We start from the raw sequence: 576,716 nt of genomic DNA on the forward strand, positions 1-576,716 counted from the left end.
ATTTATATCTTTTTTTTTCCCTTTCACATGTATTTTTCAGGTCTTGTATATTCTTGTATATTGTCACTTCTAATGATTACATATTAAGGATATGCCATAAGAGAAAGCTGTGACCAACTCTATGGCAGCTAATTTGAAAATCTAATGAAAAGTAATTTCACCTGAGAAATGGAAAGCTTTTTTAAAGATTTTTTCTTTGGCCAAGTCCTTGATAAATGTTTATAAAACAGTAATATTTGTAAATATTTTGTGGTTAAGTTTTGTTAAAATATATTCTTTGAGGGGCACCTGGGTGGCTCAGTGGGTTAAGTGTCCAACCCTTGATTTCAGTTCAGGTCATGATCTCAGGGTCTGTGGGTTCGAGCCCCACATCAGGCTCTGTGCTGACAGCTCAGAGCCTGAAGCCTGCTTCAGATTCTGTGTCTCCTTCTCTCTCTGCCCCTCCCCCACTCACAGTGTCTCTCTCCCTCTCTCTCTCTCTGTCTCCCCCCAAACTAAATAAACGTTAAAAAAATTAAAATCAAACGTTAAAAAGAAATTAAGAATTTTTAAATCTTTAAAAAAATTAAAAAATAAAATAAACCTTGTCACACAGGAGAGATGAGGCCTCCCTCAGACGTGTAAGTAAAAAAAAAACCAAGATGGATGAACTTGGTCATCCCCCCACATAGTATTTTACATCCAAAGCTATGTAAGAACATCAAGTGTGGATAGAGAGAGGAAAACAAAAAAACAGAGGGCCCATAAGACAAAGTCACAGAACAATTGGGAGAAATTGGAGGGGGCATAATCTCCAAATATATTTATTGTGACCGTCAGTTTGTGAAAAGCGGCCTCTGAAATCTTCAGGTATGATTTTTTTTCCTGAAAAGGGAAAAAGGTAAGGGTGACTCCTTTTTATCTGCTGTCAGTCAGCCAGGCAGCTTGGTAACTTTGACTTTCCCCAAGGAACTGTGCTCAGCCACAATCAAGCCCAACAGCTTAATTTAGCCCCTTGTGATTGGTGAAGTTGAGAAGCAACTTGTACCGACAAGGCCACAAGGTGCCCTTATTTTGCAACAAGTTCAGCGACTGTGCAGTTGGCCACCCCCACTGTCAACCAGGACCAGGGGAAGCATGGCAATCGGCACCCCGTTCCCAGAATATGAATGTAATCACTGTGGCTCTCTTCACACCGACAGGTTCTATAAAATATTTCTGTGCAGACAGCAAGAAACCTAAATTTAAATTTCCACTTTTTTTTTTTTTATTCCAATAGGAGTAATGCGTATTTTATGGATGCTCAGCAACTTTAAGATACCATTTCCTGTTGCATGTGTACCTCACCAAGGGTTATTTAGTCTTACACCAAAAAAATTTAAATGGAAGGTGTCACGGTCAGTTTCCTGGTTTTAGTTTTACGCTGAAGTTCAGCAAAATGCTACCTTTGGGAGAAATAGAATGAAGAGTACACAGCACCTCTCTGTACTACTTTTGCTTTTTAATGTTTACGTATTTATCTTGGGGAGGGGGGGCGGAAAGAGACAATCCCAGACAGGCTCTGCACTGTCAGACGTGGGGCTCCACGTGGGGATCCATCTCACAAACTGTGAAATCATGACCTGAGCTGATATTAAGAGTCTGACATTTAACCAGCTGAGTCACCCAGGCACCCCTCTTTTTGCAACTTCCTGTGAATATATATTTATTTCAAAATGAAAACGGTTTGGGGCACCTGGGTGGCTTAGTCAGTTAAGTGTCTGACTTTGGTCCAGGTCATGATCTCACAGTCTGTGGGTTTGAGCCCCACGTCAGGCTCTGTGCTGATAGCTCAGAGCCTGGAGCCTGCTTTGGATTCTGTGTCTCCCTCTCTCTCTCTCTCTCCCTCTCCCCAGCTTGTGTTCTCTGTCTCTCAATAATAAATAAATAAGCATAAAAAAAATCATTTTAAAAAATTCAAAATAAAAAAGGTTAAAGTGATACATTTTAACACAGCATAATATATATTTTACCATGATTTTTAAGCCCACTAAAAACAAATAAATAGAACTTTTTTTAAAGGATGATATAGACCACCACTATTCTATAGAAATGTAATACAAGCTATAAATTCAAGCCACATGTATAATTTTAAATTTTCTAGTAGCCACATTAACAAAACTAAAAATAACCTGGCAAAATTAATTCTAATAATATATTTTTCTCTAACTTGGTGTGTCTAGAATATCGTCCTTTCACCATGTAATAAAAAAATATTAATAAGATATTTTGTGTTCTTTTTTCCTTATTAAGTCTTTGAAACACAGTGTGTGTTTCATACTTACAGAACATCTCAGTTTGGAGTAGCCATAGTTCAAGTGCTAAATAGCCACACGGCCAAGTATAGACAGTATTGAGGTTATAAACACAAAATCTTTAATGTCTTTTTCAACATCTCTTAACATATTTATTGAGATTCATATACCACGTGATTCACCTATTTGAATTCATCTATACAATTCAGTGGTTTTTGTATATTAAGAGTTACATAAACATCCATCACCATGATCCCATTTAGAACATTTCAGCACCCCAAAAAGAAACCCCATACCCACAGGGAGTCACTCTACATTCTCTCCTGTTCACCCACTCTCCCCCAGCCCTTGACAACCACTAATCTACTTTCTGTCTCTATGGAGTTCCCTCTTCTGGACGTTTCATATATATGGAATCATAGAATATGTGGCTTTATGTATCTGACTACTTTCGTTTAGTGTCATCTTTTCACGAGTCCTCCATGTTGCAGCTTGTATCAATGCTTTAGTCCTTTTTATGGGCAGATAATATCCCATTACACAGGTCCATTGTTTGGATACACGACATTTTGTTTATCTGTTCATCGGTTGATAGGTTGTCTCCCTCTTTTTGCAATTGTGAATACTGCTGCTATACACATTCTTGTACACCTTTTCGTGTAGACATATGTTCTCATTTTTCTTACACATATGCCCAGGAGTGGAATTGCTGCACAAAATCATTCTGCACTGTGCTTTAATTTTTTATACATTTCCCTTGGCCATATCTGCCTGTTTACATTCTTCAAATAGCTGAGCGTTTATAGAAGCTACACTGCTAATCTCCCCGTGGTCTCAGAGGATTTGTCTCCATTTACCCTGAACATTATAATGAGTTAGTGCTAGTGGCCCAGCTATGTCGGGTTCACTACCAAATGGCTAAGGACATAGTCAGCTTTTATCACTTTCTTCCTTGTGTTCTCACAGCCCTCAGTTTTCTTTCATTGTTCGTTACAGGAGTGTGGGGTATTTCTATCAAAAAATAAAGGAAATCTGAAAAGGTCAAATTTGTGATAAAGTCTCCAGTTTTCTATAATAGATTGCCTAAGCTAAATGACAGGGACACATCACTCTAAGACACTGGGTGGAAAGGAAAGAAGAAAGGTGAGGTCTTCATGCAAACTACTCAAAAAGAGAGGCTTGTCCCACTGGCTGGGCCATGTCATCAGGGTTGAATCCAGTGTCAGGGTCCCTCCATCTTTTTTTTCTTAATGTTAGCTCTGTTATTTTATTTCATGTTTATTTATTTTGAAAGAACAAGCATGCAAGCAGGGGAGGGGCAGATAGGGAGAGAGAATCCCAAGCAGGCTCTGCTCTGTCAGCTCAGAGACTGATGTGGGGCTCGATCTCATGAACCTTGAGACCATGACCTGAGCTGGAATCAGGAGTCGGACACTTAACTGACTGAGCCACCCAGGCGCCCCAGGATCCCTTTTATCTTGATGACAGAAATGCGTCATCCACTGTACTTGAACCAAAACGCAAATCAGAAGTTAATCCGAAGGAAAAGATACTTCTAGCAGGTCACGTTTGGGACTCAAGGCTAAAATGAAAATCCGGAGCACAGCTTTTATCACTGGACCATCACCAAAGCCTTCAAGTTATACTCTTTATAAAATAACAACTGACTACCTCAGATGGTGAAGTTTCTCTAGTCGAGATGAATATAACTGAAACATCTTATTCATAAACCACATGCTCCCAAGAGGGGCTGCCTAAGGAAGAAGGCTTCCTCTGCCAGACTTGGCTTTTGCTGGTGACCACACTTAGTACCAGTTTCTTCTCTTCTGCAGGGCTTGCCTGAGACCTTGGACAGGCGCCTCCTTCTGGGATTCATTCATTCAATAGAGATTGCTAAGCACTGGGTATGGCTAATGAGGATGCCGACACCCAGACTGGTTCGTGGGCTCAGACCCCACCTGCAGAGACCCAAGGTTCCATGTTCAGGCAACAAAAGCAACTGATTGGGTACTCTCAGTTGCTCTGAAGGGAGAGGAGTTGGTAGAGGTCCTAGAGCTGAGCCAGGGGGTGAGGATTCAACAGGAGTGAGTAAAGAAACCACAGAGGTTTGCATACCAAGCCTTCATATCAGAGAGAGATGATTTTAGCAGCTGTATGGGGTGGACTGATGTGGGACAAGGGTCCCAGCCTTACTTCTTCCGTGTCTCTGCCAACCATATCAGCAGGGACACGGAAGGTATCCCACAGGCCTCATGTGATCAGGTCTAGCTTCCAGGCTCTTATGAGAATATAGCTCCCTTGGGGGGGTGGGAAGGAAGGTAACACAGCAGTGCGGGGTGCAGGGGACATGAAACAGACACAGCCCTGCGTCAGAGACAAAAACTCATAAACTATACAAAATACAAAGGCAGTGCAGCGTAACTGGTGCTGCGACAGAACAGAAGGCCCTGAGTCCACAGAACACTTTTCCAAACATGGTCCGAGCCTCATCCCAGATCTGCTCACTCATAATCTCTGGGGCCTGGCAAAGAGCCCTCTGGTAAACTCACACACACTCAAGTTTGAGAAGCATTGCCAGCACAGGAGGCCGTGTCCTTCTGTTGGGGGGAGCTGGGCTAGGACAGGGACGGGGGGAGGGGGCAGACAGGGAGGAGCACGGAGGCACAGGGATCCCAACCTCCAGGGAAGTGTATTCTTCACTAAATAACTGTCTTCAGGCAGTCATGGTAGTGATTTAAAGTGCATCCCCATTTCCCTGAACTGAGAGAATTCTCTCAGGGATCCCATCCATGAGGGACACATGTTTCTGAACGTTTCTAAAGTCTTATTTTTAGCCCAATCAGATGCAGGTCGGGGGAGGAAAGAGTAGGAACAAAAAAGAGGCAAAAGACCCAAGACTCATAAAAGCAATAATATATTTTCTAGGAAAAAAGTCGTTTCTCCAAAAATTGTAAAAAGGAGGTAGGGGGAAGTTAAAGACCTTTATCCTAGAATCGATCATGTTTTCAGCTGAGCTACTGGAAGTGAGGCCGACACAAGATGTGCTGAAATGCACTGTTCACAAAGCACAGTTGTGAAGACCATGTAGAAACACAGGGGCAAGTGTCTGCTGTCCAGATTCTGGAGTAGTAACTCCAAAGAGTATACTCCTGTAACAGTGTGGAAACAGTGACTTTTAGTTTTTCACATATAAACATGACAAAAGGGGTATGCAGAAATAAAAATAAAGGTGATTTTGGGGTGGTGGGATTATGGTTGATTTTTTTTTTTTAATTTAATACTGTTAAAAAAAAACACTGTACTCACGGAATACACTGAGATTTAAAGGATTAGAATGTAGAGCTTTGGTAAAACTCAGAGTAATAAGAATTAACCCTGTGATGTTGAGTAAATTAGGTTTACCCTTTCAACCCTGGATCTCTTTAAAACAGAGACAATGACATCTGCTCTATATATGAGGATCAGACGAGCCAATGAAGTGTACAGATACCTTGCAAACTGTAAACTACTAGACAGATATTAGCTGTCACCATAATTATTACATGCAGCGTCTGAGGCTGTCTCATTTTTTTTTCAATTTTTTTTTTTTTTAGTTTATTTTGAGAGAGAGCGAGTTGGGGAGGGACAGAGAGTGATTGAGAATCCCAAGCAGGCTCCACACCATCAGGACGGAGTCCAATGAGGGGCTCGAGCTCATGAAACCATGAGATCATGACCTGAGTCAGCTCAACTGGCCTGAGCCACCCAGGCGCCCCTGAAGCTGTCCCAGTCTTCACGAAACGGCGTAGTATGATTTCATTGAAGCAAAGTGAAAATGAAGAAAAGACTGGGTCACAGTTGCCCTCACAAAAGAAAATGGTCACGGGCCCTTTTTCAAATTAGCTGTGGCAGAAAGTTGGGGCAGGAAGATCAATTTCCCTGCACTTTCCCCCTAGCAGTTGACAATGAGCACATTTTTTAAAAGTTTTTATTTAATTTATTTTTTTTTAATTTACATCTAAGTTAGCATATAATGCAATAGTGATTTCAGGAGTAGATTCCTTAATGCCTCTTACCCATTTAGCCCATCCTCCTCCCACAACCCCTCCAGTAACCCTCTGTTTGTTCTCCATATTTGAGTCTCTTATGTTTTTGTCCCCCTCCCTGTTTTTATATTATTTTTGTTTCCCTTCCCTTATGTTCATCTGTTTTGTCTCTTAAAGGCCTCATATGAGTGAAGTCATATGATATTTGTCTTTCTCTGACTAATTTCACTAAGCATAATACCCCCCTCTAGTTCCATCCATGTAGTTGTGAATGGAAAGATTTTGTTATTTGACTGCCAAGTAATACTCCATTGTATATATATACCACATCTTCTTTATCCATTCATCCATTGATGAACATTTGGGCTCTTTCCATACTTTGGCTGTTGTTGATAGTGCTGCTATAAACATGGGGGTGCATATGCCCCTTCGAAGCAGTACACCTGTAACCCTTGGATAAATACCTAGTAGTGCAATTGCTGGATCGTAGGGTAGTTCTATTTTTAATTTTTTGAGGAACCTCCATACTGTTTTCCAGAGTGGGTGCACCAGTTTGCATTCCCACCAGCAGTGCAAAAGTGATCCTCTTTCTCCACGTCCTCACCAACATCTGTTGTTGCCTGAGTTGTTAATGTTAGCCATTCTGACAGGTGTGAGGTGGTATCTCATTGTGGTTTTGATTTGTATTTCCCTCATGATGAGTGATGTTGAGCATTTTTTCATGTGTTGGTTGGCCATCCAGATGTCTTCTTTGGAGAAGTGTCTATTCATGTCTTTTGCCCATTTCTTCACTGGATTATTTGTTTTTTGGGTGTTGAGTTTGATAAGTTCTCTATACACTATACTCACCGTTTATCTGATATGTCATTTGCAAATATCTTCTCCCATTCTGTCAGTTGCCTTTTAGTTTTGCTGAAGCTTTTTATTTTGATGAGGTCCCAGTAGTTCATTTTTGCTTTTGTTTCCCTTTCCTCCAGAGGCATGTTGAGTAAGAAGTTGCTGCGGGCAAGATCAAAGAGATTTTTGCCTGCTTTCTCCTCGAGGATTTTGATGGCTTCCTGTCTTACCTTTAGGTCTTTCATCCATTTTGAGTTTATTTTTGTGTATGGTATAAGAAAGTGGTCCAGGTTCATTTTTCCACATGTCGCTGTCCAGTTTTCCTGGCACCACTTGCTGAAGAGACTGTCTTTATTCCTTCAGATATTCTTTCCTGCTTTGTCAAAGATTAGTTGGCCATATGTTTATGGGTTCATTTCTGGGTTCTCTATTCTGTTCCATTGATCTGAGTGTCTGTTCTTGTGCCAGTACCATACTGTCTTGATGATTATAGGTTTGTAATACAGCTTGAAGTCCGGACAATGAGCACATTTAAAGGAAGTCCATATCGTGAAAGGGAAAAAACCACTATTTGCATGCAGAACCTCCCACTGCAGCCATTTGCTCTGGGTAGGCAGAAGGAGGCTACAGGGAGCTCCTCTGGGTTGTCTCTTTCTCAGGGAAGCCAGGAGGGCACAGAGATGGGGCAGGCAGAGGGTGGTCTTGCTGCGACTCCCCGAAACCCAGGAAATCTGGCCACTGCAGCCTGCCCTGCTCTGGAGCAGGACAGCCACGTGTCCTGGCCACCACTGAATGCTGGCAGGGTGTCTGCAGCTTGTGATTCAGAGGCCTGATTCTTTCCCCCTGTCGGGGAGACAAACTGCAGTGGATTTCTTGATGCTGATTCCCTCAACAGGTTATCTAGGGACTGGTTGTTTCCTCCACCAGGGCACATCCATCTGTGGCAAGCCTCAGAAATCTAGACTGTCAGCCACATGGTAGAGAGCAGTAGTGGGCACAGCCACAGAATCGAAGAAAAGATGTGCTCATGTTGGCATTGGTGCTTCTGTTTGAGGCTCAGTAGAGCCCTTCTGGTGTCAATTCTTGGCTTCCTGGGTTTTTCATTGGAAGGTACAGTCAGTAACTGGGCTTCAGGAACAGCACAGAGGCTGTGTAAGCAGAGGACAAATCCCCTGTGTCCTTCTAGAGCCCCAAAGATCAGGGAGGTGGGCTTGGTAAGACACACAGCCCTCCTGTCCTCTCCTTGACCCTGTGAGTGCTGAGGAATACCAAGGAGCCACCACACTGGCCTGACACCAAAAGAGAAGCTCCAGCCTCCTGTCTCATGATGTCATTTCAGGCTCTAGCTTCTGGCCTTCCCTTTCTCCCTCACCCAGAATAACTTCCTGGAGGAAGATACACTCCTCCCTTGCAGAATGCTAAGAAGAAACAAGAAAATGTGATTCTTATGATCAGAAGTGGCCTGTGCTTACTATGCATACCTTTTCAGTAATGGTCCAAATTACTCTCCAAAGTCCCTACCCTATAAGTGATATTCAGTGTTTAACCGCCAGTATGGCATAGGCCTTGACCTGTCATAATGAAAGTTGGCCCAAGCCAGAGCAGGGCAGCAATGCACCGAGCAAGACAAGGACCCTGAGTGTGAGGTCCAAGCATTCCATCCTGGAGGTAGGAGGAGGGAGGGAAGGAGGACTCTAAGTGTGAGGTCCAGACATCATGGAGGAGGGAGAGTCCCTGAGCAGCAGTCATTTACCAACAGTGCAGAAGTCATTCAACATTTTAACCAGTCTGGTATATACTGGCTGACTATCAGCTTTGCCCTGTCCCCTGGCCAACAGAGACTCTGTGTTTCCTAGCAGTCCCCCTCCCCCAGACACTATTGAGAATGCCCAAGAGTCCTGACGTATACGTGTCTCCTGAACCCTACCAATTTGGGGGTCCTGTGGAAGCTGGTAACTGGGTTCAGGATTAGGATCTGTAGATGTGAGCCATATTAAGCAGAGAGGTGCCATCCACTGACTGCCCATCCCTTACTACCCATCACTGCTGATGTCCTTTGTCCCAGTTCCTCCCACCCCCAGCTTTCCTCAACCAGCTTTCAGGGACCTTCCAGGAGCACAGCTATTGGGCTTCAGGAGAAGCTGGGGTGGATGGGGAAGTGAGTGAATGCTGGGTTAGAGGCCAGGCAAGCACAGCTTCTTAGAGCATCTGGACCCAACACTGCCTCTGAGGTGTTTAGTTCACGCTGGTGTTTTTCTCTCATGTCCATTATGGTGCACTTTTCAACCTGACTTCTGGATGGGGAAAAGACAGAAGAGAGCCAGCTAAGCAAATGTATCAATATATGTCTGACCCCAGTGTTGCTTAAGGTTTAATATCATTCCCAGAAGGTCCCTAAGCCCTGGGAAAGTAAGATGCTATTGACCATGTGTTCTAATGTCCCTGGATCTGATGTGGCACGTCCCCACAGGGATGGGCGCAAAGGAATGCAAAGCAGCTGTTTGAAAGAAAGAAGTAGATCTGTGTCCTGACATGGAATGATGCCAAGCTTGAAAAAAGGCAAGTTGTAGAAAAAAGTGTGGACTTTGACTTCATGTTTGTATCTATTGTCTCCCACCATTTCTTGTGTGAGCCGGGCTTCAGTTGATGAGGTGGAGGTAAGGCAACTGCCATGGCATTCCATCAGAAGCTGCTGGTGGCATTGTTGCAGAGAAACTGTTCTGGCAAACCTGGGTCCGTGAGAGGTATGAGCACAGCAGGGGAGGGAATGCACGTTGTCTCAGTGGGGACACTTGATCATTCCTGACTTCTTAACACCAAAAGGCGTCAAACTTATCCTGGTTTTTTTTGTGTTTTGTTTTTAAGTTTTATTTATTTTTGAGAGAGAGAGAGCACACATACGCACAAGTCGGGGAGGGGCAGAGAGAGAGGGCAGAAGATCTGAAGCCAGCTCTGCATTGACAGCAGCAAGTCTGACGTGGGCGCTAGAACTTACCAACCGTGAGATCACGACCTGAGCTGAAGTTGGGCACTCAACCAGCTGAGCCACCCAGGTGCCCCAGACTTACCCTGTGTTTACAAGAAGCCGGTAAATCAACACATTTCACAAGCCTGAATTTTAAAAAAAGAACAAGTGCACCTTCTGGCTCATACTCTGGAAACTTCAGCATTGAGTGCCTTTTCTTTATGACCTCGACTTTGGATCTGCTGTGTTCATTGCCCTGGAAATTGTGAATCTGTTTACAGTGACAAGTGCCTCAAATAATGCTGTCCCCCAAACCTGGAAGCTCACAAAGAGAAGAACCTGTAAAATCAAACCAAGTTGTGTGAGTGACCCTGCTCTGTACCGCTGACCAAGTATGATGCCGTCAGCCATCCGATGAGCGAGACAGAGCCAAACCAAGTGAAATACAGTCAATCCACAAGTCTCTAGAAATAATTGTCCGAAGTGGTGGGTAATCATCTAACTCTGTATTTGTCTTTTTCTTTTTTTTTTGTTTTTTGTTTTTTTGGCCACCCTTCACTTTTCAGTTATATTTGCTTAAAGAAAAGGTAAAATCAGAATTGAATCAAGCTGCCCCTGACAAAGGGTGTCCCCGAAGGGATAAAATAGCACCTGATCACCCCCACAAAGCATCAAGGATAGTCCTCAGACAAGTGATAAGCACACCGTCAAGAACTTGCTGGTCCCAGCACCGTCCCAGGAATTGTGAGCCTAGTCACTTGCATCACCTTGTCACTAATTAAAGTGGTGCCGGGATACTGGCCTTGCTGCTATGGTTTTGGTGACCTGAAGCACTGAGTTCAGGGGGCTGAGGTGCAGCTGAGCTCAACGCAGGAAGACCAGCACCTCTGGCAGTTTGCCTGGGGTCTGTCACCATCCCAGGGAAGTGCCAGGTTTCACTCTGACGTGATGTTTGGGTCCTGAGTTCTGCCCAGTTCCAAGAAGGGCTTGGTGACTGGCTGCCAGGGTGCTGACGTGCAACATGGTGTGCTTGCCATGTGGGTGCTTTCATCTCACAGATGTGCAATGCTTCACCGCCGCCTCTGGAACACTCCTCAGCGGCTAGCAGAGCGTTTGTATCCAGTGTCCCCACATGGTCAGCTCTGCTGCAGGGGCAGGTGCGGGCGAATATCTGGATATGATAGGCCTGTCTCCTGTTTTGTAACCATCTGCTCACCCCATGAAATGGTTCAGACTAGCAGATAGGAATCATCCTCAAACACCCAGTACCTCTAAAGAACAGATGGAGAAGGATTCGCTGGCCTTCATTAACAGTGTGGTATCCTAGGGGTGCCTGGGTGGCTCAGTCGGTTAAGTGTTCAACTTCAGCTCGGGTCATGATCTCACTGTTCATGAGTTCGGTCCCTGCATCAGATTTGCTGCTGACAGCCCAGAGCCTGGAGCCTGCTTCAGATTCTGTGTCTCCCTCTCTCTGCCCCTTACCCGCTCGCATGCACTTTTTCTCTCTCTCTCTGTCAAAAATAAATAAACATTTTTTTAAAAATTAAAAAAAAAAAAAAAAAAAAACAGGGGCACCTGGATGGCTCAGTAGGTTAAGCGTCCCACTTCAGCTCAGGTCACAACCTTGTGGTTGGTGGGTTCGAGCCCCACATTGGGCTCTGTGCTGACAGCTCAGAGCCTAGAGCCTGCTTCTGATTCTGTGTCTCCCTATCCCTCTGCCCCTCCCCCACTTGCGCTCTGTCTCTCTCTCTCTCTGAAAAATAAACATTAAAAGATTATTTTTTTTAAAAAGTGTCGCATTCTAGAATGATACTGAAGTACAAAGACCCCTCCCTGCCCCAACCTGGTCTTGTAGTCCATGGCTGTACCTTCTAGAAAGACTATGCCCAAAGAGCACCTGGTGGGTAAATATCAACCGGGGTTTTTGTTTGTTTTTTGGAAAAGTATTCACCCACTAGGGGAAAAAAACTGATAATTTAAAAATATTAATAATAAATCCTCTTATATGTGTGCTTCTTCTTCACTCAGGGGTGCCAATCAGAAGCAAGAGAACAGTGCCATACACAAACCCTCCCCCACCTCCCTAATGAGAACCTCCTTGAGTGGGACCCAGCCCTGTATATCCTTGAAAGCTAGCCCTGTAGATCTGAGGCCCAGTCTTGTTAGCAACCACTGCCTTACATGTATATTTGTTCAAAAAAAGGACTCACTCCTGCAGAGGGGACAGCATGCTTGTCGAGTTGGGAACCCCTGCTGGCTGCCCATGACTTCAGGCTCTTTGAGACCAGAGTTTTCTGAGCCCCATTACAATAGTTTGATTTCTTTTATTCTGATGGCCTGGGATACAAAAGAAAGAGGCTGTCCCTTGGTGGGCTTTTTAAAAAATTTTTAACTGAACATCAGACATGCAGAAAAACAATGGGATGGCCTAGAATTCTGACAATAGATAAGACATAGGACGACCATATAATTCATCATCACAAATGGAGACCCTTGAGAGTGAAAGAAGGCTCTATTAATAATCACGCTGGGAAAATCGCATAAGCCGGGCATCTGGTCATGCTGATGAGCAGACACACTCCTGCATCTGGGGTGTCTCTTGTCCCCAGAAGCGAGGATGAAACGCATTAACTGTGACATGGAATTTAGAGAAGAGATATGACTTTGTTCACCACTCTGCTGGGAATATTAGAGAAGATAAAAGGTCAGTTCCTCACCACCACCCTCCACATTAGGAATAACCAGTATCTAAAATTCAAGGCTCACAGAGTTGAATGGAGATGGAGCATGGGTGGAGAGAGTGGGAACACAAGAAGATCCATCTGTGGATTTTTTGGACTAATCTTCTTTCTCTGTTGTACATTCAGTTGTGGACTGAATTTACAGAGATCTAGTTTGAATTCTTCAGGCATTCTTCCATTTCATAAAAATGATAGCAAATTCAAAAGCAATAATATTAGGATACTACACGTAACCAGTTTGAAAAACATCTTAGGCTGCTGAATTCTAGAAAGAAAAAGCATATGCATAAAGAGCTGTTTTTAGAGGAAGACCATGTGACCTATATTCGTAAGTTTGGATTTCATAATGCCTCTTACTGCTAAACAGAAAAAAAACTGAAAAAATTATAATTTCATGTATCCCTATTTCACTTTGCTTCATTAAGAAGTTATTAGGAAACTAGTATGATAAAAATGGTATATTTGAAAAATGGTTGTTATCACAGTTGCCTTGACTGTGGCAAAGCTGTGGCAGCTACTCTCCATGCTCACTAGAGAGATTTGCTGAACAAGTTTCAGGCAGCATGGAAAGCTGTCTAACATCATCAAAGGTCAGAGGAGGGGTGCAAATGTCCTGTCCACCTCCCACAGGGCAAGCAGGCAACAGTCAGCAGAACGTATGGTCTGACAGGAGACCAGAAGCTGAAATTCTCCTACCAAAGATTCATTTATATTGGTGGCTCGGAGGTTTGGGGGGGACCTTCCAACTATCTTAGGAAATATCAGTACCTTAAAAATATGCCTCTCGACTGGGTGTGTCAGGAGGCACTCAAAGGCACAAGGTTAGTTAAGTGCATTTTCTCAAAGGGCCAGCATTATTTGACAACTTGGGAAAACATTTTTATAAAATGAGCATAAATACATTATGGAGGAGAACACACCATTTACATGAAGATCAATAAGGGACTTAAAAGAAATATTTAGTTACCACATCCTCTTCAAGCTAAGCCCCAAAACCCCATGAGTATGATTTTATTTAGTAACTACTTCCATTTGATAGGACCTGCTTCTAACTCTTACTCTGTTCATTTCTCTCTCCTTGGGCTAGTACCAACAGTTTCAGTTGTTTCTCAGAAATGCTTTAATATCTTCCTCATGTTCTTTCTTATTCTTGACATGTATTCATTCAAGTAAACACTAAAGTCATTTCCTCATGTATCTCAAAAAACCCCATTGAGATTTTCATTATCATGTTACACATTAATTAATTTGGCAAAAGATTGACATTTTTATATGATTCAGTCTTTCCATGAACATGGTATATCTTATTTTATTCAAACTCATTTTCTATTTTTTAAGTTTTATAGTTTTCTTTCTTAAAGCCTTACACATTTATTTTTAAGGTTATGTCTAGATGTGTTATTTTTGTTGTTGTAACTGTTGATACTGTCTTTTCTCATCATATTCTGGCTTTTTATATGTGAAATGGAAGGACGTGCCCATCTAAGCAATTATACTCCTTCCAAATGTGGAAATTAAATACCAAAGACGGCGTTTGCCTATAAAAAGCCTGTAAATAATGGCATCTTCCTCATAAAGTTGTTGTGAAATAGGAAGAATTCCTAATTGATTTAATTAATTGAATGCTTAGAACAGTGCATGGCACACAGTAAATGCTCATTAAATTGTGACTGTTACATCTCATCATCATTATCATTTTTATTTTTTAGTAGTAATAGCATTATCATCATTAATACTAATAGTGTAGTAGGGGCGCCTGGGTGGCTCAGTCGGTTGGGCATCCAACTTCAGCTCAGGTCATGATCTCATGGTTCGTGAGTTCAAGCCCCGTGTCGGGCTCTGTGCTGACAGCTTGCAGCCTAGAGCCTGTTTCGGATTCTGTGTCTCCCTCTCTCTCTGACCCCTCCCCACTCAACACTCAGTAGAACTCTCTCTGTCTCAAAAATAAATAAACATTTAAAAAACTAATAATTTTAAAAATGATGATAATAATAGTAGTAATATTATAGTCACTACAATGCCAGAGGTAAGATTTGTCCCTGTTCCCGACCCCCCGTTGTACAGGGAACCATCCCTGCCTGGGTGGTTTTACCATCCTCAGAAAGGGAAGAGAGCAGGGACAGCCCACCCCTTGGCTTCTCCAGCAGAGCCAGGTGTCACCATCTCTCCCAAAACTTTTCAGTGCCCAGGGCACCTCCTTCTCACACCAGACTGCCCTGACCAGCTGGAAGCATCATGGTCCTACTGGTCAGGAAGCTGTGCCCCAGAGCAGAGATGAGGAAAACCAATGAGTCCTCAAGTCCAGCCCAAGAAGCTCAAGTTCAAAAGCAGGAGGTGGTGTCAGACATCACTGACACCCTCTCCACAGTGTGGGTGGGTTTAACAACTACAGAGTCATAGACTTTTACACCCAGAGGGTGAGGAGGCTCTGAGAAAACATCTTTGAGGTCAGGATCTGACACCCTGTGGTATTCCTCTCGACAGCAGACAGGCCATGCACGTAAGTGACATTTACAAGCCCTTACTACATGCCTGGTACTGTTCTTATTTAATCCTCTCAACAACATGAAGACAGTTAATATAATTGAGGCCCTAGGAAGTATCTGGGACAACTGGTACATTTCCTTCAAGTCTTGTATCCCATTTGATTCTCATAACAACTGTGTGAAACAGGCAGGAAGTAGCAGAGGTCCCATTTCAGCCTCCCCACGGCCCCCACCCCTGGCGATTGAGCCCAGCTCCTCTGAGTCTAAATCAGATTGAGATGTGTTGCACGGGAGACAGTGCATTGCTTCAGATGAGTAAGCAATGAAGACCTGAAACGCTGTACTCAATTTTCTTTTCTTGGATCCTCCTTCTTCCTCCCCAGCAGGTTATTTGCCTAATGAGTCTCAGAGCTCATAAGTGTTTCTAGGCCATCCAGCCATCCCATCTACTTGCAGCTGAGTAATCTGTGTATTTTTCTAATGGACTCTAATGCCAACTCCTGAAGTTTATAGAATAGAAGTGTGATCAGCTTTAATGACCAATTTATACATGGTAATAGTCATATGTGGCTGGCTGAGCCCATCGGGGCTTCTGGAAGGGCTGTAAATTGAAGCTGGTAACTGCACTTCCTCACTTCATTGACCAGTTCCTCTCACCTGCAGCTCAGAAACGACATGCTCTGTCATTAGCACCACAGCATCCATCCCATGGGGGGCTGGCCCCACATGTGTGCTAACACATTTTGTAGCCCAAATAAATACAACAGAACTGTTACACAAACATTTATTGCCTCCCCTCTATAGCTCTCATTGAGATAACTTTTTAATATTTCCTCCCTGTGTGAACTGAATATTTCTCTTACATCTTCTGTAATTGCTCTGGGTTAATCCCTTATAGCCCTGGATTATAGCTTTAAAGTTTCTACTGGGCCAAATTTAAATCATTTGATTTTGCTTAACAGTGAGTAGAGCATTCTTGTTACAATAAAATGATCCTATTGCGATTTTTATTGACTTGCCTTTATCAGTTCCATAATTCCATGGGTAGCTCGCCACCAAAGCACTGCAATAATTACTTACAGATCTGGGTTTCAGAACTGGTGGACGCAGAGCTTTGGTTATAACCAGGGATACTAGACATTGGTATTTTTAGTTGCTGAGTACTTACCGAGCACTTCTACGTGCTTCGCACTGTCCTAAACCATGCTGTGAAGGCAGCTAAGTCAGAGCAAGTAGAACGTCAGACCCCCCTTTCTCCCCATTAGTCATTGATATTCATGCAGAGGAACTGATACAGGTATACAGATACATGTAGTGAATGTTCCCAGGAGAGAGAGTGAGCCCCTTCTGCAGAGGGGACCCAGGAAAGCTTCAACCATTTGCACAAAGTGTGTGTGTGTGTGGCAGGGGCGGGGGGGTGGGGGGTAGGCTTTTGTATGGTGGACATGGAACAAACCTTTGTTGGTGGAGGAGTCTGAGCAAAGACCCAAAGTGATTTGGAAAACCCAAAGTGTCATGGCAGTCCATGAGAGGCTCAGTGGTACGTAGGAAGGTGGGCAGATACTAGACAACTGTGACTCTCAGACCAAGGGAGCCTGGACAGATGAAAAGATACTAATTGTTATGGTTTCTTAACGTCATTGATTATAAGATCTGATTTCTTTCTTCCACCCCCGCAAAAGCCATGAAAGTGTTGTATCTGGATGGAGTTTTTTTTTTTTTTTTTTTTTCTGTTTTTTAATTTACTTCCAAATTAGTTAGCATATAGTGCAACAGTGATTTCAGGAGTAGATTCCTTAGTGCTCCTTACCCATTTAGCCCACCCCCCCTCCCACAACCCCTCCAGTAACCTTCAGTTTGTTCTCCATATTTATGAGTCTTCTGTTTTGTCCCCTTCCCTGTTTTTATATTATTTTTGTTTCCCTTCCCTTATGTTCATCTGTTTTGTCTCTTAAAGGCCTCATAGGAGTGAAGTCATATGATTTTTGTCTTTCTCTGACTAATTCCGCTTAGCATAATACCCTCCAGTTCCATCCACGTAGTTGCAAATGGCAAGATTTCATTCTTTGTGATTGCTGAGTAATACTCCATTGTATATATATACCACATCTTCTTTATCCATTCATCCATCGATGGACATTTGGGCTCTTTCCATACTTTGGCTATCGTTGATAGTGCTGCTGTAAACATGGGGGTGCATGTGCCCCTTCGAAACAGCACACCTGTATCCTGTGGATAAATGCCTGGTAGTGCAATTGCTGGGTCGTAGGGTAGTTCTATTTTTAGTTTTTTGAGGAATCTCCATACTGCTTTCCAGAGTGGCTGCACCAGCTTGCATTCCCATGGATGGAGTTTTTAAAATCTAATTCATACTTCTTTCAAAATGGGACATATTTGAAGGTTTGCTTTGATTCAAGTTCCCTAAAACCTGAGCTCTTTGGATCGCCCCTCACTCTTCATGCTGTAGTTTTCTTTGGAGCCTTTTATGCAAAGTTGATTACAACTAGGCCACCCCATACCACAGCTGCATTTCTTTCAAGAGAGCACCTGTCCCCCAAAGGTGCCATCCTTTAGATTGGGGGGCGAGGAGAACCAATACTATGTTAACTGTGTCCCTGGAGGCTTAGTTAGGAACACAGGAGAAAGGCCACACAACAGGTGTTATAGCCTATCCATCAAGAAGGTGACTGTTAGCACAGTGTCCACAAAGTGAGTTGTGTGGGAGAAGACGTGTTTATTCTGTGGCATGATAAGTGTCCTCCTGGATCTTCAGTCTCCACCAAGAAGACCACCTTTTCTTCCAGGTTACCAGAACACATGGCTGAACACTGGGCCCCTCAGGAGCTCTGAGATGGGTCCTGGAGACCCAGACAAGCATGGCAGTCACAGAGGCTGAGAGGTGGAAGAAACCCATCTGGTTCCACCTCTGTCCAGCATATAAATCCTTCTCCATCCTCACCTCCTCCTTCTTGTACAGAATTGACCACTTCCCAAGGCAGCCAATTCCATTTTCTGACAGCTCTGTGAAAGAGTTCTTCCTTATGCCATATCATAACTTCTGCCTGCCACTAGAGCCCTGAAAAAAACACTGATAAACTCAGCCAAGCATTCATGAAACATGGTATTGTAGACACTTCTCTAAGAGGGGTTCCTGGTAAACCCTCCCAAGATCAATTAAATATAAAACAAGTTCCCAGGTAACTGAATCATTTGAGCAGTTATATAAAATTATTTTTATTAGACATTCCCCAAAAACATTTTGTTTTGTTTTGTTTTTCCTTTTTGAGTAATTGGTATTTTAGCCTTTCTTCTGAAAAGCATTGAGGGGCACCTGGCTGGCTCATTTGGTTAACCATCTAAATCTTGACTTCGGTCAAGGTCCTTGCTTGCTCAGGTCATGATCTCATGGTTTTTGAGTTCAGGCCCTCCATCAGGCTCTGTGCTGAGAGCAAGGAGCCTGCTTAGGATTCTATCTCCCTCTCTCTCTCAGCCCCTTCCCTGCTTGTTCTCTCTCTCTCAAAATAAATAAAAATAAACTTTAAAAATAAAAATAAAAAGCATTGATAGTGGCCCATTTGTCTGTTGAGGTTAGCAAATGAAAATAAAACCATATAGCAGCCAGAGTGGAGAATGCCTCTCTACCTCCCATCTGGAGTAGGGTAAATATGGCTTCCACTCACCCCACAGCTATCTCAGGTCATCAAGAAGAGAGGCCAGACCAGCCTCTGTGCTCCATTCGTCATGAAATCCCATCCAGCTAATCTCACCCCTCAAGATGGTTTATTGACTGCGTCATTCAGAGTGTGGTCCACAGAATCCCAGGCCCACCCTTTCCTCTTGCATCAGAAGCTATATGTGTTCTTTATATGGACAAGAGGAAGGGAGACTGAAGACACAGGAGCAAAGCTCATCACTGACTTTTGTTAGGAACTATGCAGAGCACTCATTCCCCACCACCACCACCCCCTCTTTCCCTTTTTTCAGTTGAAGGAATTCATTTGCAGTTAAAATATCTACACAATCATCCTCATCCCCCGAAATCTCCACTCTTATATTTTGGCTTTCTCTTTAAATAATTTGGCTGCTCTGACATCTTCCTTCACTTCCCTCTGGCACCACAATGCTTGTGAGCTACTGGTGCTCCCAAGGCCATCAGGATATCTCTCCGCAAGACATAACCAATGGCATGTGAAAATTCAGATGGTCTGTTGGGATGTCATTGATGAGAAACCACCACTGTACCTTAGTAATGACAATAGAGTATTTAACCATAAATAAGGAGGACATCTTGCCATTCGCAACAATATGGGTGGACCTAGAAGGTATAATGCTGAGTTGGATAAGTCAGACTGAGGAGGACAAATACCAACTGATGTCACTTCTATGTGGAGCCTCAACAACAAAACAAATGAATAAACCAACAAAAAGCATAATCAGACCTATAAATACAGAGAACAAACAGATGGTTGCTGGTCGGGGAGGGGATGGGAAGAATGTGTGAAGGACAGTGTGAGATACGGGCTTCCCATTACAGAGTGAATAAGTCATGGGCATAAGAGGCACAGCATAGGAAATATAATTAGTGTTGCATGGTAACAGATGGTAGCTACACTTGTGGTGGGCACAGCATAAGATATAGAGAAGTTGAATCACTATGTTGCACACTTGAAACTGCAAGATTGTGTGTCAACTGTACTCAAAAAAATAAAATAAAATAGAATATTAAAGCAAGATGAAAAAAACCACATGAGGGTCTAGCTTCTGACCCCTGACTGCTGTAGGTGTCTGCTATAGCCATTGAGAGTTTCCCTCATTTTCTCAGAGAGCAAAGACCCCAAATTACCCATAGATAGTGGCCAATCACTCTAAAATCCCTTCTGCACCAATTCTCCGTTTTCTAAGAAAGTATCACTTAGGAAATGCTTTTGGAGAAAACTCGTGAAAACCCTTTGTTCCAAAGGAAGGACTAGTTATCTGCTGTGGCCCCCAGTTACGGCTGCAGCATCTACCTGGGACAGTGGGAACACCTGGGCATTAACAGAAACACTCACTTTAAGAGGACACTTAGAAAGGGCAGGAAAGACAAGAGGTGAAAGAACACAGACCATGGTCCTCAGCCCCGTCTGGGACAGGCGGTCATATTGCTGGCAGTGCTCTTAACGCAACGCCTATTCTAGCCCAACAAAGACAAGACACATTTCTGTGTTATGCTGAAAGCCTTTCCTTATGGAAGAACTGGTTCTAAAGGAAGGGGGTCCTGTTCAGTGAGGAGCTGCTGTGCACACATCTGGGTGGCTCTCCCTCTGGCCACCAGCCAGGGAACCTGGTGGATGGTCTCAGCCAGCTCAGGACAGCCTGAGAAACAGAGACCATGGCTGCTGGTGCCATTTCTAAAGTGAGAACGAATGACTGGATCTCCGACTTGTTCTCACAGTGAGGGACGTGGGAATCAAAGGACGCAGGGAATTAGCGAAGGCCAACCTAGTGACTACAGTTTGCCCCGCGATGCAGTTTCCCACAAGCAACAGCCCTTTGGTGGCAGACGTTGGCATTTAAAAGGTTAGAAATGCTCTTTCTGACTTTTCGCAACTAACGGAGTCTTTCTTTGCTTTCAGGTCCACATTGGCCAACTGTATTCGACCGACAAGCTTATTATTGAAAATCAAGAGAAACCCAGGACCTAGGGAGCCAGGACCAGCCACCACTGGCAGCTGTGGACCCCACCTTCAGCATCCATTTTGTGCTTGGGATGCGGGCTCCCAACAGACCACAAGTGGCCTCTTTCTTACATCAGCTTAAAATAGCCTCTTGCTCTGCCCGCCCTGTAAGGAGCTGATAAACTGAGTCTGGTTTCCATTCTTCTTTAGTCTTTAGTGAAAAAGGATGGCTGTCTCCTTGGTTCAAGTGTTCAAATGAAGAGCTGGAGTTCGCTCCCAATACTGCTGTATATTATTGTGTCTCCTCTGCCCACCCCTTTTTGTATCTCATCCCTGCTTGTATAGAGCACCTCCACACTATGTTTCTTGGTTGACAATAAACAGAATTGTCTGCCTAAGTCACCTGACACCAGATACACTCCTCTCGATGAATGCATTTTTTCCTGCCAAGGCAGGTCCTGCAGAGGGCAGTGGGGACCCAGAGGGAGGGTCCCAACCTGAGCTGAGCCCTCCCTTAGTGAAGGTCGAAGTGTCAGCACCCAAGATTTGGGGGGGCAGCAGAGAGTAGGACAGGGTCAAAGGGGTGGAGGGTGCATCCTGCGGTTTTTACCTGGGCCTGATGCAACAGCAAAGGTGGCCCACAGGTGGCCCCACACGTGCAAACAAGACACCATCAGCCCCACCTGCGAACTTGTTTCAAATGCAGAATCTCCAGCCCCATCCCAAATCTTCCAAATCAGAATCTTCAATCTAGCACATCTGGATTCCTCCAGCGCACAGGGAGGCTGAGGAAGGGCCACTCGCAGCACCGCTCCTGAAAGCTGGCTTCCAGAAGCATCCAGAAAATTTCTCGGCATCTCCCTCCCCCTCGGATTCTTAGTGAGAGGTGAGGCACGATCATTTATATCTGCATTTTTAAAGATCCCCTAGTGTTTTTAACATTTCTTAGCCAGTTTGGGGAAACTCTGCCTTTTGAGTATGTTGCAGGTAATGGAGATATTTGTGTGCATTTATCCCTGGAAACACATCAGTTCAAAACATAAAAGGAAGGTATTAAGTAACTTTCTTGATTTCCGGGGATTTTATGGGGGACCCAGATACTATCCAAATGATTTTTCACCTTTGTAAACAACACGAAGTGAATTCATTACTTAGGTGTTTCGGTTTGGAACAGACTCATATAAATATTTACGGATCACAGAATCGCTGTGACAGTGTCACTGACCCTGCCACTGACCCACTGCCCCGTCACTTTAATTCTTACAGTCATGTGAGTCAAACAGGAACAGTCTAGATCCACATCCTCTTGCATGGGAAAAGATCATGTCTGCCCTTCTCACCCACAGATTGCAGATTTTGTGGTAACGGTGGATTCAAAATAGATTAACAGTATGCTCGTTCTGATGGGCAGTACATCTTGTGACTTCAGAAAGCTTTTGCCCATGGATAGTCTTGTACACCTGCACCTTGGTGGGTCTGGGATCTGTCACCGGCCCAGCAGTGTTAGGGCTGCAGCATGGAGCAGAGGGTGAATGTAGGTGATGTGGGTAATGTCCTTTCCCCTTTCAGCTGACTGTCCTCGAGCAGAGTCCCCCAGCCCTGGGATGTGCAGCTCTGGATCAGTTTTTCCACTCTGCATCAGTAGAAAATATAGTCATTCAGCAACAATTGCACCCAACAATGGGGGTAGCTAATGGATGTCACCTCTGATTTATACTTAATTAATTAAAGCAGCTGCTACTTGGAATCCTAAGTCTAGAGTTGAACCTCTCCTCTAGAAGTGTCAAGTTACCAGTAGGGTATCAGCTCCATAGGAGACTTCCCCCCCAGATTTTAGTCACAGACACAGTGGACCAAGCAAACTTAACTTTGTTCTACAGGCCTTAACAGCAGGTCCCTTTTGTGTTAATTAAAGCTCATGAATGCCTTTGAACATGCCAAGCCTTAAAAATAGGGCTAATTTTTATAACTCAGATAATACTAACTATGCATTAGGAATATATGGAAAGACTTGAAAGAATTGTGTCACACACAATCCACAGACGGGTCTTGAACCTGTACTTCAGGCAGAGCTTTACACTAGTCAGTCCCCAAATCAGAGGACCCAGGGTTGACTCTAGAGCTTTGACTAAAGGGACATGACCATGGTTGTGATCTCTGAAAGAGTTCAGCGTTCCACGTGTTTGACTGGGTCCCACATCACACTCAGCCTCACGGACATCTAGTGTGCTCAGCTGTTCTGAAGGAGGAATTCAGGCTGGGGTCTGGAGATCACTTTCCAGTGTCTGCATTTAGCAAATGGGAAATGCCACTATGAGTTAACTTCTCCTGAGGTGAAACTTGGCCAAACACGGCTATTTTCTAGACCTTCAGAGAGAACACTTGGCTGGTCTGGCTATCATATTTTAATATCCAGGAAACCTCGTATGACCTAGTGCATGGCTATGTTGTTCTGATGGCTGTTATTCTCTGGACTGTGAAACTAAAAGGAGATCATGGATTTGACGTAGCTGACTTCACCTTCTACTCTGCCCTGCCACCAACAGCAGTTACCTTTTTAACTCCCTTCATTCATATCCTCACCCACCATGTCCAGCCCCAAATACAACCAGTAGTGCAATCCGGCATTCAGGAGCAAAGGGAACAGGCTGGGGTAAGTCTACAGAGAAGATAAAGTGTCACAGTTGGCTGGCGGTAGAGCCTACCTGGTCCGACCCTCAAATCTGCAGGTGTGAAAAACAAGATCTCGATCATCCCGGCTCATTGGCAGACCTTTTCCACCCACTCCTTTTGCTGATCTTTTCGTTCATTCAGCACTGCCTGCGAGCCAGCGGTGCAGGTGCCAGGGGGAGACCAGTGAACTAGACACGGCCCCTGACCTCACAGAGCTTGCAGTCCAGGGGGCAAATTGAATGAGAAAGGACCAGTCTGAGGAATGTTACAAAGAGTGACATAGAGGTACTCTAGGAGCTGATGGGGTGTATCTGGAAAGCCCTCCCTGAGGTCAGGGGGATTTAAATTTAAGATTAAATGAGGAGTTGGCTGGACAAAGGACGTGGAGAGGAGCTCTCTAGGCAGGAGGAACAGCATATGCAAAGCCCTGAATCAAGGCAGGAAAGTGCTATGCAAGGAACCAAAGGAAGCCCAGGATGGCTGACAGGCAAAGATGAGTCAAAAGGCAGGAACCGCTCTGCTGAAGGCCGTGGGAGCCTTGGCCTGAGGCTCTAAGAAGCTACTGAAGTTTTTCAGGAGGATGATATTTGTATTTGTGTTTTTGGACAGGAAGTAGGATTTATTGGTGGGCATGGAAAGGGATGGGCGGTGCCAAGGTTCTCTTGAGTGCAGAGCCCACCATTTGTCCAAGGGGCCATAATTAGGGATGTGTTTGATGATCCCTGTCTGGGATGAGCCACTTTTCAGCCACCATTTCTTCAAATTCATCCACATTAAACTTAGTAAAGCCCCACTTCTTGGAAATGTGGATCTTCTGGCAGCCAGGGAACTTGAACCTGGCCTTACATAGGGCCTCAATCATGTGCTTCTTGTTCTGCAACCTGCTATGCATGGACATGATGACTCGGCCAACGATGGCCCTGGCCTTTGTGCCCTGGGCCTTTCCAAAGGTACCCTGCATACCTGTCTGGAGCCTGGATTGGAGATAGCATGAGGTCAGACATCAATGTCCACTGGAAAGGGCTGTCCCCAAGGCCCCTTAGGGCAACCCATACAATCAACAGGCTTCATACACTACCAAGGAGGCTACTGCGTGTGGCCATTGCATACTGGACCCCTGTGGGGAAAGAGCATAGTCGGCTTAATTGGCTGCAGATGATGTTTGTATTTCTAAAAGGTAACATTGTTATAAGAGGACTAGACTGGGAGAGATGCAATGAGACCAACTTTTTTGGGGGGTGGGGAAAGGGTTAGATTGAACAGTAATCCAGGAAAGAGATACGGTGACAGTTGCAAAGTAGAGTCAACATCACTCTGAAAAGAACTTGCTTCGGCTCAGCTGCTCTCCCAAGGAGGTGGGAGACACGTGGAGCAGAGACGCCCAGCTGAGCCTCCCAGCCAGGTCTCGCTTAGATCAGAGGGTCAGCTGCAGCCAACCCTCAGGTATGTGATACATAAATTATTGTTTAAGGCACTGCGTCTTGGGTAGTTATGGAGCAATGACAAACTACTACAGAGAGCTAGCTAGTATAATAGTTTATCACTTTAACAGGGCCACATAGCAAATCAGAAGGTAGGTAGACAAACTTGGTAAAAACTGTGCATCTCCCATGTAGAGTCATTTCCACAAGTACCTACAGAGTATAGGTGTCATGTCTCCCAACTACTGGACCCCATCAGTGTGTACATTAAGAACAGAACAAGACCAAAAAAAGAAAATAGAGTCAACAGGACTTGGTAATTGAATGTGAAGTGGAGACAGGGTGTCAGGGGAGTCCAGGAGGGCTCCCAGGTTTGGGGCCTGAGTGACTGAACAGATGTTGGACACCTGCTAAGACAAGACAGGAGTGGGCACTATCTAAAGCTTTCTCCTCCTGCCAGGTTCAAACAACTTCAAGTTCAAACAAAAAGCTAGCAACTACAAATGTATCTTTTACTTCCAAAGGTTGAAAATATTATTTCGGGGTTTTTTTTTCAAACAAAACAAAATCCACTGGAAGAAAACAATTTAAAAGACCCTAATGAAGAGATTTTATCCATAGCTCTCTGTAGAATAAATATACTCCTTCCACAAGGAAAGCCTATAGATAAATATTATCACTGGGGACAGGAGGAGTAGGGAGAAATGTTTCTATATTTTGCAAAGGGTGATATAAGATCAAAAGAAAAAAAGGCTCAGGAAAGTTGGTCTACATATTCTAAGAATATGGTACTTAAAAAGGCAATTAGGGGCAACTGGGTGGCTCAGTTGGTTGAGCGTCCGACTTCGGCTCAGGGCATGATCTCACAGTCTGTGAGTTTGAGCCCTGCATCAGGCTCTGTGCTGACAGCTCAGAGCCTGGAGCCTGCTTTGGATTCTCTGTCTCCTTCTCTCTCTGCCCCTCCCCCACTTGTGCTCTGTCTCTCTCTATCAAAAATAAATAAATGTAAAAAAAAAACTTTTTAAATAAATAAAAAGTATGCAACTAAAGTGCACAGCAAAATATCAGCAAGTATACAGAAAGAACACAAATACATTTCATAACAGAATAAGGTGCTTTTGTTTGTTAAGTACTTCATACAAACTGTTAGTAGCTTTCTAGATTAAAGGATATCACAGTTACTGAGGCCAGACTATAAATATAGCAGCAGCTGAAGAAATGATAAGCACTCAAAACACAGGAGAAAGCATTTCCTACACCAAGAATGATGTTCTCTGAGTTGGCCACCCTTCTTCCGGACCTACCCACAGTCACAAACAAGAAGTTCTTTGGTAAACATACAGAACCCAGATGACCAATTCTCGACTGAAGACAACCATATGGACTAAAGAACATTTTCACAATTCAACCCGTTAAACTGTGCCGTTGGCTTCAGTGGTCCAGTGTGTGATTCACATGCCACGAGAGGCGGCCGCAGTTTCTAGATCGTTGGAACAGACACGTCTGGGGAGGTCATGCAGGTGAGGGTGGGGAAGCCCATGCAGATGTTTGTTATGAACCAAAGAAACAGCCCACAGGAACATGTGCTCTGCACATCCAGGTCAGCAGATGCCTCAACAATAATCTAGTATTTGCTAATTGTCACAAAAGGATCTAGAAAAAAGCTGGAACTTGGTAGAGAAAGCAATGATTTGTGTATGCTGCAGCAGGTTTTTCCTGTGACAGTTTGCCCATTGCCTGGATGGACAGTGGCTCACCTCGCCTCTGAGAACAAATAAAATTGTTGCTTTTCAATCTTTCTGCAGCCCTTCTTTGTACTTCAGAGAACTATTCATGAAAATTGCTTCTCATATTGAGATCCCATTTGAGGAGTGAGGTAGATACTCTGGCTCTTGCTCAAGGGCAAAGTTTTAAGTCCAAAGACCCAGAAGGAGAACTCGCAGAAATGAATCTGACTGTGCTCTTTACCTCGGGGGACCACAGACACCACAATGGTGACAGCAATCTTGCCGTCTTGAAATTTGACCACACAATTGTTGACACCAATAAAGCTGGAAATTGCACTTGTTGGTGTCTTTCTGAACTGATTGGTCTCAGACTCAACACACCTGTGCTGACCATTGTGGCCATGTCGATCATTAAACATTCTGGCTGCTTCTCCCAGAGAAGTTGAGTTTCTGGGGATCAGGAGGCCCAGCAGGAAGACAGCTTCCTACTCCAGTGATAACTGTTCTTAGAATGTTCAATGGTACTAAACCCTTTTTTTTCACCATCCCCAAAGTTACTTTATTTACTTTGTCTGAGAGTATCACTTAAATGGCTGTCAATTAAATATTGCTAAAACATTCTGATAGAACTTCCCATCAGTTACCAAGTGACTTCATGTGACTTCATCTGTCTTGAACACGGAGACAGTTTAATAACAATATAATTGGTTTGGTTTTTAAATTTTTTTTTTAACGTTTTTATTTATTTTTGAGACAGAGAGAGACAGAGCATGAACGGGGGAGGGTCAGAGAGAGGGAGACACAGAATCTGAAACAGGCTCCAGGCTCTGAGCTGTCAGCACACAGCCCGACGCGGGGCTCGAACTCACTGACCGCGAGATCATGACCTGAGCTGAAGTCGGCCACTCAACCGACTGAGCCACCCAGGCGCCCCTAATTGGTTTGGTTTTTAAAGGAATATTTAACTTAGGTACATCTATGTGAAATACACAGCACACATGGGATATAGGATCAAGGAATACAATGTTAATGCCACGTGTCTTGTCAAGATTTGCCATGTTTACTCTCCCACTCATGCTTCAAACATGTAACATATTTAGGACTAATTTGCCAAATTTTAGCATGTATTTTAACTTTAAAAGCACATCTTGGGGCGCCTGGGTGGTTCGATGGGTTGAGCATCCAACTCTTGATTTCAGCTCAGGTCATAATCCCAGAATCATGGTATTGAGTCCTGCACTGGGTTCTGCACTGAGCATGGAGCCTGCCTAAGATTCTTTCTCTCTCACTGCTCCTCTCCTTAGCTTGCATTCTGTCTCTCTAATCTAAAAATACTTTAAAATTTAAAAAAAAGTTGTTAATGTTTATTTATTTTTGAGAGAGAGAGAGAGACAGAGCATGAGCAGGAGAGGGGCAGACACACACACTCACACACACACACACACACACACACACACAATCCAAAGTAGGGTCCAGGCTCTGAGGTGTCAACACAGAGCCTGACTCGGGGCTTGAACTCACCAACTGCAAGATCATTACCTGAACTGAAGTTGGATGCTGAACCAACTGAACCACCCAGATGACCCTTTTAAAAATGTTTTTCAATTAAAAAAATTTTTTTTTAATAAAAGCACATCTTTGTGGGACTCTGTAAATAGAAGCTTGTTCAAAGGGGGGAAATGATATATCAGTAACTCAGATTGTAAAAAAATAAAACAATTCTTTAAAAAAAAAAATTGGAAGACAGGGGCACCTGGATGGCTCAGTCAGTTAAGCATCTGACTTCAGCTCAGGTCATGATCTCATGGTTCGTGAGTTCGAGCCCCTCATTAAGCTCTCTATGGTCAGCACAGAGCCTGCTTCAGATTCTCTGTTCCCCCCTCTCTCTCTCTACCTCTCCCCAGTATGCACTTTCTCTCTTTCACAAAAATAAACAAACAAACAAACAAAAAAGCATTGGAAGACAGGAATACTGAGTGATAGGAGGAATGAGGATGGTGGAAACAAACCAGCCACGGGGGCCAGACAGTCTGAGCGCCAAGGATGCCACCTGTACAAAGGGCTGTGCCTCCAACTGGGCCGCTAACTGACTTTGCAATGTTGCCTAAGTCCCCTCAACTTGGGCCTTGGCTCCTTCTGGGCAATGTGGGATAGTCAGATCCCAGGACCCCTAACAACATTTTTAGCTGTAAAAGCTTGCAATTCCAGTTAAATTTAAAGGAAGGAAATAAACCATCCTAGAGACCCTCTGAATGTTCACTTTTGAAATAATTAGCAGGATATCTTCAGGACTAGTCCTCCAAGGTGGATGGAGGTTTGGTGCTATTTGGTGGGCCATAGTTTTTAGCCCAGTCTGTGGCCCATGAGAATGTGAATTTGGGGTTAAACTGGGCAGTGAAGCCAGTTGGGCTCTCTGCAAAGGCACGGAGAAGTCCTGGAGGCAGTCCTGGCCCCTCAGAATCCAACCCGGCCTCCAGTCCAGTGTCTGACCAAACAAGTGGGTTTCCAGTTTTTTTTCTGAAATGAAAACTTTCTTGAGGATGCCCAGATGGCTCAGAGCCTACTTTAATACATACATACATACATACATACATACATACATACCTTTTCTCCCTGGCTTCTGGCTTTTGAGATTGCTAAAGGAAAATTGGACACAGCTGAAAAAGAAAGAGCCCATCCTTCTCTTGCTTACCCAGCAATAACTTTTGCTTTGCATGTTTTCCCAACAAGCATGTGGTTAAAAACCAAAACTCTGAATATACTCAAGCAAGAATGAGCGCTTTGGGGTAGAGGCAGGTTGTGGGCCAACATGAGCCAGGGGTTCCTGCCCCTGAGAATTGTTTGAGGACCCCCGCTAAACACATGTAGAACAACTAGAAAATGACGGAATGCTGAGACTGGCTATGAGAGCAAGAGAACAGCATGGACCAGAGGGAACTCCAGGGTCCCAGGGCTTGAATAAGCCTCAGAGTGGGAGTGCAGTGTCAGGACAGGGAAGAGGTGGGGCATTCTCATGGGAGCACTGCACGAGGCAGGCACACTGAGTCCACACTGGATAAGGGAGCAAATCTTGGTTCCTTACGGGCTTAGGAATGAGAAAGGCAGGCCCACAAGGTTGCCCCAACCTGTAGACCAACCAGAAAGCTCCTCATTCTTCCCTCTTCCAGCTCTGCCTCTTCCTGGCAGTGAGATCCCAGGTAAGTAGCTTCTCTAAACTTGATTCCCTGTCTATGAAATGGGTCTAACTGCCTACCTACCTTACAGGGTAGGGTTACTGTAAGGATTGTAAATGCATCCTGCACATAAAATTCTTCTACCATATTTGATCTAGAATAAGCAAGCAATAACTGTAAGGTGCTTTATCATTCATTTAGAAACTATATCAGACACATTAGGAGATGCAGAAATGAACCAGATGTGGATTCTTCCCTTTACTATCCTTAACGACAGCAAATTTAGCACTGTACTCAAGACAGGTAAATAGCTTTACAAAGTCTAAGATGATAAGTTACCTGAGAGGGTCCAGGTAAAGTAGGGCTACAAGCGAGGAGGGAGGTAAGATACAAAAAGAGGGAGAGATTATTTCTGCCTGAACTGTAAATTCTAGGCTAAGGAGTCTGAGTTTTATTTGTTGGGAAAGGAGGCCCTTAAGCAGGAGAATGGTGGTAAACAGCAGATTAACTTCATAGTGACAGTGACACAGAGGATGCCCCTGAGGGGAGACAGCCAGGAAATTGTTGCAGTAACTTAGATGCAAGCATTTCTAAAGTCGGGCTGGGGTTGGCAGTGGTGTGGATTGGATGTAGAGGCAAGAACGAATCCAGAAGGTATTTGCAAATGACAGATTTGGTGAGAGACTGGATATGTAAAATAAAGAACGGGAGTGATGCAGAGATAACTTGAATGCTTGCTCCTAAAAAACTGGTAAGGCAGGGTTGCCTCTCACTGAAATAAAATACAGGGCAACGATACATCTCCCTGAAGGCAAACACACGTCCATATACATATACCTCACTGCGCTGCTGTATGTCCACAGTTCACATTGCTGGGTGTTTTATTCGCAGTAGAGACACTTCAGGCTATCTTCCCGTCTCCTGAGACCCCAACAGGAGTCAGGAGCTCTTGACAACCATTTTGCATCATAATCTTACCCCACCAGGAGTGAGAGTTCTATTTCTTTCTGGGCTATTTGCTGGAGCTCACGAGGAACAGGCTTGGGAGGCACACCTTCCATCTGTCATGCAGACAGAAGATGTCTATCTTCTATCTAGTCTGCAGGAAAGACGAATGGAACAGGAAGGAGCAGAGCTGAAGCAGAGAGAGTCCCTCCTGAGTCTGGTAGCTCCAGACCCCGCAGAGGCCTGGCTGACTTTGGATTCCACATGGTAGCCCCGTATCCATCAAACCAACTCCCCTGTTTGCTCAAGCTGGCTTGAGTTAGTTTCTGTAACCTGCAGTTTGGAACCTTGACTAACACTGTGTTCTACTGACATATGGGGCCATGTTGAGGACTACACGAAGTTTACATTTTTCAACAGATAACGTCCCCAATGAAAAGGAGACCTAGTCCCCATTACAGTCCCCCAGAAGAAGTAGGAAGAAGAGGGATGTTGACCTCTTGTCCCAATATTAAGAGGTCTAAATGTCTTACACTGCAACCATAGTAAGGAAGGAACCCAAGAAAAAACTCCTTTCTTTCCTATGGATGAACTCCAGACATGTTTTCTTCTCTGTATTTATTGAAACCATATATGGGTAAGAGCAACGGATCTCGGCCACACTGTCCTGGATTCAAATCCAAGCTCAGGCTCTTACTCACTGGCACATTGCTCAACCTCTCTGAGACTCAGTTTCTTTAGCTATAAAATGGGAGCAATATGTCTCTCACAGAGTCATGTTGGAGTCGCTAAGGGGGCCTGGTGGGCACCTGTCTTCCCAGCCCAAGTTTTGTACACTTACGAAATACGAAAAATGAAGGTTGGTGGAAACAGAATGACTTTATCGTTGGTGCAGGCTACAGTGAACAACACCGCTAAGTGTGTGAGTCAAAATCAGTCCATACTCCCAAGGAGACCCTTCACGCCAGGGAAGTGTGAGTCTACTGAGTTGTGGCACCACCCAGGTTGTGGCCTCCCCTGGTGTGAGAGGAGACTCACCCTCAGAAGCTGGGACAGGAGCTCAAAATGTGAACCAATGGCTGCAGCCTACCCAGCAAGTCCCTGTGGGCAGCAGGGAGGAGCAGGGCAAGAGCCCATCGGTGAGGGAGAAAACCCTCTCAGTGGCCAGGAGTGGAGAAATGGTGTTTCCCCACCTCAGCCCCCCACTGATAGTTGTCAGGATTGAGTGAAATAATCCTGGCAAGTGGCATCCCATCCCATGGGTATCTAACCCAATCAAAATCAGCTGTTATCTTCAGCAAGAAGAGACATAACTAACTGACAAGTTAGGACACCACTGACAACTTCCACCCACAGCTGCTTTCGATGGATGCATGTGTCGGGGAGATGTGGGATGGGTTGTGTACATCTGTGACTCTCTCATGTGTTCTGCTCACCCTGCTTCAGACAGGACGTGAAGATCTCTGTGTGCCGGCCAGGACTTCAATATGTATGGTTTCTAGGTGTTACTGCTACAAGCAATGCGGCTATAAACTCTTGTACATGCTCTTGGTGCCCATGTGTATACACTTTAGTACCTCTGTGGAATTTCTAGCCGGGGAGGTATGTATGTGTTCAGCTCTAGCAGATGCTGCCAAACAGGTTTACAATGTGACACTCCCATTTCTGGGATGTCTAGACATATATGAGTGTGAGAACAGGGGGAATGGAAAGGGGCTGAGAAGCAGCTCTCTGCTGTGGGAGGCAACAGCCTTCGTCCAAAGCCCCCCACACTCTGCCATGAGGAAGGCTGGCCTAAGGGGAACAGAGGCAGAGACACAAGGTCTACCAGCCACCCCACTACCAGAGATTCTCACACTACCAACACTGGGGATTCTGAGGGCCAGATTTTTTGAGAAAAACATTTTCTCATGTGTGTGGAGCTGGCTGGGATTTGTAAAAGAAAGGCCGATGGGAGTGTGAGTGCACAGATGTGCCAGTCCACATAATGGCCCAAGTATCCTGAATCCAAGCTCCCTGAAAGTCGCGTCCCCTGTATGTCTTCATCCCCACGTATCCCAATGCCATGACTGTGCCCCCACCTGGGAAGAGCTCCATTGACCCGTGCTGAAAGAATGAATAGATTTCTGATGAGCTGACTGAGGGAAGGGTCCACCACAGACGGTATAAAAAGAATTAGACATGGGGCACCTGGCTGGCTCAGTGGGCAGAGCATGTGACTCTTTTTTATAGATTTTTTTAAAGTTATTTATTTATTTACTTACTTATTTATTTATTTATTTATTTATTTTGAGAGAGAGAACAGGGGAGACAGCGAGAATCCCAAGCAGGCTCCAAACTGTCAGCACAGAGCCTGATGCGGGGCTTAAATTCACAAACAGTGAGATCGTGACCTGAGCTGAAGTCAGAAGCTTAACCAACTAAGCCACCCAGGCGCCCTACAGCATGCAATCTCAGGGTTGTGAGTTTCAGCCCCACATGGGGCATGGAATCCACTTTAAAAAAGAAAAAAAGAATTAGACAGAGTCTTCCACTTGTGGAATCTGCAACACCTTTAAAAGAGAACAAAGAGTTAAAAGTGGATACCTGGAGGACTGTGTGGCAGACAAGGAGAATCCCTCCCAGTAGGAACTGACAAGGTGCACCCGGGAGGGAAAGGGGATGAATCAGAAGAGGGCAGTCACACAATCAAAACATGTCCCAAAGAATGGGTTTTCAACAATATCACACAGTAGTCAGCAAACAGGAAGCCCCTCAAAAGTAGCTTCTTAAGATAGGGCGGACAATCTTTGAAGAAGCTATTGCAAGGAATTCAGAAGGTAGAAGTCAGATGAATGTGTGTACATGTATATATTATGTTATAACAACATGTATACACAATATACCACCCATTATGTGAACAAGAGGAAACAAATGGCATGTTTTCTGCCCACGTAACAAGAACAGTTTGGTTAGCACATTGGCGGCCACCATAATTTGTCCCCCAAGTTGGAAGTTTCATTTATTCTTCCTACACTCAGAGGAAGATAGACAACATTTATTCTCAGAACGAAATCAGTAGAAACCACCTTGCAGAGACCAGAAGGAAAACAGAAAGATATTTAGAACCAACTGTCTGCTTGGTACTTTATAAGTAATTTCCCTTTGTGCTCATAACAATCTAATTAGGCGGGAATGACTGCCCCCATTGTGCAAGTGTGAAAACTCACACTCAGGTTAAGGGTCCTGTTTGAAAGCACACAGATAGCCAGGGCTGAGCTGGGGTCAACAGCAGGCCTGGCTCACCTGGAGCCCAAGTGTCTTCCCCACGTCACGCCTCTAATCCTGGCAGCTAAGTGTATTTCACCAGCACAGCACCAGACAACGCTTTATACATTTCTCAATGGAAGGTATTTTTTCTTAATTTAATTTTATTATTATTATTATTATTATTATTATTATTATGAATTTTTATTTGGAAATGGTTTAAAACTCGCAAGAAATTGCAGGAATAGCAGAGAGAATTCTTGTGTGTCTTTCACACACCTTCCCCTGACGATAATATCATCCATAACTATAGTACCTGGTCAAAACCAGGAAGTCGATGTTGGTACAAGACTATTTATTATCAGGGTTTTTCAATGAATCCTCACTGAGGACTTAGGCCAGACAATTACTTGTGGCCGAATGCTGTCCTGTGCTTTGTAGGATGTTTGCAGCACCCCTGGCCATTTGCACCTCCCTCCCCAGTTGTGACCACCAAAAATATTTGCGGATGCAGAAATAGCCTTTAAAGTACCAAATTGCTGGGATGCCTGGGTGGTTCAGCCGGTTTAGTGTCAGGCTCTTGATTTTGGCTCAGGTAATGAGATTGAGCCCCACGTTGGTCCTGACACTGAGCATAGTGCCTGCTTGAGAGTCTCTCTCTTTCTCTAAAAAATAAAAAGATAAAGTTCCAAATTGCTTTATATTCTTTATTCAAAATACAACTTCGGGTTCAGCATCTCTCAGACATAACACATGTAGAAAAACAACCACAACAAAGTTTTTGTTTTTGTTTTTAATCCTCGGGATTTAAAAGACATTTTCAAACCACAAAAATATAATTATCCTTTAAAAAATCAAGGAGAAATAGGAAGGCTGCATTTTGATTACAGTAGTTCTCTGTTTAAATAAACACCAACAAAAATCACATTCACAGAAATCTGTTACTCATCCCAAACATTCCTGGGCACATTTCTCAAGCAAATCTTAAAACACAGATTGATAAGGTTATTTTCTCTCACATTATTAGAGAGAACTGTTAAAACATTCTAATGTGATCACATAAAAATCTACTGTCTGAAATAGTGACCCATTCTTGCTGCTGCTGGCTGGCTGATAAAGGAGCATTTGGCCCCATCTTGTTTCAGCTGAGGAGGGCAGACACTGTGCCGATGAAAGTTGATGGTCATTTCTGCTCCAGCTCTGAGAACCACCCCCTACTTCCTTGGGCAAGTCAGAGCCCTCCACAGGTAGTATCCCTAGAAAGCTCAGGGATTCCAGACACACACCTAGTGAAGCTATGTTGCAATTTAGACTCTGGAAAAATGACTTGGGTGTCAGAACCTGCCATTGCTTCTTATGCTTATGCCTACAGAGAGTGTTGCTGAATCATTCTGGAAACCCTTGGCTATATAACATGTTTATCTGGATAGTGAACCAACTGGATGTAGCAGGTAGCAGAATCAACAGCAAAGGCTCAAAAAGCTACGCCTTCCACCTCCCAGCAGCCATCAGCACACTTCTGCTCAGGCTAGAGCCTGTGGGGGATGGGACCAGACAAGCCTCGGCCCAGGCCTGAGGCCCAAAACAGGAGTTTCATCCCCCTTCCACCTTCTCACGGCTTTACTCAGTGATAGGTAGCACAGGGGCAGCCCTTACCCCTTAGCCTCAGAACTCAATGCCTTTACAACCCATTTTTTTAATGTTTATTTATTTTCGAGATACCATGCGCTTGCAAGTGGGGGAGGGGCAGTGAGAGGGGGACAGAAGACTCCATGCTGACAGCTGCGAGCCTGATGCAGGGCTTGAACTCACTAACCTCCAGATCGTGACCTGAGCTGAAGCTGGACGCTCAACCGGATGAGCCACCCGGCGCTCCCTTTACAACCCATTTTGAAGGTGTTGTTTCCTCCGCCGGAACAACTAACCTTTCAGAGCATTCATTTTCAATGACTTTATGGTGAATAGCAAAGTCCAAAATAATGCAGGATCTAAAGACAGAAGCGACCTCTAGTTCAGATTTGGGGAAATGGGGAATGAAGGGTTTACTAAGTTACTTTCTGTTATTTGCAAAAGAACATGTTATGTATTTCATTGTTAAACACTTGTTTGCCATTTATTTCCACAATTATCCATTTTATAGATATCGCAGGGACCTTCAAAACTCAATTCAATGTATAGATTTATGATCCTAAAACAATAGACCTCACTAATCTTGGTGTCTGCACTTATTTGTGAAATGGGTTACACAATGGCTTTGGGGTTTTCTGACTGCAAAATGTAACATCACAAGCAACATGCCTGGAATCTGGACATAAAAACACAATTGCTCCTTAACCAGAGGCCCCTTAACCAGACAGGAGTATGCAAATGGACTATTTAAAGGAGTTCTGAACACAAACTCACCTTTCTTTTTAAATAATGTAAAATTAGAAAAAAAAAAAAAAAAACCCTTATCCTCTCCAAGAAATTGTAACCTCTTTCACTACCCCAGAACAGCCTCCTAAAAGCAAGGGTGTTTTACCCAAAGACTTCGAGGGAGGAGATGTAGCAATACGTCCTCTAGAGAGCACTGCGAGGTGTCCCCACTAAAGGCTATTCGTTTCCCGTGACCATCAATTTCTCATCTGCTGGAGTGGATGCTTCCTCAACATAACACGTGCATAGCTATTTGCAGAAAAGCCATCTGCGTGATGTGCTCATGAATTTTTCAACTTGGAGATTAAATATTTCAGGCTTAGTTCACAAAAATCTACCTGTTTTCCATCTTCATTCAATTCAGATTTTCAGACAGAATTTCCCATTTCAGGATGCATTAGGATGCTGTTGACTCTCCTTGGGAAATGACCTCAGGTAACAAGTTTCAAAGGACCTGAACGCTGCCAACTATAAGAACGGGATGATGAGTAAATACAATCATGGAGAAATTAAACTGGTCTAAATGTAAGTTAGTCTAAAATATCTTTGCTTTGCCAGAGATGTTTGTAGATACGTACATTTCCCGGTTGAACTGGCTCTGAACTCATGACTTAAATAGACTTTTTACTCTTCTATTAGACTCACTGGCAAATCTCACCAGCGCATCTTAAACGTAAACCCTTGATCATCGCCAACTCAACAATCGATATTCAGCTGAAATGTGACTCTGTTCTCTCCTTGCCAATATTTGTCCCCTCAGAGGCGGCCAAGGTCAAAGAACTAGACTCCACAAAACACAAATACAAAGCCTACCCAAAAGATTCAAAAAAGTTTAAATCCTAATGAGTAAAAGTTAAAATATTTAACACTCCAACAACCAGCTCTTGGAGGATTAAAGGACCATTTAGGGCTGCTTTCCGGTAGTCTCCCCAATCCTCTACAGGGAGTCCAGAGAGGAACATGAAAACACAGCAGGTCACCTAGTGGAATGTGTCTATTACGGAGTAGGGAAGAGAGAGCTGGGTCAGCCCCTCCCAGCGGGCCTCGGGCACTCACCTGCTGATCTGCAGGATGGGCCAGGACTGCTCTGGAGAAGGAAAGCAGGGGTCACCAGGCTGAGCCCAAGCTGTCAGGATCCACCCTGGTCCAAGCCCTTTGCCCTTGTGTGGCTACCACGAGCACATTCCCGATCTCTGGAAGACTATCCTTGCCCCGGCATTGTGGGAATTGGCTGCACAAAGGCTGGACTGCAAACAGCTCCCTGTTTGTCAGGATTTGCTTATTAAGTTGCCACACGTCACAGTGCTGTCTTTAACCCACAAACCTGTGCTCCACTGCCTAAATCAAAAATACACATTTGATTCAGTTCCATGATGCCACAAAAAAGGAAAGCATCCCATTTCCTCTCGAAGGCTGTTCTTTGCAGTCCTGACAAAGCACATGCGACACAAATCACAATACTCCAAGTGGCTCCAAGCCACACGCTCTTAAGAAACACGACTGAGTCAGGAAATGAAAAAACTTGGCATACTCAAATATGCGCACCTGCTGTGCTAGATAGCAGCAAGATGGGGAACTTGCGAAACAATGTATAGTCCAACACTACAACTCCAAAAATGAAATGAGCAGAAGGCTCAGCTTTGCTGCGAGTGAGCAGACTCACGAACCACAGCATCACCAGGGAAGCCCTCAGCCCGGGTCAGGGAGGAAAGGCACAGCAGGTGAGGGCATGGTCAGGTGGAAAGCCCACTGAGCACCCAACCGGACAAAGTTCCCCTGGCCCTGCAGCTAAGGTTGGTGGATGACAACTGCTCCACCCCCACGTGCTATAGGAAGGCTGCTGGAGCTGTGGCCCTGCTGCCTATGAAGAGAGGCATGTCAGCGTCCCCCAGAGCTTGCTGGGTTTCCAGGATCCTAATCCACTTCACTGAAGCAGGATCCTTGTCTCCCTGAGGGAAGTCTTGGAACGTCCTGATCACCCTGCTTCATAAACCTGGGGATTGTAAGGGAAAACTCTGTTCCATACAGACTGCTACATTTTCCAGCCACTGCTTCTGAGACCTCAGATAAGGACACACACTTCATTCAACATTTCCTGACCCAGTGATCCATGGACCCACTTGCCCATAAAGAAGATGCTGGAATCTCTCTGGTAAAATTCAGCATCATTAAGTGAGCTGAGCAGAACTGAGTTTTGATCATTAGAGCTAATAGATACTTCAGCTATTACATTTCAGCATTTCAACTAGAATGACAGCCTCCCCCCTCACTCCCTTACTCAAGGTAAATATTCCTGAAAAAAACCCCACAAGTGAATTGTTGGAATTTTGCTTTGGGGGATGAGCATGTGAGTTTTCATTCCACTCTGGAAATATACTCTCAAACACTTCCTTGGTCTGGCCAGTATCGCCCCTTCTTTTGAAACTACCTCTTCAAAAACAAAACCTATTTAACTTCCTTATGTTTCTTTACAAAATGTTTGTTATCAGTCTATAATGAAAAGTTGGCACTTTATAAAATTGACATTTAGAAGATTGCTTAATACTTAATGTATGAAGGGCCATAACCATGTACAGAAAGACTGGGCTGTTCCAAATCTTTTACAAAATTCTGAACCTTAGAAAAACTATTCTCCAGGATTTGTGAGACAGCAAAGCTAGATTTCCTCACCTGAAAGCCAGGTTTGACTTTCATTATATTATGAAATAAGTACTTTTAAGATTCATTGCTTGAATTCCAAAATATACTTTTGAAAGTCAATAATTTTTTTAAATAAAAAATTTGCTCTTCATACCTCTTTAAAATCCATTTCTTACTTTATTCCATATTTGAAGGGTTACCCTTTTGAAGAATACCAGACAAGGGGATCTCTATTTTGATCATGTTATTGGGCTCCTAATTTCATCCTTGTTTAATTTTAAATAATCCCAAACAACCCAAAAATAATGCATAATTATCATATGAATTGGCATTTCAAACTGTGCTATAGGCCATATACACTAGCAATATGTTTCAACTAAAATGTATTCATAAACACATAAGAAAAATACAAAATATGTTTATCTAAGTGTTCTTATGCAATAATGCATTTTTTAAAAAGAAGTGGCATACAGAACTCAGTATGGGGCGTTGCATGAAAAAGCTTGATAATTTTTGTATTTAGTAACAGAAAAATGATGCAATTGTTAAAATTGTAAAAAATTGTAAAAATGCAATTGTTAAAATTGCTTATGTCTATGGTTATAAAACTTTTTATAAGTGTATGTGAATTAAGTATTCATTGTTTCATAGACATGACTATTTTTTAGTCTGCTTTACTCCAAGCATAAATTATAATGAACTTCGGATGGCTTTCCGCTAATAATTATTTGAAACTTTCCCCATGATCAATTACCTTTGGCAACCACTGCTATAGTCAAAAGGAATGTCTCCAAAGCAGAGGTTAAATTAAATATTTCCATGGCTTAAGACATCTCATTTTGAGGCATGGAAGTATCTGGCAGTTTCTGTAACTTGATGTCAGTTCAGATAGATGCTATATTTCAGTCGTACTGATTTATTATTATTTCTTATATGAAAGAGGACAAGTAGATTCTCCCCCTTGCACAGTAATAATTGTACATTTGGTGTCTTAGTGTTTATTGTAACCAAGATTACTGAAAATAATGTGAACAGTTTTACCTCTACCCACAAGAGGTTCATTTCAAGTGGCAAGCCTTACTGAAAGTTTAGCTACTTTATTAAGTGTAACTCTCAGCATCTACTGTTAAAAAATACTACTTTTCTAGACCCAGATAAAAGACCACTTAGTAAATATTTTATCTTTTGCCATATAGCCTTTGTTGTATCTACTCAACTTTACTTAGCAGGAAAGCAGTCACAGATTATATGTAAATGAATGTGCATGGCTGTGTTCCAGTAAAACCTCATTTATGGAAACTGAATGTAAATTTCATATAATGCTCATGTGTCACAAAACAGTATTCTTCTTTTGAGTTTTTCCAATTGTTTACAAATGTAAAAGCATTCTCAGCTCTCAGGCCCTACGAGAACAGGCTTCAGGCTGAATTAGGCCCATGGGCTGTGGTATGCCTACCCTGGTTCCTATACAGCAATGGTAGAAACCATCCTTCTTAAAGATTACCATTACAAAATGAACTGACTGTACTCATCATGTGCTGGAAAATAATGAAAACGAAAGAAAGACAAATTCCCAAGGGGTAACCAAGGTGTGGTTAAAAATCAGGTCCTCAGCCAGGATACTTACCTGCCCTGCTCATACATAGCCACTTTATCTTGGCATCCACAGCATCAGCAGCTGAGTGACGAAGGCCAGTGTGCACAGCACCCATCTGGTTCTGACAACATGTACCTGCTGGGCATGCTTCATCTCCTATCAGGTCATCACTACCCATTGTGGCTCTGACTAAAGACAGAAAGACACCTGTCCATTCCACACACACACACACACACACACCCTCCAATCACACAACCACTGGAAAGTCCAGCTTCTCTGGCTGCTAAAGGCCCAGAGAAGTCTAGCAGCTATTATGTGCTCCGCCTATACAAGGGGGTTGAGGGCTGGTGACTGCAGCTTACACAGGTCGACGGGATTACTCTAATGTATCAATTGACCAACCACCTCATTTTGGCAGGGGACAGAACCCTCCTACAAAACATTTCAAAGAACATTTTTGCCCAGAATAGGAAATCTGGGCCTTTCCACATCAGAGAGCAAGGATTGGAGGAAAGAAACTTGAAAATACTGTTAACTATTTGAGGAAGATCACCTGTCAAGACCTCCCAAACTCCCCAGGAGCTGAAATATAAAGTACAGCGTAAAAGAGTGTGCAAGTTGCCTTTACTTTTTTAAAGGACATGCGTACACATAGGCCCAAGTAAGTAATGTCCAGTCTGTGCAAACATCTCCCAGATCCCAGTTAAGAGAAAAGGACGGCCCAGCCCAGGCCCCACCCGGTTTTCTCAGAGAAACAGGCCCCTGTGCGAAGGCTCCCCCTTCACGCCCAGGGTCCAGTGCATTCTCCTGGCATGATGTGGCAGGATGCCTGTCCTTTCCCTGAGACTCAGGCATCTCCAACAAGCAGCAACGGCGAAAACACTTTTGTCTATAGTTTTAAACAAATCCCAAGGTCTTAGAATTAGGCGCAAGGGTCAGGAGACTTTTTCTTGGAGGAAGCTATGGCTCAGAGTCTTGAGAATTTCTTCCCATTCTGACGCAGAGCGAGAATCCCAGAAGCAGCGGAGGAAGGCCTAAGCGAGGAGACAACGGGCGAGGAGTTACGGTGCTCACAAGGCTCACTCGCCGGATCCGTCCTGGTGAAAAGTTTGCCGTGAACGGCTCCCTCCTTTCCTTCCCCGAGGTACGGGGCTCAGCAAATCGCTCCCGCAGGTCACCCGGGTGCTCTGGGGAGGCGCGCGGCCTGGAGCCCGGCCTTGGGCTCAGAGCGCGTCGGAAGGGCGCACATAGCGCAGCGTGTAGTTGGCCCCCGAGTTATTGTCCCAGTACTCGCCCTGGGCACAGCGGTAGCACACAGCGAAGTGGACCGCGGCGCCCGGTTCGTCCGCGTCTTCCCCCTCCTGGGGCTGCAGGCCGGGGGGCAGGCACAGCGAGAAGTGGAAACGCTCGGCGCCTGGCTCCTCCTCGGCGTCCCCGGGCCCCCCCGACGGCGCCTCAGGTGGCTGTGGCTCCGCCGGCGGCTCGGGCTGCAGCTCGGCCGGCACGTCTAGGAAGGAGCGCCACTCGGTGAAGGTGTAGCGCACCGCCACGGTTCTCGGCCCGGGGCAGCCCAGCACCCGGCCGGAGCCCGTCACCTCCGCTCCCGAGGGCGCCGAGCACTGCACGCGCTCCAAGCACACGCGCTGCCGCCGCAGTCTCTCGGCGGCGGCGCTGGGCCCGGGAAGCTCGAAAAGAGGCCGAAGCCGAGGAGGCGGCGCAGAGAGGGCCGCGGTCGCGGCCGCCGCGGCCAGCAGGCCGGGGAGCTGCTCCAGGTCTTGGGCGCGCATGGGGAAGCTGCGCAGGCGGGAGAGCACGGCGGGCGGCACCTGCGGCTCCTCCGCCTCGCTGAAGTGCTTCACGCTGGCCAGGCTTAGCCCCAGCGCGTCCGCGAACTGCACTCGCTTCTTGCACTTGGCGCAGCAGCTGCCGGGACCGTGCGGCAAGCCCTCGGCCCCCTCGCCGCCCTCCGGGCCGAGCCCCAGGCCAAGCTGCTGGCGCTGGCGCAGCAGCTTGGCCGCCTGCAAGATCGGGTCCGCGGGCAGGGAAAAGGAACGCGGGAGGCGGCGGCGGCATTCCAGCAGTTCCTCCGGCTCCTGGGAGGCGGCCTCTTCCTCCGCGGACAAGGGGTCAGCGTCGGGGCTCGGGGCTTCCGACGCGCCGCCGCCGTCGCCCCCCGGAGTGGGCAGCCCCTCGGCTGGCGGGGGCTCTCCAAAGAGCGCAGGTCCCTGTTTCTCCAAACTTAGCGCCCCCTGGGGCTCCATGACGCTGTCTGGCCCCGGGACTGTCCGTATCGCTTCTCCCTGGAGACTTAACACCTTGGGTCGTTGCAAGGGCGCGCAGAGCCCGCCCCTGGCTGGAGCTGAGAAGACAGTCCCACTGCGTAGCCCCGGGTTTTAGTGGCGGAGACCCGGCGCGAAGTGGGAGGAGGATGCCGGCGTGGGGCCGGCTCTGGGGATTGAACCTGCCAGCGGCGGGGGGGAGGGCCCGGGGCGGGGAGGCGCAGGCCGTGGGAACACCGGGAAGCTGGGCGGCGCGGGCCGGAGCGAGCGGGCGAGCTTCCCGAAGGCTGAGGCAGAAGGTGGAGACGGCTATCTGGAAGTTGGGGGCTCCCTTTTCCCTCCCGCCCACCCCGGCGGGGCCCGCGTCGGTCCTGCCTCCGGAGCTCCTCGGGTGAACTGGCGCTCAGCTTTCGTGGACTCGGGCGCGAACTGCCTTCCTCCGGCGCGTCAAGTTGCCCCAGGTCTGGACGGGTCCGCCCTCTGGCGGGTCGCAAAGCGGTCTCCTCCCGGGTGTCGCGGAGGCCGGGGAAGTCCCCGGGGGCAGGCGCGCAATTAGGGAAGCTCGCCTGCGGGCAAGCGGACCGAGAGCGCCGAGCGCCTCCCTCGCTTTCTTTTCCTTCCTTCCCAAACTTCGGGGCTCCCGGGCTTCAGTCCCGCTCTCCCGCCGGCGCGCTGGCCTCGGCGCTCCCGCAGTGGCGGCGCCCGGGGGCTGGGGCCGAGTCCGGGGCGGGGACGCGGCTCTGCGCCGAGAGCTGCCGGAGGCCATTAGCTCGGGGCCCGGGAGCACGTCCCCGCTCCTCCCCCTGTCCCGCCCGCCGCGCTCCGGGGCCCTGAGGACCGGGGCCCCGGGGGACCGTCGCCGCGCGCACTGCCTCTCCCCGAGGCCCCGAGGGGCCTCGGCGTGCGCTAGGGCTGCGAAGCGGCCGACCTGCGGCTCTACCGGTGGAACGTGGAACCTGGGCACTGGGGAGACCTTCGGTAGTGAGTTTTTGTTGTTGGTTTTGTCTGTTTTTAAGGCTAACTTTACCTTGATCAAAGTCAGTGTCTCGCAAACATTAGCGCGCGTCGGCGTCACCTGGAGGGGTTGTGAAAACATTCCTGCGCCACCCTGGAGTTTCTGATTGAGTGTTGCTGAAAGTATTTCCAACAAGGTCATGCCGATGTTGGGCTCCAGGGACCGCATTTTGGGGACCTGCGTATAAACCTGTGTGGACGTGTGGAGTTACTTGTGTAAAAAGCTAGGGATTCTAGAAACATAGATACAGTATTTCAGGGAAAAAAAAAAAGAAAAGAAAAAGAAAAAAAAGAAAAGCCAACCTACCCGGGTCATTTAACTGAGGCATGGTAACTAAAATACCTTATGGTCTGGCAGAATTTAAAGGGGCCAGCACCTTAGGCATTTTGGTGAGGAGGCAGGCATAAGATGGAGAGTAGGGAGTAAGGGTCATATTAATCACTAATATTGACTGAGCACCCAGCCATCAGCAAATGTTGGTTTGAACTGATCCTCCTTGCCTGATCTTATTCTCAGAGCATCATCCCTACTCTACAAGTGGGACATAGAAGTGTGAAGGATTTTTCATTGCCCAGGCCTCACAGCTAGGTGTGGTGGGATTTGAACCCTGGGCAATTAAGAGGGAAGAGTTCTCCCATCGCTAGGAAGCCAGGGCTGGGGGTGTGATGCTCCTGAGGAAGGGGCTCTGCCATCCTCCTGTTAGGGTGGTAGGTCCTTGGGTGCCCAATATAGAATTCCATGATTGCATGTCAACTTGGAAGCTTACAAGAGGCATGTGATACTCTGTGTGTCTCCCTGAACAACTCCAAGATTTGGGGAAGAAGACATTATTTTTACATTTAGGTAAATATTTACATATTATGGAGTTAAACACAAAATTTGAAAATTATTTGGAAGATTAAAATAGGATTTCAAAGAGATTTTGAGGTTGTGGTGACCCTTTGGGCTACTGCCCTCATCAGGGCCATGTGCCCACTGCAGGACAAGGGACTTCAGGAGGTGAGGTGCCTAAGGAGTAGGACTCAAGGAGATGTCAGACTCAGGGTTATGCAGGGCCCTAGGCCCAGCAACTCTCTTTTCTTTTTAGTGAAAGTGTTAGAACACCTCACCCTCAGGGAGCTCTCAGTATATTGGAGGAGACCAACATTAACCAAAAAGCAAATATAGGCTTGGCCACACTAGCAGATGCTAAGAAGGATGCAACCTAGCCAGGGAGGCCTCCGGGAGGAAGGTGAGTGGGAGTGAACAGTTAGGCCTGCAGGTAACATTTCAGCCCATAGTTGTATGGGCCCGTGTGGGTGGGAGTGTGGGGAATGTGGGTGGAAGGGGTTCACATGGTGGAGGAAGCAAGGGGTCTTTCTTGAGTCTCTTTCATAAGAGCACTAATCCCACCCATGAGGGCCCCACCCTCATGACCCAATTACCCTCCAAAGCCCAATCTCCTAAAACCTTCACATTGGGGGTTAGATTTCAACATAGGAACTTTGAGGGGACACAAACATGTACACTACAGCAGACACATTGATTGTTTTGAGGTGAAGACAATTGAGAAACAGCAGATACAGGAAGGGCTCTCCTTTCTACCCAAAATCATGGCATAGATTTCTTGTACCAGGAAAAGGAGAACATTCTTATCATCAAGACAGAGTTGACACCAATTTGAATCTGGACAAACAAACCTACTAAAATAGACCTTAGCTTCCACTAGTTTCCCCATGTACTTCTGGGTCACTTTCCCACATTTTACCCTTTTAGCCCAGACCCTTTTTTCCTTCGTCTTGCCACGTCCCCTGACTTATCCATCATTGTTAAAATGGTACATAAGCTCCCAGGCCTATCTGTTTCTTTGGGTCTTCATTTCTTACACTGAATATGAAAGCCTCCATGTACACATAAAACTACCAACAAGAAATAAACTTTTTATGTTTCTCTCTTGTAAATCTGTCTTTTGTCAGTTTAATTCTTAGGCCCAAACACAGAATTTAAGAGGATAGAGACACCATATATGTTAAAGTGTTACAAAAATACTTAATTTTTAAAGTATTTTAAAAGAGCAGAAACATTTTAGAAACGTGTCCCCTAACTCTTCTTCAGCTTTTTGAAGGGGATTGAGTTGATTAAGATAAAGTCACAGTGAGTTTTCAGGGGCTTAAATGCAGCCATGGAAACTTCCTAGAAAAATGCCTTCTAATCTAAAAGGATCAAATTCTGCAGTGCCTTAGACTGCATTTTTCAGCACAACTGAAATATGGCAATGGGATGAACTTGCAATAAACTTGAAAAAAGCATTACCCTGCTTGCCTGGTTCATTTTTCTTTCTTATGTGTACCTTCTAGCAGAATCTAAGAGGTCTGAGTACAACTGACTTGCTTCAAAAGTGGAAAAAATAAAGCCAAGTGAGATTCAAATGATCTGCTTAACCAAAGCCACTCTAGTATAGCCAGGGCTTGCGAATCATCGTGTGCTAAAACACTGCTCACAGCATCGTACAACCTCACACAGCCTGATGGGATGGTTATGTTACCACAAGTATGGCAACCTGGAGGCCTACCACAATTCACTGAATTGCTCTGGTTATCCAGGATAGAATCTGCTGGGCCAAGATTTGGACTCACACAGCCTACTGTCTGAACCCCGCTGCAGCCCTCTCTGGGAGCCTGCTGGAGGTAAATCATGTTGCTTTTGGCTTAAAAAAAAAAGTCACCAAGTCAGAAGGGGCCTTGCTTCCCACAACAGAGGGATGAGGAGTTAATAAGAAAGCCTTAAGGATGGAGTTCTCTATTTTTATTCTAAATTTCTTTGGCTTCTCTATTTCAATGAGTTTTACTCATGTTTCTGATCATCCAGGTTTTAACATGATTTGCATAATATATTCTAAGTGTAATTTGTAAGTTTCCCAGAGCTCGATTGGCCTAATACCCAACCAATTTTTTTTTCTGAAATTAACAGAGTCATTTAAACATTACATGTTAAAGAGCCCACTAGTATCAAGTTAACCTCCTATCAACACTTCAAGTTTTAGTATGTTAACTTTTTATCCTCATATCAATTTTCTGCAATGTGTAAGTCATTTCACTTACATTTAGTGACTTTTCTCATTTGACTTTGGATAATACCAATCATGATAAGAAGCATAAACAAATGTGTGAACACTTCAGTTCTTGGTATATGTGACACAATTCTAATGAGCATGCGAAACTCTGGGAGTGCAGGACTAATATCAATCTATTACTTCTGCCTGGCTCCCCAGAGTCTCTGTCAGCTTCTGGGAGGAGGCCCTTCATAAGTCCTCTCAACCTTCTTGTCCAGAGCCTCCCTGCTTCTTTTCCTCTGTGTGAGACAGAACTGAAAGGTTAGGGAAACTACTGGATTTGACATCTTTCTTTGAAGGGAGCAGGGAAGGACCCCTGTGTCTTGCTGTCTCATAAAATGACAGAGACTTGGTCTCCTAATAGGGTCTGTGACAGCCTATGAGCGAGTGTAGTGGGCATGTGGCTGGCCAGCCCCACACACACCCCTCTGCCTCTGTTCTAGCAGGTATCCTACACACACTTCTCTCATACTCCCCTCCAGAATAGCATCTGTCTGATCTCGGAGGAACGGCCATCCTGCCCATGACTGGTTCAGGAATGAGCAAGTGACCCAGCCAGTAAGATATGAGGGGGAAGTCTGAGAGGAAGCATCTGAGGGGCATTTCCTTTTTCCCAAGAGAGAGCCAGAGTTGATGCATTCTCGTTTAATCCCCTGGACTCACAGCAGTTGCAACTACCTTGAGGTGAGGTGCTTACTGAGCACGGGAAATGGAATAGCCATTTTGTGATTTTGTGACTGAGCTGCTAAGTTGATGTTTCTCAATGGGAAGTCTCTTTCGCTTTTTGAACTGGCAAGTCTTTGCTGTGACCATTTATAGCAAACAGTTTAAGATCTTTAACATCCATGAGCCCTGCCCTCAAAATGCCTCTAGCAGCCCCAGGAATGAGACAACCAAAAAAATCCATCCTTTTGTTTCCAAATGAGAACCATGACACTCTGTCTTTGGACCTCTTACCATGTGAAATAAAAAAAAAAAAAAAAAATACAACCTTTTGGGGCACCTGGGTGGCTCAGTTGGTTGGGTGCCCAATTCTTGGTTTTGGCTCAGATCATGATCTCACAGTTCATGAGTTCGAGCCCTATGTGGGGCTCTGCACTAACAGCAAGGAGCCTGCTTAGGATTCTCTCTCTCCTCCTCCCCCTGCTCCTCCCCCTGCTCCTCCCCTGCTCGCACACACACTCTCTCTCTCTCTCAAAATAAATAAATAAACTTTTTTTTTTAAGACAGCCTTTTGATTTAAGCCAGTTTAATTCAGCTTTCTCCTGGTTGCAGCCCAGGGTCTCCTAACAGGAAGGCATTTAAAAATTTTTTTTATTTATTTAAGTAATCTCCACATTCATCGTGGGGCTTGAACTCATGACCCCAAGATCAAGAGTCAGACAGGCACCCCAGGAAGGCATTATTATAATAATTTTGGAAGAATGAATAAATTGAGCCTCAAAGAGGTCAAGGAATGTGCCCAAGGATATCCACCAGCTGTGGCAGAACCAGCACGTGGCTCCAGATCTGACTTCAAAGCTTAGCTACTTCCTCCCTATCTGCTTCCTCTCCAGTCACATAGAAGTTACTCTGAACTTCACTATTCTGAATTTTCTCCTTCCCGTCAATTTCCTCCAAAAGAACAAACCTGGTTAGTTTGTTCAGTGGAAAAATTCACACAACAAAGAAACAAAGGACAGAAGTTTTATGTGGAAAAAAATCAATAAATACAAAACATATATCTGTTTATTTATGTATGGCATATTTCTGGGAAGACCCTGTCACAGGGTTTGCCTCTGGGGACTGGCGCTCAAGGACTGGGGCTATGAGGTGTGAGGAAAACTTACTCTCATTGTAGATCCTTTTGGACTGTTTGAATTCTTTGTCTTTTGAAAGTATCTTTTCATTGTATTAAACATTAAAAACTTTAAAGCACTTGTCAATAAATTTTGTGTTAACGTATGTTTGCCATAATCTTAAAAATATTTTAAAGAAGCATTCATAGCATTCAGCATTTAAGAATTGGATTCACCTGACTCTTCCCTTTCACTGGCTACATTTGGCTGCTTGGTCTTACTCCTCTGCCCATTCTTCCTTTTGTTATAGTGGAGCCATCCTTTCTTTTTCCGTATCACTATTGTTACTCACCTAGCATGACCTCCTCCAGTCCTTTGGTGCAGCCCTGGTGAAGGAATCTTACCTGACCCCTGCTTTGACACCATCTATATACATCTCCCAACTATGGTCCAAACTCCTTACCCAGAAATAATCTGACTCCAACCACTTTTTTTTTTTAAATGTTTATTATTTTTGAGAGAGAGAGACAGAGTGCAAGTGGGGAAGGGGCAGAGAGACAGGGAAACACAGAATCTGAAGCAGGCTCCAGGCTCTGAGCTGTCAGCCCAAAGTCCAATGCAGGGCTAGAACTCATGAACCAGGAGATGATGACCTGAGGCAAAGTTGGACACTTAAGTGACTAAGCCACCCAGATGCCCCTCCAACCACTTTTCCATCCTCTCCTCTCTATTCATCTTAAGAAGTCGTTTTCTGCAAAAATCTTCTAGGAGCCCCCTGGGCTGATATAAGACGAGGCAGCAGAGCCCTAGGCCCTCTGCTCCACATCTAGCTAGGAAACTGTTCTTTTACCTATTTTACATATTGGTATTCCCCAACATGATGTTTCAGCAAAGAACTCCACAGCAAAACAATATCACCATCACCACCATCATCACCATCATAATCATTATCACCATCATTACCATTACCATCTTCACCATCATCACTATCATCATCACCGTCATCATCATTATCACCATCATTATTACTATCACTAGCTTCACCATCATTACCATAATCATCACTGTCATCACCATCACCATGACCATCACCACCACCCTTATCATCATTATCATCATCATCATCATCATTATCATCATTATCACCATCATTATTACCATTACCATCTTCACCATCATCACTATCATCGTCACTGTCATCACCATCATCATCACTGTCATCACCATCACCATGACCATCCCACCACCCTTATCATCATTATCATCATCATCATCATCATCATTATCACCATCATTACTACCATTACCATCTTCACCATCATCACTATCATCGTCACCATCATCACCATCATCATCACTGTCATCACCATCACCATGACCATCCCACCACCCTTATCATCATTATCATCATCATCATTATCACCATCATTATTACCATTACCATCTTCACCATCATCACTATCATCGTCACCGTCATCACCATCATCATCACTGTCATCACCTTCACCATGACCATCACCACCACCCTTATCATCATTATCATCATCTCATTATTACCATCACCATCTTCAACATCATTATCATCACCATCACCATGACCATCATCATTACCATCACCAGCATCATCATCATCACTATCATTCCCATCATATTTTAAAACCATAATTTGCTCTAGAGAAATTTGCTCTAGAGAAAATTCTTCCAAAATTTCTTCCCTTAAAAGTGCTTGTGCTCTTCTCATTGCCTGGAACATCCTACCCCTATCTCCACTTTTTGAAATGACTTGGTCTTTAAGGCAATTTCCAAATTTTACTTCCTTTATGACCTTGTTTTGGATCAACTCAGTCCATAATGGTGACTTTTGCCTCAAGGCAGATTTGCAGAGAAACTACTGAAGCTTAAGTGTCATTTGACCCCTCTGATGTATTCACAGTCATGCTTTCGTATAATTTCAGGAGTAATGCATTTTAACCACAATTAGTTAAGACCACTTGTGTGAGGTGGTGTTGGAGCATCCAGTAGCATTTTGGGATCCAGATGAGGGGCATATGAGTTGGGGACACATCTTTCAGTTTAATGGAGTATGTTTAGACGGTTCACAATGTCTCTTTAAGGTACTATTAGATGTCTGGTGTCAGAATGGCTTCCAGGATGTTACTGTGGCCCACTCTGTCCACTCAGCCAGTGGTGTGATGGGAAGGTACAGGGCCAGCATCCACAGCACCACCTTCAGGTGCTATGGCAAGCAGCACCCACACGGCTCCTGCCGGAGCACCACACGAATCCCACAGGGATCCTGCCTCCTGATGTTCAGGCTATAGGGAAAACAAAACTTTTCTTCTAAACTACTAGGTTCACCCCTGAGTTCCTGGAAATTAAGCTGACAAAAGATAGATTAACAGGACAAAAGAAAACAGTTTACTTACATGTGCAGCACGCATTCACAAGGGTGCGTGTGATGAGGAACTCAGGGTGAGGGGTAGTGGTTTGAACTTGGGGTTAAACATCATCGTAACAAAGAACAATAAACTTGTAGAGAAGCGACAAGACAAGGGAAAAGGGATAAATCCTTTTAGAAGTGGCAAACCTGGAAAGGCAAATATATAGGGAAAATATAGCAGATAAGTGCTGTTTTAATAAGGTTTATTATATAGATTCTTCCAGTGCTGTCTGAGCGGTTAAGAATCTAGAGTCATCTCCTGGTAAGAAGAGGGAAACACCTTTACAAATGGAAATTTATGTTGTGCTTCTGGCCAGATAGGGGGAGGGCAGAGAGCTTTTTTTCTTTGTCTGCTGTTTCTTAATTTTTTTCAGTTCAAAATAATCCACATGCCAAAGTGGCATATTTGGGGTGTCATATTCTGATGCTCTCCAGTGTCTGGTGTAATCTCCTTTCCTTGAGTGTGGGTAGAGCCTAGGGCCTTCTTCCTCCTGAATATGTCACTTTCATGTTAGGTCTTCTGCTGACACTCTCTGGCTCTCTCTCTTACTGATGTTCTGAAAAAGCCAGATGCCACGTTGAGAGATGTCCTGAAGGAAGAAGCTCATGTGGAAAGGAGGGTTTTTCTTTTATAGTAATTACGTGGAATAGAATTTATTAGCTTCCTGCATTGGTAGCCACAAACCTATAACACATTTTTTACAGCTGCTGTGTCAAAGACACTTGATGGGGGGTTTCCAAAGTTTTCCCTCTCCACCACCCTGAAATTATGTAAGTTGCAGCCCCATATCACTGGGATCTGTCCTCCAACCTTTTTTTTTACTGTTTTTTTCTTTAATTTAAAATGTTGATGTTTTGTTTTTCAGGAATTTCTTGCATAATTTTGATTCTTAAAATATTGAATTAAAATATTATTTATCTTGATTGCTGAGGGGTTTTTTTTGGTCTCCCCTTAAATTTTGTGCCCCAAACCAGTGCCTGTCTTACTTCACCAGGGTCCTGACTCTGCTTATTGGAGGTGGTTGAAAAGTAACCCAAGACACATTTCCTTCCTTAGTGGTACTTCCTGACTCCTTGGGTTAAGGTTTAATTTAATATGGTTTTGAAAAAAAATGTTTAATATATATTCTTACATAGTATGTTTTTATATTTGTATATAATGTATAAGTACATGTATGTTAAAATTTTCTTCAAAACCATATTAAATTAAACCTTAACCATATATATATTGTCACATATCTGCATACACAGAGTATCATTGAGAAGTTATCCCAAAAACCATTAATAGAGCATGCTACAGGAGAAGGCAAGTGACGGGGAAACTTGCCTTGCCTTAGAAAATGTGTTTTTTAATTTTTAAAGGAACATTTCCTAAGATAAATGTATTTTTTCCCTTAATGCAAAAGCAATACTTACTCACTAGGGAAAACTTAGAAAGTATAGGTAAAGTAGGAAACAGAAAGTATAAATATTCATAATGTCATCCAGCAATAACCTTGTTAGTATCTTAGGGTTTATCTTTTTCAATCTGACCCTTTCCCCTCCCTCAGACCCAGAGTTTATTGCCTGCTTCTCTGGCGTGCTTCTTAACATTTACATCCCAGTTGGGTCTGACTTGTTTCCGAATCTTTTCTTCAATGAGTGCATCTCTGCTTGGAGAACAGGGATTGTGTCTCATTGGTCTTTGTGATTTTCCTGGAGTGTGGAATAGGAGGTTTGGTCTGAATAAGGACCTGGGAGACCATGTCAGCAAATTATGTAATCTCCATGAGCTGTTTCCTCAGCTGGAAAATGGAATAATGTTAGTGCCTAACTTAAGAGAATCCAAGGGCGCCTGGGTGGCTCAGTCGGTTAAGCATCCGACTCTTGATCTCAGCTCAGGTCTTGATCTCAAGGGTGTTGAGTTCAAGCCCAGTGTTGGGCTCCACACTGGGCATGAAGCCTACTTAAAAAGAAAAAAGAAGTCCAGGGAACCTGGGTGGCTTGGACAGTTAATCTTCTGACTTCGACTTAGGTCATGATCCCGTGGTTCCGGAGTTTAAGCCCCCCATTGGGTGGTGTGGCTCTGTGCTGACAGCTCAGAGCCTGGACCCTCCTTCAGATTCGTGTCTCCCTCTCTTTCTGCCCCTCCCCTGCTCATGTTCTGTCTGTCTCTCTCTCAAAAATAAACAAGTATCTAAAAAAAAAAAAAGAAGGAAAGAAGAAGAAAATCCATATGAATTGCTTTCAGCAATTATTTTCTAACATGACCTATCATTAGCACAGTGCATTCATTAATTCAGCACACATTTATTGCATGTGATTATGTGCCAGACACTCTTCTAGGTGCTGGGGACAAAACAGTCAACAAAACAGTCACAAATTCTACCATCTGGCTGGGAGTGGAGACAATATACAAAATTTACAGTGTATCTGATCATGATAGGTGCTTTGGAAAATATAAAGCTTTACACATAGGTACTCATATTATGTATTTATTGAGTCACTTACTATTCCCTAGCCTATTCTCCCTCACTTTCTGTCCCAAGTTCTGCTTTCCCATGGGATTAAATAACGCACATGGGGTTTAAACTCTCCAGACCTGCAGTGTAGACCGGCAATGGATCCCAGGTAGATGACTGGTCAGGGCTGCAGCGTGGAAAAACCAAGCCAGAGGTCATACAACATTTGTACCTCTGCCATCGGGAGACACCAATAGGTGTTTTGACGTGGGTTTTCTTCCAGATGAGCACACTGTTGTACTACTCTTGATTTGCACTTGGTTGTGATCGATAGTTACTGCTCTGTGAAAGTCAGGACAGTAAACAGCAGCTCTGGCCCCCGTGTGGGGTGAGGGTGTGGGAGGTGCTGGCTGGGGGCTGTTTGACCCTTGTGTCACCAAGTTGTGGCTCCTGTCCTGGAAATTGCTCGCCCTGCCTGCTGCTACAGGAACCTTTCAGGGTGTTGGCCTTTTCTCCGCTCCTTCCCCAAGCCATTTGCTGTTACCATTCAAGACTAGAGCCTCAACTGGGACCTCACAGAATGAGTGGGCAAATAGGCAACACCATTGGGAGACAAACATCTTTGTAAATAAGCAAAGATTAAATGTATGAGCCCAAGCCTACAATAAATCAGAGTGGGAGGAACAGATTTTTTTTTTAAGGGAAAAAATTAAACTTAGAGCATATCCAACACTGAGATCAATGTAAGGTGTTCTTGTAAGAGGATTTTAAATATATGGAAGTCAATTTATTACTACCATATTCCCATAGCCAAGCATTAACTAATGTGCACACAAATTTTAAATCTTCATACTAGGCATTCATACTTTTATTATTCCATTATTATGATGGTTAAAATTCCTCAACACAAATTGCCCCAAACTGGCATTGGATTTGTTCTAATACTGCTTACTTTATATGGGTAAAGCCTAAATTGATTACAATTTGTAATTTTTCCTTTTGCCAAATATAAAGTTTTCCACATGAGTTACAAAACAAATCCATGAATTGCACGATATGATCATCAGCCTCCAAAATAGTCCTGAGTGATTCTTGCCTCCTGGTATTTAATCCCACCCCACCTCCCCATCCTGAACTGTGGTACCCAGCAGATTGTGGAAGTGACTATGCATGACTTCCCTGCTGGGTTATAAAACACACTGAGGATTCCCCTTGCTCTCCTGAATCACTTGCTTTAGGGAAGCCAGCCACCAAGTGGTGAGAACATTCAGACAGCCCCGTGGAACAATCAACATCAATTTGCTGGTCTTCTGGGCAAGCCTCCTTGGAAGTGGATCTAAGCCTTCAGATGACTGTAGCCTTGGCTCATACCTTCAGTGCAGCCTCATGAGAAACTGAGTCAGAACAACCCAACTAAACCATTCCCAAGCTGCTAGCATGAAATCTGTAAAACAATAAATGTTTATTGTTGTTTTATGATACTAATTTGGAAGTAATTTTGTTACACAGCATAGATAATGTAGTCTATGTGCATAAGTGTCTATAAATGCAGAAGAAACATCTAGAAAGATGCACATGGCAACATGTTAAACTTGGAGGAGGTGGAGTGGAACAAGGAAATTAATGTTTATCTGCGTTCTTTTAATTTTTTCTTCAGATGAATATATGTATGTTTCAGTTATATAAGTAGAAAAATAAATTTAAAGCCAAAACTTTAAAGCAATCAAGATGTCCTTCAGTAGCTGAATGTAAAACTGTGGTGTATCTGTACAATGCAATATTATCCAGTAATTTGAAAGCCACAAAAGGGCATGAAGGAAACTTAAATGCTGAGTGAAATAAGTCAATCTGAAAAGGCTACATACTGTATGATTCCAACTATATGACATTATGAAAGTGGCAAAACTACAGAGACAGTAAGATCAGTGGTTTTGAGGGTTTGGGGGAGGGATGAATAAGGCAGTGGTTTGGTTTTTTTGGTTTTGGGTTTTTTTTGGTTTTTTGGTTTTATCAGTGGTTTGGTTTTTTTGTTTTTGTTTGTTTGTTTTGTTTTTTCCAGCCAGCAGATAAAAGTTCAAAAACTTTATGGAGAATAGTCCAGATTTTTAAGGCAGTGAAACTATTCTGTATGATACTATACCAGCAGCTACAGGTCATTATGCATTTGTCCAACCCATACAATGTCAACACCAAGAGTGAACCTTAATGTCAACTATGGCCCTTAGTTAATAATAATGTATTAATGTTGGCTTGTCAATTGTAACAAACGTGCTACATTAGTGCCAGATGGTAATAATATGGGAAACAGTGGGGTGAGGGGCTGCAGATATATGGGAACTAATTCCACTTTCCACTCAGTGTTTCCATAAACCTACAACTGCTCTAAAATATAAAGTCTATTAATTATTTAAAAAACACTATAAATTTTAAAAGATGAATAAAAACAAGTATACCAACACAGATCTCACATCCAGTTTGCCAGACACCAATCAGGGCCAGCTGGAATAGCAACTTCCGTGAGCAAGGTGGGAAGATTGATTCACCTGTCACTCTTGTTTCTATCAATGGTTTGGTTTTTTTTGTTTTTGTTTGTTTGTTTTGTTTTTTCCAGCCAGCAGATAAAAGTTCAAAAACTTTATGGAGAATAGTCCAAAACCTGGATCCCTTATAGGCATGTATTGTTAAAACTTGCCCCCCAAAGCTAAAAAGTAGATTGAGAATGGACTCCTGTAATGTTCCAGGAGATTCTGGGCCAGGGAGAGTCCACCAGATCTGAAGGAATGTGGCTTATAGGTCTCTCTGCAGAGCTTCAAGCTACTAGACAGCTCCCATTGGACCACTGCTCCATCTAGGCAGGTCACAGTCCTTTTCTTGGAGGCAATGTGTGGCCAGCCAATTCCTGGGAAGCAGATGACAGTACCTGGGCCAGGTCACTAACGTGCTGGTGTGAACAGAGATGAAGAGAATTGCTCAGGGTCTGGGGAAAATGGGGCAGCTGGGGGGCACAGCTTTCCGATTGTTGGAAGTATACCAGGGAATGTGTTGCCAAGAGAGGCTGGGCAATCATTAAAAGGATTGATCTAGTCTCTGGAGATGGTTCCCCCATCACGGTCCACAGTGGTTCCTGACATGAGATCTGGTGGGAGGTAATGGCACACTTTCAGGAGTATTCTTGCTCATTTACTGCACAAATAGCACGGTGCTGGTGCTGGGATACAGAGGTGAGCAAGCCCAAATTCCCGGGGCTGTTGGAGAATTTATTCTAGGGGGGCTCAGATCATGTTTACATGGTGAATGATGATACTCACTATGAGGAAAACAAAGTAAGGGGGAGGGTGAGGGAGGATAGAATGCGTGGAAGGTGCCATGATGGATACAAGGGGATCAGGGAAGACATGGGACCTGGAAATGGAAAGTTGGTTAATGTGGTTGCAGAGAAGGGACTCCAATCTCCCCAGAATAACACCTGGCTCTCCCTGGGAGTACAGCAGACCAGCAAAGCCCAGCCTTGGCCATCTCCCCCTGCACTGTTACATCATGGGACCAAGGCTTTGGTAGATGAAATGGACCTCCCTGTCTCTGTAGATTGTGCCATCCTAAAAAAAAGTCTAAGCGTGTTGCCCACCTTACACCATTTCAAGAATGCTACTCAGGACAGCTTCGTATAGAAGAGGAAATGCCCACAGAGATTCTTCCTGTGCCTCTCGAGAAGGGGTGCAGAGAGATGGAAATGCGTTTGTTGGAGGGCTGGTTTGTAAGCAAACAGTTTCAGAGGCCTGGTGGTGGGCTGGCCACACCACCCTCCTCCATGGTGCCCTTGACCACAGGGACATCGGTGCCACATGGGTCCTACCAGATCCCTTCCCATGTGGCTTCCACTTTCCCTTCCCCTCCTGGCTGTGGAGGGCTTTGGTGTGCCCCCAATCCAGCAGTCACACACTCATGAGGAACCACAGATTCTAAACTGTGCAATGTCTCCATAATGACACAACATCAGAAATCCACTGATAGAGCTGGGAACTCATGTTCATTTGCACAGAGATGTAAATTTTGTCCTGAGAGTCACCCGGGACTAAGGAGGTGGTGAGTGAAGGTTTTATTTGTTTGTTTTGTTTTGCTTTGTTTAAAATTTTTTTTTAACATTTATTTTTTTAATGTTTTTATTTATTTTTGAGACAGAGAGAGACAGAGCATGAGCAGGGAAGGGGCAGAAAAAGAGGGAGACACAGAATCTGAAGCAGACTCCAGGCTCTGAGATGTCAGTACAGAGCCTGATGCGGGGCTTGAACCCAGAGACCATGATATCATGACCTGAGCCAAAGTCGGATGCTTATCGAACTGAGCCACCCAAAACAGCACCCCTGTTTTGCTTTGTTTTTAAAGAACCATCCTTAAAGTGGATGAACTTTCAATGGAAGAGAATAAGCTACAGGCAGCTCAGGGGCAGCTCAGAATAAACAGAATAACTTCTTTTTGTGTTAGCTCCATACCTCTGGCCCTACTTACCTCAGGCCTTTCTAAAAAAGAGATCATAAATTAAATAAAATTGTGAAGGGAGAAGAAAAACAGGTCATGAGATTGAGAAAAACCCAGTATTATCAAGAAATTAGAATAATTGTATTTTAATCCAGGCGAAGGGAGACAAAATTTGTGCTCAAAATATCAGTACTAAAATCTTACTTTTATATGAAAGTGCTAGAGTTAGTTATACAAAAGTTGAGCCATACGCACGTATAAAAGGCCTTCATTTCCAGAGAATTACCGGTATTCCAACGTCCTCAGTTGTGGAGGTTCTGGGTGCCGCAGCTCTGCTTCACACTCAAATCTCCCAAAGGTTTGCGGTACTTTGTGTGCGAACTCATTTTCTTGGGTTTCTGGGGGAGTTCTGTGAGCCCTCGGTGGTAATACAGAAGAGTATGAGGTTTCCTTCCGCCAGCACCTCTGGGCTTTCACTGGTCACGGGCCTGATTTTGTATTAATTTCTCAGGATTCAATTCTTGTGCCATGCAGGTATTGGGTGCACACTCTGTCCACCTCACCCCCACACATGGCCCAGACCTGTCGTTCTTCTTTCCCTGCCAGTAAAGCTTAGGAGAGAGGACACTTTCTCAGCACTTCTGGCCGATGCTCCAAGCACCACATCTCAGAGATCGTGGGTGTTAGCTGTAGCCCTCAGTGCCTCATGCTGGGATCCAGCCCAAACTCTTGTATCAACTACTTCTTACCGCTTGAGTTCTTTTCTCTCTATACTTTTTAAAAATTTTTTTAAAATGTTTATTTATTTTGAGAGAGAGGGAGAGAGTGAACAGGGAAGGGGCAGAGAGCGAGGGAGACAAAATCCCAAACCGGTTGCACACGGCGGGCACAGAGCCCAATATAGGGCTCAAACCCACAAACGATGAGATCATGACCTGAGCCAAAATCAAGAGTCGGGTACTTAACGGACTGAGCCACCCAGATGCCCCATCTCTGTTTTTCTGATACCAAGAGTTTACATTCCATTCACTCAAACTTGGTTATGTAATAAAAAGAAAGAATTATTTTTTTTTCCTCCAACTTAAAGCAATCAACTTAATGAGTATGAAGCATAATTTGACAGGGAAATGAGTGTATTTTATCCAGGATTAACCCAGGGATTTGTAGCAGGAGAGGAACCCTAGGCCTCATTCTCATCTGCCACGTTGGTGAAACCCAAGTGTCCATGAACAGGTTAATAAAGTGAATAAGTGATAATACAGTAATAAATAAATGGATCAATAAAGTGTGGTATATATGCACAGCAGAATATTATTAAGCCATAGAAAGTTCTGACACATGCTACAACTCGGATGAACCTTGAAAATAAGCTAAACAAAAGAAGTCAAACACAGGACCACAAATTGTAAGATTCCATATATGTGAAATATCCAAAGTAGGGAAATCTATAGCGAAAGAAAGATTTGTGGTTGCTTAGGATTGGGGGATTGGAGAGGCAGGGAATGAGAGCTGAAGGGCATAAGGTTTCTTTTTGAGATGATGGAACATTCTAACACTGACTGTAGTGATGGCTGCATATATCTGTGAATATTCTAAAAACCTCTGAGTCATATACTAGAAATGGGTGAGTTGCATGGCATGTAAATTATATGTAAATGAAAGGTGTTTGTTTTTTTTTTTTTAAGTGATTCTTACCTTAAATCTGGTGTCACACGGGCAAAGAGAAGAGGTAGATTTGGTTTGGGTAAGTCTGCATAGACTGAGTGGGGGATTCTGATGGTATCCTATTAATTTCCTTGAAAACAATATCTTCTCTTTAAAACTTATTTGTATCCCTATCAGTAGCTTTTGGAGCCTATTAAACTCTCTTAAAAACTCTCTTTGCATTTAGATCAAAAAAATTTTTTATGACAGTTGTCATCCCAAAATGTTCACGTTCTCTCCATTTCTTATTTTCCTACACCAGGTTTATGGATAAAATCTTTGATGTTCTTTCCCCCCCACATTTTTAACAGTTTCTTTCATTTGCTTTTACTATTTTGAAAATATCTCTATTGAATTATACTTCATATACCATACAATTCACCTATTTAAAGTGTAAAACTCAGTGTGTTTTTTTAGTATATTCACAGATACATGCAACCATAACCACAGCCAGTTTTAGAATATTCTCATCACCTCTCCCTCTCTCTCTCTCTCTCTCACACACACACACACCTTACCCTTTAGCTATTGCTGATGAACACACATTAAATCTATGTAAGCCTAGGGTGCCTGGGTGGCTCAGTTAATTAAGCATCTGACTTCAGCCCAGGTCATGATCTCACGGTTCATGGGTTTGAGCACTTCGTCCAGCTCTGTGCTGACAGCTCAGAGCCTGGAGCCCACTTCAGATTCCGTGTCTCCTCTCTCTCTGCCCCTCCCCCATTTATGCGCTCTCTCTCTCTCTCTCTCTCTCAAAGTAAATAAACATTAACAAAAAAATTTAAAAAGAAACCTACATAAGCCTAGTAAGCTAAAAGTTCGAGGCACAAGTAATACTTCTCTTTGTCTCATTGATGTTATAATAAAATCAACTTTCTTTATTTTAGAGTTGTTCATTCTTTTATATGAAAAAGGGCAAAAATGAAATAAAATATTCACATAGTTGAGAAATCACTGCTCTACAGGCAGAGGTGGAAGTTCAGCCAGAATTGAATTGTTGACAGAAAGTCAGGCCCACGTGGAAGACAGAGATGCTAGCTTGTTGCCATGCATGAAAGGTGGTCTGTGGTTGGTGGTGGACAATATAGAAAGTACACATTGGGTAATAGTTGGTACATGAAACAGAAAACTGCTTATAGATCATGTTTGAGATAAAGGAGACAAAAAGCTAAAGCCCAAGGAATAAGTTTAAGTCATGAAAATAGAAGGATTGAAGGGTTAAGAGTGAATCAAATATTAGAGTTAAAAAGTAAAATAATACCAACAAAATAAAGACACTTAATTTTGTTTTAAATAATGAAACTAAAAATTTAGGGCAAGAAGATGGAATATTTAGTGGAAGAAATACTCCATTTAAAAAAGCTACAAAAAGTCTAAAATACCTACAGATAAACTTAAGAAGTATATAGACTCAAATCTGTACAGTGAAGGAAAGTGTATTTCTACTGAGAGACACAAGAGAATACATCCATAAGTGAAAAGAGCCCTATCCTTGAATAGGAAGAAACAATAGAAGACAGGTGTTCATTCTTCCAAAGAGAATCCACAGATTTACTGTGACCCTGATAGAATAAAAATATTTTGGAGAACTATATGCTAAAATTATATGAAAATAGCCAGGAAAATTCTAAGAAGAAAAAAAAGAATGAGTAGGGGTTGGTCCTAACACATATTACAGCATATTTTAAAGCTATTTACTTAACAGGTTGATCCTCCCATGTGAATAAGAAGACAGATCACTAAAATAGATTAGGGAACCTAGAAACAAATGCAAATAGCTATAGGAACTGTGCAGTGTAGGTGATATTTACCATCAGTGGAGAAAAGATGAATTATTAACTACTGGGGGTGCCTGGGTGGCTTAGTCGGGTAGACGTCCAACTTGGGCTCAGGTCGCGATCTCACAATTTGTGAGTTTGAGCCCTGTGTCGGGCTGTGTGCTGCTGGCTCAGAGCCTAGGGCCTGCTTCGGATTCTGTGTCTCCTTCTCTCTCTGCCCCTCTTCTCTCTCTCTCTGTCTCTCAAAAATAAATAAACATTAAAAAAATTTTAAAAACTACTACTGGTAAAAACCAGTTGGCTATTTGGGAAGAAATAAAGCTCTTCCCTGATTCTAATTCTCAAATTAAGTTCCAGAGAAATTTAAAATTTTAATGTCAAAATTGAAAGCAAAAGAGACTAGAAAAAAGCACAGTATGGGGGGGAAAATCAGACAGGGAAACACCTGGATTAAGGAAGAAACAGATCAAAAACCATGCATGAGTTTACCTGTAAAGCATAAAGAAAAAATTTACTTGCAAAAAATCTACCAGTTTTTTCAAGGCAAAAAAAAATATATATATATATATATATATGTGTGTGTATATATATGTATATATGTATATATATATTAAACAAAATCAAAAGAAAACATACAGGGAACAATACTTCCAACACGTATGACACCTCTGACCTATGCCTTGGAGGGCAATGTGACAGTATCTATCAACATTTTCTTTTTTCTTTTTTTTTGGCTTTTAGGATGTCACTTCATTTTTTTTAATATTAGACATAATTTATTGTCAAATTGGTTTCCATACAACACCCAGGGCTCATCCCAACAGGTGCCCTCTTGAATGCCCATCACCCACTTTCCCCTCCCCCCACCCCCATCAACTCTCATTTTGTTCTTAGTATTTTTTTTTAATTTTTTTAAACGTTTATTTATTATTGAGAGACACAGAGAGACAGAGCATGAGCAGGGGAGGGGCAGAGAGAGGAGGAGACACAGAATCCGACACAGGCTCCAGGCTCTGAGCTGTTAGCGCAGAGCCCAATGCGGGCTCGAACCTGCAAACCGCGATATCATGACCTGAGCCGAAGTCGGATGCTTAACCGACTGGGCCACCCAGGCGCCCCTGTTCTCAGTATTTAAGAGTCTCTAAATGTCCATCAACTGACAAATGGATAAAGAAGATGTGGTTCATATATACAATGGAATACTACTTGGCAATGAGAAAGAATGAAATCTGGCCATTTGTAGCAGCATGGATGGGACTGGAGAGTATCATGCTAAGTGAAATAAGTCAGGCAGAGAAAGACAGACACCATATGTTTTCACTCATATGTGGATCCTGAGAAACTTAGCAGAAGACCAAGGGGGAGGGGATGGGGTAAAAAAAAATTTACAGAGAGGGAAGGAGGCAAACCATAAGAGACTCTTAAATTCTATCAACATTTTCAAAGCAAATAGTTTTGGCCTAAGAACTGTACTTTTAGAACTTTTCCTATACTCTCATGTGTATGTACATATTTTACCAAAGAGCTATTTGCAACAAGAAGAGATCAGAAACAGCCCATGTGTTCTATAAAAAGGGGACAGATTCAAACATATTAGTATATTTTTATATTACTAATATATTATGTACATCTATAATCTGTGTTATTGGTGCAGCCCTTACAAATATCGGGGTAATTCTTTGCATGCTGATATAAAACAATCTCCAAGATACGAGGTTAAAAAGAAAACAAAAGGTTCAGAGCTGTGTGAAAAGTAAGCTTCTATTGGGTCAATAGAGGGGGAGAGTATGTTTATTATATGCATAGACCATTTCTGGAAGGAAACATGAGATGCTGGTAACACTGCTTTCTCTGGAGACAGGGATTAGCAGACCAGAAGTCTTGCTTGATTTTCATTATATACTCTTTTATCCATTTTCATCATGTGCTTTTATTACTTTTCCAATTAAAGACAGTTAATAAAAAATCAAGGAAAACAAGTTGGAAGCGGGAAATTTTTACCTTAAAAATAAAGGAAATTAAAGTAGAAAGATAAAAATGGAAAGCAAACAACAGACATTGAAGCAACTTGATATACTCAAAGAGTGTGGTGATACAGAGCTGTAAGACCAAATATGACATTGATAAAACAGGAAAAATAACAGGGAACTAAGAAAGGAAGGGAAAAGATAACTGCTGGAGGCAAAGCTGAGTCCTCTGTGCTGTCTATAGGCTGGAAACAGGTCCCCTCCAAGGATACCTGAAGCTGAGCCAACTGCACAGCATCCAGGCAAAGTCCAGAAGCAGAAAAAGGCATTAAGGACAGAGGGAGTCCAGGCTTGAGGGTAGGACCAGTGTGTGACAGGGAAGGTCCTCCAGGTCCACTCTCTCTAGCACTGGTGCTGGGGTTTGGAGAACGATGGTTGAGTATAGGGAGTAAATTAAAAACCGTGCCCTTAGAGCATCCTGTTCCCATGGAGACAATGGGCTTGGACAGGTTGTTGGGGAAGTGGTTTGGGCAGACAACCAAAATTTGGTTCTTTTTAATGTTTCTTTGTTGAACTTCTTATTTTGTTCTTGTTTTGTTTTCCTGATATTGTTAAATCATTTTTCTGCTTTCTTGTAGTTGTCTGAACCTCTGTAGAACAATTATTTCGAATTTTTTGTTCAGCAATTCCTACATCTCTGCTTCTTTGGTGACAGTTACTGCAAGTTTACTATATTCCTTTGGTGGAGACATGTTCCTTGATTTTTCATGATCCCTGTAGCTTTGTGTAGGTGTCTGAAGCAGTCATTTCTTCTAGACTTTATAGACTGATTGCAGTAAGGGAAGCTTTCACCTGTGGATGGGGGCATGCTGGATTGTGCTATGACCCTGAGTCTAATGGTGTATGGTGCCAAGTTTGGGGGAGATGGCAGCACTGGGTCTGAGGGGGCACGATGTCTCTTTGGTTCAGGCCACTGGGATTCCCAACATTAACAACTCTATGGTCTTGGGTGAGAACTTCAGGGAGTCTACAGTGGCTGCAAGAGCTGTTCGTGTCTTCAGCAGCACTTCTAGCTACCAGGGACCTCAGCGGGCAGTGGTGGTGGCCAGAACCATAAGTGTGCACACACTCAGCGGTGGGGGTCAGCTGCAGGTGCCTATGTAGTGGTAGGGGCATCACAGACCACACACGTAATGATGGGGGCCAGAGCAGATACTAAGGGCTGGGGCCAGCTATGAGCCCACTAGAAACTGTGGGGACCCTGATTATCAGCATGCTGTCCTTCAACTGCATATGCCCCCTCCCCCCAAGCAGGCACACTGCAATGGAGGCCAGTGGCAGGAATCAAGCAGGGGACATCCAGGTACACAGCTGAAGAGCAGGCACAGTGTTGTTGGCCAGTGATGGAAGGCCTGCAAGCAACTGGGCAGTCTCTATTTATATGCTCACCTGTGGCTTCACATTCTTCCCCCATCTCCATCCCCATCCCCAGGGCATGCACACTGTCATAAGGGAAGGTGATAGGCATCAGCCTGGTATCATATAGATGCATATCTGGCGGGGCTAGCCCTCAGCATGGGCACAGTTAGCGGAGGAAATTGTCAGCAGAGGATTCTAGGCTAGTGTCTTGTACTCATGCAGAGGCCCAAGCTGGTTGCAGGCATGGCCCCAGGGCTCTGGCAGAGATGAGGAGGGATTCGGGTGACTGGGTATCTTACACTTGCACAGCTGTAGCCATGGAGACCTCGGATGGCTGTCATTGTGGTTCCTGTCTCTGGCAGGGGCAGAGTGGGGAGGGAATGAGGAGGGAATTAAGCAGCTAGTGTCAGGGAACAAATGAGATTACTTGTGGGGTAAAAGCTAGCAAAATCTACAGGGGGTCTGAGGCAGCTGTGCTGACCATTGGCTTTGCAATGGCAAAGTTTGCGGAATTTGTCTGCAGATTGGGTCTCTAAACTGCATTTGATCTCACTGTGTGTCTGCTAATCGAGCCATTGCTCTTCCTCCTTGTTCCTAGACAGCTCTATAGTTTCGGGTTTGCCGGTCTGGTTGGGGTGGCACTGAAGCAAGTCACTTACACAACGCCCCAAGAGGCTGGAAAAATTTGCCACTCACCCTGCTCTCTTCCCGGGTGAGAGGAAGTCCTTCTAGCTGGCAAGTTCCTTCTTGATGCACAGTGCCAGCTTGGGGAATGGGATGATACAAGCAAATAAAATTCCCGATTATTCTCAGTTATTTTTGTTACACTGTGTCGCTGAACTTCCTAAATGGAACTTAGAGGTCTCCCAGAACTGTTTTGGTTTGTGCATAGCTGTCCAATCACCGATCTCGTGGGATGATGGGGAAACTGGGTTCTCCATCACCATTTTTTTCTGCAACTATTGATTCCTTGTAGGTGGTGATTCCTTTCTCCCTGCTGCTTTCAAGATTCTCTCATCCTTACACAGGGGCCATGGTAATACCGTCCACATTGTTCCTGTTTCAGTATATGTGCTGCTGAAGGGAGCTCTCAGGATTCTCTCTTTGTCTTTTGATAGTTTGATTATAACATCTCTTGGTGTGGGTCTTTTTGAGTTTATCCTACTTGGGTTTCATTGAGTTTCTTGGATGTTTATTTTCATGTCTTTAATCAAATCAAGGACGTTTTCAACCATTATTTCTTCAAATAATCACTTTGCCCTTGTCTCTCTCTCCTCCTTCTGGGACTCCCACAACATGAATGATGGTCCATTTGACTGCATCCCTCATGTCCTGTAGTCTCAGTTCATTTTTCTTTAGTCTTTTTCTTTTTATTCCTCAGGCTTGAGAATGTCAATGATCCTGTCTTCAAGTTCATTGCTTCTTCCACCTGCTCAAAGCTGTTCTGATTCTCTTTCACACATTTTTCATTTCAGTTATTGTAGTTTTCAGCTTGTGGATTGATTTTTATATTTTCTATCTCTTTGTTGATATTTATACCTTGTTCATACATCATTTTTCCTGACTGTGCCTAAATCTTCTTTTAGCTCTTTGACCAGCTTCAAGACAATTGTTTTAAGGTCTTTGTCTAGTAAACTTGCCATCTGGTCTTTCCCAGGGATGGTGTCTGTTCATTTTTTTTTCCTTTGAATGTGTCATACTTTCCTGTTTCTTTATATATATATATATATATATATATATATATGCCTTGTGATTCTTTTTGTTGAAAGCTGAACATTTGAATCTTATTATGTGTTAACTGTGGAGTTAAGATTCTCCCCTTGCTGGTTTTTGGGTTTGTTTTTATAGAGATCAGCCTGAGATGTAAACCTAAGGTCTTCTCAGGCCTTTTCTGAGCCTGCGTCTTTCCCTGGGTATGTGCTGTAACTTTCTTTTTATTGTTTTTAAATGTTTATTTATTTTTGAGAGAGAGAGAGAGAGAGAAAGAGACAGAGTACAAGTGGGAAAAGGGGTAGAGAGAGAGGGAGACACACAGAATCTGAAGTAGGCTCCAGACTCTGAGCTATCAGCACAGAGCCTGACACAGGACTCGAACCCACGAACCACAAGATCGTGACCTGAGCCAAAGTCGGGCGCTTAACTGATTGAGCCACCCAGGCGCCCCTGTGCTGTAACTTTTAAATTCATATGTGTAAGTATATATGTATTCATATTTTTAAATGTGTATGTGGTTGGGGCACCTGGATGGCTTAGTTGGTTAAGTGGTTGAGCACCGAACTTTGACTCAAGTCATGATCTCATGGTTTGTGAGTTCAAGCCCTGAGTCAGGCTCTGTGCAGATGGCTCAGAGCCTGGAGCCAACTTGGGATTCTGTATCTCCTTCTGTCTCTGCCCCTCCTCTGCTCGCATTCTCTCTCTCTCTCTCTCTTAAGAATAAATAAACATCAAAAAAAAAATGTTAAATGTGTATATGGTTGCTTTTGAATGTCCTAGTCCTTAAATGTCTAGCTCCCAAAATGAAAAAAAAAAAAAAAAAAAAAAGGAAAACATGAAGGGAAAAAGTCTCCCTAAACAGGTGCCAGCTGTTTAAATCCCCCTGAAACTGCTTTGGCTGGAGGAGGTGAGGTTTGTAAAAACTGCAATGAAGACTATAACAATGTCACCATCTCTGTGTCTGCACATCTGCAATCACAAGCATCAATCAGTGATCAGAGACAGATCCCTGTTATTCAGAGGGCAGGGTCCTTATCAGCCACTGTAGCTCTTGCAAGTGCTGTGCAAGCTGTTTCAGGTTGCCTGACAGGGGCCTGGTGGGTGGGGGATGCTACTGTGCTAGGAGTTGAAGTTGACCAAAATTAACTACAACCTACATTTAAGCCTTCCTCTAGATGTTGCAAGCCTTCAGTAGACTGGTTCTAAAATAGCTCTGCCACTGCAATTGTTCTGTACATGGGAGGGGGTCTCAGGATGCTTCCTACTTCACCATCTTCCTGACATCCAATTTTTTTTTAAAGAGATTCCATACTTTTCTATCAAAACTTTTCTTTTGAAAAAGAGATCAAAATTAGGCTCTCAATCCAAGAGGTCATGTATTATTATAATGAGCCATTATTCCCATGTTACAGATGAGGAAACTGAGAGTTAGAATGGCCAATACCTTTCCCGTTGAAGGTTCTACAGCTGTTCGGTGGTAGGCACCACACAGTCTAAAACTGATGATCTCAGCTGCTGTGTTCTTTGGACAGGGGATAGTTCTGTGGGTGTAGCAGGATACAAGGCAATCTCAGTCACAGCAAATAGTGTACATTATTAGCTAACTTAGGTGGGAAGCTTGGGCCCCTATGGATTGCACTTTCTGAGGTCAGTCTCCCTACTTGCCAATGCCTTTGGACCTGAAAGAAGAGCCTATCCTCAGATGCTCAGCAGGGGCTCCTTGTTGTCTGTGGAGAGGAGAATGCAGCCTCCTCCTTCAGGAACACAAGAGTCCTCTGGGGCCAGAGATGGCGGTGAAAGTCTGGTTATCCTGACAAACATCAGGCCTGTCTCACAGTGGTGATGCCCATGAGATCTTCATTGCCTCACTGCTCTTCCTTTCAATGCTGGCTCTTCTTTCAACCTTCCTTTTCAGTGAGCCCTCTCACATTTCCCTCACTCTGCAATTGAAACTCCCACTGTCCTCAGCTCTCTGCACAACTGCCTCCCCAAAGGGAGCACTATCTCCTTGCTCTCCCTGAGGGAACTTCTTCCCTTGCGGCCCTCTGGAGCAAGTTCTGCTAATTCTTCCATACTTGTTCCCCAATTTCATGAGCTCAGAGGGACTATCAGCTTTCTGTCTCTTCTTATTATCCCTTTCAGGCCATTACTTACCTTCTTTTAACTACTGCTCTCATCCCTTGAGGCACACACTACTCAGCTACACCAATCCAACCTCCGCCTTAGGCTGCTTTCCTCCTCGAATCACTGTCCATGTGGGGCTCTGCAGTAAAAAAATCACAAGATGAAGTAGGGGTCCATGATGGAAAGCCCAGAATGCCCTCATGGACACACATTGTCAAAATAGAGCCTGTCTTTAAATGTAATGTTGCCATTCTGCTGAGCCTAGATTGTCATGAAAAAGAGAGCCATCATAGGCAAAAGTTCCTACAGAATCATCAAGATTTGTCACTAAAATTTCAGTCTATCATCAATATTCTATACAAATCCTAGGACACAGATGCTCATAACTCTAATGGGAAATGAAATGTGTTAGTTGACGTTGAAACTAAGTGAGATTGAGTTTAACAAGGGCATTCATTAATCAGAATTTATTAAGCATATACATTGTAGAAAAGTATTGAAGGAGAGCAGGGCTGACTGATTTTTAAGGAATCTTCAGACTCTAACAGAGTCCTCAGGTTGGAGAGAACTTCACTACCCTCACCAGGGCACAGAAACACTCAGCAGGACTCCAGGCTATCCATAACTCTTTCCTTTGTGATGCTTGATGCTATTATAACAAGGAAAAAACGAACAATATGTTAGTGTTCAGAACACACGTAAAACTTGAATTGCCTTTTGAATTTGACACCTTTACCAAGAATGGGTCATGTGAACTTTTAGGTTTATATGGGTTACATTTTTTAATGCTTACCAGATGAGATTTTGGATCTAAGATACAGTGCTCAGCTATATCTTGGATTAAAATAATCACTGCAAGTCCAATCCAAGAATGCATCTTCACTGCCATATTATTGGATTTATAGTGCTCCAGACACAAGTGGATCAGATACAAACCATTACGGGTTGGAACAACCACCAGAAAAACAGGGAATATGCGGAGACTTCACCAGAATGGGAATCAAAATTTTAAGGCAAACCCAAGCTTTGGGTTTGGGAAAGTCAGCTCTTAGCATTATATAAGTTCATGAAACTGAGGATGTGTAAGGACTTTTCAGTGCTAAAACTAGAAGAGATCCAGGAAAATGCACTGATGATAGAAATACAGAGCATACAAAAAAATAATAATAATAAATACAGAGCATACTCACAAATATGAGTTGGCCACCAATCTAAAAGATGCCTTTATGATATTAGCAGCTAATAGTTGACTTTTAATATAATCTCACAGGACGTATAATTTTTCAAGAAATAAAGAAAATGTTCTAGAATGGCAAAGGAAGTTGGATAAAATAAACAGGAAAGACTGCTTCATGTTTGTATTCAGATTGGACAGATGCTAAATCAGGCTCCACCAGATGATACGAGAGCTGGGCTTAGAAAATCAGAAGTGACTGGGTCAGGTCAGTCCAGGAGAATTGAGAACTGAGAATTGTGAATCAGTCCTGGATTTCATCACAAACCAAATGGGCTAAGTTCCCACGTTTGTCAAAGTTAATCAGGGCTGAGGAAGATGGAAAGGAAAGGAAAGGAAAGGAAAGGAAAGGAAAGGAAAGGAAAGGAAAGGGGAAAGCAAAGGAAAGGAGCCATGACCATCGTCCTGGAACAAGTCCAACATACAGAGGTCAGACCCAGGCACCAGGGTACATGTGGAAATCCTGAAATGAAGCAGGTAAGCCTCACCCTCTTGAAGTTGGACCCCTGACATGGTAGTGGGGATAAGAAGTTTCCTAGGTGTTTAAAACAATAATGTATTAATAGAAAATTTGAGGTATATTAAAGCCACCAGATTAGAAGACAATGGCCTTTGAAAAGATGGTTTACTACTCACACTTCCGAGGAGGAGGGGGCATGACACACCATGAAGGGAAGCACCAGTGTTGATCTGGAGGCAGATGGAGAGCGGGAGCTGTGGGCAAGAGTCTTTGTTGTGGTTTCCATGGGAAGGAATGTGTGAGCCAGGCCCCAGGATGGTGGTACCAATCCAGGGACACCTCCAGACTTCTCAGACTTTCAGGGGTTGGAACTGTCCCCCTGTGTGCTCTAGGTGTGGCAGCATGGGTCATTTAGTGGCCAAAGGCCACTGGAAATGAGCACAACTTTCCTTAATCTTGCTAGACACAGGGATCCTGGAGGTGGGAGGGATTAAGCCCTTAAACCAGTATCTTTGCTCCCTGGTCTGCAAAGAGAAATGTTGGAAATGCCCAGAAAGTGTCTTCAGAAGTCCTGGGCACTGGGTGCCTGGGTGGCTCAGTTGGTTATGCATCCGACTTTGGCCCAGGTCATGATCTCACGGTTCGTGGGTTCTAGCCCCGTATTGGGTTCTGCACTGACAGCTCTGAGCCTGGAGCCTGCTTTGGATTCTGTGTCTCCCTCTCACTCTGACCCTCTTCTGCTCATGTTCTGTCTCTTTCTCTCAAAAATAATAAACTTTAGAAGTTCTGGGCAGGAATCCTGATCAACTGGAAGGAGAAAAGACAGCAATGGGATTAGCGCTGAGGCAAAGCCCTTCTGGGAGATACACTGTCTTCCTGCCAGAGACTCACAAAGACCCAACAAAGGAAGAGCACAAGATTGCATATATACAACCTTCCCTCCTTCTCTCCTCCTGCCACCTCCCACACTCTTATTAGATCAGTTCCTGGTTCTTCGGGTCTATTTTGTACAGAATCCAGGTGCTAAGAAAATAAGAAAATGATAGAACACAGAAAAGCTCAGTGGATGGATACAATGAAGAGATGGGCAGAGAGGGAGGATAAGGGGAGGAGGAGGGGCCAGGTGGGCTAGGCGTCAGAGGCGGGGTCCATGGGAAGCTCTGACAGAAGGTGTGGGCATGAGGGGATAGAAAGATGAAGAAATAGAACCTTTTGTAGATGTTGTGCTGTGTCTAAAAATTGTTTCCTCTTTCAAGTTCCCTCTAGAGACGAAATACAGATTTGGACTCCTCTCAACCCTACTTTTATGTCAGGCTGTTATTTCTTGGAAGGGAACACTGTGCCAGGACTGGGCCATATTGGGATCCCATGTTTATATGGATTATATTGTACTGAGCTGTGTTTTCATAAACTGTAGTCGGAGATGATTTTGCTGCTGTCAAATTTTATAGAAAAGCAGAAAAAGCATTTTTGGCTTTTGTGTTTTGGGAAAAAGAGAAGTCTGGGTATCACCCTAAGGATGGCGAGTGCTCTGATTTCATTTCCCCTCCCAACAATGCAAGCCTAGACCTTTCTATTCTGATCTCAAGCTTGGAGGTGAACAGGACCTTTTTTTCTGAGGAAACATCTAGACAATGCCAGACAAATTGAAGGAAAAGTAAAACCTTGACAGCCCGTTTGGTCCACGGATTGCAAAATGACCAAGAAGGATGGTTTGGCCCACTGTCTCTGTTATATTCCACTGCTCTCTTTTCACTCAGTTGTCTTAAGAGTGACTGTTTCAGGTTTAAGATGGAGCACAAAGTCTTCGTGACTTTTCTCAGCTGAGAGAGTCGTGCTTGTTTTGAATGGCAATATTGTTATGCCAAATGGAACTTACTTCTGGCAAATGGGATGGCTAATTGATAAATTCAGGACAGCAGGCCTCCTGAAGGAGACAGTGCAAATGAAAAAGAAAATGCGCGGAGCCTATGTACCAATAGTTAAGCCAGTGGGGAAGCCACTCTCTGGCATCTCTGATGGAAAACCTCTGTTGAAAAAGAGACCCCACCCCCACCCCACAGCAGTTTAAAGTCAAAAGACTAGCTGCTTGCTACTTTTTATTTTTAACTCTGAGAGGATCAATTAGAGCCTTCAGATGTCATCCCCTAAGGTCCTGGTTTGAGCCTGCTGACTCAGGAGAGGCAGACAGCAGGCCCTCCTGGGGCCTCAGTGCTTGTCCTTAATTGGTTTGAAAAATTGCAGCTGGATCTCGACAGCCACTGCTCTCAGGCTGGGTCAGGAGCCCAGAGGGACAGACGGAGGATGACAGCATGGCCTCCCGCCTTGCAAAGCCCCTCCACTTACTTTCCTGCCGTCACCCTTCTCTTCCTTCCCTGAAGTGTGTTTCTGGGACCTCTCCCCGAAACTGTCTTACGAGAAGACCTCTTCTCATCTGTGATGACACTTCTGGAGGCACTTCCTGTCTGTGCTTGCTGGCTGGTAAGTCATTAATGAGAGGATTCCTCTTCCTGTACCTCTGCCTCAGGCCCCAACCGGCAGACTGCTTCTGTTATTACCTTTGAGTTAAAGCCCATCTCTGGTTTTTCCTCCAGCATTTATTCTTTTGGGTTTTTTTTAAGTTTATTTTTATTTATTGAGAGACAGAGAGAGCAAGTAGGGGAGGGGGAGAGAGAAGGAGACAGAATCCCAAGCAGGCTCCACACTGTCAGTGCAGAGCCTGATGTGGGGCTCAAACTCATGAACAGTGAGATCATGACCTGAGCTGAAGTCAGGAATCAGACACTTAACCGACTGAGCCAGCCAGGCGCCCCTTATCCTTCTGTTCTTTAACTGAACCCTTTCCTGCTTCAGTGTGCCACAAGTACTCTGACCACCCTCCTGCCTCTCCAGGCATCTTGGGGAAGCAGGACACTCACAAGGGTAGGAGAAACTCTGGCTTGCAGAAATAAGAGCTGTGCTTGCTACAGCCTCGGTTTCCTTGCCTGTAAATGAAGAGGGTTACAGAAGTATTTCAGCTAATACATGGAAAAGGAGTAATAGACCTAGAACATCCTCAGTTTGCAAATCCTAATGTGTCACAGAGGTAGCAGTGAACATTAATGGCTGCTAATATCACAAGACCAGCAGACTTCAGATCTTCCTGGTAGAAGGAAACACCACCATCTGTAAAGTTGCTCTGTCCCTCCCCCAGCCCCACCACAAAAACAACCAAACCTGAATCTTGTCAAACCTCTAGATCTAATGAAGGATTTACAAGAATGAAGCAGGAAGGAGAAACATGTTAAAACAAACAACTGGGGCACCTGGGTGGCTAAGTCAGTTAAGCGTCAGACTCTTGATTTTGGCTCGGGTCATGATCTCACATTCATGAGTTTGAGCCCCACATCAGGCTCCATGCTGACAGGTTGAGATTCTCTCTCTCCCTCTGTCTGCCCCTTCCCTGCTCATGGTCTCTCTCTCCCTCTCTCTCTCAAAATAAATAAATAAAACTTAAAAAAATTAAAATAAAGTAAGATACAAAATTGAGGCTAAGGGAATCTCCACAAGGCAAATGACCCAAGTATCAACAAAATATACATGGGGGGAAAAAAGAGATGAAGGGTTAACCTATAAGTGAGATATAAGAGATATATCAACCAATCACAATGGATTAAAAAAATAAATTTGTTCTCAAATCTCCTTTTACTTTCAGCTGATTGAAATTTTATTCAAACAAAACCACATCCTATGGAGGCCTGCCCACTTGGTCTCATGCCTTCCATTCCCCCCGCTCTCACACCTGTCCCTGCAGCCCCTGGGACTCCCAGAGCACAGTCCACAAATCACCAGACTGGAAGCTTAAGCGCTAGCAGTCTGGGATTCTGAGACTGAGATTTTCAGGAATGGCCTGAGGGGAGGAAAGGGACTCTGCAGTGTGACAGCCTTTTCCCCCCATGGGGCAGAGGACTAAAGGACAAGAAAGAAGCAAACAGTACTACCACCAATGACAATAGCTTATGCGGTGGTGTCCCTTCCTGTAGCTCCAATTGACCTACAAGTGAGTTGGGGGGAAACAGAGGGGCCAACTGCCCTGGCCCATCATCGCCCTGGAGACGAGGTTGAAGAGGTAGGCCACATTGGGGTTTTTGCTTTTTTTTTCCTTTAGTACAATGGAAAGTTATTGAAAAATTTTAAATACAGGCTCAGCATGATCTAATTTTACACACTTAGAAGATCTATGTTTGAAAGAGTCTAATGTTGGTTTGGAGAGGGGGGGTGAGAAGATAAGCCTGGAGGCAGGGAAAACCACAAGGTTTTTTCACTAGTGTTATTGACAGATGATGGGATTACCTAAGAGGATTGAAACCTTGTGTCCACACAGAAACATGTATGGCAACGGTCACTGCAGTACTATTCATAATCGCCTTAAAATGCAAACAACCCTGAAGTCCACCAACCAATGAACGGGAAAACAAAACATGAGATATCTATACAGTGGGATATTATTTGGCCACAAAAGAAATAAGGTACTGATGCTGACAGGTGCTACAGGAAGGATGGAACTTGAAAACATTATGTTGAGTTAAAGAAGCCAGTCATACAAGACCACGTGATGTGTGATTCCATTTATATGAAGTGTCTGCTACAGGCAAATCTATAGACAGGAAGTAGAGTCGCTGGTGTCCAGAGAGGCCAGCAGGGGGATGCGGAGTCACTGCTGAGGGTGCAGGACTTCTTTCTGGGGAGGTGACATGTTCCAGAATTAGACAATGGTGATGGTTGCACGACTTTGTGAATAAACTAAAAACTAGTGAATTGTACACTTAAAAATAATTAAATTTAAATTTAAATTACATTAAGTTAAAATAAATTTTTAAAAAGAGATGGTGGGAACTGGAACAAAAGTGGTAATGGGGACGGAGTAGGTTCTAGAATTTTATTTTGTTTTATTTTATTTTGTTGTATTGTATTGTATTGTATTGTATTGTATTGTATTGTATTGTATATAGAGAGAAAACACAAGCAGGGGAGAGAAGCAGAGGGAGAGAGAGAGATTCTTAAGCAGGATCCATGCTCAGTGCAGACACCGACACAGGGCTCCACCCATGACCCTGGGATCCTGACCTGAGCAGAAATCAAGGGTCAGACGCTCAACCGACTGAGCCACCTAGGTGACCCAGGTTCTAGAACTTTTCAAGAAAAGGAATAGAATTTGGTGAGAGGTTGAGCATGGGGTATGAGAGAGAAAGAGAAAGAGGGAGGGAGAGAGAAAGAGAAAGGGCAAGGGAAAGAGAAAGGAAAAGAGAGAGAGAAAGGAAAGGGAGAGAGAGAAAGAGAAAGAGAGAAAGGGAAAGAAAGGGAAAGGGAAAGTGAGAGAGAGAAAGAGAAAGAAAGAGATTGAAAGGGAATGAGAAAGAGAAAGGAAGAGAGAAAGAAAGGAAGAGGAAGGGAGAGAGAAAGAGAAAGAGAGAAAGTGAAAGGGAGAGAGAGGGTGTGAAAAAGAGAAAGAGAAAGAGGAGGCTGGCTCTCAGGCACCCAGAAGCGTTCTGCCTGCGGACAGGCCTGCCACAGAGCAGGGCAGGTACAGAGGATGGGCAGTGATAGAGTGGGAGCCGTCACCTGGAAGAGATGTGTGAGCTGGAAAAGCCCGGATGTGCTGCCTTGAGGCTGGACTTCCTTGCGGGGGTGGAGAGAATGGAGGCCACACACAGTCGGCTCTGAGATGGGGATTTCCCTGCTGCTAACAGGTGAGCAGAACTGAGCCCAGATTGTCCCAGGCCCCCATCCTGTTTCCTCCTGTGTGTTTTAGGCATGCTGAGCACTGTTCCCACCTTCTTTACTCTGGACTCCCCTTTATCTTTGCTCTGACTACATGGTATTGAAGGTTTTCAGTCTGTATCCAGACGAGGACAGGACTTCTGTGTGAAGACAAGTTCCTGGCAGTGGCAGGCATACAACGCATGGTTATTGGACTGGATTAAAATTTTATATAGAGTTGGTCCATCATCTTAATTATTTGGAGTTTGTTTTTCCACCTCTGACACTGGTTTTAAAGCTACAATGGCCAGAACTCCCTGTGGCATTCCAAGCTTGGACCTACCAGGAGGTGGTGTGTGGGAGAAAGCACAGGTGTGGAATTACTGGTCGGGTTCTCAGTTTTGGTTTTGCTGCAAGCTCTTATTTCTCTTAGCTGGATTATTCTTTATTCTTTATTTGATTTGATTTGATTTTTTATTTTTGGTAATCTACACCCAACCTGGGGCTCTAACTCATTACCTGGAGATTAAGGTTGCAAGCACTTCTGACTGAGCCAGCCAGGCACCCTTCTTAGCTGGATTATTTTATACAACTTTTAGGACTTACTCATCTATAAAATAAGGCCTAGGTATTATCTGAGAGAGTGCTGTCAGATAGAACTTGGGTGGTGACAGAAATGTGCTGTGGCTGTGCCGTCCAATATGGCAGCCATTAGCCACCTGGCAGCTGAGACCTTGAAATGTGGTCAGTTTGACTGTTGGGAGCTCAGCTCTAAGACTCCTCACAGCTTTAAGATATCACTTTCTTTTTTTTTACAAATCTTTTTAAAAAAAAATTTATTTTAGAGAGAGAGTGTGTACAAGTGGGAGAAAGGGAGAGAGAAAAAATCTTAAGCAGACTATGTGTTCAGCGCAGAGCCTGACACAGGGCTTAAACCCATGACCCTGGGATCATGACCTGAGCCAAAATCAACAGTTGGTTGCCCAACTGACTGAGCCACCCAGGCACCCCTAATATAACATTTCTTTTATGTGTTTCTACACATTCTTTCCTCTAGCCTTGTTTTCAAGTTCTAATGTATGACAATAGAAAACTCAAAGATATTTTTGTTTGAACAAAATGTCAACACGTTTGTGATATAATTAGTGATAAAGGAAACTTTTTAGGTAAGTATTTTGGAGAACTGAGAAAAAAAGACAAAAGGATACCCTAACTGCAGTGTAAGGATGAGTCATGAGTCCTGGGAGGACTTGGGCAGTGCCATGAGCAGACAAGACTTGCCCGTAACCCCAAGTCCTCCAATGTGCTATACAGACAGCCCCTATTATGCCTCTCCTGCCTGGGGGTGGGAACTGGGGTGTCAAAGCATCTGGAGGCTGCCATATCTGCCCAACTAGAGGGAAATACCAGTTTAGAACACACAACAGACCTACTGCCACCTGTGGACCTGTGTCCTCAGTGTGTAAAAGGGGGCCCACTTGTGTACAGAAAGACTATGGTAGGAGTGGTTTGTGGTGGGGACAGTTTTGCCCCCCGCGGACATTTGGCAATGTCTAGAGACAGTTTTGGTTGGGACACACTTGGGTGGGAATGCTATTGGCATCTAGTGGGTAGAGGCCAGGGATACTACTAAACATCCTATAATACACAGAAGAGCCCTCCCACACACACTTACACACAATGAAGGATTATCCAGCTGCCCCAAATCTCAATAGTGCTAATATTGAGAAACTCTGATTTGTAGCAACATTCCATCTAGAAATGCAAAGCTTTATTATTGTCTAGTCCTGGATTCCTAAAGCAGAGGCAAATGTTGAATAAATAAAATGGCTTATCTTCAGGGTAATGTCATCATTTGGCTTCTCGCAATTAACTAGGAAAAAAGACCAGAAATTGTTATAGTTTCTAGCTGTATTCAGTTTCATATGAGTTAGGCAGAGCCCAAATGACATTAAACAATTAAGTGAAAAAAGATCAGTCACAAGATATTTTTATTATATTGATCAAAATAATCTTACATGAGAGATATTTTCTCTCTTTGTTCATGAATAATTGTACCTTTCTCTTCCTACTGGTATATATATGCATATATTTGTATATATTTTCAAATGGGCTATAACTTATAATTCTAACTTGGCTGTAAATGCTATGATTTATATATGTAGTTAGATAATATTTACCAGGCAATATCTATCAAGTATTTAATATTTTTTCAAAAATTTCACATGTATTAATAAACTATGAGCCATCTTGCAAGATGATATCATACCTATTTTACAATGAGGGAAACAAAGAATAAGGAACAGGTTGTTTCCTCAAAGCCATAAAAAGGATCATGTATTTGATCCAAATATCCAAATATTTAAATACTTTTATCCCATCGGTCCTTGTATACAAAATAACTTAGAAAATAATTACTTTTTACTTTAAACTTCTTTTTTATTTTCTCTGTTTTCAAGCCAAATTTTATTTAGGTATAATTTATATATATTAAAACTAAAATGTACTGTTTGAAGAGTGTTTAAAAACTTATTTAGGGGTGCCTAGGTGGCTCAGTCGGTTAAGCATCTGACTTTGGCTCAGGTCATGATTTCACAGTTCATGAGTTTGAGTCCCGTGTCGGGCTCTGTGCTGACAGTGCTGACAGTGAGGATTTCTTTAGGATTTGTTTTTTTTTCATGTCTAATTGCATATATGTACATATATCATAGCCATTGCTTTATCCATTCATCCATCAGTGGACACTTAGATTATTTCCATGTCTAAGCTATTGTAATTAATGCTGCTGTGAAAATGGGGATGCAAGTATCTTTTCAAGTTAGTGTTTTCACTACTTTTGGACATATTCCCAGAAATAGAATTGCTGGATCATATGGTAGTTCTATTTTTAATTTGTGGAGGAACACCCATATTTTCCATAGTGGTTGTACCAATTTACGCTCTCACCAATAGTGCATAGGGTTCCCTTTTATCCACATCCTCACTGGCATTTGTTATCTCTTATCTTTTGATGATGGCCATTTTAACAGGCATGAAGTGATATCTCATTGTGGGTGTCTTTTTTAAGATTTTATTTTTAAGTAATCTCTACACTCAACATGGGGCTCGAACTCACAACCCTGAGATCAACAGTCTCATGTGCCACTGACTGAGCCAGCCAAGCTCCCCTCATTGTGGTTTTAATTTGCATTTCTCTAATGATTCGTGATGTTGAGCATCTTTTCAAGGGCCTATTGGCCTTTTGTATATCTTTGGAGAAATATCTATTCAGGTCCTTTACTATTTATTTGTTTGTTTAATTTTTTGCTGTTGAATTGTATGAGTTGTTTATGTTTTGGGTATTAACCCCTTATCAGATATATGGTTTGCAAATATTTTTTCCCGTTCTGTAGGTTGTCTTTTCACTTTGTTGAATTCTTTTGCTGTGCAGAAGCCTTTCTGTTTAATGTATCTCACTTCTTTATTTTTTATTTTGTTGCTTATGCTTTAAGTGCCACATCCAAAAAATTATTACCAAGACCCATGTTAAGGAGTTTGGTCCTATATTTTCTTCTAGGAGCTTCATGGTTTCAGGTCTTACATTTAAGTCTTTAACCCATTTCCAGTTAATTTTTGTCAGTGGTTTAAGATATTGGTCCAGTTTTATTCTCTTACAATTGAACATCCAATTATCTTAACATCATTTATTTATTTATTTATTATTTTATTTTTTTAATATGAAATTTATTGTCAAATTGGTCTCCATACAACACCCAATGCTCATCGCAACAGCTTAGCACCATTTATTAAAGAGATTGTCTTTTCTCCATTGAGCATTCCTGACTGCCTTGTTGAATATTAGTTGACTGTATATTCTTTTTTTTTTAAGTTTTTATTTAAATTGCAGCTAGTTAACGCACAGTTTAATGTTAGTTTCAAGTGTGCAATATAGTGATTCAGTACTTTGGTACATCAGCCGGTGCTCATCATGACAAGTGCCCTCCTTAATCCCCATCACCTATTTCACCCATCCCCCTCCCTCCCTCTGGTAATCATTAATTTGTTCTCTATAATTAAGAGTCTGTTTCTTGGTTTTCCTCTCTCTCTTTTTCCCCTTTGCTCATTTGTTTTGTTACTTAAATTCCATATATGAGTGAAAATCATCTGATTGACGTATTTCACTTAGCATAATACTCTCTAGCTCCATCCATGTCATTGCAAATGGCAAGATTTCATTCTTTTTTATAACTAAGTAATATCCCATTGTATATATATACACATACATACAATAATATATAGATACCATATCTTCTTTATCCATTCATCAATCTATAGACACTTGGGTTGTTTCCATAATTTGGCTTTTGTAAATAATGCTGCTATAAACATTGGGTACATTTATCCCTTTGAAGTAGTGTTTTTGTATTCTTTGGGTAAATACTTAGTAGCACAATTACTAGATTGTAGCATAGTCCTATTTTTAATTTTTTGAGGAACTTCCATACTGTTTTCCACAGTGGCTGCACCAGTTTGCATTCCCTCCAGTAGTGCAAGGGGGTTCTCCTTTCTCCATATCCTCACCAACAACATCCTCACCAACACCTGTTGTTTCTTATGTTATTGATTTTAGCCATTCTGACAGGTATGAGGTAATATCTCATTGTAGTTTGGATTTGTATTTCCCTGACAAGTGACATTGAGCATTGTTTCATGTGTCTGATGGCCATCTGTATGTCATCTTTGGAAAAATGTCTATGTATGTCTTCTGCCCACTTTTTAATTGGATTATTCTTTTTTGGGTTGTTGACTTATATCAGTTCTTTATATATTTTGGATACTAACCCTTTATCAGATATGTCATTCGCAATCATCGTCTCTCATGAAGTAGGTTGCCTTTTAGTTTTGTTGATTGTTTCCTTTGCTATGCAGAAGCTTTTTATTTTGATGTGGTGCCAAAGTTTATTTTTGCTTTTGTTTCCCTTGTCTCAAGAGACATATCTGAAAAGAAGTTACTATGGCTGATGTCAAAGAAGTTACTTTCTTCTGTGTTCTCTTCCTGTGTTCTCTTCAAGTATTTTTATGATTTCAGGTCTCAAATTTAGGTCTGTATGCATTTTGAGTTTATTTTGGGGTATAGGGTAAGAAAGTGGTCCAGTTTCATTCTTTTGCGTATTGCTGAATTGACTGTATATTCTTAAGTTTTTTAAATTCATTAGAGTGTCATTTATTCAATGAACACTATAAGCAGCACAGTTTGGTTGACTATACAGCATCCTGGTACATGGGAAAGTTAACAGTTGTTCTGATACATCAACAAAATGTCACTAATTTATCACATTGGAAAAAAGGCCAGTGTGACTGAATAGAAACAGTTTTGAATTTTAGAATATTTGTAGAAAAAGTGTATTATTACTCCTTAGGCATCCGGGATCCTGCTATGAAATCACAGTGTGACCTCAAGCAACTCACTTCACATCTTTGAATCTCAATTTCATTATCAGAAGAGATAACAGGATTATATTAAAAGATCTCTTGGGTCCTTCTGGGCCAAAAGTTCTATGACTTTCAGTTTGTGCTTTCAGAACAGTAACTGCTCTCACTTCCTGCTGGGAATTCTCCTTCCCTGCCCTCCATCATCCCACACTCCCCTGGGATGAGAGAGCTCTCCAAGCACTCATCCCATTTCCTCCTCCTCCTTCTGCTCTTTCTTGATCTCCTTTCCAGCCTCTTCTTCTGTTATGGAATTCCTCAGGTTTCGTTTTTGGGGAACTCACTTTTTGTGGCTGTTGCCACCACCTGCCTGCTCATAACTTCCAAGTTGTTATGTCTCTCCCCCAGCTCCCCTGCTCTGGCCTCCTGGGAACAAATTAGTCAGCCACTAGGTCCTGAACATAGATGTTCACAGGCACGTCCAACTTACGTGTCCAACGGACTCCTCTCCTGCCCTAGCCCCACAAGCTGCTGCTTTCCCTATTTTCTTTATTTAGGTAAAAGCACCGGCACTTATTTAAATCTCAAAATCACTCTGAGGTGTTACTTTCCCATTATATAGACTCTGTACACTGGAGAAGAAAACACTGAAGCCTGGAGAGGTGAAGATGGCTATACAGCTAGTGAGTTGGTGGAAACTCAAGCATCTCTGAGTCGGAGACTGGAGCTCTCACCCATGGTCCTACACCGTTCATCAGCCCAAGCCAGGAGCCTGGGGGTTGTCCCCAGTTCCTCCTTCACCACTCATGCCCAGCCCAGTGCTGGCACCTGGATTCGGATGGCTCTCAGATCAGCTCCTCAAACCTCTACCATGGCTGAGTTCATTCACCCTCTCCCTCACCTGGATATGGCCATCCCCCACTGTCTCCAGTCTAACCCTCAAACCACATATTACACTTAGAAAAAGTGTTTTTTTTTTTTCACAGCAGATATCTTGTCACTCTCTTGCTTGAAACACACAGCATTCGCACAAGAGCAAGCTTTTTCGCTTACAGCAGGCCTCTCTGCTCGCATTGCGGTCCATCTTCATTATTTACAGATTCCATATTTGCCAGTTTGCTTGCTCTCTATGATGTATCTGTAATTCCAAAGTCGATATTCCTGGCACATTGGCAGTTATTTGCAGATGTGCAGGGAGGGGGAAAATCCAACTCATTCAGGGTGCACATTCCTAGCTGAGGTTGACCTGACACTCTCTACTTTTCATTTCAGCTCAGACTGTAAACAAGTGTCCTTCCCATGGCCTGTCTAGCGCCACATTTTTCATACTTTTGTGCCTTTTGTTAGTGATTTCTCTTTAAAATGGCCCCCAAGCATAGGCTGAAGTGATGTCAGGGGTTCCGAAGTGCAAGAAGGCTGTGATGTGCCTTCAAGGGAAAGTGTTAGATGAGCTCCATTCAGTATGAGCTACAGGGCCATCAGCCATGAGTTCACTGTTACTGAATCAATGGTACAGTACCTCCATAAAAAGAAAAAGGAAATCACCAATGTGTACATGAGGCCATTCCAGAAAGTGCTAAGGAACATTGATAGTGGGTGATGAAGTTATGAAAAAGATGGAAAAGTAGTGAAACTTGTGGATTCATGAGGTGGTTAAAAAAAAAAAAAGCATAATGAGCAGTGTTATGAGGACAGCCAAAGAAATTTATGGTCAGGGAAAGGTTAAACTTTTCTCAGAAAGGGCTGGTTCTAGGTTCTTGCATGTTTTTTTTTTTTTTAATGTTTATTCATTTTTGAGAGACAGAGACAGAGTGCAAGCAGGGGAGGGACAGAGAGAGAGGGAGACACAGAATCGAAGCAGGCTCCAGGCTCTGAGCTGTCAGCACAGAGCCCGATGCGGGACTTGAACTCATGAACTGTGAGACATGACCTGAGCTGAAGTTGGACGTTTAAGCAACTGAGCCACCCAGGCGCCCCTAATCTAGACACTTGCATGTTTCAAAGGTGACATGGTGTGAAAAGTGTTAAACTTGCAGGTGAGGCAGATCAGGAGGCTCTGGAAGAATTTCAAAAGCACATGCAAGCATTATACAGGAGAGGTGTTATGTGGAAGGGCAGGTTTTCAGTGCTGATGAAGCAGGCTTCTTTTGCAGGGATGTTGGCAAATGAACCCGTATAAGACAAATGGGGTTTTGATTGACAGAACTGTGACCGAGGCTCCCAGGAACCTAACCCTGTATTTCCCTAGGGGCAGTGTTCTGTATTCCCTAGTTTGGTATCTGCACTAAGTTCACAGAACCTGATTACCGTGAGTAATGAGAACTGACCACTTCCCACTATTCCTGCCGTGTGGGCTCCACTATTTGTAGTTGTCTGGATGCCCTCTTTTTTCTCTCCAGCTGGTCATTGAGATTCATCTTTAAACCTCTTTCCAGTTTCCCCAGGAAGTGTTTCTGGACCCCAGCCCAGGGTGACTGAGATACTCCTCTTCTAAGCTTGTTAACATACTGTGCATATACCTCTATCTCAGCAATGCAGTCTTTCGTACATGTATCTCCCCAACAGTCTCTAAGCTGCTTGAGGGCAAGGTTCTCCCTCCCTTCCTCCCTCCCTTCCTTCCTTCCTTCCTTTCTTCCTTCCTTCCTTCCTTCCTTCCTTCTTTCCTTCCTCCATCTATACACACACAACATGTGTGTGTGTGTGTGTGTATGTTATTGATATGTGTATACATATAGATACATATTTTGTGGGTAGCAAAAACCAACACTCTGATATATTTCTTACATTGCACTTTTATTTTATTTTGCAATGGTTTTGTTGTTGTTGTTGTTGTTTAGAGGGAGAGAGCATGCCCCCATGCCACTCAACAGGGGAAGCACAGACGCAGAGAGAGAATCTTAAGCAGGCTCCACACCCAGTGTGAGCCACCCAGGCATCCCTTATTTTATTTTAAAAGTTAACATACAGCACTATACCATATTTGATTCTATGTTTCTGTGTTCTGATGCTTAGCACAGAGCCTGGCCCAAAGAGAGGATCAGTAAATAGTTGTTGGAAAAAAAAAGCATAAAGTTTAACAATATTTATTCATTTTACCTAATTGAAGTTCCTTGGGCCATATAGTTGAAATAAATAAAATAGTTTTAAATTAACATATTAAACTAATAGCCTGTTCTTTGAAAGATTTTAAATAATTCCTCCACCCTCTATTTAACTTGAGCTATATATAAGAAAATTTTGCTGACCAGGGGGCCTGGGTGGCTCAGTTGGTTAAGTGTTTGGACTCTGGATTTCAGCTTGGGTCACGATCTCACAGTTTGTGAGTTCAAGCCCCACATTGGGCTCCATGCTGATAGTTCAGAGCCTGTTGGGATTCTTTCTCTCCCTCTCTCTCTCTGCCCCTCCCCTGCTCATGCTCATGCTCTCTCTCTTTCTCTCAAAAATAAATAAACTTAAAAAAAAAATTAAAAAATTTTGCTGAACAAATAAGATTAGTCCAAGTGGAGTAATTAGAAACTTGGAAAAAGTGGTCTGCATTAATGAGTTTTTACTGTGCTCAGTAGAATTCTAGAATTTTAGAGCCAGAGAGATCTTATTTATACATGGGTTAATTAGGCTCCTGCAGTGCTCCTGGGTGGCTCAGTCATTAAGCATCTGATATCGGCTCAGGTCACGATCTCACAGTTGGTGAGCTCATGCTCTGCTTTGGGTAAAACACGAGCCCTGGGTGAGCCCCGCTTCTCTCTCTCTCTCTCTCTCTCTCTCTCTCTCTCTCATTCTGACCCTCACTCACTTGCACCCTCTCTCTGTCTCTCTCTCAAAAAAAAAGGCTCTTCCAGGTTAACTAAGGAGACAGGAGGGGTAAGACCATAGACAGCCCTTCATATGGGGCTGTGGGGCTTGGAAGGAAGGTCATTTGTGGGCAGCTCTGCTCCAGCCATCTGACAGCAGCTGTGTGAGTCCACAGCAGCTGTCTTTTAGAGATTGGACATTTGCTCCTTCTGGAGCAGGGGCTGCTGTTCTGAAGCCTGGGCTACTCCAGACAATGCTTGGTCATGACTTGTCCTGACTCGTTACTTCTGCTGCTATTCTCCTTGCTTGTCTTATGCTTCTACCCTGACTAGCAAGTGCTGCCAGTTTCTAAAGAGTCTCAATTCAAATCCTCACCTAAAAAGGATCTGAATGCTTAAGATAGTTATTCTCCTTCCTGCTGGGCAGAGATCTCATTGCAGTCTACCTCCTAAGATGGAGGCTGATGAGGTTTTGGGGTGATGGTGGGGTTCGGAGCCGACAGCCAAGAAAGAGTTCTTGAGGACGTCTTTGGTGCAAAGAGGTGATTTTCTTAAAGCATTGGGACAGGACCCATGGGCGGAAAGAGCTGCACTGGGGTCATGAATAAAGACTGGTTATATACCATGGACTTGGAGGAGGTAAAGTCAAAAGGGAAGTTTCCAAAGAGACTTTCATATGCTAAAGACTCACAGGATACTGGAGGCCTAGCAATTGTCAAGCTAAGGTTGTTTTTCCCTCTAGCAAAACATTAACCTTAAGACAGTAGGGAATTCTGGACTTTAGGCTATTGATAAGATTGCCCTGTTTTTGTAATTGTACTAAGATATTTGTAAACTGATGGAGACTCTTAACAGTTTAACCATCTGTTTTCTGTCCTTTCCTTTGTTCTTGGGCAGCCAGGAGTGCCTGAGGAATATTACACATATCCCACCTTGTGTGTGGGATGGTGCTAGCTTGTACTTTGCCCTCAGCTTGCCTTATACTCCCTCAACAGAGGCCACCCATAAATTATCTGCCCTTGGGGCCAGCACTTCCTCCTTGAACCAGGATGGTGAGAAGCAGAAGCACAGCTTTCTCAGAAGGCCTGTGGGTATGGACTGCACTCCACTTACACAACCAGGACTGCTCCTGGCTCTGGGGGTCCCAAACAGACCAGGTTCGGCCACTCACTGCTGACAAAATCCACAGGCAGAGAGACGAGGGGTCGCAAAACAAGAAAGGATTTTGTTTTCATGAGGCCAACACCGGGAGGACGTGGACTAGCGTCTCAAAGACTGTCTCCAAAGTGCTGACTACCCTTCCAGGTTTAAGTCAGGAAGATGTGGGACAGAGGTGGGTGGATGTGTGTAGGTGGGCCGTGAAGGTCAAGTCATTGTGGCCATGGGGTTAGTCACAGGGATCTTGCTGGCTCTGGCAGCCCTTGATGCTTGAGGGGGTAGTTTTGGCTTCCACAGGGGACTCAGGGTCTCCCATCTGAGTTCAGAAAGAAGCTGGAAAGAACTTAATTAGAAAGTGATGAGGTTTTGGGGTGATGGTGGGGTTCAGAGCTGATGGCCAAGAAAGACTTCTTAAGACATCTTTGGTGCAAAAAGGTGATTTTATTAAAGCATGGGGACAGGACCTGTGGGCAGAAAGAGCTGCACTATAAGTGTGGGGTGGTGACCATTTTATGGAGTTGGCGGAGATAAAGTCAAGAGAGAGTTCCTAAAGGGATTTTCATATACTCACAGACTACTGGAGGCCTAGCTGTGGTCGAGCTAATGTTGTTTTTCCTTCTAACAAAGCATTAACATTAAGACAGTAGCGAGTTCCTGGACCTTAGACTATTGATGGGGTTGCCTTTTTCTTGTAAACTGGTGGAGACTCTTACCTGTTTAACCATTTGTTTGTACTTTCCTGCTCTTGGGTCACTGGGAGTATCCAAGGAATATTGTACATGTCCCATGGCGGGGTTGGAGGGGGGGAGGCGGGGGCAGTGTGTTAGCTTGTGTTTTGCCTACAACCTACCTTATGCTCCCTCATCAGAAAGTACAGACTGATGTCAGAATGCAGGTGGCTGAAGTTCTCTTTCAGGAACTCCTCTCTGAATCAACAGAGGCAGACACTGAAGCCTGGAAGTTAGGTGGGTCATTCTAAAGAAGGGCCTTTCAAAGTCCACTGTGGTCTAGGTCTCTGAAGGATGTCATCCCCCAGATTTTGAGAAGACTTGCCTGTATGGCTCATTTCTTTTGAATTACTCTAAATGTTTGGGTTAAGCCTGCAAGGCTGGTTAACATGCATCTCATTTATGGATGGACTAAACATACTGCCAGTGGATCTTTTATCAGAATTACTTCTGGCTGAAAATGAGGGATGTCTGATATGACTGAACGTGAGTAAGTGGGCCTACAGCATATTGAGTCTTTTCATTTGTTTCCTTAGTCTAAGTAAAGGAGTTATTGCCTTAAAAATAAATGTAGGGATGCCCAGGTGGCTCAGTCAGTTAAGGATCTGACTCTTGATTTGGGCTCAGATCGAGCTCCCCATTGAGCTGTGCACTGACTGCATGGAGTCTGCTTGGGATTTTCTCTCTCTCCCTCTCTCTCTCTCTCTGCCTCTTCCCTGTTCATGCTCTCTCTCTCTCTCTCTCCCTCTCTCTCTCTCTGAAAAATAAATAAACATTAAAAGAAAATAAATTAATAACACTGAAAGGGAAACTGGTATGAAACTTACTGATGTGAAATGTTGGGGTCTGGGTGTGAACAGTTAATAAAGAATTCTTGAGATGTCTTCTGTGCAAAAAAGATGGGTTTTATCAAAGCACAGGGACAGGACCAGTGGGCAGAAAGAGCTGCACTGGGGTTGTGAGGAGTGGCCAATTATATACTTTCATGTTGGGAGCAGATTAGGGAATAGCGGGATTAGGGATAGTGTAAATTCGTAAAGAACTTTGGAAACAAGGTTTCCAGGACCTTGAGGGGCTAGCTGTCTTAGGATAAGTCCATTTACTACTGTCTAGTAAACCCTCAGTCATGAGACTCTTGGGATTCATAGCAGTGGGCTATATGCTTGGAGGATGATTGCCTACATACATCCTGGGGGGTAGAGACAAAGGAAGTTTCCAAAGGGATTTTCATATGTTAAGGAAGACTTACAGGATCCTGGAGGTCAGGCTAATGTCAAGCTTAGGTTGTCTTTTGCCCTTAGCAAAGTATTAACCTTGAGGTAGTTGAGTTCCTGGAGGAAGGTCACTCTGCCCATTTCAAGTACTTATCAATGAACTGTAAGTTGTAAGGAAGTTTAATTTTTTTCTACATTTCTTTTGCCTTTGTTCTCCACAGAAGTTGCTGTTACTTGGAAGCTATTAGTATTGTTTTATTTTATTTTTAAAATTTTTTAATGTTTATTTTTGAGAGAGAGATAAACAGAATGTGAGCGGGGGAGGGGCAGAGGGAGACACAGAATCTGAAGCAGGCTCCAGGCTCTGAGTTGTCAGTGCAGAGCCCAACAAGGGGCTCTAACTCATGAACTGTGAGATCACGACCTGAGTTGAAGGGGGACGCTCAACTGAGCCACTCAGCCGCCCCTATTAGTATTGTTATAGAAGTATGAAGCCAGGCAGTATGGAAACTAGTATTTAGTTAATTGGTATTTATTGAGAACCAATTGTGGGCCAGACATCATACTAAGCCCTGGGAATACAGCATTGAACACAACAGACGTATTCCCTGCTCTCATGGATCTTAAATAGTATATATTCAACCAAACTGGTTTTCCATTTTTTTAGAACAATGAAGAGTAGGGCAAAGGGTGGAGGGAAGGTCAAAAGTAAGTCCCGAAGTCCTGCACCACAGTTGTCTAATTAAAGCATTTATGAAAGAACTTAAGCAACCAAATTAGCAATTTTAACTTTGAAAACGGCAATTAAACTCCAACCTGAAGCAAGCTGTGAGTCAGAATAATGCCACAATGATATTGTTAATCATCAGAGGGCTTGTTGCCCACTGGGCTTTCTTCCTTTTCCTCCTTCCCCCCTCTCATTTCCTCTTAATAAAAACAACCGTTAATAAATAATTAACAGTAGACATGTTAATTATTGGATTGGTTATAAACTTCCATAAACCCAGTGATGTATGATGAGACTCAGGTCCTAAGGCCCTGAGCAGTCACCAGTTTCCATCACAAAAGACTCATTACTGGCTCCTCTGGTGTCCATCTGAGTTAATCAGCCCCAGGCCAGTGTGGAAGACCCTGTCCTACTTCCAGTGCTGTTTTACTTTTTTTTGAAGCAGATTCATCATTGCTCACAAAGCAGTTCCCTTAAAACAGTCCCATTAGAACCCCCAAAGCTCAGGCTTGTGAATGGGGCACTTCCCCGTTGTTTTTCTCAGCACCAAGGAGGGCACACTACTGGCTGTGGAGGCTCGGCAGCAGACTTCCCGGAAGCATGTCAAATATCACTTGACATCTACTGCTCACCCTTAGAACTGATAAAGCCCTACTACATTCCTGCAGGGGCACCCTGTTACCCAGAGCATTGAGCCCCGGGTCAGGGCCAACAGATGATGGCCTCATCATTCCCCAAGACAAAGGATACTGAGCCCAAAAGTAAAACCTTGGTGTGTGCCTGAACATTTTCCACATGCTTTTCATATCACTTTATTTCTAATGGGACATGGAGGGGTGCCTGTGTGGCTTAGTAGGTTAAGCATCCGACTTTGGCTCAGGTCATGATCTCACAGTTCGTGAGTTCCAGCCCCGCATCGGGCTCTGTACTGACCACTCAGAGCCTGGAGCCTGCTTCAGATTCTGTGTCTCCCTCTCTCTCTGCCCCTCCCCCGCTCATGCTCTGTCTGTCTCTCTCTCTCAAAAATCAACACTAAAAAAGTTTAAAAAATAAAATAAAATGAGACACAGATTTACACGTTTGAGCTAAAGAAGCACCCAACTGTGCTTCTGTATTTGACAGTTTGTATACTCTGCTTCTTCAACCACAGGCTCTCCCTGCCCTTGACCCCTGGACCATTTCTGTAGTACATAAACAGCAAAGTAGGCACCCCAGGATATTGAACCACAGGGCAGTTTCACTGGGAGAAAGATGTGTCTGACCCCTTGCCTCTGGAAATGAACCAGCAGTCAGATTCACCTGGAATCCACTCTTACATCCAGTTGTCTGCTGGAGAGTTCAACCTTGGACACACTGACTGACTCATAAGCACATTGAAGTGTCTGGGCAGCTTCATGCCTGCTTGGGTAGGCGGGTTGTTAGAGTCAGTCTCAGGACAGCACATTTGTCATGAATGAGATGAAAATATTTATCACACTAGTAAATTTGTAATACTGGAATAGATTCCCCTGAAGGCATGTTCACTATTATTGTTGTAATCTATCCTCATATTAAAAAAAAAAAAACTAATAGTATCAATTATTATTAAAGTCTGCTGAGTTACTCTACACCAGACTGATGTATAAAACACTGGGCAACTTAAAGCCCTCCCTCATCCAGTAGTTATTTCATGTTAACCATGTGAAGTGAGGCTTATAGGTTTTGGTGAATCTGTGACACTTGATAGGGAAACAAAGAAATTTACATATCACTCTCTGGCTTTCTTTATTATCGTTTTGGCCATAGAAATTACACAACTTGATTATAAAAGTAAAGGTCATCTAGAATATCCAGAATATTCTTATGTCAACTTCCTAAGATTACCATCTAAAATAAGACATTTAAAAATATTTTTGAGAAATCTTAGCTCATGAATAATATGTCCATACACCCATGGGAGTTTGAGAACCCTATTTCTATAGAAACAATCAAGAGCTCCATTTGTCTCTCCTAGGATTTTGAGATTCTGATGAAATACCACATCGACCCACTAATCTAGATCAAATGACCAGAATTTCTGTTTATTATTCGAATAATTCAAATTCAGAATTTCTGTTTATTAAAAGATATCATTAAGATAATGAAGGAGTGATTCACAGCGTGGGAGTAGATATGTGTAACTAACAATGGGCTCATGTGCACACAGAAAATGAACTCTTATAAATCAATCAGTAAAAGACAAAGTTTAATATAAAACTAGGTTGAAGACCTAAATACATAATTTACAAAAGAAGATATCCAAATGGTCTTCAACTTCCTTAATAATTATATAAATTCAAGTAAAATCACAATGATACTTTACACACATCCTCCAGAATAGCTAAAATTAGAAAGACTAACAAACCAAGTGTTGGTAAGGATATGGACCAGTAAGTCTTATTTATAGCCAGAGGGAGTACATTGTATAATAGACCTAAAAATTAGCATATCTTGAGTCCCAGGTATTTCACTCCTGGGGTAACAAAAATGCACGCACATGTGCATCAAATAACACATATAAGAATGTGTATAGCATCATTCTTTGCAATAGGAAAAACAAACAAAAAAGAAACTAAAAGAGACTTCTGGTTTGCAGCTAGAATTGTCACTCTGGTCCTTACAACAGGATAAAAACTGAACAAATTGAAAAATCAGCAATTTTTCTTAGATTCATCAGAGAAGTGAAGTCCAGGGCAAACTGCTATCTCCAAATTGGAGAGACAGGTAACTATTGAAACTCTTTGCTTAGTAGGAAAAAAACCTACCAGTGGAGCCAGTACTGGGAGAGAAAAACTTAAAACTTTAATTGAAAAATTGCTGGAGGTCCACCAAGAGGTGGACCAACTTGGGAATTAGAGATTAAGAGGAGTCCTGTCTTTTGTGAACCTATGTCAAGGAGCTGGGAACACTACCAGGTTTTCAGAGTGAAAATCAGAGGAAAAACTCCCTTCTGTCTTCCACAGGGGAGGAGAGAAGTAGCCATTTTAAAATATGCCCAGAGCATTCTGTTCTTAACAAAAGCCTGCCCTCAAGGGACACGATTTTGCTAGAGCCTAACCATCTTGGGACTTACCAGAATCTAACAGACCTGAGGCATGGCAAATACCCAACTCCAGCCCTCCAAAGCTCTCCTGTCTTAACTTAGGGCAGGGGAGTGTGGTGGTTGCCTGAGAAACTCTTTGTGAAGGTCATAGCCTAGGGCACAGGCTTATTAAGAACAGAGGTCTAATAGACTAGGTCTAAGAACATTCCCCCTCCCTCCACACCTCCTCACCATAGCGGCAAGGTTCCTGTAACATTACATTGAAAGAACTACAAGCCTCAGATCGTATTGAACAAGTCCTTAGGAAAACCCAGAGACAACAGAGGAGAAAGACCAGGTACACAGGGAAATTTTAGCCTCTAACACACCTACAGCTACAGCAAAGAGTAAACACAGCTTAACCCCTGGCCAGATAAACATAAAACCTCACACAAAAGGCATATTTACCTCAGATCTTCTTATCAAGTACATCGTGTCTAGCTTTCAAGTAAATTACAAAGCATGCTAAAAGGAAAAAACACAGCTTGAAGAGCAAGCATCAGAACCAGACTCAGATATGGCAGAATTTTTGGAATTATCAGACCAAGAATTTAAAATAACTATGGTTCATATGCTAAGGGCTGTAGTAGAAAAAGTGGACAACATGCAAGAACAGATGGGTAATGTAAGCAGAGAGACGGAAACTAAGAAAGAATCAAAAGGAAATGCTGGAATCAAAAACACTGTACTGGAAATGAAGAATGCCTTTGATGGGCTCATCAGTGGCCTGGACATGCCAAGAAAAAAGCCAATGAACTTGAGGATATACATCAATAGAAACTTCCCAGACTAGAAAGCAAAGACAACCAAGAATTCAAAAAAAAAAAAAAAAAAAAAAAAGAAAGAAAGAAAGAAAGAAAAAGAAAAAAGAAAAAAGAACAGAATAGAACATCCAACACAATTGCAGAACAATTTAAAAAGGCGTAATGCACCTTTCTCAAAAAAGAGAAGAAAGAGACAGAGAAAGGCATAGAAAAAATATTTGAAGTAAGAAGAGCTGTGAATTTTTCAAAATTTATGATAAACACCAAACCACAGATCCAGGAAGCTCAGAGAACACCATGTGGGAAGATACCAAAAAACTACACTGAAATGTATCATATTCAAAGTGCAGAAAAATCAAGGCGTCTGGGTGGCTGAGTTGTTCAGCATCTGACTTTGGCTCAGGTCATGATCTCACGGCTAGTGAGTTCAAGTCCCACATAGGGTGAATTCGTGCTCTGCTTTGGGTGAGCCCCACTTCTCTCTCTCTTTCTCTCCCTCTGCCCCTCCTGGGATTCTCTCTCTCTCTGCCCCTTGCTCATATTTGCACCCTCTCTCTCTCTCTCTCTAAACAAAACAAAACAAAAATAAAAATTAAAAAAACAACAAAAGTGCAGAAAAATCGAAGACAAAGAGAAAATCTTGAAAAGAACCAGAGGAAATAGATGCCTTACCTATAGAGGGACAAGGATCCATCAAACTTCTTGCAAATCATGCTAGCAAGAAAACCCCACCAACCTAGAATTCTGAATCCAGGAAAATTATCCTTCAAAAGTAAAGGAGAAACAGACTTTCTCAGACAAACAAAAATTGAGGGAATTTGTTGCCAGTAGATCTGCCTGGTACAAAAATGTAAAAGGAAGCTCTTTAGAGAAAAGGGAAATGATACAGGTCAGAAACTTGGATCTACATAAAGAAAGGAGTGCTAGAGAAGGAATAAGTCAAGGATTTCTCGCTTCCCTCCCCTGAGGCATCAGTGCCATACCTGGGCACCCAGCACCCATGCCCACACCTGTGCTAAATAATATGGACATGGAGTTTTGTGGCTTTTTGGCTTAAAGAAAGAGAGTAACTTTCTCAACTCATTGCTACAGCCTCTACACTTACAGGTTACTAAAATGCACATAGCGAGGTCTCTAGCTCATGGAAGAGAGGAGTCTCCTCCAAAGACTCTGGGAAAAACAAAATAAGAACTGAAAATATGATGAAAACCATCTTCTCCTCTGCTTTATAGATGTTGATAATGCACCTTATTGTGTCTTTTGCAACAGAACATATTGTTCTAATATCACCCTGCCAGTTAAGTGTCATGGCATCATTTTGAGACAATCACTCCGAACCTAAAGAAAAAAGAATTGAATATACTAAATGTAAACACGAGCTTTTTTAAAAGCCAAAGATTATTACAGCTTTTCCAAGTAGAAATGAAAAAGCCACTGAAGCATCCTATAGGTTTTGATTTTTAATAAGGTAAATATTGATTGCTATCCACCACATAAACAAGAAGCCCTTTGGGGTGCCCCCCCACCTTTGTCCTTTAAGAGTAAAGTATTCTTGAGGCCAGCAAGTGAGAAAAGCACTAGGAATTATCCCTGGTTGTGAATGGTACATTTCTTGCTATGACCTCATAGGGAACCATTGTTAGGCAACTGCACGTGCCTGCACAAGTCCATGGTTGAGCCTAGGGGTCTTGGTCCTTTTATCCAGAAAGCTGATTTTTAGTGACTTGAAGGATGTTGACCACAGCTTTTTTCCTCTTTGTTTTTATTTTTTCCTGCTCTCTTTTTCTCTCTTTTTTCTTACTCTTTTTTTTTTTAAGTTTTTGGTTTTTTCTTTCTTTTTAATTCCCTCATTTTTTTTTGCTCTAGTCTTAGTTTCTTTATTCTTTCATTTTTACTACCTCATTTTCTTAGTTTGCATTTTTATTCTTTGATTCCTTAATTTTCCAACCTTTTTATTATTCTTTGTCTCATTTAAAAATTTTTCCTTTTGGGGCGCCTGGGTGGCTCAGTAGGTTAAGCATCTGACTTCAGCTGAGGTCATGATCTTTTGGTCAGTGAGTTCAAGTCCCGAATCGAGCTCTGTGCTGACAGCTCAGAGCCTGGAGCCTGCTTCAGATTCTGTGTCTCCCTTTCTCTCTCTGCTCCTTCCCCTGCTCGTGCTCTGTCTCTTAAAAATGAATAAACATTAAAACAAAATTTTTAAAATTTTTTTCCTTTTTCTCATTTTTAACATTTTTCCCATTTTTTTTTAAATTTAGTTTGTTAGCATTGTTAGTATTGTTTCTTACTATTGTTAGTGTTGTCAGTTAAGGTTGTTGGTATCCTTCATACAGCTAGCAGGTCACCATGCTGCAGGGCTGTTTTCTGCTGACAAGGAAACCCATATTGACAATTACCAGCTCCCTTAGACCATCAGGCAGATCAGCTTTGCTGAGGTGATGTTGGTCTGGCACATCCTATCCTGGCTGGGACAGGTAGTCATGAAGGTCATTTAACAAGATCAGCTCCTCCAGCCTCCAGAGACTATTCCTCAAAGGTCAAAGCACGAAGGCCTGGAGCCATCCAATATCCTGAAGGTACTTGATGTTATTGAGACCCAGGAAACAGTACCTGGCCATGGAATATGCTAGTGAAGGAGAGATGGTTGCCCACTGCTTCAGAGCCTCATGAAAGAGAAAGCAGCTTGTAGCCAAGTCCACCAGATGGTGTCCGCTGTGCAGTGCTGCCACCAAGAGTCCAGTCAGGGAAAGACATATAGCATCACACTCTAGATCCATCCATGTCATTGCAAATGGCAAGATTTCATTCTTTGTTATGGCTGAAAAATACTCCATTGTGTATATATTCCACATCTTCTCTATCCATTCACCACTGATGGACACACGGCACAGTGAACAGAGGTTATCCCTGCTGGTGAGTTTGTGAAGCGTTGGAACATGTTCTCATTAACGAGTACCATTTTTTGTTGTTGCCAGGAAGCGAGTAGATTTGTTTTTCCATTGTTTGAATTTACAATTAGATGCTTTACATGCTTTAAGTGAGAAACTAAAGGCTTAACTGATATTCTTTCTAGGTTGCCTTGGTTTGGTTTTGATGGTGAGGGGGGAAGTTAGCTAAATGTCACTGAAGACTCCTGCTGAGTGGGGCAAGAATGGTTCTTGTGGAAGCTGTCATCCAGTGTGGCCCCTGGAGGTGTGAGGTCCGGGCGCCTAGTCCTTCTCAGTGCTGCCCCTGCAGGGCTCACCTTCCACAGTCTGCTGTGGGTCTTGCTTTGCTTTGGGTTTTGCAAGATAAAAACTTGAGTCCAGAGGGAAAGCTCCAGAAATGCTTCCAGGGATGATGGTGGGAGTTTGATTTCCAAGTAAGTATTCCTGGGCATTTGATTAAATTGCTTTGTTATTAATCAGTATTTGAGTTGTCCTGGATTAGTTCCATCATTCGCAGGGATAGCTCCCATCTTCTACCAGCCCCACCAAACACGATTGTTTTGTTTGAGAACTTTCCCCTTGGAAGTCAACGGTGTGTTATTACTTTTATCAGCTTAAAAAACCCAATAGTTCTGTGTTTCTGAAGTCTTGGTTTTTGGTTTTTAAAAACATCTGTGTGTTTTTGAGCTGAAAATGAAAAGTATTATGAAAGTACTGGTGGTATACCTATAAGGATAGAGTAGGGCATTTAATTTATTATGTGGTGTGAAAATTCTAGAATTTTTCCTCTGATTTGTAGCATTTTCCCTTTAAGGAAAGTTTTTTTTTCTTTATGTTCTATTATTTATTTTAAACACCCACTGTGTCATTTAAAGTGCCATAGACCTTTTTTTTTTTTTTTTAATTAAGTAATCTCTATGCCCAACATGGGGCTTGAACTCACAACCCGGAGATCAAGAGTCATACACTCTGCTGACTGAGCCAGCCAGACGCCCTTAAAGTGGTGTAGTTCTGATGGACAGGATAATGTTTCTACAACCTTCCATGCCATCTTGGACTTACACTGTTTTGTACAATAGAGGTGCCAAGGTTTGGCCTCATAAGGATGGGACTATTTTTCTGTTACAATTTAAGAGATGCTCAAAAGACCTCCCTCCTACTGCTTTCTTTTATACCCCAAGTTACACAAGAATTGAGTTTGGCTCTTAAGTCTTACAGACTTTTCATCATGAGTCTCTATTGAAATATAAACATCTAGGATGGAGAGCAGCAGTCATCCACAGTCTTGCTGGGATTTCCTGCCAGTCATCCAGAGGACAGAGCAGAATGACCAGGCTGGGGAAGGTCTCGTTACTGCTGGGCCTTAGGAGCAGGCAAGAAGCTCCTCACCGAGGACTTTGCACGGCTGACTCTGGTTCTGCAGTGACAGCAGCTCCTATTGTACCGGGCTGTGAAATTATTCAGAAAAGAGTGGGGATGATGCATATACATTTTACCTGCTTGAAACTAATAGGCAACTTCCTTCTGGGATTTGCTATGCCAATAATTTATAATCTGTTCTACTTTCTCTTCCCTTACCTGCCAATCACTGCTCTTTTTAGTGGTAACCACAGGGAAGAGACTAGGATTTTCTACCAAGGTGTGTGTTACAGCTCCCTCCACTGTTGTATGAACACGTGGGCCCTCTCACCTCTGAGACAGACATCATCCCTTCCCGTTCTTAGTTCTCGGGCTGCTACTCGCACGTTTTGTGAACATACTGGTGAAGGAGCAGTTGAGCCATTTTGGTGGAGCGAATTTCCATTGACCAGCGTATGAGGAGGGCACGCTCAGGGACCCCAAACATAGGTATATGATACACTGCGTGCAAACAGTGCTAGAGGAAACCTAGCTGTTTCTCTAACAAGTCAGCGTGACGAATGATGGAATCTACCTTTCCTCTGTCTCTCTGGGCTTGGCTCGTGGCCCCCGAGGTGCAGTCAGTCCTGCTTCTGGGAGGACGGGTGCTAAGGTTGCCGCGTGCCGTTGACAGGGAGTCAGACTGACTTTCCACCGAGAATGGACCACAGACAGATTTCCTGTGTCACTTCCCTGCCTCCTCAGACTGTCATGTGGAGAGACATGCCATTCTGCTGCAGGAAGGTATTTGTTAGAAGCCCCTGCAAACATCTGGTTCCTTGTACCTCCCATGCATCCCGCAGGTGCAGATTGTGAGAAATCTGAGCATTGTTTACATATGGCTTTCACCTTCCATAATATTCCATTTCAGTTTGGTTAGTCATTTTAGGTTAAAAAAGGAATGTTTCTATGTTGCTTGTCTGTTCCCTAGATACATAGCATATCAGTTCCTTTGCATATCTCTTCCCCTTATAAACTGGCAGCTCTAATAGATATTTTATTTTTTTTATTTTTTTGAAAAAATTCTTTTTTTAATGTTTATTTATTTTTGAGACAGAGCATGAATGGGGGAGGATCAGAGAGAAGGAGACACAGAATTGAAAACAGGCTCCAGGCTCCGAGCTGTCAGCACAGAACCCGACGCGGGGCTCGAACTCACGGACTGCGAGATCATGACCTGAGCCGAAGTTGGCCGCTTAACCGACTGAACTACCCAGGTGCCCCACCTAATAGATGTTTTAAAATATGGTTTATTTCTCTCAATAAAAAGGGGGAGGAATTGCTGGCATACTGTGTGCCAGGGCACTTGAAGCAAACCTATTTCATTTTTAAGTGTATTGATTTATTTTGAGAGAGAGAACCAGGAGGGGAGGGGCAGAGAGAAAGGAGGACAGAGGATCTGAAGCAGGTTCTGTACTGACAGCAGAGAGCCCAATGCAGGGCTCAAACTCACAAACCATGAGATCATGACCTGAGCTGAAGTCAGAGGCTCAACCGACTCAGCCACCCAGCAGCTCCATAACCCAATCTATTTCTAACTTGAATATCGCAGCTAAGGAACTTGCCAGAGTGGTGCATTATTTGTGCCTCCTTGATGCTAGGTGCACTCAATGGGTAGCTAAGTGCTGCCACCTGTGCCATCCAGCAGTGTCAGGGACTGGCATGATCCCACCTGCTTTGCCTGCCTCCCTGTGCGGGGGCCGATTTCATCTGTGTCCAGCCTCCTCCAAACATCAAGTACAAAGGATCACTCTCTGAAAAGCAGGGGCCACAAGCATTTCTGGTGGTTTATTGTAGGGTGTATCTTTCTACAGTTTAAGCAACAGTTTCCTAAAAACAAGTGTCAGAAATGTTTTGTGTGTATTTTCAGTCTAGCCATAAAAAAATTATTCGTTTAGAAAGATGCCGTGATTTATGCTTAGGGATAAAATTTTGTAAATGATTACTTAATTTTAAACAAAAATGAAAGCAAATGACCAGATACTTCCAACGTGTGCAGTATATGTGACCGACAAAGTAGTAAAAAAACAATCCATGCCCTAGTAGTAAAGTGTTGAGAATAGGCAGTTTTTAAAAAGGAAAAAAAAAATCTAATAAAAATATGAAAATATTTTATTTATTTACTTATTTTTGAGAGAGAGAGAGAGAGAGCAAGTGGGGGAGCACATGCAGTATGTCAGGCCCACACTCAGCGTGGGGCCCGACCTGGGACTTGATTTCATAACCACGATATCCTGACCATGAGATGATGACCAGAGCCAAAATCAAGAATCATTCACTCAACTGACTGAGCCACCCAGGCGCCCCAGAAATATGAAAAGATTTTAAACATCACTAATAAGAAATGAATATAAAAGCATACATTTTGGGGGCACCTAGGTGGCTCAGTTGGTTGAGCGGCCGACTCTTCATTTTAGCTCAGGTCATATGGGGCTCCGTGCTGACAGCATGGAACCTGCTTGGGATTTTCTCTTTCTCCCTCTCTCTCTGCCTCTCCCTCACTCTCTCTTTCTCATAATAAATAATTTTTTTAAAAAAGCATAAGTTTTTAAGCATCAGAATGGTAGAGATGAAAAAAAAAACCCAAAATACTCATTGACAGAGAGTAGAAGAGCAGGAAATGTGCCTTCTCACCTGCTATCAGTTCACAGGTACTATGTTTTTATAAGGGTGTCTGCCAATACATTATGCAATTTAGAAGATGCACACACGGGTTTTGACATGGAGGCTACCTTCATCCAGGATTGTTCAGCACAGCAATTTTTATTTCATGTGACCATCAGTGGAGAGCTTACTCTGCCCCCCTGTTCTGCCTGATGTATAAGTCACTGGACTCAGGACTCATGCTTGGTCCCAGTGGAAGCCCACGTTGCTGTGCTGGTCACTGAAAGGGCATCTCTTTTGCTCTGGGAAGAATGATCACAGATTCTAGAGCAGGGGCCCTGATGTTGTCAGGAGGAACACTTTTCATTTCCCTCAATTGTTAGCATTTGGCACAGGACCATCCTGGTGAGTCTTCAGAGGAAGCCTTGCCCGCATGGCTGCTGACCCCAGGGCTCCAATGGCTGCTTTGAGGTCCTCCTGGAGGTCCTTATCAAGGACAGGTCAGGTTTCTCCCCACTCCTAACTGGCACCAACAGGGACTAGAGATTGGCCAGGCCTGGGGCTGCTGAGCAAATTGCCAGGTTCCTCCCTTTTCTCACTCCTTTTCTGCCACCTTTGTTAAGGCTTTGTGTTCTGGAGTCAATGGCCTTGTCACTCTTTTCTCTCTACAAAGTTGGGCCCAGAGCATATCAGCCACATGGGAGATCCCAAGTGAGCCACACGGCACAGTGTTTGCTCTGAGCATCACTGCGTCTCCACCTGCAAGTGCCATCGGACGCTCAGAATTGGGGAGCATGCAGTTGGGGTGTGGACTGTTCTTTCCCAAGAGGCAGCATTTTGGTTTCAGTGACCTATTGATAGACCTTTTGTGTTAATTTACATGTCATCAACCCTATCCATCTTTTATGGATTCAACTAGTTAGTGCAGCTGACCACTGCTTTTAAATACAAGATTGTGAAAACAGAATCGTGAGAATGGTAAATCAGCCCAGGGCCCTCACAGATGCACCTGCTCCTTGGCCTGGTTCCTTATGTTGGGGTGATAGCACATTTAATACTCCTGAGGGAGGGGCACCTGGATGGCTCAGTTGGTCAAGTGTCTGACTTTGGCTCAGGTCATGATCTCACGGTTCTTGAGTTCGAACCCCGCATCAGGTTCTGTGCTGACAGCTCAGAGCCTGGAGCCTGCTTCAGATTCTGGGTCTCTGTCTCTCTCTGCCCCTCCCCCGCTCTCACTCTGTCTCTCTCAAAAGTAAATAATAAACATTTAAAAATTTGTAACACTCTCAAGGGAGATCATGGCTTTCTAGAGCTCAGCTGAGTTAACCCCCACCCTGGAAAAACAAGGAAGGAAAAAAACTTAACAGTTTTTTACTATCTTTGTTTAATCAGCACTGTGCTGATGGTGCCAGTTATTATTTCACAGTTTTTCCGTTATTTGTTATGAAATCTCCATAGTTTGTGAAGCTGGTTGGTGAAGAGAAGAACACAGAAAAGGTCACGTTGTGGATGGTGAAGATTGCCCGTCGGGTTTGCAGTGTGCAGCCTGCATCCCTGCATGCCATTCAGCTCTGAGTTGACCTTTTCCTCCTTTTCTCCTTTCTTACTTTTCATTCTGGCGTCAGCCTGCAGTCTGCTCACTTGAGAATAGAAAATTGGGGGGATGGGCAGGGGACAGCTGCACCGCCCCTTGCCTGTGTTGATTCCCACTTTGTGGGTTCCAATGGGCTTTGACATTATTCTGGGCTTTACTGAAATAACATACTGGCTCCTGGTTTGTATAGACGATTTTTAATAGCATTTAGGGAAATTTTACACACCCAGTTTTACGCCATTTTGGGAAATAAGGCAGGAAAGAAGATGAAAGATCCTTGAAATTCATGCTACTCTTTGCAGGTCCTCTTAAAATCCTGATTTCTTTTAGGGTTCCCAGAGCCAATTCCAATATGTGGGTGCGTCCCCCATGCATACAACCAAACAATTCTCCAGCAATTCGTTGAGAATTCAATGCAATTCTGACACTATCTACCGGAAGATAGCATCAGATTCCATAGGTTAAGGGTTCATTCAGTTGTACAAGACTGCCTCCCACCCCTAACTTCAAATGCCAGTCGTGAGCCGCAGACTGTTCCCAGTGCTTCTCACCAACCACTACAGATTGGAGGGTCCTGTGACCCCTCCTCTGGTTCGATTAATTTGCTAGAGCAGCTCACAAAACTCAGGGAAACACTAACTGACATTTATCATTTTATTAAGGGATATGATAAAGGATATAAACCAACAGCCAGATGCAGAGACCCATAGGGCAAGGTCCTGAACAAAGAAGCTTCTGTCCTCGTGGAGTCTGGGGCCCAGAATGGTGACATATGGAAGCATTCTGGTTTCCCAAGTGGGGAAATTCTTTAAAAGAAAAAAAGGCCCCAAAAGCTGTTCTCTTGGGTTTTTATGGAAGTGTCGTTGCATAGACATGATTAAGTCATTAGGCATTGGCTGATTCAATCTGTAGCTCTTCTCTCCTCCCCAGAGGTGGGACTAAAAATTCCAACCCTTTAATCACAAGGTTGGTCCTCCTGGCAGCCAGGCCCCTGCCTTTGGGTGGGGTTAAAAAGTCACCTTCTTTAATAAAAAGACACACATTTGTGGCTCTGAAACATTTTCAGGAACTGTGGAAAAAAACAAATATATCTGAAAAATATGACCAAACATATGTGTTTCATAAATTATATCGCATGATCTTAACAGATCCTTAAATAACTAAATTTATACCTTTTATATTTATTTTTATTAAGTCAGACATCCATTTACACTAGAGTTCAGGATAGGCCAGCATTAATAAGTACCCTTCTCCCCCCAAATAATAGGAGAATAAATTGGGAAGAGTTTACATTTTAGCTTTATTTTCTTTCTTTCTTTTTGTTGAAGGATATAGGAAAATATTTTAATTTTAGCAGAAGATTGCTCATTCTCTCTCCCTCTCAACCCTTCTCCCCAATCCATTGTGAGCATAGTTATTTGAGAACATGGTTAGAGAAGAAGGGTGTGATTTTGCAGAGCGGTCCTATTGCTGTTTTGAACATCAGTAATATGAAGGAAGGAGGCCCCCATTTTTCTTTCTTCTCTAACATGAAGGGCCTTGACTCAGGCTCTTTGGCAATGTCATGTCAGGAAAGATTAACAACTTGAGACTCAGGAGATCTAGGTCTGGCTGTGCTCTGTCCTAAGAGCTCCCATGTGACAATGGGCAACCATTGCCTCAATTTCCTAAGCTGATCCTTCTGGTCCTTCATACCTCTGTTCAGATTTATAGTTTTGAAGTATAACTGATGCCAGCATATTTATGGTGTCCTGGTGCTACCCACCCCCCCCCACCCGCCGCACATTGCCTTTTAAGATATGGTATATATTGAATTAGGAATCTTTTTATAGTAAGAATGACTTCTAAACTATTCTCCTGGTGAACATCTTTTCCACTGCAGCTTTGAGGCCTAGAACATTGCTCTGTGGATCTAACAACAAGGGGGAAGTTTACTTACTGCAGATGGCCTGTTTTATGCTTAAAGAGCTCTTCTTTCCCTACAGATATTACCTTATAAACCTTTAGCAGCCAATTTTTGCTGGGGAGGGCAGCCATGGTGAAATCCACTACCATTGGCTTTGAACAGAGGAAGTGCCCTGGCTGAGAAGTTAGCAAGAGGGAAAGTCTCTAGTGCTGCCATCAGGGCTGTGATGTCAGAACATACATTTCTGAATGGTCCTCTTCTATGTGGTGCATAAAGTCAGGGATATTAGAGTGCTGTATTTTAGTTACTGTGGCCTTATCTGCTTATGTGGCCTGACTGATTTCTAAACACTCTGCTGTACATTGTTTCTATTAAAAAAAAGTATGGCTAACCAACTCAAACAAGTTGATAGAAGGTATTTCTATTGTAATATGGGTGGAAAGCCTTGTGAAATATTTTTAAGTTGCCGTAGCATACCAGTTTTTAAAATAAATCATATGACTTACCTGAGTTCAATTTCTCCTAACATCAGAGTTGTGGTACAAAATTATGAATTTGTAAAGTAAAACTGAATGAATTCACCAATATCTCTGAATTGACTATGTTCATTGCCCTGCCTTGGTTAAGGTGCCATTATTTTCTCTACTAAATCTTATCCATCCATTAAGATCTCAGTTTCCTCCTTCTGTGTTTTTCCCTTCTTTGAACATCTCTAGGACCTACTTGATTAGGCACCACCTTGCCCTATAGATTTTTTCCAGTTTCATATCCCAGAATATTCAGGGAGAATAAGGGAGATAAGGTCAGGAGATGTTATGCTGCTTATACACTGGCAGCACCATTTAGCTCAGTGTTTTGTGTCCAAGTAAGAGGCCATGTTTCTCAAGCCGGGTCATAGGTGATAGCACAGTGATGAGTTCTGCAAGAAGACATAACAATCCTTAATCCTAATAATAAAGCATAAAAATATGCAAGGTAGGAACTGATAGAACTGCAAGGAAAAATAGATGAATTCACGATTGTAGTTAGAGACGTCAACAACAATCAGTAATTGACAAATCAGTAAGGACTTATGGAACAGCATAATCAATCAACTAGCTCTAATTGACTACTTAAGGTAAAGCAGATCTTATACTATACATCCTTCTCGAGCTCATGTAAAATATTCAACAACATATGCCACATTCTGTGCCATTAAACACACCTTAACAAATTTTAAAGAATAGAAATCACACAAAGTATGCTCTCAGGCCACAGTGGAATTAAAGTGGAAATAAACAACAGAAAGATAGCTGGAAAAATCCCGAAATACTTGGAGATTAAATAGCATGTTTCTAAATAACACATGGGTCAAAGAAGCATCAAGGGAAATTTAAAAATAATTGAACTAAATGAAAATGAAAATACAACTTATCAAAAGTGTAAGTATTAAGGGAAATTCATATCATTGAATGTGTAAATATTAGAAAAGAAGATCTAAAATCAATAATGTAAACTTCCATTTTAGGAAACTAGAAAAAGAAGAGCAAGCTAAATCCAAAGTAAACGGGAAAAAAGAAATAATAAAATTAGAGAAGAAATCAATGCAATTGAAATAGAGTATCAGTAGGGAAAATACTAATAAAAGATTCAATACAGCAAGACAGCATAACAATTACAAACATTTATGTACATAACAACAAACCAATGAAATATTTGAAGCAAAAATTGATAGAATTGAAAGGAGAAATAGAGAGTTCTACAATGATAATTGAAGACTTTAATACCTCACTCTCAATAATGGATAGAATAACCAGACAGAAGATAAGTAAGAAAATACGGGATCTGAACAAGTGATAAGCCAACTAGGTGTAACAGACATATATGGAACATTCTACCCAACAATAACAGAATATACATTCTTCTTAAGTACATGTGAGACATTCTCCAGGATGAGCCACAAATGTTAAGCCACTGATAAATCTCAATATATTTTAAAAGATAACTGTCATATATAGTATCTTCTCTGACCACAATAAAATAAAGTTAGAAATTAATACAGAAGAAAAACTAGAAAATTCACAAATTTGTGGAAATTAAACAACACACTCTTAATCAATGGGTCAAAGAAGAAATCATAAGGGAAATTAGAAAATACTTAGTGATGCATGAAAACAAAAAACACCATATACCAAAACTTATGGGCCCAGCAAAACCAGTGCTATGGGAGAAATTAATATCTATAAATTTTTATATTACAAAGGGAGATCTCAAATCAATACCCTAACATTACAATTTAAAAGATTAGAAAAAGAAGAACATGTTAAATCTAGTAGAGGGAAGGAAATAAAGACTGGAGTAGAGATAAATAAAATAGAGAATAGAAAATCAGTGAAACCAAAACCTGGCTATAGATAGAAAATGTACGGTGATTCCTCAAAATATTAAAAATAGGATTATCATATGATCCAATAATTCCACTTCTGGGTATTAACCCAATAGAACTGAAATCAGGGACACTGATATATATGTACACATATGGTTATAGCAGCATTATTGCCAATATCCAAAAGGTGGAATAAACCCAAGTGTCCATCAATGGATGAATTGATAAAATGTGGTAATACATACAATGGAATATTATTCAGCCTTAAAAAGAGAGGAAATTTGGACACATGCTACAATAAATAGAAAAAAACCAAATACTGTATGATTCTACTCATATGAGGTTCCTAGAGTAGTCAAGTTCACAGAGACAGAAAGTAGAATTGTGGTTTCCAGGGCTGAAGGGAGGTGGGAATGGGAAGTGATTGTTCAATGGGTACGAGTTTTAGCTTTATAAGATAAAAAAAAATCTGTGCATGGATGGAGGTGATGGTTGCATAAAAACGTGAATGTAGGTAATGCTACTGAACTGTACACTTAAATGCTTAAAGTGGTAAATTTTATGTTGTGTATATTTCACCACAATATTTAAAAATAAATGATGTATTTAAAAATGGCTGCATACAATGCATGGATAAATATCACCATCATAATGTTGCAGCAAAGAAACCAGGTACAAAAATATATAAACTGTATAATTCAATTTATATATATTAAAAAAAAAAAAAACACGGGCACCTGGGTGGCTCAGTTGGTTAAGCATCTAACTTCTGCTCAGGCCATGATCTCACAGTTTGTGGGTTCAAGCCCTGCATTGGGCTCTGTGCGGACAGCTCAGATCCTGGAGCCTGCTTTGGATTCTGTGTCTCCCTCTCTCTGCTCATCCTCTGCTCATACTCTGTCTCTCTGTCTCTCAAAAATAAATAAATATTAAAAAAAAAACAATTGGAAAACTGAGGTTCTGGCTTCCAGTAATGGTTATGTAGCCTGTGAACTAATACTCTCACAGATAACAGTAATAAAATCTGGATAAAATATCACATATTGTTAAAGAGAAGTATGTACCTATATATAATACACATAAGCTATATGTGTGTATATATTTCCAGAAAGTAAGCAGAAGAGAAAGGGAATCTACCCTTGAATGATGGGAATTGTGACAGGAGATATTTGCAAGCTTGAGTCTTTTTGCCTCAATGTACTTCACAATCTGTGCATGACCCATGTAGGCAGAAAACCACAGTCTTACTTGTGGTGTCAGAAAGGACATTTTTAGGGCTAGCAGAGTTTCTGAAAAGTTAGGGGAGAAATTCTGGAAGGGAGGGAGCCACAAAGGGGTAAATTCCAAAATATATATGTAGGTTTCCCCTAAATAAGGGATAGATCTTTAAACTACATATGTGCAGAACATCTTTTAAGGGGCCCAGCCTGAAAGAGGATTTCAGCTGTGCCTACTGTAGTGAGTTTTGAGCCTAGCCAAGTTAACTCTGTACTAGGAAATTAACACTCTTCAAAGGAATAAAACAGAATCCAGAGTCTTCTATAACTGTCACTGATAATGTGTAGTATGCAATTTTTTAAAATCATGAGATGTGTGAAGAAACAGGAAAATGTATTCTATATACAAAACAAAAAGCAGGCAGTGGAAACTATCCCTCAGATATCCAAAATGTTGCAGTTAGCAGACAAGGATTTAAAATCAGTACTACGGGGCTCAGTCAGTTAAGCATCTGACTTTGGCTCAGGTCATGATCTTGCGGTTTTATAAGTTTGAACCCTGTGTTGGGTTCTGTGCTGACAGCCTGGGCCCTGCTTTGGATTCTGTGTCTCCCTCTCTCTCTGCCTCTCCCCTGCTCACTCTGTCTCTCAAAAAAATTTTTTTTTTAAAAATTAAAAAAATTAAAATCAGCTACTATAAATATGTTCCTGGGGGTAAAGAAAAATGTTCTCATAATTAATGAAATGATGTGGAAACTCAGCAGAAAAATGGAAATTATAAAAAGTTAGAAAGATGATAAAAGGAAAAGGAATTTACTTTTGAGCTTGTCAAAAATTAAAAGCCTAAAATTTGGTAGAAAACCTAAATTTTTAGATCCAAGAAGGTTAAAAAAAAAAATACAAATCAAACTAAACCTAACACATCATAGTCAAACTGCAAAAATCCAAAGATGATAAGAAAATCTTGAAAGTAGGCAGGGAAGGACACCACATTACATACAAGGGATAATAATATGAATGACAAATGATACATCATCAAGAATAAGAGACAAATCGACAATGAAATGATATCTTTAAAGTGCAGGGGGAAAAGTCAATGTCAACAAAGGATTCCACATTCACTCAGCAAAACTCTCCTTCAAAATGAAGCAGAAGCCACAATGAGATGCAACATACCTATTAGAATGTTTAGGGGTGCCTGGGTGGCTCCATCGGTTAAGGGTCCAACTTCAGCTCAGGTCATGATCTCACAGTTAGTGGGTTCAAGCCCCATGTCAGGCTCTGGAGCCTGGTTCAGATTCTGTGTGTGTGTCTCTCTCTGCTCCTCCCCCATTCTCTCTCTCTCTCTCTCTCTCTCTCTCTCAAAAATAAACATTAAGAAAAAATTTTTAAATGTCTAAAAAAAAATTGCAAATAGCAAGTGCTTTTGAGCATCTGGAATGACTAGAACTGGAAATGCAAAATGGTGGTGACTTTGGAAAATAATTTAACAGTTTTTTGTAAAGTTAAACATTAGATGATCCAGATATTCCACTCCTAGGTATTTAGTGAAGTGAATTGAAAACTAATGTTAAAAACTTGTGCGTGATTATGTATAGCCACTTTAGCCATAATTTCCAGAACCTGGAAATAAACCAGGTGTCCTTCACCAGGTGAGTGAATGAATAACCCAGATACATCCATACAATAGGATACTGCTTGGCAACAAAAGGAACAGACAGCTGATTCACACAAGGACAAGGATGTATCTTAAGTGTTTTTCTCTAAGTGAGGGAAGTCAGACTCAAAAAGCTATATATTACATGATTCCTCTTAAATGACATTCTAGAAAAGAAAAAATTATAGGGATGAAAAATGATCAGTGGTTGCCAAGGGATAAGGGAGGGGAGGAGCTGACTGCCACAGGGCAGCATGAGAGACTTTTTGGAGTGATCTACAGTGTTAGCCATTTAAGACATCAGTTACCTTTGTGAAGGAGGGAGGAAGAGAAAGATTGTCAGGGGGCCTGAGAGAAGCTGGTTCTAGCGCTTAGTTACACAAGTGTATTCAACCTGTAATAATTCACTGAGCTTTACGTGAATGGTTTCTGCATATATTCCTGTATGCATGTTTATGTCAATTAAAATTTAAATACATATTTTCATAAAAATCCTCAATATCTCAGAATAAACAGCAGCATTTGGTTGGGTTTTGTTTTAAAGTAAACATGTTTGCTCGTGGCATATCAGATGGATTTTAATATTACAAAGTATGAATGTCCTAAACCTTGGGTGACTGCCTAGGGTCTATTTTTTTTTTTTTTTTTTTTTTTTTTAGAGAGAAGGAGATAGAGCGTGAGCAGAGGAGGAGCAGAGAGAGAGGGAGACACAGAATCTGAAGCAGGCTCCAGGCTCTGAGCTGTCAGCACAGAGCCTGATGCAGGGCTGGAACTCACGAGCTGTGAGATCATGACCTGAGCCGAAGTCGTACGTTCAACCGACTGAGCCACCCAGGTGCACCGGGTCTTTCTATTTTTGCTTCAGTTTGGTAGGTCATATGGCTTTGATTTTTTGTGATGCAATTTTTTTCCAGGAAAGTCCTCCCTTCCAAAGATGTGTACTGACACCAGGACACCTAGCACAGCACCTTGCATTTTGTATACACATACTCGTGGAACTGTGTTGACAGGAACAAAGCTAGTAGCAGAGGTCTGTTCATGCACAGGATAGTGATCAGGTGATGGCAGGTAAGACTGAAAGGCTACACTTGGCAGTGAATGTTTTTACACTTTACTTGGTAAACTATTTGCAGCTAGTTCACCCAACAATGTTGGTTTCAGCCTTGCCACCCACTATGATCACCTGGAAAGCTATTAAAAAAAACGCTGATGCCCTGGCCCCACTCCAGGGATTCAGATTTAACTGATCTGTTGTGATTTGGGTTCTGTGAATTTCGAAAGCCCCCAGCTGATTTAATGTGCAGCCGGGGTGAGGGCCACAGATTCAGGGCCAGGGATGCATATGCTGTAAGTGATTTCCATGTGTGCTCTGGGGTCTTAGAAAACAGCTCTGCCCTGTTAAAATCAAAGGACTACTTCAGATTACTCAGCTCTTTGTCTAAACTGTAACAGGAGGAAATGTCTTCTTAGCAGATCTATCTTTATGTCACTTGCTTTCAGAATAAGAGGTTGCTTCGGGCACAGCAGTTTGATTTAGTCTGTGTTGAAAATCATTAATAGCCTACAGATACCAAAAAGGGATGAAAAGAATTTGCAAACACGTGGAGTGCATTATACATGTTTTCAAATTTCTCCTATGATTAGAAAGTAAAACTCTACTGCTGAAGACTTGATTTCCTAAACTCAGCCCTCAGCCATTTCCCTAAATTATTCCAAATCTTTCCAATTCACTCAGTATTCTCTGGACTATTCCCAACATGAAGAGTACAAGATGGATGCAGATCTCAAAGGAATTCTGTTTCTATTGCAGAAGCCTCACTTTCCAGAACCTCGGGTGATAGGGAAGCTGCATGCAGTGTGATCTAGTGGAGGCAGGAGGGCTCTGCAGTCAGGAGATGATATGGGGTCCCAGCCCAGCCACTTAGTAGCTGTGGGGCTTTGGACAAATTTCTTGACTTGGAACAGTTACATAAACCTCATTTGCAAGAAAAAGCATAAGGATACTGATTGTAAAAACAGCAGTGACTTTTCATTCCTCCTTGTGGTCCACAACCTTTGCAACGTGATTTTATATCTGCCCTTACTGACAGGCAGACTCTTCCTCCAAACCTTGCATCAGACATGGTCTTACTTGCTCTGGTCAATAGAAAGCAGTGGGTATGACAGCAGTGTGCCAGTTTGGGGCATGGGCTCAAAAGGTCTTAGATGTTTCTGCTTTTTCTTTCAGAATACAGCTGTCTCCAAGCCCATGTTAGCTGGCTGGAGGATGAGGTACCATGAGGAAGAGAACCAAGGTGCCCAGTTGACAGCCAGCTCATCCTCAGAAGTAGAGTCCCCTGGTCAACCAGCTGCTGACCACCAGTGCATGAAGGAGCCCAGCAGAGACCAGACTGGTCCTGATGAGCCCAGGCTAAACTGCTGACCAACTCAATCATGAGCTAAAGTATTGGGATGGTTTCTTATACAATGGCTAATAATACACCAATTGCAGACAGGATGTCAAGATTCAATGATATATTAATTATGTTTCTTAGCAAATAGTAGGCATACTATAGATGCTGATTTCCTTCTTCCCTCCTTTAAAAATTTTTTTTAGTTTTATTTATTTTTGAGAGAGAGCGAGACAGCATGTGTGGGGGAGGGGCAGAGAGAAAGGGAGACCTAGAATCCGAAGCAGACTCCAGGCTCTGAGCTGTCGGCACAGAGGCACAGAGCCTGATGGGGCCTCGAACCCACGAGCCGTGAGATCATGACCTGAGCCAAAGTCGATTGCTTAGCCGACTGAGCCACCCAGGTGTCCCAACTTCTTCCCTTATTTAATGCTGGATCTCCTGGGTGAAACAGAAATACATGTGGACATGTATGTATGTGATTGGTGCTTAAGCTCACATAGTGCCCCACACTGCAAGAGGAAATAGGCGACCAGAGTCTGACCGTAGGACTCAAGCCCAAATTGCAAAATAACAAATTTGCCTTTAATCTAGTCCCTCCAAATCTAAACTCTGGACGTCAAGGCTGTGGACAGGTCTGAAGACATGGAGTTCCCTCCTCCTGGGGCCCCATCTTCCTTTCATTGCTGTCTGATATCTGAGAAGGAGGGATGGGCCCCCACCGAGAAGCAGCTGGGAAGCAGTGCTCCATTTGGGGAAACTTCCTGCTTGCGCCCCTCTGCTTCCTCTCAGGGTGCTTTTCTCCCCTTTGGTGGTGGAGGAGAGGGAGGGGTGTGGCACTTCACTTCCTGGAGGTCAAGGGGAGTCAGAGCCCTCACTGTTGCACTCATTGTGCCTGCCTCTCAACACATGTGAGTACTCAGCACCTGGAATGTGGCCAGTTTATGATGTACTGAAAGTGTAAAATAGGGTGAACTTCAAAGATTTAGTACCAAAAAAGGTAAAAATTTCATTAATAATTTTATATTGATTACACATTAAAATACTATTTGAGATGTATTTAGGTTAAATAAATTAATAGTATTACCATCAATTTCACCCGTTTTTTTTTTTTTTTTTCTAATTTTCTCTGTGATTAGAAAACTTAAAACTGTAGACGTGGCTCACGTCCTACTTCTACTAGACATTGCTGCCTTAGAGGACTGCCTCCTTTTCAAAGCCCAGGCTGCCTCCTCAAAGGACCAGAGGCCAGGAAGGTTAGGAAATCTAAAATTTTAAAAGAATTTGGCATTTTACTATTTCCATTTGTGAATGAAGGATTTAATAAGGCTTTAAATTTAAGATTTAATATTCAAAATAAAATGCATTCATTTCAACATTGTGCTTGGGGTTGTTTTGCATGGGGGTTGCAGAAGCACTGTGAAGAGGCTGTCCTTGGCTCCAGACCTTTACTACTTAGATAGCTTTTCACAGATTGGCTTAGGGCCTGATATTTCCATTTTTCATAGATATTCTTCCTCTAGGGTGATTAAGGAATGAGACTGAAATGAAATTTGAAGCTCTCACAAACCAAAGGATTTTTCTTTCTGTGGCTTACCAGCATTTTTAGTTTCTACTATCAGAAATACTAATTGTGAGGTGCCTGGATGGCTCAGTTAGTTAAGCGTCTGACCTCGGCTCAGGTCATGATCTTGCTGTTCATGAGTCGGGCTCTGTGCTGACAGCTCAGAGCCTGGACCCTGCTTTAGATTCTGTGTGTGTGTGTGTGTGTGTGTCTCTGTCCCTCCCCGCTGGCACTCTCTCTCTCAAAAATAAATAAACGTTACAAAAACAGAGTCAGAGTCTTTATTTTAAAAAAAGGAAGAAAGAAATACTAATTGCAGGCCACAGCTGGGGAAAAGAACATAATGAATGGAGCTGCATCTAAGTTTCACAGACATGTGAAAAAGAGACCTAACTTTCAACAATTCTAGTAAGTTCCCAGGACTCAGTCCACACGGAGCATTCGACTGCGACAGTTCCCACTGCCATTGCTGGTATTGAAATGGGATTGTGCACTGAATCCAGACAGGGCTGGGATGCTTGAAGAGAGCAAATCTTCACAAAAACACTAAATAATAACACTCTTTAGTGAAAGCAAGCATAATGGCCAACGTTAGCTGATGCAAGGCAACTTTTTTTCTTTTACTTTTCCAATAAACAGTATCTTCAAGGAGAGAAGCCTAGTTTCCACACAGCAGTGCATTGATGGGTGCTTGGGGATATGACTGAATTAAAGAGGGATAAAGGAGATGAAATCCACATTTTAATTGTAAACAGATGCGTCATTGAAAAACTTTCAGATCCATAAATCCATGTATATGTTAATCATCACAGCAATGTGAAATGCAGGAAAATGATAAAAGCATGTGTCACTTATTATGTGTTTTTTCCTGCTCCTCCTTTTGTAAACTTTTCAAGTTCCTAAGTATACTCTTTATGAGAAGAAAAATTCCCACTGAAATCAATGTGAACCTTTAATACTATACAATTAGTTTTTCACTTTTTAATTTTGTTTGTACGCTTCAAAGCCAAAGATATATAGTTGAACATCTTACATATTGCATTTTTGTAAAAACTCTGAATGTAAAAAGCTTCCTTTCCTCAATTAGTAATAATAGTTGCAATTTGCCCATTCTATGAAGATACACTTCTAGGAACTGTGCGAAAATGGAAAAGAAATAGCAAATATTGTTTCCGTGAGATGGCAAGTCCCCCACAGGCTGGGGCAGACAGATAGTCTCTCTGGGGCTTAGCACGGTGTTTGGCACCTGGCAGGAGCTTAATTAAGAGCTTGTTGATTGAATAAGTGAATACTTCCAATGCACATAGAGGCCAAATACAGATACATTCCACATGTGGTGCTTTGGAAGTCCAGAAGCACACCGATGCCACCTGTATACCCACCCCTTCGTAAGACTCAGCCATGCCCTACTCCCCAGCCCCAGGGTGATGCCACCAGCTATGGGAGAATTCAGGGATTTCTCTTATCCAATGTCCTCACCTCATCACCATCTCCCTTCCCTTTAGTCTGTCCAAGCTGTCCTTCCACCTCTTATTCTTGTAGCTCTGTTCCTTCTACTGCAGATAGCTCTCCGCCTCCCTTCTCACCCCTCCCGTCTCTTCCATCAGATCTTGTCTGCTTTTCCTCATGAAATAACTCTTCTGCACTCTCCCCATTCACATTTGCTTGGGAATCAAACATTTGCCCCACAGCTTTGTATTCCACAAATTTGGAAAAAAGGAAGTCATGTTCTGGAATGAGAACCAGTGCCATCCACCTCTAGAGATCCTGGAAGTAGTTTAAGATCCTTTAGAATCTGCAGAGAAATCTTCATCTTTCTCATTTCCCTCTAATTAAGCTATTTTACTCCAAGCACCAGCATTAAAGACAAGCCTATTTTTAAAAACAAATTTTTTAATGCTTATTTATTCTTGAGAGAGAGAGAGAGACACAAAGTGTGAGTGAGGGAAGGGCAGAGGGAGAGACAGAATCCGAAGCAGGCTCCAGTCTCCGAGCTGTCAGCAGAGCCCGACGTGGGGCTCGAACTCACAAACTGTGAGATCACGACCTGAGCCGAAGTTGGATGCTTAACCAACTGAGCCACTCAGGTGGCCCTTAGACAAACCAATTTTTACCTACTGTGCCAGCCATAAAAAGGGATGAAGTACTGACCCATGCTACAACTTGGACGAACCTTGAGAACATTATGCTGAGTGAAAGAAGCCAGTCACAGAAGTCTAAATATTACATGATTCCATTTATATGAACTGTCCAGAAAAGACAAATATATGGGATAGAAAGTAGATTAATGGATGCATAGGGTCAGGGTAGGTGGGTGGGAATGTAGGAGGCTGACAACTAAAGGGAGTTTCCTTTTGAGGTGATGAGAATGATCTAAAATTGACTCATGTTAGTTGTATCTATCTCTGCATGGACTAAAAACCATTAAATTATACACTTAGCTTTAAAAAAATATTTTTTAATGTTTATTTTTGAGAGAGAGACAGAGTGTGAAGCATGGAGGGCAGAGAGAGACACAGGGCAGGGAGACACAGAATCTGAAGCAGGCTCCAGGCTCTGAGCTGTCCGCATGGAGCCCAATGTGGGGCTTGAACTCATGAACCGTGAGATCATGCCCTGAGCTGAAGTTGACACTTAACCGACTGAGTCACCCAGAAGCCCCTAAATTATACACTTTAAATGAGTTAATTGTACATGAATTGCATCTCAATGATTTAAAATTTTTATAAATTATCAACCATTTTACATGTACAAAAAATATATAGCATAAAGACAAACATTCTGTACGTGTCACCTGCTTAATAAAATTTTACCACCACCTTTGAAGCCATCTGCATGGTTCTTCCCAAATACAATGCTTTGCCTCCCCTCCTAGAGAATCATTCATCTGAAGTTTAAAAAAATTATTATTCCTTTGACTTTCATTATAGCTTTGCCACATCTGTATCTCTAAATAGTATATTGTTGGGGAGGAGTTAGGATGGTGGAGAAATAGGGCTTTCCTTGTCCCTCAAACACATGTGTATTGAGGCCAGGTCACTTGGAACACCCAGAAAATCAATCTGCAGAGTGGCAGAAGGATCTCCAAGGTTGAAGAGAGAGAGTGTAGCAGGTATGAGGCTTATTTTTTTTTTTAAGTTTATTTGAGAGGGAGAGAGAGAGAGAGAGCGAGCAGGGGAGGACAGAGAGAAAGGGAGAGAGAGAATCCCAAGCAGTTTCTGTGCACCGTCAGCACAAAGCCTGATGTGGAGCTCTAACTCAGGAAACCATGAGATCATGACCTGAGCCAAGATCAACAGTCAATTAACTGAGCTACCCAGGTGCCCCTGGCTTATTCTAACAAACAAATCAAAGCACACTTAGTGAAAGGTCCAAACACTCCCCACCGCAAGCAGGAGGAGTTCTGCAGAGGACTGACCTGGGGGAAAGAGCAGCCAAAACACAACAGCAGAGTACACACAACATACACCAGAAATACTTCCTGGAGTGCCAGGCCCTCAACAGTGTATGACCCCTTTTTAATATAGCATTACTCTCAGGTGCAGGAAACATTAACAGGTTTCCAGAACACACACAAGACAGAAACTTTAGCCAAAATGACAGAATGGAGGAATTCTCCCCAAAAGAAAGGTTAAGAAGAAATCACAGCCAGGGACTTGCTCAAAACAGATCTAAGCAATATATTTGAACAAGAACTTAGAACAGTCATAAAACTACTAGCTAGGCTCGAAAAAAAGCATAGAAGACACCACAGAAACCCTTGCTGCAGATCAAAGACCTAAAAACTAGTCAGACTGAAATAAAAAATGCTATAACTGAGGTGTAAAGCTGACTGGATACAGTCACAATGAGGATTGAAGAAGCAGAAGGGAGAATAGGTGAGAAAGAAGATAAAATTATAGAAAATAATGAAGCTGAAAAGAAGAGGGAAAGGGAACTATTAGAGCACAAAGGGAGACTTAGGCTACTTAGTGATTCCATAAAATGAAACAATATCTGTTTCATTGGTGTCCCAGAAGAAGAGCAGGAAAAGGATTATTTGAACAAATTATAGCTGAGAGCTTTCCCTTCTGGGGAAGGAAACAGACATTCAAGTCCAAGAGGCACAGAGAAGTCCCCTCAAAATCAAGAAAAACAGGCCAACACCACAACATATCATAATGAAACTTGCAAAATACAAAGATAAAGAGAGAATTCTGAAAGCAGTGAGGGACAAAAGGCTCTTAACCTACAAGGGTAGACACATTAGGTTAGCAGCAGACCTGTCCACTGAAACTTGGCACGCCAGAAGGGAGTGGCAGGAAATATTCAACGTGCTAAGTGGGAAAAATATGCAGCCAAGAATACTTTATCCAGTAAGGTTATCATTCAGAATAGGAGAGATAAAGAGTTTCCCAGACAAAAACTAAAAGAGTTAGTAACCACTAAACAAGTCCTGCAAGAAATTTTAAGGGGGACTCTGGGTGGAGAGGAGGAGGATGAGGAGAAAGAGAAGGAGGAGGAGAAGGAGGAGGAGAAGGAGGAGAAGGAGGAGAAGGAGGAGAAGGAGGAGAAGGAGGAGAAGGAGGAGGAAAGGAGACCAAAACAACAAAAACTACAAAGGACCAAAGAACATCACCAGAAACACCAACTCTACAGGTAACACAATGGCACTAAATTCCTATCTTTCAAGAATCACTCTTAATGTAAATGGACTAAATGCACCAATCAAAAGACACAGGGTATCAGAATGGATAAAAAAAGATCCATCTATATGCTGCCTACATGAGATTCATTAGACCTAAAGACACTTGCAGATTGAAAGTGAGGGGATGGAGAACCATCTATCATGCTAATGGATGTCAAAAGAAAGACAGGATAGCCATGCTTATATCAGACAAACTAGAATTTATTTAAAAAACATTTTTTTAATGTTTATTTTTGAGAGAGGGAGAGACAGAGTGCAAGTTGGGGAGGGGCAGAGAGAGAGAGGGAGACATAGAATCCAAAGCAGGCTCCAGGCTCCGAGCTGTCCACACAGAGCCTGGCGCGGTGCTTGAACTCATGAACTGTGAGATCATGACCTGAGCTGAAGTTGAATGCTCAACTGACTGAGCCACCCAGGCACCCTCAAACTGGAATTTATTTTTTAAAAAATATATTTATTTTTGAGCAGAAAAGAGAGAGTGTGTTAGTGGGGGAGGGGCAAAGAGAGGGGACAGAGGATCTGAAGCAGGCTCTGTGCAGAGAGCCTGATGCAGGGCACAAACTCACAAACTGTGAGATCATGACCTGAGCTGAAGTCAGGTGCTTAACCAAGTGAATCACCCAGGCATCCCAGACAAACTAGATTCTAAAATAAAGACTGTAACAAGAGATGAAGAAGGGCATTATATCATAATTAAGGGGTCTATCTGTCAAGAAAATCTAACAATTGTAAATATTTATGCCACCAACCTGAGAGCACCCAAAGACATAAATCAATTAATTACAAACATGAAGAAACCCATTGATAATAATAATAGTAGGGGACTTTAATACTCCACTTACAACAATGGACAAATTATCTAAGCAGAAAATCAACAGGAACCAATGGCTTTGAATGAGACACTGGGCCAGATGGACTTAACAGATACATTCAGAACATTTCACCCTAAAACAGCAGGATACACATCTTCTTGAATGCATGTGGAACATTCCCCAGAATAGATCACACAGTTGGCCACAAATCAGCCCTCAACAGGTACAAAAAGATTATACCATGCATATTTTCAGATCACAATGCTATGAAACTTGAAGTCAACCACAAGAAAGCATTTGGAAAGCCCTCAAATACACGGAGATTACAGAACATCCTACTAAAGAATGAATGAGTTAACCAGGAAATTAAAGAAATAAAAAAATACATGGAAGCCAATGAAAATGAAAACATGCCAGTCCAAACCCCTTCTGATGCAGCAAAGTCAGTCATAAGGGTGAAGCATATTGTAATACAGGCCTATCTCAAGAAGCAAGAAAGATCCCCAATACACCATCTAACCTTACACCTAAAGGAGCTAGGAAAGGAACAGCAAATATGGCATAAAGCCAGCAATAGAAGGGAAATAATAAAAACTAGAGCAGAAATAAATAATATAGAAACAAACAAACACACAAAAAAAACCCAGAACAGATCAATGAGAAAGCCAGCTCTTTGAAAGAATTAACAAAATCGATAAAAAGCCAGATTTATCAAAAAGAAAAGAGAAAGGACCCAAATAGATAAAACACAAATGAAAGGGAAAAGATCACAACCAACACGACAGAAATACGAACAACTGTAAGAAAATACCATGAAAAATTATATGCCAACAAACAGGGCAATCTGGAAGAAACAGACAAATTCCTAGAAACATACAAACTACCAAAACTGAAACTCAAAGAAATAGAAAATTTGAATAGACCCGTAACCAGCAAAGAAATTGAGTCAGTAATCAAAAATCTCCCAAAAAATAAGAGTACTGGGCCAGATGGCTTTCCAGGGGAATTCTACCAGACATTTAAAGAAGAGTTAATACCTATTCTTCTCAAACTGTTCCCAAAAAATATAACTGGAAGGAAAGCTTCCAAACTCATTTTATGAAGCCAGCATTACCTTGATTCCAAAGTCAAAGTACCCCACTAAAAAGGAGAACTACAAACCACTATCCCTGATGAACCTGGATGCAAAAATTCTCAACAAGATCCTAGCAAATTAAATCCAACAGTGTATTAAAAGAATTATTCACCATGAATTTATTCCTGGGCATCAGGATGGGTTCAATATTTGTAAATCAATCAACATGATACACTACATTAATAAAAGAAAGGATAAGAACCATATGATCCTCCCAATAGGTGCAGAAAAAAGCATTTGACCAAATATAGCAAACTTTCTTAATAAAAACCCTCAAAAAAATAGGGGTAGAAGGAACGTACCTCAACATCATAAAGGCCACATACAAAAACTGCACAGCTAATATCATCCTCAGTGGAGAAAAGCTGAGAGCGTCCCCCTAAGGTCAGGAACGTGACAGGGGATATCCACTCTCACCACTGTTGTTTAGCATAGGACTGGAAGTCCTAGCCTCAGCAATCAGACAACAAAAAGAAATAAAAGTTATACAAATTGGCAAGAAAAGGGGTGCCTGGGTGGCTCAGTCAGTTAAGTGTCTGACTTCGGCTCAGGTCATGATCTCACAGCTCATGAGTTCGAGCCCCGTGTTGGGTTCTGTGCAGACAGCTCAGAGCCTGGAGCCTGCTTCAGATTCTGTGTCTCCCTCTCTCTCTGCCCCTCCCCTACTCATGATCTCTCTCTCTCTCTCTCTCTCTCTCTCTCAAAAATAAAAACATTTAAAAAAAACAAATTGGCAAAAAAGAAGTCAAACTTTCACTCTTCGCAGATGACATGATATTCTACGTGGAAAACCTGATTCACCAAAATTTGCTAGAACTGATACGTGAATTCAGCAAAGTCACAGGATATAAAATCAATGTACAGAAATCTGTTGCATTTCTATATACTAATAATGAAGCAGGAGAAAGAGAATTGATCCTGTTTACAATTGCACCGAAAACCGTAAGATACCTAGAAATAAACTTAACTGAAGAGATAAAAGATCTGTTTGCTGAAAACTATAGAACACTTATGAAAGAAATTGAAGAAGACAATTTCTTACTCATGGATTGGAAGAAAAAATATTGTTAAAATGTCAATACAACCAAAGCAATCTACACATTCAATGCAATCCCTCTCAAAATAACAGCAGCATTATTCACAGAGCTAGAACAAAGAATTCCATAATTTGTATGGAACCAGGAAAGACCCTCAGTAACCTAAATAATGTTGAAAAAGAAAACCAAACCTTGAGGCATCACAATTCCAGACTTCAAGCTGTATTACAAAGCTGTAATCATCGATACAGTATGGTACCAACACAAAAACAAACACATAGATCAACCAAATACAGAACCCAGAAATGGACCTACATATGTATGGCCAACTAATCTTTGACAAAGCAGGAAAGCATATCCAATGGAAAAAAGTCTCTTCAGCAAATGGTGTTGGAAAACTGAACAGCAACAAGCAGAGGAATGAACCTGGACCACTTTCTTACACCATACACAAAAATAAATTTAAAATGATGAAAGATCTAAATGTAAGACAGGAAACCATAAAAATCCTACAAAACAGGTAGCAACCTCTGTGACCTCAGCCACAGTAACTTATTAGACATGTCTCCAGAGGCAAGGGAAACAAAAGCAAAAATGAACTACTGGGACCTCAAGATAAAAAGCTTCTGCACAGCGAAAGAAACAATCAACAAAACTAAAAGGCAACCAACAGAATGGGAGAAGATATTTGCAAATGATACTGGATGAAGGGTTAGGATCCAAAATCTATAAAGAACTTACCAAACTCAACACCCACAAAACAATCCAGTGAAGAAATGGGGCAGAGGACATGAATAGACAGTTTTCCAAAGAAGACATCCAGATGACAAACAGACACATGAAAAGATGCTCAACATCACTCATCATCAGGGAAATATAAATCAAAACCACAATGAGTTACTACCTCACACCTGTCAGAATGGCTAAAATTTATAGCTCAAGAAACAACAGATGTTGGTGAGGATATGGAGAAAGAGAAAGCCTTTTGCATTGTTGGTGGGAAAGCAAACTGGTGGAGCCCCTCTGGACAACAGTCTGGAGGTTCCTCAAAAATTAAAAATAGAACTACCCTATGACCCAGCAATTGCACTACTAGATATTTATCCAAAGTACACAAAAATGCTGATTTGAAGGAGCACATGCACCCCAATGTTTATAGCAACACTATCAACAATAGCCACATTATGGAAAGAGCCCAAATGTCCATCAGCTGATGAATGCAGTAAGATGTGGTATAGGGGTGCCTGGTGGCTCAGTTGATTAAGTGGCTGACTTCGGCTGCGGTCATGATCTCACAGTCTGTGGGTTCGAGCCCCACATCAGGCTCTGTGCTGACAGTTCAGAGCCTGGAGCCTGTGCCCGATTCTGTGTCATCCTCTCTCTCTGCCCCTCCTCTGCTCCTCTCAAAAATAAACATTAAAAAAAAAAAAAAAAGATATGATTATTACTGAATATTACTCCCAGTGCAGGACTCAAACTCACAAGCTGCGAGACCATGACCTGAGCCAAAGTCAGCCACTTAAACTGATTGAGCCACCCAGGCACCCTGAGAGCCTTTCACATTTTAAAGTTTCTTATTCTATTCTATGCGTTATTAATTAGCCTCTAAGTTGAAGGTACTAAAACCTACTAAAACCTACCTCAGAAAGGATTCTTATGAGATAATTAATATAAAGTGCTTGCGGTAGTTAGTTCCTGATTCATTATAAGTGTTCAATACTGAATATGTAATATTATATATTATTATACAGTTATTGGTAATTATATATAAAATTATGGTGATTGCCCCTTTCTCTGTTAATGTATACTATTTCATTAACTGCATTGTGGATTAATAGTTTTCACATTATAGTAAAATCCAAGATAAACAGAAATGCCTCATCCTAGATATCTGAAGTCCCTGGATAGCTAAGATTTAAATTTTTTATGTACCAATTTACTTCTAAACATATGTTTTTCACTTTAAACAAAAGAATGAGCTTTATAAAAAATGTCAACCATTTCAAAATCCTCTTCCAAAATTGTAATGAACATATGTGACAGAGTTTTAGTCAGACGGTGTGACTGTTTTGGGTTCTGCTTTTCTCCCCCAGATTTATTGAGATACAATTGACATATAACATTGTGTTCTGTTTTAAAATACTCCATTTGTGCACTTCCATGTGTTGACACAGTCCACACAGCTGCCAGTGTTAATATGTTTGCATGTTCCATCGATTCCCAACCAGTCAGAGGGAGAGGACATGAAGCAGTCTGCCTCTGAGACTTCCCAAAACTCCAGGGATTCAAGTCCTCACTTGGAGTGCATCATATATTCTTGGGGGCCGCTGATTTTTTTCCACTGTACCTGCTGGATCCAGTTCCCAGGCTGCCTGCCATCATAGGGTAGTTTTGATCTTGTACCCCAACACCCGTCCATTCGTGGCAGCTGCCTGGAGCCCTGTGCTGATAAAGACTGTGAGGTCAAGTTTAGGCTTGGCAGGATGGAGTCCTCTGATTTATTACTGGTGTCTTCAATAGTTACAGTTCCCAGCACCACCTTCCCTGCTGCTCCCACCTGTAATGGGATGATGTTAACAGATTTTAGGTTGGCTGCCTACTGATGAACATACCCAGGAGCTTCAGAGATGGAAAGCTGTCTCCTTTCACCAGTATAAATACAATACACTTGCATGTACAATTGAATAACACGGGTTTGAAGTTTGCAGGTCTACTTATATGTGGATTTTTTACACTACAGTACTATAAATGTATTTTCCTTCATTTTAACAATTTTTCTCATTTCCTTTAAGAATATAGTATATAATACATATATAAAATAGGTGGTAATTTATTAACAGTAAGGCTTCCAGTCAACAGTAATTAAGTTTGGGGGGAGTCAAAAGCTATATGCTGATTTTTGACTGCAGGGGATAAAGGAGTGTGTGCATCCTAACTTCAGTGTTGTTCAAGGGTCAGCTGTATATTTATAGGCAATGTATTTGTGCCTTGAACTTGCACACTGATGCAGGCATTAATTTATGTAGAATAATATCTTAATGTTTTCACGGAGTTGAGCATATTTATCTATTTTTAAATGTTTATTCATTTTGAGAGAGAGAGAGAGAGAACGTGCGCATTTGCGTGCATGGGCGAGATGCAGAGAAACAGAGAAAGAGAATCCCAAGCAGGCTCTGTGCTGTCAGCGCAGAGCCCGAGCTCAGTCTCATGAACTGAGAAATCATGATCTGAGCTGAAATCAAATTGGACACTTAACTGACGGAGGCACCCCAGCGCCCTGAGTTGAGGATATTTAAATTATTTTTGTACTTCTAATTTTATTGTATCATAGTCCCAAAATGTGATGTGTAAAACTGTTATCCTTTTATATTTACTAAGTATATTTTTGTGTTTTTAGAATACAAAGGTAATTTTTTTTTGCAAGTCTCTTGGTGTGGTCATTTAAAAATTCATATTTGCTACTATATTCTTTTGGATATATACATACAAATCAGTTATGTTTTGCTTCTTATTTCTTTCTTCTTCTTTTTTTTTTTTTAAGCCATTCCTGGCCCTTCATCCTCAGACTTGTGCTATGCTCCCGAATCTGTGATCTAATATCCATTTGTCAATTAAGATTGTTTTCAGTTCAGGGCACCTGGCTGGCTCAGTCAGTTAAGTGTCTGACTTTGTCTCAGGTCATGATCTCACGGTCCATGGGTTTGAGCCCCGCATTGGGCACTGTGCTGACAGCTCAGAGCCTAGAGCCTGCTTCAGATTCTGTCTCCCTCTCTGCCCCTCCTCGGCTCATGCTCACTTGCTCTCTCTCAAAAATGAATAAACATTAAAAAATAAAAAGATTGCTTTCAGCTCTAGATACCAGAAATTCAGACAAATAATAGTATGAACAAGCAAGGGTAGCAGATGAGGCTGCAGAGGTAGGCAGGGGCCAGGTTATCTAAGCTTTTATACTAGTGCAATGAAAAGCCAGGTTAAAGCCAGGCAGGGTTTAAGTGGGGGGTGGGTAGCATATACAGGCCTGCCTCAGATATACTGCAGTTTGGTTCCAGCCAACCACAATAAAGTGAATATGCAGTGAAGTGAGTCAAATAAATTTCCTGGTTCCCCAGTGCATATAAAAGTTATGCTTACACTATACTGTAATCTATTAAGTGTGCAATGGCATTTTGTCTTAAAAAAAATGTATATACCGGGGCACCTAGGTGGCTCAGTTGGTTAAGCGTCCAACTTCAGCTTATGTCATGATCTCACAGCTTGTGAGTTCGAGGCCTGAGTCAGGCTCTGTGCTGACAGCTTAGAGGCTGGAGCCTGCTTCTGATTCTGTATCTCCTTCTCTCTCTGCCCCTCCCCTGCTTGTGTGCTCTCTCTCAAAAATAAATAAACATTTAAAAAAATATTCATACCTTGATTAAAAAATTGTTTATTGCCAAAAAAATGCTAACCATCACCTGAGTTTTCAGAGTTGTAATTACTGATCACAGATCACAGTAACAAATAATAATGAAACAGTTCGTAGTGTAAGAATTACCAAAATATGACAGTTACACAAAGCAAGCAGATGCCTTTGTAAAAATGGCACCAATAGACTTGCTCAACACAGGGTTGCTACAAACCTTCAGTTTGTTAAAAACACAGTATATGCAAAGCCCCTGGGTGGCTCAGTTGGTTAAGCATCCACCTTTGGCTCAGGTCATGATCTCACGGTTCGTGGGTTCAATCCCCACATCAGGCTCTGTGCTGACAGGTCGGAGCCTGGAGCCTGCTTCAGATTCTGTGTCTTCCTCTCTCTCTGCCCCTCTCCCACTCATGCTGTCTCTCTCTCAAAAAATGAATAGACATTAAATTTTTTTTTAAAAAAACAGTATCTGCAGAGCATAGTAAAGTAAAATGCAATAAAATGAGGTATGTCTGTATGACATTTTTCACATTTTTGAGATCAGTTTGGATACTGAGGGGAGAAGAGACCGCAGAAGACAGGAAGCAGGGAGGTGGTTAGAAGCCTGTGTCTAGCAGTCAACTGAGAGAGGGGAAGGTGGCTGAAACTGGTTGTAGAAACAGAGGCAGTGAGTGAGAAGAGGCCGCCACCAGGATGCATGCTGCAGGCAGAGCCAACAAGCCACAGATATGGGGTGAGAAGTGTAGAAGAGTCAAGAATGATGCCTGGGTGTCCCTCACCCCCACCCCAGGGATGAGGACCCAGGCCTGGTGGTACAGATAGATGGTTCTGAAAGCTGAGATCACGAGGGATCACTCTGAGAAGAGAGGGCAGGAAAGAGAAGCGGGGAAGGTATGGATCACTAGAGATCTAGTGGAGGAGGAAGGGCAGGAGGAAATAGAGTAAGGTAAGCGGGGGTCCAGAAGAAAGGTTCTCAAAAATCCACAGGGGAGTGTACCAAGAAGGAGGGTTTTCAAATGTACCCAGAGATTTGTTCTGACAGGGATGGCAAGCATGCACAGAAATGACTGTCATAAAGGAAGTTTTTACTCACAGCTCCCTAGAATCCGGAGCCACAACAGGAAGCTTCTAGGTTGGTCAGGAGGCAGGGGAAGTGAGGGCAGAGCATCAGTCAGAGCTTTTATTATGGGAAGGAATGACTGAGGCAGGGTAGACAGACTATGTAGGCTTAGGAGTGGCTAGTCTGAACAGTTTCAGTGGACTCTGGAGTATCAGGACTGTCCCCAGTTATCTAGGACCTGGCCCTGGGGTTATTAGGGCAGGGGAACATTAGCCTGGAGCGAGCCTAACAGTTTCCAGAAGAGGTGACAGGGTGTAAGCTCTGGATTAGCTGGTTTGCAAATGAAAGACATGCTCCCTGCACAAATTATTTGCTATCTTTAGGAGTTATCTAAACCTGGAAGGGGCAGTCCCACCCTAGTCAGTGAGGCCCCAGATCCAGAGCATCAGAGAAATTTTTAAAAAGAAGATAAGAAAATATAGTTAATACAAGGAAGAAGTGTTCAATTGTATCATCTGTGTTGAGTGCAGCTAAAAGACTGAGATAAGAACAGAAACTTGGCTTTGAATTTGGCAAATGGAAAGACCTTGATGAAAGCCAGGTCAGTGAAGTAGTATGGAGGAAAGCTAAAATATATTGGGTTCAGGAGAGAATGTGCAGAGAAGTGGCTTTTACGGAGCAGAGAAACAGAATGGTGAGAATGCAGAGGAATTCAGGGTCAAAGGAAGTGCCTTCACTTAATGCACAACATTAAGCACATTTGTATACTGACAGAAATGACCCAGCAGGCAGGGAGAAATGAGTCATTACAGACAGAACTCCAGAACACTGTGGAGGGAGGATGAAAGGATTCTGCAGTCCCAAACTTACTTGAAGTTATAGCTTTAGTCTTTTTTATTTTTTTGTGTGTTTATTTATTTTTGACAGAGAGACAGACAGTGCATGAGTGGGGGAGGGACAGAGAGAGAGGGAGACACAGAATCTGAAGCAGGCTCCAGGCTCCAAGCTGTCAGCACAGGGCCAGACGCAGGGCTCGAACTCACAGGCTGCGAGATCATGACCCGAGCTGAAGTTGGACACTTAACCGACTGAGGCACCCAGGCGCACCCTCAGCTTTAGTCTTTAAAATAAATGAGAGTTTTAGAAGCACCTGGATGACTCAGTCGTCTGAGCATTTGACTTTGGCTCAGATCATGACCTCACGGTTTGCAGGTTCGAGCCCCACGTCCGGCTCTGTGCTGACAGCTCAAAGCCTGGGGTCTGCTTCAGATTCTGTGTCTCCATCTCTCTGCCCCTCTTCTGCTTGAGCTCTCTCTCTCTCAAAAATAAATAAACATTTAAAATAAATGAGATTTTTGCCTTCTATTTCATAATACAGGCACACCCCCATAAAACATATCTGCAAGTACGATTTCCCTGGAGGAACACTGAGTTATGAATACCAGAATGGCATAGTGGCTGTTTATCAATCTTCAGCTGATATAATTTATATTGAATTTTCAAAACTTAATAACATATTTTAAACTAAATGGCCTGCAAGAAAACCTTCACATTGGCTCCAAATACAACTGGTAGACCATAAAATTACAGCACTTTGCAAATTTTGTATTATCAGCAAAGGTGTGTGTACACGTCTGATGGTGGTCTAAGAGAGGCCACTGCTACTTGTGACGTGACTAAGAGGTAATGTTTTAAGCATTTTATATCCTAATATGACATTTGTAACACCGCTAGGTGCCATATTGTGATTCAGGAAATTGGTAGAATTTTTCAATTAACCTGCTATTCCTTATAATTTTTCCTGTTTAAAATAATGGTTAATATGTTTTTCTTAGTTTTCTCAGAGATAGTCTGACATTTTGGGCACACGTTACTGGCCCGGTCTGTTTAAAATTTTTAAATACTTACCTTGTAAATTACGTAACTTCGGTTGTTCCAAATCTTACAGTAAAATTGACGCTCCAGACAGTTGTACCACAGACAGTCTGCTGTTTTGCATCCTCTCAGCACAGAATTGGGGCTGTGCATACTCCAGCTTGAGAAACGTATAGTACTTGATCAGAAAAATTATGGAAAAACGAATTCTCACATTGTAACAATAGTAACAAAATTTTTAAAGCCGTTCAGGTGGGATTTTTAAAAAAGGGATCTTAAAGTGGTTCCGACGGAGTCGTATTGTAGGGCCGAAAACAGAAATTGTGTATTATCTTCCTGCACAAAACTCCTAAACCATTTGTGAAGGAACAGAGGGAGGATATACGGCAAGACAGCACCAGGGAGGGACGGAGGTCTTGGCGAGAAAGGTGGGTTTGAAAAAGCAAGTTCCAGGTTTCCAGGTACCAGGTATTTCCCCTTTAGGCAATGAATTTGCGGTTTCAGGTACCCAAGGTTCAGGAACCTAAGGTTCCGAAGAAACCCAGGCCCGCCCTCACCCCTAACCGGTCACCAAGCCCGAGCAGCCTCAACCGGCACTGCGCAGCTGCAATGCGCATGCCCGCGGGGCCAGGCGGAGGGGCGGAGCGAAGCGGAGGGACTGGGCTCCCGGAGCTAGCTCAGGGCTTGCGCCGGAGAGAGCATGGCCACACTGCGCAGGCTGCGAGAGGTTCCCCGACACTTGCTGGTCTGCGAGAAATCCAACTTCGGCCATGACAAGTCGCGCCACCGGCATCTTGTGGAGACGCACTACCATAATTACAGGGTGAGTCTGGCCGTCGTGGGCCACTCAGGAAGTACCCCGTCTCCGGGAGCTGGAGAGATGTGGGGAAAGTCGCGTTCAGTGAGGAGCCCGCCCTCAGCGCGAAGAGGGGCGGGGCCCCGCGCTAGGCACTTTGGGAGCTGTAGTCTCTAAACTACTCCGAGCTGGTAGTTTGCAGAGCTGCAGGACTACAACTCCCAGGATGGGCCGGGAGTAGGGGCAGTGTCCTGTCCTCGCAAGGAGGGGCTGGGCGATTTGCTCTGGGCCGATTCCAAAGCGTCGCTGGCTACTTTGGCCCCGCCCCCGGTGGAACACTTTCTTCGGAGGGAAAAGTCAGGCACGGGCCTCTGGAGTTGAAAGGCTGTGACGTATGCCACGTGGAGCCGCGGACTGGCTCCAAATTGGGGCCTCGCGCCCCTCCCCACCTCTTGATTCCTTCTCCCACCTCATGGGAGCATCTTGCCGAGTCCAGACCCAGGAAGCACATGCTTTTCTAAACTGTTTAGAGGAACTAGTTTTATCTCTGAGAAAAGTTTCCACTTTGCCTGTTACCTTCTGTGGTCTCCAGCTGGAGCGCGCTAGGTTGTCAGGTTTAGAGTGAAATGAGTCGTGGTGTCCCTGTTTGCAAGCATAATTTAAGAGCTTTACAGGGGGGGTAACTTTGGCTTTTGCTTCGTAAAAATGCCAGCCGCATGGGGCGCCTTTCTGCAGATGTGGAAGTTGAGGCATCAGTGAGGTTAATTATTGGTTCATCCAGCATCTGGCAAGAGAAGAGGAGAATAATCCAAATGTTAGTCAAGGGTCTAATGGTCCGTTCTCACCAACCCATTTAAGTGGTGAGGCCTCCAAAAACTCGACTTAAACTGGTTTAAGCCTTTTACTTTTACTTGAAATTGATCAGCCTCATCTCCACCCAGGTCTGACTGGCAGTTTTTCAGAGACACAAATGGTGACCTTGGTCCCTCAGGAATAGACTGGTGTTTGAGCTTTGGGAGAGCACTTTTCAAGGTGTGGAGCATTTGGGCCACATTTGAAACTGGTTAGGCTTAACATCTCTGCCTTAGATGGAAAGCTCCTCACCAGCAGCAGTCAGGGTGTGTGCCTTCTCCCGCCTGGGCTGATCTGTAGAATTCTTCTGTCTAGAAAATGGAAATAACCAGGAGCACTTATGCTTTCGTGGAGCCTGTTAATGATTGATGTCCCTAATTTCTGTAAGCCCTAAAGGACAGTCCCTTTGATTCCAGCTGGTACCAGGATAAACAAATCTAGGGATATTCCATTGTACTAGATTGCCCTAAAAATTAGAGTAGTGGACAGGATACAAAAGATATTGCTTATTTGCAAAAGATGAAATGCAAGCAAGAGCTTTCTATTAATTTTTTTTTCTCATTCAGCTTTCCTATAATGTTTGAATACACAAATAACATGAATTGTCAAATTTCTTTTTTCCTGAGACTGGTAAATTAATTTAAGAGTTTTATAGAAACCTGTGGGGGAATAGTTAGCAGCCTTCATATGTTACAGCATCCCTAAAAAGCTGGGGGTTAATCTACATGAAAATAAGGCTTATTTATATTACACATTCCAATAGGTTTCATTTCTGATTCCTGAATGTGGGATACTATCAAAAGAACTGAAAAACCTGGTCATGGAAACCGGACCCTATTACTTTGTGAAGAACTTACCTCTTCATGAGTTAATTACACATGAATTCATCAACACCTTTGTGAAGAAAGGTGAGGAAAACCTGATCATATCTATGAACGTGGCAAGCTGAGAAAGGATAGTTAGATCACATCACAATACTAGGGGTCTTCCCTTGTCTTCAACAGGGCCTCTGGAGATGGTCTGTGTGGTCAAGTGCGTGCATAGCCCCCCTGCCCTCAGTGTTCTCACCCTACACTTTCTGGCGCTCTCTTTAGGTGGTGGTTTCTGATTACACTTGTTCACAAGTGTGGCATGGGGATGTTGTAAGATGAAGGTATCTCTCATCTTAAAACAAGGATTCAGGGAGAGGAAGGTCTTGGGATCTGTGTGTTCAGATACACTGCTATTGGGTGTGTGGCTGCAGAGACCACTGTGTTCCCACTCAGTCCCCACTCAGCAGTCTCAAAGGGTTCATCTCCTGATGCAGCCACAGCGGCTGTTCACCAGGCGGTGTGCCCGTTTATGGTTCAGTGCCTTCTGCTTAGATTTTGTGGCTCTGACCCTCTTCTGCTCACCCCATTTCCATTCGTGTCTGCTGGGTTGATTTCTCTGTTGTAGTTGTTTTGTAGGGGCCACTTGTTTGAAACTGTATGTCAGTGTCTTTAGGGAATGCACCCTCACTACATGAATCACTGTGAGTAAGCCCCTTATCTTGTTGCCGGCCCTGTGTCTGTCCTCTGCATGGAGCTATGAAGAATCCAGTTCCTTGCAGTTCCTCTCCTTCAGGTGCTGCTGGCACTGCTCGAGAAACTGACATGTTGTCCCTGGCCCCATCAACTTTATTCCTTTCATCTGCTCTGAAATTCGGTACTAATTTGTTAATAATGTGGACACTGGCTGCAACAGGCACTTTTAACTATCTGAACTCTTGCAACAGCTCTCCAAATTAGGGCTATGATCCCCATTTTACAGGTGAGGAAACAGGTTCAGAGAGGCTGCGTGGCTTTCCTAACCTCACACAAGTTCCTGGCGCATTTTGAAACTTTACCTGGAACCCTTCCTCTCAAGTGTATACATTTCCCTAGTGTTCTACTTTGTGCCTCTGCCAGCATCCCCGGGGGTACGCACTCCACCCTGAGTCCATTTTCTGCTTGATGGCAGTCACCTGGCACAAATAGGCCCTGGGGGGAGGGGGGGGCATGAACTAGCTAGAGTGTGGCCTCTGTGTCCTCCAGCTCAGCCTTGGCAGGTTTGAGGTTGATTGAGTGAGCTGGAGCAGTGGTGGATACTGACCTTTAATCACCTGGAATATTTGTTACAGTGTAAAGATAATCTGCTAAATTTTTGTAGGTGTGATTTTTTTTTTTTTCCTTAATTTCTGGTCTGGGCTCTTTCTCTTATAGGTTCGTGCTATGCACTAACATACCATACAAATATTGATGAAGATAATACAGTTGCCCTGCTGCCAAATGGTAACAACACTCAGTCTTTTCTTTGATTTTACAAGAAATACTGTAAAAAAAAAAAAAAAAAAAAAAGTCAAAACTCCAGATTCATTCCCCTTCTTAGAAGGAATTATTGTTAACAATTAGGAATTATTGGTGTTTATTCTTCCTGACATTTTCTTTATTTTTTTTAATGTTTTATTTTTGAGAGACAGAGAGAGAGTGAACAGTGGAGGGGCAAAGAGAGAGGATCTGAAGCGGGCTCTGTACTGACAGCAGAGAGCCTGATATGGGGCTTAACCTCATGAACCATGAAATCATGACCTGAGCTGAAGTTGGACTCCCAACTGACTGAGCCACCCAGGCTCCCTTCTCTTGACATTTCCTATAAATTTATAAACAGACATAAAGCTTGTTCTTTTTTTTTTTTTTAAACATAAATTTCATTGTATTACATTGTTTCTCAGTTTGCTTTTTTCCCCAATATGTCATAGACATCTTTCCATATCAGGGCATATAGTTCTGACTTACTATTTTTAATATTTTGAAGGTATTCCAGTGAATAGATATACCATGATTTAACTATTATTTCTTTAATAAAAATGTACATATTTCTGTTTTCACTATCATAATATCCATGTATGTATAATACATTAAAATATCCTTCTACATAAGTAAGATGTATGTATAAATAATATCTTTGTATCACAAGGAAGATCCTTGTATGTAGTTTATTACCCTCATATCTAACTGTTGAATTTGCTGTGTTCTCTGTTCAGTCAGAGAACATGTCATATTTTAGCATCTTTTTTGGGGGAATTATTTGATTTTTAGGGAAATTAATTTTATCACTGGATAAAGATACTTATGAAGAAACTGGACTTCAAGGTCGTCCATCTCAGTATTCTGGCAGAAAAATCATGAAGTTTAGTAAGTATTATGCTCCATCAGCTTCCAACAAGTCAGTAATCGTCCTGTAGCTATTGAAGTTTAAATGTTTGAATTGCTGCTGTTCTTTTTGTTTAGAAGAACTATGGCTTTTTCTTGTCTTTAAAACTTCTGACTCAAGGGGCTCTAGGTTGAGCTTTGGAGAGAATAAGATTGCTGTTGTATCTATTTCTCTGCAGCTGTAGGCTGAATCTTATACAGATCACAGAGTTGGAATGGTCGATTAAATATATGTTTTGGGTCAAAAATTCAAAGTAATGAACCCAACATAAGAGTCTACAACTTGTTCTTAATAAAGAATTTCCTTTACTTTCACCGAATTTTTATGATTACTAGTAGAGATTCACCTGTGAGTGAAAAGAGATGGTTCTACTGATAGTGTCAGGCTTAAAACGTGAATAAGTGAGGCTGCCACATCCATAGGTAGATTTAGGATTGACTTCCCAAGGACCTCTGCTATTGGTCTTTGACCTAGGAAAAAGTATGAATTTAAAACAAGGCAGAGTTTTGATTTGGTAAACCAAAGGAATGCAAGAAGAACAAAATAATTTTTACTATTCACAAAATTCCAAAAATTCTGATGCTTTTTAATACAACACTTTTGCCACAGTGTAGGCTGTAGTATATGTGAATGAACGATGTATTCCTCTTTCCATTTTTTAAGTTGTTTCCATTGATTTGATGGATTTATCCCTTAACCTGGATTCTAAGAAGTATGAAAGAGTTTCTTGGTCCTTCAAAGAAAAGAAGCCCTTGAAATTTGATTTTCTCTTGGCTTGGCATCACACAGGTATGAAAAATATGTAACAATACAATGACTTGGAAATCCAATTATTGATTAAAGGGGGGTAATAGAGAATTCAAACAGGTGATTCATCCTTATGGTCTAGGATATTGTATACATATATGCATAAACATTATTCAGGAAGCTGCTTGCAGCCCTCTGCCCTCCCCAAAAGCTATACATCAAGATGATCTAGGCCCACAGGCATCTGCCTCCATCACCGTGGGGTATGTTTGGATCCAGAGATGATGGCTTCAGAGCAGCTAACTCTTAGCTGTTTCTCCTCTTCCTTCCTGCAGCTTACCTCAGATAGCCTTGGCTGCACATTTTTAAATAACACACATTCTAAATACAAACTGTTGAGTATGGCAAGATAATAATCAGGCAGACCATTCATTGTCAGATTAAATTTGTCATAACTTGAAATTGATTGAACGTTAAATTTAGTTCAGGGGTCCCCAGACAATGTTGATTTGCTTACAACTGCCATGTGCCTTGGTCCTTTTAGAGTGTATCTTTGGTCCATCACAAGATTGTCATGGGTCAGATCATCAGTTATGATGGTGTGGTACTCTGTTTTGGAGAATAGGGAGACACATAGGTCCATTTTGGAGATCACGCCTATCCATCTGCTCTTCCTTGGAAGTTTCTGGTCACTGGGTGCTGTAGGTTGCTTGCATGGGTCTGGAATGCTTCAGTGCTTCTCCTACTTATGGTAGAGATACAAGAGGGCAGAGACACTGACTGACAATTCAGTTGCTCGAAGTGTTCATTGAGTACCTTCTGTATATTGGGTTCTGGAGAGTTCTGTGTTCCTAAGACTGCATATTATTCTAAGGGCTTATCAGGAACTGGGGAAGGTCTGAGATTTTCCCCACTTGTAAGCTAAGAAGTTAGCCTGCACAGTCTCATGGATGCTGGCAGAAGGTACGAGACTCAGGTCAGAGGCAAAGGATTTAATTATTCATAGTGTCAGTGGCTGGACTATGAGCATATACAGTAGTGCACCAAGTCCCAGTACCTACAGGGTGATACACAGTGGGCCAGGTGACACCCGCGCATGGAGTGGGCTGCATTACAGAAGAGGAATCCGGAACTCCAGTCTTATACTGGCCAGTAAGCCTGCTGACCTTTGCTCCTGGTGGTGGGGGATGGGGGGAGGTGGAGTTGAGATGGAGAGCAGATTATTTCTATTGCCCTGGACAGTAAGAAAGCCTGCCTGTTGCTCCCCCCACTAAGGGGGCCACTACTGCTGTCTCCCAAGGCTGTTGGAAAATCCGTGAAGATACATTGATTTTACTGGGTTTTTAAAGACAAGCTCAGATGAGATGCTGCCATCGTTCAGTTCGTCTTGTGCTTCCTTTAGAGAGATTATGCAAATAAGCTCCTCTCTGTAGAGTTCACTAATTTTATTTATACACAAGTGGTGCTTTTTTATTTAGTCAATCAAAATTCTCAGATTAGGGCACCTATGATACTACTATGGGTTGGACGTGAAAGGGTTATGCGTTTCCAGGAAAAGTGAAAGAAAGCGAATGTTTACAGAACTTTGGCACCAAGGAGCCCAAAGGAACTTAAATGATTTTAATTTGAATACAGCTTTGCACACCCTCCTTCTGCTTTACTTCATCCCGCCTGCTCCCCGGAACTGTCGGGAGGGAATGGGGTGGTTCCAGGGATTCGCCGATCTTGTTTCCAGTACTCACATGGCCTTTTATGGTGTGTTCTAAGGTGCAGAAGAATCAAGGATGATGTCGTACTTTTCCAGTTACGGAATTCAGGAGCGGCAGCCGCGAGTAGCCCTGAGCACGGCGAGCGAGCTGCAGTGCCCGGTGCTGCGGAGCGGCGAGCTCGGGGGAGCCCCGGGGGCGGCTTGCAGCGCCCCTGAGCTCCTGGACTGGCTGGGCGCCGTCTTCAGTAACGCCCAACTGTGCGTCCGGGGGGCCCGGGCTGGGGCGTGGCCAGCTCCGCGTTCTTCATGGGGGTTTATACTTTGAAAATGATCAGGTGGGAGATAACAGAGGTATTTTCTTTCTTTCTCTTTTGTGTGTGTGTGTGCTACAGAAATAATGAGCCGAATAATTTCGTATCAACCTATTGTTGTCCTCAGCCGAGCACGGTGGTGGCAAAAGCTTACTTGTGTACAATCACTGGGTTCATAGTTCCAGAGAAGATACGTCTCCTGTTGGAACAGCTGTGGTGAGAATTTTTTTTGCCTTTTAGGTCTTGCTTGTTCATGCCAGCGTGACACGTCCGGGGCAGGGCTACTGTTCCAGATCGCAGGGCTCTCTTGCACACGTCTTCTCTTTTTTCCTCACTTGGGTGCACAGTGTGGTAACATTATCATCTTAAATGATGTGACTGTCCTTGGTGAGAGGAAAATTCTGTTTATACTTAACAAAAAGACAAAGAGCAGAGTTTAATTAGGCTTCTTGAAAACAAGCTGTTCATTTTTCACGTCGTGCCCCAAAAGTTATAATACCACTTAGGAAAATGGTGATGCTCTATGGAACACGTTATGGTCTGTTTTAAATGTTAGAGTTCTGCGAAGGTTTTTTTTTGAAATGGGGTGAGAAAGCAAGTTGACCATCTTTGAAACCAAATCATGTCTAACATCTGTTCCCGCTCTTAACATCTGCCCAGGGCAGGGTTCACATGCCAGGGACTGGACACACAGGATGGGGTGTGTGGTTGGGGTCCGGAAAGGTACTCTCTAGAAAAAACGCCACATTGTATCTAATGTCAGGAAACTCCATTCCCGTATTAAAAAGACTATGAAGTAAACATAACGCCTTCGCAGTCTTCACTTTTCAAATGTCTAAGATTTAAGTCTTGAGGGTTTTCTAAGTCTAATACCCCTTTTCACTTACTAGTTTAGTAGTTTGATTTTCCTCAATAAGAAGGTTGGATTTTAGGGGCACCTGGGTGGCTCAGTCGGTTGAGTGGCTGACTTCAGCTCAAGTCATGGTCTCGGGGTTCATGAGTTTGGGCAGGGGTCGGGCTCTGTGCTGACAGCTCAGAGCCTGGAGCCTGCTTTGGATTGTGTGTCTCCCTCTCTCTCCCCCTCCCTTGCTCATGCTCTCTCTCTCTCTCTCTCTCATTCTCAAAAATGAATAAACATTAAAAATAATAATAATAATAAAAAGAAGCTTGGATTTTATTTAAATGCAGTAAATTATTCTGCAGTGTTGCCGTGAACACAGACTGTTGAGCGAACAACACTGTTAAATGGAGGGAAACTATTTTTATACACTTCTGTGGTTTTTTTTTTTCTTTGCATCTTACATGTTGTTCCATAGTAAGCGTAGGAACTGCTGAAGTTGGTTTTGTGCATTCTGTATTGGTTAACGTTTACTGAGTTCACCACATAGTAATTTGAATGTAATTTGTATCTCTTAATTTTTTATCAATAGAAGCTAAGGCCTGAGCTTCATTGGAACATCAGAAATACCACTCATTCTGAATAAGTGAAAATATAAATGTGAACGTTCCTAGCCCTCCCATTTGTTAAGATTTCTCTTTCTTTTTCAGTCGCTACTTTGATGAACCAAAGTTAGCTCCTTGGGTTACATTGTCAGTTCAAGGCTTTGCAGACAGTCCTGTTTCGTGGAGAGAAAATGAACATGGTTTTCGAAAAGGAGGAGAACATTTATACAACTTCGTGATTTTTAATAATCAAGACTATTGGCTTCAGATGGCTGTTGGGGCGAACGATGACTGTCCACCATAAAAACTACAAAACCTTAAATCACGTTTGTGTATGTTTCTGTTTGGTTTCAGATTTCTTAATGGTAAAGGGCTGTGTGTTCACCCAGGCTTGTATGATGATGGCATTTCTACTCTTGACTTAGGGCCCATCCTGTGAGTGCAGCTGGGCCTGACATCCAGTACAGATCTCATAGTTGACTACCCCTGGTCAGCATCAGTATAAGCACAGAGGTGTGGGTCACTACATGGTAGAGCAGAGCAGGATGGCCAGGGAACAGGCGCTGTTGGACCATTGGGTAAGATGTGTGCCATTACTCAGGCGTATGATTACAGGTTTTTCACATAATAATTAGATTATACTTCTCAGGGCCAGTCCCTGTTGTTAAGTGCTGATTGTGTATCACCTCATTTATTTCTCACATGAACCCCAGGAGGAAATAGTGGCACAGAGTATAAACAAGTGAGCAAGATCACACTGGCTGTGGATCTGAGACTTGACCTCAGGTTAGCTGGTTCCTAAGTGTGTGTTCCACTCTTGCCTCTGGATCAAGGAGGGGTGCTTCGATACTGTATATTGTAAAGCACAAGTCAAAAGAATTTTTTTTTCCAGCTGTGGCTGATAAAGACCAGCTGAAAACAACTAAAACTTCTGGAATACATATCAAGAACGATTTTTAAAAATGGATTGATGAGCTGCAAAAGAATTTAAGAATTCTCAAAAAAATTTAAATATTCTTTTTTTTTAATGTTTATTTTTGAGAGAGAGAGACAGAGTGTGAGTGGGGGAGGGGCAGAGAGACAGAGGGAAACACAGAATCCAAAGCAGGCTCCAGGCTCTGAGCTGGAGGGCTCAATGTAGGGCTTGAACTCATAAACCGTGAGATCATGACCTGAGCCAAGGTCAGACACTCAACCGACAGCCACCCAGGCGCCCCAAGAATTCTCAAAAAATTTTAAATGGAGGTAGAAACACAAAGAGGTAATTAGGATACTGGTGCCACTTTTCACCCTTATGACATTTGCCAAATATCAAATTGAACTTTGTTTTTCAGCACCTGGGGTGGGGAAGGGCCAGTAGCACAGCTGACAAAACTTAGGTCCTGCCCATGGTAGGGGGACTGATAGGAGACCTCACAAGGCTGAGACCCCAAAAAAGACAGTGTAAGGGTGAACAAATCTGTCTGTTTCCTCCCTCTCCAATCTCCCCTTGTCCTCCTTCACTCCCCCCACCCCCCCGCCCTACAGATAGCGAGGAAGATTGCTTATCCTGAAAACCCATCTCCCCTGAGGATATGTATATATGTGTGTGTGTGTATATATATATGTATACATATATGTATATATGTATATGTAAATATATAGCCACATTCAGCCCCCAAACTGATTTGTTTGCACAGCCTGGGTAGTCTAAAAAAGTGTCATGCTGGAAATTTAAAGTGATACCAGGTTTTTAGTGCCTTCCAGGTGACAGAAGCAAACCATTGTCTTTGGAGGAACTCAGAAATAGTTTCAAGGAATGCAATTTCACAACCAAAAATCACAAACATGTAAGAGAGACAAGAGCCAGCAGAAACAATGGACAAAAGAAGCAGGCCTACAGACTTAAGCTATTAAGACTTACCAGACATGGGGTGCCTGGGTGACTCAGTCGGTTAAGCATCCAAATCTTGATTTCAGCTCGGGTCATGATCTCTAGATTGTGAGATCAAGCCCTGCATTGGGCTCTGTGCTGAGCGTGGAGCCTACTTGAGATTCTCTCCCTCTCCCTCTGCCTGTCCCCCACTTGTGCATGCGCACACACTTTGTCTTACAAAAGAAAAGACTTAACCAGACATAAGAGTATGTTTTATATTTAAAGAAATAAGAGAGATTAAAGAGCATGAGAGCAGATGGGAAAAGGACCAAATGGAAATCTAGGAATGAGGAACACCATAATTAAAAGTTAAGTGGATTGACTAACATGACAACAAACTAGGTACCACTGAGAAAATAATAGGAAGAAATAAGGATGTTTTGGACTTGCAAAAGACTGTATCACCAGCAGATACTCACTACAAGAAAGATGAAAGGGTGTTCTTCAGACGGAAGGAAAATAATCCCGGATGGAAATATAGATCGTCACAAAGGGATGAAGAGCAAATAGTATGAGTAAATGTATGATTTATTATTTCTAAAGCTTCTTTAAGAGGTAATTATAAACAATTATAGAAAAGTAGCATGGACTTTATAATATATGTAAAAGCAAAATGATGACAAGAAAGGCTAAACAAGGGGGGGGAAGTATACTATAAGCATACTTATAAGGGTCTTATATTAGATGTAAAATGAGAGAACTATAATTCGAATGTAGGCTGTGATAAGTTAAAGATGTATACTATAAACCCTAAAGCTACCACCAAAATAGCCAAAAGATTATAGCTGTGAAACTAACAACAGATGAAATGCAATAAAAAAATAATAGATTAATCCAAAAAAAAAATGATAAGAGGTAAAAGAGTAGAGAACAAATGGAATAAATAGAAAATAAATAGCAAGGGGGGCACCCAGGTGGTTTAGTTGGTTAAGTGCCTGACTTGATTTTGGCTCAGGTCATGATTTCATGGTTTGTGGATTTGTGCCCCATGTTGGGGTCCCATGCTCATTGTGGAACCTACTTGGGATTCTTTCTCTCCTGTCTTCCCCTCCCATGCTTGTGCTCTCTGTCTCAAAAAAAAAAAAAAAAAAAAATGTGTATATATAAATAGCAAGGTGATAGACTCCAACCTAACCATACCAATATTCACATTAAATGTAAAGTCTAAATTCCCCAATTAAAAGGCAGAGATTGTCAGATTGAATTTTTAAAAACTACATTAGGGGCATCTGGGTGGCTCAGTTGGTTAAGCGTCTGACTCTTGGTTTCGGCTCAGGTCATGATGTCACAGTTTCATGAGTTCAAGCCCCACATTAGACTCTGCGTTGGTAGTGTGATGCCTGCTTGGGATTTTCTCTCTCTCCCTCTTTCTCTGCCCTTCCCCCACTCGTACTGCCTCTGTCTCTCTCAAAAACAAAAATAAAACCTATATTATGTCTTCAAGAAATGTACTTTAAATATAAAAAATAGGTTAAAAATAAAAGGATAGAAAAAGATACACCATGCTAACACTAGTCAAAAGAAAGCTAGAATGGGTATATTAATAACAAAATGGACTGTAGAACAAAGAATTTTAACAGGGATTAAGGATTATTTCATTATGATAATGGAGTCAGTTAATGAATGTAACTGACAGCAATCCTAAATGTTTTTGCACCTAGTAACAAAGCTTCAAGACATGAAACAAAAGCTAACCAGACTAAGGAAAAATGGATAATTACACAATTATCAAAGATTTTATTACTCCTTTCTAAAACTGATAGAACAAGTTGGCAGAATAAAAATATAGCAGACTTGGATGACAATATCAGCCTATTAGACCTAGTTGATATTTGTAGAACATTCCACACTAACACTGCAGAATACAAAAGTGCACATAGAATATTTATGAAGATAGACCACATTGTAGCCCATTAAAAAATCATAAATTTGAAAGTATTCATCATAACAAATTATGTTATTTGGTCATAGAGGAGTTATGTTAGAAACCAATAAAAGGAAAAAAATCAAAAAGAGAGCCTTGAAAATCCTCAAATATTTGGAAATTAACTCACAAGTCAAAGAAATCTAAAGGGGAATTAGTAACTTGAAGTGAATGAAAAAAATTGTAGGTTGCCACTAAAGCAGTACTTACTAGGGAAACTTGTAGTAGTATATACCTGTATTAGAGAGGTCTCAAATCAGTGACCTGAATTTCCACTTTAAGAAACTAGAAAAATAAGAGCAAATTCAATATAAAGTAAGCAGAAGAAGAATAATAAAGATCAAAGTGGAAATCAATGAAATAAAAGACAAAAACAATAGAACAATCATGGGGTACCTGGGTGGCTCAATCGGTTGGGCATCCAGCAACCTTGGCTCAGGTCATGATCTCGTGGTTTGTGAGTTTAGGCCCCCCAGTCAGGGTCTGTGCTGACAGCCCAGAGCCTGGAGCCTGCTTCAGATTCTGTGTCTCCCCCTCTCTCTGCCCCTTCCCTGCTTACACTCTGTCTCTCTCAAAAATAAGTAAACATTAAAAAACAAAAAGAACAGTAGAGAACAATCAGTGAATCTAAAAGCTTCTTCTTTGGGAAAAAAAGACCAATAAAAAATCCAGCCAGATTGGTGAGGGGAAAAAGAAAGAAGAGAAATTACCAATATAAGGAAAGAGAGAAGTAACATCCCTACAGATTCTACAGATATTAAAAGGAATATTAGGAGCACCTTTATGCCAATAAATTCAAAATCCTAGATGAAACCAACAAATCCCTTGAAAGACACAAATTCACAGACCTCACCAAAAAAGGAGCAGATAACCTGAACAGCCCTACAGAAGAAATTAAAATTACAGTTTTAAGACCTTCCTGTAACAAAAATCCAGGTCCAGGTGGCTTTAGTGATGGGTTTTACCAAACACTTAGGGAAGAAATAATACTAAATCTGCACAAACTTCCAAAAAATCAAGGACAGAATGCTTCCCAACTCATTCTATGAGATGAACATAACTCTAGTACCAAAATTATCCTGATACCCTAGCGAGACAAAGCTACAAGAAATACTACAAGAAAAGCTACAAAGCGATATTCCACATAAGCATAAATTCAAAAGTTCTAAGGAAAAGTTTAGTAAATTGAATCTTCTGTAATAAAAAGATAATATATCACATTCATAGGATTTATCCTAAGAATGCAGGGCTGATACAGCGTTCACACAATCCTCTCAATCAGTACAGAAAAAGCACCTGACAAAATACCATCATCTATTTCTGAGAAAAACTCAGGCAAACTAGGAATAAAGGGCACTTACCCCATTTGATAAAGGGCATCTACAGAAACCATAGAGCTAACATGTTTAATTGTGAAAGACTGAATAATTTCCCCCTAACATCAGGAACAAATTTGGGATGTCTCTATCCAACATTATACAGGAGATTCTAGACTGTACAACTGGGCAAGAAACAAAGGGCATCCAGATTGGAAAACATAAAAGAGGACATGATTTTCAGTCATGTAGAGAATGCACAATGGAGTCCACAAACTATGCATTAGAACCAATAAGTGACTTCATCAAGGTTGTAAGATACAAAGCAATGTACAAAAATCATGTTTGGGGTGCCTGGGTGGCTCAGTCGGTTGAGCATCTGACTTCAGCTCAGGTCGTGATCTCACAGTTGGTGAGTTTGAGCCCCGCATCTGTGCTGACAGCTCAGAGCCTGGAGCCTGCTTCCAATTCTGTGTCTCCCTCTCTCTCTGTCCCTCTCCCCCTCGTGCTCTCTTTCTCTCAAAAATAAATGTTAAAAAAATTTTTTTTAAATCATGTTTGTGTATGTAGCAACAAACAATTAGAAATTGAAATTAAAGATCCACATTTACAACAGCTTAAAAATGTATTTAGGGATAAATGTGACAAAATATGTGATAGACCTGTATATTGAAAACTACAAAATATTGCTATAATAAGACGTAAATAAATAATAATATATACCTTGTCTGTAGATTAGGAGATTCTGTATTGTTAAAATATATTTCCAAAATACAGATTCAGTATAACTCAGTATAATCCCAATCCCAATCCAAATGCCAGCAGACTATTTTGGGTGTGTATATATATAAATTGACTAGCAGATTCTAAAATCTCTGTACTGCAGTGGACTTAGAATAGCCTCCAGGGCTGCTTTAGAACTTGACAATATTATCACCAAAAGTTTCCAGCTGCTCCATTCCCTGCCCCCACATGATGTAAAACCTCAGCCCAAGCAGGAAGTCAGAAGGTGTTTTTGTTTCAGTATGTCCCTCTTATTATCTGTAAGAGTGCATGCCAACTGAGAGGAAGTGTTGTAATAAGGAAGTTAATTTAGGAAGTGTCAATTGAAGTTGGAAATAAGATTTATTGCTGTTAATTCTTTGGAATAATCTGGGGTTGGTTAGTGTTTTCAAACTGTACCTGCCAGTTGATACCATTATCATCTACTTTCCATATAAGATTAAAATGAATCTGATATAAAAGGATTTTCTAAAGACTGAGTTGATGAATTTATATGCATAGGAAAATAGACTTGTAGATCTCCAAGGAACAAGTGTCAAGAGGTTTCTGTAAGAAAGGAAGAGAGAAGAGAGGAGGAAAGAAAGACCTACAGATTACCAAGGCAGTTTTCTTAAATTTAGAGCAGGGACATGGTAACACAGCAACCGACCAAAAAACCTATGCCAGAAGCATCCCTTTTAAGGAGCTAAGATCATGTTCAAATTCTTTTAGTGTCATTTGCTGGGACTTGGGGACCAGAGGGACTATTGCAAGCATATTCCTAGGAATCCAGATCAGGGGAAAAGGTTACCCTTTGGATGCAAAGTTACTGCTGTATTCATCTTAATAAATAAAATTAAATTATTTGGCAGAAAGCCAAGTGTGACCCACCCATTTCTGGGGAAATGACCAGAGGTTGAAGATGATTATTTTCATCTCTTGTAATTGAAGAAATATTTGCCTTGTTTTCCTACTGCCCAAAGTTGGGATTTTCCTCCTTCTTCTGGCATGTTGCCTCTAAACTCATGTGCCATTTTGACCACAAAGCTCCCTGGCTTCTTTGGAGACATGAAACCAATGGGATATATATATTTATATTTATAAAATAAATATATTGTTATATATTACAAATATTTATTATGATGAATTTACTTACAATTATGGAGGCTGAGTGGTCCCACCATATCTGCTATCTGCAAGCTGGAAACCTAGGCGAGCTGAAGGCATGGTTCACTCCAGCTCAAATGCCTGAGGACTAGGAGAGACAATGGTGTAAGTCCCAGACCAGGGGAAAAAGACAGGTGTCCTTGCCCAGCAGTCAGGCAGAGAGAGTGCAAATTCTCCCTTTCTCAGCCTTGTTGTTCAATTCAGGCTCTCAAGGGATTGGATGAGGACCACCCACATTGAGAAGGGCAATCTGCTTTACAGAGTCCACTGATTCAAATGCTACTCTCATTTAGACACCTTCCTCCCAGACACACCCAGAAAAAATGTTTAGCCAAATATCTAGATACTGCAATGGTCTAGTCAAGTTGACACAAAATTAACCATCACACTCCTTCATGAATTACTTTAGTCTGTTGTAGTGTTAGTCAAATTGTTGGTGTGCCTTCCTTCTCCTTTTGAAGAAAAGCTATTCAGGAGGAGTGTTGTCTCTACCTTGACCTCATTAGCTCTTGACTCAAGCTAACATGGTGGACTATTACCCCTGAAGGAGCTGAATCAACATTCTGGAAGGGATGAAGTTTCAGGTCAGCTAGGACTCTTCCCCTGGGGAGGAAATCCACTTGGGAACTCCCTGGTCTTGGAGCTACTCTCTTTTAGCCCCACCCCTTCACCCCCTGGGCCCCAACTTGCCAGTTTGGGAAGATATCGCTCAAAAGGACACCAGCTTTCTTTGGCTAGAGGTTGGTAGGAGCCACATCAGAAGAATGCATTACTTTATAGAAAAAACCATTTTCTTAAATACAGCCTGGTGCCCCTTTCATGGGATAGCTGTTCATGCATTGCTTCTACAGAGTGACTACCCTTGTTTTAGGACAGGAAAAACTCCTGGAAAAGACAATTGGGCTTGGGGTAGGATTGATTTTTTTACTTTCTCTTTTAACATCCGTATTAGGGGTGTCAGTGTAGGAAGTTGCTGCCGCAATCCATCACAATCACTTGAGCACCATTAGCAGGGAAATCCTCAGTGAGAAAGGTGGAAATGTAAAGAAATTCAGGGACTGGAAATCGGGGCTATCATTCTATTAGCATCTGTGAGCCCTTTCTGAGGGAAAAACAGGCACACACAAAAAAGTATATTCCTGCAGACTTCCGTTGTTTCCCTCAACTAATGAGGTAAGTTGGAGCCCTTTCATTTATGAAGAACTCACATCTGGTTCTTATTTCAGATAACAATTGGCAGCTTCAAGGCAGTGCATTCTGTAAATCTTAGTAAGTCTCTTGGCTTTTAGGCCAGGCTGCCTGATACTCTTCTGGGTGAGAGACCCAGATAAGATTTGGAGGGCTTGAGAATGTAGGGCAGTCTCTTGGGTCTATAAGCAGACAGAATTTATGATGTTTCTCATAGGCCTCTAACATGTCTCAATATCTTTGTTCCTGAGGGAAAGTTGTGGGCAGATAATGCCTTCTGAACTTCCAATGCTTGTCTGTTTCTCAACTGGTAAACTTTGCCCCTGTTTCATTTTGGATTCATTCTAAAGTTTTCATAATAAAAGTACAAGCCAGTGTATTTGATTCCATGATAATAGCTGACATTTACTGACCACTTACTGTGTGTTCAGGCAAGCTAAGCATTTTATATACATTCCTTCGGTGAATGCCCACTAAGGACACTTGAAGCAGATGTTACTCACATTTTGCAGATAAGGTTAGAGAAATTAAGTAATCTTCCCAAGGCGACATGGCTAAGTAAGCAGCGAAACCAAGAGTACAAATTAAGCTTGATTGCATAGCTGTAAGTTTCAAACATTAAGACATGCTACTTCTCACAAATTTCCTTATTTCTCTGTGATTACAAAAATGAGATTGGGAAGATGAAAAGGAATTGTGTCAGCTATCCATTGTTAGGTAACAAATCAGCCTTACAATTGAACGGCTTAAAATAACAACAATCTATTATTTCTCATGACACTGCCAGTTGACTAGAAGGTCTTCCGTTTTACCTGATGGTGGGTTGGCTGGACAGTCCAAAATGGCCTTACTCCCATGGCTGGCAGTTATGTGGTTACTGACTTAGATATCAACTGGGGCTGTTGGCCAGAGGCCTCAGTTGTCTCCTACAAGGGCCCTTCTGTGTGGCTGCTTGGGTTTCCTCACAGCATGGCGACTGTGCTCTAAGAAGGAACATTCTAAGAAGACAAACCCCTGTGAAAGTGCTTATCAAGGTTCCACTTTTAGTATCCTTGCCAATGGCCCATTGGCCAAAGTTAGGCTCATGGCCAAACCCTGAGTCAATGTGGGAGACTATACAAGATCATGAATTTAAGAAGGTGTGGTTCACTGAGGGCCACCAAAATAATGGTAACAGACATTAGGTGATAATATTTTATTTACTTGAGAAGCATTATTCTCTTCCTCTCAGGCTAATAATACCAAAGTTCACCCATTAGGGTTTCAAATTACATATATATCCATTTACATATAAATTTTGAAATTTTGAATGGTGGTAATGGTGGTATTCAGGCTGTTAAATGAATCAATAATTGCAAGTTCATTTACTAGTTTAATATTCTCTTTTTTAAAAAAAATCTTTTTTAATGTTTTATTTTTGAGAGAGAGAGAGATGGAGTGCAAACAGGGGAGGGGAAGAGAGAGAGAGAGAGAGAGAGAGAGAGAGAGAGAATCTGAAGCAGGCTCCAGGCTCACAGAGCCTGATGCGGGACTTGAACCCACAAGCCGTGAGATTGTGACCTGAGCTAAAGCTGGATGCTTAACTGACTGAGCCACCCAGGTGCCCCAATATTGTCTGCTTTCAAGGAGAGTTAGCTGGTTAACACAGTCATTACCTTGTTTGATATTCACAAAACCCCAATTATTTTATGATCTCTACTTTACAGATGAGAAGTGGAAGTAACTTGGCCTGGGTCACATGCCTGATTCTCAGCAGATCTAGTTTTGAGGCACTGCTGGACTCCAAAGCCATGCTCCTTCCTCTTCTCCAATCCACCTCTGGTGCTGAATGCAAATCTGGAGACCTGAGGAGTAAGCAACACAGGACACTTAAACGTTTGTAAGGAAGGGTGCTGTTTCTTTTTCTTTCTTTCTTTTTTTTAAAAGTAAGCTCCATGTCCAACGCAGGGCTTGAACTCATGATCCTGAGATTGAGTTACATGCTCTACCTACTGAGCCAGCCAGGTGCCCTGGGTGAAGATTTTTTAAAAGCAATTGCAATCAAGTAGAAGAGGAAGCTCACAGGAGGAAAAGTCTGGAGGCTTTGTTTCATATTGTGCTGATGTGTTAAACTAGTGGGCCTGGTCTTAACCTTTCTTCATCTATAGCACACACACACACACACACACACACTCACACACTCACACACACACACATATATATACATATAAGTTTATTTTTGAGAGAATGTGCACGCGCATGAGGTCAGGGGAGGGGCAGAGTCTGAGACAGAGAATCCCAAGTAGGCTCCATGCTGTCAGTGTCCGTACTGATCAGGAACCGTGAGATCATGACCTAAGCTGAAATCGAGTCAGAGGCTCGGGGCGCCTGGGTGGCTCAGTCCGTTAAGTGTCTGACTTTGGCTCAGGTCATGATCTCAGTTCCTGAGTTCCAGCGCTGCATCGGGCTCTGTGCTGACAGCTTGGAGCCTGGAACCTGCTTCGGATTCTGTGTCTCCCTCCTTCTCTGCCCCTCCCTTGCTCTCTGGCTCTCTCTCTCTCTCTCTCTCAAAAATAAATAAACATTAAAAAAAAAAAAAGAGTCAGAGGCTCAACTGCTTGAGCCACCCAAGCACCCCAATCTTTTGATTTAAAGTGAGAGACGTGTGACTCTTCCTTTCACTTGAAAATGTAGGGGCTGTTGTAGGGTGATTAATTGGCCTGATTTCAATACTGCTGTGTCACAGAGAATAGGGAAGCCCAAGAAGAGGGAGACAGACTAGAACACCTGGTTGGCAGAACAGAACACACCCAATGTTTATTAAGTTTGCTTGTTATGTGGACTCAATTCGTGGTGACCCCAAATAATCACAGTAGTAATATCAAAGATCACAGGTCACAGAGTACCATAAAAAATATAGTAATCACGGATAAGTTTGAATTATTGTGAGAATTACCAAAATGTGACCCAGAGACAAGAAGTGAGCAAATGCTGTTGAGAAAAAATGGTGCCAGTAGACTTGCTTGACAAACCTTTAATTAAAAAAAAACAAACAAACAATATCTGCAAAGCATAATCCCATGAAGTGCAATAAAACGAGGTCTGCCTGTAACATAAAATATACCACCTTAACCACTTTTAGGTGAACCATGCAGTTAACTACATTCCCATTGTTGTGCAATGGATCTCCAGAACTTTTTCTTCTTGCAAAACTGAAACACTAGACCCATTGAACAGTTTTAAGTTTCCCCTCCTTCTCAGAGAAACTGGTGACCTGAGAATTCACCCAGGTGACACATCTTCTTGGAGTTTTTCATCAGTACCTTGTGCAGATCCACGTGTGATGCCTAAGGACTGAATTCTGACCAGTGCCTAAAGGACAAAGAGATTAAAATAACAATACACCTTGTGACAGGCGGTGCTGAGCACCTGTGGGCATTGTACCCCCTTGATTCTCCCAGTGGCTCTATATCCCTTATCAGCAAGTCTGTGCATTGAGCTTCTCTTAACTTTTATTCTCATGGCCATAGGTTTCCATCATTTTTCTTTCCTGGGATGGTGGGTGCACTTTGTGCACTGTGCTCCGAGGAGCCTGACTCAGTGTGTGAAATGTGGATGGGCTGTGCTGAGACAGAGCCTTCACTCTGGACATAAGCAGGGCTTGGTCTTTAGCTGATAGTAAGCATGCACACTTAGCAACTGATATTCCAATGGCAGAGTGTGCATCAAGAGGACCCCGGGCTTTTGTATTCTTCTACATTGGATGAATGAAGCAAAGAAAAACAAAGCAGGCAGTAGGAAATTTCAACTCTTCCAGACTGCAAAATGGGTGGGAAGATGGAAGGATTAAGGAAGGTGTTGGGGGTCAGAGCCCTTGGATTAGGGTCCCTCGAGGGGCTGGCAGGCTGGGTCCTACTTGGGAAAGGCTCCAGCCCTCCAGCAGGGCAATAGAGGAGCATCCTGGGTGGTGGTGGTGGTGGGGCACTCGCCCCCTTCTGGATCCCATCGCTGAAGGAAAATACCCACCCACTCTTTCCAAGAGCTGCCACAGGTTCTGGCCCTGGGGTTCCTTGGATTCCTTGGGAGCAAGGTTACCCGCGCCTCTCTTCCATCAGCCACTGTGCCCTCGTTGTCCACTTTAAATTTTTTTTTTTTAAGTTTTTATTTATTTTTGAGACAGAGAGAGACAGAGCATGAACGGGGGAGGGGCAGAGAGAGAGGGAGACACAGAATCGGAAGCAGGCTCCAGGCTCTGAGCCGTCAGCCCAGAGCCCAACGCGGGGCTCGAACTCACGGACCATGAGATCGTGACCTGAGTCGAAGTTGTATGCTTAACCAACTGAGCCACCCAGGCGCCCCTCGTTGTCCACTTTAACTGGCCAATGTGGAGACTCAGGGTCCAGACCCAGATCCTAGCTCCCAGAGTAAGTTTTGGAGAAAGCACCTTCACATTTCTTGAGTCTCTCTCTCTCTCTATATGTAGTGGAGGCAGGAAGGGGAGCCACTTGAAATATCTAGAATTGTCTGAGGCAGATTTATAGGTAAAGATTCCTTTCACAAAATGCTGTTTTTCATTTTTTCTTTCTTCAGAAAGATGTTTTTCAAAAGGAAGCATGATATTTTCACCAAGATGGATATTTTACATCACTTCGGGATGTTCATAAACACCGTTTGCTTTTGTGCAGCCCAGGAAACTGAAAAAGAGACAGAAGTGAATGAATTTGTCTTCCTTCTTCTTTCCTGAAAGATAGACAGCAAGTGGCTGCTTGATAAACCCAAGGCCTCTGTGATTAAACAATATATAACCACGTGGAACCAACAGGCGAAAGAATCGGTTTTCTGACAAGAACATTTTCAGCCAAGCAGGGGGATTAGCTGAGGGGACCTGCTCCCCTTCTCTAGGGAGACCAGTAGCCTCTGGGCTTTCAAATGCAGCCACTGTCCTGCCTCAGGCATCTTCCAGAAGAAAAATGCATATTTATGAAACCTGAATTTTATGTAAAAACAAGACGAAGGGACCAGTTGGAATGGTCCTGCCAGAGAGGGAAAACATCAATTTAAATATTTGATTTGCATCCAAAATTCATTCCATCAAAGATCTGGCACCCGCAGCCGTCTGCTGACCTGTTTGAGAAATAACGCAGACGTTTCTGGTGTGCCTATAAAACAGCCTGAGCTCCCCAGGACCTCCGGCTCAGAGTATGGGACAGCTTACCCGAGTCCCAGGATAACGTGGATTCAAAACCAGCAGACACCGGGCTGCCCTCAGCCGCTGCTTCATGCTGTGCCTTCGGGGCCTGACTGTCCTCAGTCTCAGCCAAAATGGGGCCCGAGGTTGTGTGGGGGATGGGCTGGGAGCCAGCCGCCCACCCCGGCGCCTCCCCACTGCTCCTCTGCTGCCTTCGGGTCCTTGAGCAGCAGATTTTCCCGTGCTCCTGCCAAAACCCAAGACAGCCAGTGAATAATCAGCTGCAATTTGTAAACCCATTCCATTTTGCAACTGCTGTTTTCATTCAGAATTTTCTGGAATTCCAGTGGCCAGCCACAGCAGGTTTTTTGTTTTTTGGGTTTTTTTTTGTCTTCAGACTTGCAAGGCACTTGGCCCTCTGCAGTGGGGACATGGGAGGAACTCGGATCTGCTTCCCAGACTGGAAAGAGACCCCAGACACAGTGAGCCACAGGGAGAGCCTTTCCAGCTTCTTCAGGGGAAGGGGCCTGTGCCTCAGAGGGCAGGGTGGCACACAAGTTGTGTCACTCCCTGACACCCAGCTGTCTGTTCTACACACAAGATGCCATTCATGGAAAAGCAAAGCACAAAAAGATGCAAATCATACAAACACATAATTGGTGCCCAATGAGAGGTGGTTGCCTTGAACTGTTTGGCGAAAAGGAGGGTTTGCTGATGTACAAACTCCTTAACTCTCCTTTCATGTATTGGAAAGGCTGGTACTTGTTCCTGGTAGACTCAGTGCCCAGCAAGTCTCCTGCCTGATGCTATAGAAAAAACAACCTTTTGCTAGTCAAGAGCATTAGAGACATTTTGCCTCCAATATTTAAATATCCACATCAAGGAGGAAAAAAACTGTATAGAAAATGTTTTAAAAATCCTATTTATTTAAATTGTGGTAAAATACACATGCCATCTGTAAAAACAGGGAGGGAGGCAAACCATAAGACTTAAATGCAGAGAACACACTGAGGGTTGATGGGGGTGGATGGGGCAGGGGTTTGGAAAATGGTTGATGGGCATTAAGGAGGGCACTTGTTGGGATAAGCGTTGGGTGTTACATGTAAGTGATGAACCACTAAATTCTATTCCTGAAATCATTATTACACTATATGTTAACAACTTGGACTTAAAATAAAAAAACTTACCATCTTAGCCATTTTTGAGTGTACAGTTGAGTAGGATTAAGGGCATTCACACTGCTGTGCCAACACCACCACCATCCATTTCTAGAACTTTGCCATCTTCCTGAGCTGAAACTCCTGTACCCATTGAACACTGACTCCTCATTCTCCCCTCCCCCAGTGCCTGGCAGCCCCCATTCTACTTTCTGTCTCTGTGATTCTGATGACTCCAGCAATCTCATGTAAGTGGAAAGGAAATTTTTTAAATCTTTTTTTAAGTTATTATTATTATTTTGAGAGAGAGAGAGAGAGAGAGTGAGCATGAGTGCAACCGGGGAGGGGCAGAGAGAAAAGGAGTGAGAGAACCCCAGGTAAGCTCCTCGCTGTTGGCGTAGAACCCAGCTTTGGGCTTGAACTCACAAACAGCAAGATCATGACCTGAGCCAAAACCAAGAGTCTGATGCTTAACTGACTCAGACACCCAGGTGCCCCCAAGAAGAAAATTAAAAAAAATTTTTTTGAAAAAGAGGTTAGAGTGGGAGAGAGCCAAAGCATAAGAGACTCTTAAAAACTGAGAACAAACTGAGGGTTGATGGGGTTGGGAGGGAGGGAAGGGTGGGTGATGGGTATTGAAGAGGGCATCTTTTGGGATGAGCACTGGGTGTTGTATGGAAACCAATTTGACAATAAATTTCATATATTAAAAATTTTTTTTTGTTTCTAATTTTACTTCCATCATAGTTAACATACAGTGTTATATTGGTGTCAGGTGTACAATCTAGTGATTCAACAATTCTATACATTACTCAGTGCTCATCAGGATAAGTGCACAAGAAAATTTTTTTAACTTAGAAAATATCTTGAGTCTAAGGAGAAAATAATCTTCTCATTCACAAAATCAAAACATTTCTGTCCTGTTAAATCACTGGACAGTCTCCTGGGGCTCTCCCCAGGTGACCAGCTTTTCTTTTGGTCATCTGGGGCAGGTCACCATTCCTGAGGGGGCCAGAGTCAGGACGAATCAGGGTTTGAAGGTCTGAGTGGGCCCCATGCCCTCCTCTCAGGGGGCTGTGACTCAGGGTGCTCACTGTGGGCCAGCCCTGCTTGAGGTGTTCCACAGCTGGAGTGCCCCCACCGCTCCACACCCACTGAAGGACGCTGTGATCCTGACCTTTCAGTGCCTCCCACCCACTGTGGATGCTTCTATTTAGCCTTTGTCATGCTCAGGTATCTCCTGAGTCTCCACCCTGGTGGCCCCTCCCGCTCCTGCCCCTCCAGCCCCAGGCTGCCCCATCCCCTGCCTCTCACTTCACTGCATCCAGTCTCTGCAGCCTGACTTCCCCTGCATTCCAGGGCTCTTGTGAGCTCATCTACCATGTCCCTCTCGCCAACACAATAAGTCTGCTATGGGCTGAGCTGTGTCCCTCAAAGTTCATCTGCTGGAGTCCTAACCCTGAGTCCCTCAGATCAGCACTGTTCAGAGACACAGAGGTGAAGAGGTTGTCAAGATAAAATGGAGTGGTAGGGGTGGGCCCTGGTCCAGGGTGCTGGTGTCCTTATAAGAAGAGGAGATCAGGGGCGCCTGGTGACTTTTTCACTCTCTTACTGATGAAAAACTTTTTAAAGTTTTTTAAAATTTATTTTGGGAGAGAGAGAGAACACACACATGCACATATGAGGGCAGGGTGGAGAGAAGGAGAGACAGAATCCCAAGCAGGCTCCGCGCTGGAATGTCAGCACAGAGTCCAAGGTGGGGCTCAAACTCACAAAGAGTTATGACCTGAGCCGGGATCAAGAGTTGGACACTACTGGGACGCCTGGGTGGCGCAGTCGGTTAAGCATCCGACTTCAGCCAGGTCACGATCTCGCGGTCCGTGAGTTCGAGCCCCGTGTCGGGCTCTGGGCTGATGGCTCGGAGCCTGGAGCCTGTTTCCAATTCTGTGTCTCCTTCTCTCTCTGCCCCTCCCCCGTTCATGCTCTGTCTCTCTCTGTCCCAAAAATAAATAAAAAACGTTGAAAAAAAAATTTAAAAAAAATTAAAAAAAAAAGAGTTGGGCACTACTAAATCGACTGAGCCACCCAGGTGTGCTGATGAAAAAGTTTTTTTTTTAATTTTACAACTAAAAAGCTTCTACACAGAAAAACAACAACAAAAGGGGTGCCTGGGCAGCTCAGTCAGTTAAGCATCCAACTTTGGCTCAGGTCATGAGGTCACAGTTTGTGAGTTTGAGCCCTGTGTCTGGCTCTGTGCTGACAGTTCAGAGCCTGGAGCCTGCTTCGGATTCTGTATCTCCCTCTCTCTCTCTGCCCTTCCCCTGCTTGCGTTCTGTCTCTCTCTCTCGAAAATAAATAAATGTTAAAAAAATTAAAAAAGAAGGGGCACCTGGGTGGCTCAGTCAGTTAAGCGGCCGGCTTCGGCTCAGGTCATGATTTCACAGTCTGTGAGTTCGAGCCCCGAGTTGGGCTCTGTGCTGACGGCTCAGAGCCTGGAGCCTGTTTCAGATTTTGTGTCTCCCTCTCTCTGACCCTCCCCCGTTCATGCTCTGTCTCTCTCTGTCTCAAAAATAAATAAACGTTAAAAAAAATTTTTTTTAAATTAAAAAAAGAAGAGGAGATCAGGATACAGACACACACAGAGGGAAGATCGCGTGAGGACACAGAGAGAGGCGGCATCTGCAAACCAAGGAGAGAGGCCGCAGGAGACGCCAATGCTGCTATCACCTTGATCTCAGACTTCCAGCCTCCAAAACTGTGAGAAGTCAATGCCTGTTATTTAAGTATCAAGGCTGTGGTACTTGTTATGGCCACTGGAGCTGACGGATGCCAGGCTCTCTATGGTCCTAACCTTGTCTGCCCTCCCCTGGACTCCACCTGCTGTGGGTCCCCAGTGTCCACGTGTCCTCCCAAAGCCCCCAGGTGGTTCCTCTTCCTCTGCTCACCCTGAGGTGCTGCTGCTCTGAGCGACCGTCCCCCATCATATTCCTGGGACCTCTCTGGGATGTCCTGCTGTCCTGGCACTGGCCGCACGCACTCACACCTGTCCAGTGTCCCTGAGCCCCAGATGGGCGCTCCGGCACCTGCTACAGATGCTCCGTGGGCACCTCAAACTCCACCTGTTAGAAACAGAATGCACGTTCCCCCCACCCCTTACTGGTTTCCCCCTGAAGTTCTCCATTCCTGGGGGCATCCATTCCCCTTTTGCAAACCAGAAACTCCTCTTTCCCTCAAACCTAACCAATCACACACCAAGTCCTGCTATTTTATTTGGAAGGTATTTTTCAAATCCCTTCCTGTGGTTTCCTGTCACAGGATGAAATGCTATCTCACTAGTTTGGGCCCTCCCAGACCCCATTCCAGACCCTTCTCTTCCACTGCGTGTGCCTCACTCCAGCCCCTCCTCAACACCACAGGCTGCCGCAATCACCACGCCGTCTCATGGCTCTGAGACTTTCTAGGCCATCCCATCCATCTGCAATTCTCCCTTCCCCACCATACCCTCTCAAACTCTTCGTGCTTTAGGAAGGCATCCCTGAATTTCTAGTCTGGGTCTTGATGCTTCGATCACATCCTGGGTTCCCTCATCATCAATATAACCACGGCCTAGTCGTCATCATCACAGTCATGGAGCAAAGTCAAATTACTGTGTGTTGGGCACCTGGCTAACTGCTCTACCTGCATGATCTCACTTCATCCTTACAACAACCCTGTGAGGTGGGTACTATCTTTATCCCCCAGTTCACAGATGAGGAAACTGAGGAACAGAGAGGTTAAGCAACTTGTTCGGGGTCATAATCTATGGATGGCATCATTCATAACATTCATATCATCACCTTGAATTGCAATCTGCTTATATAGCTTCTTGCTCTTGAGAATAAGAGCCATATCTAATTTATTTTTGAATCCCTAAGGCTTAGCATAACTTCTGATAAGGAGTAGTTGCTATATGGAACTGAGGAAAAAAGAACAGAACATCTTACTAGGTCATCTGGCCCAGCAAAGGCAAGATACCTCGAGGTGCCTGGCTTGAATTCAGCCCCTGCCCTACCTGAGGCTGGCTTTAGGGTGTGCTCAGTATGTGGGTCCGTAGGGATCAGTTCTGGCTCTAAGAAAGAAACCCTCCCACCCTAAAAAGTATCTTTCCTATCTTCTCTACCAAGCGTCTAATCTCTTTAACTGAATGAAGACCTTCATTCTATAAGTATAAGTAAAGATTCCAAAGAAAATACAGCCAGTCCACTTTTCTGTTTGGCATTTCCCAATTTTACCCATTGTTCAGTTTGTTAATTTAGAGATTAACCCTTCCCCTTTATCCATTAATTCCAGAATCCATAGTGCTCTTTTTTTTTTATTGTCACAAAGAATTTATGCATAAATATAGTTATTACATGGCAACCGGTCTAATAAAAGCTTTCCAGCTTTTTATTATTTTATATGGGGCATGAAGACCAAGTGCAAATGATAATTAGAAGAATTTGTTTAAAGAAAATATAATGCTTCTTTATCAGTAGGAGCTTTTTAAAATAAACTTAAAAGAATGGAAGTATAGTGGCGCCTGGGTGGCTCAGTCAGTTAAGCGTCACACTTCATCTTAGATCATGATCTCGCAGTTCATGAATTCAAACCCCACGTTGGGCTCTGTGCTGACAGCTCAGAGCCTGGAGCCTCCTTTGGATTCTGTGTCTCCTCTCTCTGCCCCTCTCCTGCTTGTTCTCTCTGTCTCTCTGTCTCTCAAAAAAAAAAAAAAAAAAAAAAAGAATAAACATTAAAACAAATTTTTTAAATAAAATTAAAAAATGGAAGTACAATATACATATTATATATGTATGTATACATGTATGATATACATATAATATATATAAAAAGCCACCAATCCTAAGAATATAGCCTGGTGAGTTATTACAAAATGAACATAACTGTATCACTAGCCCCTAGATCAAGAGACAGAATATTACCTGGGGCACCTGGGTGGCTTAGTTGGTTGAGCATCCAACTCTTGATTTTTGGCTCAGGTCATGATCCCAGGGTCATGGGATCAAGCCCCCATGATGGGCTGTGTGCTGAGCATGGAGCCTGCTTAGGATTCTCTCTCACCCCCCTCTGCCCTGCTCATGTGCTCGCTCTCTCTCTCTCTCTAAAATAAAATTTAAAAAAGATTTTTAAAAACCATTAAAAAAAAAAGAGAGAGAGAGAGAGAGAGAGACAGATTATTACCAGAATCACCTTCCCTGCCAAAGAACCTTCTCCAAGCACTAAGGTAATTGCTATACTGACTTCTAATGCCATGGGTTAGTTTTACCTGCTTTTGAACTTCCGATGAATGGAATCACGTAGTATACATTATTTTGCATATAGCTTCTTTTGCTCAACATTATGTTGGTGGGGTTTATCAACTATGAATAGCAATCCACCTGTTAATCCATTTTCACTTCTATAAGAATTCCTTTTGTAGATATATTAAGGTGTGTTTATCCATTCTCCTGTTGATGCACATTTGGTGCTATTATGAATATTGCTGCTATGAACATTCTAGCACACATCACTGGCAACAATATATACACATTTCTTTGGAGTCTGTGCCTGGGAGTGGAATTTCTGGATAATGGGTATACTCAGCATTAGTGGATACTCCCAGAGTTTCCCAAGGTGGTTGTGCTATTTTATATTCTCACTGTGGAATGAGTGGGGATGAGTAGATGTTTCAGTTACTTCATATTCTACCCAACACTTGGTATTAACAGTCTTTTCCATGTTAGCCACTCTGGTAGGTGTATACTGGTTTCTTAACCAGTGGGTTGTTTGTCAGAGAGCTCATGAGGTTATTTTTTATACGCTTTTTGTTTTTATTGTTTTTAGTTTTTATTTTTATTATATATATAGAGAGAGGGAATGTGCACACACGAGTTGGGAAGGGGCAGAGGGAGAGAGAGAATCTCAAGCAGACTCCATGCTGAGCACGGAGTACTATGTGGGGCTAGATCCCATGACCTGAACCAAAATCAAGAGCTGGAGGCTCACTTGATTGAGCCACCCAGGTTCCCATATGCTTTTTGGACATTTGGATGTCCTTCTTCCTTCCTTCTTTTGGTGAAGCATCTGTTCATTTCTTTAATCAATCAACCAATTATACTGCCTTTTATTTATGGTGATGTATACATAACATGAAATTTACCATTAAAAATTTTTTTTAATGTTTTTATTTATTTTTGAGACAGAGAGAGACAGAGCATGAGCAGGGGAGGGGCAGAGAGAGAGGGAGACACAGAATCTGAAGCAGGCTCCAGGCTCTGAGCTGTCAGCACAGAGGCTGACGCGAGGCTTGAACTCATGGACTGCGAGATCATGACCTGAGCTGAAGTCAGACGCCCAACCAACTGAGCCACCCAGGCGCCCCAAAATTTACCATTTTAAAGCATACAATCCCATGGTATCAGTATATTGACAGTGTTGTACAGCCATGACCACCATCCATTTCTTTTCTTTTCTTTTTTTTTTTTTGCTTTCTGAAAAATTTTTTTATTATTTATTTTTGAATTTAAATCCAAGTTAGTTAACATATAGTGTAATAATAATTTCAGGACTAGAAGTTAGTGATTCATCATTTACATATAACACCCAGTGCTCATCCCAACAAGTGTCCTTCTTAATGCCCCCACCCCTTTAGCCCTTACCCCCACCCAACACCTGCCAACAACCCTTAGTTTGTTATCTGTATTTAAGAGTGTTTTATGGAGTATTTAAGAGTCTTTTATATTATTTTTGCTTCCTTCCCTTATGTTCGTCTGTTTTGTATCTCAAATTCCACATATGAGTGAAATCATATGATGTTTGTCTTTGTCTAATTTCACTTAGAATAATACACTCCATCCACATTGTTGCAAATGGCAAGATTTCATTCTTTTTGATTGCCGAGTAATACTCCACTGTATATATACACCACAACTTCTTTATCCATTCATCAGTCAATGGACATACAGGCTCTTTCCATACTTTGGCTATTATTGTTGATAGCGCTGCTATAAACATTGGGATGCATGGGCCCTTTGAATCAGCATTTTTGTATCCTTTGGATAAATACCTAGTAGTGCAATTGCTGGGTAGGGTAGTTCTATTTTTAACTTTTTAAGGAACCTCCATACTGTTTTCCAGAGTGGCTGCACCAGTTTACATTCCCACCAGCAGTGCAAAAGGGTTCCTCTTTCTCCCCATCCTTGCCAACATTGGTTGTTGCCTGAGTTGTTAATATTAGCCATTTTGACAGGTGTGAAGTTGTATCTCATTGTGGTTTTAATTTGTATTTTCCTGATGATGAGTGATGTTGAGCATTTTTCATGTATCTGTTAGCCATCTGGATGTCTTCTTTGGAAAAGTGTCGATTTATGGCCTCTTCCCATTTCTTCACTGGATTATTTGGTTTTTGGGTGTTGAGTTTGGTAGGTTCTTTATACATTTTGGATACTAATTTATCAGCTTTATAATTTGCAAATATCTTCTCCCATTCTGTCAGTTGCCTTTTGGTTTTTCTGATTGTTTCCTTTGCTGTGCAGAAGGCTTTATCTCAGTGAGGTTCCAATAGTTCATTTTGGCTTTTGTGTCCTTTGCCTCCAGAGACATGTTGAGTAAGAAGTTGCTGGGAGGTCAAAGAGGTTTTTGCCTGCTTTCTCCTCTAGCATTTTGATGGCTTCCTGTCTTATGGTTAGGTCTTTCATCCATGAGTTTATTTTTGTGTATGGTGTAAGAAAGTGGTATAAGAAGGTTTATTCTTCTGCATGTCGCTGTCCAGTTTTCCCAACACCATTTGCTGAAGAGACTGTTTTTATTCCATTGGATATTCTCTTCTGCTTTGTCAAAGAGTAGTTGGCCATATGTTTGTGGGCCCATTTCTGGGTTCTCTATTCTATTCCATTGATCTGAGTGTCTGTTTTTGTGCCAGTACCATACTGTCTTGATGATTACAGCTTTGTAATACAGCTTGAAGCCCGGGATTGTGATGCTTCCAGCTTTGGTTTTCTTTTTCAAGACTGTTTTGGCTATTCGGGGTCTTTTCTGGTTCCATACAAATTTTAGGATTATTTGTTCTAGCTCTGTGAAGAATGCTGGTGTTACTTTGATAGGGATTGCATTGAATATGTAGATTGCTTTGGGTAGTATTGACATTTTAACAATATTTGTTCTTCCTATTCAGGAGCATGGAATATTTTTCCATTTTTCTATGTCATCTTCAATTTCATTCATAAGCTTTCTATAGTTTTCAGTGTATAGATTTTTCACCTCTTTGGTTAGATTTATCCCTGGGTATTTTATGGTTTTTGGTGCAATTGTAAATGGGATCAATTCCTTGATTTCTCTTTCTGTTGCTTCATTTTTGGTGTATAGGAATGAAACTGATATCTGTGGCATTGATTTTATATCCTGCGACTTAGCTGAATTCATGAAACAGTTCTAGCAGCCTTTTGGTGGAATCTTTTGGGTTTTCCATATAGAGTATCATGTCATCTATGAAGAGTGAAAATTTGACCTCCTCCTGGCCAATTTGGATGCCTTTTATTTCTTTGTGTTGTCTGATTGCTGAGGCTAAGACTTCCAATACTATTCTGAATAACAGTGGTGAGAGTGGACATCCCTGTCTTGTTCCTGACCTTAGGGGGGAAGCTCTCAGTTTTTCCCCACTGAGGATATTAGCATTTGGTCTTTCATATATGGCTTTTATGATCTTGAGGTATGATCCTTCTAATCTCTACTTTCTTGATGGTTTTTATCAAGAAAGGATGCTATATTTCATCAAATGATTTCGCTGCATCTATTGAGAGGATCATGTGGTTCTTGTCCTTTCTTTTATTGATGTGATGAATAACAGTGATTGTTTTGTGGATATTGAACCAGCCCTGCATCCCAGGTATAAATCCCACTTGGTCGTGGTTGGATCCAGTTGACTAATATCTTGTTGAGGATTTTTGCATTCATATTCATCAGGGAAATTGGTCTATAGTTCTCCTTTTTAGTGGGGTCTTTGGTTTTGGAATCAAGGTAATGCTGGTTTCATAGGAAGAGTTTGGAAGTTTTCCTTCCATTTCTATTTTTTGGAACAACTTCGAAAGATTAGGTGTTAACTCTTCTTTAAATGATTGGTAGAATTCCCCTGGAAAGTTATCTGGCCCTGGACTCTTGTTTTTTGGGAGGGTTTTGATTATTAATTCAATTTCTTTACTGGTTATGGGTCTGTTCAAATTTTCTATTTCTTCCTGTTTCAGTTTTGGTAGTTTATATGTTTCGAGGAATTTGTCCATTTCTTCCAGATTGCCCATGTTATTGGCATATAATTGCTTGTAATATTCTCTTGTTATTGTTTGCATTTCTGCTGTGTTCGTTGTGATCTCTCCTCTTTCATTCTTGATTTTATTTATTTGGGTCCTTTCCTTTTTCTTTTTGATCAAACTGGCTAAGGATTTACCAATTTCGTTAATTCTTTCGAAGAACCAGCTTCTGGTTTCATTGATCTGTTCTAATGTTTTTTTGTTTTGTTTTGTTTTGTTTTTTTGTTTTTGATAGCATTGATTTCTGCTCTAATCTTTATTATTTCCCATATTCTGCTGTTTTTGGGTTTTATTTGCTGTTCTTTTCCCAGATCTTTAGGGTATAAGGTTAGGTTGTGTATCTGAGACATTTCTTCCTTCTTTAGTAAGGCCTGGATTGCTGTATACTTCCCTCTTATGACCGCTTTTGCTATGTCCCAGAGGTTTGAGGTTATGGTGTTATCATTTTTATTGGCTTCCATGCACTTTTTAATTTCCTCTATAATTTTTTGGTTAGCCCATTCATTCTTTAGTAGGATGGACTTTAGTCTCCAAGTATTTTTTTATCTTTCCACATTTTTTCTTGTGGTTGATTTCAAGTTTCATAGTGTTGTGATCTGAAAATATGCACGGTATGATCCTGATCTTTTTGTACTTGTTGAGGGCTGATTTGTGTCCCTGTATGTGATGTATTCTGGAGAACATTCCATGTGCACTGGAGAAGAATGTGTATTCCACTGCTTTAGGATGAAATGTTCTGAATATATCTGTTAAGTCCATCTGGTCAGTGTGTAATTCGAAGCCATTGTTTCCTTGTTGATTTTCTGTTTAGATGATCTGTCCATTGTTGTAAGTGGGGTGTTGAAGTACCCTATGATTATGGTATTATTATCAATGAGTTTCTTTATGCTTATGATTAATTCATTTATATTTTTTGGTGTTCCACCTTTGGAGCATAAATGTTTACAATTGTTAGGTCTTCTTGGTGTATAGGCCCTTTAATTATGATATAATGCCCTTCTTCATCTCTTGTTACAGTCTTTATTTTCAAGTCTAGATTATCTAAGGACGGCTACTCTGGCTTTCTTTTGTCAACCATTAGCATGATAGATGGTTCTCCATCCCCTTACTTTCAATCTGAAGGTGTCTTTAGGTCTAAAGTGGGTCTCTTGTAAACAGCATATAGACGGATCTTGTTTTCTTATCTATTCTGTTACCCTATGTCTTTTGATTGGAGCATTTAGTCCATTGATGTTTAGAGTGAGTACTGAAAGATATGAATTTATTTCCATTATGTTGCCTGTAGAGTTGGAGTTTCTGGTGGTGTTCTCCAGTCCTTTCTAGTCTTTGCTGCTTTTGGTCTTCTTTGTTGTTGTTTGTTTGTTTTGTCTTTTCTCCCCTCAGAGATTCCCTCTTAAAATTTCTTGCAGAGATGGTTTAATGGTCATGAACTCCTTTAATTTCTGTTTGTCTGGGAAATTTTTAATCTCCCCTTCTATTCTGAATGACAGCCTTGCTGGATAAAAAAATCTTGGCTGCATATTTTTCCAATTCAGCACATTGAATATATCCTGCCACTCCTTTCTGGCCTGCCAAGTTTCTGTGGATAGATTTGTGGCAAACCTGATCTGTCTTCCCTTGTAGGTTAAGGACTTTCCCCCCACACCCTTGCTGCTTTCACGATTCTCTCCTTGCCTGAGCATTTTGTAAATTTGACTATGATATGCCTTGTTGATGGCCGGTTTTTGTTGAATCTGTTGGGAGTCTTCTGTGCTTCCTGGATTTTGATGTCTGTGTCTCTCCCCAAGTTAGGAAAGTTTTCTGCTATGATTTCCTCACATAAGCCTTCTACCCCTTTTTCTCTCTCTTCATCTTATGGGACCCCTATGATTCTGATGTTGTTCCTTTTTAATGAGTCAGTGATTTCTCTAATTCTTAAATCATGCTCTTTTGCCTTAGTCTCCCTCTTTTTTTCTGCTTTATTATCCTCCAGAATACAAATGAATACAATGAAATAGAATAAAATGAAATGATGAAAGTAAAGATAGAATTTGAAAAATTCACAAAAAAGTAAAAAATATAGTAGAAAAAATTTTAAAAATTATTTTTAATAAAAATTGAAAATAAAAATACATTTTTTTTTCTTTCTGTATTTGAGAATAAGAAAAGAAAAAAAATTGAATAGATGGACAGCGAACAGACTGAAATGCATTTGAAATTACATCAGTTTCCCCTAGAAGTCAAACTATGAAGGACTTTATAATCCATAAACTAAGCAGGTGGAAAGACTTGTGGTGCTCCTGAAGAGCGAGGTTGGCCCAGTTGGGCGGGGCTTAGTGTAAAGGCTCCATTCTCCCCTAGATGGCACTGCTTAGCTTACTGGGGTGGATTGTTGTGGCGCTTGTAGGCGTGTATGCGCATGAACAGGAGGGGTGAAAATGGCGTCACCCAGCTACCCAGTCTCTACTATCAGAACTCTGTTCTCCCCAACCAGCATTCGTGCACCCTGCCCTTTGTCTCTGGCTTCTGTCGACTCCCCACTTCTACAGTCTGTGACCAAGCAGTCAGGTTGCCAGGTGGCACCTCCCTCCTGAGTTTTATTTCAGATGTGGCCATGTTTCCCAACCCCTCACTTCTGAGGGACTGTAGTTTTGACCTGTTCTGACCCTCTGAGTGAGAGTTTCACCAAAGGATGGCCAGGTGCCCACTGGCCCCCAGGAACATTCACGAGACCATGGTGCTGCTGATGCCCAGAGACTGCAGCTGGGTGCAAGCCCGCCCCCAAAAAGTTCACGTGATCATGTAGCAGCATTTCAGGAATTATGGAGAATCACAACACTCATCTGGCACGAGGCTTCACACTTAACGACCTTGTTCCGGCACCAGTGAATGTGGTTGTTCTCCAGGGTCTGCTGGGACCTTTGCCTGTGGAGTGGCCGCACAGCCTCTACCAAATGTCCTGCCAGCAGGGGAACTGCATCTCCCCATATGGCCCTTGGACCCCTCGGACCTCACTCTCTGCTCCTAGTGATTCACCCTTCCCACCAGAGCACCACCAGTTATCAAGCTGTGGAGGTATCTGCACAGTTATCTGCAGGTATCCCCCTGTTTATAGAGTATTAATGAAATTTAAACCCTCTCTTTTCTCCCTTCTCCCTTCTTCCTTTTTTGTTCAGTCCCTGTGGCTGTTTCCACTTTTCCACTTTCTCTTCAGCTGCTTTTGGGGGGAGGATGCTTTTCCCATACTCTCCCCCCATCTCCTTCCTCTCTCCACAAGTAAAAACAGCTCCCTGCCCTCCGTGGCTTCTCTTTCCCCCAGTTCACTTCTGTGCCACATACCTGCTGAGTTCTGTGGTTCAGGTTGTGCAGATTGTTGTGTTAATCCTCAAATCAGTTTTCTAGGTGTGCAGGATGGTTTAGTGTTGATATATGGCTGTGTATCGTGGATGAGAGATGCAAAAAAACTTACATGCTGTTCTGCCATCTTGGCCCCTCCCTCAAGTTGGGCACTTTTAATATGTAAACTTTATTGTATTTCAATTATCCCTCAATGAAGCTGTTAGAAAAACATCCTCCCAACACAAACACACATACATTTGCATACATGCAACACACGTGGTTTGCAATGAAGTATTTCAAGTTATACTTTAAAGTTTATTTATTTATTTATTTATTTATTTATTTATTTATTTATTTTTGAGAGAGAGAGAGGCAGAGAGTGAAGGAGTGACAGAATCCCAAGCAGGCTCCACACTGTCAGTGCAGAGCCCGATGCAGGGTTTGATCTCTCAAAATATCATTAGTTGATGACCTGAGCCAAAATCAGGAGTCGGATGCTTAACTGACTGAGCCACCTATGTGCACCTCAAGTTACACTTTAATCACTCAACTATGAGCATTTCTGTCTCCAAACTTGCCTGCTTGGCAGGAACTATGATTCTTCTAAGTGTCCTGGCCACCCCTTCGAACATTCCAGGATTCCGTGAAGGTCCAAGTTGACGAGAGAACTTGTCAGCAGTACAGAATGGGAAAAGCTCTTAATCCCATGTCTACCTTGTCCCCACAACTATCCCACAACACACAGTTACTGGAGCTGGTGACTTGAACTTCAGAATCTGCAGGCCTACAACGGGAGTCCCCCTTCTCCTCATAGCTGATGGGATATTCTTCTCTCCTTCCTGGGAAAACTGGAAATTGAGAATTGGGGCAGGGGTAGGGGGTGGTATTAGAACAGCCAGGGAATGAGGCCAAGCTGAGTCCCCATGCCTGAGGGCTGGTGCTGTGGTGATGATCGCCCATCTTTAGAGAACAAGAATTATAGGTCATTCTCTTCTCTCCAAACTGTGTGTTGATGCAATAGTTTTTCACTGCATGAGGCTTTAAAGCTCCAGATAATAAAGCTTTCTAGTAATAGAGGGGAGAAAAATCCCAGTGGTAACTGTCACAACAAACAGATTGCTACGAGCAAAAATTTACAGCAAAGTGTAAAAACCAACAGATTGTTTTTCCTTTTATTAAAATGGTGTCTCTGGCCTTGGAAGAGGTGCTTTGGAGGGTTATGGACATGTTGGCCTGCTACCTGCAGGGGTGTACAGCCTTCTCCAAGAGCCCTGAAGTGGCCCCGGTCCATTCCAGCTGCTCTCTTGGTCTCTCTGGTGATCAACAGTTGCTGCCAGGCAGCCAGCCAAGGTCTTTGGCAAGGGATCAGAGGCTGGCAAACGAGTCCCCACGGCAGGACCAGTGCCTCATTAGCACAGTGTTCTAACCATCTGAGCACTAGCTCCAGAGTTAAAGGAAAAAGAACCAGTAACGCTGAGCCCCAAAGCAATATGTTGGAGAGGCCCTCCACACCACCCCCCAAAACACCCAGCAATGGACCCTGGGTCACCAAGGGCCTGAGGAGTGAATTGTTGGCTTCAGAGTAAAATCTAAAAAGTTCAAAGTGTATGTGAGTGGTTGCCTCTTCAACTCAGAGGCATCTAGCCCAGCTAACTAGAGGTGACGCTAAGGAAAGACCTACTGGAGCCTAAATCTGTAAGTGGAAGCAGGGGGACAGGTCTATTGCTCCTCTCTCTGAGGGCATCAGTTTCCAAATATTTGGGGAAGGCTGCCTTGGGGAATCTGGGTTATCATTCCTGTGATAGAGACAAGGACTTTTCACCAACTGGTGTATTTTATAAAAATGAGTTATGTAAACACGCTCGTAAAAATAAAAACATTACACCAATTTATTTGAAAAGTAAATTAGCAATAGAGATAACCAGTGAGAGCCAAACCAAAATTTGGTGTATTTTCTGTGCATGTGAAACTGTCTCTCACCATCCAAATCTACTTGCTTCCTGATTTGGATAATGAAAGTCAAATACGAAGCTTGAGTCAGGAGAGATAGCACATATTCCAAATGAATTTGGTTCTTGAGTTGAAGACAGTCAATAGCAAGAGTTTATATAACAAAGGGTTTATCTAACTTTTTAGAGTTATCTGACTTTATTTGGGGAGCCCGGGTGGCTCAGTCAGTAGAGTATGCAACTCTTGATCTCAGGGTCATGAGTTCGAGCCCCATGTTGGGTGTAGATATTACTTTAAAAAACTGAACCATAAAATTCAGATGTAAAAAAAAAATCATACGACTTTGACTCTTAAGCTTGATACCAAAAGTTTGGATAACGAAGATATCTATAATGGTATACATGTAACAAGTATACAGATTGCTTCTAAAATTCAAGAGGCCATAAATGTCACATTCACTTCTATTTCTAGATAAAATCAAGTTCTGGTTCTTAGTTGCTCATGAGAAATGAGAGAATGAGCAAGTCCAAGTGCTCATGGCTCCCTTCCCCTTTCTTGGGTTATGTATACCAGGACCCAAGGGTCTACAGAGCTCAGGGGGACAACGAGGGAGGTAAAGCTGTTCTTTTTTATTTTTTTTTTAAGATTTTATGTTTAAAAATTTTTTTTTTAATATTTATTTATTTTTGAGACAGAGAAAGAGCATGAACAGGGGAGGATCAGAGAGAGGGAGACACAGAATCTGAAACAGGCTCCAGGCTCTGAGCTATCAGCACAGAGCCGACGCAAGGCTTGAACTCACGGACTGTGAGATCATGACCTGAGCCAAAGTTAGATGCTTAACTGACTGAGCCACCCAGGTGTCCCAAGATTTTATGTTTTTTTTTTCTTTTTAGGTTTTAAATAAATATTTGCTTAATAAATGAACTAGTAGTTTCCTTGCTTCCAATCTTTTATCCTTGTCCCAGAAGTGTCCTGTTTTTTTTTTTAAATATGAAATTTATTGGGGCGCCTGGGTGGCGCAGTCGGTTAAGCGTCCGACTTCAGCCAGGTCACGATCTCGCGGTCCGTGAGTTCGAGCCCCGCATCGGGCTCTGGGCTGATGGCTTGGAGCCTGGAGCCTGTTTCCGATTCTGTGTCTCCCTCTCTCTCTGCCCCTCCCCCGTTCATGCTCTGTCTCTCTCTGTCCCAAAAATAAATAAAAAACGTTGAAAAAAAAATTAATAAATATGAAATTTATTGTCAAATTGGTTTCCATACAACACCCAGTGCTCATCCCAACAGGTGCCCTCCTCAATACCCATCACCCATCCTCCCCTCCCTCCCAAGGATTTTATGTTTTTAAGTAAACTCTACACCCAATGTGGGGCTTGAACCCATAGCCCTGAGATCAAGAGTAGCATGTTTCACCAACTGAGCCAGTCAGGCACCCTGAGAAAGCTGTTCTTGGGTGAAGTTTGGTTGTCAAACACCTGACCAACATTTACTATGGGATGACCTTAGGGAAATTATATAACGTTTCTAAAACTCAGTATTCTCGTCTGAAAAATGTAATAGGTTATAATTCTAATATAATTAGAGATTAATATAATTAATAATTACTACCCTAAGAGATTAGTGAATATTTATCATCATATAAATATTTACTACTACAACTACTACTACATCATCATCAGCAGCAATATATTCATTTAGAGTTGCAGAGAATTCCATTGGATGAGCATAAAGACACGTACGCACCCAATCCCTCATAAAGGGATATTTAAATGCAGAGAATAAACAAGATGTTAAAATGAAAATTTTTTCTAACACTCTATCTCTATATTTAAATGTAGATATATATTTGTTACCTATATATTTATCAAATACTAAAGTAAGCTGTGAGACTGATCATCTTGAGTATACTAATTATCTTCTGTTGCATAATAAATTACTCCAAAACCTAGTGGCTTAAAATACCAAAATTTATCATCTCGTAGTTTCTGGAACATAAATCCAGGTATGGCTTAGCTTAGGCCTCTGACTAGGGGTCTCTGGCTACAGTTAACATGTTGGCCAGGTGTAGTCTTTTCATGGCTGGACTGAGGCAGGATTTCTTCCAAGCTCAGTCATGTGAGCACTGGAAGGATTTGCTCCTCTTGGGTTGTTAGCCCAAGCACCTCAGATCCTCACTGGCTGGTGGGAATCCCCCTCAGTTTCTTGGCTCATGGGCCTCACAGCACCTCACAACATGGCAGTTGGCTTCCCCAGAATGAACAAGATGAGGCAGAAAGAGAACAAGTGTGTGCAAGATGGAAGTCACAATCCTTCATAGCCATATTTCAGAAGTGACACCCCCATCACATTTGCCATACTCTGTTAAAAACAAGGCACTTTGTCCATCCCACACAGAAGAGGAGGGGATTACACAAGAGTGTGCATACTGGGAACTGGGGATCATTGGGAGCCAATTTAGAAGCCACCTACCACATTCACACTCAGGAACTTGTCAAAATAGAATCAGTCAAAATCAGGTACATGATTATTAAATCCCACATCTCCATTGAAGGTGTAAGAGGGTCAGATTCTATCAGTTACTGGGGAGTGCCAAAATCTCCCATAATGGTTTTGTGCTTGTCTATTTTTTTTGTAGTAGAGCTGTCAATTTTTGCTTTATATATTTTGAGGATAAGTTAAGTAGGGCACACAAATTTGGAATTGTTTTATCTTTCAGTAGAACTCAGTCTGCTGTCATTATGAATACTTTTTCTGACATGCTTTTTGCTTTAATAGCATTTTGGTAATATTGTTATGGCAGGGTTTTGTTTGGTATTTGCACAGTATATATTTTCTATATCTTTAGTTTGAGCTTTGCAGTTTTAGATGTGTTGTTTTTTTTTTTTTTGTGACCAGCATATGTGTGTATATAGATCTTTTCACACATTTAGTCCATTTTCATTTAATCTTTTTATTAATATTTTGAGCAAAATCCATCATGTCAACTCTGTTTATTATTCATCCTTTTTCATTCCTCTCTTGCTTATTTTGGATCAATTAAGTATTTTTCCATTTTCTCCGTGTGTTAATTTAGAGGATACACACTCTTAAAAAAATTGAGATATAATTCAAATATCTTAAAATTAACCACTTTAAAGTATGCTAATCAATGGTTTTTAGTAGATTCCTGAAGTTGTGCAAACATCACCACTAATTCCAGAACAATTTCATCAACCCCAAAGAAAACCCTGTACTTGTTAGCAGTCACTTCCCATTCTGTCTCTCCGCCCCCCTTCCATTCCCTGGCAACCACTAATCTACTTTCTGTTTCTGTGGATTTTTCTATTCTGGACATTCTATATAAATGGAATCATACAATATGTAGCCTTTTGTTTCTGGATTTTTTATTCCACTTAGCATAATGTTTTCAAGGTTCAATCACATTGTAGCATGTACCTATACTTCATTCCTTTTTATTGCCAAATAACAATTCATTATTTGGATATACCATATTTTGTTTATTCTTTCATCAGTTGATGAACATTTGGGTTGTTTCCACTGATTGACTATTATGAATGATGCTATGAACATTTGTGTACACTATTTAGTTGAGAACTTGTTTTCGGTTCTTTTGGGTATATAACTAGGAGTAGATTTAATTGCAAAGCTACATAGTAACTCTAAGTTTAACTTTTTTCGGGACAGCCAACCTGTTCTGCATTGTGGCTGTACCAATTTACATTCCAACTAGCAGTGTAGGAGGATTCTAATTTTTCCATATTTTCACCAATATTTGTCATTTTCCTTTAGAGCTATCCTAGTGTTGTAAAGTTGTATTTCATTGTAGTTTTGATTTTTATTTCAATAACGATTAATGATATTGCACATCTTTTCATGTGCTTATTGGCCATTTAACGTACGGATTCCAGTCCATGAATATCTTGCTATTTATTCAGGTCTTCTTTAATTTCTTTCAGCAGTATTTTGTAGTTTCCAGTGCACAAGTCTTGCACTTCTTTGGTTAATTTATTTCTAAGTATTTTATTGTTTTTTATTCTATTGTAAATAAAATTCTTTTGTTTTCTTTCTCTCTCTCTCTCTCTTTCTTTCCTTCCTTCCTTCTTTCTTTCTTTCAAGAGAATCTCAATTAGGGTGTGGAGCCTGACACCAGGCTTGATCTCACAACTGTGAGATCATGAGTTGAGCCGAAATCAAGAGTCACTTAACCAACTGAGCCACCCAGGTGCCCCTGAAATTATTTTCTTAATTTTATTTTCAGATTTATTGCTGGTGTATAGAAATACAACTGATTTTTGTATTTTTATCTCATATCCTGCAACATTACTGAGTGTATGTTCTAATAGGTTTTTTTGTGTGTTTGGATTCCTTAGTATTTTCTACATATGAGATCATATTATTTGCAAATAGATGGTTTTACTTATTCCTCTACCATCTGGATGTCTTTTATTTCTTTTTTCTTATCTAATTGCTCTGGCTAGAACTTTCAGTACAATGTTGAATATAAGTGGCAAAGGCAAACATCTTTGTCTTGTTCCTGATTTTAGGGTAAAAGCTTTCAACTGCATCATTAAATATGATGCTAACTGTGGGTTTTTTATAGATGCCCTTTATCAAGTAGAGGAAATTCCATTCTGTCTAGCTTGTTTTTATTGTAATGGTTGTTGGATTTTTCAAATGCTTTCCTGCATTTACTTAGATGATTATGTAATTTTATCCTTTATTTTATCAATATATTATTTTGATTGATTTTTACATGTCAAACCAACCTTGCATTCCTGGGATAAATCCCACTTGGTCATGGCATATAATTTTTATATTGTGCCAGATTATTTGCTGAGAATTTTTGCATCTATATTATTAAGGGATATTGATCTATAGTTATCTTGTCATGTCTTTGTGTGATTTTGGTATTAAGACTGACCTCATAGAATAAGTTAGAAAGTATTCCTTCCTGTTCTATTTTTTGCAAACATTTGTGAAAGATTGGTAATGATTACTTTTTAAACACTTGATACAATTAATGAATGAAGCCATCTGTTTCTGTGCTTTTCTTGGTGGGAAGCTTTTTGATTACTAAATCAATCTCTTTATTTGTTATAGGTGTGTATTCAGATTTTCTGTATCTTCTGAAGTCAGTTTCAGTAGTCTTCATCTTTCTAGGAATTAGTTGATCTCATGTAGCTTACCTAATTTGTGGGCATACAATTGTTTGTAACATTCCCTTATAATTCTTTTTATTTCTATAGGGTTGGTAGTACTGTCCCCTCTTCACTCCCGGTTTTAGTAATTTAAGTATTCTTTTTTTCTTGGTCAGTCTCATTAAGCTCTTCAAAGACCTTTCCTTGATTTTTTTCCTATTGCTTTTATATTTTCCATTTTATTTATATCTGCCCTAATAATTTTTATTTCCTTCATTCTGTTTGCTGTGTGTTTCGTTTGCTCTTCTTTTTCCAGTTTCTTAAGGTAGAAGTTTAGGTTATTGACTTGGCATCTATTTACTTTTCTATTTTTTAAATATAGGTATTTTGTTATGAATAATTTATTTTTTAATTTTCTTAATGTTTATTTTTGAGAAAGACAGAGAGAGAGAGAGAGAGGCGGTGTGAGTGGGGAAGGGGCAGAAAGAGAGGGAAACACAGAATCCAAAGCAGGTTCCAGGCTCTGAGCTGTCAGCACAGAGCCTGACACGGGGCTTGAACTCATGAACCGCAAGAACATGACCTGAGCCGAAGTCGGCCGCTTAACTGACTGAGCCACCCAGGTGCCCTTGTTATGAATAATTTATTATGTTTTGTTACATTGTGTTTTCAGTTTCATCCATCTCCAGATCTTTTCTAATTTCTCTTGTAAAGGTTATAAGAGGTTTAATTTCCACATATTTTTCAATTTCCTAAATTTCTTTGTTACTGATATCTAACTCCTTTCTGTTAAGGACACACTTTGCATGATTTGAATCCTTTTAAATTCATTGAGACTTGTTTTATTGCCTAACTTATGGTCTATTTGGGAAAATGTTCCATGTGCCCTTGTAGAAGAATATGTATTCTGCTCGGGTGGAGGTTTCTACAGATGTGTGTGTATTAGGTCTACATTTTTAAATTGAAATACAATTTACCTGCAATATCCTATTATTTTCAGGTGTACATCATAGTGGTTCAATATTTTTATACACTATGAAATGATCCCCATAATGAGTCTAATTACCTCTATGGTTTATAATGTTCAAGTGTTCTATTTCCTTGTAATATTATGTGTTGCTGTTTTATCCAGGGTGTTTCACGTGGGTGATTACATATATAGTCTGTATGGATGTTAATAAAAATTTATATCCTCCCATTTTAGAATATAATCTAAAATTATGAAAATAGGAATTAATGTTAAAACTCATTAGACCTTAGCTTTTATTTTTAAAAATGCTTGCTTTAAACAACTTATTAGTCATCGGAGGGCATAATATGGTTCTAAGATCATAAAGTTGGCTTTTAACTGAAGTTTTCTACCTCACCAAAAAAGTAACTTTCAAAGCAATGTTCTAACATCCAATGCCATTTTCAGAGTGTCTTCAGAGACACTGTCAGGAATGTCCTCTAGAGAACAGGGAGGAGTTTCCTGGGATATAGTCAGTCTTTCCTCTGTTGCTAAGCAGTGAGATATTTATTTCTAGATGCTAGTATTGAGGGTTTTGTGGAGTGGTCCAGCTCCTCCAGATGTAGAAATAGTTTGTAGACCATCAGAACTCTGTAGGTAAGGCCAGCCTCCACTTGAAAAAGCCCTAAATCCCAAGCTGCCAAGCTGCTCAAACCACCCACTCTGCCCCACTGCCCCACTTCCACCCACAGAGCCCTAGGCCCATGAGATGTCAGGATGTATTGAATTCTCCAGGCCACTCTCCTACTCATTGCATCCCCCAGGCACAGACAAGTCAAGCTACCTGGGTCAAATACTCCAGATGCATGGATCCCAGCTCAGAGATTGTGATTTATTTTCATGTATGGCCAAAGCATTAAGAATTTTTAATGCTTTCTAGATCATTCTAATGTGCAATGAAGTTTGATAACCACCACTCTACACTCCCTGTGGCCAGTGTTCACCTCAATCTGATCTTGGCAAGTTAAGGTGCTGGGAAGGCAGGCACAGATGGCAGTGGGGTTTTGTGAAGAGCACTAGCTACTCCTGGATGCCAGGCCTCTTACAGGCAGTATGATGATGGGAAGGTCCCTTGACTTCTCTAGTTCTGTTTCCTCATGTAGAAACAGTTGCATGCAACATCACAGATCCTCTCCCACTCTCCAGTTCTGGGCTTTACTCCAGGGCTAAGGTTCCTTGGACTTTCACCTGCCCTGAGTCTCTTCCTGTGAAGGCCAGGACTCCCCCTGGCATGTTCTGCAGGTCACTAGAGTGCACTCTAGGGCAGGAAAGGCATGGACTGGGGAAAGTTGGTTATGGAAGGATAGAAAGGTCAGTAACAAAAAGGCCACCAGATGGGCTCGTTGGATTTGGGGAAAGCAGACTGAACTTTGAGCAGGGACAGACTCGGTTGACAGAGCCCCACATCCCTGGGCTATCCCTAAGATATGTGTTTTTATTTGGGAAGTGCCAATTCTCCTGCAACATACACATTTTCCTCCCTTTGGAGAATAACATTTGTTCATATCAGTGTAAGTGACTAAGTAATGTAGGAGTGGGTTAGAGCTTCTCTGCTGTGGCTGAAGGAGACAGTTGGTCATGGAGGCTGGTCTCTGGCTCACTGGGCTCCTGCTTTGCCCAGATACTTGGGTTACCCCTCATTTACTTCCTGACCAAGCAATGAGGCCAAAGGGTGGCAGGAGCAGCCTAGCCAGCAGCTCTCTGGGCACCTCTCTTCTTACATCATGGGCATGATTTCCTTCAAAGATCCTCAAAGTTCGGGCCTCTTTTGATTTCTTTGGTCTTCTTGCCAGAGTGGTCAGAAACGAAGTCAGCCAACCACAAGATTTTTTTGAGAGCTCTCATTTTATAGTGATTATATATTAATATATACTATGTTAATAAATATTCTCTGGAAATTGGGAGTTCCCTCAAAAAGCCCATGACCTAATACACAGAAGTGTTTGCAACAGTGCCTGGTGCATACTGCAGGCTATGTGCTGTTTCACCATTACTACAGCTGAGGAAAACAAGCCCAAGAAGGGGATGGCCCTGGTCAGGGGCCTAGATGCATGGGAATGCCTGTCTCTGTCCAGCTCTCCACCTTCACTTGCCAGAGTGGGGAAGCACTAGAGGAGAGGATATGATAAAAAGACAGTCTAGTTCTTGGGCATATCCTTTTAATCTCTTAGAAGCATATAGTGAATGTTTTGACATAAGTTATTCTGTAATATGCTTTTTTCACCTAAGGTTTAGAAGTATTTTATTCTTTTAATGGTTGTGTATTCCATTGTGCAGTGTGGCATAATTATTTAACCCATCATTTCCAGCTTTTCACGGAGACGAATTTAGTCACCTGTGGTATCTTTATCTTGTGCAAGAATTCATTCCTTATGATGAGTCCTTATAAACGGAATTGCTATATCCTGTCAAATTCTCCTCTGAAGTTGAACCAAATTAGAGAGCATTTCCTGTCACCTTCCCTAACACTGGGCAAGAATATAAGGATTTAAGGTTGTCAGTTCTTCCTCTTAGTTGGGCTTGATTCATGAGCCAGAAGTTGGAACATGAAAGTTTTGCCTGAGAGAGGAAGGAATGCGGCCAGTGTAGAGAATGCAGAATCCAGGATGACACAGAGGAGAACCGAACTGAATTAGTTCCCTAGTTCTAAATTCTAGGAAACAGACAATACGGTGTTGATGCCAGAATACTGGTTCTGCCACCTGGGCTGGAAGCCTGGTCCTGCCCCTATGGCATGTATTTCATACTTTAGGTTCCCTATCTATGAAACAGGAATGAAAACACCTACATTGTAGGTCTGGGCAATGGAGTAAGTTACAACTCTACATACACAGATTAAAATAAACAACTCAATACTAAATCACCAAAGCTTATGTGTAATAACAATGTAAAGTTCAGAAGTAGGAAGAACTAGGTAATATGTTTAGGAATATGCATCTCTGAAAGAGAAGCAAGGAGAAGACTGACACAAAGTTCAGGAAATGGTCACCTGGGGAAGGGTCAAGTGGACAGGACTCGGGAGGATGCTATCGGTCAGATTGTAGCTCCTCCCCAGGTGCAGTTACAGAGTTCCTTATTCTTTAAACTGCACGAGTGCTATGACCACATGCATACTTCATGGAAAAAAAGTCCCATGAGGAACTTCAGGAGTGAAGAATTAGACAAACATTTCCAATGTGTTAAGAAATATTAGTTTTATTTAACCAGTTTTCACAGCTGAATATTTATTCTATAAAAACTTTACAGATTGTACAGTTTATTATATATAGTTCAAACTACTGAACGAAAAAGTAGGTCCCACAGATGCAAAAATACTGCACCAACCAATCCAAGGTAAAGGCAGATTTACACGCTGTACAGCTCTCCACATGGCCGGGAGGTGGTCGGTTCTAAGTATAAACTTCCAAACTGTACAAAAATAAGGTTTTGATTTTATTTCATTCTTCATACATTCAATATGATTGCAAGCTCAGAAGCCTAACTAATAATAGGCGTCTGTAATCAGGAATCAGTCCCCACTCCTGAAAGGAATGTGAATGTCTATTTACACAGGGCACTCTTGGACGCCACACTCTACTCCGCATATTGCGTAGATATGAAAGCAGAGACCTGGGACATTAAACGTTGAATATAAGGTAGTTCTTTTTTTTTTTTTTTTAAAGGAGTTCCTGCATTTAAGAGTGTGCCAAAAGAATTTTAACTTATTAAATAAAATATATTCTAAGTGAACCTAAAAATTACACTTTATAAACATAAAAATACTTTTTTTTGGTGTAATACATCAATCATATCTGCAAATAGAAAACCAAAACTGCATATAAAGTAGTATTTCTCACCCAGCAACAAGAAGCACTTATGTAGTTATTTTTCAAAAGGGTCAGAAAAACTCTTTAAAATCCACTAAGACTAACTTATAACTTAGATACTCATACTTAAGCTATTCAGTGATTCACTAATACTGCAAAACAAGCTTTCTTCTGGAGAGACAGTGGTTTCCTCATGTTAACTGGGTAAGAACTGGATATATTAAAAAGGAAGAATCATTGGATTTTCCAGCATGGATCTTAAGTGTACTTCAGTTTGGCGGTATGTTCATCAGTGGGTTTTTCATCAGAAATACTTATCCTACAAGGTAAGTTTTACTTTTGATTCAGGACATTCCACCTCTGAGATACATGTACCTTTTTGGAGACAAAGGCACACCTCAGATCTTTCTGTATCTCTATTTGGGACAGGAGAGAGGAGGCTGGCTAATACCCTTTAGATTCTGTGTTCTAGAAAGAAAAAATAAGGGAAACAAACATTATTCCAGACTTTTCTGCCACCTGAAACCAGCAAAACACGCTTCGTTTCTTTTTTATACAGTACTAGCTAAAGATAACAAAAATTAGAGCTTCAAAGAGCAGTCTAGAGCTCACCATTATACTTTTATACTTGTGTGTATATTAAGTATAAAATAATGACGTTTGGACAAAGGAGCTTTGTAGTTATTTATTTTAAAGTTACAGTACTTAAAAACTCCTTGATAATAAATAGCTTGGATGTTGTAAGTCCTGCTTCCAAGCGTGAGCTAAGAGTGAACTTGTTTCAGGCTGTGAGGGAGGAGGAGGGCAACGTGGTGCCACAGGTGTGCTGCTCTAGAATTCCAGTGTCACCAGCAGGCACCTGGCCGTCAGAACTCATCGATCTTCCTCTGCAGGTACTTCAGCATGGAGTCCATCCCTTGAGCCGAGCCCCAGATTTTCTTCAGCACTTCACACTCCCTCTCGTTGGCCTGCTCTAGCTCCACCTTCATGTTACAGCGCACAAGGGCTTTGGACTCTTCCAGCACCTGGACCAGACACAGGCAGTGAGTCAGCAAGGGTGCATGTCCACAAGCACTGGCTCTCCTTGTCCCCAAAGCTATGGAGGCAGTTAGCAAGCTTGAGTAATTACCTGTCAAAAAGGCTACCAGACATCTTTTTACAACGCACACTGGGCCTGAGATACATCTGAAGTCTATTCACTCTAGGTATCAGGCAAATGCTCAAATTCAGGAGAGCTGTGCTACCCGCTTCCGGCCCCCTCCCCACTGAGACCAGCCTGGCCTGGGCCCACACTGCTGCTGCAGGCTGGCGTGGCCCCTGAGCCAGACACCAGCTCTTGTGATGCTCAGTGAAAACTCTACGAATACCCTCTGAGGGGGTTTTCTAACCAAAATTTAATCTTAACAGTGAGCGTTGTTCATGTCAGGGAGAGCCTAGATGGGAGTCATGTCTGTTAATGTTAAATGATGTTTACCTTATAATTTGCTAAATGCAATTGTTACCAGATTGAATATTATCCAAGATCATTTTTTTTTTTTTTAACACAGTAGGCTCCATGCCCAATGTGGGGCTTGAACTCACAACCCTGAGATCAAGAGTCACATACTGTACCAACTGAGCCAGCCAGGCACCCCTATCCAGCACATTTATTAAATAAAAGCTTACATCCACTGTGGGCAGTTGGGAAGGAAACATGGTATAGGAAAGGGCTTTGGAGGGCACGCCTGGGTGGCTCAGTCGGTTGAGTGCCGACTTTGGTTCAGGTCATGATCTCATGGTTCATGAGTTTGAGACCTACATCGGGCTCTGTGCTGTCAGCACAGAGCCTTCTTCAGCTCCTCTGTATCGCTGTCTCTCTGCCCCTCCCCCACTTGTTCTCTCCCAAAATAAAACATTAAAAAAAAAGGAAAGGGCTCGGGAGACAGGAAAGAACTCTATGAATGGTTTTTGTAGGGTTTCATAGGACACTGTGAGATAAGTCCCTGACTGATGTGGACTCCTTCCGCTCTTAGGCATCTGCGATGGGGAGGAGGCAGGCAAGTGGGTCTGGAGCAGTGGCACTAATTATAGCTCTTCCAGCATTTCGAGTGCAGGGGGCCATGCCAGGGGCGCATGTGGAGGACTCAGGAGACACTGTTATTATGTGTGCGAGCTCTCTGGAGGGAAGGTCGTGGTAAAAAAAGAAAAAAAAAGTAACATATGTAAGAGAACGAGTTCCACGTACAACTGGATTACAGGAGGCAAGCTCCTTGATGCGAACCATAACTTCTTGGGTGAAGGTCCCGGGCCAAAACACCTGGGAGACCAGGCCTTTGCCGCAAGCCTCCTGCGCCGTCAGCTTCCGTCCACTGAGCAACATTTCATTTGCCTAAAACAAAGAGAAGTTGAGACTCATATGAGATGTGAGGGGGAGGCAGGCAGAGAAGACCCAACCTGAAAATTCATCTAAAAGAATTCAAACCAAGGGTGGGCATCTGAATGGGCGCAGGCCCTGGTGGGGACTCACTGCGTGCCCTCGGGGTTCCATCTGCAGCCTGTGGGCAGAGAATAAACCCAACAAGGCACAATCCACTGTGCAGATGAGAAGTCACATACTGACTGGTAATTCACACACACAAAAACGTAAAATGTTTCATAAAATGTTTCTTTTATGACGGAATACAGAATAACATGAGCACAACCAAGAAATCTAACTTAGAGAAGGTCTATTTGTTGGTAATTGAAGTTACTGGCATGTGCCCCTCCTGCTGCTTCCTCTTGCCCAGTGATAGTCATTCCCACGCGTGAAGACACTTAATACACAAAACAGTCTCCTGGGAAATGGAGGCATAAGCAAAGCTAGGCGATTTGCTGTGTCAGGGATCTACACCAGTCACAGAATCACTACCCAATATTTGCTAGATCTTTGAGAGGCCAACGGTGGCTTCTTCTCCATATACACAGACAATGCTCCATGTGCAGTGTTTCTCCTAGAGTATAACTTGGAAGGCCACATTTTACCACTTGGACATTAAAGTAAGAAACTATTCAGGACCTGAATGCATCCAAAATGACCATGACTGTGGTCTGCTCAGGAGTGTGTGACTATTGTTACTTCATATGACTCAAAGGAGGAAATTAACATTTGTTATTTGTTAAGAAAAAAAAAAGTATATTTGTGTCTGTGTGTGTACATATATATATGAAATTTATTTTATTTTATTTATTTATTTTTTAATTTACAAAAAAATTTTTTTTTGATTTTTTTTTTTGAAATTGATTTTAACTTTGTCCTGGATTCTGCATCATTTTCAAGGTCTCAACACCATGTGCACAGATTTTATCCCATTCACATAACAGGCACAGAGATATCAAAATAGGGAGAAAACCTGACAAAGAAACTTCACACTATTCTGATGTGACAATTTCCTGCCTGCAGTTGATCTTGCACTGCTAATCTTCCCGAAGACTGATGGTCATGAAGACGTGACCATCATCTCCTGGGACTCAGGTAAAGTACACTCTTGGGAGGTGACCTTCCTTTTCCAAAAGAGGTAAAATATTGTTATGAAAAGGCCGTAAAGTTATTTAAGTGTATCTCCAGGTTGACAGCACCTCTATGCCTCCTATAGATGCATTGAGACATTTACTGCATGTGAAATGCACAGAGTGCAAGGCACACAAGTAACAGCTGGCAAAGCTAATGCTTGGTTGACTCACTACCCTTTCCACACAGGCAGAGAATAGAGAACAGGGTGGAGAACAGGGTCCCTACAAGGACTACGAGGTCCAATGCAGACCTGTTACTTGCGCCGAGTCTTGGACAAAGTCACGAATGTTTGAAGAGTTTGGAGATGTTCTAGAAAACCCCTGTACTGAGCACCTCTTCTCAGTGAAAAGAAGGCCAAAAAGAACAATGCATTTAGAAACCTGACTTAACCTTACTGTCAGCTGCTAAGACAGTTCTCTGAGGACAGAGCCAAAAGCACTGAGAAAGGGTGACAGGAGTGCTGATGGAATGGCTTGGTCGGAAGTGCTTGGTGGTTTTCCTCGTTTGTGCTTCTTTTACTCTCAACTACAACCTAGTTGTAGTGAAGACAACACCACAACTACATCACTTAAGTGTGAAATATGTCTTCAAGACCAGGTTGGAACCACAGGGTCTTAGCTCGCCTAGTGGATGCGAATGTGTGCCTGTCAGGAGTGACCGTCACTTCTGTGAATATTATGCTTTGTCCCCTGGAGTGACATCCCTACCAGTGTTCCCTTCCTCCTTTCTTCCATCCCTTTCCTCGGTTCCTGTGGGTCTGTGCCAGCCAGCTAGGCCGCCAGAACAGTCCCCTGCCATGTGCTGAGCTGTCACTGCCACCATTTCCTCCTTTCAGAGCCAGACTGACTCTATGGCTGCTGTCCCTGAAGAGTCTTTCCCTGCTTAGTCTTCTCGATTTCAGATGGGTGGAGGTGCAGAACAACAGAGAGCATTTCTGACTTTTCCCGAGACATGGATGTCGCACTGACTCTAATGCTCATGGAAGTACAGGCAGTGAGTTGGTTTAAATTATAGTCAATGAAGAACACCGTAAGATTAGTAAGACTAAATACACTCAATGTGAAGGAGCATGTTCTCAACTGTTCTCAGATGCTCAATTTCCAGTAGTTTTAACATGACAGGTTTCTAACTTCTACCCAAGAAACAGATTTGCAAGGTCACTGGCAGTTTCTTGGCTGCTGTTTTGTTCCAAAATGGCCAACTGTTTTTTAAAAAGTTATAGTGTGAGGGCGCCCGGCTGGCTCAGTTGGTGGAGCATGCCAACTCTTAATCTCAGGGTTGTGAGTTCGAGCCCCATGTTGGGCGTAGAGATAACTAAAAATCTTTAAAAAATAATATAATAAAAAAGTTATAGTTTACCCAGACAAGTGAGAAATGCTGGAGAAAAGTGAACTTTTCTTCCAGCCAAAAAAACACACATTAGGAGGTGCGGTGAGAAAACTTGATCAGCTTGGATGGGATGGGTTGGGGAGCTTTGAGCCTCAAGGAGGTGACGGCTCTGCCCCTCACTCTGTCAGGTCAGGCTCTCAACTCCCCAGAGCAGCAGCCTCCCCAGTCAACTCGGGGTGAAGACTTCAGCCATTCACTGGGCATTTCTCCAGCATCGCCCCATCAGGAGCGAGAGCTGCCAGCTTTATCACCAGCTCCGTGTGCTCTTCGGTGAGGGTCTGCTGGGTGTCACTCATGGCACCCAAGCCACAGGACTCACTGTGGCACATGGCACCAGGCAGGCATGCCCTGCATGTTTCCTGGGGACAAAGGGAGCTAAGATGTGGAAGAATACAGTCCTCAGCTAACCTGCTGCACAGCTTGTGACGGCAGCTTAGCTCCACAGATGTCAGTCTGTGCCTACAGGAAAGGACAGCTCTCACAGCTTGCTTTGGCTGTGTGCTCTTTTCATCCAGGGAACGTGATCCTTTCTGGCTTATCCTGCGTGCAGAGTTTTGCACCACATCCCGTGTGAAAAACCAAACCTGTGTAGCTTTGCCTCAGGCAGCTGGAAGCTTGCATACACCAAAAGCTCAAGAAGGGGACGTGGCATCTGGGTGGTCACCTTCTTTCTTCCTCTCTCCTTTCCTTCCTGCCTTCCTTCCCTGCCTTTCTCTCCTGTCTCTCCTTTCTTTCTTATATACGGAGACAGCATGAGCAGTAGAGGGAGAAAGACAGACTCCCAAGCAGGCTCCATGCCCAGTGCAGAGCCCAACGAACCAAGAGATTGTAACCTGAGCCACAATCAAAAGTTGGATACTTAACCAACTGAGCCACTCAGGCGCCCCTGGGTGGTCACTTTCAATGAGGGCCGTCACAGCCTGACTCACCCCAGCAGCATTTACTACTTTCTGGACAAAGGTTTTAGTCAAATGCTCTGCACTTTTTGAGTGCCTGCTTCACAGGCAGGCTTCTCAGCCTGGGCACTGAAAACATTCAGAGCAGACAGCTCTGTGGAGAGGAGCCTGTCCTGTGATTCGGAGGACACTGAGCAGCACCCAGCCCTCCACCTGGCAGCATCGCCTCAGCTGTGACAATCAAGTCTCCAGACACTGAGGCATGTCCCCCAGGAGGAGGGGGATGGGGCACACCGCCCTGGCTGAGAATCACTGTGCATGTGGTACCAGTAGATCACAAGGAGAAGTAAAAAGTGACGCATTTCAAAACTTGTCCAGGGAGGGGGAAATGCACCTGATGAAGAGCAGGCATTCATTTTGTCTGGCCTTCCTGCTCTATGTGGCTCTGCAAGATGGTATCGCTTCCCTTAAGTCCTGCCCTCTTTCCTCTCCTGGCCACGAGGCCTGTAACTTGTTTCCTCCCTCAGAGGAGCTGCAAGAAGATGTGGGGCTGAATTCTAAGGGTGCTTGACACGGAGCCAGATCACAGGGTGGGACAGGGATCTTGCTGATTTGGGAGCTCTCCTGAGATACAAGATTTAATACCCTGGCAAGTGCCCCATGAGACAGTGTGACCTTGCTCCTGGGATGGCTCCCAGAAGCATGGGGGAAGTGGCAGCCCAGACCAAGCGTGGCTGAGATGTCAGAAGCACCGTGGCTGTTGGATGGGGTGTGACAAGACAGCTCAAGGAGCTTGTGGCACATGCCAGAGACATGATCACAATGTAGGCCCCTGTGCTGGGAGTATGGCTGTGCTGGTCACAGCAGAGAAGAATGTGTTTTTTAAAAAACAATTCTGGAGTTTTTACTGAATGCTGGCTGAGGCAGAACACACAGCCATGGGACATCAAATAACCACACATTGGAAAGGTCCACCAGGAGCTGAGTTCCATCAGGCCCGCTAGAACACCAGAGGGCACAGAGGAGCCTAGACCCCCATGTCACCTGCCACCAGTGCCCTGCCTCAGCTCACGCCTACAGCCGTATGGGGGACTCTCTATGAGCAAGCCTGGTTTGTGGGTGGGCTGGCCCAGTGTACGGATGTGCAAACTGAAACAGACGGCAAGTCCACCAGTGCCTCACCCGGCTGTAGTTGGACAAGATAATGATGAAGGAAAACACCGACACATAGGGGGTGTGCCTGTCAACCACCTGGTGCGGAAGGAGAGGTGGATCAAGGTTAGAACACACAGTGACCAAGGGTGGTGTCCAATGGCCTGGCTGGCTGGTCAGGGGACAAGGGGCTCTGGCATGCAGATGACTGGGGAGATGTGTATGTGGCTGGGTCATGCTGGTGTTCAGGAGAGAGTACCCACTGCAGAGAGGAAGCAAACAGCTCTGTGAGACCAGCCTTGGTCGCTGGCCGCCCCAGTGCTGGCATGACAGACATGCAGACAAGAGTGCCCGTGGTGGGAGAGATGGAGCTCAAGGGCATGGAGTCTGATGTATCAAGGTGATTCAGCTACTGTGGCCGCTGAACATCTGGCCTCCAGCAAGACACCGATGCCAGACCACCTGCCTGGCATCGCTCCTGAGGAGACCAGCTGGTCGGCTACTTGGTGGCATGATGACTGTTGTCACATGATACACACTTACTCTGGTCTGGGTTTGCTTTCCTGCCTTCATGAGCACCTCTCTCTGAGTGGGCATAAAGTGCTCAGTCTACCATGGGGTGTGCCAGGCCAGAACTCCCTCACAGCAAAGAGGGTGTGGGAGCAGCCTGTGACCATGGGGACCCTCTGGCTATGTCATATTCGTCATCTCCAGAAGCCACTGCTGATGGAGCACTAGAATGGTGTGAGGTACAGGCGGGGTACCATCTTGAAGGTGTGTACATGAAGATGGGCACCTTCCTCTGAGTTACAGTGTACAGAGTGCATCAAAGACCCTGACACAGTACCAGGTGCCCGACAGGAAAAATCCTTGGGATTGGGTAAGAAAGGAAGCAGGTGCGGCCCCCTCTCCCCACCAATGATCTGAGGGCCATTGAGCCTCTGGCCCTCGAAACTGGACTCTGCTTGTTCCGGAAGGGGCACAATTGGCCAGTGGACACAGCAAGGGTCCTACTGAACTTAAGGGTATGACTGCTACCTGGGCACCTGGTGCCTCCTGGGAGCCCCTGGGTCCTCCCCCACCCAGCTGCAGACACGAATGTGCAAGTGCAGCAACTCAGGGCTCATGGGATGGGGGACCCGTGTTCCACCACCAACGTGGCCACCGAGGCCAGCGGCAGTGCCAGCTGTGGGTGGTTTGGGACTAGAACAGGAAGGGAAAGGACAAGGATGGGGGTGGTCCTGAGACCAGATGTGGCAGTGGGAGCCATATGGGTCCCACTAAGCTTCTTCCTCTTTCCTTTAAACTTTATTTGGGGAATAGGTTTAAACTTCTGGAAAGATCATAAGAGCAATGTACAGAGTTCCTGTAAACCCCTCACCCCTCTAATGTTAACATCTTACATGACTTCTTACAATGATCAAAAACAGAAAATTACCATCAACATGGTACTATGAACCAAAGTACAAACCCTCTGCAAAGTTTGCTGGTTTTCCCATTAAAGTCCTTCCTCTGACCCAGAACTGTGTCTGAGATCCCATGCTGCATGAAGTGGACTCTCTCTGCTGCAGAGCCACCTCATCCATGGTCACACCCCTCTTCCTGGGCAGCCCACACTCGGTGATGATGGACATAAAGGAATTAGCCATTTCAGCCCACTGTGGGTCAACTATCACAGGCCATACATGTCCCAGAGCTTCCCATGGTGGCCCAAACCTCCCTCTGTCCAGTCCCCCAACCACTGCCATCCTGCCCACAGGTACAGACTAATATTTCCCCACCACACCAGACTCCACTTCCATGTCTGCTGTGGAGACCCCAACCCATGACACCACCTCATGCCCTACTTCAAGGAATAAGAAATGCAATGTGTGTAGCTGCTTGAAAAATCAAAAGCTACAAACACAAACTCTTATTATGGATGGATTAAAAATTAAAAAAAAAAACAACTCCACAATCAGATGGGAAGACTTCTCTTATCTTAAACAACTTTGCTCCTTTCATTGCTTTCCCTTAAAAGTGCAGATTTTAGGATGGCTCAGTTGGTTAAGTGTCCGACTTCGACGCAGGTCATGATCTCATGGTTCCTGAGTTCGAGCCCCTCATCGGGCTCTGTGCTGACAACTTGGAGCCTGGAGCCTGCTTTAGATTTTGTGTCTCCCTCTCTCTTTGCCCCTCCTCCACTCATACTCTGTCTCTCTCTCAAAAATAAACATTAAAAAAATTTTTTAAAAAGTGCAGATTTCAGGTTATTGGGTTAAGAACTTTTCGAATGCACACTGCTGTTTGGGTTACAAATTGGGTATTTACTAATAGCAGATATCAGTGTCAATTATGCAGAGAGATAGATTCCTCATCATATAAGGCCCTTCTCTAGGAAATAATGCAACACAGTGTCAATAAACGTTCTATGAACCAAAACATGAAAACCTCCTATGATTTCATGAATTAAGAATATGAATTAATGAACAGGATTGAACTACAAGTGCATCTGATGGAAAGTCTCCTCAGAATGACACCCTGTATATATTTAGAAAAAACAATAACCAAATTAGATTTCTTTAGGAAGTTTTCTACAATAATTTTTAAAAACAGAGGTACTCACAGATGCTCCTCCCATAATCTTGGGAAACATAACGGTGGAACAGCCATCTGGACTCTGTCCGAAGGTAGTATAGGGTGTTTGAAACCAAGCCTTTTCATTGGCCCAAACCACATCACAAAGAGGCAATATGGAGGCTCCTAGTCCAATGGCTGGGCCATTTACTGCTACAATAATAGGCTTCTTAAACTGAATGAAAGTATTCACGAAGTTTCTAAAATGAAAAATAAATGGGAAATTACTCAAAACATTGTGTATTTGAGCAACAGAAAAATCTACTTTTATAGAATTCAATATATCAAGATGTGAACTCTTTGGAAATCAGTACAAGTTGACTGAGATTCGTGGAAGGCCCTCTTCCAGAAGCAACCCAGAGACTTATGTATTGTGTGTTGTAAAGGCTTCACAATACCCTGGACACTATGTGAGAGTGGCTGTTGCTACAGGACCTATGTGAAGATCATGGGTGACATACAGCCAGAGGCTGCTCTTGGATTTGCAGCTGGCTCTAGGCCAATCCATCTTTCTCTTCAACTTTTGTTCCCTTTAAGACACAGGAGTCCAATTAACACTGTGGGCTTCAGATGACCAATCTAGACGCTCTCCCAAAGAAAAACTGGCATGGGGCATACCAAGACAGTGCAGTGTTAAGAGAAGACTAGGGGGTTGGGGTTAGAACCTATGTGGTCTGAGTCTGGACTTGGTATGTGATTTCAGACAACTCATTGACTACTTGGAAACCACAGATATTTCCTGAGTTTATGTAGAATTAGATGGAATGATGGGATGCCTGGGTGGCTCAGTTGGTTAAGCATCTGACTTCAGCTCAGGTCATGATCTCATGGTTTGTGAGTTTGAGCCCCACATCGGGCTCTGTGCTGACAGCTTGGAGCCTGGAGCCTGCTTCAGATTCTGTGTCTCCCTCTCGCTCTGCCCTTCCCCAGCTTGTGCTCTGTCTCTTTCTCTCTTTCTCTCAAAAATGAATAAACATTAAAAAAAAAAAAAAAGAATTAGATGGAATGACCTGGGAGAGGGATGTATATACAAGAAACTTCCAGGCTGGTTTAAGACAGGAGACCCAAGAAAGAACAGCAAGCACCACAGACACATGCCTGCACACCACTGTGTACCCCAGTGGAGATTACGATTACAGCAGGATCTCAAAGGAGAGCAGGACTAGTGGTTGGGCAGCCTTCACAGAGGACGTGGATTTTGACAGAACTGAGCCAGTGCTATTTCTGGATTTGTTTTAGGATCAGACTGGAAAAGTAGGCTGCTCTTCAATTAAGGGTAGGCTGGTGCCACACCATACTGGTAATGTGCATCTTCTTCCTACCACTAGAAACTAATTTTATGTTCAGAGGTTGCTGCTTGCTATGATGTCACACGGTGAAAAAAAGGACAAACATGCACCAACATAAATGGAAGGTCATTCCTTTAGGGCAGTCAGAGTTCTAGATCAGAATTACTAGATCAGAATTCTAAACCTGACCCCGTCTTCAGTACGAGAACAATCTGGTTGCTCTCTGTAATTCGGTAACTTAAAAGCTGGAGCAAATCTATTCAGGTCATCTCTGAAAATGCTGACTTAGATCTTAGATGGTCTCCCATCTCCCCAGATACTGACATGAGAGGTTATGTTTTTTTTTTTTTTTTGGAGGAGGGCAGGTGAGGGAGTTTTGGGACATGCATGTGTGAGGAACAGGAGAGACAATGTGCTGCAGAATCTGGCAGCCTGCATGCCCAGCTCCAGGGACTATTCTCAAAGGCACCCTGTGGCCAGTGCAGACCTCAGCCCAGCCCCCAAGGTCCCCTAAGATTTGTGGGATCTTCACACTGAACGAGAATTGACTCATTCAAATGAATGAGCTGCTGTAAGACTTTCTAAATGAGAGCCTGAGGCACTGTTAGAAAGATCACACTGGGTTTTAATGATACAAAGAGAGCCAGAAAACCTTTTAAATAGGTTCTTGGAATAATGTATACAATTTACATGAAGCTACTTCGCTTGTGCCACCTTTTGAAGATTTGGGGTCAATGACATGATGGAAATACATCTTCTGAGCTTAGTTACTGATGATTCTCAAAAGGATCTCCATGATGCAGAGCAGACATTTTCAAAATATGTCCCCTGGTGCCCTGGAGTCGCCCGGCTTTCATCTGCCTCATGTCAACAGGGGCCTAGTAGGAACTGTTCCCATGCTAACAACATCTGGAAACCATGGATGGGATGGCAGAGTAACATGAAAGAAATGACCAAATACTGCCACAAGAAAGTGACTTTATAGAGAAATGGTCAAATTCTTTACAATTAATAATTAGAGTGATTAATTCCTCGACATAGCAGCATTCTTTCTCACGTTCCGTTTGCATAAAAGAAAAAAAATGCTTCTAAAGTAGATGTTGCAAAATCAAAGTCTGGAGAAATTGTTTAGAACTGATCTCCCCCTCCCCACTCCCAGTTATTTTTATTTTTGCCTGGAACGATAACTTAATCTAACACTGGTGGCCGCTTCTGGGAGGGGTATGAATTAACTTGTACACTCGACCAAAGATCATCTTTCCCTTTCAGAGGACAGAGCCGACCATTCTGACGTGTGAGCTCTGACATGTCAGAAACTAGCATGATCCACAGAGAAATCTGTTTAGAACAACAACAAACTTCCTAGAAATGCTTTCCTGTTTAGTAGAAACTTCCCAGAGCCACAAAGCCTTGGCTATGTGGGGTTGCACAGTAAGCCACATATCAAACCAGAGACAGGAAGGTGGGGGCAGCTTTCGGGCCTGGGGACCAAGCTCTCAGGAGCTGGCATTCAAGGAAGGACTGTCCACTGCTTCTGGGGGGAGGGGAGCGGAAAGCACGTATGTTTTGGAACTTAAAATGCATGAATGTCCAAAATGTGTGCAATGCAACATACCAAATTTGAATTTCAGCTTCCTGTGAATTATCTGTGAACTGAGCTATAAAGGCTGTGTTGGGTATAGCAGGGAAGGAAGGAGATTGTATTTGTCATAAAATGAATTTAAAAAGACTTATGGTTAAACAAAAGCAAACTTCTATCCATTTCTTTGAAGAGCATTTACTACTTCACAGATATCACCAAAAAAGTCAGATAATCACCCAAGAACCATAGTCTAGAAACTGGGGAAAATGGAAAATGAAGCATGCAGAAATTATTAAGTTTCAACAGCAAGTTCATGGTCATTTTTCAAGGGAGCCCTCTCTTCACTGTGAATATCTGGATAGAACTAAAGTGGGGAGAAGTCAGGTTCTGGGGGACATTTGCTGGTCTGCTTTATGTCTCCCCACATTTCTGCTCTTCTCACTCCATGCTGGAGGAAGGTGCCTGCTTTCTGGGGCCAGGCAGCTCCTGGTGCTTCAGACACTAAGCGGCAGCTAGTGGTTCCCACAGACTCAGAAGCCTAATATTATAAACTGACTCAAAATAATTTTGTTTTTTTAAAAAAATTTTTTTTTCAACGTTTTTTATTTATTTTTGGGACAGAGAGAGAGACAGAGCATGAACGGGGGAGGGGCAGAGAGAGAGGGAGACACAGAATCGGAAACAGGCTCCAGGCTCCGAGCCATCAGCCCAGAGCCTGACGCGGGGCTCGAACTCACGGACCGCGAGATCGTGACCTGGCTGAAGTCGGACGCTCAACCGACTGCGCCACCCAGGCGCCCCAAAATAATTTTGTTTTTATCACTAATGTGCTGAATATTTTTATTATAATGGATCTGAAAACTGGTTATGACCAGCAGCCCCAAGAATGGAATTAGGTGTAGTAGATACCTGACAATCTAATGTTCAAACCTAACCTTTCTACTTCCCACTTCTTATAGGGGAAACTTGCTATAGTGATGTTCTTTGCTCCAAAGTTTTAAGGAATTCAAGACCAGACATACAGAAGTAACAAATATACAGCTTTATGTGTAAAGCCTATCTCATACATATAAAAATTAATTTAAATGCAAATGAGCAAGAGCAAAGGTTAAGTGAATCTGGTATAACTAATTATTTTTGGGTCCTGCCAGAGTACATAAAGGAAAATTCACATTGACAAAAATATATTCATTTAAAGAAGAACCAAGTGGGTTTCCCTAAAGCGGGATTTGGCCTTTGCATAGAAAAGCTTTTTGTTGGGGGAGAGGAAAGTGACAGGAGAGAGGGAGGGTCTGGAGAAGAAATGGGAGTGGGCAACTACCTGAAATAAATACCTGAGGTTACCGAAAGATTCTACAAATGAGATCTCTTGATCCATCTTTCCTCTGCATTTTCTAATCCCAACAGTGCAAACCTCAGCCACTGTCAAGGGCAATTCAACATGGGAGGAGTCGCTGGACTAGGGTTGAGTCACTTGAGATTTAGAAGTGGAGTTCAGGGGGCTACTGGGTGGCTCAGGTGATTAAGCATTTGACTTTTGATCTCTGCTCAGGTCATGATCTCATGGTTCAAGAGTTCGAGCCCTGAGTTGGGCTCTGCTGATAGCACGGAGCCTGCTTGGAATTCTCTCTTCCTCTCTCTCTGCCCCTACCCCACTTGTGTTTTCTTTTTATCTCTCAAAATAAACTTAAAAATAAAAAAAAAGAAAAAGAAAAAAAAAAAAGAAGTGGAGCTCAGGGAGCATCTACAGGGAGAAACAAGCCAGAACGCAGGAGGCACTGACCGACAAGTCTGATTTTCTTATTAGAGCAGAGCTCCCCAAATCATAGTATTATGTGTAAAGTCAGTGTGCGCTTACAGAAAATCTACAAAGTCAAGGCCCGAGGCATAGTAGTTTGTATTTAAAAATTGAAAATTAAACCCAAGTAATTCATCCTGAAAGGCTGGGATGGGTTAGTCATCAGGAAATCTACAAGCTGTCTTAGAAGTACTGACAGTCTGTCACGGAATTACGGAATTACGCGTATTGATCAAGCAGTTTAATTTGAAACTGAGTAACACGATGGTCCTATCTAGGATACAACAAGTTTGAAATTACTTAGATCAGAGACAATACTTAATTAAAACAGATGGTAAAATTTCAAACCATTTTTGGAAAAACAATTACCATATGATAACCTAAAAACTAGTAATGTGCAAAAAGATGAAGGAACCTCTTGTATGCATACATACATCTATCTGTACACAGTGAGAAAACAGATCAACTTTGAAAATTATTAAAAATGTTATAAAAGGCCAAGTTAATGCCCTGACACCCTAACGTACGGGGTTCCAGAGCTCCTCTGATGGGCCAATTAGGACAGCACCTGTCAGAGCCATCTTGGGAAGTCTGCCAGCTTCCCTGGTCCACCCCACACCCACCAAGATAGAATAAAGCACTCCCACCAATACTGACGTGCACTTCCAGGATGGTCTGGGGGACCTGGGGGACCAGGAAGCCCTGTGCTCCCAAGGTCCTGGTGTAGGGTCTCAGCCATGTGGAGCCCAATAATCACCCAAAGAAGCTCAACTTCAACTCAACCAAGTACCTGGAGATTTGGAGAGGATCCAACCAAGTTTTCTTTGCACGTCTGTGTGTCTAAGTTTCCATCCCCCTGTACATTATCAAGGCAAAAGCATATGGAAAGCATTCTTAGGGGTTATTCAGGGATAGGTCATTTTAGTGAGGTGGGTAGGGCAGTCCAATGGTCTTCCTGGTTGGTGACTGGGTTCCATAAATAAAATTAATTTCTAAATAATTAGATACATTTGATTATACTTCCAGTGATTAGCATGAGAAGTGAGGGATATGGAAACAGAATATGTACCTGTATATGCTTAACAGAACTAGGTGATCCTAAGGAAGCTTTTTTGTAATGTTAGGAGATAGTAGGGGAAAATCTCCAAACGGAAGAGATGGAAATATCTAAAAGCAAGTTGCAAAATAACACACAGTATAATTCCATTTATTTAACAGAACTAAAAATAAATTTGTATTATCTATAATATGTATGTGATGCATATTTGACAGCGTTTAGAAAAAGGCTGGGAAGACATAAATGAAGGTGGGCTTCTGGGAGGGGGGAGCATGTGAGAGAAAAGGAACTCTTACTTTTCACTCTGTAAGATCTAGTTTTATGGGCAGCTGGAACTCAGGATGAACTTGAACAAGAATGAGTACTACTTGTACTAAAACAAACTTTTCAGGTGATGTTATGGAACCAGCTTGTCATAAAGCCTAGCCAATTTATTTCAGAGTAAGCAAATGGTAAATTATTATGTGAAAGAGAATGTATCTTTATTTAAGGGCTGAAGACAGAACGTGCTCATAGTACAATAATGGAAACTCTGGCTATATGCTATTGTACACGCTAATCATTAGAACATTCCCTGAGCACTCACTGGGTTTGAGCCAGCCTTGAAATCAGTTATTTGCTCAAGGCAAGCAGTAATTTATGCCAGGCCCACAGAAAAGACAGATGATTTAATTAATTTTGATACCAGTGTCTCTCAGTGAAGGGAGACACGCATTTTACTCACAAGGCTTGTTGGAGCCTGTACTACCTACTACCAGGGATTGGTACACAAGGAGGGAGACACTCAAACCAACCATTAGAAAACACCACTTATGCATACCTGATAGCTTCCGCCATTTTAGTGCTTTCTCTTTTTCTGTCATCTGTTAAACGCCGTATAAAATAAATAAAGTCGAGACCGCAGCAGAAGACGCTGCCCACCGCGCTGAGCAGCACAAGCTTGCTATCGTCGGCAGCAGCTGTGCTCAGGGCACTCTGGACTTCTTTCATTACCTGGAAGTCACCAGAAGTTAAAGTGGCAAAGAGTATTTCTGATACAGAATCCCAGAAAAATTTCACTACTGGATAATCTGGACCCAGAGAAAGTACTGATATTGTTCCCTGTATCTACCACAATTTAAACTAATTCACAAATGTATTTCCTATAACCTGAGATTTGGAATGCTGGGGACAGAGTAAGTTACATGTCTAATTATGAACAGAATATAATTAGAAAGACATGTAAAACTAAGTTATCTTAATATTCTGGTCATTGTGACTCTCAGTAGATGAGGCAAGTTACAGAGGATATCCACTTGGCATTTCTACAGTTTGGACAGCAGGTGGCACATTCAACCAGTTGAAAGAAACTAGGGTTCCGTGCCCTTTTTTTTTTTTTTTTAAAACACCAGCCTACCACACTTGGGACAGAAACCCCAGTAGTTTGGTGTGCAAATATATTAAGCACAAGTTGTTTTAGAAGGGCACAAAACCATTGAAAATGATCTCTATGAAGCACGCGCAAATAACCAATGAAGGACTCTGTGGTCTAAAACTGTACTGGGGACCAACCCTGAACTGGTTTGTCCTGTGACCCTGGCCAGACTTACAAGCTTTGTGGAGTTTGGTTTTCTTGTCTAGAGAAAGCCTGACCTAGCTTTTCACAAGTGGAAAACAAACAAATATGAGGGCATAAATTTCCAAAACTTCGTGTTTTAGATATTTCTGAGTTCGTTTTTGAACCTCTGCAAGCAAGCAGCAGTCTCCCTGGATTTTGAAAGCCAACTTTACCAGCTACTACCCACAAGGGACAGGGGTCCAAGTCACTGCAGTGGGAACGAAGTTCCACCACAATGCTGAAGATGCACAGGAAAGATATAACTGGGGGCCCGGGGCCATTTTAATCTCGTCCGAACAAAGAGCCCTTCGAGAGTCTGATGACTAAAGATGAGCACGCGCACACAGGAGTTTCATATGCGAGTCTTGGGGGGAGGCCTGTGCCCTCTGGAGAACAAGGCGGGCATGCACATTCGCACTTGCCCGGCTGCACCAGAGGCACAGTGTTGTCCGGGGCAAGACTGCCACACCTTCCTTCTCGTGCCTACCTCTGGCAGGGCACAAGGAGAGTAGGGCACAAAGAGCACCGATTCCGTCCAGCCTGGCCGGGAAACAAGGGCGTGGAGAAACATGAAGCACAAAGCAGCCCAAGGGACGTCTCTCACCTCTGGGTTTAGTGAGTTATTCTCTGATGATTTTGTTGACAACAAGATGTGGGTGAAGCCATCCTGCTTCCTGACGACAATATCTCTGTATCTGTAGGCACTTTCTGTTTGCCTCACACTGAAACGCAACCGCTTGTCAAAAGGCTGGTCTCTTCTGTCATCAATAAATTTCCTTTTCCCGGCTGTCACTCCTGTAACAGATGTCTGTATGTTGGTTGTTCCATTGGCTGTTAGCGCGTCCATAAACGGAGATGTACCTGCCGAGAGTTTGAAATCACAGTGGTCTGTGATGTCCAGCTACGAGTCCCTCCCCAGTGTCGTCTCTGAATTGGGTAAAAATGCTCATTATGAACCCAGGATTTAATGTATCAAAGCAAGGCTGTTAAAAAGTCTACTTTGAAAGGCATTTGTTTTCCTTCCAAGTCTGACAAGGAAATCACCCTCTTGCTTATCTTGCCTAAAAAATACAGATGGAAAGGTACTTGCTGAAAACAGGCTACAGAATTTGAGACTACTGGAGAATGGGATTAAAAGAGAAGGGGGTCTCATGAAGAGTACCTATTCCAGGCTTGAGAAGTTGGGATGAAAAAAGAAAATATCTTACTATTCCAGCCAAAGCTACCTGCCATTCCGTTGAAGTTTCTTTTTTCTGAATGCAAGATGACTTGTACCGAAACGAAACGCGAGGCGACCACCTGTTTCAGCTGGTCTACCAAGGGCTGCTGCAGTGGCCACCACTGCAGACCAGTGCCCCCTTGTGGGGCACTTGAGACTCTCAGGTCTTTCTTCTGATGCCCTGGGAGGTGAGTATCTATCTGCCCACTGCCCCCAGTTCTACATTTCCAAACAGCCTTCCAAATAGAACTTCAAGACAGTTCTCTTTCCTGCCACATAAAATGTTCTGCTAATTTTTCCTCCTGTGTCAGCTTCTCAGCGTCAACTTCGTTGCTGTCTTAAAGATATGGTCTCCTGAACCTAATATTTCTTATAACAAAGGCAAGAGTTCCATTTAATGCTTTCCTACAATTATCAAGTTATGTCAGGGTAAGAATTCAAGTATTAAAGGTAAATAATTATTCATATGAATTTTCTGAATATTATCTCACCTGGTAAGGAATATATAGAGCCTTTGGGGAGGGTGTGGAGAAAGGGAAAGAAATGTAGGAAAACTGTATCAAGCTTTACTAATAAAATTAGCACTGGCAGAAGTTCTCTGAGGGGAAGAACATGAATTATAGGTCAGAAATACTTCTTCCACAATGAAAGAAAATAAGCCAGGACTACCAGAAAAGACTTGGGAATGGACATTTAGAGAAATCAAATAATCTCCCTTGGTAAAACAACAGGACTTTCATTGGTTGAAATGCTTTTGAGGTGTTTAAAAAAAATTCAATTTTTTGAAATTTTGGAAGAGGTTATAATAAATGCACATGGTTCAAGAATCTACAACTGTAAAAAGATATACCGTAAACGGTCTCCCACCACTCATGCTCTCCATTTGCCCAGGACCGCCCCCCTCTCCCCCCCCCCCCGGTTAGCTACCATGTTTGGTTTCCCAGTCTCCTTCCACTGTGTCTTGATATATACACAGGCAAATAAGAATATAAATATTTCTACCCCCATTAAAAGACACAAATGATAGTTTAGTAGACACAGTATTTTGTCACATCTTGTTTATTCATTCGACAGTATCTTAGAACTTGTCTTATCATCAGGTGATGTTTTGTTCTTTTCTAAGGCTGCACAACAGTCTACTGAATGGATGTTCTATAATCTACTTTTACCAATCCACACTGCAATAAACACAAATATTTAATGGTTGTTTGGTATTACAAACAATGCTGCAACGCAAACCTTGGCCTCTCTCATTCCAATGCTGGCCAGTATCTCCAACTGAAAGATCACTGGATTAGCTGTTGTTACCAGCAGCACTGGGTGTTGCTGAATCCTTCTGAGGAAGCTAGCAAGGATCCTTTCTCTTTGTTTTAATTTTCAATCTCTCTTCTATCAGAACCCTCCCCATCTGTGTTTAAACACCTTCTTCAATCTCTTGTGCTCTCAGATACCCCTCTAATCTGCTCTTCTCAGCACTGCCCTCTCTCCTCACGCCCATCATGGTCTCACCAGGTCTACACTTGCTGCCTCCTTGTCCCCTCCATCCTCTATAGACTCCACTGCAGCTAGAGGCCACATGACCAGATAACTTCTGAGTAACAGGGAACTGGATCACAGGTGACTCTGAACCATTAAGCCTGGGTGTGTAGGAGATGGGGCACCCACAGGGTAGTCTGACATAGCTGGGGGATGAGGACAGGGGAGAAACTTGGCTTTATCCATGGTTACTATTCGGGTACAGATGCTCCAGAGTCCAGGAATGGGGGCAGAAAAAGTCGGGGTGGAGATGAGTACTTGGGAACTGGTGCCCAGAGAGGATGGTTGGATAGAGAAGTAGGAGCTCCAAAGGGAGGAGTGAGGAGCGAACTTGCTGGGGAGACACATGTAGGGCCAGGAGGCAGCAGGGAAGCAGGGAGGCTGTAAGAGGCTTCCTTCAAAGGAAGGAGAGGCTGCCGTGGCCATGAGGACATGTCAACAGTGGCATGTGCCTCAGAGAGGTGGAGGAGAACAGAGAAGAGGCAATGGAGGGGAGATAAGAAGCCATTAATAAACTCAGGCAAGTTGTGTCACTAGAGCATGAAGGGTAAAAAAAAAAAAAAAAAGACTGTAGGATACAATGAGAGACAGATCAAAGTTGTTAAATAGAAAACATGCATTTGTTAAAACGCTGTTTTCAGGAACACAGAGATACAGCTGCAGGTGAGAGGGCCCTGATGTGGATGTGATGGCTGACAATGCTCTCCCTGCCTAAACAGAGAGCGCATGAGAAGCAATACTTTGCAGAGAGGAAAGCTGGAGGCCACCTGACTCAGGGTGAAGGGTGATCTGACAAAATCGAAATGAGTGGAGGCTCCAGCCTGCCCAGGAGGACAGCGTTCTTGCAGAATACACATGCCAGTGTGCTAGTAACAACAGGTGAGAGCTGTCTGGATCTTTGAGAATTACTAACCTGAGCTGAATTAATTGGTGCTGTATCAGAACACAACAAGAAAGACCCAACAACACAGGGGAAGGCCTGTTGAAGGCTGGCTAGCTGCCTTCCGCCAGGACAAAGCCTGCTGACTTTGGATCAGCCCCCTCCACCCCTGAACTGCTCTCTCAGTCTCTTTTCTTTCCCTATTTAAAAGACACGTATTCCTTACCTCTATAGGCAGATTTCCTGGTGGCTTCTTCCCACAGAAGCAGGATTTCTAGGCTATGGGGTCTATGTAGCCTTTATATGTGAGCTTCACAAAAAGCCCATTTTCCTTTCTTTGAAGCAGTAAGTCTTATGGAGCTATCCGTGGTTCTGCAAATGTGGAAATGGATTCATGTTGGCTCATGCTGACCAGGATTGTTGAACTTGGCCTTCATCTCCCTGTTAAAACTGCATTGGCTCACTTTACAGTCCATGCTGATTTCAGACTCTGTGATCCTGCTAGGGCCTCAAGTATCACGCCCACCCAGTAAGACTCCTGGGACCCCTTCTTATCTACCTACAGGGCCATGTGACTGTGCTGTATTTGGGTAGAGAAGTGTTCACAGTGGGACTGCATCTCAGAATCACAGGCTGCCAGCACTGAGCTAGGTCCTGACCCCTATCTCACCCCCATCTGTCATTTATAACCCTTAGCCCCTCACTCATGACAAGCTAGCCATGGCATTCTTTCACTGGCCAGGGCCTTTGTACTTGCTCTTCCCTCTGCCTAGAATGTTCTTGCCCTAGAGCTTCAAATGGCTGGTTCCTTCTGCTCATCTGAACGGCAGCTCAAAATGTCATCTCTGCCGACAAGCCTTTGTGGAGAAGCCCCTCCCCCTAATGGGGGCCCTCCCATCGCAATTCACTTCACCCTGGCTTGTTTTTCCCATAGCCCTCCTCACCAAAGGTATTTCTTCCTCATTTGATTTTTTATTTATTGTATATATTGTCACTGTACTCCACTAAGCTCTGTGAGAGCAGGGTCCCTATGTGTCTCATTCACTAATGTAATCCCAGGGTTTGGAACACTTCATATTTACTGAATAAATGAAGGTAAGGGACCTTCAAGTCCCACCAGTCCAGTGCCCTTCACTCAGGGACGAGAAAGTAAGTGGCCTGTCCAGCGTCACACAGCTAGCTGATCACCTGGTGCCAACCTCGGGACAGCAGGTGCTATCCTTTAGAGCAAAATCAACTGCTAATGACCAATCTAAAAAAGGTAAACACCGAGATTCAGGAAAAAATATCCTCCACACATAAACTGTGTGAAAATTCTCTGTGACTCCCTGGACCCACAGCTCTGACGAAAAAGCAGAGCAAACGTTCTGAGTGGACAGTTCCTTAAGGATTTGGATTCAGAGACTACTAAATGCCTTCCTAGGATTTATTGGCATAAAAGCCAGGAAAAAACCCACTTTAGTGCCTCTCCTAATAAATGGTTTTCTTTTAACATGCTCGAGAGTAAAAAGAATACCCTCAAACATGTATTTGTTAACCTGTTAGAATTCACTGCTTCAAAAAGCATGTCTCTCTAAAAACGAAATGTGCCTTCTGCTTCTAAACTTAAGAGAGAAACAGTAGCTGCATTTCGTTACTTGCCAGCGAGGAGTAGAAAACTGAACAAAATCTACCAAACAACTATTTCAGAAGCTGGACAACAGACAGTGCAGGACCACGTTCCCAGTGTGAAAGCTGGGAACCAGACTTTCTGCCTGGAGGCTATTTCCACACGGTAGGTACAGGGACACTGCGTGCAGCTCAGCAAAAGTGCTAAAATCAGGAGGAGCCCAGAAGGCTTTAATTTGTGGGGCAGGGTACTTTAAAGGAGGGAGCTACACAGAAAGTTCCAGAACTGCTTATGGATCCTCTTGAGTCCTTGCTGAACACCAATCTCAGTATGCATGAGGTGAAACTCCACAAGGTTGGCAGACCAACAACTTTTGAGGAAAAAATTACCTATGAACATGTAACTGCCAGAGCACACACAGGGCTGGTGTAATCCCCAGCCAGAGTGGAGAGGGACACTGGGTCGAGACCCTGGAACAGGCACATGTTAGTAGTGGAAGTACTCTAGCTCTAGAACTGCACTAACAACACTTAAAAATAAGCCTTCGAAGGATCAGATTTGCAAGTAAAAATTGGCTGTCAGAACAAACCTAACACTTAAAAAAGTGGACAAGAAAATCCAGCGCCCCAAAATGTAGAAGTCCCAGTGTGTAACAGCCAAAAAAATTACTAGATATGCTAAGAAATAGAAAAATCGGACCGATGACCAAGACTAAATCAGTTAATAGAAAGAGATCTAAAAATAAAAGATGATGAAATAAGAGAAAAGGACATTTCCAAAACTTATAAACAACCTCAGTGTGCTCAAGAATTTAAAAGACAGGAGTGCCTGGGTGGTTCACTCGGTTAAGCAACCAACTTCAGCTCAGGTCATGATCTCACAGTTCATGAGTTCAAGTCCTGCATCGGGCTCTGTGCTGACAACAGCTTGGAGCCTGGAGCCTGCTTCGGATTCTGTGTCACCCCTCTCTCTACCCCTCCCCCCACTCACACTCTCTCTCTCTCTCTCAAAAATAAACATTAAAAAATATTTTTTAAAAATTTAAAAGATAACACAAACATATGAATTTCATTAGGTATGTTTAACAGATTAGATGCTGTGCAAGATAAGATCAGAGGGGGAAAAAAAGAAAGATCAGAGAACTTGAAGACCAACAGATTCTATCCAAAATGAAACACAGAGAGAAAAGAAAAAACAGAGTAGAGCCTGGGTGTGGGCTATCAGAGCATCTAGCATATGCATAATTTGAGTCCAAGAAAGGGTGTGTGCAAGTGTGTAAAAACATTTGCAGAAATAATGGCTCAAAGTTTTCCATATTCGATGAAAACCAGAAGCTTACAGACCCAAGAAGCTTAACAAATACCAATCAAGATAAACAGAAAACCACAGTAAGGCACATAATAATCAATCTGCAAATGCTAGTGATAAAAGAAAATCTTCAAAGCAGACAGAAAGAAAAAAGCAGGAAAGGGATGGCATCTTTAAAGTGCATGAAGTAAGAAATAAAAAGCTTACAGCACACATGCACCATATCTGTCTTTCAGAAACAGGAGAAATAAAAACTTTTCTAGACAAAAGCTGAGAAAATCTGTAGCCAGCCGACCCACACTATAAGAAATGCTAAAGGAAGTTCTTCAGGGAAAATGCTAGCAGAAAGAAGCTTGGATATATATACAAAAGAACTGATAAACATGTGGGTAAAAGTGAACCTACACAGACTATATATCAAGTTTAATTAACTAAAAGGAGGTAGTAATTGGCTAATCCCACCCCCCCCAACTCTCCCCTGAGTTCACATCAACCTAACCAGAATGAATAAAAACCACTGTGTATACACTACATAAATACATTAGAGTATCTTCAAGAAATTGACATCTTTCTGGAAAAATATGAATTCTCAAGACTGAGCTCAGCTACAACAGAAACAAAGAGAAAAAATAAGGAAGGAAAGATACAAGTAAAGTTATTTGGGGCTAGGCAAGGTAGGAGCAGCTGAGTACAAAAGAAAACAGTTTCAAAGTTCCGAGGAAAGAAGGAAATCTACCAAGTTCATTTTGCAAAGAGGATAATTTAACTCTGATGTCAGAACTTGACATGATGACACAAAACCACACACCAATTTTACTTATTTCTTGGGACACCATGGTCCCATTTTATTAACATTAAATACTGCAAAGCTATCTTTCTCAATTTCAATTCTAATAGACTTCCAATTGCAACCCCGGTGACTAAGATTTGGCGGGAAGACAAGCTAAGAAATTTTGGAAGAGAATAATGAGTGATACGTACCTTGCTAGTTGTATATTCATAACTATTAAGGGCATGATTCTACTCTAGGGGAAAATGACCAACTAGAATTAACCAAGGACTAGCTCCTAGGATGACAATCTGTGTATTACAAATAAACAGGATTGGTAAAGATCATTCAATAAGTGGTAATCAAAAACCGAGTAATTTTCTTGGAACAGTCATTTTATGTCTTTACTGAAAATGAAACACAGATACATACACACACACAAGATGAGCACAGAAAAATGCTTTCAATGGAATGAAAACACCAAAACATGAAAAACTGATCTCCCAAATAAAAAATGAAATAATCTTTTCTACCTATAAATTAGGAATCTTAAAATATGGCAATTAAATCAGGGCTGGTGAAGAGCACACATACATATATGGATACCTTTCTAGAGAGCAATTCTGTAAGATGTGTCCATCAACCTTTGTCCTTGTAATTCCATTTTTAGAATTACACTCTAACAGAAAAGAAATTATATGGGATATTTTCACATATAAAAGGTATTCAAATAATTTTATCTTTAAAATGGAGAAACTGGAAAGAGCCGTAATTGTAAGAGTAAGGAAATGGTTAAATGACCAATGGGACATGTGCACCTGACACACAGAAAGCAGCCACTATCAGGATGTTTATGAAGACTGTTAACATACAGGTCAGTAAGTGTTTCACAGCAGCTACTGTTTACATTATATGTTACATATGCCAAGCTTTTAACCTAACTCTAATTAAAACCACATGACATCTGAAAGTTGGGTTGTATCTGCAGATCTGTTCTCAAGCTTGTGTTCTATTACTTTGTTACAACCAAAATTACACAGCACAGAAATGAAAATTAAACATATCAAAAGGTATTATAGTGTAATCAACAATGCTTACATGTGAGTTTACTAAAAATGTAAATACATAAAAAAGTCAATAATGGCTCTTAGTGATAGAGATATGGGTAATTTTTATATTCTTGGTATTTTGTAAATTTTTACAATTTACTGATATCAGGGTAAAAACCACTTGAAAACAGACTACAGCAACCAAAATCCAGACAAAAACTTCTGGGATATTATTTTTAAATAGGTAAAGATTTATTGGTATTTCCCTAAGTGTATTTTAGTTTATGGTTGTTTAATCAAAAGTTGGCAAATTCAAGGAAGTATGGGTCTCAGGTGCAAGAAAAGTTCAAAACCTGCTGACTGTTACTTTAGTCTAAAGTTAGAGAACAAATACTACAGTATCTACAGAATTATTACTTTTTAAAAAATGTTTTTTGAATTTTTTTTTATTTTTGAGAAAGAGAGTGTGTGCAGGGGAGAGGCAGAGAGAGAGGGAGACACAAAATCCAAAGCAGGCTTCAGGCTCTGAGCTGTCAGCATAGAGCCTAATGTGGGGCTTGAACTCACGAACCACGAGATCATGACCTGAGCTGAAGCAGATGCTTAACCACTGAGCCACCCAGGTGCCTCAGAATTATTACTTTTCAAAGTTTATTTATTTTGGGGGGTGAGGGAGGGAGGGAGGGAGACAGAGAGAGAGGGAGAGGGAGAAAGAGGGAGGGAGGGAGGGAGGGAGGGAGAATGAGAGGGAAAGGGGCAAGGGCAGAGAGAGAGGGGGAGAGAGAATCCCAAACAGACTCTGTGCTGTTCAGCACAGAGCCTGATTTGGGGCTCAATCCATGAACCATGAGAACATGACCTGAGCCGAAATAAAGGGTCAAGTGACTGAGCCACCTCGGTGCCCCAGTGTCTATAGAATCATTAACACACCTTTACAGAGTTTAACATTTCAAAACATTGTCCCCCATACCTACTGAACCTAATCCTATTTAACCATACAGAAGCCTACCACTTTATTCAGATTATATGATCTGCAAACTGAATTAACAGAAAACTTTTCAAATGAACGTGGAAGGGAGGCTTTAAACATTATATCCTTTTCCTCCCATAACATGTTAAATGAATCAATTCTTTGTAAATAATTATAAAAGTGTCTGCCCCAACTCCTTCAAATACAGGTCCCTGTCCGTAGGGATCTCTGGATTTAAGGCTATGTATGCTTATTCTTAGCTGTCTTCATAAAAGACAGTAAAATATGGTCAGTGCTGCTATAAAGTTCTGCTTCAACAGGATGGGTAGATTAGGAACAGTTTCGAGCACACTGCAGATTTCGTGTATCATGCCTAATTTTGTCTGGAGAAGGCTGGTGCATGCACAACCGCACGCCGGGGACTCTGGGTGGGCAGGAATACACAAAACCCGTGCCTCCAATAGCCACCGCTGCCTTCCGTGTGCTTTCAGATCCCCCTTTCACTGCTTTACAGTAACCGATGCGCTGACCCTTCCCACACCCACTTCCAGCATAAGACTACGCACCTTCTTCATGATACAGTGCCACAGCTATTGCAGTATTTATGGCTTTCTTAACCATTTAATATGTCAAATTGTAGCACCACTTTTATTAGGGTCCTATCTTATTGTTAAATATGCCAATGACAAAGTTTCCTTCTCCATTTCCCACATAAGCCTGGTGCTGTTCAGTGCATGATTTTGCATAGTGTGGCAATTTTTAGGGATGCATATGTTGCATTATAGCAGAACTGGCTGCAAGTTTTCTTTCCATTGCTCAGTATCAAAGTCATTCTTTTTGCCTGAGATCAAGAAAGAATTTATTCACAGCCACGTTTTAGACCTGGCCCTAAAAATAAAATCACCTAACTAACGATTAGCTTCAAGAGGCCATACATAAACCAACAAGCAACTGCTCAGTGGGGAATTAGGATGAAAATGCTTATAATCAATCGCCACATTCAGACAGAGCTCTGGTATTCATCAGCCCAACCCCTCCAGGAGGAACTTGCCAGGCAGGGGCTCCACCCAAATGCCACTGAAAAGTGCCTGGACACTGCCATCCCCACCCCAACAGAGTGGGCTTCCACGGCAAAGGCCCCCGTGGCTTCTCAAGGTGAAGGAACACTCTCCAACTGGAGAGGGCCAGGTGTTGCACGTTGTGTTCTGAAGTGCTGAAGTGGGCTCTGCTTTCTCTGCCGGATGCCTTCCTTTGTCTTCCATGGCAGGCTGCTCCCAAATCTCTCTACCCACAAATCTGTCTTTAGAGCTTCGTACTTACTTTCAAGCTAATTATACCCCACTGTTTCAAAGAGCAACCCATCACACAATCCTCCTTAGGAGACCCGTGTTTAAGGGCAATGGTACCTCAACTCCCAATTCCAGCCGACCTCCATGTACCAAAAGAGTTCCTCCCCTCCCCTGCAGACCACAGCCGCATCTTTCTCGCTCCGCATCAGTCAGGGGGAATCTTGTCCTGCCTGGTACCCTGCAGAAGGGTGCAAATGATCTTTAGAATCTATCAACACTTGTTGCCCCGTGACTCCCAGCCCACCTAGATTCTTCCAGTCAGGTCCCTGAGGATCAGCACACAGGTCAGGCCCCCCACTGCTGGTAAGATGTGCCCAGGCACCACCTGCTGCTCCGGCTTTGGGATTCAGAGATCATGTGCAAGCTCATTTTTACTCACCACTGAGACCCTTGAATGCTGTGCTTGGGAGTGCTTTATTTTTGTACACTGTATTAGGACAGACCCAGTAAATAGCCATTTAAGACACTGAGCCTCTTCGTCATGCACATTCGATGTAATCAAACTGAAATATTAGAACTGCTATCATTAAGAATAATTTCTGCTGCACAAGCACATCTTCCCTGTCCTGCCCATCCCCAGTGCTCAGCTATGTTGTGGATACACTGGCTATCCCCTGCCCCAGTGCCCGACCATAAATTCTAGTCATTAGGTTCTGCCGGCCCAGCCTTTGGAGCCCAAAGGCAATACAAGTAGCACAGCAAATGGGAGGGAAGGCCAGACTATCCCTGGTGACCAGCACCACACTTTCCATAAATGTGCTGGAAACCACAGCAATGTGCTGCAAAGATTAGCCACTTGCTCAAGCCAGGCAAACCTGCCAGTTATTCCCAAATCCTAAAGCCTGAGGCAGGCTCTTTCCCATTCCAGCTGCTGCAGCAAATGTTGTCCACGTGGGGTCTAGATTAGAAGGCCCCTTTCTTCTAACCATTTCACTATGGCTACTCTGCACCTCATAAGCTCTGGGGTTCTTTGTGTAGGGGTGGCCAGCCGGGTGGGTGCTGTGTTACCCTTCCCTGTCTACACAACAGTGCTTTTCAAGCTCTGGGATACAAAATCAATTTTGTGGATACCAATCAGTATTCATTTATTTAGACAAGACAGGAGAAACTGGAGACCACTGCACACCAGCACCCTGGGCCGCCAGGTAAAACGTGTCTCTTATTGTGGGCTGCACTGGGGGAGTTTGAGAGCGCGGCTCAGATTACCCAGCACCTGTGCATGTAGCATCCTGTGAGAGGGCCTGAGCAGTGCTTCCAGCCATGGCCTTGACATGGGGTCTCCCTGATCACCCCAACCTGGAGGTGGTATCTCTTGTGGAGCTCTCCAGCACTTGTCACATTGGACTGTAAGGAGCTGACTGCCCTGAGGAGGAGGACGCCTCTGTGCCTAGGCCCCAGCATGGCCCTTGGGTTTGTGACTCATGGGTAGCATCTGATAAATGAATAAACCTGGTCTGCAGGTCTTCTGCTTTCTCAACAGTGTCATTAAGGTATCCCCTCCCTGGCCTGCTGCCACTGTGTGTGGCAGGACACTGACTACGGGTAGAGATCCACAGGGTCACAGGCCTCTGGGGGTCATGTCTTCCATCACTTGGCAATGGGAAGGGACAGATGCACCACCACCCTGCACACTCACATCTAGTTTATTAATGCCTCCTCCTCCTGGTCTCTGCATTGTTCTCTCGATTCGCCTGATTTTCACAATGATTATTCTAGATCTTGACTACTCCATCCGCCTCACTGCCCCTCTGGCTCCTAGTTTTGCTACCGCACACTGGCCATGGCCAACTCTATGGTCACAATAGCTTTCCTCAACCCTCTTCATTCAACTATTTTCCTGATAAAACAAGAACAAAAAAACCCCAAAAAATCAAAAAACAAAAACCCAACTTAAATAAAAAACTTATCAGGTGAATAATTAAGGTTTTCCATAAGTTGGGTTTCTTTTGCATCTCCGACATTCTCTCCTAAGAATGAATCAGGCACTCTCCTCCTATTCCAGGCATGACCAGTTGCATCCAAGCTATTTAATATGAGCTGGAGCCATGCTCGCTGGCTGAGCGGGCTCCAAAACTTTGTACCAAGTAGCTACTGGCACAGTATTAGCACTGAGAAAACCATACTCCAAACTACTCATTCTTTAAAGAGCAAAAGTATACTTAAGAATGGAGGCTGTATAAAAGCCATTTTAGTCCATGAAGCATTCAAATTATTTCCCTGAAACCACTAAATAACTCATGAATGCTAGAAATGTACTCAAGGCAGATGAATGACAAACTGTGAAATGAACTAGTTAAAAAACAGAGTACACAAAATTAGGAAGCATTTTGAAAGTCAACAGAAAAAGGACCATAAGTGGTGGTTTCTTCAATTAAAATCACCCTGTGTAATAATTAACTTTCAGAAAGAACCAACCTAAAAATACTAGGTATGAAAAAGGAATGAGGAGACTTAAAAAGAAAAATACTATTTTGAGATAAAAAGTAGCAACTGATGAAACTATGTAACTTTAAATAAACTCCAGTCAATGATAATTTCCTAAAACCTATGTCAGATCAGCCTGATTAAACCAAAGAATTATGAACCAGGAGATACAGGACAATATAGTATTAGATGTGGGAATTACTATATTTTGCCATCAGTAGCAGGGGTTCTCAATCTGTGCAGGAGCATCATGGGGCAGGTCTTTAAAAATGCTCCTTGGGCCCACATTCCCAACTTTCTGGTGGGGGCATCCAGGAGTGGAGCACTGGCACCGTTCCCATGAAATGCTGATGCACGCTGAGGGTGGAAAACCATAGATGTAGGGTAAATGGGCTTGGTGTCCTCCAATGATGTAGCATTCTTGTGGCCTGAAACAGAATATTCAGGGTAACCTAAAGGGAAAAGCCTAAGTCAGAAGATGGAGACTAGATTAGCAGTAACATTTCCTCCAACTTGGAGGAAGGGTCACTAAAGTCCAAACAACAGAAACAAATAAGGAAATGGAAAAAAAGGAAAAGAATATATGATACTTAGAAGAAGCAAAGCACACTGGAAGGAATATAGGGAGATGCTAAAACAGGTGAGGAAGGGCATTAGGAATGTAGAGACACTTGAACTATTCTACAATATTCAGCACGACTGGTTTTTCTCCAATAATGAATTCAGTGAGCAAGTTAAAGGAGACAGTAAAAACTCAGATCTGGAAACCAACAGGGAGTTTTCAGTGCTGGTCAGTATTGACAAGATCACACTACTTTCCCCTTTAAAGACTGCATTTTAGGAGACACGTTCACAATTTCACTGTTAAAGAGCCTCAAACAGTCTAATGGTTCTTGTATTACTTGTATTCATAATTTTTCAGTTAACATCATTTAGGAAAAGTGAACACATCCACATTCTGATTGATCACTTTCCCTCAGAATGGATTTTCCATTCATTGACAACTGTTTTCTAACTTTCTTCTTTGTCTTCACCAAAAGCAAGAGGGGAAACCCTGTGATCAATCATACTAGTCTATCAGAGGAGGTAAGCAGAAGTCAGAGAAATAAATGGAGGCAGAGGGACCACAACTAACACCCACAGGCTCATCCATACTTGTGGAGTGCAGTACGGGGCATCTCACTAAATCCGCCCTTTACTAGACGAAAACACAAGATCCAGAGAGCTTAACTGTCTTGCCTGAGGTCACGGAGCGGTGAGGAAGTGCAAAGCTCAGTTCACGCTCAGGCCCGCTCGATGCACCATGCAGAAAGACATACACATGGAAAGCTAAAGGGCGAAAGGTAAATGATGGAAATGAGTGATTAGTGACAATGACTGCCTTAATGTCTTCAAGAAGACGAGAAACATTTCCAGTAATGTTGTTTAACACTTTACAGAGTTAGATTTTAACTGGCTCAAGTACTTTGGCATATAGTTAAGTGCTCAATAAATAGGTGTTGAAGCTAACTGGTAAAAAAAAAAAAAAAGAAAAGAAAAAAAGAATATGGCATATCAGGGTACCATGCCATCAGCAAAGAAATGGAGATGGTCGGATATAAATTTAAAGGACTCTGATGAAGGTTTGCCATCGAAACCAAGATGGAAAAGAACAGGCTGAAATCAGCCTTTAAAGGGTTTTACCAAATTAAAAATAAAGAGTTAAAGAGGAAATGGATTTAATGCTGGAGGCAATGGAGAAGGATTACAGGGAGTCAACAGCTCAGCCACCTGCTGGAACACTTAAACATTCAGCCTAGGGAAAGAGGAATGTAAAAGATCTTCTAGGGGCCAGAAAATGTATTCTAAGCCATTAAAAAAAAAAAAAAAATCAAGGGCTGTTACAACTCCCAACGTCTAATCAACTGCTTATTCAGCTGTAAGGGCTCCGAACTAGAGTCCTCAGGTTACTTGTGGCATCCACCTGAGGAAGGGTAGGAGGAACTGCTTCCTCACAAATGGGGAGAAAATCACTGCTGGGTCAGCACACTGTGAGTCTGGTTATGTGGGCGGAGAGATGAGCCAGTACTGTCACCACTAGTAAATTCTTCGTCCCACAGAGAGAACGCTTAGGAAGGATACCCCACGTGCGTGGGTCACCGCTTCCTCACTGTGTCTGCAACACACCCATCTCGAAGTGTATACTTCTGTCCACCTCAAAGCTGGAACTTCCCTTATCTACTAACTTTGCCTAAAACAGGACTGAAGGCCATCACTTTTCAGAGGAATGGTTCTGGGATGGATGTATCATGGTAGTGCGATGATTGAAAGAAAAAAAAAACAAACAACAATGTACATGATCTAAGAAGTGACCTAGAATCTGGTGAAGATCACGTTAACTTCTCCTGCTTTCACCCCGAGTGCCACCTGGAGCTGTCAGAGCTGTCGGGGCATCGGCAGTGCCATGAAAGACTGTCGACTGCTCACAGGGCTCACCTGTGGGACTGGGAAGCAGTTCGGTCTCTGTGGGCACCTGTGGATTTTGTGCTTCGGAAAATTACAGTCCAGTGGCATCAGGTCAGCCTGGTCCCAGGTCTCCATGCCACACTGACTCTCTGGGGCTCGTGCAGACAGACTCAACAGAGTCCCACGTGGAGCCCCCAATCCAGCAGACCAGAGGCCCGCCCTCAAATCCCCTCCACTCCTACCACCTGTCTGTCATAAGAAGAGAGGAGGAACTCCTAATAAAAACAAACCTCTTACTACCTAGCCAGGCACGGGGAAGGGACATTCTAATACCTCAGAAATAGCCTGATCTTCACTTTGCTTTTATCTCTCACTATATGTCTTTTGCAAAAATCTTAAATAAAATATTAGCAAATTGAATTTAGAATGTAATTGTTTATTGTGGATATAGTCAAAATTTATCATTTTAACCATTTTTAAGGCCATTAAGTATATGGACACAGTTTGTGCAACCTTTACTACTATCTCCAGAACTCTTTCCATCTTCCCAAACCAAAACTCTGAACTCATTAAACAAAAACTCTCCATTCCCCAACAACCATCATTCTACTTTTTGTGTCAATGAATTTGACTATTCTAGATACCTCAAAAGTGGAATGCTATGAATCTGTCCTTTGTGCCTGGCTTATTTCACTGAGCATAATGTCTTCAAGGTTCATTCACACTGTAGCATGTGTTAGAACATCATTTCTAGGACTGAATGACACTCTACTGTATATATAAACCACATTTTAAAAAAGATTTTAATTTTTTTAAGTAATCTCTACACCCAACATGGGGCTCAAACTCATAGCCCTGAGATCAAGAGTCGTATGCTCCACTGACTGAGCCAGCCAGGTGCCCCAAAGCCGTACGTATTTTGCTTATCCTATCATCCATCAAAAGGCATTTTTGAGTTGTTTCCAACCTTTTGGCTACTGTGAATAATGCTGCTATGAACAATGTACAAATATCTGAGACCCTACTTTTGATTTTTGGACAGTCCACCTAGAGGTGGAATTGGTAATTCTATGCAGTATACAGAAATATCTGTATCTGTTGATACAGAAAATGGATTATTTGATAATTTCATGTTTGCTTTTCTGAAATTACATTTAATATTTTCCTAAATTAGCTAGAAGGTGTTTAATTAGTAATTAAAATCAAACTCTTGGAGAGGATCTACATCATGGACTGATGAGGATTACTTCCACTTCAGTACTAATTTTTTTTTTTCTGCGATCAGAAACCACAGAAGACAATGTTGAAGAGGAATTAATATAATCAATGATAAATTGTGCAAGGATCCATAGCCAATTCTGAGGCTTAGTTTAGAGACAAAACCCTCATAAAACACATCATTTGTTTCTCTTTTTATGGCCAGGAATTGTTTTCTGCTAGCCAATATTGCAGTTTTAATACGGGTCACATCCTTCCTTGGGGTAGGATCCAGGCCTCATCAAGCTTATACCTGTGATTCTGAGCACTAGCCTTGCTATTATGGTCACTCAGAATTTGCTGAATGACATTTTGACAGTAGAAAAATAAAAAGAATTTAGGGATTTTTGTTTTTTAGAATAGAAACACTCCAATAAGCAATGTCACTGTAAGCTATGCAAGCATCTACAATCAGTTCAGACTACAACTAGAGACAATTGAGTGTCCTTGTCCATGTTTTAAAGTTTTGTGGTATAAAGGTCAGTATTCTACAGCATTATTATATGTAGAAGAACTCTCTGTCAGTTTTAATCTTCATTTTGAGTTGTGCTGAGCTCCTCAGAGAGCATTAATCTCTAAGGGGATTTGGATTCCTAAATCTAGAAAAGCAATGAAGTCCTTAATAGACCAAAGAAAATTTAAGCATCCATCTTTACCCAGCTCTTAACAGTATGGCAATAACATAGTCACAAAGCTATTAGCAACCAACGTTTTAGAATCAAAGTTAAGAATACTGAGGAAACTGAAATCCTTAAAATTGAAGTGTATTATTTGAAGAGGTTAATGGAAAACTTTATTCAAGCATGATCAATCTTTAATTAAAAATGCAAATTCAGCTCTTAGGTTTAGTTTTACTATGACAAACCAAAACAAAAAAATGAAAAATTACTAGCAATATAAATCCTATTATTCTAACTAAGCATATCAGGGTAAGTTCTAAAATAAATATAGTAAGACAGGTGATACTTCAAATTTAGTATATTTTATTTCCTCATTAACAGCTTTGAAAATAAGACAAATACTGGAAAGAAAATAACTACTTGAAATTTGTCCACTATAATGTCACCTTAAAGTACCAAAAAAGGAACAGAAAATAATGAGACCCACCTTCCTCTTCAGTAGCAAGAATAAAAAAGGACTGATAGGAAAAACAAACAAAATAGAAGAAGAATAACTATCTACAAGGTTTAATTCTCCAGCAATGGAATCTTATAATTTACCACATCTACAAGAATTTTATTTTCTGCAAAAATGATTCTGCCTTATCTGACATAGGACTGAATTCTTTTAATACTTTTCTTCATACTGTGACTTTTAGGACCAACTAGTTTCTGCAACTAATGCTTTAGTAAGATAATGAATTAATTATAATCTAATTTCTCTATTTCACTTAACGGTACATGGCCATTAATTTCAAGTCCTAGATATTAAAGGAAGATACAATCTTGGTTAGATACATGTAGAGTAGAACCAAACTTCTACTCCAAATAAAAGAACTGTCCTGCCCCTACTCCACCTTCCTACAATAGCCCAGCAAGAACGGAGTAAAAAATCAACTGGTGTCTTCCTCTAAAAGCAAAAGCATGGAAAGAGTAGTTCTCTATGAATCAGGCATACATAGATAGCTGAAAGTTTATGGAAGAGCACACTGAGAAAAACCTTCCAGCAACCACAGCAAGGCAAAACCCAAACCCAGCTGAACTCTTACTAGAATGACTCAACCCCCCACATTACCTGCCTGAGAAAAGCCATACTCATTTCTAGGCATACATATTATTTATCTCAGTTTCTCCTGTTTTTACAAGACATCCAGCATTCAATAAAAAATTATAAAAGACACAAAGACCAAGAAAAAAATACAACTCATAGTTAAGGAACAAAGCAATCAACAGAAACAGACTCAGAAATAACCCAGATTATGGTACTATTATATAGGGACATTAAAATAACTAAGATACATGTAAAATAATCCATTGGAAAAGGTAGACAACTTGCATGAACAAATGGGGCATTCCAGCAAAGACACAGAAATTATAAGAAAGAGTCAAATTTTAAAGATAGAAATAACAACAAAGTCTGGAGAAGGGAAGAATCTGATTTCCAGAGTTGCCATATTATTTTAAAAGTCCTGCTTTTGCATAAATCACAAGACATGCAAAGATATGAGAAGGCATGATCTATTCCATAGGGAAAAGAGCAATCAACACTTTTTTGATGTTTCTCAACATTGAGCAAGTCCAGATATTGGACTTAACAAAGACTTTAATCAGCTATTTCAAATATGTTCAAGAACTAAAGGAAATAGTGTCAAAGGATTAAAAGGGGAACTTTGAGGAAAATACCTCACCAAATAGTATCAACAAAGAGGCTATTTTAAAAAACAGAAATCCTTGAGTCAAAAAGTACAATTACTAAAATGAAAAAAAAAAAATCATCAGAGCAGCAGATTTGGACTGACAGAAGAAATAATCACCAAACCTGAAGATAGGTCAGCTGAAATTATCTAGTCTGAGGGAAAAAAAAAAAACAAACAATGAAGAAAAAGAACAGAACCTCAGAGGCCTCTGGGACATTATTAAGTATACCAACACACACATTATGGGAGTCTCAAAAGGAAAGGACAGAGGTGGAAAAAAATATTTGAAGAAATAATATCCAAAACCTTCCAAAATTTCATAGAAAATATTAACCTGTATACCCAAGAGGCTCAAAGAATTCCAAATAAAATAAATTTAAAGAGATCCTCACCTAGACAAATCATAATCAAAATGTTGAAAGGTAAAGAGAGAATCTTGAAAGTAGGAAGAGAGAACCAACATGTTGTTCAAAGACTCTTGATAAGATAGGGGTACCTAGGTAGCTCAGTTGGTTAAATGTCTGACTCTTGGTTTTGGCTCGGGTCATGATCCCAGGGTTGTGTGATTGATCCCTGTATTCCCTGCTTAAGATTCCTACTCATCCCCCCCCCCTTTGCCCCTCTTTCCCACTCATGCTCTCTTTCTCTAAAATAAAATCTAAAAAATGTAAAAATCCAAGACTTCTGATGAGATCAATACCTTATTTTTCAGTGGAAATTATGGAGATCAGAAGGTAGTGGGTTGAAATATTTAAAGTACTGAAAGAAAAAGACTGTCAACCAAGAATTCTATATGTAACATAACTAATGCTTGATAATGAAGGAGAAACTAAGGCATTTCCAGATAAACAAAAACAGATTGAGTGGCTAGCTGACCTATTTTACGATAAATATTAAAGAGAGTCTTTCAGGCTAAAAACACCAGAGAATAATCGAAATCCACACAAAGAAATAAGAGACACTGGCAATGGTAACTAGAAAGGTAATTATAAAAGACAAGGTAAATGTATTTTAGTTCACAATTCTCTTATCTGATTTAAAAGACAAGTAAATAAAGTAATAATTATATGTCTGTACTGATGGGCATATAGAATAAAATGATGGATTTTGTATGACAATAACAGCACAAAGGAGAGAAGAGAGAATAATGTTAAGAGTAAAGTTTTTATATACTACTGAATTTAACATTTTCATAGATTAAACTATAATCTTCTGGGCAACAACTAAGAAAAAGCTAAAAAAGTATAGTAAAAAACAATAAAGGAATTGAAATAGTACATGAGACAATACTTATTTAATAGGAAAACTGGAAGGCAGTAATGGAGTAACAAGGAGAAAAAAAGGTGTGTGATATCAGTAATTACAAACACTCAATTTAAAAGGCAGAGATTGGCAGAAGGAATAAAAAGACCTGGTTCAACTCTCTGCTGTCTATAAGAAACCCTATATAAAAAGACACAAACAAGTTAAAGTCTGGGAAAGATATATGGCGCACAAATAATAACCAAGAAAGACCTGGAATACCTATACCACATGAGACACACAGATCTTAAAACAAATAGTTACTAAAAAAAAATGAAGGCTATTTTGAAATAATAATAGTGTTAAACCATCATAACAATTATAAACTTACGTGTATCTAACAGGAGAGCCCAAAAATGAAGCAAATATGACAGAACTGAAGGGAGAAACAGACAATTCAGCAATAATCATGGAAGACTTTAATATCCCACTTTCAAAATGGATACTGACAGAACTAGGCAGAAGATCAGTGAGGAGACTTACCACCACTATAAATCAACTAGACCTAATAGACATCTATAGAACAACCTACTCAACAAATGGTATGACCTGTGAACATACTGAATGAAATTAGAAATCAGAAGGAAATTTGGTAAACCCTTACATCAAAAAAGATCTCAAAGATCTGCTCTAAGAAACTAAAAGTTAAAAAGTATTACACCCAAAGCAAGCAGAAAGTAGGAAACAATAAGATTAAGAGTAAAAATTAATGAAATATACACTAGAAAAACAAGAACAAAAATAAAAGAAACCAAAAATTAGTCTTTGAAAAAGGCAACAAATTCAACAAACCTTTTAGACTGACCAGGGGAAAAAAAAAAAAAGAATATTCAAATTAATCAGGAATGAAAGAGGAAACAGCACCAATGGCCTTAAAGAAATAAGAAGGATTACAAGGGAATCTTATGAACAGCTGTATGTCAACAAATTAGATAACCTAGATGAAATGGACAAATCCTAGAACAATATAAATTACTGAAACTTACTTAAGAAGAAACAAAATTTGAATAGCCTTGTAACAAAAGATTAAATGAGTAATCAAAAAGCTTCCTACAAAGGAAAGGTTCACTGGTGAAGTCTACCAAACACATAAAGAAGTATTAAAACCAATCCTTCACAAACTTTTCCAAAAAACAGAAGAGGAGAAACACTTCTATACACTTATTCTATGAAGCCACTATTACCCTGACACCAAAACCACACAAGGGTAATACAAGAAAACTACAGACCAATAGCCCTTATGAATACAGATTCACAAATCCCCAACACAATATTACCAAGCTGAATCCAGAAGCATACACAATTGATTTATACACCATGACCAAGTGGGATTCATCTCAGGAAGACAAGGTTGGGTCAATACATAAAAATCAAATCAATGTAATAAACCACATGAAAATAGAGGAAAAAAACCATATGATCATTTCAAAAAATACAGAAAAAGCATATGATAAAATTCAAAACCCTTTCATGATAAAAACACTAAACAACTAGGAATAGAAGGGAATTTCCTCTACCCTGATAATGGGTATCTGTGAAAAATTCACAGAAAACATCATACTTAATAAGAGTGAAAACTTTCCCTGTAAGATCAGGAACAAGACAAAGATGTCCATTCTAGTCACTTCTATTCAACACTGAATTGGAGGTCCTAGCCAGGGCAATTAGGGAAGAAAATGAAATAAAATATCAGAAAGGAAGAAGTAAACTATTTATCTGCAGAGGAAACATAACTGTAAATATAGAAAACCCTAAGGAATTCACATACATATACATAATTATTAGAACTATGAATAAGTTGAGCAAGGTGGCAGGATACAAGATCAATATATAGAAATCAACTATTCTCATAAAGTAGCAATGACAAAATGAAAATAAAAAAGAATTTACATTTATAATAGCATCAAAAAAAGAATAAAATATGTAGGGATAAGTTTAACCAAAAAAGTGCAAGACCTGTATACTGACAATAATAAAAGCTCACTGAAGAAATTAAAGATCTAAATAAATGGAAAGACATTCCACGTTCACATATTACAAGATTTAACACTGTTAAGGTGGCAGTTCTCCCAAAATCGATCAATGCAAATCCCAGCTGACTTTTAACTGAAATGGAGAAGCTGGTTCTAAAATTCATACGGAATTGCAAAGAATCCAGAATAGCAGAGTGACCTTGAAAAAGAACAAAACAGGACTAATACTTCCTCATTTCAAAATTTGCTACCAAGCTGCAGAAATCAAGGCAATGTGGTATTAGTATGTGAAAAGACATACAGATCACTGGAACAGAATTAAGAGTCCAGAAATAAACTCATATATCTGTGTTAACCGATATCTGACAAGGGTATCAAGGCCATTCAATGTAGGAGAGAATACTCTTTTCATTTACTGGTGTTGGAACAACAGGATAGGCATATGCAAAAGAATGAAGCTGGATCTGTACTGTATACAATATATAAAAATTCACACAAAATGGATCAACAACATAAATGAAAGGGCAAGGTGGATGGATTTTTCTTAGCTATGACACTAAAAGCACAAGAAGCCAAGGGTAAAATAAATACATGAGACATCATTATTAAAAATGTTTTTGCTTCAAAGCATACTATCAAGAAAGTGAAAAGACAACCAAGAGAATGTGAGAAATGTTTGCAAATCACATGTCTCACAATGTCTTGTAATATCCAGAAAACATATGCAGAATATATAATGAGCTTGTACAACTCAACAATTAAAATACAAAAAACCCAACTTGAAAGTGGGCAAAGGATCTAAATAGACATATCTCCAAATACATGCAAATTGGAAATAAGCACATGAAAAGATGCTCAATATCATTAGTCATCTGGGGAAACACCTCCCAAACCCACAATGAGATACCAGTTCACACCCGCTGGGATGGCGATACTAAACAGAACACCTATAATAACAAGTGTTGGGAAGAAAGTGGAGAAATTGGGACCCTCCTACACTGCTGCTGGAGATGTAAAATGGTACAGATGCTTTGGATACATTTTGCACCTCCTCAATATTAGAGTTACTATATCACCAAGTGAAACTCCTCCATATATACCCAAGAGAACTGAAAACAAAGGTCCACACAAAAGCATGTATCTAAATGTTCAATAGTAGCATTATTCACAGTAGTTAAAATGTGGAAGTAACCCAAATGTCCATCAACTGAAGGATATAAATAAAGTGTGGTATGTCCATACAATGGAATATTATTCAGTCATAAAAAGGGATCACATGCTCATTCATGCTACACGGATGGACTTTGAAAACATTATGCTGCCAAAAACACAGACACTAAATCCACATATCTGCTTTCATTTATATGAATTGTCTAGAATAGGCAAACTCATGGAGGCAGAAATCACTAGTTCCTAGTATATGGGAGGAAGGTGGAAAGGAAGTGACTACTACCCAGTATGGGGTTTCTTTTTTGGAGTGATGAAAATGTTCTGGAATTTAAAATGTCGATGGTTGTATAACTTTCTTATTTTTTGCAAAAGCAACAAAAAGCACCTATCAAATAGCAGAACCTCAAAAGTACTTGTTGATATAATTAATACAAATGTTTACATCTCACTTATACAAGGTATTCCAAGATTGGAAATATTATAGGTCAATGTCAACAATAAACCAGAATCCTGTGTCTGTAACACAATTTTAGTAAAGCAAATCCAGCCATATATAAAAAGCATAAAATATCATGACTAAATTGGTTCATTCCAGGAATACAAGGTTGACCTGGTGTTTTGGGTGGGGGAAGGAAGAGAACCCAATGTAAATTCTCCTGCTTAATGGAATAAATGAGAAAAACAGAATCTCAATAGATACAGGTAATTCAATATCCATTCATGAAAAAAATTTTTTAACAAATGAGAAATAGAGTGGAACTGCTTTGATTTGTGATGGCCCCAACTGTTAACTCTTCTTTTTATCCACACCCTTTGCCATGTAACTTTATGTTTTTCTCCCATTGTGGAGTGGCTGACTGTCACAGTCGGTGAATCTGGAAATAGAGGTTTGAAATGGGCTTTGGACAGGAGTTTGCTCTCTTGTATCTTTGATACTGCTGTGAGAATATGATTAGTCTGGCCTGTTGGAGGAGGAAAGAACCAATCTGAACCACCCCAGCTGTTCCTGCTGAGGCCATTCAAGATCAGATGAAGATTTTAAATATTTACCCCTCATCTGAAGCCATATAGCTTGGGGTCCTGAGACAGTCTCAAGTCATTTCCTGGCTCTGCCACTCACCAGCTACGTGTCCTTGAGCAAGTTGCTTAACTTTGCTTGTCAACATATGGGTATGATATTAACAGCTACCTCCCAGGGCTATTACACAATCAAATCAGTGATGTATGTAAAGTACTTACAACCATCCCTGACATGCTTTAAACAGTCAATGGATGCATGCTACAATTTTTACATGCACAAAATTTTAGTTTGCTCGTTTCAAATATCCTTTGGAACTGATGTTATTTCTCATCTTTTAGACTATTTTTCAGTAACAAATATGCTCATCTTTTATAACTCTAGAATTAGAAAAAAGAATTTTTTAAAAGTTTATTTATTTATTTTGAGAAAGAGAGTGTGGGAGGAGCAGAGAGAGAGAAGGAGAGAGACAGAATCCCAAGCAGGCTCCACACCCTCAGTGCAGAGCCTGATGTCAGGCTTGAACTCATCAACCATAAGATCATGACCTGAGCCAAAACCAGAACTCAGATGCTTAACCGACAGAGCCACCCAGGCGCCCCAGAAAAAAGAATTATTTTCAAGAGACTACTACTGTATTTTTATCTCAGATTGTACCTTTAGAAATGAGTCAAATTCAATACTAATATGTCCCTATGTAAAAATGGAGGGTGTAAGAGAACAGGTCCAATGGAAATTTTCAGTACCTCATTGTCTTGTTGACCTCAGACAGCCAAACCCAGAACTGGAAGGAAGCCCAGTCAAGATCAGAGCTGCCCATCCAACAACCCCAGATGTATAAATAATAAATGTTACATGTCACTTAGGTTTTGAGATAGTTTGTTACACAGCAGTATTATGACAATGGATAATTGAAAGCCTGATACACAGTATTTAAAATCTCTACAGCAAATGTTATTCTTAATGATGAAATCTTGCAATTTTCTTCTTCGTCTTTTTTTTAATCTTGCAATTTTCTTTCAGAGACCGGGACAAAATAAACGTAATGTGAAAACAAAATTTAAAAGACACCATTTATAATAACACCAAAAATATATTTAAAAAAATCCAAGGACTCCATCTAATGAAAGACATGTAAGGTCTCTAACAAAAAATGATAAGACACATTCATTTATTGTAAAGATGCCAATTCCCCTAACTGATCTGACTGAATAAAATCTCAATCAAAATTCCAGTAGGTTTCTCCCTAGGGAGTGGAAAATGAAAAGCTAACTCTACACTGTATAGCAACTTGCAAAGGGCCAAGAGTAACCAAGGCACTGAAAGAAAACCAAGTAGTAGGGGTTTCTCTACCAGATGTCTGTAAGACTTAAAGATACTGCAATTAAGACAACGTGGAATCAGCGTAAGGATAGATAACAGAATCCCAGACAGACTGACCTGTATACAGTCCCTGGGTTTATGCCAAAGGTGGTAATGAAGCAATGGTGAAAGTTGTGTAAAACTGGACTCCTACACATACACCATAGAAAATTACAGATCTAACTGAAAGCTTCTAGAGAAGACAATTTGAAAGAATGGGTTTGGGGGGATTAGGGAAGATTGGTTAAACAGCAGGAAAAGTAAAAGAAAGATAAGACAGACATTGGAGTACATTAAATTAAGAACTCTGTTCATCAAAAGACCACCAGAGAATTAAAAAACTCTTAAGGAAAGACTGGAAAGAGACCTTTGCAACACTTCTGACAAAGATTGTATCAAAGACTGTGTAGCGGACACAGGGCTTGTATTTGGAATATGCAGAGGACGTTTACAAATCGAACGTTTACAGATTGGCAAGAATAAGCCACAGAAGTGGCAACATGCGTCCTGTTCATGTAGATGAGAGACTGCAGTGAAAATATAGAAGTGAGTCTAGGGTATTTTCTTTTTTTTTTTAATTTTTTTTCAACGTTTTTTATTTATTTTTGGGACAGAGAGAGACAGAGCATGAACAGGGGAGGGGCAGAGAGAGAGGGAGACAGAATCGGAAACAGGCTCCAGGCTCCGAGCCATCAGCCCAGAGCCTGACGCGGGGCTCGAACTCACGGACCGCGAGATCGTGACCTGGCTGAAGTCGGACGCTTAACCGACTGCGCCACCCAGGCGCCCCTAGGGTATTTTCAAGATTGTTAGGGGGGAGTGCCCTTGTTCTAAGATATCAAATGATACTTCCGCAAGTGATGGTGGGGGAGGTGCTGGGAAAGAACTTGGGAGACCAGCCAGTGGGCCAGATCGGGGACTGGCAAATGCAGGTGCATGGTCCAAATCCGGCCCATCCTCTGTCTTTGTAAACAAAGTCTTACTGGAACACAATTACACTCATTTGTTCACATGCTGTCTATGGCAACTTTCCTATGCCTCAAGGGTAGAGATGAGTAGTTGTAACAGAGACTATATGGCCTAAAAGTCTAAAATATTCACTATCTGGCTCTTCACACAAAAAGTGTGCTGATCCCTAGGCTAGACTGTCCTTTTATGTCCAGTGTAATCATCATAACAAGGAATGGGAGAGAGAGTTCCCTGGAAGACCAGAAGGAGACAATGGTTTAACTATTAGCATTTTAAAGCCAAGATTATTTTTAAAGTCTGAATGTGTTTTGCCAATGTGCAACTAAGACTTTCTGTTCTCCGTTAAAAGCAGAAGGTGTGGGAAGCCTGGTAGGCTCAGATGGTTAAGCATCTGACTTCGACTCAGGTCATGATCTTGCAGTTTGTGAGTTTGAGCCCTGTGTCGGGCTCTCTGCTGTCAGTGCAGAGCCTGCTTCAGATCCTCTGACCCCCTTTCTCTGCCCCTCTCCCCCCGCTCCATCTCTCTCTCTCAAAAAAATAAAAAAAAAAAAAAAAAGAAAGAAAAAAAGAGAAAGAAAAAGCAGAAGGTGTGGCAATGTCATAGAATCACCAAAGGTAACAATTTAGACTTAGAATTATGGCTTGTATTTAAAAACTATTAACTTAAAAAGGGATTATGGGACCAGTTTAAGGAAACCACAGCTGCTCCGAAAATAGATATCTGTAATTGATCTCTTAATCAAAGCAAGCAAACACAGCAAAACACATAAGGTGCTAGTAATGTGACTGAGGGATAAACCACCTTCAAGTCAACGGGTAAATCAGTAAAATATACTTTGACATGATACTGTCTGTACTTGGAACTCAGGCCCATCTGAGAGGCAGGTAAAGTTTGTGTTCAAAACAATTCCCTGTCTCCTTCAGTCCCAGGGCAATGAAGTTACTCCTTTTTACATACTCCACCCAGGTTTCTCATCCCTCCCTAGTTTTTAATTTTTTTTTTTTAACGTTTATTTATTTTTAAGACAGAGAGAGACAGAGCATGAGCAGGGGAGGGGTAGAGAGAGAGGGAGACACAGAATCCGAAGCAGTCTCCAGGCTCTGAGCTGTCAACACAGAGCCCGACATGGGGCTCGAACTCATGGACCACGAGATCATGACCTGAGCCTAAGTTGGACGTTTAAACAACTGAGACACCCAGGCGCCCCCCACCCCCTACTTTTTAAAATAAGCCAGGTTCCCTCTCAGTTGTCTTCTTAATTATATTTGAAACTTCAATGTACTTAAAAACCATTTCCATGATTAAAAACAACTGAAATTAATTTTAGGAGAGTATCTTGAAAATCATGTAATTTTGACTTTGATCATGATGTCAGTGTGAATACTGGGTCTGCTTATTTTCCACAAACTTAAAAAAGAAAAAAAAATTGGCCTAAAATCAAATGTGTTTTTGCTGCCTCTCCCCACTCTACTCCCAACAAGATTCTGATGTTTCCTGGAAGTGGAATAACTTCCATGCTCTCAGTAAAATGAAGACTAACTTCATGCTCTTCAAGATTTTCCCAGAAACCTTTTCAGAAGCTTTTTTCCTCCTATCTCAAGATGTTTTCCAAATTACAGCTATTGTCAGAGCTTTCACCACCTAGATGTCCACTCCAACAATCTTATGATATATTGTGCCTTTCCCAAAGCATACTTTGAAGAGGTGGGATTCCTTTCTGTATACACAGATATGAGAAATCAAATCAGTAATTGTTTATCTCTACCTACCTACACGTCCTCTTTGAAGAATCCACTGCCTGAAAACTGAAACAAAGAGTCTGATGTTTCAAAGAGGCTCTCCCACTCTTGATTAGAAACTGATTATTAACAAGGACCTGGAAGAAATTTGGCACACGTCAGCAGAATTCTTTGAGGTGGCTCTAAAGTCCACCAGGGCTGGGTCTTTTGATGGTAAAGTTTGAAATCAACAGTTTTTTGATACATGTTTTTATCTGTTGTGTAAGATTTTAAAAGCTGATTTAAGTTTACATTTTACATTACGAACACACGACCTAAATATTTTAGAACTATGCCAACTTTAAGCTGAGAGGCAAGAGGCGGCCACCAGGCATTTGTTACTAGATTCCCAAGGCTCTCCCCTCGTCTCAGAGCCTCTGCCCCTATACATTCATTCTCCCCTTATTTTAAGCTACGTCATATTTTTGAAAAGGATAATTAATGCCAATTCTACTTGATAGTTTCCAAAACTCATCACTTATAGTTAAACCAACTTTTCATTCATAAAACAGAGCAGTATAGTTAACTTTCAATTCCCTGTGGCAATAGGAGTGTTATGTATAAATGCTAAGAGCTTGAGAACAAGAAAATAAAGTTGAGCCTTCTCATTACTCACTCATTGGTTCTGTGAAGGCCAATGCAAGGATTTTGGTAGTGTTAACATTCAGGCACACCTCGTTTTATCATGCTTTGCAGCTACTGTGGTTTTTTTGTACAAATTGAAGGTTTGTGATAACCCTGGGTAAGCAAACCTATTGGTGCCATTTTTGCAACAGCATTTGCTCACTTTGTGTCTCTGTGTCACATTTTGGTAATTCTAATATTTCAAATGATTTCATTATTGTTATATTTGTTGATAATCTGTGATCAGGGATCACAAATCACTGAAAGCTCAGATGATGGTTAGCATTTTTCAGCAATAAAGTCTTTTTTAAATTAAGGTTCTTTGAGTTTTTAGACATATCGCTACTGCTCACTTAACAGACTATAGTACGGTGTGAACATAAGTTTTATATGCACCAGGAAGCAAAAAACTTCAATAGATTTGTGTTACTGTGACACCCACTTTGCCATGGCGGTCTGGGACGGAACCTGCAGTATCTCCAAGGTGTGCCGGCAGACTATCCCTTGTGGTGCCAGTGCGTTTTTTAAAAATGATTTTGGTTGTTTCACTTTGGCCATTCAAGTCTGATACACTTCCATTTCTTATATTTCTTACATTCCATCATCTCTTTAAAGGCTGTGCCATCACAATGACCCTGCAAAGTCCCGTTTCCAGCCTCCTAGTCCCACTTACCCTGAGATAAAATGCGAATGTGAGCTTCTTGCCTCTCCACAGCATATGATCCTGAAAAATTATAGGGACCAGCAGGGTGACCGCTAAGGAGACTCTGCCTCCTCTTTTAAGAACTTCAGTCTCTGTCGCTGACCTCCACCCATCACTCTGCCCTTCCCACTTCGTTGCAGACTTCGAATATTTGGCCTCTTACTAATTTGGAGAGAACCTTCTCTCCCTCTTCACCTGAGGGTGGGCAGGCAGATGGCTGGGTCACCTTCACTTGGTCTGGACGACCAGGGGCAGAAGGCAGCTTCTCCCTTTCAACACTGCTTTCCTTCCCAAGGGTGCAGCTGAGAACAGCCTTTTAATTAGAGAAAGAGCTCCATGCAGCTCTTCCCCACTCCCCCAAAATACATTTAAAACAAATGTTTGATGCCATCTTGGTTTGATTACCACCTAACCCCATTTCCAAGTAACAAAGTAGCCTTTCCCTATAGACAGGCTGTCTCATCCTTCTGGGTTCCTGTGCAGAGACGAGACGGGGCAGGTCAGTGGTCCCTATTCTCTATTCCCAGGGATAGGGGCTGCTCTGAAACACACTTTTTAAAAAAATTATTATTCGTGCTCACATTGAGATAGAGGGAGGCTCCTGCAAGAAGTTGTGAATCTGGATCCCCCACAGCTGGTGTCCCCTTCCTTCTTGCTCAGAGCATTCTGGCTGAGGTGTCAGAGGACCTGAATTTAAGACCTTGTTCTGTCATTTACTAGCTCTGCGACCTTAAGCAATCTGTTGTATCTTACTGGAAAACAAGGGGCAGTAATACTTATAACATTTGCTTCTTAGGGTAACTCAAAATACTCAAAAGTGATTCAAACCATACAAATGTCAGATACTATTATTACTAATACTATGGATAAATTTGCTCTTCTACAGAACAAGGCAAAGGAAGGGGACTTGATGCCCTGACTGGAGACGGCCCTGGGAACAGTTAACTTGTCACATGTCTGCATTAGCACAACTGGGCCCTGATAATGCTCTGTACATTTCTTTCTTTTCTTTTTTTAACGTTTATTTATTTTTGAGAGAGAGAGAGAGAGAGAGACAGACAGACAGAGAGACAGACAGACAGCGTGAGAGGAGGAAGCAGAGAGAGAGGGAGACAGAATCCAAAGCAGGCTCCAGGCTCTGAGCTGTCTGCACAGAACCCAATGTGGGGCTCGAACTCAAGAACCATGAGATCATGACCTGAGTCGAAGTTGGACACGTAACCAACTGAGCCACAAAGGCGCCCCAGTACGTTTCTGATATTTATGGGTATTATTTCTGGTCCGTACCGCTTTCTCTGTTCAATGCAAAGGAAACTAAAGGGTTTCTCGAAGCTCCTTAAAACCAAGTACTTATGCACATATGAACAAAGCCATCAGCTGAAAGACATAATTGGTCCTCTTGAAAAACAACCATCAACCAATGAATAAAAGCAAACCTGACATCTACCAATCTTCAGGTGAGGTCAGTGATGGGGGGAGGGGGAAGGACTAAATTCTCAGCACAAGCTCAGATACTTGTTTTGTTATCTAGGGAGGCTACCCTAGTTGGGATTTAGGATTGGTTTCTTTCCACCAGAGTGATTTCATATTTTATGACATAGAGCAATGGAACCTGGAAGCACATGTGTCATTACACACACAAAAGGCCAGGATGGACACAGCCTCGGCCCTGTGAGCCCTTCCTCAGGATTCAGGCCAGTCTGGGAAGTGTTCTCTGAACCTTGCGCCAAAGGCACGGCACTGAGGATGGCAAGTCCACTTGCCCAATGTGCACTTCCTGTGCTGCTACTGCTAGGCAAGTGCCCTCTGTATCGTGGCTGGCCATTACATCGTATCAGGAGCTCCTCCGAGGACAGACTAGCCCAGCACACCTGCCCTTTAATTCAGGTACCAAGAGGTGTTAAGTACAGACACCCCTCAGGGGGTTGGTTCCCTCTTTGTGGAGTTGGATGTGTGAGTGGCGCATCACCTCAAAAGGTCAGCGCTGAACAAAAAAGCCTCATCCTTCCACCATTACTCTCTCTACACAATAGCATAACTAACTCTTCAGGGTCTTCTGATGATAGGGAAATGTTCCTGTCTTTTTATATTATTTGCATGATAAGCGCTATACTTTGCATATGCCACTCTGCTAAATAGAAAGCTTTAAAAAATGGCATTTAAAAACCCTGAGATAATTCTTAAGTAATAAGGAATAGTGTCAAAGACTATAACCACACTGCAGAGATTTTCTTTCATTTATAGTCAGCGATCAATGTCAAAATGTCAAATGGTTCACATCATGTTTCTACTTCACCCCCATTCACCATACTGAAAAAAATTCAACCTCCTTACCCTGCCCTATAAAGCCCTGCATGATTCAGCCCCTATCAGCTCTTTCAACCAGCACTTTTGGTCTCTTCCTTTGATGAACAGGATGCTACTCCTCTCATAAGCATCCCCTGCAGAAAACAGATGACCCTCAAGGCCACATACAAATGATAATGGCCTGGAGTTGGCTGAATCAATGAGAGGTGGCCCTGTTATCCATTTATTCCCGGAAATAATGGATCAGATCAAATTCTCCAAAACCAAAGCCAACATTTTTCCTAATGGTCAGAGGGGAAAAAAAAATCTCCATATTGGAAACAGGCTGAAGGCTCCAATAGGATGCCCACATATTACTTCAATGTCATGCTGGAGGCACTATGAGATGTGCCCATCAAAGATTATGTCCTTCTCTAGGGCTATGGTACTTTCTTTTGACTTACGAATTTAGCATTGATCAGGATATTCTATAACTCTGTAAGGAAGGCTAGATGTTAATTTCTGAAAACTCGATAGTGATGTACAATGAATAGCACTGCTTAGAGATACAAATGACAACCACTTAGGAGAAAAGGTTAGCTTTATGGCCCTGTAGGACATTAACGGGTTTTGCACTTAACCTTGTGACTATTCTAGCATTCCTTCAGTGACCACAGTCAGTGTCTTGAATTTTCTTCAAACCAACTTTACCATCATTTTGATTCCTGAAACAAATATTTGACATACATTCATTCTATATTTATGAATCAGATGTTTATTTTTTGAAAATCAATCAATCAATCAATCAATCTACCTACCTATCTAGCAATGTGCAAGCAGGGGATGGACAGAGAAAGAGAATCTTAAGCAGGCATCTCACTGTCAGCACAGAGCGTGATGTGGGGCACTTTTTTAAAATCTTAATTTGACAGATGTCTCATAACAGCTATAGGTTTAAAACTAACAACACTATATACAGTAAGGTAACACAATTGGTAAGTTACTTAAGAAGTTACTTAAATTTAAATGGATTTTAAAAATTATGGATTTTATTTTTGCCTAAGGTGAGTTTTTAGAAACACCATCCTCTCTGACATGGAATGCTGAGGCCACAAGCTGTCATTTTTCTCTAGACCAGATACCCAAATTGCTTGGGTAGATGCCTTCAGTCACAAAGACTGCCCTTTAAGAAACAACCTCATGAACTTTATATTTACCGTGAAGACAGTGGTGTTCACTAAACCAGGCAAAGCTCTGCTTTGGGTCTTACAGCTGCCTGATTGTACTTGTACTGAGTGACACGTGTGTGTGCGTGCATGCATACAAGTGTGCATGCGCTCTATGTGAATCTGATTGACCGTCTCACTCTCAGGATATGCTAGCGAGCCGCTTGAGGCCACATTTGTGGCCCACTGGCAATGTTCAGTGTCATGGCGCATGTTCTCTGCATTACCCTACTCTTGGCTTCATCATGTTTTAGTTTCCATTTGTCCTGATGTCTTTACTGGGAAGAAAAAAAAAAAAACAACAACCCTGTAGTTCCAAGCTGTAAACCGCCTTTTCAAGTTGTGTATAAATCACCAGAATCACTCCACTATAACCTCTTAGACCTTTGCTCATGCTTTTCTTTTATTTATTTATTTATTTATTTATTTATTTATTTATTTATTTAATTTTATTTATTTATTTATTTATTTATTTATTTATTTATTTATTTATTTTTTGCTCATGCTTTTCTACCTACACCACCTCTCCCAATACAGCTGCTGCTTAACAAAACCCTACTAATCCTTCCAGGTCTATGGAGACACCTTTTCCCTCCTTCACCAAGCTTCTGTTGATCTCAAGCAGACACACTCTCAAATCACTTACAGGCATCTGCACACTGCCTTATGTCACAGCTTCTTCTGTAACTGGATTCTCTTCATCCCAGCAAACACCAGCTCTTGGGAGATAGAGACTAGTCACATTTACGTCACCTGCTGAGCCTTGTAATACATGGCACACAGTATGCAGGGTGCTTAATAAATCAAGTTGAGGGAAGAAAGCAGAAAGTATAAAGGTAAATGGTCACTAAATACGGAGCATTCATTCGTTAACGAGCACCTCCTCTGGCCAGGACAGAGATAATCTGGTGGAAAAAAGACAAGGAAATCAGAATGACCACTGAACAAACTTGAGCAGATAGCCACTATATGGGGGTGAATAAGTATTTACAGTGTCTGATCTCCAGCAGCTTACACTAATAAACACAGTGAGTATGCAAGTAGAACTCTGGATGATGTTAGAAAGTAATAGAACATAGACGGTCTACTTTAGACATGGGGGAAGGAGTGTTGGAGATCAGGGAAGGCTTCTTGGGGCAAGTGCCAGCAGCCGAGGCCAGGAGGGTAAGGAATTCACCAGACACTGAAACAGAAGTATACGTGCAAAATCCTGAGGAAGGAGAGAACTTGGTAAATTCCAGAAACTGGAGGAAGCCTAGTGCACTTGAAGCCGATACAATGAAGAAGCAAACCTTGGGGCATTCTGTAGATCACAGTAAGAAGTCTGAATATGATCTAAAGTACAAGAAAGATATTTAAACAGGATATTTAATATACGAATTATATCTCCAAAAATCCTTCCGGTGACTAAGTGAAAAATGGATCGAAAAAAGACAATTAGAAAGACACCTGTCACCCAGACTAGGTGGCGACAATGGCCAGAGGCCAGGGAAAGAGACGGATGCTGGCATACTTGGTAAGGAACAGGGTGGTATGGTGACAGGCTGGGTGGTGAGGATGAGGCAAAAGGGGCAGGCATGGACAATCTGTGGCCTCCGGTTTGAGCTATTAATAGATGCAGGCAGCACTGAGATGGGACAGACGAGTTCCCTGTTCTCAGGGAGGCCTCCCAGGAGGCCAAGAATTAACTCAATTGTTTACAATGCTCATGGTAAACACACTCACACTTTGCCAGCTCAAGAAGAAACTCATCACTTTAAGAAGTCTATTACAATGATAGAAGTAATGACATGATAAATACATCTTCTTCTCCATTTTACATACTTGCTTCTCCTCCCTTTCTTGATGGGTTCCTTTACAAGATTTTCTCATAGAACAACAAGACAAACGTTTTCCGATGACTGAGAAACCGGTCTCATGGGTGGGGGTCATGAGGAGTGGGGTGTGTCTGGGATGGTAACCATTGGCCCGTGCATACTTTAACACTCCACCTCTGGTGCATGGGTGTGGACATTTGAGCTCGTATCTCTCCATGAAGCATAGAACCTTTTGTGGATTAACCAGGTAAGCAGAGCCCAGTAAAGAATGGAGCATCTAGACAGACACAGGACGTGACCACATGTCCTGAGAGTAGAACTCCTAACATAAGTATCACAGCAGTGATTAAAGACGCACAGTGCACATTTCCATGTGGATGGAAAAAGATGCAGGTTGGAGGATTTGGCACAGGGCTATGTGTGGGCTACTGATGGCCCTGCCAGAAGTAAAGTTTCATTTCATTATGGATGGAGGGGAAAAATGAGGAAAGACTGTGGTAGGCTCACAGGTCAGACACTGTTTTTTAAGTAACACTTAAGAGTAGCAGAGGATTTTATGCTTCAGCAAACAGAGCTGCAATCTTGGAGAGCCAAGGATGAAAGCCAGCTGGTCCACAATTCCAGGGTGTGCCACTCACACCAGCCACCACCACTGCAGGAAAACAAGGCTCTGAAGTTACAGAATCCTGGACCGCAGTAAAAGACAGTCATCAAGAGCTGCCCCCGGGGTTCTCGCTGAGTGCTGTCACTAAGTAGCTAGCTTCATCTGCAAAGTAAAAGCCTAAGCAAACTAGACTGAAATTAAATATCTCCTAAAGCAAATTTCTAAGACAAATATCTGGCTTTAGTCCAGATTAGCATTCTCATACTAGGGTCCTAGGACATGCTACGAGTCTATGCCATGAACAACAATTTTTAAGTCCTACACTTTCACCCTACTGATCACCTATAAAGGCTGATGGCCTGCCATGTGGCTTCCATGCTCCTTTCCCACCAGGTGTAATCCGGCTGTTGCCAACGATGGCATTCTTCAGCTGTGATTCTGAACTGGCCTTCCATGACAATCACTGAGGAGGGACCACATCCGTCTCTGCCAGTGAGCTCAGGTATTCATAACGTGTAGCCAGGATGAAGAACTGTGGGGACTTGTAACAAAATATTCCTCCAACTGGGGTAGAGGTATTTTCTCAAGGGTGCTCCAAGCATTTGGCCTTTAGAGAGGTCCCCACACTGTGCCCATTGAAGAGTGATGGCCCCTGAACCCCATGACAACAGGCAGGGGCGTTTATGTGTGTTTTCAATTGTGGACACCTACCAGGGTGGCAGGGAACTCAGAGCTCAAGACAGAGCCACACTACAGAACTGACTATTCACTTTACAAAGACGTTTTGGCTTAACATTAGAATCACATGTCAAAAAGCAAGAGATCAAGAGAGAACGTTTAACGCATTTTATAGATGAGGACAAAAGCTACTCAAAGGGCAAGACAGAAAACTGACCTTGACACAATAGACTCAAAATATAAAGCAAAACCTGAAAGCCAGAACTTGCGAGGTTACATAAATACAGCATAAAAAACAAGACAGTAATTTTAAAACCCAGTTTTGAGCATCTAGGACTACTTCAAATCTATACTCGAGCCAAATTCCAGTAGTCAGTTTTTCTGTCAGTTCTTCCAGAAATCAAGGAAACAGACATCAAAACTGCCATGGCTTTTTCTACATTTTCTGACAGCCTGTGCTTTCTGTACAGAGCATCTTGGTGATACCCTGTCTCTCCAGTAATCCAGCTCTCAGGGGCCACCACCTGACTTACTGGAGCCCCCGTTTCCAATGTGAACGTATTCTACTCAGTGATGTGTGCAACTCTGAAGACTGTGGCAATGTGCCGCCCTGGGTGGTCACTGGATCTCACAGATGAAAGCAGCAAGAAAACCCAGGGTGTAACTGCTCATTAAATAAATGCACATTAGAAAATCCCTTGTGAAAACTGGATAACTCTGCAAGTGGAAAATTTACTAGGGCAACCCTTCTTACCCCAAACAAAACAAGAACCCGACTGAGGCTATTCTCACACCCCTCCACCTCATCTGTGATTATAAAGCTGTGGTGCTTTTGTCCCATCAAGGGAGCTTCACTGGAAAAACCGAAGCACAAATTTGTGATAGGAAAAGGCAACACGTGTTGTTCCACTTTCCCTTCAAAGTCCATAAAACTTTGAATTCCAGGAATCCGAAATCTTGCACCCACAGCCACGCTCTGTTGAGATGTCACATGTTCTAAGGCTGGTGCGGGCCAGGTGGCCCTGTCCCTTCTCCTCGGCCCCTACACTTGAGCCGCTGCTAGGAAGACACAGGAGGTGGCGACGCTGGGCAGCGCTCACTCAGGCTCTCTGGCAACACAGCAATTAAACAGCGTGAGCCTCTGTAATCACGTTGCTAATGTTCACATTACATTTTCATAGTGTTCCTATAAAACCAAAATGTCATTTAACCTTTAGAGGTAATGCCAAGTTATAGGAAACAGCTACCATGCTTTGCTGAAGAGTACCATCCAAAGAAGAAAATACTACAATTATAATCCCAGCACAGAATATATAATTTAAAACTATATCAGCAAGATGAAAAATAATCTCTGTCCAGTTGAAGAGCTTCAGTTAACAATGCGTGTTGCATTTAATAAAAGTCACAACACATATCCATGTGACAAGTGGAGTGTTATTTACTGGACAAAATGCAGAACCCTCCCTCTATTAGAGATATAAAACAATTAAAATTGAGGGGTCACCTTCTCATATTCCAGGTCATGTTACTATTCGACTTTAAAATTTAATTAGAACCAATGAATTTTTTTTAAGGCTCCAACCACGGTAGAGACACAGGATTCCCATGATTATGACAGTTAACACTAGATTAAAAACAGAACTACCCTATGACCCAGCAATTGCACTACAAGGAATTTATCCAAAAGATACAAAAATGCTGATTCAAAGGGGCAACATGCAACCCAATGTTTACAGCAGCGCTATCAACAATAGCCAAATTATAAAAAGAACCCAAATGTCCATCATCTGATGAATGGATAAAGATGTGCTATATATATACAATGGAATACTACTTGACAATAAAAAAGAATGAAACCTTGCCATTTGGAACAACGTGGATGGAACTAGAATGTATTATGCTAAGTGAGATAAGTCAGTCAGAGAAAGACAGATACATATGACTTCACTCATATGTAGAATTTAAGAAACTCAACAGATAAACATAAGGGAAGAAAAGGAAAAAATAAGATAAAAACAGAGAGGGAGGCTAACCATAAGAGACTCTTAAATACAGAGAACAAACTGAGGGTTGCTGGAGGGGAGCTCAGTGCGGGGTAGGTGGGGGGGTTAAACGGATGATGGGCATTAAGGAAGGTACTTTTCAGGATGAGCACTGGGTGTTATATGTAAGAGATGAATCACTGGGTTCTACTCCTGAAGCCAAGACTACACTGTTAACCACCCTGAATTTAAATTTAAAACAATCATTAAAAAGAAAGAAAGAAAAAAGATAACTTTGGTGGCAGCATGACAATGGATTGGATGGAAAGAGAAAAATGAAGGAAGAGACGGAGAGAAAAAGGAAGGGAGGAAATTAGCTAGGTACTATTTACTAAGATTTTAATAATTGCCAACACACCAGATTCAGCAACTTCCGCTGCAAGAACCCAGACGGTAACAGTGGAATTGAAGAGAAGGCACCCACAAATTCTTAGAAGGTAGGATCAATTAGGTGTGTAATGACTGGTTTGATGTGGATGGTGAAACAGCAGGAAGTCTTGATGAAAAAAAATCTGTTTTGGGGTGCAAAAAAAAAAAAAAAAAAAAAAAAGAAATGGTCCTTTGAGACTGAGGACAACGGTCTTCAATGTAAGGTGTCCAACATGTAGAAGCCAGAACTGGGGAAGTGGGGGCTCCTCAGCATGAAGCAAGTTTTAGGTCTCCACGTCCTGCAGTTGTAACCCCACTGGGGCCCAAGCCCTCTCTGGTTTATTCATCAAAAACAAATGTCACGTACTGGCACAAAAACAGACACTCAGATCAATGGAACAGAATAGAGAACCCAGAAATGGACCCACAAACATATGGCCAACTAATCTTTGACAAAGCAGGAAAGAATATCCATTGGAATAAAGACAGTCTCTTCAGCAAGTGGTGCCGGGAAAACTGGACAATGACATGCAGAAAAATGAACCTGGACCACTTTCTTACACCATACACAAAAATAAACTCAAAATGGATGAAAGACCTAAACATAAGATAGGAAACCATCAAAATCCTCGGGGAGAAAGCAGGCAAAAACCTCTTTGATTTTGGCTGCAGCAACTTCTTACTCAACACGTCCCCAGAGGCAAGGGAAACAAAAACCAAAAATGAACTACTGGGACCTCATCAAAATAAAAAGTTTCTGCACAGCGAAGCAAACAATCGGTAAAACTAAAAGGCAACTGACAGAATGGGAGAAGATATTTGCAAATGACCTATCAGATAAAGCGTTAATATCTAAAATCTATAAAGAACTTATCAAACTTCACACTCCAAAAACAAATAATCCAGTGAAGAAATGGGCAAAAGACATGAATAGTCACTTCTCCAAAGAAGACATCCACATGGCCAACCAACACATGATAAAAATGCTCAACATCACTCATCAGAGAAACACAAATCAAAACCTCAATGAGATACCACCTCACACCTGTCAGAATGGATAACATTAACAACTCAGGCAACAACATGCTGGCGAGGATGTAGAGAAAGACCATCACTTTTGCACTGCTGGTGGGAATGCAAACTAGTGCAGCCACTCTGGAAAACAGTATGGAGGTTCCTCAAAAAATTAAAAATACAACTACCCTATCACCCAGTAATTGCACTACTAGGTATTTTATCCAAGGGATACAGGTGTGCTGTTTCGAAGGGGCACATGCACCCCAATGTTTATAGCAGCGCTATCAACAATAGCCAAAGTATGGAAAAAGCCCAAATGTCCATTGATGGATGAATGCATAAAGAAGATGTGGTGTGTATGTGTGTGTATACACACACACACACACACACACACACACACACACACACACACACACACTCATAGAGTGGAGTATTACTCAGCAATCAAAAAGAATGAAATCTTGCCATTTGCAACTATGTGGATGGAACCAGAGGGTATGATGCTAAGCAAAATTAGTCAGAAAAAGACAAATATCATATGACTTCACTCATATGAGGACTTTAAGATACAAAAAAGATAAACATAAGGGAAGGGAAGCAAAAATAATATAAAAACAGGGAGGGGGGGGGACAAAACATAAGAGACTCTTAAATACAGAGAACAATCAGAGGGTTGCTGGAGGGGTTGTGGGAGGGTGGATGGGCTAAATGCGTAAGGGACATTAAGGAATCTACTGAAATCATTGTTGCACTATATGCTAACTTGGATGTAAATTAAAAAATAAATTAAAAAAAAAGGAAAAAACAAAACAATACAAAATGTCCTGGCCTTCCCTTTATGACTTCAAAATAATCCAGGGAGGGGTGCCTGGGTGGCTCAGTAGGTTGAACATCTGACTCTTGGTTTTGGCTCAGGTCATGATCTCATGGTTCACGTGTTTGAGCCCCGCCTTGGGCTTGCTCTGATAGCTTGGGGCCTGCTTGGGATTTTCTCTCTCCCTCTCTCTCTGCCCCTCCCCTGCTCACGCTCTCTTGCTCGCTCTCTCTTTCTCGCTCAAAATAAATAAATGAACTTTAAAAAGAACCCACCAAAACCCAAAATAATCTAGGGATTCGTTCTTCCCCACAGATTGCTTCTAAACCCAACCCCCTCAGAATTCAGTATGTCACTGCCAAAAAGGTACTGAAATACTGCCCTCCTTGGTGACAGAGCATGCTTTTCAAAACTAGCTGAGCACTTCAGGGGACAACCTAGGTCTGTCTCACAAGAGGAGAGCCCAGCATCCACAGGCGCATCACACATCCCAAGTACTCAGACTCATGACCTGCCCTGACATGTGGAACACCGAGCTGTCAAAGATTAAGACAGTCCTGTAAGGTCACAAAAGACTCCAGGTGGCTTAATATTCTTAATCAAGTCATGAGGGGATTGGTGAGGACAGAAACTCATGTTTTAGTATCCCAATCATTCATACCGACTTCGATAAGACACCATCATTTTTATACCCATGCTAATGGGTCAGCTATGTGCTTATCCAACTTTTACTTCTGAAATTCAGGTAATGCTGGGTGGTGGTGCATCTCAGGCTGGCTACAGAGCTGTTAACTTCCTGCAGTTGTAACTGAGGATGGGGCGCAGCTCACAGGGGCACAGCTGAAGACCCAGGGGTTGAGGAGATCTGCCAGTAACTAACGTCCCTATCTCAGTGTGCAGGAGGTGTGGCAAATATTCCTCAGCTCGGAGGTGGAGGAGGACTATCTACAGTGCACAGCCTCACTCTAAGTGGCTTACACAGTGGTTAAGTACAAGGTGCAGTTGTGCGACAGGGAACAAATTTACGTATTTTGCCTCCCCTTGCTGTATATACATAACTAAGAAGGTAAACTGCAGACAGAAAGGAGAGAGGGCTATGACTGAGATAACTGGGCACAGAGGAAGATGTCTTCAGGTATCTTGAGAACCAAATGTGCTCCCATTAAAAAAAATATTTTTAAGCACAAGAAACTCTTAATTAATGAAGTAGGAAGGGCAGACCAGATGTTATCATAAATAAACTTGATGCTAAAGTGTCATCTTCTCAAAGGTGGGGAGGGCAGTGGCATGGAGAACCGAAGAGCAAATACACAGTTCAGAAAATAATCTGGAGGAAAAAATACTTTAGGTTAGGATTTAAAGTGTTTTCTTAATATTTCATATTTTGAATGCTTTGGCACAGCCTATTTATGGCCCTAGACTGAGAGGCAATTACATTAGATCCTTATCACTAGGAGAGATGGGTATTTACTACAGGAGGGTAATTACTTTTTTTATAGAGATAGTTTATCTCATTAGATGTCATCATTTCAGGAAGAATAGGTCTGCACAAGGATTAGTTCATTCTAATAGTCTGGTGTACTTCTCTGGCCTTGAGGAATCTGCCCATAACCCTGGGGCTGAACTCAACACCGTGGCCTGGACCAAGAGCACAGTATGACTCCATCCATTCTTGGACCATTTCACCCATGACTCTGGTAGGGAGGCAGTTTTACCAATGTAGCTACTTTCTCTCGTCAACTACAGTGCCATTCAAATAATCCCTAGAGTCGGGAACAAGGCTCCTTGGTGAACACTGATCCTAGCAGGACTAGAAGTCAGCGGCTGTATTTTATTGAGCTCCGAATGATCAATGCAGCACAGTGCCTGGCACACAGTGAATGTTCACTAAGTGCATGATAAGGAGGCATGGAGCTTCCAGAAACTCCCCTGTGCACAGGTGGCTGCTTGTAAGAGAACAGTTGGAACGTATTCAAACAGAAGTTAAAAGCAAGTTTAAAACACGCCTTAAAACCAGAGGAAAAACTATTTCAGGAACTCAGAAGTCACCAAAGATAGTTAATCAGGAGCCAGTAACCATGCTTAGAGCCAAATAACATGAAACAAGTACAGCCAGTTCCAGTCGTAGGGGCCAGAGCCATGGACAGTGGGAGACGTGAGGTGATCTGGGAGCCCTAGTGGACTCAAACTCCTTGGAGAAAGTGAATTAGCAGCTTTCTTGTTCCCTGAGCACCCAGGAAATGGCAAGCAGTTGTACACATTTTGCAGTAGATGGTGTGCTCTTTTATCATTGCATTTGTCTGGTGAAGTTGAATGAACTCTTTACTAGATTTTGCCCTGATAAAACAATATTGTATTAATTTTATTACATAATTAAGATGGTAACTTTGAAATTCAATAATATCAATGAAACAGTAATTATGAAGAGACATGTTAGGATGAGCCACAAAGGAGGAAAAGCCTTTTATCCACTTCCCACTTCTGGCGGCCACCTATCATGAGGCAGGGAACAGAAACCCTGGGATGAAAGTCTTGATTCTTATTCTCAGGAAGCTCCCTGTATGCTGGGGACATAGCTGTAAACAGGAGCGTGTTAGAGCACCTGGCTGGCTCAGTGAATAGAGCATGTGCCTTGATCTTGGGGTCATGAGTTTTAGCCCCATGATGGGGTAGAGATTAAACAAAAATAAAAAAAATATAAGAGGAGCGTGTTGACTCTGCTTAAAAGGACATGTGCAAGTAGAGCAGGGCAGGGGAACGGGGCAGCCTGCTGACCTTGACTGATTTGGAAGAAGGACTCCAAGTGCCCAGGCAGCAGGGGATGGCCCAGCGCAGCTGCAATCCCTGAAGGATGGCCTCCGGCCCCAGCTGCTGCTCTGTCAGCACTCTCCTGATGGCCTGGTGCATCAGACAAATATCCTTCTGCATATGGGTGGCATGGCAGGTGGTCTTAGGGGCTGTGCCACGTAAAGGCTGGGAGAAGAACAGCCACAAAGGTAATTGAAAAGAAACAGCCAGAAAGGTAAAAGGGGAACAAAAACAGTAGTGCTCCAGAAACAGGTATTTTAAAAACAAAGATGAAGCAAGGAGTGTTGGGTTGAGGAGGTCAAGTGTTGGTAGGAGAGCAAAATGGTGCAGCAGTATGGAGGCTCCTCAAAATCAAAAATAGAATTACCATATGATTCAGCAATCCCACTTGTGTGTATTTATCCAAAATAATTCAAAGCAGGATCCTGAAGAGATATTTATAAGCTGCAGCATTATTCACAATAGCCAAGAGGTAGCAGCAACCCAAATGTCTGCGGACAGGTGAACACATAAAGAAAATCCCGTAATAGGCTGCAACATGGATGAAGCCCCAGGGCATTATGTTAAGTGAAATAAGCCAATCAAAAAGGACAAACATTGTACGATTCCCACTCATATGAGGTATCTAAAGTAGTCAAAATCACAAAAGTAGAAAGTAAAATGGTGTTTGCCAAGGGCTATGGGGGAATAGGTGAGGGAGCATTAGTGTTTACAGGGTACAGAGTTTCAGCCTAGTAAGTGAAAACGTTCTAGAGCTCTGCAGCACAGCAATGTAAATACACTTAGCGTTCCGGGTCTACACATTTAAAAAACATTTAAGACTGTAACCTTAAGGTTTGTGTGTTTGTTGCCACAATTAAAATGAAAACAAAACAAAGACGTGGTGATCGTATTAACTGTGGCTGGGACTGGGGTGCCTGGCTGGCTTAGTGGGTTAAGCATCCAACTCTCGATTTTGGCTCAGGTTGTGATCTCACCGTTCATGAACTCCAGCCCTGCGTTGGGCTCTGCGCTGACAGTACAGAGCCTGTTTGGGATTCTCTCTTCCTCTCTCTCTGCTGCTCCCCGTTTGCTCTTCCAAATAAATAAATAAACTTAAAAAAAAATGTGGCTGGGAGTGGCCTGTTCTGATGAAGACAAACACCAGATCCAGTAAGTGGAGGTGGCTGTGGCCCAGAGGCTAAGAACACCTGTTCACAGAGCAGGAGCCACGCTGGGGGTGGCTGGGAAAGGAAAAGAGCAAGCAATCATGGATGAGATGCTCCAGAAGCGTGACCTAAAAGGAAAATGAGAATCAGGGTGGAAACAAGCATAGCCCTGAAGAAAAGGTGTTCATGAATTCTAGTCCCTTCACTTCTTTCTGCCTGGCATTCCCCATAAAACGGACATGACTTAACAGTCCTAGTAACACATGGGTGGAGTGAACCCACCACACTGTGAAAATTCGGTAAATGGCAGCCGTGACTATGATGAGTGAGGAGGCTTTCATGTGGAGCCTGGTCCTCTGGGGGTGATGGCCATGCTGGGGTGAGAAGGAAGGGCTGTGACCCTGAAGCCTGGGTCTCTGGGGAATGCTGACATAGGACCAAGAGGCTGGTGAATCAGTGAGGAGGAAGGATAAGGAGTCAGAAAACACAGGCCTCAGCACAGAATCTTCTTCATCGGAGTCTGGAGGAGGATGACCGGCCCCCCCCTCCCCAAGCCTGGCAGCACTGGGGATGAGCTCTCTCTGCTCCTGAGGCCACAAGGGAAGGCAGAGGACCAGCGAGCAGGGCAGGCTTCTGGTTTCAGGGAGGCGAATGGGAAATCCTCTTTGAGGAGGTTGAGAACTTGACAAAGACAGAGCTATGAAATGCTGCAGGTGTGCTACTAAGTTGGGGGCAGCGGACAAGGGGGCAGAAGGCAGTCCGACTAGGAAAAAGGACAGGAAAAGGCTGTAGGGCTTCCTCAGAGGCTGTAGCTTGGGAAGGACAATGAAGAATTGCACAGAATCACACAGCGAGCTTGTTTGCATCTCAAAATGACCAAGAACCTAAGGCACCGGAAAGGCTCCACTGGTCTGAAGCTCATTCTAGTGACACTGAGCCCCAGAAGTGAATAAATTTGGGTGCGGGGCCCTACTTATTGGGCGTAAAGTCGCCTCCTGGATATTGTTATATAGAGCAAAATTATTCACTGGTAGTTTTAAAAGATGTTCTGCACCATTAACCTACAGATGTTTTCTTCGGTTTTCCCAGCTCCAAGAATCACATATCATTCTCTATTTGCAAGCAAGCTCAAAACTTGCCTTGGCCCTTAATTCCTTGGCAGTTTCTCCCAACCACCCTCACAGACCTTGTTTCCTCTTCACACAAATCCTTTTTAGAAGACAGACGCTACTGATGAAAGTAGAAGTGAAAAAAATTGCTCAAACAACTCATTCACTCCCATACAAATGTTAATTAAGCACCTATTGTATGTAAACAATGGGAGTAGACAATGTAGGAAATTTTAAAGGAGATTAAAATGTTTGCTACAATGCTTTCCCATTCTACTATCTGAAGTTTTATTGAGTTTGTCTTTCTGTTCTGGATCTTTCTCTGGATTTCTTCTGCCAGATTTTACTTTCTCAGAGATTCCTCTGAGGAATCAGCTCTCCTCTACCCAGCCTCGGTAGGTGTCCAAGCCACTTGAGATAAGACTTCACCCAAAGCAAAAGCACCTTGGGGAATAGGACTCCTTAGTGTCTTCTTTCAAGAGGCCCCTAATAAACTGACAAACACAGCCTTTCCTCATTTGTAATTAAGAAATATGCCTTGTAAACGGTGACCTACCAAATTAGGAGGACATACACACAGTGCCTAGTGCCCCCAAACACAGGGCCCTAACAACTACAAAGGAAGAAGAGCACACAGTTACACACAAAAATAGAAAATGAAAAGGCAAACACAGTTCATTCTTGTAAGCAACACCTAGGTGTATTGGGAGACGACACCATGTTCAGTTTGAGAGGACTGCCCAAAAGCTACAACATGGACTGAAATGATCACTATTCATTTACTATTCAATATTTAACAGCCATGATATTCTGTAACCTAGGGAAGCGCTGTTATATTTTAAGGGTACTCAGTAATCTTAATTGTGTTGTGATTGTCAAAAGCTCAGTCTCTACTTTCACCCTTACTGTTAATAGCCCTGGGTTTCCCTTGGGCAACCAGAGTGTGGATGAAGCTGATCTCTCCTGGAACTTCGGGAAAGAGAAGAATTTTCTGCCTGGTTTGCTGAGAGGGTTAGGATGCCAGCTAGAACTGTGGATGGCACGTGCCTTCCCTGTGGGGAGGGTTTGCATGAATGCAGCCAAGAGAGCCCACAGGGGGAGAGGGCATGGATCCATTCAGGCAATGGGTCCAGCTGTGCCTGGGACTTGCTCACCTGAGCCAATATATGGCATTTTTGTTTGCCTGTTTAAGCCAATTTGAGTTCAGCTTCACTTGACAGAGAACAAGTCCTGTGATGTAGTTCTGGCAACAGGGTGAATTAGGCTTATAAAAAAATCCCTTTTGCCACTGTGACAAGAAGAACTGAAGTCAGGAGTGGGTTATAATATGGACCTTCTGTCCCACCAACTTGCTGAGTGATTTTGTTTTTTACCAAATTCCTTTTTCTTTCACAACCAGGCTCATCTATAAAATAAGCATTCTCTGAAAGAGGGAGAATAATGTTAGAGGGACATAGAAGACAGAGCAAAGGCAACAGAACAGCATGTTTGGAAAGAAGACCAGACAGCCAGTACACTGTGTATCCATAGCTGCTCTTGCCCCTACAATACAGGATGTCATTAGAGGAATATTCCAGAAGGCTAGTACCCTGCTAAAGACAACAGCAATAAAAATGGGAATGCAGAAGACAAGCGGGATTTGTATCAGGTGTTCAATCCTCTTTTAACAAGTATCAACAAGAACAAGTATTTTCAAAAATAGGAATTTCACTTGAATTGGGTGACTTTTTTATTCTGTCCTTGTGCCAGTCAGTTACAAAGTTCAGGAGGAGGAGCAGGATTGCAGGAACTGGAGTCAGATTCTTTTCTGACATATGACCTAAGGGATCCAGATTTCACTTAAATTGTAAAACTCTAAGTTAATAAAATACACTTTGGTATATTAGAAACTGAGCAGGAACGATAAAATTAATGGGAATTAATTTGAAGTTTTCTTATTAAACTTTTGTAAGTATCTTCAGGCAGAGACCAGATGGCACTATTCATCCTAACCCCTGGCATGGAAGTTCTCAGTCCTTGAGTGGGTGCTGGGGGAACCAAAAGTCAGTGACCTCTTCTGAAATGCTCCCATTAGAAGTGTGAACTCTCCAGCTCAAACACGTGGAGATTAATGTGGTCCCTGGCAGAGATGACACACACATTCACAAAGTCTTCACGTTTTGAAAAGTTGGAACTGTGCACCTCCCCCCACTTCAATAGGCAAGAGAAAATGTAAAGGGAATTAACAGAAAAGTAAGTACAAACAATTACAACCTGTGAAATCAGAATTTTCATGCTTTAAAATGAAAACCATGAGATAACAGTTTTCTACCTTAAATATCTGTCAGATATTGAAAAGCTGATTAAGAACAATAGGTAAATAGGCACTCACAATATTTATAGCTTGTTTAGAGAGCAATTTGGCAACATCTAGCAAAATCTTTAATTACAGTCTTGTACTTTACTAGTGTTTACAACAGTGAGTCTCCAGCTAACATGCAAATGGCTCAGGAAAAAATGTATATGCACATACAGATATGTGAGTGTATAAACATCCACTCACACCCAGGGGAGGGAGAAAGTCAGTGAGGCAAACTGAAAACAACTGGTGAATGTGGATGAAGTGTATGGGTTCTTCTTTACTGGTTTTGCAACTTTTCCATAAATTTGAAATCATATAAAAAAAAAGACAAAAAAATCAAGTTTAAAACTTCAAAGCAAGTGAGGTAGAGTCAGAGTCTTAAAATAGAGAGCTCTCCACAACATGATGTTAAATGAAAGAGGCAAATACCAGAACTTATAGGATTCCATACCAAAGGATGTGAATATGGAGAAGGTCTGAAATGACACATGTCAAACTATTAATGTTCCCTCTGAAGTAAATGGTATTCTGAGGGGAGGAGGTAATGGTAAACTGTCCTCTTTTGCTCAACGTACTTCTAACAACTTGTGTAAGAATTCATAATATCTATGTATGACTCAGGTTTAAGGCAGGAGGTGCATTAACATTTCTGCTGTTGCAGTGTCAATGAAATGTATTCATTTATGTGGAAAACACGCCCAATGTCTACCGCTAAGGTTCTCACTTCGTGGATGCACCCAGACACAGGGCCCTGCGCAGGCAGATGGAAATAACAGACACAGTGCTCTGTCACGATGCCTGAGGCCTTTACTAGGATCCTTATTAAGGGCAGGCCCTGGGATGCTAATCCAGTAAGTGTCCAGGCCCAAATGCCAAAGTGCCCCTGCTGAGTAATAAAGACACTGAATCACCACTAGGAGGTATGTATGATATCGTCACACAATAAATAGCCACAAATCAATTTAGAAGAATGAAGAAGGGCTATTTGCACAGATATGAAAATATATCTAAATGTATCAAAATTAAAAATAAAACCCTAAGTTGTAGAGCCATATGTCAGGTATGAGCCCATTGATGTATTTAAAAGATGTGCATGTTTATATAATTTCTGGAAGGAAAAAACTGTTAACAGCAGTTATCTCTGGAGAGTAGGAGCAGGAGGTGGGGCTTTCTACTTTTCTTTTTTTCTTTGAAACATTTTAATTATTTTATAATGTTTTTCTGTCATTTAAAATTTCTAATTAGAAATATTTATTGAAAGAGTAACAAAAGTCTAAAGACAATTTCAAATCAAGATATATAAGGCTAATAAGCAGCCTCACGAGAGAACAGGAATCTAACTATAAAGAATCTAAAATATAAACAGAAGAAATTAGTTGTGTATTTTTATTTATTTCCCATCTTCCTCCATAAAAACCAAACTTAAAAGAAAGCACGGTACAGGGAAGGTAGTTGTGGAACTTTGGCAAGCACCAAAGCCACCTGGAGGGCTCGGGAAACAGACTGCTGGACCCAGCCGAGATTCTAGTTCGGGAGGTGTGGCGGGGGCGCAGGGATGAGCATTTCTAACAGGTCACCCAGATGCTGGGCACCACACTTTGAGAATCACTGGTATAGGAAAACATAAGAAAGTGGAAATGAAGAGCAAACACTAAACAGTCACAAGGGCTCTGAAGTAGGTTTGCTGGGTCACCCTTGCCCCAAGTCCTAACTGTCCTTGAACATACCATAAAACCCTGCAAGTGCAGGGGGAGGGGAAGTCTCCCCAGCAGCACAGACGCTGGGCAGGCGGGTCTCGGCTGCTCTTGCTGGGATGTGTGCTGGTCCAGAGCTGGCTGGGTTGATCCCTGAAACTTCTTAGTCCAGGTGAACTTGGCATATTCAATTCATTTTTACGTGAGATAGGAGACAGGATTACAAAAGGTGAGCTGATGTCTATGTCTAACGTCCTGGAAAGGCTCTATGTGAAAACAGCGGTCAAATTAGGTGTAAGTGAGAAAATGGGAAAAAATGAAAAAATTCCAGGACTGTGTACTCAGATTTGTAAGTCCCAAAGTGTCTGCCCCATTTCAATGAAATCCAAATTGGCAATAGTAGATGATGTGTCTGGATGTACTTCACACAAAACCGAACTCTGATCAATCAACCGATCTCCAAAGTCAGGCCCTTTCCATGGACCCATGGAAAGGGCCTGACTCACCAGACAACTGGCAAACGAAAGTACCCGTTCATTGAAAGGCCTTGGCTCTATGTCGATCGCAAATGGTTGCACATTTTTAATGTTTAGCCTTTGTTTTCGGAGTAGACATGTCCTATTGAGGCCCTGCTGAGCGGTTTTCTGCCACCGGTCTCCTGATTTCTTCCCTTTCTCTGACTTAAATTCCAATCTCGGCACAGAAATTGCAAATGGCCCTGGGGGACCGGGGCCTCTTCCAAGGGTGGAGCTATTGATTTGGTACAACATCTTCCCTGATAATAACAGAGAAGGGAGATAGATCATCAGGCTTCATATTCTTATTGAGAGGAACTTACACTCCAGCTCCTCAGAAGAAGCCATATTTTCCTAAACAACTGCTCCTGGGAGCCTCCTTCAATAGAAATGCTCACAGAATAAAAGACTTGAGGCATGTTAAGGTACTTCCCCGCTTTCCTCCTGAATCTGTTGGCTCTGACTTCATATCCATCAACTTCTAAGCAATTACACTGATCAGGTTTAGACCTCATTTTTTAAAATGTGTGCTAACAGTATTTTCTCAAATGTACAATGATGATCAGTTATACATTTGAATTCACAAAAGAACAAAGTAACAATAATCCAGTTTATAAAAGCAATTGCTTCTTTCGTAGGATTAATTCGTTAGGCAATTAAAAGACCAAGAAAATACTATCATTAACAAAGAGTAGAAAGAAGGCAGCCACATCACCTAAATTTAAGATTTTTTCATATCTCTGAGTGAAGCAATATAGTCATCTTTTAAACCTGTTTCACACTTAAAACAGTTACAAGCCACATATACATATGGTTATTCTGTAAAAGTAATCGTGTGTGTTAAAATTCTCCAGAAACATTTACTCTTTTGGTTAACAGATATTTAAATATCTGTTGTGTTTGGTGGCAAAAAATATCCCTCATACACACATGATTAATGTTTTGAATAAGAGATGATTCATTCCCCAGTGACTCCATGAGTATCTGCTTCAATTAGTTTTAAAAAAACAAATCAGTTTTCTCATGTAGCTCTAAAATTAATGTGGAAAGTAAAAACAAACAACGACTTTAAGAGATTATGAGTGTAGACCAGCAAGCTGATGCGGCTTCAGTACTGCTCTCTCAGGAAAGAAACGCCCCAAGGGCGAGTAAGAGGTTTTCTGGGACGTTTCTGTGCTTCTGGCCTCTGTACCCTGTCATTTCAATAGCATTTCTTCCCTCACATCTAGTGTGATCTGGCGACAGGGCTGCCAAGAACTCACTATACCATCTTTGTCTTCCATGAGTACCCCTTCTACTGGACTCGTTCCCTGACAAACACCGGCAGCATGTGCTACGAACAGGCACTGCTCAGGACACGGGAGGATTCAGCCCTGGCAAAACCAGATCCCTTCTTGGAGCCTACTCGCCAGAGGAGGGAACAAAAGCATCTTTCTGCAAAGGAGAAGGGTGAAGAGAAGCAGAGGCACTCATCCACCCGAGCACCTGTCTGTAGGTGGCCATGCTGTCTAGGACACCACTTGCTTTTTGCCATCATGCTTCGCTCAGAAAGGACACTCCCACAGTAGGCTGTGGAGGGAGGAGGAGATGGTTCTTTTCCCTTTAAATCTTCAAGCCTGATTTAGATCATGGCCATTGGGGATGTCATTTACCGCTGTTCTAAAAACATTCCCGAGCAGCTTCTATTCTTTCTCTGGTCTAAGTGTTCTCAACAGTATATAGGACTCAGGGTCAGGAGAGAAAGGAGGTCATGAGGGCCTTGGAAATACAGTGTTACTCCCGTCCCAATCAACCTGCCTACCTTCACAGAACAAGATAAAATAATTTGAGATTTTATGCTTACATATCCGTGGTGGTTTTAACCAAAGCCACCTTTATGGACATTTAAAAATTTTTTGACATGGGAATAGTAATAAAAAAGGAAGTCACTAACTCCTTATTTAAACTGAACCCAATATCCTCGTTTTATACAAAACTGAAGGCTTTGCTGAGGGGAGCCAAGCTTGCGTAACTGTGGTAAAAACAGAACGTGGAAACTTAAAGGGTCAAAAAAGTTTTGAAAATCACGCCCCATCACCCATAAAAATGAATGTACACACAACTTTTGTGGATAAAGGGGAACCACAGATCTTCTAAAGTCTTTTGTATCCCTTTACTTTCCAAAAATACTGCCCTAGGACTGTGACTTCCTAGAGCAAGACTTAGCAAACTTTTTCTGTAAAGAGCCAGACTGTCAATTTTTTCAGCTTTGCAGGCCATACAGTCTCTGTCATAACGATTCAACTCTGTCCTTGACCATAAGTGCCACAGACCATAAGTGAATGAATGAAATGTGGCTGTGTTCCAATAAAACTTTATTTATGGACACAAAAATTTTGATTTCTTATGTTTTCACATGGCATTAAATATTATTCCTCTTGATTTTCCCAAACATTAGAAAGTGTAAAAACCATTCTTAGCTTGCAGGCCATATGGAAAAGGCAAGTGGGCTGGTTGCCAAGCCCTGCCCTTATCTGCTAGATAAGAGCCCAGCAGAGTGCTTGGCCCTGAGTAATCAATAGAGAAGTCTATGTTCCCGGTCTAGTGGAGGCAGCAAGAAATGGAGAGAACACAGGAGTAGGAATTAAGAAACATGTTCTGATTCTATCTCTGCCTTCAGTTCTCTCTGAACATCACAATCTCCTTGGACTCAGCTCCCCTCTCTGTGACAAGCAGCATGCAATCAGATGGCTGATAAAGTCTCTTCTGCTTCTGAACCTCTACGATCCTTCATTTACAACAACGTAAAAGAAAACTGGGTCTACGAGCAAGGCCAACAGTTCAGGAAGTCAGCTCGGTAAATAAGCTCATACAAGTTCCAGGCGAGGGCAAAACTCCTGGAGTAAGGAAGAAAAGCAGCATTTGGGTAAAGTGTGTTATCTGAAAGACACTAGCAAGATGGCAATTTACTGCCCCAAGGGAACCCCTGGATTTCCGTTTCCTCATTGCTACACAAACGTCTAAGCCAAAACTTTTTGATGCACCACAGCAAGATGGTTAGAGTGCCATCTCAGGTGAGCATTTCTCTTTGGAGGGAAATAAGCTTCCCTCTCGCTTTCTTTCATTCTACTAAGGGTGAGTTGGGGGAGACAGGCAGATAGACATGATCACAGTTCTGCTACACAGAGGAGGCGGGCAGCATAGGAGACCAGAGGACACAAAAGCAGGTGGGCCCTGCATCAGAGGCGTAGTGGGAGGTCCCGGGGTGACTGAGGAGCAGGGGAAGCATGATGCTCCTGGCAGAGGACAGCAGGAGTGCCGACGTGGAGAGAGGGAGCTGAGAGGGCAGTGCGGGCCAAGCAGAGACTCAGGAGCACGCTTGCGAACTACAGCAACGGTGGTACGGTCAGACTGGTGGCGGGGATGCTCCTCCCATCCAATAATTATAGAAAATGGATGGGAACTGTCAAAAGGCAGGAAGCAGGGAGACCTGTGAGAAAGCTACGGCAGGTAAGAAGTGACCAGGGCCCCAAGTAAGGGAAAGCTAGTGGGGCTTACAGTAGAGAAATCCGTAACAGAATTCTATAATGATGGGTGGCTAGATGAGGCATGGGGGAAGCAAAGGGGATGGAAGCTGTCCGTGATAATCCCACCTGCACTATCTGAGAAGCTGGGGAGGCCATGGTTCAACCAACTAAGCTGCAGAATCCAAGAGCAGGAGTGGAAACAAAACAGGAAATACCACCCCAATTGAACAGACTCCTATTCTGTAAAAGGGACAGTGGGATCCGAACAGTTGACCATTACAGAGAACAAAAGCCCAAATCCTGAAGGTACATTGTACTTCCACTGAAAGAAATTGCTGGTTATGTAGATGGGTTAGCAAAATAAGGATCATGACATCTAAGGATCATGACCCAATACAGGTCACACTCAGAAAATTCAGACGGACCCTGAACATGAGACTCAGTGTCTGAGATGCATAAATGTTCACAAACTTGTTATAAAGGAAAACTACCGAGCATAACCGATTTAGAGCAAGACGCCTTTTAAATGGTGGTACGGTTTATGGATGCACACTGAACGCATAGCGAGAGCTGATTTAAAACATAAATGCTAAAGGCTTCAAGTGAGGAAAGAGGCTGTGGCACCTCTCACAGTTCCAGTGCATGTCTGTTAGAAACAGACTGCAGGTTCCCCAGATTTTCATCGGCCTGCTCTCCGGACCAGGACCAGCATGTATGGAAGGAGCACCTACACACCTTGAAAAAGTCACCAGCATGCTGAGTAACAGCCCGTGGCCATCGACAGGGACGCTGCCCACTGAGCAGCTCACCTGGACACTCACCTTTTCCGTTAACAGCTAATCCCGTGGCCATGGCCGCAGTCACAGGGCCAGACACCTGAGGCACTAATGGATGTATTCGTGGCCTGCTCCCCATTCTAGCTCGCTCTGCACCAGGGCCCAGTAAAGCTCCGACTGGCTTTTCGGCGGCCACTTCTGGTGCTACTGTGTCCTCCTGACCCTGTTCGACGGGGTCCAGTTTCTCAGGGCTCTCATTCTGAAAGCCGTCCACTGCGGTCCTGCTCTTAATGGGGCTCTTAGGCACAAGTATCTTTATACCTGATTTTGCCAGGTCCATATTCTTCCGGTTTGAGAGAGATGGAGCTGTGTTTCTCCTGAACTTCTGGCTGGCAGCAAACAGCTGACTGTTTTTGGACTCGTGGTCTTTGCCAATCACTAGTGACTTAGGAGAGGTCTTGGAAAAGTTGCTGTTGGTGGATCTGGAGATCTGTTTCCTGGCATTGTTTGGAGAGGTCCTGTTTGTTCTGGGTAGTGTGCTTTCTTTCTGCTTTTCAGTGTGGCGTCTGTTAAAATCGTGGATGTACTCCTCACAGTTCACAAGGTGCTGCTCTGGTTCCCAGGTGTCATCCTCACTGTCATAGCCTTTCCACCGAACCAGATATTCTGTCTTCCCTTTTTTATTTTTCCTTTTGTCAACAATCCTTTCAACCTGTTTGTCAATAGAAAAGAAAGAAGTGTAAACATAACATCTGAAAAAAAGCACAGAGTTAATAAGGAAGCATCAAAAACAATAAAAAACACAACGGATGAGGAAAACAACCTTCTCTTCCCCATGCCGAACCATCTGAAAATCAGGAACAGAACATTTGGGATTTTAGCAGTTTTGCTAAAATCGAGTCAGACAAAATGCTAAAACTTTATGCCCAGAATATATTGAGGTACATTAGGTAGCTTATTTTTCTGTGATTCAAAGGGGGCTCTTTTAAAAATTTTTACATGAAACCTGGACCACCTGAGTTGGTTTTCAGTTACAACTGGCACAGGATTTGTCACCTACAGCCTTCTGCCTGGTCATCCTTAGGGTACCGATGGCAGACACTCACACACTAGCTTGGCTGTGCTAAATGCAGGTAGCTACCAAGGGCCCAGGGCTGAGGAAACACAGTCAGCATTGGAAGCAGCATTAGAAGCACTTGGTTAAAACTGAAAAAAAGGTCAACAGACAATGTGATGCTCTATCGGTAACAAAACGGTCTGGAACAGTCAGTTATTTACTTTCAAATTTTGGTTTGAACTAATTTTATGCTAACACCTTCAAAGGAAAATGCTGTTAATCCTGGAATTTGATGGTCAATACATCTCATATCTTTTTTTCTTTTATTTATATTTTTTATTTTTTTTGGGGGGGTTGGTAGCACACAAGCATGAATGAGGGAGAGGGAGATAGAGAATCTTAAGCAGGCTCCACACTCAGCATGGAGCCCAATGTGGGGCTCGATCTCATGACCCTGGGATCATGACCTGAGCCGAAATTGAGTTGGACGCTCAACCGACCAAGCCACTCAGCACCCCAATACATCCATATCTAGCTTATGAATTCACACAAATTTATGAATCTGCCTTGAAAGACAGTTATTATTATTGTAACCAATTCTACTACCTTAACATTCTTTATTTTAATTTAATTAATTTTGTTTTGATTTGTTTTAGAAAGACAGCATGTGTGAGCAAGTGGGGAAGGGGTAGAGGGAGTTAGAGAGAATTTTAAGCAGGCTCCACTCAGCATGGACCTCACTGCGGGGCTTGATTTCACAACCCTGGTATCATGACTTGAGCTGAACGCTCAAGTGACTGAGCCATCCAGGTGCCTCAGTACCTTAACATTCTTAAGTATAAATGGGTGATCTTCTATGACTTGCATAAATGAATATATTTGACATAATATCTCCCATGTTATTGAGGAAACACTGAGAATATGTTGTAATCTCTCTAGCTAGCATAAAAACCATCAGCCTGCTTCCCCAGTGGCAGCACGCATCTTTGTACCTTGTAGGGAGAGGCCTACAGCCATAGAGCAGCTCTTTAATTAAGGATGCAAAATCTAAGCCCATCAATTACCAAGAACATCAATAAATTTCTGGCAAAGTTACAGGTCAGGTCAGATGACTCAAAGGTATATTTAGTTCTCCAACATTCCAAAATAACAGAGGCTAATTTGGAGTACCACTATAGACACTTTTGGAGAATGGGAGAGTACCTTACCCATCATTCCCCCTACTCTTAAACTCCGCCCCCCCCCAAAGAACTCTCCAATGTCTACCTGGGATATACGGAATTAAAACACCTAACTACAGAAAAGCCTAAAATTAAATACACATTATTGCTTCTGTGAAAAAAGGATTAAAAAAGAAAGGACTTGTTTCAGCAGGTGGCAGATTTCATGCCTAACAAATCTCCTCAGAGATAACTAATCATCTCTGTAGATTATTAACTAATAACTAATGTCCGATCTGCATATGTAAGTCCACACAGTCCACAAGATAGCATGGAAAGCTTTGAAAGTAATTCTCTTCCTGCTCCTTTGCTTGCCGAAAGTTATGTATAAAGGCTTAAGTACTTCCATATAAGTAAAAGACACATTTCTGGAAAATTCTACACAAATCAATTTCACAGCAGAAATAGCTTAAAAGTTTTTAAGACAAGGGGTAAAGAGATTGTCTCTTAAGAGAAAACTACATTTTAATACTTATTTTCTTTAAGTCAATTTCCGTCCCAGAAGCATGAAGTACAGCTGACCCTTGAACAACACAGGAGTTAGGGGCACTGACCCCCCGTCTCTAAGGCAGCAAAAAATCTGCATATAATGTTTGGCTCTTCAGAAAGTTAACTACTCATAGCCTACTGATGATTGGCAGGCTTACCAGTAACATATACTGCCGATTAACACATACTCTGTGTGTGCATTCTGCACCCTATTCTTACAATAAACCAGAGAAGAGTTAAGAAAGTTAAGAAGAGAGTTAAGAAAAGAGAGTGTTAAGAAAGTCCTAAGAACAAGAAAATACACTACAGTTCTGTATTTATTGGGAAAAATCTGCACGCAGTTCAAAGCCATGTCGTTCAAGGGTCAAGTGTCCATTACACCAGAGCAGCCCCTTTTCCTTAAAGCTGAAGGGGCGGGGGGGGGGGTCTAGTGATGCAGGATGAGACTCCTGCCCCTCCTCTCCTTGCATCCCTGGTGTTTCCTCTCTAGGGCCGCAATCGAGCCTGTGCTTGCCAGTCCCCCACCGGCCTGCCCCCCTCCCAGTGGCTGCAGTGCTGAATGTGCTGTTTCAAGTATACTCAGTGGCCGGACTTTGTTTAGACACTGAAGGGAGGCAGTAAGAGGGGGCACGTTAGACTGGGGGATGGCAAACTTCAGGCCCACACAGACCATATGGGCTCCCAACCACTGAACTCTGCTGCCGCAGCACAAAAACAGCCACAAGCAGCATGTAAATGAGGAGACATTAAAAACAAAACAATTCTATTTACGGACACTAAAGTTAGAATTTTGTAATTTTCATGTGTCATGAAATATTAAACTTTTGGTTTTTTTCAACCATTGATACATGTAAAAATGATTCTTCAAGTTAACCTGCCAAGTCATAGTTTGCTGACCCTTATTTTAGACTGTGAGAAAGCCACAGGACATAGGACATTCAGGTTGCAGACTTGCAGTCCTACTAATTCTCACAGGGGAACATGGTTTGCAAACTGACAAGACGTGTGGCTGACAAGGGGCCGGCAACCATGCCTTTTAAGTGGCAGGTCTAGAAGCGTCACTCCAGGCACTAGACTCAGGAGAGGGAGGTTTGGGCCAGTGACCACCACAGTCTTCTAATACCAATCTCACACTAAACTGGGTATGTGACACCTTCTCCTCTTCATTCAGGGACAGATGTCCTTCTTCCCCCTTTGAAAGGTAAAGTCCTGCTGATTCCTAATCTGAGTGGCTAAAATAGTCTCCCACAAAAAGGCATTGCCTGGATTTGAAAAAAACTTACTGTAATATTAAGCCTAAGATAATTTCCAGAGTGCTTTTATGGTGGCGAGGGAGGAAAACCTTGATCACAAGAGAAACACATAAATAAACCTTCCTTCAGATTTTCAGTCCCTTCTGTGTGAGTCCTTCCCCTCCCTGCAAACATAACTGTTTCTGAAAACTATTATCAATGAACAGTGTTTCTCACAGTATATGCTCAAGTATCCACTTCTAGTTACAGAATTTCAGTGCAAAGAATTTTATGTAAAACAAACATTACATCAGTATAGAAGTTCTATTATAGATTCTTAAAAACCAAGACAAAATGAAGAAAGTCATGAAAATCGCATCCAAATTACTTAGATTGTTTTGCTATGTTACCCACAATCACATGTGCAGCAAAATTCTGGCAAATCCAAATCACAATAGCCTTCTTTGACTACCTGTGTCATAGTAAACTCACCAAAGTTCTTTCTGTTAGGATTTCCTTCTAAAACTCAACCTAAAAAGCCAAGATGTGACACAAGTAGAGCAAGGCTTTCCTTAACATTACAATGTCCCCTGATGGTTTGCAGAGCAGTGAAATTAACCAAAAAGGATCATTCCAAACACTGAACACACTTTACCTACCTCAGAGCACATCCTGATAGCTGTGGCTCCAGGAATGAGCTGAAATGTGCTACCAGGTTGCAGAAGCCAGAAAAGGATAGACAAAAGGTTCACCAACACAGGAAACAAAAACCCACAGAGAAGTCCAAACTGGTTAAAGAGCTCAGGAAGAGTAGGAAGAAAGAGTAACTGCTGCTGTTACATTTAAATGCCAAACGGCCTAGAAAATGTATCAGGGCAAGGCATGCAAATATATCAGCTTACAAGAAAAGACCTAAGTTGCAAAACAATCACAGTAGGAAAAATTTGGCACATTGTATCATCGTCGACAACCCTGTCAGCAAGATGCTGTTGCTTGCTGATACTTGCCGTGATTCCTCCCAGAACAGTGGAACAGGCTGCCAGGATAACTCTGACACCACAAGAGATGCTGAGAGCTTTTCTCAGGCTTGGGTCTTACACCAAAGGCTGGGAAATTCGAAACAACAGCATCACTATGGAAAAAATGAATAAACAAAACCCCTGCTTTTATCAAAGAGTTCTAGTGGGCCTTTGAAAAGCAACGGCTTTTTATTTTTTCTTCTCTTCACATTTTTATTTAAATTTAAGTTCTAGTTAGTTGACATACAGTGCAATATTAGCAACAGCTCTTTAAATGAGGGAGAGGAGTGTCTCAGCAGCCATTTGAAAAGTTGTGTTTACTATTAAGAATAGGAAAAGTTGCCTGAATTACTAAGAACATTTGCTAACTATTAAAAACACAAGCAGACAGTTCCACTGCCAGAAATAAAGGAATAATATAAACATAAATATTTGAAAAACACTGTAAAGAAACGAAAAGCCGGTAGAAACTGAGGGGATGGGACCCTTCAAACAAGAGAAGCCAAGGGCTTCTGCACTCCCCAGGCGGCTGGCAGGCCTCAGGCAGAAAGTGCAGTCTTCCAGGCTTTGACGTCAGAGGGCAGAGTCAGGGATTGACAGAGAGATCACAGACAGGAGGGCCCCACAGAAGGGGGAGCCCCCCAAACAACTTTATAACCCCCCTCAAATCCCAGGCGTGCTCCTGGACTACCATACCAGGCTCGTGGAGAGCAACAATTGGTGTGTTGGAGGCGCTGGGTTTGGGGATTCACTGGGAGAACTCCCAGGACTCAGCGTGCAGTCTCTCTCACGGCTGTGGCTTAATACAGCGGGAGGACACTAAGCACAATGAGCAAAGGGAAAAGTGTGTGCAGGCAAGTCTGAGAGAAACCAAACACGAGCCTGCAAGGTCCTCTCCCAGGGGACTCTGACAGGATGAGCTCCGTTCCTCCAGCCACAAGATGTCATAGCACATGCAAAATGCTGTCTACCAGAGAAGCTCATTAAGGACTTCCTGCCTGGGATTTTTCATTGGGGGCTGGCCACAGAGGCATCCTCTGCCTAGCATGTATCAAAATTCCAGATTCTTGAAGGAAAGCAGTGTTCAGCATAAACCATACCAATGAACACCATAGTCAAACCTAAACGAACCAAGATAAGGACACCACCAGCCAGCCAGTGAGTAGAGGACAGGAGACATTACAGACAGGACCACAACAATGGGGGCCAGGAGGCAAAGCACTGAAGGGAAAATCCTGTTAACTTAGAATTCTAGATCTAAAAAAATATGCTTCAAAAGCAAACGTAGAGTTCCCTTTCTGGGATAGCAGAATAAATAAGTAGCTCTGTAAACACCCTCTCCAACCAAATAAGCAAAGCTCGTGAACACTACTATAAAAAAAGAAAAAAGAAAGAAAAAAAAATCACAAAATCCTAAAGTCTCTGGAAATTGTCCTAAAGCCATGGAGCAAATGGAGGAACACTTATTCAACTAAATCTACTAACTAATAAGAACAGAGAAAGTTTATGACATGTGAGCCATGACCCACCTCCTTCCCCATCTACCTTCCAGTTCAGTGTGACAGGAGCTCACTGGGAGCTCTGGGAGACCAAGAATACAGGCTCTCTCTCCCTCTTAGCTCCCAGTCAAGGCTTATCATGTCACTAGGAGAGACAGGCCACCAGCATTTCTCCTCTCCCGAAGGAGAAGGGGTAAAGACCCCTGATGATTATGACTGAGTATGACTGACAGGTCAGGGACTCATTTCCTCTACCTTACCCGCTATTCATAAGGAGGCTCTACCCCAGGAGTAACAGGGCAAAACTATTGGGGACTTTGACCAATTTTGCCCCAAGTCACTCTGAGGGGAGAGGCTCTATATTGGGAGAAGCAACCTGAGAAGACCAGAGGCTACCACTCTACCCAGCAGCCAGACAGGTGGTTCAGAGACTTTGCCCTGAGGGGAGAGGTGATCCATAGGAGAGCTGTTCCCCAAAACAACTGACTTTGTTTGAAACAGAGTATGGGTACATTTGAACCCAAGGATGCTCTTGAAAATGATAATGCAAAGCAACAAGCTAAACTATAACTCCCCTAGTCACCAGAGAAATCCAGCTAAGAGCCCTCCCAGGAGAAGAACAAATCTCAAAGACTGGCCTCAAAAACTATACCTGCCAAATTTAATTGGATCAGACTACTGAACAATTAATGCACCAGGCACTGTAAAAAAACAATAGACAGACCATCCAGTAATCAGTGGAGTCTATCATGCTAGGTCTAATACCAAATAAAGCTAGCAGCTTGGAGAATCAGGGAAGGAGACAGCCAGAGAGCCCCACTAAACCCATGTTATCCCAGGACAACTATGCACTTGCCCAAGACTGTACCTGCTGGGGAGTCCTATTGAAGACTTCAGAGTAGGGGTAACAGATTTCACTAAAACAGTCTAGTCAAGTCACAAAACAACCAAGCAAATAGCAACAACAAGAAGTCTCGGGGCGAGGGGGGAGAGGAACCAGCATTCAGAACTGCTGCCATTATATAACCTAAAATGTCCATTTTTCAAAAAAAAAAAAAATTACAAAACATGAAAAGACAAAAGCACCAGTGAGGCATACATAGGGGGAAAACAGACAACAGGAACTACTCGTGAGAGGGAGGGATGGCAGGTATAGTGAACAAAGACTTCAAATAAAGGCACCATGCTTAAGGAAGTCAAATGAAGACAATATTACCTCAAAGAGTATCATTAATGAACCAGAACTGCAAAAAGAACCAAAGGGAAATTCTGGAGTTGCACTGTACAACAACTAAAAGGAAAAACTTTTTAATTATGGGTGCTCAACAGCTTTGAATTGGCAGAAGAATCAATCAAGTGGGAAAAAAAGACGGATAGACATTATGCGATACAAAGACCAGAGAGAAAATAGAATGAAGAAAACAGAACCACAGAGAAATGTGAGACACGCATATGTACACCAATATATGTGCAATGGGATACAAGGAGAGGAGCAGAAAAATACTTGAAAAAATGGCTGAGAACTTCTCAAGTTTATTGAAAAACACTAACCTACACAACCAGGAACCTCAACAAACTCCAAGGAGGATAAAAGCAGAGATCCACAAATACATAGCATGGTCAAAATACCCAAGTCAAGCAAAGAGAAAATCTGGAAGCAGCAAGAGGAAAATAACTCCTCAGTTACAAGGGAATTGTAACAAGATTAACTTATCAGAAATAATGGAGGCAAAAGGCAGTGGGAAAACAGTCAAGGTACTAAAAAGAAAACAAGGTCAACTAAGAAACCTATATCCAGCAACACTATCTTTCAAAAATGAAAACAGAAAAGGGTACATACTGTGTGATTCTGACATACCACATTCTGGAAAAGGTAAAACTACACAGATTATAAAAAGATCAGGGTTTGTCAGAGTTAGTGTGGAAGAAGGGATGAACAGGTCACAGAGGACTTTTAGAGCACTGAAATTATTCTCTATCATACTTTAATGGTGGGTAAAATGTCATTACAGATTTGTCAAAACCCACAGAATGTATGATACCAAGAGTGAACCCTAATGTAAACTATGGACTTTGTGTGATATGAATTGTTGCTGTAGGTTCATCAATTGTAACAAATGCGCCACTGTGCTCCAGGATGTCCATGATGGTGGGGGAGGTTGTTCCTGCTAGGGGCAGGAAGTAGATGGGAACACTCTGTTCTCTTCCTGCTCAATTTTGCTGTGAATCTTAAAACCGCTCTAAAAAATAAGTCTATAAACCACCTCCTCCCCACAAAATGAAAACAAAATAAAGATACTTCCAGATAAATAAAAACAAAATTTGTCACTAGCAGACCTGCTTTACAAAAAAATACCTAAGGAAGTTCTTCAGGCTGTAAGCAGATAAACCAGAATTCAAACACAAAAAAACTGAAGAGGGCTGGTAAAGATAATTATATAATTCTAAAAGTTTAAAAGGAATGTCTTTCTTCATTCTTCTGACTTAAAAAGCAATTGTATAAGACAATACACATGCAGTTGTATTGTTGGATATGTTAACATATAGAAATATACAACAGTTACAAGCATACCTAATAACAAAGCCAACAAAATACCTGAAGTTAAACTGACAAGAGTGAAACGAGAAATGACAATTTAGTAATAAGAGTTGGAAAGACTTCAATTCCCACATTAAATAATGGGTAAATAGAAGATCAACAAGGAAACAGAAGTCCTAAACACTACCATATATAAACCACATCTAGCAGACATCCAGGGAATGCTCTACCCAACAACAGCATACAATTCTTCTCCAGCACACATGGAACATACCCCAGCATGGACCATATGCTAGCTCATACCATGAGCCTCAGTAAATTAGAAAGGAAAGAAAACATACAAAGTACTATGGTCAATAAAATGGAGTGAAAGTGAAAATTAACAGAAACATTTGAGAAATTCACCACTGTGGGACAACAAAGAAATCACAAGGGAAATCAGAAAATACCTCAAGATAAATTAAGACAAAAACACAACATACAGTGATAAGAGGAAAATTTATAGTTGTAAATGCCTACACTGAAAACGAAGAAAAATTTCAAATCAATAACCTAGCCATCCACCTTTAGACACTGGAAAAAGAGCAAACCAAACCCGAAGCATGCAAAAGGAAGGAAATAAGTACTGAAGTGCAAGTTCATGGAACAAAGAACAGAAAGGCAATATTAAAAAAACCCAACAAAACCAAGTTTCCTTGAAAAGATCAACAAAACTGACCAAACTTAAGTTATACTAATCAAGAAAAAGAGAATGCTCAAATTACTAAAATCAGGAATGAAAGAAGTAACTACCAATAGGTACAGAAATCAAGATAATTATAATATCATGAACAATGGTATGCCAACAATTTGGATAACAGGATGAAAGGAGCAAATTCCAGGAAAGACAGAAGCTCCTGAAACTGACTTTAAAAATCTGAATAGATTTATAACAAATAAAAAGATTGAATTTGTATAACAGTTTGCAATAAAAAACAAAAACAAACAACTCCCCACAAAGAAAAGCACAGGACCAGATGACTTCTCTGGTGAATTCCACCAAGTTTTAAAGAAAAGATCAAGACCAATCTTCCAATAATCAGAAGAGAGAACACTTCACAACTCATTCTATGAGTCCAGTATTACCTTGATACCAAAGCCAAGACATAATGAGAAAAGAAAGCTAGAGATATTGGTTTATAAATGTAGACACAAAAATCCTCAGTAAAATATTGGAGAGTTGAATCCAGTAATATGTTACAAAAGATCATGGTAAAGAAGGATTTATCCCAGAAATGTAAGCTTGATTTACCATCTGAAAATCAGTTAATTAATGTAAATATTGTATTATGTATTATTGTATCAATGTATTGATAATACATATCAACACAATAAAGAGGAAAAAAATCACATCTCACTTCAATAGATGCAGAAAAAGCACTTGAGAAAATTCAATACCTCCTCACAACAAACACTCAAGAAACCAGAAACAGCAGAAACTTCCTTCACCTGATAAAGGGCATCTACAAAAACCACAAAATACACACAGCTAACATCTAACATCACAGCTAACATCACATACAGTGGTAGTAGAAGGCTGAGTGCCTTCCCCATGAAGATCAAAAACAAGACAAGAAGGTCTGTTCTTGCCACTTCTATGTGACACTGTACTAGGGTTCTAGCTAGTTAATTAGGCAAGAAATAAAAAAGCACCCAGACTTAAAAGGAAGAAGTAAAATTATCTCTATTTGCAAATGATGTGGTCTATGTGGAATAATGTTAAGGAGTCCAATAAAAACTATTAGAACAAACGAGTTCAGCAAGATCACAGGATACAAAATCAATATACAAATATAAATTGTATACAGTACTTTGAGTCCACTGTATATAGCAGCAACGATCAAACCAAATATGATAAAGAAAACAGGTCCATTTACCATAGCATCAAAAAGTAAAAATACTTAGGAATAAATTTAACAAAAAAGATCCAAGGCTATTACACAGAAATATTCAGTTTAGAAAACACTGTTGAAAGAAATTAAAGACCTAACTGAATGGCAAGAAATTGCATGTTCATGGATCAGGATACATGACAACAGTATTATTACTGTATTTCCCAAAGTGACCTAACGATTCAATGCAACCTCTACTAAAATTCCAGCTGATTTCTGTGCAGAAATTGGCATGCTAATCCTAAAATCTATATGGAATTGCAAGAGACTTAGAATAGCCCTTCAAAAGGAAGAACAACAATCTTAAAACAAGAACAACAGGGGGTGTCTGGGTGGCTCAGTTGGTTAAGTGACAGACCAGCTCAGGTCATGATCTCGCGGTTCGTGAGTTGAAGCCCCACGTCGGGCTCTGTGCTGACAGCTTGGAGCCTGGAGCCTGCTTTGGATTCTGTGTCTCTCTCTCTCTCTGCCCCTCCCCCACTCATGCTCTGTCTCTTTCCTTCAAAAATAAATAGACATTAAAGAAATTAAACAACAACAACAAAGTTAGACTCACACTTCTGGATGTCAAAACTTATTACAAATTTATAATAATCAAAATAGTGTGAAACTTGCATACAGACAGACATCGAGACCAGTGGAACAGAAAAGAACCAGAAATGAACTCTTATATATAGGATTAAATGGTTTCCTACAAGGATGCCAAGACTATTCAATGAAGGGAAAGAACTTTGTGGATCTTCAACAAATAATGCTGGGTAACTAGATATCCACATGCAAAAGATCAAGTTGGACTCCTACCTCACATCATATAAAAAATTTAATTCAAATGGATCAAAGATCTATATAGGAGTTACAATTATTAAACGCTTATTCTAAGAGTTTACTTGGTGTAAGTAAATGTAGATTTACATTGGTGTAAATCATTGTGCTCCTAGATTAGGCAATGGTTTCTGAGGACACTAAAGGCAAAAGAAATGAAAGAATAAACTGGACATGAAAATGAAAAACTTGTGTATTTCAAAGGATACCACCAAGTAAGTAAAAAGACAACCCACAGAATGGAAGAAAAGTTTTGCAAACTATACCTGGTAAGAGACTTGTATTGAGAATACAAAAGGTCTTATAGCTCAGTACAATAAAAAGATAAGCTTGTTTAACAATGGCAAAGGACCTGAATAGATATTTCTCCAAAGAAGATATACAAATGGCCAATAAGCACATGAAAAGATGTTCAACACCATTAGCCATCAGGGAAATGCGTGTCATAACCACAATAAGATACCACTTCATACCCACTAAGGGTGGCTACATAAAAAAGGTAAGTGTTATCAAGTATGTAGAGGAAATGAAACTCATATGCTGCATGTGGGGATATAAAACGTTGCAGCCATTTTGTAAAAACAATGTGTCAGATCCTACAAAAGCTAAATACAGAGTTACCACATGACCTACCAATTCCACTTTTAGGTGTCTACCCAAGAGAAAGACAACTTTTGTCCCCAACAAAACTTGTATGTAAATGTTTATAGCATAAACAACCCAAAAGTTCATTAACTCATTAGTGGATAAACCAAATAGTATATATATATGTTTATATGAGGGAATATTACTCAGGTATAAAAATAAATAAAGTACTTATCACATACTACAATATGGATGAACCTTGAAAACATTAAGTCAAAGAAGCCAGTCACAAAAGACCGTATATGATTCCATACCTAAGAAGTGTCCAGAGCAGATGACTTTATAGAGACAGAAAACAAATTGTGATTGCTTAGGACAGGAGTGGATGGCGGGGGGTGGGGTGGGGGCAACAGTGGACAGAGAAGCCACGGAGGTGGGGATAGAAGCAGGCGATAGCTAACAGACATGGGTTTCTTTCTGAAGAGATGAAAATTTCTAAAATTGACTCTGGTGATGGATGCAACACTGTATAAACAAGAAGCCACCACACTGTACAATTTAAATAGGTGAACTGTTTGGTACATGAATTAAACTCGTAAAAGCTGCTTAAAGAAAGGCAGACATTTTAAGATAATTTCAGAGAAACAAGAGCTGGAGGAATTTTTTGCAACAGATCTCCAATAACCAAGAAGAATTTTTACCTGAAATTTTACCTATCTGCAACCTGCCAAGTTAGCTTTTGACATTTTCATGGATGCTGGTATAACACAAGATTCATCAGAGAAGAAATAAATACATTATTAGTCAGAGCAGCAGCAACTGTCAGAATATCAGCATTTGCTTGCACCAGTTACCTGAGTCCCAATTCCTACAGGACAACATAAAGAGGGCCAGGTGACAAATGCTCATCCAGTGGGCTGCAAGACAGGAGAGAGCAATTCTCAGCTTGGGGAACCAAAATCTTTCTAATAGTCAGTTGGAATGCCTGGCCTATCTTGATCATCCCAAGCTGTAAGCAAATCTATCCTAATGTATGAAGGGAGACACTATCTTTGTCTCCAAGACTGTTTGCTATACCAACATTATTGAAAAGATCATCCAGAACAAATGCACGGTCTCTGTTCCCAAGACATATGGAAATATAAGACACCCTAGAGAATTGTCCCCCAACAGTATCACCCTGTACATTCAGGGTGTCGTGGCTTCTGGAAAATTTTCCTGAGTATACCACTCCATCAGCTGCTGTGATCAATCTGACCATTAGAGGCCAGGACCAAATCCATTCAATTTGTCTTATACAACATTTAATTAAAGCTATTATCCACAGGACTCTAAGAATCAAAATGAGTTACCCTGCAGTCCTGTCTTTAACCATGCCTTCAGTGTCCTGGACCCAGCTAGCTGAACAAATCCCATAAACTATCAGGATCTATCTCAGAAAGCCAGATGGCTTTTTCCTTAAGTTTCTGAATTGATTTTTCCTCTTGCTCTGGGGCATTAATACAGGTATAACAGAATGCACAGTAATTGCATGAGCTCTGTCTTAGCCTACAAGGAGGAAATCCAGAGCAATTCTAGCATATACACAACCCTGGCCAGTGAGTTGAGGCTGGCTTGAATATCTCCCAGGGCCAAGGCGTTTTTACTGCTCACTTCAAAGAAAGTCAGGGACAAATTTCCTACTGCCCTTTCTATGGCTCTAATAGTAGGGCTAATGGTCTGCAGGATGTATATAGAGAGTAAGCCAATTATCCCTTCAGTAACCTGCTCTGAGTAACCAATGGTAGCCTTGGGGGCCCTGGGTGGCTCAGTCAGTTGAGCATCCTTGATTTTGGCCCAGGGTTGTGGGATCAAGCCTCGTATCGGGCTCTGTGCTGAGCATGGAGCCTGCTTAAGATTCTCTCTGTCCCCTCCACCCCTCTCCCCTGCCTGTGCTCACTCTAAAATAATAATAATATTACAAAAAAGAGTAGCCTCATTCTGGACATCTCCACAGCCTTAAGAGGGCTCTACAACCTACTGGTTGCTTTTCCTTAAATACCTCAAGGTCTTCAAGGACCACCCTCAAGGGTGTAAGTCGCCAAGTTGTGGGATGGAAACATGCTTCTAGATTTCATACAAATACAGTCCCAATGGTGTGCATGTTGGTCTGGAAAGTGCTGTTTACGATGATAAGGGTCTCCCAAGTAGCCCTTCTATCATGGGGGCATAGGTTGAAAGTGCCTACAACATAGCTTTCCAGCTGGTTAAGCCATACAGCTTAGTTCAAATAATTGACTTGTCCTTGTTTTTGGAGGGACTGCCTAAGAGCAGTCACTCCAACTTTATCCAGTCTAGTGAACCAGCCAGGTGACATTCATCTGCCTCATGGAACCGCAGTGATGGCTATTAAGAGTGGAGGTGTTAACAGGTGTTTTATGTAGCAGGTGCAGGACCTGGAGCCATCCTACGCTGCTTCTGATGGGACTTAGTACAGTTACAAGGAATACACCAATTCATCATTGGAATGTTTTGGGCAGGGATGGCAGATCCAAAAGTTACACTTAAGTCCCTTACAAAAATTTAGGAGAACCACACCAAGGCTTTTCCATTATTAAGGAAGACTGCAGGGGTGGTTCTGAAAGACAAGGATCATTAATGTCCCTCCCTTCCCAGTACCTCCAGACATGCAAAGCGTTCTCTTCTCAGGGGCTGGCATGGTGCCTTCTCTCCACCACCACATGTTCCCATTACAGCAGCTATTTTCACCTGTTTGCCAATCATACCTTACCCACACCTAGACCTTTGCAAGGAAGGGGCAGGTGCAAGAGAAGTGAGAGCATTTTTATGCAGCTTACACAGATTCTTTACGTCTTCCATGTTGGCCAATGTGGGCCCTATTGGGAACTCAGTAAGCAGGAGGACTAAACTAAGTGGTCATTATCCTAATAATTTAGGCTCCTCCTATCAGTCCAGCAAGACCATTCAGTGGCTAGAGCAGAATGAATTTCAAATTTCCTAAGTCCCCATTGGCTGGGCTGTCACCCAGAGAAGTCTGGGGGTGCTGTTATGGGAAAAAAGATACCCAGGAATGATCAGGGCAGAGTCCAGAATTTTCAAAATAGGTGTATATAAAATGTCTCACAACTTTTGTCCTATTCACAGCCCAGGAAGCAGCTAAGAGGAAATGATCCCTTCCCAGGGAAAGCTGGGTTCAGTGACCAAACTGTTTCACTATGTGTAGACTAGGAGGTGATGAGATGAAGGAGGCAGAGTCAGAAACCTTTTTGCATGGATTTCTGAGGAGGCTACTCTAATGCTCCATGGTGCCATATGCCATCTGTGGAAGGCAGGGAGCATGGAAGGCCCACTGAATACCTTAACTGTAGGTCTGTTACTAAACAGCATCTGTGATAAAAGTGCACCACTGTCAGACTGCAAACGGCCTGGGAAGCTGAGAACACGAATGCACAGATTAATTTCAGAGGTCACTATGGTATGGCCAGAGTTACCTGGTCAGACTAGAATAGCAACACCGTAACCTGAAAGTGTCAACAGTGGGGAGGCACCCATTGGCTCTGAGTAAGGCCCAAAGGTCCCATATAATCAGCCTGCCAGGGGGGTTGGTGGGACAAAGGCCCATGTGATGGGGCTTCCCTCTGTCAGGCAACTAGGTAAACTTTTGGCAGGGATCATAAGTTGGGCATGCAGTGGTCACATGTGAGCCAGAAACATGAAAGCCTTTACTGTGAGTCCAGTCTGTGATGGCGGATATGTGTCGCGTCTGGTACAATGACACCTGGATCGTGCAGGTTCAACCAGCAGCTTGATTCCAGTTGGTCTCATCAGAGAGCAGGCACTTACCAGGGCGGGGGTCTGTCTACATGAGTGACTCACAAGAGCCCATAGTTTCCCAAGTGGCAGACTGGAAGCCAAGCCACAGCCCAGAAGTCAGTCCAAATCTCAAGAGGTTCACCAAGAAAGTACTGAGCAGAGCCTGCGCACTGCCTTGAATTACGCCTCATGAGCAGAGCAGCCACTTTCTGATGTGAACAGCTGGTGACGAGGGTGATCTACAGCAGCAGGGCCTTAGTACACACCACCAGTTTTCAGCTCAACTGAACCAGTAGTGAACCAGGCCTGGCATCTCAGCAACTCTGAATCAAGGGTCCCATTGAGCCAGGGGGTCTGCTTAGGGTAAAGGAGTGGGGATACAGATTCCACCCACTTTTCACATAAAGCTAACACACCACTGGGCAGGCGTCTAGTTCTTCAATACGGCATTTCCGTTTAACAGCTGAGGCCTGTTGGGCCCTTCCCGTCAGGTTAGTCGCTGATTCTAAATTCACCACTCCAAAATGAGAGTATCAGGCCTGGGAGTCACAAGACCTCCATGGGACAGGCATTCAATTTCGACAAGAGCTTGGTAGCAAGGTAAGAACAAGCTAATAATAGCTAGCTGCTTTTCCAAAGGGGTGCACCTGCAGCCAACACAGCTGCAGACAGCTGGGCAGCTTCCAACACAACCTGTTAGACCTGGCCTCTGAGGATGCTGATTTGCAAGCTGGCCTATATAAAGGGCCAAGTAGAATAATGCCCAAGGGAGGCACATAGTCTCCAACAACCAAAGCCCAATAAAGTCCTGGACTTCCTTTTTCATGTGGGGGCTAAAGAGATAAAAGTTACTATTGAATGCATAAGGGATTCTGGACCATGAATCTGTGTGTACAGTCTTAAAAACCTTTACACAGCAAGGAGACCTCTCAATTTTGTTGGGGGTAAATCAACCACTCCTGCTGGTGATGGTATTACAGACAGGGCTCATGAGACTGAGGCTTCTGACATGCCTACCAACAGGATGCCACCTAGGGAGTGAAAGCTGTGATTTCAGAGGGCAGGGGTACTCTAAATACTAAGTCATCCACTACTGGCAAATTACAGAGGAGCTTACATACCCCCAAAGATGTACTACAATCTACACACAGTTCTTGCTGATTGGGAGAATCCTCCTTGAAACTTACAGATAGGGAAGTTTGAGGCATGTGATAACACATGGATTCCTACTACACATCCAGATATATAGTAAGAGTACACGGAACTGACCCAATGGGGTCCACTCACGAAGTCACATTAACTTCTTTCCCCACTACACAAAGCCTGACTAAAGCCTATCAGCTGAACTCAGATACCATCTACTCCTGCAAGACTGAACAGGATGGTGACTTCAGTTGGCTGTACCCAAGAGAACCAAAAATGTTTGAGGTCCTCCCCTGTCCAAAGTTCCTCAGAATGCTGGGATGGCTGTGTATGGCCTGCAGTCAGGGAGGGCACAGACAGACCCCTAAACATTTTTCCATAAAGCAACTGGGGTCAAAGTAGAGGAGAGAGGGTCAAGGGCAGAGAGAGAGAGGGAGAGGTGTTGCACCAGTAAACAAGCACATTCACCTTCCATTCAAATGGCACAGGGGCTGCTCCTGGCTTAACTACATTTCCAGTGTTTTCAGTCCACTGTAACGAAGCCCTTTATCAGGTGGCAAGGCCGTTACTGACATCACTGATTTCAGCAGTCTCAGCCACACTGTTTTCCAGCTGGGACCGTGGCGTTTGCAGATTCTGGCTGATTCAGGCCTGACTTGCTCAGCAGCAACTTCACGGCGTGTGACTTAACTATGGGTATTCGATGCTCCACTGTCATGACATCTCACGTGGTTTTAACAGAAAGACCAGGGGAGAATTTTCCAGGCAGTGGGGCTAATGGCATCAATTTATCTCAGACTTTTAGGGTTTCTTATTCTCTGGTGGGTCACCTTCATCAGCATTGGAAATCCACTCTGGGGCAGTAAAGGTCCGAGTACTAGTCAATGTGTCACCAATGTCTTCCCACTGGTGTTTGTCTGCCTCTGGGAAATCTCCCTGAGAGAGCCAGACCTCCCTCATGGCAGCCAGGCCCCACTGCAAAAACCCTGAGTCTTTTACTGGCATCTCCCGACGGACCTGAGGTTGTGTGACACAGTGTTGGGAGAAACTGAGAAGTAAGGTTGCCCAGCTGTTTCTGCTTTAACGAGTCCCAACCCCTCATCTCCCAAGAGAACCAGCCAAAGTCCTAATAATCTGCCTGCTTTCTGCCCATCGTGGTTGTGACTTTCCATCCTTTTAACTGTTTGAGAAGTGCCAGAACCACACGCCCACCAAACCAGTGAGCACGTCCTCCTGCCCAGGGAGGAGTCAGAACCACCAGAGCAGGGTCTGGCAGCGGTGTTCAAACACAAACACAAACACATAGTTAGGAGCCAGTCTAGTCATCTCCCAGTTTCTCCTCATTAGCACACAATAGAAAGGCGACCATTTATTGCCAGGTTGAAGATTTGGTCAAGATGTCAAGCTACTGATCTGCATGGATTTTCCTCAAATCCCATCAATCACTCCATGAGGCTTTCATCTTCCCCTTTGAGAAAAGCATACCCTTGTCAGCTTCCTGTCCTCATAACTGAAACCATTAAGCACTCTGACCAGTGTGTGATTTTATCCTATTTGCAAGCTAACAGGAGAGCCTGACAGTTTCATGGATGTGGCAGAAGGCACGAGACTCCAGTCATAGACAAAAGGACTTGTGCTCCTCATAGCAGCGAAACAGAGTACCAGCGTCTTCTTTTACACTTCCCTGAGCTCCAGTTCCCACGATGACACACGAGGGCCACATAATGGGTTATGTTACAGGAGAGGAATACTGAGCTCCGGAAGCTGAATTTTTTATGACAGACAGTGACTGTGCTCCCCAACCTCTGGAGGGAGGAACGACTGCTGTCCTTTACATAAACGTCCTTAAATGATAGGCAAGACAGGGGGCGAGGGAGGTGCAGGAGCTGGAAGAAGGAAGGTATAAACTTCCCATTATAAGTACTGGTAAAGTAATGTAGAGCATGAGGACTATAGTTAACACTGCTAGGAGAGTAGATCCTAAAAGTTCTCATCACAAGGAAAATAATTTTCTTCTCTTTTTTTGTGTCTATATGAGATGGTGGGTGTTAAACTAAACTTACTGTGGCAATCGTTTAACAAAATATGTAAGTCACATCATTATGCTGTGTGCTTTAAACTTATGCAGTGCAGTATGTCATTTATATCTCAATAGAAATGGAAAAAAATGTTCATGAATTAAAAGAATATTGTTAAAAAATTTTCTCAAATGCATCTATCTACATATTCAAACAATCCCAATATTAACCCCAGCAAACTTTTGAGTGTAAACTGCCAAGAAGATTGTAACATTCACATGGAAAGGCAACAAACCGAAAAGAAACCTTAAGAAATCTTGGGGAAAAAAACCCAGGTAGCTGTATAGACTTACTTCAAGACCTACTACCATAAAGCAACACATTTCAAACAGCATGGTCCTGATATTGGGTCCACAGACAGATCAATGAAAAGAGAGAGCAATGGAGTCCAAAGTAGACTCTGACTGAAACTGTCATCTGATTCATTCATTCATTTACTTTTAGTGACAAAGGCTTCCAAAGACATCCATTTGGTTGAGTCGTTTCAAAAATCTGTGCTGGAATACTGGCTATCCATATGTAAAAGAAAGTGAATCACAACCATTGTCACAACCTTTATACACAGAAATTAATTCAAGATGTATTAGAGGCTTAATTATAAAAGCTATATAGGACGCCAACTTTACGACTTAGGGGGTGGGCAAAGTTTCCTTAGGTCACAAAAAAGCACTAACATTAAAGAAAGAAAACTGATAAATCAGACTTCAAAACACAATGTTGACAAAATGTATGAAACAAGCCATATATTGGGAGATAACATCCATAAAGATATATTCAAGGGCTGGTCCCTATGTCTAATAAAGAATTCCTAGAATATAGGAGCCTGGGTGGTTCAGTTGGCTAAAGTGTCCGACTTCAGCTCAGATCATGATCTCATGACTTGTGAGTTCAAGCCCTGCATTGGGCTCTCTGCTATCAGTATGGAGCCCACTTAGGTTTCTGTCTCCCTCTCTCTCTGCCCCTCCACAGCTCGTTTCTCTGTCTCAAAAATAAACATAAAAACATCAAAAAATAAGTAAAAATAGAAAAAGAAGTCCTAGAATTCACTAATGACAAGGCCAAAATAGAATGAAAAAGTAGGCAAAATACTTGGGCACACATTCCCAAAAGTATGAATGGCCATTAAGCACATTAAGCACATTAAGAAGTGATGAAAATCATTCTTGAGGAAAATACAAATTAAAAATACAACGAGATACTACTACACACCCATTAGAATGGCTAAAATGAAAACACACACCATAGATGAACAAGTGAGATATTCACACGTTGTTGGTAGGATTTTGAAATGGTACAGCCGTTTTGATAAAAGGTCTGAAAGCATTTTATAAAACTAAACAAATACCTACCCTATGATCCAGCAATTCCAATCCTAATTCAAAAGGAATGAAAACAGGTCTACAAGAAAGATTGCACAAAGCTATTTATAGCAGCTTTGTTCATAATGGCCCCAAACCAGAGACAGTCCAAAATTCCAACAAATGACTGGATACAATGTGGTAAGTACATACAATATCACCTAAGGACAGAAAGCAATTAACTAGTGATACATGCAAGAACATGGCTGAGTCTCAAAAACATGGTCAATGACAAACTCTTACTCAAAAGAATACTCATTGTATGATTCCACTTAAATGGAAATTCTTGAACAAGCCAAAAAACGCCACACCCTGTTAAACAAAAAAATGAGAACAAAACCAAAGATTATAGGGAACTTAATGGGAAGAGCATCAGTGAACTTTCTAGGGTGACAGTTTTCTAGGTTAATAAACAATTCTGGAGTGCACAGGTGTATGCCTTTGTTAAGCTCAGCAACTGGTATCCTCGTTAAGACCTACGCATCATGTTGTTAGAAATTTTTATATCAAAAGAAAAAAGTTATCAACAAATGAAGAATTCTAGTAAACGAAATGCACGCTAAAAGAAGTTTTTTTTATGGAGAAGTGCATAGATAAAAATGTGTCAACAGTTGAGACAATTGATGGAGACTGGGATGAAAAGTTAAATGTTCACTGAAGAACATGTACTGGGCATATGAACGTTCACGGAAATTCTTTCAACTTAGAGATTTGTTTACTTTTTAAAAAATGTTTATTTATTTATTTTGAGAGAGAGTGCACATGAGTGGGAGTGGCAGAGAGAGAGAGAGAGAAAGAGAGAGAGAAAGAGAATCCAAGGCAGGTTCCGCACTATCAGCGCAGAGCCTGATGTGGGCCTCAAACTCACGAACTGTGAGATCATGACCTGACATCAAGAGTCGGACACTGACTGAGCCACCCAGATGCCCCATCAACTTGAAGGTTTAAAATTTTTCATAATCAAAAAAGGGTAAGGAAAAGTCACTGTTTATTCTTGATTTTAAAAACTTAAATATAAAGGAATCTACAAACAACTACTAGAAAATAAGTGAATTTAATAGTCACAGGATTAAACTTAAAAAAAATCAAGTGTATGTCAGAAACCTTTAAAAAAATCAGATGAATTTTTACATAGTAGTAGTAAACAATTAGAAAATGAAAACAATTTACATCTACATTTATAATACAACCAAAAAGCAAAATATTAGGAATAAATTTCATAAAAATGTCTAAAACGTTTACACTGAAAATGATAAAACATGGCTGAGAGAAAATTAAAGAATACCTATAAACTGAGACACATATCATGTTTATAATTTGGCAGACTCAATGTTATTGCCAATTTTTCCAAAACTGACAGAGATGCAACACAATCCCAATAAAAAAAAAAAATCCCCAAAGCTTTTTTTTAATAGAAATTGAAAAGCTGACTCTAAAATTTTACATCTGGAATAGCCAGAACCATCTTGAAAGAGAAGCACAACGTTGGACGGCTTACATCATCTAAATTCAAGACTGACTCTGATGGCTAACGTTAAAACAGGAGTAAAGGCAGATGAGGATACAGGACACCTGGAACTCTCATACTCCGCTGGTGAGTGTGGAAAATGTCACATCCACTCTGGAAACCCGTTTGGCAATTCCTACCTCAGCAATGGTCTTCTTAGGTATTTACCCAAGAGAAACGAGAATGTATGTCCACAAAATGGCTTACACAAGGATGTTCACAGCAGCTTCACCGTCACATCCAGGAAATGTATCAGCCCAGGTATCCATCCACAGGAAAGTGGGGATTAACAAAAGGAGGTACATTCACACCACAGGCTGCTGCTCCCAATAAAAAAGTACTACTACTGATTCGTGCAACAACATGGATGAATCCAAAAACCATCAAGCTGAGCAAAGGACACGAGATACAATGGAATCTGTCCTGTATGATTCCACTTGTATGAGGTCCTAGGAGAAGCAAAACCAAGCTGTAGCGAGAGAGATTGGATCAGGGGTGATTTGTGTCTGGGGTGGGGGCGGGGGGCAGTGCTAAGTGAGGGTGGGAGAAGGCGGATGAGCACAAGGAAACTACAGGGTCAAAATGTTCTATGTCTAGCAAGACAGTGGTTCCACAGATGTACACATTTGTTAAAACTCATCTAACTCTACATTTATGCACTTACTGTATGGGAGTCATACATCATTGAACAAACCTAGGCAGCTCTCAGACTGGAATGACTCAAGGAATGAAGAGATGCTTCTGGCAGATAGCATCTAAAACTGCTGCTGGGCTTTCAGAGACCTGCAGCTCCTTGCAGGCAGATTTCCTGCCCTGTGCAGAGCCTGCTGGTTCCTACAGCAAAAGCGTTGGTAAGGCTTGCCGCCCATAATCCCAAAGCTGGCAGTGGCAGGTTTGAACAGAGCACTGAAAACATGTGACTGGATATTCAAGAACCACCATAAAATAAAACTGACAAGCAACAGAAAGCATTGATTAAGAGGCTATTAATCTTATTGCAGAAAAAGCCCTTTCAAATCGGTAAGGTCAACACCATGATAGAGCAGGTGAAGAAATGTGAGTAAGCAATTCATAAAAGAAAATACAAATGGTAATAAGCCTATGACAACGTTTAACCTCACCAAAGTGAGATGTCACTTCTGTCTGTAAGGCTTATGAGGGTGTGAAGAAACTACCTTCTTAACTGCTGAAGGTGTGTGCACCTTATTTTATGGAGGGCAATTTAACAGTGAACATCAAGAAGGGTTTAAAACAACTGTAGACTATACATGAGAATTTAGCTAGGAAAAAACTCAAGGAAATAACTAACAAATGCTCAAAGATGCTCCCGGGCACACACAGGAGAGCGGATAAAGTGAAATCTGCAGGCTGTGGAGCCTGTGACCGCGCCCCCTGCTTCAAACCAGGCTCTCATGGCCCTGCTCACAGGAAGACGGGTACCCACAGGCACACTGAACTTTAGCTCTGAATTCTTTCAGTAATGACTGACAGAATCCTGTCTTATTAGGTCATCAATTGATTCTTGAAGTAGGTTGGTAGAATTAAGGTACAGGAATTTCCAGTGGCCATGTTTTCCAAAGGGTTAAATGGTAAGTTAGTTTTCTGACCCAGAACAAAGGAGAAATGCTGTGATTTACGTTATTAGCAAATGTGGATTTCCACCTGCCCCATGAAAAATGCACAGAACTGTATCATCATCATCCACATTTCCCCCTCCCATATCTAGTATCCCACTAGATCCTCGAGCAACGTAATGCCCCTCAGTATATACATAACAAGGTATGTGGAGTCCGGATACTGAATATTGTTATCCTCTCCCTCCCCAATGCGCGATTCAGAATTCTTTCTGCATACAGATTAACGAGATTCCTTTGCTAAAAGTCATAACACTCACCATATCTACCTATTTTTTCTTACGTGACTTCCCCAAGTAAAAATACATAAAAATTTTTGTGAAGGTTAAGCCATTTAGAAATCATACCAATAAGTCACATTCCTAGTGTTTGTTCTGAATAAGAGTAGGATGGTATCTGGTACAAATAAAACCACTTGCTTCTTGCCTGTTGCATATTTGACAAACAAATCACAGACTGAATCAAATCTATATGTGTGCATTGTATAAACAAGGGTGAATCAGAACTTCTCCTGCACAGCTGCTACAACTGGAAAACTATAACAACATATTCATAACAACTGTATTATTCTTCAGATACCTCAAAATAGAATAAAGCATTTGTTGTTTTTCACTGACAACACAAACCAAAAATGCTAAAAGAGGGAGCTTGAAGAAATAATAAAGAAATTTCTGTTCTGAGTCAGAATGTTTGCTGCTGTGCTTTACTGTCTGGCTTTATTAAATATGAACAGAGACAAAGATGAAACTGTTCAGGAACAGAAAATAGATAAGCCAGGATTCTGAGGTTGGGAATTTTCTATCTGTTCCTATTTTCATGACAAAACAGCCAAGTTAGAAACTACTGCTACAAGGCAAGCCTCCACATATTTTAAATTATGAAAACCTCGCCAAAGTATGCACTTTTAAACCTAAATGTTCTACAAAACAAAACAAACAAACAAACAAAAAATCTCCACCAAACTTAAGTGCCAAGACATGCCAAAATTAAGTTAAATACGTTTGGAATATACCAGGCACACAGTAAGTACTGAGTAAAAGTAACATTTGTGACAGACTTCACTGATGCAGTTTGATGAAAATCTTTCTCAATAATTACAGGCTGACTCATAAAGAGGGCACCTGTATACTGAAAACCTTCTGAGTCCTCTGCTAACAAGAATGAGTACATCCACCACAGGAATAAAGCCCACTCTGTTGGGATGAAATGCAGCAAAATTGTCCTACAGCCCACAAAAGACTATTAAAACTACACACAAATACAGTTGCACACATATACTCAGACCAATGAAAAATGAATAAAAGCATTCAGGAACCAGAATATAACTGTGTTGGCCAAAACCCTTAACTTAACTCCTGCACAGAGATCCCAGGTGCTGTTATGGAAGTCATATTCCAATGCCACGATGCAGGCTCTGAACAGCTTCTGTCATAATGCCAATGAGGAATACTCAGGGTCAGTGCTGAAGGGTAATGGGAACTTTAGTTTTTCCATTAGCATGAGACAGCATGAACTAGACTGGTTGTCGAGTGCTTTTTTGTGAGAAAGTACCTCTTTATATTTCATCCAAAGTCCATCTAGGTAGACTATTTAAGGGTAGAGACAACAATGCCAAATATAATTTTTACACAAAATCTTTAACAAGCTACACTCTCATAGAAGCAGCAGTCAATATTTGCAGATCCCAAGTCTGACAAACTAGCTTTGAGATCTGCCAAGTAAAAGGTTCTGATCTTGAGACCCTGACATTCTGGCTAGAGGCCCCTGAACCAAATGGATTCTAAAATCCAGTTTTGCTACTCATAGTCAATCCAACCAATGCCTTGGATACATATGGAGACCCAACAACACAACTGGCTGCTTCTTTTGCTGAGGATACAGGAGGAAACAAAAGCATTATTTCTCCCTATTATCCTGGAAGTTACATTCAAGAGAAGAAGTCAGACTAAATAAATAGATATCCAATATACTAAATGTATGTAAGTACTAAGAAGAGAAAAGCCACAGTTAGAGGACAGGGTGATGGCAGAGAGGTTGCTCAGAAGGAGGTGAGCCATTGCAGTGTGAGTGAGGAGCAGCAAGACGGCCAGTGAGGCTCGAATGGAGTCAACAAGGGATGAATGGAAAAGACTAGATCAGGAAGGCTAGAGGTGGGTGCAGGGTGAGGAGTGGACTATTTGGGGTCTTGCAGCCATCGTATATTTGGGGTTTACGCTTAGTAAGATGGAAGCCATGGCAGGGTTTGGAGCAGAAAAATGGTTATCTATTTTACATTTCAGAATTACGACTCAAGTAACCCTGTGGAATTAGGAAGAACAACTGGTAGGCTAACTATAATAATCTTAGTGAGAGAAGGTGTCACTTGGACTGGAGTAGTGATACAGTAGAGCTGGTGAGAAGCAGTTGGATTTGGAGTCTATTTTATTTTTTAAAAATATTTATGTATGTATTACAAGAGAGTGAGCGACCATGTGAGCAGGGGAGGGGCAGAGAGAGAAGGAGAGAGAAGATCCCAAGCAGGCTCTACAGTGTCAGCACAGAGCTTGATGCGGGGCTTGAACTTACAAACCTGTGAGATCATGGCCTGTGCCAAAATTGAGTCAAATGCTTAACTGACTGAGCCATCCAGGTAGGTGCCCCTGGGGTCTATTTTAAAGGAGTGCTATAAGATTTCCTGATGAACTGCATGCAAGATATGAAAGAAAACAAAGAATGAAGGCTAACCAAGATATCTGGCCTGAGTGAATGAAAAGGTAGAGTTCACATTCACTGGGATGTGAGAGGACAGAAGAGTTCATTTTAAAGACATTCAGAGGTGATGCAGAATAGGCCATTTGATTTACAAATCTGGAATGCACACTAAAGACAGAAATTTGGCATCTGTAGGCATTAAAAGTCATTAAATCTATGAGATCAAGAAGGAAATAAAGAATGGATAAATAAAAAAGGAAGGAGTTTGAGGAGTGGGCCCTGAGACACTCAGACATTCAGAAGACAGAACAAAGAGAATCCAGCAGAGATTACAAAGAAAGAGCAAAGGATTGGTATTGGAGAAGGACTCATAAAGTGGTGCCCAGAAGCCAAGTATTTTAAAGAGGAGTCACCTGAGCACATCCAATGATCTTAGTAAATCAAATTAGACCTGGAAGAGTGGCACTTCTAGCTCTAGAGGAAAGAAAAGGTTGACAAACCCTTTCCACTGAAAAAAACCCCAACTATTAAACTTGAAAGGTGTCAAAACAAAACAAAACAAAACAAAACAAAACATTAAGGCCTCTGGAAATTCAACCAAAGCAAACAACAGATTGAGAAGCATACACCCACAAAGAACTGAATTTGGGGGAAGAATAGTGGAAGTCGGTGGCCTTGCTGCTGGGGCTGCTCCTGGCCAGTTCCAACAGTGTTGTAGTCCTACCACTGTGGGGCCGGCCTTGAAAGCCTGCAGCTTGATTGTCAAGGGGGCTGACTTGATTTGAAGCAAAGGGCAGAAAACTCATGCCTGGAAAAGACTGTAGCTCTCACCGTCAGAGGCTGAGGTCCTGGCTATGATGATAGACAGAATGGAGGAATTGATGGAAATTTAAAGGGAAATTCTGGAAACGAGATACCTCCACTGAGGGGTTTGATGAACATTCCACACTCCCCACAGACACTGGACACTCAAGAGGGCTGGCCCAGAGTAAAACCTAGGGCAGTCCTTAAAGCTGTCTGAACTTTGAATGTACTCCCAAACCAAACATAAATCTACTGCAGAGGGTGAAAGCCTTATGGGCTCAAGGTGTCTGACCACAACATCTGACCAAAACTTGGTTCATAGTTAAACTATGCAGACAGGAATGATCCCTAGAAAGTCTAAAAAAATAAAGAACTGGGATGGAGATGGCTGAGCAGAGAAATCAGTGGCCACACAATGTAGAATTGACAAGACTGCTCAGATTACATTGAGGCAAATGGCTTAAAGCACGCGTGTGCACACGCGCGCACACACAGCAAAAATGAAAACAAAATTTCCCAGAAAAAAATTAAAACCTGGAACAAACATAAAACACCAGGAAAATAGTAGTCACACTCATGTAAAAACTGCCAATAGAAACTATCTCTCAGTTTACCCATAATTTGGATTTAGCAGAAAAATACTTTAAGTACTATAAATACATTTAGAAAGTTGGAAAAAAAAAACCCATGTTTAAAGAACACATGATGACAATGATTTAAGTAGGAAATAAGGAAAAAAGTCTATCAAATAAAACAAAAATTCTAGAGCTGAAAAACATAATAATTGAAACGAAAAATTCACTAGATGGGTTCAACAGCAGATTTGAGATGGGGGAAGAATAAGAGATCAAACAGACTTTATCCAAACTGAAGAAGGGAGAGAAAAAAAAATATTAAGGAAAAAGAGATGGTGCAGAATTTTTTAAAAACAATGGCTGAAAACGTTCCAAATATGATGAAAAGCAATTATTTACAGATTCAAGCTCAACAAAGTCCAATTAATATCAGAGCTCTTTAGAGATATAATAAAACAGTGGACACTAAAGACAGAAAAAATCTTGAAACCAGTTGGAAAAATAACAAAGAAAATAACAAGTTAACATGTATAGGGGTACAACAACACAATTAATGGCTGGCTTTTCATCAGAAACAATGGAAAGCAGAAAACAGGGGAATGACACATTGAAAGCATCATAAGGAAACCAAGAATTCTATATCCAGCTAAATTATCTTCCAAAAAAGAAAGCAAAATAAAGATGTTTCCAAATAAATGATACTGAGAAAATCCACTGCTGGCAGAGCTGCCTGAAAACAAAACAAAACAAAAAAACACTACAAAAAGTCCCACATGTTAAAAGAAAGAAGACTCCAGACAGAAATGCAAAACCAAGAAAAGAAAGGAAGAATACTGGAAATAGGAAATACGTGGGTAAATATAAAAGACTGGTCAAAACTTGTTTCTTTTCTTGGGGTGCCTGGGTGGCTCAGTTAATTGAGCATCCAATCCTTGATTTCAGCTCAGGTCACAATTTCATGGTTCATGGGATTGAGCCTTGTGTCAGGCTCTGCACTGACAGCACGGAGCCTACTTAGGATTCTCTCTCTGCCCCTATGCCATTCATGCTCTCTTGCTCTCTCTCAAAACAAATAAATATTTAAAAAAATATATCACTTAAAAAATTGCTTTTCTCTACTTAATCTCTTTAAATAAGATTGTATAAAACAAAAAGTGTAACACTGTATCAGCCTAAAATATATTAGATATAATATATATGACTATAATAGCACAAAGGAAGGGGGGGAGGAAATGGAGATATATTGGAATACAGCTGATATACAGATTGGAACTAAGATCGCATTAAACTGAAGTGGATTGTGATAAGTTGAAATACACATTATAATCCTTAGAACAATCACCAAGAAAATAAATCAAAGACAAAGTTTTAAAAATCACAGAGATTAGGGGTGCCTGGGTGGCTCAGCCGGTTAAAGCATCTGACTTCAGCTCACGTCATAATCTCGTGGTTTGTGAGCTCGAGTCCTGCTTTGGGAGAAATCAAGCCCTGCTCTGGGCTCTGCACTCACTCTTCCTCTCTCTCTGCTCCTTGCTCGCTTGTGCTCTCTCTCTCTCTAAAAAAATTAATTTACAAAAATCACAGAGATTAATGTGGGTACAGGCAAAAAAAAAAAAAAAAGAGTTTAACATAAGAGAAAACAGGAAAGCAGAAACAACAAGAAAACAATGAGATAAACAGAAAACAACTAGCAGACTGATAAAACTAAATCAAGCCATATTAATAATTACATGAAATATGAAAGAATTAGACACTACCAGCAAAGAACAGAGATTGTCAGATCAGGTTTTTTTAAAAAGCAACTATATGTTATCTAGAAGAGACTCACTTTAGATTCAAAGAAAAAATAGCTCACGAGTGAAAGGGCAGAAAAAGAGACTACAGTAACTATATGAGAGTGACTGTATTTATAGTAGATAAAACAGACTTTTAGCCAAGAAATATTACTAGAGACTTAAAGGAATATTTCATAATTATAAAAGGGTCAGTATTTCAGGAAGATAGAGTAACTATGAATGTATGCATATACCTAAAAGTCTTGAAATATATGAAACAAAAAGGATATAAATGGAGAAAGACATTTATAGTTGGAGATTTTAATATCCTACTATCAATAACTGATAGAATGAAACAAAGTCAGCAGTGATCTAGGAAACCTAACACTATCAACCAACTCACACTATCTGATATTTACAGAACACTCCATCCTTGAACAATGGTATACATATCCTTTTCAAGTGCACACAAAACATTTACCACAACACACATTTGAGGCCACATAACAAATTTTAATAAATTTGAAACAATTCAGGACAAAGATATCCTTACCTAAGACATATAATAGTCAAACTAACTGAAAGCTAAAGACAGAAAAAATCTTGTTCATGGACCACATTAAATTAGAAGTCAACAATTTTGGAAATTTCCCAAAACTTGACATCAAACAACACACTTCTAAAAATTGGCCAAAGAAAAAAGTACAGAGGAAATCAGAAAGTATTTGGAATTGAAAGAAGATGAGAAACATATAAAAACTTATGGGATACAACTGATGTAGTGCTCAGAGGAAATTTTATAGCTTTAAACACCTATTCAGAAAAGAAGTTAAGAAAGTTAAAAAAAAATCAATAATCTAAGATTTCCACCTTGGGAAACAAGAACAGAAAAGAAAATTAAGCCCAAGGCAAGCACAAGGTAGTAAATAATAAAGATCTGAGTAGAAATCAATGCAACAGCAAAAACAAGAACAAGCCAGAAAAATCAATGAACCCAAAAGTTGGTTCTTCAAACGGATCAAAAAAACTGATAAACCTTTAACTAGACTAACCAAAAGAGTGAAAACAAAACTAGTATCAGAAACGAAAAAGGGGGCATCACTACTACCTGGCAAAAATTAAATAAAGGAATACAAAAGAGATACTAGGTGTTACGAACAACTCTGCCAACAAATTAGTCAACTTAGATGAAATAGAGAAATTCCAGGAAAAAATATATTATCACAACTGACTCCAGAAGAAAGAGAAAATCTGTATGGATTTACAATTAAATAAATATTTAGTAATTTAAGGTCTTCCCACAAAGAAAAGTATAGGCTCACATGGCTTGACTTATGAATTGCATAAAATGTTTAAAAAAAGGAAAAAAAAATCCTATAAAAACACTGTCCAAAAATAGGAAAGACCACTTCCCACCTCATTCTGTGAGGCCAGTACTACCCAACAGTAAAGCCAAACAAAGATGTTATGAAAACAAAACTAAACAAACTAAAAACACCCCGTACAGAACAGTATTTCTTATAAGAACAGACACAAAAATCCCACACCAAACTCACCAACATATAAATAGGATTATACACCATGTCCATGTAGACTTTACCCCCAAAATGCAAGGTAGGTCAGTTCTAATCTGAAGATGAACTAATGTGATACACCATACTAATGGAATACAGAACTAATGGAATATAGAACAAAAGAACACATGATCGTCTCAACGGCCACAGGTAAAGCATTTGACAAAATACAAATTTATGACCAAATTTATGACTAAACTCTCAACAAAGAAGAAGTAGAAAGGAACTTTCTCAACTTGCTAAGGCAGTCTACAAAAACCCTACAGCTAATACCACACTTAAAGTGTAAGGCTAGAGACATTCCCCTTAAATATCCTAGGAACTAAAAGCAAGATGTTCCTTCTTACCACTCCTATTGCCCATCACACTGCAGGTTCCACATAATACATGAAGACTGGAAAGAAAGAAAACCACCTTTTTTTGCAGATGGTATGATTCAGTGTACAGGAAAAAACTAAGAAATTGACAAAATAACTATGAGAACTAATAAATAAGTTTAGCAAGGTTGAAGGATACAAGACCAATATATAAAAATCAAATGTAATTCTATATGCTAGAAATGGACAACCCAAAAATGAAAAGAAGCAATCCTAATTAAAATATCAAAAAGGATAAAACAGTTAGAGATCAACTTAATGAAAGACATTCGAGAATGCTGTACTGAAGGGGCTCCTGGGTGGCTTAGTTGGTTGAGCGTCCAACTCTTGATTTTGGCTCAGATCATGATCCCAGGGTTGTGGGACTGAGCCCTGCACTGGGCTCCCTGCTGCGCGTGGAAGATTCTCTCTCCCTCTACCTCTCTTCCCTGCTTGTACGCTCTTTAAAATAAAATTTTAAAAATGTACAGTTCACTGTTAAAAAAAAAAAAAAGAAGAATGTTACACTGAAAGCTTCAAAACATTACTGAGAGAAATTAAGGATCTAAATCAACGGGACCTATGGGCTTCCATTCGAGGGAACTGGGCAGATCTATAAAGTTGTACTGTGCCCAGTGGTAAAGAGATAACCAGTTCTCTGGGTGCATCTTCACAGAGTGGAAGCTGGGAGAGGAAAGAGCTTCAGGCTGAGGACTGCAGTGATATGGAAGAAGTACAGATAGTTCGCATGCACATACAAGGTGGTATGGGGTCATGATACCGCTTGAAGTCTGTGACCGGTTACCAACTGCAAGGCTGATTCTGGACAAGCAAGCCAGTGTCCACAGTGCTCTGTGTCCCTGAAACATTGCTTCGGACTCTGTTTTCTGCTGCCTTTTCATGGACTAGGTCTACAGTTAACATGCTGGAAAAGACCACCCTCAAGCAGCACTAACAGGGTTTCTCAGAAGAGTAGTGTTAACCATACAAGTTTGGCAGTAAAACTCGAGAAAAGCACCACGTGATTTTAGAAAATCAGTAGGTCGACACAGGCTTGGGACTTTTCCATTCATCAGCCTCAAGTTTTCTCTTCGAGGTGAATTAACTTGATTTTGCCTACTTATTTTGCCCACCCTGCAGGACCAAAGCCAACCACATCCGAAGACTGGTTCTTGCTCAAATAAGCAGCACAGAGAATGCAGTTTCAATATAGAGGATATAGTTTGTGCTAGATCTACATGTATGAATACGGATTAAGGTCAGAAACATTGATGAAAATTATGAAAGCATATAGAGTTTGAAACCATGCAAAATAATACTGTTATTTAGACACACACAAGCAATACACTTTTGCAAAGACATAAGAGAATGTCGTATGTCCCAGGGACAAAAGAAACTTTGAGTATTTTCATTTTTGCTCATGTCTGGGGAAGCTCTTGGTTGTAGAATCTTGCTTCACCACTATTGACCCCTTACCTCTGGTACTGGTGACATAGTCGTGTGACATTCCAGCTACAAACAGACTTATACTCCCCAGTATTTGCCTTTTAATAATGTTCTTAAAGTCTATTCTTCATTAGGAGTACTTCCTACCAGACAGATTGCCCTTGCTTTATCTGACAGCAATGTTTTCTCTGGCCTCCCAAAAGGAAAACATTTTAATCATACAGAAAAATGAGGAAATAAATGAATTATCAATTATTTTGACTGCCCACCTAGGTGGTTAACCCTAACATTCTGCCATACCTGATATAGGTATTTAAAAAAAAAAAAAAAAGGCCATATGATACAGTTGAAACCCACTGAGCACCCTCTATGATTCCGTCTTCCATCCACTCCTTGGAGGTAACCACTATTTCAAACCTGATGTTTATCATTCTCATATTCTTTGTAAAAGTTATTGGTTGTGTGTGTCTAAATAACAGATAGTGTTATTTGACATGGTCTCAAACTCTATATGCTTTTATAATTTTCATGTTTCTGAAATTAATCCATATTCATACATGTAGATCTAGCACATTCATTTAAAAATTTTTTAGTGTTTTATCTTTTGAGAGAGAGAGAGAGAGAGAGAGAGAGAGAGAACACATGCGTGAATGGGGGAGGGGCAGAGAGAGAGGAGACGATCTGAAGCAGGCTCTAGGCTCCGAGCTGTCAGCATAGAGCCTGATGAGGTGCTTGAACCCACAAATGTGAGATCATGACCTGAGCTGAAGTTGGTTACTCAACCAACTGAGCCACCCAGGTGCCCCTATATTTATTTTGAGAGAGATAGCATGAGTGGGGGAGGGGCAGAGAGGGAGAAAGAGAGAATCCCAAGCAGGCTCCACATCTGCCAGCACAGAGCTGGATGTGGGGTTCAAATGTACAAACCATGAGATCAAGACCAGAGCTGAAATTAAGAGTCAGACACTTAACCCACTGAGCTACCCGGGCACCTATGGCTCAGCTAATTTTTAAAGGCTGTATACTATTCACAGTATAAATAATTCACTCTTCTATATATCCATTCTCATGGACAGTCGAGTGGCTTCCAATCTTTCTCTATTACAAACAATAATGTAACAAGTATCCTTGTTAACAATTCCTTATACATGTGACTATTTCCCTAAAGTATATATCTAGAATAAAATGCTCAATCAGCTGGTAAGAGCACTTTCAAGTCAGCTAAGTATTATCAAATGGTTGGTTAACCATTAATACTCCAGATCAGCAGCAGTTCCTTCATCCTCACCAACAAACTACTATTTTAAAGTCTGATTGATATATAAGAACACTAGCTCGTTTTCATCTGCGCTTCCCCAGTAACTGGTGAGAACAGAATTCTTATAAAACTTTATTTCCTAATCTGGTTTCCTTTTCTGTGAAGCCCTGTTCATATATTTTGCCCATTCTGTGGATTTTTTTTTCAATTTGTTTGTAGTGGCCTTTGATATGTTTTTGTTGTTATTATTTTACTTTGACTAAATTCGCTGTTTTCTTTATGGTTTTTGTTTCTAACGTCTTGCTTAAAAAATCATTCCTTTCCCCAAGGTCAGAAAGATAGTCTTTTATACACATAGAAATGGCTTCTGTACAGTGTGAGACAGGAAATTTTTGTTTCTTTCTCACAAGTTTCTAAACACGACTCACTTTTATGTTCTATTTACTCCCAACATCAATACCACACAGTCTAAAATGGCCTAATACTAAGCATTTGGTTAATTAAGTCATTCTATCTGGCTCTGTTTGAAAACTACCTTGGCTATTCCTGGCACAATGTTCTCCCATATAAATGACAAGATCAACTTGTATCACATAGCAATAACCCAAAAAAGGGGGTAGGGTGGGGAGAAGGCAGCAAAAACAAGAATAAAACACCTGACTTTGGGATTTTTATAAAAATTACTCCAAATTCATAGATTTCAGAGAAATGGACATAACAAGACTTCCCATCCACAAACATGGAACTTCTCCATTTATTTAGTTCTCTTTAATTTCCTCCAATAAAGCTTTATAATTCTCTCCATAAAGATCTTACATATTTTATTTTAGGTTTGTGGTTATATTTTTGGTGCTACTATAAATCTTTCAAAATTATATATTCAAATTGGTACTGTGATATAGGTATACAGTTGATTATCTGTTTATCTTGTATCCAACCTTAATGAATTCTTAAGTTCTAAAAATTTTTCTATAGTTTCTATGTAGTCAATCATGTTTGTGCATAGGATAGATTTGCTTCTTGCTTTCCAGGGCTGATGCCTTGCTTTGTTTCCAATTTTAAAAAGAATACTTCCAACATTCTATTATTACCATGTTTACATTTTTTTTAAATGTTTATTTTTGAGAGAGACACACAGAGTGCGAATGGGGGAGGGTCAGAGAAAGAGGGAGACACAGAATCTGAAGCAGGCTCCAGGCTCTGTGCTGTCAGCTCAGAGCCCAATGCGGGGCTCCAACTCACAAACCACGAGATCATGACCCAAGCTGAAGTTGTCCGCTTAACCGACTGAGCCACCCAGGTGCCCTTATTATTACTATGTCTAAAAGTAAGATTGGGTAGATAATCTTTATCACTAATTTCCTAAAGAGTTTTTATCAAGACAGGGTAGGGTGGTAAATTTCTAAAAAGTCTTTAAGCTATTGAGATGCTGTTATGTTGATATAGAATACATTAAATTTTCAAGTGTTGAACCATCTTTGCATTTCTAAAATACATTCAATATGGTCCTGATCTTCATGTACTGCTTAATTTTCAAATTCATACTTTAGAAAATTTTGTGTCTGTGTTCATAGGTATAATAACACCTGAATATACTAATCAACCTTAACATCACTATAAGTGGGACAGCAGACATCATGTGCCTCCTGATATGATACAACAGGAAGGACACAGTATCATCTCTTAAGCTTATTATACTGTTTGTGATATAATCGGAAACTTTTCACAACAAACAGTTTAAAATAGAAAGAAAAACCACACCAGAAGGTCAATCCAGTCTCTTTCTTTTCTCTGGGAACAGCTAAACAAAAGGAGACTCCATTCCTTTGAAATTTTGGCTGAACACGTTAGTGAACTCTCTGGGCCTGGTATCAGGGCAAAGTGGGGGGTACACTGTTGTTGTGATTCAGGTTCTTTAATGGTTTCTTACTCTTCTTGAATCCATCTAGGTAAGGTATAGATCTTCTAGGAAATTATAAAGCATTACAGCTTCTCACAATTGTTGGCAGTTTTCTATTTTAGAAATAACTGTTGTACATGTACATGTAACCTCCTATTTATTCCTTCTGCTATTTACTCATTTTTCTCATCCTTTATAAATTCTGTCACGCTTTGTGTCTTCAAAGAAGTAACTTTTGGACTTGTATCTTTGTTTTGGGGTCAGTTTTTGTTCTCTTTATCATCTCTCTTTGACTCTTATTCTGCTGTTCTTTAACTTATAAGTTGGTTACTTCCCTCATTCAAAAATTTTTGATCGTTATTTATTTTTTGGTGTTCTCTTAATTGCATTGTGATTTCCTCACTGACTTGTGGGTTGAGAAAATTTTTTAATTTTTGAAAAACACAAAATTAGAAATATCATTTCTAATTTAATAAATGTTGTTTCTAATTTAAATTATATTTAATCCATTACTTAATAAATTACCAGAGAACACAGTAAGATATAATTTGGCATTGCTCATATTTGCTGCTTTGTGGCCTACTATGTGGACAGCTTCTGAATATGTCTCTTGTATCTTAAAAGACTGTATCTATTTATTAAAGGCAGAACTCAAACAAAACTCTAGTAGGCTAACCTTCTAACCTTTCTAATTTCTCTCTGCTCAATCTATTAGTTACTTTTGGAAGAGTCACATAACAATTCCCACTTACTGTAGATCTAAGATTACATCAGCTTTGTCTTCCATATTTTGAGGCTCTCTTACCAAAGGCAAGCAAGTTTAAAATTACTTTAACTTCATGGAAAATTGTTCTTTTTTATTATATGACAACCCTTCTATGCTTGTTCCTTTATTCCCTTAAAGTTTTATTATCTAATCTGATAAGCTCTGACTTTTAACAGATACAATCCTTTTTTACTTGCTGTGATTACAAATATATCTGCATTTATATTTATTTTGATCATGTCGTTCTATTTGCCCTTGCTTTTATTATCATTCTTTCCCCCTTCTTTCCAACGATTTGTTAAAGCTTTAACATGCTTATTTGTTTTATTAAAATCTAAAGTTATTTCTGCCCTCCCAAGTAATAAAAGGGCAGGAGACAATATTAGTTCTGATCACCTATCTTCTCGTTGTTACAAATTTTAGTTGTATCTAACTTATTATGACCAAATTTATCAATGTAACTATTACTGTTTTACACAACTACTGTGTGTTTGCCTATTTCCAATTTCTTTTCTTACCGATCATTTATATTCATGCCTTTCTGTGTGTAATAACTTCTTTTCAAAGAATAACTTTTGATGATCTTTTTTAGTGAGAATCTACCAGCATACTTTCAGTACTTGTTTGCCTGAAACTGTCCATTTCATTTGCATCTTGAATGATAGTTTGCATTAGTAAAGCATTTACAGGTTGACAGCTCTTTTCTCAGCTCCCTCTTTTGGTTTCACTGACAGTTGTCAGTGTCTGTGTCAGGGTCCTAGTTGAGCTGGCCCCTCTTATAAGGGTCATCTTTCTCTGTGCTCTCTCTGTGGTTTTTCAAGATCCTCTCCTTTGCCTTTTGGATTCTGCAATTTACCCTGTCAGGGTGTGGGCTCAGTTTTGACTGGGTTTTAGTGCTTCCATCTGAGGACTTTTTTAAATGTTTTTTTGAGAGAGAGAGAAAAAGGGAGAGAGAGAGAGAGAGAGAGAGAGAGAGAGAGAGAGAGAGATACAGAGCGTGAGTGGGGGTGGGGCTGAGAGACAGAATTGGAAGCAGGCTCCAGGCTCCGAGCTGTCAGCAAAGAGCCTGACGTGATGCTCAAACCCACGAACTGTGAGATCATGATCTCAGCCAAAGTCGGATGCTTAACTGACTTAGCCACCCAGGGGCCCTGGACTTTAAAAAAAAATCAATAATGATACCTTTCTGGCCATTATCTTTTCCATTATTATTTCTCCAGTCCCTCAATTTACTTTTCTGAAAAACATATTTGACTTAAGTTGGACCTTCTGTGGCTTGAGACAAGGCCTTGGGGGCCCACATGAAGCAAGAGAGTAGGATCTGGGTTTATCTTGATACAGATATTAAAAACCAATTCGAGATTGGCTTCTGTGTTAAATATGTTTCACGTATCTATAAATATTTGCAGAAGTGTACTGCTTTCCTAATTACATGTTTGTGACACAAAATGGCTTTCTGGGAACAACATAACCTCATGCGTTATGGGAAATACCATTTCACACCAGGAAAGGGTTGCATTGAAGCTAGGGTCATTTGCAGAAGAATGCCACTAAATGCAAATATCAAGCAATATCTAGTAGCTGCTAATTCCTTTGGGAGGATCATTCATTAGGAGTGTAAAGTCAACTTTTACTAATCCAAAAAGAAAAATGAATCAGTTGACTCTATTTCTTCTATTTCTGCCATGAAATAGGGAAAGATGTTTTTAATAAGATGTTTCAGTCTACCTGAAAAGAGGTCTCGTGCAAACCAACAGACACGGACTAGCTGAGAAAAACTGCCAGGTCTGCAGCATCAAGTTAAACCAGAGAGCTGCCGTAGATAATCCAAAAAGTTACTGCCAGGGAATTCCTCTCTGGTCTAGGAATTAAAAACTAAGGATGAGCAAATTAGGTAACAGCCCTGATCCAAAAACTCTGTATACTTAGCACAATGCTTGATAATATGCATTCAAATGTATTAACTGGACTGCCCCCAAAGGCAGAAAACTTTGAGATATTTATTAGATCACATTTACAGCCGTAAGCTTAGTTACACGAAACAGTGTTTTAATAGATAGAATACTTAATATTTTACTGTGAATTTTCACTTTACAAGGCCAGAGTAAAAATAATTAGGGTAAATTGTCACCGGGTGGATCTTGTTCATGTCTTATTCATGGGCTTAAGGCCTACTTTACAAGCTTAAACCCAAATCAGAATAGACTCGCCCCTCCACATACACATCCCAAACAAGAACATGGAACATTTCTTTCAAAGCTAATACGTACCGACTATGCCAGGGAATCAGATGTAATTACAGGGAAGGGGGACTTTTTACTTTCCACCTTACAGTGTTGTCATTGTTTTTACTGAAAGATAATGTAGGGCGATCTGTGTGTAAAGTGTTTTATTTAACATGAGAGATTAAAACAGCAAAAAACACCAGGCACAACACAGACCTGCTTGGTCACTCAAGGAGGGCTATCCAGTACTCTGACAGTTCTTTTTGTTTTGGTTCCTAGGAACTCCCTTACTTCCTTATTACCAGGACTATGAATTTATAAGGACTGTTGTGATTTCACAGGGAGTCACATGTGTGTTGGCTGCTGGATTTTAAGAGATGGTCAAGATTCATGTACCTGTAACCCAGGTGCTTACAGGTTTGTTAAGTGGAGGAATAAAATTACTAGGGGGCAGATAAACACCAGGGAGCCACTCTGTACTGAGCACATTTAGAGAGACAGTTCTAGAACAGCACATGGCAACAAACCCAACTCAACCTAACAGTTTTCAAGGGCACCAAGAAGCATACCTTTTCTTCCTACTCTTTTTAGGAAGCAATTCCATAAAATGAAAATGCCTTCAACATCATGTAGTAAATAGCTTTATTAATGAAAACATATCTTTAGACATATTACACAAAGTATAAGCTATGTCTTAAGATGTAAGTTTCCATTTCCTATCCTACAAGCTTCTTCTGGCTACTTGAGAAAAGGTCAGCCACTATGTACTGGCCTTCTTGATTCTCAAAGAAATCCAGTGCAGGAAGACAGAGTTCAAATGTGGCCAGGGCCTGGGAAAGAGTCCCAGCTCAGTTACACGGGTGACCACAAAAACCACTAGGGCTGGCTGATATGCCAACCTCCCATAAGGATTTCTGGGGTCACCTCCACTTCCACCCGCCTGGCCCTGAGACAATGACACCAACCCCATCTGCAACCTTAGTGCTTTTAGGCCTGGGTGAACGTCCTGGAAGATGTTAATCAAAGCATGACTATATAAGCCATTAATAGGTGTAACTAGAAAGAATATGTATATTCTTCATATCATTTTGCTCACAGCACTGCATTTTCCACTGACATTTATTTATAGGTCTTAATTGTTTCGTATTTTTAGGTCCTCTGTGTCAGAAAAATAAATAATTGCTGTTAATGAATTAATCCCACTATCCTACTCTAATTATTGGTAACAAGTTCCTAACCACCCATATGCTAACACCTACATGTTACAATATCATGAGTCATTAACATAAGCTCCTACCTAGTGGATGGAGGGACACGGAAGGAGGGAGAATATGGACTGTAAGAGTGGTGATAATAATCATTTGCATTAGACACGTGTAATAAACCTCGAAAGCCGTAGTTAAAAAGAAAAGACAGAAAGTATAAACTTGTTATTAAGATTCTTATTAATTTTGGGTCTACAAAAGTCATAGTATCAGTCTGGCTCTGAGACCGATTCAGAACCCTACTTTTCTCCCTGTAGTCAGAGCAAAGGTGCTAAGGTAGGAAGAAGGAAGGAGACGGGAGGTGGTACTGGTGAACAGATACCCTTTTTTCCAGCAAACACTGAACTTACATTTTAAAGAGCACTCTATAAATGGGGGCACCTAAAAAAACAAAACGATCTCCTAAATAAGGCAGAGTCCCTGAAAATGCAAGTGTGCAGAACTAGCACTAATCAAGACAATGTAATTATCTAAAAAAATCCACAGTAAAAATGTCCTTTCATGTAACAGTCACAGAAAAGGCGGCCACCATGAAATCGAGCTTCCCTTACAGAGAGTATAAAGGTGGTAAAGGGGCAGGGAGAAAACTCTGGAGAGCAACACTAGTTCTGCCAGGAAACCATGGCAGGTACGTAACCCTGCCCATGTCCTCATCTATAACCCAAGGACAACCAACTTAAGGTGCTGAGAAGGTGAAATGAAGTGTATCTTACATTAAGCAATGAACCTAGAGCATGGCCGACCTGTAACACAGGACAGCAAGGAATCCAAGGTGACTGTTATAAAAAAAGACTACATGTAGAAGTACACAGTTCAGAGAACTGAGCTCACAACTGCAATGAAATTACCTTATTGTCGCAACCCAAGGACAAGTTTATTCCACAGAACACGCCTTCTATTGTGTGACCTCCATTGTGTGACTCATTGAAAACATCACAAAACAAATCATTAAGGAAAGTGTAACAAGACACTGCCCAGCCACCAAACCAAACACTGTACCAGAAACAACATCATCAGTAAAATATGTGCAAATGTATTCTAACTTTGGCATGACTCTGAGATTCTAACCAATGAATCACTAGTGAGCAAGCCCAGAATGATGTAACGACATAGCAGGCAACAGACATTTACATACTATTAACATAGCAGATAATTAGCATTTAACTAGTACTTATGTATATTGCTATTTTAAGCTTTTTGTGTGTATTTATTCATTTAATTCTTGCAAAACACCAGGAGATAAATTCTATCTGCTATCCCCTTTTCACACAGAAGGAACAAAGGCAGTCCTAGTATAAACTGAGGCAATGTAATTCCAAAGTCTACACTTCCCACCTTCAAGGCCTTACATTTTAAGTCTATGTATAAACAGTGGAAGAACTCCAACACATTGCCCCCTCCAAAAAAAAACATGTTACACAAAAACATGTATGATACATATTCACCCCCCCCCCCCCCAACAGAGCGGGGGAACTCCACAGGCAGTGGCTGGCCAGGCCTGGTGTTCATCCTGCTGGGTGCTGAGTGGCTTTGGCAGGCTATGTAGGCTTCAGGGCTCTGGTGCGCTCAGTGGGTTAGCTGGATAATAGTGGTACCTACCCTCAAAGGACTACTGTGAGAAGTAACTAATGTGCGTGGGTGTAAAGCATTTTGGTGCCTATCACCTACTGAGACTGAATTTATGTTCGTCAATATTACATATGAATAAAGAGATGATCCAGAAGAATGATCAATAAAACAAATAGTGGTTAGGGTCTGACTCAGATTTTACATGAGTTTCCGCGTCCCTATTACAACTTATTTTACTGCTTGAAATTTTCTATGTAAGTATGGCTTTTTTAAAAAGTAAAACAAACAAACAAACAAAAACCAAAGGTGTTTATATCTGAGGGAGGAATAAAAGTCTCACTTTGGATAAGAAGCACATTTTGAGATAACAGGACTCAGGAAAGAAAGTAAATAAATAAGGCTTCTAGTTGAAATTTTTGCATTCAAAAGTAAGTGCAGTTTTGAAAGATATGGAAAACAGTGAAAGGTACAAGGGGCCGTGAGCTAGTACAATGCAAAAGAGTAAGGAAATGGGACCAGCCGATGTGTGAAGCAGACAAGTCTTTAGATTGAACAGGTACAAACCTGCATCTTTAAGTCATGCTATTTCACCAGAGAGATGGTATTTTTCCCCCTCCTTTAATTTAAAATTTCAGTATAGTTAACATATAGTTTAATATTAGTTTCAGGTGTACAATATAGTGATGCAACATTTCCATACATCGCCCAGTGCTCGTCATGACAAATGTACTCCTTAATCCCCATCACCTATTTTACCCATCCTCCCATCCACTTCCCCTCTGGTAACCATTACTTTGTTGTCCATAATTAAGAGTCTGTTTCTTGATTTATTCCTCTTTTTTTCCCCTCTGCTGTTTTGTTTCTTAAATTCCACACGAGTGAAACCATATGGCATTTGTCTTTTGCTAACTTACTTTGCTTAGCATAATACACTCTAGCTCCAACCATGTTGTTGCAAATGGCAAGATTTCATTTTTATGGCTAGGTAATACTCCATTGTGTGTGTGTGTACATGTGTGTGCGTGTGTATATACACACCACATCTATATCCATGCATCTATCGATGGGACACTTAGGCGACTTCCATAATTTGGCCTACTATAAATAATGCTTCTATAAACACAGGGGTGCATGTATCCCTTTGACTTAATGCTTTTGTATGTTTTGGGTAAATAGCCAGTATGTGATTACTGGATCATAGGGTTGTTCTATTTTTGAGAAGCCTCCATACTGTTTTCCATAGTGCCTGTACCAGTTTTCTTTCCCACCAATAGTGCAAAAGGGTTCCTTTTCCTCCATATCCTCACCAACATCTGTTGATTTTTCTCCAACTAAGCAGACTTCCCAGTGGTTGAGAAAGGAACTGCCAAGAATCTAGCCCCACATTAAAGGATGTAGGATAGCCAAAGACAAAATTATCATGACTACCCTTGTCAGAAAAGAGTTTCTCTTTCAAACCGTAATAACTTGACTTTTCCAATTGGTATAAAAGGCATGTCAAATGTTTACCTGCTCCAAAACTGAGCACCCAATACTCCCTGGACCTCCATGTACTCCAGCAGCAGCCTCCCCCCTCCAAGCTCTCAACTTGGTCACCAATTCCTCTTTGGCTGGTACCATCCTCAGCTCTCTTCTTCCACACCACTTCCAGTCGTTTCAGAATCCAAGCACCTCTCAATGTTCCCATGGACATCATCCATATCCACGTGATCACTTGTCTTTCTGGTTCTGCCCTTGACACCCTTCAGGTTACCAAGCTTAAGCCCTCCGATGCAGCCCCCTCACTCCTCTCCTGACACCAGGCTCTTGGCTCCTCCCACACATCAGGCATTTTCTCATTCAGGGCCTTTGCACTTGCTGTTGCTGCTGCCTGTGAAGTCCCTTCCTTGAATATCTGACAGTTAACTTCCTCACCTCCTTTAGGTCTTTACTCAAAAGTCACCTTCTCAATGAATTTAATACCCCAGCTAGGCTCCTAAAATTTCAAACTGTATCTCAACACTTCATAACCCCTCCCTTTATTTTTTCTCCGTAGCATTTATCACAACCTGACATACTACATATTTTATTTTATAACCTTGTTTGTGGCTTATCTGCTCTACAGAAGGCAAGAATTTTTATTTGGTTCACTGCTATTCCCTGACGCTCTTTGGATATCTGTTCGTGAGCACAAAGGATGCATGCTCAGCCAGCTTGTGAGATTCCTACAACCTGTATGAATAATGTGGTTCGGATCTCAGTACTTTTAATCTGCCAGAAATTAAGTTGTAACTCTCTTCTTCTAACTGCCTAAGGGAAGCATGCAGCCAAGCCCAACCTGTCCTTCTTAGCAACAAATGGACAGTGAGCATAAAAGCTATGTCTCAATAGGAGACACTCCAACATTGAACTTTACTGTGATAAAGCAAGGGTTCTAAAACTTGGCAAACTGAGAGCTATATTTTTTCTAATTGCCGGTGGAGACTCATTAGTATGTCATAAAATCAATTCCATTGATGACCTTTTATAAAATGAACCAGAACAGAACAGAGTACATTACACACAGTAAGGTTAATGTTCTTTGAAACTTTACATTTTATATACTTACGTATGTGTATAATAGATTGTGATATAAAATGTAGCTCTAACTGCGAGTTGTGGTCAAGAAAATTTCTGAGAAAAAGGGTGCATAAATAACTTTCAGAGGGGTTTGTGACTTCTCTGGCTCTGCCCCAAAGGGGAAAAAAAAGCTACGAGGAAAAATTCTGAGTGTGCTATGTGCGATTTTCCAGATGGGAGAGTCCATGGCCTTTTGGGATATTCCAGAAGGGATCTACAGCTTAAATAAGTTAAAAACGATTGAGATAAGAGGATATTAACAGAGAAAAGGGTTAGATTTTTGGCTTTGCCTGTTACTTTCCTGAGAATCCATTATGGATTAATTTATGTAAACCATCCTTCAATCTATCTATCTAGTCAATCTAAAATCCATGAAATAATTATTTTCTTTTATTTAATCCTAAACCAGCCTTGTTTGGACACAGACTAGGTCTAGAATTCCAATGCTTGGTAAGTAAGTTCACGTTTATCCTATCCATGTATGCAACCATGTATGCAGATCTGGTCAAATTCCATCCTTAGCCTTGACTCTCTATATAAGTCTTCACTGGCGGTTATCAGGAGCCTCATTAGACTCCTTCTCCTTAATCTTAGCTCACTCTTAACACAAGTGACCAAAAGAGTACTGGGCAAACATAAGCCAGTGTGGGTGCTTCAGACATACCTCCCTGCTACAAACACTCTGAGGGTAAGCCGATTTGGGGGGTGATAACCTCTTGGGACAGTCTTCCCTGTACTGCCACTGAGAGGCCAGAACTTACGTTTTCAGTAGATACATGCTAAATGGAACAAGCGGTCACTTGCCAGTCCTGGAACTTTTCTACCCACAGAAGGCCATGAGAGTACCTGGCATTTTATCCCAGGGAACTAAGCTTCTCACCATGTGAGAACACTTACCATATTGGAAGACTTGGTGTATTTATTCTCTCTCTAGTAACACATCTAAAAATTTTTTTTAGCGTTTATTAATTTTTGAGACACAGAGAGAGACAGAGCACGAGTGGGGGATCAGAGAGAGAGGGAGACACAGAATCTGAAGCAGGCTCCAGGCTCTGAGCTGTCAGCAGAGAGCCCGAGTGGGGCTCGAGCCCACGAACCGCGAGATCATGACCTGAGCCAAAGTCGGATGCTTAACCAACTAAGCCACCCAGGTGCCCCAATTCTCTCTCTGGTAACTTCTAAAATGAGAGCACAGATATAGGGCTCCTAGCTGAATAAGGGTCATGTCACCTCTTCATTGGAAATAATTCATTAGGTGCCTACGGGGTACACAAAGTTCCTTGCAATGTGAAGAACTTTCAAGTTAACTCTGTGATATTTGGTGGTAAATACATAATGAAATACCAAATTGTATCAAATCACATAAATAGGATGACGTGAGCTGGGGATGCTGAGTTTTTAAGAAAACTGGCATAAAAAGGAAACACATCTTGCAGAAGACAAGCTCTGAGCTACACCTGCAAGACAGCGGTCCTTTGGAATAAATAAGAGTCCAAGTGACAATTCCAGTGAGGAGAACCGGAAATTAATCTGTTCAAATGTGTATCAAGGGTCTTATATGCTGGGTTAAAACACCTTACTTGCTGGCTGGAGGAGCTGGGCTGCAGAGAAGGGGAAGGCAGAGCTTTGCTCTCCAGTGAACTACTGTGGGAGACCATGTGCACACAGTTGGCTGCAACCAAGGGAGACACTTCAGGGGACATACTGAGAACAGAAAGACCTTGCTCTGAGAATCAGGAAAACACACTCCCAGAAGGTGCCCATCTGTGCTGAGTTTAAAAAAAAATAAAAGTGGGAGAAGGATTCCAAGGATTAGAAACCAGGTGTGCAACAGCACAGGAGTGAGCATCAAGCAGAGGTTCTGAGAACTGCACACTGCTCTGTTCTGCAGCCAGACACTCTGTGAGTAGACAGGCCTATGGTTGGCTCATGGGACACACCTTGAAGGACCAGTGTGCCAGGCGAAAGAGGCTGGACTTTATTCTGTAAGAAAAGGTGTTATTTGCCTTTAGAAAAATCCCTCTGGAAGGAATATGGATATTAGAAGAAGAAAGGCTGGAGGCAGAGAATCAGTACCATAATCAAGAAGGACTTGAAGGAAGAGAGCAGTCAAGCTTACTAGAGACACGATTCCAGGGATACTTTAGAGCTATCTTTGGTATGACACAGGGGCAGGGGGAGTTGATGTGAACTGACCTGCGCTGGTAACAAGTCCTTTGGTTGCTCTGATGCTAGAAGCCTGGATTCAGATGCAGGTTCTGCCACACACCAGCTAGCTTGGGAGAAGTCCTATTACCCTTTCTTAACCTCTCTGAGGTCTGGTGTGCTCATTTTACAGAGGAAGCCAAAAGTACCCATCCTCAGGGCTGGTATGAAGTTTGAATGTGGCAGTGCTTTTAAAGTATGAAGCAGTACCTGACATACAGTTAAGTGCTCAGTAATGGTCATCTACAATTACTGTCTGCAGTTATGTTGGGGAAATATAGGGGGGGCCTTACTGTGCCAAAATGCAAGAAAGAACTCAAAGACTAATGAGGGGGTGGGGGCAGATGTCAAAAGAACAAAGAAACCCACGAGGAAGTTCTGGCTGGCTGAAAATTGGACAATCTAAACAAAAAAGAATGACCATCAGAATCATGGAGTAAAAATCCAAAGCCCACAATAATGCAAAAAATTTTAAGCCTGCACTTATCATCAACAAAGCTCACTTTTACACCAAATCTAAACTTAGAAAAAAGTTTAAATAAAACGTGGTAAAAAGAATTAAGCCCTGGCCTTTCCAGGAAGAATTGTACATCATTCTAATTGGTGAGAGAGAAAGCTCTTCTTTACAAAATAATTCTACCCACTAAATAGAGAAGAAAGGACAGAATTAGAAAGTCATTATACGTCAGCACCCACTGAAGATTCAGCAAGGACCATCAGTGGATGCCAAATTCACAGGTTGAAACATTGACGGAAATGGGCTGTCTGCCTGGTGCCAAGTACATTCCTGCCAGGTTATGTACTAAGAGCAGAAGGGAATGCATCCCTTTCTCAATGGAGACACCACCAGCTAAGCCATCAAGGTCAGCATCTACCAGCAGGGCAACTGGTCACTGGGGGCCTGGTAACCGGATGTCATAGCACAGAGCAGCTAGCCTTTAGCCCAAACTTCCAATTTACAGGAAATACAAGAGGTAAAAAAATTAGTTACAAAACACTATCAGCAAACAATCAGATAAATCCAGGAGGCAAGACATTGAACAAGAAACAGGCCCAGGCATCTCAAAAATTCAGTGTAAAAGCACATAAGGAAAAGTAAGGAGGACTGTTCTAGAAAAGGGTATAATATAGCACCCTGTGTTCATCAGTACTACTATCACCACAGCTCGAGTCTAACATCTCAGTCACTGGCGAGTGGGTTCAGCACTGTTTGCCCTGGTATCAGACCGTTCTCTAAATGCAACTGTTAGTCTCTGACGGTTAAACATGAAGAATGATGGCTATATGGATCTACTGAAACAAGGCTGAGAGAGCCTGAATATATGCAGAGCCACATTCCCAGGCCTGTCAGTATCAGTGCCCGCCCAGAGGCCGGTGGATGCAAAGTGTCAGCAAAGGCAAAGTTACACAGGGATTACCATTTCCTGCTTGGGCCTGGGGGTGGCGGGTGCTTCTACCTTCCTGAAGACCCCTGTTAGCGAGAGACAACCCCCAGGCTCTAGCTTCCTGCGCCCACAAGGCAGGAGGAAGTGCCACGAATCTTGCAGGCCACAGTGAACACGTGGCAGAGGCCCCCTTCTCACCACAGGGAGAACTAAACCCTTCCAAGGGCAGGGACTGCAATATGGTGAATTGCTCGCACTTTGAAGAAAAACCTTCAGGTGCATCAATAATGATAGCAAATAATCATCATGCACTTCATGTATCTATGTGCGAGCACTAAGTCTTGAACCACCTCACTGACGTCCTACAACCCTGTTATGTCCATTTCACAGATGAGGAAACTAAAAACACCAGGAAGCTGGGTGACTCGCTAGCATTACAGACTTCGCAACAGAGCTCGCAAGCGCTGGCCCTGGATTACCTTCTCACAAACGTGATGTCCTCTGGCTTTGAAAGTGAGCCACAAATCACCTGTAAGAACTATGGCCCACCCACCCAATAAGTACAGCCATCGTCACTCATGGATGAGTGACACCCTTTACCTCCCCCAAAACGGGATGTCAGCCTTTTGTGCGAGTCAGTGAGGGGACATTGCTGGCTGCTCGACATCTTAGTAAAGGCCTGAAGATTAAATCACAGAATCTAGTCAGTCAGTCTTCACCAGCCAACGATCCTAGTACACGGCTGATCTTAACAAGACATTGTGACAATCTCTGATACCTATTATTTTCCCCTGGTAATCATAAGCTTTTTTCTTTTTTTCTTCAGCCAGCAAGTTTTTCTAGTTGTTAAGAACTCTATTGCTTGATAATGTAAATTATTCATTTTTTCAAATAACATTTTAACTCTTGATAATTTTTTTTGTTTCCAAATTATTTGTATCCCTCCCACACCTCTCTCCCAAATGGAGAACGATTTACCCTGTTTACCAGTCAGCATTTCATCAACATAGCTAAATTCCAGTGTGCCATTTTCACAACCTGCTTTCAATTATCAAACGACATATTTCTATTTCCTGATCTACACTGTCATCACAAAACTGATTATATTCATTGTTCTTACTGAACACCATTATAAATCTAGAGCCACAGCAGAATTTTTATAAGGAAAGGAATATAAGAAACTCCATGAATACTTTTAAAATGGAAGCTTACAAAACAAAAGCAATGACTATTTTAAGTGGTCCCAAGACCAATTAATGGGTAAATGAAACCACACTGAGTTTCCTATCATAGCTTTTACTAAAATACAAACTTTTCTGGCTAATTAGCAAAAGGTCACCAATCTAACATTTTTAATAAAATTATATAATATATAATAGCAATTGCTAGAGGTACTAAATGCTACATCTCTTCAACTACACCTCAACTAGGATGAGGGTAGAGATTTCTCTATTTAAAACCTAGCTATATCACTAGTGCCTAGCACAAGGACACTCGTAATTATCTGCTGAATTAATCACAATAATGGCATCAGACTTACTGCATTATTGTAAGGATTCAATAAGCTAATACTAAAAAAAAGTTAACAGTTATCATTATGTGAACTACTTCTAAGGCCTTTTCACTAATAATATTCCTTTTATCCACACAATCTAGTAAAGTAGGTTGAACATGTATTATTTCACCAATTTATTCATAAGAATATGGGTTTAGAGTTAAATGATGGACCTGAAGTCACCCAGTTGGACTACCCTGTTTTGTCCCTTCCTCCCAAGTCCTATGTATCCCCTCCTTTCCCTGCCTTTTTAAAAAAATATTTTATTTTTTAAAAACGTTTATTTATTTTGAGAGAGAGAAAGCATGTGGAAGTGGGGGAGGGGTAGAGAGAGGGAGAGAGAATCCCAAGCAGCCTCCATGTAGGGCTTGATCCCACAAATCACGAGATCATGACCTGAGCTGAAATCAAGAGTTGGACGCTTAACCGACTGAGCTACCCAGGTGTCCCTAAAGATTTTAAGTAATCTCTACACCTAACATGGGACTTGAACTCACAACCCTAAGATCAAGAGCCACATGCTCTATCAACTGAGCCAGCTAGGCATCCTGCCCCTTCCCTGCTTTTGTTTTCTCCTGAGCTCTCAGCACCCTATGACATGTTTTTCATCCTGATCCTGTGGGGTCTACACCTGAGCTTCACGAGGGCAGGGAGTTCATCTGTTTTGTTTCTTGCTGTATCCCTTGAACTTTTAAATGTCTAGCTTATAGCAGAGGCAAAAATCATAGGAATTATCTAACTGATTAAACTTGACGGGAGGGACTTTGTTCTGGCACGAGCAGGTTTACCATTTGTGGGAAATTTTATATTAAAAATAAAAAATAAATTAAGTGAAGTTCTTTGAACAGTAAAGTTTATGTTCAAAAGCACAGATGTGAGAAAGAAAATAAGAACACTTATTTAAACAACTGCCCCAAATAAATTAGTAACATACCATGCAGAGAGTACTTAGGATTGTTGAGGATCTTTGAAAAAACATACTGCATAAATAGCATGCTGCTCAGTATTGACCTTACTTTCTGTAGCTTCCTGTTTATAATTCTGTTACCCTCAAAAAGCACTTGTACCTGACAGATAATCATGAATATATGCTTCCACTAAGACTCATTTTGTCAAAAATCAGCATTATCTGTTTTAGTAATTGACCTATCACTCTCCATTTTTAATAAACTTCAGTTCTATTACAAAGCCCACTCACCCATAAAGTGGTGCTTTACCTAACTGTTGATTTTAAGAAATACTAATACTTGCCTAGGGGAATTCAAAGAAGAGATTATGGAGTAAGGCAAACAGTTTTATCTAGATGACCCCTAATAATCAGGATAAGACCACTTTTCTAAGGTAAACATGATTAAATTTAAAATTTGATCAATAAAAAAAGTATGGACATAAGTTAATGACAACCAGGATGTAACAGATTAAAGTACTATGTTTTTAATCTCTGAGGTTACACAAAGAAATGTTCAGGGGAATTAGTCAAATATTTACAAAGTAAACAATAAGCTTCAAATATCCTATTTATGTAATAATCTCCTGCCCCTGGCCTCCCTCACCTTCACAAAAGAATGGGGCAAACTGCACTGGTGCCCTAAAGATTTCACAGTAAAGTCTCAAAGTAACTGTCTCACACTCTGTCATCCATACAATTGAGGCTTAGACCCTCAACATTTAATGCATCCTAAAAATCAAATGAAAACTACAACACAACGCAGCGGGAGGATATAAATAGCCACAACTAAAACTGCCCTGCGCTATTTATATACTCTCCAAGAATTCTTCTCCTGATCAAAATATTTGCTTTTTCATTAACTTGAATAGAAAATTCAGGCCCGCCACTCATGATGCAAATGCCTTTCTGCTGGGAAGACCTTTATTGTTGTCATTCTAAACAAGAAGCTGCACATTGTTCTTACAGACTTGCTCATTTATGCATCTGTCAAAAAGAGAACATTCTCAAAACTGTACCAGGAGGCATTAATCTAGCTGTAAGTACCAGCAACCGATTTCAAACTGATTAAGAAAGGATACCATAGGTAATTCTTTTGAAAAAAATTCACAAAACTCTCCAACTTCTGTAAAAATTTGCCAGTAGGAAAAATCTAAAGCATTAAAGAATCAATTTGCTATACTCAAGCTTTACCATAAAGCTCATTTATTCATTAAATATTGAGTGCCTACTATTTGTCAGTAAGTGTTAGAGACCGTGGAAGATCATACACCCACCCTACTCTCCAATCAAAAAAATGCTATCTTACACAGATTCCTTTTTTTTCCTGGAGAAAGCCTACCAAATTTCAAGGAATATTAGGTAATCATGGTTGAATTTTAGGGAACTTCAAAATTTATAAGCAGAAGCATAAATAAGTAACAGAAATTTAAACACTGGTGGTTCACCAGATTTCCACAAGAACTTAATTCAAAGTGTGAGACATGCCCCACTGGCAGGAACTCTCAGGAAAGCTTTAGCAGACACTCTCCAACCATCCTGACATGCAGAAAAACCTGGAGAACTCCTGCTGACAGCTCCTGTGTTATCCCACACAGCTGGAGGCTTCCAGCATCTTCCAGCCTTCCCTGTTGAGCCCTATCCTGGTTGTAGAAAGATATAGTTGCTATTATATTAAAACAAAAGTTTTTTTAAATTTTATTTTAGAGAGAGAGCATGAGCTGGGGGGGGGCGGAGAGTGAGTGCATGCATTGGGGAGATGGAGAAAGAGGGAGAAAGAGAGAGAAAGAGAGAGAGAGAGAGAGAGAGAGAGAGAGAGAGAGAAAGAACCCCAAGCAGGCTCCATGCTCAGCACAGAGCCAGATGTGGCGCTTGATCTCATGACCTTGGGATCATGACCTGAGCTGAAATCAAGAGTTGGACGCTCAACACACTGAGCCAGCCACCCAGGCATCCCTTTTTAAAAATTTTATTTCAGAGAGCTCAAGCAGGGGAGAGGGACAGGCTATTATATTTTAAAATAAAGCAGTGGCTGTTAACATGTAAGGATGTTCTTCTGCTCTAAAGCAGTTTTTAAACTCTAAAATTAATAATCACCACCACACTAATTAATTGTGGAGAAAGCTGAAGTTTTAAAGGCAGAACTTGATAAGCACAATGAGCTACATGAAGTGACTACACAAATCCTACTCTGATTCACTTTAACTCGGAGCTCATGACAAGAGGAACAATGGAAAGATCCTTACCTTGAACTTAATGCCTATTAATAATCACTAAACAGTCACGGTGAGTTTTAGGTGTCAGGGTAAGAATACAGAAGTGATTTGAGACCAAGACCCCACTATCACAAGATGCTTAGACTGGAGAAAAATGGAATCAAAAAGCAATAAATATAATTTCAACTCAAAGGTGGCTTATGGAAGAATGTGGAAAAAGATGTTCAGGTCCATGAAACAGGACTCAGGGAACTCCAACAGCCGGGTGGTGTCAGACAGTGAAACTGGAGGGGATGGGAGGTAAAGACCTAAGAGACCAATAACGGCCTCAATTTCCCATGTGCTAGCATTTCCCCAAGGGGTCCTGAATCTACGTCTCTGGGACAAGAACCCTAACACACAGAAGATTCTGGTGCACACAGTCACTGAAGGATCTTTAGTGACATTCATGGATAGTCAACACTAGGTTTTTAAGCATGGGAGAGATAGATGTGATTGGGCTTGGGTCTTATTAGTTTGCATGGCTAGGTTGCATAAAAGTAAGGTATGAAATAAGGAGAGGGACCTAAGTGGAGGTGAGACTGTCACCGAACCCTATTAGGAAGCTATTTTGCTGACCAAATTACGAAAAGAGAACCATCCAAGTTACAGAAAAGCTTAATTTTATGTATTGAAATAGGAGAACCATACGTTCCAGTCTGCTTAAGACAGTCTTAGCTTATGCTTCATATCTCAGTGTCCAATCTGGTTTTGCATGTGTCCATTTCTCATTTTTAATTAAGTATTATGCCTCACCATGACATTAAAATAAGCCAGTTCCGGTTAAATGTACCTCTATTTTCCAGATCTTCCTTCTGCTACAAACTTATCTGGTAGTGTGCAAAACATATGTGCAGTGAACAGATGTCCCACTTTACCATGTGGTTATATCTGAAAGTCAACCAGCGGTAAATCACCTATTTTCCAGATCCTTTCCAGGTCTACATACAAAGCGCTCACTGATGGAACAAGGTACATTAGTGTTATGACTCCTGTACATCAAGTATGTGCAAAAGATTTACATATAGACCGTAGTCTGATATTGTTAAAATGATTTTGGCATTCACTAAATGGTGTAGACAACTTTTGATTTTATCGCTTTGATTACTTTTCTTTTGCAATAAACCATTCTCTTAGCGATACACTAAAAATTAAATATAGACTTAATAAAAAGATTACATAAGTGTTGAATTTCTACTTCTTAAGAAAGTTAACGATGAGTGTGTAATTTGCAAATATTTGCCCACATCTACCATGCTTCATGGAATGCCAGTCACTTAACTAAACCAATAAACACCAGAAGACATGTGCTCAACAAACACTGGCATCCACTTTAAAAGCTATTTGTTTTTTTTATTTAAGAAAAGAGTGCCAATCAGGAGTGCAGCTACAGAAGAATTTCCATTTACACAATGACAGCACGTATGTTTCTTTCTGAGGCATGACTTTTCATTTAGATCAAACACATATTCTAATTGATTGTGTTCATTTTCCCCTAAATTTTCTCCCGGACATGTAAAACTTGACAACAGCCATTAAACGTTGGCTCATTTAAAAGCTACGGGAGGACTTTACAAGCAGTTAGTGCCAGGTTTCACACAGAAAAACAATTTCATTAGTAGTTCTATTTTTTTTTTCATCCTATTCATGGAACAAAGGTCAGCAAAGTATGACTTGTAGGCCAAATCCAGCCTGCCACCTCTTCTGTCATGGCCTGCAGAATAAAGATGGTCTTTTCAGTTCTCAGTGGCTGGAAAAAAGTCAAAAGAGGAATAATAATTTGTGATATATGAAAAGCATATGGAATTCATATTCTGATGAACATAAAGTCTTACTGGGACCCAGTCCTGCTCATTTGTTTATACATCATCTGTAGTTACTGAGAGGTTACAGCTGCAGACCTGAGTAGCTGCAGCAGATGCCTGGCCCTACCAAGTATAAACTCTTTACTATCTGGCCCTGTAGAGAAGAAAAGGTTTGCTGAATTTTACCTTAGAACACTGAACATCTGATACTATTGTGAACAATACCGTAAAAGCTCCATGTAGAACAATTTTATGATTTTAATATGAATACAGATTTTTGTATACACCCAGTGAAAACAAATTTCTAAAAGGCTGAAGTTGAATTTAAAAACACTTCAGTGTGGCAACATGCATTCTCTTTTTGCTGCTCACTTGCTTAAGCCTTTAAGAAACCACCTTAAAAATCTGTCCAAGTATTGCAAAAATTATTTAGACTTTTTTTTTTTTTGGTAAGAATACAAAATTTTGGTTGCATTATGTTCAAATTCAGCTGGATAAGTTTGGTCAAAATTTTCAACAAACAGAATTTTTTTTAAGTAAGCTTCTGAAGATTTTGGAAAACTTCAATTACTGAAATCAAAACTTGCAAATAAGATAATGAATTAACCCCTATAAAAAAAAAGCAAGCAGGAGGGTGCCTGGGTCACTCAGTGGGTTAAGCGTCAGCCTTTTGATCTTGGCTCAGGTCATGATCTCACAGGTTTGTGAGTTTGAGCCCTGCATCAGACTACACACTGCTGGTGTGAAGCCCGCTTGGGATTCTCTCTTCCTCTCTGCTTCCCCCCTGCTCACAAACTCTCTCAGAATAAATAAATTAAAAAAAAAATTACTGAACAAGAACATTCTGAATAGAGGTAAAAGAACCTGACCCCATTCACAATTGCACCAACAATCATAAAACACCTAGGAATAAACCTAACCAAAGATGTAAAAGAAAACTATAGAAAGCTTATGAAGGAAATTGAAGAAGATATAGAGAAATGGAAAAACATTCCCTGCTCATGAATTGTAAGAATAAATATTGTTAAAATGTCAATATTACCCAAAGCTTTCTACACATTCAATGCAATCCCAATCAAAATTGCACTAGCATTCTTCTCGAAGCTAGAACAAGCAATCCTAAAATCTGTATGGAACCACAAAAGACCCCAAATAGCCAAAGTAATTTTGAAGAAGAAGACCAAAGCGGGAGGCATCACAATCCCAGACTTTATCCTCTACTACAAAGCTGTAATCATCAAGACAGCATGGTATTGGCACAAAAACAGACACATAGACCAATGGAAAAGAATAGAGACTCCAGAATTAGACCCACAAAAGTATGGCCAACTCATCTTTGACAAAGCAGGAAAGAATATCCAATGGAAAAAAGTCTCTTTAACAAATGGTGCTGGGAGAATTGGACAGCAACATGCAGAAAAATGAAACTAGACCACTTTCTTACACCATTCACAAAAATAAACTCAAAATGGATAAAGGACCTGAATGTGAGACAGGAAACCATCAAAACCCTAGAGAAGAAAGCAGGAAAAAACCTCTCTGACCTCAGCTGCAGCAATTTCTTACTTGACACATCCCAAGGGCAAGGGAATTAAAAGCAAAGATGAACTACTGGGACCTCATGAAGATAAAAACTTCTACACAGCAAAGGAAACAATCAACAAAACTAAAAGGCAACTGATGGAATGGGAAAAGATATTTGCAAATGACATATCGGACAAAGGGCCAGTATCCAAAATCTATCAAGAACTCACCAAACTCCACACCCGAAAAACAAATAATCCAGTGAAGAATGGGCAGAAGACATGAACAGACACTTCTCTAAAGAAGACATCCAGATGGCCAACAGGCACATGAAAAGATGCTCAACGTCGCTCCTCATCAGGGAAATACAAATCAAAACCACACTGAGATACCACCTCACGCCGGTCAGACTGGCTAATATGAACAAATCAGGAGACTATAGATGCTGGAGAGGATGTGGAGAAACGGGAACCCTCTTGCACTGTTGGTGGGAATGCAAACTGGTGCAGCCACTCTGGAAAACAGTGTGGAGGTTCCTCAAAAAATTAAAAATAGATCTACCCTATGACCCAGCAATAGCACTGCTAGAAATTTACCCAAGGGATACCAGAGTGCTGATGCATAGGGGCACTTGTATCCCAATGTTTATAGCAGCACTCTTAACAATAGCCAAATTATGGAAAGAGCCTAAATGTCCATCAACTGATGAATGGATAAAGAAGTTGTGGTTTATATACACAATGGAATATTACTTGGCAATGAGAAAGAATGAAATATGGCCTTTTGTAGCAATGTGGATGGAACTGGAGAGTGTTATGCTAAGTGAAATAAGTCAGGCAGAGAAAGACAGATTCCGTATGTTTTCACACAGATTCTGTATGTTTCCGTATGTGGATCCTGAGAAACTTAACAGAAGACCATGGGGGAGGAGAAGGAAAAAAAAAAGAGAGGGAGGTAGCCAAACCTTAAGAGACTCTTAAAAACTGAGAATAAACTGAGGGTTGATGGGGGGTGGGAGGGAGGAGAGGCTGGGTGATGGGCATTGAGGAAGGTACCTGTTGGGATGAGCACTGGGTGTTGTATGGAAACCAATTTGACATTAAATTTCATATTAAAAAAAAGAGACCATTCTTATGAAAATATGTGAGGTGAAATATTTCTCATTCCAGTTTAAAAAAATTTTTTTTTAAATTTAATGTTTATTTTTAAGAGACTGAGAGAGTGAAAATGAGCGGGGGAGGGGCAGAGAGAGCGAGGGAGACACAGAATCTGAAGCAGGTTCCAGGCTCTGAGCTGTCAGAACAGAGCCTGATGCGGGGCTCGAACCCACAAATAGTGAGATGATAACCTCAGCTGAAGTCCGGTGCTTAACTGACTGAGCCACCCAGGCGCCCCTAAAAATTTTTTTTAATGTTCATTTAATTAATTAATTAATTTATTTATTTTTATTATTTTTTTTATCTGATGGATTTTTTTTTTAATATATGAAATTTATTGTCAAATTGGTTTCCATACAATACCCAGTGCTCATCCCAAAAGGTGCCCTCCTCAATACCCATCACCCACCCTACCCTCCCTCCCACCCCCCATCAACCCTCAGTTTGTTCTCAGTTTTTAACAGTCTCTTATGCTTTGGCTCTCTCCCACTCTAACCTCTTTTTTTTTTTTTTTCCTTCCCCTCCCCCATGGGTTTCTGTTACGTTTCTCAGGATCCACATAAGAGTGAAACCATATGGTATCTGTCTTTCTCTGTATGGCTTATTTCACTTAGCATCACACTCTCCAGTTCCATCCACGTTGCTACAAAAGGCCATATTTCATTTTTTCTCATTGCCACGTAGTATTCCATTGTGTATATAAACCACAATTTCTTTATCCATTCATCAGTTGATGGAAATTTAGTCTCTTTCCATAATTTGGCTATTGTTGAGAGTGCTGCTATAAACATTGGGGTACAAGTGCCCCTATGCATCAGTACTCCTGTATCCCTTGGATAAATTCCTAGCAGTGCTATTGCTGGGTCATAGGGTAGGTCTATTTTTATAATGTTCATTTATTTTTGAGAAAGAGAGTGAGCAAGAGAGAGTGAGCAGGGGAGGGGCAAAGAGAGAGGGAGACACAGAATCTGAAACAGGCTCCAGGCTCCAAGCTGTCAGCACAGAGCCCGATGCAAGGGCTTGAACTCATGAACTGTGAGATCATGACCTGAGCCAAAGTTGGACACTTAACTGACTGAGCCACCCAGACGCCTCCTCATTTTAGGTTTTAAAAAGACTGAAAATATTCTTCCTTCAGCACAAGTTGCTCTGAACTTACCAGCTACCTTGGCACTCAAAGAGTATTATTTCAACTTAAAAAAAAAATTATGGCATATGGAAAATAAACTCAAACTGTTGGCGATCTCAAACTTACCAACTAAAAAGCAACTCTGAAGAAGTTTTCAGGCCATATGATGAGAATTTTGAACTAAAACCATGTAGGTGAAAAAACTGTTCAGAATAACATCAGCAACACAGTACATGATAAAACTATGTGGAAATATGCCAAGAGTAATTACTAACTCTTTTAATACTTGGATGATCAGTTTAGTGACTTAATGAACAAAGGTTTACTTTAAATAATTTTATCTATGAAAATAGTTTTTTGAATAGAAGTACTTTACAGGTCTATCAATACAATAAAATTAGTCAAAAAATATTTAGAAGATTATATAATGATTTTTAGTCCCCCTTTTCCTCTCATGTGCCTCGTTTGAATGATAAATTATATCGTCGCTCTTGGGGTGCCTGGGTGGCTTAGCCAGTTCAGTGTCTGGCTCTTGATTTTGGCACGCTGGCAGTGTGGAGCCTGCTTAAGATTCTCTCTCTCTCTCTCTGCCCCTCCCATACTTGTGCTTAGACACGCATGCTCTGTCTCTCAAATAAATAAACCTTAAAACAGTTATATAGTTGCTCTTATTATAAAACTTTGTGAGGAGTGTGTGCAGAGTCAAATTGGTAAAATAATACCACTACCAATTTATGTCCCTGAACATGTGACAGTGCCTACTCGGAGGCATGTCCCCTAGAAGGGCTCAGCTACCTCATCTGGATACTGATCCACTGAACAAGGGAATGTCAAGACACTGTGGACAGAGAACTAGACGTGGGCAGATGTGTGGACAAGCACACGCACGCACCCATACGCCCCTCCACTCCATGCCAGGGACACAAGACAAACCCCATTTTGTTCCATCGGGCTTCCTTGTTCTCAGTCCTATTGATACATCCAGGTCAAGGTCTACAACCTCATAGGCCTCTTCAGCAAGGAGCCAGAATCAGAACAGAAAAGGTATTCCCCTTCTGTTTTTCACCCTCTTCCCCACATCTTGCACTTAGCACCTTCTCAGGGGGAATCCCAAGCTTCTGTCAGACACACTGAGGCAAGCCCACCCTAAAGTGCACTGAGTTAGTTCTTTGCTGCCCTCCATCCTTTGCATAACATATGTGAAATTTATTTTTTTCCCAGCTGCATGGTGGTGTGCACAGAAAAAAGGTCCCCTATCACCCACAGATTAAAAATTAATTTTTTCAAGTTTATTTATTTATTTTGAGAGAGACACAGAGAGAGAGAGCATGCACAAAGGGCAGAGAGAGAGGGAGAGAGAAAGAATCCCAGGCAGGTTCTGCACCCTAAGCACGGAGCCCGATACAGGGCTCAAACCCATGAACCGTGAAATGAGGACCTGAGCTGGAACCAAGAGTCCGTTAAGCGTCCAACTTCAGCTCACGTCATGATCTCGTGGTCTGTGAGTTCGAGCCTCATGTCAGGCTCTGTGCTGACAGCTCGGAGCCTGGAGCCTGATTCAGATTCTGTGTCTCCCTTCTCTCTCTGCCCCTCCCCCACTCATGCTCTGTCTCTCAAAAATAAATAAATGTTAAAAAAAATTTTAATGGGCTTGTAAAGAACAAATTATCTACTGCAGAAACAGGAGAGAAGACAGTGGCAGCCAAGCTCCCTGGTGGATCCACAAGTGGCATCAGCAGAAAAGGGAAGTAGAAGGCTCCATTCCTAGATCCTTGAGGGAGATATAAAATGGGGAAAAAAGCAAACTAAATCAAACTGAGAATTTATTACACTGGTTTATTACACCAACTCCTCTGGGGGTTGGAATGTTGAAAGCACATGTATAAAATAAATTAATTAAAACTGCTTTTTGTTCCATAGCACTCTACTTGCTATGTAGGTAGCACTTGTAGCCGACTTGAAACCTAAGCCTTACAAATATGGAAAATAAACTCAAACTGTTGGCGATCTCAAACTTACTAACTAAAAAGCAACTCTGAAGAAGTTTTCAGGCCATATGATTTAAAAGTTCCCAGATTCAAAAGCACCAATTAAAAAAAAAAGTTTCAGACCACAAAGCATGTATGAGTTGTGAAGCACTGGCAAGTAAACATGGCTTTCACAATGTATGTAACAGCGTAGCCTGATACAGAATACAGCAGGGGCTGATGAAACAAAATGATCAGTGCCAAGCTCCTTACCTATGGTAGAGAAGTGCTTCCCAAAGCGTAATATACGTTCTACTGGGGTTACGCAGGATAATTTTTACATGGCACATGGATGAACATTTAAATTATCAACACTATATTTATTTTTTTTTTTATTATTTTTTTTTATTTTTAATTTTTTTTTCAACGTTTTTTATTTATTTTTTGGGACAGAGAGAGACAGAGCATGAACGGGGGAGGGGCAGAGAGAGAGGGAGACACAGAATCGGAAACAGGCTCCAGGCTCCGAGCCATCAGCCCAGAGCCTGACGCGGGGCTGAACTCACGGACCGCGAGATCGTGACCTGGCTGAAGTCGGACGCTTAACCAACTGCGCCATCCAGGCGCCCCATTAACACTATATTTCAACGTATATTGGAAAAGCCATGTGGCACGTCGATGGCTCAGTCAGTTAAGTGTCTGGCTCTTGATTTTGGCTCAGGTCATGATCTCATGGTTCATGAGTATGATCCCTGCATCGGGCTCTGCACTGACCACATGGAGCCTGCTTGGGATTCTCTCTCTCCCTCTCTCTGCCCCTCCCCTGCTTGAGTTCTCTCCCTCTCTCTCAAAATAAATAAACTTTAAAAGAAGGTTAAAAAAAGAAAAGCCGCAGATAGTGCAAAGTTTAAAGGGGTGACATGGTCCCACCTTGTATTGTAGAGATGGTGTTCACGCACACCTTGAATATTTCGCACCTTGAACATTTAAAATCTCGAGTGACCTTCCACCATAACCATTCACAAGTACAGACAGGCTCAAGAAAATGGCAGACGAGGCAGCTCTGACTTCCCATGTCCCCCCACAAAAATGTAAAAAGCAGAAACTGTTAGAACCAGCTCTGACAGAACTCTGAAAAGAAGGCAAAGGTTTACAGCAACTAAGTGAACACACTGAGTAATGAAAAGGATAACTTCAAAACCCTTTTCCAAACTCTAAGAAAGCTTTGTGGTGTTTTTACTTGTTCTTGCCCCACCTTCGCCCCAGTGTGCCGGTACTTTTAACAAAAGTAGCCTGCATTCCCAGTGTGGGTCCCTGGTCCCCAGATCTAGATGGAGCAGAGCAGATTTTCACAAATTATCATGTAAGTCTGTTCTAATCTGACAGGGTGAGCTACCTAAAGGAGTGACACAAGATGCCTGAACTTAGACCAGAAAAGTGGTGGTCACTGCTCATAAACACTGCAAGGTAAGCCAACAACCCAGACACCTGTGGCAAAAGTTTATGATTGTAACACAAAACAAATTCCCATAAAGTACAGGGAAAAATGCTGGGGGAGAGAAATCAGGACACTCAAAAGCATTGTCAACAGGGAGACAGGAAGCCACACAATTGCCCCAGGCAAGATGCGTGCTCAGAAAAGACCTAAGATGACTCTTAGCATTTACTTCATCACAAACCTATCTGAGTGCTAAAGGAGTGCCCTGTCACAGAGCCGATATGTAGAGACTAGCAGTGGTGGTGTTCTGTTTGGAAAAGAAATAAAGCTCTCTTGTAAAAGTAAATATATACACCAGTATTACTGAATTTGGGGAATGTAAATCTACTTTTTATTTCACACATGATTATAAAAACCAACTATAAATCTACATTATTGGGGACACAATGAATAAAGATGTAATTCAGGACATGAACATAAAGGGGGCTGATGAAGCAGTATAGAGCAGACATCTGTATTGAAGTTGGTAACAAATCAAGCTACATTGTTATAGATTTAGAATGTTAAATGTAATCCTCATGATAAACACAAAGAAAATTTCTAAAAAGTATATACACAAAAGGAGATGAGAAGAGTATCAAAATCATTCCTTACAGAAAGAATCAACTAATCACATAAAGCAGTAATCAAGGAAATGAAGAACAAAAGTGTAAGACATACAGAAAACAGCAACGTGGAAGAATTAAGTTCTTCCTTAGTATGTATTTTAGTGTAAATTAAACTTCCCTATCAAAAGGCAAAGACTGAGAAAACAGATCTAAAAACATGATCCAACTGTATGTTATCTACAAGAGACTCACTTTAGATCCAAGGACGCAAAAAGGCTGAAATTTCAAGATGGGAAAAGATATTACTTACATACAAATAGTAACCAGGTGGCTATAAAATATCAGATAAAATAGACTTTAAGTCAAAACTGTTCATAAGAAACTAAGGACATTGGCAAAAAGGATAATTCATCAAGATGATACAACAATCATATGCATATATGCATCAAATAACAGGCACCAAAATACATGAAGCAAACATCAACACCACAGAAGGGAAAGCTAGACAGTTCTACGATAGTAATTGGAGACTTCAATACACCACTTTTCAGAAAGAATGTGCAGACACAAGATCAATAAGGAAACAGAACTTGAGCAACACTCTAAACCAACTAGACCTAAGGGACATTTATAGAATACCACCCAACAGCAAAACACACCTTCTTCTCAAGTGCACATAGAACACTGTCTAGCACAGATCATATACCAGGCCTCAACACAAGTCTCAAATTTTAAAAGATCAAAATTACACAAACCATCTCCTAGAATGAAGCTAGAAATCAATAGCAAAAGGCAAATGAGACAATTCACAAATATGTGAAAGTGGAAACAACTTAATAGGTCAAGAAAGAAATCTCCAGGGAAGTTAGAAGTTACTTAGGGACAAATGAAAACAAAATCACAGCGTACAAAATGTATCAGATGCAGTGAATGTATTACATAGAAGTTTAAGAGCTCTAAAAGCCTACATTAAAAATAGAAAAAAAATCTCAAGTCAGTAACTTCACCTTACACCTTGAGATACTGAAGAAAGTGTGAACTAAACCCAAAGGTAGCATATAAATGAAAATAAAAAGACATTAGAGCAGAGATAAATAAAATGGAGAACAGAAAAACTAATAAAACCAAGAGCTGGTTCTTTAAAAACAATCAGTAAAATACACAAATTTTTAGTTAGACTGACAAAGAAAAAAAAAAAGATCCAAGTAACTAAAATCAGAAATGAAAGTGGGGACATTACCACCAATCTTACTGAAATGAAAAATATTTTAAGGGAAAACTACAAACAATTATATACCAATAAACTGGATAACCTAGATGAAACAAATTCCTAGAAACACACACAAATTACCTGAACTGCACAAGAAGAAATATAATATCTCAATCAACAGAACTATATCAAGATGGAATCAGAAATCAAAACCTCTCAACAAAGAGAAGTCCAAGACCAGGCTGCTTCACTGGTGAATTCTACCAAACGTTAAAAGGAAAATTAGCAAATTCTTTCCTGAAATACAAAGGAAGCACTTTCTAGCTCATTCTATGAGGTCTGCATTATCTTGATTCCAAAGCCAGATAAAGAAGTTGTAAGAAAAAAAAAAAAATTACTGGTCAATATCTCTTATGAATATAGACACAAAAATCCTCAATAAGATACAGATTATCAATATTCACAGTAGCTATGTTTTGTAAAGTTGCCACAAACACTGAATTAGTGAATAGTGAACCACTGTTCCTACAGAAGTATACACACGCATGAGTATCCTTCACGTAGACTGTAATCTTAAATCCTAAGAAGGACTTATCCTAATAGATGTTATTTTATTTTACCAAGGAGAAAGCAAGGTTGAGAAGCGTTAAGTGACTTGCCTGAGGGAGACTACCTGTGGAGTGCCATGCTGGAGTCAGGATCCAAACTCCCTCAACTGGCCCCAGAGCCAGAGGTTCTTGCATTATGTTGCACTGCCCCCTACTGTTTTCATCCTCTGGTCATCTGTGTGTGAGAGCTGAAACAAGAATTGTCTCCTTGGTCAATTTCAACTGTGAAGGTGCAAATGTGACATGTCCATAAATAACCATGAGAGTGCCACTATATTCATTTTGGGGTTACAAATACAGTTCATTAGCATGTAAGAGAATTCACAAATATGGAATCCACAAAGGAGGATCGACAGTACAAGCAAACTGAATCTCACGGCATGTTAAAAGGATTATGTACCATGGCCAAATGTGATTATCCCAGAAACGTAAAGGTGGTTCAACATAAGAAAATCAATGTAATATGTCACATTAACAAAGAAAAACCATAGGATTATCTCAATCAATGCAGAAAAGGCACTGACAAGATCCAATACCCTTTCATGATAAAAAACAAGCAACAAACCAGAAATAAGAAGGGAATTTCCTCAACATGATAAAAGGTATTTATGAAAAAACCCACAGCTAACATAATAGGGAAGACTGAAACTTTCAGGAACAAGACAAGGATGTCCCTCTTTCACCACTGCTATTTAATACTGTACTGGAAGTTCTAGCCACAGCAATTAGACAAGAAAAGGAAATAAAGTCACCCAAATCGGAAAGGAATTAGTAAAGTTATCACTATTCATGAATGACATGATCTTTTACAAACAAAATAGACATAAAGAATTCACAAGAAAGCGACTTGAGCTAATAAATTCAGCAGAATTCCAAGATACAAGAAAAACACACAAAAATCAATGTGTTTCTACACACCAGCAATACATACTAATCAGAATGATCTACAGATGCAATCTCTATCAAAATTCCAACAGCCTTTTTTTTTTTTTTTTTTTTTGGCAGAAATGGGAAAGCTGATCCTCAAATTCATATGGAATTGCAAAGGGCCCTAGAGAGCCAAAACAATGTTGAAAAAGAAGAACAAAGAAGGCTCAAGCTTCCCAATTTCAAAACTTAACACAATGCTATTGTAATCAAAACAGTGTGGTCCTAAGGACGAACATATAGACCAATGAAATAGATTTGAGACTCCAGAAATAAATCTACAGATTTATGTGGAAGTGAAAACAACTTAATAGGTCAATAGGTCATCCATGGCCAGTTGACTTTTGATATGGGTGCTGAAGTACACTCATTTGGGGGGCAGGGAGGACAGTCATTTCAATAAATGGTTCTGGAACAAGTGAATATCCACAAGTAAAAGAATGAAGTTGGAACCCAATCTCACCCAATATATAAGAGAGAATTAAAAATGGATCAGTAATCTTAATATATAAGAGCTAAAACCATAAAACTCTTAGAAGAAAATGTAGAGATAATCTTCCTGACACTGGATCTTGGCAATGGATTCTTAGCTATGACTAAGAATGGGCAGTAGGAAAAAAAAAATAGATTTCCTGGACTTCATCAATTTTAAAACTTTTGTGTTTCAAGGGACATTATTAAGAGAATGAAAAGACATCCTATACAATAGGAAGTATCTGCAAATTACATATATGGTAAGGGTTTAATATTCAGAATATACAAATAAATCCTACAACAAAGACAAGAAATGCAATAAAAAAATGGGCAAAGAACTAGATATTTCTTCAAACATACACAAATGGGTAATAAACATACAAAAAGATGCGCAACATCACTAGTCTTTAGAAAAATGGAAATCAAAACCACAATAAGACACCACTTCATACCTGCTAGGATGACTATAATTTTAAAGAGAAAATAAGTGCTGATAAGTGTTGTCGATAGAAATGTAAAATGGTGTTTGTTGCTACTGTGTAAAATGGTTTGATAGTTCCTCAAAAAGTTAAACACAGGGGGCACCTGGGTGGCTCAGTTGGTTAAGCGTCTAAACTTAGGCACAGGTCATGATCTCGCAGTTCGTGGGTTCAAGCCCTGCATTGGGCTCTGTGTGGACAGTTCAGAGCCTGGAGCCTACTTTGTATTCTGTGTCTCCCTCTCTCTTTGCCTCTCGCCTGCTCACACTCTGTCTCTCTCTCAAAAATAAATAAGCCTTTAAAAAATTAGAAAAAAAAAGTTAAACATAGAATACCATATGATCTAACATGATGACCACACAACCCTTACGATCCACTCCTACATATATATCCAAAATAACTGAAAACAGGGACTCAAACATACACTTGTATCTTAATGTTCACGGAGTCATTGACAATAGCTAAGATGTGTAAACAACCCACATGGCCACTTAATAGATGAACAGATAAATAAAATGTGAAGTATATACACACAATGAACTATTAGCCATAAAAAGGAATATGTAAGCATCTCACATAAGCTTATAACATGAATGAACTTTGAAAATAGGCTAAGTGAAGGAAGTCAGACACAAAAGGACAAATACAGGATTTCACTTACATAAAATATCCAGAACAGGCAAAATCACTGAGACAACAAGTAAAATACAGGTTTCCAGGGGTTGGGGGAAGAGGAGAATGGGGAGTTAGTACTTAATGATTACAGAGTTTCTATTGTGATGAACATTTTTGGAAATAGTGGTGATGGTTGTAGAACACTGTGAATTACTGCCACTGAGTTATACACTTAAAACGGTTATAGTGACAACTTTTGTGTTATACATATTTTGTCACAAGAAAGGAAAAAAAAGTACAGCTAGATGGAACACTATGCCCAAAGACCAACCAAGATTCCTGAATACTGAATCTCAACATGTATCAATGCACTGTTATCACTGATAGGCCAAAAGTTACTCCCAGAAGGTGGCAGTACTTTATTATACAAGTATACATAATTGGGAAATGGAGTGGAGACTGTTGTTTGAATATGTCTTCTTTCTATTAACCTTATCATGGATAAGATTAAGTGATTAAAAAGAGTCTTAAAGGTAAAGGTCATCATGGAAACATGAACACTAGTGGGAACTTATCTACCCCCTGTTTATACACAGAAGCAAGCTCAAAATGTTAATGTTTATTAAGGAAAGATGCTGAATCCTCCTCTCTCTTTCTACAGATATGGGTGGTGACTCCAAATGCCATTTAATCCTGAAACTCAAAGCTTTGAAAGTCTACACTACTATCCTCCTTGCAGGAAGAGATTTGCACTACAGTGGGCAGAAATGTCTGTGTCAGGGCACAGGCACAAATAGGCAAAATGTCATGAATCCTCATACTCTGCAAAGATACAGGCTCATTTAAGCCTTACATAAGGTACTATTCTACATGTAAGATGAAATGAATTCCCATGTGAGCACACAAGTAGAGCTTTGGTGCTAGAGATTGGTAAAAGTGTATGGGGGTCTTTTGTTACCTGCATGGCTTAGAAATAAATTGATTTGAAAGAGCTACTGAAAATATTTTACATATTAAGTGAACTTGAAAGAATAAGAGATTCATTTTCCGTATCAGAATGGCAACAAAGAGTAGCTACGGGACACCCTTCCACTGTCTATTATGCGGAAAACTCAACACATTCAGACTATTTTGTGAATGAAGGTTTCTTGTAGCTCCTTGAAACCAAAGTCACTTTCATCACCTGTATCAGAAATTCTTGGTATTCTAATCCTATCAGAGAAAATGGTTAGATATCTTTTGTACTTTCAACTGTACATGTGAACTGGCTCTCAGTCTAACAAAATTATGTAACTATTAGTCATTCAATCAGTAGTATTACTGACACAGAACACCTCATTTTTGCCTTCACTAAGGAGCACTATGCATTCTTTTTATTTTTATCCTTTTATTATTGACTGCTTATAAGACAACTATATTCCCATTGATGAACATTTTCAGGAATACATTTTGTCAATCAATTTGCTATGGTTATTACATTTTTCCCCAAACTAATATTGTTGCTTTGTTCTTGCTTTTTTAAAATACTTCTATTTAAGCTAAATGACCCTGGAATGTATGGCAGTGAGAAAGTATGATTTAAAAAGCTGATTTAAAGAAAAATTTAACTGTGTTAGTGGTACACACATACCAGAAAAACCACTAACAAGTAAAGCCTGGGAAATTATGATATGGTTGTGATCACCTAAGGGACAATCTAGATGCGTATTTTAATCTACATAATCCCAAAGGAGGGTGCTTTATTAAGGTTTGTAAATCATGCATTTTAAGAACACATGAAAACCAAAGGAGCACTTCTATATAAAAAATTACTCTATGATAGTGATAATCCCCTCCCCTGATTCCCACTGTGTATTTCTGAGCCTTCACTTGGTCCACAAAGGCACTACAACTCACAAAGATGAAAAGGTGAGAAAGAGATTAATATTGATAAGGTAAAATGAGAATCTACATTATTAATAAGATTAATACAATCAAAAGCAAGATAAGAAAATTTTAAAACTGCTTTGACTGCTATTAACACTGATTATTCCATGCCAAGAACTGAATAAGACATAAGACAGTTCTCACTATGGACTTTACATTCTAGATGTGAGGTAAGGCCTTTTGGATTTTTTAATTATTTACTTTTTTTCAAACAGATTTTATGATATTTCCATTATTCCAGTCATTTAGCATATTTTCTTTTTAAAATTTATGTTGATAGAGATAGGGAGAACATGTACAAAAGCAGGGGAGGCACATAAGGAGAGAGAATCCCAAGCAGACTCTACACTGTTAGCACAGAGCGTGATGTGGGGCTCGAACTCATGAACCATGAGACCGTGACCTGAGCTGAAATCAAGAGTCAGGCACTTAACCGACTGAACCACCCAGGTGTCCCTCATTTAGCATATTCTAAGCCAGCCTTTGTATTTTACTATCTACTGTACTTTTATTTTCACAGGTGTTCGCAGGGGGGCTGTTTCCATCCATACAAGTAAGGTAGCTCAGCCATCTTGTGGACATGGTTTCTAATCACTGCCAATGCTTCCACCAGGGAACTGGTGGTTTAATTTGATCTTGTCCTCCTTCACCTAGCTCCTGAACATCTCCCTGTCTACACAGCCTCTCTTAAATACAATGTGATGGGGGAAAACAGAATGCACACCCCTCAAGAAAGCATTGTGGTTGAGTGTTGAACGCCTTCATCTCCCTTATTGGGGACACCTCCCTGAAGGCCCAGTGACTGAACCTCAGGACCCTGACAAGTCTGATGCTACCCAGAAAGAGAAAAGGGAACAGTGGGATAGGTCCACCAGAGGACCCACTCTTTATTTCCACGATGCACACTGGGTTTGGAACACTGGATTACTAAGTAAATCCCGATACATGATACACACAACAGGATCACAGTGCTGTGAGAAGCGAAAACCTTGGTGTTCAGAGCCAACCATTGGGGAAACTTTTCATCTTTTATGTGACCCTCCAAAGAGTTGACTGGGTAATTTTAGTAAGCACTTCCACATCATGGGAGTATATTCAGGGCCCTGAGACAACAGGGCAAGTGCCACAACTTGAAAACTTCTCACCTACCTTCTGGGAGTGTTTATGCACTCTTAGGAAAAATCTAGACCTTACACAGGCTACTGATATTCCAGGAGCTTTCTGTATATCTATGTGATTGCAGCACCAACCACCATGCAGAACTAAGAGGGAGGCAATAACAATCAGTCCACAATCCCACCACTGCTCACTTAGAATGGCCCTTTCTCCTCAGTCTCCCTGCCTACAGCCTTCCTTAATACCCCCTGTCCTGCCCACCTGACCACCGGACCTTCCACTCCACCACTGCTACACTGATACACTCCCATAACCTGGGTCCACAACCTCAGCCCTACTGGCACACTGGGCTCGGTAATTACTATTATTATTTTTTATTATTAAAAAAATTTTTTTAATGTTTATTTATTTTTGAGAGAGACAGAGACAGAATGCGAGTGGGTTAGGGGCAGAGAGAGAGGGAGACACAGAAGCAGAAACAGGCTCCAGGCTCTGAGCTGTCAGCACAGAGCCCAATGCGGGGCTCGAACCCACGAGCTGTGAGATCATGAACTGAACTGAAGTTGGACACTCAACCGACTGAGCCACCCAGGTGCCTGACTGGGTAATTATTTCTTGTGGGGAGTGTCCTGTGCACTGCAGGATGTTAAGCAGCATCCCTGGCTTCTACCCACTCATTGCCAGGAGCACACAAGCCTAACTCAGTCAGGAACCATCAAAGAGGTCTCTAGATATTATCAAATGTCCCTGGAGAACACATACGATCTGCCTCCCTCTTTGAAAACCAGTGCCATAAACACTTGACACCAGATTACATAACGGAAGAGGAGAAACGAGAAGCAGAGGCCAAGGAAGAAATGGCATCACAAGCAAACTCTCTGACACTTCAATTGTTATCTATAAATTGTGTCCATCTCAAACCTCGAGATACTGTCATGACGATACTGCAAAGTGAGGAGCTGCACTACATGGAGGTTATCAACTAAGCAGAAAGAAAAGGGGCAGAAGCCACTGCTATCTGGTAGACAGGACATTAAGAGGATGTCAGAGTAGCTGGGCTCAGGTCTCAGCCTGACCAATGTGACTCTGGTCAAACCCCTCGACCTCTGGGGCTCCGATACTTCCCTCTGTCCAATGGCGAACTATGATCGTCTGATCACGTCATCTCCCAGCTTGACCACTGACACTGCCTAAGCTGGGGGATCTTAGTGAAGGAAGCTCTAGACCCAGTAACTAAGATGTATGCAGAATTCTATATATTTCAATTAATCAACCATGAAAAAAAGCATTACCAAACCTCAGGGTATGACTGAGACTTATTATAAAACACTAAATCCAACACACATGAATAACATTCAATTCAGAAAAAAACCTAAAGATCTACACACACAAAAAAAATCCAAAATCTTAAAAAAATATATAAGTAGTACTATGATTACTGAGGTATATACAGATTTAGATTTAAGGACAATACTCAAATTCCCAACACTCATTTTTGTGGGGGTCTGGGGTTGTATTCCCAATTTGTAGGGACCTACAGAGAGAGTATGGCGGTTACACAGCTCTTGTGTTAACCTTCACAACAGATACTTGGAGTTAAAAGTAGGAGGGAATCAGTACCTGGAAAACAAAAAAACAAAAAACAGTCCTGTTCCAGCTACCTGGCAAAAACAATGACACTCGAGTTAATCCGATTTTTTTTTAATGTGTGATTTGAATGCTAACAGCTGGTGGTAAGAGTTTGCTTTTATTATCTTCCCAATTTAGTGTTTTGTCTAACGAATACAACTGCTTTCTTCCTCCTGAAGAAAAGTTAATATGGGATAAAAGTCCCCAGATAAAGTAGGATAAGCAGAACATGAGTAGGAAAACAGGGCACCAATAAAAGAAAGATCCGTTTGCTCATGGAAGACAAATAAATTATGGCTGAAGGTCAGTCAACTCTACAAGTGTAATGAACACATCTCCAGCCTTAGATTTACACTAGAGAAAGGAATCACACTCCTACTGACCATACAATCCACTAATGGTAAAAGACTGCAACTTAATTCACCTGTACTCTATCCATAAATTATACAACAGACACAGAGAGGAAGGTCTGAAACAGTCCTTCCAAAGGCTTCAAAATTCCCTCCCTTTCCTCGAACAAATGATCTTCCCTAGAAAGGTTTAATGATATCACTTATGCTATCCACTCCCCTCCTTGGTGTTTCTGGTTTTAAATTTTAATAATTACATTACTCAAACACATAAAGGCTGAGAAAACATAACACTGGTGGTAGCCATTAAACAAGAATTACCAATGTTTAAATAAACACTTCAAATATTAAAAAGATATTCCTTCAAAGTTCCTTTAGAGAAATGCTTTGTCCCAAGAAATGAGGCGGACAGATACATTCATCTACATTTGACTTGGCAGATCTGTCCAAAACAGATCCTAATATACATGGAAGCTTCAACTTTCTGGTAAAGGGGCATGATGATGAGTCATAAATAATACTGGAAATATTGCCTAATTGATTTAGATCATCAAGATACAACCCAGGGCAAAATAAATTCCAGATGAATTATAAATCTAAAGGCTTAAAACTTGGAACTCCTGGCTGGCTCAGTCGGTGGAGTGTATGACTCTTGATCTTGGGGCCGTGATTTCAAGCCCCATGTTGGGGGTAGAGGTTACTTTAGGTTTAAAATGATACAAATGCCAATTTTATACTTGAGAATGAACTGTTTGAGCTCAAATTACAAAGGAAGACCAATGGACATGCCTACATTTTTAAAAGTAAGACTCAGATAAATAAGCACAGAAGTATAAAGAAAATAAATTGGGAAAATATATCTGCCACAAAAGGTGGATGTCTTTAAAATAAAGAGTTAATAGAAAGTGACTTTTTAAAAATCTAACTATAAAAGGACTACCATAAATTTCAAAACCATTTAGTTTCTAGTGATCTGAGAAATACAAATTAAAAGATAACTTTTCTTACTGTTTTCTATCAGGTGAGCTAAGTTTTTTATGTGATTTGATGTGTAACACCCAATGCTGGTAAGGAAACGCTGGGGTATCTTCTCAGGTACTGCTGGTAGGAGTGAATACTTGGCTCCAATACAAGCCTAAAATGTTCATGGCTTCTGATCCAGCAATTTCACTGTATTAAAAAAACAAACAGGGGCACTTGGATGGCTCAGTCGGTTAAGCATCCGACTTCGGCTCAGGTTGTGATCTCAGGATTCATGAGTTCGAGCCCCGCATCGGGCTCTGGGCCGACAGCTCAGAACCTGGAGCCTGCTTCAGATTCTGTGTTTCCCACTTTCTCTGCCCCTCCCCTGCTCACGCTCTGTCTCTCTCTCTCAAAAGTAAAATAAAAAATTTAAAAAAAATATTTAAAAAACCAACAAAAAACAAACCAACAAAGACACCTCTCTTAAAAGGGAGAGGATAATCAGATAATAGGTCACAGTATCACAACTGTGTAACTTTAATTAATACCTTTAGGGAAAGAGCACATGTATGAGTATTAGAAAGTTCCATGTATGAGTATTAGAAAGGCTCTAGTTGAAATTAGGTAGTTTCTGGGTGTTCCCATGATTGTTATACTCCATAATTCATACATGACATTTGCATGTATAACAATTCAAAGAAAATGTAATTAAAAACAAATAAATCGCCTATAAGGGTTAAGTAGATTTTGAAACAATATGACAAATTGGATATAAAACATTTATTAGTCACATTTATAAAATTATTTTAATGATATGGGGAAATGCTCATAATCTGCAGAAAGCAGAACACAAATACATAATGCCAACCATGTTAAATATGGGTGTATGCAAACTAGGTGGGGACAAGGAGGGAGGAAGGAGGAAGACTGGAACCCTGGTTGGTATACCTCAGACCTATATTTGTACATCATCTATACTGTCTCTACTAAAATACATAGTTGTTGGCTTGTTAATGTTTTTTCATTACAGTCATTCCATCAGGGTAACTTTTTGCTCATTGAGAAATGAAGGTATAAATTGCTTCTCCTGTAACAGTATTTGCAAAGCACTTAAAGCAATATCTTGCACATGGAAAATAAAAATAAATCTTCTGTTAAGTATTAATTTCTCAGGGAGCTTCATATTTTTGTCTCTCTAAAACATAAAAACACGGCCCCTTTATCTACTACAAAATCCAAAATAAAACTCTAAAAAAATTTTTTTAAGTTTTTTTAATTTATTTTGAGAGAGACAGAGACAGCATGAACATGTTGAGGGGCAGATAGGGACGGAGAGAGAGAGAATCCCAAGCAGGCTCTGCACTGTCAGCGCAGAGCCCAACGCAGTGCTTGAACTCATGAAACTGAGATCATGACCTGAGCTGAAATCAAGAGTTGGACACTTAACCAACTGAGCCACCCAGGCGCCCCCAAAATAAAATTCTTAAAATGAACCTACATACACATAGAAAAATACCCACAAAAACAGCCAAGAGAATTTGGGTGAAAAGGAACACAGTTGAGGGAGACTTGCATATCAGATTATCAAAACATACTATACAGCTACAGTAATTAAAAAACCCTGTGATGCTGCTGCAGAAAAGATTATTCGATGGAGCTAAATAGAAACTTCAAATATTTATAGAAATTTAACATATGTTAATCGGAAGCATTTTCAAACAGGAGAAATTCAATAAAATGGTGCGATAACTGGCTATTTCATATTGAAAAAATTTTAAGTTCAATCCTTATGTCCCCAAACTGTAATATTATTCTTCAACAAACTAAAGGAAAACAAAACTATAAAAATATCAGAAAAAAATACAGGAGGGTATTTATCATATTGACATAGGAAAAGGACTTAACCAAGACACAAGTCAGTAGTCATTAAGAAAAAGACAGTTAACTATCAAAATAAAAACATCCTGAGGAGCAAAAGATACATATATTTACAGGTTAGAATAGGTAACAGGTTAGGAAAAAAACACTGTCAACACAGGACTACTATTTATAACATGAAGAATGCCTATTGACTGGTAAAAACATTAACATGAGTAAGACCTTGTAAAATAAAAAAAAAATTTTAATGACCATAAAAAGAAAAAAAATGTTAAATCTCTTTATTAAGACAATTGCAAAGCAATGTTTGTCCATTAGATCAACAAAACTTAAGGGCTGATAATCATCAGTGTTGATATACAAACAGGAAAAGAGGTATTCAATCTGAGTGTGAACAACCAAACTATCTGGAAGGCAATCTAGTGATACAAAGAATTTTTAAATATGTATACATTTGGACCCAGTAGTCATCTATACACACATGTATGTCCAACTATGCTGTGAAAGTTTAGGAGGGAGGATAGGAAAACAGATGTTGCCCTTTTCCATCTGCAATTATTTATTAGTACTAGGACATGAGCATGTACTAGCAAAACTGGAGTTCTGACCAACAAACAAGCTTAAAAATGTGAGACTTTGAGACTGAAGACTGGGCAGTCATGAAAAGGGGAAATTGGATGTTTGTGAGGCACAGGACTGAGATCTGTTACCAAGGACCTGGCTGCTCTCTTCATTGTCTCCCACTTCAAATGGATTCCATCTAAACTCCACAACGAGCGGACATGAATCCCACATGGCAGACCTGCAGGATCTGTTTTCAACCCTAAATCCTCACAGTTAGCTGAAGTAGAATCTCCTTGAATTATAAACTCTTTTGATTTCTCTGGTTAGTTTTGTATGCACTTGATAGGACATCAAAACCTCTGTTCAGTTTCATATTCTAGTAAGATCAAGTTAATTACTTAATGGTTCTTTTTTTCCACCTAATTATTTCAAGTCTAAAATAATTCGCTAAGCATAAAAACAGTTGTTTACACAAAATTTAAGAAAATATATCACCCCAGCATTTTCAGGAAGGACTGTTTTACTCTCAAAACTTTGCTAAGAAAATGTGAACTAAATGTGGAAATAAAAATATTTTGAATGCCACACAGACTGGCCAAAAGCTAATGCTCATTGTTATTAGAAATAAAAATACTTAACAAATCTGAACAGCAACAATTCAGTTTGCAAGTCTGGACAGAAATGTTAAGAGAAATTCTATCAAAAGGTCAAAAATCAAATAATTATATTCTACTAACAACTGATACCAAACCAACCCAGAAGAGCACAAAGAAAAACAAATGTGCCCGTCAATCTCGTGTATAGCAGAGATTTAACCTTCCCAAACAAATAATATAGAAAACAGAATCCATCACTGGCAAAAGAGTAAATGGTGACCAAGTAGAGTGTGCCCCAGGAAATCAGGATAATTCAACATTAGAAATTCTATCGATACCACCAGATGCAGGAGAAAACACAGTATCAATAGATGCTAGAAAAGCAAACCCTCAAGTTAAAACCCATTCATGATTTTAAAAAGTAATAAAGGCCTCTTAGCCAGAACACTTGGATAGAAGAACATCTACTACAAGATATTTCTGGAAACTATCGCACTTTAATGGTGATTAGTAAAGAAGATGGCAGCAATGTTATCTTATTACGCTATTTATTCAACACCGTCCTGGAAGTTCTCAGCCTACATTAGATGAGAAAAAGAAATGGGTGTATAAATACTAGGAAAAAAGTATAAAGCCACAATTAATTAGAAGGCATAGGATTGCCTACTCAGAAAATCCTTGAGATATAACAGGTATTTAAAACTATTAGCATCTAGCAAAAGAAGCAGGTATAAGATTAACATACAAAAAAAACCCCACAGATAATTTGTATCTGCTGGCAATCCATCTTTTCACAGGGATAAAAGGTACAACACAGGGAATATAGACAATGGTATTGTAATCGTGTTGCGTGGTGACGGATGGTGGGTACACTTGTGGTGAGCTCAGCCTAACACAGACTTGTTGAATCACTAAGTTGTACACCTGAAAATGCAACATTGCGTGGCAACTTCAATAAAAAGTATATGAAGAAAAATAGACAAAATAAAAATATTTTCCAAAATCCCATTCATAATAGCTAGAAAAATTAGCAAAGAATAAACCTAACATAAAATAAGCAAAACTATAATAAACCCACACATATATTAATGTATATATATATATATATGCAATCAGCTAGAGTGCTTTATTGAAGGACTTAAGGCTGAAATAAATTGAGAGAAATAGCATGTTCAGGAATAAATTATCAGAAGGCTTAACTTCACCCAAACTAATCTAGAAATTCAATACAATCTCTTGTCATGAAAACCCTAAGAAAATTTTTCACAGAACTTGACAAGCTATTTTAAATTTCCTATAGAAGACAAATGTAAAATTTCTTTAAAAGTCAATATAATTTTAAATTACAACAAGGAGGGGAATAGGGCAACTTGATATGAAAACATATAAAGCTGCAGTAATTAAAACAATGTTATAAAGAATACAGAAAGTGCACACTGATCACTGAACAAAAGGATAGTCAAGTTGATACAGTCACTTTGGAGGGCAAATTTAGCAGATCTTTAAATTTAAAATGTGCACACCCTTCCATCTAGTTATTTCACTGACACATGTACACAAGATATGCCCTGGAGAGTTCACTGCAACATTGGATGTTTTTAAAACAAAAACCAAAAAGCTGCAAACAACCTTAATGGTCCTCAATGGGGAAATGACTAGTCATTTAACAACAGTACAGAAGGGAAGTCAGGCGGCAGCTAAGAAAAGAATGAGACAGGCCTACCATACACCAACATGGAGAGGCTGTCTCTAGGGCACCTTGCTGATGGAAAATGTTATAGCATCAGACCATTTGCGTAAATTTTCAACACATATTGGCAGCGTTTTCTATGCTCGTTTATACATGTATACAAAATCACGTACGTACAAAAACCTAAGCATCCTGTTAAAAGGCAGATTCTGGTTGACAAATGTATATATTCCCATATATCTGCCACAGTGGCATTCCATTGTTGGATATACCACATTTTTTTCTAGTTTTTTTTTGCTATTATAAACAGAACTGTTATGAACTTTCATGTAAAAAGAAAATGCAGATTCTGGTTCAACAGGTTTACAGTGGTGCCTGTGATTTTGCATTTCTAACCAGCACTCGACAGGCCGCTGACGTTGCTGGTCCATGGACCACATGGAATAGAGAGAGGAAGGGCATACAGATGATCTGGGAGGCTCCAGAGGAGCCACTTCAATGGGAACTGAAGTGGGACGGGGTAGGGGGAGACGACAGAGAGCAGTGAGATCACAAGTCGGGAGTAAAAGGGACCTTCAGCCTTATTTACAGTGTTTTTATTTGTTTAACAAGAATAGCGTGGTTATATACTACGCATTAAAAGATAGTTTTAAAAAATACATTCAGACCATTTTTGAGTATACATTTAACTGAATTCCAGGAATTGCATGATGGCTGGTATGCAGAACGGGTCAATTAATGCTGGCCACCTCTGCTCCTCAAATAATACTCAGTAATTGGCCAGAAGGGAACAGCAGCTGAGGGAAATTAATTAATCACCTGGTGGTGACAGCCCATCAGTACTGCAGAGGTACTTCCAAAAACACTCTTTAAAAAAACAACAACACTATTTTAAATCAGGTGTTCTATTATTACTCAAAATTTTTAAGTCTAAGAAATTTCTTAAAAATATACAACTGCTATTTTTATCTGAAGCAATATCTACACAACATAGTTCAAGAGTTTTTCACTTGGCCTACTATGCTTCATCTCTACCACATATACTTGCTAATTAATCCTTCCAGAGGAAATCCTTCTTAACTACTAAAGAATTAATGAGCATGCAGAAATGTCCCTTCTATAATGACGACTATTAAAAAGTCTCCAGGCCTGGCCCTTGCAAGTGAGGGGACCTGAATCTTAAGCTTCATTAGCTCCCAGTAAATTAGCCTCTCTATGGCTGACCTGACAGGAGATGGTATGCACGGACTAGCCATTTCACTATTTATTGAAGGAGCTGTCTGCAATAATTGAATGGCCACTCAAGTTAACACTGGGACTTGTAAATTTTATTACATACTAGGGCAAAAGAAGATTTTGGTGGAAATATATTCATGAAGTCATAATGAATTGGGAAAACAAAGTCTCAAGTCTAGCGATGAATCATTCCATACAGACATGGCAATGATGAAATTTGAAAGAAACTCTGACTTAGTTAACTAGTACTAGTGTCACATAATCATAGACAGTCATCAAAGGGTACTGTGATAATCAAATAATTTTAAAAGCAGCATCCTCTGAGAAGGCAGAAAATAATTTCTTTCTTTAAACAAATTCATTCTAGTTGAGAAATCATTTGGGAACCAATGCCTGAGTTGAGTCTTTGTTAAGAAGTACACTGCAAACAGGGAATAAACAGCAAAGGGCTAGCAATTGTGTGGTTAGACAACTGTGTATTAATCCCTTAGGCAAAAGGGAGTCATTAAGGTAAAAATAAATGTCATAATCAAAGTCAAAGACAATGTGTCTTTTGCCCGGGGGTGAGGTTGACAAAAAAATTTCACCAAGGGCTGACATCCCTACCATACAGAAAAACTCTTAAAACTGAAGGACACGAAATCAAAATCTGATAGGAAAATGGGAAAAATACATGAACAGGCATTTTACACAAAAAGATATTAAAAATATTCATGTAATATTAAAATGTCACAAAAAGATACAGACCATATCAAACATGAAATATTATTGAAACTCACAATTAGAAAAATTCAAGTTAAAAACATTGAGATAACACCAATCAAATAATTAGAAAAAGTATGACAATACAATCTGCTAGTAAGGCTGTAGGGAAACAAGCACTCTCACATCTTGATGTTGGGAATGCAAAGTAGGGAAACCTCCCTGAAGAGAATTTGGCAATAGCTAACAACATCATGTTTTCACTTAGCTTTCAACCCAGTAATTCCTCTTCTAGGAACCTATATTGAAGACAGGCCCCCAACCATATAAAACTACACATGTTAAAGGTTCCTCATTGCAGCACTGTATGTAACTGCAAAATGCTAAATGCCATACATAGGAGAGTGGTTGAGTAAACTACAGAGCGACCACAATGGAGCTCTTATAGAGGTGTTCTAAAATGTGAAGATGATCTCTATGAACTAATTTGGAGTGATTTCTAAGATATACTGGCTCCTAAGTAGGTAAAAAAAAAGGCATGAAAGAGTATCTATAACATGCTACTCTTCTAAGAAAGAAGAGGATATAAGAAAATACGTGTGTATCTGCTTATCTGTATAAAAGATACACATGAAAGAAAACCAGAAACTAAAGAGACTGGCCACCCACAGAGGATGGGTGGAAAGAGTGGGCAGAGCATGTCAGAATGGGAACGGAGTAGTAGGAATGAGGGAGAAGGGCCATTTCTCAGTATCCTCTTCTGTACAGTTTCTACTCCTGGAGCCACAGTAACGTTTCATATACCCCAAAATAAAGTTACAGTCAACTGGGGTGTGAGGAACTCAAAGTGGAATGCACCCAGTAACAAATGACCCTAACCATATTATGAACTATTAATTCACCATGTAACTTTAATTACTACTCAGAAAAGAGATGGAAGGGAAAAGTAACTTTGGAAAGCAGTGTTTTTACTAGGACACTATAAGGCCAAAGACAAAAAGAACTGTATACAAAATCCGTACTCTAGAGTTTAGGGGTTAGCAAACTATTTCTATAAAGAGCCAGATAATAAACAGTTTCAGCTTTGCAGGCCATATGGTCTCTGTTGCCATTGTCATGAGGAAAAACTATAGACAATATATAAACAAATGGGCAAGTTGTATTCCAACAAAACTTTATTTACAAAAATAGGAAGAGGGCTGGATTTGGCCCATGGGCCACAGTCCATGGACATCTGGTCTCGTTAGTAGAGTTGTTTCTCAAATAGTTTGGGTTAGCAACTCTGAAACTACTAGAGTTGAGTGAATGTATTATAAATAATGAGGACTAGGTTTCTCACTGTTGGAGATAGAAGCTACAAATAAAGAAAGAAGGATAGATAGAATGAATGCTATGCTGCTGGACTGCAATGGAAGTTACCAATATGAACTCGTGTTTTCAACACATACAACAAATCCATGTGAAGATATATGGGTGTGTTGGGCAAGTACACAAACATACATACACATAGCTCTGTCCACTAGGAGGGTCTAGAAGTAATGACACCTGCATAGCAACATGCACACCTTGTGCCCAGATCTGAGTGTCTAAATGTCACTTTCCAATGAAACTAAAAACAGGGCTCTTTGGAGAAGTGGTTGATTCCAGGGCTGGGGTAAGGAAAATTCAAATGAGCCCTGAGCATCTTGTGGTGGCTCAAAAAAGGAACGAGGGAAGAAAAAAAAAAAAGGAACGAGGGAGAACATGCCAAAAGGGCACAGGCACTAAACACAGGAGCTTCCAGTGGCCAAAACCAGAACCATAGAGCAACAAAATGAGAGTATTAGATGATAACCCACAGACTTTTTAAAAAATATATGATTCCATAAAGGCACATATAACTAAATGAATATATGTAGTAGGAAAAGCAACAGCTCTTGTTTACAGAAAAACTCCCAACTAATAAGGTGGAAAGAAAGAAGCAAGGGAAATAGAACACCATTAGGTAAACACCACAGAAGTAACCACTGCAGGCAAGATTCACCAATGGAGTGTTAAAGTCAGTGGGCAATACTTCCATCTGCATAGTCTCAAAGTGATCTCGCCCAAAATATGTATTAATTATAATACTTACCAAGTGATCAACTTTAATACTACCAGTAATCAGATTAACAGCATTATATACCTTCTTCCTGATGTGATGCACTGAGAAGGTGAGACAGGCTGAATTGTGTCCTGTCCGCCACCCTGCACCCCCTGCCCCAGTTCATATGTTGAAGTCCTAACTCCTATAACCTCAGAAAGTGACTGCATTTGGAGGTAGGGCTTTTAAGGTAATTAAGTTACAATGAAGCCGTAAGGATAGGTGCTAATGCAATCTGACTGGTGTCCTTAGAAGACAAGGAAATTTGGACACAGAGAGAAGCCAGGAATACACATATACAGAGGAAGGACCACATAAGGACACAGAGAGAAGGAAGCCATCTGTAAGCCAAGGAAAGAAGCCTCCGAAGAAACCAAACCTGCCGATCTTGGACTTCAGCCTTCAGAGCTGTGAGGAAAAACATTTGTTGTTTAAGCCACCCAGTCTGTGGTATTTTGTTATGGTAGCTCTAGCAGACTAATACAGAAGGACACAGCATTCTTCAGAAGGAATTCCTGCCAAAAAACGCACTAACGTGAATTTAATCATGAAAAAACACATAGAAACCTGGAATTTAGGGACAGTCTACAAAATAACTTATAAATACTCTTCAAAGGTGACAAGGTCAAGAAAGGAAAGGCTGTCACAGGTTAAGGAGACTTGACAACTAAGTACAATGCTGTATCCTAACAGAAAAAGAACATTAGTAGGAAAACTGGCAAAACATTAATAAAGTCTGTTGTCTGTCACAATGTTGGTTTTGATAACTGTGCTGTGGTTATGGAAGATGTTAAAATAAAAAGTTAAAGTGGCGCCTGGGTGGCGGTTAAGTGTCCAACTTTGGCTCAGGTCATGATCTCCTGGTCCCTGGGTCTGAGCCCCACATCGGGCTCTGTGCTGATGGCTCAGAGCCTGGAGCCTGCTTCGGATTCTGTGTCTCCCTGTCTCTATGCCCCTCCTCCACTTGTGCTCTCTCTCTCACTCAAAAATAAATAAGCATTAAAAAAAATTTTTTTTTAAGTTAAAAAAAATTTTTTTAATGTTGAATCATTAAGATATTTTGGCGGGGGAATGCTAGGAATGGTTTTGAATTTTAGAAAATTCACTCAGGGAGCAACGTGGAGGAGTTATTAATTTACTGTCACTCAGTTCCAAACTCTCTGCTTTGTCCTCTGTTTTTTGTGACACACCTTCCTCTGCTGGCTGATGTGATGTTAGGCTTTGCCAACAGAGGGTGCTGGAAGGCCAGTGCCAGAAGGTACCCTTCCTTTTCCCTCTCCCTTCTCCTCCTTCCCCACCACCTCCTGCTGTGGGGGAGGCTCCAGAAGGGAAGCAGGAGGTGTACACCATTCCTCAGAGGTGGGGATCAGCCCCAGGCCGGCTGCCCCACCTCTAAGTTCCTTCCATGCCATCCAGTTCAACCCAAGGGGTGGTATCTGCTTTCTGCCATTGCTGCTTCATTGTGCATTAGTCTTCAAGGTCAGCTCTTACCACTCACTTATGAACTCCTGAAGAAACTCCCCTCCTCAGATTACTGGTATGGCTTCAGGTGTGGCTTCCGAGTCCTGACTGACCAGTGCCTGCTTCCAGCCCTAACACAGCTTTCCTAGCCACTACACAGATTACATTCCTTTCTCCTTTAACCAACCATATACCTTTTTGCTATAGGAGCAGAATATACATACTTATGTTGCCATGATAGCTGGATTAACATGAGTATCATGCTTGGTTTTCGAAGTTGCAAAAAGCAAAATTTACTCATCAGTTTAGAGGGGGAATAAAGCTAATTCACTTGGCCGTTAGCATATTAATAGTTTTTAGTGTCTTGTGATACACATTAGTTTATATATATTATTCCCAAACAAAAGGACTTTCTAGTCTACTCTTTTCTGTGTGTAGTTTGACCTTCTGATTCAAAACTTCACTCCAGATAAACCATTGCTAACTAAGAAGATACTATGAACAATTTCTTTTATCATTTTCAAGACAAATATATATAACAATGTGCAATAGGATGTCAAATGTACAGAAACTTCAGAATAGCCCAGGAAAAATCTCTGTATCATCTTTTTTCTAAAACAAAAAAAGTAGAAAAAGTAGGACAGTACCCTGGACCACGATAAAGTATAGAAATGTGGCAACTATATATGCTAAATTGGCCAATAGTTCTACAACAGGTTTCAATTTTATGTTTTCACTGAAGTGATGAACTAAAAAATAATACAATTATTAAGTCTAATTACGCTTCTTGAGGCTTAATTTGCCACTGAAAGACACTGTCTCAAAGAACTGAGAATTTCTATAATTAGCATGGGATGGAGAATGTACCTAGAGATGAGTTTAAGAATTTCTCCTTTTACCAGCCATTAGGATGTTAGTCAAGTCTGAGAAACAGTGCCAGAAAAATATCAGAGGGAGTGAGCATGGTTGGTCGTTTACAGGGGTGGGGAGAGAGAGATTGGTAGGTCCTGCTAAGATTAACCATGGGAGATACATTTTAATTTTACTAAAAAATGTAAGCAAATCAAGTAGCATGGCTCATCACCTCCTAGATGGAGAGAGACTAGGTGCTAGGGGTCAGAAGAACTTTGTTCTCCCTGGCTCTCAGACCAGTCACCTGGAGAAGTGTGATAACAGTGATGGAGGTCTTTGTATTGGAGGTCAACTGCAATTCCATTTCAACACTTAACTCTTTGCTTTGGCTCTAAAAGGGGGTGATTAACATCTGCCTTGCAGTGATGAAAGGAAAGTGAGTTAGCTTCCTGGAGTCTTGCACTTCATCAGAATTCAACAATTAGCCTCTTAGTGGCAGTTACAGCATCCTTGTATGTAAAACTGAAAGAGTTGGATGAGGCAAGATTATTGCCAATGATCTTTCTTGCTATAATACTCTACAAGCTCATGAAATATGGGGAGTGACCTGTGTTTTCCTAGATCTAATAACGCGAGTGTTATACCTCCTCTTTTCCTTTTATCTTTATTGGCTAGTCTGTCAGTGACCAAAACCCAAGCTTCATGAAAATTATAAGTCCTGCATTGGTTTCTTAAAGGGGAAGATAGCAAACTCTTAGAACCTGAGTAGAAAACAATGGTATTTTAAAAACCACAAAGGTTAAAGAGAGCAAAGAAAGCATGCTAAGCAATGAGACAGAGAAAACATGGAAAAAGGAGACAAATTTCAAGAAAAATAATGAAATTTTCATTTTCACCAATGGCAAACCCCCCTAAAAAGCCCTTTTAGAATAACACCCAAACAGAAAAGTAAAATATTTTGGAAATACTTTTTAGAATGCATCACTCACAAGTTGGCAAAAAGGGAAATCTTCAAGAACATAAAGAATCCAAAAATCAGGAAAGGTAAGCCAAGTTGGAAGCCACATAATATGCCAAGGGCATCCACTGATGCCTGGTGGTCTAGAGGTCAGGAGACAGTCCATGGAGGGGGGATTGCAGAAAGTTGTATCAGAGAACCACATACACAGGAAAGATTCCAGGCTACTCTCTCATGTGAAAGGTGGCTAGGGGAAAAAATAAGAAAACGCATCTATCTTCATGAATCTCAGCTGGAGAAGGAAGCTGGTGAGAGGATCAGGGAGGATTCTTACCCACATTCTAGCCTTCAGGGCAGGATAAAACCCTGCTTCATCTCAAGACAGGAGGAATGATGAACAAATGAGAACAGCAGGTTTTAAAGCTCCCCAAGGCCTTAATAAAACCCCAAAGTCTTCAGTTAATAGCCAAAAGAGAACAAGGTGCACCCCACACTACAGAATACTACTGAGAAAGGACAAATCACCAAAACCTGTAAGACTGAGATGTACCAGAATCTGTGCAAGAAGAAGTAGAGGGAAGCAACAGGGCATCCAACTGATAGAACAAAAGAACCTCAATACTATCAGCAGTACTCATTGGAAAACACAGAGCCATAATGCGAACAGCAGCCCAAACTGGAAGGTGCTTCTGCACACTCAATTTGTAGGTGAGCACAAGGATCTACAGTCAGGTCTGAGGGGACTGGAGCTGTCTAGGCATAAGACTTCTTGCAACCAGACAGCTAAAGTTCCCCTTTACTAAGGAAAACTGCCAGGAATACAAATTGAGAGAGACAGGGATACTAGGGAAAATGGAAAGAGCAGGTCCAGATGAGAGTGGAAGCGTAAGGATAGCAGGACAGAGCCAGAACTCAGAAGTACCAGGTCATATTTCCAAAAATGACAGAAGAGGGAGCTCTGGAGCTGTGACTTTAGAAAACCTCTCCTGACCCATCCCACTTCCTAAAGTACAGGAAGACTAATTTCAAATAAAAATGAACAGAAAAAGGATAGTAGTTAAACCTCATATAAACATATTACAAGAAAAAAGGAAGATGAATAGAATGTCCCTACCAGCAACTAAAGCACAGCAGAAAAGACATGCTCACAAGTCAGATGAACTGTGCCCTAATATTTCAAAACAAATGAAGAGTCAATTTTCTATAATGGCAGGAAGAGTGAAGCGGTCATATGAACACCCACAGATTACATTCATGAAAGCTGAATTAAAAAAAACCAAGCAAACCTAAAGATAATGTTTACAAAAGCTAGGGAAGGGGTAAATCTCAAACGTTAAAACCCGAAGAGGTAAGAGCTGTTGAGTATGTGGTTTCCTGGCGTGAGAGCACCACAAACCCCAGAACTATGGCTGCAAAAAATGGTGGCAGGAAAAAACCAAAGCCTTACCAGCTAAAGGTGCCAGGTATCAGAGTTCAGAATTGGAGACATGACTAGAAATTTAGAGCTTTCTGACAGCACAAGAACTATAGAAGTGACACTCAAATTCAGATCATAAAATGCTAAATCCCTGGCTGACAGCTGAACTACATATGCTTGGAGAAAACCACAAACAGCATGCTGGAAAAGCAGTCAGGGACCAGAAAGAAATCTTCTTTTGAAAAGAGTAACATGGAGCCAAATCTGTGAATTTGATGCTTTTTCCCAACTGTGCTCAGCTAGGGAAATAAAAAGCTTGAAATATCAGAATGGAGACCAAAGCTGATACAGCAGCTAGAAACCAGGGAAATCCCCCAAAGAAAGAAAATCTCAGAGACTAAGTCCATCTCCAACCAGATGCTTAGCAGACTTCCAAATCTTAGAGGCACAGGGGATACCTACAGGACATCAGACTAAAGAAACATCAGTGGAAAGATATAAGAACAGAAATATAAGTAGCTGGGTAACACAGAGAAAACTAAGTTTCCACTCTGATTCTAAGCAAGTTAACTATACGATAAAACCCAATAATCCTCAAAAGGACACAAAAGAGTTCAGAGTCACCACAAGATGTCTAATTTTCAACTAGACAAGGAAAACAACAGGAGAGAGTGACCCATGAGCAGGTAAAAAGACACTCAATAAAAACTGATTCCAAGCCAGGATGTTGTATTTAATAGACTTTGAAGCAGCTATCATAAATACTTCAAAAATTTTTAAAAATATGTTCAAGGAATTGAAGAAAAATATGGTATCAATGAGTAAACAGATAAAAGCAATATCAACAGAGAAACAAACAAAACATTTACTAAAATGAACTCACTAGATTGGCTAAACAGATTGATGCTTTCTTCTGCCATCTGTAATGAACTTCAATATAAAAGAATCTGAATAAAAGAAAGAAAAAGAGATGGATAAAAAATGAACAGAATTCAAAGACCTCTATGACAAGAGAGAGCAGCACAATAATTGGAATCCCAGAAGAGAAAGAAGAAAAAATATGAGGATGTAACCTCTGAAAAGTCCCCGCAAAGCTAAATGTACCTCAAGCAAAATAAACACAAAACTACTAACACACATCCTAGTCATACTGCTAAATCCAAAAATAATCTTGAAAGCAGCCAAAGAAAACTGACATGTTATATACAAGAAAATAATGACAAAGAATGATAAGAATATAGCCTGACTTCTCATTGGAAACTATGGAAGTCTGAAGACACTGGGACCACATATTCAAATTGCTAAAGGGAGGAGGGGGAGGAACCCTGCCAACAAGAATCTAATATCCAGAAAAAAACCTTTTAAGAATTCAGGTGAAATAAGGACATTTTCAAATAAAAAACAATTTATCACCAGCAGATCTGCAATACAAGAAATGCTAAAGAAAGTTTTCTATTCCAAATGGAAATTACACTAGATGGCAACTTGGATCTACAGGAAAAAAGGAAGAAAGCCAGAAATGGTAATTATGTGGGCATATGTAATATGTAATTTCTTAGTTTCTATAAAAGATGACAGCTTAAAGCAAAAATTACAACACTATTGTTGGGTTTACAAGGTATATTGACATAACACATATGACAATACTGAGGCTAAGAGGGGGAATTGGAAATGTACTATTGAACAAAGTATCCAGATATAATACAGTATTAAGACAATAATACTAACAGGGGGGAATGGAAATACACTATTGAACAAATTCTGTATTTTAGTCAAGATGATTCAGTATTAATTCTAAATAGACTGGGATATAGCTAAGATGCATACTGTAATCCCTAAAGAGCAATATATACCACCCTCTCAAAAAAGCAAAGAAAACAGAAGAATTAATATAGAATTTAAACACTTAAACACAAAAACCAAAAAAGGAGAAATAATGACAAAATTATCTCCCTAAAAAAACACAAATGATAGACCTAAATACAACCATACCAATAATTACTTTAAATGTACTAAACATTCTTTTTTTTTTTTTAACATTTATTTATTTTTGAGACAGAGAATGAATGGGGGAGGGGCAGAGAGAGAGGGAGACAGAGAATCGGAAGCAGGCTCCAGGCTCCGAGCCATCAGCCCAGAGCCCGACGCGGGGCTTGAACTCACGGACCGCGAGATCGTGACCTGAGCTGAAGTCGGACGCTCAACCGACTGAGCCACCCAGGCGCCCCAAATGTACTAAACATTCTAATCAAAAGCAGAGATGTCAGATTGGATTAAAAAAAAAAAAAAAAAAGCAAATCCCAACTATATTCTAGTTTCAAAAGATGCCCTTTAAATATAAAGTCAGAAACAAATGAAAAGACTAAACAAATATATGCCAAGACTGGAATGAATATATTAACATAAAACAAAGTAGACTTCAATGAGTATTACTACAGGTAAAAAGAGACATTTCATGATGATTTAAAAGATTAACAGAATAGGCAGATATGCCAATATTATAAATATACATGCATCTAATGACAAAGCCTCAAAATATGTGAAACAAAACCAAAAGTAAAGGAAGAAATAGGCAAATGCGCTTTCATGGTTGGAGATTCTCACAGTAATTGCTAAAACTGGACAAAACCCAGTACAAATATAGGAGATCTAAATAATAGTACCAGCCTTAATTTAGGTGATATTTACAAAACACTCCGCCAACAACTGAACGATTACATAACCTTTTCAAGGGCACACAGAACATTCAACCAAGATGGATCACATTCTGGGCCATTACACTTATACACGATTCCAAGACTGAAAAATCTTATAGAAAACATTTTCTGACTACAACAGAATTTCAAAAATCAAAAATCAAATACCTAGTAAATCCCCAAATATCTAAAAATTAAATAACCTAATTCTAAACAACCTAAGGATCAAAGAAAAATTACAAGGGAAATTAAAAAATACTTTGAACTAAACTAAAATGAAAGCATATCATCAAATTTTGTAGGATACACTAAAGCAGGGCTTGAAGGAAATTTAGAGCACTAAATGTTCATCTGAGAAAACAAGGTAAGCTTTAAACCAATGGCCTAAACTTCGCCTTACAAAACTAAAAAGAAAAGCGTATTAAACTGAAAGTGGAAGATGAATAATGGAGAGCCAAATCAATTATCTATTGATAAATTCAATACTTTAGATAAACTGAATTCCTTTAAAGATGCAACACCAAAACTCAAGAAGAAATATAAAATTTGAATAGCTTTTATCTATTAAAGAGAGTGAATTTAAATTTGAAAATTAAAGAAAATTTCAGTACTACACGGTTTCACTGAAAAATTCTAGTAAACATTCATGTAAGAATCAAAACCAATTCCAGAAAATAACAGAACCAATTTCAGAAAATAAGGGAATGCTTCCTAACCCCTTTTATGAGGCCAGCATAACTCTGACATAAAACAAGGAGAGAAAAGTACAGATCCATCCATATACCTTATGAACACTGACAACAATTCTTCAAGGCATTAACATTTATTAAAAGGACCAAACATACTCTGATCAAAAGTGTATCACATCTACTCTTAGACCCACTGTAATAAAACTGCAGAACTACCAAAGGTAAGAAATGTTAAACTACCGGAAACTCAGATGACCTATAAAGAAAAGAGGGGAAGATTTTTCATCAGCTACAAAACTAACAGAACTTAACTGTCAACCAATAAAACTTATACCCAGCTAAAAAGCCATCAGGAATGACAACAGGGGTGCCTGAGTGGCTCAGTTGGTTGAGCGTCCGACTTCAGCTCAGGTCATGATCTCATAGCTCGTTGAATTTGAGCCCCGCGTCGGGCTCTGTGCTGACAGCTCAGAGCCTGGAGCCTGCTTCGGATTCTGTGTCTCCCTCTCTCTCTGCCCCTAACCCACTCGCATTCTGTCTCCGTCTCTCTCAAAAATAAACAAACATTAAAAAAATAAAAAAAAAAAGAATGACAATAGTAAGATTACCTTCAGACATACAAACACCAAGAATTTATCAACCCAGATCTTCACTAAAATAATTATTAAAAGATGTGATTTGGTCTACTACTAGATATGTACTCAAGAGAAATGAAAATATATGTCCATACAAAAACATCTACATGAATGTTCACTGCAGCATTATTCATAACAGACAAAAAGTAGAAACAATTCAAATATGTATCAACTGATGAGTAGAAAATCAAAATGTGATATATTTACAAAATGGAATAGTCTTTAGCCATAAAAAGAAATGATGTACTGATATATTCTGCAACATGGATAAACCACAAGAACATTATGCAAAGTTATTAGCATATTATGAAAGAAGTCACACAGAAAAGATTACATACTGTATGATTCCATTTATGTGCAATATCCAGTATAGACAAATTCATGGAGACAGAAAGTAGATTAATGGTTGCCAGGGATGCAGGGAGGGAGTGGAGATAGGGACTGACAGCTAATGAAATGTTCTGAAATTAGACAGTGGTAATGGTTTTATAGCTTTGTGAATATACTAAAAACTACTGAACTGTACAATAAAAGGAAAAACTATGGTATGCAAAATATATCATTTTAAAAAAAGGTAAGAAAGAATAAGATGTAATTTGGGGGGGGGGGGACCCACATAGAAGGGAAGGGATAAACAAATATATCACTAGAAAATTTAAATAACCTGTGATTTATTAAAAAAATATCAGTGTATGTTTAAAGGGCAGAATAAATGTAAGACAATCTTAATCCAGTGGGAGTGAAATTGGAGATTTCAATAGTTAGTAGTGTGCTCTGTCCTTGTTATATTTTCAAAGAGGACAAACTTAATTAACTATTAAATATATGTCTCATTTTTGGTCACTGAAAAAGAACTTTAAAATTCTGGATGAGCATAAATTAAGGGAATAGATATATTCAAAAAGTAAAGAATGCTGACATCCTTGTCACATTTCAGAAGATGAGAAATTGCTGAATAATTTGATTATTCAGAAAAAAGTTAAGCAGAATTTAAAGAAATTAATGGCAACCACAAGGTCAAAGAATCTATATCTACCAAACCAGCAAAGGAATAAACAGTAAAGCCATGCAGAAAAATTTCTCAAACCAACAGCTGAAAATAAAAAAATAAGCGAATAACAGCAAACATTAACAAGTCCAAATATTTCATAAATCATAATATAAATATGCTAAACTCATAAAAGACATCACATTGAAGTTTTTAAACTTGCTATGTGTTACCTGCAAAAGATACTTCTAAACAAAGCCAGAGATTTTTTTTTTTAATTAAAAGGGAAAAGATATGGCAAGTAAATACCACCAAAAGCACGTTAAAATAGTAATATAGTTAAACCAAGTTTATATAACATACAGAAAGTTTTAAGGGAAAAATTCATTAATAGAAGTGTATTACATATTGAAAAGTACAGTCAATAGTTGATAAACACCCAAATTTTATATATATATATATATATGTAATATATATATTTGAACCCTGACCTAATTATTAAACTCTAATCCCAAATTAAAACTTTTTATGAGATCACAAAAGGAAACCTTCATGATTTTCAAGGATTCATAGAGATCATTCTCTGACCATGATGCACTTCAATTAAAAACCAATAAAGAAAAACATTTTCACCTTTAAAATATTTAATACATTTAAGTACTCAAATACAAACAAAACTCCTTGTGGTTAAAATTTTTAAAATACTTTTTGGCTTTTAAAACATATGAATAAATATGCTAAATAAAAAAGTTATGTTTTAATAAACACAAGGAGAAATAAAGAGACATAAAATTGAAAAAATAGTAAGTTAAACTTGTGTGATGTCGCTAAATCTGTACTATAGGGTCATTTTATAGCCTTCATTAAAGGACAAATGAGCTAAGTGCTCAACTCAATAACACAGGACGAGAATCAGACAATCTAAAGAGGGGAGATGGAAATACAGAGCAAGAAATACAGAAGACAAGATATAAAGAATCAATAAAATTAAAGAGTGGCTCTAAAGGCATATAGTCACAAATCCAGTAAGATTTTCAAAGATCCTAAGAATATTCTAACATAAAAAACTTTAGACTACCATTGACTTAATAGAAAGCTTCACCAAGTCAATGGGAGCTAATTTTTAATGGATAATCAAATGGCTCCTCTCCTATCTTAAAAGTCAACAGAGGCCCAGATGACTTTATAGGCAAGTAAACCAAAATCCTCAAAAAAATAAAACAGAAAGCCCAAGATTCTGCAAATGTTTCAGAAAAAAAAAATTAAGTTGGCTACCTCTCTTTCAAGTGACATTTCCAATACTGATTTTGAAAAGAATTTAACAATATACATAAAATAATATACTGTGATTAATCAGGGTTTATCCCAGAAATGCAAGGATGGTTCAACCTCATAAAATATATTAATATACCATATCAAAATATTAAAAGGAAAGGGGGTAAAGTGACAATCTCTAATAAATTCAGAAAGCATATTCAATATAATTCATCAACCACTTATGATTCAAAACTCCTCACAAACTAGAAAAGAACTTTAACTAGATTTTTTAAAAGCATACCTAGCAATTATCTATAGCTTTTACTGAATAAAATTTTATAGAACTTTTAGAATTAGAAATAAAATAAGAATACTTGTTATAACTTTTTTATTCAACACTGTACTGGATGGTTCTGGCTAATGTTGTAAAAGAAAAAAAAAAACAGGTATGAGCATGAAAAGAAAAAATGTAGTTATCCCTATCTGTACAAGATTCTAAAAGAATCTACAAACTTTCAAATAACAAGGTAGTTGAACAAGGTTGTCAGATCTAACAAGCAGACACAGTCATTTTTCTATGCACAAGTATTAACTAATTTAAAAATATAACTTTAAAGAGATTCCATTAACATAGTAGTAAAAACTATGGTTTCTAGCAATAAATCCAAGAAAGTCTGTGCAAAACTTTTTAGACACTCATAACATTACTGAAGAACCAAAAGGTGAGGAGGGACAGACGGAGGGGGAGAGAGATCCAAATGAGGGAACATGCATCCAAGCCCCATGCTCCTGGATCTGGTTCCTTCTTGCCAACTCCGGTAAAGCATTCCAGTTACTGCCCTCCCTCCTGCTTCTGATTCATTCATTTCCCCTTCCTATTATCATCACACAATACACTATAATTTCTCCTACCTTAAAAGCAAACAAACTCAGGGGCCTATCTCACCCTCCTGGTTCCCTTTTCATAAAACTAGTCATAAGAATTGCCGACAATCATTAATCCCTCCTTTCCCGTTCTCTCATGAGCCCCAGCCAGGCTCTCATGCCCGGTCCTCCACCAAAACAGAGGCTGCCAAATGTTACAGTGAATCCTCAGTCCTTAGCTACAACACAGAATACATGGGGGACATTCCCCCCTTCTTGAAATGCTCTTCAGCTGGCTTCCAGGGCACTTCTCTCTCCTTTCTCCTACTTTCCAGGACACCTCACTTTTCAGTCTCCTTTTACCGAGCCTTTACCTCCTCCAAGGTCAGTATGTATACATAGTAACACCTCCCCAAATCATCCCCCACCAAAGCACATGCCCCAACCTCTAAGCTTGTAGAGCCTATTGCCCCTCAACACCTCCACCTGGACATCTATACAGCATCTCAAACTTAACATGTCTAAACTCCAACTCCCATTTATCCACCAGGAGCTCCCAGTAAAACCAAAGGTGTGCCTTACTTGGTGACAACTGCCTGAATAAATGGCAAATCCCATTCTTCTAGTTACTCAAGCCTAAAAACCCAGGTTCTATTTTTCTTCCCATTCCCTCACATTCAATGTCCAATCCAGGAGTAAATCCTGATCAGCTCTACCTTCAAAATACACCCCCCCCCAATGCAATCACTGCTCACTACCCGCCCCCCACCCTCCTCCTACCATCATAACCACCACCATGGCTTCAAACTACCATCATCTTCTGCCTCAGTTATTTTGCCAGCCTACTAATTAATCTCCCCACTTCCTTCTTGGTCCCTCTACAGTTTATTTATATAACATCTACCATAACTTTGAAAACTTTTTCATTTGATTACACCATTCCTCCAATGGCTTCCCATCTTAGTAAAAATAAAACTCAACATTTTTAACAGACTTACAAGGAGCGTGCACGTTGGGGCACCTGGGTGGCTCAGTCTGAGGTGTCAGACTCGGTTTCGACTCAGGTCTTTTCTCATGGTTTGTGAGTTAGAGGCCTGCATCTAACAGTGCAGAACCTGCTTGGGATTCTCTCTCTCCCTTTCTCTCTGCCCCTCCCCTGCTTGCTCTCTCCCAAAATAAATTAAAAAATAAAAAATAAAAAAGAGCGTGCACGGATCCCACTACCACCCCGACCTCACCTACCATTCATTCTCTCCAACAGTCTTCAGACACAGCAGCCTCCTCCTTGCTGCTCAAACTCACAAAGCACTTGCCAGCCTCAGTGGGGAATTCCTTTGTTTTCAAGTCCCAAGTGTCACCTTATCAATGAGACTTTCTCTAAAAATTTACATAAAAATGACTCACACTCCAAGCCACTAGAAGTATCCTAATTAGTCTGCTGCCATCATTAGAATATAAGCTCCTTGGGGCAGGGACTTTATCTTTTAGGTTTGCTGCTGTATCTCCAGTGCCAGAGATTAATCCATACACCCAGTGCAGCATCAATCCCAACCCCAACGTGTAATTCAACATGATGATTCCAATGTTTAAGTGGAAGAGCACACCACCAAGAAGAGCTAAGAAATTTTTCAGAAAAAGAGAACAAGATAAAACTGGTAGGGCAGGTTTTTAAGATGTATTATAAACCTAAACAGGGTGCCTGGGCAGCTCAGTGGGTTGAACATCCAATTCTTGATTTCGACTTAGGTCATGATCTCATAGCTGTGGGATCAAGCCCCATGTCAGGCTCTGCACAGTGCAGAGCCTGCTTGGGATTCTCTTTCTCCCTCTCTCTCTCTGCTCCTCTCCTGCTCATGCTCACCTGTGCTCTCTTGCAAAATAAACATTAAAAAAAAAAAAACCATACTAATTACAACAGTGTGGCATGGTCAAGAAAAGACAAATACCAACTGAACAGAAGAAACTGACCCATACATAAAGAAAACTTTATACATGGCCGAGATGGCAAACAAACGGGGGAGAGATGGACTATTTAATAAATTGTGACAACAGATTATCCATATTTTAAAAGCAAATCATATCCCAACTTCATATCATACATAAAAGCAAACTGTAGGTGGACTAAAGTTCATCCTGGGGGAAGAATGTCCTCAACAAGAAACAAAATGGGGAAAATCTGTCTACATTAAAATGTAAAACTTAACATGTAACTATATTACAGATTTAAATTTTTTCAAGAATGAAGACACATCACAGAAGATATGTGCAAGATGTATAACAAAGAAAGCATCCATCACAAAGAACTCCAACACATCAGTAAGAAAAAGGCAAAAGAAAAATGGACAAATGAAAAAGGTGTTTAAAATTCTACATTTTTTCATGTTACCTTCTGTTTTCTATTAAATGGCATGCATATAATTGTTTTTCTATTAAATAGAATTGTTTTTATAAAATAATGGTTTTCTGTATACATCCATTCTTCTAACTGTACTTAAGTGTAGAGAGGTCCAGAATAGTGGTCCTCTGTGGTTCACAGAAGTTGATTACAGTGGTAACACAAAGAACAACGGTTTTTCCCCTCTTAGACTTTCTTCTTCTTTTCTCAGTAAACATACACAGGGCTTTCACACACAAACCACGAGTAAGGTGATGAGACCACGTAAATTCTAAGACTATGAAATTCAAAGGCCCTGTCTGCCAAGCGGATGTCAGCTGGTTCAAGTACTGACTTTAAAATGCCAAACTCTGATTTCAAAGAGGCTGTTAACACAAAACATTCCCAGAACTTTCCTCCTGTCTAGGACTGCCCTCAGACAGTCTTCTGAATATCCTCTGTGGCGCCAAATCTTTACTCCCTGAGGGAGAAATGAATTTTGGAATGAACTAACATAATTCAGGACTGTAAGTCTAGTGAGTTACATTGATGATATGTTCTAAATCAAAAGTGTTGCTCACAAACAATATGAAGCATCCTAATAAAGAAATCCACCATTCAGGCCTCAGGTTTGTTCCCTCTGTATCTCAAGATCCTCAAACTTTGTAATTTCCACATACTAAATCTATTCAACCCTATGGAATCAGTTACACAATGAACAGTGCTATCTATTGGTGACAAAAATTACATGCGGATTTGACACTGTTCCTCTGTTTCTTAGGAACGTTAATGCTTGCCACTGTACATCAGTCTTTTAAGGATTATATTGGACATGTCTTCTCTCCTTTAATGTACTCTCCAAACATGTTACTTTGCTCTATTTCTTAAAAAAAAAAAATCACAGGAAATGTAAGATCATCATCGTTTATATTGATCATCTCTGCAGCAACTTTCAAATTCTCTTCCAAAGTGAGCACCTGCATATTTTCTGTGGACAAAATGTTGGACAAATGGACTCTTTGGTCTTTTCTCTGTTTTCATCAATGTGTTGTGCTTCATTATAAATCATTTGTTTAATTTGAAATCTTTGAGGACACTGAAAAATTGCTATCCATGATGGTGCATTAAGTTCATTCTCCCTGCAAATCTGTTTAATCTCATGCAAAGCTTATTCATTTCCTACCCTATAATTAGCCACTCATTTTTAGGTCCATACAGATTTCCAAGCTGCTATGCATGGGAAACCTACTGGCTAACTGTGAAACTGCAGGAAATTAGTGGAGCTTCCCTGTTCTGCTTCCACAAACTACATCAGAAGATGCCACTGCTTTAGTCACATCTGCTCTATGTTCTGCTTATAATAACCTCAAGTATGGTGACCACGGAAGAAAAGGCAGACTATGGTATTTATTAGGATCCTATCTATCTTTTATCATGGAGCGACCATCATCTGTTAACTTATACTACAAGGAGTTTAAGAAACCCTTATAACTTCAGCCCTCATAGCAAGGAAAATGGCTTTTTCTTGGTTAAGGTGCAGTGTATATCATATAGACAATAACATCTCCAACAACTTACAGTAAACCCTAAACCACAGAGGTAATGCCTCCCAAACTCTGAGAAGTTTTTATGTAGCAGGCTAATGCAAAAGGTCACCTACACATACCTAAATATAGTATTAAGTCACGTTATTAATTGCTCATTAAAATTTATCAAGCAAGATTTTTTAAATTTAAGCGATCTTCCCATTTAAAAGGTTTCATCAGTGTATTTATAAATTCTCTTTAAGAAAATTTTCAAATGCAACTTTTAACAAACACAAATCATTTCAAGATGTTTACTAGATAATTTTTTGCTAACTTTTGCTAACATATATCCAAAATAGATAAGAGGGGTGAAGAACAAATCTTTCTATGTGTTTGTTGTTCTTCTGTGTCATTATTGATGTTTTATATATAATAAATAAGCAAAACCTTGACTATATGTCCTAAATTGATAATGATGTACAGCAGGTGTGAGAAATCCATTCTCAAATCCAGAGAAAAGTATGCTTGTTTCACAAGCAAAGAGTAGCTGGGTTTAGTTTGAAAGTTTACTGTTTTACAAAGGCAGAAAGATTCTATTGTTCACTTGGTTTTTTCATTAAGAACCGGAAGCTAAACTCTTCTGAAAAGTTCGATTCCATATTATATGGAGTGCAGCAGGATGGGGCTCCAAAACAGAGGGGTCGGATGAGAAGAGGGACACAGAGAGCAGGTAGGTGGTAAAGGCAGCAACTCTCGGTCTCATTTCCCTTGACCCAGAGTTAGAAAAGGCCAAAAATGCAAGAGAGCTAAAGAAAACAAAACAAAACGCAATTTGGGCACAAATCTTAGATCCAGAACTGATCCTACAACAACGTTCAGTGATGGGAGCTTCTGATACACACCTTCCCTCAAAAGCTGAGAAACCACTGCAGTGGCTGTGAAGCCACTCTTTCCCTTCAGGTGGGAGGTCCTGGAGTTAGAACCACCAGAGTTCCTGCCCGCTGGGATTCAGAGAGATGCCTGGAGGCGGGGAGGAACCAGCCCAGAGCTACCCCAGCAATAAGGACTGTGCAAAGGCAAAATGTGAGCACAGCCAGGTCTAGCCGCCCCCCCCAACCCAATCACTCCTCTTACTTCCCTTACTACTAAGAAAAGAAGCACAACTGAAAACCAAAAGGGCCTGTGACAAGGTGAGGGTTCTAGCTGACCTCACATCACCCAGGAAATTATGGGAAACATTTCCACTGATTCAGTGAAAAACATGAGGACATCTCTTCACCCAGGCGAGCAGAGCAGATAGTCAGCTGTATGGCAGAAGGACTCTGGAGAAACACTTTTGAGTGGGGGAAGGTGGGGCAAAAGCACACAAAGATGAGAACTTCCATCTTACTTTTAGTTCTCACCTCAATCACCCAGGAGAGTGAGGGGCTCAGGAACACAAAGGGGCATTCCAATCTTCTGCCCACTGCTCCAGAGGAGAAACAAGAGTGCTCAAAGCCTTGGTCACATTAGTGTCCTTATTTTCTCCAATGTTTCCTTCTCAAGCCCTAAGGGGAACACTCTTCTTCAAGGGGAGACCTGTTCCACTACAGGAAAGGCTGTTTAAAAGCTTACCAACTTCTAAGGCATGTTGCTCTACTGCAACAGCAATCAGCTGAGACAAGGACTCCGTGGTTTTAGCCTTCCTTCCAGTGGGGTTATGCATAGAAGAGGCTGGAATTTTACAACAATCCTTTCCCCCATCCAACCCTCCACTTCATGGTTTTGGTCTTTTTCTCCCCAAGGCTTGGGGGGTGCATATTTACTGTACTGTAAAGCTGTCCACTCATGACCACAATCTGTTTTCTGTTGGTTTCAATCAGGTTCCTGGGCAATCTGCATGTGTCTGGTCTTAACACTTAAGTCCCTCATGCCAATGTGTACCCACATACCTTGACAAGATCTCATTCCACAGGCTTTTATTTATTTTAAAATATTTATTTAAGAAATCCCTACATCCTATGTGGGACTTGAACTCATGACCCCTAGAGATCAAGAGTCACATGCTCCTCCGACTGAGCCAGCCAGGTGCCCCTCCCTCCACAATCTTTTAAACTCATTCTACATAATCATTGCAACCTCATCATTTTTAAGCAGTCCGAACTTGCAGCTACTTAGGATTGTTTCCCTGAGGAATACATTTTTAGATATGCATCTATCAATTTAATCAAGACATTCTCAAAAAGCTCACTTGTGAGCCGAAGCTAGTGGTGTTGAATGATGGCATATAAAATAATTCCGGAGAAAAATTTTACTCACATGTATACTCTGAGGGAAGAGTACTACAAATCATATTCTAGTTAGCACCCTCTGCCACATACACATCTCTCTCCACCCTAGAAATGGTAATAAAATAATCATTTACTTCTTGCTTTGAGCTCAAAAGCTCACCTGCATACAAGAGGGAAGTCAGAGGATTAAGACAGGGGACCCGTCGCTGGCCAAGAGTTGGAGAGGTGGCTAACCTCCACCTCGGGTAGACACCTGGGGTGTCTGAGGACTGTCAGAGTCCACCTCTGGACTGCATAAAAGAAAAGCAAGGTAAAAAAAACGGCAGTGAGACAGCTACTTGCCGGGCCAGAGCTTTGACCAAGGCAACAATCCAGTATGGAGGCTGGGGTCAAGAGTCAAAACAGGATGAATGAAGCCTCAGCTCAAAGGGGACCTGGCAAAGGGATGGAAAGCAAGTGGAAGGCCCCGGAGCTAGACATGAGAACAAGAACACTCAGGAGGGAAAGAGGAGATGGAAGACAGGAAGTTTTCTAAGGGGTGCTGGCCTAGCCCTTGGGTAGGGAGGAGCTGTAAAGCAGACAAGCCCCATTCCACCAGGGACCCCCGAAATGCTCTCATGACTGACTCCAAGAACAGCAAAATCATTCTTCTAAGTAAAGAATCAGCAGACAGTGGAGACACGAATAGCTAGTGCTGCTTCTCCTGAACACCCAGCAATAAGGTGACTTTAGATGGAAAATAAGGATCTTTAAACTTCAGTCGTAAGAATTACTGAAACAAGATTTTAAAACACTTTTTTGATCACTCAATTCAAATATTCCCATTTACATATCACCAAACCAGCTAATAATTCTTTTACCTCACATCATCAAGGAAGATGGCGCCAACAGCCCCCGCCCTTACCCCCGGGTGCACACACCCAGCAGGAGATCAGGAGTTGTAGGAAGACCATAACTGATGGCTCACCTTACCAAAACATCAACCTGACTCAAAGTTTAATGGAGAAAAGCTAAGTGTAAGTACTTTTAAGACATTTAATATCAAACCAAAAACTTTTCTATGGCATACACTGTTAACTTCACTAAGGTTAAGGGTAACCTGAGAATTCAAAAACAGGCCAAGTTTGCATCAGAGAGTTCAGTCCCCATCTCCATCGCTTTATGAGGCTATCTGATCGCTTTCTTCTGCTGTTAGGAATACTTTGGTGGAAACTCTGGAAAACACACCACAAAAATAAACTGAATTTGGGGTGCCTGGGTGGCTCAGTCAGTTAGGCATCTGACTTTAGCTCAGGTCATGATCTCACACCTCATGGGTTCGAGCACTGCATTGGGCTCTGTGTTGACAGCCTGGAGCCTGGATCCTGCTTCAGATTCTATGTCTCCCTCTCTCTGTCCCTCCTCTGCTTGCACTCTGTCTCCCTCTCTCAAAAATAAATGAACATTAAAAAATAATAATATTAAAAATAAAAATAAACTGAATTTTGTCACTTACATGCCAAAACTTTTTTTAAAATCATGTTTGATAGCTCTTTTCATAAGGATGCCTTTCACATTGCTCTGTGGGGCTCAGGAGCCCCTGCTATCCATGACCTAGAAGTGCCATCATCAGCTCCTCTCATGAGCAAGCTTATTAATGTCAACTCACATACCTGTGACAGCCTCTCTCCCTTACCAAATACCTGTTCCCAACATGGTAAGTTAGTGAAGTCCAAGCATATTATGCCTAAAATAAAGGAAAACAGTCTCTAAGAGAGACACAGAGCCATTCAATGTTTAAGGGGTGTGACACCTTTTTCCAAGCCAAGAAGCCTGGTTCTCACATATTCTAAATAGCTGAGGCTTCCACATTAGTTACATTTTAAAATAAGAAATGCTTCTGTATGCAACTCTGTGATACCCTGGAATCCTAAACAGTAAACTACTGATGAAAAATGGGTACATTTTAACCAAAGATATTACGTGCAATCAACATTGTTGAGCATTACCAACGAACACTGTGAAAATATCAACTTCTTAAAAACTTCACATGGCAGAGCCCATTATAAATGAAAATAAGGCAAAAAAATAAAGGCATTTCCTAAATATATTGTGGTTAACTTCTCCAACTGGAGATTATTTTTAGACATCTCGCCCCCTACACAGACACTTCTCACCAACAGCTAAACATAAATACTGTGACAAACATTTCGAAATACTCTTTCTAGGAACACAATTTTCTTCCAAATTATTTGTATCAAATTTAGAAATAATTTTCCTCCAAAACACCATGTAGAGTTTTTTTCCAAACAAGATACCTAAATGCATAATTCTCACATATATGGTATAATTTAAAAAAAAAAAATGTGACTCCAGTCACTGTAATATTTGTATTTTAGATAAAATCAGCAATTATTGACTGCTTGCCACATTCAAGTCTTCAGATTAAACACTGCAACAAACCAAAAAAAAAAGCCAACCATTCCAGGGAAAAATATACATGATATTATTTAATACTGAGAGAAAGTAATACTTACGTGCAAATAATTAATAGTGCAAAAGGAAAAAGCCAATTAGTCACTTGGAGGGGAGGATTCCTGCTAGTTGTGAACTGTAACGGAAGTCCTAAATGAGGAGTGACACCATGGCTGGCAAGCTGGGGTATCCACCAGTTAGCGACTGGAAAAATGGCAACACAAAGGTAGGAAGGGACGGGCTGGGCAGATGTGGACAAAGTAAGTCAACAACCATGTCTTCAGCAGCTCAGACCAAATGAACAGGCCAACCTCAGGTAAAGGAAAGCTAGAGAAGATACACTTATGTATCAGAAGCTGACAGAACAAAGATGTTGAACATTTTTGCCATAGAAGCAGTAGATGTGTAACTATTTTTGTAACTATTACATCCATTTTCATAAACATTTCCCTTGAAATCTAGTTTATACTTTATTTGCATTTTCAATTGACAAATCGACAAAAGAAACAGATCATATGCAAACCTTATTATTAGAAAGTCTCACAGAGATACATTGATATAAAACTAGAGAACACCAAAGTCAAAGAGAGAATCTTAAAAGCAACCAGAGACAGAAGACAGATCTCCTGTAAAGTGACTACACCTGGACTGACAACAACCTCCTTCAGCATAAGGGGGAAGCCAGAAGACCATGGAATAACACCTTCAAAATGCTTAAAGAAATTGACCAATTAACTGGCTTTATTTAGAAGATACTCTTCCTAAAATGAAGGCAAAATAAAAAAATATCCAGATAATCAAAAAACTAGACTTTTCCACCAATAACTCTTTGCTACAGAAATCTCTGAAGGATATACCTAAAAAAGGGAAAAAAAATAATCCCAGAAGGAAGTTCTATAATATAAGACTGATTGATCAAAGAAACTGGTAAAGATATAAATAAATCTAAACAAATATTATCTGTATAGAATAATAATGTCCTGGGGTGTCTGGGTGGCTCAGTCGGTTGAGCATCCAACTTCAGCTCAGCTCATGATCTCACAGCTCATGAGTTTGAGCCCCACGTCGGGCTCTGTGCTGACAGCTCCGAGCCTGGAGCCTGCTTCGGATTCTGTGTCTCCCTCTTTCTCTCTGCCCCTAACCTACTCTCATTCTGTCTCTCTCAAAAACAAATAAACATTAAAAAAAACTTTTTTAATAGAATAATAATGTCCTATTTCATCAGTTTTTTTTTAAAATGGACAATAATAAACACAGAAATAACAGCATGTAAACAAGTTCAGGGGTGGATCAGAGTTAAAGGATTCTAGAGCCCTTGTACTGTCAGAAGTGAAGCTAGAATATTGCTTAATTTTTTAAACTGAAATACAGTAGACAATGTTATATTAGTTTCAGGTGTACAACAGTGACTGGACAATTCTATACATAATGTTGTGCTCACCACAAGTGTAGCTACGATCTATCACTGTACAATATTACTGCAATACCACTGACTACATTCTCTATGCTGTATCTTTCAGCCTTTTGACTCCTTCATTCCATAACTGGAAGCCTGTACCTCCCACTCCCCTTTGGTTTAACTGTAGAGTTCATGTATGAACAATTTTGAGAACAGCCACTTAGAGAAATAGTATATAACTTCGAAACCGAATCAGTGAAGTTTTAATATGGTTTTAGTGAGGACTCCAGCTGAAGCAGAGCGGAGTCTGGCAAAAACGATGTCAGAGTAGTCAATGAAGAGCAATGAAAGTCAAGCCTTAGCTCAAAGATCTCAAGAACAATTTTAATACTTGTTTTGGGTCACAGGTCCCCTTGAGAAACAGATAAAAGCTACTGAGCCTCTCCCTCAGAAAAAGTCTCTATATGAATTATGTAAACAAATTTTCATACAAATGTGAAAGACTTTTCCCAGACTCCCCAAAGAACACAGATCCCTTAAGGCTAAAGAGAATTAAGTTTGTGTGGGAAACAGTAAAAAGTTCTCCCCATCTCAGAGTTGAAACCACATATGCAGATGAGGAACTAAGTGTAGAAGGAACAGCACAAGGCATAACATTTGGGGGCGGGAGATTCTAGAGGGAAAGGGTCAAGAATGGAAAGTCATTCCTATAATTCACTCTTTCATTACAGTGTAACTCAACAGTTATGCAACTACTGCAATATTTGAACTTTGGAAAATAATGACCAGAAAAAAATACCTAGTTTTAAAGAAATGTAAGCACCAATCTTAACAACTTGATGGACAAGTGGGCCATACAATGAAGACAGAAAATAGAAATTATAGCACCCTTAGCTAGCTTCCTAGTGTTTTTAATATTCCCTTCCTGGAATGAGTCAGTTAATAACCAGCAACAGTCTAAGAGCCTGCAAAAAGGACTAGTGTGGTCCATGTGGAGTTCTTCCTCTGCAAACGCAGGTCCCAACCCCACCCCACCTCAACGTGTGGCTTCGGTGTTAGAAACACATACCATTGCAATCCCAAGGCTCCTACATCCACCTACATGCCATAAAAAAGCTCTTTGGAAATACAGATTCTGGTCTCCACCCAAACATTGAAAACTACATCCTCATGGTTTGGGCCCAAGAATCTGATTTTAAAAGGGCTCCAGGGGTGCCTCAGTGGCTCAGCTGGTTAAGTGTCCAACTTTGGCTCAGGTCACGATCTCACAGATCATGAGTTTGAGCTCTACATCTGGCTCTGTTCTGACAGCGCAGAGCCTGCTTCGGATCCTCTGTCTTCCTCTCTCTCTCTGACCCCTCCCCACTCTTTCTCTCTCAACAGTAAATAAATGTTTAAAAAAAGGACCCCAGATGATGCTGTTGCACCTACAAACACACATGATATAAAAACCACTACTCCCCATTCACAAAAATTTGACTCCTATTGGCTTTGTGCATCACAGATATTCAAAAGTGTGAATCAGAACACGGCAAATTAGGTATTTCCTATATACCACGAAAATATCTCTGGTGGTTAAAATCATTACAGAGCATGAAGAAAAATTCAACAATTCTTAGATATTATAACAAAAACAGAAAAGACTTACTCTTGTACATAGGAACTGAAAGAAAATTCAGAGGAAAAGCACATGGCAGGTCTCCACATTCTTGTTTAGGCAAATAAATAATATTCTCAGCAATTCACATTCAAGATAGTGTGTTAATTTTCAAAATCCACATTTGACTTCACTATCCCACAATCAACTCTAGAAATCAAACAACTCTTCTTTTTCTTGGTCATTCTTCTAAGAGCCAGCACACACACAACAGATGCAGGCTTAACATCCATGGAACATCTCTTGATCTTTGTGACTTCCATTTTATTTACAACTGCGCTTCTGGTCAATGGACATAAAATTCTTGTGGTGCATAGGAGAAAGGAGCAATCACATCCTAAAGTAATAAGAAAAATTCTAAAGACTTACCTTTCCCCCAAATCCTGATTATCCTTCCAAACTAATCAACTTTAAGAAATTTTTATAAGCCAGGTACAACTTCATTCCTAAAAGCTTACTTCCATTTTTGATAGACTGGAATATGCATGTGTTGGAGAAACATTTTCTCAGAAGGCTAGGACTAGCTATAATCTTACTAAAATTTAAATTAGCTATTATAATCACTCTCAAGGGGGGGGACCCCATATCCACTGAGAAAAAAGGAATTATTAAGATATACACAGAAGGAGATGTGTCTCTATTTTACTACAGTGTTGACTCCTTATTCAGTCCCACATGAACAAAGTCTTATGGTGGTTATTTGACAACTGGATAAATTAAAGTCCTCTTGATCTGTTTTCTTTGGTGATATAATCAATTTTTATTACTGGGATTATATCAATTCCCAAATATCAAAGGAAAACACGTCTGGTTTCAGGTTTGAGAGTTGGGTGGGTTTTTTTTCTTTAATTAAGAATGGAAGATATGGGGCGTGTGGGTGGCTCAGTTGGTTAAGCATCCGACTTCAGCTCAGGTCATGATCTCGCGGTGAGTTTGAGCCCTGCGACGGGCTCTGTGTTGACAGAGCCTGGAGGCTGCTTCAGATTTTTTGTCTCCCTCTCTCCCGCTCCTCCCCTGCTCACACTCTCTCTCTCTCTCTCTCTCAAAAATGAATAAACATTAAAAAAAAAAAAAGAATGGAAGAAGACAAAGATGTTTCCTAGAATAATATAATTACTTAACACTTGGGTATAGCACTTTATCAGCTATAATTGCTTTTACATTCTAATGTCATGTAAGCTTCACAATCCTCTGAGGGAGTTATCATTGTCCCCATGTTACTGATGAGAATGTTCAGGAGAGAGAGTTACATAAGACACACAGCTGTTCCCTTCATTATATAGCAGGGAGGAGTGGAACCCAGTCTAGAGCTGGGATTGCAGCTGGAAGGACTTCCATTACTCCACACTCCACCTCCAGGTGCCTCAATCTCAGTTCCAGAGCAGCTGGTCATCTAAAGCACAGGTTAGAAAAAGAAATCCAGCCCACTCACTGCTTTTGTGAAACCCAAGAGCTAAGAATGATTTTTACATTTTTAAGTGGTTGGGGGGGGGTCAAGAATATTTTATGACAGGCAAAAATTATACGAAATTCGAATTTTACTGTCCATAATTTATTGGAAAATAACTCATTCATTTCGGTACTGTCTACCACTGCTTTTGCGCTACAACAGCAGAGCCAAGTAACCAAAACAAAGAGTACATGGCATGCAGGGTCTAAAATATCAACTACCTGGTCCCTTACATAAACTTTGTTGACCCCTGATCTAAAGGAAGCTGGTCTTTTTGTGAAAGCTATGAAGTGCTCAGTATGAGTAAGTAAAAAATTTGTCTTTCCTAATCCCAGCTGCTGGAAATACAGGGAATAAATCCATTTTTATCTCCAACAGAAGCTCTTCCAATTTTGTAAGGCTGATGCTCCACCCCACCTTGTTTCCTTATTTTTTATTCACAAACATGGTCACAATAACTATTTTAAACACTTACGAAGAACCTATTGCCACATACCAGGCACCATGCTGAGTCCTGGAGAGCTCATTTCTTTTTAGGTGACAAAACAGAGGCTTAGCAATCAAATAACTCACCCAAGTTCACATAGCTTCTGCAAACCGGTGCTCTTACTATATACCATGTTACTTCAAGAAGCAACACTTTGAACTTCCTCCTTTGTCAATGTATCCCTACAGAATTGTAGAATTTGAGACCAAACATGGAACTTCTATTTTGATTTGGGCATAACCGAATAAAACAAGGCAACTAATAATGTCCATGACCTTATTACTAAAATATCTTAGTGTTCTCCCCAGCCTTGTCAAATAGCCTGTTAGACTGTAGTATTTATTTACAATTGCATACTGCCTCACAAGTAATATTGCCTTGATCAAAACAATACAGTTCTCTATCTTTAGAAACAAAACCAGGCCTTAGGGAGGCATGTTAGATCAGTTGAAATAGAACAATAACCATCACTTACTGAGTGTTCACTGTGGGAATTGTAGAGTATGATTTACATTTTTTTTTTCATGTAAACTTCACAGTTCTGAAGGTGAGTATTGATCCCAATTTTGCAGATGAGGAAACTGAGCTTTGAAGGTAATTTACCCAAGGTAACAAAGTTGGAATTCAACAACTAGGTTTTCTGACTCCAAATCCAGGCTCTCAACCACTAAACAGAACTTTCACATATCAGCTTTCAATAGTAATACAGACACAGAGTCATAGTGTTGCCTACAAGTAAAGGAAAAGAAGTTAGAAAACTCACCTATCTAAAAAATACCATCATATTTTTTACTCTCCTTTCAACTATACTCCTATAGCTTTTTTTCAAAACTAAAACAAAACCCAGAATCAAAAGGTCAGTTGTGCAAATGTATCATTTCTTTGCAATGTACTTATTTCTTCCCCAATAAATGTTGAAGAAATGAACCATCCTCATACCTTATGCCTATCTCCCTATGGAACTTCCATAGGGCTGACATTCAATGAACATGCAGAATGAATGCAAATTTTGAACAAAATGTTACTTATAAATGAATTCTGCTAGAAAAGTAGTGACTAGAAAACCTGAAGACATGCATAAACAAAGAAAGAACTAAAGTTAGTTCACAGTGCACTAGTGGTAAATGTATTGTCTTCAGGATCATAAGATACAACTTATGTATAAGGTGCTACTCCACCCAAACACCAATTGGAATGACTTAAATGATTAGGTATTTATAACCACAAAAAATAATAAAGAATGAATACACAAACCCAAGCCAGCAAGAAATAATCTAATGTAGAAACCAAAATCCCTCATATGTACTTTCCCAACTGTATGTCAGCCTGGAAGATCTGCATCTATCTTAACTTCTGCTTAGGGACCTTCCCCATGCACACCACTTGCTTTCCTAAAAGGGAAACTTCTTGAGGACAGGGAGATTTTTTTCCCTTTTACATACCCAAATGACCCAAGATAGTATCTTGAATACACTAGGGCACAGCTAATGTGTAAAATGGTTGAAGAGAATGGGACGTTTTCAGTGCCAGCTAAGGTACACTGACCACATACAATGTAAGGGGAGGTAACAATCTCACCATTATTTCTACAGAAGGCAGCCTCCTCCTGAGAACTTTTGCAGGACACTTGCTTTTAAAAAGCAACAAAAAGTTGCTAGAAGGCTATCTGTTGGCAATAGAGTGCCGTTCTATGCCAAGAGCAGTAAGACACCCAGAAGACACCTCAGAAGGTTCACCTGGTACTTAAGGTTCGTCAAGGGTGCTGGGTCTCTACTTGTTACAGACGCTTACTTAAGCCCCTAAACACCCAGGTCCCTAAACGCATCATAAAGGTGAATCCAGAAGAGTATCCAAAAGTTTTAAGACTCTCATAAAGATGTATTTATAAATACATATAAACAGAAAATCATTTATCCAAAAGAACAGAAAGCCTTCCAAGCTTCTGTACTCCCAGGAAGTCTACTTTGAAATACGTCAAGAAGTTACACCGAGACATACAAAATATGTCTAAAGATCTAAACAGATAACTCCAAAACTTGAAGTTGAAGCTGGCAAACCCTTCGTTCATAACTTATAGCTCTGATTGTGCCCTTTCTTACTTGCAACGCTGCGGCGCAAATGAATGACGGTGTATCAGCGTTAAATTTAAATTTCCTGGCTCTGGCCACAATGCTAACCTAATTAAAGCATGTGGTCAACGTTTAGCATTTTCGGTGCGTTATTTTGCATCGCTTTGGCTAGCAGCAGAGCCGAGACAGTTGCACTCTTCCTTTCGGCGCCCCACTCCCCAAACCGGAGGCAAAACCCTCTCCAAAACGCTCTATTAAATGGACAGGAAAAACACCCCCGCACCGCCTACAGACCCCGCCAAGCGGTAACAGGGGCTTCACACCCACTGCCCTCGCCAAGAACACTTTGGGCTCAGTCTGAGCAAGTCGCTGGTGTCAGCGCTACTTCCCCACGGCCGGAGCCCCCCCACGAGCTCGACAACTCCGGGGAGGCCCCCCCCGCCCGCCGGGCCCCTCAGAGCAGCGTGGTTCGGGCTCCCCTCGCACACATTTCCCGTCCAGCAAACTGCGGCCGCGGAGGGGGAGGGGGCGAGGCGGGCGCCCGCGGCGGAGCCGGGCCGTCGGGCTGGACGCGGCCGGGCCGGGGCCGGGGAGGGGCGGCGCGGGGCGGGGGCGGCCCGAGGGTCCGGGAGGGGGAGGGGAGGTACCTCGTACAGCTCCTCGGAAGCCATGGTGGGCGGCGGAGTTGCGGGCGGGCGGGAGGGGCAGGGTCGGGGCGAGGCGCCGCCGCCGCCGGGCGGCCGACACTTTGTTTCAGTTGGGTCCCTGCGTGGCCTGCGCTTCCTGCTCCCGCTCCCGGCGCCGGGAGCTCAGCACGGACGAGCCTCTCACACTCACTGCCAGTGCGGGCCGGCGGCGGCGGCGGCAGGGTTGTGCGCAGGAGCAGCTGCGCAACGCGCCCTCCGCGCCCCGCGCTCACTCCCCGGCGGGCCGGCTCGGGCTCGGGCTCATCGCGCCCCGCCGCGGGGCCGGGCCGGGCTGGGGCGGGCGCGGCGGCGGTGCACGGCGGCGCGGCTGGCTCCGTGGCTCCCCCTCTCCGGTGTAGTGCAAAAAGCTTCCTACTTGCGACCAAAAAACCTGCCCCGGCTACTGAGCATGCCCAGTGCGGCCGCCCGGGCCCGGCGGAGCCGCGCTCCCGCGCTCCGGGTTTTCGGACCGCCCGCGCGGGAGGGGCGGGGAGGCCGGCGGGGCGGGGCGGCTGAGGGGAGCAGTGGGCTCCGCTCCGGGCCGAGGCGGGCGGGCTGCCGCCGAGAGCAAGCCGGCAGGAAGGGGAGGAGCCAGAGAGCGGTGGGCGGGGCCGAGGCGAGGCGTGGGCGGGGCCGCGGGGAGCGGTGGGCGGGGCCCCGACTTCTCCAAGTCCCCTCGCGGGGGGTCGGACCCGGCTGCGGCGCTGTCCGCCTGTCCGCCTCGACGTGGGTGCCGGGACCCGGGCCGGGCGGGACTGAGGGCCTCGAAGGTCGAGGCGACGGCGGCGGTGCACACTGGGGCAGGCACTGGCGGGCCCGAAGTTGGGCAGGGGGCCGTGGGAGCGAGCTTCCCGCGTCCGGAGCCCACTGCCCCGACGGCCGCGCCTGGGTCGCCAAATGCTCGGCCTCCCACAGAGCGCAGAGCTCCCGCCTCCATGCGCCCGCCGCGGACGCCCGTCCGGGGCCAGGCCGGCCCGCAAAGGGCAGGCGGCGTGGCCAGGTGGAACCCCCCGCCCTAACACGTGCCCGCCTCCCCCTCGGCAGCCGTCAAGACCCGGAGCCCGAACCACGAGCCCCGCTGTGTGGCCCGGAGCGCTCCGGGCACGCTCGCTGGGCGGCAGGCCGGGGGTGGGAGCCGGGGGGGGGAGCCCGGCGGAGTCGAGGGCGGCGCGAGGGCGCGGCTGCCTCCACTCTGCCCGCAGCTTCCCCCACGCCAGGCCTCCCTGTTCCTCTTGGAGCGTCCACCTCCTCGGAAGGGGAGCTGGGAGGAGGGGCCAGAATCTGGGCTCTGGGAGGTCTGGGTTCTAATGGAACGAAGCTGTCAATGGGGGGAACAGCGTGGACGACTAAAACGACAGGCCCTCGCGGTCAGAACAGCTATGGGCTGACACTTCCGACACTTCTTAGGAGAGATGGGCAAAGTGGGGACGGCCCGCCTGGCTAGCTCCCAGGACACACCTGCCGGGAGACTGGACGTGTCTCCATCCGTGCGGAATGAGGAAGGGGCTTACTGGCTCGACTCGCCCAAAGAGCCAGCAACTTCAAACTGTCCTCCCGAACTTCTCCACGGGACACTACGTAAACATCGTTTCACATTCTCTCCCCACCCCCTGCACCTGGAAGGCACACTGGAGTCTACATTTTCCCCAAAGGGTCCTCTGCTGCCACTGCCTCCCTGGTGCTCTATCTAGCGCTGGTTCCTAACCGACCTCCCACTCACCAGGCTCCTCCCATCACTTTACTTCTTAAAAACCAATTCAATTGGGCCCCAAACACACAGTTTAACTACCACAGGGCTTTTCACAGACCCCGCTGAGTTTCCTGCCCTCCCCACTCCCGGGAAGGAGCACAGCGCTTGCCCTTAAGTCACTTAAAGTCCAGTCAACATTCTTTTTACGCCGTGTCTCTCTACCTGCAATTTCCTGGGCCCGGAACGCTCCCTTTCAACCTTACACTCCAGCTCCGACGTCACCTCAAAAGCATAGCCTTCTGCCTTCCAGGACAATATGCCACTCCCGTCTTCAGCGGCTCTTGAAGCCCTCAGGCGTGCCCCCATTGAACGGCTCATCTTACTGTTTTAACTGTTTCTCCACTTTTCCTCGCACGCCCATTTCTAGGCTGTGACCTACCAGATCTCATCTGCAAATTTGACTCTCCAGCCCTAGCTCCATTCTTTACATACGAAATAAGTTTTTATTCAAAGAGTTGGAATTCCAACGTTCGCAATAAAGTTTTATACCCACACATCCAACTTCCATTATCAATGCTTTGACAACAGAATCACAAATTAATGGCCGACCTCCTTTACCTGCTAAGGAGCTCTCAAGCTCTGCCTCTTTCCCTGATGGCCCAGCCAGATTCTCTCTGCCTTCTCCAAATATTTGTTTCTCTTTCCTCCCGCTTAACATTTCCATTATCTGCTGCATTTAATTATTGTCTTTCTCGCCACACAAATTCATCAACGACAGTTGTAAGTTCCCTGAAGGCAAGGACTAGGACTTCATATATAATCTGTGAAGTCTCAAAGCAATTACTGCACACACCTACTGCAAGTACCCAGATTTGCAGGAGATGGTTAAAAATCACACAAACATAAGAAAATACAAATAAAAACGAGATTCTCAATATAAAGTGAACAGACACATCTTACATGTAAACCCATGTGCAATGATAGGTTAATAGAAATATAAAAATAAACACTTCTTCTTCTCTCATGGCCACCACCCTAATTACTGCCACCATCAGAACAGAATTTAAGCACTCACAAGTTGCTCCACCGTGTGCTTAGTAGTCTGTAATGTTAAATACACTGTCTCCAAAGTCTCCAATACAACCACCATTACCAAGGGGAGAGGGGGAAGAAACAAGGATAGAAAGACACAACAACCATACTCAGATATATTGAGCTAGTACATTTCATATATATATATATATATAAAATCATAGTGCTAAGATGACGTCCGTCAATGTGGAGAAAGAGGAGGGAGGAATTACAATTTAAAAAAAGGTAACCCCAAAAAACCAATTTATAGGGACCTTTAATTCTGATGACCTGAATTATTTATGTTGCTGTGATTAGTCATCAATATTAAAACAATAACCACTGGGTAGAAGTCACCTCCATAACAAAGCGAGAGTAAGCCTTTCTCCTAAGCTCAGCTCCAGCTACCTCTCTCCTCCAACAATTAGTTGCTTTCCATGATAATTAAGAACACTGGCAAAGGAGACCAGTACTAATATCCAACCAGTGACTGAGAACTTGAGCAAATTTTCAACTGTCCACTTTGTTCCTTCTCATGTCTTCCACAGAAAACACCCATCAGTTTACTGAATGCTATTTTGCTTATGTATATATTTTACCTCAATTAATTCAAACTGTCTTACTTTTAAGCAAATTCTGCTTTCTTCGTTCATTTTACCATATAATCATTTATCGGTGCTCATAACAGAAGTAAATACATCCAAGACCATATAATGGCTTTGAATTTATACCACCTTCTTTGAAATAGTGAAGTCTTACAGTAGTTACCATGACCACGTGTGTGGGTGCTGTGAAAGTACTTTCTCAGTGAATTGAGAATAAAAGTGAAATCACATCCCCAAAACACATCAAGAAAGATATCTGCATTGTACCAAAAATATATGCAGCACAATAGTATGTTCTAGTAATATACATAAATCTCATGGATTACAGAAGTGGTCAAAAAGTGAGATGACATACATACGCAGTTAAAATACACATCTATTGGCAATAAGCTTCAGCTCTTACCTGACTTTGAGCCAGTGGTGGAGACCAACATAAATCAGTTTACTCCTTTTCCAAATTTATCTGAATTGGTAATTGACTATCAGCACCACTCAAGCGAAGACTCTTCAGATCCAGAGTGGAAGACATTTTCCATCTCAGCCTAAAAATGACTAATCTCAAATTAGAGGGTCTCCCCTTTTCCCATTTAACCGACCAACCAGTCGCTTCTTCCATTCTCCCAAGAATCTGCATTTCATCTACATTTCAATTCCCAGGCTCCCTAGAGGGAATGGGGGATGGGACTGGAAAGACAAAAGAGGCCAAAGGCAGGTTGGGTGGCTGTAGAAAAGCTGCTGATAATGATTCCCTTCATCAGTTTTGCACCCCAAAAGCATCTTGGCTACCTCCTCCAAAACCCCAAATTTAACTGGTTTTTATGAAGAAGTGAGTTTGTTTGTTTATGCACACTGTAGCCAAAGAGAAATTAAATACTGTTCTTGTTATAGAACATTCATTCCACAAAACTTGGGGAAATTCCTACCTCAATCACCTACCAAAAGAAAGTAAGAAAATTTCAAGCCTGAGAAGCAAAAGGGAGCAACAGAGAGAACCAGTCACAAGATGAATTCAGATGCTAGGCCGGTCTCTGAACTTAGAGCCAACCAGTTCTTCTTTTCTTGAAAGCTTAAATTGGATACCAGTGTCCTTTTTCTCTTCTGGACAACCAATAATCTCTGATTCTTGACTTCAGCTGCTGCTTCCTCCCCTGGCCAAATAATCAATCTTCCCATTTCAACTGGCAGCCTCTTGCTCCCTGCATCCATCTTGGTCGTCACAGGTATTATTCTCTCTGGTATCTAATCCAGCTGCCACACTGCTGTTTCCTGGCCCAATGCCACCCAATAATCTCTGCCCTAGTGATATTAATTCAGAGGCTTCTTCACATCTGATTTCACCAATTTCCTCTTAAGTTCGGGTTCCGACATTGCCTAAACCTCATCAATGCACAACTAAGGGTCCTTTTCTTTCTTAACTAGATTTAGTGTTTAATTGTTGTTCCTTTTTCTATTTAGCTAATGCTGATTCTACCAAAAGAATCCTTGTAATATGTATTTGATTGAAGTAATCAAGATTGAGAAAGTTTTCGTTCATAACGTCATCGTTACCCCATCTTCTGGAAAAAGAAAATGACCAAAAGTCATAAAGAGCAAACAGCCTTGAGGTACTGGCATGACCTTCTGGTTGACTTTTTACCAGGGAAGTAACTAATTCATTTTGGATTTTTTAAAAAAAGCACCAAAGGTAAATGTCCCTTTAATTATTGTGATGGATAATTATGTTTGTCATTCAACTAATACCATCCCAGTAAACTCATTATCTTCTGGCCCTTTCTAGAGAGAGATTATCAATAAGAGAGAGCCACTAAGCAGAAGATGAGTGTGGACAACATAACATAAAGACAACAGAAACATCCAGCCCACCAAAATTAGCCCAGGTCTAGAACAGGACTAAAATCTAAAGCAAAGATAAGAGATTCAAAATGAATTCAAAAGTAAAGCTGGGACCACACAAGCATACAGAAACATGTATTGGTGCTTGGTTTTTTCAATCACTGGCATCGGCTAGTACAAAGGTTTCAAATTGTGGTCCCCAGACCAGTAGCAACAGACTCAATCTGAAACTTGTCAGAAATACAAATTCTCTGGCACCCCAGAAATCTGTTTAATAAGTCTTCTACGTGATTCTGATACATGCTAAAGTTTGAGAAGCAGTGGTTTAGAATAGTTTTGTTTGATTCTTTGTTGTTGTTTTTTATCAAGCCACAGATTTCAAACCATTAACGGATCTTTAGATCATTTTAGGAGATCTTGAGTAGTATTTTTAAAATGAGACAAAATGGAATGGATAGAATGGAATGGGCTTGGAAGAAGGATCAGAATGCATTCATTACTCTATGTTTCTATTATGTACACATACATATTTATATATATACATATAATATATATACACATAATATATATATATATATATATATGCATACACACACATATACATGTATATTATTACATACTAGGTCATAATGTAAAATATGTTCCTTACATTTTGATCCAGATAAAAAATTTTGAAAACCAACGTTAAACCCCTCCATAGTTGGGTTGCTCATTATATATGAATGGTATTGCCAAAGTGTTCTAAAACCATTTTCTTAAATGGTTTAGTGATCCCTTTTTTGTAGTACAAATTATTTCTCCATAAATACTACAAAGGTGTTTGGACCAGGTTCCTTTCTGAATTATCACATACTCTAGAGTAATATATTTTGAACTAATGAGGATTTATAGTACAGATTTAGGCATTTTCTTTCCAAAGAATATGAACACATTTCCAAAGACTATTGCTAACAGACTACAAAAAGTGAATGCAGTTTAATTTGGTCAACAGTAATATTTAAAAAAAATAAATAAATACAAACAAGAAGCACTTACCCTGTTCTGGGAACTGTTATCAGCACTTTACAAATATTAACCTTTTTAATTCAACAGGCACCAAATAAAAATTATAGCTAACATTTGCAAAGAACTGTAAGCAATCACATCCATCCATAAAGCACTTTTTGGAATAGGCACTATTATTGGCCTGGTTCCTAGTAAGTGGGGAAATCTAGGGCCTGAGCTTTGAACCATTAAGTTAAAGTCACTCATCCACCCAATAAATATTTATTGACCATTTATTGTATGCCAGACCCCTTGTTAAACAAGGTATATACAATATCCCTGATATCAGGCAGCTGATACTCTACTGGGATGGATAGACATTAAATTAGCAAGTGAAAAGTCTCAATTATAAATCTCAAAAAATTGCAGGACACTGTGAGCACATAGGACCTGGAGATGAGTCTGGTCTGTTGCTCCCCCAAAGACAGTGTCCATTACCCCACGGGTACTCTACACATATTTAGATACCAGCAAAGTAGGATCAGTGAAAAATTATTTTCAAATAATATACCTAAAAAAAAGCATCTAAGTATCCATCATGGGAGAATCAACATCCCAACTTCCATGTAATTGCTTTATAATTTAACATAAAAAAATAGAATATTAAACTTTCAAAATGACATTAGAGGATACAACAAAAACCTGTGTACCACTCCCCAGCTTAAGAGTAATATTTCTATATTCAAGCCAATACTTGGCAGATTTTTGAATAATTTACGGAAGGTAGGGAGTATACTATATTCCATTCAGTATTCAGGGTTTATTTAGTTGTTGTTTTTGTAAATTTTTAAAAATGAATTATTTATATTTACAGAAAAATTGCAAAGCAGAGCTGGAGGCAAGGCTCGACCCTACAACCTTGGGATCATGACCTGAGCTGAAATCAAGAGTTGGATGCTCAACCAACTGAGACACCCAGGCGCCTCTCCCCTACTATTAACATCTTACATTAGTGTAGTATACTTATCACAATTAATGAGGCCAATACTAATGCATTACTATTAACTAAAGTCATTACTTTATTCAGATTTCCATACTTTTTACGTGATGTCTGTTTTCTGCTCCAGGATCTCATTCAGGACACCCTATTACATTTAGTGACTTTATCTCCTTAGGTTCCTGTTAGCTGTGACAGTTTCTCAGATTTTCCTTCTTTTTGATGACCTTGACAGTTTTGATGAGTACTCGTTGAATATCTTGCAGAGTATCCCTCAACTGGGATTTGTCTGATGTTTTTCTTGACTGGGGTTATATGTTTTTGAGAGGAAGACCACAGAAGTAAAAATGCCTTTCTCATCACATCATATCAAAGGTATGTACTATCAACATGACTTATCACTGTTGATGTTGACCTTGATTGCCTGGCTAACGTAGTGTTTGGCAGGTTTCTCCACTATAAAGTTGCTCTCTCCCCACCCCTTTCTATTCTCCACTGTTTGGAAAGGGGTAACAATGGGAAGCCCACATTAAGGAATGAGGAGCTATCCTCTTCCTCCTCCTTGTGGTCAGACTATCTACAAAAATTATTTGGAATTCTGTGCAGGAGACTTGTTACTTATTATTTATTCAATCATTTCTATTAATATGGACTCATGGATATTTATTTTATACTTAGGATTACAAGCTGTACTTCTTTATTGTGTTACTCTGACTGTTCTAGCTTTGACTATTAAGGCTCCTGTGCCCCTTTGACATACCCTGATCATGGTTGGGGTGTTTAAGTATGTGTGTATGACCAATTCCTTACTTTCTGACATTATTAGATGCTCCAGACTCATCTTGTGTATTTTCTGCTACAGTTATAGAATCAGCCATTTTTCCAAGAAGCTGTGGTTCCTTTTAGTGAAGAATCATCTTAGAAAGCAAGATGTGGATGCTAATATGCTGATGGCTATTGGGATATCTTTAGGTTTTGATTAAGTTATACCTAAAGTAGTGAGCTAAAGTCCGAAAGAAGAACTAGGTTAAGAGGATGGTAGAGATGGTCCCAGTCTGGGGGAAAAGCTTGTGCAAAAGCCTAGATGTTTAAAAAGTCCATCTTGAAGAATCTGAAAAAAGCTGGTGGGGCTGCATCGCAGAGGGAAGGGACATATAATGGGATTAAGAAGCAGCTGTGTTTTGTGGGTCATGACAATGTCCTTGGTGTTGTAAACAATAATCTGATCAGTATTTTTAAAAGCATGGCTCTATAAAGAATAAGTGGTTGGGACAGGGTAGTTAGGGAATTATTGTACTTTTGCATTAATTTTGATCCTTTTTTTTAAGATACAAAATTATTTCAAAATAAATTTCTGGTGAACGCTTTGCTGATGCCAAGCACCTATTCAGTATGCCCATGAAGTTACTGACACTGCCTTTATGATCTTCATTGCAACATTAAATAGAAATGGTGATAGTGAACATCTTTTCCTGAGTTTTATTACAAAGGGAAAATTTTCACCATTAGAAATGATAACTGCTAAAGTAATTTTGTATTCATATTTAACTAGATTAAAGAAGTTCTTTTTTAGTACTAATTTTATTTCTTAATAACTTTTTAATGCTTTTATTTTATTTTTGAGAGAAAGAGAGAGAGAGCAAGTGGGGAGGGGCAGAGATAGAGGGAGACACAGAATCAGAAGCAGGCTCCAGGCTTTGAGCTTTCAGCACAGAGCCAACACGGGCTCAAACCCATGACTGCGAGATCATGACCTGAATTGAAGTCAGATACTCAACCGACTGAGCCACCCAGTTGCCTCTATACTACTAATTTTCAAGAAGTTTTATTAAATCATGAATGGATATGGAATTTTGTCATCTATTGAAATGATCATATGATTTTATTCCTTCGTTTTGTAAACATGTTGATTTATATTGTTTTTAAACTAATTTGACTTTTCTGGAATAAGCCACATTTGGTTTTGATGCATTATCCTTTTTATAAATTGCTAAATTTGTTATGCTAATAATGTGTTTAGGATTTTGAATCTATATTTATGAGAAAAGTTGGCCTGAAATTTTCCTTTCTTATGTCCTTGTTGGGTTTTGATATCAAGTTATGTATGTCTCATAAGAGGAATTGGTATACATTTCCTCTTTTTAAATTTTTGGTTTGTATATGAATGCTATTATTTCTTCCTTTATTATCTATATGCCTTTGCTTGTAAACCATCTGATCCTGGGGCATGCTTGTTGGAAGGCTTTAAATTATGGATTCAATTTTTTTCTTTTTTTCAATTGAAGTATAATTAACATACAATGTTATAGTAGTTTCAGGTGTACAACATAATGATTCAACAATTTTGCACATTACTCAGTGCTCATCATAAGTGTACTCTTTAATCCTCTTTTATAGATTCAAGTTTAATAAATGAATATTCAGGTTTCTTTCTATGTCAATGTATCCACTTTATATTTTCAAATCTGATGGCATAAAATTGCTCAGAAAATTTTAATATGGGTAGGGTCTGTAGTAATGTCCCATTTCCATTTTTCAAATTATGTGTAACTTCTCTTTTTCTTTATAAGTCTTGTCAGAGCTGTATTAATCTATCAGTCTTGAAAATATTGATTTTGGACATTTTGATTCTCTGTTTTGGAAGTGTCTATTCTATTTTGTTATGCTCCTACCATTATAATTTCTTGTTTAATTTGGGTTTTATTTATTGTTATTTTTCTAATTTCTTTAAATGACTTTATTGACTTTGTCTTTCAGTTCAAATGTATGTATTTAAATCTATAAATTACACTGTAACCCACAGGTCTTGATATTTTACATTTTCATTATCATTTCTTCAAAATATATTTGTTTCCATTGTGGTTTCTTCTGACTTGTGGATTATTAGGAGTATCATTAGAAAATATGGGGATTTTCTAGTTATTTTTTGTTATTTCATTTCTGGTTTAATCGAATTGTAGTAAAAAAAAAAAAACATGAGCCGTAGAATTTCAATCCTTTGAAATTTGTTGAGACTTATTTTGTGTCCCAAATATCCTAATTTTCTATACGGTACTTCAAAAGACTGTATTTTGCAGTTGTTATGTGCAGTGTTATTTATATATATAAAACTTATATAAGTTAACATATAAATTATATAATTATATATTGTAAATTAAATATTATATTATTTACATATTAATACAAATATGTATTAAATGTAAACAGTAATATAGTAATAGTATAGTAATATAGTAATAGTAATATGTTTTATATATAAATATTCATTAATGTATAGGATAATATATTCTTATAAATGGAGATATATTTATATCTATATATTTCAGTTTACTATTTATGCTGTTCTGCTATTTATGTTGTTCAAATCCTTTGTCAGTTACTGGAATGGATGTGTTCAAATCTCCCAATATGATTGCTAATTTGTCTATGTCTTTTTAGTTCAGTTAGTTCTTGCTTTATATATTTTGAAGCTAATTATTAGGTACATACAGGTTTAAACTATTATATCTACCTGCTAAATGAAGCATCTTGTTATTATAAAGATACTAATAATACTTTTTGTATTATTAATTAATGCTAGTATATTAATAATCCTAGTCTGAATATTGTCATATACCAGTATACATTAATATATTAATAAGTGGTATATTAATACATCAATGTACTAGTATGAATTCATATTCATTTTTTAAAATGTTTATTTTTAAGACAGAGACAGACAGAGCATAAGTGGGGATGGGGCAGAGAGAGAGGGAGACACAGACTCTGAAGCAGGCTCCAGGCTCTGAGCTGTCAGCACAGAGCCTGACGCAGGGCTCAAACTCATGAACTGTGAGATCATGCCCTGAGCCAAAGTCGGACGTTCAACTGACTGAGCCACCCGGGTGCCCCTCATATTAGTATTATTAATACTAGTAGACTTTTAAGTCTACTTTATCTGATATTAAGATATCTATAACCAACTTCCTTTTGATTTGTGTTTGTATGATAGATAAATCTTTTTCCATCTTTGTGTTTTTAAAGTTTCTGGATCATTATATTTTTGATATGCCTCTTAGAAACAGCGATTTTTTAAAATCCAGTATGACAGTCTTTGTTCTTTAATTGGGGCATTTAGTCCATTTACATTTAAGGAAATTACTGATATGTGTAGTAATATTATTGTACTATCATAATAATCAGTATTTTCTATTTATCCTGCTGGTTGTATATTTCTTTTCTCCCCCATCATCAATTTGTTTCAGATTGATTGAGATCTTAAAAAACAATATTGTCATTTTTTTCATTACCTTGAAAGTCATATTTTCTTTTACAATATATATAATGGTAACCCTAGAAAAAATAACCCTAGAAAATATAACTAAGTTTAATGTCAATACTTTTATCTTTTCCTAGATAACACAAAAATCTAAGAATACTTTATACCACTTGTTCCAGAGTCTACTGACTCATGTCTTATCCTTATTGCTGTTTTGTATTTTAATTCTCTATTTTAAATTCCAAAAGTCATTATGATTATTGTTTTATATAGCCAATATTTATTTAGATTCACACACATAAGTAACCATTTATCTTTTTCACTGTAGTTCCACTCTTCTATTGGAATCATTTTCCTTCTTCTTGAAGAACAACCAATATATTTTCTTTATTGCAGATTGCTGCTGATGAATTCTCTCATTTTTGTCTGAAAATATTTATTTTACCTTTTTATGGAAGGCTATGTCACTTGGTATAGAACTCTAGGTTGGCAATTTCTTTTTTTTATAAAAAATAAACAAGATTTTTTCTTCCAGCTTTATTAAGATATAATTGACATATAACATTGTATAAGTTTAAGGTGTATAGCATGATGATTTGAGACATATATATTACAAAATTATTACCACCATAAGGTTAGTTAACACTTCCATCACCTCACATAAATACAAGTTTTCCATGATGAGAATATTTAAAATCTACTTTTAGCTACTTTAAGATATATAGTACAGTATTGTTAACCATAGTCACCATGCTGCATATTAGATACCCAAAACTTATTCATAACTAGAAGTCTAAATCATCAAAGCAATTGGTTCTGGTGATGTTACAGTTTAGTTTGAAGAGGAAAGATAACAAACTCTTGGCCACTAATAGATATATGAAGTTCATAAGTCATATATATTACGCATTTATAAGTCTAATGACTTACACATGTGTGCTCTTTATTAAAGAATATACAAAATAGAAACTGGTTTAACTATTATTAAAAACAGCTCCTTATGAGACTTGATTTATTGGACTGATAATTAGTATATCAATGGTCTTAAATGGTTCCTTTTAAATTACTAAATGATGTGTTACAGTATAGCAAGAACTTGATTAATTCCAGTCCAATTAACAAAAAAAAATCCCAGATTGTTTGGGGGATTTATTTTTAGAAGTATGAGAATAAATAAAAAAGACCACTCAAATGAGAGCAGTTCAGAGCTTGCTATAGCAAGGAAGTCAGCCACAATCACTTGTAGGGGGAAGAAACTTACAGGAATTCAAACTCAAAGAAACTAAAAAGTCAGACGAGTGTGAAAGCTTATTGGGAGAAAAAGGAAGTAGTCAGGGGTACTCTGATTAGAGGTTGTTGGCATAGGGAAGCTGGAAATGGGATAACTAGAAGCAGAGCATCTTATGTGATTGGCTTAGAAACATATTTGGCTTTTCTTCCGGTTGTTCCTGAGTTGGAATTGGGGTGCAAAATGCAGGTCACTGGCAGTTCAGATTCTGACTATTCTGGGGCAACTGTTGCAGAAACCATGATTTAGCTTCCTGGATTGATTGTTTGAGAGATTGTTTCTTATTTCTTATTTTCTCTCAGTATTTTATATATTTTTTGTCTTCTGAGTTCCATTGTTTCCACTGTGAAATCTGCTAGATTTTTGTTCTTTTGAAGGTAATTTGTCCTCTCTTACTATTTAAAAAATTTTCTCTTTGTCTTTGTTTTTCAGTAGTTTTACTACAATGTTCCTAAGAGGTTGTGTATTTATTATTCTCACTGTTCATAGGATTCATTGGATCTATGGATTGATATCTTTCACCAGTTTGGGAAAATTTTTCAGCTATTATCTCTTAACATTGCTGCTGCCTCAATCTCCTTCCTTCTTGAAATTCAATGAACATATGTTAGAATTTTTCACTGTAGTCCTACATGTCTTGCTATTTTTTCTAATTTTTCTATTCTTTTGTTTTCTAGACACTTTTTCTGACTTATCTTTAAGTTTACTAATTCTCTCTTCAGTTGTGTCTGATCTGCTCTTAAACTTTTTTTTGTTGGTTATTCTTTAATCCAGACTATGATTTTATTTATTAATTTCTTTCTAAATCTCCTTGACCTTAATAATATGGTTATTTCTAAGTTAGTGTCACAAACTCACATTTGTAGCCTCTGTGAACCTGTCTTTATTGTCTGCTGTTTCTATTAATTTTAGTTCATGTTATTTTACTCCTTATGTGTCTATTTTTTATTATGGGCTAGATACGATATTTGCAAAATTGTAGAAATGTTTGAGGTCCAGGATAATGCTATCTTTCTCCAAATTGGATTTATGTTTGTTTCTGCCACCTACACAAGTGTGCAAATACTCAAATGTTACCCAAAAACAATTTTAGAGATTGATGTAATTCAAACCTGAGCTACAGTCTCCAGGAGAGCCTTTTCTGCATTACCCTTTTCCTCAAGTCACTTTGAACATCTCTGTAAGAGAGAGTTCTAGCTTAGTATTATAACACATATTTGGAAATATAGTCAGAAAGGTGAGCTAAACCCTGAAATTGCATAATAATTTATACCAAATTGAGAACATGTTAAAGTTCCACATCAAGGAATGGCACAAGGCCAGTGGACTTTATTTATAAGGGGTATGATGGGGCTGGGATTTGGGTTGGTTGGGAGCGAATTACAGCAAAAGCAAGAAGTGAAGCCTCACTGATTTATTTGTTTTTCTGAGAGTTAGGCTTATATTTGATAAGTCCATCTATAGTAAACCCACGTGTTCCCCTCTTTACTATAAATATTTTAACCAGGCATTTTCCATTCCTGCCAGGTTTCTTTTTGTCCCTTTGTGCCAATTTTGTCATAGCTTAGGTTCAGATTTCTCACCCCGAATAGCTCAGCTTCGCATCTACCTTCCTCTATGCTAGAAATGGATGACCTGCCCCTTACTTTGCTGAGGCTTCTCCTTTCTTTATTCATTGCCATGAATATTCCTCTAAATGAAGCAAGCTTTTTTTCTGATCAATCCACAAGGAACCAATGCCATCAGTATTTAGCATGAAGCCCATCAACACTGCATGGTCTTCTGAAAGTAGCATAAACATTTATTCTTGGTAAGTTTACTACTTGGATAATCTTTTTTTAAATTTTTTTTAATGCTTATTTATTTTTGAGAGAGAGACACAGAGCATGAGCAGGGGAGGGGCAGAGAGAGAGGGAGACACAGAATCTGAAGCAGGCTGCAGGCTCTGAGCTTTCAGCACAGAGCCCAATACAGGGCTTGAATCCATAAACCATGAGATCATGACCTGAGCCAAAGTCGGATACTCAACGGACTGAACCACCTAGGTTCCCCTAATCTTTTTTTTTTCTAAATTACCATGTTGTTTTTTATGTCTTTGGTCTTGTTGATGTTTTAATGCATCTCTTCTCTCTGCTTTAGAAGAGAGCTCCAAAAAAAAGTTTTAGCCAACAATACCGTGAACTCATGAGCTCCTAGTATATAGGGTGCAGTGATGATAGTGAGGTCAAAATGCCATGAATTATTACTGGTGCATTCTTTTCTTTTAAATTTGTTTTATTGAGGTATAGTTGACATAAAATTGTAAGAAATTTAAAGTATACATAGTGGTGATTTGATATACATATTTGATACACATATACATACATTGTGAAAGGATTCCTTCAGTCTAGTTAATTAACATCCATTACTTCACAAATTTATCTTTTTTAAAATTTTTGTAGGAATCTTTGAGTTCTATTCTCTTAGCAAATTTCAATACTACAATTCAGTATTATTGCCTATATTCACCATGTTTTTTACATTAGATCCTCAGACCTTATTCATCCTAAAGTGAAAAGTTTGTTCTACTGGTACATTCTTCCAGTAAGTTGTTATGGAGCACTGAGTGGGGTGGGTAATTCTTTTTTGAGAGAATATGACTGTATTCGGCTGAAATAAGTTGATGTAGATAAAAGATTGTTTCAACCCCAGGTTGACTGACTAACTTCAGTTAAAGAAACAGCAGATTTGCTTTCGGTAATAGAGGTAAAATAACACTAATCTGTTCAAGGAAAGTTATTGTTAAAGTCTTATAATTTTTAAAATAAAAAGATCAATGGATTCATTTAGTTTAAGCTATAGGATCTGAAGAGTTACTTAAAATATAAAAAAATGAAAACAATTTAAAATGTAATATGTAAGCATGACTAAATAAATTATAGCATATCTATAAAATAAAATATTATATAGCCCTTAATAATAAGATTTTTTCAAAGATGAGGAAATGCTTATGTCTTAATGTGAAATGAAAGAACCTGAGCATAATGCATAAAATATCCCTGGAAAGATGCACATACCAAAAACTAAAAAAGCTGGAATGCTAATTTTTGTTAAGGAGGAGAAACAGGTGACTGAGAGTTAGGTCAGAGGAGAATCTTCTCTATATCCATTTGTACCTTCTGATCTTGAAACTGTGTGAATGTATTACTTAGTTTTTAAATATTAAAAAATTAAAATGAATAACCCAGAAATATAAATATTATATACACAGTATAATTTCAACTATGCAAAAATGTACATAGAAAAATATGTAGCAGGAACCATGCTCATATACCAACATGATTCTCTCTGGAATTATAGAGTTTTTATTTCTTCTTACTGTATTTCTGTATTTTCTATAGCTTTTATGTAAGAAAATGTATTTTTGATGAAAATAAATTTTATTTGAAAATAAATAGAAAATATGAAATTTTAAAAACTTGGAAACTATTTTAAATATCCTTTACAGGTTTACACCTTATCATCAAGTTTTTTCATTTAGGAATAAAGTCATCCTTTGGGAGGATTTTAATAAGTTTATTATAAGTGAATAAAATTTAACAGTGCATTTTCTTCAAAAGTTAAGTTGAAATGGTTTCCTGTTTCCATTAGTAGAAAAGGTCAATTTTCACTTAAAAGATGAAGTCCATTCTCAGAGTTAGGAGAATTGAATTCTCACAGTGGGTCTGCAGTAGCTATGTACCTTGAACAAGTAATGTAACTTATATAGGTTAAATAATTTTCAATTTGGAAACAAAGAGCTTGGGCTAGATTAAGGTTTCTAAGCTTTTGGTATAACTTGGGACCTGTACCCTTTTAAAAAAAGTACTGTGGAAACCATCATCAATTTGCCAACTTTTTGTTTCATTAAGGAAAATCATAGCAGTCAAACAGAACTCACAACTGCTACCCTCTACTATATATCATCAACATTGTTTCATAAAACAAAGGAATTTTAACACATACACAAAGTAGGAGAGTCATAATCATAAGATATAGGGTAATTATTTAAATTGTATTATTTAGTTTTACCAAAAAAATCATTATAAAAATGTTTTTCTCATTTTCTTGAAGACATGTGTTGGGGTCATGGTTTAGATAAGGACTATTTTCACTCTAAAATAGTATGATTCTAAGTAAAGAAATTGGCAACAAATTTATTTTAAATAGTTTGAGCTTATATTCTATACACTTATTCATGTCAATCAATTATAGATACAGTGGTGGCCCAAACCAATCATTTATGTTCACACAGAGCTTGAAAAAACAGTGACTTCCTTCAGTTATCAAGTAAGCATAATAATTTCATTTTTCAATACACAATAATGGCAGGTACTGGCCTAAATGCTCTATACCTCACTGAATATCACCATAAGCTCTGAGGTAGACAGAAGTAACTCCATGTTATCAAAGAATCTTAAAGTGACTGAATTTCCACAGTTGATTAGACTGGAATTTAGGTGCTATAAATTCTAAAACCTGTGTTGTTTTCATTTCCTCTATCAAAGTAATTTGCTTTCCTTGAATATTATATTGTTCATAGGCGATTTATATGATAACTCATTCTAAATCTCCAAAGAATATAGAAAGTGTTTGAAATCCATCCTTGCCCTCTACGAATTTAAAATCTGACCAAGGAGGCAACACACACACACACACACACACACACACACACACACAAGAATTTTCCTCAGAATGCAAGGCAACATAAAATTGTGCTGAATAAGTAATAATAAATACAGTAGGCAAATTTTTGAGGAAGGTAAAAACCACAGAACCAACTCTGAGACTTGAGTTGGGCATTTCAAGGGTAGGGGTGGGAAAAGAATATATACTTCAAGAGAGGAAAGACTTTGTGAACAGAAGTTTAGAAGGAAAATGAAATGCTTGTTCCAGGGAAAATGAAGAGAGCAGAAGATTGAAGTGAAAGTAAAGTGAAGGCCGATAAAACGGTAAAAATAGGTTAGAGTTGAATTGTGGAAGCCCTACACTGAAGACTTCTGACCAGCTAATGACAGGGCAGAGGCTGCCCTTGGGAAGGTTCAACAGTAGGGAATTGGGGAAGGAAGGCATGCATGAGAGCTAGCGGCAGAAAGAGAGGACAGCGATTTATTGGAGACATTAATGAAGAAGTCTGTGAAGTACAAGAAGAATGGATGAAAGAAAAATTGGAAAGAAGCAACATGTCAGGCCTTGTGATGGATTTCATATGAACAGTGATAAGGAGGGGAAGGATCAAATAAGTATCCCAAATTTTAAGCTTTATATTTAGTAGGAGAATTACGGTATGGTAGGCGAAAATAGGGACATCATGAAAGTTTATTTTGGAAAAAAAAAGAGAATTTAATTTTAGATATAAGTTTGGGAGGCAGCTTAACATGACAGACTGGAGTTCAAATTTTGTTTTTGCAATGTTGAGAAAAACTTGCTGAAAGACCAGGGCAAGTTTCTGTCTCTGTCTCTCATTCCCAGTTTCCTAATACGTAAAACTAAGAAGATAAAACCCACCAGTAGGGTGGTTCAGAGGATTAAATGAAATCTGTTTTTTTTTTTAAGTTCATTTGTTTATTTTGAGAGAGAGAGAGAGAGAGAGAGCATGAGCAGTGAAGGGGCAGAGAGAGAGAGGGAGAGAGAATTTCCAAGCAGACTCTGCACTGTCAACACAGAGCCCAATAAGGGGCTTGATCCTGTGAACCGTGAGATTATGTCCTGAGCCAAAATCAAGAGTCGGATGTTTAACTGACTGAGGCACCCAGGCACCCCGGAATGAAATCTGTTCTTAAAGCACCTATTGTAGCATGTACTGTATACAAAAGTTTTTTGTTTTTTTTTGTTTTTTTTGTTATGACTAAGTGTCCTGATAGCACTAACAAAGTTCACTAAATGGCTGACCCAATGAATGTCAAGTACTAGTGGAAGATCCAGTAAATAATTTGAGCTGAGAAATTGGAACTCAAGTGAATAGTCAGACTGGAGAGTCAGCTGTTAAGAATGATAGTTGATGCTTTAAGGGTTAGTTACCCTAGCAAGTGAGAAGAGAGAAGCTGTCAGACTGAGTGGTGAACTTGGGTAATATCTATAGTCCGAGGGTGTGAGGAGGAAGAGAAAACGTTTCATAAGGCAAAGACTTAATCAGAGAGCGAATAAGAGAAGAAAGAGGAGGTGATATTACAGAATTCAAGAGGGAATGATTTCAACAAAGAAGTAGTGAACATCTCCAAATGTTTCAGAAAAGGCACATACCATGTTATTACTTAAATTTTAGAGCAATTTCAAGAGTTGGCATGATTGTCAAGAGCATAGGAATAAAAGTAGTTGGGAAATAACTCTTTAATTTTCAAATGTTCCTTATTACAAGTTACACTTCATTTGTTTAATGTATCCAGAGAACAAAGGGCAAACTTCAACCAGTCTTTGTCCAAATTGTCACAAAACTAAATGATATAGTCCAACTGAGATTTGCATGTTGATGAGGCCAAGAGCTAAATGTCAAAGGTCAATTGCCTTATCTAACCTTCAATATCTGGTTATAACTTCAAGAGATCTTATGGGGCTAAATACATCTTCTGATATGAAAATCTGTCAACTTCATGGTCTTGGAAATATGATCTATTTATATTCATGACTTACATATGCCTCTGAAAAATCATAGCTGCGCATCATCCCCAATGCCCAGCTGCTGCAAGTACTTGGCATAAGGAGTTTGAGTTGAGGCTTTATTGGCAAAAGATGCCAAGGACTCCATTCAATCCAACTGAAATTTATGAAGTTACCACAATAGATTTATAAAAATGAGTTGGTTTGCAAAACATAGGCAATACAAAGAGTTAAAGGACATTGTCAAAGGGAAAAGGGGGTAAGGAAATCAAAGCAAGGATAAAATTATTACAGTGCAATGCATTTCATTTGCTAAACAAATTTGACTCTAAGTTTCCTAGTGGCCAGAGCACTCCCAGTTATGAGGTTGCTGCTACTATTTGTAAGATAAAAGGATGTTTCGTAAAAGCCATGGTTCTCCTGAAGCTGCAACCCCAGGGGAATTTCTCCTATGGGTCCTCATAAAGAGGAATCCAGCAAAGTGGCAGCCTGGGTTATCAATAAGATCCCTGTGTTAAATATAGTGATGCATTACTTAGGGTCGGGTCTGATAGCACCCCTCTATGTATGCACAATTCATTCAAGTCCATTCTCCAAGGAGGCAAATATGTGTGATCTAAACACACAGGACTCTCACAATCAGGTTTGGTCCCAGGGTAAATTTTAGGGTATCTAGCAGAACAGACAATATATATACCTTTCAGGGAATTTCCACAAACATTATTTTTCAAAAACCGGTCTCTGCTAAAGGACTGGACAGTAAGGAGTATAAGGTTGTATTCTCCAGTGAAAGCCCAGAGTACAAGTATTCTGTATGACCTAGGGCAGGCACATGTGCCTTGATCACTGGCAGACCCAGGGGAAAGACAAGGTTCTTTTGTGAAAGTGATCTAGTCTAGTTTAGCTCACAGGTGGTCAAACACTTCTAAGGGAACCCATGACCTAGTGACTGTGGACAAGTCACCATTTTGACTCCTTTGCGCTTATTCTCTCAGTTTAAAATAATAATGAAGATTCCTAAAAATATGTACTGTTTTGGTTTGCGCAGTTTCAAATGTAGTCTCCCATTTTTTCTGATTTGATCCTTATGGCAAGATGATGAAGCAGGGCAGACACAGTCTTCATTTGATAGACAATTCCCCCACAAAAGGAAGAGGGGGCTTCTAAAGATTTCTTTGAGGGCTAAGATTCCATGGTTTTCACTATGAGATGTCTTGTCTATCTGATCCTTCAGGGATAGCAGCCTTGATTGTTTAAGATTCACCTATGCTTTTTAAATGTAAAATTCTAGTTGGCAGGTAATGGCTTATGTTAGGAGAGCACCATGGAGGTGTTCCGTCAATATTATCCTGATTTCAGCCCACACTGTACACTTAAATCTTCCCTGTTCTAATTCTTCTTCACCGAAGTTAGGATGAAATCCTGTTAAACTGCAAGTTCAGAAATGTACATTTTTAAAGTTGTCATGCCAGCAGGCAAAAAAGAGTATGACTGAGTGACTTACAGCTTTAAAGATGCATAAAAGACCTTTATTTGGAGGCACTCCCAACCCCCTCAATTGCCCTTCACAACATTCATCTTGGGCAGGAAGGAAACGGATCTCTTTCCCCATGGTTTCCAGCCTCAGGGATGGTAATGGGGCATTAGTGGAATTCTCAGAAGCACCCCGCCCAGGATACATTGCAAATATTAACATGGGCAAGAGGCTGCTAGGAAGGCCCGATATCCCTGAGCTAATTGCCCTGCCCATTATTATGGCTTCATTCTACAGGGGATTCATTGGGGCACATGTGCAGCAACACAGACTGGAGATGGGAGAAGCTATTTAATGGCTGCAAAAATAGAGATGCCATGCAGGCCGGCACACAGATGTGGCCTTGCCCAGTATTACCAAATTCACGCTGGGCCCTGAGCCAACAAAGCAGTCGCAGGAAGGATGAGCAAGCCACCTCCATAGCATGTGGCTATTCCTTCAACTTAGGAAAAGAAAAGCCTTTGTTAGGCATTTACAATGAATGAAAGTGAAGATTTCCTGGATCAGTTTGCATTTCCAAGTATGCTTTCCTCTTCTATCATTTCCCCACCTCTTAATTGGGAGAAGTTTTAAAACCAAAATGGTTAGGTAGAGTTAAAGCTGGTCTGTACCAAAATGGAGCAGATTATCTTGTGAGTGGGTTTTCCATCCTCAGCCCTGAGCGGAGAGTGCATTTGTGGGGATATAAGGGTGTTTCATCCACAGTTTTCCTGTTCTTTTTGTAAACAACTGTCCTTCTCATGGTCATCATTAAAGTTCCAGACACTGAAGTTGGCTGAAAAGCAAAACGAAGTACGCTTTGAATATATTTTATAAAGGGGAGCGGGAGTGAAGCAGGAAAAGTATATTGAAATGTTTAAATAAATGTTATTCTTTTGGAAGAATGAATGTGTTGTAGACCAATGCTTCTCAAACTTTAATGTGCCTACAGGTAATCCGGGGACCTCATTTAGAAAATTTTTTGTTTAATGTTTATTTATTTTATTTTTTTGAGAGAGAGAGAGAGAGAGAGAGCGAGCATGAGTGGGGGAGGGACAGAGAAAAGGGTTGAGAGAAAGAATCCCAAGCAGGCTCCATGCTGTCAACACAGCCTGATGCGGGGCTCGATCCCACAAACTGTGGGATCGTGACCTGAGCCAAAATGAAGAGTCAGATGCTTAAGCTACTGAGCCACCCAGGTGCCCCTCCAAGGACCTCACTAATGGGCAGAGTCTGACTGCGGGTCGGGGGTGGGGCCCAGAGGGTCTGCATTTCTAACATGTTCCCACGTGATGCTTGTGCTACTGGCCCACAGACTACACTTTACATAGGAAAGGTATAAATATAGGTTTATATACCTTGTTAGCAACATTTCTATCATTAAAAAAAAATAATTCTGGACTACCCTCATTAGACCATTAGAAGGGCATTTTGCTCAAAGCCAAACGTGTAATTAAAAATGCTAGGAAGACAGGTCTGACTTTTTTACCATAAGATAGCAAACTCATTTCTACAAAATTACAGTACAAAATCTCCACTTTTTTCTCTAACTTCTATCACTTACATGTACTTTTCATAGCCATTTAGTAACATCATGCTTATTAATTTTAAGAGGACTAAGCAGTAGCCACTCTCAAAAGGGTCCCAGTTTAGAAAATAAATTATAGATTCACTCTATTTACAGCCCAAACCTGCTTGTATAGTTACCTGGCATTTAACAGACTGTTGTCCTGTATTGCTTATTATTTCTATTTGTGTGTATATCTTAGGTTTTTGATGAGATTACGACTTCTCTGAGAGCATTTCAATCATTCACTTGATCAATACTAAAACAACCTGGGGTCATTATCCATATACAATTGAAAGTTGGATTCAGATAGCTCTTAAGATCATAGAAGTCTGTTCAATAACTATCCGGGTAGCAGCAGCAGCCCTGGTAGAACAAATTCATCCATCCATCTATCCATCTATCTGTATGTCCATCTGTCCATGCATCCCATCATCGCTCCAAACCTTATTTAAAACCACTGTGCCAGGTGCTGGGCAGGATCCTAGAAGTACAACAGCAGTCAAAGTACAGCCTCTGCCTCCAAGACTTCTTGTTTATTTCTTCACATAGAAATATTTATTGACTCATTTTTACAAAATAAACTTTTTTTCCCCAGCTTATTCAGATGACAGAGATATCCTCTGTTTGGAGAAATAGGAACAGGAAATGAGAATCTATTGGAATGAGCACAGATCCGGAAATACACAGAAGGTGGTTTTGGCTCAGGTTCCAAAATGGTCCAACCACTTCCATTCCCTGGGCCTCAATTTTCTCATCTGCCAGTTGAAGGTGTTCAATGATTGCTGAGATCTCTTCTAGTCTTACAATTTTATTAGAGGAGTTTGAATGTTTTCTCCTTTCCTGTTAAAGACTTGTAGGAAGAGAAGAATTTTAGAGAGCTTTGAATAGCAGAGGGAATAAGACCGTAGAAGCCTTTGGAAATGGTTTGGGGCGCCTGGGTGGCACAGTCGGTTAAGTGCCCGACTTCAACCAGGTCACGATCTCGCGGTCCGTGAGTTCGAGCCCCGCGTCAGGCTCTGGGCTGATAGCTCAGAGCCTGGAGCCTGTTTCCGATTCTGTGTCTCCCTCTCTCTCTGCCCCTCCCCCGTTCATGCTGTCTCTCTCTGTCCCAAAAATAAATAAAAAACGTTGAAAAAATTAAAAAAAAAAAAAAAAAGAAATGGTTCATTGCAAGCCAAGAAACTTCTTCTTCTTGGCTTTTGGCACATTTTCCTTTTTACCTTTCTCAACTCCATCATTGGTTCTGCAGTTTACCAAGATCTCCCTTTATTTATTTTTTCACTAAAATTTGTTTTTCACATCTTTGCTATCAATCTATCTAACCACATACTTTTTCCTTTCTTGGCTCCCCCTCCTGTGTTTGTTCATCCTCTCAACTTTCTTTCCTCATATTTCTCAATGCCATCATACCTCACTTTTGCTTCTAAATTCTTTATTTTAATGTATTAAAGTCCTCGGTGGTTCAGTTGGTTATGGCTCAAGTCATAATCTCACAGTTGCGAATTCAAGTGCCTTATCGGGCTCTGCAATGACAGTGTGGAGCCTGCTTGGGATTCTCTCTCTCCATCTCCCTCTGCCCCTCCCCCCTCAAAATAAGTAAATAAACTTAAAAAAATTAAAAATATAAAAGTTGCATAACATTCCATGGTGTGGATCTTCCAAAAAAACCCAACCAAACAAACAAAAATGGATTGAAGTCTAATTGACTTCAAATACCATATTGATTTCAGGTATACAGCATAGCATGTGCATACATGCTATATACATATATAGCATGATTTGACGTTTGTATACATTGTGAAACGGTCACTACTATGTGTAGTGGCCATTTCTATTCCAGTTCTTGCGATCAATTATCATTTTTGCTCACTCCATTCTTTTTCTTACTCTCCACCTGAAGCCATTTGATGTTTGCCACATAACCTGTGTTATTCATACATATTCTTCATACTTTTTCCCAGTGGACAATGGAGTGGTAGAAATATTGTATCTCTTGGAAAATCTGTCCATGTGATTTGGTATATGAAAAATTACCTGACATGCTCTGAATGGCTTATTTTTCTACAGATTCATTCATTTATTTGCTCAACAATACTTATTAAGCACCTGCTATAAAGAGCACTGTGTCAAGGCACAGGAAGGAGTGAAAAGAAGGACAAGATATGATATTTATCTTCTTGAGATATTAAATATTAGAAGAAAGAGTTGTAGTGGCACCTAAGGGGCTCAGTCGGTGAAGTGTCCAACTCTAAGGTTTTGGCTCAGCATGATCTCATGGCTCCTGAGATTGAGCTCCAAATTGAGCTCCACGCTAAAAGTGTGGACCCTGCTTGGGATACTCTCCTCTCTCCCCACCCCTACTTCTACTTATGTATGCACCTGCATGTGCATGCACTCCCTCCCTCTCTCTATCTCTCAAAAAAAAAAACATTAAAAAAAAAGAATTACAATGCAGTACGACAAATGTCATATTGCTATGAGAACATGGGATAGGAGCCCCCAATGACTGCTGTGTGAAAGCTTCTCTACTGTATTACATTTGACTTCCCAAACACTGTTGTTTCTTCTCTGCCACCCCCTTCCCGTGTCTGTAACTTAGGGGCCTTGCATTGGTGGAAAATGGCCTTATGCTCTGATTCTGTTTGGGCTATGTCAAACCCTAAAATAGTCACAACCTGTGACATAGACAACCTCTATGACAAAAAGGATCAGGATTCTGAAAGGCAATTTACACCTTATGCTTTCAAAGCAAAAAACCAAATAATTTTTGGCAAATCCATATTTGAGGAGATGGGAGTTATAGTGGTAGTGGTCGGGTCCTGAGGGGCAGCTCACCTCAGGAAAAACCACTGATTCAAAAACAAACAAACAAACAAACAAACAAACAAACAAAGTAGAAAGGGGGTGCTTGGGTGGCTCAGTCAGTTAAACATCTGACTCTTGATTTTGGCTCAGGTCATGATCTAGTGGTTGGTGGGAATGAACCCTGCCTTAGGCTCTGTGTTGACAGTGTGGAGCCCTGTTTGGGATTCTCTCTCCCTCTCTCTCTGACCCTCCCCTGCTCTCTCTCTCTCTCTCTCTCTCTCAAAATAAATAAATAAACATTAAATAAATAGAAAGACAGAAAAGAGGGAAGGAAGGAAGGAACTTGAGATTTCTGTGGATACAAAATTCTATTGATTCTCATCAATTAAAATTCAGAAATATTTTAGCTAATAATCCATTATTTCCTGTGAGTTTTTAGCATGTCATCACTTAGTAGAGCAGCTAGGAGAGAGATCCTGAGACAAAGAATCTAATATAGGACAAGGATCAGGGCAACTAACCTAGAGTGGGGTAAGACCCCAGAGAGTAGACTGGATGTGGGGGGGCACTGCAGTGGGAAGACCTGGCCACTGTGAGTGCAGTGTGACTTAGGAGGGCCTAAGACATCTGTGTAGGGAAGGAGGTCAACCGTACTCTCTGGGTAAGCTCATCCTTTCCCTGGCTCTAATTACGAGCATGTGCACAACCATACACCTTTCCCAGGCCAGGTCTCTCTGGTGAACCCACGATTCCTAGGACTTCTATTTGATATCAACCTGTCCCCAGACCTGCTCCTCTTCTTCCTGCATCTAATGTCACTCACCCACCCAATTTTCCAAGCTGAACCAGGTGTTGAGCTGACTCCTCGTCACTCAGTTGTGAGCAGGTGTCCACAGCAATGCTTCAGCCTGTCTACTGCTGCCCATTCTTGTTGTTATCCCTGAGTCCCAGCCATCACCATCTCAACACTACATCAACTTCATAGATTACTCACTGATTTCTCCACTTATTGTCATGTTTCAAACCATCTTCTACCCTGAAGCTGGAGTGAACTCTCTAAAGCACAAATCAGATGTGTCCCTCTTGCGTTCAACATTCCATTATCCACAGGATGAAATCCAAACGGGTTAGTGTGGAGCACCAAGACCTTCAGGATTTGAACCCAGCCTCAGGATGAGTCTTCTCACACCCTACTCATGGCCTCCAAATGTCAGCTATACCTAACAGTGCCCTGAATGTAGCTTTCTCTTGCTTTTGGGATTTTGCACATGTTGTCTCCTTGGCTGGGGTGACCTTCCTGCCTGCCAGTGCTTGGCTAATGTCTGTTTATCCTTCTAGGTCTCTGCTTGGGCATCTTCTCCTAAAAGAAGTCTTTTCTCCCCTCCATTGCCCCCAAGACTGGGCATGACATGCCTCTTATGAGCTTACACAGCACCTGACCTCACTCCTCCCAGCACTTAACACCCAGTTCTGTGAGTAGAGTGGGGCCTTGAGCCTGTTGACATTTCCGGTCCTAAGTGCAAGAGCTGGCACAGAGGGTACACTCAATATTTGATGAAAAAGGGGCAAAGGAAGAAAAGAGGTTTAGGGGCACCTGGGTGGCTCAGTTGGTTAAGCATCTAACTCTTGATTTTGGCTCAGGTCATGATCTCACAGTTCATGAATTTGAGCCCACGTTCAAGTCTGAGCTGACAGCTTGGAGCCTGCTTGAGATTCTCTCTCTCCCTCTCTCTCTGCCCCTATCCCACTTGTGCTCTCTCTTTCTCTCTCAAAATAAATAAATAAACTTAAATTTTTTTTAAAAAGAAAAGGGATTTTTTGGGGCGCCTGGGTGGCTCAGTCGGTTAAGCGGCCGACTTCGGCTCAGGTCATGATCTCGCGGTCCGTGAGTTCGAGCCCCATGTCGGGCTCTGTGCTGACAGCTGAGCCTGGAGCCTGTTTCGGATTCTGTGTCTCCCTCTCTCTCTGATCCTTCCCCATTCATGCTCTGTCTCTCTCTGTCTCAAAAATAAATAAACGTTAAAAAAATTTAAAAAAAAGAAAAGAAAAGAAAAGGGATTTTTGAGAGTAGTATGAACGGTGTTCACATCATACTTGTTCTATTTATTCATTTTCTTAACTTTTTCCCTCCCCCATTTTTGCTCATTAAGACCATAATATATGGGGCCCCTGGGTGACTCAGTAGGGTAAGCACCCGACTTCAGCTCAGGTCATGATCTTGTGGGTTGTAGTCTGCTGTCAGCATAGAGCCAGCTTTAAATCCTGTGTACCCTTCTCTCTCTGCCCCTCCCCTGCCTGTGCTCTCTTTCTCTCTCAAAAATAAAATAAACATTAAAATTTTTTTAAAAGACCATAATATATGGTTTTAAAATATCAATTAATAATCTGGACCTGGAATGACTCTCCTCTGGATGAATCCAGATTGATTATACAGGTGATGAATGACCATCTAGTACTGAAAAGTTAACATGGTTATAAGTCATTCCTTTGAAAAAAAAAACCCCCAAAACCTCAAACTCCATTATAAGCAATATATCATAGTGGTCAAAAGATTACCTTTGGTCTCTGAGAGACTGAGTTCAAGTCTTGGCTCTGCCATTTGCTATGACTTTGGGTAGATTATTTAACCCATGCCTCAATTTCCTTATCTATAAGGTGGTGATCGCAGGAGTATCGTATGTTTTTGAGGATTAATCAAGGTGTACAAAAAACTTAACACATTGCCATTTACTATACAGTGTCAAAAAATGTTGGTTATTATAATAACTAGTGGCAGCAGATCTCTGAAAGACTCTCTGATTTATTTCAACATGTATCTCTCTTTCTTTTTTTCTCTTACAATTTAGCAATTTATAGTCAGATCTGAACTGAACAGCCCCAGTCACTTCTTTCCTTTCCTCTCCATGTCTCCCTTCCAATTCCCATCTGATGCATGATTCCATGGCCCATCTCTGCTGCCCTGCATCAGGAATTAGTCTACATAATCATGAGATCTTTGGAGTTCTCCTTATGAGAAACATCATCTGAAATCCTGTCCCAACTTGAGAAAAGTGTTACAGATTATATACAGGAAAAGGAGTTTTATATAAGTTATAAACTCTCAGGTTTACGTTATTACTAGGACCTGTTATGATTAATAAAACATACATATTTCTTATCACATTCTACATATGACTAGTCATATCTTTGGGTGTAACATCTTGTTCCAGATTTAAACCACTTTTGTTTTTGCATCATAATATTTGCTACAGCTAAAGATCATCCTTATCAATATGAGATTTGGCACCTGGGAGTTGGGTGATAGAAGCAATAAAATCCAATAGCATCACTGGCTTAGTGGAGAAGTTCAGGTATTGAGCAACGATAAAAGATATTGTTGGTTGGAAAGCTAGTGACTCTTGTTGTGCTGTAGCAAAATGTTTGATCCAACTGTCACCTGCTGAATCATGTAAAGAAAGCACACAAACTGAATGTGTAGCTAGGGGAAAAGGTAGGGAATGTAAAACTTCTGTTTGTATTGGTTGCTTCTTGTGGCTTTTAGCCAACTACTACAATCAAGATATGAATTTGGGCTGGAGCTAGCCTACCTGTGAACAGAAATGGAAGGGAATACAGTTTCGCTACAGGATTGTCTCTGCCTGTGATCTAAATTGATTATGAGCCCTATAACTGGGAGTCTTGCTGGGGTGAAAAATCCAATTACTTTTTCTGCCCAGACTGACGCAGTAGTAAGACGCGACTGCATGTTCATCCAGCCTTGGCAGGAGATAAGAACGTGGGCCCAAACCCCTTTCAAGCATCTTCCCTCAGTATTCACTGCTAGACAATGGAAACAAGTCCAGCCATAAAGACAGATGAAGGGTATTGCCATCCCACCCAACTTTTTCTTTCTTTGCTTCAAAAGGTCTGAGGAATAGTCAACTTCAATTTGAGAAGGATGGGACTGGCAGAGCATAAAGAGCTATAAATAAAAGATCAGAGTTTTCAGGCATAGAGTTTCCAGACACAGTTTTAGGCTGTGGTAACTCACACTTGGAACTGACTGGAAGCAAATAGGTTGGAAGCTTTCTACATTTGGACAGAAATCTCTAGCTTGGCTTGCAAAACCTTCTAATTATTCAATTCTTAAAAGAATCCCTGGGTCCCAGCACCTGCACAAGAGAGAGTAGTTGTGGAAACCCTGCAGCTCCAAAGAACATCACATCTTCTAATGCCCATGGCTCAAATATAGCCATGGAGGAAAATGGACAAGGGAGAATCTCCCAGAGGGCAAAGCCAGAGGTCATGGTGGACAATGGACAACGGAGTTCAGCCAAGGCAGCAGCTACCAGAGGGGCCAACCAAGGCATGTACTGTTCATGTAAATGCAGATAACTTATTTTTTGGTTTGTGAATTACCAGACCAGGAGGAGCCACATCTGGTTGTGATGGAGATGACATCACCCAGAGATTCTGGATTTGGGGTGAAATGCAATACCTGGATGAGACTTTGGGATCATCTCTTTTGCAGAGGGAGACACATGTGTCTATGTTGGGGAAGAAGAGTATGCATGATTATTTGGGAAGCCAAACTGCTAGCTTCCTTCCAGAATCCATTCTTCTCTTCTCCTTTAATAAAAGAATTCTGATTTTTAACTAGGCACATTGTTGCCCAGATAGAAATCTTTATATCCCTGCCTCCCTTATCATTTAGTTAGAGTCAAGTATTTAAGTTCTGACCAATGAGATAAAGAGTAGTTGGGTTGCAAGCAGCCCTTGGAAGTCTCCTTAAAATGGAAGGCCATGCTCATTCCCCTTATCCTCCATCCTGCTGATTCCAATGTGGATGTTGTAGTTGGAACTTCCGTGGGCACCTTGGACTATGAGAATGAGGGCCTTGGAGAGCTCATAGAAGCACGATGATATCATGGAGCTAGCAAATTAGCCCTGAATTGCCTTACTTGTAGATCTTTTAAATGAGAAAGAATAAAGTTCCATCTTATTTAAGTGACTGTATTTTGGGATTTTCAGCTATGAAGCTGCATCAGATCATGAGTGACATACTCTCTCTGTGTGATTTGGCCAACTGAACTTTAAGAATATAAAGTAGTTCATTTAGTGTTGTGGATTTGAGGTCTCGTCCACTGATCAGCTGAACTATTTGCTGAGACGTTGAAAAGAAACGCCTCTGTTGTTTTAGCTTGGAAGCAGCCAGTGTTGGACTTAATTAGGATGCAAGACTGATACAGTTTCAGAGTTGGGAAAAAATTCCATAATGTTTTGCCCAATTAAAATGATTATAGAGAGTACACTCCCTGTGGCAAATGGCATCTTGCCTACTGTGGGGACAGAGAAAAAAACTAAAGGTTACGGTCTGGGTGGGAGTATCTCTATCACCCATGCTCTCTGATCTAGTCTTAGTATCCAGTATTAGAAAGAAGGCATGGTTCCACAGGTCTGATAATTTAGAAAAAAAAAAAAAAAACACGTCAGAAAAGTAGTCAAACTTAATATATTAAAACTCAGTTCAATGAATGTTTATTCTACTTTCTATGGGCTTACATAGGGTTTCTCAACTCTGACACTATTAGCATTTTGTACCAGATACTTCTCTGATGTAGGGGGCTCTCCTATGCATTGTAGGATGTTCAGCAGCAACCCTGGTCTCAGTCTTCTACGTTCTAGTTGCACACCCCCCATTCCAGTTGTGATAACCAAAATGTCTCCAGACATCGACAAGTGTCCCTTAGTGGTCAAAATTGCCTCCAGTGGAGAGCCATTGGATTAACACGAGGCTCAACACTAATTTCATGTTGTTTTACAATGTACAGGGCCTGCTATTCGCTGGTGTGCTGGGTGAAGAGCTACCAGTTTCCTGGAATTGAGACACAGGACCGAAGCTTATTTTAGTTACCTATACTTGATAGAAAATTTCGAAAATAGCTATAATTTAACAAGCACCTCATAAAGGTCACACACTCTCCTCAGTACTTCATATTTACTACTTATTTTGGGAAAAAAATTTTTTTAAAGCATAGGAAAGTACAGCAAAACAAAACAAAACAAAACCTTGAGCACATAGATACAGAGAAGAGGTTGGTGGTTGTCAGAGAGGGGGGCGGGCCATGGGCAAAGTGAGTAAAGGGGGCCAAAAGGTACAACCTTTCAGTTATAAAATAAATAAGTCATGAAGATGTAATATACAGCAGGGTGACTATAGTTAATAATACTGCCTTGCATATTTGAATGTTGCTAAGAGAGTGGATCTCAAAAGTTCTCATCACACACAAAAATTTTTTTTTGTAACTATATGTGGCAAAGGACACTAACCAGGCTTAGCTGTGGTGATCATTTTGCTATATACGCAAACATCAAACTACTGTAATATTATATGTCAATTATACTTCAATTTTTTAAAAAAGTACAGGAAGGTACAATAACAGTTTTTCTACATTTCCTGCCCAATTTCCTTCCCCTCAGAAATTTGGTTTGTATCCAGGCCATATTTTTATACTTTTACTATGGAGATATGCATCTCTAAACAATATTTGGTGTTGCTTTGGGTATTTAAGAATATTTACATAAATGCGTATCACGCATATCATAGTGTATGCAGCATTTTTGTACTCAAAGTTACATTTTTTGTGATTCCTCCATGTTGCTACACATAAACCTGGTTATTTATTTTCACTTGTATATAGTATTCCACTGTATGAATGTAGTGCAATTTATTTACCCACCCTTCTACAGATGGACATTTGAGTTGGTTCTAGTAAATCTCTATTATAAAATAAGACTACAGTAAACGTCTTTCTATGCCTCTTTGTGCACATGTCCAACACGTGCAGGGGTTTCTTCAGAAGTAGAATTGTTGGATCCAGAGGCTGGGATTATTTTTAACTTTACTGGATAATGCCAAATTGTTCTCCAAAGTGATCGAATCAATTTACATTCCTACTAGCAGTGCATGAAAACCCCTGACTCCCCACAATCCTCTCCAGTGACTGTTTCATCAAAGTTAAAAAATTTTTCTAATTTTATGGGAGCGAAATATCTCACTCTGAATTTCTCTGCATTATCATGCTTTTGGTGAAATTGCACATCTTTTCCTATATTTGTTGGCTATAGTGGTTTCTTCCGTGGGTTACCGTTCATGTCTTTTGCTCGTTTTTCTATTGGGTTTGCATTAAAATGTTTGCTTAAAAGAATTTTAGTATGTTCCATACTAATGCTTTGCTTATGTTATATGTTACAAATATCTTCTTCCAGGTTTTTGTTTGTCTTTAGTTTTTTTTTTTTTTTTTTTAATTTTTTTTAACGTTTATTTATTTTTGAGACAGAGAGAGACAGAGCATGAACGGGGGAGGGTCAGAGAGAGAGGGAGACACAGAATCTGAAACAGGCTCCAGGCTCTGAGCGGTCAGCACAGAGCCCGATGCGGGGCTCGAACTCACGGACCACGAGATCGTGACCTGAGCCGAAGTCGGATGCTTAACCGACTGAGCCACCCAGGCGCCCCTGTCTTTAGTTTTTAAAAGATATCTTTCATTGCGTTGAAGTTTTAAACCTTAGCATAGTTTAATTCATGTATGTATATTTTTATCATTTGCCTTTTTTTGGACCTTGCTTAAGAAATCATTTCCTATTCCAAGGTCATAGAGAAATTATCCTGTATTTCATAACGTTTTCATGTTTTAGTTAAACATTTATTTCTTTGAAGTCTTTTTGTGTGTATGGTATGAGGTAGATCTCATATACCATCTCTTAACCTTACAACAACCCTATGAGGAGGCATCATTCCCACTTTACAGATGAGAAAACAAAGATCTAGATAAGTGACTTGTTCAAGTTTTATAGACAGTAAAAGGCAGAAGAACCAGGACTTGAATCCAAGTTTATTTGGTCTCCAAAGGCCATTCTGTTGTACACATGGCATGATGCTCTACCAGAAGGCCAGGTACAAATAAACATGACATTTTCTCTTTCAAGAAATTTTCTTGCATCCTTATTGTAAGGGTACCACTTAACTCTAAATATACCCTAGATGGGAGATGATTAAATTCACTTATTTTCCTTCTAGTGTAGAGGCTCAGGTCCACTTTGGCCCTGGGTCCTCCAAGCCTTAACCAGTTTGAAACACCAGTGGATTGGACTGAACTGGGAATTAAAAGAAAAGTGGGAGTGGCCTCAGCCACCACTGAATCTTGGAAATTCATCTGTATGTTTAGGATTCTCTTTCTTTTCTGGTCAGTTGTTCTCTGTAGGTAGATATGGTAGAATCAGGGCAGAAAGAAAAGTCTAGAACAGCCGTTTGTAGCATGTTACTGTTTTCCCCCATTGATTTATAAGATTGTTTCATAATATAAGACTATTAGCTCCTTTTCTGTAATTTTTATTGCAAATATTTCGTCAAGTTTGTTATTATTCTTTTAGTTTGTGATATCAGTATGTTTTGACTTATCTTTGGTGTAATCAAATCTGTCAATCATCCCCATCATTTTTCTGTTACTTTTATGCTTAGAAACTCCTTATGAGCCTTAGATCGGCTTAAAATAACAAACAGTTTCCTTTGGAAAAATTTTAAAGTTTTCTTTAAAGTCGCTTTTCATTATATGGTTTAATATGAAAAGTAATTCCCTTCCGTTTACCCCAACCTCCACCTCCACTCCCCCAAGGTATTTACTCTTAACAGCTTCTTGGATACCAATTCCAGAGTATTTTCATAAATGTAGAGCAGAAACTACATTTGCAGCAACAAGTCATTTAGTGGGCTTTTTCACACCGATTCAGAGTTGTGTGTCCCCAAACTGATGACTATTGGATTTAATTTTCTCTAATCTTAAGGGAGCTACAAATCTCACCAAGAGGCCACCAAACCGGCCCTGCAGCCACCTCCCTAACCTTTTCTGACCTATATATGCAGAGGCAGGAAGGTTGTGGGAGGAGCATTCGCAGGAGTAGCATTTCTTGATCTGGAGTCCTCAGGGATTTGTGGATGGAATTCAGGGGGGTCATGATCATGAGTGGGAAGAATAAGTCCGTCCTTATTTTTACTATCTTCTGGCTGAAATTTAGCATTTCCTTCCATTACGAATGTAGACAACAAACCATAGTAGTATCAGCAACACATGTAACTTTGTCACCAGTAGAAGCCACAGGTGTTTTCATGTTACACACAGTTGTTGCAGATACCTCAAAATATCATTTACACTCAGCACCACTTAGAAATCACTGAGAGGATTGTTACATGAAGCAGCATACATATTAGAGTACAAATTTAAAAAAATGTTTTTTTCCTTTGTAATATTAGTTTCCTTTGTAATATTGCATATTTTATTTTATAAACATTCTAAGAAGAGGTCCATAAGTCTTTTGACATAAGACTACCAAGAGAATCTATTCACGAGAAAGATCTGGATAGAGGGTTTGTGGTTTGGGGTCTTCTCCCATTGGTCCCTCACAGCCAAATGAGAAGCTTCCAAGTTGTCCCTAGTAGATATTGAGTTGTGCTATCTTGCTGGTATCCCATTCAAGGTGGCTCCTCTCCCCATCCCTCAGGCTGTGATGGGCATTGCTGGGATGGTTGCCTGGGGGTGAGGCTGTGAGTGGAGATTACCTGGAGAGCATCTTCTGGGTCAGACAATAGTACCACCCATGGGTGGGCCCCTCCAGGCACAAGAGCACAACCACCAAGACAGATGAGGCTGCAAGAGTCCAGTGAAAGTGCTTTTGCCCTATTCTTCTTGTCCTCCATCCCCTCACCCCCACCCACCCTCAGAGGGGTTAGAAGCAGCAGGGAGAGGGAGAGAAAGGAAGAACCTTGCAAAAGGAGAACCTTATTCCTCCTTTCCAGATGGACCCTTGGGCCACAAGTCCAGCCTGGGATGGATGGAGGGGAAAAGCCTTTGGATGTGAATGGATATCAAATTAATCTTTGACTTAGCCTGGACTTTAATATATGCAATAGAATCTTAGTGACCAGAATGAGACTGCTTTTGAAGCTGAGTGACTAAAGAGCTGTGTGTTCAGCCCAAGGAGTCGAGAAGAGACTAGAAAGGAAGATTTGAAGGCAGAGGTTGAAGGAAAAAAAAAAAAAAAAAAAGAAGCTATTTCATGGCAAACCCCACACAGTTCAGACTGTCCATTGTACTGGTCTCATGTGCTTGCATATCCATTTGTTCTTTTTTTTTACACAACTCACTTTTTTTTTTTACTTTACTTATCTGAGTTACATATATTTTTATGGTTTCACTTTTTAAAAACATGTAACTCTTTAATTCAAGTGGAATTTTGCCACGCGGGAGGTGGGGATGGGGGGAGAGGGCAGTGTGACTTTTACCCTGAAGTTTGGAGTCCCATTGTGACCAACCAAGTCCTTGATAGTCCGCACACCTACCCGGCAGGTTTCACTGGAAAGATGTCGCCATTGCTCCTGAGGCTTGCAGGGCTCCTGTTGATTATGGTTTGGCAGGCTGCTGCTCAGGCCCTGGGGGAGGGAAGGAAGGACAGCAGGCTGAGTCACGGGGCAGATACCTAATGTGTAAGGAGAATCTGAGCCAGAGCTGTGAGGGAGCATCTGGTGGACACACTGGCAGGACCTTGGTGTCAGTGCTTCCTGCCTACGGGCCGTGGTCTGGACAATAAGGCGGGGGGTTGGGGGTGGAGTGGTTTGACTACCTCAAATGGTTGAGGCTGATGGCCAGAAGGTGGGGTGGATCTGCTGAGAGCTTTTGAAGGATCTGAGGCACCTTCCCATCTCTTCCAACCCCATCTCTTCTCAATGTTGTGGGTAGTCGCCATATTCATCCGTCTGGTCTCCTGCCTCATTCTGTGCCCACCAGGCAAATAAGTCTTCCTTCCAAACCCACCATTGCTGTCTGTCTTCCCAGCTTGAATCTTTTTCCTTACTTTCACTTACTTTCTCCATCTTAAATCTTTTTCTCTTCCTTTCATTGTGCTTATTTAATGCCTTCTCTCCTCATTTTTCTCCATTACCCCTTTTTCTTAAAAAAATGCAAAACAGAAGGATCATAGAGAATTTTCTTCCCACTTTAAACCAACCCCATGTATACCTTTAAAATTATTATATACTAAAATTTTTTATCGTGTAGTACTCCATACATACAAAAGGGTATAAAATAAAATGATCCCCTTGTATTTGACACCCAAAATAAATATTACCACCTCTCTCCTTCCCCTTCACACATTACCAATACCTTGAATTTTTTTACGTAGATTGATTTTTGCAGGGGGTAATACTCCAAGGAATAGTTTGTGGATTAAGAATGCAAGGATGGGAGGTGGATGGGAGGTGGGGGGGCAGGGTCAAAAAGTCCCCTTCTGGGGCTCCTGGCTGGCTCAGTGGGTTAAGTGTCCGACTTTGGCTCAGGTCATGATCTCAGGTTAGTGAATTCCAGCCCCACGTTAGGCTCTGTGTGGACAGCTCGGAGCCTGGAGCCTGCTTCGGATTCTGTGTCTCCCTTTCTCTCTGCCCCTCCCCCACTCACGCTCTGTCTCTCTGTGTCCCTCAAAAATGAATAAACGTTAAAAAAATTTTTTTTTAAAACCCCTTTCTGCTCACATAGGATATGCGTTAGACTGAGGCCAGGCACAGACCCTGGATTGTTATCACTTGAATTAGATCATAACAGCCCCCTTTAAAAGGCATGCTGGTTATTTAAGTAATCTACTACATTAGTAGCCTTTACTACTAGAGGTAGGGCTTCTATCTTAACTACTCATAAAAATGAAGAGAGGGTGGGAGATTCATGATTCAGCAGCATTTCATGTAAAAACCGAGGGGCTTTGTTAACTGTAAGACTTCTATCAGCCAAAAGTGTTAAGTGGCTTTGAACGAGATGCACACAGATTGTGCTACCAGAAGTGCGATGTTCCAAACATAGGAGCAAACGCTGGAGTCACGTGACAGCCGGCCTAGCATGTGCAATGCTAAGTAAGCATCAGGGGCGCCTGGGTGGCTCAGTCCGGGAAGTGTTCGACTTCAGCTCAGGTCAGGATTTCGCCGTTCATGAGTTCGAGCCCCACTTCGGGCTCTGTGCGGACAGCTCGGAGCCTGGAACCTCCCTGGGATTCTGTATCTCCCCGTCTCTGCCCCTCCCCCACTCGTGTTGTCTCTGTCTCTCTGTCTCTGTCTCTCTGTCTCTGTCTCTCTCTCAAAAAAGCGCCCCCGGAGGAACACAGGCTGGGTGGGGGCTTGAGAATGTTCCAGGGGAGGCTTCTGTGGAGGAGGGGCAGGCCTGCACAGAGGGTGCCAGAAGGACCTGTGTGTGTGCTTAAATTCCCCGGATTTTACCGGAGGCCCGTTTCCTTAAGGGGCCTCCCCGTTTTTAGCTCCTCTCCATTCCCACCCTTCCACAGCACGGTCACCACGTGTCTTCCTAGAGCACAGATTGAATCATATCAGGCTCCTCCAGAAAAACAGGTGGTGGCTTCACCGTCTTCGGGATAACAACGAAACTTCTTAGCGCGGCATTAAACGTCCTGCGTGGCCTGGCGTCGGATTTCTTTCTGGGCTCAACTCCAGTGACCTCTCCAATGACATCTCATGCACACGGAGCCCGATCACAGGGCAGACTTTTCTTGTACCCTGTAGAGCGTGCATTTCGCAGTCCTTTGCTCTTGCCGTGCCCTGTGACTAGACTAACTCTCCTTGCGTTCTCTCTTCATTGATTTTTTTTTTTTTCCATTCTTCCACATCGGATCCAAATGCCTGTGTGGAGCCTTCCTTCCCAGAGTCCTCTGGCTCAGGTGATATCCTTTCCTCTCTCTCTGGGCAATTTGTTGTTGACAAGGGGTTGGATTTGCACATCTGCCTAGATGGTAAGCTCCTTAAGGTTAGGGAGTCTGTGATTGATATAGTACAGTCTGTGTATACATATATTTACAACACGCTATGCTATATATACTCTATATTTTATATTTATATATTGTATATTACATGTTTTTATATATTTCATACACTGTATATATTATATTTTATAATTTTTTTGTAGCTCTTCTCTTCTATCTGAGGACAGACACACTGTGGATGTGCATTGGTTTCTTCAACTGCCTATTGGAGGAGAATACTTATAGGGAATACAATCGATGTTTCACTGACTTTACTCCTGGCCCTTGGAGTCTGATCCAGTGTAGCTCGTGAATACGACTTTAAAATTGACTTGCTGAGCCAAGTACCGAAGCCATTCAACTTTGTCTCCCAAAGAATTTCTTTCCCTCACTTGGGAACATGTAAGTTATATTATCTGTGTTTGGAAAAACACAGAATTAAGTCTCCATTATCAATTCTATAGTTTACCTTCAGCAGATGCTTTTACTCTCACACTAGTTTCATTGTGCCACCCAGACCTTACCTTGAATAGTTTGCAGACTACCCGTGGTGTAGACACTTATTCTAATAACATCTCAATCCAAACATCACCAGGAAAATATATTTTCTGGAAGAATATTGGCTGATGATTTCAGACCAGAAAAGCTTTTGGATTTTTGGATGTTTCAGGTTACCTATATTAGAATCTTTACCTTTTGATCCTAATAGTCAAAAGATGATGGGGTCATTCACCTTTTTCAATGATGGATTCATAATTCCTGAAGTACCAAGTCTTCTGCATGTTGATGTAACAGGACTCATTAGGTCTATGTCTTGGTTTGACAGATATTCCCTCCATCAAAACAGTGAACAGACTGAGTAACTTCGTCTGTCTGGGCTATGGATATACAAAAGGTCTGAGAATAATCTGGAAATATGGATATGAGTTCTGTATTCTCAGCATGACTTGTTGATTCTGCAGGGTGTGTGTGTCTGTGTGTGTGTGGTGTGAGTGTGTAAGAGTATGAGTGTGAGCATGCATGAGTGCACCCATGCAAAATGAAGTTTCAGAGAAAGTAGATTCACACAGGCTTGAAGGAGGACTGAGCAGGAAAAGGTAGCAGGGCCTCTTTGGATGTTTGATCTAGTCTGTGTGCCAGCAGGAGGGAGAGTCTGGTTTGGAGAGATTCCAGGGGCAGGAACAAGGATGCTATAGAGGTGGGGTTCATGTGTTTGGAGAAGAGGGATTTTGTCCCACTTCAATTGTTCTCATCACTGTTGTAATTTATGACTCTGCACGGATGACTACCCTACTAGACTGAGGAGGTATGCAATAGATTTTAAATAAAGTTGATTTTCAATTGGCTTGATACTTACAGGGAGATTGGGACCTAGGAGGAAGCAAGAGCTCTGGGAAGGTGATACTTAGAGGGAGATTGGGACCTAGGAGGAAGGAAGAGCTCTGGGAAGGTGGGGACTGGGCTTGAGAAATAGAAGTGAGACCAGGTCCAAGCCTGTGTACATATGGGTTTGTACTAAATTAGTGGAATAATGTGGAACTATGCAAGTAGTTTAGGTTGCCTCTAGATTGTACTCCAACCATGCTTTGGATTGGAGAAAAATCATTTTTTCCACTTCAAATGGCCACCTGACCTTGTTGTATTGGAGTGCACAAAGTAGGAAGTTCACGGAAAGGGTCTTGAACCCATGGCATCTCTTTGAAGGTCAATTGCTCTTGGATCTCTTTACAGTTGGAAGCAGAAAGCTATTACAGCAGCCAGTGCCTTCTGCCCAAGGGCATGCTGGGATTCCTGATGAGCCCTCAATGAAATGTACTTTCTTTCCCTTTAGAAGCAAGAGTCCCAGACTCCTCTTCCAGAGTAGAGTGGAAACTGTCCTTTCTCAGGACTTTGGGTTCAGCCGTGTTTTAGTTTAGCCAACAGTCAGCTCAGGACCTTGAAGCAGAAATAACTGCATGTGTTCTAGAACTGCGAGAGATGAAGGAGGAAGGCAGTGTAAGGAGAAGGAACTGAACAGGAGGAAGCCGAGGCAAAGATACAAAGATGATCATCTTTGAAAACTGCCACCAAGGCTAAGGAAGGGACTCCAGAGATAAGAAAGGTGACATATAAGGGGTTGAGCTTGAGACAAAGTCCATCTTACCAGTGAAGCCACCGAGATGTTTAGAGAGCAAATGTGAGTCACATGTGGACCAGTCTCTGGCTAATCATGTGGGCTCAAGCCTAATTTTACCGTGTGTGACTAGAGATAAAAGAAGTAGCAGTCAAGGCCATTTCATGTGAATGGAGTGATAACAACCTAATGAAGAAACATTTTTCAGCTAGGTGAAAAAGAAAACCCTTAAAAAAGTAAACGTAAATTCAGAACCATGGACTAACTGTAAAATCAGTCCTTGCCAGTATTCTAAAATATGAACCCTCCACTCAACAAATGGCTTCTGTCAACAGCACAAAGCTTGCTGCCATAACCTGAAGGAGAGGCAGTAACAGACTTTAAATGTGGAAAAGATTGGTAACACGGAAGCAAGAGCCAGCAAGACTGAAACCAACTAGTCCTAAACCACAAACACCAGAAAAAAAGTCAACATACCATTTGTCACCATTTCACCACCAGCATTGCTTAAATAGCCTTCATTGAGGACGCTGAGCCCCCAGGTGGCAGCTGAAATCCTCAGCAAACAGTGCATTTTATTGTGGTGGCGTCCCACCCGAAAGGGCAGCTGGAAGCAGTTTGTCAGTGAAAATGTAAGAAAGAGAATCCGTGACCACTCAGGGCTTATGTTAAATATCAAATGGAGGTACTTCAAAATTTTAATTTCTTTTGGTGGGGGTGGCGGGTTGGATGGAATGGAGAGAGACAAGGAGAAAAGAAAACACTACGCTTTGGGGAAAAAAAAAGAAGATATTTGGTCAGAGGGATGACTTGATCATTTTCCCCATTGTTCGGTGTTGGTTCATGCCCCCCACAGCAGGTGAGCCCGGAGTGTCTGAAGGGATGTATATTGCCCATCTACCTCACATATGGACATGAAGGTCTTTTTGTGTCTGAGAAGACCCCTTAAATTTTCTTCTCAATACATAGGTAAGATTTCTACCCTTCTGCCTCTCCTGAATGCATGTTGCTTGGCTACACTTCATTACTTACCGATTTGGATTACCTCAAGTGGGTTGAAACAAAGAAAACTCATACTTCTCTGAAAACCCTTTGTTCAGTGGAATGCCATACTTGTCTGAACTCATCCGCCGTATTTGCCGATGGCTACTCAATGTCAAGGAGCAGAGATGAGCAGATATGTTTGCAGATTCTATGGCATACTTTCTTTAGTTACTAAAATATAAAGTTACCAAAACTATGTATCTAAATGTATATATAATATATACTAGGGTAAGGCAGAGAGTGTGAGTGTGGACATTAATTGTGGGCCTACTTCCTGTCAGGTATTTTTTTGAAATTATATTACTACTTAATCCTTACAACAATCAATGAGTTATCCATTATTTCCCTCATTTTACAAAGGAAGGAATGGAGACTCAGTAACCTATTCACAATCACTTTAAAGGTAACAGGCACTTTTTGCATGGCAACCTGTGGTCTTTTTGTGAGACATTAGCTGCCATGATGCTGCAATTGTGTGGGGAATTTCAGCAGTTTGAATGCTATCAGAATGAAAGCTAACTTTATGATACATTTATTGGTGTTTTCACCTCTAAACATTGAATGAATGGTGGTGGAGGGGATAATACGAAGGGAAGCATTTTGGGGATCACATTGGTAGTGATTTCCTGTAATGTTTCTTCTGTAAATCTAAGTTGTCACTTAGAAAATCTGATGCAGCCGACAGTGTATAATACAGTTGCTTTCATTACTGGGTAATCTGCCCATTTGTTTCCAGCTTTGACAAGAATGGACAAACTTTAGAAAAGCATGGAGACTCTTGCTTTTGATAAGAGAAGGTTGCTTCAGAGTAAAAATATTGGCAGAATACCACAGAGTAAATCCAACAAGGTAACTTAGTGCCACCTTGCAGATATCCTCAAATTATTTTGTTGGAGTTATTAAGGGAAGGAATAGATGTACAATTCAAACTCTGACTCAATCATGAAAGTAGCAGAGGTAGATACTTTAATATTTCTACAAATATCTCTTGAACTCTCAGGGTTCATTCATTTTAAGTTAACTAAAGATAGACCATGCCAAAAGGCATAAAGAACTAAACTTGATTTCTTTCTTTTTTTTTTTTTAAATTTTTTAAACATTTATTCATTTTTGAGAGAGAGAGAGAGCATGTGCAGGGGAGGGTCAGAGAGAGAGGGAAACACAGAATCCGAAGCAGGCTCCAGGCTCTGAGCTGTCAGCATAGAGCCTGACGCGGGGCTCGAACTCATGGACCATGAGATCATGACCTGAGCTGAAGTTGGACACTTAACCAACTGAGCACCCAGGCACCCCTAAACTCAACTTCTATTTACTTCCCCAAGGACTAGTTATATCTTAACACTCAGTTTTTTGGTGCTAGCAAATGGTACAGGGAGATGATAGGTGTGCATCTGAAATAATGCTTTAAGATTTCTCCTATATTTTAAATTGCTAAAAGCAGAAGCCAGGCTTAACTCTGTTTGGGCCCCTGCAGACCCAGTCTTTGCTCTGCTCCATGGCTTGGGATGCTGACAGATGAGAACTTTATCAACAGGCTTCCTTCCTCTGCCTTCTAGTTGGATACAACCAAGGGGAGGCATCTTTGCAAATCTGGAGAGTGGAAGGACACAGAGGTCTAGGCTCTCTCCCCACTGGGTTGTGGTGAATTCAGGAGGACATCTCTCACTGAACAGTTGCCTTCTTCAGGTTCTGATAATCTACCTCTTCAGGTGCTGGTGTCTCCCCACTGTTGCTAGCCCAGGATCCTGCCCAACATCTTGTTGGATTCCCTAACTCTGCCCATACCTCCGTCAGTAACCTCTTTATGAAAGTCTCCTCAAATTAGTTTGGCCATGCCACCCAACTCTTGCCTGAACCCTGACCGACTGCTTTTCAGCACAGTGCTTTATACATACATACAGAGGCTTTTAAATTCAATGAAAAAGAATGGCTTGACCCTTCTGATATTTGCATTCAAATATTGCTTATTGTAGGGTGACCAATTGTCCCTGTTTGTTTGGGTCTGAAGGGAGCTCCCAGGATGCAGGAATTTTAGTTTTGAAATTGGGACAGTTCTGGGCAAACCAGATGAATTGGTCACTGTAGCAATACGTTTTTAAAATTTGTAATTGGTTTAGAAAAGCATTATCTTATCTTTGAAAAGATTTCTATGATCATATTTAAGCTAAAGTTGTTTTACTAAATAGAGTGTTCCCCACTAATGAGAAAATTTGTGTCTGAAATGATTCTTGTAAGGCACATCGGTGTAATGTGAGCAGAGGATGTGTTATTTTTTTTGCCTGTTCAAATCTGTTTACTCTCCAGAGGAAGTCACCCAAGGAACTAGTGAGACATCAGGGTGATGATGTATAAGTGCTTACTAAGAAGTTTTGAATGAATAGAGGGGCAAAGTACATCACAGTGAAAAAGAGCTGCTTGAATATGGTTTCTGATTTAAAAAACACTTTTGGGCATTTTAAATGACAGTTCTCTGTATCCCTGTCCTTCCAGTGTGCTGTTATCCTGAAAACGTAGGAAGATATTTGCATATTAGGAAGAATGTATTTTATTGCTTTGTGTAACTAATTCCATTTGTTGGTATATTTTAATTCCTAAGAGATCAGTTTGAAAAGAAAAGCGACAACCTCAAACAAAGCTAATATTTTAAGAAGAAATCTTTATTTACATGTTGGGATATAGTTGGATTATATATATTTTTCCCATCAGAAATGTGTTTATTAAATGACAATATTAACAGTGATCATACTGCTTTTGTAAATAGGCTGCCTGGGAGGAGGAAATTCAATAGAGTTAGAAATCCACCATGATCTGAATGCTTTTCAATTCAAGATATTATTTTCTGGTAGGAGAGCTTTTGACTATTCACTGTAGGAAGCCAGAATTGCAAATATGTATCCCTTTACTCCTGCCACTCACTCTCAATCTTCTTGATCTACTTCTGTTCCCCAAATCATTGTTCTCTTCTAAGAGCTGGACAAGTCATTTAAAACAAATTGGTAATATTGACTGTGGTTTAAATTAGAATTTAGTAATTTACCTCAGGTGTGTTTGGAGAGCTCCCTTTGGTATTGTCTCTGAAATGGCTGTTGTCAACATTGTTTTCTGACTATAAACTTACTATAAGGAATGTGTGAAAGATATTGACCTAAGTGTATTAAATTTACCTCATTGCAATAAACATTTATTGAGTGCCTACTATGTGTAAGAGGATAATAGAAAATCAGACTTCATAAAAGGAAGGTATCACTTGAAACATCACACAGATGGAAAGAAAAAAAAAAGCAGTAGTCACTCATTTGGGTTAAGTTTTAAAAAATTACATTCTGTATATTCATAGCTATTTTTAGACCGAGTTTTCAAGATTGGATTCCTCTTTTCTTTTGTAACCTTGTGCAACTTGTAAGAGTTTAACTCCATGTTCATAAGTAACATTTTTTTTTCTTCAGAGAAATGTGAGAACATGAAATAAGATCCTAGAGTCCCACAGTAAATTTTCCATGGCCTCCGTGGCTTGTCCACAGATGTGCCTTGCAGGATTATTATGTGTTGCTCGTGGCTGAGAATGTAGTAGAATTTCAGTTTAATGGACTTAGTAATAATTATTGGGTCACACTCCTTGGTTGCTGTTGCCATCCAAATGGACTGCAGAAATGAACACAGAGGTCAAAGAACCTGTGCCCCTGTTCAACACAGACAGGAGCATCTGGTCCAAATGTGAATTTTCTTTGGTGGCAGAGACCACTTTCTTTCTCCGTAATGGCAATAGGAAATGTGCTGGGGAAATGACAAAAGATTGTCAGAATGGAAGTTTGGGTGACCATTCCAGTGAAGAAATTGTGCTGACAAAAACAGATCAAGAAAATCTCACATTGCAAGTGGGCAGATTATCTGATCATAACTCAAAATGCCTCATCCTGGCTAATAATGGTGTGTTTTGAGGTTTATCAGTCAAGGGTCAGCCCATAATAGTTCTTCTGCCTTTGTTGTCTTCATTATAGCTTCATTTCTTTGGCTCCAGATGTTATTTTCATGTTCATGAAAATGAGTCATTAAAAGCCGTAAAAAGTGAATATCTTATTGTTTAAAGCAATTAAGTAACAGTCTGCTCAGGTCTTGTAAGAATGGGGTCAAGATAGGTGTATGGATGGGGAGGGAGGCCACCTGACGTGGGAGGAGTACTTAAAGGAGGGGCAAGATTCAGTCAAAGTTTAAACTGTTTGATGTTACATTTTGTCCAAGGACGATATGTATTAATACAGTTAAACATATCTTTTTTTCTCCTTTTTAAAAAAATTTAAATTCAGGTTAGTTAACATATAGTGTAGTATTGGTTTCAGGAGCAGAACTTAGTGATTCATCACCTATATATAATTCCCAGTGCCCATCCCAACAAGTGCCCTGCTTAATGCCCATTACCCATTTAGCCCATCCCCCCGCCAACACCCCTCCAGCAACCCTCAGTTTGTTATCTGTATTTAAGAGCCTCTTATGATTTGCCTCACTGTCTGTTTTTTATCTTATTTTTGCTTCCCTTTCCCTATGTTCATCTGTTTTGTTTCTTAAATTCCACCTATGAGTGAAATCATATATTTGTCTTTCTCTGACTGACTTATTTCACTTAGCATAACACATATCTTTTGACCCTGAATTCCACTTTAAAAAGTTTATATTAAGAGGGGTGCCTGGGTGGCTCTGTCTGTTAAGTGTCCGGCCCTTGGTTTTGACTTGGGTCATGATCTCATGGTTCATGAGTTTGAGCTCCCCCATTGGGCTCTGTGCTGTTGGTGTGGAGCCTGCTTAGGATTCTCTCTCTCCCTTCCCTGCTCGCACTCTCTCTCAAAATAAATAAACTTAAAAATTTTTATATTAAGGAAAACCCAACAAAATACATGCACAAAGGTGTTTATCACAGTATCATTTAAAAGCAGTTAAAATTTTTTTTAATGTTTATTTATTTTTGAGACAGAGAGAGACAAAGTATGAATAGGGGAGGAGTGGAGAGCCGGAGACACAGAATCTGAAGCAGGCTCCAGGCTCTGGGCTGTCAGCACAGAGCCCAACGCCAGGCTTGGAACTCAGGAGCCGTGAGATCATGACCTGAGCAGAAGTCGGATGCCCAACTGACAGAGCCACCCAGGTGCCCCTAAAAGCAGTTTCAAAGTGAAAATAATTTGAGTGCTTATCAGTAAGGAGTTGGGATTCTCTGCAGGAATCCAAAATGTTGATGTAGATGTGTATTTCATGTAAAGCCATGGTGTATTATTTAAAGAGAAAAAATAACAAAAAATATGTCTAACATCATCCAATTGTTTTTAAAAAAATACTTGAGTTAAAAAAAGAATCAATATATAGAGATAAATTTGCATTAATTGCATTAATTACATAGAAAAGCTTAGTACTATAAAATATTTTTTCTGAATAGTAGGTTATATGAATATGAAATATGAATGATTTTTTAAAATTTGTTTTATACTTTAAAAAATAATTGTACACATATTACCTTAAAAATCAGAAAAACAACAAAAACAAACAAAAAACTTCTCATTTTAAGAACTGAAATACAACTTTGCCTAAGCAGAAGTCCCTAACTGTAGGTCCTGGGTGCCTCAGCTGTGGCAGGAAGTCTCTTTGCTAGGAAATTAAAACCCCCAGCTGCACGTAGGCTCTGGAAGCTGTAGCAGTAAAAGTATCCTAGTAGTCAAAACAGGAGTCAAACAGCTGAGAACACACTCTTTCAAACATGACTTTGGACGCTACTTCTCACCCACCTCTCTCTTCCTGGTTTTTGTCCCATGTCCTCACTGCCTGCTAATGCTTACATCTGAATGCCCCACTGATTTCAAACTCATTCCCCAAACTGACTTAGATCTCCACCAGGTCTTTTCTTATGGGATGTAATCTCTCCCTCATTTGACCTTCCATAGTTCTTTGTAGCCTCTGTTGGGGCACCTATCTCCTGCAACCTGTATCGTATTGATTTGAGCACTTGTCTTATTCCCTTTGCAGAACAAAAGCTCCTTGAGGCAGTGTTTTTGTCTTACTCCTGGCTGTCTACCCTGAGGCCCCTAGTTCCATGCTTTTCTTATGGGAGGCACCCAAAACCATGTACAGTAAATCAATGACAGGACGGACAGATGACTTCTGCAGGTTGCTAGCTCTCATGACATCTGGGCTTGCTTGTTATTTCTTAGCCATGTAGAAAACCACTTTCTCATCCAATTTCATCCTGTCAAAAATCCAGGCATGCCTTAGTGAAGATAAGGCAGAACAAATTAATGCTGCCTTCTCTGATATTTATAAACACAGGGTATAGGATGTGCTATCATTTGACTTGGAGGAAGTAGAAAATGGAACCCAGCCAACTATTTCTTAGGTCATTAAAAGTTATTAAAGAAAGCAATAAGAGACATGAAAGTAACCATTGCAGTAAAGGGGAAGCTCTAGCTACAAAAAAATTAATTTAGAAAGGCCAGATAGAAGAAGATTCAGAGAATGGAAGGAGAATTCAAGAGAGGAGGAAAGGAGAATGCAAGAGAGAAGGAGTTGTCAAAACAGCTATGGAATGATAACTGTAGAATAACCAGAATGCTTCTGTTGAACAATTTCTGAACACGTACCGGTACGATTACTAGTTTTAAATAAAAAGGGGTCCCTCTAAGAATTCTGCCCTACTGGATCAGAACAAATTCAGGTGCTGGAAGGTCTTACCATTGTTTCTCTTCAGAAATAACTTCCTAATAGTATTCCCTGTATCTCCAGCTCTTATTTCTTCTTTTCTCCAGGCTGGTCCGTGTCCTGCCTGGAATGCCATAAAATTCTTCTGAGGTCTCTGCGATCTCTGATCACCACCTGCAATTACAATCCCCACAAGAGGAATTTACTAAAGTAATTGGAAAATGAAGTCTCACAGCATTTAACTACTTTCCACAAGGTCCATATTGAATTTGAGAGTGAGCCAGCGTTTTGTGCTTGTGTGGTGGAAGCAATAAATATCATTAAGCACTGCATCAAAGTAGCAATGCATTTAAAACGATAAAGGATAAAAAACAATTTTCAAAATTGTCAAACTTGCTCTTCTCCACCTCAGTAGATGTCAATATCTTGCTTACTTGCAATGTATCATGAAGTATTGCAATATATTAAAGAGTTAGTAAGCCAAGTGGCCTCATGTTCATCATGAGGGTGGGAAGACTGCCATTTGTGATCATGAACATTTGTGGGCATACACCTTAAGGACCAATTCAGTGTCTCTCTTTCCCTTTTGTAATAGGCTAGTGGACATAACAATGACAGTGAGATGGTCCTTGTCCTCAAGTGACCTTCAGCGTAGTAGGGAGACAAAGACATAGGTCTTATACAAAAGACGTCTTATACAAAAGGTCTGAAAACGAGGAAGTAAAGTGTGTTTGATGGAGAGTTGGAAGTGATTCGTTGTGATGTAGAGAGAGCAAGAGCAAAGTCAGAGTCATGGAAAAGCATGTTGTGTTTTCAGAGCAGGGAGTGGATTGGCATCCACTTGTGGCAGAAGGTTTATGGAAACACATAGTCAGAGATAGTTCTAGAAAGTCTATACCTTTAGGAATTGGTTTTAAAAAAAATTTTTTTTAATGAAACTCATTGTCAAATTGGTTTCCATACAACACCCAGTGCTCATCCCAACAGATGCCCTCCTCAATGCCCATCACCCACTTTCCCCTCCCTCCCACACCCCATCAACCCTCAGTTTATTCTCAGTCTTTAAGAGTCTCTTAAGGTTTGCCTCCCTCCCTCTCTAACTTTTTTTTCCCCCTACCCCTTCCCTTCCCCCATGGTCTTCTGTTAAGTTTCTCAGGATCCACATAGGAGTGAAAACATATGGTATCTGTCTTTCTCTGTATGACTTATTTCACTTGGCATAACACTCTTCAGTTCCATCCACGTTGCTATAAGAGGCCATATTTCATTCTTTCTCATTGCCAAGTAGTATTCCATTGTATATATAAACCACAATTTCTTTATCCATTCATCAGTTGATGGACATTTAGGCTCCTTCCATAATTTGGCTATTGTTGAGAGTGCTGCTATAAACATTGGGGTATAAGTGCCCCTATGCGTCAGCACTCCTGTATCCTGGTTTTGGATAAATAAAAAAATCTGAGGTCATTCCCTGTGACTTTTAAGACACTCATCTTGAAAACGATTTTAACTCATGTCATATACAGCTGAGCAAAGCCCTAACTCAGGTAGTACATCAAGATCACTGTTGCCAACACAGGGAACTGGGAAAAATGAGGTTTCGCTAAACCAGTAAGAACGCTTAAGGAATTTGGTGGTAGTCAGCACTGGCCAACACTTCTGACGGGTACTGAGGTTTGGTGGGGAATGTCTGACTTGACTCTAATTGGGCTGATATCATCTCCCAACTAGTCCAACTGTCCTTACTGGGCTCCATATGAATGGCAGCTGATCTTTTATGTCATAGTTTAATTTGAGATCAAATGTGCTTTTCTTGGAAGCTGCCTTTCTGCATTAAGTCAGGGAATGCTCAGCTTTCAGCAGAAGAAGCTGATGGCTGGGGAGTGTGACCCCTCCCTCTGGGCTGACCAGCAGCAATGAAGGGGTCCAGGTTGGTCTTTGACCTCTTGAACCGTAATGATAATATATTTATTGAGAACTTATTATATAGCAGGCTTTGCACTGTGCATTGCAGATGTATTCTCTAATCTTCACAACAGCTCTCTGAGCAAGATTCTATAATTCTTGCTTGGTGGATGAAGAATTACAATCTATACAAGTTAACTTCCTTGAAGTAATGCTGTTAGTGGTGAAGCTGGGACTTGAACCCAGGCACTCTAAGGCTCTCAGTCTTATCTCTCTTCCACTGTCAAAACCTGGTTTCAGAAAAGGTGTTAAAGACATTCTGCTGCCAGGTAAAGTATGTATGGAGAGGCAATATGGTGTAGGGGTTAGGGATATGGACCATGCAGTCAATCTGACATGAGTTTGTATACTGGCTCCATACCTTCCCTGTGTGAACAGACAGATGACCTAGCCCTCCAGCCTTCAGGGTTCACATCTGTAAGATGCTGCTAACAGCTGCACATACCTCATAGATTATCCTAACTGTGAAGTGAAATGATGTATACAACTCTCCTGGCACGTGTTTTGCTCTCAACAAATGTGAGCTGCTGTTTTTATCCATGAGAAGTCATGCATACATTGTCCACCACTTGGATGTTTTACCAATCAAATACTACTTAACCCAAAATAAATGACTTTAGTGGTAGAACTTTCTAAGAATCTGTACTCAATTATTAAGGAATCTGTACTCAACCGTTAAATAATTATTAAGTAATAGGCAAATATCTACTCAATTATGAAAAGCTCAAATAATACAGATGACCAAGTGGTCTTTAATCACTCACACAGTGAAATCTGACTCTTCCTTAATTCTGTTGGGGGCCCCCCATGAAAGGGACAGAGGGGTTCTTCGTGAGCATCTGGAAGTGATGCCATGCAGGCCACCTTCTTGGGGGTAGCTTTCCCCCAGCTTTACTGATCAAGGAAGCTTCTCTTGCTACTCCTATCAAAGCAGCTGGGGATCATGTATGTAAGGAATGGAAGTGTCTGATAGGCAGAGAAGCACCAGATTTGGGGAGGCAGTTCCAGTTTTGCTCTGTCCCTAACTTGCTGTGTGATCCTCGCCCTCGCTTCCTGACTATAAAATGGGGGCTTAAAGTTAGAGAATCATCAGCCCCATCTCCAGGGGCCATTTCACTAGACGTCTTCATGTGATAAATACAGAAATGATGACCCACCTCCACACTAACAGAGTTGCCCAGGGTCACATACCTAGTAAGAGGCAGAGCTAAGACTAGAAAGAACCTCTCACCCCTAGTTCTCAGGTCCTGGATATCTGTAGTGAATGAGTGGTGAATGTTTTTCTTTCTTCTCTCATCCAGTTTCTCATCAACAGGAGCCATTTTGAGCTCTACAGTCCTCTGGCTCTACCAATCTCTCTCTCTCTCTTTCTCTCTCTCAGAGACTAGCAAAGTTGTCCCAGGCATGAATGAGTATATAAAGGAAGTAAAGCCTCTTTTTTCCCTGGCTTGGGGGATCCCACTGTGATAGGACTTAGTGCACCTTCAGCAGCTGTCCTGGTCATGAATGCCCTTCAGCTGCAACCAGGAGGGCGGCGCTACTCACCCACGACCATCCTGGGTCTCTAATCAAAGCCATCAACTTCTGAGAATGGGGATGGCAGCCACCTGTGGGGACCCAACCCCCTCTGTCTTCTTCATTTCCTTTCTTACTCTATTTCTACCTTCACTTGAGACCCTGCCAACAGCCTTGCCCAGGAAGAAATTCAGAGGAATTTCTGGCATCTCTGCCACCCTCTTTCCCCTCCCCAGGAATGTAAATTGCTTCGAAGTCTGCCAATGACTTGGGATAACACAGTTATTATTGCTCGAGTGCAGAATTCTGGTTCTCTCGCTGCCACATGTTCCTAGCCTGAAATCCTTCAGTTTGATGGCAGCAGGGTTTACTTCTAGTTAACTGTTGTCTTTTTTCTTTTCTTTTTCCTTTCCTTTCCTTTCCTTTCCTTTCCTTTCCTTTCCTTTCCCTTCCCTTCCCTTTCCTTTTTTTTTTGAGAGAGAGAGAAAGAGAGAGAGAGAGAGAGAGAGAGAGAGAGAGAGAGAGAATGAGTGGGGGAGGGGCAGAGAGAGAGGGGGACAGAGGATCCAAAGCAGGCTCCAGGCTATGTGCTGACAGCAGAGAGCCCAACATGGGGCTTGAACTCACAAACCATGAGATCATGACCTGAGCAGAAGTTGGACATTCAGCCAACTGAGCCACCCAGGCTCAACCCAGCCAACAGCCACCTTAACTGTTGTTTTTTAATTTTCTACTGCCAGTAATAGCCTGCCCTCCTGTAGCCTCTGTTGAAGCCCCTCACCAGACAGCACAGATATATACCTCCTCCACCCACCCAGAAGACAAAGTCACATACACACAACAAATGATCATCAAGGAAGATTTTCAGAAAATCACCCTAGGGTCTGAATTACCCAGAGCGCTGTGGTACTGGGCTGTTCTCTGGGCTTGCCACCAAATACAGCAGGTAAATGACCTACCTCTGAGAAAGATGTAGCTTGTAAGGCAAAGTCAGAGAAGTAAGAAGGTTTTTTGCTCTCCATGAGGAGAAACTGAGGAGATTACAGTGTGATAGGACACAGGGCAGGAGGGAATGCAGGAGGAGAGAAAAAGGAAACAGACAGTCGTGATTAAGCAACAATAACAGCTATGGGGCTCGGTAGACTTGAGTAACTTTTATCTGAGCTCTCACATTCACTAGGTGTGGGACCTCCAGTAAATCACTTTACCTTCCTGCTTCGTCATTTCCTTGTCTGCACCAGGAGAGGGTTGGGTTAAAGGGCCCCTTCTGGAGAAAGCATTCAATTAGCACACCATCTCTTCTTCACACTAGGGGCTTGGGTGGAGGGAGGAAGGTAGAGGATCTTTAGCTATGGTTCTTGCCCCTGTGAAGTTTGTGATCTTGTTGGGAAGACCAGTACGGGGACTCAGGGGGGTGATAAATTCACTGTGTGGGATTATGTGTGGAATTGCAAGGCTTAAGTCAACCACAGGGATTTAGAAAAGGGACAGGAACTGAGGTCTGGGATGCTTCTTGAAGGAGGCAAGACATGAGAAGGGCCTTGAAGGGTGACTAGAATGTAGGAACAGGAGGGGAGAAAGGAAGGGGAACCTGCGGAGTGGAGCCGAGGTGCCTGTAGGAAGAAGGAGCTGAATATAGTATGCAGACAGAGCCCGTTATGTAAGCCTTGAAAGCCATTAGATTTCTTCCTTTTTTTCTTTTTAAGAATTTTTTTTTTGAGAGAGAGAGTACAAGTGCGTATGGGGGGGAGGGGCAAAGAGAAAGGGAGAGAGAATCCCAAGCAGGTTTTGCACTGTGAGCACAGAGCCTGATCTAGGGCTCCATCCCATGAACCATGAGATTGTGACCTGAACTGAAATTGAGTGGGACACTTAAACTACTGGGCCACTCAGGTGCCCCAAGACTTCTGTTTTTAAAAGAATTGTTTCTGGTATCAAAGGGTTAGAGGTAAATTTGATTAAATAAAGAGGGATGAAACAGGAAGTGGTTCTCAATCCTGGTGGCACATTGAAATATGAATACCTCAGCTCCTTCTCTAGAAATTCTGATTTATTTGGTCTGGGGAGAAAGTCAAAGGATAGTTCCTTCTTGTGTCTCCCTCTCTTCTTTTTCTCCCTCCTTTCTCTTTCTCTTTCTCTTTCTCTTTCTCTTTTTCTCTTTCTGCAGTTATTTGGGTATGAGGTGATAAGGGCCTGAAATAAAATAGTAGCAATTGAAATGGAGAAGAAATTAAGATAAAGAGACATTTTAAAGGTAAACTGCCAGGTACCTTGCTAATGAACCACAGGGAATTAAAGACAGATTCCATTCATTTCTTCAAAATATTTATTGAGCACTTAGCATATGCCTTATACTGAATCAGAAGCTATGGGGAATTCTTGTTCAACAAGAACTGAATTCTTGTTCATGAGCGTATTTATTTTTTCTTACCTTTTTTATTATTTATTTTTTTAACTTTTTTAACATTTATTCATTTTTGAGAGACAGAGAGAGAGCGCGAGATGGGGAGGGGCAGAGAGAGAAGGAGACACAGAATCCAAAGCAGGCTCTCAGCTCTGAGCTGTCAGCACAGAACCCGATGTGGGGCTTGAACCCACAAACCACAAGATCATGACCTGAGCCGAAGTCAGGCACTTAACTGACTGAGCCACCCAGGCGTCCCTTTTATTTATTTATTTTTTTAATCATCAGCATATTTATTCAAAGCTATAACTTTGCCTTTAAGAATTGCTTTAGCTGTGTTACACAAATCCTATCATATAGTGTTTCGTTTAGTTCTATTTATTTTTTATTTTTTAATTTTTTTTCAGTGTTTTTTTTTTTAATATATGAAATTTATTGTCAAATTGGTTTCCATACAACACCCAGTGCTCATCCCAAAAGGTGCCCTCCTCAATATAACTATTTATTTTTTAAAACCAAGTGTCATTTAATCATATGTCACCTAGTTTCTGGACATGTGGGATTTTATTTTAGCTATCTCTTAAAAAATATTGATTCCACAATTGCATTGTAGTTAGAGGACATTGTCTGAATGGGATTGATTCTTCAGAATTTATGGAATTCTGTTATAAATGTGCTACATATATTTAAAAAGAATATGTTTTCTGTTTATTTTGGGTATACGTATATTATTTAAATTGTATTTTCTGCTCATGAATATCATGCTCTTTTTATGTCTATTTGACCTATAGTTCTTAGAGATGCACATTAAAACATTTCCAACTATGGTTGTTAATTTACATATATGTTTCTGTTTATTTTATCCAGTTCATGAGATTGTACTATTAGGTGCATGTAGACTTATAATAATTATATCACATTGATTATATCCATTGTTATTTAATTAAACATTTAAAATTATGAAATAATATACAAGCAAAAAGCTGATAAACTTTTATGCACCTTTGAAGAAATACTTCTACAATATTCCTATAACTGTGACTAAGGCCGAAAATAAAACATTGCCAACATTCAAAAATCAAAAGGTAACACAGAAAAAATCTAACCTTCCCCATCACGAAGCTACCTTTCTCACAAAGTCTTCCATACACCACATGCTTCTTAGGGATCAGGCTGTTCGTGGCCATGCATTCATTCCGCCCTTCATTACACCCAGCCATCTCAACACCTTTCCCTGCACTGTGACTCCCACTGGGCAACCCCTCCCTCCAGCCCCACCTTCTGATACTTCAAGCTGTCACTCAGTGGTGCCTCTGTGGAGAACTTTCTTCATTGTGTCTGCTAGAGGGACTCTAGCCCTCTCTTCTCCATATATCTTCACACCATAAGAAAAAAAAAAACAAAAAACCTTCATCCAGTTTCTGTATTCTTCTTGTAGTATAGTTATTTTCTTTATCATCTACTAGATGTAAGCTCCTTGAAGGCAGGACCAGGGTCTTGCCAACTGAATTCTGTTGAATTCTTGTTGAAATTCTTGTTGAAATTCAGTTGAAAACAAATGAGTTACCACTTTACACCCATTAGGATTACTCTCATAAAAGCAAAATTACAAGTGTTGTGAAGATAATTATTAACTTTATTAATTATTAACTTTTTAAATTAAGGTATTATTTTTATGCAATGAAATTTACCGAGTTTAGAAGTCAGAGTTTTTAAGGTCTCAAATGCCCAGATAAGGGATTTGGATGGCCAGAGCTCACATGGTGCAATAAAAAATTCAACAGACTTGTTGGCATCGAATTATAGTTCCACCATTTGCCAACTATATGATCTTAGACCAATTACTTTTGTCTCAGGACCTTATTTTCTCATCTTCAACCATAATAGGACTACATCTCCAGGAGAATATGAAAAGGGTATAGCGTACAAATAATGCTTGGCACATAATAAGGATGTGAGAGGTAATAGTTCATTTTCTGTTTTACTCATCAGAATCTTCAAGTTCATAGTCTCTGCACCCTTTTAAAGGTGGTTCTGATGTACAGCTAAAGTTTCAAATCATTGGTGTAGGCAGTGGGGGCCATGGCAGGCTTTGCTCGGGGCAGTGGCATGATTAAGGCTATACACTGGGAGGGTGAGTCTCAAGTGGCACCCACTGGGCCTAGAAGCCTGGGAAAATGTGGAAAGGCAGAGTGTGGAGAGCAGGTGGAAAATTTGATTCAGAGGAGATGGTGATGAGCTTGGTTTCAGTTAATGTTTGTTTATTCATCAATAAGCAAACACTGATTCAGGCCTACTTTGAGTGCGCCCTTGTATTTCATACATAGATAAATGCATCCTCACTTCCCTGACTCATCTCTTAAGGAACAATTCTTAGAAGGCTTTCTGTGACCTCTCTCTTCCTTGTCTTCTAGCTGACTCAGTGATTATACTGGTAGCAGCATTTTAGGAAAGGTTAGGAGTTTTCAGTTGACTATGGAGTACAGAGCTCTCAACCACAGGTATTCCATTGGGGCGGTGGCTGGTAGGATAGTTCATGGCTTTAATCTTTCTTTTAGGATCTTCTACCACAGCAGCTTCCTAGTCTAGATGTCATTATTAATATAAATCCCTAGACTCAGGTGCTGATTCTTTCTCCTCCCCTCCTCCTCCTCCTCTGCTTCCTCCTTCTCCCTCTTCTCCCTCTTCTTCCTCTTATTTCTCTCCTTCCTCTCCTTCTTCTTCGTCTTTGTCTTTGTCTTCTTCTTCTTCTTTTTTATAACACTAGGAACTGCCAGGCAGAGTTGAATAAACAGGAAACCATGATATCATTCCTCTAGTGTGATTAGGTCGCTGTAACAATGTCCAGCAGAATGGGCTGCACAGTGTTCTTGCTAATGTTTCCTGGACAGTCAACTTCATGGGGCAAATACACATCACCACAGAGGACTTATGCTGGCCACCTAACTGTCACCAGACCTTAAAAGAAGGATCAGAATATCCTTTATATCTTGTTTTGTTCTCAATAGGCCCGCATATCCCTGTTTTGTCTTGACTTTAGGTACATGGTCCCATGATTGGGGGAATTAAACTAGGCAAGGTGGTCAGAGAAGGGCCCAAGGAAGAGATTACTGGTGGCATATTGTGAGGGAGAATGGAAGCTAACCCTGGCAGGGTTAGGAGTTGGAGATTGCAGGGCGTGTGGAGACAGTTCATCCTTATGAACAAAAGGCAGAGCATGGAACTACTTAAAATGTAACTAGCACTTAAGAAGATGAGGCTGGAGAGATAGGTAAGGTATCTGGCTGGCATAAATTTTTAGGGCAGAGGCCCTAAGATCATTAGCACGATATTGAAAATTTTTTAAAGCAGGGAGGCAGATTTTCATTTTGAAAAGATCACATGACTGCTGTATAAAGACAAGATTAGTAAGGGCCAGAGTACTTTTGGGACTATTTCAGGTGAGAGGTGATGGTAGCTTGAGCTACACGATGTGCTAGAAATAGAAATAAACCAAAGACTTAAGCAGCAGATAGTCCTTGGTGATGAAATAGAAATGATGATGTGAATCAATGGGAGTTAAGATTGACTGCCTGTAAGGGGGTGACCATGGTGTCCTGTTGTCAATTCAACTCCATAGATCTAAAAGAAGATGCCTCATCTTTTCTCCATGTATCTCTATCTGGCTTGCTGTGGATGGAATGTTTGTTCCCCCCAAATTTATATTTTGAAATCTAACCCCCAATGGTATTAGGAGGGGAGGCCTTTGGGATGTGATTAGGTAATAAGGGTGGAGCCCTCATGAAAGGGATTGGTGTCCTTCTAGATTTTTTTTTAATGTTTATTTATTTTTGAGACAGAGGGAGACAGAGTGCGAGTGAGGGAGGGGCAGAGAGAGAGGGAGACACAGAATCCAAAACAGGCTCCAGGTTCTGAGCTGTCAGCACAGAGCCTGACGCAGGCCTCAAACCCACGCACTGTGAGATCATGACCTGAGCCGAAGTCGGACACTTAACCGACTGAGCCACCCGACTGAGTTGCCCTGGGATTGGTGCCCTTCTAAAGGAGACCCCAGAGAGCTTCCTCACCCCTTCTGCCATGTGAGGACACAGTGAGAAGACAGCTGTCTATGATCTAGGAAGTGATCTCTCTCCAGACACTGAATCTGTTGGTGCCTTGATCTTAGACTTCCCAGCCTTTAGAACTGTGAGATGTGTTTGCTGTGTAACCTACCCAGTCTGTGGTATTCTGTGATAGTAGCCCAAATGGTCTAAGACATGGCCGGTATCTGTTAATGATACAATCATTTTAGTCATTTGATCTAAAATCTGGACATAATTTTGGACTTCTCCCTTTCTTTTATCCTCAAATCCATGGCTAGTTGTTATAAAGTCCAGAATTTTCTCCTTTTGAAATGTCTCTTTCATTTCTCTCGCTCTTTTTTTTTTTTTTTTTTTTTAAATTCCAATTCAGTCCCTTATAAAATACCTGGCATTTGGTGCCTACATTTTATCTCCCAATTCTGGTCTCCATCCTGAACACTGGGTCTCTTAAACATTGCTCTCACCATTCTGTTCCTTCCACAGAACCTTGCAGGGAGTTCACCTTTGGCCTGAAGTGAAAATCTGAACACTTCGGTTTAAAATTCAAGGTTTTCTGCAGTCTGTCCCCAGTCGATTTTGCCAGTCTCTACTTCCCTACAATAGTAGTTTTAAAACTCTTTTAAAGCTACTGAACCCTTTGTTCAGATGGAATCTTTTGTTTGAAAACATGGCAGCTCCATCTGTACAGCAGGTGAGTGGAAGTTTTGGTTGGAGCAGGAATGGGGAGTGACTTCCTCTCCCCTCCCATTGCTTCCTTTCCTTCCCTACCTGCTTTGTCCCCTGAGATGAGCCTGTTCAGAACATTGTTTAAAGTCCATAGCCCTCCGGGGTTGCTCTTAGGTCGAAATAGGTGTTGTCCTCAAGGAACGAGTGGGTCACTGAAGCCAACATATGTTTCCCTCTGCTGGGCCTCTAGTCTGCCTCTCTTGGGGTTGTTTCCTCATTGGGCAGGGACTCTGCCTCATAAAAGGTCCCTCTGTGATGTAATATGCGCATCTTTACCACACCACTGTAATGAGTACAAGAGTAATTTTAACTATACTGGACATACGGCCTCTTGTACATCCTTTGAGAAACTGAGACCATCACAAGCACAGCCCTGTAAAAGCAGTTTTATAGAGACTGTCCCATGTGCTTCCGCACTCCCTTGGTCTGATTTAATTGAGAAAATATTATATCCAGAGCAGTGCTTTCCCAACCTGTGGATGGGGCCCTGGAACTTGTGTTTATAAATAGTCTCCTGAGTTCAGAACCAGTAAAATGGGCACTGGGAACAGTGAAGGAGGATGGAGATTTTAAGCTGAATCTAGGGGGTGGTGATATTCAGTGATAATACTATGATAGTGCTCTATGTGGATATCATAATGTCCAATATATTTTTCTCATGAAGGAACAGAAGAGTTAGTGCAGAAGAACAGGTTTGCAGGGATCATCTTTCAATTTTGAGCAGATGGAATTTAAAACACCTGTGAGCCAACTGAGTGTAGCTTTCCAGCCAGTAGTTGAAAATTTGGATCTAGGACTCAAGAATGAAGTTAGGGGAGGTGCCTGGGTGGCTCAGTTGGTTAAGCGTCCGACTTCAGCTCAGGTCATGAATTCACAGTCTGTGAGTTCAAGCCCTGTGTGCTTCTGTGCTTACAGCTGGGAACCTGGAGCCTGCTTCGGATTCTGTGTCTCCCTTTCTCTTTGCCCCTCCCCCACCCATGCTCTGTCTCTTTCTCTCAAAAAATGAATACATATTAAAAAAAAAATAAGAAAAAAAAAGAATGAAGTTAGGGCTAGACCGATCTGAGTTTGAGAGTCATCCTAATATAAGAGATAGGTAGACTGTGAAGGGGGTTGAGCTTTTTATTTTTATTTTTGGAAGATTGATTAAATGAATAATAGTTTATTCCAACTTTGAATTCTATGCTCCCATTTATAAGGGTTTTCAAAATCTTTTATATTTTAAGGTTTACTTATTTATTTTGAGAGAGACAGAAAGAGTGTGAGTGGAGGAAGGGCAGGGAGAGAGAGAGAGAATCTCAAGCAGGCAGTGCAGAGTCCATGCAGGGCTCAAATTCACAAAACCATGAGATCATGATCTGAGCCAAAATCAAGAGTTGGACGCTTAACTGACTATGCTACCCAGGCGCCCCTCTATGCTCCTATTTGAAAAAGAAAAAAATACTTCTATGTGCCAATACAAAAAAATAAATTCCAGGATAATATATTGATCTGAAAAGACATGTGAAATAATTCCTTTTTGTCTCAAGAGGTTGGGAGAGGGGTAAAATAATATATATCTCTATGCATAAGGAAACTAAAAAAATACTAAGAAATCTACAGAGGTAGGTGGGGTGGCAGGGAGACCATTCACTTTTCCTTTCTTTCTTTTTTTATTGTTTAACAATGTGGATTATTATCCATATAAAAATTAGCTTACAATATGATAAAAGGAAGGAGAGATTATAATAGTCCTGCCACATTTACATTTTCCAAGTAAGGAAATTAAAAGAAAAAAACCCTACCATTTATTGTAAGTGTTACATCATAAAGGAAAAGAAAGGGCATCTTGAAACCAACAAAAAGCAGTAAAGAATTACCATTTTTAAAGGCGGTCTTTTAAATTGATACAATATTGTTGTCTCTTTTGTACTTTGCTGTTGACCAGCGAGCACTTCATTACTACCTGGCTGTGGCCCTGAAGAAGTTGTGGAAACCACAACTTAATAAATTAGTAAATAAAATTTTCTTTTTCTTTTTTCTTTTTTTTAAATTGAATCTAATCAACATATGGTGTTATATTAGTTTCAGGTGTACACTATAATGATTCAACAATACTGTACGTTACTCAGTGCTCCTCATGACGTGTCCTCTTAATCCCCTTCACCTATTTCCCCATCCCCCCACCGACCTCTCCTCTGGTAACCATCAGTTTGTTCTCTAGAGTTAAGAGTCTGTTTCTTGGTTTCTCTCTCTCTCTCTTTTTCCTTTTGCTTGTTTGTTTTGTTTCTTAAATTCCATATGTGAGTGAAATAATACGGTATTCGCCTTTCTCTAACTTATTTCACCTAGCATTATACCCTCTAGAGTCATCGATGTTTGTTGCAAATGGCAAGATTTCATTATTTTTTTTTATGGCTGAGTCATATTCCACTGTGTATATATACCATAAAAGGGAGGAGAGTGAGCCTTTGTGAAATGCCTACATTAGGTCTCAAGAGGAAGGAAGCAGGGTGAGTAAAGGAGCTGGAAGATGTGGCCAGCGAGATAGCAGATACTCCAGTTCAGTCTCATTGTCCAGGGAGGGAAGAGCTTCAAGAAGGAGGGAGTAGGTGGCCGACAGAGCAAATACTGTTAACTGCAGTTACTGAGAAGGATAAGGGGTGAGCAGAGGCCAGGGTTTTGGAATTCAGGATTACGTTGCAGTTTTTGTAGACGTATGTATCCTGGGGAGAATTGTTTTTGCTGGCCTGAGAACTGATGGTAGGTGAGAGACCCCTTTTCCCCCCAGGGGCTCCACAGAGATAAGTTCAATCTGAAAGCCTCCTGTCTGTATTTTTCTTCCTGCTTTATAAGGAAAATAGTTTCAAAGGAATCCAGTGACCCAACAGAGGCTGATGAAACCCAGCAACATCGATTATTATGGGTGATTCTGAGAGCTGAGGTCCTTCAAATGAGAGATTCAACTTCATTTTTGGGGAAAATTTTTTACCTTGAAGAAGAGATCTTTCAGCCTTTCACCCTTACATGTATTTGGTTCAGAACCCTTCATGGCTACTCTCCTGTGGGAAATTTACTTCTCAGCCTTTCAGTAGGTACCTTCAAAGTACCATCTGTTTTGATGTATGCTTACCGGTGAGAGAAGGGGTCTCCAGGAGGCTCAGAATCTGGTTGGTGGTCCCAAACCACCTAGAAAGGCTTGAAACAATGGATCCAGAGTAAGATGTTTCTATAAGAGGAGAGTGAAAATAGGTCTGTTCAGGAGTTGATGTCATTTTCTAACTATTGATAATGGCCTTTTTTCTGTATTTCTGAATTTAGTACATATATCTCTACTGAGAACCCTCTTTCCAGGACAAATTTTGTTCGCATGTCAAAAATATTCCATCTATGTATGTGCCAAAATATTTGTTTAATTGAACAATGGTTGATTGTATTATTTAGCACTTTCATTATTTTTTTCAATTCTTATCCTTCCTTTTATATATTTTTTGTTATAAAATATTTAAAATAATACAGAAAAGTAGAAAAAGGAATACTATGAGCACAAGTGTAATCCATACCTAGATTTAACAATTTTTAGTATTTTGTCATATTAGTTTTATATGTAATATTTTATATGTACATGAATGCATATAATATTTCTCAAAACTATTTAAAAGTTAAATTATGTCCATCCAGAAGCTTCATCTCTAAATTCTTCAGCATACCTCTCTAAAAATGACATTCTTCCATATATCCACAATACCAACATCACATCTAACTAAACTAATAATTCCCCAGTTATTTTAATTTTCCTCAGTTCCCAAAATGTCTTATGTACCTGGTTTGTTCAAAACAGGATCCAATGAAGAACATCCCTCTTTTTCTAGAACCGTTGTTCCTTCCTCTTCCTCTTCTCCCAAGTTCATTGAGGTGTTGAAGTGATTGGACCACTTCTCTTAAAAACGTCCCACATTGTGGGTTTGTCTAATCGTTTCCTTGAAGGACTATTTAGTTTGTTCGTCTGGTCTCTGTATTCCCTGTATCGGGAGATTATAAAGAACAAAAGCTTCATTAGATTAAAATTAAACATGCTGGGGGCATCTGGGCACCTCTGTCAATTGAGTATCTGACTCACTTGATTTTGGCTCAGGTCATACTCCCAGTCTTGAGACTGAGCCCTGCATTGAGCTCCACACTAAGCGTGGGGCCTGCTTGAGATTTTCTCTCTCTCTCTCTCTCTCTCTCTCTCTCTCTCTCTCTCCCCTTCTGCCCCTCTCACACTTGTGCACTCTCTCTCTAAAATAATATAAAAAATTAAACAAAATTAAACATGTTTGTCAAGAACACTTTATGGGCCATGCTGTGCACTTCATACTGTTCCCACCTTCAGAGCAACACACTTCCAAATACCTCTGGAGCCTCCCGTGTTTTCCTCTCCAATAACACCCCTGCCTCTTTCCACCAGAGGCAGTGATTATCTTGAATTCTCTGTTGACCACTTCTTGTATTTTGTTTACAGTTCTATCACGTACCTATGTATCTCCAAGCAATACATTGTTTAGTTTTAAACTTGTATAAATTAAATCATACCGTATATATATTTTTTTGAGTGATTTTCATGCAGCTCTAGTTTTGGAATTTATCCATGTTGATAAGCAAAGCTATAGGTCACTCATTTTCATATCTGTGTAGTATTCTCTTGTATGACTATACCACAACTTATTTATTCATTCTACTCTTGATAGACATCAGATTGCTTCCAGTTTTTCGTTATTTCAAGCAATGCTGCAGTAAATGTTCCCATCCATATTTGTGGTCTACACATCTAAGGGTTTCTCTAGGGCATATATCTAGGAATGTAATTACAGGGATGTATGATGTATGCAAGTACAACTTTGCTAGGTACAGCTCAAGGTACAGTTACAAAGAACACAATACCCCCAACTCATTAAAACAGAAAGGTGAATAACCATAGGTTATTGATCATTTACAGAATTCTTAGGAGGGTAGAAGGAATAGACTCTAGGCTGAGCTTTGAGGAATGATTCCCTAAGCTACACCAAAAGATTACACCACCAAGAAAGCTACAGCTAATCCCATCGACAGGAAGCTATGTTTTGAATTGAAAGCTGCCAATATAATTCTGGCTCCAAAGCCACACTGCCTTAGATGCAATTAGGAAGCCACTTCAGCTAAATCAGGAAGCCACTGTTAGAACTACTGACTCCAAAACCAAGCTGCTTCTGATCTGAAACCACTTTTTAAAACTGAGAAACCACCATTATAATTCCTGCCAGCAAAACAAATACCCTGAGCCCCATCTTTCCTCACTGAATTCTGTTCAAGTCTCCCTGAACACCCTGGGCAGGTCAAAGCTCAATCATACCTGGATTTCCAGCTATCAGGGTGTCTTGGAAACGTAGATTTTTAGTTTTCTGCCCTTTGCAATGTAATATGGCTACTAGAAGGAGGTTGGAATAATAGTTGAGGGAACTAGTTTGTAGTAACGTCAAATTGCTCTCTGCTCTGATGAAGCTGGTCTCTGCTCCAGCCAGTGGCACATGAGAACACTTGGGCTTCTCTGTCCTCACCAGTGCTGGCTTTTGTTGGGTTTTTGTGTATGAAAAGCTATTTTATTGTCATCTTAAGTTGCAGTTATATAGTTAATTATGAGATTGAGCATGTCTTCACGTACATATTCATACGTATTGACCATTCGTGTTTCCTTTTCACAGATACTCCTGTTTATGCTTTCTGTATATTTCCTGTTCTTTTTTTGTTTCTTATTCATTAGGATTCTTCACATATTCTGGATAATTCTTTGTTGGTCATATTATACAAATATCTTCTCATCTGAAGCTTGTATTTTCACTTTTCAAATGGTGATTGCACTGAACCGAAGTCCTTATTATTTGTCAATTTTATTGATTTTTTTCTTTAAGGTTTGCACTTTTCTTGCTGGTTAAAAATCTTTCCCTATCCAAAGATCATGAGGATAGTCTTTTGTATTGTTTTTAAAACTTTCAAAGTTTTACTTTTCCTGTTTTAGTTCTTGATCCACCTGGGATTGGTTTTTATGTATAGTGTGAGGCAGGAATCCATTTTCATTTATGGGATAACCCCTCTGTTCTGTAATGCTAGATTTATCATAGATCATGTTTTAATTTAGGTGTGGATTCATTTCTGGGCTCTGTTTGTTCCATTGGTCTGTTTTTCATCCTCGTATTAATAACACACAATCCTAATTACTGAAACTTTATAATACGTCTTGATTCTGGTGGAACATTCACCTGTCTCAGGTGTAACTGGGCTTTTGGCTCTTCTTTATATGTTTTAGAATTAGGTTATAAAATACTGCAAAACATCTTAGTGGGATTTTTATTGGAATTTCGTTGAAAATATAGAACAGTTTGGAGAGAAATGAGATCTTTAAGATACTCAATCTTCCTATACATGGACAAATATGTCATTCTGCTTATTTAGGTCTTAGTTGATATCTTTCACGAAAGTTTTATATCTTTCTCCAAAAGGTCTTGCACATCTTTTGCTAGACTTGTTCCCTAGTACCTTATTTTGTTGTTGCTATTGTAAATATTTTTTTAAACGTTTATTTATTTTTGAGACAGAGGGAGACAGAGCATGAACGGGGGAGGGTCAGAGAGAGAGGGAGACACAGAAGCAGAAGCAGGCTCCAGGCTCTGAGCTGTCAGCACAAAGCCGGACGTGGGGCTCGAACTCACGGACCGTGAGATCATGACCTGAGCCAAAGTCGGATGCTCAACCAACTGAGCCACCCAGGCACCCCTGCTATTGTAAATATTTTTTAAAATTGCATTTCCTAACTTCCTTTTTTGCTGGTATGTAGAAATGTAGTTGACTCATAGTGATCTTATACCTAGCAAACTTACTAAACTCTTTAATTAATTCTGATAATCCATAGATACTTGGAAGTGTTCTACGTACAACATAATATCTATAAATAACAATAGTTTGATGTCTTCTTTTTTGAATCCGTATTCTTTTCCTTATTCTTGCTTTAGCGCACAGGTTAGGATTCTAATACAGTACTGAGTAGAGGTAGGGATAGTGTGTAACCATGTGTTCTTTCTGATCTTAAAGAGTATGTGTTAGTATTTGACACTTGAGAACAATGTTTGCTTTTTTAGTTTGAAGATACCCTTTTTCTTAGTAAGAACATTTCTTTTTCTAGTTGTAAAGGATTATAATTATTGCTATTATTTGCTTTTTGTCATATGAATGCTTTTTTGAATTTTATCAAATGCTTATGCTATATCAATTCAGATCACAACATAGTTTTTCTATGACTAATGATATAAATTACATTACTATATGTTCTAATGTTGGTCTAGCCTTTTATTCCTGGATTAAACTCAATCTGGCCAAGACTTTTTTTTTCTTCCATTTTTTTAAGTTTCTGGATTCAGCCTTTTAATGTTTTATTCAGGATTTTTTCATTCATCATCATGAGACTGATCTTCAATTTTCCTTTCCAATATTGTCCTTCCCTGAGCTTTTACACGAAGCTTGCAACAGTACATAAAATCAGCCTGGGAAGTGTTCCTCTTTTTTCTCTTCTCTAAAGAGTTTGTACAAGCTTGGATCACTGGATTTTTAAAGATGCTAGAGGCAGCCAATTTATTTTTTATTTTTATTTTTTTTAAACTTTGCCATGATAAACTTTATTTTTTATTTTAATTTTATTTTTTAGTTTTTAAAATTTACATCCAAATTAGTTAGCCTATAGTGCAACAATGATTTCAGGAGTAGATTCCTTAGTGCCCCTTACCCATTTAGCCCATCCTCTCTCCCACAACCCCTCCAGTAACCCTTAGTTCTTCATATTTATGAGTCTCTTCTGTTTTGTCCCCCTCCCTGTTTTTATATTATTTTTGTTTCCCTTCCCTTATGTTCATGTGTTTTGTCTCTTAAAGTCCTCATATGAGTGAAGTCATATGATTTTTGTCTTTCTCTGACTGACTAATTTCACTTAGCATAATACCCTCCAGTTCCATCCATGTAGTTGCAAATGGCAAGATTTCATTCTTTTTGATTGCTGAGTAATACTCCATTATATATATATATATATATATATATATATATACACCACATTTTCTTTATCCATTCATCCATCGATGGACATTTGGGCTCTTTCATACTTTGGCTATTGTTGATAGTGCTGCTATAAACATGGGGGTGCATGTGTCCCTTCGAAACAGCACACCTGTATCCCATGGATAAATGCCTAGTAGTGCAATTGCTGGGTCATAGGGTAGTTCTATTTTTAGTTTTTTGAGGAACCTCCATACTCTTTTCCAGAGTGGCTGCACCAGCCTGCATTCCCATAGAGATGGCCAATTTAGAGGAGAGACTAGACCCTGGGGTAAGAGACATGTTTGAGCTCTCATCTTTACCATTTATGTAGCCTGAAAGCTCTTGGACTGGTAACTTACATTTCTGGGACTCAGTTTCCTTATCAGTCAAATGGAAGTGGTAGCACACACTCTCCCTGCCTTAAAGGGTTGTTGCACTACCAGGAGCATTAAATGGGATACTTTATGTAAAAATGCAGTATAAATTCTATAAGTAAGATACTTCTGCCAAAGCTAACCTTAAGGAAAACATTGCCCTGTGGATTGTTTCCAAAACAGTCTTTCTCTGATATTGTAAATCAGATGAAGGGAAGCAGAAATACTCCTGGAGACTTCCTCTCCTTATAAGGTTGCATCAGAAGCACTGACAGTGTCCTTCCAGAGGAGATGGTGTTGGAAGTTTCCAAAGTCAAATTTGTAGCCTTTCCTTCAGAGCCTTGGAGAGGGCCCAGGTCACTGAATCCTTGAATGTTCTGGCTGCTCTCATAGATCATCCAATCAATGGAGGATGGCAGCCAAGAAGGTATTTCTAGGGATTTATTGACTCAAATTTAATAGCATGTGAATTTTTCCATGTATATTTTGATTTACAAAAATAATGCCTTCTCATGGTAATGGTACAAGAGAGAGTTTAAATGATATGAAAGAGATAAATGAAAAGTCAAAAAATTCCTTCTCTAGTCACTTCATCCTGTTCTCCTTAGAGACAACTTTTAAAACTTTCTCTTTCTACTTTTTTGGGAAGTCACTGCCATGATTGTGGATGATATGCCTCTATTTCTTGATTTATCAATTTTTAGACAGTATCTGTTGTTTCCCCACCATAAGAGTGATGAACTTATTTTTCTTTCCTTTGTTCTTCTTTCCTTTCTGTTGGTCACATTTTATTTTTAGTTCATCTTGGTTACTACTATAATTTTATTTAACAATATTAATAATATGTAACATATATAATCTTAAAATAATATTGTGTACTTTTTATCTTGACCTATCGATTTTAGCATTTCCTCTGAATTCTCGCTATTTAAGATGAAAAAATTAGTTTCTTTGCATTTCCCTTCCACTTTCCTGTATCTGCTGACCTCTGCCATCTGTACAGTTACATTTCAAAGTCTTTGTTTATAACATACATTCTGTTCTATGACCGTATATGTCCCTTATGCTTTGCCTATAGGTTGATCTTAAAAACTGAAAGCCGATGTCTAGAGTTTATAATATTAAGATTATATAAAGATGTGTTCAGTGAAGATATGTAACGTGATTGCAAAACTAGAAAAGGAAATGAGAGTCTGTGTTAAATTCAGGTTCTTGAAGGAGAAGAAAACTCAGAAACCATCAGGAAAAGTGACTTCCAGGAGAGGGGAAGAGGGACGGCCTATTCTAATGACTTACTTTTATAATTACTTCATGCATCTATCTTGTAAATAAAATTACCCAACTTTTAAATTACACTATTTCTTTCAGGGAATCCATTTTCTTTGAGAGTACACTTTTTAGAACTTGTTGACTTTTTCTCATTTTCCTAGGTTCTAATTTGGACCTACTGCTTTCTAGGCCTACTGCACAGCTGTCATTCCTGGGATTTCTTTTTCATTCTGTGCTGGGTTGACCTTACTGTTTCTTCATACTGTGCCTGTCACTTTCTTGCACTTCTTTCTTGTTTTACTATGGTGTGTGCTTGAGTAATGCTTTCAGGGGTGATCACTGTGTGATAAGTATCCGAGTGCTTATGTATACATTAATGTCTAGATTTTATTCTTATTTGTGATTGATAACTCAGCAAGATATAAAATTTTATGTTTAAAATAAATGTTCCTCAAAACTTAAAGATGATACTCCATGCTCTTTGAAACTGAATGTTGATAGTAAGAAATCTGATGCCAATATGATTCTGGTTCATTTGTAGGAGACTTCTTTTTTTTTTCTGGAAACTATATTTGGCATTTCAAGATAATGGCTTTAGAGGTGTGTGTGTGTGTGCTGTGTTTTAATTCATCCTTTTCATGACTTGATGATGTCTGAAGATTGGCATCTTTTGCTCTGGAAAAAATTTTAATAATTTTCTGTCTTGCATGCTTTCTGTTCTCTGTTTCTTGAACATCTGTTAGGTGTTCTGAATTGATCCTCCTAAGTCTCTTTACCTTGTAGGTGTTTTTTTTTCTTCTAAATCTCTGCATTTTTAATTTATAATCTGAGAGATCAATGTTTTTATTCTAGCCTTTTATTGAATCTGTCATTTTGTCAATTAAATTTTTAAAATTCAAGAATACTTTCATGTTATCCAATTTTTTTTTGGTAAGCATATTGTGTTTTTTTCTCTTCTGCTTCTTTTTTCTTCTGTAAACTATATAAATATATAATCTATAACTTTTCTCTTAGATACTGATTAGAACGTTTTGAAGATCTCTTTCATTGCCTGTATTGTCTGTTTCCTCTAGGACAGTTTGTTTTTGTTTGTCTTATTCTTTCTTTCTTGAGCTGTTATATTTTCCTCTAATTATCAATTAATTGATTAAAATACTTTTTATTTAGTTCTCACTCTGAGCCAGGTGCTGAGCATACAAACCAGGTCTCCACCCTCATGGGGATTACACTGTAGGGGGGAAGTCACAGTTATTAATTAAACACATGGAAAGAAAGGAATTTCAGTTTATAGTAAGTGTCATGAAGGAAATAAAGCAGAGTGATGTGAGAGTGAGTGATGAGGTGGGGGTCCTGTAGAGTGAGTGGCCAGGAAGGGCTTTTTTAGAATGGGACAGATTAGGGTCACCTGGGTGGCTCAGTTGGTTAAGCGTCCGACTTTGGTTCAGGTCATGATCTCACAGTTCATGGGTTCAAGCCCTGCATCGGGCTCTGTGCTGACAGCTTGGAGCCTGGAGTCTGCTTCCGATTCCATCTCTCCCTCTCTCTCTGCCCCTCCCCCACTTGCAGTCTTCTTCTCTCTCTCTTAAAAAAAATAGATAAACATAAAAAGAGTTTAGAATGGGAGAGTTTACCTGACACTGGCAATGTGATAACAGTGGGGGCGATCAATGGGGGAAGGGTCAGATTATATAGCACCTTTAGGTAGGCCCTGGTGCAAGGCTTTGATTTAACTGCAGCAGGAAATTATTGGAGCATTTTAAAAAGAAGGTGATGGGGGTGCCTGGGTGGCTCAGTCGGTTCAGCGTCCGACTTTGGCTCAGGTCATGATCTCACGGTCCGTGAGTTCGAGCCCCGCATCGGGCTCTGTGCTGACGGCTCAGAGCCTGGAGCCTGTTTCAGATTCTGTGTCTCCCTCTCTCTCTGACCGTCTCCCATTCATGCTCTGTCTCTCTCTGTCTCAAAAAATAAATAAACATTAAAAAAAAAATTAAAAAGAAGGTGATGATCTGATTTATGTTTTTAATGATCAACTCTACCTGCTGAGGGGAGAGTGAGGAGGGAGGATAGGCAAGAATGCCAGCAGGGAACCATGAAGAGTCTTGCAGGGTCTAAGCAAGGATGAAGATTAGCAGAGTGATGGTTAAGAATGGCCACCAGGAGAAAGTTTCGTGAGAGCAGTACAGAAAGTGTTCTAAGGATAGAGTGGTCCATTGTGTTAACTGCTTCTGAAATGTCTCAGAAAGTTAAGACAGAGCAGTGAGCATCGCACTTGGCAGGTGATGATAATTGGTGACTTACCAGTCTAGGAGAGAGGTGCAGGGAAAACTCAGATGGAGTGTTTGCCCAGGCTTTGGACCTTGTGACTGCACAGGTTACTGTAGAAGTGGACTTATCACTTTCTACTGGTAGCTTGGAATTGAAAACTCCAATATTTGTTCACAACCCAAAACACTTTATAGAACTGTCCATATTTCTTCCTTTCTCTGAACAGTTCCCTCTTATTCTTATTTTTTAAGTTTATTTATTTTGAGAGAGAGAGGGAGAGAGAGAGAGAAAGAGAGTGTGCATGCACAAGCACACAAGTCAGGGAGAGGCAGAGAGAGAGAGAGAGAGAGAGAATAATTCCAAGCAGGCTCCAAAATGTCATCAGAGCCTGATGTGGGGCTTGATCCCACAAACGGTGAGATCATGGCCTGAGCCAAAATCAAGAGTTGGGTGCTTAACTGTCTGACCCACCCAGGTGCCCTCCCCCTCGTATTCTTATGATTAGATCAGAAATCATCTCCAGTGAGGAACACATGGTTTTTAAAATCTCCATTTACCTCCATGTAATTGCTGATTATTTACAACCACAAAGGACTCTTAAATTTCACTTTGTTAATGGGATTATGTGTGGGCCTGGGACTTCTTGCAGACCATGTGGAAGCCAGGGGAAAGCGAGGCTAAAGCAGGCGGTATGGAATTATCAGAGAAACGATGAAGTTATCAAAGCTATGTTGTGCTGTTTGGGTGCACTCAATATTTAAAATCCAGTAATTAAACCATGAATCCATTAATTTTTCTTTAAAACCAAAAACCAAAAAGCATGGATTTATTTCCAAAGTGCCTAGCACACCTATTTTCTTTTTTCAAATTCCAAACTCTTTGAAGGTAGGGATCAGATTCAACTGATGCATAGGGTGTGGAGAACTATCAAAGTGACTGGTATGTGCCTGCCATTCTAAAGATATTATCTCATTTAATACCATGCACATCCCTAGTAGATGATCTTAATTTCTATTTTACAAATGAGGCAATCAAGGCCTGGAGAGTGACTGGTCATGGTCACACAGGTAATGTCAAACCCACTTCTAATTGTGGTAGTCAAACCCACTTCTAATTCCAAAGCCCATGTTCACTCATTCTTTTTTCCTTTTTTTTTTCTATTTTAGTTTTTACTTTTGTTAAAGATATATATGCATAGATTACAAATAGAGAGATAATTCTACATGGTTGATTACAAAATACAGAAGTTCCCTGACCCACTCTCCAGAACCATCCATTTGCAATGCCCACCTGATTCTTTTGACATTCATTTCTTCTTATTTTTAAGAAATGTTTATTTATTTATTTTTAGAAAGAGAGAGAGAGAGCAGGTGAGGGGCAGAGAGAGAGAGAGTGAGAGAGAGAATCCCAAGCAGTTTCTATGCTATCAGTGTGGACCCTGACCACAGGCTCAATCTCATGAACCATGAGAATAAGACCTGAACCAAAATCAAGAGTTGGATGCTCAGGAGACTGAGCTGCCCAGGTGCCTCATTTTGACATTCATTTCTAAGTTTGTAAGTAACCTATTTCTTTTTTTTTTTTCTTATTTGGAAATCAAGTATTTAACTCATACGTGGAATACAAAGACTTTGTTCTCTATTTACCCACTTGTTCCCCAGCACATAATTCATCTTATCCATTATGCCAATATAATTAAATTATAATTTTAGTTAGCTAATTATTCAGAGTTTATTATGACAATGGATGCTGAATCATGCAATATACAGTTATTTCTTTCTGTTATATCTTTTTGTTTTCCCTAGAGTTAATAATTGCCTTCTTATTTCATTTGCTTATTCTATATACTTGTCACCAATTCATTGCCAACTCTTTCAATATGTTCAATTTCATCTTCTTAAAGGAATTTCTTCTGAATTTTCTGGTCACCTCCAAACTGGACTGGTTGCTCTATACACCAGTGACATATCTGTCATCCTTAGTTTTGCCTTCACCTGTTATCCTGGCTAATTCCTTCACCTTTTGCCTTGCAAATCTAAAAAAGTCTTCGTTCTACCATCTCATTTAGTTGATAGTTGAGTATAAAATTCTAGGTTTCAAAACATTTTACTATAGACATTTGGAGGCTTTGCTTCATTACCTTTTGGCCTGTTACATGAAAACTTTTTTTTTTCTTCTCTCTCTCTTTTAAAGTTTGTATTCTCTGTCCCTAGTGTTCTGAAATATCACAACAGTGTGCTTTGTTTAGATCTATTTTGCTTCCTCCTAGGAGACTTGGTGGGTCCCTTTTAATCCAGAAACTTTTGTCTTTTGTTTTTGGGAGATTATTCTTGAATTATTTTGCTGGTGTCTTCTCTGTTTCTTTTTTTGCAATTCTGGACCAATTTTCTAATTTTTTTTTCCTACTTCTTTCTCTTTTGCTTTTCTTTCTGGGAATTTTTCTCATCCTAGTTTTCTATTTTAACAGTCTTATTTTAATTTCCAAGAGTAATTTGAGTACTCTTCTTCTATAGATTTTTGTTTTTTAAAAACCGAATACTGTTTTCCACTATCTCTCTAGGGATATTAATGATGATTTGGGGTGGGGGGATGTTTTCTCTTTCTAGTTTGTTTTGGTCTCTGGCTTTCAAATTGACATATTTTGTTGACTCTAAGACCCTTCATGCTAGTGCTTTCTTGACATTACAAGAAAGCATTCATGAAATGATTTGGTACTGCCTCTTGGCTGACAGTGATTGCAGAATACCATCGATTTGTAAGGTCTATCTGGACTGTAGAAATGTTCATTCAGAGATGTCCTTAGAATCAATGAAACAGGGTAACCATTTTCTTCAAAGATCTGGGGATCCTTGCCACTCTGCCCATAGTTTAAGAGTGTACCCAAAAGATTGTTTGGAGTATTCTCTCTGTGATAGTGATGATGGTGATGGTGATGGTAATGGGTTTACTGACAGTGGACTTTATTGTAAGGTGTTTTGGCTTGGCTGATTTGTTAGGAAATCCTATGATGATGATTTTCTCTTGGGATGGTTGGATTCTCAAGAGAAGAGTTTTGAATCTCTGCATGGAGGTTGTAAACCTGGCTGCCAGCCTTCTGAGGGTCAAGAAGAGAAGGAAGGCTATGGTCCCAGGTGTTAAATGTGTACACTTTTGCTTAGTTCTTATCTTCTATACAGTTTCCCTGTTCTTACTTCTGATTGGTGTTCTTTAGTCCAGATATGTGCAATTTTTATCTCTCTAGTGGGAAAAAATCTCCAGCCCTTTTCCCTTTGTGGAGTTGTAAGGAAAGCTGGTGGTGGCTAAGTGCTTTTTAAAAAACTCTCAACCAAACCTTCTGTTTTCAGCCCTTTTTCTCTGCTTCCAAAGAAAACTAGTTCTGCCAACTCCTGAGCCTGTTGAAGGTGTATGATGTGAATCAGGCTGCCCATTTGTTTTCCTTATTGTTGGTTCAGGTTAGCTAAACCAGTCTCCCCCTGTCACCCCTTTTTTCTATCCTTTTGGGTCTATGCCTTAAAAATCACCTACTGTTGCTTTATTTTGGTTTTAGGAGGAAATGGAGATAAATATTAACATTAAATAAGCCATTTTTAACTGAAAGTCCTCACTTAGTTTTTAACTCTAAATAAGAGATTTAAGTTCAATTCAGAACATTTGGAAAACAATGAAAAATACAAAGGGAAAGACATAACCCATAATATCACCAGTAGAGATTACCAAAGTTAACATCATTACACATAAGTCTAAATATTTGTGATAAATTCTTAATTTTGGAAATGATGAGTAAAACACCATGCTTACTTTAAAGACTTTTGACATATACTGCCAGGTTGATCCATACAAGAATTATTCCCATGTACAATTCAACCAGCAGCATAGAACACCTATTTTTAAAAATATTATCATCAAAATTATAGCTATTATTTTTAAGCTATTATTTTTGCCAATCTTATAGGCAAAAAAAAAAGGGTCTTTTTAAAAGACTTTTTGCCTTTCTCGATCCTAGTGACTTTAGGTCTTGTAATACCTATAGTCCTATAAAATCTGATATGAATTGTCAATTTGTATTTCTTCTTTTATGAATTACATTTTTCATTTCCTTTGCTTATTACCAACTTGCACTTTTATCTTATTGATTCATAAGAACTCTATATATTAAGGCTATTGATTCAGTACTTAAATAATTTTCCATTTGCCTTTCAATTTTCTAAATATCTTTTTCATTTTGTGCTGTTTAGCAATCGATGCTTCCTTTTACATCTTTTTTTTTTTTATTCTGTGCTTACCCACATGATCTTCTAGCTCTTATATGGTTCTATAAAGCATGAAATGAGGCTCTAATTTTAGTTTCTCTTTATATATTTACCAATTATCTCAGCAATATTTATTTAAAATATATTGTCATGTTGATTTGCAAAGCTGGAGGCATCACAATTCCAGACTTCAAGTTATATTACAAAGCGGTAGTGATCATAACACTATGGTACTGACACAAAAATAGACACATAGATCAGTGGAACAGAATAGAAAACCTAGAAATTAACCTACAACTCTGTAGTCAATTGATCTTTGACAAAGCAGAAAAGAATATCCAATGGAAAAAGGACAGTCTGTTCAATAAATGGTGTTGGAGAACACGGGACAGCAACATACAAAAAAAATGAAACTGGACCACCTTCTTACACCACACACAAAGATAAATTCAAAATGGATTAAAGACCTGAAAATGAAACAGGGAACCATAAAAATCCTAGAGGGGAACACAGGCAGTAACCTCTTTGACATTGGCCATAGCAACTTCTTTCTAGATATGTCTCCTGAGGCAAGGGAAACAAAAGCAAAAATTAACTATTGGGACTTCATCAAAATAAAAACCTTCTGCACAGCAAAGGAAACAATAAACAAGACTAAAAGGCAACCTATAGAATGGGAGAAGATATTTGCAAATGACATATATAATAAAGGGTTAGTGTCCAAAATATATACAGAACTTATAAAACTCAACATCCAAAAGATGAATAATCCATTTAAAAATGGACAGAAGACATGAATAGACATTTTTCCAAAGAAGCCATACAGATGGCAAACAGACACATGAAAAGATGCTCAACATCACTCATCATCAGGAAAATGCAAATCAAAACTACAGTGAGATATCACTTCACACCTGTCAGAATGTTTAAAATCAGCAACACAAGAAAGAGGTTTTGGTGAAGATGTGGAGAAAGGGGAACCCTCTTGCACTGTTGGTGGGAATGCAAACTGGTGCAGCCACTCTGGAAAAGAGTATGGAGGTTACTCAAAAAGTTAAAATTAGAACTACCTTAACATCCGGTAATTGCACTAATAGGTGTTTGCTAAGTGTCCATCAACTGAGGAATAGATAAAGAAAAGCTGGTATATGCACACAATGGAATGTTACTCAGCCATAAAAAAGAATGAAATCTTGCCATTTGCAATGGGATTGATGGAGCTAGAGAGTATAATGCTGAGCAAAATAAGTTAGTCATAGGAAGACAAACATCATATGATTTCACTCATATGTGGAATTTAAGAAACAGAACAAATGAGCAAAGGGGGGAAAAAGAGAGGCAAACTGAGAAACAGACTCATAACTATAGAAAATAAACTGATGGTTACCAGAGGAGAGCTAGGTAGGGAGACGGGTTAAACAGATGATGGAGATTAAGGAGGGCACTTGTGAGAAGCATCAGGTGCTGTATGGAAGTGTACACCTGAAACTAATATTACACTGTATGTTAATTAACTAGAATTTAAATAAAAACTTAAAAAATATATTATCACATAGATTTGAAATGTCACTTCTATTGGGATCTGTTTTAGAAAAAAGACCATAAACCTTCCAATACTCCATGCTTCCCTGTCAGAACAAGTAAGTTCCCTTTTCTTTCTGAGTCTCTATTTCTTCATCTGTCAGCAATATCAGGGAATTGCATTATTCTTGCTGTTGCTGTTTTGTAGCCAGATATTCTCTCTCTCTCTTTTTTTTATGTTTATTTTTTATTTTTGAGAGAGTGAGAGCAAGTGGGGGAGGTGCAGAGAGAGAGGGGGACAGAGGATCCGAAGCCAGCTCCACACTGACAGCAGAGAGCCCAATGTGGGGCTCAAACTCTTGAACTTGAGATCATGACCTGAACTGAAGTCGTACACTCAACAAGTCAGCCACCCAGGTGTCCTGTGACCAGATTTGCTCTTATTCATTAATTTCACAAACCTATATTGGCCTGCTATAGTGCCAGTGTTTGTGCTAGACATTGGGAATACAAAAGAAAATCAGGTAAGTCCCCTGTGGTAGTCACTGCAGTAAGCCAAAGACAGAGTTGTCTGGGAGTAATTCTGTCTTAGGACAGATCTTTGCTATGCAGGAAAATGCAGGATTATAGAGAGTTCGGAGGACATTGAGCAAAATGGTTAATGGCAGCTGTTTCTGGGGTGTGATCATAGTTGAATTTTGATTTCTTCTTTTCTGTGTTGCTTGTATTTTCTACAAGCATACACATTTTTGTGAAATCGTTATTGTTTTTGTTAAATGAATCTCAGTTTCACAGAGTTGGCTTTCTTGTAATCCTTGGTTCATAATGCTCTCTTGGGTCCCACGTTCCCTTTATGAAAAGAAAACAAGAAGTGATCTACAGAGGTTAGCGCATACCCAAGGGAGGTAGGCTTTCTAGAGAACGTGACAGGAGGGTGTTTCTGGGGTAGACACATTGGGGGTGGTGTGAGGGTCCAAGGTACAGCAGCTTGGAACAATGTGGCCTTTGGGGAGTTGTGAGTAATTCAGCTTGTCAGGAGCTGAGGTTGTAAACGGGAGTGACCATGTGTTATCTGGTGTATGTAGAGAACAGTGGAAATGAATAATTTTAAGGCTATGAGAATTTGCATGTCTAAGGATCTTATATATCCAATTAAACCAGTCCTTTGGGGCATTTTCTCACAAATAGAGGATTAGAGAGTCATCCTATTAAAAAGTGTAACTTTTAAATATATCTCTGATATTAGTACCAGAGAAATAAAGACTTGAAGCTAAGGAACCCTTAGGTGAAATAAACAGTATAAATAAATGCATAGTTACATGAATTATTAACAAAATGAGGACGTTTACAAAGACCACCTTTCTGTCCAGAATTATCAGTTTCTCCCTCACTACTACATTCTTTCCCAGGGACTGGCTGACGTGTCTTTGACTCCATGCCTCTCTAGTTACCACTTCATTACTCTACTCTCCCTACCAGAGAAATGATACCATATTGTCTTCTCCACTTTTCCACCTTTCCTTCTCTCTGGAATCCTTTCATTCAGGCTTTCAGCCCCATTATACCACTGAAAATCTTAGCAAGGACCCGTGTCTTGCCAAGTCCCATGGTGCATTGCCGTCCTCTTTTTGCTGTGTCTTTCAGCAATATTCGGCAAGGTTGACCACTACTTCCTTTTGGAAACATATCTCTGAGCTTTCATTCCCTTCCATTCTTCTGGATTTTCTGCGACCCCATTAGCTGCTCCTTCCCAGTATCTTCCACACTAGATGTTGGAATATTCTAAGGCTCAACTCTGGATCTCCACCCCCTACCCCCACCACTGACCCTCACCCCTACTTTCTCCCCAATGATCTCATTTGCAACCTTGGCTTTCAATACCATCTGTATACTGAAGACTCCCAATAGATTGATTCCCCTCTGGATCTCTAGATTCCTAAACCTACCTACTTGCTTGACAGGCCCACTTAGCTCTTTATTGAGCATCTCAGACGTACTTGAGCATAACAGAATTCTTGCTTTTCTACTTCCTCATGGCTGCTTCTCCCGAGTCTTTCCTGTCTTAGTAAATGGCACCACCTTCTTACCCACTCTCTGGGACTTCAAACACAGGAATCATTCTGGATGCATCTCTTTCTATTGCTCCTTACATTTGTCCACCCATCTTGGCAGATTTATTTTGAAAGTGTTTTTCAAATCTGACTGCTTCTCCTGGACTGCACCGCTCAAATCCTAGCCTAAGCCACTGTCTTCTCTTAGGTGGGTTACTGTTCCTCTTCTTACCCCTTTCTGGTTATTTCTCTGCAAAGTGGACAGAGTGATCACTGAGCAGAGTGATCACTGAGCAGCGTCCAATGGCTGTGGATGTCAATGACAATGAATCGAAACCCCTTCTGAAGCCTGTAAGACTCATGCTCAGGCCCCATCTGCCTCATGCCTCACTCTCCATGTTTGGTATATTCTCCTCCTTCATTTGCTTTTCTTTTTCTTTCTCTCTCCCTTTCTTTCTTTCTTTCTTTCTTTCTTTCTTTCTTTCTTTCTTTCTGTTTATTTTTGAGAGAGAAAGAGAGAGTGCAAATAGGGGAGGGACAGAGAGAGGGAAACAGAATCTGAAGCAGGCTCCAGGCTCTGAGCTGTCAGCACAGAGCCCCACGGGAGGCTCAAACTCACAAACCGTGAGATCATGCCCTGAGCTGAAGTTGGACACTTAACTGACTGAGCCACCCAGGCGCCTCTCCTCCTTCATTTTCTTAAAAAAATTTTTTTAATGTTTATTTATTTTTGAGAGAGAGCGCGACAGCACAGCAGGGGAGGGGCAGAGAGAGAGGGAGACACAGAATCGGAAGCAGGCTCTAGGCTCTGAGCTGTCAGCACAGAGCCCGATGCAGGGCTCGAACCCACGAATTGTGAGATCATGCCCTGAGCCGAAGTTAGACGCTTAACCAGCTGAGCCACCCAGGCAGCCCTCCTCCTTCATTTTCTGCCTCTTGAACACACTAACCTTGTTCCTGCACTTGGACATTGGAGCTTACTCTTTCCTCTGTCTAAAAAGTTTTTTCCCCACCACCTTCACATGGCAGGTCTCTGCTTAATTACCACTTCCTTGAAGAAGCCTCCCTGAAGAAGTCACTTAGACCCTTTCTGATGCACAGTGTTTTAAAAAATTCTCAGAGTAGAACTGATTCCTATATGATATTTCCTTTTCTCTTATGTTTTTGCTTTCCCAAGCAGAATGAAAGCTTGGAGAGAGCAGGAACCTTGTAGGACGTGTTTACAGCTATATCTCTGACACCTATAGGACAGTGCCTGGTACTGGATAGGTGTTCATTGAATGGGAATGGGATATCTTGTCACACCTTCATAATAGCTCTGTGACAGAGATATTATTGTCCTCTGTGTGCACGGGTGGGGGGTGGGGGAATGATATCAAAGAGGCTAATGAGTTTGTCTGAGGTCCAACTGCTATTAAGAATATAAGTGCTGGGATCCAATTCCAGAGCCTTTGATTTTAATCCCCAAAGATACTGCCTTCAAAATCTATCCTTCTGGAATCCAGAAGTTATTTTGTAAACATGAGGAGAGATTCCTAAAATGTCTATAAACAGATGAGTTAATTTTTTATACCTGGGGAAGCAAACCCAAGGGAAACTAAGTTTAATAAAAGTGTTAAAAACTATTTTTATCAGCAGAGCTAATAGGGTTGAAACAAAATTACTTCTTTTCTTTTTTTTAAAACTTTTATAATTACATAGTGTTATTTCTGTCAGAACCTGTAGCTTGAACACAGATCCTAGTACTGAGTGTACAGAACTCTAGGAACACTGACAGATTCGTCGCATTCAGCCTTGGCTTGTCCTGGGAAGGTCCCAACTTCTCCGTGTGTCTCTCCTATAGATTTTGCTCAATAGCGTGTGCATGAATGGTTTAGCACACACAGAGCCCTCTGATTCAGAATAAGATAGTTATGTATCTGCACATGTAACTAACTGAGTGTGCTTCTATTCCTCACCCTGAAGGACCCAGGTTCTTCAGGCAGCCCATTCTAAGTATGTCCTAAGACCCTTGAACTTTTGTGGCCCACACAGAGTCACTGAGGGTCTGCAGTGGGTGTTGCTGACTCTTCCTCAGTCAAGGTGTGCTCTCTGATCTTTTGGCCCCGTATGGAATAAGGACAAAGAGTTGTTTGTCTGATGAGGATGAAGAGCTGTTTGTCATAGAGGAGAAGTCAGGACTACACTTTCTCAAGTCCTACCTACATGACTCTAGGACATCATTTCCACCACACTCTGAAAGTGTCCCCTTGATCTTTGGCTCTGCTTGGAGAATGATGGGTGGGATGGAGGTAGAGAGGAAGGGACATTCCAGCAGAGAAGTCCAAAGGCAAAAACTTTTGTTTCTGTACTTTGATTCTCCAGAAGGTCAATACCCTTCAGAATATCCCACCACCAACTGGAAAAGATATTTTTGAGACAGTTGGGGAAAATCTAACATGGAATCTTTATCAGATGCTGCTGATTTTGTTGGGTGGGACAATGGTGTTATGATTATATTTTAAAATCTTATCTGTTAGAGGGGCATACTGAAATATTTACAAGTAAACCAATATGGTGACTGAGATTGCTTTAAGTCTGCTGAAGAAAATATATATGTATGACTGTGGAGGGGGGCGGGCAGGTAAAACAAGTAAGGCAGAATGTTAACGGTTGTTGAAATTGGATACAAGAGGATTCTCATATTAGTCTCTCTACTTCTGTATAGGCTTGAAATTTCCTCAATAAAATGATTTTTTTTTGAAAAAACATTATTATTACCTATGATTATCCTATCGGGTTTATAAACTACCTCTTTAAGTCAACCTAAAGAGCTTAGTGCTGCAGAGGGTCATTAAGGGGTTTATACAGAGGGAATGGCAACCAAGAGTCTAAAGAATGTGTACTCTTCTGCTCAGTAGTCACAGTTAAGTGCTTAAACATAGTCTATTTTAATGACAATGAGTTTTCTATGATAGTAGGCTGTGGTGCCTAATTTTATGTATCAACTTGGATACATTATGGTACCTAGCTGTTTGGTCATATAGAGGTCTAGATGTTGTTGTGAAGGTATTTTTTAGATGAGATTAACACTAGACTTTGAGGAAAGCAGATTACCCTCCATAATGGGAGTGGGCCTTACCCAATCAGTTGAAGGCCTGAAGAGAAAAGACTGAGGTCCCCTGAGGGAGAGGAAATTCTGCCTCCAGATGGTCTTTGGACTTGAGCTGCCATATTGGCTCCTCCCTGGGCCTTCAGACTGCCCACCTGCCCTGCAGATTTTGGACTTGCTAGCTTCAACAATCACGTGAGCCAGTTCCTTAAAATACACCTTTCTCCCTCTCTGTATACACACATCCTATTGGTTCTTTTTCTCTGGAGAACCCTGGATAATAGACTATCTGGTATATGCTGATTGTGTTGTCTGGTTAAGTTTCAACTCTTTGGTGCAAATCTTTCTAGAGTATAGCACCCTTTTTGGTCATAATAAATAGATCTCACTGACCATAACTGAAGCATCCTTGGATGATTCATGATACTGCTGAGCTCAAGGCCACAGTGAGGGTCTGTACAGTGGGTGAGCCCTATAGCAGACTGGGGAGGCATGAACTTAGAGGGTGCTAAGTGCTTAGCATGTGGCTGGTGCTCAATGAACATGTTGTGGCAGCCTTACCTGAAGGGTGCCTCACTAGGGCTTACACTTTGGGATTGTTTTTTTCTTCTCAGTGAAGAGGTTGGCAACTGTTTCAAGGTATAGGCAGGATAGAAAATCAGGCCATCCTTGTTCTGGGAAGGATTGTTGACAGGATGCCCCCCTGCAAGGACAGAGTAGGTAGTCCACGTTATGCTAGGACATGGCCTAAAAAGCTGCTTCACCTCTGGAGTGGGGTCTTTAAGCAGGAAAAAGAAAAGCGGCTTCCAGGTCTATGAGTCTGACCTGGTTTCTCTTCAGCCTTGGGAGGTAAGCTTACATTAACGTGGGGTTTCTCCCCCTTGGCACTACTGACACTTTGGGCTTAGTAACCCTTTGCTGTGGGACTGGCCTGGGTGTTATAAGGTCTTCAGCAGTATCCTTGGCCTCTATCCACTAGATGTTAGAAGCACTCCATTCCTAGTTGTGACAATTAATATGTTTCTAGATATTGACAAGTGTCCTGTGAAGAACGAAATTTTCTGTGGTTGGGGATGACTATGTTAATGAGAGACCTGGTGCCTTCTGAGCTGAGGTCTATTGAGTCCTGAAACCCAGCATAATGTGGGATCCCTTTTTCCCGAAGAACCCCTCCTAGAGATTTGGTCTTAGTCCCCAAGGTAGGGAAGCAGAGGCACCAGGCTTCACATTAGCATTTTGACTACACTTGCAGAAACAAGTGCTGCCTGGATGGGCCATGTGTTGCCCCTGGTCAGCATCGCACTGCTGCCAGAGAGACTACAGTCCTGAAATTCTCTGGGCTCCTGGACACAGCTTGGAAGCCCAACCACCACTGTGCCACAGGCCAAAAGTCTGGAATCCCTTCCACTGCCTGGGGTGGCCGGGAGGCCCTCTGGCCCTCTGCTCAGGGTCCCCCCCACCCCGCCTCCCTAGGGAGCCCATGACTCCCCACTGCTTTGGATGCCCCTCTCTGTGTCTATCACCCCACGGTGGCTTCCTAGCCTCTGAGCATTAGACCCCACCTGCCAAAGTGAGTTGCAGACAGTGTGCTGAGACAGCTGAGCTGGGCTGGACTCTTGTGGTCCACCTCATAGCACATTTTTGTACCAGAGAGCTGCTGGTTGCAGAGCTTAGAAGGTGTTAGAGGGAAGTACTGAGCTTGTGACGTTACCTGCCTTCCATTCCTGTCTTCTCCCTTCCCATAGGCTTGCTTGCTTGATATGATTTTCCAGGCAAGCATTGCCTCCTTGCATGTTAGATTATAATGGGGCCAGTGGTTGGCCAACGGTCACCTGGCCTCAGGGTTGCTGGACCAGGCTTTGAAGGCCTGATGAAGCACTGTAGATAAGGTATAGTAAACACAGGGTTTGGATCTCATTACCCCATGAAGCCAGAAAACAAGATCAGAGAAACTGGCCCACCATGGGGGCGTCAGGTAATGTGATGGTTTTGGAGCATTTCCACAAATTCTTGGTCGCTTCTCTATTGAATGGTGGGCTCTAATTTCCCTCTTTGAATAAGGGCTGGCCCCAGTGACTCACTTCAAACAAATAGAATGTGGCAGAAGTAATGCTGGATGGCTTCTGAAAGCCAGGTCTCAAGGCAATACAATTTCTGCCTGGTTCTCTGTCTCTTTCTGTCTCTTTCTATCTCTGTCTGTCTCTGGCCCTCTGTCTCTCCACGTCTGTCTTTCCATCTCTTGCTCTCTGTCTCTGTCTCTCTCTTCCTGGGGATGCTTGTTCTTGTTTCTAGACAGCATGGAAAGAACCATGTGGGTGATCCAGTCATGGCCCTGGCTGAGGCCCCGACTGACAACTGGCAACACCTGACAGGTGAGGGTCCCAGTTTTCAGGTGTCTTCAGCCAACAGCCTTCCAGCCTTCCAGCCTTCCATCTAGATTAGCTGATGTCTAATGGGGTAGAGATGAAATGTCCCTGCCGAGACCTGTCCAGATGCCAGATTTGGGGCAACATAAAGGCCCTTATTGTTTCAAGCCACTAAGTTTTGGGTAATGCGTTATGCAGCAATAGATAGTTGGAAGAGATGATAACACTGGCAGGAGGAAAGCTAGTGTTTACGAGCGCTTATCGTGTGTGCAGATCCATGCTGAGCATTTTATATGGATCATCTCTTTTTATCCTCACAGCCACTCTGTACGGTAAGGTGAGTACTGTGCTATTAACCCCACTTTAGAAAGGAAGAAAATAAGGCCCGGAGACGTTGAGTCACTTGCCAAAGGTCGTGTAGCTGGTGGGAAGCAGAGAAAGGACTCAAAGCCGGAGCCCATGTTCTACAAGATATATAACGACCAACTGGCCATATTGGCAGAGAGGCTCACACTGTAGTGTCCTGGGCTGCTGGCTTGCGGGGGGGACTGGCAGAGGGGACCCAGCATAAGTGTTTTAAGCCACCTGGCATCTGCTGCATTTTAAACTTCAGGAGCTTGGCTTCGCTTGCTGGTCCCTGCCCTGCCTGGACACCCTGGCCACTCTCGGCTCAGCCCCCTCACCTGCTTCTCAGCGTGTGACCCCGCAGCACCGGTATCAAGCCTCTGGGGTTGATTCACTGCAGCAGCCTCTCTGGAGGTGGCACCCCAGAGCCTGTCTTTTTAAGAGGCTCCCCATGTGGTGCTTGTGGAGAAGACATCTTGAGATCCATGACTTTAGAGACACATGCAAAACCCTAGGAATATATACAGACACTGGAATAGAATCCAGCCTGAAAAAAGGAAGGGAACTCTGATACAGGCTGCAGCTTTGGGGGAACCTTGAGGACATTGGGCTCAGCGCAATAAGCCAGCTGCAAAATGATAAATACTGGATGATTCTGCTTACATGAAGTTCTGAGAGTCGTCAAATTCAGAGACAGAAAGTAGAATGGGGGTTGCCAGGGGCTGGGCCAGGGGGAGTGGCGACTTGTTTAATGGGTACAGAATTTCAGTTTGGGAAAATGGCGATGGTTGCACAACATGGTGAATGAACTTAATGTCACTGAACTGTATACACTTTAAGATGGAACTTTTATGTGTATTTTACAACAATTAAAAAAAAACCTCATAAGGAAATCCAGAGGGCGTCCTGCAAGCCTCAGGCTGCATTCTCTGGTGGTCCCTCTTTGAGAAGAGATCACAGGACTTGCAGCCACCCCCCTGCACACCAACAAACAACAGATTCTCCTCCACTTCTTGTAACTGATAGAACTGACAGAATTTGCTAGAGCTCCATTTTCTGATGTGCTGGAGAAAATGCAAAGTCCCAGTGGAACTTTGTGGGAAAAGTGTTTCCAAAGTACTGAGGGCATTTTTTTCTGCCTTGATTTGGACACCTTTTGTCAACTCATGCTTGACCTTCCATGGCCTTCAAGACGAGGGAGAGTCAGCCTTACTGCTAACTTATCCCTTGGAATTTATGCAGAACAGTTGCTGCAGGTGTGAGTCAAGATGACAGCTCTCCTGAAATACAGTATTTTTGAGTTTGAGACTCTCCTGAGGGATGAGACCTCACTGCCCAGACAGATACTCATGGGGCAATGTTGCCAGATAGTATGCAAGGCCACCATGTGCTTCACTTCTACTCTGCAATATGCGTTATCATGTTGCATCCATAGCATCCTCCTTGCAAACCAAGCCATAAGGGCAGTGGCATTGGGCCTCAGTGGTCTTGGGGACCATGTTGGCAACTTTCCAGAGATGCAAAGAAAGAAGCATGTGGAGTCTCCTCAATCGCTTGGCAGCCCGTGCTGCAGAGGGGATGAAATGGGCACAACGCTGGGAAGACAGGCTGTGTCTGCAAGGTGTTTGCAGACTGGTGGTGGGGAGATAGGGGGTGTCCACACAAAAAGGGTGATGCAGAGGTATCATGGGAAGACATTTATTCATCTGCTGTAAATAGATGGCCAATGGAATCTTGGAGGAGTGGGCACAGGGGTTGGTGGCTGCTCAGGGAAGGGCCAATGGAGGAGGAGGTCTTGGGTAGCCCTTGAAGGGTAGGTGGGCTTCAGTCCAGTGGGGTGGACCAGGAAGAGCAGCTCCAGGGGCTGCAAAGGGTGTCTAGTACACCAGCTTGACTGCTGCACCAGGGGAGGAAGGACAGGCCCCCTGGGGGCAGAACGTTTGGGGGGCCCTCATTCTCAGCTGCCGTCTGCCCTGTGGTCACACCACTCTTGTGAGTGACGCCTCCTAAAGTTTTGCACCCTTGGTGTCTCCCTTGGTGTGGCCTAGCCCAGGCCCTGCTGGAGCCACAGGTCCACGTGGAGGAAGGACTCAGAGACGCTAGCACTTACATCTCCCTTCCCGGGACAGCATGCACATGGGTTGGGTAGTGAGGCCCAAAGCAGGCTTCACACACACACCACAGGAGGAGGCTGGCTCAAGGATCAGCTGGCAGATAGGTTAGAGGCCACATCTCAAGAGTCTTCTGTCAAAGGTCATTGGTTCCGAGCTACAACAGTTAGTGGCCCAAATGAAGTCAGCTTTTGAATTTTTCCCTTTGGTGATAGGGGGATCTTGCTCTACATTTCTTTTTGGGAAGTTTTGGACTTTGACCTTGGTCACCTTCCATTCGGGCCAGGTATGGAATAGATAGGTATGTCCTCTTCTTGAGAATACTGTTGCAACCCATGTACGTTCCGGGTAAATGGAGGTGGACCCTGGGCTTCAGAGGACCGAGGAGCATTTATTTGGCACTGTTTTGGCATCTACCCTGTATTCTTGGCATGGATGTTAATGTGGAAGGCATTACCTCCATGGTGACTGGGCCATCTTGCTCTGCCTTTCTGAACTGATAGAATAGGTACAAGAGGATATTGTCCACACTGGAAACTGTCACCCACCTCATGGTGGCTTCTAGAGTAAGTCCTGCAGGCCTTCTGCTGTGCACATTGGCAGGGACAGGGGAGCGTTCATGATCAAGGCCCCAGGTGTGGCACCAAGTCTTGTGCTGGGCTTGTGCTGAGGCCACACCTCCCTTGGGCAGTTTCCTTCAGTGACTGAAGATGGTGGGGGCATGAAGGCAGACCCCATACCTTCCCTGGACCCCTTCCTCTTTCCCCTCCCTCTTTCTCCTCATGAAATCCTCGCGTATCTAGTACTATCTTGGCCATTACTTTTTGGAGGATCCAGACTAACACAACTTACTATTTGATCTTGCAAAAACTGAAAAGAAATTTATTATTTTTTAAGTTTATTTATTTCTTTTGAAAGATAGAGAGAACGTGAGCAGGGGAGGGGCAGGGAGAGGGAGAGAGAGAGAGAATCCCAAACAGGCTCCACGATGTGAGCATAGAGCCCAATGCGGGGCTCGAACTCACAAATGGTGAGATCATGATGTGAGCAGAAATAGAGTCAGAGGTTTAACTGACTGAGCCACCCAGGGGGCCCCCAAAACTGCAATGAGCTTTAATGGGACCACCAGGGAGCTTTAGTGATGGGAGGTCTCTGACAACCGTTTAAAGGTGACTGAAGGAAAGGCATCTGGGTGGTTCAGTCAGTTGAGCCTCTGACTCCTGATTTCGGCTCAGGTTGTGATCTCACCATTCTTGAGTTTGAGCCCCACATGCAGCTTTGCTGACAGTGAGGAGGCTGCTTGGGATTCTCTCTCCCTCTCGCTCTGCCCCTCCCTCCCTCAAAATAAATAAACTTAAAACAATTTTTAAAGGCAACGAAAGGGTATACACAGGTAGCCATAGACCCCCTGCTGCCCTATGCAAGATGGTCCTTATGCTGGATGTGGGTACCCTTCTGGCTTGTACGACACTTCGGTAACAGTGGAGCTATTGAGCTCTCAGCAGTGAAGAAGCCAAAGTCTATCACTTCCACCAGGCTGGGTGCCAAGGGCCAGACTCAGTCCTTTTCCTGTTATTATCTCCCTTGTCCCTGCAATGTACTGTAGGGGACAGGCACTAAAGCCGGGGTCAAAACCTATGGGTACCAGCTTGGCTGAGTGTGTGGTCACTTCACCTGGCTGAGTCATCAGTGACATAAGTGTCTGTCTACTCGCCCTTCTGACCTCATAAAGCTGCTGTGACAAGGCACAGGAAAGCCCCTGGGAAGTGGGGCAGTGCTATAGAAAAGCAAAGCATGGCTGAGTCACAACTGTGCTTCATGGTTTCTCTTCCTCACTCTGTTTTCTTTCTCCTTTCTTTTTTGGGAGTTTTCCATTTTGCAAATCTCAAAGTAAGATGAAAACCTCCCCTGTGTTTTCCTTATCAAAATGCACGAATGAGCTGGTGGTCAAAGGCGGAGCCAGGTTGACACCTGCTGACCCCTGGGTGCCTGTCCTGGAGGTTTCTGCTGGACATTTCTACACTGTAGAGGTTAAGGGAAAACTTGGCAGATCTAGGAATTTGCACTGCAAAGGGTGCATTGTATCGACATTGAGCTTCCAGGAGCCCAGTGAAAAGACACGTGAATTGCAAGATACAATAGTCAGATGGTTTTGTGTCGCCTTGAATGAACACAAATGGTTCCCGCGTTTTAAAAAAATGTGCCTGGGAGAATTGGGTCAATTATTTACCACAGACAGGGGGAAAAAGTCCTTTATGCTAATTTGACACTATTAAAATGCAATCTAGGCACTGAGGTTTGAATTCACTGCCAAAGATGTAGAGGTCCTATACCCTGGACACTACTTTCTCATCTCCTAACTTTGTTTTAGTAATCGAAAAGCAGGATTGCTTAGGCTACAGCACTCCTAGGATTTATAACATGCCCTCCACACCGGCACATTTAATATAGCAGCTCTCAGCCAGAGCACATGTGCAGAACAAGAAGGGGAGGCTGAGAGGGTGTTTTATGTCCTTTGGCACACGTTGAAGTTACAAAATCACTTAGCAGGAAGAGATTGGGGTGTGAGGAAATACTCTGTAAAACAGAAAACTACCTTTTGGAGTAGGAAAAGGCAAGTGAACAGGAGATTGAAGGTGGGATTCTACTCATGGGGGTGCTCTTGATCCCCTCCCCCTCCTTTTCATGGGTCAGATACTCTTTCCATCAGTCAGAGAATCTCATTCTTTTCCACTCCCCTCATTTTTTTCCACCCTCAGAAGCCTTCGTCTCCTCCCACGGTGGTGTTTTAGCAAATATACTGCCCTTACACAGGTCCTCATTCTTACACTTTGTCATTAGTTGGTTACTTAGAAATACACTTTGGGAGAAGGTAGTGGGGAAATCAGAATGCTCAGCAGACATGGGTCTGTGCTGCTTTTCTGACCCCGAGCCTGTGGCCACGTCTCCCAGCTGACTCAGCATGTGGTGGTGGCATCTCAAACTATGTTTTCATTGCGAGAGAAATGGCATTAGAAGCAGGGCACTGGAGGGTGGGGCTCACCGTGGCCTTGGTGTGGTTCTCTGCACGGCTCCCCCGGGAGGGGCTGTGTGGCTTGCATGCAACATACTCCCGGCCCTCTCATCAGGGAAGTGGACGTGCCATGCTTTGGCTGACCGCTTCAGGCAGAAAGCCCAGAAGCTCCTCAGGGACACTGTGTGGCACCTTTCTCCTGCAGTGTGGGTTCACATAAAGGCTTACCACATCTTAGCTGTGTGTCATTGGGCAAGTCACTTAGAGTCTCTGGGCTTCAGTTTCCACATCTGTAAAATGGGCATAGTTATGGGTACCGTAGAACTGTAGTAGAGATTTAATGAGTGAATGCATGTAAAACTGCCTCATGCTCACTAGTGTTGGATATTGTTATTTAATTTTTATTTCTAAAGGAAGAGGGGTGGCCTTCCAGGTTGAGAAGTGACAGTGGAGGTGGCCAGGGGAGTGGGTTGAATGGGGGAGCCGGTGATCTGCACAAGCTCTTCAACAGAAAGCAAATCTGGGGGCACCTGAGTGGCTTAGTCGGTTGAGTGTCTGACTTCAGCTCAGGTCATGATCTCGCAGTTCATGACCTCAAGCCTCACATCGGGCTTGCTGCTGTCAGCCTGTCAGCGCAGAGCCCACTTCGGATCCTCTGTTCCTCTCTCTGCTCCTCCCTTGCTTGTGCTCTCCCCCACCCCAAATAAATATATATATAAAAAAAGGAAGCAACTTTTACAAATCTAGTCTTAATGACTTGCTTTTTGGGAGCCCTCTCTGCACCAACTGTGGTGTCAACTTTCTCTTTAATCTTGATAACAGCCCTGCATTGCAGACACAATTATCCTTATTTTAACAGATGAAGAAATTGAGCTTAGGTGGCCTAGAGCCTTGCCCAAGGTCACTCTCCAGTCAGTGGAAGAGCGGCATCTGATCTGAGAGGTCCTGTGCTTTCCCCTGCATGGTGCTATCTCCTCCCCTGACCCCTAAGTCAGGACCAGCTGTCCCCAGTCACTCAGCTGTCAAATGCCTAGCTCTGGGCCCATACGATCTTACACAGGCAAAAAAAGAATTTCAGAGCATGCAATGCCTTTGCTTGGGAAGAGCCTTAAATTGTTACATGCAGCACATGTATGAATTAATTCACCAGCAAATGAAGTGTGCCCTCTGGACCCCAAGGCAGTCCTTGCTTAACAGCCTGTAACCACAGCACGCATTAGAGCGGGGTGGTGGGGGGGGATTAGGTAGAGAGGATGTAATTTTCCAGAAGTTGAAATAAACATCTCCAGTTATGCTGGAAATGAATGGACTTGCCAAGGGGTCTGGAGGAACCCAAAGTCCCGGGAGTTTCTTTTCTTTTCTTTTCTTTTCTTTCTTTCTTTCTTTTCTTTTTTTTTTTTTTTTAACTTTTTTATGTTTATCTATTTTTGAGAGACATAGAGACAGAGTGTGAGTGGGGGAGAGCAGAGAGAGAGGGAGACACAGAATTTGAAGAAGACTCCAGGCTCTGAGTTGTAGCACACAGTCTGATGCAGGGCTCAAACTCATGAGCTGTAAGATCATGACCTGAGCTGAAGTCAGGCGCTTAACTGACTGAGCCACCCAGGCACCCCTATCCCTGGGAGTTTTGAATCGTTTCTTTCTGGTGTCTCCAGTGGACATTGTGGCCAGACCTCTAAGGGCCCCTGGACTCTCACTGCCACCCTCAGTGCTCTCTCCTGGTCTTTTCTTCCCTTTTCCCCCCAAGCCACTCCTCCCATCTCAAGGGCTTCATGACTCCCTAAACCACAGTGGGTGGACTTCTACGTGTCCGTGTACACCCCTCTGCACAAGTGTGTGTGTGATGTTGCTGGCCTCTAATAGCCCTCCCGATGCGACTGGACACAGAAAGCATGCAGGTTAGAAAAGCCCACAAGTGCCAGATAGCACACGTCCTTTGATCAAAACAGCACAGGCCATGTCCACTACTTGTAATACCTCATATTTGATATAAACTTAGGCAGCAACCAGGCCTATGTCTGACGACTTTAACACAGAGCTGAACATCCCTCTCCCTGCAGCCCTCTCCTCCTCGTCCTGTTCTAGGCAAGATTTTTACAAAGCCCAGGGCTGTAGCTACCTCTGGATTTTTGCAATGGCATGGATCCCCCAAATGTCCTTCTTTTATTGTGGATGCTTGGACTTAGGTTTCTCTGCAGCCAAAAGAGGTCTTTCCTGTTTGATATGGCAACACTGGAGAGCAATTGATAATTTAAAATTGTATAGGTAACTTCTGCATTGTACATTATAGTTTGCAAATGGTAATACCAAACATTTCTAAAGTGTTTCCTGTATGCAAAACACTATTTTAAGTCCATTATACAGAATAATCGTCAGGTAGGTTTTATCATTATCATCCCCATTGTACAGACAGAAAACTGGCTGAAGTAGGTCAGGACCTGGACTGAGGTTATACAGCTAGTAAGAGACAGACTCGGAACAGGAATCCCAGCAAGCCCATGCTCTCAGCTGTCAGCTATTCATTAACAGTAAGGATAATTATGGTGTTATTTAGGTAATGTTGGAGGTTTCACAATGTAAAGAGGTTTGGCCAAGGTCCTACAGCCAGAGAGTGGTGGAGGGAGCCAGGACCTGAACCAGATCTTCTTCTTTTTTGTTTTAGTTTTATTTAGTTTTTAAATATTTCTTAATGTTTATTCATTTTTGAGAGAGAGAGAGAGAGAAAGGCAGAGAGAGACAGAGTGTGAGCGGGGGAGGGGCAGAGAGAGAGGGAGACACAGAATCTGAAGCAGGCTCCAGGCTCCAAGCTGTCAGCACAGAGCCTGACGTGGGGCTCAAACCCATGAGCTATGAGATCGTGACCTAAGCCCAAGTTGGATGCTTAACTGACTGAGCCATCCAAGTGCCTCAAGTTTTATTTAGTTTTGACAGAGAGAGAGAGAGAGAGACAGAGAGAGAGCAAGTGGGGGAGGGGCAGAGAGAGGGGGACAGAGGATCTGAAGTGGGTTCCACACTGACAGCAGAGAGCCTGATGTGGGGCTTGAACTCACAAACTGTGAGATCAGGACCCAAGCTGAAGTTGGAAGCTCAACCAACTGAGCTCCCTGGGCGCCCCCTGGACCAGATCTTCTGATACCAAAGTCCCGCGTCTTAGTATTGTGCCCCATCCTCACTTGTAAAGGGTAATGTGCTAGCTGCAGAGGGGATGCAACAGAGAGTGGCTCTGGGAAGGCATCTGTGCATAAGGGAGAGCCAGTCTGGCCCAGAACACAGGGAGCTAGGAAGCTGTGACGGCGTCCAGGGACAGAGCTTGGCTGAGAGGGAGCAAGCCTGAGAGAAAGTGACTCCATGTAGGTGAGGTTGGGGAAGGAAGGAAGATTCTGGCAGGATGTGGGCGTGGGAAGGCAGGCTCCTGAGGTTGCTGGGTGCAGGCATAGGCAGTCAGAGGGCACACATAGGGCACATGTTTTGGCAAAGAGTGATCAGGGGGATTCCAGAAGATAAGAGCAAGCTGGGAACCGGAAGTATGAGGCAGCGAAAAAACACTGAAGTCGGGGTTTGAGTCTCTCTCTTAGTAGCTGTGTGAGCCAACCCAAGTCACTCCACACCCCAGGACCTGTTTCCCCCTGTAACATGCAAGGGCCTCTCTCAGCATCCAACCTCACCCACCTGACTTCCCAAGCTCATCCCCTGGGCCTGTCGGGTGAGATCTTGATTGTCTGATGGGGCTCTGTTTCGGCCTGACCCTTGTGTCCCTTCCATTGTTTATTAGTGTTTTCCTTAAAAAGAAAAAAGAAGCAGCTATCATGTTAGATGGACAGCTGGCTCTGTCAACGAAGAGTCCTGCTGCTCAGCACCGTCCTCACTGGTGTCGGCCAACTTTGCTCTCCTCTGGCCGACTCAGGCTGCCTTGTCACTGCACGGGTTTAAGGATTCCATATCCGTGCCTTCGACATCCAGGAAACATCTGTGCGAATGGCTCCCAGGGACTGTCTGGGGACCATCTCACCAAAACGATTACGAGTGTTACAAACTTTAAGTTGGAAACATGTATTTCCCTACGGACAGAGATGAGTGGCTTTGGTCTGGCAGCTAAATGCAGCCTACTTGCTATTCTGGTCATGTCAAAGCCCCTACTTGTGTTCTCCACGTGTTTTATATTCAAAAGTCCACCCAGGACTTGCACGCTCGAGTTCCATGGCACTGGCTTCTGTCCCGGGAAATCACAAAGCACCCATGTGCCACATCTGACTTCATAAACCAAGTCCTCAAGTCCTTTATTGTGTATTTTTTTACAACTTTATTCATTGTTTTGAGAAAGGCTCATCTTAGTTCTACATGATAAAGATTCTGCTTAGAGAGGGAAGGAGGTTAAATATTTCTGGTATGTACATCCTGTTTTTCCGTGTATGTTTGAAAGTATGAGTGGGGTCCCCTGACCCATTTCAGGAATGATTTGCTGGAAGGGCAAATCGCAGCCTTTCTGATGAGAGGAGGCAGCTTGCTGTTTTTCTAGGCCTGTGGGAAGAGAGTCAGTCAGCTCGGGTTGCCATAACAAAGTACCACAGACTCGGGGGCTTACACAACAGACATTTATCTCTCACAGTTCTGGAGGCTGGAAGTCCAAGGTCAAGGTGTTGGCAGAGCCTCTGTGGCCTCTCTCCTTGGCTTGTATATGGTGTCTTCTCCTGTGTCTTCATGTGGTCTTCCCTCTGTGTGTGTCTGTGTCCCGATCCCCTCTCCTTACAAGGACACCAGTCATGTTGGATTAGGGCCACATCTTAATGACTTCATTTTAAAGTAATTACTTCTTTAAAGTTTCCAAAGAAGTCACATTCTGAAGTACATTCTGAGGGAGTTAGGACTTCAACACATGCATTTTTGGTGAGATGCAATGCAGGCCATAACAATCTTTTTTACCCATTAGAAATTCAGTAGAATTAATGATGCCCTCGAAGGGCACTTGTCATTCATGCTTGGGTATGAATTACTCATCAGTTAGCTTTCTTCCCAACTACATAAGGTTTTAGCCTTCTGGAAAGTAAACTTTGGGGAAGGATATTCCTAGGTAAGATGTCATCACTGGGAATTTAGGAGGCCAGGGAAGGGGCACTGTAGGCTTGACTGTGGCAGCCTAGAAGTTGGTAGTTAGAGCAAGAACAAGTGGGGGACCATGCAGAAAGGGAGGTGACATGGTACCAAAGGGCAGCATGCCTTGAATTGGGATCACAGCAATGCAGACTCTTATGGGAGAAATGATCACTGGAGATCATTGTCCCCTGCAGAGTTCCAGGACTAAAAGTCTGTATATTCTCCTCTTCACAGCACTTGGAGAAGACTCATTTCTCTCGTCTGCATTCATGACAGACCACCTAGCCACTGACATCCATTTTACCATATTGGGCATAGAGGACAGGTCAGGAAAGGCACATTATTTGAAGGAAATCTATTTACAGGGAGGCTCATATAACAGATATCTATTAATTTTATCTGCCCAGCACTCTGTCTCCCTTTCTTCAGGCAGGACACCCTATTTCCTTGAGTCCAGAAATGGATATGTGACCCAGGGCGGACAAATCATTTCACTGTTTTGTTCACAGTGACAGTTCTAGGAAGTATAATCAGAAATATAATCCAAGAAGTATAGCTCAAGCTGAGCTAACCAGAATTTTCCCTGGGCTTTTCCACAACGGAGCCCAGAGAAAAGCTCTTACTTTTTGGTTAAAGAGCTGTCAAGGGTGAGTCAGAGCTGCTATTGACAAGAATCCACCCCACCCCCCATGGAGCAGCTGGTTTGGCCAGAGGAAGTCCACATATGAGAGAAACTGACCAGAACAGAGAGGGTGATCCCAGTGGGCTCTGAGGCCCTGACATGGCCAGGTGGCTGTCCGCAAGCCCCCTCCATCCCTGCCTGCCTTCTGCCTGTGGTTTGGTCCCATGAACCACTAAATCCCTCCTTAGCTTGGATTTCTGCCACTTGCAACCAAAAGAGTCCTGACTAATTCAGGTAGATCGTGGATTGAATTAAAAACTTTTGAAAATGTAAAGAGAATTCAAAGAGTTTGAAAGCTATGTTCTGAGCAGGAAGAATGAGGAAGGGATAAGCTTACAACCTGGAGGAAATGCCATGATGCCATATGATGACTGAGAACAAGCAAAATTGTTTAAATGATCTTTGGTTTCTATTTTTTTAAATGTTTATTTATTTTGAGAGAGAGTGTGATCAGGAGAGGAATAGAGAGAGAGAAAGAGAGAGAGAATCCCAAGCAGGCTTCACACTGTGCAGAGCCCAATATGGGGCTCAAACTCATGAACGGTGAGATCATGACCTGAGCCAAAATGAAGAGTCAGTCGCTTAACCAGACTGAGCCCCATATGCCCCTGGCTTCTACTTTCTGGAAAGGAAACTTCTTCAGATTTGAAAAGTGAAAAGAAACTTGACTGAAAAGGAATCAAAACCCAAGATAGGCAAAGAGACCATAAGAAAGGGCCACCTGCCTTGAAACACACTTGTCTCTGAGACCTGCTGGACCATGTTAATGGAGAGGATGCCTTACCATGTGATTTCAAGAGAGGTGCTTTCATAGGAATCAAGTCAATGGGATGACCGGCTGTAAAATTAGAATAAGTGTTAGATCGGTTTTCCAAAGGTGTTGGGGTTCAAGGTAGAGCTCTTAGAACTTGGATGTCACATCTTGATTTTTGGCAAGATGTTCAAGCTCTTCACACGGTGCTTGCTGCTGAACCACTGGCCTCTAGTCTCAGAAAACCAGAGACATAGAAGGAGCAGGTTCATTTGGAAGGTGGTGAGTAGTGAGAGGCGGTGACAAGAGAATGAATTCTGTTTTAGACAGGTTTGCATTTGAGGTGCCTACGGGACATCTGTTCAGGGCTGTTCCCGTGGCAAACTGAACACTTTGATATGGGGCTCAGAAGAGAAGTCAGGATGGGTGAGGTAGCTCTGGGGGCCATGAGCAGGAAGATAGTGGCCAGATGGTGAATGAGACCCCCCCAGGGATCCCATGCATCTAGAAAAGAGAAAGGCAGGCTCCATGCCAGAAGCTTCAGGGTGACTTATTGTGAGGGTCTGGTGAAGGAAGAAGAGGTGATGGAGAGTGAGAGGCAGAGGGTTCAGAGATGGGAAGAGCCAGGGAGGCAGAGAGGTAAGAGAGCCCCAGAAAAGGGGCAGTGGTTTGAGGTGTCAGATGCCATAGGCTGATGATGCTAATGAAGAAGGCATACTGGATCAAGGATGAGGAGCTCAGTGGTGACCTTTGAGAAATCTGTTTCAATAATCAGGGGCACAATAGTTGAGTAGGAAGAAATGAGTAGTAGATGAGAAACATCCCCTCGCTTCCCTCCTCCCACAATCGCTGCCTTAGCCCCCATCTCGTCTCTCATCAGTCTTTTCCATCATCTCTGAGTGAGGCCTCCTGCCATTGTCCACACTGACTTGTGCTCTGCCACAGAGCTCACCATCCTAAAGCACTGCTCTCGGTGGCCCCAGGAAGAGTATGCCACCCCCCAAGCCTGAAATTTTAGTGGCAAAATGCTAACTTTGGAGGTCAGCCATGGGCTCTGAAATCTCAGTGGCCCCATACCATATGAGCTTCTTACTTAGGAAGAGCCCCTTGGGAAGCAGGGAGGTGTGGGAGGTGGTATTGTGCTCTGTATCACACAACCAATCAAGAGTGAGGCCATCTTCACTGCATGGCTCCAAGCTTGCCTTGGGTGCTGCCGTCCAAACCAGCAGACAGAGCAGAAGCCCCTGGATGGAGGCCCAGCTGCGGCCTCAGGAGGTGGGAGTGAGGCCAGGCCTGGAAGCGGAGTACATTACATCACTTCTGCTACATCCTGTTGGCCAGAATTGAGTCACATGGTGGGACTTAACTTTGAGAGAGGCTGGGGAATGCAGGCTAGCTGAGTCACGGGAGGAAAGGAAAAACTTAGCCGGTCTCTGTGGTCATGGCATTCGAGATCTTGCAAAATCAGACCAGCCCACTTTTCTAGTCCTGTCTTCTTGGAGTTTGACCCTACTCCAAGGCACAGGGGAGCATTTTACTTACCATTCCTCACATCTACCATGCACATTCCCATTTTCTGTAGCAAGCAAGAACACTCTCCTCACCCTTCCTGCTTCTTGACATCCTACTTGCTGTAAGTTATGCTGTGTGTTCCTTAGAACCTTTCTGTGAGTTGCAATGATTTCCTCCTTTTGTAGTTTGTCTGCCCCAGACCCTGTCACTCTTTATCTGCTGCTTGTGCTATGAAGAGCTATGTGGCAGATCTATAAATTCCTCCACCTTTCCGTAGACACAGACTGCAAACTCACGCAGGGCAGGGTGAATTCATAGATCTCTTTGCTCACCCCATACTTACAGTAACTGTAGGTTCTGACATCCCAAATCAGGGTGTGTGGTCTGAGAAATCGTAGTGTACATTCCAGGATCAAGTGGGCAAAATATTAGTGGCATTCTTCAGGAATGTCCTGGAGCAGAATCCTGGAGACATGATAGAAACTCAATTAATCCCATTGATCTGCAGTGAGATTGAATCACTGTTATCACTTACTAACATACAAAGCAAAAGAGGGTAACTTAGAGGGACTTTTCAAAACATAGCACAGCTGGCTCGAGACATTTCCTGGGGCATTGGTTTACCCAACATAATTACTAGCATCCCTAGACTCTCTCAGCCAAACTGAAATGCCCAGACACCTCATTGAAAAGGTACAAAAATCAAATAAAGCCAAAACATGGTGTTTTATGGTCAGCATTTTGTGCTAGCACATGACCTTTTGAATTTGAGTGCTTTAGAAGGCACTCCCGGGTTCTGAGATGACTTTAAGATGAATCGTTTTATTTGGTGTCTGTTATGGTTCATTCAGAAAGTGGAAGCTTGTTTACAGCTTTGTGGCTGAAGGCCTGAGAACTGTCTGTGAATTATTTTGTCAACAAGTCAACCAGGGGTGGATGGCTTCAAGTCTGCTTATTGCTTATATTTGACCCTCAATTATGAATTTTAATACAAGGAAGATGTTCTTTTAATAGTAAAAATGTTTGTGTGTATCTGGTCCATTCATGGCTAAGATCTGATTGGAATTAATCTGAGCAGAAGCAAGAAGCATGAGCTAGTGCCAGAGGAAAGCCATCTAGGGCAGTGGGCTGGGCTGACGCTGGGCTTGGCTTTCAGGGGGAGTGGCCTGTCAGCACCTCATCCTCCCCCGTGAGCCACGCTGCAGGTGAATGGAGAGAAGGGATCGATGAGTCAATTTGGAAACAGCTCCAGATCCACCGAGAGCCTTAGAATCTGTGACCTTAGCCTTGGTGGGGAGCTCAGCCCTGCAAGACTTCCATGGGGGATTTGTTAAATGTCCCCAATCTCCTTAGTTTTTCTTTTTCCTACATTTTTGTCTAAATGGCAGATGTTCCCAAGACACACCCTGTGAGCCTTTGCTCATTCTGTTTTTTTTTTCTTTCTGGAATGCCTCTCCTCCCCCAACCTGTCTGACCCATTTGGAATCCAAAACATTCTTTAATCTATCTTAAATGGCACTCCCTTTATTTTTCTTTTTGGTGGCCTCAACCAATTATGAACTTCGAGTTCGGGTTCATCTTCTGTATCTGCTGCTGCAGCTACTTCTGGCACTTAGTGGCCCCACCAGCAGCGTTTCATGTGCTCAGTGCTTCCTAAGTGCTGGGCACTCAGCCTTCCACCTGAGCAGAGAAACTCTGTAGTCAGATCTCCTGGTTCAGTTTGGAGCTTCTGCACTCTCAGCTGTCAGATGGGAGGACAAGTAGCCCCCACCTTGTGGGGCTGTTGGGAGGTCTATGCAGGTGCACCACGGACGGACATGTGCTCAGTGCCAGGCATGTAGATGTCCACTCGCCAGGAGCTTGTGTTGTAATGAATCAGAAGGGGAACTCACTCTGTGTACAAATGGGTAATGAGGAAGGAGAGAGAAAATGGTCAAAGCTCAGAAGTCAGATACACAGCAATGGTTAACAGAAACCAGGTAGCTTGGTTTGGGGGGACCCATGGATGCCCCTGGTCCTCCTGTGATATCTAGAGTTAGCCTTGGCAGGGGTAGGGAGCTTCTAACATCAGTGAAAGCTCAGGTAGAAGCCCCTGGCGAGGGGGACCCAGCTGAGGTCTGAGGAGATGGGATTCTGCTTTGTGTAAAGAACTTTCTGCTGTCTGTAGATGGGTTGGGCTGCTTGAGGAAGCAGTGGGTTGCCCATCACAAGACTTGGTAGACGCCCAGCCAGGGTTTGGAGGAAGACCGACAGATCTGCAAGGGTGCTGGTGAGCTGGGTATTACCACCTGGCTTGTCCCACAGGGCTACTGGAAGGCTCCATGTGTATGTTGTAAATAAATGTGCATATTGTTATAATGTGAGGATTATTTTTACTATTTTAAGAGTAGGTGTTGGGTATGGGGTGTGGAAGAAATCAGATTCTAACTGTTGGAAACTAAAATGTTGGAGGAAAGGAGGAAAGGAAAAACTGACGGAGGCTGGGGGCACGCCTCACCCCCTACCCTCTGCAAGGGGCTTCTTAGTGAAGTTTCTTGCCTCAGCACCCCACCTGTGCCCTCCCAGAGCGGTCTTGAGGCTTTTCAACCAGCTCTCACCGGAATAACTGTGGGACATGCACAGGAGGGTGGGTGGGTGGGGTGCAGGGCTATGAGTCCCACACGGGTTTTTTTCCTGTGGGGTGGGGTCAGTACAAGGTGGCTGTTGCATGTTAAAAATTAAAATAAGGCTACCAGAAGGGAGTTGGCAGGAGCTTAATCTGAGAGCCTGTTCTTCTGAAGGGCTATTTATAAAGTCGGCACAGCATGTTCGGGTGGTGGGGGCTCCCTTCCTCCCAGGACATGGCAGGCCCCCGAGCTCATGGGAGGGATGAGAAGGACGGCAGGACGTCTGGGCTGGGCTCACCAGCCCTCGTCACAGCGATGAGAGACACCCAGTCTCCCAAACGGAGTCAAATACCACGGTTATCGGTGGCTGTGGCTTATTTTGTGTTAGTCGCGGGGGAAGGGTAGTGGAGTTTGCCTTTACCCATTTGCTGAAGACATTATTTTGAACCAAAATATGTTCAGGGAGTTGAAAGAGATGCATGGAGTGAAGCTGTTTTTATTGTCAATGAAATTATAGCTTTGAGGTTAACTCAGGCTGCTCATAAAAGCAGCCCTAAAACAAGACGCATATGAAGACAAACTGCAAAAAGAAAGAAACAATGATAGAGAATAAGGACTTATGGGTAGAAAAGAGGCGAGATCTGAGGGGTGTATTCCACAGACTCTGAGTCGGGTACAGCCCTGAGTGGGCACAGCCCTGAACCATACAGGTCAGCAGGTCTGGCCTTCATCCCAGCTCTGTCACTTACCATCTGTGTGACCTTGGGCTGGGCGCTTAACTCCTCTGAGCTTCCACTTTTTACATTTATAAGTTAACCTAATCATCTCCGCACTGTTGGCCTCACTGAGATGCCATGAGTCTATCTTTTCAGGCAATATTAAAACAGATATTATCAAAATCGACTCCTGTCCTGGCTATATGCACAGTCTCTGCTGTACTGTCTGCATACTGGCTTCTTCTTGCTCCTACTGCGTCATGCCCATCTGAGAAACGCTACTTCTGGGTCTCTTCAGACTGCCACTCAGGCCTGTGTCATCGCTGACTTTGGGATGGTGGTGGTGAGGCCTGCTTTGCTAAGAGGCTGCACCTGACTTTCTCTCTTTCTCCTCCCTCCCCCCCCCCCCCCCACCAATGCACCAAGTTAAGGTCTAGGCCTGGCCGCTCATTTTCTACTGTCCTCCTTCTCAGCCACCCAATCCTAGCCACACTGTCTTCCGTCCATTCCTTGAAAGCAACAGTTATACTCCCACCCTATGGTCTTAACACTTCCTGTTCCCTCTGACTGCCCTGTCTTTTCCCCAATCAGGCATGATCTCTTTCTCCACTTCCTTCATGTCTTCCTTGCAGGGGAGGCCTGCCCTGATCTTCTATGTAAAATGGTACAACCTCTTTCTCATTTGTCTTTCTTGTTTTCTTTTTCTCTACATCTAACATACTATATATTGTACTTATTTACGATGCATCCTCCCACACCTACCTTAGAATGTAAATTCCGTGAGGACAGGGATTTTTCTTCCTTTTGCTCATTGCCCATTCTCCTCCAACGTCAACCCTTGTAAAATGGGTTGGGAAGTAATCTTTTTTTCTGTTGTCTGGAATAATTTGTATCAACTTGAGGTCATTTGTTCCTTGAAAGTTTGACCTCACCTGTAAATCCATCTGGGCCAGGTACTTTTTGGGTGTGTGTGTGAGTATGGATTAATTTTAGCCAGTGTGCCAGTTTCTTTAATAATTCTACCACTGTTGAAGACTTTTTTTGCTTGAATTGGTTTTAGTAAGTTATTTTTTTTGTAGGAATTTGTCTAAGTTTTCAAAATTGTTGGCATATCATTTTTCATCAGTGTCTTATTATTTTTTAATTTTTTAAAAATGTTTTTATTTATTTTTGATTGAAAAAGGGAGAGCGTGAGCAGAGGAGGGCAGAGAGAGAGGGAGACACAGAATCTGAAGCAGCCTCCAGGCTCTGAGCTGTCTGCCCAGAGCCCAATGTGGAGCTCAAACTCACGAACTGTGAGATGGTGACGTGAGTCCAAGTCAGATGCTTGACTGACTGAGCCCTCCAGATGCCCAATGTCTTATTATTTATTATGTATACTTTATGTGTAGTTATGCTCTCTTTAATTCAATAATCAATAATGTTGATTATTGTAACTTTTATCTTATCTTGATAAATCTTGAAAAATTTGTCTATATTGTTAGTTTTCACAAAGAACCAGTTCTTAGCCTTTTAGTTCCACTCTGTTGTATTGTTTTTTATTTTGTTGATTTCTGCTTTTATTTTTATTTTCTGATTTTTTCCTAATTTGAGGTGGAATTTGTTATGTGTCCCCCACCCCAAATTTCTTTCTTTTTTTTTTTTTTAAGTTTATGTATTTATTTTGAGAGAGAGAGAGAGCATGAGTAGGGGATTGGCAGACAGAGAGGGAGAGACAGAATCCCAAGCAGGCTCCATGCTCTCAGCCCAGAGCCTGATGCAGGGCTTGAACTCATGAAACCACAAGATCATGACCTCAGCCCAAACCAAAGCTCAGATGCTTAACTGACTGAGCCACCCAGGTGCCCTCACCACCCCAAACTTCTTGAGAATAACACTTGGCTCACTAATTTTGAGAATTTCTCCCATTCTAATGTAAGTATTTAGTTATAAATTTGCTGCAAAGTACATATTGACTATATCCCAGAAGTCTTGATATATGGTGTTTTTATTGCCATTCAGTTTTATATACTTAAAAAGTTTTCACTTTGATATTTCCCCTTTTATCCATGAATTATTTAGCAATACTGCTAAATATGTGAGCATTTTTAATTTATATTTTTAATTTCTAATTTAATTTCATTATGGTCAGAGTTCTCAGTCTACTTTATACCTAAGTTTGAAATTTATTGAGACTTTCTTAATGGCCAAGCACATGATTACACTTCTGCATATATTGCACATATGTTTGAGAAAGATGTAGACTCTCTATTATTTGGAAGAACTTTAAATTAGATATTATTTGAAAGAGTGAAAACTTGTAATTGAGTGATTCATATTTTCTGTATCCTTGCTGATTTTTTTTTCTACCACAATCCCATCAATAATTGAAAAAGCCATGATAAATTCACCCTAATTCTATAAAATTTTACCAAATATACATGAGGCTATTTTATGTGCATTTATACTTAAAGTTGCTCTTTTCTTGGTGAACTAAAACTTTTACTATTTTATATCAGTGCTTCCAATCCCCTAATGTTTGTGGTCTTAGAGTCTAGTTTAAATGATACTAATACATTACATGTCTTTTGCTTTATCGGCCTAACATGCTGTTTTCCATCCTTTTGCTTCTAGCTTGTGTGTTTCATGAGTGTGTCTTATAAATAGCATATACCTGGCTTTAAAATATTCAATTTATTAGTCATTTGAGTGGAGAATTTTGTCCAAATACATTTATTTTTATTATTGATATAATTGGACCTGTTTATATCTTCTTTGTCTCAAGTTTTCCATATATTTTAACATACTTTCTTGGTTTTGAAAAAGAAATTATAACAGTATCCCTCTTAATAAGACAAGAATTTTCATCTTTTGTCTCTCCCCAACCTCTGCCAACCCCTATCATATAGTCATTATCTATACTTTTAGTCTGGGCTGTTATTGATATTTTTATCTTTTTCTTTAGTCTTAGGTATTTTTTTTAAGACAGTACAAACTCTTCCAAGTTATTTGTTTCCCCTCTGCTTTATATATGTCTTGCATCATCTCCTATATTTGTCTTTCTTCTTTTTAAAGTATTTTATTTTATTTTATTTTATTTTATTTTATTTTATTGACAGAGAGAAAGAGAGAGAGGTAAAGGAAGAGGGAGAGACAGAATCCTAAGCAGGCTCCAAGCCCAGCACAGAACCTGGCAACAGTGAGATCATGACCTGAACTAAAATCAAGAGTTGAATGCTCAACTGACTGGGCCACTCAGGTGTCCCTAAAGTATTTTATATAAAACTAGTTTTGATAAGTCTTTGTGGTGAAACATCTAAGGGCTTGTATGCCTAAGAAATTTTTTAAAAATCAGGCCTGTATATTTGGATGGCAGTTTAGTTGGTTATAAAATTTTAGGTTTCAAAGTTCTTTTCCTTCAATACTTAAAAAATACAATTTTACTGAGTTATTGCAACCATTGTTGCTATTAGAAAATATGATTTCAATCTGAGTCTGCTTTTTTTCCCCCTCTGTGAACATTTAAAATAATCTTTTTGGAACTCATAATTTTCCTAATATATGTAGATACGAGTTTTAATGTATATGTTAATATATATTAACATACACACACACACACATACATATATACATACATATGTATATATATTTTTGCCAATGCAGAGCCCTTTAAATCTGAGGTTCCTAATATTTTTTAATCCAGGGAAATTTAGTCTATTATTTTTTGAAATTATTTCTCCTCTCCATTTTATTATTTTCTTTTTGTGGGACTTTTATTATTTATGTTAGTAGTTATTTTTACTTCTGACCTTCATATCACCTTACTTTTATCTTACATTTTGTTTATTTGGCTTTTCTTCTTCCTTCTGGAAGAATTGGTCAATCTGATTTTTCAAATTGTTATTTTGTTCCTTGCCTATTTCTGTTTTGCTCCTTGTGCTATCCAGAGGGCTCTTTATTTCAAATACTGTATTCTTGTACCTATTATTTATATATTGATTCTTTTTTTCTTCTACTTTGCTAATATTTTCTATTTTTAAAAGAAGTATGTATTTTAGGTTAGTTTTAAATTCTTGCCTTTGTGTGTTAATATTCTAGTGGAATCTTAAATCCTGTATATTGTTTTTCTTTTGAAGAGGTAGAGTTCTTTAACTATCTTGTTGATTTGGCCTCTGAGCTGGTCTTCTCAGAAGGTTTCAGCATTTCCTCAAGCACCAGAGCCCAGCTTATGTCAGTTCCAGTGATCTCAGGAGGAACGGGTGAATGAACCCTGGGGTGCAGAGCTCCTCACTCTGAAAAACAACTCCTAAAGTCAGGACTTTACTTTTATCTTCCATTGGGAAGCAACATGAGGAGAAAATCTCTTTAAAATGTAATTCCTCAGCCTTGGGGGATTGGCAGAGGAGGTATGAGGGTAAACAACTGTCTGAGGGTTTTTAGTCTCAACTTAAATTTTTTAAAGCTTGTTACCCACACTGAACTTCTCAAAGTCTGACTTTACTCCTGAGGACAAATGGGCCGGAGTGTGGGGGCAGGAGCAGAATCCCAACAGCTCTTTTTCCATTTTATCCATTTGCTTCAAGCAAAGTCACCTTTTCCCACAGACACCCAAATCCATAAAGACACCTCCTTTCATCCCAGAGGCACTTAAAGTGTCTGTAAGTTCACGTCTTTTCCAGTTCATGAGGTTACTTTAGTGGAAAGAGCCTATAGTTGAGATTGATAGACTCCTGATGCAAATTCCATAAGCCACTTTCTCAGTGTCAAATGCTTCCTTTTTTTCTGATCCACTCACCTTATTCCAGCCGAGTTTGTCTTCTAAAGATCTCTGCTTTACACCTTTGGGCTGTATAGCTTTGGGCTTTTCTTGGGCTCCACTTGGTTTTTATCCATCCTTAGCTTGTCCATTATTCCACAAAATGTTACATTTCACTCAACTCATGACTTACCTTAGAGAGATTTTCCCCAAATCACAGCAATTCTTGATCTAATTTATACTATCTTGACACAAATTTCTGCTCCATAGAAGACAGAGATAAAGAGGAGGGGGCCGGATAGAATGATTCATCCATAATTGGAGTTTGACAGCACCTCTCTGATACCTATCTCCACCCTGCTCAGTCAGGTGACAATTTCATTCCTATCATTCTGTTTCAGAGGAAGAATCATTTTCTTTAAAATTTGGATTCAGACTCAGAGACATAGTGGAAGCCAAGGATGAGATTCAAGCTTAAAATAGGAACATTAAGTGAATGTTTGAAAGGTGATGATCAGAACCCCCCTTCCCCCACTAGCCTTCTTCCCTTGCCCCCTGCCTAGAATACAGGAAGTCAGAATGTTCCTTTTACCTAAGGATAGTAAATTCTTCCTTGGAGGAACTTTAAGTTCCCAGATAAAACACCTTCAGACATATGTATTTGCCCAAAAGAAAAGTCAACTTTTTACTGCTTGATCATTTCCTGAAGCCTATGGTCAGCAAGTTCTGCCCATGCCTACAGAGTGGACACTCAATCTTATGACTTTCATATTTCCAGTTAAATATGGACCAACAGCTAAGGATCACCACACATTTGAGGACAGCCTCTAATATGAGAGACTGAAACTGGCATTGGCTCTAGAGGAGACACACCTATAGGGATCAGAAGGAAAAAAATGTAATTACAATAATGTCCTTGGAGAAAAGGAACAATCTGAGAACAAGAAAGAGCTCTTTGAAATTAAAAATATGGAAGCTCGAAACAAAATTTCCATTAAGGCTTGAGAGATAAAGAGAATCTGTTAGAAAGTAATAAAAAGAGAAAAAGGTGGACAGCTGAGAGAAAACATGAGAAAATCAAAGACTGTGCTTGAGAAGTCCAACATCTTTCTGGAGTTCTAGTGGTGGTGGGGAACAGAAAGTAGACTGGAGGAATATTTAAAATAAGTCCTATAAGAAAATTTTCTATAACCAAAGGACACAGTTTTCTAATTTGAATAGGCCCATAAAACCTTGCATGGTGATTGGAAAAAAGTGGGTAAAAACTTTTAGAGAGATGTAAAAGGTCACAAAGGATCAGGAATTAAGATTGTGTATGATTTTTCAATAACAATGCTGAATATTAGACAATAGTAGACAATAGTAGAATAATATTTTTAAAATTTACAGGAAAATTATTTCAGTAAATATAGAGCTTCCCAAATGATTATCTTGAAGGAGGTATAAGATAGGTAAAAGTGAAATCATGTCTCCTGAGTATGAGGCGTGTAGTCCCAAACTGCCTCCTATGTATTTTTAATCAGTTTTATTAGGTATAATTTATGTGCAATAGATTTTGCTTATTTTAAATATACTATTTAATGAGTTTTGCCTAGTGGTTCTCAACCAGAGCAATTTTATCCTGCCAGGATATATTCAGTAATGCCTGAAGACGTTGGTTGTCACAACTTGGAGATGGATAGAGGGCTACTGACATCCAGTGAGATAAGAGGCCAGGGTTGCTGCTAAACATGCAGGAACACACAGAACAGCCCTCCACAACAAAAAACCACATTGCCCAAAATGTCAGTAGTGCCAAGGTTGACAAAACCTGATTTTGAAGATAGTCATGTAATCACCAGCCCAATTATGATACTTCTGATACATCTGTCCTTGCCATGACCTGAGAAGGTTTCTTGTACCCCTCTACAGTCAATTCTATTCTTCCAGTTCCTAGACCCTGCTGACTACTGATCTTTCTATCACTATAGTTTTATTTTTTCTAGAATTCCATATAAATGGAATCATATAGTATATAATCTTTTGGATCTGACCTCTTTTGTTCAGCATAACATTTGTGAGATTTATCTATGTTGATGCATATATCAATAATTCACCCCTTTTTATTGCTTTGTAGAGTTCTACTGTATGAATGTACTAGAGTTTGTTTTCTATTCAAACTGAAGGAAAATTGGAGTTGTTTCCTGTTGGGTTGTTACGTATAAGGCTTCCGTGAGCACTGGTGAATATGACTTTGTGTGGATACATGTTTTCATTTCCTTTGGGTAAACGCATAGCAGTGGAATTTATGGGTTATATGTTAAGTATTTGTTTAATTATAAGAGAAACTGGTAAGTTGTTTTCCAAAATGGCTGTACCGTTTTACATGCCCATGAAAAATATATGAGTTCCAGTTGCTCCATATGCTTGCCAATGCATGGTGTTGTCAGTCTTTAATTTTATCAATTTAATGGGTGTGTTGTGATGTCTGTAAGTTTATCTTTCTGTGATGAATAATTTGTTGAGCATCTTTTCATATGCTTATAAACTTTTGTGTATCTTCTTTTTATAAAGTATTTGGTCAAATATTTCCCCCATTAAATAATAGGTTGTTTATATTTATGTTATTGAATTATAAAAAGTCCTTACATATTCTGGATACATTTTTTCCCTTCAGATACACATATTGCAAATATTTTCTCCTAGTCTGTGGCTTGTTTTATTTTCCTAACAATATATTCAGAAAAAAGATGGCTCTAATTTTGATAACATTCTATTTAACATTCTATTTATAGTTAGTGCTTATTGAGATCTTTGCCTACCCGAAGATAGCATGCATTTTCTCTTGGAAGTTTTATAGTTTTAGCTTTTACAATTAGGTATATGAATTAACATTTGTCTATGGTTTGAGGTAGGGACATGTGGATAGCTGGCTGTTTCAGCACCATTTATTTTTATTTTTATTTTTTTCAATATATGAAATTTATTGTCAAATTGGTTTCCATACAACACCCAGTGCTCATCCCAAAAGGTGCCCTCCTCAATACCCATCACCCACCCTCCCCTCCCTCCCACCCCCCCATCAACCCTCAGTTTGTTCTCAGTTTTTAACAGTCTCTTATGCTTTGGCTCTCTCCCACTCTAACCTCTTTTTTTTTTCCTCCCCCTCCCCCATGGGTTTCTGTTACGTTTCTCAGGATCCACATAAGAGTGAAAACATATGGTATCTGTCTTTCTCTGTATGGCTTATTTCACTTAGCATCACACTCTCCAGTTCCATCCACGTTGCTACAAAGGGCCATATTTCGTTCTTTCTCATTGCCATGTAGTACTCCATTGTGTATATAAACCACAATTTCTTTATCCATTCATCTGTTGATGGACATTTAGGCTCTTTCCATAATTTGGCTATTGTTGAGAGTGCTGCTATAAACATTGGGGTACAAGTGCCCCTATGCATCAGTACTCCTGTATCCCTTGGATAAATTCCTAGCAGTGCTATTGCTGGGTCATAGGGTAGGTCTATTTTTAATTTTCTGAGGAACCTCCACACTGCTTTCCAGAGCGGCTGCACCAATTTGCATTCCCACCAACAGTGCAAGAGGGTTCCCGTTTCTCCACATCCTCTCCAGCATCTATAGTCTCCTGATTTGTTCATTTTGGCCACTTTGACTGGCGTGAGGTGATATCTGAGTGTGGTTTTGATTGGTATTTCCCTGATGAGGAGCGGCATTGAGCATCTTTTCATGTGCCTGTTGGCCATCTGGATGTCTTCTTTAGAGAAGTGTCTCTTCATGTTTTCTGCCCATTTCTTCACTGGGTTATTTGTTTTTCGGGTGTGGAGTTTGGTGAGTTCTTGATAGATTTTGGATACTAGCCCTTTGTCCGATATGTCATTTGCAAATATCTTTTCCCATTCCATTGGTTGCCTTTTAGTTTTGTTGGTTGTTTCCTTTGCTGTGCAGAAGCTTTTTATCTTCATAAGGTCCCAGTAATTCACTTTTGCTTTTAATTCCCTTGCCTTTGGGGATGTGTCGAGTAAGAGATTGCTACGGCTGAGGTCAGAGAGGTCTTTTCCTGCTTTCTCCTCTAAGGTTTTGATGGTTTCCTGTCTACATTCAGGTCCTTTATCCATTTTGAGTTTATTTTTGTGAATGGTGTGAGAAAGTGGTCTAGTTTCAACCTTCTGCATGTTGCTGTCCAGTTCTCCCAGGACCATTTGTTAAAAAGACTGTCTTTTTTCCATTGGATATTCTTTCCTGCTTTGTCAAAGATGAGTTGGCCATACGTTTGTGGGTCTAGTTCTGGGGTTTCTATTCTATTCCATTGGTCTATGTGTCTGTTTTTGTGCCAATACCATGCTGTCTTGATGATTACAGCCTTGCAGTAGAGGCTAAAGTCTGGGATTGTGATGCCTCCTGCTTTGGTCTTCTTCTTCAAACTTACTTTGGCTATTCGGGGCTTTTTGTGGTTCCATATGAATTTTAGGATTGCTTGTTCTAGTTTCGAGAATAATGCTGGTGCAATTTTGATTGGGATTGCATTGAATGTGTAGATAGCTTTGGGTAGTATTGACATTTTGACAATATTTATTCTTCCAATCCATGAGCAGGGAATGTCTTTCCATTTCTTGATATCTTCTTCAATTACCTTCATAAGCTCTCTATAGTTTTCAGCATACAGATCTTTTACATCTTTGGTTAGATTTATTCCGAGGTATTTTATGCTTCTTGGTGCAATTGTGAATGGGATCAGTTTCTTTATTTGTCTTTCTGTTTCAGCACCATTTATTTGAAAAGACTGTGCTTTTGGCATTGTATTACCTTGTTGCTTTTGTTGAAATCAATTGAGCATTTTTATACATGAGTTTATCTCTAGGTTTCTTAATTTGTTCCATTAATCTATGTCAAGCTATCTTGATTACTGTAGCTGCGTAGTAAGATTTAAACTCAGATAGTACAAATCCTCAAACTTTTTCTTCTTTTCCAAATTGTACTGTTGTAGGTTCATTGCTTTTCCATATAAATTTTAGAAATTTAGAATCACCTTATCAATTTCCACAAAAAAATTCCTGTACTGAGTCTATGGATCACTTTGGGAAAAATTGGCATTTTATCATCCTTTAGTTTTCTTATCCATGAATAGGTTTATATTTCCATTTATTTATTTAAGTCTTCTTTTTACTTCTCTCTGCTATGTTTTGTGGTTTTCAGTGTCACATCTTTATCCATAGGTATTTAATGCTTTTCTATTGTAAATTATGAAGTAAGTCTGTACATCCACACCAGCTTTTCCTATCTCGTCTTTTTGAAATAACCATCCTAAAAGTTGTGAATTAATATCTTATTGTGATTTTGATTTATATTTCCCTGATGATTAGTGATGTTGAGCACCTTTTCATGTACCTGTGGGCCATTTGTATGTCTTCCTTGGAAAATGTCTATTAAAGTTCTCTGCCCATTTTTTAGCAGTTTTTTTATATTTTTATTTTTATGTTTTGCTGTTGAATGGTATGAGTTCCTTGTATATTTTGGATATTAACCTCTTATCAGATACATGGTTTGCAAATATTTTTCTCATTCTATAGTTTGCCTTTTCATTTCTGTTGTTTTGTTTATTTTACTGTACAGAACTATTTAGTTTGATATAGTCCCATTTGTTGATATTTGTTTTTGTTGCCTTTGCTTTTGGTGTCATATCCAGAAAATCATTGGCAAGACCAGTGTCAAGGAACCTTCCCTTATGTTCTTTTCTAGGAGTTATTTAGTTTCAGGTCTCATGTTTAAGTCTTTAATCCATTCTGAGGTAATTTCTGTGAATGGTGTTAGGCAGGGGTTCATTTCATTATTTTGCTGTGGATATCCAGTTTTCCCAGTGCCATTTTATTTTTATTTTTTTTAGAGAGAGAGAAAGAGCATGAGCAGGGGAGAGGGCCAGAGGGAGAGAGAGAGACAGAAGAGAGAATCTTAAGCAGTTTCCATGCTCAGCACAGAACTCGATGTAGGGCTTGATCCCACAACCCTGGGTTCATGACCTGGGCTGAAATTAAGAGTCAGATGCTCATCCAACTGAGCCGCTCAAGTGCCCCATCAACACCATTTATTGAACAAACAATTCCTTCCTCATTGAGTATTTGTGGCTCCCTTGTCAAATATTAAACCATATATGTGAGTATTTCTGAATTATTTCTGGGTTCTCTTTCTGCTCCACTGATCTATATGTCTATTTTTCTGCCGGTAACCATACAGTTTTGATCACTATAGCTTTGCAATGTAGTTTGAAATCAGGAAGTGTGATACTTCCAGCTTTAAGATTGCTTTGTCATTCATTTAGGGCCTGTTGTGGTTCCATATGAATTTTAGGATTTTTTTTCTATATATGTGAAAAATGGCATTGGAATTTTGATAGAGATTGCATTGAATTTATAGACAGCCTTGGGTAATATGGACATTTTAATATTAACTTCCAATTCATGAGCATGACATATTTTTTCACTTATTTGTGCCTTCTTCAATATCTTTCACCAGTGTCTTATAGTTTTTGGTGTATAGATTTTTCACTTTCTTGGTTAAATTTATTTCTAAGTATTTATTGTTTTTGATGCTATTGTAAATGAGATTTTTAAAAATTTCTTTTTTGGATCATTGTTAATAATACTATTTATTTTTGAATATTAACACTGTGTCTTGAAACTTTGCTAAATGCATTTATTAGTTCTAGTAATCTTAGTAGTTTTTTCATATTTTCCTTAGAATTTTCTTTGTAGACAATTATGTCTGTAAGTGAATAGAGTTCTTTTTTTCTAATCTATATTACTTATATATCTTTTCCTAATCTTATTGCACAGGCTGACTTCCAGTTTAATGTTGAATAGGGGTGATAGGAATGACTATCCTTGCTCTGTTCCTGATCTTAGTAAGAAAACAGTCTTTCACCATTAAGGATGATGTTAACTCTAAGTTTTCATAGATGCCCTTTATCAGACTTAAGAATTTATCTCTGTGCTGTGAGTTTTAATCATGAATGAGGGGCAAATTTTGTCAAATGCTTTTTATGCATCAGTGGAGATGATCATATGGTTTATCTCTTTTATTCTGCTGGTATGGTAAATTACATTGATTGATTTTCAAACATCAAACTGACCTTGAATTCCTTGATAAGTCCCATTGCACGTGATGGACATAAGGTATTATCTTTTTAAAATGTTGTTTGGTTTGTTTTGCCAGTATATTGTTAAAGATTTTTGCCTTTATGTTCATGAAGAATATTAGTTATGGTTTTATATTTTTATAATGTTTTTTGTACCAGGGTAATGTTGCCTCATACCATTAGATGGAAATGTTCCTCCTTTTCAGTTTTCTGAAAGTATTTGGGTATGATTAGCATTATTTATTCCTTAAATATTTGATAGAATTTGTCAGAGAAAACATCTAAACCTGAATATTTATTTATATGAATGTTTTAAATTACAATTCCATTTCTTTAATAGATATAAGCCTATTCATACCTTTTATTTCTTATTATACCAGGTTTGGTGATCTGTATTTTTTAATGAATGTGATCATTTATCTAATTTGTCAAATTTATTGGCATATAACTGTTCATACTGTTCCTTTATTATGTGTTTAATATTTGTAGAGTCTATGGTAATGTTTCCTCTTTCTTTCCTGATTTGATAATTTGTGTTTTCTTGGTCAGTCTAGTTAGAGTCTTATCAATTTCATTGATCTTCTTTAAGAACCAACTTCTGGTTTCATTATTTTTCTCTATTGTTTGCTATTTTCTTTTCTTGTTTTTTTTTTTTTTTTACAAGAGAGAAAATGGTAGTCATAGTTTGCTCTTTCTCTTGACAATAATAAATAGTCATAATAAGTTTAATACTGACTCAAAAGCACACACCTAAAAATTATTATGGATCCTTATTTGAAGGATAAGGAAAGTGGAGAGATAGTTTATGAAAACTATATCTTAATTTTCATAATAGGAAGTGAAAAATGGTCTAAAGTATATTAATGAATAAATTGCAGAATAAAATTATCACTTTGAAATGTGAGAGTAAATATTGGAAGAAAGAACTAAAGGAATCGAAAATAGTAATATGTAAGAGGCAAAAGTGGGAAGTTATGTAGGGGACTGTAATTTCTCACAAAAGGGTTTTTTTTTTTTTTTTGGATTGAGTTTGATTTTTAAAGTATATGCATGCATTATATCGATAAGATAAAAATTATCAGAATAGGGAAAAGCATGGCTGGGAAACAACCAGGCTGAGAAGAGCACTGCTCTTGATGCTGACAGGTGGGTATATGCAAAAACAGAGTGAATGAGTGGAGGGAAGCATTTGAGGGTCCCAGGAGGGAGGGCAGAACTGGTGTCAAGGCATATGCCTATGACTTAGAATATTGCTAAAAGATGCTTTTGACCTCCATTTAAGTTAAAAACAATTCTTAATTTGTTTTTATTTTGATAGAATTAATAAAGGTGAAGGTAGAAAGCCTGCTGTAATAAAACTTAAGGTTACCACATAAATATATCCATAACATAATATTATTAGATAGAACTTTACAAAGAGAATTATATGTATTGCTTTACTTAATCCTCATGTTAGCCCCACAAGTCCAGTGTTTTGATAGTATCTTCCTTTTGTACTGAGTTTTAGGTTAAAAGATTTGCTCAAGGTCACACTGGTGCTAAGTCCCAGAGGGTGGACTGTAAACTTTTTACTTCCACTAACAATTCCATAATATACATAGTCACAACACAAAATAATTTTAAGCATGCTGATTTATTTATCTGAGTATTTTCATTACTATAACCTGATTACTTAAATGGTAGGTAGTAGGATAGACCATGGTGATTTTGTTTGAATAGGTTTGGATATAGAGTATGCTACAATTACTTGCTGCATGACCTTGGGAGCATTATTTAATTTATCTGAGCCTCTTCTTCTCCGTGTGAAACAGGATATTACTGCCTTCCTCATGGGGCTGTTCTCAAGAGGTAACATATGTAAGATGTTTGTTACAGTACATGGAGGTTAGTATGGACTCAATAATTGCTTAATAGCATGATGATTTTTGTTAACTATAGAAATAACTGTGAGATTATTTAATGAGTCATGCTTTCTATTTTTTGTATATGAGAACAGTGATATTTGCTCACTATCAAAAATGATATTGAGTTTTCCTAGTGGAATGCTCAGTTTCAAAAAAAATAAAGCATGTGTATGTGGACAGGTTAAATTGAAATTACTTAAAAATTAATTTACTTTAGAGATCATCTTTTCAGTAGCATGAATCACTGAGAATCAGGCTACAACTGTATGATCTATACATATTTGTAAAATAGTATTAATGCAGAGAAAAATTGTGGAGAAATGTCTATAAATAGTTAATGGTGGTCATCACTAAGGTTTGGGATTATGGTGTGAGACATTGACCTATCTGTAGATATTTTTAGTGCTGTTTAGAAAATAAGGAAGAGATTCTACTTTTATAACCTAAAAAGGAATATGGTTTTAACATAATTTCAGGAAAAATAAGCCTTTCTTTATCAAAAGAATTTGACATGACTTGCTCCATGCTGATTTCTAGTGACCGTTTCTTCCTAAATGCTCTGAAATCTCCTTCATGGTTGACATCAGCTTATAGGTCTCTAGTTCTAGAATTTTTGTAAGCATCAATGACGCACTTGTGTCCTAGAATTTGCATGTGGTTTCCATATAGAAGGTGTGTTCCTTGGTTCTCTCTAGACCTGGTAGTCAAAGTATTTTAGGATTAGAAAAAATTTGTTCATTTTAAATGACAGACTTTACTTTTGGTCTTTCCAGCCATGAATATGACCTGCTAAGGACATTACTGCTGTCAAAACTATTTTAATCAAACATATTTATAAATAGAGTTTAAAAAGAGACTTTGGCTCACACCCCAAGATGGCATTCGAGCTTTGCTTTTCAATTATTCCTAAAGTTATTTCTAAAACCAGTGCTGCACTCAATTGTAACCTTTGTCTCCCTTTCTGCCCATCAGGAGCTATGCATGGCTCCCTTCCTTAATTCCATCTCTCCACGTTTTCCCTTTGTCCCTTTCTTTCTGGAGTTCAGGCTTCTTCCCAGAGCAGGGAGGGGGTGGGGAGTGGCTGGCTTTGGCTTCAGCAGCTGCCTGAGCAGCTTGGCTTCCTGCACCCCCAGGCAGCCTTGCTTCCTCCGAGGGCTCTTCCAGTTTGGTGTCCAGCAGCTGCCAGCAGAGTTCCAGAATTTCAAATGCTTTCAGATCTCACCTTATTATGGTCTTAAAAACATCATATTCTCCAAGTTGACAACCTCCATACTGAGGAGGATGTCTAAAGAATGTTAGTTCTATCTGGATGCTCCCCCTGTTTCTGACTGGTACTAGTGAATGAAAATAAAAGCAATACAGGTACCAACTCCTTGCAAGGTGGTGTGCATTAACATCAACGAAACTTGCCCCTGTGCTGCTGGTTGGCTTATATTTCAGGAATAACCAGGAGCTGGCTGCTTCTCTTGTGGCAAAGGGTGGAACCACCCAGGAGATCCTTTGTCACCTCCAGGATGAGTTTATGAATACTTATTGTCTGGACTCAAGTTATGACATCCAATCGTATTTTATTCTTAACCTTTACACTCATTTGAATGTGAAATTTTAAAAGACATGACTTCTGGGATGACTCCCCTTTTGAAAGAATTGAGAGGAAAATTTCAAAAAAATGGTGTCACATGTTATGTTCTGAGTGCTGGTGAGATTATCTGATGATTCAGATTCTGGGAGATTAGCTGAGATTTCTGATAGGTTATCCATCAAAATAAATGTAGATGGGTGACAAATCCTGTCCCCAAAGGCCAACATCAGAGTAAAACTTGTGCATGTGTTTAGCATCTGACCTCATTCAAAATTGCTTTTTGAGAAGTGTGATGCTATATACAGGGACTCTTGTGATAAGATAGGATGTGGCTCAGGCTTTAATCCCTAACAAAACTGTAACTTGGACACCTTCCTCTGAAAACCTGGAGCACATGTTTTCTGTCTGAACCAGCAAACTATGTTGGTAACCTCTGGCAGAGGTATAAAACCTGGTTGTTAAGAGCATATAATTTATAGTTGGACAGGCTCTAGTTGAACACTCAGTTCTGCCACATGCCATTGACATTTAACATGTTCATTGCTTGGTCTTTCCATCTATAAAATGGGTACAAAAAAGGTACCTACACAGGGTGGTTATGAAAATTAGTGACATCAGGCATGTTGAGCACTCAAGACCTTGCTCTGCACTAGTTACTGGTACAAAAAGGGAGCTGTAGTAGAAGCAGGGGCTGTTTTTGTTGTTTTTCTTGTGACTTATCTTAAATGTTCAGCTCCTGCCAAAGTCCAGTAAGAACAGCGATCTTCGAGAATAATGATAATAACAGTTGCTAACATTTATTGGGTACTTACTGTGTGCGTGGTCTTATTTACTCCTCACCGCAAGTCTGAGAGGAGAAGTCCCAGGTACAATCCATCCCTCCCTTCCTCTATTGTAGTCCCTGTGCTCAGTCAGATTAGATGAGCACAAGGCTGCCTCCAGAATAGAAAGTTCATTCAGACTATGATGTAACCTTATACCTTTATTGAACCTCAATTGAAGCCTCAAACCTTTATTGAACGTCAATGTGAGGAATAGCCATGTGATAAACATTGTTATTGAACATGGTGCGTCTCATTGTCCAGTGACCTCTAAGACATCACATGTCATAAATTTGTCTCAAAGCCAAGAAAAAGGTTATCTCTCTTGATGTTTACTCTTAGTAGAGACTCTGATTTAGTATGTTTGGGTCTGGTCAGATAACTGGTATTTTATTTTACCTTATTTTATTTTACTTTACTTTACTTTATTTTATTTTATATTTTATTTTATTTTATTTTATTTTATTTATTTTATCTTATTTAAGTTTATTTATTTATTTTGAGAGAAAGAGTGCAAACAGGGGAAAGGTAGCAAGAGAGGGAGAGAGACAATTCCAAGCAGACTCTGCACTGTCAGCACAGAGCCTGACCTGGGGCTCAAATCCACAAACTGTGAGATCATGACCTGAACCGAAATCAAGAGTCGATGCTTAACTAAGCCACCCAGGTGCTCCTCAGACAACTGTATTTTAAAAATTCTCCCTCCCTCTGTGCACCTGGGGCACAGCCACAGTTAGGAACTTCTAGTGGGGCTCACCAGCTTTCTCTGAGTGCCCTTATTGGTATGATGGAGCTAGGATTTGTACTTCCCACTACAAACAGAATATCTGTGTCCCCAGAATCCATATGTTGAATGCTAATATTTGGAGGTTGCACTTGTGGGAGGTGATTAGGTTATGAGAGTGTAGCCTTCATAAATGGGATTTAGTGCCTCATTAAAAGAGACCCCAGAGTGTACCCTTACTCTTTCCATCATGTGAGGACACAGGGAGAAGATGTCCTTCTATGAACCAGGAAGTGGACCTTTAGTGGACACTGAATCTACAAGTGCCATGATCTTGGACTTCTCAGCTTTCAAAACTGGGGAAAATAAAGTGTTGTTTATAAGCCACGTGGTCGGTGTGACCACACTTGGGAGAAAAGATGGCAATATAGGAGGACGCTGGGCTCACCTTGTCCTGCTGATCGCTTAGATTCCACCCACATCAGCCTAGATAACCCAGAAAACCGCTGGAAGACTAGCAGAATGGACTCTCTGGAGCCAAGTGTAGACAAGAGGCCCACGGAAGAGGGTAGGAAGGGCAGAGAGGCGGTGTGTGCTACACGGACTGGTAGGAGGGAGCTGGGGTGGTGGAGGGGTAGCCCATGGGGCAAGGCAGAGCCCCCAGAAATCTAGCTTGCAAAAGCGGAGGGGCTGGACTGTGTGAGTTCTGACAGCCAGCAGGACTTAACATCTGGAATGTAAAAGTCAACAGCTCTGCTCTCAGAGAATGGGGAGGGTGAGAGGATGCCAGGAGGGAGAGTTGTTGAGCCCTGGAAGGACAGAGCTCGCTGGGAGAACAAAGGTGCTGGCAAGCGCCATTTCCCTCTCCCATCCCCCAGCTAAAATTCCAAAGGGAACCAGTTCCTGTCATCAAACTTGCTTGCACGGTGCAAATGCCCAACGCTGTGCTTTAGTGGATCCATCCCTCCAATGGGCCTGCCTCCTTCCTGGTGCTTCAGGGCCCCTCCTGCAGGGGACCACTGATGGTAAAGCTCACTAAGCCTGCCCCTCCCACCCCTGTGCACCTTGCGGATCCACCCCTGTAATACGCCCTTGGCCAGATCCCATCGAAGCACCACCACAAGCATGGCAGTGTGTAAGTAGCCCAGACAGGGGCTACACCACTCCACAGTGAGTCCTGTCCATGGGAGAGAGGAAGATAAGGTGCACACCAGTCTGACTGTGGCCCCAGTGGTGGTCTGAGGGCAGACATGGGGTCTGACTATGGCCCCACCCACCAACACAAGTTTTTCCAGACAGCACAGGGGAAGTGCCCTGCAGTTTGGAGCTACCACGGGGACTACCCAAAATGACGAAATGGAAGAATTCTCCTCAAAAGAAACTCCAGGAAGCAGTGACAGCTAATGAATTGGTCAAAACAGATTTAAGCAATATAACAGAACAAGAATTTAGAATAATAGTCATAAAATTAATCTCTGGGTTTGAAAAAAGAATAGAGGACAGCAGACAATCTATTGCTACAGAGATCAAGGGACTAAAAAATAGTCACGAGGAACTAAAAAATGCTATAAATGAGGTGCAAAATAAAATGGAGGCAGCCATAGCACAGAATGAAGAGGCAGAGGTGAGAATAGGTGAATTAGAATATAAAATTATGGAAAAAGAGGAAGCTGAGAAAGAGAGAGATAAAAAAATCCAGGAGTATGAGGGGAGAATTAGAGAACTAAGTGATGCAATCAAACAGAACAATATCCGTATTATAGGAATTCCAGAAGAGGAAGAGAGAAAGAAAGGGGCTGAAGGTGTACTTGAACAAATCATAGCTGAGAACTTGCCTGATCTGGGGAAAACCAGGCATTGAAATCCAAGAGGATTTCCCTTCAGACGTAACTCCCTTCAGACGTAACTTGAATCGATCTTCTGCATGACATATCATAGTGAAACTGGCAAAATACAAGGATAAAGAGAAAATTATGAAAGCAGCTAGGGATAAACACGCTCTTACTTACAAAGGTAGACTCCTAAGAGTAGTGGCAGACCTATCTACTGAAACTTGGCAGGCCAGAAAGGAATGGCAGGAAATTTTCAATGTGACGAACAGAAAAAATATGCAGCCGAGAATCCTTTATCCAGCAAGTCTGTCATTCAGAATAGAAGGAGAGATAAAGGTCTTCCCAAACAAACAAAAACTGAAGGAATTCATCACCACTAAACCATCCCTACAAGAGATCCTGAGGGAGACTTTGTGAGTGAAATGTTGTAAGGACCACAAAGTACCAGAGACATCACTACAAGCATGAAACCTACAGACACCACAATGATTCTAAACCCATATCTTTCTATAATAATACTGAATGTAAATGGACTAATTGCTCCAACCAAAAGACATAGGTTATCAGAAAGGATAAAAAAGCAAGACCCATCTATTTGCTGGCTACAAGAGACTCATATTAGACCTGAGGACACCTTCAGATTGAAAGTGAGGGGATGGAGAACTATCTATCATGCTACTGGAAGTCAAAAGAAAGCTGGAGTAGCCATACGTATATCAGACAAACTAGACTTTAAATTAAAGGCTGTAACAAGAGATGAAGAAGGGCATTATATAATAATTACAGGGTCTATCCATCAGGAAGAGCTAACAATTATCAATGTCTATGTGCCGAATACGGAAGCCCCCAAATATATAAAACAATCACAAACATAAGCAACCTTATTGATAAGAATGTGGTAATTGCAGGGACTTTAATATAAGCCACCTGGTCTATGGTATTCTATTATAGCAACCTGAATGGACTAAGACATTTCCTTTTACCTAGGTTTTCTGATAGAATGTTTACTCCCTTTTCATGCCTCATCTCCTATTCTTTGATTTACCTGCTGTTAGTATTTTTATAGTTCACATATCATTTATTGAAAAATGCCTCAAATCTGTTTTTGACATAAAAAAAATCAATGAAAGAATGAGTGTAGCTGTCCACCTAAAGTTTTCAACATGTTTTCCTTAAAGCTCTCTTAATTTTTTCTATCTCTCTTTCTCCTACCGTTGCCATTTTTAGTTAATTGTTTGACAAAGTAAACAACTATATTTATTTACTTTTAAAAAGCACTAATGGATTCTAAAGGGAGATTGGCTTACTCTCAAGTGTCTTGAGGCACCGTAATTGTGAAGAGGGACTGTTCTAGGTGAAGGAGTTCAACCCAGAGATAATGAGATTGGAGAGGGCTGTAATGAGTTCAAAGGAAGGCACTGGAATGAAGGCAGACCCTGAGGTTGTTAACATAGGGTGGAGTTTGTCTCATCTCATGGTCCTCCCACCCCATTCCGCTGATGTCGATTTAGATGCACTCTTTGCTGACAGAATGTCGACATGCGGCAATTATTTCATGTTTGTTAATGATATGATAGGACTTTTGTGAAGATGAACTTGGCCTAGGTCTCTGAACACTGCGTTTACAATCAGCTTTCCTTGCTTTACAGTGGCCTTCCTCAAATAAAAAGAGACGATTCCAAAGGTCATTACGAGATTACAAAATAACAGGTCCAGACTCATGTGCTGTTCTGTGTGGGAGGATGACTGATTGGGGCCTGGATGAAATGACATTGGCTTCAATCCGGAGCTGGGTCTAGATTAGGACAGGAATACATGTGTGAGATGCTGCAGACATCTGTTTGATCCTGTCTTCTACACAGCAAAAAGAACTTCCCCCCCTTATTTAGTGTGAAAAATACTTCAATACCACCAGACAGTGTTCAAACAATTGAACCGATGGAATGGTCTTTATATTAAATTTTGAGTCATGCTGCCAAAACTCTTTATTATTTCCTCTGCTTTGATCAGCATAAGTGACTCACAACTAAGTTTAACCAGGCTTTTTCATTCCAGAGCTGATTGTAACCCAACTATGTAGTTCGGGTAGCCCCTCCCTAGTTTCTGTAGAATTAGTTGTTCAATTAATACTTTTCAGGCACCTGCTCTGTGCACATTTTCACATTAGATACTGTCATTGTCCTTTAGGAACTCACCATTGAATTTGGACAATATATTAAGAATGCAATACAAAAATGAGTGGCAATACGAAGCTGTGTAAATTAGCTGTGATACAGGAGGTGGAAGCACACATTGGCAGAGATTCAGAGGCAGGCATAATAATGTGGGTTGGTGAGATCAGGGAAGGCTTCCCCCGGGCTGTGTGACCTGGTGTGTGGTAGATCCATATCTTTGGATGCTCATATATAGAAACTCTCTACTCCAACCACAGTGCTCTGTGCACCTGTGAACCTTCCTTTCCCCGTTTCCCCAGCACATCTTTGCCAATGCCATTCCTCTGGTCTAAATGTCCAACCTCTTTTTCCACTTAACATAATTCTTCCCAAGTTTCCAAACACAGGTTATAGGGGCCCTTGAATATGTGTCTTAGAAATGTGAACTTTCTGTTAATGGGACTCAGGAATCAGTCCCTACTTTTGAGTAGGGTTAAAAAATGGTAAGTGTGAACCAATGCTGAATTTATGAGAAGAGAATCATTTCCAAACATTCAATATGACAGGCTTATGCCTCCTATTTATTATTTTTCCTTAGGACATCTGAGAAGGGGCTAAACATGGTTTATTTTTTTATTGGCCCCCTATGTGAGAAGGGGATTAAAGACAAGGAAGCCTTAGCTTCCTTGGCAGGAAGTCAAAACATCTCTTTAGACTCTAGATTCCAGAGACAACGTCTGGAGATATTTTTGGTTGTCCCAACTTGGGGGGTGGGTGCTCCTAGCATCTAGTGGATCAATGAAGCCTCTGAACATCCTATGATGCACAGGACAGTCTCTCCACAGCAAAGAATAATCTGCACTAAAATGCCAATGGTGCTGAGGTTGAGAAACTTTGCACTGGAGAAACTTAGAAGTTACTGATTGACACCCAGTTAAGAAAAATTTGCTTGGAAAAATTCACCTCTGAGGAAAGGAAAACAAAATAACAAATCTGTTCCACTTACAATATTTTGACCAGAAAAGGAAATTTAAAAAAAGAGTTCTGCTCATTCATTGGAATGCCCTACTGACAACCCTTCAATGCCTCTGCAGCTGTCCATTCAGTACAAAGCTGACATTTCTGACTCTGACCATACATGTAGCAATGCCAAACAAATGACTTCAGGGGAACCAAACCACTGAATCCTTGCCAAGTAGTGTCGTCACCCTTTAATTTGTTTAGCTTCTCCTGGGGTGTGTCAAGAGCTCCCACCTTCCCAGGTGTGACCAGGTTAGACAATTCTTCCCAGTTCCCTGAAGGAAATGGGGTATGTGTGGTCAAGGTTGGGGATGGACACAGGTCCATGATGAAATACTGAGGGTGCCCGAGAAACTTCAGTCTGGATTTTTCCTTCACAGGTTGTGGTTTTGGCTGAACAGAGACTGGTGATCAGCCTTAACTATTGTTTTGCATGATTAGAATACATGTTTTGGAGGACTAGGGCTCAAAGACTATTTTAAATTTATTTGGATGATTAATATGTACAACTTATGGACATGTTTTAAAAATAGAAACGATTGGGGAGCCTGAGTGGCTCAGCTGGTTGAGCATCTGACTTCCACCCAGGTCATGATCTCATGGTTCATGAGTTCGATCCCCACATCAGGTTGTCTGGTGTCAGCACAGAGCCTGCTTAAGATCCTCTGTCTCCCTCTCTCTCTGCCCCTCCCCTGCTCATTCTCTCTCAAAAATAAACATTAAAAAATAGAAATTATTTGCATGCTTAAATGTCAGGTGAGTGTAATTATTAATCCATGACAATTAATTAATTAATACACTAAGTATTTATTGCATGTCAAGTATGTACAGACATGGCACCGGGGGTCCAATGCATGAGGATTCACAGTCTGGTCTGGGAGACAGCCAAGTAAAAAGATAATCACAATCCAGTGTGCTGAGTGCAGTGCCGGGGGTGGGGGGGGTGCAATTAGGCAGCACCATGGGAACACAGTGAGAAGTCCCTTAGCTGAGACCTGAGAACCGAGACTTGAAGGTTGGTAGGAGTTAGTGATAAAAAGTATATGCGGGAGTGGAGGCTAGGGGTGTGAGATGAAATTACACTAAGAGCGGCGAGTGTGTGCAAATGTTCACAAGTTAGAAAAAGCATGGAGAGTTCAGTGAACTTTAAGATGTTTAACAGAACTGTTTTGAAAGGACAGATTTAGGATTTAGGAACATGAGTTGGTGAAAAGTTTATTCGTGGGTCTGATCGATTAAGGATGGCATGTGGAACAAGGAGGGAACTGGGGAGCCTAAGAGAAATACAGGCAAGAGATGAGGAAAAGATTAAGAACCTGGACGTGTAAAATGTGGCAAGACAAAGTAAAAGGACAAGTCATAGCTGGCAGAACATTAGTTGTGAAACCGATACATAAAGAACTTTGACAAATCAGTAAGGAAAAAATGAACAACCCAACTGAGAAATGGGGAAAAAAAAAAAGAAGAAGCATTTCATTAAGAAATGGAGAGATCCTCTACCTTGTTGATAATCTGGGAAATGCCAATTAGAACCACAAAAGATACCATTTCTCACCCATGAGATTAGCAAATTTAGAAAGAGTGACAATATCAAATATGGGCAGAATGTGGAGCAATGAGAACTTTGGTATTGCTGCTGGTAAGAGTTTGAATTAGTGCGACCACTTTGGAAAAAAAATTGGCATTAACTTAGTAAATATGCAGATGCATATATTTTACATGTTTAAGGGTGCCAGGAGGCATGTGGCAATATTGTTTATGACAACAAAAAACTGGAAATAAGAAAAATATCTGTTGATAGTGGAATAGAAAAAATATATTTTTATCTATTCACACAATGGGATACTATAGAACAGTGAAAATTAACAAACTACAACTCTGTGTATATTATGGATTCAATTATGTCCCTATAAAATCCCTCAATCTTGAACTTCTAGCTTCTACAACTGTGAGAAAATGCATTTCTGTTGTTTAAGCCAGTCTGTGGTACTTTGTTATGTATGACCTGGGAAACTAATAAAACATGTCTATGTGAATGGATCTCAAAATTTAAGGTCAAATCAAATTGCAAGTCACAGAAGAGCACTTACAGTGTGATTCTATTAGTTAAAGATTTTAAAAAGGACATATTTGGTTTAGGGATATGCACACACATATAACAATTCTTAAATTCTTATACTCCTTCTGAAAGAGGGAGCTTAATTTATCTCCCCTTGACTATGGGCTGAACTTAAGGACTCTCATCTAATGAATAGAATAAAGCATAAGTGATGGTGTGTGACTTTTGATACTAGGTCCTTCTTGCCCTCTCTTGGATAACTTGCTTGAAGAGAATCCAGGTGACATGTTCTGAGGACTCAGATAACTCAGTGAAGAGGTCCATGTGGCAAGGACCTGATGCCTCTTGCCAATAGCTATGTGAGTGCACCATCTTGAAAGTGTGTCTGCAGCCCCAGTCAAGCCTTCAGATGACCCCAGCCCTGGTAGAAGTCTTGACTGCAACTTCATGGATTCAGAACCACCCAGTGAAGACAGTCCCAAATTTCTGACCATAGAACCTGTGAAGTAATTTATTGTTTTAAGCTGCTAAGTTTTTGGATACTTTGTTACACAGAAATAGATAACTAATATACAGTATATTAGTTATTAATAGTATATTGGTATATAGTATAATAGTATAATATACAATATATTAGTTATTAATATACTATTAATACTAGTAACTATTAATATACTAGATTATTATATATACCATATATAATAAAGAAAAAGCAAGGAAATGATAAACATAAATTTCAAGATAATGGTCACCTCTTGGGTAGAAGGATGGAGGCACAATTAGGGAGGGGAACACAGATACCTCAAACATACTGGTAATGTATTATTTATTTTTAATCTGGGTAGCAAACACATGCATGTTCATTTTATTATTTTTAAAAACCTGTATATATCTGTGTTATATACATATATATCATATGTCTATTGTATATGGGAGATATTTTATTTAAAAAAAAACACGGCTGTGGTCAGACAAATAGAAAAAATCCAAAAGTTAAGTTTCATGGCAGCTAAGAAATGAACGTGGACATCTAGAGCAGGTAATGGTGCTTGAGAAGTAGGGGTGACTAGAGAAACACAGGAGAGTTGCCAGACTGCACTGAGCATCCAATTTGAGTTTTCAGATCATTGATGTGGAGTAGCAGCCACCTGTCAGGCTGGGTGGCTTCCCTCCAGCCATGCCTGGTGTCCCAGATTAAGCATGAACACACATCATAAATAGCTCCGAAGAGCAAAGTCTTGCCCTTGCCGTCACACCACAGCTCAAGTGTCAGATCTTCTGTCCCATGGCCTGTCCCTCCCTCCACCCCCAGATAGGTGAATAATTCCCCTCCTTGTGCCTCCACCAAGATAACAATGACAATTGTTAACACTTATAACATTTACCATATGCCAGAAACACTGTGTTAATGGTTCCCATACATAACCTGATTTCATCTTCACCACCACCCTGTAGAGTAAATACTCTTATTATCCCTCTTTACAAAAGAGTTTGCACAGTAGCCAGAGTGGGGCCAGGAATTGTTCAACTCTAAAGCACCGCCATCACTCTACACTAGCCATCACTCTACACTAGCACTTCCGAAGTGATGGTTACAGACAGAGATCTCAGCCCATATTGCAGTTGATGACAATGATAGCTTTATATTTTTATGGCTCTGCCAGATTGTGAACTACTAGGTGGTTCAGATCTGTCTTAACCCAGTTTTGTGTCCTGGAACCTGCTCAACCAAATGAATGAATGAATAAGTGCTGGGTGATTATGTGAGATATTCTGTTAGAGTTTTCTATTCCTTCTGTAGCAGACCACATCAGTACTCTTTGCCCATGCTGTGGACTAGATGTTTGTGTCTGCCCCTCACCCCCACCCCCACTGTCCTGCCCCAGATTCCTATGTTGAAACTCTACCTCCCAATGTGATGGCATGCATTTGAAGGTGGGGCCTTTGGGAGGTAATTAGGATTACATGAGGTCATGAGGGTGGAGCTCTCAGAATGGGATTAGTTCCCTTACAAGAGTCACTAGATAGATTGTTTTCCCTCTCTGATTTTTGAAGATAAAACCAGAAGATGACAATATACAACCTGGAAAAGGATTTTCACCAGAAATTGATAACCATGCTGGCATCCTGATCTTGGACTTTCAGCTTCTAGGACTTTGTGAAATAAATTTGTTATTTATAAGCCACCCAATCTATGGTACTTTGTTATAGCAGCCAAAAAGGACTAAGATAGCCCATATCTTCTGGGATCCCTTTGTAGGTTTATCTACATCTGTTCCCATGTTGCTTTCAATCCTAAGGGCCAACACCTGTGTCACTGTTGTACACATTGTCACAGGGCTGCCCACATGCTACTTTTCTGCACTCACAAATAGAAGTCTCTGGATATTATGTTCTCCTAAGGGCAGCCTGTGGCCAATGACAAATGAGTGTGTGGATATAAACAATCAAGCTCCTTTGCCTCTGACTGGGACAACTCCAAGGTATGATTTATCCTCTCTTTGGAGGTCCTTATGTGGGATCGAGCCAAAGCCTCCCTCCATGGGCAGGTGGTATTTTTAAAGATGACCACAGGGGCACCTGGGTGGCTCAGTCGGTTGAGCGTCCGACTTCGGCTCAGGTCATGATCTCACAGTCCGTGAGTTCAAGCCCCGCGTCGGGCTCTGTGCTGCCAGCTCAGAGCCTAGAGCCTGTTTCAGATTCTGTGTCTCCCTCTCTCTCTGACCCTCCCCCGTTCATGCTCTCTCTCTCTGTCTCAAAAATAAATAAATGTTAAAAAAAAAAAAAAAAAAGATGACCACAGCAGTATGTCCCATCCCATATGCTTTCCTGCAACAAGATTTGGAGCCTAATTCTCCTCCTCTTGCATCTGAGCTTGTCTGAGTGACTGCTTGCAAGAAGTCAAATGCAGTTAAATCAATAGATTTTGCCAATGACTTCTGGACTAGGTCAGAAAAAGTCTTATAGTCTCTGTCTTGGTCTCTTGGAACTCTTCTCTAAGACATTGCCTCTTGGAATCGCTTGCTCTTCAAACCCAACGTATGGGCCTGCTGGTTGACAGGCCCAGCTTCAAGTTATTCCAGCTTGAGAGCCATCCATGTGAGTGAAGAAGCTTCCAGGTGGTTCCAGTTGGTACTTGCTAAGTCATCCAGACTTTGAGTGACCCCAGCTGAGGCCACAGACATGATGGAACAGAAGCAAGCTATCCCCTTTGCCCTGTCCAAATTCCTGACCTACAGAATCTACAGGCATTATAAAAATGGCAGTTGATTTACACTACCAAGTTGGGGTGAATTGTCATACTGCAACAGACAGCTGGAACACTAAATCTTGCATCCTTGCTTGGCTTCCTTCATTTCGCTGTCCTCCTTTTCCTGTCTTCCTGCCGATATCTCTTGGGAACAAATCCCAGTAAATCACTTTCAAACTAATTTGCATCTCAGGGTCTGCCTCAGGGGAAACTTACCTAAGCCACCCCTACCCTCATTTAGCCTGGAAGTTGGGGCTGGGAATAGAAGATGTCAGCAACCTGAGGGAAGAATACAGACACACCTGTCACTGCCCGTCATCACTGAGGAAATCTTACCTAGAAAACAAACACCTGGGTGTGTCCTTGGCTGTTGGAACCTGGATATGAGTCAATAGTCTGGAGTCCGTGGTGAGGGTGTGAGCATTGTGGTTATGGATTCAAGGGGAAGAAAGGACCTAGGACTGAGTAGTTTGGAGGACAGAGCAGGGGACTGGTAAAAGCTGAGTTGGGCATCTGGATAGGAATGGTCAGTCCAGACTGGATGTATTGGGAGATGTGCTACCACAGGGCTAGTGTCCAGGTCAGGACTTTGCTGGGAAATGTGAGCAGGCCATACATTAGGATCAAGTGAGGGCAGAAAGAGGTTAAGAAACCTGAAGAATATCAAAGAACCAAGGACAAGCATCAGGGAGAAGCCCAAAGTAGACAGCCAGAAATCTGACATAGCTGGTTGGAGTGAAACAGCAGCCACACACGGGAGCCCCTGAAGCCTTTGGTGGTCTTGTCAGATGAGGTTGCATTTTCCCCGTTGGGATAAAGTCTTTTAGGTGGTTCCTGTGGAAAAAGCCCCTATCAGAGCCAGCCTAGTCTACACAGAGCAGATGCTTGGGGTCATCAGCCTGGAGGAGGGTGTCTGGACCTGGGCTGAAAGCCACTTCACTAGCTGATCTGTGAGCACAGATGTAGCCTGGGGCATTGGAGCACAGAGGTAAATATAGTAGGGAAGACTTGGCACGTTGGACGTAGTTGGCAGGCGGGGCATTGTGGCTTGCCCTTCAAAATGCCAGGGAAATTGGTTAAGGGGAAAAGCTTACTTAACTTTTCCAGGAAAGATTAACAAACAGAGAAGGAAGAAGAAGAGAAGTCAGTGCAATGCAATGGGGCCAAATCTCTTGAGGTTGCTTTTGGGCTAGTGTTTTCATCAGCTGGTTCACCAGGACTGGCCTGGAGTTTCCAGGGCTCCTTGCCCAGATGAACTTTGATCTCAGGAAGTGTGCCCACTGGACCCAGTTGGAGGTGGGGTTGTGCCAGAGGACTCTCCCGGCCTTGCCCAGACTCTCCAGGGCAAAAGGGAAACTGAGGAAAACATGATTTAATAGTGTATTTAAAAAAGTAAAGTCACTTTTTAAGGGTAACATAGGCATATGATAAAAAATTCAAACCCTATACAAAATGATATAGAGTAAAACATAAATGTTGACCCCACTCAACGCCTAGACCCCCAGTTGGCACCCTAGAAGCAATGACTATTCTCAACTTCTTATGCATCTTCCAGAGATGTTCTGTGCATTTAGAAGCTGATATGTATATGTACTTTGCTTACACATTTTCCACACATTTGACAGTGTACCATATCCAGTGGTGAGCTGACCCTGGCCCTATGAACTGGTGGGAGCCAACTATTAAATTTCTAGAAATTTTCTGAGCTGGTTGTTAAACATGACCATTTTTAAAAATTAAGTTATATGACCTTATAATTAAATATATTAGAAACAAAATACTCAGAAGTCATGGCTTCCTAATCGTTTCACTACATTTTACTGTTTCTATGTTATTGAGGTTACCTATGACTATTGTGGCATCTGTGGTGTAGAAATACTACGTATAACATAATGGTGTGGTATTTGCATCTCTTTCCAAACTGTGCATTCAGCGAGGACATGTTGGTGGCTTGGCATTGGTCGTGGAAATACTTACACCTTGGAAGTCAGCAAACACTACAAATCAGAGCTTGAGTTATTGTTTCGTTGATGGTCTAGACCAGTGGCCCACAAGCTGGTAAAAGGTCAGATAGTAAATAGGTGAGGCTTTGCAGGCCACATGATCTCTGTTGTAACTACAGCCCTGCTGTCATTGCACAGAAGCCACCACAGGTGAGAGGTAAATGAGGGAATGTGGCTGGTGTTCCAAATTGTATTTACACAACCAGATGATGGGCTAGATTTGGCTCAAGGGCTGTCGTTTTCTGACTCTTGTTCTAGACTTAAGGAAGTGGGGGGGATATAGTAATAATGCTGACTAAATGTAAAAGTGTTGTGTCTAATTCCATTACGGTGTGAAGAGCACAAAAAGTTGAGGAGATATTCTTCCAGTGCTCCCAAACTGATCTGATTCAGCAAACTTGCTCATGTCATTGATGTACAAGTGAAGTTCCAACATACATATCAGTTGTTTCACTTCCATTTTGCTCCTGGATAAAAATGAAATGTCAACCAATCTTAATGTTTGAACTACATTCCTTTGTCAGTGAAATGAGTGCCTTTTTTGCTGATCAAATAGTAATCAAGCTTTATTGATGGTTGGATTTTGAGATACAAGTGTTGGTAATAGAATGATAAAACTGGGGGTGCCTGAGTGGCTCAGTTGGATAAATGTCTGGCTCTTGATCTTGGCTCAGGTCATGATCTCACTGTTGGGTTTGTGACATTGAGCCCTGTGACTGGCTTTGTGCTGACAGTGCAGAGCCTGCTTGAGATTCTGTCTCTCCCTCTGTCTCTGCCCCTCCCCCCTCAAAATAAATAAATAAACATTAAAAAAAGAATTGTAAAACTGTCAATGGATTTTGCTAGAAATATCAGGTCACATTGATGTTAGAGGGTGGAATTTACAAGAAGAGTATTGCATACTTTATTATTTGTAAATTGCATACTATACATCTTTTATATTAGTAAAATTGTTAATTTTGTTTTATGTAACTATATACATTCTTACATTTTTGTTTATATTATTAAACATTTAACAGGTCAGTATTTTTTAATATTTATTTATTTTTGAGAGAGAGAGAGACAGAGAGAGAGAGAGCAGAGTGGGGGAAGGGCAGAGAGAGAGAGGGAGACACTGAATCTGAAGCAGGCTCCAGGCTCTGAGCTGTCAGCATAGAGCATGACATGGGGCTTGAGCTCACGGGCTGGGAGATCATGACCTGAGTCAGAGTCAGATGCTTAACAGACTGAGCCACCCAGGCACTGCGTTAGCAGCTCAGTGTTGCATGTAACTGTTCAAAACCTTAGTTTTGTTCACAATATATTTTGAAGAGTCTTTCATACATATACAACTGCCTGATTCTTTTCAGCAACTATATTCTTTTTAGCAATTGGTATCATTTTAAAAATTTATTTATTTATTTACTTATTTATTTATTAACAATTTGTACCAATTTAGGTATCTTCCATATTTGTTTAACTACTCCCCTACTGCTGGGTATCTATGTGGGTTATAAGTCTTTCACTATTACAAGCAGTGTTACAGTGAACATTGATATGAAGATGCCATTGCACACATATACAAATGTATCTGTAGCCAAAATTCCTAGGGGCAGAATTTCTGGGGCAAAGAGTGCACACATTTATAATTATGATCGATACTGACAAATTGCTTTTTCAAGAAGTTGAACCAAGCTACACTCTCACCTCAAATGCAAGAGAATGCTTGTTTCTTTATACCTTCTGCCAAATGGTTATGTTATCATACTTTTTGATTTTGGAACGTGTGATGGATGATAATGGTATCCTATTGAAATTTAACTTGCATTTTATTTGTTATGAGGGATAGTGCACACTTTTTCATGTTTAAACACCACTGGTATTACCAGCTATGTGAATTATTTATCTTCTTTGCTCATTTAAAATTTTTCTACTAATATCCAAACAGAATATGAGCTTCACAAGGCTGGGAGTTTTAATTATTTTGAATTCCCTGAAGCTTACTTAGAATGGTGCCTGGCACATAATAGTTGCTCATTAAATATTTGTTAATTAATTAATTACTAAGGGATTTTGCCCCTGGCCTGTCATATATGTTGTCACGTTCTCTTTCAATTTTTCATTTGGTTTTTGTCTTTGATAGAAACAAAATTTTTCCATTGCAGAAATTTTAAATTTTTATATAGTCAAATTTAGAAATCTTTTATGGTTTCTGTACCTTTGTGTCTTATTTGGAAAGATACTCATTTCCAAAAATAAATCAGTCAGTTTTCCTGTGCTGTCTTTTAAGAATTTGATCATTTTTATATTTAAATCTTTAAAACATTTGGAAATTATGTTAGGTTAAGTGATAATGTAGGCATTGAGATTATGGTTTGACCATGTGGCTTCCCATTTGTTCCGATACTCTCATTGATCTCTCTCATTCTCCCAGTGACTGGAATTCACTTTATCATACACCAAATTCCCATGTGTGGTTGATCTATTTCTAGCTCCTTATTTCTCCATCTGTGTATTCATATGCCAGCACCAGGCTGCTTTAATGATTAATGCCTACTCTTTTACATGGTGTTTATAGCATCTGAGTGATCAAACTCATGTAAATATCACAGTGTGATGAAGCCATTTTTGGCCTTCGATCTAAACATTCAGTTTTTAAAAATATGTGTATAAAGTGCTTTTGCAGAGATCATGTCACTTGATTTTTACAATACCTCCAAGAGGAAGGTGGTAAAAGTGTTTTTTGTTGTTGTTGTCCTATTTTACATATGAGGAAGCTGAGGCTCAGAGAGGTCAGGGACTTTTTGCCCTTATTGTTCATCTGGTGTCTAACAGTACGTGGAATGGATAGTAACCCTTATCCTCCTCTTCTGTGACAAAATGTTGCCCAACTGAAAAATGCATTAATGCATTATTAAACAACAACTAAGACAAAAATTATTCCATTCCACACATTTATCTTTTTCTTATGTACTCAATGTCTTACGTGGTTTTCCTTAGATCTTATCAAGAACCTCAGGTGAGTTAATGTCAGAAAACTTGGAAAAAGATAATGATTTGTATCCTGAGATTCTTACTGTGGCTCTTGGCATGCAATATGCACTCAGTAAGTGATAGCTATTATTTATATTCTTATTTTTATTTATTCAATTAAGAGCATGAGCCTTGAAGTAGGAGACCTGAGTTCTAGTCTCTACTCTTCCATTTATCCCCTGGGTAAGTTACTTAACCTCTCTGAGCCTTGGTGCCCTCATATGTAAAATGGGCACTGCAATAAAACCCTCAGCAGTTTTGTGATGATTAAATGAGATAATATGAGATAAATGAGATAATACATGAAGGCTCTCTTAGCATAGTGTGTAGCGCATAGTAAGCTCTCAACGAATGTTAATGATTTTCTCATGGACTATCTTCTTCTGAGGGTTCTAAACTTATTTCCCCACAAATGAAGACATTTCCATGATCTTTATTCAAAAAAATCAGGGATAGTTAGTTCTCCAATTATTCTGTATTCACGGATACACTCTCACCTACCTACCTGATGACTCTGTTGCCTTACCTGAAAAAACGGAAATGAAAATCAATGCACGAAGCTCACTTTAATTTAGACTCCACTTATTCTTGCTAGGTCCCACTGGATCTGTTTGCATTATTTGCTAAGAAAGGGTTTATGAAATAAATTAACAGTGTAAATAAAACTTGGGAAGAGTGCTGAAAATAATTAAGGGAACTATTTCCAAGCATGCTTAAATACTTGAGAAGTACCAAGTAAATGCAGACAACTTATCTGAGATCTCTGAACCACTCATGTCCATTTATTAACAAGTGATTACAGTGAATTGTGTATTGTTATGGAGGGAATGTTTGTGCCCCCCCATATGTTGGCAGCCCTAACCTACAAGGTGGTGATATTAGGAGTGGCAATTAGGGTTAGATAAGGTTATCCATATCCTCATAAGTAAAGGAAGAGACACCAGAGCTGCTCTCTCCCTCTCTCTTTCTCTCCCTCTCTCTCTCTCTTTCTCCACCAATCTACCCCACCCTCACCCCACCGTGTGAGGACACAGTGAGAAGGGAGCCATCTGCAAGTGAGGAAGTGAGCCCTCACCAAGAACTGTACTGGTTGCATCTTGACGTTGAGCTTCCCAGCCTCCAGAACTGTGAGGAGTAAGTGTGTGTTTTACAGGCCACTCAGTGTGGTATTTTGTCACTGCAGCTTGAGCTGGTTGCTCAGTTAGTGGTTGCTAATACATGTACCAGTCTGTCTCCTCAACTTAGCGGGCTCTCAAGGGCAGGTCATGTCATGGCCATGTCTATACCCCTGTGCCTGGCCCAGAAACGCGCTGTCTGCACATGGAGGGTCCTCAAAACATGTTTGTGAAAATGTCAAATATCTGCCAAGGGCTTTTGCCTGGAGATACTTGGTTATTTTAGACTAAATCATTAATTTATTTTTAATTGCTGGTTGGACATTCCTACTCAGATATCCTGTGGTTTCTCAAATTTAGCTAAATACATCATTTCACTCTATAAAAATCAGCTCCTCAGCCCTATTTCTTAATGTTTTTTCCTCTTGGCACCATCATTTTTCCAGGTTCAAAATTTGCAGTCATTTTTGTTTTCCTTCTCTCCCCTTTCTCCTCCATATTCAGTAAGCCACCATGTTCACTGTTCCCACCTTCAAAGCATCTCCTGTCTCTATCACCTCATCCTGAGTCTGATGCCACCCTCTAGTCCAGGCCCTATGGCCCCATTTCTGAAATATCAGGATGGTCTTACTTGGTTTAGCAGAAACCCCTTCCAATTCTGTATTATTTTTATTTCAGATGATAATAAATTACCTTTCTTTTCTTTGAAATATAAAAGGTAAGCAGTCACAAAAAAAAAATAAAAAAGATTAAGTTCCCCTCAATTCCCCTTCAATCCCACTTTCTTAAAGGCAATCAATGTTAACAATTTGATATATATGTATCTTTCCATATTTTCCTCTATGCTCACATTTGTGTAGTTTAGGAAAAAAAGGTCAAAAAGTACATGTAATCCAATAGAGAAAAGATAGTTCTTTCAAGAAAAGGGGCTGGAACAACTGAATATCCTGTAAGAAAATTGAACCCAACTCTTATCTTGCACTGTATACAAAAATTGAAATGAAATAGATCATAGACCTGAATGTAAACTTAAAATTTCTAAAAGAAAACACAGGAGAAAATCTTTACAACTTTGGGGTAGGAAAAAATTTCTTGAGTAGAATGCAAAAAGCACTAGTCATAAAAGAAACTACTGAGAAGTTGGACTTTATCATCAAAGTTAAAAAAAATTCTGATTTTCAGAAAACACTATTAAGGAATGAAAACCCAAACTACTGACTTTAAAAAAATATTTTACAATGTATATATCTAAGAACTTATTTCTAGACATACAAATAACTCTTATAATTCTTATAAGTTGTCTTATAAGAAGACAACTGTGGAGCACCTGGGTGGCTCAGTTGGTTAAGCATCCGAATTCAGCTCAGGTCATGATCTCACAGTTTGTGAGTTCGAGCCCTGTGTTGGGCTCTGTGCTGACGGCTCAGAGCTGGAGCCTGCTGCAGATTCTGTGTCTCCTTCTCTCTCTGCCCCTCCCCTGCTCATGCTCTGTCTCTCTCTCTCTCCAAAATAAATAAACATTAAAAAATTAAAAAAAAAGAAGACAACTAAAAAACAGACAAAAGACTTGAAAAGAGGTTCACAAAAGATATGCAAATGGCCAATAAGCACATAAATAGATCCTCATGATTAGTTTTCATGGAAGTGGAAATTAAAGGCATAATTAGACACCATTATACATCCAATTAAATGGATAAGATGAAAAAGATTGACAATATCAAGTGTTGACAAGGATATGGAGCAACTGGAAACCTTATACATTGGTGGTGGAATAATTGTTTGGCATCTTTCTTTTTTTTAATGTTCATTTATTTTTTGTGAGAGTGTGAGCAGGGGAGGGGCAAAAAGAGAGAGGGAGAGAGAGAATCTCAGGCAGGCTCTGAGCTATCAGTGGAGAAATCTTGACCTGCACTGAAATCAAGTGTCAAATGCTTGACTGAGCCACCCAAGCATCTGACATCTCTTTACCACATTCAACAGATGCCATGTGACTCAGGAATTTCTGTCATAAATAGTTACCCAAGAAAAATGAAGACATTTTTGCACAAAGACTTGCATACAAATGCTCATAACAGCTTATCTAGTAGGCAAAACTGGAAACAACACAAACTTCTATCAAGAGGTGCCTGTGGTATGTTCCCACAATAGAACCAAACCCAGAAATAGAAAGGAGTGACTTACTGATATGGGCAAGAATACAGATGACTCAAAACATTATGCTGAGCAAAAGAGGCTAGATGAAAGAGCACACACTGCATGATTCCATTTATATTAGATCCTAAAACAGACAAAATTAATCTATAGGGACAGAAAACAGTTCAGTAGTTGCTTGGGGATGAAGAGGGGCACAAAAGAACATTTTAAGATGATTGGGCTGATGGTAAATGGATGTATATATTTATTAAAATCCATTGAATGGTATGCTTAATGAGTATATTTTATTGTAAGTCAATTAAAACCCAATAAGTGTGTGTGCATGTGTGTGTATGTGATAAAAAGAACATCCTATACATGTTATTCTGTCCTTTTTGCTTACCAATGTATCATGGACATCACTCTGTGTTGGCACATAGAGACCTAGCCCATCCTTGTAAATAATTGCCTAATATTTCATAGTATGCATAAGTTCTTTTTGATGGACATTTAGAACGTTTCTTCTTTTTGAAAAACATGATTTCAGTAAACATGTTTTTATGTCTTTTTTTTATATACTAGGGCTTTTATTTCTGACAGGTGGATTTTCAAAGTTTGCAATGTTGGTTCAAGGGGGTATGGGCATTTTAAAGTATTTTAAAAATTTTGTTTAAATGTTTATTTTTGAGAGAGAGAGAGAGACAGAGAGACAGAGACAGAGACAGAGTGAGAGTGGGGGGAGGGCAGAGAGAGAGAGGGTAGACACAGAAACCGAAGCAGGCTCCAGGCTCTGAGCTGTCAACAGAGAGCCTGATGCGGAGCTCGAACCCACGGACTGAGAGATCATGACCTGAGCTGAAGTCGGACACTTAACTGACTGAGATACCCAGGCGCCCCTAAACTTTAACAGATATTGTCAAATATGCTTATAAATACTCAAACAAAGGGAGAGAGGGAAGATGGCAGTGTAGGAGGACGCTGGGCTCACCGCGCGTCCTGCTGATCACTTAGATTCCAGCTACACCTGCCTAAATAACCCAGAAAACCGCCAGAGGATTAGCAGAACGGAGTCTCTGGAGCCAAGCACAGACGAGAGGCCCACGGAAGAGGGTAGGAAGGGCGGCGAGGCGTTGCGCGCTCCACGGACTGGCGGGAGGGAGCAGAGGCGGAGGGGCGGCTCCCCGGCCAAGCAGAGCCCCCGAGTCTGGCTGGCAAAGCGGAGGGGCCGGACGGACTGTGTTCCAACAGCAAGCACGACTTAGTGTCTGGGAGGTCATAAGTTAACAGCTCTGCTCAGAAAGCGGGAAGGCTGGAGGACAAAGGGAGGGAGAGCTGCTGAGCCCCCGGACAACAGAGCTCAGTTTGGTGGGGAACAAAGGTGCTCGCCAGCGCCATCTCCCCCGCCCATCCCCCAGCCAAAATCCCAAAGGGAACCAGTTCCTGCCAGGGAACTTGCTCACTCCTCGCAAACACCCAACTCTGTGCTCCTGCGGAGCCAAACCTCCGGCAGCGGATCTGACTCCCTCGCTGCCACAGGGCCCCTCCTGAAGTGGATCACCTAAGGAGAAGCGAGCTAAGCCTGCCCCTCCTGCCCCCGTGCACCTTGCCTACCCACCCCAGCTAATACGCCAGATCCCCAGCACCACAAACCTGGCAGTGTGCAAGTAGCCCAGACGGGCCACGCCACCCCACAGTGAATCCCGCTCCTAGGAGAGGGGAAGAGAAGGCACACACCAGTCTGACTGTGGCCCCCGCGGTGGGCTGGGGGCAGACATCAGGTCGGACTGCGGCCCCGCCCACCAACTCCAGTTATACACCACAGCACAGGGGAAGTGCCCTGCAGGTCCTCACCACTCCAGGGACTATCCAAAATGACCAAACGGAAGAATTCCCCTCAGAAGACTCTCCAGGAAATAACAACAGCTAATGAACTGATCAAAAAGGATTTAAATAATATAACAGAAAGTGAATATAGAATAATAGTCATAAAATTAATCGCTGGGCTTGAAAACAGTATAGAGGACAGCAGAGAATCTCTTGCTACAGAGATCAAGGGACTAAGGAACAGTCACGAGGAGCTGAAAAGCGCTTTAAATGAAATGCAAAACAAAATGGAAACGACGACAGCTCGGATTGAAGAGGCAGAGGAGAGAATAGGTGAACTAGAAGATAAAGTTATGGAAAAAGAGGAAGCTGAGAGAAAGAGAGATAAAAAAATCCAGGAGTATGAGGGAAAAATTAGAGAACTAAGTGATACACTAAAAAGAAATAATATACGCATAATTGGTATCCCAGAGGAGGAAGAGAGAGGGAAAGGTGCTGAAGGGGTACTTGAAGAAATTATAGCTGAGAACTTCCCTGACCTGGGGAAGGAAAAAGGCATTGAAATCCAAGAGGCACAGAGAACTCCCTTCAGACGTAACTTGAATCGATCTTCTGCACGACATATCATAGTGAAACTGGCAAAATACAAGGATAAAGAGAAAATTCTGAAAGCAGCAAGGGATAAACGTGCCCTCACATATAAAGGGAGACCTATAAGACTCGTGACTGATCTCTCTTTTGAAACTTGGCAGGCCAGAAAGGCTTGGAACGATATCTTCAGTGTGCTAAACAGAAAAAATATGCAGCCGAGAATCCTTTATCCAGCAAGTCTGTCATTTAGAATAGGAGAGATAAAGGTCTTCCCAAACAAACAAAAACTGAAGGAATTTGTCACCACTAAACCAGCCCTACAAGAGATCCTAAGGGGGATCCTGTGAGACAAAGTACCAGAGACATCACTACAAGCATAAAACATACAGACATCACAATGACTCTAAACCTGTATCTTTCTATAATAACACTGAATGTAAATGGATTAAATGCACCAACCAAAAGACATAGGCTATCAGAATGGATAAAAAAACAAGACCCATCTATTTGCTGTCTACAAGAGACTCATTTTAGATCTGAGGACACCTTTAGATTGAGAGTGAGGGGATGGAGAACTATTTATCATGCTCCTGGAAGCCAAAAGAAAGCTGGAGTAGCCATACTTATATCAGACAAACTAGACTTTAAATTAAAGGCTGTAACAAGAGATGAAGAAGGGCATTATATAATAATTACAGGGTCTATCCATCAGGAAGAGCTAACAATTATAAATGTCTATGGGCCGAATACCGGAGCCCCCAAATATATAAAACAATTACTCATAAACATAAGCAACCTTATTGATAAGAATGTGGTCATTGCAGGGGACTTTAACACCCCACTTACAGAAATGGATAGATCATCTAGACACACGGTCAATAAAGAAACAAGGGCCCTGAATGATACATTGGATCAGATGGACTTGACAGATATATTTAGAACTCTGTATCCCAAAGCAACAGAATATACTTTCTTCTCAAGTGCACATGGAACATTCTCCAAGATAGATCATATACTGGGTCACAAAACAGCCCTTCATAAGTTTACAAGAATTGAAATTATACCATGCATACTTTCAGACCACAATGCTATGAAGCTTGAAATCAACTACAGGAAAAAGTCTGGAAAACCTCCAAAAGCATGGAGGTTAAAGAACACCCTACTAACGAATGAGTGGGTCAACCAGGCAATTAGAGAAGAAATTTAAAAATATATGGAAACAAACGAAAATGAAAATACAACAATCCAAACGCTTTGGGACGCAGCGAAGGCAGTCCTGAGAGGAAAATATGTTGCAATCCAGGCCTATCTCAAGAAACAAGAAAAATCCCAAATACAAAATCTAACAGCACACCTAAAGGAAATAGAAGCAGAACAGCAAAGGCAACCTAAACCCAGCAGAAGAAGAGAAATAATAAAGATCAGAGCAGAAATAAACAATATAGAATCTAAAAAAACTGTAGAGCAGATCAACGAAACCAAGAGTTGGTTTTTTGAAAAAATAAACAAAATTGACAAACCTCTAGCCAGGCTTCTCAAAAAGAAAAGGGAGATGACCCAAATAGATAAAATCATGAATGAAAATGGAATTTTTACAACCAATCCCTCAGAGATACAAACAATTATCAGGGAATACTATGAAGAATTATATGCCAACAAATTGGACAACCTGGAAGAAATGGACAAATTCCTAAACACCCACACTCTTCCAAAACTCAATCAGGAGGAAATAGAAAGCTTGAACAGACCCATAACCAGCGAAGAAATTGAATCGGTTATCAAAAATCTCCCAAGAAATAAGAGTCCAGGACCAGATGGCTTCCCAGGGGAGTTCTACCAGACGTTTAAAGCAGAGATAATACCTATCCTTCTCAAGCTATTCCAAGAAATAGAAAGGGAAGGAAAACTTCCAGACTCATTCTATGAAGCCAGTATTACTTTGATTCCTAAACCAGACAGAGACCCAGTAAAAAAAAAGAGAACTACAGGCCAATATCCCTGATGAATATGGATGCAAAAATTCTCAATAAGATACTAGCAAATCGAATTCAACAGCATATAAAAAGAAGTATTCACCATGATCAAGTGGGATTCGTTCCTGGGATGCAGGGCTGGTTCAACATTCGCAAATCAATCAACGTGATACATCACATTAACAAAAAAAAAGCGAAGAACCATATGATCCTGTCAATTGATGCAGAAAAGGCCTTTGACAAAATCCAGCACCCTTTCTTAATAAAAACCCTTGAGAAAGTCTGGATAGAAGGAACATACTTAAAGATCATAACAGCCATTTATGAAAAGCCCACAGTTAACATCATCCTCAACGGGGAAAAACTGAGAGCTTTTTCCCTGAGATCAGGAACACGACAGGGATGCCCACTCTCACCGCTGTTGTTTAACATAGTGCTGGAAGTTCTAGCATCAGCAATCAGACAACAAAAGGAAATCAAAGGCATCCAAATTGGCAAAGATGAAGTCAAGCTTTCGCTTTTTGCAGATGACATGATATTATACATGGAAAATCCGATAGACTCCACCAAAAGTCTGCTAGAACTGATACATGAATTCAGCAAAGTTGCAGGATACAAAATCAATGTACAGAAATCAGTTGCATTCTTATACACTAACAATGAAGCAACAGAAAGACAAATAAAGAAACTGATCCCATTCACAATTGCACCAAGAAGCATAAAATACCTAGGAATAAATCTAACCAAAGATGTAAAAGATCTGTATGCTGAAAACTATAGAAAGCTTATGAAGGTAATTGAAGAAGATATAAAGAAATGGAAAGACATTCCCTGCTCATGGAGTGGAAGAATAAATATTGTCAAAATGTCAATACTACCCAAAGCTATCTACACATTCAATGCAATCCCAATCAAAATTGCACCAGCATTCTTCTCAAAACTAGAACAAGCAATCCTAAAATTCATATGGAACCACAAAAGGCCCCGAATAGCCAAAGTAAGTTTGAAGAAGAAGACCAAAGCAGGAGGCATCACAATCCCAGACTTTAGCCTCTACTACAAAGCTGTCATCATCAAGACAGCATGGTATTGGCACAAAAACAGACACATAGACCAATGGAATAGAATAGAAACCCCAGAACTAGACCCACAAACGTATGGCCAACTCATCTTTGACAAAGCAGGAAAGAACATCCAATGGAAAAAAGACAGTCTCTTTAACAAATGGTGCTGGGAGAACTGGACAGCAACATGCAGAAGGTTGAAACTAGACCACTTTCTCACACCATTCACAAAAATAAACTCAAAATGGATAAAGGACCTGAATGTGAGACAGGAAACCATCAAAACCTTAGAGGAGAAAGCAGGAAAAGACCTCTCTGACCTCAGCCGTAGCAATCTCTTACTCGGCACATCCCCAGAGGCAAGGGAATTAAAAGCAAAAGTGAATTACTGGGACCTTATGAAGATAAAAAGCTTCTGCACAGCAAAGGAAACAACCAACAAAACTAAAAGGCAACCAACGGAATGGGAAAAGATATTTGCAAATGACATATCGGACAAAGGGCTAGTATCCAAAATCTATCAAGAACTCACCAAACTCCACACCCGAAAAACAAATAACCCAGTGAAGAAATGGGCAGAAAACATGAATAGACACTTCTCTAAAGAAGACATCCGGATGGCCAACAGGCACATGAAAAGATGTTAAACGTCGCTCCTCATCAGGGAAATACCAATCAAAACCACACTCAGATATCACCTCACGCCAGTCAGAGTGGCCAAAATGAACAAATCAGGAGACTATAGATGCTGGAGAGGATGTGGAGAAACGGGAACCCTCTTGCACTGTTGGTGGGAATGCAAATTGGTGCAGCTGCTCTGGAAAGCAGTGTGGAGGTTCCTCAGAAAATTAAAAATAGACCTACCCTATGACCCAGCAATAGCACTGCTAGGAATTTATCCAAGGGATACAGGAGTACTGATGCATAGGGGCACTTGTACCCCAATGTTTATAGCAGCACTCTCAACAATAGCCAAATTATGGAAAGAGCCTAAATGTCCATCAACTGATGAATGGATAAAGAAATTGTGGTTTATATACACAATGGAATACTACGTGGCAATGAGAAAGAATGAAATATGGCCTTTTGTAGCAACGTGGATGGAACTGGAGAGTGTGATGCTAAGTGAAATAAGCCATACAGAGAAAGATACCATATGGTTTCACTCTTATGTGGATCCTGAGAAACGTAACAGAAGCCCATGGGGGAGGGGAAGGAAAAAAAAAAAAAAAGAGGTTAGAGTGGGAGAGAGCCAAAGCATAAGAGACTGTTAAAAACTGAGAACAAACTGAGGGTTGATGGGGGGTGGGAGGGAGGGTAGGGTGGGTGATGGGTATTGAGGAGGGCACCTTTTGGGATGAGCACTGGGTGTTGTATGGAAACCAATTTGACAATAAATTTCATATATTAAAAATAAATAAATAAATAAACACTCAAATAAAGGAAAGACATGGTCTTCAATAGTATATGAGAATATTTGTTTCCTGCATCATCAACAGCTGTACATCATCATTCTTTTTGCCACCTATTCAATGAAAAATATATGAAATATATTATATTATATATATATTATATATATATATATATATATATTTTCATATATATATGAAAAATAATATCTCATTTTAATGTACATTTCTCTTGCTACTAGAGGTTTTGGCCATCCTTTTTTCTTTTTTCTTTTCTTGTTTTTGAGGGTACTTGGATTTTCGCTTCGGTAAATTGCTTGTTCATATCTTTTCCCAAATTTCCTGTGGGGGGTGTTTTCTTTCAAAAAAATCTGCTTTCCTAGGGGGCCTGGGTGGCTCAGTCGATTAAATGTCCGACTCTTGATTTTGGCTCATGTCATGATCTCATGGTTGTGAGATTGAGCCCCATGTCGGGCTCTGCACTGGGCATGGAGCCTGCTTGAGATCTCTCTCTCCCTCCCCCTGCCCTTTCCCTACTTGTGCGAGCTCTCTCTCTCTCAAAAAAAAAATTAATTAAAAAAATTCAGTTTTCCTAACAATGTCTTAGCAGAACTATTTTTCTATTACTTATATTGTTATTAGAAAATTACTTGTGTCACCTTTCTTACCTACCTCTATTTAAAAAACACATTGTAGTCATTGACTAAAATTCTCTGAAATAACCCCTTAGGCCTAGCACCCTTTAAAAGTAAATCCCCATGGGGAATTTATAACTTAAGAGTTATCAAAAAAGAAGTTCTCACTTTTTGACATCACATAAATTTCTGATGATTCAGATATGCCTTCGCCTAAAAATGAAAATACACATGCAAGGCTATAAAAATAAAATAAAACATTATATTCAAAAGTATAGTCGTTTAAATGTAGTGTGTGTGTGTGTATGCATTTTTTTAGAAATAATAAACCAAAAAGACATTGCCATGTGGCATGAATGCTACATCAATATCACTCCTATATGACAAGGAAAAAATTCTATTCATTAATAATAGAATAAAGTCTCAATTATTTATACTTGGTGTTTCTTGTGCTCCTGCAACTCTGAACCCCAGTTAATCCTTCTGTGTATTTGAATTGGAGGATCCGTGGGCCCCTGAAACTTCATTAATGGAGGTAATTTTTTCACAAAAAATATCCACCTCATTAGAGAATGTGGCAGTTTCTTTCTCAAGAATTATTCGTACATAAAACTCCCAATGGGACGCAGATGCATCTCAAGACTAGAAGCAGAAAGTGCTTGAGTTTGGAATGTTTTGTGCATTGAATTATCCCACACTTATGCAACATAATCCTTTCACTGTGAGGAGGAAGGTGGGTCTTTCCCTGTCCATTGACTGCACGCCCAGAAAGCCTCAGGTCCTGGCCACAGACTCAGCTGTCATAAATTCAGCATTTGGAAGCTGGGCGTTTGCAGCAAGCCCCTGAAAATGACAGCGCCCCCTCCCCTCCTCAACCAGCAGTGAGGGTCCCTAGTGTGGCTACTTTAGTTTTCCTGCACCCTGGATACAAGACCCTATGAGCGAGGCCAGCTTGGCACAACACCTTCGTGCTGGCGTTCATAGCTGAGAAAACCCAGGTGATGGCCTCCAGTCCATTTTGCACACCATTCCCGACCAATCTTTCTAAATTCTTTCTCTTGTGCCACTTCCCTCTCAAACCATTAGCATTTTTCCTACTATCTTCTGGATAAAGAGCAAATGTACCTGAAGGTACTTTAGAACCTGGTGCCCAACCTAGCTCCCCCTGTGCCTTAGCAGACAAGGCAACCCCTCCCACCCTGGGAAAGACATTCTCCCCCCATACAAGTGTGCCTGGACATCCTCCCTGCTGAGGACCGTTCTGCCCCTTTACATCCAACCTTTGTCTCTCTGCCCTTCACTGTCTAATTCAGGTGTGACCTGTTCACATGCTTCTCTAGTTCTTTTGCTGTGCTGATCTGTCTTCATCTGGGCTCTACTGGAATCTATGGTAACATATATCAGGCTTTGAGTCATGTGCTAACTTTTGGAAATTATCGCTTTATGAGTTTTTGTTTTCTTCTTTGTGCTTTAGCGCATGGCATGGGTTTGATGAATTGTCATTGAATATTGGCAGGGGACAGAGACCATGTCTTATGTTCTTGCTGTTCCCCTGCTAGACTTTCATGTTGTAGTAAAGCTGAGTACATATAAGAAGGTCCATAAGACTGTTTCACCAAATTATATGCTTGTACTTATTAGCAATAATACTGAATTTCTTCAAAAAATGCCATAATTCAGATTCAGACTCACTTTCTTCCAGCTGTTCTGAATTATTTCATTTATTCATCCAATATTTTCAAGAACTTACTATTTGAAAAACTTTTTCTTTAATATAGTTTATTGTCAAGTTCGCTAACATACAGTGTATACAGTGTGCTCTTGGTTTTGGGGGTAGATTCCCATGGTTCATCGCTTACATACAACACCCAGTGCTCATCCCAACAAGTGCCTTCCTCAATGCCCATCACCATTTTCCCCTCTCCCCCACCCCTCCATCCACCCTCAGTCTATTCTCTGTATTTAAGAGTCTCTTATGGTTTGCCTCCCTCCCTCTCTGTTTGTAACTACTTTTTTTCCCCTTCCCTTCCCCCATGGTTTTCTGGAATACTACTTGGCAATGAGAAAGAATGAAATCCTGCCACTTTCAGCAACGTGGATAGAACTGGAGGGCATTATGCTAAGTGAAATGAGTCAGTCAGAGAAAGACAGATATCATATGCTTTCACTCATATGTGAAACCTGAGAAACTTAACTGAAAAACTTTTTTTTAACGCTTATTTATTTTTGAGAGATAAAGAGAGAGAGAGAGAGAGAGAGAGAGAGAGCATGTATGAGCAGGGGAAGGGAAGAGAGAGAGGTGGGGAGAGAGGATCCGAAGCTGGCTTTTCACTGACAGCATCAAGTCCCATGTGGGGCTTGAACTCATGAACTGTGAGATCATGACCTGAGCCAAAGTCAGATGCTCAACTAACTGAGTCACCCAGGTGCCCTGAGAACTTACTATTTGAAGGCACTATGCTATGCATATGGAGATATATTTTGTAAGAATAAGGGAAAGCAAGAAAGCAAGAAAGCAAGAAAGCAAGCAAGCAAGAAAGAAAGAAAGAAAAGGGAAGGGAAAGAGAGAGAGAAAGAGAAAGTGTGCACAATTAGGGGAGGGGCACAGAGAGACAGAGATAAGAAAACCCTAAGGAGGCTCTGCGCTGCCAGCACAGAGCCTGATGTGAGGCTCGAACTTACAAACTTCAAGATCATGATCTGAGATGAAATCAAGAGGCAGACACTTAACTGACTGAGCTACCCAGGCACCCTGAGGAGTTCATACACTTAATGGATGGGTTGGAGAAAGATGAACAATCAGAGGAAACTGAGAAGGCTCAGCTAAAGCAGTGGGTGGAAACCTAGAAACCGAGGAAGGAGTAGTGTCATGGAGTCCAGGTAGGTGACAGCTTTAAGAAGAAGGGAGGGGTGAGCAGTGTTGACTTTCAACAGTGTCCTTTGGTGAGATTTTACTGTACGTTGGCCAACCTGGTCAATGATAACTTGAGTGTTCTTGTAAAGCCCAGGTGTTATCTGCTAACGATGATTGTTATTGCTAATGCAACTTCATAAGAACTGTGCAAGAATACAGAGAGATTTAATTACTATTTCTCAATCCAATTTTCATGACAAATTATCCAGAAGCATTAGAGATTGTCAAACTTAGCTTGATGCTTTGTATGAAACCCCAAACAACACTAAGTGTTTTTGTATCATATCTCCAGATCCAACAAGTTCATTTTTTTTAATTAAAAACTTCCAAAATGGGGTGAAAAACATATAGCATAAAATTTACCACCTTAGTCATTTTTTGGGGTACAGTTCAGTAGTGCTGAGTACCTTCGCATTGCTGTGCAGCAGATCTCTGGAGGCTTTTCATCCTGCAAAACTGAAACTATTTCCATTAAACAACTTCCAATTTCCCCTCCCTCCAGGTTACCACCATTTTACTTTCTATCTCTATGAATTTGGCTACTTAGGTACCTTCTATACGTGGAATTGGGCAACATTTGTCGTTTTGTGATTGGCTTACTTCACTCAGCTTAATAACTTCAAGGTTCATCCATGCTGTAGCATGTGACAAGATTTCCTTCCTTCTTAAGGCTGAAATATATTCTGTGGTATGTATAGACCACATTTTGCTTTCACAGGGTCCTTTGAAAGAGTTGGCTTTCCAAAGTGTTATTCCTCTTGTGACATTTCTTCTGGCCTTGCAAACCTAAAGAGCAGGCAGAAGAGAGGTGCAAATTAGCTAGCAACTTCCTTCAAGAAAACTGACCCTCTAAGTCAGTGGTGACCACGCTTTTTCTGTAAAGGGCCAGATAATGAATATGTTTGGCTTTGAGGGACAAACAGTGTCTGTCACAGCTCCTCGATGACTCACCTCGAACCATGTCTGCCTGTCTCTTGCACTTTTGTAATCACTGATGGATTTGTTCACTGTCTGCCTGTCTGCTAGGTGGTAAGCCTTGAGGACAGGGGCTGTCCCCACCCAGCCTCAATGAATCCTAGCACCTGGACTATTATAAGGACTTCACTTACATTTTCTCATGCATGATGTAAATGGTGGTTACTTATAATGAGGGAAATATGGGATTTGTTGACTGACTCCATCTCAAGCTAAGGGAGTGTCCCTGTGATGTTAAGAGCTAGTTCATACATACTTACCCAGAGGACAATGTCCGGTCATTTAAAATGCAATTATGTTATTTTTATCTGTAGCATTTTCTGCAATAAGAAGTTCTCAACCAAATGTCTTCTAACAGACTGGCAGGGGTTTGCATGTCAATGTGCTGCAAGCAAAGAAGAGTTTAAGACAATTTGATAACACCATGAGAGAAAAAGGCAGAACTATTCTCAGGGTAATATATGAGTTAATGGCTTAGGCATTAGCCTGAAAATGTTTTATCCTTCTTCTTTCTGGTCCTACTGACAACAAAGCTATTGTAGATGGTCATGTGTGTTGATCACCGCACTAGGGCCCTGGCCAGTGGGGCAGGTGGGACTGATGTCTTATTTTTGTTCTACATTCCAGGCCATGTGCCCTGGCATGCCTGCAGCTCCTGAACTGGGCGCCTTTTTTGAATTCATGCGTGGATTTCTTACATGCTAGCTGAGCCTGGACTGACTCCTGCTTAGTTCAAAGTTATATATTTTTTGTCTGGCTTATACAATAGTCTCCTAACCTTTTTGTCTCTGAGTTTTCCCTCATATCATCTTTTCCCTAATTTCTCCTTGATTGACTTCATCATTCCTATGCTCAGAAAACTTGTGCAAGTACCTAATATGCTCACAATGAACTACAGATTTCCTCTCCTGGGACTCACAGGGGTGACTCACAGTTCTGGCCCCCGTCCGTCGTCCCACCTTATCTGTCTCTACCTTTCACCACACACTATATGCCGGCTCTACCTGAACTGTATTCTTGCTGGTTTCTCTGCATTACCGTGTTGGTGGTCAGGGTAATGAAGGCCAACATTTATTGGCTTCTAAAATATGTGTCCAGCATTGTGCTAAAGACTTTGCATGCCCTCATTTACTTCTTAGAATAACCTTTTGAGATAAGTTCGACAAACTACATTTTTCCAACCCTAAAGTACTCTCTATGTCCCATCTCTGTTGCTGAAATAGATTTTATAAAACCTCACCTGGTGAATCGCAAATGCTCTTGTTATCTATTTTTTCAATCTTTCACATGCATTATCTCATTTAATGTCTCAAGCATTCTGTGTAGGATATTATTCTTGCTTTTCAGCTGAACAACAACAGCAAAAACAACCCTGAAACTCAGAGAGTTAAAAAGTCTTCTCAAGGGCAAATAATTAATTATGGACAGAGCTGATTCTCAAGCATTAGTTGGTTTGATACCACAGGCTGGGCTCCTAAAAGACTAGTAGTTCTCAAATTTAATCACCCATAAGAACCATCAGTCACCAGTAGCTAGTTTAAAATGGGCACCAACTACAGAGATTCTGCTTCAATAGATCTCGGGGAGGCCCAGGAATATGCCTTTTCCACATACAATTAAGTGATGAGTATTTACTTCTTTTTGATGGCATGTGGTCAGCACATTCAGCTGCTTTTGGATCATGGTTATTAGGCTAGCTCATCAGTGTAGAGAAGGATGCTTTCTTTTTGTGTGTTGTGATGAGAGGGAATGCATCCATTTCATCCCAAAAAGAGTCCCCAGAATCTTTGAATTTGGATTTAAGAAGCAGAGCACAGATCTGCTTCACACCATTTAAAATAGCAGTCTGCTTCTTCAGAGGGACAGTGTTTCCCACTCTGATTCTGGAGATGAAAGCAAGAATTCTCTGGAAGAGCATTGAAAGCATTGGTTATACATTGAGATCCTGTAGCTTGGCCAATGATAGATCTATCAATGCCTGGGAAATGTTGATTTTCATAATAGCTTTAACAGAGGGTGGTAATAGGTGGACTGGTTGCATCTAAACCCTGAGTGTTGCTTCTGCCAAGTGTTTGAGTCACAAACCCACACTGTGGGTTGTTGGAAGCATGAGCACTGTGTTGAGTATAGTCAATGGACTATGGATCCATATTTGGGAGGCCAGGTAAGATGCCCTTTTAGACATATTTTAGGCATTCTTTGAGGGAAATGTCCTTGGCAAGATTCTGATCAACCACAGAGCACGGAGCCAAAGGGGATTATTCTCAAGCCTTACAATCTGATGGAATTTACCCTGTTAGGTTTTAGACTTTCTTGGGACCCATGATCCTTTTTTCCCTTCCAATTTCTCCCTTTTAGAATGGGAATGTCTATTCTATGCTTGTCTCGGCATTGTATTTTGGAAACAGATAACTTGTCTGGTTTCATAGGTTTACAGATGGAGAGGAATTTTGCTCCAGGATGAATCATACCCCAAGTCTCACCTATATCTAATTTAGATGATATTTAGTTGAGATTTTGGACTTAGAGTTGATGCTGGAATGGCTTAAGACTTTGGGTATGTGGAGATGAAGTGATGTTTGCATGTGAATACGACATAAATTTTAAGAAGCCAGAGGATGGACTGTTCATTGTGTCCCCTCCAAATTCATATGTTGGATTCCTAACTCCCAGTACCTCAGAATGTGACCTTATTTGGAGATAGGGTCATTGCAGTTATAATTAGTATGATGAATTCATACTGGAGTAGGACGGGCCCTAATCCAATATGACTGGTGTCCTTATAAAAAGGGGAAATGTGGACACACACACACACACACACAGGCAGAAAACCATGTGAAGATAAAGAGAAATAGAAGTGACACATCTACAAATTAAGGAATGCCAAAGATTGCCAGAAAACCGTTGAGAGAGGCATGGAACAGTTTCTCCCTTCTAGCCCATGTAAGAAACCAACACTAACGATGCCTCGATCTTGGACTTCCAGTCTCCAGAGCTGTGAGACAATAAAATTTCTCTTGTATGTTAAAATTTCTCTTGTGTAAGTTTATGGTTCTTTGTTATGGTGGTCCCAGCTAACTAATACAGACTTTGGCAGGATTTAATGCTTTCTGGACACAGAACTTCTTCCCTGAAGCCTGTCTTTATCCCTAAGTCAATCATTATGGACTCTATTTTGAGAAAATTCTAAGATATCCAAGAAAACATCACAGAATTAGACTTTAATTATCAAAATATCCATGATGCTTGCTGTCTCTACAATGCCACTCCCTGAGGCCATGGAATGAACAATCACAGCCCAGAACCCACCCTCCTGACGGGCCTTAGGGTTAAACATTACTGGGCATCTGTTGTGACCTATAGTAGATTCTCTGGAAAACAAGCACTTGAATGTAGTGAATTCCTGAGTGTTCTCCACTGAGTGCCACTTACGATGCTCTCTTGTTAACCCTGCCAAGATATTTTTGGCTTGCCCTCCATCTCAGTAAAGCCAGGAGTCAGAAAAGCAAGCCCCCAGATTTCCGGTCCCCAGTGGCCAGGACAGGTTTCAATCTGCTCACCATCTGTCGGTGTCTGACCAGTGAGGAGCCTCTATGAAGACAGCTGGGGCAGAGAATTGGAAACTTGTTATGCTAAAGATGTCAGGGAAGCTTTCTTTAAGCCTGATATCGCAGGCTGCCACTGAACAGGATTTAGTCATGGTTAGAGCTGAGTTTAAAAAATTGTTTCTTTGATGAAAAGGGATATTTCTAAAGGCGAGTTCTCGTGGAGAAATAATGTGTCCAGACCATTAGGGAACCATTCCAAATCCTTGTGAATGTTATGGAAGATGTATTGAGTACAGTTTCAAACAACTATCAGGTTGGTACACGGCTCCTTGACGAGGGAAGTGTGAGCATGGAGACACAGCAGACTCCTCTAAACAGGTTGCTGAACCAACTAGGGAGCAACACCTGGAAACCCTGGGACTTTGCTGGGGACATTGCCATCAGATTGCCCTTGTCTCAGGGAAGACTGTATTATCAGGTAGACTGAAAGCTTGGGGGTGAGGGAATTTATAAAATCCGGGGTTCCCCAGGACAGATAATGTCAAAGCTGCAAGGAAGGAATATCGGCTCAGGTCCTGATGTTCAGTTTTCTATCCTGACGCCTTTCCAGCCAGAATTCTTAGCTGCCGTGATGTACATCCCAGTGAGTCCCTGCAGACAGAGGGCACATGCAGTTGTTGACTTGTGATGTTTTAGCATGATGGCAGCTTTTGGATTACTCTGTTCGGCCAGAGTAGGACGGTTTTCTCTGGCGGGAAGATGTTTAAGGCTTTGCTAGCCAGGGAAGGCAGAATGGGGCTTGGTAGGGAGTCAGCCAGCTGGGCAGGGTTCATCTCTATTATGGGGAGAGGGGGAATTTAATATGTATGAGGGGTTTTAGGGTCAGGAATAGCAGAAAGAGGATATAGTAGGAATCATGCTCAGGTGCAGTGTTCTCAGGAGTTAGGGGTGCCTAATGGGCTGGATTCATAGGTGGGGGGAGTTAGGAAGGAGCCACTCTATCATTCATGTCCAGCCAGAAAACAGAAGTCATCCGAAATTTTTTCTTTTTTTTTAATTTTTTAATTTTTAAATTTTTTTTAATGTTTATTTATTTTTGAGACAGAGAGAGACAGAGCATGAATGGGGGAGGGGCAGAGAGAGAGGGAGACACAGGATTGGAAGCAGGCTCCGGGCTCTGAGCCATCAGCCCAGAGCCCAACGCGGGGCTCGAACTCACGAACCGTGAGATCGTGACCTGAGCTGAAGTCGGACGCTCAACCGACTGATCCACCCAGGCGCCCCAATCCGAAATTTTTTCAACAGAGAAAATTTAATACAAGGAAGGTATTACCCAGTAAGAGCTGAGAAGCCACATAGGGGGTGGTGAAGCAAATTTGGGTTTAATAAAGCAAGGAGCCTCACCCAGCTGTGGCACCCAATGTGTATTAACTAGAGACCAGAAGCTGGGATACCAGGTGGAAATGGGCAGTGATCAGCATGGCCATGATGGACAAGGCACTGTGGTAGGTGCCTTTAGGAAGTATCTACTAGTGTGGTCACGGAATCTCTGGGGGTCAGAGGGGTCAGAGAAGTATATTAAGTTGCCCAAGGTCACATTAAAGGTGGAGTCAGAATTTGAATGTGGGGCTGTCTGGCTCTGGTTTTCCCAGTACCATGGTGAGGAATAGGATTTGGTCTTACGAGGAAGAGGCTTTCTGGGGTTGCTTGGGTAGAAGAGGACAGGGTTGAGAGGTTGTTCAGGTGAGGAGGCCATTAAATGATGGAGTTATTAGACGATTTGGTGCCCTGGCATGAGTCCCATGGGCTGCCCAGCCTAGCTGAGGTCAGCTCAGGTACCAGTTTCTTGGGATGAAAGTAGAGCCTGCCTGGGACAGTGCCTCCCCCCTTCCTTGGTAACCTTGTGAAGACTTTTGTCTAGATCAACGATAAAAGGGAACCTCTTCATGGGAGGAGACCCCACAGATGGGCCAGAGCTGGGAGAACAATGGAAAGGCTGGGGGTGATGTCTGTCCAGCAGGTACTTTACCCTGCTTGGATTTGAGCATAGGAATTTTAGAAGCAGCTATGTGAAATATGAGAAAGCCTGTTTGACCATGGGTGATGGGGGAAGAAAGCGAGGGAAACTTACAGGTCATGCCAAGATTTTGAAGCAGGAACCACACAGCTCTTTGGACCAGCTGCAGGCAGAGCACATGCTGCAATGCTATCTGCCAGGCAGCCAGCTGCATTCTGGGAAGACAAAGGCAACATCAACCCCCAAATCCTTTGAGCTCATCTCTTTTTTTTGTTTTTAATATATGAAATTTATTGTCAAATTGGTTTCCATACAACACCCAGTGCTCATCCCAAAAGGTGCCCTCCTCAATACCCATCACCCACCCTCCCCTCCCTCCCACCCCCCATCAACCCTCAGTTTGTTCTCAGTTTTTAACAGTCTCTTATGCTTTGAGCTCATCTCTTTTTGACTCAGAGTTGGATCTTCCCCATGAACACCACTTTGTGAAGGTTTGGAATGGAGTTTTGTGTTGCAACAGTGTGTTTCTAGCTGGTTGTCTAACTTAAGTGATGAGTCTGCAGAATGTGCCAGGAGGATTTGAACTCAGATGCTGAGTTCATTTACTGCAGTGCTGATTGATTTATGCACAGGAGCACAACATGCTCTCCAGGTCATTGAAAATGTTTTTGAAGTTCACAAATGGGTCAATGCAAGAATTCACTGCATGGGCTGCAATCTGTGAATGGTTTGTGCTCCCTATGCGTTCTTTAGAGTGATGATTCCAAAATGTTTTCACTAAGAGCTCAAAGCTCCTTTTCCTCGCCCTCTTCTCTCTCTCTCATTCTGTTAGCTCCTTCTGAAAGGAAGGAGGGGCAGAAAACAACTGTTAAGAACTGAATGAAGAGGGAAAATTGCAATGGTACTTTGACTCAATGCTTCTTACTATCCCAACCTGTATTCTGAGAAGATCTTTGGTGGAAGGCATTGAGCAACATGTTTCTTTATTTGGGACTGCCTAAAGACCATCCATTTTGGGTCTGAACAGCCCAGTCTGGCAGGTGATGGTCTCATTTCATTAGACATTTCATGAGTTTGCCCCGAAGAGCAGTTCATGGATTATACTCATCACAATAACATGACCAGGAATCTGCTTTTGTGTTTGGGGGATAAGCCCAATGCAGAAACAATCCACTTCATTTAGCACAGTGTAGACACAACATGGCTGACTGGTGTCCTGGGAGCAAGAGTGGGTGAGACTGGAAAGGAGGGGAAGTGAGCCCTCGGTCCATTTGCTGGAAAACGGCAGCCACACAGATCTGCTTAGTACCCTGAACCTCATCGTCTGGGGAAACAGATTCGCCCTGACACATGGCTTGGCACTGGATGGGTCCTGGGCCCACAATCCTTCCAGGGAAAACCCAGGTCCACCAGCTACAGCTACATGGAAGACTGACAGGACCAGCCCAGGCTCACCCACCACCCCTGCTGGCCCCCCAGAGGCCCTGGATGCCTCATATGGCATGTATGGCTTCTGCAAGTCCCTGCTGTGGCAGGTGCTAGGGACACCAGGAGAGCATTGCTCTCAAGGAATGCAGAGTCTTGCAAGAAACCAACACTTTTGGCAGAAGAGGTACAATGAGGAGGATGTGCCATGCTCTTGAGTACACAGAGGCATTGTTTACCGGTCCAGGGAATGGTGAGCGTGGTTAGATGCTGGTTCTCATTCTTCAAAACTCTGTTGACCATTTCTCCTCTACTTGTACACAGAAAGTTCTCACTGAACTGTACATTTGGGGAAAAACATCATACAGTCTCTCTTTATCTCTTCTGTTGCTTTCTCTTTTCTTTCTCTGCTCTCGTCACTTTCTTCTGTCTCTCTGTGATAAGAAACTACGACCGCAGTCACCTTTCCACAGTCATTCCATAGAGCTGAGACCAAGGCTGTCACAGCTTCAGAGCAGGTGTGGAGAGAATGGAGTCTAGAGAAACACCCAAGTCCGACTGACAAGTCAGACACAGCCAGCCCCAGGCTGGGCATGGTTGGAAGTCAGGGCATAAAGATGGTCAGGACTAGAGGTTGGCTGCAAGTCCAGGATGGCTGCTGAGGTGGCCATCAGTGGGAACAGGGCAGAGAAATGCCCAGCCCCAGCATGGATGTGCCTCTGGCATTCCTGCCTCTGGGCACAGACACCTGAGAACAGAGGGGGCAGGTGGGAACTGGTGACGGGGCCAGTTTGGGAGGAGTTTAGGGCAAAAGCCAAGGCAGTCTGGCACCTGTTTGGCTTTAGTCCGAGACACTTTGTTGCTGTTGATTTCTTGAAGTGCGGTCCAGAGTCCTATTAACTTCTGCGGGAGTTCAGTTTTGGAGAGCATTCAGAATGTCAAGAGAAAACATCTTCTTGGGCTCCTGGGTTGTGGACTGGCTTCCATCTCAATTTTCTTCAGCTGATTTCCTTCCATGTTTTTTTTAAAAAAAGGAGACGCTGTTCGTTCTATCACATGGAACTGTGATTACTCATCTGCGGGAGGCTCCCTCCAACCCCCCCCCACCCCCGCCAGGACTCTGGCAAGAGCAGGGGAAATTCCTTTCCCCACCAGCCCTGAGGAATCCTCATGATGCTGGTTTCCATTTTGGTCAAAACTGAGATGAAAGAGCTCGATCTCAGCATTGAGGAGAACTATAATTTTGATCCTGAAGGAGGCAGGGCTAGATGAAAAACTAGGTTACCCTTTTATCTGTCCTGTGAATGAAGAGGCGTATCCTGTTACAAATTGAACAACTCTGTGCCTTGAACTTCTGGGACAGGTCCCATCTCTAAATCAAAGCCTCTGTAGGTGAGGAGAAGCCACAGTGAAAAGGGGCTGGAGTGTTTTCCCACCAAAGTGTTGTTAGATGTCATTGTAGGTCAGCCGTCTTAGTCCGTTCGGGCTGCTGTAACAAAATACCACAGGCCGGGTGGCTTAGAGGCAACAGACATTTCCTTCTCACAGTTCTGGAGGCTGGAAGTCTGGGATCAAGGTGCCAACCATGGTCAGGTGAGGGTCCTCTCCTGGCTCACTCTTATTGCTGTGTTCCCCTGTGGCAGAAGGGGTAAGGCAGTTCTGTGGGGGTCTCTTGCAGGAGAGCACCAACTTGGGACCTAATCACCTTCCCCAGACTCTACATTTAACACCAGCACCTTTGAAGGTTAGGATTTCAATATGAATTTGGGGGGAAAACGAACACTCAGATCACAGCATCTGCCTTCTTTTCGGCTTTGCGTTTTTGCAACGACTTTATAAATAAATTCGATTAGGAATGGCAGGATTCCTAGGGAAAATTTCCAACTGGTAAAAATGGGATCACTTATTTTAGATGATCATGGACCTTTCTATTTGAAGGATTCTGTTTTTAACCTCCTTACTTCCAGCCCCTCTGATATATGTAACTCTGTGGACATTATTACTTACTTCTAGATTTGGCATTCTTCAAAAAACTTTTTATTTAAATTTTCATTGTGGAAAATGTACATAACATGAAATTTATCATACTAACCATTTCTCAGTGTACAGTTCAGTCATGTTAACTGAATGCACATTGTTGAGCAACCAATTTCCAGAGCTCTTTCTACACGTAAAACAGAAACTCCCTACTTCTCCCCTACCTCCAGCCCTTGGCAATCACCATTCTACTTTTTGTCTGCATGAATTTGACAACCCTGGGCACTTCATACAGGTGGAATCACACTGTAGTTGATTTTTATGACTGGATTATTTCATTTATCATAATGCCTTCACTATTTGGTATTCTTTTATTTCATCTTTAAAATAATATTTCCTCTTGGGGTGCCTGGGTGGCTCAGTCAGTTAAGCATCTGACTCTTGGTGTCAGCTCAGGTCATGATCTCATGGTTCCTGAGTTCCAACCCTGCATCGGGCTTGGCACTGACAGTGCAGAGCCTGCTTGGGATTCTCTCTCTGCCTCTCTCTCTAGCTTGCTCTCTCTCTCTCTGCCTCTCTCTCTCAAAGTAAAACAACTTAAAAAAATAACATTTTCTTTTAACAACTGAGGGCTAACCCATTGAAATGTCTGAAATGTCATCAATAGAATTTAAATAATAGTCTTTAAGCCTGGCAATTTTTTTATATGTTCATTTATTTATTTTGAGAGAGAGAGAGAAAGAGAGAGAAAGTGAGCAGAGGAAGGACAGAGAGAGAGAGAATCCCAAGCAGCCTCTGCACTGTTGGTGCAGAGCCTGATGTGGGGCTCAAACTCGTGAACCGTGTGATCATTACCTGAGCCTATATCAAGATTCGGACGCTTAACCGACTAAACCACCCAGGCGCCCCTAAGCCCGGAAATTTTAAAGACCAGAATGTATCCAGGAAACGACATATTGCTCATAGCAGAGTGGGACATCTCAGAGGTGAAAAATCAAACGGACCGATGCCTCCCTAGTGAAGGGAGAGGGCCATGTTAAGTGGTGCCAGCTGGGAACCTCTTGTTCAGCAGGAGAGCTGAGCCTGCAGGCCCAGAGCCAGGGGCAGGGGATGCTCTGCAGATGTGACGCACTCACGGGTGGGTGCCCGTGGTCACTCTGTTCTCCCCGGGCTGCTGTGACAGCTGCCATGGAGAGGCGTTGGCAGTGCCTCCATGGGGAGACATCTGCCCAGGCTGTCGCTGGAGCAGAAGAATAGGAGGCAGCTGCATAGAAGCAAAGACAAGGACAGAGGCAGAGGATGCCGAAGGCTCCCCCCCTCCCTCCAACACTTTTGCGCTCCCACCCCTAGAGCACGGTACCTCCAGGTGGGTTGGGGCATACCAAGTAAGCTATTTTAGGCTATTCTTGGACACAGAGGCTCATGCCTAAGCAGATGCCCAGGCACGTCACCCGAATGCTAGAACAAGGGAGGCACGGGTGGGGGACACCAGGCCATTAATCTCACAGATGTGGCCTTTAAAAGCTTCTTGGGGTTTTCTTCTGTCTCAGCAGCCATGCAAATAATCTCTAAGAACCGTGACACCCTCTTTTCCACAGAAGTGTAATTTGCTACTGTCAATAACACGGATTTCCCACCCTGAAGAGAATGTGTTTTCTTGCTATTTATCAAATCTTTTACACTCTGATGACTAATGGAAAATACAATGGCAATTTGTTACTGTTTTGGCATTGTTTGCTATCAGAAAGGACACTGGAACAAAAGGGTAATCAGTTACCATTGCATTCAAAATTTATTCTCTCCTGAGGGGAGTACACACACATATCAATAGGGGCTGCTAACCACACTGTGTGTAGCCTTTATAAATTATCTATGTAGGAATTTTCACTTTAAAAAGCTGTGATCTTATGTATCAGCTCATTTTGGCATCAGAGGAATGTTTACGATATTGCTTTAGTTGAAAAGAGAGAGGCTGAAAGGAGAAATGGCTTGTCTAAGGCCACAGAGGAAGTCAATTGGGGCTAAAATATAGGTCTCGCGAGTCCTAAACCCAAGCTCTTTTTGCTAAACTGTGCTTGAGAAGAACGTGTTTGAATCACAGCGTGAGACAGAAGAAATTATCTATTTCATCCTCCCACTGACTGGCAGTGCTTTGCCCCACACTCAGCCCAAGCAATCCTGAGATGTTATATCAGTCATTACTTAAAAGTCAAGGAGACATAACTATTAGGTTGAACTACATAAAACTACCATTTTTTTTGAAGATTACAATAGTCCAACATCAACAATTTCATGTTTCAGACTAGTCCATCTCCCCAAATTTATAGAGGTTACATTTCCCATGCAGCATCAAATTGGTCTTTTTGTTGGTTAATTTGGCTGGTTGCTTTCCTTTCAATTTTGCTGCCCCTTGATCTGAATGGGCCAGTGGCCTCAGATCATTAATTTAGTGGCCTCCATAACCAAGTCGAGCCAATTGTAGAGGCAGGAAGCCAAACTGTGCAATTAACTCAAACCAGGCAATTCAGGGTCATGTAAATATGACTCACAAATGGCCAGCCCGCAAGAATTTGCAACAGGTCTAACCGGCTCCTTGTTAACTGCGCATTTTGCCTGAAAAAGGAATTCAATCAGTATTCTTTTCCATTCATCTGGCATAAATTCATGTGTGCTGGTGAGTGGAAGACAGCTGATTTCCAAGGCTGTTACAGGGGGATGATTAGAAAATCAGGAGGGTACCTTGGCCGAATGTCAAAAATGAAGGAAGGGGCAGAGAGTCAAGTGGCTAAGGAGGCACACATTAGAGCCATTCATTCTTACCGCGGCGGAAGCTGGAAACTCATGCCACTGGCCAGGCTTCCCACCATCTGGAGCGAAATCAGGATACTCCCACCAGGCTGGCAGAAGGGCTGTGGCCACGCTGCAGGAGAATAGAGCCTCCTGCTTCCCGCAGACAGCAGAGACATGAAGATGGTGCTTTCTGCACTTTCTTTTCTGGTTTTAAGGTGCTTTTGTGAACCACCTGATACCAGGCACAAAATGCTGAAGCTGAAAACCTCTGGTACTGCCGCTTTGGAGGGAGTGTGTTTGTCAGGCACCCGGAGTTTCTCAGGGTCCCTGTTGCTGGCAATGAGAGTGCTTCGTTTTCCCTTCACACTTCATGAGGAAAGGGCTCACAGAAGGCCTATGTCAGGCAGGAGGCCCCTGATTCCCACAGCAGGATTACAGACCCGACAAGCTGAGGTTAGAAAGACAGATGGGACGGTGGCCCACAGTGTCAGCGTGAATGTTACAGAGCATGTTGGAGGGCAGCAAAGACTTCTATCAAGTTGGTGGATAGCGGTGTACTGGGAAGCCAGTTCTCTGGAAAAAATACAAAACCATCCTGATTTGCAAAAGGCTGCCGATTCCCATGGTGTAAAGATACTCCCACCATGACCAATTTAAAACTGCCAATAGTTGAACAACCAGCTCCAAAAACTTCTGGATGTTTGACAATCTCTCCTGAGCATATATGGACTGCCTCAAATGTAGCATGGTTTGGTGGCTTAAAAACTGGAATAGGGAGGCATCTGGGTGGCTCAGTTGGTTAAGCATTGGACTCGATTTCAGCTCAGGTCATGCTCTCCTGGTTTGTGAGAACAAGCCCTGTGTTGTTCTCCCTGGTGAGAGCATGGAGCCTATTTGGGATTCTCTCTCTCCCTATCTCTCTGCCCCTCCCCTGCTCTGTCTCTCTCTCTCTCTCTCTCTCAAAATAAATAGACTAAAAAAAATTGGAATTGGGGAAATGTATGAACAATGGTTAAATTGTAAGAATCCTGTGGAAGAAGTGAACGTCTCAGGGCAGACCCATTTCTTCCCTATCCTGCCACCCTCCCTTCCTCCTAAGTTCTCCTATGTATGTTCCCTGGATAAATCTTGCTCAGGACGAGCATCCCAATTCCAGGCAACCAGACCTGAGACACTGTGTCCACTCAGTCACCCTCCTGAAGCACCCAGGCCCCGAGGTCTTCTTAGAGATGCCCTCACACACTTGCTGCACCATCAACCACGCTCGCTGCTCAGGCAGGTGAAGGGGCAGAGGGGGCAGGCAGAGTGGCAGCAGAGGCTGCTGCTGGTCTCCTGGAGGGAGGCCGTTGAGGGGCTGACGGTTGCTGGAGCATGGATAGGTCTTAGATACCTTCCCCAGTGTGCCCCATGCAAAATTTAAAATACAGTAAAACCTTGGATGGTGAGTAACTTGTTCTGTGAGTATTCTGCAAGATAAGCAAACATTTCCAATACATTTTAACTCCATAAATAAGCGATGTCTTGCGATAGGAGTAGTACATAGTGCTGAATGTCACATGATCATGATGGAGCTGATGGTTCTCAAAATTCACTTTGATACACGAGTGCTTTGGATTGCAGGCATGTTTTCAGAAAGAATTATGCCAGCAAACCAAGGTTTTGCTGTACCTGTCTTCATGAGTAGCAATGCAGTTAAAGTTTTAGGAAGGTAGGACCAGCTTTTAGGCGGGATGGATTTATGAGAATGATAAGATGGGTTTGTTCAGAAGGAAATTCCTATGACCCCAAATGGAAGAATTTAGTGTCTAATGATAAATTTGTCTTCCAATTATGCAAACACTAAGGCTGTGTCATCTGGATTTTGGCAAACACATTTTTTTTAGTTAAGCCTCAGGTTTCTTATGTGCAAGAATGAGTGGCAGAAATGAACTGATCTTTAAGGCATCTGTCTGTTCTATCCTTCTATGCCTCTGGGATTTTACTGGCTGCCAGTGCATGATTTCCTCACGCTTTTCTACATGGCTTTCAGTGTCTTTGTAAATTAGACTGTTGTGGTTTTTTTTTTTTTTTTTTTTTTTGTCCTCCTAGGACATCTAGTATTTTACTAAATGTCATTGTTTAGCTGTGCCACAAAAGTTTTTTTGATAAATATACTTTGGGGGGGTCACCCTATGTTGACTGTGCATCCTCTCCAGAATCTTTGATATTCTAGAGTGTGTTCTCTGTCTCCAGAAGGGAAACTTAATGCTAATGGATTTCCAAACTTATGACCTCAAATTATTTTTTTTTTTAAGAATAGCATATGAGTTTCCTAGGGCTGTCATGACAAAGTGCACCAATTGGGTAGTCAAAACAACAGAAATTTAGTTTTTCACGGTTTTAGAGGCTGGAAGTTAAAAAATCAAGGTGTTGGCAGGGCCACGTGCTTTCTGGATGTTTTAGGGGGAGAGTCTGTTCCATGTCTTTTCCTTTAGCTTGTAGTGTGGCCAACGGTCTTTGGTGTTGGATGCTTGTAGATGCATGTCATGCTAGTATCTGGCTCTAACAGACACCACCTGAACTCTCTTTCTGTGTGTCCCTGCATCTCTTCTGTCTTCTGACAGCTGCACAGACACCAGCCATACTGGGATGAGGACCATCCTAATTGAACAGAGCCTCTTCTTAACTTGATTACATCTGCAAAGACCCTATTTCCAAGTAAGGTCATCTTCATAGGTAACAGGGATAAAGGCTCCAATGTATCTTTTTGGGGGACTCAATTCAACCCACAATGGATAGTTATGAATACTCTCTAAAACCAGAACTCCAGTGAGCTCATTTTAGAAAATGCTGTCCCAGGAACTTGAACTGTAATTAGGATTCACTAACCAGCTACATGGTAAAACCCTTAGGTCAGGAGTTATTAATGTGATATCAAGGGGTTTGTGCCCTTGGACAAGAAAAAAAAATCTACCTTTGTACTAAATTTCTCATTTCCTTTATTTATGAGTGTAGGCAACCAACCACAGCACTGTCAGTCATCCTTGGTCAGTAGAAGTCAGATATTTTCATCTCACACTACAGTTACTGCAGATGTCTTGGGATATTATACTCAACACCACATCAGAATCACTGTTCTTATTAGACCTGATGATAGGTATTGTTATTTAATGTGTTAATAAGGAAACATATAATACCATAAAACAAATTTTTATATTTGTTTTATATCTGTTTTAATATTTTGAGAACTGTATTTATTTGTGTATTTATTTGATTTGAGAGGTGGGGGGAGAAGGACAGAGAGAGAGAGAGGGAGAATCTTAAGCATGTTTCACGCTCAACACGGAGCCTGATGCAGGGCTGGATCCCATGAGCCTGGGATCATGACCTGAGCCAAAATCCAGAGCTGGATGGTCAACTGACTGAGCCACCCAGGAGCCTCTTGATAACTGTATTTAAACATCATTGGTTTCCTTTGTAACACTTTATGTTTTCATTTGCACATTTAAAAACACTACTCTGAGAAAGAGACTGTGGGCTTCACCAGACAGTCAAAGGCATCCATGGCCCAAAAGAGGAACCTCTGTTCTCTGTCATGGGTCCCATGACCTGAACAACCCAGCATCCATAGAAAGGTTTAGCTGACAGATGAATGCTAGCAGAATCTTTACATTTGTACAAATAAAGAATTAATAAGCCAAACACAAACATTGGAAAACATTTTATTTGTAAATGGAATACTTAATTAGGGCAGAATGTAAAAATGAAAATATACACAGGTACAATAAGGTATCTTATACAATACTCTTCAATAATTATTACCTTGTACTGATTATTAATAGGTCACATTACCAAGGAAAGGTTTGTCTGGATATCAGGGTGTATTTTGGAAACTATATATGCATAAGAGTATCTGAATAATTTCTGAATAATTTCTAGGAAACACATTTCTTTTTATGTGTGTTCAAATGTATCAAATAGTTGAATATATTCAACTATATTCCCTGAGAAAACTGGAAAGTCCCAGACAAACCAGGATAAAGCTCTGAGCTGCCTGAATGAGCATGGTCACGTTGCTGCCCACTGTCCTGACAAACGTCACTGTGCCTGAAGGTTTCCTCAGGACGTGTTACCCCAGGAGCACTTTGGCCTCATGAAAGCACAAGAGTGTCAAAGGCCAAATTCCAGCCTGGCCCTGCCTCTGAATCATCCTAGAACTAGGCATTTTGTCTAATCTTCTGAGCCTCTGTTTCCTCATCTGTGATAAATGGAGACATTGGTGTGTGTCCTGCCTCTCTCTCAGGGATCCTGGGAGATTTCAACTGAGATAATCGACGTAAAAGCACTTTGTAAACTGTGAAAGTGCTGTGTGGATATAAAGCATAGAACGGCTCTTTAATTTTGTATGGCAACATAAAAATGGGTATCAATTGATAGACTTCTCTTGTATTATAAGAAGAATATCAGCCTGCCTCTTGTGGCCTTCCCCTCATGGCTTCTGTGGCCAGGGAAGACAGATGGGGCTTGGTGGGGAGTCAGCCAGCTGTGCAGGAGGTGGTCCCTATTATAGGGAGAGGGGAATTTGATATACATGAGGGATTTTGGGGTCTAGAAGACCAGAGCCTGTGGCAAGGCTCTGGCTTCCTGAGTCTTAGGCAGCTGCCATCATGGTGGGGCTTGAAAGCCAATATAAAAGGACCCTTCGATTGGGTCCCACAGGGCTTCGCAAGTCCCTGATGTTCCCAGCTTAAAAGGTACTCCTTTGTCAAGCCATTACACCTCCAAAAACCCTGTTTTGAAATGTTTATTAATTAACCTTATTGCAACCTTATTATACAAACCTTATGAGAATATCCATTTAATTTCATCTGACATCACCCACTGTAGAGCTCCATAATAAAGCATGAAAGTACTCTGAGGTCTGGACTCTTAGTTGTGTGCTCTTAGGCAAATCACTTATCTTCTTGAGGATCACTGCTGTCATCAATGAAATGAAGATTTTTGCCTTTTCCTCACATACTTCCCACAGTACTGTGGTTGGGATTATTGGAGGTAATGAAGGATAAATTGATTTTTGTACAGCAAAGCCCATTTGACAATGTGGAAGATAGTTTCATTACTGTTGTTGAAAAAAACAAACGTATTGGTCTGCTTTTCAGTATGGCAGCTCACTGACAGTGAGGGAGACAGGTAGCAAAAAAGGTGCTTTCCACAGAGGTCCCATTGAGGTCAGGTGCTACAGTGAGAAATACTTGATATCCTGGGTATGGCCTTGGACTCTAAGGAATCTGGAGAGAGCATAAGTAGGGAAGAGAGAAAGTTAAATGGAAAATTCAAGACAACTTCATTTACTTTACATTTTGTTAGGTGCCAGCTTAGCCCACCACTGAGGCAGGTGATGAAGAAACAGAAACCTTCTCTAAGCTCCTATGCTCATGTTTCATACTCAGTAGGAAAATGGGCTACTGACAAAGGATAATAACAGAAAGGTGGGGCAGGAGACACCCTAAAATAACAAGGAAATAAGCTATGCACTGGGGCTGGCATTTTGGAGTGTACTGGCTGACTGGCAGCAGACAACCTAGGGTGGCCCCTAGGTGTGGTAGCTGATGGGACCAGTGGAACATCTGCCAGATCCAGCACTCAGGCCTTGGGAAAACTGACTTGTGCAATGGGACAAGACCTGAACCTTGCAACCAGGCTAGGTGAGGGCAAGCTTGATCCAAAGCACTTCCTTCTTTGGTTGCCATGTGCCCCCTTGTGATTAGAAGGATTTGGGAAACTGCTTCCTCAGGTATACTTTCTGTGATCCAGTGGGCACAGTAAAGATTGTGGCCCAAGCTCTGCCTGATTCTCTTCCCAGCGGACCGGGTGGCTGTAAGCAAGTTGCATCACCTCTCTGGGCTGCCTGTTCATTTTTATAAGCTGAGAAGATTGGCATAGATGAATTCTAGGACCCCTTCTATCTTGACATCAGTTTGTTCTATGATCCAAGACTGGTTTCTAAGGAACTGGAGAAAAAGTATGGCATATATGACTGGAGCCAGGGGGGTGGGGGTTTAAAAATTGTCTGAAATTACAGAATCTTCGCATTAAAAGCAAATACTGGTTAGTATGGCATGCCTCAAAAAATTAAACATAGAATTACCATAGGATCCAGAAATTCCACTTCTGGGTATTTACCCTAAATAATTAAAAGCAGAGACAGACAATTACATTCCAATGTACATAGCAGTGTTATTCACAACAGCCAAAAGGTGGAAACAACCCAAGTGTCCATTGAAGGATGAATGGAAAAAAATGTGATATATACATACAATGGGGATATTATTCAGCCTGAAAAAGGAAGGAAATTCTGACATATTCTACAACCTTGAGAACATTATACTCAGTGAAATAAGCCAGACACAAAAGGACAAATACTGTATGATTATACTTACATGAGGTACTTAGAATAGGCAAATTCATAGAGACAGACAGTAGAAGGGTGGTTACCAGAAGCTGAGAGAGAAGGAAATGGGCATTTATTGTTTAATGAGTACAGAATTTCAATTTAGGATTATTAAAAATTTCTGGAGATGGATGATGGTGATGGTTGCACAACAATGTGAATATACTTAAGGCCACTGAACTGTACATTTAAACATAATTAATTTTATGTTATGTATATTTTATTATAATAAAAAACCATAAAATGGGAGAAGATATGTGTGACACATAAGCTGACGAAGGACTAGCATGTCAAATATAAAAAGAACTAAACCAAGTCAATAAGAAAAAGAAATAACCCAATGGTAAAATGGGCTTAACTACTGGACAAGCAGAAAACCAAAGAAGAAATCCAAATGGACGATAAACAGGAAAAGAGGCCCAATTTCATTAGTAATCAGGGAAATGCAAACTAAAACCATAATGAGATATTATATATGAGATAGGCAAAACCCAAAAATTCTGAAAATATTGACTGCCAGCAAAAAATTTGGAGCAGCAGGAATGCTAGTGAAAGGTGCATACTGCTAATACCTCTTGGGAAAGCAGCTTGCATTATTTAGTGAGATTGAAATGGTCCAGCAATTCTCCTCTTAGGTACTCAGAGAAATTTAGGCAACTGTGCAGCAGGGTATAATAGACAAGGATGCTCATGGCAGCATTGTTCACCTCAGCTGCATTAGGAAAAAACCCAAATACTCACCACCTGTAGAATAGATGCAAAAATTTGAATATGGTCAAATAATGAAATCCTATATAAAAAGTAAAATGGGCAAATGTATAGACACAAAACAAGAGGAGTAATTTTCAGAACATAATATTGAGCAACAGAAGCAAGACAAAGCATACATTATGATCTTTTTTTTCAGGTTGAAAAGCAGGTAAAATGGAACTCTGTATATCATTTGGGGATGTATACATAGGCAGCTACCTCAGGGGGTGTTTTGGGTTGAATGTTTGTATCCCCCTCCCTCCCAAAATTCATGTTGAAGCTCTAACTTCCAGTATTATGGTATTAGGTGGTAGGGCCTTTGGGAGGTAATTAGATTTAGGTGAGGTTGTGGGGGAAGAGCCCTCATGATGAGTTTGTAAGAAGAGACACCAGAGAGTTTGCTTGCTCTTCCCATCTATGCTGTATGAGGACACACAGTAAGAAGATGGCCATCTGCAAGCCAGGAAAGGGGTTCTCACCAGAATCCAACTGTGCCGGTGCCTTAATCTCAGACTTTCAGCTTCCAGAGCTATGAGAAATAAATATCTGTTGTTTAAGCCACTCAGTGTACAGTGTTTTGTTTTAGCAGCCAAGACATACTAATATGTTGGTTGGGTGAGGGTTGGGTGTGTATGCATTTGGGAGAGGCCCAACGGGGGCTTCTGGGTACTGGCAATGAGCCCTCAAGGAGGGTTACACAGGAGTTTACTTTCTTATTATTCACTAAGCTTTATGTGTATGTTTTATTCATGTAAATGTATATAAATTTCAATGCAATAATTCACACTAAAAATAAAAAAAGAAGAAGTATATGGGGGTGTACCAGTGAGTAGCTTCCTTGTCGCTCAGTTTCGTGGGCATTGTGGCATGTCTTATGAGGAAACAGAGAACAGTGGTTAATTTGGCAACACAGTCAGGTAAAGCTGGGGTGGAGGAGAAGAGAGGAGCATCTGAGAAAAGACAATAAAAATGAAATACTGAGGGGTGCCTGGGTGGCTCAGTCGGTTAAGCGTCTGGCTTCGGCTCAGGTCACGATCTCGCAGCTTGTGAGTTCGAGCCCCGCGTCGGGCTCTGTGCTGACAGCTCAGAGCCTGGAGCCTGTTTCAGATTCTGTGTCTCCCTCTCTCTCTGACCCTCCCCTGTTCATGCTCTGTCTCTCTTTCTCAAAAATAAATAAATGTTAAAAAAAATTTTTAAAAATGAAACACTGATATTTTCAAGTTGAGAACAGAGGTTTTGAGGAGTTGTAATAGCATTTTGTTATTCATTTTACATTGCTTATTACCTAAACCACAATATGACAAATCTAATGCATTTTCCTTCTATGGTGACAGTCCCATTGAGTTCCTTCTCTAGCCCAGTCTTTGTATTTGGGAGAAAATGAGCATTTTTCTGGGTATTTGTAAGTATAATTTGAATGAAGGGAGAGAAAGGAATTGCATTTAAAAATAATCTTATCACAATATATAAAGCATAATAAAGGGAGGTATCTCTCATAATCTTACAAAATATCACGAAGACAAAAATATCTAAAACCTACTTCTACTTCCAAAACAATCCATAGGACCTGGCAAACTCCCACAGAAACCTAGGCTTCATGCAATGGTGTTTGGAAACCCTGTTATAAAATGCACTGGGAGTGTGGGGGAGAAAGGGATGCTGAGTAATTCCTTACTCTAATAACACATTCTTCACAACTCTATAATAGCTTTGTTATATCTTGGAGCTGTTGACTCATAGGTCTGATGACTGAGATACTGAGAGAAGAGGAACAGTTCTCTCCTCCAATCCCTTCCCCCAGCCCCCAAGGACAATTCTCTTTCATTTCATTTGTGTTAAATATGTGTTTGTTGAATTAAATTCTTAAAAGCATCTAAAGGAGGTCAAAGAGCTCTGGGAATTCAGAGAAATGAGACTTTCTAAGGGATTATTTCTGACTGGGAGGTGGGAGAAGACTTTGTGAAAGGGAAAGAAGCTGAGCTAGACCTTGAAGAATAAATAAGGGTTGGGGATGCAGTTGGATTCAAGAGACAAAGTTGTAAAGGCACAAGGCAACAAGGACAAACATGTTTGGAGATTGAAGAGATGTTTGTTTGGCTGAGTCTGTGGAAAAGTAGAGGGAGAGAGTTAAGAAAAGGAATTGAGGAGGTTCATGGTAGAACCAGAGACAGTGCACTTTGTTTTCTTCATAGGCAATGAGGAAGATGAATGATTTGATACAGAACTGTGCTTGGGTCAAAGGTATACAGCCTGGTGGCAGTATATAAGCTGGGTTGGACAAATGATTGGCTGCAGGCCAGGGAATGAGTTAAGGGGCTGGTACAGGAGGTCTAAGCTGGAGGTGAGAAGGGCCAGACAGACAGGGCTGGTAGAACATGGAAAGCAAGGGGCAAATGATATTCAAAGAAAAAAAAATAGGTATTTGCTACAGAATGGACTGATGGGTATAGTGGATACAGCGATGGCTGAGGTTTTTAAAACCCAGTGACAAAGAATATGAGAGTGTCACAAATGGAAAAAGAAGCTGGAGTGCGTGGGCAGATAATGAGTTGTTTTCTACTTGTCAGGTCTGAGGTGCTGCTGGTGGGACATTGAAGTGGAAGCATCCCACAGCTGGAAATTTGGAACTGGAGGTCTGGAAAGAGGTGGGGGCTGAAGCAACAGCTTCAGAAAACAAAGACCTGGAAGTGAGCCCTGTATGTAGATTGGCTCCAGAGGGAAGAGTGTGGAGCAAGAGTAGACAAAGTTTGGCAGAGGTGCATGTTTAGGAAGAAGAAAAAAGAAGACATCATGAGCCAAAATCAAAGGATATATACATTTTTGTCATTCCATAGATGAAGAAATTATTTGACTTTTAGCTGTATTCACTTAGCCCTGAGATTCCCATAGCCAGAGCTATTTATGCTCCAAATCAGGTTTGGGCCAATCCTGGGTTCTGTGAAGAAACCCATCATTTCTAGTTTTAAGTTGTTCCAAGAAGTTAACTTACTTGCTGAATAGGCTTCTGCTACACTATTTGTCTTTGTTGCAGGCTATAGCTAAAACCTATAACAGATGGGTGGTGGGGAGGAGGGGTGGATAAGCATTGTGAACAATAAATGCCTATAACTGTATGAAAAAGAACAATAAATGACCAATTAAAAGCTCTTAGTATGTGTCAGTCACTCTGCTAAGCATTTTGCAAGCATTATCCTACTTAATTTTTAATCCACCTGAGCAGATATCTTCCCATCTAAGAAGTAAGCTCACAAATCCAGTTAGCAGGTGTTGGAGTCCAAGCAAGTCAATCCCAGAGCACTAGGTTTTAACTGATACATTATCCTGAGAGAAAAAGAAAAGCAGGAACAAGAGTATAAACTCAAGAAAGATGAGAGTGAGGAAGCTTTCAAGAAACATTTGAAAATGTTCATTATCAAATCTACCTTGAACTGACAGGAAGAGAGGTCACCAAATCTATAAAATTAGTAGAAGTCTTTTACATCCTAAAAAGTAAAGGAGAGCTTAGGGTCCCCTAGAATTAATGACATTTTGATCCCATCTCCCCTAAAGATATGCAGAAGGCATCTCTGGGAAGAAGAGGTATTTGAGAATCATGAAATCTAAAACAAATCCTGAGAAGAGTGATGTCAGCAAGATAGCAGAATGGGAATTTCTTACTGTCATCCCCCCACAGGACATTGGTTTGACAGTCACTCATGGATGAAAGTACTTTTGTGGGAGTCCAGAAGTCCAGTGAGGAAGTTCCAGCATTCTTTTGGATCAAAAAAAAAAAAAATCAGAGATTGGGTGCATTGAAGAGGGTAAGATAAACATTTTCACTTTCCTGCATTACCCCTCTCCCAAGCTGGCATTGCTTAGTGCCAAGAGAGACTCCTTTGGCTTACATTTCTCTCATGGGGAAAGGCAACAGTGTATGAATGGGCACCAACTTCCCCAGCTGTGCAGGATGCTTCTGAGGGTTTGGGAGAGGTTGGAGGTACAGCAACTGGGGCTCAGAACTAATTAAGAGGATGCTATTAACTTCTTGCCATTCATTCTAATAAATGCTTCACAGACTGCATCAGGAAGCCCACTCTCAAGACACTGAGGATGCCTCACCTGTGGTTCACCTAACTGGCTCATGTGCACTTCATGACGAAGTGTGAAGTGTGTTCAAGAAAGGAAAAGTTCTGAGAAAGCCTCAAAATCTTTAACTGGACAGACTGGTGAAGGTATTTCTTTCCCAACACAGTTAGTAAAGACTGGAGGAGGTGACAGCTTCTTCAATGCAAAGACAACAGTGCAAGACTTCAAGGAACACACACACACACACACACACACACACACACACGATAAAATAAAATGTGTTACAGCAAAGGAACACAATAATTTTCCAGTAACCCACCCCAAAGAAATGGAGATAAATGAATTGTCTGACAAAGAATTCATAATAATTGTTTAAGGAAGCTCAATGAGCTACAAGAGAATACAGATAAAAAACTTAATGCAATCAGGAAAACAATACATGAACAAAATGAGAGGTTAAAAAAGAGATGGAAATCATTTAAAAAACCCCAAAATTTGTAACTTAAGAATTCAATGTATGAAATTAAAAAAAATGCAATAGAGAGCATCAATATCAGACTTGATCAAGCAAGGGAAAGAATCTGTGAACTCAAAGACAGATCTTTTGAAATTATTCAGTCAGAAAACAAAAGAAAAAGAGAATGGAAAGGTGAAGAATGCCTATGTGAATTAGAGGACACCAAGAGGTGAAACAATATATGTATTATGAACAGCTCAGAAGAAGGATGGGGAGAAAGGGAGGGGAGACAGAGAGAGAGAGACAGAGAGAGAGAGAGAGAGAGAGAGAGACTGAGACAGAGAGAGACAGAGACAGAGACAGAGACACAGAGAAGGGGAAAGACAGCTTATTTAAAGGAATAATGGCTGAAAACTTTCCAAACCTGGGTAGAGAGATGGACATTCAGGTACATGAAGTACATAGGTCCCCAAAGAGATTCAACCCAAAGAAGATTTCACTGAGACACATGGTAATAAAACTCAAAAATCTAAGACAAGAAACCTTTGAAAACAATAAGAGTAAAAGGAACTCATTGTATACAAAAGCACCCCCCATACACAAGATATCAGTGGATTTCTCAGATGAAACCTTATAGGTCAGAAGTGAGTGAGGTGATATATTCAAAGTGCTGAAGGAAAAAGAACCTTGCCAACCAAGAACTGGCAAAGCTGTCTTTCAGAAATGAGAAAGAGACAAAGATTCTTAAACACAACAAAAGCTAAGAGAGTTCATCACCTCTAGATCTGCCTTGCAAAAAATGCTAATGGAAGTTCTTCAAGCAGAAATAAAAGGACACTAAATTGTAACATGAAAACATATATATAAAACTCACTGGTAAAAATAAGTAGTCGAATTCAGAATATTCTAATAATGTAGTAGTGGTATATAAATCACTTAACTCTAGTATAAAAGTTAAAACATAAAAGAATGAAAAAGCTAAAGGTATAATAATTTGCTAATGTACATACAATATAAAGAGAAATAAACTGGGACATCGAAAATATAAAGTGTGGAAGGGCAAGTAAAAGGGTAGAGTTTTTGTATTGATGGAAATTAAATATCAGCTTAATATAGGCTGTTAAAACTATTAGACGTTTAATGTAAGTATTGTGGTAATGACAAAGTAGGAACCTATAGTAGATGCACAAAAGATAAAAAGAAAGCAATCTGAGCATACCACTATGGAAAATTACCAAATTACAAAGTTAGACAGTAAGAGGAGAAAAAAGAAACAAAGCAACTACAAAACAGCCAAAAAAAATTTAACAAAATGGCAATAGTAAGTCCTTAATTATCAATAATTAGTATAAATGTAAATAGGTTAAATTCTCCAATCAGTTGGCAGAGTGGGAGAATGGATGAAAAACAAGACTCAACTGTATGCTGTCTGTAACAGACTCACTTCGGCTTTAAGGACACACATAGGCTGAAGGTGAGGGGATGCAAAAAGATATTTCATGCAAATGGAAACCAAAAGAGAGCAGGAGTAGCTATACTTCTATCAGGTAAAATAGACTTTAAGTTAAAAAACTGTAACAAGAGACAAAGAAGGTCATTATATAATGATAAAGGGTCAATTACTTAAGAGGATACAATAACAGAAAATGCATATGAACTTAAGGTTGAAGCACGTAAATATATTAAGCAAATATTAATAAATCTAAAGAGAGAAATAGACAGTAATAAAATAACAGCAAGGAACTTCAAAATCCCACTTGCAACAATGGATAGATCATCCAGACAGAAAATCAATGAGATAACATTGGACTTCAGCTATACTTTAGACCAAATGGATCCAACAGAACATTCAGTCCAACAGGAGCATGATACACATTCTTCTCAAGTGCACACAAAACACTCTCCAGGATAGGTCATATGTTAGATCACAAAACAGGTCTTAACAAGTTTAAGAAGATTGAAATTATATACAGTATCTTTTTGGACCACAATGGTATGAGACAAAAAAATAAATAGAAAAAAAAAGCTGGGAAATTCACAAATATGGGGAATTAAACAATATAATCCTGAACAACCAATGGATCAAAGATGAAATCAAAAGGGGAATTAAAAAAATATATATTGAGTGGTGCTTAGGTGGCTCAGTTGGTTAAGCATCCAACTTCGGTCAGGTCATGATCTCATGTTTTGTGGGTTCAAGCCCCACCTCGAGCTGTGCTGACAACACAGAGCCTGGATCCTGCTTCAGATTCTGTGTCTCCTTCTCTCTCTACCTGCCCCCCTGCTACCCCTGCTCATGCTTTGTCTCTCTATTTTTCTCAAAAAATAAATAAAATAAAATAAAATAAAATAAAATAAAATATTTAAAAATAATAAAATATATATTGAGGCAAACAAACATGGAAAAACAGCATACTAAAACTTAAGGGGTGGACACCTGGGTGACTCCATCTGGTAAGTGTCCGACTTCAGCTCAGATCATGATCTTGTGGTTTGTGAGTTCGAGCCCTGAATTGGACTCTGTGCGACAGCTCAGAGCCTGAAACCTGCTTTCGATTCTGTGTCTCCCTCTTTCTCCGCCCCTCTTCCATTCACCCTCTGTGTGTGTCTCTCTCTCTCAAAAATAAATAAATATTAAAAAAATTTTTAAAAAACTTAAGGGAAGAAGCAAAAGCAGTTTATAAGAGAGTTTATAAAGATAAATGCCTATGTTAGAAAAAAACAGTATCTCCAACCACCTAACTTTATAGTTTAACTAAATAAAGAATAAAAAACTAAGCCCAGGGTTGGTAGAAGTAAGGAAATAACAGAGATGACAGCAGAAATAAATAAAATAGACCCTAAAAAATAGATAAGATCAATGAAACTAAAAGCTGCTTTTTTGGAAAAGATAAACAAAATGGACAAACCTTTAGCTAGGCTAAATAAGAAAAAAAAAGAAGACTTGAATAAAATCAGAAATATTACAATTGATATCACAGGACAATAAGACACTACTATGAATTATTATATGCCAACTAATTGTATAACCTAGAAGGGTGGAAAAATTCCTAGAAACATACAAACTACCAAGATTGAATCAAAGCCAGAGAAGCACATTACTAGAAAAGAAAATTACTAGCTAATATGCATGATGCACGTAGATGCAAAAGTCCGCAACAACAAATGAGCAAACTTAATTCAACAGCACATTAAGGGATCATATACCATAATCAAGTGGAATTTATTCCCAAGACACAAGGATGCTTTGATAATATGGAAATCAGTTTTAAATCACATTAATAGAATGAAAGATAAAAATCGTATGATAATCTCAATAGATGCAGAAAAAACATTTGATGAAACAACATTCTTTATGGTAAAAACACTCAATAAATTAGCTGTAAAAGGAATGTACCTCAACATAGTAAAGATCACATATTAAAAACCCAGGTAGCATCATACTCAGTTATGAAAAGGTGAAAGCCTTTTCTTCTAAGATCAGGAACAAGACAAAGATGTGTACCTTTGCCACCTTTATTCAAGATAGTACTGGAAGTCCTAGCCAGAGCAATCAGGCAAGAAAAAGATAAAAGGCATCCACATCAGGAAGGAAGAAGTAAAACTCTCTTTGTTTGCAAATGATATAATCTTATATATAGAAAACCCTGAAGACTCTACAAAAAAAAACTGTTAGAACTAATCAATGAATTTAGTGAAGTTTCAATATATAAAATCAACATACAAATATCAGTTGCATTTGTATATACCATAACAAAATATCTGAAAAAGAAACAGAAAACAACTCCATTTACAATACTTAGGAATCCATTTAACCAAGGAGATAAAAAGTCTGCACTGAAACTGTAAGACTTTGATAAAAGAAATTAGAGAAGATACAAATAAATGGAAAGATATTCGATGTTCACAAATTGGGGAATTAATGTCAAAATGTCCATACTACTCAAAGCAATCAACAGATTTAATTCAACCCCTATCAAAATTTCAGTGGTATCTTTTACAGAAATAGAAAAAGCAATCCTAACCTCTTGGGGGCCTACAAAATACCTGAATGGCCAAAGCAATGTTGAGAAAGAACAAAGTGGGAGATATTACACTTCTTGTTTTCAACCATATTACAAAGCTATGGTAATCGAAACAGTATGGTAGGGGAAATGAAAATAGACACTTCAACCAATGGATCAGAATAGAGAGCACAGAAAAAGCCCATTACATATATTGTCAACAGATATTTGACAAGTGAGCCAAGAACACACAATGGGGAAAGGACAATCTCTTCAACAAGTGGTGCTGGGAAAACTAGATATCTTCATGTAGAAGAACAAAACTGGGCCCCCAATACCACTCACAAAAAATTGACTCAAAATGCAGTAAGGACTTAAATGTAAGGCCTGAAGCCATAAAACTCCTAGAGGAAAAGAGAGAAAAAGCTCCTTGGCATTGGTCTTGGCAGTGATTTTTTGGATATGACACCAAAACCCCAAGAAGGAAAAGCAAAAATAAAGAAGAGGGACTACATGAAACTAACAACTTCTTCAGAGCAAAGAAAACAATCAACATAATGAAAAGACAACCTATGGAATGGGAGAAACCATTTGCACAACCTAGATCTGATATGTCTTGAAGCTATAATGTCTGTTGAGGTCCTTTGCCCAGTTTTTAATCGGTTCTCTACTTTTTTTTGCAAATGCAAATGCAAATGCAAAAAAAGCAGAGAACCGATTAAAAACTGGGCAAAGGACCTCAACAGACATTTTTCCAAAGAGGACACACAAATAGGCAACAGGTACATGAAAAAGTGTTCAACATCACTCATCATGAGGGAAATGCAAATCAAAACCATAATGAGATATCACCTAAACCTGTTATTTCAAAAGACAAAAGATTTCAAAAAGACAAAAAACAACAAGTGTTGGTAAAGATGTGGAGAAAAAGGAACCTTGTGCACTGTTGGGGGAAATATAAATTAGTGCAGTCACTATGGGAAACAGAATGGAGATTTCTCAAGAAACTAAAAGTAGAACTACCATATAATTTGGAAAATCCACTTCTGAATACATACCTGAAGGAAATGAACTTAGTATCTCAAAAAGAGATATCTGCACTCTCAAGTTAATTACAGAATTATTCACAATAGCCAAGATATGGAAACCCAAGTGTCCATCAACAGATGAATGGATATTGTTAAAATGTCCATACTACCCAAAGCAATCTATAGATTCAAGGCAATCCCTTATCAAAATTTCAATGGTATCATATATACATACACACATACATATATACATATATGTATACATATGTACATATGTATACATATATGTATATATGTATGTCATACGTATGTATGTATGTATGTATGTATATATAATGTATGATGCATACACACATGGAATATTATTCAGCCACAAAAAGGAAATCCTACTGTTCATGACAATACAGATGAATCTTGAGGGCATTGTGCTAAGTGAAGTAAGCCAGACACAGAAAAATACTGTATGATCTCACTTATAAGTTTAACCAAAAAAAAAAAAATTAATTTGAACTCCTAGAAACAGAGAAGAATGGCGGCTGCCCAGGGCTGAGGGGTAAAATAGGGAGAGGTTGGTCAAAGGCTACAAACTTTAGTTATAAGACAAATGAGTTCTGGGGATATAATGTACAGTATTGTGACTATAGTTAACAACACTATTGTATACGTGAAAGTTGCTAAGAGACTAGATCTTAAGTGTTCTCACCACACACACACATACACACACCCACAGTCGTTACTATGTAAGATGATGGACATAAGTATTCATTAACTAAATTGTGGTCATCATTTCACACTATATACATATTTCTTAAAATTTTTTTAAATGTTTTATTTATTTTTGAGAGAGAGAGAGAGACAGAGACAGAGTGTGAGTGGGGGAGGGCAGAGAGAGAGAGAGAGAGAGAGAGAGACAGGGAGATGCAGAATTTGAAGCAGGCTCCAGGCTCTGAGCTGTCAGCACAGAGCCCAATGCAGGGCTAGAACTCACGAACTGTGAGATCATGACCTGAGCCAAAGTCAGATGCTTAACGGACTGAGCCACTCACGCACCCCACAATGTATACATATTTCAATCTTGATGTTGTACACTTTTAAAATATGCAATTTTATTTGTGAATACAGCTGGAAAAAAAAAACCCTATCTTGAATCCAAAGGTAATGGGAGGCAGAGGAGGGTTGATGTGACCTCCTTCCACCCAACCTTCAACTTGTGAGTTGTTCTTCTGGGGTGGGCTAGTATTCTGTTAGACTGATAAATGTGAAAATAAATTGTGAAGCATTACTAATAAGGATAAACCATTGTCTTGCCTTCAGGGAATCTTGGGGAGACAGGGATCAGAAGGGAAATGAGAGACACGATCTTGGAAATGACAGGCCAGTTCAAACTCCTAGTTTAACTTTTTGAGTGGATTAATGTGGAGAAACACTTCTGAATTAGAAGGATGTTTTTATTATTGCCCATTAGAGAATGTCTGAGTATCCCTCCAGAACTCCCATCCTTCAGTTCTATGAGTAAGAATGTGTGTGCATGCACGTGTGTGCATCTGTGTGTATGTGTAGATACAGGGTGAAATCAGCACATTCTCCACGGCCCAGTAGAATAATAGAGACATTGTGGGAATGGCTAAGAAGCTGTAAGAGCTGGTAGAGAATGAAGGAGTGGCTGGCTGAGGTGGCGGTACATGTGTGTATCTGCAGGAAGTGGAGAAAGAATTTCTTTGTCCTGGTTTGGAATTCCTCCTCATCTGGACGTGTCTCCAACTTCAGTGACGTGTCCTTTTTTTGTGCTCTACTTGGGGCCCAGGGGAACCTGACAGCCTCAAACACACAGCCTGTCCCAAGGGCTCTGCAGAGAAGCTGAGAAAGCTTGTACATGGCACCCAGTGAAATAAGATGTCACTGGAAGAGCTACCTTAGTCATTTCATGCTAGCCTCTAGTGACTAGAGTATTAAATGAGACAGAACATGTGAAGAGTTTAGCTCAGTGGCCGACACATAAGCATACAGTAAATGACAGCTTTTAATATTGCAGCAGAGACAGGGCTGGAATCTGAATCTCTGACTCTAGCATAGTGTCATAGTCTGCCTCCCCGACCCAGCACATGCTCATGGCTGCTACTTCTTTTCATCCTTCTCGGCTCCCTGTGAGCCACACTGTCATCATGCTATGCTGTCTGCCTCTGAATGAAGATGAGTAACAACACAGGTCAGATCACAGGCTTGTGAGGTAGGGCTGGGGGAGGCTGAGCAGGGGTCCTGAGGCTTCATGTGCTCAGGCATGGAAACTTTTCCTGTATTTTGCAATGCAGAAGCTGGAGGGAATATTGTCCCTAATTAGAAAGTCAGCAAGTACAGGCTCTGGGATTCCCACCATGCTTCTCCCCCTTGAACAGGAAGCAGCTTCTGACCCTCAGGGGTGCTGACCAGGGAGGTAGTAGTGGCCGGAAAAGCAGGTGAGTGCTTCAGGAGACAGACCTGGGGGCATATCCTGCAGCCAATCAGACCACCTGGGTGAACTTTGGCAAGTTACTTTTACCTTTTGTAGCCTTAGTCTTTCCCCCTCTGCAAAGCAGATGTAATCAATATTTGCAGAGAGGCTATGCAGAAACAAGGTGGCATAAGTGTAGTGCCTAGAGCATTGAGGGCTGGAGAAGGGGTGGATAGGGATGTGTTTCTTGCTTCCCCCCCAACATGAGCTACCCTGGCTAAGAGGATTGGGGATGACTATTCCCTCATGACGGATTGGAATGCAGAATGCCTATTGCAGGGCATCAAATGCTGCTCAGAACCATGCTGTGGGCTCATTATTAGTGTTTGTGACTACACAGAAATGATGGTTCCGTGTGGGCTTCATGGTCAGAAAAAAAGCAATGGAACAGGCTGGACATGATGTGGGCCTTCAAGGACAGATAGGATTTGGGGTGGGAGGACAGGACAGAGAGGGGAGATCGTTGAGCAAATGTTCAGAGGAAGGAATGTGTTGCCTTCTCAGTGGTCAGTGAGGAAACCAGCCAAGTGGGAACAGAGGTTTTGCTCACGCAAATGTGGGAGAGGATCCTGGTGCCTTGTCTTGCCTCCTTAATTGAAATGACTTATCGGAGTCTCCATTTTCCCGACCAGGTTGTTAGCCCATGAGAACAGAGATTTGTATCACTAGGACCTGGCACATAGAATAGATAGAATCTATTAGATAGAATAGATAAATCTATTAGATAAATCTAATAGAGAGAATAGATAAACCAATGAATCCATGAGAGAGTGGGTAGACATATTGGAAAAGGTGGGTCAGATTGTGGAAAGATTGTGGTCAGATTGTGGAAAAACTGGGGTAGGTACTGGGAGTCCACTGAAAGTTTTGTATGGGGGTACATCTCTCTGAAGAGGACGTTTTAGGAAATAATATCCTGAGAGCCATATGGAAGATGGGTTGAAGGGCAGAGGGTTTGTAGAGAGAGCAGTGAGACTGAGGTCAGTGAGAAGGTAGCTGGGGTCATGGAGGCATCAAATAGTGAGGTCATGGACTCATCTTTATCAGTGGAGATGAGATGGAAAAGAAGGCACGAGAAAAAAAAAATAAATGTAATAAGGGCTCCACACATATTTTAACACTGTGCCCTCTTCTGATGGTTTCTGCCATTCTTAAGATTTAGCCTATTTTTCCCTTCTCTTGAATAATGACAGTAAAATTCATACAAGAGTGCAAACAATTAAGAAGAGGAGAGAAAAAGCCAAAACTTCCACTGTTTTGTCCATCTGACTTGGCTTTGGAAAGAGGAGGGGACAGGGATAAAAGGGGGGGCACTGGGAGCTGGGTCTGGGCTGATGACCAGGCTGAGCCAGAGAGTAGGGCTCAGGGCTTCAACACAGTTACAACAGCATTCTCTTCTTTGGAAAAGGTGGAAATTCCCGACTTTACTGGTATGCAGTGAGAGGCAGAAAAGAGAGGACGAATAGCTTATTTTCTGCCCAGTTAGAAATGGTTACATACAGGGTCTAAGGATTTTATAAATTCCTCTCTAGGGACAAGACTCCAGGGAGAATATAACCCAAGGGAATATTCTTGCTTGAAGAACAGGGCTTGAAGAGCAGGGAGTTGAAAATTTCATCATAAATGCAAACAATCTTCCTCAGATCAAAGGCCCTTGCATTGGGTTATGTTTTACCTTGTTGGAACTTCAGGTGGTCAGAGACCAGTGGTTAGATAAGATCTACCTTCAAGGATATACATAGACAACAGAAGCCAGACAGTTCCAGTTACTACCTCAGAAAGGTAATCAAGAACTGGGTTGAAGATGGGAAAAACCAAGCATGATTTTTTAAGCCTGGAATCTCTATATCTGTAGTTTTTATTGTATCTTGTTTGTTCCTGGTCTTTATCAGTTGAAAACCTCACAAACAAAATAGGCCTATATGCCTGTCTTCAGGATTGTTGGAAAGGATTTTCAGCCAGGCTTGGGAGCAGAAGAACCAGAGGCAACCATGAGGTGGGGACAGCCATTAAAGAAGAGAGGAAAACCAGTTGGTCCTGAGGCCTTTGTCAATAAAGGAAAAGGAGAACATATAATTAGAGGCTGTAATGGTAAATTTGATATATTAACTTGGCTAGGCCATGGTGCCCAAATATGTAGTCAAAGATTATTCTGGATGTGTTTGTGAGGGTATTTTTGGATAGGTTTTTGGATAGGTTTTTAGGATTATAGGTTAATCCTATAAACTGATGGACTTTGAGTAAAGCAGATTACCCTCCATAATATGAGTGGGCATCATTCAATCAGATGAAGGCCTGAATAGAACAAAAGACAGAGGGGCGCCTGGGTGGTTCAGTGGGTTAAGCATCTGACTTCAGCTCAGGTCATGATCTTACAGTTCATGACTTTGAGCCATGCATCAGGCTCTGTGCTGACAACTCAGAGCCCAGAGCCTGCTTCAGATTCCGTGTCTCCCTCTCTCTCTGCCCCTCCCCCACTCACACTCTGTCTCTTTCTCTCTCTCTCAAAAATAAACATTTAAAAAAATTTTAAAGAAAAGAACAAAAGACTGACCATCCTCAAGCAAGAGGGAATTCTGTCAACAGACGGCATTTGCAACATGGGTTCTTCCCTGGGTTTCCATATGGATGACCTTCAAACTGGAAATGCAACATGGGATTTTCTCTGGATCTCCAGACTGCCAGCTTATCCTGCAAATTTTGGATTTGGCGGTCTCCATGATCATGTAAGCCAATTACTCAAAATAAATCTATACATAAATATGTGTCTGTTTATTTATTTTTACATTATATATACACATTTACATAAATACATGTATAAAATAAATATATGTATAAATATATGTGTGTATACACATCCAGTTGGTTGTGTTTCCCTGAAGAACCCTAAGTAGTACAGAATCTTAGTTATGGCAATTCTACAGATTTCTAGTCCTTCATTCCTATGATTGCACCCAGACAGGAGAAGAAACCAGCAGGAGTGGGCAGACTCCTCAGAGTCAGAGCCCCTAACTAACTTCATCATTCCTGCTTACTTTGGTCATCTGTGCTATCAGCAAAGTTTGGGTGAGTTCAAGACATAGACAATTCTAAGTACATAGAAACTTCAAAGAAGTATTTGCTATCTTTATTAGGGATGTTTGAATATTATTTAGATAAAGGAAAGAATGATGATTATTTGCCATATAGGATTCTCTTGACTCAGCATTAGAAAACACATAGGAAACAGAGGGTACAACATTAGAACAACATTTCTCTTTGATAATTAACTACTCTGAAGTAGGTGATTAAACCCCAAGTATTCTAGTTTATCTTAGTATTCTGGTTCAACAGAGTTTCAGACAATTAGCATCCCTGACTCGGTGCAATGCAATGCATGGCTTTATGCTTTGGACCATGTTTGTTGAATGGTTGTCCTGCTAGTTCAGGTTGAACAGGGACCAGAACTGGACAAGTTGAGGGGAAGTAGACTACTGAATCATGTTCAGCAGAGAAAATAAAGCACATGTCTCTGTAGCCAGAAGTTATTTCTGAGAAACATAAGGATGTGCCAGGTGGTCTGAGAATCATTTCTGAACATGAGCCCAAGTACTAGTCATGATTTCACCTGAGGCCACCAGGAAGGTAAGAGGTGAGCTGCACCTCAGCAAATAGAGGAAAGGTCTGAAGATCAGTTTGGCTCCAGCAATTTTAGTGCTGAAAGAAAATGCCAGGCTAATAGGCTTAGTCTTGAATTCTGACATTGTCCCATGGTGGAGAGAGGGTGCAGAGAGAAATTTCTAGCCAAAACACAGAAGGAAATTTCAAACCTTGTCATTGAAATAACACATCCTTAAATTCTCTTCAAATGCTAGCAGTGAAAATGAAACTTTGGACAGTGAGTTTTTAGTGACAAGAAAGTAGACCTCATATGACATATACTCTGGTTTTACTAAATTACTTGCTAAACTTTATTTATTTATTGGTTGATTGATTGATAGATTGCTTAACTCTTAAAAGGCCATGATCTCTCCCCCTTCTGAGTCTTTCCCCAGGTTTGGAGTCATCTAGAGACTACCTAACTCCTCTTTGACCATTAGGTCTTTACAAGGATTCTTCTAGAATCCTTTCTTCTTCCTTCTATATGCCACCACGGCCTTGCTGCTTATTTCTCTTGACTCTTCTTATGTAATCGAATTATTGCTTCCTAAACCATATAATCCTTGAGGGAAGAAATGTGACATGTGTAGTTATATCTCCAGTGCCTGAAATAGGGACAGGGCCTGCCACCATGTAACTGGCTTCCTTTTCCCCCCATAGTGTTATCCTCGCCACAGACCGCCTTAGATCAGATTCAGTCTCAAAGCATAGGCACTATACGACTTATCTGTTCTTATCCCCCTGCTCCCATTGTTGGACTTGCTTTGATCCTAGAAATCCACTTCCTGAATTTATTCCTTATTATATCATCCTTGCCTACTACCCATGTTCTTCCAAGAATGGATTTCCTTTCTTTGGACCTCAATTTTCCTTTATTGTATCAGATACCTGCAACTAGGTCTCCCCATTTCCGATGCTAATGGAGGTTTGTGGCCTCCATTAGAACTTGTGTATATCAGCTGCTTATAACACTTGGCTTAGATATGACCCTAGATCCTAGGCCTCATCTGAACTATCACCAAATGGGGATTTTGCCTTGCATCTCCTCGTCAGCCTGTTTTAGACCTAACTTTAAGCTCATGTCCTGTAATAACTGACCCCTGGTATTGCCATGTGTTCTAATACTGGGTTCTCCCATGGTCCTTTGGCACCTCTTGGACTCCAGATCCTGGCCCTCCTGAATCTACCTATGCTCAGGAGCTCCTAAATGTTCAGGATGGGCTGTGAGTGAAATTCCATAAGCCTAAAGATGAACAGTAATATCTCAGAAACATGCTCAAAGGCCTTGACTTTCTATATTTGCATATTTAGAAGTTTTTCCCCCCACATATTGCAAATCAAAAACCAGCTGTGCTCTGCCAAGAAAAAGCCCAATTGTATTTATGCCAGGTGGGATCCTACTCCTGTGATGTAGGGCTCTGTCATACATAGGTCCAATATAGTTCCTCAAAGATGTCTACAGCCTCATACCTAGAACCTGGGCATACCTTACCTGGAAAAAGGAGGTTTGCCAACGTATTTCAACCTACTCATTTTAAGATAGGGGAGGTTATCCAGGTGGGCCCAATATAATCATCTGGGCCCTTACAAAGTAGAGAACTTTCTCTGGATGGAGTCAGAGAGATGCAGCAGAAGGGGAAGTCAGGGAGATTCCCGTTGTGAGAGGGATTCAATGTGTCTTTGCTGGTTTTGAAATGTAGGAGCCATATTCAAGGACTCAAGAGAGGACTCGAGGAGAAAAGGGTGGCCCCCTCTTGAAGCCAGCCAGCAAAGGAAAAGGGACCTCACTTCTGCAACCATAAGGCATTGAATTTGCCAATAATCTGAGTGAGCTTGGAAGCAGATTCTTCTCCAGAGCACCTCCTAAGAGATGTGGTTCTGCTGATAGCTTGATTTCACCCCTGTGAGACTCTAATAAGAGGACCCAGGCAAGCTATACTGTACCTAGACTTGTGAATTACAGAATTGTGAGATAATAAATGTGAGCTACAACTTTATGTGATTTGTTCTGGCAACAATAGAAAACTAATAGAGGCCTTTGTCAAGGTCAAAGCCTGTGGGAAGATTGACCATTTTCTTCTACCAAGATTCTCGGGCTGCAAAGCACTCTTTAAAGCTGGTCCTTGTCTGCCTGGTGAGCGAAGAAAACCCCAGGAGCTGATTAGGAACTTTCCTTAGCGCAACATATTTGGAGTCCCACCGCCTTCCTGGGGAGACAGAATTTGGTCATTTCATCACCCCACCAGGGAGCTTGCCCAGCCCAGCCGGACTCCAAGGAAGCTGTCATAAGAAAGGTGAACATTCATTTCATGCGTCCGCCATCTCCAGCTGTAGAGTGTGGCTTATTTTGCAGCAAAAGCAAAGCATCCAGTCAAATGTTTCTGAGAAAGACCTGTTAAGCAGGTGAGTCACCTCTCTGAAGACTGCCTCCTATCCAGCAAGGTGAAATAGTCTTCTACAGAAATAGGGCTGGAAAAAAGAGCTCTGGTGGTTTTGTCCTGGATTCCTTGTGAATGGCTTCCTTGGGTATAGCCCATTACTAATTAGGCCAGCTCCAGGGATTAGCTCTCTAGGCAGGCCAATTAACTTCAGTCTACTCCATGGAGAAAGACTCTATCTCGTTCAAAACGCCTTCACCGAGCACCTAAAATATTGCCAGGCCCTGTGCCAGGGGTTAGGGGGACAAAGAAAAACAAAAAGCCAGATCCCACCCACATAATTTCACAATATAGTGGGGAGATGGGCCTGTAAACAATTATCATAGTTACAAAGAATGGTGAACTGATGTTACATGAAAAGTATAGGAAATCTTCCACGTGCAGAGGTAGGAAATGTTAATTCTGCCTGCATATTCCAGAGGAGTCTTCACAAGAGAGATGACATTTAAGCTAGACTTTGATGGAGAGGCAGGGACAAATAATAATTGATGGCATATATTTGGTGCTTTATATTTTATAATTTCATTTCAGTGGAATTTTCATAGACTGAGCATAACAAAGGTGTTTTAATGCAGGAATTGGTAGGGTCAGGCATAAATAAGCATAAAGAAGTAAAAGTTCATGATGATTCCTGTGAGTAGGTATTCTCATTGATTACTAGGGGATTATGGCTTCTAGTTCCTCTCAGTATACAGGGAATAGATCCTGATATACACCTGCACTTATGTCTGTGTTTATTTCTTTTTTTTAAATTTTTTTTAATGTTTATTTATTTTTGAGAGAGAGAGAGACAGAGGGGGGGGCCGAGAGAGAGAGGGAAACACAGAATCCAAAGCAGGCTCCAGGCTCTGAGCTGTCAGCACAGATCCCTACGCGGGGCTTGAACTCACAAACCGTGAGATCATGACCTGAGCCGAAGTCAGACACTCAACTGACTAAGCCACCCAGGTGCCCCTGTCTGTGTTTATTTCTATATCCATCTACACATATTGAAATCTCTGAGTTCACACCAAAGTCTTCAATTCCAAACAAAACCTGTGTTTAGTCTAGTTTTTTCCCCTTCCATATTTCTATATTTCTTCTTCAGCAGTGAAATGTAGCCTGTCTTAGTCTGTTCAGGCTATAACAAAAATATCATAGGGGCACCTGGGTGGCTCAGTCGGTTAAGCATCTGACTTCGGCTCAGGTCATGATCTCACGGTTGGTGGGTTCAAGCTCCATGTCAGGCTCTGTGCTGACAGCTCAGAGCCTGGAGCCTGCTTTGGATTCTGTGTCTCCCCCTCTCTCTGCCACTTGCCTGCTCACTCTCTCTTTCTCTCTCTCAAACATAAATAAACATTTTAAAAAATATCATAAACTGGGTGGCCTATAAAGGACCAAAATTTATTTCTCTTAGTTCCAGAGGCTGGGAAGTCCAAGATAAAGGTGCCAGCCTTTATCAGTGTCTGGTTGCTTCCTGGTCCACAGACAGCTATCTTCTTGCTGTGCCTTCACATGGCAGAATGGGGCAAGGATGCTCTCTTTAAAAGGGCACTAATACCATTCATGATGGCTCCACGCTTATGACCTAGTCACCTCCTAAAGGCCGCACCTCCTAATACCATCACACTGGGGACTAGGATTTCAACATGTGAATTTTGTGGGAGGGGAACACAAACATCTAGTACATAGCATAGCCCGGTATGAACAGCATGGCTGGAGAATAAGGTATATTGAGAAAGAGAGAACAGATGTGAAAGTGGTTTGGGATCTGCTTAGGAAGGACCTTGAGGGTCATGACTTTATCTTTTATGTATTGGTAAGTTGTTCAAGGTTTCTGAAGAAAGAATAATAAGATATTACCAGAAGAGTAAAATTAACAGAACTTTCAGTAGAATTAAATAAGGCTATTAGGAAGAAAAGGAAAGACTGGGGGAAATTCTTGCAGAATTCTTGCAGAAAATTGTCTTGGATTGTCTTCAACTTAGTTATATGATTACTCCACTCAGTCCTCCTGAGTGTGCCCCACTGTGATGAACTAAGAATATTCCTTTACTCTCTAGTCCACTTTTTTCTTGGAATCTGAAAGCCACAGGCTCTAGAAGATATCCAATGCACATATTTCCTGTTAGTAAACAGGATCCACTTAATTTACTCACAAGCAAGATTTCCACGTACGTATTTTATAAATGGAAAGGATTTATTAAAATGGGAGTATGATTCATTGTTAGAGGATCCTAGAACACTTTTTCAATGACTATGAACAAGTCAGGAAGCTTTTGGTGGCAAATGATTCGAAACCCAACACAACTAGCTTAAATGGTAAGGAATTTAATGGTTTCTGTACCTGGAGTCCAAAGGAAGGCTAGGTTCTGGGCTGACTTAATCCAGTGGCTCTGGACCCACATGCCTGGTTCCTCTTAGCTCTGTTTTCCTCTTAAGCTTGTAGCGACACCACTCTGGATCTCATCTCAATGTCCAATGTTATTCAGAAGAGAAACAATCTATTCAGGAAGAAGAACAATTTTTCTAGAAGTTTCCTGCAATGGTCTCCTTGTACCTTAAGACAAACATTTTCACATTTTTTCCTTTATTTATATTTTTTGTTTTTAAAACCATCTTAAATTTACAGAAAAGCTGCAAAACAGTACAAGGCCTTTTTTCTCTGAAGTATTTGAGAGTAATTTGTCAATCTGAAGTTCCATCCACCAGAATAATGTAGTGCATGTTTCTTGTGAACAAGCACATCTCCTACAAATTGTCACCCACAGACTCCATTTGAGTTTTACTACTCATCCCAATAATGTCCTTTATAGAATTCTTGACTGTTGTGACTTAGACATTTTAAAAGGAGGTAACCCAGTGATTTTATAGAATAGCCCTCAGTTTGAATTTATGTGATGTTTCCTCAGTATTGGATTCAGGTTTTCCATCTTTGGCAGGAATAGCACAAAAATGATACTGTATTTATTTCCTTATATCCTATCATCTGGCATGTGATTTCAATCTGTTTAATTAAAATGCTTATTTTGATCACTTGATTAAAGTCATTATCTACCAGATTTTGTACTGCAGAGTTACTCCATTTTCCTGTGGAATTAATAAAAAATTTTTATGGAAGTACCTTGAATGTAAATGTATATTTTCACATCCAAATTTAAACATGTTTATATATATAATGTCAGTATGGACTCATGAGTTTCTATTTCATTTAATGGTCTATGATCTGTAACTATCACTATTTATTTTGATGATCAAATTATCTCTGATTTTGTCAGTGGGAGCCTCTTTAAGCTGGCTTCTGTGTCCTTTTGAAATGTTTCCTAATTTGGGGGGCACTCTTTTCCTTCTGATAGAAAAAAAAGATATTCCAGGCTCATCTTGTCCTTTCCCTGCTTGAATCATAAAACTAGCCATTTCTTCAAGAAATACTGGCTTGATTCAGTGTAGGATGATACTTAGAAGCCAAAATTTAGATACTAAATGTTCTTGTTGCTACTGGGTGTCATGGCTTCTAGATTCTCTTAGAAGACAGGACAAGGGAATGTATCTGGTATATATCCCTGCATTTATGTCTGTATTTACTTTGACCTTGAGATATATATTTCTTTTTTCCAATTTTTTAAATTTAAATTTTAGTTAATATACAGGGCAATATTGGTTTCAGTGATTCATCACTTACATACAACACCCAGCGCTCATCACAAGTGCTTTCCTTAATGCCCATCACCCATCTAGCCCATCTTCTACCCTCTTCCCTCCATCAACCTTCAGTTTGCTCTCTATTAGTAAGAGTCTCTTATGGTTTGTTTCCCTCTCTTCTCTTCCCCCCACCTTCTCATATATTCATCTGTTTTGTTTTCCACACATGAGTGAAATCACATGGTATTTGTCTTTCTCTGACTGACTTATTCTGCTTAGCATAATATATTCTGTCTCCATCCATGTCATTACAAATGGCAAGATTTCATTCTTTTTGATGGCTGAGTAATATTCCATTGTAAATATATACACCACATCTTCGTTTTCCATTCATCAGTTGATAGACATTTGTGCTCTTTCCATGATTTCGTTATTGTTGATAATGCTGCTATAAACATTGAAGTGAATGTACCCCTTGAATCTGTATTTTTCTACCCTTTGGATAAATACCTTATAGTATGATTGCTGGATCATAGGGCAGTTCTATTTTCAGTTTTTAAGGAACCTCCATACTGTTCTCCAGAGAGGCTGTACCAATTTGCATTCCCACCAACAGTGTAAGAGAATTCCCCTTTCTCCACCTCCTCACTAACACCTGTTGTTCTTGTGTTGTTAATTTTAACCATTTTGACAGGTGTGAGGTGATATCGTGGCTTTGATTCATACTTCCCTGATCATGAGTGATGTTGAGAAATGTATATTTCTATATACATGTATCTCTCTATGAAGGTCTATATCTCTATACATATATCTATGTCTCTTTCTGTGTATATCTCCAATTCACACTAATGTCTTCAATTCCAAAACAAGACCACAGGGTTCAAACTAGTTTTACCTTTCCACATTTGTAACTTCTTACCCCAAAAGTAGGAAACGTGGCTCCTATAATTCTCATTATGTTTGTTTGTTTGTTTGACTAACACTCCATATGTAATCAACTTCCCATTGCCGCAGTCACCTGCTACACTTAGTCATCTATCTGTAATTCTGTTCCTCACTCTATGCTTTACCTGGTGGAAACCTTTACTTTCAAGACTCACTTCAAAGGGCATCACCTTTATAAAACTTCCTCAGCTGTTTTTTTTTTTTATGTTTTATTTTGTCCCCACTCTACCCTGTGCAGACTTTTATCATATACTTTATGCAATGTATTTGTTCACATGACTCAACTGAGCTCCTGGAGGGCAGGGGCTAGATCTTATCCACCTCTGAATCTTACTGTCTCCAGAGCCAAAGCAGTGTCTGGCATATGATTAACTCTTAAGTTTATGACAAAGGAATGATCATGAAAGGACTCATCTGAGTGTCAGCCCTGCTGAAGGAGATGCTCAACTCATGGCGATAGAAGCCAGACTGGATGGGCCAAAGACTAGGAGGGAGTAACCATTACCAGTAACACTCTTTATACAGACTTTAATCATTTGAGTCATCAAAGCTCTAAGCAAGCAAAACACAAAATCAATACATCATAAAAAAAATTAATCTATTTTATAATGTAGAAACAAAAAATTTTGTCTTGCAAAATCTACCACAAAAAGTGGGGGAAAAGACAAAAAGGGAAAATTATTTGCAATTCATATCAGAAAGAGTTAATAGTCTTAGTATAGAAAGAGCTCTTACAGGGGCACCTGGGTGGCTCAGTTGGTTAAGCGTCCGACTTCGGCTCAGGTCATGATCTGGTGGTCCGTGAGTTCGAGCCCCGCGTCAGGCTCTGGGCTGATGGCTCAGAGCCTGGAGCCTGTTTCCGATTCTGTGTCTCCCTCTCTCTCTGCCCCTCCCCCGTTCATGCTCTGTCTCTCTTTGTCTCAAAAATAAATAAACGTTAAAAAAATTTTTTTAAAGAAAGAGCTCTTACAAATCAGTAAGAGACAAAAAAGGAAAATTATTTGCAATTCATATCACAAAGACTTAATAGTCTTACTATAGAAAGAGCTCTTACAAATCAGTAAGAGAAAGAATCTTCCATTTCAATAACCGATAACGGACAGAGGGCATAAGTAGGCATGCAAAGAAAAAATGAAAATGACTTTTAACCATATGAAAAGATGCTCAACTTTATTCATAATTAAAGAAATGTAAATTAAAACATCATAGTGTGCAGATTTTACCCATTGGACTGGCAAAAGTTTAAGTCCAATAATAGCCAATGTTGGCCCTGGTGGCCCAGGTTTGGAGAAACTTGCATCTATCACCACTTTGGTGGGAGTGAAAATTTATCCAAACCTTTTGATAGAGAAGATTGCCTACATCTTTAACATTTTAAAGTCACATACTCTTTATTCAAATAATTATACAGGGAAGGGAAAAGGGAGGGGGACTGAGATAGGCTGTGTTTTCAGAATATATTTATTCTACCCTGACTGGGCTCTACTCCAAAATCCTTATTCACATAGTTTCTTGTTCATAGTGGCTGTTTACATTATTGGTCTTTTCTCAGCAGTCAGACAACATTGTCCCCTGGCTCCAGCATCAAGGAGCTGTGCTTCCCATCATTGGAAAGATGATGTGAGAGACCAGCCTTCAGTGTGACATGGTTGCTGGGATGAGAGCTGTTTGTTTTCAGTAATGGGAATGTGTTTGTACTGCTCGTTAGTGGGCACTGTTACTGCTAAGTCAGCATCCGTTCTCCCTTCTTCTTTCCTAGGAAACTTGAAGAGGGCTGGGACCAAGGCAGTAAGTAGTAGAGGGAAAGGAAACAGAGGATGGGTATGAAAGGGGAACACTGGTCAAGGTTTGGTCTTATTGGAAGGGTGGTGGCATGTATCAGGGAAGCAAGGAAGCTGGGAAAAAGGGGAAGGGAAGTGAAGAGTGCCATCTGGGAGGATTTCCAGGTTTCTTTTACTGGGACTGATGATGCTGATGACTAAGAAGGGAACGTGAGAAGAGAAACAGATCAGCAGGGCAAGGTAATTTAGTTTTGGACTTACTATATTTGCCATGTTGGTGGGACAACCAAGTAGAGAGAGCCAATAGGGACTTGGAAATAAACAGTTGGTGTTCTGGAGAAGGCCTAAGTGGTAGATACAGATTTATACCAGTCAATGGTCGTGGTTGACAGTGGATGAGATAACCAGGTAATGAAGAAAGTCCTGCATCTTATGAATGTATTTTAATTTGGCAAGTATTTATATGGCACTTGTTATGGGTTAGACACTTTGCAAATATTTACCCATTGAATGCAAATAAAACTTTGAGGAAGATACTATTATTATTCTTATTTTGTAGATGAGAAAACGGAGGCTCAGAGAAGGTTCCCAACCTGCCCAAGATCTCATAGGTCACAGTGGCACAGACAGGGTTTGAACCCAGGCTGTCTTGCCCCAAACTCCATGCTCCCACCTTGCTACACTGACACTTTTACACTGGACATTGATTGTCAATATGTTTATCAGGAAGCTTATAAGATCAAGAATAATTATCACTTATTCTGTTCTGGGGCCCTGGGGCTATTTGTATATAGACAATCCTCTGTCCTTAAAGGTAAAAGCTGAGATATCTGTGAGCTGAAGAGCATCCTCTGGATTTATGAATCAAAGCACCATGCTATCTGTGCCTCTTACTTCTACATGAATACAGGACATTAAAATGACAAGTGACCTACAGGGAAACCACAGGGTTCACTGGCACTGCTTGCCCACTTTTAGTTAACTTCCATCCACCTTTCCTACTCATCCCCCCTTTTGTTTTTTTTTGTTTTAACAAGGTCCAAATGATATTGTAAATTTATCATTCCCACAATAAATCTCTGAAAACATCACATATCAGTGATAGATTTTACACACAAAAAAAGATATTAACAAATTATAGAGTCATTAGAAAACAACACAAAATTCTCATGGTCCAGAAGTATAACAGAAACACAACTCAAAGGGACATGCTGATGTCACAGGCCTTCTGGGCTTAAGTCCTGAGGTAGGTAAAATGAATGGAAGTTTATATTATGCAAGTTATGGGCACTAAAAGCATTTCACTTGGGGCAAGGGATCTGGGCTAGGCTTATGTATGAAACTTGGTGCTGGAATGGGGTTCCTCCTATAGTGATAGAAGATGGAAGAACTTACTGCTGATTGTTTATTCTGTTTTGGGGTCCCTGGCTTATATAAGTAGTAGATACATAGGAGGAAGCAGACCCAATCTTGTAGTCAGGACGTGGGTCAAGCAACCTGCCACTCCAATGACTGAATCTTAGATATTTCATTCTCTGCAACATAGAAATCTTGAACCACCAATATAATATCTAGTTCAAGTTTGGGAGACTTGAGAGAGGGGCATATATACGTGCCACCAAACTGGTAGGCAGGGAATGATAGGTGAAGGAAGAGAAGAGAGGAGAGAGGAAAGAGGAGAGAAGGCGGGGGGCGGGGGGGGGGGCGGAGAGAGAGAGAGAGAGAGAGAGGCTTCCATTCAAGAGAGCATACAAACTAAAGTTCCTAAACAGATTGAAAATGCATACTAAGGAAGACTACCAACAAAAGAAGCTATTGGGGGATTAATTCATTCTAGACAAAGCAATGATAATAGAAGACTAGTTAGCTAGCCAAAATACACTTCCCTCCCATTTAAAAATTCCATTAGAGTTGACATTATTTTTTATATTAGTTTTGGGGTACAATATAGTAATTCAACAATTCTAAACATTACTCAGTGCTCATCATGATAAGTGTACTCTTAATCCCCTTTACCCATTTCACCCATTCCCCCACCCACCTCCCCTCTGGGAACCACCAGTTTGTTCTCTATAGGTAAGAATTTGGTTTTTGGTTTGTCTCTTTTTTTCTTTGTGTTAAAAAAATTTTTTTAATGTTTATTTTTGAGAGATAGAGAGATGGAGTGGGAGCAGGGGAGGGCAGAGAGAGAAGGAGACACAGAATCCAGAGCAGGCTCCATGCTCTGAGCTGTCAGCAAAGAGCCTGAGGTGGGGCTCAAACTCATGAACCACAAGATCATGACCTGAGCTGAAATCAGATGTGGAACTGACTGAGCCAACGGGCACCTCATGATTGTCTTGTTTCTTAAATTCCACATAAGAGTGAAATCATATGGTATTTGTCTTTCTCTTTCACTTAGCATTATACTCTCTAGCTCCATCCATGCCATTGAAAATGGCAAGATTTCATTATTTTTTATGGCTTAGTAATATTCCACTGTGTATATATACCTCCTCTTCTTTATCCATTCATCTATCAATGGACACTTGGGCTGCTATTGTAAATAATGCTGTGATAAACATAGGGGTGCATATATCTTTTTGAATTAGTGTTTTTACATATTTTGGGAAAATACCAAGTCGTGGAATTATTGGATCTTATGATAATTCTATTTTTTATTTTTTGAGGAAACGCCATACTGTTTTCCACAGTGGTTACACCAGTTTGCATTTCCACCAACAGTTTGGGAATAAGCGTACTTATTGCATAAGTGTACTTGCTTTTTCTTATGGTTTTGATTTTAGCCATTCTGACAAGTGTGGGGTGATATCTCCTTGTGGTGTTGATTTGCATTTCCCTGATGATGAGTGATGTTGAGCATCTTTTCATATGTCTGCTGGCCATCTGGAGATCTTCTTTGGAGAAATGTCTGTTCATGTCTTCTGCCCATTTTTTAATTGGATTATTTGTGGGGTTTTTTTGGGGGGGGGTAAGTTGTATAAGTTCTTCATATATCTTGGGTACTAACTTTTTATCAGATGTGTCATTTGCAAATATCTTCTCTCATTCAGTAGATTGTTTTTTAGTTTTGTTGAGTGTTTCTTTTGCTATGCAGAAGGTTTTTATTTTTATGTAGTCCCAATAGTTTATTTTTGCTTTTGTTTCTTTTGCCTCAGGAGATGCATTTAGAAAAACATTGCTATCATCAATGTCAGAGAAATTACTGCTTGTTCTCTCTTCAAGGATTTTTACAGTTTCGGGTCTCACATTTAGGCGCTCAATTTTGAGGTTTTTTTGTGTGTGTGGTGTAAGAAAGAAAGTGGTCTAGTTTCATTCCTTTGCATGTAACTGTCCAGTTTTCCTAACACCATTGGTTGAAGAGACTGTCTTTTTATCATTGCATATTTTTTCCTCTTCCAAAGACTAATTGACCATATAACAATGAGTTTATTTACGGACTCTGTATTCTGTTCTATTGATCTGTGTGTCTATTTTGTGCCAGTACCATATTGCTTTGATTACTACAGCTTTGTAGTATATCTTGAAATCTGGGAATGTGATAACTTCAGTTTTGTTCATTTTCAATATTGCTTTGGCTATTTGGGGTCTTTTGTGGTTCCATACAAAGTTTAGGATTATTTGTCTTAGTTCTGTGAGAAATGCTGTTGGTATTTTGATATGAATTGCATTAAATCTGTAGATTGCTTTGGGTAGTATGGACATTTTAACAATATTTTTTCTTCTAATCCATAAGCAGGGAATATCTTTCCATCTGTCTGTATCATCTTTAATTTCTTTCATCAATATTTTATAGTTTTCAGAATATAAGGTCTTTCACTTCCTTGGATAAGTTTATTCCTAAGTATTTTATTATTTTTGTTGCAATTGCAAATGGTATTTTTAAAAATTTCTCTTTCTTATTACTTCATTATTTGTGTACAAAATTCAACAGATTTCTGTATTTTGATTTTGTATCTTGCAACCTTACTGAATTCATTTATCAGTTATAGTAGTTTTTTTGGTGGAGTCTTTAGGGTTTTCTCTATACAGTATCATGTCATATGCAAATAGTGAAAATTTTACTTCTTCTTTACCAATTTGAATGCCTTTTATTTTATTTTGTTGTCTGATTTCTGTGGCTAGGACTTCCAGGGCTATGTTGAATAAAAGTGGTGAGAGTGGGCATCTTTGTCTTGTTTCTGATCTTAGTGGAAAAGCTCTTAGATTTTCCCCACTGAATATGATGTTAGCTGCGGGTTTTTCATATATGGTCTTTATTATGCTCAGGCATGTTCCTTCTAAAGCTACTTTGTTGAAGGTTTTTATCATGAATGGATGTTGCACTTTGTCAAATACCTTTTCTACATCTATTGAAGTGATCATATTATTTTTACCCTTTCTCTTATTGATGTGATGTATTACATTGCTTGATTTGTGGATATTGAACCACTCTTGCATCCTAAGAATAAATCCCACCTGATTGTAGTGAATGATTTTTTAAATGTATTATTGGACTTGGTTTGCTAATATTTTGCTGAGGGTTTTTGCATCTATGTTCATCAGAGATATTGGCCTGTAGTTCTCTTTCTTTGTAGTGTCTTTATCTGGTTTTTGGTATCAGGGTAATGCTGGCCTTGTAGAATGAATTTAGAAGCTTTCTACTTTTTGGAATAGTTTGGAAAGAGTAGGTATTGACTCTTCTTTAAATGTTTAGTAGAATTCACCCATGAAGCTGTCTGGTCCTGAACTTTTGTTTTTTTGGGAGTTTTTGATTACTGATTCAATTTTGTTGTTGGTAATCCATCTGTCCAAATCTTCTACTTGTTCCTGATTCCACTTCCCTTCCTTTAAAAACATTTTTTTTAATGTTTATTTTTGAGAGGGGCGGGGGAAAGACAGAATGAGTGGTGAGGGGGCAGAGAGAAAGGGAGACACAGAATCTGAAGCAGGTTCCAGGCTCTGAGCTGTCAGCACAGAGCCTGACATGGGGCTCAAATCCACGAACTATGAGATCAAGACCGGAGCTGAAGTTGGATGCCTAACCAACTGAGCCACCCATGTGCCCTCCCCCCCGCCCCGCCCTGCAACTTCCCTTTCTTATTAAGCAGATAGCTAAACTGCCTTTCTGAGCCTTACTTGCAGTTAAGTGTGATGTGACCATATGAGCCAATGAAGTGTGAGTAGAAATGAAATGTACTACTTGCATATCTGGTTCACAATAACTTCCCATAAGCACTCTTCTAATTTTTTTCCCCATGTACAAGCTGATTGGGATAGAGACATCCATCATAACTTGGAAGCAGATATAGAAAAGGCAGAGCTCTGTCAATCTGGGTCCTTCAATGAGTCTTTGGAGAAGAATTGACTTGCTAACCTGTTCACCCACACAGGACTGCAACCTGACTAAAAATAGCTGCTATTGTGTTGAACCATTATATCCTTGGATACTCAAAGAGATCAAGGAAATAAAACTTACATAAAGGATGTAAAAAATAATGAAAAAGAGGCAGAAATAAAACATCAGTAGATGAATATGGAAAAGAACCAATTATAAATCCTAGAAATAAAAGCATTAACTAATGAAATTTAAAAACACAGGGGTGGCTGGGTGGTTCAGTCAGTTAAGCATCCGGCCCTTGATTTTGACTCAGGTTATGATCTCACAGTTGTGAGATAGAGCCCCACATGGGGCTTTGTACTGATTGTGCAGTCTGCTTGGGATTCTCTCTTTCTCTCCCTCTCTCTCTGTCCCTCCCCTGCTCATGCTTTCTCTCTCTCTCAAAAAAAAATTTTTTTTTAAGCACAATAAATGGAATTAAACTCTATACCCCTCAGTTGAAGAGAAAATTGGTGAACTAGAAATATGCAATATATAGAGAAAAAGAAACAGAAAGGATGAAAAGGAAGTTAACAGTCACAGAAGGAAATTCAAGGGGCTTCGATAATCATATAATAGGAGTTCTAGAAGGAGACAAAAATTGGCTCAACGGTAAAAATCAAAATTTTCAGATACATTGATGAGAAATTTTTAGAATTGAAGAAAGCCATTAGTTTTCAAATTAAGCATGTATACTGAGTCAATTAAACTAATTGCACACCTAGATGCACTGTAGTGAAACACTGAACATCAATAATAAAGATAAAATATTAAAGGATATTAAAAAAAATAAACAGTAAATCTATAAACAACAATAACTAGAATGGCATAAGACATATACTTAACCATAATAGATGATAGGAGACAGTGGAGTAATATCTTCAAAAGGTCAATGTAAAATAGATAACCTAGAATTCCATACGTAGCTAAACTATTATTTATTATTGAGAGCAAGGTAAATGAATTTTAGACAAAGATTAAATGAGTTCACCACCTATAGATTCTCACTGGAAGAACTAATAAAGATGTATTTCAAAGGAAAAGTGATCCAAGAGGGAAGGGAAGGATCTAAGAAACAATGGTGAACACAAATCATTAATAAAATATATTTTACCAAAGGAAATCAATGAGAAGAAAACCTACTTTTTGTATGGATGTTTTAAAAAGCAGTGCAACTTGGGGCGCCTGGGTGGCTCAGTTGGCTAAGTGTCCCAACTCTTGGTTTCAGCTTGGGTCATCTCACGGTTCATGAGTTTGGGCCCCACATTGGGCTCTGTGCTGACAGCATGGAGAATTCTTGGGATTCTCTCTCTCTGCCCCTCCCTGGCTTGCACTGTCTCTGTCTCTTTCAAAATAAATAAATAAACTTAAAATAAATAAATAACAGTGCAACTCAAATTCTAGACAATAATCATGAGGAAGAACATGTTCAGTGGGTAGTTAAAGCATTTCTTGGCATGTTTGAAAGAAGAAAGACACTGAATATTTAACTTTCTTATTGATGGTTAATTATGATGTTAAATTGAAAAATACAACTAAAAGAACACAACACAATATAAACTTCCAAAGCTGCAGAGGAATTAAGAAGGAATAAAGTAAACATTAATAAAATTTAAGAAAAGTTAAGAAAGGAGAAAAGAGGAAGCAAAGGAAAAAACATGGATTAAGAGGGTAGAAATATGTCCAAAGGGTACAGTAATCAGAATAAATGTAAAAAGTTGTAAGCCTTTTAAAAGACATAGACTTTCAGATTTGATTGTTAAAAATTAAATTCAGCTTTGTGCTATTAACAAGAGAAATACTTAAGAAATGACACAGAATAGTAAAAAATTAAACTGAAAAATTTAATTGGAAAAATTAAATTGACAAATGAATTTTAAGGCAAAGATTCATTAATAGGGATAAAGAGGAACATCCATAAAAAGACAAGAACAATTATTATGGTAATAATAATCATAATTTGTATGTTCTTAACAATATACCTCAATATATAAAGCAAAAACTAATAAAATTACAAGGAAAATGTATAAGGAAATTGAAAAATTAACTTGATTAAAAAAAAAGATATAAAGGATTTCAATAGCATAATAAAAAATTGGTTTAATTAGATAATAGGTGCAGATTTCCTGAACCTAATAGATTATACATTATTTTCAAGCACACTTGGAACATTTATAAAAGTTGACTCTATTAATAACACAATCATATTCTTTGAATATAAAGCAACTCAATTAGAAACCCACAATAAAGAATATATGGCAAGAGATAAACTCATGTATTTGTAAACTACAAAAGAGGAAATCACAATAGAAATTACCAAGGGAACACTTGTGGATTTCTACTTATTCCAGTTAGCTTGTTACCTTGCTAAAGAAGTAGCTTGTTTTATCATCTCAATTTATGCTTAAGTTGTTCCTCTTATATTTTCCTTGTCCCCCTTCTACCATCTCTAATTTTCAAGCCTTTTGCTTTTATTTTGCTTTAAAGACATTTTCTGGAAATCTGTTTTACTTTTATAGCTTTTGTATTTTTATTTCGTGTTCTTTATCCTCAATAGTGTCTGTTTTTACATTATAAACATATTGTCTCAATGATTTTCAGCCTTCAATGCTTTTTGTGTTTTTAACAGTTAAAGCTCATCAATTTCTAATTTTCCCTCTTAAATATCTACTTTACCTCATTATTTCAAACTCAGTTTTTCAAAATAATAATTTCATTAAGAATTTTTAGTCCTTTCACCAGCTCTTTTCTCTAACCTTTGAAAAATCTTTTCTCTGGGCGCTTGGGTGGCTCAGTCTATTAAATATCTGACTCTTGATATGGGCTCAGGTTGTGATCTCACGATCGTGAAATCACTGAGCATGGAGCCTGCTTGGGATTCTGTCTCTCCCTCTCTCTCTGCTTCTCCCCTTCTCATGCTCTCTTCCTCTCAAAATAAACATTAAAAAAAGGAAAAAATCTTCACTAAACTTCCTACCTTCTATTTATGATTTTAACTGTTTTTCTTCTGTTAGTCCTTTTTTTTTTTTAATTTGTAGAATAACAACCTTCGAAGCTTGGCTATAAAGCAGTGGCATGAAGGAAACTCACACGTAGAGGTAGAGCTTGCATCTGCTGCACCTCCCCTCCCTCCAACCATCAGGCTGGTCTCTGGTTCCTGCCAGTGGGGGATCTCAGAGCCCACTAAGGTTGGGTTTCCACCAGAGGACTCTGGAAACTCCTGGCTTAATTACTCTTAGGGCTATGGTTTTCTCTGTGCAGTTGAAATACTTGATTTACTGGAACAATTTTTCTTTCTCAGTACAAAGCTCCAATATACTATATACATAAATGAATTACTTATTGTAGTAAGGGGGTGATCAAAGTTAAGCTACTATTAGCTCAACATTCCAAATTCTATTTATATTTATATACTTACTTTACACAAATGGAGCCATACTTGCCCTGCTACTCACTAACCTAACAGTACTTGGTGACATTAATATATAAGCTTCAGTGTCAAGCATAAATGACCACATCACATCATCATATGGATTTTTAACTGTTTTTGAACTGAACCCCTATTGATGGCTATTTTAGTTGTCCGAGTCTTTCACATCCTTCTGGTTTTAGCTCTGTGCATACCATTAACTCTTTTTTGGGGTAAACCTCTGGCCAAAGTAGCTTTTCCATTTGGTCCCATCCTGCCATTTTCCTCCCTCCACTCTGGGGTGGGAAGTTTTGTTTGAAATGATAAAAGAAGGTCTTGGTTGGAGATTTTGGGGGATGGAGGTGGTTTGGGGATTCTTCTGGCCCAGGAAGAGCTATAAAACCAGATGGATGCTGATGGAGGCCCAGATAATATTAGGTTTACAAAGCCCTCCTGGCAGATAGTTTTGGAGACCCCTTCTTTTGTACTTTATTTTATTATTTTTTATTAGAGAGAGAGAGAGAGAGACAGAGAGAGAAAGAGAGAGAGAGAGTATGTGCAAGCAGGGAAGAGTGTCTCAGAGAGAGAGAGAGAGAGTCCCAAGCGGGCTCCACATTCTGCATGGAGCCCGATGAAGGACTCGATCCCATGACCCTAGGATCATGACCTGAACCAAAATCAAGAGTCACTGAGCCACCCAGATGCCCCCCTTCTTTTGTATATTAGTATGTACCAACTCCACCCACGACTTCATTCCAGTTTGAAGGTTGCAAAGAACCAGCAACCCATATCTTTCCTCTTACCTTCCTTCCCTATTTTCAGCCCACCAGAAAGGTCTGTTTTTAAGCTTCTTCTCTGGGAAATGAAATACATATAACCTTTGTACTTTGGACCATTTATACTACTAGCATCCCACAAGGCTGGAGAGAGTGGAAGGAAAGCAGGAGGATGTTGGCCTGACCCAGTAAAGAGCTGGGTGGTTTTTTCATTCCATGTGATTCATTCACCATGCTCTTTCTCAGGCTGGGCTCCTGCATTACTTGCTCTAATACCTTATTTTCAAATTGACCAGCTTCTCTTCTCAGTGGGAATGTAGAACACTTTTCCTGGATATGTGGTTCTCCTTTGCTTTCTTTCCCTCTTAAGTTCAAGAAATCGGCTAGGGCAAAGGTTTTTTTGGATTAAGCTTTCAACACCAGAATTTCTGTAGTCCTGCTGGGTATAATGGCTTTTTCCATTTGGCAAGACCCAAGTGGGGCAGCCTAGATTCCCCTGGATTTCAGAACCTGCAGGACTGAGAGGCCAGGTGACCCTGGGACCCCTTGGCAGCATTCTCAGAGCACACGGTTTCTTTACTTCTTGTCTATCTCCTTAAAAGGAAAGAGGACACTCTTCTAAAGAAGTTAGAGTCCCTGAAAGAAAATGTGGATAACCTTGAGTCTTGTCCATAATGATAATACTGTCTTTTTCATTCAGCTTTCCCTTATTGGGCTTTCCTTTGAATTCCTAGAGTCTACCACTCATTCAATGATTAAAGAGTTCTTTCTTGGATGTTTGAGGTTCTAAAAATAAGTACCATGATGTTTGGGCTTCTATTAAAGATTTTAATATGTAATCGTGGGAGACCTTAATGTAAAACTTGCATCTTCCCACTATCAAGGAGGTTCATATCCTTTATCCTTGTCGTTTTCAAGGAAACATTATTGGAAATAAGGTAAGTCTACTCCTACCCTGTCACCTTTAAGTGGTCCAGCTGAGCTGATAGGAACATCTTTCCAGTTTTGACTTGATTCCCTGGCAAGCTTCCTGTTTTTCTTAACATATACATTATCTCAGTCAATGTGTATGCATGCTCTCTGCTCATACATATGGTCTCTCTTTGGCTATCTTTTAAGTCCTTACTTATTTTACATATCCTAAGGCAGAATTAATCATCTCTGGTTTATGTGAAAGTCAAGATTGGCTCATCTATTCATTTAACAAGTGTCTATGATGTTTCCACTATAAGCAATATCTGAACACCATCAGAAAATGGGTGAATAGTTTTCCTGTGAATAATTCTCTTAGAGATGAATGTACTGGCTTAATGGAAAATTTCTCTCTATAATTAAAGGACAGCAAACATATTCTGCCCCTTTGCCAATGCCCAGAGTTTCATTGTCTTCCATGTATGTGGACCCAACCCGTTAGATTCCTTCAGAGGTTAACTCTTATCACACTCATAGAATATGAGCAAAAGGCCTTGCAGTGGGCACTGGCTATGTATTTGTCAAATAAATGTGCAGTCCTCATTAAAAATACTTTCCTTCTAGAAATTGTATTCAGTACCCTTCACAGCTCTTATCTTGGATTATAGGTCAGCGATATTTCAAAAATGAAATGCCAAGTTGGAGACACACGGAAAGTATGTGGAGGTACCTGCTCAACGAGTCTCTAAATTGTTAGGAATTGGAAAGGGGGAAAGGAAATAATGTGTTCACCTTACTAGCAGGTTGTGGATGCCAGATAGTGATTCACCAAGACAGCAGAAAGGGTCTTTAGCATGGCAGTGGCTGCCTTGAACACTGCTAAGGGAATAACCCCACAAACTAATAATCCCACACCTTTGAGGTGTGGGCTGAAGTCTTCACTCTCTGAATCAGGGAGACACTCTTACCTAGCTGCACCATGATGCCAAGAACCTAAACAGACTCCTAGGTGAAGGGAAGTGCCATGTTTGGAGTTTCTATATGTTTCTTCTCCCAGCTCAGCTCCCTCCCCCTTAAGAACAGAGCATCCAAGATCCCTCTTCAGAATGTCTGTCCTTGAAACAGTTCATGTGCAACTTGACTCTGCATTTTCTCTAATTTTCCTTTCTCTTCCTTAACTTCTGCTCTCTGCATGATATGCCATTGAACAAAGTAGGTCTCTATGAATAGTCTGGTGCTATTATTATCCAGAAGTAGTGGTGTGCTGCTAAATGTTTAACAACCATCTCTCCAGGAAAAAAAAAAAAAAAAAAAAAAAAAAAAAAAAAAAAAAAGACCTGATTTGCAGTGTTTGCTGATTTCCATAGTGTAAATATTCCCACCATGGCCAATTTCAGGCTACCCACCTCCATCACTGACTTGGTAAGAGATGTGCACTCTCATTGGCCTGTATGAATGGGCTGAAACACACCTCTGCCCCAGGCCTCTCACAGGAGGCCCCAGGAGATACGGCCTGCCCTCTAGAGACCATGGGTCATCATGGAGCCTTTCAGAGTTGCAGGATGGGTTCTCTGGAAACAGGTTCGGGATGCAGTTTGGAGAGGAAGCATCATGGGGCAGAGGGAGAAGTCAAACTGACACAGGCCCCCCAAAGTTGTCCTTTGTGGGACTGAGACAGACAGGCCTTTATACCCCTGTCCATTCAGTCTCAGAATAGACCCTAAAGGAGCTGACATCTGGGTAGCAAGTGTTTCTTCAGAGGGGGCCTTGGGCAGCGCATCTCAGTGACAACCACACCCAGACGCACCTAAGTCAGAGCTTGCAGCCCCTGACACAAAGGTAGGATTAGGGCTTTCAACAGGAACCCGTGACAGCCCCTTCCTGCCTTCAGAGATCCGCCTGGAACACTCTTGTTCCTTACCTGGTTCCTTCCTGTCCTGGAACTCAGCTTTGCCTGTAGTTTTCATCCTTGGGCTCATCTACTCACTGTGGAAGGCCCTGGCAGACCCCTTCCTGACTTCCATCTGAGTTCAACTCTGCTTTGTCTTCACAGCCCAGACCTAGAGAGTTCTGCCGCATCACCCCTAGGTGCCTGACCTCAGCTGCTTGGGGTTCTGGCCTTGCTCCTTGGTGCTGGCTGCTGGTGGTGAACCTGCCCTCCTGGGCAAACAGGACAGGCAGAGGACTCCCAGCTCTGGCTGGACTCTGGCCCAAGGGCAGGAAGAGGTGCCTGCCCTGTGCATGGGTGGGGCAGGCCGAATAGAAACCAGGTGTGAGGAAAACGAGCAGATCTGGCCCAATGCTGGAGGAGCTGAGAGTGACAGTAGAGGTCCTGTGGTTCGTCCTCCTCATTGACTTATGCGGCCACTGTGACACGTAGTAAACAACTGATTTGCCCAGAGTCCCACAGCTGGGTAGAAGACGAGCTGGGAATAGAATCGTGCCTAGCGCCATTTTTACATATCCTTCTTCCTGAAGTCTGATTTGTTCCTTGAATTACAGTCCTTTTTTCCCCGTCTCCTAGATAGTTTGTGTGTTTAGAAACAGCCTCATTAGCAGATTTTACATTCTCCTTGGTTAGCTCCTCTGAGCGCTCACCCCGTTCTGGCAGGTGGCCTGTCTGAGGAGGAATTATCCTGCCTGCCAACTGGGTGTTGGATTTACATGCTAGCTGGGCCGCAGGGAAATCATCTGGAATAGCTGAAGGGCTCATCAGGCTTCTCAGCCTCCAGGGCAGATGCCCTGCTGGTGGGTGCTTTTTGCCCTACAGGGAGCAGTCCCAGGCCTCAGCCAGGGTCCCTGAGGGAGGCAGCCAGGCAGTTTCCCCACGCCCCTCCCCCACCCCCAGCTGTTCTTCTGGCCCCAGGCCCCAGCTCCAGGTCTCCCTCTTATATTTGCCACCTCACCCTCTTCCAGCGTATCTGTTGGCAACATTGCTTCTAAAACAACTAATCCTATTTTACCCTTTTCATGTGATTCTTCAGCCTATAACATTTAGTTACTTTTAAAACTTTCAGGCTTTAAACTTTTAAACTTCTAAAACTTTAAAAATTTTCTAGCTTAAAAAAAAAATAATTTAGGGGCACGTGAGTGGCTCAGTCGGTTAAGCGTCCGACTTCGGCTCAGGTCACGGTCTCACGGTCCGTGGGTTCGAGCCCCGAGTCGGGCTCTGGGCTGATGGCTCAGAGCCTGGAGCCTGTTTCAGATTCTGTGTCTCCCTCTCTCTCTGCCCCTCCCCCGTTCATGCTCTGTCTCTCTCTGTCTCAAAAATAAATAAAAAACAATTAAAAAAATTAAAAAAATAAAAATAAAAATAATTTATTTTTTATTTAAATCTAAGTTAGTTAACACATAGTGTAATAACGATTTCAGTAGAATTTTATTTAAATCCAGGTTAGTTAACACGCATGTAATAACGATTTCAGTAGAATTTTGTTTACATCCAAGTTAGTTAACACATAGTGTAATAACGATTTCAGTAGAATTTTATTTAAATCCAAGTTAGTTAACACACAGTGTAATAACGATTTCAGTAGAATTTTATTTAAATCCAAGTTAGTTAACACATAGTGTAATAACGATTTCAGTAGAATTTAGTGATTCATCACCTGCATATAACCCCCGGTGCTCATCCCAACAAGTGCCCTCCTTAATGCCCATCACCCATTTAGCCCCTCCCCCTATCCAACACCCTGCCAGCAACCCTCAGTTTGTTTTCTGTAGTGAAGAGTCTCTTATGGTTTGTCCCCCTCTCTGTTTTTATCTTATTTTTGCTTCCCTTCCCTTATGTTCATATGTTTTCTGCCTCGTTTCTTAAATTCTACATATGAGTGAAATCATATGATTATCTATAATTGTTCATTTCATCCCGCTTTCCATTTTCAATTTCCACATATTTGTTTTCTTCCTAATATATTCTTTTTGCTAACTTTAATCTATTTATTTAAGCAATGTCCCCCCTAAATGACAAACAAGAAGTCTTGGATTTGTGGTGGGTGGGGGTGGGGGTGGGATGTCTCAGCCATTGTCACGGTGGATGTCCTAGGCAGGGAGGCTGTGGGGCTCTGGGCATCCCCAAGCTATGGCCTGCCCCTCTGGCCTGCTTTCACAGAGCTCTCCTTCTCTGCTTAGGAGAATGCTTTGATTCAAAAGCCACCAGCAAGGAAGAGCTGGCAAAGCTCCCAGAGCCTACACGTAGTGGGTATAAAATAGTTAAATACCAAAATTGGGAAGTGGATGGGAGGTAGAGTGTGATAGTGTCAAAGAAGTATGGTGGAGTCAAGGAAGCCTGAAGAATGATGGGAAGTTGTTTTATTGGTAACAGTATCCAAATAGGAAGTTTCTTCCTTTCAGCCAAAACCTCAGGGTCCTGTATCAATTACTCACCCCCCCTCCCCATCACAGGACAAAGCAATGAGCATGAATAGAGAAGCCATTTCCCAGCTAACAAGCAGCTGCTGCCAGAACACCAAGGAGCCAGTGCCTTGAAGGAAGGGAAAGCATTGTGCATTTCAGCATCCGATCGGTCCTGCCTTCACCAGCATCTAGAAATAGAGTTGATGCAAACAGCACTTAAAAAATGGGGCTTTGAAGAATAGCAGACGATGAGATAAAAGGCTCTCTGGGACTGGTATTAGAAATCCAGAATCAAAGAAAGACCAGGCAGAAGGAGAGGATCGATGTATCTGAGCCAAACTAAGACAGAGGCATTTACCCCAGCCAGGTCCAATTTCCCAGCGAGAGGGATTAAAAGTTAGTAATGACTCCACGGCGTGGAATTGTAGCTTGATTTGTGAAAATCATGTTTAAGTTAACTCTTCAGTCAATGGCATGTTTTTCTCATTCTTTCATGTCACGTTCAATCATTCTTAGGGATTTCTTTTGTGAAAGAACTTGCAGTAGTCTGTTAGGGCTCCCGCAAGGAACACCACAGACCCCAGAAATCTGTGTCTTCATGGGTCTGGAGGCCGGGAGTCTGAGTTAAGGTGTCAGCAGGACTGGTTTCTCCTGAGGCCTCCCTCCTTGGCTTGTGGGTGACTGCCCTCTCCCTGGGTCCTCACATGGTCTTCCCTTGGTGTGTGCCTGTGACATCATCTCCTCCTCTTATAAGGACACTGGTCATATTGGACTAGTGTCCACCCTCATGACCTCATTTGAACTTAATTACCTCTTTAAGGACCCTGTCTTTGAACACAGTCCCATATGAGGCACTGGGGGTGAGGATCTCAATATATGAATTTGGGGGGATATGATTCAACCCATAACAGGACATTTCTGGATATTGTTGAGGATGGATATCTGGTGGGCCTGTACCCAAGTGATGATTTCTGCCGGGATTCTGGAGTTCAGGCTGTGCAGAGCAGATAAGCAATGGCCCCTTAAAGAATACTGCCCTATAAAGGCTTATTCCTTTCAGAACCTAAATTCAGTAAGCTGGATACACCTGTGGACACAAAGGCACGAATTCCTCAAAGTTAAGTCATGGTCCTATCCCAGGGGTAAGACGTGACTATGGTTCTAATGCTTCCCTCTATCCAGTCCCTTAATGAGGGAAATTCATGGTCTAAAGTCCATTGTCTCCATTTTCTGATGAAATCCATATTCTCTACAAATAGGTCTTGGATTTAAGCATGAGATTCTCTGGTCAGAAGCTGGTTTTTTTTGTGTCTGGGCTAATGCTATGAATGTGCCAGCAGTTGGGGGTAGAGTGCCCAGGTGTAGTTGGGCCACTGAAGTGAGGTGATAGATCTTGTTGGATTGATCTCTGGTGTCCTTCTCTCCTTGTCACTGCTAACACAATCCCAATGTAATTTGGGGTTACTAAGAAGCCTAGTTGAAAAGACTACACTTCCTATCCTCTTATCTTAGGTAAGAATGATGACATAATACAGTTATGGCCAATGAGGTATAAGTGGAGGTGACCAGTGGGTTTCTAAGGTTTCAGAAAAGCAATTTAAAGAGAGCTGCCTCAGGCAGTCTGTTCCTTTTGCTCTTTGCCCTTCGTCCTTCTTCTTATTTATCTAAAACACGGATGTGATGGCTGGAGTCCCAGCAGCCATCTTGTAAGCATGAGCATGAGGATGATAGAATGAAAATCTAGACAGAGCCTGGGTTCTTCAGATTTGGGGGACTGCCACACCAGCTCTAGCCTGTCCTTCCCTGATATCTTGTCACAAGAGAGAAAAACAAGCCTCAAGGACTACTGGTATCTATAATGGCTTCTTCTAGAGCACAGTGTGAACTGTCCTCCCTGGCATAGGCCACCCAGTGGTTTTATAAACCCCTATATTGTTTAAGTCACCATTTGGGGGTGGTTTAAGTCACCATTTGGGTAGGTCATGGCCTCTTGGTTTGTGGGATCAAGTCCTGTGTTGCGCTCTGAGCTGACAGCACGGAGCCTGCTTGGGATTCTCTCTCTCTCTCTCTCTCTCTTTTCCTCCCTCACTCAAGCACATGCACTCTCTCTCTCAAAAACAAATAAATACACATTAAAAAAACAGTATAAATCTATGTTAATATAAGTCTTCAATATTTACATGTAATTTGTTACAGTTCAATGTTTAATTTTAAAAACCCAATGAGTTATCTTAAAATGTATTAATAAGAGTTTATTTATATATATGAACTTAAATATGTTTATACGTACATATGTGTATAATATTTTTTATAATTAGGGTTATTATATATATTCATATATGTAAGACACTTATTTCTTTATATAAATCATGCTTATTTCCTTTACATATTTATTTTCTTAGAAAATAAATAGAAAAGTTCAGTCTACAAGAAAATCCACCCACTGACTGGTTTTGTTCCAATTTATGCTTTGGGTGGCTCAGTCGGTTAATCATCTGACTCTTGATTTTGGCTCAGGTCATGATCTCATGGTTCATGGAATTGAAACCTGTGTTGGGTTCTGTACTGACAGTGTGGAGACTGCTTGGGAGTCTCTCTCTCTCTCTCTCTCTCTCTCTCTCTCTCTCTTTCTCTCTCCATCTCTCTCTGTCCCTTCCCTACTGATGCTCTCTCTCTCAGAATAAGTAAATAAACTTAAAAAAAAATTAAAAACCAATTTATGCTTCTAGTTCTTTTCCCACTCTTAGTAAGTGCAGTGGTCTGACACGGACAGTGTCCATAGATGAATATACTTTGTGAGAGTGACATTGTAATTTGATGGTAGCTACTGAACTTGTGACACTTTTTTTCTAGTATTTCTCCACTGGTGAAGTGAGCTAATGTCACAACAGAGGACCTTAAAATGATTTTTAGAGATAGAGGTTAAGTGTGCATATACGTGTATATTTTTATTATCTGACATGAACTTAACATTTATTTAGTATGTGCTTTATTATTTTGGCAGCATGGGTCCAGGACGCCATTCTGTTGGCATAATTCCCAGGGGGAGGTTTTGATAGGAGCCTTGCCCAGAAATGGCACGGCATGTGATCATTTGCCAAGTTACTTTTCCTTGAAACCTTCAGAGCCACCTGTGACTCCTTCCATTTTTCATTCATTCACTATGTTAGTGAGAAGCTCAAACTTGGTTGGTAAAAGGTGTGCTGCGAGCACAGAGGAGAAAGTCAAGAACCCCTCGAGGGGAAGTCTTTGCAGAGGGGTGACATTTGAGCTGAGTCTTTGAGGATGATGTGGGCATACAGGAAGATACTCTTCATTTGCAATTGCAAATAGTAATTAAAGACACGTCTCTCTTTTTTCCTTGGAATTATGTCTTGGACTTATCCCATTTCTTCCGTGTTGATGATTGCCCTAGCTCAGGCTATAGAGTAATACCTTAACCTTAGGCTGTAGCCTCCGGGCTCATCCCCCTGCTCTCAGCACATCCTGTGTGTCACTCAGTATCTAACACAATGGCTTGTACTCACGGTGTTTATTGAATAATTTATGGACTAAACAAGTCATCATAAAATGCTGGTTTCTGGTTCTGTTGTCTATAAATGTGGAGAATGAAGCCTATGCTCTATATTTCTGGCTTTTAATGTCTTCTACACTCTGGCCCTACCTGTCTTTCTTCTCACTTTCCCATCACATTTCTGCACTGACTCCCTTTTCCCTCCCACCAGATCTACTTACTGTTCCTTAAACTCACGCGGAAAGTTCAGACCTCCCTGCCTTTGTTCATATGCTTCTGGATTCCTCTACAACTATCCTGATCTTAAAAAGCCCTCAAGACCCCCTTAAGGTTTTCCCCCTTCACAAACCTCTCTTGTAACACACAACCTAGTTTTCTTTCATTCCTAATCTTGTTTCCCTAAATGTCTTCCTTTTAAAAACTCATAAATTGTGTTATTCATTAATCCACTTTGGAATTAATCATCCTTGTACTGTAAGCAAAATTTATGATTACCTTGTCTTATAATATGACGTCCACATCCAAACATGTGTCCTGGGCTCATTTGGTTGAATTGGAAATAGACCAGACTGGGTGCTGTTGAATTCTTGTACTGAGTCCAATGTTGTGCAGAATGTATATAAGCTGTGAGCATGGCGGCATGCATCAGTCTTCAAGGATTGGGAATAGCAGGAGTTGAGCCTTCTTCATAGATGGTGAAGTACCATCCCAGAGCCCAGAACATCTAGGATGGAACCTTGCGAATGGCAAGTACTTATGTTGTGCTAGTAGACTGATAAACACCACAGATCTGAACACTTTAACAGCCATGTTTTTCTTCTCTATCCCTGTCTAAAAATCAGAAGCATCAACATAAATGCAATGTAAATTCAATGCACATTACATATGTAACCCAGATGTCAGTTGGGGAACCCTGACCCTTAAGAATTAAATGGGATTGCCTTTTTATTCTACAAATTATGGGAAGTCTAATGCCTTCTCTGAGATTTATGCAAGTTTTGGGGGGCTTACCTACTCAAAGTCACCTCTGGTTCCAAATCTCATCACCCCATGCTCCTGTGACCCTGATCCAGATAGGGGAATTCAGGCTTTTTGTTAATTTTCCCAAACTCTCTGCTCTCAGAGAGGAAACAAAACACAACAAAACAAAACCCACCAAGGCTTTTGCCTGGGTAGCTGATTTTACCAAAGATTTGAGGAGACAGAATAATTTTTGTTCTACAGAGGTATTATATTAAAAAGTTAATTGCTCAAGTGTTTCACTACTTGTAATGCTTCTGGAAGCCTCTCCAGAGTTTGACTTTCTGGCCCTTCCCTCCCATCCTCCCCTTAGTTTTCTGTAGATGATATGACTAGTTCCTGTAATCTTTCCTGAGTCAGTGTTTCTTGGGGGCCTTTGGTGAATGCAGTGACCTCCTGCTAGAGATGTTGGTGATGCTGTCACAACTTACTTCCTACATAGTAAAATTTGCAGCTTTCTTAGTCAATCCAAAACTTAACATCATCCAGACTTTCCAGTTTCACCAATGTGCATCGTCATGAGAACTGAGGTCAACACCCACCTTCTGCTCACACAGGGCCTTGTGCGCATACAGTGGAGTCATGGAAGTTACATGCAGGCATAATTGGCCCCATTTACCACCCCAGAGCACCCCTATGTCCCCCATTAAGGTCTTATATAAAAATGAGGTACAGTGATTTTCCCTCCATTATACATATGAAAATCATTTGTCATAAGTCACTAGCAGACTCAGCTGCTACTTCTTAGGGTGGGAAATTCTCTTTGTCACCCTCTCATTTGTAGTTAAATATCCATGGATTGGTGGTAGAAGAGAGAAGATATCTGCAAAACAGTAGGGAGCTTTTTGTGTGTGTGAGGTCACTGTCCCTTGCTGTATGTACTGCAGTTTGAACAATGAAACTGGGTCAGTGAAAATTAAACCAACCAGGGCCTTCCCTAATCCTGTGAGGCTATTTTTCCTACCTATTCTCCCATATATTGATTTCTTGCTGCAAGACACTTCTCTGTTATATTTTCAAGAGTCCAAGGATGCTTCCCAACTGTGGCATTGTGAGAGAAGGGACAGAGCTCAGTGACAGGCTGACAATAGGAGAAAAGCCCTCAGGACTCGGGGAGGTGATGTCATTGGGAGGCAGATAAAGGCATCGCTTGTGTCTGGGATGGGTCCAGAGGGGAGGGAAAGGAATCCAGGCTCACAGAGTCTCAAAATGGGTGCTCATCCGCTTAGAGCCGGGGTGAGGCGGGGGACAACTAAATACATCTCCCCACAGACAAGCCAGAGAAATTGCTCCTGTCAGTCCCAGAAGAGGAGGGACCAGAGGGGTATGGGGGAGTCCCCCGGAAGTGGAGAGACAGAGGGAGCGGTTCAACCTGGTGAGTAGGTGATGTGAGAATCTGAGCCCAGAAGAAAGAGAGGAGAGCGGGAGGCAGGAAAATGGCTTTGTGCAGCCAGTGCTACCAGTTCCTAGGGACTGGGCCATGACAGACCCTTTGCCTTCTCCCCAGAGAAGACCTGCCTCCTTTTCCACATTTAAGGAATCCTTATCAGTTTCTTGGGAATAGGTGGCTGGCGCATTGTCCCAAAATCTGACAGAAGAGGAATGTGTCAGCCAAATTCTGTGATTTTCCTCCTGGGTGTGGCTGGTGAGTTAACTGACTCCCCTTTACCCTACAGCCTACTTGCAAATGCCTGAGAACATTCCTTGCTGGAATTTCTGCAGAAAGAGGCAAGAATTTGGGTGGCCAAGGTAAACTGAGCCAAGGCTGAATCTTGAAGTGGTGCTTTTGAAAACCTCTGCTGCCGCCTTTCAGTTTGAGAGGGCCAGGCTGGCTTCTCAGGGTCCTCAAAGATCCCTGGGCTCAAAGGGGCTGTGTTGACGTGCCTGCTGAGCATGGTCTGTCCATGCACAGGTAATGGTCAGTAGGGCATTGCCTGGAGAGTGGCTGGCTCCACCATTCTGTCGATTGATCTCACAGGAATATACTCATACAGTTGCCAACACTCATAACTGGCTTGTGCCTCTGCTCCTTGTATTGACGTGCGGGTCTTTCAATCTGTAATTGGGGTGGGTCACGTATCACCCGAGCTACTGTGTTTCCTGTCAAGAGCTCCCTCATTCCTCCTCCCACTTCCTGTGGATTCCCGTCCCTAGAAGATGGGGCAGGCCATGTCTGTGTCTCTGAACAAGGCCTGCTGCACCTTTCAATCCTCTGGGTTGGGGAGGGGCTGTCAGTGAGGCCCTGTCCTCTGGGAGGGCGGGGGAGAGCAACAAGAGCATTTTTCACCCCCCTCCCCAAGGCATCCTTACATGGGGAACCACTGCTCTAAATCCACAGATGGATATACCACCCTTCTAGCCCACTAGGGAAAATTCTGTCAATGAGCTCTCTCCCTCTCTCTCTCTCTCTCCCCTCCAGTAGTGCAGGGAATATGCATGGCTAAGACACCTCTGAGGATCTCACAGTTTGGGAGAAGTGTGAAGGCAGCCTCCTCATTTAATTCTCAGAGGAGCTCTATGGACTAGATTTCACTACTCATATTTGACCCGGTAGACACGTGAGGTTTTGCAGGGTTAATGTGCGCTAGACCACACAGCAGTCAGGTAATACAGCCAAAACTCAAACTCAGGTCTTTTGGGTTTGTAGGCCCATACTCTATTCACCTCTTTTGTCTCCCAGGAAAAGGAATAGTCTGAGGAGTTAGGAGGAGGTGATTTTTGAGCTGGTTTTCAAGTTGGCATAGACATTTCTCAGGCACGCAGGAAGGAAGTTCATTCCAGTCAGTGGGGAGACATGGTCAGGGGCAGGGGCAGGGGCAGGGAGATAGCAACAAGGTCCACCCTGCACCACCACACAAGTCCTGCTTGAGGGTCTGGGGGGATCAGGAAAGGCTCAGCACACATTCTAGGGGGAATAGCTATTATTCTGAAAGTTATGGATGTTCTAGAAGACTTTCATGTAGGGAATGGCTGGAACTGAGTCTTAAAGATCCCCTGAAGATAGCACCTCAGCCAGGACCCATGGGAGGTCTTGCGGATGCTTGAGAAGCAGAGCTGCCCAGGCAGGTGGAGCCAGCCTGAACTCACCTGCCTGTGGCTCCCTCTGCACCTTATGAAGATGAATGTATTGAGCCAACTCTCCTGTGAGAAGTGCCTAGTCAGCCTTCCTACCTTAGTCAACAGGGTTCATCTTTTCCCCTTTCTCCTGCACCAAATGTTTTACACATTGCTAGCCTTGTATACAACCACATGGGGTTCATTTCTGAAGTGAGTGTAAATAAGATTTTGTAGGACTCTAGAGTGCCTCTGGGCCCTGGCAGCCCCTTGGCTGGCCCCAGTGAACTTCACGGATAGGCTTTTTCTGGACTGCACAATGCTGAGCTTTCTCCCTCCTGCAGGGATTACACTGCTAACATTTCAGTTATTGTCTGCTAAGGGGTTCCAGAATGGAGCTCCCAAGCCCAATTCACACTAATGTTGGGACAAATACAAAATAAGAAGTTCTACTGAAAGTCCAAACAGGGAACCAACACAGTCAGATGAATTTCGGGGGTAAAAGCCTCCACGTGGATATTCTTGGATGATGGACTAGGGAAAGTAAGCACCTGAATCGAAAGTCTAAAATACAGAATTGATGGGAAAGAAAATGCAGCTCTAATTCCAGGCCCTGGAGGGCCTTTCCCATCCTTCCTCCCACTCTCCCTACCCCACCCCTACCCTCAATTATTGATTGGAGAGAACCTTGGGTGACTGGTTTTAATGAATAAGATGGGAATGATTGGAAATTAGCATACCAATGGCTTGCATGCAAATAGGTGCTTTTGAAGTGATTGCAAAATTTATTCTCTTAAACATTTTAAATCCCCTCTTGCAATCTGGGTTTTGACAGTAAAACCTGACTTAAGACAATAAATAAATGGCATTTTTTTTTTTTTTTTTTTGCCCCTCGTTTTGAATCTGACAAGGGAAAATTTCAACCTAGCCTGGGCCCAGTGTTCTTCAATTAGAAGTTGAGGACAGTCAGATTTAACTTAAAAATATTGGTATAGTATTTTTATGTCCAATCAGATAAAAACTACATGTACACTATGGGAAATTGGGATAATAAAGAGATAGAAAGATGGAGATAAAGTCACTGGTACTGTAACTATTTTTCTCTCTTTAAATATGTAGGTGAAAGTTTTTAGCAAAAATATATTCATGGTGGACTTACTGTTCTGTAATTTTTTAAAAACATTTAGTGATATATTGAGAACATTTCTCATGCCACTACACGTTCTTTGACAATATTGTGTTTCTTAATTTTGTAGTGGCAGGGTAACACCTTAATTTGTCCTACCATCTCCCTCTTTTGTATAATCAAGGTGTTTCCAATTGTTTGATACTGTAAGCAAGTATTCATCCTGATAGATACATCTTGTGAACATCTATGATTATTTCTTTTTTTAAAAATGTTTTTATTTATTTATTTTTGAGAGAAAGAGAGAGGTAGAGCATGAGCAGGAGAGGGGCAGAGAGAGAGAGGGAGACACAGAATCTGAGGCAGGCTCCAGGCTCTGAGCTGTCGGCACAGAGCCCGAAGTGGGGCTCGAGCTCACAGAACCATGAGATCATGACCTGAGCCGAAGTCAGACGCTTAACTGAGCCACCCAGGTGTCCCATTTATGATTATTTCTTAAGATAAAATGCATAGATGGTAAGCTGCTGCATCAGAGAGCAGGCTCATATACAAGGCCTTTGTATATATTTCTACACTGTCTTCCAGAAGGGTCAGTCATACCAATTGGCATTCCTGCCAGTCTTGTGTTTCTTTATATCTGATGACACTATAACCAGAGTTTTGAAAATACCTGCTCCTCGTTGAAACTTGGGTCAGAAACGAGGTAGATTCACCTATCTTTTCTCCCAGGCCACGGCTGGCTTCCTCTTTAAGTTCATAAGCTCCTCATTAAGGTCCCTTTTTTCCTGATATTTTTTATTGTAGTAAAAGACACACAACATAAAATTTGCCATCTTAAGTAATTTTAAGTGTACATCTCAGCCGCACTTTGTAATTCATGTTGTGCTGACCATCATCACCAGAGACTTCTCACCTTCCCAAACTGAAACTCCAGTTCCATTAAACACTAACTCGTCATTCTGACCCCTGTCCCCTCAAACTCCTGGCAGCCACCATTCTTTCTGTTTCTATGAATTTGACTATTCCAGATATCTCATATAAGTGGGATCATGCAGTATTTATCTTTAGTAATGGCTTATTTCATTGAGCATAATATCCTCACTGTTCATCCATGTTGTATATGGCATGTGTTGGAATTTCCTTTCTTCTTTATGACTTAATAATATTCCGCCGTATGTATACGCCACATTTTGTTTATCCATTCAACCATCAATGGCTATGTGGGTTCCTTTCATCTTTGGCTATGGTGAATAATGCTACTATAAACATGGGTGTCTTTGAGTTCCTGCTTTCAATTCTTTTGGGTTTATACCCAGAAGTAGCATTGCTAGATCATATGATAATTCTGCTTTTAATTTCCTGAGGAACTGCCATACAGTTTTCCGTTAATGGCGGCACCATTTTACATCCCCACCAACAGTGCACAAAGGTTCCAATTTCTCCACATCCTTGGCAACACTTATTATTTTTTTAATAGTTGCCATCCTAATGAGTAGGGTGTATTATCTCATTGTGGTTTTAATTTGCATTTCCCGAATGGTTAGTGATGTTGGGCATCTTTTCATGTGCTTGATGGCCATTTGTATATCTTATTTGGAGAAATGTCTATTCAAGTCCTTTGCCTACACCCTCTGCTTTATTTTTGAGAGAGACAGAGAGAGAGAGAGAGACAGAGACAGAGAGTGAGCGAGTGCGCGCACAAATGGGGGAGGGGCAGAGAGAGAGGGATACAGAGAATCTTAAAAGAATCTTAATCTCTGCTCCCAGTGAGGAACATGACTCGGGGCTTGATCTCAGGACTGTGAAATCATGACCTGAGCTGAAGTCAAGAGTTGGATGTTCAAATGACTAAGCTATCCAGATGCCCTAGCATTTTTAAATCTGGTTGTTTATTTTTGATTGTTGATTCAGAGGATATTTTTAGAGGCTTTTGCAATTCCCATTCTCTGCTCCCCCACCCCCATCTCTTCCTCAGGGTCTGGCAATCTACCCATCTTGCCCTCACGAAGCATCTGCCCACTGCTCCTATGGGAAATGTAAGCAGACAAGTAGAAATATGACTCACCGTAAGTCACTTTTATCATTTACATTTTGGGTCTCATGTAAGTATAGGTATGCTCCACCAGACATACCAAGATGGGGATTTCCAGAACAGATAAATTAGGGAGTGAATTCTTAGATTATAAGGAGATTCTGGCCCTGCTGTATAATTACTTTCAGAAAGAACAGTTGCAGATCAAGCATTTAAAAATCAAAGTAATTTTCCATGGAGATTTGCCTTAACTTTAACCTGGTTTATAATACTAGCATAAATTATGAAGGTGTTCATACTGCCGCCTTTTAATCTTGAAGGCTCACCAAGTAGTGTCATCATTCAAAGCCAGACATTCTATAGGTACTCTCTTAAAGTTCTTTTAAGTGGACTATGACTGGGATTTAAAGTTTTTTCCCAGTTAAAATGACAGTGTCCATCTTGAAGGCGTAGAATATCCATATTGTAATGTTTAAACTAACTCTGTTTTTCCAGGCAAAAGTCATGCTTGAAAGGTATAAATCCTGTGAGTAGAGGTGCAAGGCTGAGGGACCTTGTGTCCTGGCCGTGGGGCTCCCTTTACTCTTTGTCCAAGTCCGTACAGCACAGAGCAGTAGCTTCAAGGATTCTGGAGCACAGCTTGAGGACCAGGGTGTCAGAGGGTAGGGGATAGGATTTAGTGCAGTTTAGATCGGGAAGGATTTAGTACTGACCTTAGACCGCTTTGTGGAAGAGAATTTTAGGCTGGCAGAGGAAAGGTGGGTAGTTAGAGTGAGTCTTGAGCAAGTGGGGTCCAGAGACAGTGTAACAGGCAAGGACTTAGAAACCAAAATGGTGAGCAGTGAGAAAGAATTAAATCTGGGGCAAAGGATCTGCCACAGTGCCCAGGGAGTTCTGAGTGGGCAGCCTTGGGAGAGCGTGAGGGCGAGCCCACAGGAGCCACTCATCAGAAGTGGCCAGTTTTTACAGGATGACCTAAGTACAGCTGTGGTGAGGAGGCTGTGTGTGTTCTGGGATATGGGATCTGAGGAGAGGAGAGCTAGTGGCACGTGCTGATTCTGCAAGTCCATGTGGATGCAAAACCGTCATGTACAGCTGGGCAGATTGTGTACTGAACAACATCACCTGGCTGAGGATGTGAGTAGGACAAAATCCAGGCCACACTTCCATTGCCAAGCCATCACCCTGGTGCAGGGCTATATCTCCCAGGAAGAAGAGACATCCTGTCTAACTCACACAAAGGCAGTTCATGAGTTAGCACTGGCCTTGTGTGAATGCAGTCATTTCATAGCTACAATTCTAGGGTCCTACTCCTTTGCTCAAAGGATCTCAACCATCTCACATTACTGTCAATGCAAATGGTTCTTAACCAGAAATGTAACATAACTGCACTACAGTTACTTGCCTTAAATTTACCATTCATTCATTCCAATAAATATTTACTGATGCCTTACAAAGCGCCAAGCACTGTTCTAGATGTTTAGGACACATCAGTTAACAAAGTAGAAGAAGAGCTCTGCCCTTGTGGAGATGGCATTCTCACATGGGGAGTTAACATAAACAATAACACTAAATTATAATAAACGCAATGAGTGTATTATCTAGTGTGTTGGAAGGTGGTGTTAAGAAACAAAGGAGGGGACAGCCTATGTAGATGAGGAGTTCTGGGATGGAAGAAGCAAGTTACAGTATTAAATAAAGATGTCAAGATAAGGCCTTGTTGGGAAGATGGAATTTGAACAAAGACCTGAAGGTGCAGAGAGCCTAGGAAGAGCATTCCAGGTGGGGGAAGGGGCTGGAGCAAAGGTCTGACTGTGGGCGTGGGCGTAGTTGAGGAAGAGCAAGGAGGCCAGAGCGAGTGGCGCATCGTGAGTAATGGCGCATCGGGGATTTGGAGGAGAGGAGAGAAGATACGGGGCTGTCTGAGAACTTTGGCTTTTCCCCCTGTGAAATGGGGAACCATCGGAGGATTCTAAGAGAATAGAAGAGCGAGGTAGAGTAGCTGATAGGGGGTAAGGGAAGAAGCAGAAGACCCATCAAGCAGCGATTATGGAAATTCATGTGGAAGATAGGCATTCGAATTATTTCCAGTTTGGGGCTATTTTAAATAATGATGTATTCATGCGCAAGGTTTTGTGTGGATATGTTTTTAGTCTCTTGGGTAAATACCTAGGAGTGGAGTAGCTGAGCTGTACTTTAAGTATGTGCTCAACTTTTCAGGACACTGTCACACTGCTTTCCAAAGTGGCCGTGCCATTTTACATCCCCGCCAATAATGTATACGGAGTCCGTTGTCTTCACATCCTTGCCAATACTTCAATGTAGATGTGT

General features: G+C 41.1%; 4 protein-coding genes and 1 non-coding gene across 18 annotated transcripts in view; 2 read left to right on the forward strand and 3 right to left on the reverse strand.

Annotated features, from left to right (window-relative positions):
* LYRM4 (LYR motif containing 4) overlaps nt 1-21,391 on the forward strand; it is a 168,800-nt gene extending 147,409 nt beyond the window's left edge. For 3 of the 6 annotated variants that reach the window (XR_006217512.1, XR_006217515.1, XR_006217514.1), the window contains one exon: nt 20,943-21,026. Coding sequence is in view for 3 of the 6 variants with exons in the window: in XM_007073138.3 (XP_007073200.1) it covers nt 20,943-21,011 (69 nt within the window). In the remaining 3 variants the exon portion in view is untranslated. Of the gene's footprint in view, nt 1-9,605; nt 9,695-20,942 lie in introns of all 6 variants that reach the window. The other 3 variants (XM_007073138.3, XM_042985818.1, XM_042985815.1) reach the window with 2 other exon arrangements.
* A 3,287-nt stretch (nt 21,392-24,678) lies between these two features.
* On the reverse strand, nt 24,679-24,812 carry LOC122238946. Its single transcript, XR_006218083.1, has one exon. It is a non-coding gene; the product is annotated as a small nucleolar RNA SNORA70 (small nucleolar RNA).
* Nucleotides 24,813-41,432: 16,620 nt separating this feature from the next.
* PPP1R3G (protein phosphatase 1 regulatory subunit 3G) lies at nt 41,433-43,333 on the reverse strand. Its single transcript, XM_042985264.1, has one exon. The coding sequence runs from the start codon at nt 43,080-43,082 to the stop codon at nt 42,045-42,047; it is 1,038 nt and encodes a 345-aa protein (XP_042841198.1). The 5' UTR covers nt 43,083-43,333; the 3' UTR covers nt 41,433-42,044.
* An 85,298-nt stretch (nt 43,334-128,631) lies between these two features.
* Nucleotides 128,632-137,389, forward strand: RPP40 (ribonuclease P/MRP subunit p40). The gene is made up of 8 exons (XM_042985819.1): nt 128,632-128,817; nt 130,406-130,550; nt 131,865-131,933; nt 132,741-132,836; nt 133,519-133,644; nt 135,370-135,568; nt 135,703-135,837; nt 137,170-137,389. Exons 1-8 carry the CDS (start codon nt 128,695-128,697, stop codon nt 137,366-137,368), a joined length of 1,092 nt encoding a protein of 363 aa, XP_042841753.1. The 5' UTR covers nt 128,632-128,694; the 3' UTR covers nt 137,369-137,389.
* Nucleotides 137,390-175,566: 38,177 nt separating this feature from the next.
* CDYL (chromodomain Y like) lies at nt 175,567-416,662 on the reverse strand. Of its 9 annotated transcripts, XM_042985821.1 has the most exons (12): nt 416,521-416,662; nt 412,949-413,045; nt 405,820-405,960; nt 393,783-394,108; nt 393,502-393,591; nt 247,967-248,633; nt 207,453-207,542; nt 193,705-193,961; nt 192,324-192,496; nt 185,767-185,977; nt 178,420-178,563; nt 175,567-177,220 (listed from the first exon to the last, which is right to left on the reverse strand). In XM_042985821.1, exons 4-12 carry the CDS (start codon nt 393,930-393,932, stop codon nt 177,062-177,064), a joined length of 1,941 nt encoding a protein of 646 aa, XP_042841755.1. In that variant the 5' UTR covers nt 393,933-394,108; nt 405,820-405,960; nt 412,949-413,045; nt 416,521-416,662; the 3' UTR covers nt 175,567-177,061. The 9 variants fall into 9 exon arrangements, with proteins under 9 accessions (XP_042841755.1, XP_042841761.1, XP_042841754.1 ...); XM_042985827.1 differs by lacking the exon at nt 412,949-413,045 and having other exon boundaries at nt 248,243-248,633; XM_042985820.1 differs by lacking the exon at nt 412,949-413,045.
* Between the last annotated feature and the right edge of the window lie 160,054 nt (nt 416,663-576,716).

The sequence above is a fragment of the Panthera tigris genome, chromosome B2 (assembly GCF_018350195.1).
Source record: "Panthera tigris isolate Pti1 chromosome B2, P.tigris_Pti1_mat1.1, whole genome shotgun sequence".
NCBI classification, from domain to species: Eukaryota; Metazoa; Chordata; class Mammalia; order Carnivora; family Felidae; genus Panthera; species Panthera tigris.

Coding starts and splice junctions, on each gene's coding strand:
- PPP1R3G (XM_042985264.1), bottom strand. CDS start 43,082: ATGGAGCCCCAGGGGGCGCTAAGTTTGGAGAAACAGGGACCTGCGCTC.
- RPP40 (XM_042985819.1), top strand. CDS start 128,695: ATGGCCACACTGCGCAGGCTGCGAGAGGTTCCCCGACACTTGCTGGTC. Junction 130,551..131,864: donor CAACACCTTTGTGAAGAAAG/GTGAGGAAAACC, acceptor TTTCTCTTATAG/GTTCGTGCTATGCACTAACA. Junction 132,837..133,518: donor CAGAAAAATCATGAAGTTTA/GTAAGTATTATG, acceptor CCATTTTTTAAG/TTGTTTCCATTGATTTGATG.
- CDYL (XM_042985820.1), bottom strand. CDS start 393,932: ATGAGGCAGGAGACCAGACGGATGAATATGGCGACTACCCACAACATT. Junction 248,634..393,501: donor TTTCCAGTGAAACCTGCCGG/GTAGGTGTGCGG, acceptor ATTGACAAACAG/GTTGAAAGGATTGTTGACAA. Junction 192,497..193,704: donor ATAACTCACTAAACCCAGAG/GTGAGAGACGTC, acceptor GGTGACTTCCAG/GTAATGAAAGAAGTCCAGAG.